Source organism: Phalacrocorax carbo, chromosome 28, assembly GCF_963921805.1.
Source record: "Phalacrocorax carbo chromosome 28, bPhaCar2.1, whole genome shotgun sequence".
In the NCBI taxonomy this organism is placed as follows: Eukaryota; Metazoa; Chordata; class Aves; order Suliformes; family Phalacrocoracidae; genus Phalacrocorax; species Phalacrocorax carbo.
Genome location: NC_087540.1, coordinates 3,389,720 through 3,922,050, shown reverse-complemented (window position 1 = coordinate 3,922,050; position 532,331 = coordinate 3,389,720). Strand labels below are relative to the sequence as shown.

General features: G+C 61.2%; 51 protein-coding genes across 112 annotated transcripts in view; 28 read left to right on the top strand and 23 right to left on the bottom strand.

Annotated features, from left to right (window-relative positions):
* The window catches only part of LOC135318250 (uncharacterized), an 18,996-nt gene extending 14,361 nt beyond the window's left edge, over positions 1-4,635 (bottom strand). For 10 of the 20 annotated variants that reach the window (XM_064475409.1, XM_064475412.1, XM_064475415.1 and 7 more), the window contains exon 1: positions 1-4,629. This exon is cut by the window's left edge and continues 3,605 nt beyond it. The gene's annotated coding sequence lies outside the window, so the exon portion shown is untranslated. The other 10 variants (XM_064475411.1, XM_064475408.1, XM_064475414.1 and 7 more) reach the window with 5 other exon arrangements.
* Positions 4,636-88,135: 83,500 nt separating this feature from the next.
* LOC104042915 (cell adhesion molecule 3) lies at positions 88,136-121,994 on the top strand. Of its 6 annotated transcripts, none has more exons than XM_064474817.1 (11): positions 88,146-88,440; positions 102,976-103,116; positions 103,345-103,497; positions 103,715-103,852; positions 104,091-104,261; positions 104,831-104,921; positions 105,286-105,455; positions 107,435-107,557; positions 108,673-108,798; positions 109,317-109,375; positions 109,894-110,008. In XM_064474817.1, the coding sequence occupies exons 1-11, from the start codon at positions 88,371-88,373 to the stop codon at positions 109,903-109,905; spliced, it is 1,254 nt and encodes a 417-aa protein (XP_064330887.1). In that variant the 5' UTR covers positions 88,146-88,370; the 3' UTR covers positions 109,906-110,008. The 6 variants fall into 6 exon arrangements, with proteins under 6 accessions (XP_064330891.1, XP_064330887.1, XP_064330885.1 ...); XM_064474815.1 differs by having other exon boundaries at positions 88,147-88,440; positions 109,317-109,382; positions 109,894-114,307; XM_064474816.1 differs by lacking the exon at positions 109,317-109,375 and having other exon boundaries at positions 88,157-88,440; positions 109,894-114,307.
* ACKR1 (atypical chemokine receptor 1 (Duffy blood group)) lies at positions 116,790-119,219 on the top strand. Its single transcript, XM_064474822.1, has 2 exons — positions 116,790-117,371; positions 117,820-119,219. The coding sequence occupies exons 1-2, from the start codon at positions 117,351-117,353 to the stop codon at positions 118,747-118,749; spliced, it is 951 nt and encodes a 316-aa protein (XP_064330892.1). The 5' UTR covers positions 116,790-117,350; the 3' UTR covers positions 118,750-119,219.
* Positions 121,995-122,014: 20 nt separating the features above from the next.
* LOC104045202 (serum amyloid P-component-like) lies at positions 122,015-123,188 on the top strand. Its single transcript, XM_009505145.2, has 2 exons — positions 122,015-122,415; positions 123,020-123,188. Exons 1-2 carry the CDS (start codon positions 122,015-122,017, stop codon positions 123,171-123,173), a joined length of 555 nt encoding a protein of 184 aa, XP_009503440.2. The 3' UTR covers positions 123,174-123,188.
* A 6,012-nt stretch (positions 123,189-129,200) lies between these two features.
* DUSP23 (dual specificity phosphatase 23) lies at positions 129,201-130,877 on the top strand. Of its 2 annotated transcripts, none has more exons than XM_064474960.1 (4): positions 129,201-129,372; positions 129,816-130,154; positions 130,366-130,547; positions 130,717-130,877. In XM_064474960.1, exons 2-4 carry the CDS (start codon positions 129,885-129,887, stop codon positions 130,742-130,744), a joined length of 480 nt encoding a protein of 159 aa, XP_064331030.1. In that variant the 5' UTR covers positions 129,201-129,372; positions 129,816-129,884; the 3' UTR covers positions 130,745-130,877. The 2 variants fall into 2 exon arrangements, with proteins under 2 accessions (XP_064331030.1, XP_064331029.1); XM_064474959.1 differs by having other exon boundaries at positions 129,202-129,372; positions 129,882-130,154.
* A 2,120-nt stretch (positions 130,878-132,997) lies between these two features.
* On the top strand, positions 132,998-145,360 carry IGSF9 (immunoglobulin superfamily member 9). 2 transcript variants are annotated; one of them, XM_064474826.1, is made up of 20 exons: positions 132,998-133,328; positions 133,598-133,789; positions 137,915-138,067; positions 138,205-138,356; positions 138,573-138,690; positions 138,876-139,017; positions 139,216-139,361; positions 139,556-139,698; positions 139,775-139,915; positions 140,077-140,193; positions 140,560-140,710; positions 140,849-140,972; positions 141,052-141,227; positions 141,338-141,588; positions 141,788-141,872; positions 142,292-142,462; positions 142,688-142,733; positions 143,090-144,466; positions 144,774-144,919; positions 145,100-145,360. In XM_064474826.1, exons 1-20 carry the CDS (start codon positions 133,271-133,273, stop codon positions 145,291-145,293), a joined length of 4,083 nt encoding a protein of 1,360 aa, XP_064330896.1. In that variant the 5' UTR covers positions 132,998-133,270; the 3' UTR covers positions 145,294-145,360. The 2 variants fall into 2 exon arrangements, with proteins under 2 accessions (XP_064330896.1, XP_064330895.1); XM_064474825.1 differs by having other exon boundaries at positions 133,595-133,789.
* A 2,584-nt stretch (positions 145,361-147,944) lies between these two features.
* On the top strand, positions 147,945-151,620 carry TAGLN2 (transgelin 2). 2 transcript variants are annotated; one of them, XM_064474856.1, is made up of 5 exons: positions 147,945-148,102; positions 150,427-150,623; positions 150,700-150,874; positions 150,946-151,048; positions 151,130-151,620. In XM_064474856.1, the coding sequence occupies exons 2-5, from the start codon at positions 150,444-150,446 to the stop codon at positions 151,269-151,271; spliced, it is 600 nt and encodes a 199-aa protein (XP_064330926.1). In that variant the 5' UTR covers positions 147,945-148,102; positions 150,427-150,443; the 3' UTR covers positions 151,272-151,620. The 2 variants fall into 2 exon arrangements, with proteins under 2 accessions (XP_064330926.1, XP_064330927.1); XM_064474857.1 differs by lacking the exon at positions 147,945-148,102 and adding an exon at positions 148,337-148,473.
* A 97-nt stretch (positions 151,621-151,717) lies between these two features.
* Positions 151,718-161,196, top strand: CFAP45 (cilia and flagella associated protein 45). Of its 2 annotated transcripts, XM_064474854.1 has the most exons (12): positions 151,719-152,063; positions 152,175-152,267; positions 155,350-155,486; positions 157,523-157,664; positions 158,293-158,463; positions 158,722-158,900; positions 159,149-159,278; positions 159,579-159,725; positions 159,807-159,920; positions 160,196-160,389; positions 160,616-160,840; positions 161,043-161,196. In XM_064474854.1, the coding sequence occupies exons 1-12, from the start codon at positions 152,061-152,063 to the stop codon at positions 161,143-161,145; spliced, it is 1,638 nt and encodes a 545-aa protein (XP_064330924.1). In that variant the 5' UTR covers positions 151,719-152,060; the 3' UTR covers positions 161,146-161,196. The 2 variants fall into 2 exon arrangements, with proteins under 2 accessions (XP_064330923.1, XP_064330924.1); XM_064474853.1 differs by having other exon boundaries at positions 151,718-152,267.
* A 3,026-nt stretch (positions 161,197-164,222) lies between these two features.
* VSIG8 (V-set and immunoglobulin domain containing 8) lies at positions 164,223-168,349 on the top strand. Its single transcript, XM_064474728.1, has 7 exons — positions 164,223-164,271; positions 164,670-164,875; positions 165,312-165,513; positions 165,608-165,772; positions 166,078-166,200; positions 166,344-166,479; positions 166,991-168,349. The coding sequence occupies exons 1-7, from the start codon at positions 164,223-164,225 to the stop codon at positions 167,160-167,162; spliced, it is 1,053 nt and encodes a 350-aa protein (XP_064330798.1). The 3' UTR covers positions 167,163-168,349.
* Positions 168,350-168,768: 419 nt separating this feature from the next.
* On the top strand, positions 168,769-172,453 carry CFAP126 (cilia and flagella associated protein 126). The gene is made up of 5 exons (XM_064475338.1): positions 168,769-168,830; positions 169,101-169,163; positions 169,762-169,842; positions 169,966-170,142; positions 170,867-172,453. The coding sequence occupies exons 1-5, from the start codon at positions 168,804-168,806 to the stop codon at positions 171,413-171,415; spliced, it is 897 nt and encodes a 298-aa protein (XP_064331408.1). The 5' UTR covers positions 168,769-168,803; the 3' UTR covers positions 171,416-172,453.
* Positions 172,454-172,998: 545 nt separating this feature from the next.
* Positions 172,999-183,928, bottom strand: SDHC (succinate dehydrogenase complex subunit C). Of its 3 annotated transcripts, XM_064475342.1 has the most exons (7): positions 183,849-183,928; positions 179,877-179,933; positions 178,949-179,050; positions 178,094-178,155; positions 175,954-176,117; positions 173,871-173,977; positions 172,999-173,459 (listed from the first exon to the last, which is right to left on the bottom strand). In XM_064475342.1, the coding sequence occupies exons 1-6, from the start codon at positions 183,866-183,868 to the stop codon at positions 173,873-173,875; spliced, it is 510 nt and encodes a 169-aa protein (XP_064331412.1). In that variant the 5' UTR covers positions 183,869-183,928; the 3' UTR covers positions 172,999-173,459; positions 173,871-173,872. The 3 variants fall into 3 exon arrangements, with proteins under 3 accessions (XP_064331412.1, XP_064331411.1, XP_064331413.1); XM_064475341.1 differs by having other exon boundaries at positions 172,999-173,977; XM_064475343.1 differs by lacking the exon at positions 183,849-183,928 and adding an exon at positions 182,214-182,372 and having other exon boundaries at positions 172,999-173,977.
* A 419-nt stretch (positions 183,929-184,347) lies between these two features.
* MPZ (myelin protein zero) lies at positions 184,348-187,757 on the top strand. 2 transcript variants are annotated; one of them, XM_064475339.1, is made up of 6 exons: positions 184,348-184,505; positions 185,737-185,903; positions 185,997-186,210; positions 186,297-186,432; positions 186,547-186,607; positions 186,757-187,757. In XM_064475339.1, the coding sequence occupies exons 1-6, from the start codon at positions 184,427-184,429 to the stop codon at positions 186,859-186,861; spliced, it is 762 nt and encodes a 253-aa protein (XP_064331409.1). In that variant the 5' UTR covers positions 184,348-184,426; the 3' UTR covers positions 186,862-187,757. The 2 variants fall into 2 exon arrangements, with proteins under 2 accessions (XP_064331409.1, XP_064331410.1); XM_064475340.1 differs by lacking the exon at positions 184,348-184,505 and adding an exon at positions 184,760-185,172.
* Positions 187,758-189,312: 1,555 nt separating this feature from the next.
* Positions 189,313-190,598, bottom strand: PCP4L1 (Purkinje cell protein 4 like 1). The gene is made up of 2 exons (XM_064474727.1): positions 190,385-190,598; positions 189,313-190,013 (listed from the first exon to the last, which is right to left on the bottom strand). The coding sequence occupies exons 1-2, from the start codon at positions 190,596-190,598 to the stop codon at positions 189,871-189,873; spliced, it is 357 nt and encodes a 118-aa protein (XP_064330797.1). The 3' UTR covers positions 189,313-189,870.
* A 653-nt stretch (positions 190,599-191,251) lies between these two features.
* NR1I3 (nuclear receptor subfamily 1 group I member 3) lies at positions 191,252-194,134 on the top strand. 3 transcript variants are annotated; one of them, XM_064475056.1, is made up of 9 exons: positions 191,252-191,358; positions 191,674-191,890; positions 192,175-192,305; positions 192,747-192,919; positions 193,000-193,208; positions 193,286-193,431; positions 193,519-193,635; positions 193,710-193,815; positions 193,906-194,134. In XM_064475056.1, the coding sequence occupies exons 2-9, from the start codon at positions 191,712-191,714 to the stop codon at positions 194,033-194,035; spliced, it is 1,191 nt and encodes a 396-aa protein (XP_064331126.1). In that variant the 5' UTR covers positions 191,252-191,358; positions 191,674-191,711; the 3' UTR covers positions 194,036-194,134. The 3 variants fall into 3 exon arrangements, with proteins under 3 accessions (XP_064331126.1, XP_064331125.1, XP_064331124.1); XM_064475055.1 differs by having other exon boundaries at positions 191,252-191,444; positions 191,710-191,890; XM_064475054.1 differs by having other exon boundaries at positions 191,252-191,444.
* TOMM40L (translocase of outer mitochondrial membrane 40 like) lies at positions 194,097-196,635 on the bottom strand. 2 transcript variants are annotated; one of them, XM_064475057.1, is made up of 9 exons: positions 196,288-196,632; positions 196,002-196,069; positions 195,809-195,901; positions 195,530-195,631; positions 195,311-195,416; positions 195,116-195,238; positions 194,918-194,994; positions 194,739-194,841; positions 194,097-194,662 (listed from the first exon to the last, which is right to left on the bottom strand). In XM_064475057.1, exons 1-9 carry the CDS (start codon positions 196,526-196,528, stop codon positions 194,523-194,525), a joined length of 1,053 nt encoding a protein of 350 aa, XP_064331127.1. In that variant the 5' UTR covers positions 196,529-196,632; the 3' UTR covers positions 194,097-194,522. The 2 variants fall into 2 exon arrangements, with proteins under 2 accessions (XP_064331127.1, XP_064331128.1); XM_064475058.1 differs by lacking the exon at positions 195,116-195,238 and having other exon boundaries at positions 196,288-196,635.
* Positions 196,636-197,827: 1,192 nt separating this feature from the next.
* Positions 197,828-198,760, top strand: APOA2 (apolipoprotein A2). The gene is made up of 3 exons (XM_064475060.1): positions 197,828-197,936; positions 198,296-198,507; positions 198,588-198,760. The coding sequence occupies exons 2-3, from the start codon at positions 198,314-198,316 to the stop codon at positions 198,703-198,705; spliced, it is 312 nt and encodes a 103-aa protein (XP_064331130.1). The 5' UTR covers positions 197,828-197,936; positions 198,296-198,313; the 3' UTR covers positions 198,706-198,760.
* Positions 198,761-199,007: 247 nt separating this feature from the next.
* Positions 199,008-200,112, top strand: UFC1 (ubiquitin-fold modifier conjugating enzyme 1). The gene is made up of 6 exons (XM_064475059.1): positions 199,008-199,166; positions 199,259-199,326; positions 199,434-199,497; positions 199,587-199,663; positions 199,755-199,845; positions 199,939-200,112. Exons 1-6 carry the CDS (start codon positions 199,044-199,046, stop codon positions 200,008-200,010), a joined length of 495 nt encoding a protein of 164 aa, XP_064331129.1. The 5' UTR covers positions 199,008-199,043; the 3' UTR covers positions 200,011-200,112.
* Positions 200,113-200,416: 304 nt separating this feature from the next.
* USP21 (ubiquitin specific peptidase 21) lies at positions 200,417-205,601 on the top strand. The gene is made up of 14 exons (XM_064475048.1): positions 200,417-200,462; positions 201,285-201,369; positions 201,443-202,241; positions 203,196-203,255; positions 203,539-203,662; positions 203,752-203,863; positions 203,971-204,108; positions 204,183-204,247; positions 204,345-204,448; positions 204,533-204,619; positions 204,700-204,778; positions 204,925-205,032; positions 205,127-205,241; positions 205,339-205,601. Exons 3-14 carry the CDS (start codon positions 201,468-201,470, stop codon positions 205,427-205,429), a joined length of 1,857 nt encoding a protein of 618 aa, XP_064331118.1. The 5' UTR covers positions 200,417-200,462; positions 201,285-201,369; positions 201,443-201,467; the 3' UTR covers positions 205,430-205,601.
* A 380-nt stretch (positions 205,602-205,981) lies between these two features.
* PPOX (protoporphyrinogen oxidase) lies at positions 205,982-208,988 on the top strand. Of its 2 annotated transcripts, none has more exons than XM_064475050.1 (12): positions 205,982-206,190; positions 206,294-206,428; positions 206,918-207,033; positions 207,106-207,238; positions 207,331-207,475; positions 207,564-207,754; positions 207,804-207,894; positions 207,980-208,098; positions 208,174-208,287; positions 208,365-208,514; positions 208,597-208,639; positions 208,713-208,988. In XM_064475050.1, the coding sequence occupies exons 1-12, from the start codon at positions 206,104-206,106 to the stop codon at positions 208,847-208,849; spliced, it is 1,461 nt and encodes a 486-aa protein (XP_064331120.1). In that variant the 5' UTR covers positions 205,982-206,103; the 3' UTR covers positions 208,850-208,988. The 2 variants fall into 2 exon arrangements, with proteins under 2 accessions (XP_064331120.1, XP_064331119.1); XM_064475049.1 differs by having other exon boundaries at positions 206,005-206,190; positions 207,834-207,894.
* B4GALT3 (beta-1,4-galactosyltransferase 3) lies at positions 208,902-211,603 on the bottom strand. Of its 2 annotated transcripts, XM_064475051.1 has the most exons (7): positions 211,563-211,603; positions 211,131-211,478; positions 210,656-210,891; positions 210,371-210,561; positions 210,168-210,290; positions 209,861-209,965; positions 208,902-209,782 (listed from the first exon to the last, which is right to left on the bottom strand). In XM_064475051.1, exons 2-7 carry the CDS (start codon positions 211,384-211,386, stop codon positions 209,287-209,289), a joined length of 1,407 nt encoding a protein of 468 aa, XP_064331121.1. In that variant the 5' UTR covers positions 211,387-211,478; positions 211,563-211,603; the 3' UTR covers positions 208,902-209,286. The 2 variants fall into 2 exon arrangements, with proteins under 2 accessions (XP_064331121.1, XP_064331122.1); XM_064475052.1 differs by lacking the exon at positions 210,168-210,290.
* Positions 211,604-215,645: 4,042 nt separating this feature from the next.
* Positions 215,646-219,758, bottom strand: ADAMTS4 (ADAM metallopeptidase with thrombospondin type 1 motif 4). The gene is made up of 9 exons (XM_064475047.1): positions 219,318-219,758; positions 218,322-218,645; positions 217,946-218,078; positions 217,686-217,856; positions 217,310-217,596; positions 217,031-217,217; positions 216,742-216,917; positions 216,495-216,670; positions 215,646-216,408 (listed from the first exon to the last, which is right to left on the bottom strand). Exons 1-9 carry the CDS (start codon positions 219,453-219,455, stop codon positions 216,000-216,002), a joined length of 2,001 nt encoding a protein of 666 aa, XP_064331117.1. The 5' UTR covers positions 219,456-219,758; the 3' UTR covers positions 215,646-215,999.
* A 2,708-nt stretch (positions 219,759-222,466) lies between these two features.
* On the top strand, positions 222,467-228,628 carry NDUFS2 (NADH:ubiquinone oxidoreductase core subunit S2). The gene is made up of 14 exons (XM_064475073.1): positions 222,467-222,636; positions 222,756-222,862; positions 224,021-224,211; positions 224,921-225,041; positions 225,217-225,329; positions 225,440-225,514; positions 225,687-225,764; positions 225,988-226,073; positions 226,451-226,570; positions 226,713-226,842; positions 227,416-227,511; positions 227,756-227,839; positions 228,348-228,405; positions 228,488-228,628. Exons 1-14 carry the CDS (start codon positions 222,482-222,484, stop codon positions 228,523-228,525), a joined length of 1,452 nt encoding a protein of 483 aa, XP_064331143.1. The 5' UTR covers positions 222,467-222,481; the 3' UTR covers positions 228,526-228,628.
* Positions 228,629-228,898: 270 nt separating this feature from the next.
* FCER1G (Fc epsilon receptor Ig) lies at positions 228,899-231,015 on the top strand. 2 transcript variants are annotated; one of them, XM_064475075.1, is made up of 5 exons: positions 228,899-229,289; positions 229,667-229,758; positions 229,948-229,989; positions 230,294-230,317; positions 230,650-231,015. In XM_064475075.1, exons 1-5 carry the CDS (start codon positions 228,995-228,997, stop codon positions 230,704-230,706), a joined length of 510 nt encoding a protein of 169 aa, XP_064331145.1. In that variant the 5' UTR covers positions 228,899-228,994; the 3' UTR covers positions 230,707-231,015. The 2 variants fall into 2 exon arrangements, with proteins under 2 accessions (XP_064331145.1, XP_064331146.1); XM_064475076.1 differs by having other exon boundaries at positions 228,926-229,289; positions 230,297-230,317; positions 230,650-231,014.
* Positions 231,016-232,249: 1,234 nt separating this feature from the next.
* Positions 232,250-236,266, bottom strand: LOC135317985 (Fc receptor-like protein 5). The gene is made up of 9 exons (XM_064474726.1): positions 236,236-236,266; positions 235,447-235,467; positions 235,112-235,360; positions 234,597-234,860; positions 234,031-234,507; positions 233,487-233,756; positions 233,064-233,372; positions 232,647-232,964; positions 232,250-232,275 (listed from the first exon to the last, which is right to left on the bottom strand). Exons 1-9 carry the CDS (start codon positions 236,264-236,266, stop codon positions 232,250-232,252), a joined length of 1,965 nt encoding a protein of 654 aa, XP_064330796.1.
* A 1,239-nt stretch (positions 236,267-237,505) lies between these two features.
* Positions 237,506-240,863, top strand: PEX19 (peroxisomal biogenesis factor 19). The gene is made up of 8 exons (XM_064475074.1): positions 237,506-237,634; positions 238,728-238,819; positions 238,925-239,090; positions 239,681-239,766; positions 239,848-240,009; positions 240,086-240,262; positions 240,337-240,381; positions 240,480-240,863. Exons 1-8 carry the CDS (start codon positions 237,580-237,582, stop codon positions 240,540-240,542), a joined length of 846 nt encoding a protein of 281 aa, XP_064331144.1. The 5' UTR covers positions 237,506-237,579; the 3' UTR covers positions 240,543-240,863.
* A 386-nt stretch (positions 240,864-241,249) lies between these two features.
* Positions 241,250-258,084, top strand: DCAF8 (DDB1 and CUL4 associated factor 8). 2 transcript variants are annotated; one of them, XM_064475071.1, is made up of 14 exons: positions 241,250-241,374; positions 242,938-242,996; positions 248,246-248,316; positions 248,399-249,072; positions 249,778-249,918; positions 250,252-250,346; positions 252,035-252,145; positions 253,616-253,688; positions 254,457-254,514; positions 254,702-254,809; positions 255,270-255,400; positions 256,808-256,927; positions 257,041-257,157; positions 257,253-258,084. In XM_064475071.1, the coding sequence occupies exons 3-14, from the start codon at positions 248,268-248,270 to the stop codon at positions 257,364-257,366; spliced, it is 1,791 nt and encodes a 596-aa protein (XP_064331141.1). In that variant the 5' UTR covers positions 241,250-241,374; positions 242,938-242,996; positions 248,246-248,267; the 3' UTR covers positions 257,367-258,084. The 2 variants fall into 2 exon arrangements, with proteins under 2 accessions (XP_064331141.1, XP_064331142.1); XM_064475072.1 differs by lacking the exon at positions 242,938-242,996.
* Positions 258,085-259,475: 1,391 nt separating this feature from the next.
* PEA15 (proliferation and apoptosis adaptor protein 15) lies at positions 259,476-264,022 on the bottom strand. The gene is made up of 4 exons (XM_064475078.1): positions 263,937-264,022; positions 260,710-260,883; positions 259,822-259,977; positions 259,476-259,672 (listed from the first exon to the last, which is right to left on the bottom strand). The coding sequence occupies exons 2-4, from the start codon at positions 260,879-260,881 to the stop codon at positions 259,608-259,610; spliced, it is 393 nt and encodes a 130-aa protein (XP_064331148.1). The 5' UTR covers positions 260,882-260,883; positions 263,937-264,022; the 3' UTR covers positions 259,476-259,607.
* Positions 264,023-264,623: 601 nt separating this feature from the next.
* CASQ1 (calsequestrin 1) lies at positions 264,624-270,571 on the bottom strand. The gene is made up of 11 exons (XM_064474747.1): positions 269,682-270,571; positions 269,159-269,243; positions 268,712-268,812; positions 268,380-268,491; positions 267,933-268,006; positions 267,722-267,852; positions 265,820-265,865; positions 265,643-265,697; positions 265,450-265,550; positions 265,278-265,352; positions 264,624-265,005 (listed from the first exon to the last, which is right to left on the bottom strand). Exons 1-11 carry the CDS (start codon positions 269,919-269,921, stop codon positions 264,838-264,840), a joined length of 1,188 nt encoding a protein of 395 aa, XP_064330817.1. The 5' UTR covers positions 269,922-270,571; the 3' UTR covers positions 264,624-264,837.
* A 1,402-nt stretch (positions 270,572-271,973) lies between these two features.
* On the bottom strand, positions 271,974-282,539 carry LOC135318115 (sodium/potassium-transporting ATPase subunit alpha-2). 2 transcript variants are annotated; one of them, XM_064474963.1, is made up of 24 exons: positions 282,444-282,492; positions 280,278-280,366; positions 280,082-280,186; positions 279,939-279,998; positions 279,205-279,408; positions 278,689-278,802; positions 278,465-278,599; positions 278,217-278,334; positions 277,868-278,136; positions 277,453-277,651; positions 277,112-277,221; positions 276,862-276,996; positions 276,588-276,777; positions 275,900-276,075; positions 275,669-275,805; positions 275,441-275,591; positions 275,114-275,282; positions 274,873-275,027; positions 274,660-274,783; positions 273,931-274,076; positions 273,124-273,254; positions 272,936-273,037; positions 272,762-272,853; positions 271,974-272,218 (listed from the first exon to the last, which is right to left on the bottom strand). In XM_064474963.1, the coding sequence occupies exons 2-24, from the start codon at positions 280,329-280,331 to the stop codon at positions 272,190-272,192; spliced, it is 3,105 nt and encodes a 1,034-aa protein (XP_064331033.1). In that variant the 5' UTR covers positions 280,332-280,366; positions 282,444-282,492; the 3' UTR covers positions 271,974-272,189. The 2 variants fall into 2 exon arrangements, with proteins under 2 accessions (XP_064331033.1, XP_064331034.1); XM_064474964.1 differs by lacking the exon at positions 280,278-280,366 and having other exon boundaries at positions 282,444-282,539.
* Positions 282,540-285,906: 3,367 nt separating this feature from the next.
* KCNJ9 (potassium inwardly rectifying channel subfamily J member 9) lies at positions 285,907-288,958 on the bottom strand. The gene is made up of 2 exons (XM_064475029.1): positions 287,183-288,958; positions 285,907-286,297 (listed from the first exon to the last, which is right to left on the bottom strand). Exons 1-2 carry the CDS (start codon positions 288,075-288,077, stop codon positions 285,978-285,980), a joined length of 1,215 nt encoding a protein of 404 aa, XP_064331099.1. The 5' UTR covers positions 288,078-288,958; the 3' UTR covers positions 285,907-285,977.
* A 1,495-nt stretch (positions 288,959-290,453) lies between these two features.
* On the top strand, positions 290,454-298,060 carry KCNJ10 (potassium inwardly rectifying channel subfamily J member 10). Its single transcript, XM_064474870.1, has 2 exons — positions 290,454-290,633; positions 295,755-298,060. The coding sequence occupies exon 2, from the start codon at positions 295,755-295,757 to the stop codon at positions 296,895-296,897; it is 1,143 nt and encodes a 380-aa protein (XP_064330940.1). The 5' UTR covers positions 290,454-290,633; the 3' UTR covers positions 296,898-298,060.
* Positions 298,061-298,210: 150 nt separating this feature from the next.
* F11R (F11 receptor) lies at positions 298,211-303,348 on the bottom strand. Its single transcript, XM_064474869.1, has 9 exons — positions 303,211-303,348; positions 300,985-301,041; positions 300,566-300,679; positions 300,331-300,474; positions 299,943-300,145; positions 299,763-299,865; positions 299,269-299,380; positions 298,929-298,977; positions 298,211-298,672 (listed from the first exon to the last, which is right to left on the bottom strand). Exons 1-9 carry the CDS (start codon positions 303,284-303,286, stop codon positions 298,637-298,639), a joined length of 894 nt encoding a protein of 297 aa, XP_064330939.1. The 5' UTR covers positions 303,287-303,348; the 3' UTR covers positions 298,211-298,636.
* Positions 303,349-304,254: 906 nt separating this feature from the next.
* Positions 304,255-309,249, bottom strand: USF1 (upstream transcription factor 1). 3 transcript variants are annotated; one of them, XM_064474865.1, is made up of 11 exons: positions 309,109-309,249; positions 307,960-308,028; positions 307,677-307,726; positions 307,290-307,408; positions 306,936-307,037; positions 306,653-306,839; positions 306,438-306,525; positions 306,119-306,177; positions 305,230-305,324; positions 305,001-305,129; positions 304,255-304,905 (listed from the first exon to the last, which is right to left on the bottom strand). In XM_064474865.1, the coding sequence occupies exons 2-11, from the start codon at positions 307,965-307,967 to the stop codon at positions 304,816-304,818; spliced, it is 927 nt and encodes a 308-aa protein (XP_064330935.1). In that variant the 5' UTR covers positions 307,968-308,028; positions 309,109-309,249; the 3' UTR covers positions 304,255-304,815. The 3 variants fall into 3 exon arrangements, with proteins under 3 accessions (XP_064330935.1, XP_064330936.1, XP_064330937.1); XM_064474866.1 differs by having other exon boundaries at positions 307,290-307,402; XM_064474867.1 differs by having other exon boundaries at positions 307,290-307,393.
* A 393-nt stretch (positions 309,250-309,642) lies between these two features.
* On the bottom strand, positions 309,643-316,609 carry ARHGAP30 (Rho GTPase activating protein 30). Of its 2 annotated transcripts, XM_064474946.1 has the most exons (12): positions 316,263-316,609; positions 315,645-315,747; positions 313,908-314,052; positions 313,741-313,823; positions 313,553-313,660; positions 313,316-313,443; positions 313,074-313,227; positions 312,698-312,798; positions 312,489-312,566; positions 311,760-312,227; positions 311,467-311,669; positions 309,643-311,230 (listed from the first exon to the last, which is right to left on the bottom strand). In XM_064474946.1, the coding sequence occupies exons 1-12, from the start codon at positions 316,369-316,371 to the stop codon at positions 309,731-309,733; spliced, it is 3,180 nt and encodes a 1,059-aa protein (XP_064331016.1). In that variant the 5' UTR covers positions 316,372-316,609; the 3' UTR covers positions 309,643-309,730. The 2 variants fall into 2 exon arrangements, with proteins under 2 accessions (XP_064331016.1, XP_064331015.1); XM_064474945.1 differs by having other exon boundaries at positions 311,467-312,227.
* A 401-nt stretch (positions 316,610-317,010) lies between these two features.
* On the bottom strand, positions 317,011-327,825 carry NECTIN4 (nectin cell adhesion molecule 4). Its single transcript, XM_064475044.1, has 9 exons — positions 327,282-327,825; positions 323,587-323,940; positions 322,556-322,846; positions 321,070-321,184; positions 320,143-320,306; positions 319,168-319,312; positions 319,009-319,087; positions 318,386-318,490; positions 317,011-317,961 (listed from the first exon to the last, which is right to left on the bottom strand). The coding sequence occupies exons 1-9, from the start codon at positions 327,355-327,357 to the stop codon at positions 317,695-317,697; spliced, it is 1,596 nt and encodes a 531-aa protein (XP_064331114.1). The 5' UTR covers positions 327,358-327,825; the 3' UTR covers positions 317,011-317,694.
* Positions 327,826-328,040: 215 nt separating this feature from the next.
* On the bottom strand, positions 328,041-332,523 carry LOC135318029 (lens fiber membrane intrinsic protein-like). The gene is made up of 5 exons (XM_064474843.1): positions 332,469-332,523; positions 331,542-331,714; positions 328,808-328,948; positions 328,520-328,654; positions 328,041-328,343 (listed from the first exon to the last, which is right to left on the bottom strand). The coding sequence occupies exons 2-5, from the start codon at positions 331,708-331,710 to the stop codon at positions 328,276-328,278; spliced, it is 513 nt and encodes a 170-aa protein (XP_064330913.1). The 5' UTR covers positions 331,711-331,714; positions 332,469-332,523; the 3' UTR covers positions 328,041-328,275.
* A 781-nt stretch (positions 332,524-333,304) lies between these two features.
* On the bottom strand, positions 333,305-345,981 carry LOC135317997 (V-type proton ATPase catalytic subunit A-like). 2 transcript variants are annotated; one of them, XR_010376517.1, is made up of 16 exons: positions 345,900-345,981; positions 345,573-345,701; positions 344,355-344,569; positions 344,078-344,215; positions 343,828-343,979; positions 343,151-343,313; positions 342,963-343,071; positions 342,612-342,734; positions 342,378-342,492; positions 342,223-342,286; positions 341,942-342,145; positions 341,113-341,207; positions 340,866-341,037; positions 340,616-340,790; positions 336,859-337,284; positions 333,305-333,774 (listed from the first exon to the last, which is right to left on the bottom strand). XR_010376517.1 is itself a non-coding variant. In XM_064474750.1 (14 exons), exons 1-14 carry the CDS (start codon positions 345,979-345,981, stop codon positions 340,698-340,700), a joined length of 1,854 nt encoding a protein of 617 aa, XP_064330820.1. In that variant the 3' UTR covers positions 340,605-340,697. The 2 variants fall into 2 exon arrangements, 1 of the variants encoding a protein (XP_064330820.1); XM_064474750.1 differs by lacking the exons at positions 333,305-333,774; positions 336,859-337,284 and having other exon boundaries at positions 340,605-340,790.
* An 841-nt stretch (positions 345,982-346,822) lies between these two features.
* Positions 346,823-347,927, bottom strand: PFDN2 (prefoldin subunit 2). Its single transcript, XM_064475066.1, has 4 exons — positions 347,809-347,927; positions 347,561-347,649; positions 347,335-347,458; positions 346,823-347,081 (listed from the first exon to the last, which is right to left on the bottom strand). Exons 1-4 carry the CDS (start codon positions 347,872-347,874, stop codon positions 346,902-346,904), a joined length of 459 nt encoding a protein of 152 aa, XP_064331136.1. The 5' UTR covers positions 347,875-347,927; the 3' UTR covers positions 346,823-346,901.
* A 39-nt stretch (positions 347,928-347,966) lies between these two features.
* On the top strand, positions 347,967-350,774 carry NIT1 (nitrilase 1). 2 transcript variants are annotated; one of them, XM_064475062.1, is made up of 7 exons: positions 347,967-348,069; positions 348,513-348,605; positions 348,734-348,994; positions 349,122-349,225; positions 349,303-349,436; positions 349,588-349,713; positions 350,015-350,774. In XM_064475062.1, coding segments are annotated over exons 1-7 (984 nt in total). In that variant the 5' UTR covers positions 347,967-348,067; the 3' UTR covers positions 350,279-350,774. The 2 variants fall into 2 exon arrangements, with proteins under 2 accessions (XP_064331132.1, XP_064331133.1); XM_064475063.1 differs by lacking the exon at positions 348,513-348,605 and having other exon boundaries at positions 347,999-348,069.
* Positions 350,495-363,773, bottom strand: DEDD (death effector domain containing). Its single transcript, XM_064475064.1, has 5 exons — positions 362,303-363,773; positions 356,220-356,597; positions 352,842-352,949; positions 352,178-352,324; positions 350,495-352,089 (listed from the first exon to the last, which is right to left on the bottom strand). The coding sequence occupies exons 2-5, from the start codon at positions 356,542-356,544 to the stop codon at positions 351,713-351,715; spliced, it is 957 nt and encodes a 318-aa protein (XP_064331134.1). The 5' UTR covers positions 356,545-356,597; positions 362,303-363,773; the 3' UTR covers positions 350,495-351,712.
* Positions 363,774-364,008: 235 nt separating this feature from the next.
* On the top strand, positions 364,009-367,532 carry S100A10 (S100 calcium binding protein A10). 2 transcript variants are annotated; one of them, XM_064475068.1, is made up of 3 exons: positions 364,009-364,124; positions 366,287-366,420; positions 367,003-367,532. In XM_064475068.1, exons 2-3 carry the CDS (start codon positions 366,289-366,291, stop codon positions 367,162-367,164), a joined length of 294 nt encoding a protein of 97 aa, XP_064331138.1. In that variant the 5' UTR covers positions 364,009-364,124; positions 366,287-366,288; the 3' UTR covers positions 367,165-367,532. The 2 variants fall into 2 exon arrangements, with proteins under 2 accessions (XP_064331138.1, XP_064331137.1); XM_064475067.1 differs by lacking the exon at positions 364,009-364,124 and adding an exon at positions 365,129-365,244 and having other exon boundaries at positions 366,275-366,420.
* Positions 367,533-379,353: 11,821 nt separating this feature from the next.
* LOC135318249 (acyl-coenzyme A thioesterase THEM4-like) lies at positions 379,354-381,114 on the top strand. 2 transcript variants are annotated; one of them, XM_064475399.1, is made up of 5 exons: positions 379,354-379,372; positions 379,791-380,491; positions 380,568-380,678; positions 380,799-380,923; positions 381,021-381,114. In XM_064475399.1, exons 2-5 carry the CDS (start codon positions 380,016-380,018, stop codon positions 381,080-381,082), a joined length of 774 nt encoding a protein of 257 aa, XP_064331469.1. In that variant the 5' UTR covers positions 379,354-379,372; positions 379,791-380,015; the 3' UTR covers positions 381,083-381,114. The 2 variants fall into 2 exon arrangements, with proteins under 2 accessions (XP_064331469.1, XP_064331468.1); XM_064475398.1 differs by lacking the exon at positions 379,354-379,372 and having other exon boundaries at positions 379,745-380,491.
* A 3,228-nt stretch (positions 381,115-384,342) lies between these two features.
* Positions 384,343-391,804, top strand: RORC (RAR related orphan receptor C). Its single transcript, XM_064474725.1, has 10 exons — positions 384,343-384,370; positions 387,425-387,510; positions 387,588-387,729; positions 388,139-388,495; positions 389,009-389,130; positions 389,289-389,421; positions 390,285-390,392; positions 390,464-390,574; positions 391,450-391,559; positions 391,646-391,804. Exons 1-10 carry the CDS (start codon positions 384,343-384,345, stop codon positions 391,802-391,804), a joined length of 1,356 nt encoding a protein of 451 aa, XP_064330795.1.
* A 1,743-nt stretch (positions 391,805-393,547) lies between these two features.
* On the top strand, positions 393,548-397,411 carry TDRKH (tudor and KH domain containing). Its single transcript, XM_064474990.1, has 12 exons — positions 393,548-393,785; positions 394,061-394,167; positions 394,289-394,478; positions 394,709-394,848; positions 394,931-395,216; positions 395,585-395,751; positions 395,835-396,007; positions 396,262-396,326; positions 396,458-396,609; positions 396,697-396,822; positions 396,954-397,011; positions 397,229-397,411. The coding sequence occupies exons 1-12, from the start codon at positions 393,662-393,664 to the stop codon at positions 397,282-397,284; spliced, it is 1,644 nt and encodes a 547-aa protein (XP_064331060.1). The 5' UTR covers positions 393,548-393,661; the 3' UTR covers positions 397,285-397,411.
* A 664-nt stretch (positions 397,412-398,075) lies between these two features.
* Positions 398,076-401,709, top strand: MRPL9 (mitochondrial ribosomal protein L9). Its single transcript, XM_064474914.1, has 7 exons — positions 398,076-398,214; positions 398,658-398,817; positions 399,160-399,284; positions 399,651-399,701; positions 399,968-400,069; positions 400,526-400,609; positions 401,318-401,709. Exons 1-7 carry the CDS (start codon positions 398,134-398,136, stop codon positions 401,447-401,449), a joined length of 735 nt encoding a protein of 244 aa, XP_064330984.1. The 5' UTR covers positions 398,076-398,133; the 3' UTR covers positions 401,450-401,709.
* A 1,628-nt stretch (positions 401,710-403,337) lies between these two features.
* Positions 403,338-412,898, top strand: CELF3 (CUGBP Elav-like family member 3). The gene is given in 15 exon segments (XM_064474976.1): positions 403,338-403,669; positions 405,270-405,352; positions 406,970-407,018; positions 407,442-407,570; positions 408,006-408,085; positions 408,590-408,733; positions 409,291-409,410; positions 409,412-409,430; positions 409,902-410,051; positions 410,121-410,186; positions 410,667-410,745; positions 410,747-410,766; positions 411,160-411,303; positions 412,280-412,412; positions 412,525-412,898. Coding segments are annotated over 14 exon segments (1,356 nt in total). The 5' UTR covers positions 403,338-403,524; the 3' UTR covers positions 412,408-412,412; positions 412,525-412,898.
* A 2,114-nt stretch (positions 412,899-415,012) lies between these two features.
* On the bottom strand, positions 415,013-448,393 carry SNX27 (sorting nexin 27). Of its 2 annotated transcripts, XM_064475336.1 has the most exons (13): positions 448,079-448,393; positions 435,337-435,568; positions 432,161-432,353; positions 430,797-430,861; positions 429,869-429,973; positions 428,694-428,772; positions 426,514-426,677; positions 425,197-425,286; positions 422,771-422,920; positions 422,310-422,438; positions 421,994-422,053; positions 420,066-420,128; positions 415,013-415,631 (listed from the first exon to the last, which is right to left on the bottom strand). In XM_064475336.1, exons 1-13 carry the CDS (start codon positions 448,360-448,362, stop codon positions 415,584-415,586), a joined length of 1,662 nt encoding a protein of 553 aa, XP_064331406.1. In that variant the 5' UTR covers positions 448,363-448,393; the 3' UTR covers positions 415,013-415,583. The 2 variants fall into 2 exon arrangements, with proteins under 2 accessions (XP_064331406.1, XP_064331407.1); XM_064475337.1 differs by lacking the exon at positions 420,066-420,128 and having other exon boundaries at positions 448,079-448,392.
* A 1,416-nt stretch (positions 448,394-449,809) lies between these two features.
* On the bottom strand, positions 449,810-464,382 carry TUFT1 (tuftelin 1). 2 transcript variants are annotated; one of them, XM_064474916.1, is made up of 13 exons: positions 464,283-464,382; positions 459,901-459,975; positions 459,516-459,620; positions 459,002-459,088; positions 457,048-457,128; positions 456,624-456,695; positions 455,900-456,013; positions 454,282-454,410; positions 453,410-453,504; positions 452,674-452,779; positions 452,097-452,180; positions 451,196-451,296; positions 449,810-450,836 (listed from the first exon to the last, which is right to left on the bottom strand). In XM_064474916.1, exons 1-13 carry the CDS (start codon positions 464,340-464,342, stop codon positions 450,782-450,784), a joined length of 1,164 nt encoding a protein of 387 aa, XP_064330986.1. In that variant the 5' UTR covers positions 464,343-464,382; the 3' UTR covers positions 449,810-450,781. The 2 variants fall into 2 exon arrangements, with proteins under 2 accessions (XP_064330986.1, XP_064330987.1); XM_064474917.1 differs by lacking the exon at positions 457,048-457,128.
* Positions 464,383-466,614: 2,232 nt separating this feature from the next.
* On the bottom strand, positions 466,615-482,861 carry CGN (cingulin). Of its 4 annotated transcripts, none has more exons than XM_064474777.1 (21): positions 482,843-482,861; positions 475,829-476,880; positions 475,560-475,663; positions 475,244-475,313; positions 474,934-475,029; positions 474,484-474,635; positions 474,010-474,151; positions 473,715-473,927; positions 473,225-473,373; positions 472,810-472,951; positions 472,524-472,724; positions 472,098-472,304; positions 471,757-472,014; positions 471,082-471,252; positions 470,810-470,971; positions 470,221-470,310; positions 468,845-468,928; positions 467,819-467,937; positions 467,603-467,711; positions 467,316-467,479; positions 466,615-467,240 (listed from the first exon to the last, which is right to left on the bottom strand). In XM_064474777.1, the coding sequence occupies exons 2-21, from the start codon at positions 476,855-476,857 to the stop codon at positions 467,099-467,101; spliced, it is 3,804 nt and encodes a 1,267-aa protein (XP_064330847.1). In that variant the 5' UTR covers positions 476,858-476,880; positions 482,843-482,861; the 3' UTR covers positions 466,615-467,098. The 4 variants fall into 4 exon arrangements, with proteins under 4 accessions (XP_064330847.1, XP_064330845.1, XP_064330848.1 ...); XM_064474775.1 differs by having other exon boundaries at positions 482,795-482,849; XM_064474778.1 differs by having other exon boundaries at positions 475,560-475,660; positions 482,795-482,849.
* Positions 482,862-483,343: 482 nt separating this feature from the next.
* PSMB4 (proteasome 20S subunit beta 4) lies at positions 483,344-485,914 on the top strand. Its single transcript, XM_064474780.1, has 7 exons — positions 483,344-483,503; positions 483,805-484,011; positions 484,433-484,579; positions 484,760-484,841; positions 484,930-485,046; positions 485,203-485,291; positions 485,775-485,914. The coding sequence occupies exons 1-7, from the start codon at positions 483,382-483,384 to the stop codon at positions 485,785-485,787; spliced, it is 777 nt and encodes a 258-aa protein (XP_064330850.1). The 5' UTR covers positions 483,344-483,381; the 3' UTR covers positions 485,788-485,914.
* A 1,721-nt stretch (positions 485,915-487,635) lies between these two features.
* POGZ (pogo transposable element derived with ZNF domain) lies at positions 487,636-525,821 on the bottom strand. 11 transcript variants are annotated; one of them, XM_064474767.1, is made up of 21 exons: positions 525,470-525,821; positions 524,386-524,478; positions 523,318-523,578; positions 514,497-514,621; positions 512,499-512,660; positions 502,738-502,913; positions 501,879-501,987; positions 500,213-500,392; positions 499,092-499,295; positions 498,207-498,316; positions 497,451-497,785; positions 496,634-496,788; positions 496,026-496,126; positions 495,039-495,185; positions 493,928-494,059; positions 493,234-493,406; positions 492,555-492,695; positions 491,854-491,913; positions 491,418-491,530; positions 490,633-490,657; positions 487,636-490,494 (listed from the first exon to the last, which is right to left on the bottom strand). In XM_064474767.1, the coding sequence occupies exons 3-21, from the start codon at positions 523,539-523,541 to the stop codon at positions 488,919-488,921; spliced, it is 4,248 nt and encodes a 1,415-aa protein (XP_064330837.1). In that variant the 5' UTR covers positions 523,542-523,578; positions 524,386-524,478; positions 525,470-525,821; the 3' UTR covers positions 487,636-488,918. The 11 variants fall into 11 exon arrangements, with proteins under 11 accessions (XP_064330837.1, XP_064330836.1, XP_064330834.1 ...); XM_064474766.1 differs by having other exon boundaries at positions 493,928-494,062; positions 512,499-512,657; XM_064474764.1 differs by having other exon boundaries at positions 493,928-494,062; positions 524,386-524,485; positions 525,470-525,820.
* Between the last annotated feature and the right edge of the window lie 6,510 nt (positions 525,822-532,331).

The window sequence follows — 532,331 nt, the reverse complement described above, 5'->3', positions numbered from 1 at the left end:
ACCAGACAATTTTATTTTCCTCTTACTGATGCTCCAGGGCTTTGGAAAGGTTTACGCTTGTCTTGACAAGTAAAATTCAGTGAGAAGTGGTGGGAAAGAAGGCAGGGGTTTAACTTCTATCAGACAAAACGCTTCCCGCTGCAAGAGATACCCGATAAATTGATAAGCCTTGAAATAAATTACTCTGTGAACCAACTGTAGAGCCAGTGTAGCGCTGTAATCCCACCAGTACCTTGAGGAAACTCAAAATGTAGAAAACACCTACCTACAGCATGAACAAAGGCTGCGCTTAAAAGATGTCATATAATAAATCTTAGATGAAGCTATAAAGCACCAATATAGAAGAGAAAGGAAGAAAAAAAAAAATCTCACACAGCTCGTGGCTGCACTATGTGTGTTCCTCACGGGAGAAGACAACACCAACTCTTTCAATATGATTTTGGGAGGCTGCATCTCAAAAGCAGTGCCTATTTTGAAGTCATGAACAGTTCTGTCAGCAAGGAGAAAAACTGGAGATGAAATACGGAAGTGCACAAACCTCAGAAGAATGACCGTGGCTTTATGGGCAGCTATATCCCGGGTGTCAGAAGGCAGGTGGGTTTTGAAAGAACACCCATTCCTCCTGACTGAGCTGGACCAGGGCTTGTTGCAGCTCTGCAACCTGCCTTTCCCTTCTGACTGCCTGTGCTCTCGTATGCCTTTGGGTGACATATAGCCCAGCAGCACGCATGCCCGATTTTTACCAACCAACTAGGATTCGGCATCCGAAGGAAAGCTGGCTCCAATCAGGCCTAACCATACCAGAAACAGGAAACGTCCAGGAGTTTGAGAGGTCCAGGTAAAAATTACACATTTCTGACAGAGAAAGTACAGGGAGAACCACCCACTGCAGGGAAATGGATGTGCCACAGGCTGCTCCCCCTCAGGAGCACCCCCAGTCCCTGCTAGGAGTGCCAACAGGGCCCTCTCACCTTCTCCCTGTCCTCGTCCCAGCATACGCCCGTCCTGGCACAAGGACAGGGCTACGGGCCATACGGTACCAAATGCTCCCTGCTGAATGCTAGAAAGCAACATTGCCAGGCGTCTTTGTACCTTCAGTAGTTTGGCCAGTCTTCCCCAAGGTACTGACTGTCCCTCTGTTATCTCCGTAGGTGACATCCTTGGAAAGCAGAGGCCGGAGTGAGCAGCATAGATGCAGGTAGGTTATTTTTGGTGCTGGGGGATGCCAATACTCCCATTTATGTGAGAAGAGACGACAATTAAATTCAGTAAGCTGGGCAGCATGTTTTGAGACACAAGCAATATCCCTCTTTAGAGACAGAGAGGGAGGTGTTTACAACGTGAGGGTTCCCAGCACACAGAAGTGTGATGGGAGTGAAAAAGCTGCACAGGGTCCAAGCAAGGTGCAAACTCCACCATCCCCAGTTGCTTTCCAGCATCAAATCATTTGCTGCAGACTGGAAGAACGTGAGCCATGAGCAAGGATGCAGTGGACCGGGGTGAACCAAGATAATTTACTACCTTATAAACAGCTGGAAAAGGCCTTTTGCAAGACAAAGACTTAAGGAGTAAGTTGGCTGCTGAAGCATGTCTTACTTGAGCAGTGAGATACCACCTCATGTCAAGTTGCTCTAGGGCAGCATTGTCAGTGCTGAGAGATTCAAAAATCTCTTTGCACACCTAAATAAACAGTACTAGAAAATCCCGATCAGAGCTGGGGCTGTTCTGTGGTATCCGTGGCTAAAGGTTTTATAGTATACACAACTACCCTGTTACCTAATAAAACCTTCTCCAAGAGTCACCAAAGAGCCAGTCCCATCAAGCCCTAAGGATAATGCTTTAGAAGGTAATCGCTTGCAAGCCACAAAGCCCGTTAACTCACGTATCCACAACAGGGAAGGGTTTCCCCCAAATCCTTACAAGTTGCAAGGTATATTCTCGTCTTTTTCCTAAACTTGTAATCCCTTCTTTATTAGTTTTTTCCTTTGTTTGCCAACCACGTCAGAAACACCCAAAATGCAATCACATACCTTACACTTGATTTGACCACCACAACACATGCACCTTCAAACCCTCCAGTGCCCTTCTGAGCCTCGCTTTGCCCATGGGATCAGGCTCATCTAAAAGATGTTCATCAGCAACTCCTGCATTTTGCTCTCCCTGATAATTAACATGTCACCATGAGACACAGAGTCAGTTTCGGAAGCTTTTGCCTTCAGTGCATGGGCTGGCATTGGTGGCTGTACTGAGGCTTGCTGGGCAAGGGCACAACTCAGCAAGTGGCTGATTTATCTACAAGCTTACAGTTAAGTTACAGCACATGCTCAGCTGTCATCTTAGTATCTAAGACAAATACAAGTGTTTGATTTGCATTTTGCTGGCGTGAATCCCCACAGGAGTTATTTTTGCGTCCCAGATAAGATAGATGAAGCAAGAGGGCATGACGCTCCTGTCGGGAGGCTGAAGCACTAACCACCAGGATAAAGAGAGAGAGGAGCTGACCTTTCAGGGGAGCAGGTTGGATCCCACCCACAAAGTGGAAAATTAAAGCAGACACTGGCCCATATGAGGGCCCAAGCAAAGACACCTATGGCCCATACTTGTAACTGCTGTTGTGAAAATCACTGCAGGGCTGAGAGACAGATGCCACACAGAGAAAGCAGAGCGTAAACACAGACTAGAAGATGCCAAGGCAGTGGCAGAAAAGGAAGATCCTGGTAGAGACCCCAGATGCAACACCCTTTGCCTACAGAGCACTGACTGAAAAGCCGTGGACCGGGGCATCCCCCTTTACCCTGTTTTTTTGGATGGAGCAGAGTGAGTTGGCCGAGACCAGACACTGTAAATTAGGAGCATGACCTGGGTCTCCCTTGTCATGTCACCACCCACAGCAGCAGCGTATGGTGGTGTTGGACCTTGGAGATCCCCCGATGTGGATCTCAAGGGAAGATTCAGCAGCAAGCAGCCAGGGGATGCTTGGAACAACGGGGGTGTCCAGCATGGGTGGATTTACCCAAGAGGTTGAGAATGTGTCCTCAGCTGGGATCCTCAAAATGGCTGCAGGAAGGAGGGATGCCCCAGGTCCGTTTTCCCAGGCAGACCATGTTTCCAACTGTCCTCTATCTGGCACACCTGGAAGAGCTGAGCTCCAGCCTGGCAGCACCAGCTTTGCTGCCATCTTAGCAGGGGCTGGAGACCATACATAAGCCCCCTTGGTCATCCACACCATCAGCTCTTCAGGGACAACCAACGACAATGAGATCCGGCTGGCACCCCATCCCTACTGGCTTGACATAACTGTGGAACACCTAATTTTGGTTCTCGCTTGGGCACTGCAAATGAAGCAAACACTGTACCCAGAAATGAAGTCACCTGCAAAGCAGCAAACTGCCTGCATGGAGCTCAACAGCCCTTGGAAACGCTACCCCGCATCAACAGGTGGAGATCAAGTCAGGAACTGGGCGGGGTGGGGAAGATTTCTGGTCCCACAGCCCTACGAACAGAGGAGATGGAACCTTCCAGACCCCAGGCCTGGAAACCTCTAGCACAAAAAAAAATATATCCTCCCCTTCACTATCTTACAAGGACTTGCCAAAACTTAGTATTATGCTATTAGTGGCAATATCAACAACATACTGCTCGGGCACGTGCTTAAGCAGGGAAGATGCTGTGACCCTGGTGTTCCTCAGCCTGCAAAACAGGTGCATCACGGGGGATTCAAACTAGCAGAGGCCAGGCTGCGACATCGTGCCTTTGGAAACACTCAGAGTCTGCCAAAGAGCAGGTTAGGTGTACGCCCACCGTTACACATCAAGAAATGCCACCTTCCATTCACACACGTACGATTATAGACACGTAACTAAATTTCATATGCAAATTTCATCAAGATAGTGTTTCTAAGAAATCTCTGCCCAAGAGTTTATAGCAACAATACTTTGAAGCATCCGGAAGCCAAAACAAGTCCCTCTTTCTTTACTCTTCACAGAAAACTAGTATTAGGAATCTGTGCATGCTGCTAGCATGGTGAGACCCAAAAAGATTTTAGATGTGATGGAGTTTGATGTCTCCAGCAGGACAGAGCCATTTGTGATGAATATTTTCAGGGCAAATTTTGGGCCAAGGGACTGGAATGTCCCCTTTCTTCCAAGGAATGCCGATCCACCTAATTCTAACAAAGCATCATGTCATTTTCATTAAAAAAAAAAAATAATAGTATTTTCCCCCTAAAATTACTTACTTAGCTCTACACTGCCATCCTCCCCTTCCCGCGCGGCAGGGACGGCACCGCGCCGCGGTTACCGCGGGTGCCTGCCCGGGCCAGGGTAGGCCGGGCCCGGGTAGGCCGGGCCCAACCTGCGCGGCTCCTCCACGTGCCGCCGGTCGCCCCCGGCCCCGCCCAGAGCGCGGCGCCAGCGCGCCTCCCGCCCCGCACCCGCCGGCCGCAGCGCGGGCTCTGCCGGGCCCGCTGCTCGCCCAGGCTCCGCCGAGGCCCTTCCACTCCCAGGCTGCTTCTAATCTCGATGTTTCTGGTTTTGCCTCTTTTCTTTACCAGAAGAAAAAAAAATTAAAAAAAAAAAAAAAAGAACCCGAAACCAAAGTGCTCGCAGGCTTTGTCTGGTAACCCAGACCCTGCCTATCACTTACACTCGCCACTCAGCCTGACGGCGTCACCTCTGGGCCACCTCTGCTGCTCCCAGGTCCTGCTTTCGGCTCTTTCCCTTGCAGCGGCTCGGCACTGCTTGCTGCCCGCCTGCCCTCCGCACCCGCCCGGGGCACCGCTTTGCCGTCCCCCGGAGCAGCGCCCCCCGCCGCGGCCCCGCCAGCGCCCGCAGGCCGCAGGGCCGGGCTCCCGGCCGGGCTCCCCGCCGCAGGGCAGCCCCCGGCCTGCCGGGGGGTCTCGCCGGGCGCTGCTCCTGCGCCCCAGGGCTCGCACGAAGGCTCCCGTCGCGCACCTCCGGCCCCATCCTCTCGGCCCCCGCTCCGAGCCCCCCCCCCAGCTCCCCCTCCCCGGCTGGGCTCGCCTCTGCCTCCCCTCCTCGGATGCCTCCCTCTTTTCCGGCGCGTTTCCCCCCCCCTTCCCGCCGCTCCCTTTGTCCCCTCTCGGCCTGCCCTTTCCGCCCGGGGCGGCCGGAGTTTCCATAGGGATGGGGGCGGCGGCGGGAGAGGGAGAGGGGGAGGAGGAGGAGGAGGAGGAGGAGGAGAAGGCCTGGGGGCGCGGGGTTGCGCTCCCGCAGGCCCGGGTGCGGGGCTGCCCCTTCCCGCGGCGGCCGGCAGGGCTCTCGGCGCCCAGGCAGCCCCGCGAAGGCCATTTACTCGCTGGGACCTGTTTGATGGGGTTTGGGACTTTTTTTGTTTTTATTTTGCTCCAGTGGAAGGGGAAAATAACAAAGACAAAACAAGCAAAATGCAACGTGGAAAGGCCTCGTCCCCAGAGGCCCGGAGGAGGGGAGCCCTGCGCTGCCGCGGTGGCAGCAGCAGAGCTGTTCTACAGCTTTCAGTAAAACCAGGCTGCCTGGTGTGGTTTGCCATGCCGATGCTCGACAGACAGGTGGAATAAATGCTGGCACGTAACAAGAAGCCAAATGCATAAGCGACACCCTGTCTCATGGCCACGCGCTGGGGTTTTGCTTTAATTTATGGTTCTTGCATTATTCTCCTTTTTTTTTTTTTCCCTTGAGGAATAAAACAATAAAAATTAAGAGGTATCTAACACAAAGGGAAAGTAAAAAGGGGTGGTGGGTGTCTCCTTAGGTTTAGCCAGGCAGCAGGACCAAACTGCCTCTGCACATCCAATTGACCTGGCCTTGCTGAGCTCTACCTAAGAAGAAAGGACGGAGTGGCCATGGTCTTATCACAGCCCTTATCCCTCTTAGCGTTACAACTCTCTCATATCTGTCTGCAAACAGTTCCTCTGCCTCTACAGCTGGGACTCTGGGAGTCCTGCCCTCCCTCCTCTTCCTCCTCCTCCTCCCAGAAAAGTTCCTTCAGAGCCCTGCATGGAAATGAAATGTATGTACACATCTCTGCAGGTTGAGCAAGACAGTTACCAAAAAGGCTTCTATTTCTAATAGAAATGAGAAAGAAAAATTTTAAATTAACCAGAAAGGTGTAGCTATTTCTGCTCTGCATGATGTACTTATGCCAGAGGATGGTGAAGATGAAGAAATGTATTTTTTTGCCACCCAGCACAAGCAAAGAGGGTGTCAAAGATGCTCCTAAGTCCAAACAGCTTTTTGTAAGCACACCCAGATCAATCACATCCGAGCGATAATAAATAACTGGCCAACAGACTGTCAAGAGGATTCAAGTTTCACTAATTCCTGGGACACAGAAAAGCAAAAAGGAAAGCTTATATGAAGCCAATATTTCCAGAGAATAAATAGGATTCTCAGTCACAAGCCTGTCCATATCACACCTCTCACATGCAAATTAACTCTATTATCTCTAACTAACTGAGGATAATTTTTATCAGGTTGTATGTTTGTTTATAAAGATGGCTAACTCCAGATCCCCCCCCAGCCTGCTCATGTCAGCCGCATTTCACCCTTGCCTGTAACAGACTTGTTCTCTGCTTCATTCCTTTAGCTCTGCTTGTATGCATGTGCTCCTCACAGGGAGGCACTCATATGGCAGGGGAATCTGAATTACACCGTGCAAGGCTGCAGGTCTGTAACAAGTAAGGCTTTTAACCTGGAAATGCACAACATTTATATTAAGACACTAGAATGCATCAAAATTGGGTAAAAATGAAGCAGAGAGTAATTACAAATAGAAGATTGCTGATTTAACACTTAATTCTGTCAACACTTCACAGTGGTTGACTTTAATCATTTAAAATTTAGCTTTTATATCAGTTATTTACATGTAAAACCTGACTAACCACTTATAAGGCTTGCAGAGGGCATATAGGCTGCAGGGTGGGGGTAGTGGAGGGGATGGACCGCTGGGTGGGCCACTCTATGTACAGGCAGACGCAAAACAGTTTGTTTCAATATGGACAAGCCTGATGGCTCACTTTGAGGGTGGCTCTTGCAATAACAGGGACAGCATGACAAATTCCTCCGCCCTCCACATGAACTGAATGCATCTGTTAAGTCCCCAATTGCACCGTGGCCAGGTCCCAGGAGACCAACCTACCCATTTCCAATTGTTGGGGAGCAACATGGACACAAGTATCACAGCTGCCTTGAGTCATCCCCCTGCCAAAAAGGACTCGGGGGGCGGCCAGCACATTTCTGAGGATGGAAAAAGCAACAGGGAGAGACATCGTTAGTAGTGGCAACACACTGCAAACTCTTCACATGCGTTTCACCTGTGGAACTCATTGCTGCAGGGCAGCAGCAGGACCAGAGGTCTTCAGGAGGTTGAAACAAGCCCTGGGCATTTATCTGGCTAGCAGCAACAGGCACAACCCTGCTGATCCTGAAGAGGAACATAGAGGAGACAGACCCCTCTTTGGAAACTGGGATCCCAGAACTAGCAAATGAAATTCCTCTGGAAGACACCAACTTCAGGAGAAAGGTGATGCATTTAAATACTCAGGTTAAGGAGACTGGAAAGGGGGTCTCTTTAGGTCTCAAAGGTCACCAAAACCTTTGGTTGGTGACCTTTGCTCACAGGTCTCCAAATGCTCTTGTGGCTAGTTTGCAGAACCAGAGGGTGCTACCCACGGATGCCCTGCCAGGACACATGGGTAGACAAGAGCCCACAAGAGTCTGTAAGGGTGTTGGGTGACCCCTCTGCCAGGTCCCCATTTTACTGGGGCTCTGTCCTTCCTGCTCCTGGTGGGAAGCATCTCTGTAGATGATGCTGTATCAGAAGAGGTTGAACTGCTCTTTTACATTCCCTTTAGCTTTGCTAGTACACCCGAGCCATGCTGGAAGAAGAGTCTTTGGAGGTCCACTACCCAACCTCGTGTTCAGGGCTGGACTTCCATCAGTACTATATCATATTGTGGGATACCCTGACCATAAAGAGCTTTATGGTGAGTCTTAGACACATTTAATCCCTCTCTACCATCCCCTTATGCCGTGCTTTAGTTGTTCTGTTCCCTTACATATCCACTTGGTGCCACTGTTACTCCATGTTTCCCCTCGGTAGCAAAGCAGCAGGTGTGAGAGCCTGTAGTAGAGAAGGAAAAAAAAAATGTCCAGGGCAAGCCAAACACAAGGAGGTTTGGGAAAATAAAATAGGGTTGTCACAATGCCCATGGAGACAGTTACGGCAAAGTTTTCCTACAACAAGACTTCTTTGTGCAATGGAGAGGTAGAGGGGTGCTGGTCCTCCAGCTAACCTGCCTGGCCGTGGGAGCTCAAGCACTATGCTAACATCAGATCTGACTACTCCATCAGCGGTGTGGACACCCTGGGGACAGGGAGCTGGGGGGTTGAGCAAGAGACCAGCACTCTCTGAGATAACTCAGGTAGGGACTCAGTGCCCCTGGCCGAGCTGAAATGGGACTCCTGGGCCCATGGGCAGATGGTGTGGGGTGAGGCTGGTCAGGGTCATTAAGGCCCATTAATGCCTTCAAGGCCACTGCCATTGTGGTGGGATAAAAAGCAAGCTCAACTGGCACCTCCTGGCCCTTTTAATCTAAGCTAAGCGCGATGTGAGTACCCACTAAGCAGTGTGCTACCAACTTCTGCCTACACATCTGCAGACCAAGGACCTCACTGGGCCATTCCTTCAATCAAAACAAAGGGATTGTCCCCAAATCTTGTTGGAGAGGTCCCCTCTGATCTGTTCAAAATGGTGTGTGTTAAAGAAAGACTGAGCAAGGCTTTGGGTTCAGGAGCTGGTACTGTTGAGGGGTTGTCCTGGTAGATTCCAGACCAAAGGGATGAGGCTTCCCTCCTTACCCAGGGGCAAGCTGGATCACACAGCTGAAGGAGACCAGAAATGGCTTAGCATAGGTAAAGGTGCTTCATAGAATGATTAAGGTTGGAAAAGACCTCTAGGATCATCAAGTCCAACTGCCAACCCAGCACCCCCAGGCCTCCTAAACCACGTCCTGAAGTGCCACGTCTATTTGTTTTTTGAACACCCCCAGGGATGGTGATGCCACCACCTCTCTGGGCAGCCTGTGCCAGTGCCTGACCACTCTTGCAGTAAATAAATTGTTCCTAATATCCAACCTAAACCATCCCTGACACAGTCTGAGGCCGTTTCCTCTCACCCTATTGCTTGTTAATTGGGAGAAGAGACCAACGCCCACCTCGCTACAACCCCCTTTCAGGTAGTTGTGGAGAGCGAGAAGGGCTCCCCTCAGCCTCTTCTTCTCCAGGCTAAACCCCCCAGCTCCCTCAGCTGCTCCCCAGCACACTTGTGCTCCAGACCCTGCCCCAGCTTCATTGCCTGCCTCCGGACACGCTCCAGCTTCCTGCCTGCATAGTCCCACACTGCAGTAAGGTAGGGGTTTTACAGACAGTATCTCTGAAATCCTTTATGGGGCAGTTAACGGAGGGTCGTCAGGTGCACAGGGAGTAGGTGTGAACTGGCCCAGAGACATTCCTGCAGTGGCAAGCAAAGTTTATCCACAAGAAACATTCATTTCCCAAGGCCTTGGAGGACACGCACCTATCTGATCCTTTGCTCTTCACTGTCCCCAAGTTCAGCATGAGCATCCAAGGAGAACATGAGCATGAGTTAGGCTTTGCTGTAGCCTGATAGAGGTGAGGCTCCATGTCCCAGCTGCGCCAGGGGTGAGACTGAGCATGTATTGCCAACAGCCTCATACACACGCAAGCAAACAGCCAGCCACAGTAACCAACACAGGCAGAAACCACCGTACTCCACAAACACAAACAGTGCCAATGGCCTCACACTGTTCCTCCCTCCAGCTGATCGGGATGAAAGCCCATTAGTGGAAAATATGTATACATATAAACATGTAGATCCCTTCGGTAACTTACAGCGTAAATAAGGCCTGAAATAAGCTTGCACATATAGTATGTCAACATAGTTCCCATTATCAGACAAACTAAAACCATCTCCTAACAGCAAGTGAGGCTGAACTTGCAATCATATCTTTGTTATAATTATGTGCTTAGTATTAGCAGACACTTTTGGGCATCTTGCCTAGTTAACGGTATAACTGAACAAATAGAAACACCATTTTGGGATGAACAAACATAAGCCATGTCTGCAGGTGCATGAAGTAACAGGGATGAAGCAGTTCATCTCTCTGTTGATAAGGCCTCAGCAGCAATCCCAGGTCCAGGCTTGACCCCACAGCTGGAACTGGCATAGGCCAGTGCGATCAGGCACCTACACGCAGAGCTGGGAAGAAGTCCGAGCTGTCACAGGGCTTTGTCCTGATCAGCAGCTTCTAACAAGCTGGAGCATTACTTGCCAGCTCCGGTTCTGTGGAAAGGGGAATGATCTCCCCATAGCCCTCCAAAACTGCAGCCTAGGGTTCACATTATTCCTATTTTGCTGTGAATACAAGATTACATTATCCTGCTTCTTCCTAAATACATTGCTTCAACCTGTCTAAGATTTTCTACATCTTTACCAAACATTTTAGCATCTGCAAACAGTGAGATATGCAATGCCACTGCAAGGATTCTTTTTCTTTTTGAGAGATATATATATGCGTGTGTGTATGTATAAAATCATTTGCCCTGCTAGCTCTGCTTGGCTGTGTAGCTTTTCACTGATACTTGATCTTTCTAAAGAGCAAGCCATATCTCATAGCTTATTAATAAGCTAAATAACTTAATTCATAAACTGCTGCTAAATTCTCCTTCTCTCATTTTGAAGAATATATTCATTTTCCTTCACTTGCAAGCCTATTGTATGGTTTGTGACTGCAGTTCTCCTGGACCACACTCATAAAATGTTGTGACAATTTGCATCATCTCTGCACAGCTTATAAATTTGTTTTTAATTGTTATGAGCTGTCTCTATCTCTGTGAGTTATAGAGATCGCGAAAGATCAGGACAAGCAAGGCATTGACCGCTCAGCAAGGAGTTAGCCACACATGCTGAGCATGCAGGACCGCCAACCCAACTAAGGCTGCACCAATAAAAGACCTACAAGCTGGGTTAGGACAAAGCTAATGCATTCATTAACGGTGATTTCTAAGGGCACTGCAAGCAATTGCACCTGCTGACCTCGAAGGTCTGTGCCAACCCAATACATGCTTCTTGTCTGCAACCTCAAGGAGTTTGGGGAAAGACTGGGGGAAGGCATGCTCTGGATGTGATAATCAAGCCCCAGTGACAGCTCAATTTATCACCGGGCAAGTTTCAGCATTTTGACTCAGGAGAACATTCCCCCTTGTCATTGCTTGCTTTTTACTCCCAATGAAAAATCTCCGATGAGATTCCCAGTGACGGCCCTCTTTGCATTCCTGGCGCACACGCAGCTAGCCAAGCAAGCCTGTAAATAATTGAGCACCCGTCATTCCCTTTGCAGTCCCCACCAGCAGCAGCTTAGTTTGCTCCCAACAGCAAATATTTTGTGAGGTAATCAAGCCAAAAACTCTTATTTTGGCTAAGAAAATGAAAGGCTTTTCCCAGATCTTGTACCTGATTATCTCTGGCAGCCATTCTGCCTTTTCTAGACAGACTTCCTCAGGATAGGTGCTGTACCAGGAGATAATTATGGAGGATCGTAGAAGCAGTTCAATTAGCTGCAGCTAATGCTTCTTGTTAGCATTTTGCTGGAGCCTGTGGAGTTTTTCAGCTGAAACAGATAAACAAGCTCAAATATTCACATATGAAAGCTCAGACAAAAACAGAAACAAAGGAACAGGGAGAATGTCAAAAAAAACCACAGAAGAGCACATAAGCAGCAGGGGCTGGCTACAGACACGGGCAGTATTATTCTCCAGGTCTCAGGGCATGGATGCAATGCCCGGACTTTGGGACCGTCAGCATCTGGACAGGAGTACATTTGGGTCATGGAGCACAGCCGGAGCCTGCTGTCACGAGGGAGTGAGTCCTAACACCGGATCAGATGTCCAACAGGGCATAAGCCGTACTCAGAGGACACAGGGGAAACCTAGTGCCTGCCGTGGTGCATCTACGTTCAGGCACCCAAACCGATCCCTTGCTGCTCCGTACGAGGTTAGCACCTCTTTTGGAAACATGAGCTTAGGTGAAGATGCTCCACCTTGGATAGCAATCTCCCACCCACTGGGCTGAGTCCTTGGCGATCACAGACTCCACATCAAATAATTAATTTCATGAACTTGTCAGCATTTGCCTTCACATCAACCACATCTCCTATGTCCACTCTGCCCACCAGGACCTGCTTCACAGAATCCTACTTCTGATCCTAGAAAAGTTACTTCAATTTTCAGTGCAAATGAACCCTAACTGCTCTGTCATACGCCCACATTCGGGAGTGCAGACCTCCGGCTTCAGCACTTTCTTCTGGTGTTTTCCACCCCAACTTCTTTTTAGGAAGCCACCAGACACTGTTCGAGCCTGCAGTTTGTGAGGTCAAACACGCCAAATACTTCTCTTGGGTTTTTTTGCCCTATGACCAGCTGTCACTACCTATGCATTAGGCCCTGCAGCTCCCCCTTGTCTGTGCTAATTGCTGTGGTCACTTTATACTTAGACTCTGGTGGAGCACATACTCAGCTCCCTTCCTTTCTTCTTCTTTTTCCTCAAATAAATTCTCTTCCAGTCAGTTCCTCCTCCCCTTTCTTTCCTTATTAAAGGGCCTTTCCTTACTCCCTTCAAGAAAGAGTGTTTAAATGACCTTATGAAATAAACCACCTGTTTTGTGACTTTGAAAGTGGAAAGTCAACAGTTATTAACCACCTACAAACATCTGAGAATAAATCATGTACTGCAGGGGAGCAGTGTTCTCATACAAGCATATTGGACCATCTGTTCCCCTCAGAAGGGAGTCTCCTATGAAAATAACTCTTTTCTTTTTTTTTCTTAGTGGAAGTAGTCTTCACACAGGGCATAGGCTGACTTGACCGTGGGGACACCTCCAGCTCCAGTGGACCATCATCCTTATCATTGTTTTGTCCCACTAGCAGCGCCTCATATGTATCGTACAAGGGCACCTGGGGAGGTGGGGCAGCCGCAGAGGAGACGTGCCTGCTGCGCCAGGCAGGAACTTGCTGCCATTCCCGCCCCCGTCTCTTAAGTCACCACATTCTGCTGGGTGGAGAGAGGGAATCCTCTGTGTCGTGTGTCCTGCCTGCCCAACAGGCCTGTCCCAGGGAAGGTAGGTGCGATTCCAGGAGCTCTGCCTGCAAGGCTGCATCAGTCACGGACACAGCCTTCCACTGGGTAGAGGCCATTGCTCCCTCCCTGATCCAGCACTCAGAGTTGCAGCAGACCCCCCGGTACCCGGTGCCGGAGTGCTGCACTGTGGGTTACACCGGCACCGAGCTGCTCACCTCAGCCGCTGAGCAGGCACCTGAAACCGCTAATGCGGCAGCAGGAGGGGAGAACATCCCTCAGAGAGAGATGCAGGCTGTCACAGCGGTGCAGATCCCTCAGAGCAGGATCATGGGTGAACTCTGCCTGAGAGACGTGGCATTTAATAGCAAAGAGGCGAATGTCCCGTGTATGGGGAGACCTGCATTTAGACATGCCCATTTGCAAGCAGAGCCCCAGCCCACAGGACAGACCTATGGGTTCTCCCCACCATCAGGACAGTGCATCACAGAAATGGATGAGTCTGAAAGCTGTTCCCCAGCAAGGCTGTAGCACGCTCAGCAGCTGCATTCACAACCCTGACTGCGGGCATCAGCCCGTTGCGAAGGTACAGCGCTCTGCCAGCATCCAGGTCCTTCAGCCTGCCTGCGCTCAGCCTCCGCACTCACCTTCGGGGCTGCCTTGGCTACCCTCCTTTCTGTGGAGCGACGCACTGCTCGCCACATTTCTAACAGCCTGGGGACAGCATGCAGCAAGGCTCTTCCAAGTGCATTGCTATAGTCTTCTACAGCTTTGCCTTTCCAGCAATGGCATTTCAAGGCTGATACTCTTCAACACTGACAGCAGAGAGGAGGAGAGGCAGCCCTAGCAAGCCCATGGCCACTATTGATGAGGGGAGCATGGGATTGCAAGTGAGATATTTGTTGTTAAATAGCAGTGCCCTGACTTCTGAGGGTGGATTTATTCTGCAAACCAAAGCTTTCCAGCCTTACCTGTCCCCAGCCTTTCTGTCTCCAAGCTTCAATGAATTATCCAGTCTTTGAAATGAGGCAACTTCATAGCTTTTTACTTCAAATTGCTCTCCAAGTATTTTTTTTTCCCTCCTATTTATCATTAGCAGAAAGACCTGAGAGAGTATTGTACCGGAAATTGTAAACTTTTGAAAGTTTTAAAATTCACTGGAGATCGACAGTCTGTTCACAGGGAGCAGCAGCACTCTTTGGGCTAGCCTTGACCAAGCTCCAGAGTAAAACAGTGACTCTGCACTGCAGCAGGAAAGCAACCTCTGGGTTGAGACTGCAGCATTACTATCAACATCTGCTATTGGTAGCTGATCACAAGGGCACCACTGTTTTGCTCTCCTCGGTCACACTATTTTCAGTGCTGATTAGAAGAACCAGGTGTTTTTTGTGGCATCTTGAGGCCAGGTATCAAAGTGCAAAAAGAGGAGCCTGCCGCCCAGTGGGGTGGGGTGCCTACAGCTCACCCAGTAGCTGTCGTTCCCTTTGGCACATTCTGGTTTTATTGACCCGATTCTCTCTCTCTGAGCCACATTTGTCATAATTTCTGGTGCATGCGGAGCTGAGCTGAGGTTTGCAGCAGGGCTTGGCCATTTCAGAGAGGAGGCAGCGTTCCACCTTTGTGGTGTGAGTAGAGATCTCACAAGCTTTGCAGTCAGCTCAGAGTCCTCTTCAGTAGAAATAGCAGGGCATCTCCTAGGAAGCAGGTTCCCAGTCTCTTTATACGATGAGCGTGATGTCATATGGTATGGAATATCATCACTTGAGTCAGTTGGGGTCAGCTGTCCTGGCTGCGTTCCCTCCTGGCTTCTTGCGCATCCCCAGCCTACTCACTGGTGGGGTGGGGTGAGAGGCAGAAGAGGCCTTGATTCTGTGTAAGCCCTGCTCAGCAATAATGAAAACACCCTGGTGTTATCAACACTGTTTCCAGCACAAATCAAGCCATAGCCCCGTACCAGCGACTATGAAGAAAATCAACTCTACCCCAGCCAAAACCAGCACAGGGACTGACACGATTCAAGGGTGAGCAGTAGATGAGGAAGGGAGATGGATGCCTGCATCTATAGCTAGCAGCAGCCAACGCTGAAGTGGGTTCACACCAGGCTGTGCCTTGCGGTGTACAATCCTTGCCCAGAGTGCATGCATACAACACAAGTTTCTGCCTTATTAAAAATAACCCACATCAATTAACTCTTCTAGTGCCTGTTCCCCCTACACCCACAATCGTCACCTAAGACAACATAGAACAGCTTGATATTAGGCTCTCTGAGCTAATCGCTGAGCTAGGTCAAGACAGAAGTAGCCTTTTCCGCTACATCCCTTTGACTCTAATCCCTGTGCACTTAAGCTACATTGGTGCCATGGAAGGTCTGCGTGAGGCACGAACAGTACTGGAGGGACCAATGGGAGCTGGGGGTCTGTGAGGTATTATAAATCAGTGCAGAATCAGTGAACTCCTACAAAAACCAGCAAGAGGAGCCAGCCAGTTAAACCTGACCCACACGCCAGAGACTCAAGTCTTGAGATGGTTGATTACTGCTCTATCTCCTAGGGAATAAATCTCTTACAAGGCAAAGGGCTGGCTGTCACTGGATGATGCAGAACCATGCTGCCTGGCAGGGAACTGCAGAGCTTTATTATAAATGATGGGCTTGGGTTTTTCTGATGGGAATTTGCTCTTAAAAGCATGAACAACAACAAAAAAAAAATCCAAACAAACCCACTGCTGTGCACATCGCTCCAGAGAGGACCAGGAACATATTTAAAGAAGGAATTTTGCAGTCATGAAGAGCCAGGGATGGCATCAGCCAGGTGGAAAACATACCAAGGGATATCTCAGGCAAAGGCCAGCTGAAAATCCTTGTTGTGCCTTGCACAGATTCCATCAGCTCTGGCAAACTGCCAGAGAGCAGAGAGTGAGAACAGCCAGAGCTGAGCACAGCATGTCAAATCGGCAGCGACAGGGGAATTGATAAACCCCATAATAATGGGCAAATTATCCAGTACTTTGAACAATTACGATATAACAGGGAAGAACCCAGTGGCTTCAGAGGACAACGTCATAACTCACAGTTATAACAACATTATCAGGAATAGGGTTATTATGGGCAGAAAGGGTTGATTGGGCTAGAGAGTTTATGTCCTGGGGTGACGTGGAGGCTAGACACACATTCAGCTGTGCACGGTAGATCGAGAAGGATCTTTTACCATTTTCCTAGAAGCAATGGAGGTGTTTCTGACAGAGATGAAACCTGAAGGATCCAAAAGCTATAATGGCAATGCCCAATTACTCCCTTAACTCATGGCAAGGTCCCTGTGGCTGCTCCGCTACTCAGGCCTCATGAGTTCATCCTTGACCTTGCTGAGTCGCACGCCCTTATCTCAGACCAATCTGTAGCACGAGCAGCTCTAGGTCCGCCAACTGCTCTGGGATCCTGAAAGCTTGCAAGCAGTTCCTGCCTGCTTTGTCCTCCAGGAATGTGAAGGTGCTCTGAACACACTTATCACTTCCAAGGCATTAACCATTTCTTGAAGACAGATATTTTTGGTCTGAATGGATTAAAAGGATAAAGTCTGACAGTAACATGGGCTGCAGCACCTCCTTCAGAGACTCTTACACCATACTCAGTCATCAAAAATTAAATCAGAGCACTTCTCAAAAGACAGCAAACGCTTCTCTCCAGTTGATGGAGAACTCACTCAATCCATAAGGTAATTTTTCAAGTAATTCATTAGCTTCTCTGGTAAAGCCATGCACCTTTTTGTTGATCCTGCTTCAGCTTCCAGCTGTTAAAGTGGGATGGTGTCTCCATTGCCGCTAGCAATTCTGGCCAGAGTCTGATTCTGGCTTCACTGAGAATATGAGATAGCAGCTTTTTGCACGTGTGATTGGTACCTGCAACAGAGCTCTCCTCAGGGTTTGCCAGAAAAAAAATTGTTGCATAGAGGCTGGAGTTTCTCAAATGAGTGTATTAGGATATGGGATCTTACTTGCCCATCTTTATCACTGTCACAGGGAAACCAGAAATTAGTGCAACTTCACCAAAAGTTTCTTCCTAACAGGCTGTGTAACCCCGATTATGTCTGTACAAGGCACCAGTCTGAAAGGGATGGAGCACAAGGAAAGCTTCACAGCAGCAGGAGGCACAGCCATCTCCAACATCCCTCCTCTCTTGGTATAAAAATGCCTCTAATCCAGAGAACAGAAAGGGAAGGGAACTTACCTCTCTCAGCCAATTCAGTGCCCAGGATCAGAGGGGCTCCCCAAGGACCCGAAGAGTAGCTGGTGCTCAATTTAGAAACACCTGGAGGGACAAGACTCGTTTATCCTGGTCAGCGCATGAACTTTAACTGCTAAAAGCTAATAGACATAAGAACAGATTTTGAAGTGTCAAAGAAAAGATACCTTATCAGTGAGCATTCACAAATACAGTCATTTTTCAGAGCTCTGATATAAAACAGGAAAACAAAGGTTATTTCTAGGCAAAAGGATCTCTTCTCTCTCCACCATCTCTCTCAGAAAAGACTCAAGGGTGGAGTTCAAAGAATTTCTTGTGTAGGGAAAAGATGTTTCTGGCCTAAACTGCTGCCAGTATTACAAAGCAATGAAATGACAGTAACTTACAGATACGTACTAAGAAGTTCGATCTTGTTCCTTCAAGCTTTTTCCAGTGCACTGGTTTTGGCTGGGATGGAGTTAATTTTCTTCACAGTGTCTGGTATGGTGCTAAATTTTGCATTTGTGACCAGTGCTGACAACAGGGATGTTTTAGTTACTGCCAAATAGTCTATTTCTGTTTGGAGTTGGAATGAAAGGTAATGTTTTCCTGATAGCAGATACCAACAAGCTACATCCCAGCCCATGAGCAATGTGATGGAGTTTCCTGGCAACTTGACATATGAAAAGTCATCTTTTCTGGCATCTTTGAGAGGTATCAGAATTCTAATGTCTGAACAAGCCTGCACCATCAGTGCATCCCTTCCCCCCAGGCTCAACTTCACTCCCAACTTCCCTACCTCCTCCCCACAAGCAGCGCACCGGGGCAGGGAATGGCAGGGTCCATAACGCATTGTCTCTGCCACTCCTCCCTCCTCGTGCCCTTCCGCTGCGCCAGTGTGGGAGCCCACCTACAGGAGACAGTCCTTCACAAACTTCTCCAACATGAGCCCTCTCCATGAGGTGCAGTCCTTCAGGAATGGACTGCTCCAGCACAGGTCCCCTGTAGGGCCACACATCCTGCCACAAACACCTGCTCCATGGGGCTGCAGGCCCTGCCAGGAGCCCGCTCCAGCTCACAGCCTGCTTTGGGCACATCCAGCTGCTCTGGCGTGGGGTCCTCCGTGGGCCGCAGGTGGATCTCTGCTCCAATGCTAACCTCTGCGGGCTGCAGGGGCACAGCCTGCTTCCCCATGGCCTCCCTCATGGGCTGCAGGGGAATCTCTGCCCTGGGACCTGGGGCACCTCCTCCCCCTCTGCCTTCACCGACCTTGGGCTCTGCAGGGCTGTTTCACATATTCTCACTCCTCTCTCCGGCTGCTGTTCTGCAGCAGGGTTTTTTCCCCTCCCTTCTTAAATACGTTATCATAGAGGCACTACCAGTATCACTGACGGGCTCAGTTTTAGCCAGTGGTGGGTCCATCTTGGAGCTGGCTAGAACTGACTCCGTCCAACATGGGGGCAGCTTCTGGCATGTTCTCACAGAAGCCACCCCTGCAGCTCACCCACCACCAAAACCTTGCCACACAAAACCAATACATGGGCTTATTAATAACTCCGGAAAATTCTATGGCTTGTTTTATACTTGTGGCCAGGCATGATCTTTTGTTTAACACCTGATGTGTCTGCAGGCACCCAGCTCATGTCCAGTGCTGGAGGGCAGTAATTTGGCTCTTACAACAGGATCTTTTTCCAGCCTTTGTCCACCTTTCCCTGGAGTCTCTCATTCTGCTGCCAGCATCCAGATGTCACAGGTGCAACAGTGTCTGTCAGTGCCTAGAAAAATCCTGTTTTTCCTAAAGACCTTCTGGAGAGCATCAGTCTCCCGGCCATTCACCACCTAGCATTTAATACAAGCTGAATATCCTCAGGATACGTCATGGCAATATCCCTTACTACTGGAATTGCCAAGGCAATGGAAAGTCCCTTGAGCAGAGGCATGATGTGACAGGTTTGAACTGATAAGCAGTTGCTTTCTTCTTCTCCTGCGGTTGGAGATTTTCACCCAAGGGACATGATAGCAAGGCAGGGCTGGTAACAGTGCAAGCTGGTTGAGGATCCAGGCAGGCAGCCCCTGAAGACCAGGGTGGGATGTCCAGACAGAAGCATGCTTCAATTTCTCTTCTCAGACCGAGACATCCCAGATAAACCCCTTATCTTGCCATTTCTCAAATCAATATGACGCTTCAGTCTCATTCTCAGAGCACAGTAGGGTCAGGCATCTAGGGAACAGCTTTATCACATCATTTGCCACAGCCAGAGGAAGCTGGATTTTTCCACCCAAAGGTGAGGTGGGTAGGCGCAGCTGTGTCCCTGCTGCACGTTGCCACCGCTGCAGGTGGGCTGAGGATGTCAGCCCGGCCGGCCAGCCTGGGGGTGCCTGCAAGGGGAGTGCATCGAGGCAAAGGTAAAAACGGCCGGGGCGCGCTCCTGGCTGCTGTGAGGGCCGGTGCAGCCCTCGGCCATCACCCTGCGCCTCCTCCCCCTCCACCCAGAGACCCGAACGCGCAGTTACAAACGGTCCGGCGCCTTTTCTGCCTGCCTTCGGCCAGGAGAGGGCAGCAAACCGCTCCTTTTGACGGGAGCGAAAGCAGGTAGGAAGCGCGTGGGGTCTCCATTTGGGGCTGTTTTGCTGTTTGCTGTGAAAAATATAAGCCAGAATCAATTTCTATTGCTCTTACAAGAAGGAGCATGTTTGGAGCACGGCCCCAACCCGTGAACCCGCTCCCACCAGATAGTCCCAAAAGTTGGGCCTTTTAAAAGATGTGATGCAGATGATGCTCGTGTTTCGGGTACCAGAGGGGGTCCACAGCTCCCAGTCTGGCAAAAAGCGGTCCCCTACTTGAAGTGCAGCCTTGCGCTTCCCTCTGCACTAGTAAATTAAGGAGTGTCAGATGTTTCTTGGCACAGGGACTCTGTCATCCTCAGTGCTACATCATTTGAATGATTTCCAGCATATTTTTGGCCATGCCGTGCCATGCAAGCCAGCTCTCCCAAATAATTTCCAGGCACAGGGTAGGGACTGTTCCCAAGAGGCTCTGGTTGGGGACATCTACTCTGAAGAGAGTTTAATGGCATTGATACAAACTGCACGATTACAGTTTAGCCTCCATACTTGAGAGTGGTCCCAGGCATGTTTAATTTTCTAATACAGAGGTGCTAATCCCACTGCATCCCAGCACCCACCCTCAGGAGCACTGCGCTTCCCAGTCTGTGTACAGCCAGTTTCAGAGCCTCAATGCCTCTTGCCACCCCTCCTGTAGGGACGCAGGAGCTCTGCTGAGCCCTCATCACTAGGGCTGTCAAGCCCACTGGTGAGAGTCATCTATCCAAATTTAGACAACTGCAAAGAGCGATCTACAATGAGCTCATCGGTTTTTGGTCCCTTTATAGCCAGTGGCAAGAAGCAGGAATGACTCACAGCAGTAGACACCTGTCCCAGCACGAGCTGCCTCACCTTCAGGAGGTGCCCCTTGCTCTCCACTGCCCTGCACTGCTCGCTGATCTCCAAGGTTTGCATTCTGAAATTCAAGCAGATGTATCCCATTCCCTGGAGCAACATGCCCCAGGGTTACTCACTGCTCGCATCCTTTCTGTGGAGTCTCCAGAATAATCCTACAGACATCCCATTGACCCCATAGCCAGCGCTTAATTTAACCTCCATGACCCGCTCAGATGAGCTTCCCCAATCACACACCCCATATTAGTGCATAAACCTCATTTTCTCAAGACAGGCTAAAAACTAAAGAGAAAATATAACAACCAGAAAGTTCAGCTAAAACTACTACAAAACCTTTCTTAGTTAGTGCAGCTGAAAATAGAGTTGCTTGCACACAAAGGCTGCTTGTGCTTCAAAAAAAAAAAATCATAACTGCCTTGAATGTATTTGTATTTATAGCTGAGAAAACACTGCTTCCCTTACTGAAAGCCGGTGTAAATGCAACCGTTTGCTCAGTACATGCGGTGGAGAAGCAAGAACCCACCAGGTGGCTGCAGCGTTGCCAGCGTGTAGAGTTCACTCAACCATCCGCATTCCTCCTGGGATTTCTGCAAGCGTGCAAGATGCAGAGCTAAGCAGCAGAAAAGGCAGGCAGGTTGTACCCAACCCTACAGGGGACAGCGTTCGGGACAGAGGAGAGCCCAGACGTGGACTTTCAAATCAAGGGAAAGCCAACCTGAGGCACAGATGTGGTTGGAAGCTCATTCATGAGGCCCGATCTCCTCTGACTTTAGGCTGAAGTCAAACTGATGGCTGCAGCTGATCTCTGGTAGAGATCCATATCAACCTGCCAGCACAAAGAGGCCAGATTTTCAGATCTGCAGATGAAAATTATGATTAGGGCTGAGACCATGCTCATCCGAGTGTTCTGGTGTTTGTAGGTAAGTGCTAGCTCTTTCAGTGTTATTGCTGTTGTCATTTCATCAGCTTGCTGCAATCTGCCTTTTTTTTTTTCTTCTATATTTCACTGTTTATAATTAGCCTGCTGGGTTTGCTATTCTCTCAATTTCTTTATCTGCTTCCTGACAGTTTTGGAGATAGCTCCATTTTAAATATATACTGTGCTTTAAGAAAAGAAACTCTTCTGCAGCTCTCTTTGAAGCTCAGCACTCTGGGGAGAGTGCCAGTAGACAGGCTTTCGGCTCAAAGAATATGTGTAATAAGGGACAATTAGGTGGCAGCAAACATTTAATTATCAAATGTATTGGTGCTTCTTACACTGCCTGAAGTTAAGCAGGTGCCTTATACACAGGATCCTTCAAATATCAAATGTGAAAAGTGTTTCAGAGCAAACCCAAATGAGCTGATGAATACATTTAGGCTATAAATTAGGCAGAGGTTTTTAGCAAAAGCCTGGAACAGGCTTCACATTGCATTAGCATCTGCAGGGGCACAGCTTCATAGGTTAACACAGGAGACTGCATACCCTGTCCTGTGGTAGAGAGGACCAGCTCCTGCCTGTACCCATTCTGGGAAGTGCCCCAGTCAGATGCCACTGACCTCAAGACACCAGGGTCCTGCTTGTACCAGTGGCGTTGCCCAAACCCACTTCAATCCAATGGAGTAGAGGCTGAGGTCGAAGCCACCAGAGGTGTATTACCTTGCCCTGGTCATCGGTGCCGCTCGCTGTCTCTTACTGGGCAGTGGAAAACACACCAATTTCTGAGACCCCTAAACCCGTCTCAGCTGTAAAGAGCCACAGGCTCTACTGATGAAGGCTCCCTTTGGCTTGATGCGTAGGGTGGGATCAAACCTGGTAGAGAAGCTCTAAGCAAATCCCCTACAAATCCTTTCAAAGCCAGTGGGAAAACAGGCTTGCTTCGGCACTGTTCATCTGTCGGACATTCCCCTGAACAGTCTGACCCTCTCCGCTGATGGGAGACATCTCAGCACCTGGATGGAGAAGCAAGCCTATGCCATTATGTGCCACAGATCCACCCAGTGTTTTTCAGAGACAAGGCTGACATTGCTCCTAGGGACAAGCCAAGACAAAAACTAATGTATTCAAGGGAAACAAAGACATGTTCCTGGATACAAAGCAGTAAACAGACTTACAAAACTCCTTGCAGCTCCATTACATGCCAAGCCTTGTACATCTCACCACCAGAAACAGGGGTCGGGTGGACCCCTTGCAGAGGGGCCACAGCACCACCTTGTCCTTGTCCCTTACCGGCCTGCTCACAGAGCAGCTTCTGAGCCTGCAGTACTGCAGGCAAGCAGGATTCTTCCTGAAAGCTTTACCAAGTGCTAGGTAGGAATCCTCTGCCAAAAAAAGGGCCTTCTCCTGTTCTCCATCCTCTGTTCTCCCACTCAGCTCTGTTAGTCCAGACTCTACCAGAAACAGCCGTCTGCACTTGGGCCAGACCAGCTTTGTGAAACGTTTGAAAGAAAAATAAAAAGGGGTTGATTTAAACAGTCTGAGAGCTGTTAAGGTTGCTTCTTCAAGCAATTTCCCATATATTTTTTGTAGTTCACCCGGGAACTTCTGTTCTTACATCTTGCAAGGAACAGCACATCCCATGGGCAGAGGGACAGCCACTACACTTGCACACCCAGCCTCGTAAATCTACAGTGTCTCCCAGGGGTCCATACTTTAGGCGCTCTGTGTCCCTTTCTGCACTTTCTTTTTCCAGTCTCAGGACGGAGATGTATTTCTTGTGGTCCAGCTCAATGCCAATGGCCTCCTCACTCCTTGCAAAACAGTCCCCATGCCTGGGAAGCCCAGCTGTCTTGACCTGTCCCCCCTCTCTGCGTCTGCCTCCATCATTTCATGCACCCAGCCTGGCCTGTGTGCCCCAACACGGTGGCGTGTGACAGGAGGGAGGGTGTCAGGGACCACCTGGTGTGCGCTGCCTCCCCGGAGCTCTCCTGCTGCTCTGTTTCATAGGTGTCAAAGTGGGAGGCCTCTTTCCAACATCAGGTCTCCTGTGCGTTGCAAGCCAGCAAACTGAATCACGTCCAGATCTCGTGTCATTTGGAGACAGAGCAGGGCAGGGTGTTCGTTAAGTGGCAACTTGGGCTTTAAAAATCCCACTGTGGTAGGGAATAGTCACTCACCTCTCTTCTGACAGAGCACGGCTGCTGCTTCCAGCACCTGATCCCTCCCTCCAACTTCCCGAACCTCCTTCCCAGGCAGCTTCTCTTCACCCACCTCCTAGAAAAAAAAACAAACACAAGACACTGCCCCACAGGTGGTTTCAAACCTTGCTTTTTAGACCCAGTTCCAATCTGGCTGAGGCACTAAGGACAAAACGGGCTCCTGTGCCCATGGTGCTCCCCTTGGCGCTGCGTGTGCAGCAAGGTCTCTGCCCGCTTTCTGCTCGTTCAGACACATATGGTTCCCAGAGAGTAAAATCCCTTGGAGATGGTGCACAAGGGATACTTGCTCATGGTCGGAGAGTGCAGCTAAAGCAAGTGTTAATTCCACTTACAGGATGAAATTGGCAGGAGAGCGACTGAATTTTTCCGTCCAGCTCTAAAGTGCTCTCAAAGCGATCTAATTTATCACTGCGGCAGCAGCAGCAGCCATTCAAATGCTCTCTCAGCTCTCTGGCTTTGCGATCAGGTGATAAGATGACTTCATGTTAGCAGATGGGTCCAAGTTCTTTGTCTGTCCTCAGTTCTTGGGCCCTCACCAGATCTTGCAGTTGCGGTTGGCCCTTTCAGCCCTCTGCTGTGCTGCTGCACCCTGGGCAGCTCTGGCAGGCAGAGACCCTGGGCTTCATGGCTCAAACCACCACACCTGTTTAGAGGAGACTTCTGTCCGCCCAGGGCGTGTGGCTATGGGCTTGGTCTTTAAGGAGCAAACAGCACTGGTAGCTTGTGCTGGGCTGTGCTGCGTCTCCTGTGCCTTGGTGAGAGAGGAGCAGAGGCAAGCGAGGGATCTGCCTCTTTCCTTGAAACAATAAAGATTCATATGTAAAGTTCCTGTCTCAGCCCCTGAGAGCAGACAAACCTCATACTAGGAGAGATGGGTCTGTCCAGGATGTGCCGTAGGCTACACTGCCTACGGGAGAGCAGAGACTTCAGGGCACCTGTGGGTACAACCAGCCAAAGAGGGGCACGTGAGGCTGGAAGAGGAGATGTAGAAGTGTAGGACAAGGAGGGTGGGGGGGACAAGGGCTGGGTGAGGAAGAGGGAGAAGGATTTGGACACGGAAAGTTGGGCTTTTTTGTGACTAGTGCATGGGCGAAACATCTCAGTCTTTGCCCCTGGGGATCTGCTGACATTGCTCACACACCCTTTAGTGGGAGAAACTGTTCACTAAGTCTAGCTTGGAGTGGGATTTAGCTTGTACATTAGGTGCGGTTCCGCTGATCAGATGGATGTGCCTGACTACAGAGCGAGATGGCTTAGCAGGTCCCACTGACACCCAGCACCCTTGGATACACCTTCACTTGGACATGCAGAGCTGGAGTCAGTTGCTGGAACATCAGCAGCTAACCTCACCCCAAACGCTTAAGAGTACCTGAGACATCCCCACCACAACAGCAGATGGAGGTCCGAGCTGCACCGTTCTCTCTGCTCCTACCAGACTCCTGCTATCCAGTTTACACTGAGCTCAGAAGGCGCATGCAGCCAGCAGACGGAACAGGATAGTCCCTCCCACACTCACAGGCAACACCAGCAAAAATCTATCCACCATGTCCATGTAACCTCAGGGCTCTCCGAGCTATGGAGTGAGGATGTGCTAGAAGTCCAGTGTGTAATTTCCAGCTTTCATCTTGAGTTTGCTCATTTTTACCCATATTTCTGCTTACATCATTTGTGAAGGCAAATAAATGCTAAAAAGAAAAAGGAAAGATGGATGAGCGTTTGGGAGCAGAAACTACCAGTGCCTCAATGTCTGTCTTAGGAAAAGGGCGACTGGAAGAGATACAGAGTGATGATGAGATGCGTGCAGACCAAGGGACACGAGGTTCTGACTGGAGTCACTGGGGTCCAGGTTACCTCATCAACCCTCCCCATCCTCTGAACAGCTTCCAGCATATGCCACTTTTGTACCCTGAGTGTGATTGAAATAACAGCATCCCTGCAGCCCAGGTGGCAACTGGCTTTTCCTGAGCACTGAGCTCAGAAAAAGGATGAGACGCCGAGACTACAGCCTGCTGAAGAAGTCTTGAGAAGACCCAATCAGTGCTTCTGCCAGAAGTTACAGCCGAGATGAAGCTCCAGCACAGCCGTGCCCCTCACACACGGACCATTGAAAACCAGCTTAAGTTTTAATGGTTGAATCATACCCTCTGTGCAGAGCCCAAGACCAAATGTTGTAAGCCATCACTATCTTCTTAACTAGCAGGTAGGGCATGCGGTTACCAGCATGGGTATCCTCCTCACGTGGGCAGGAGCTCGCACAACGTAACATCAGCCATCAGCAGAACAGACGCGCGCATCTAGTGCCCGTGCTGGCGTCCCTGCATTGTACTGCACTTCACCTTGGGACGGCAGGGCTCAACGCTCCCGCCATCTCTCTGATGACTGTCACAGATGTGCAGGGCACAGATGGGGATGCCTCTTCAGTGGACAACAGCGAGTGGAGACACAAACCCACTCTTTCTGCATGCTCCATCACCTTGAGCTGTGCACACAACACCTGCATGTCATCCATGCAAAGATAAGCCTAACTTGATCATCGGCCAGAGCTTCAGCATAATTAGGAGCTGTTTAAGCCTCAGGTTCAGCCTGCAGTAACGGCTTTTGGGGGAACTAACAGTCTATAACAACATGACTAATGATGCACCATACTTAGCATATGCAAAGGACCTCATTTTGGGTAGCAACCTACAGCACCTTTTGACAATGAGAACCTGTGCGACTGGGTGTCTTTCACTAAGAGGAGAGTGTGTCTCTTATTTGTGTACCAAAAGTTTTAATTTAGCCTACCTCAGAAGAAACCCAGAACAACAACACTTTGCTGCCATCAGGAAAGCAAGTACCACCCTTTCACACTGGTATGAGACATAGGCTTGGTGTGTGGGCAGCTCTGCATTTACCAAAGGCCAGGCATGCTGATAAAACACCTGAGAACAGGCCCCATGCTTAGAGAGAAATGTCTTTTAGAGCAGTTTCTGACACACGTGTAACTCCTTCAAACAGCACCTTGTGCCCTCTGGACACATGGGCCAAAAATCCCAGTCTAATTTCTCCTCTGACAAGAAATAGATGGAGAGGGAGACACTGCTGTGATAAATCACCGCTTCGGTGAGGGCTCTGTCACTGCCACACATGATGTCCTCATAAGCCAACTAAAGAAACAAGATCCAGCCAAAGGCAACACCATTTTACGACGGCTTCTGGATGCTTATAACAAGGTTAAGCTGTCAGGCCGAGTTCAGTGGCATCGGCTCTGCTCTTCTGTTAAGATCCGTGACACAAACTGCAGCTGCTCCACAAAGATTAACAGAAATACAAGAAATATGGCATCTCCCTCAGGAATGCAAGAAATCTCTGCTGCAAGACACCAGCAAAAAATCCAGAGACAATGACCAGAGGCTCCTAATTATCCTAGTCTATAATAATTAATTGAAATGAGGAAGTACATGTGCAGTAAGAAAACAAAGGGAAGTATTGAGGGGATTTACCAGGGAATCTTCCCCAGTTATGGACAGCGACAACAGGGGAAAGTGTTCTCCCAGCTGAACCATGCCTGGGAAAAGAGCAGGGAAGGAGTCCAGCCTCTAAGCGGAAGAGGGACACAGGTAGACCAAGCGGGTGTAACACACTCATGACTCAGCCACACTGACAATACATTAAAAAAAAACAACCCACCACCAAACTAAAAAAATCACTACATGGCAAAAGCTGTGAGTCAAAGAAAAAGGGGGAGTTATGGGGGTTCTGTTTGAAGAACCAAGGAGATGGTCTTCAGGGGATCAAAACCCACCATGAAGAAGATGAAAAGCCTGGATTTGTTTAGATGCCAGCCCCAGACCAGGGCTGGAGAAATAGCCATAGAGCTTTATTTCTATGACATGAGCTAATTAAAAGCTAACACGGAAGTGCAAGTGCTAAGGTGGTTTCCCATTTCAGAGCCCCACAGCAGGGACTGCCCAGACGCCTTCTGAAGGCCACGAGCGCCATATTGACACTGCACAGCTGTGGCGTGGGGTGCTTCTGCCTAACACAAGGAACCTGGAGGAACACACATATAGCAATGATAAAAGGAACAGGCTGCCATCAGCAGTGCCCCCATGTGAGGCCAGCTCAAAGTTACAGAGCACGATTCAAATACGTAACTGTGACGCCACAGGAGAATGCTAGAAGGTGGAGGAGACCGCCAGGCAGGACCACTTTCTGTGTATCCCGGAGGAGAGAAAGATGAAAGCTTTATTCAATGCATCTTGAAAGTCTGCACAAAGGGAATCCTGCATTTGAACAGCTGTGGTCAAACAGAAGTGTGGGCTGGGCTCAGAAGTAACACATGGAAACACAAAACTGAGAAATGCTGACCTGTGCTGGATCCAGCCCTCCTCCATCTCCTGCTTCCTCAAGCTGTTTTCTGTATTGCAGTACCTGGGTAAGAGCTCTATGGGCAGTATCTTCTCTCCACGGGCAGTGTCCAAATCTCTATTTCCTGCTAAATTGCATCATCAGTGCTTTCTTCACCTTGCATTTCTTCAATTTTTTCCCTCTCATTTTTGCCTCTTGTCATACCCAGTGTTGCTTTTGCCCATCCCCTTCAAATACCCATCCAGAATATGAGCGAAGGCAGAGATTTCCTGCTCAGCAGCAGGAGGTGGGAAGACCATTCCAAGGACTAAGGGCTGGCCCTGGGTAGCAGGGAGAGGATGGCAATTACTGTGCTCTTAAGAAAGAAGGTGGGCCAGGCCAGGATGGCACCAGATGGCTGGGGCATATTTTAGCAGTGATGCATTCCCCGTTCTCATCCATGCATAATTCACAGCAGGAGCAGGGCATAATGAAACCCCACATGAAAGACCATAAGGGCAGCTACGCTGGTGCAGAGGAAGACATCTCCCACTAGGGTTTCTGCACCTCTCACAGGGAAGAGGAGTAAGCCATCCCCACACTACCGTCCCAAGACCTACAACAACTCATCTCCTGCATGGTGGGTGCAGCTGCTGGGCCCCCCCCCGTCCCCCATATAGGGGTGACTCTGCCCTTGCACACCTGGACAGGGCTTTGGAAGGGGCTGGGGGAGTCCAGCCTCCACCACTTACTGCTGCTTCGCTACCCACCAGCCCACCTCTTCCCTTTCTGCCTCTGTGCTCATTTTACTGGGCACTTCCCCAAGTTTCTCACCTCCCCTTGTCCCCGCTGCTTTGCCAGGTTCACCCTGTTTCCACCGTCCTCTTCTGCAGTCTTCCTGCTCCTCCAACGCTTTAATGTTCACTTCTTCCTCTCTCCTATTGCAGTCTCTCCTCAGACCCCACGTCTGTCCAGTCCTCATCTACAGACAGGGAGCTGCCACCCCACATCCCTCCTGAGCTCTCCCCCCACATGGCCACCCCACAGGGCATATACCAGCCTTCCTCTGTGCAGAAGTAGGGGAAAGCTGAGGAAAGGGAGTCCTTTACCCTCTCACTAGCATCTCCCTCCACCGACCACTCCTCCTTCAGCTTTGTGGCCACGGTGGGCGCTGCCAGAGACCCCTGACAATCAGAAGACACGAGCATTGGAGCAGAAGCCAAGCTGTGCCTTTCCTCAGGCACAAAGGTGGGACATGGAGATGAGGCACAAGGCTTTTTTTTCAGCAACAATGCATGGGAGAGATGTGGTGAGAGTGGGGCTGGAGCCCGAGACCTCGGAACTGGAGATTTCACTGAGGTCCTCTACTAGAAATATATTTGTCTCATGGTGATGCCTCATTTATAGTTACACTGAGACCTAGCAGTTCCCTGGGCTTACGGCAGTATTGCTGGTGCTCCAGTTGCTCAGTCATGTGATGCCCAGGCAAGTACCTTACAGAAACTCATCACATCACACGAAAGCTTTTATCATTCAAGACTGCAATTTCAACAAGCAAAGAGAATACATGGCGGATGTCGAAGGACAACTACGCTATCATCAGAGGTGAGCCATGGAGCGTACAGCCTTTGTGAAGTTTTCCCACGTGGTGCAGATGAGACTGGATTTATTGTGGACCTTTTCTGCCCTAAACCTTGTACAACAGCTTCATCCATCCAGACAAAATAAAGCAGATGCAGCCCGCCCTGGCTTTGCTGGGGAAAGAGAGAGGTCTCCCTCTTTATTCTGGAAAAATAATGACATAAGACTGCCAAGGTCCTGGAACAGAGACACCATGCCACAACTCACACACCAAATATGATATGAGCTAACGTAGAGACTGCCTTCCTGACCTCACTGACCACACAATGACGACCTCAAACGTCCTCGCCTGTGTAAGAGAACGCAATCACGCTTTTATATACACCACCACACACCATTTTTCAGCAACACCCCAACATACGCACCCATTTTGTCCCTTTACCAACTTGCAATATTGAGGTGACATAGGCCCCTGAGCCCAGGTGCAGGGTTTGGGGCACCCCCAGGTGATGCTTGTCAGGGCCATTAAAGCACGTTGGTGCCCTCGGGCCCTGGCACAGACACACACTTTTCAAAAAGGAGGGTCACCCAGAAAGGCTCCTCAGAGGAGCACAATGGCCGATATGCGTGTCCCTTCTACGTGCGGCTGACGCTTTTCTGCATCGCTCTATCTTTTTTTTTGCAATGTACTGTGAAAGCATCGCTCAGACACTCTGCATGTAGACAATTTTTGAAAGCCCTGTCTGGCATCCACTGTAATGAAAGGCAGGATGTATCTGCTTAAACCTATTGAAACATTTAATCACAGATTGGCTTGTCTGAGAAGCAGTATGCAAACTGGAGGGAACGTCCCTGTCTCTATGCCTGTGTGTCCAACAGGACTGAAACGGAGGCTGGGCACGCACGCTTCATTCTGCCCCTAAGTCTGTAATTTTAAACCCAGACAATTTTCATCCCTGTTCTGGGGCTGGCTATGTAACCCAGACCTAGAGAAGCTTCCCAAGTCACTCTTAAATCGAGCATTTATCATGGTTCATCTGAAGCAGTTGTTTTAGAGAGACACCCCAGAGAAGGATTCAACTTAATGCTTAAAATACAGCCACCTGCATTTCATACAGGCACCCAAAGGTCCCTTTACTGTCGGTGGAGGTAATGGGTGCAGGTCATGTCTTCCTAAAGTAGGCAGCTAAGATAGCTTAAATGAATCTTAAATTAACTCCATTCCCAAATGTAATTTAAAGATGCAAAAAGATAGCAAATGTATTGCTTCCTTTAGGATACGTTCTCCTGATGGATCCCCCTCCTTGTTAAATGTCTGAATCATCTTTTGAGCTTGAAATTGCTTAAAATCTTTCATCCCTGAGTCTTAGTACACCTCTGCCTGTTATATTAAATATTCCTCCACTCACATTCTTTGCTAAGTACATAAATAGTGCATGCAGTCAAGCAACTTCCAACCTTTCCCTTGCATTGCCTCCTTTCCTCTTCACGCTAAATCCTGCAGAGTCAACAGTGTCTGGAAGCTGTTCTTCTAATACAACATTTCTTAGCTTTTGTTTGTCTATTTGTTTTCTTTGGAAAAAGCCAACATTGGACATGTAAAAGAAGGAATTCTCGTCTCCACTACTTGGAAATTTTGCTAGCTACTTGGCTGGCCACAAAGAGAAGAAACCTGTCCCAAACCTTACAGCACAGAGAACGTACTTCTTTGTGCAAGAAAAGGATTTGATGGTAGGTATGAAGCCAGGGAGGCATAAGGGAGCTCTTGCACGAGCACAGGTCTGCGCTCTAAGCAAGTGTAAAGTCTTCTGTCCTGTCTCACCTCAGCATCTCCAGGCACTCTCTATGCCCATCAGCCTGGTGACACTTTCAGATTTTATGGTCTCTGCCCTTGGCTTGGTCTGGGTCAGCACTTCAAATTTCAACCCCAAGGCATGTGCTTTCAGAGACAGATCATGCTGTTTATTTATGACACCTGGAATCAGCCAGACTGTTCCTGTTCAAAGTTCTAAATGGCTTTTATTTTTGTTGCTTCCCCCCTGCTCCCCTTCCAGGAGCAACACTTTCTGGAAGTTTTGATCCACACCAAAATATCATCTGAATGGAAACCATTGTACAGCTTTGGAGGATGCAGACCCTGAGGTCACTGCAAGATTAGCAATCTCAAGTCATCCCACCAGCCTGAGAAAAGCTGCCTCCCTCCAAAGTGTGGTGCAGCTCCTACAGCATTAGGAAATAGCACTGAAATAGCAGCCCAGCCCAGATGCAAACCTAACTTTGTGCCTTTAAAAAGCATGTGCAAAGATGGATCAGACATGAGGAATGTGGAAGGCTTTGGAGGAGAGACAGCAAGATGTCAGACCTTCTAAGAAGCCGGTTGCCATGGAGACTGGCTTGTTTAACCCAATAAGGGTCAGGCAACCCTTCATGTTCAAGCTAATTTAATTAAAGAGGTGGGAAGGATGAGCAAAATAAATTGGCACAGACTTCACTTTGTGATGCTGTTCCTCAGGCTGGGGCAGGATTCACGATGCCAGACTTTGGTTGGGCACCTCAAGCATCACAGGGCCATCTGTAACCAAAGCCAGCCCCTGGAAAGGAACGAATCACAGAGGGAAGACCAGATGCAGAGGACGCCCCGGGGGGGGCAGGGGGAGATGGCATTTGCAGGGCCTCTCAACCCTCCCACCCAGCTGCCACAGGCACCTCTCTCCTAGGGTGAGGGAGCTTCCAGCTGCACTAGATGCTCTTCTTGACAGGCTCCTTGCCCAAGCCATTGGTAATGTGGCTTTATCTCCCTTCTGAATTTGAAATGTGGATAAAGCAAAGCTGGCAAGGTAATTATTCCTCACTGTCAAACATTGCTCTGGGTTTGCTGTCTGCAGACAGCTGGAGAGTGATGAATCCCTTTGTGTTTACAGCAGCCTTGGATTTGCTCCAGGAAAAGGTGCAAACAGGCAGGGAAGTTCTGCATTAACATGCCCCATCGGCATAGATTTCACTGTTACTGCATCTAAGGCAGAGAAGGGGGCTTGTGTGAAGCGAGAGGGCAGCTAGAGCCCGAGCGTGGAAAGAGCTTGGTGCTGAAAATGCAAGTCTTCAGCACAGAGAGCTGATGTCAGACTCTCAGACGACATCACCTGGCACCCAAAAATTACTGTGCCCTATTGAAAGCCTGGTCCTTAATGACATGACTTGGACGGCTTTCTCTGGTATAGCCAGGTCACTGGGAGCTTCCACATTGCCGCTGACCCCCTCCTTCCTGGCACACTACCTGCAGCTCTTCACCTTCCACCTGAAAGTGTGGTCCCCATAAAAGGGTTAGGGCTGCCATCTGCTCCCTCCCTCCCCTCCTCTCTTCGTATCTCTGAACCCCGATAACTGTTTCTGCTTAGTCCCTCCAGGAACGCAGACCCAGAAAGGCTGAGGCTGGCAGGGCACTTCTGGAAATCACCTAGTCCAACCCCCCTGCTCCAAGCACAGTCAGCTGGAGCAGCTGGAGTTGTTCTTGCTCCCAGCATGTCACCAGTGCAGCCGCAGGGCGTAGCCACCCGTGGGAGAAGGTGCTGTGCCACAGGCTCAGGCATGGTTGAGCTGTTCCCAGTGCCAGAGTGGGAGAATCACCAGAGCATCTCACTACTGCTTATGGTCTCCATCCCTCTGTTGATAGCCATATGGCACAAGGGGATACTGTGCTCTTGGATGAGCACACACACACACACCCCCGCCAAATCAGCTGAGCTCTCAGTCCTTTAAACCACCACTGACTGGAAAGAGCTCCCTGAGCTGGTGGCTGAAGCCGCTGTGAGGCAGTCCTCCCCCCTGCCCAATATAGATGCCAGTTTCAGGCAGAAATAAACCTGCACCCACAACTCCAAAAGCAGCCCTGGGCCACCCACACAGATAGAGACACATTTTTAGGCAGAAAAATCCCATCTAGTACATACCTCTTCCCATTCATCAACCACAGGATCTGGTTTATTGCTTAGTCCAGTCCTTTGGCAGCTCAGGACCTGTTTCTGTGGCAGGAAAGGCTCTTTCTTGGTTTTTTCTGTTAAAAAAAAAAATAATCTTTCCCTTTTCTGAATCTTGTCCAAATTCATTCACTGGCCCTCTGCCTCTCTTCTGAATGACTCCATGGGAGTCCTTGAGTCTCAGCATTATTATATTTTATTTATACAGCACAATAAACGTACATGGCACTTTTCAACATACATCAAACAGCAAGGTCCATTTTCTGATGAGTGTACAATTTGATTTAGAAAAACACTATATAAAATGCAACAGTCTCTTGGCCTGGATAAGCTGCACTGTACTGGTGAGGAAAGTGAAGGCTCTTTGCTGTATTTCCTCAACCCCTGAAATTGAAAGAAACAGAAGAAATCCCTGTCTATAGACAGGCATTTTATTTTGAATGGCCCCTGGTGACAGCATCCCCTGAAGCTGCTCAGATTTACACTGATGTATCTCTCTGCTGCTTGCACCAGGCACATCTTTCAAGTCCTGATGGGTACGTTGGCCCTAACAAGCAGAAGCAGCAATTCAGGAGCCCTGCTCCAAAGGTTTTCACCAGCCAGACCATGCCAGGTACCCAGACAGTAGCCACCGCCAAAAGAAAGCAGAAGAGCACAGGCAGGGGAAAAAAAATGCAACCAGGAGACAGAAGAGCCGTTTTTCTCAGTGGAAACTGTTAAAAACCACCTTGGAAGGGCCAAGCACTCTGGGACAACTTCAACAAAACACGAAGCACCAAGCTGGGGAGTCCCTGGAGAGGGAAATGGTGACAGAGAGGCCACAAGCAGTTCTCCAAGCACAAAAGCGCTCTCTTCTGTACACCCAGCAAAGCACAACACGTTACTTAGTGAATTGGATAATTTTGGAATCAGTCAAATAATATCTATTGATGAAGGACAAATAATTAGTTGTCAGCATCTCTCAAGTTTTCCAAAGGCTGCTTCCTTTGGGCACAGCTACATTTATCTAAACAAATAACAGTGAGTAAATGCAAGGCTCAGATAAGCAAACAAACACAGCACCTAGAGGCATTTGTGCTTCCCCACAGATGCACTAGATGAGCTTAATCCAAAGCCCTTTCCTCCCTCAAGCTGGTAAAAACCTCTCCCAAGGTTTCAGAAAGCTTTAACGCTAACCTGACCTCAGCACTGCTCGGAAAGCACAAGGTGCGAGGGGTCAACTGGTGAGTTCCCTGGGGCTTGTTTCCCCTCGGCTGTAACAAAAGCTGCAGCATCAGTACGGTTTGCACCGTGGGTAAGATGTTAATGCCAGGCAGCATCAGAGAGGTGACGACGTTACAGCAGCCCGGGGATTGCCTTGCAAGGAATCAGGACAATTGCTCATTTCTGTGCTGTACTGAATATATTCTCAGAGGTTGAAATTATAAGCGTCAATCCATTTAAGTTTTCTAAAACACTTTTGGGCTGGGGAATTCCATACGTTTCAAATCACAGTGTTCAAGTGATCTCAAATAGCTAGGAAGATTGGGGGGGGGGGGGGGGGGTTCTTTGTTTGTTATTAAGTGACCCAGTGTAGAAAGTGCAAAGATACCCCCCACGGTACAGAAGATTCCCACTGTTTAGGGAAACAGGCGATTGCCCCAGGGCAGCCAAACCACAGGGGCTTGTAAGGTTTCTAAAAGAATGCATCATTGACTGGTGACCGAGTGCTGCCTACAGAGGCGCAAGCCTCAGAGGCCGTCACGCACAGACAAGCTGCTGTAAGGCTGTTGGCACAAACCACATGACACACTGCAGCGACCTGCCAGAGCAAGGGGCTCCAAGCACAAGTATTCCTTCAACACAGCTCAGCCCCGTGACGACCCTGCACGCTTTAGGGCCTCCGGCGCCCTGGGCTGGGTTCAGTCCCGCACACCTCACCCACGTGCACCCGGGCGTTGCACGGAGCTTCTCATGGGGGCTAGCTGCCCCTCTCCCAGAGGCACATCATGGAGACCTGGCCCCACTACACACCTCTCCAGCTGGGACACAAGAGCCCAGCTCAGTCTCACCCAGAAATAGACCTCTCCTGGAAGGTTGTAGTGAAGGAAATTGGAATATAAGCACACTTAGGAACCGATTTGGTTGCTAAGGGCCATTCATGCAAAGCTCAACTAGGAAGGCCTAACGCAGGAGCAAACCCCACAGCCTCCATTCCCCCACCCCCTCCCACGCAGGCAGAGCTCCTGCAGGCTCGCAGGTCAGCCCCCTGCGCGCCCGCCCATGTGCGAAGACCTACGCGACCATCTGCCCGCAGGGGCTGCCCCCACAGGCGGCGGGGGCCACCAGGACAGCGTCCTCATGGACAGGGGGCACAATTCCAAACAAACAGGTCAGAGCAGACCTGGAGCAGGTTTCCAGGGTCAGCTGCAGCCCAGGGATCATGAGTCCAGCTCAGTCCAAGAAGTCAGAGAAGGAAGATCAGCAAGGCGCGTGGCCAGACACAGGTATACCTGCAGCAGAGCACAGGCATGGACCAACGACAAGCATCTGAATCTCTCTGCAGCTCCTCAGCAGAAGGCAGGAGCTCTTTCTCACAGCTTATCTATTTTCCCAGCAAGCTGACCCAAGGTTACACAGCTGTGTCGTATCAGAGCTCGCCTTGGACCCAGGCAGCCAAGGCCCTGGGGTGGGGCTGAGGGTGTTGCAGAGGCTTTGGTGCAATCAGACCTGCAGCTAGGTCTGCATGTGAAAATAAAATCAGTGCATCACTGCCACATGCAATTTCAAACCTGCTCTGCAAAGCAGCAGCCCCAGCCTGACACCACACTCCTGCGTTGCCCTGCCACCCTCAGATCGCAGCCAGGCGGGCTCCTTCTGGCTTTTTTCTAATTAAAAATGCTTCACACCTGCTGGACTGTACAGCATATCAGCGCTGCAGTGCCCCTACCTACAAGATGTCTCGCATTCTGGAGACCAACAAGAAACTTGGGTATTGATCCCTCAGGTCTGAAACAGTGACTCCAAAGAGGGCTGCGGGGCTGCTCTGCCAGCTCACCCCGAGCAGCAGGACGGCTGCTGCCCGCACCAAACGGCTCCACGGGCACCCATGGGCGCCCAGCGTTTCCGGGAGGACCCAGTTCTATCATATTATTTGGACAGTGCTGTGCTGGGCAGAGGCCACTGAGGAACGAGCCAGTGAAAAGAGCCCAGATGGAGTCACAGGGATCCCTCCTCAGCCTTCATAAGGCTCACGGGGGCTTCCCAATGAATGCATTTCCTTGCCACATCCACAGACAGGAATTAGCGTCTCTCCCTGGTAGTGGTGTGAAATGGGGTGAGAGCCAATGGCAGCAAGTATCTGAACCTTAAACCCTCTGTTCATCTGGATACCTGGACCTATGCCACCATCCAGAAGGAAAACTGCTTGGACTGCTTGGGGCTGAGAGCAGAGTGGAGGTCCCTGTGTCACCACGGTGGCCGTGAATCGGTGCCATCTGCCGCTACGCGACCGTGGGACCGTGGTGCTCCCAGCACTCCAGCAGACTGAGAGGTTGAACACACACTGCCAAATTAGTTACAGAAATGTAATCACATCTATCCACCAGAGGGACTGCTAACGGCTGACGCGCACGAGGAAGGCGAGGACTGGAGGTGTGCAGGAGCGCAGATGGACCGGGACAGATCTTTAAAGCAGTTCAGCGTTAATTCTTGGGAGAACTCCCCAGCTGATCCTTTCACTAGTGCTGGAGGGGGGGGCAGCTAGAGACGTTCATCTTCACAATTACCACTTCATATCCTACCTCACATCCTTGCTTGAGGAGGAGAAAGTATTTCATTATCTCTGTTATCAAGAAACATCTTCCTGCTGCTTTTAAAATGCAGAACAGGAATACCTATCGCAACGCCTGGCTTTCCTCCGCGGAGACTGCCACGTTAACTGCTTCCATGTGGGAGTGAGTATGTGCCAGTGCTCATATTCCCTTTATTCCTGGTATAAATAAATAAATAAATAATCTCTCTTAATTCCTCCAGACAGGCGACTGCTTCACAGAACTGTCAGGCCGTCACTCTCAGCAGAGGCTTCCAAAAGGGACGAGGTCAAGCGGCTACACGCAGCCCCTGATATATTTTTGAGGCCAAACAGCGCTGTTCAGCCAGCCAGTCTGGGCTCCCCAGGCCAGAGACAGGGATGCTTCCCATGGAAATCCTTTGTCCTTTCTACAGCCCTGGGCTTAAAATATAGTAGTGGCATGTCGTGCTAGAAAGAAGTTTGTGCAGGAAGAAGGTTCACAGTGAGAACTGGAGCCTACATGGACCATGCATTGACCTCTTTCCCATGCAACCATCGCATGTATCTCCACCACCGTGCTGCCAGTGCACCGTGACGGTATGAGCTTGTAGAGGAATATCGGGGTGTGTGTCGGTGCACTACACAACATCCATCCAAGAAGGACATGACCTCAGCAAAAGAAAGAGTCACAGTCAAACTATGCGTCTCCGTTCTCCTCGCGTGATCCTCTGTTAATAGACTTTGCACCTCGGCATCTGTTTGCAATGCTCCCAGGGAACCTGATGAGAAGCAGGGAGGGGAGCAGATGAGTAGCGTCTGTTGACCTGAGGCTCCAGGCTATTGGGACAGTGTTTATCACTTTGGAGAAAAATGGGGGGACATGCTCTGTGCAGCACGATCACTCCCAGGTGCACGCGTGCACGAACACACATACTTGGATGCTTTATAGGGCAGAGGAATCAGCACTCACTTTACAGCTGACCTGCATTGCTCATGCAACGAAGCCAAGGCCCCGGGCACTGCTCAGAGGGCAGGGTAGCCAGCATGCTCTCGGGCGATGCACGCTCACGTCCGGCCCGTGTCCGCTCCACTGTGCGACCTGAATGGGGTCAGACATCAGGTTTGGTGGATTTTCCACAGTTGGCCAAGTCCTTTAGAAAGCAGCTTCAGAAAGGAGAAAGGAAACAGGATCCAAAAAGTGACTCATGAGGAGGAATTAGTAACTCATTAGCTCTGGGGTTTAAGGGGAGAGTTTACTGTTCCTGGGCAACATGCAGCTCATATTAATCCAGGCTCTTTCAAGGCACAAGGGAAACCACCAAAAAAGAGAGAAACAACGCTTTCTGGATGGACTGACTCCCACCCAAGGGTAGAAGCCGCACTGCCAAGGGAGCAGGAGATGGTGTGTCCCTCTTCACAGGTTTGGTGGCAGTTGTGACTGACCAAGACACTCTGAGAGGAGGAATCAGCCCTTCTCCTTTGCAGTATCTCAAGCTCAGGTGTACCACGGCAGAGCATGCTCCACCACCTTGGAGCACGGGTTTTGAAATAAACCCCTTTTTGGCTCCAGTTTGTTGCAGGTGCTGTTGCAGTACATGCAGTACTTGCTGTTGCAAGTCCATGTTCTCCAGAATTTCTGATGGCCTCTCTGAAGCATGAGATTCCAGTCAATGAGGCAGGTTGTTGTGGTTATTGCTCTGCTACCAGGCTTTGGGCAGAACGCCCTGTGTTTGGGGCCAGGCATTAATGTCACCTGAGGCCAGCGTAGTAACGGCCCAGCTGGGCTTTTGTTAGAAGTGCTGGGGCCCTGCAGGAGACGCGCCCGACACCTGAGATCGCCGCAGGCCAGACAGGGTCCTCCAGAGCCTCTCTGCACCGCAAGCTTTAGTGTGAACAGCTGAGCCCCAGACACCAACATTGCTACGAACAAGGTCTGTTCATGATACTGACAAGGGCCGGGCATCAGCTGCAGGCGCCAGAGCCTCTCTCTTGGCGGACTGCGCAACTGAGTCAAGGCGCGAGACAGTGCAAAAGAGGGAGCATCGCCTTTAACACAGGTGCAAAAGAAGACACATCTGTCTAGTGTCTGACACTGCGAGCAGTGCTACCTCCTTCCAGCAGCTTGCCCGGGTCCCCACAAAGTCCTGTCCATACTGACCCTGGGGAGGTCTTAGACACCCTAGGTTATTTCAAATGGCTCTAAATGCCCTACCTAAGGAAACTCAGTCAGGCTGTGAATCCTCAACCCCCCCCACCAATGGACAAGAATCAGGTCGGGCCAACCCAGACGTTGCATTTATTGGGCTGGATCACGCTCCAGACTCTAGCAGCTGCATCAACTACACCTCCACTGACTGCAGAAGGGTGCTCAGACTCCCAACACACATAGAGGCAACCTCAGCTGGGTGAGTGATTACAGGTTTCCTCATCCGCAAACTGAACGTCTCTGCAGAGCTCCCCCTTCTGAAGAAAATTTAAGGCATCTACATTTACATTGTCTACTCTTAGCAAGATGAATCCTTCCTCCAATGCAAAATGCAAGAGCCTTCACCTCTCTGCACGTCTCTGCCGTGTTTTTCACAAGCAGTCAGAGGAATAAAACGGGAATCAGTCATGAAGAAACTTCTTCCTGTAACAGGAACACGGGAGTGGGGAGACGCCTGCTATTCAGCTTTGTTACTGCATGGCAATGGCAAAAAAAAAAAAGCAGCCAACCTCACAAGCCGGTGTCAAAGGTATTTATAAGCTTCACCCAGCAAAGGTTCACGGACGTACCTCTGCAGCATCCTCTGCTGGCTCAGCAGTAGGACGCTCCATGCCATGAAGGTTGAAGGTCTCTTGACTCCACGCTTCTGCCCCAAAGCTGGTAATTATGTCTTTCCGCAGAGATATCCTCCATGGCTGCTGGAAACAGCTCTCTGCTATTCGGGGTTTGCTTCCTGATCTCTTTATCAGGCTGTCGATACATTCGGCCATCCCGAGGCTTGTGTCTCACCTGCATTCCCGCTCCTCCGTTACATCCATGCTGAAATTGCGTGCATTGTTTGAGATGATCCAACTAATAGCTGCCTGTAGGTATTCGCCTTTTGCTAAACGAACGTCCAGACTTGAAATTGCACCGGATTACATAAAACAGTAAAACCATATAGAAAGACCATAAGAAAGCTACATCTTCACGTTAAATCCAGCCTAATTCTGTATTTGGTGATCTGCTTGGGTTTTGCAAGTTGCGGTGAGTCAGTGTCCGCTAGCCAGACCTAGGCAGCTATCTGAGACAGCTCTGTGTCGTGGCACTGCGGAACTGCCTTTCCTAGTGCCCCGTTTTATCTGCGTTTTAGTATATCAAAGATTTTTCATCCTTTTATACAGAGCTGTTTGCTTCGCCAGCTGAATTCAACAGGAGGAGGAATGGAGGAATTCGAACTACTGAGCTTTTACTCGACCCCAGTGCCTCTGAGCCCAGAGAGGGACTTCTCAGAGGCTGGTATAGGCAATGTTTCGCTCGGGTTTCAGTTCACTCAGTCTGGCTGCTGCTAAAGTTGGACATCAGCCTGTAGTCCCAAATAGGAGAAGGAGTAGAGTTCTAATGCTGAGTAGTTTTAGCAACAGTTTTACTGGAGTTTTTTACTTATCTGGTGGTTTCTTCACTGCATACAAACTGGCATAGCTTTCCCTTGTAATGGTTTTATAGCCAGCCCAAAGCTCCCTGATGTGTTTGTAATGAGCCCCACGTATGTATAATTTAGGATATGTTTAATCTCTCTGCCTCTGTAATAAAAAATTTACTGGTTTGGTTGGTTTGGGGCTTTTTCTAAAATATCATCGTTTCTGTTTTTTCCAGGCTGACCCAAGAATTCCATGTGGTTGAGTCAGACTGCTCCAGGAGGGATAAGGAGTAATTGATGTACCAGAGATGATGACCTTTGCTGGGCTGAGACTGCATCTCTCTGTTATTCCTCTTTTTTTTTTTTCTTTTTCTTGAAGTCCTATATGCATGTGGTTTGTTTGCATCCAGCCCGAGATGGATGGTGCACGGATTTAATGAGGTCGTGTTTTCCCACCAGTTCCATTTGTAGTCATTTAATGTTCAGCTCTGAGTAGTAGATTGAGTTAAAGGCTACTTAAAAGTCTATGATGCAGACAAGCATTCTGCCCAATTTTTATTCTTTTACATATTTGTTAATAAGCATCTCCAGGGTAAGGGTGAAGCTCATGGTTCACTTCTTGAAGAAGCCGCCAATTTGGTACTCCTGGATTATGCTGTCACTGCTGAGATACTCCAAGATCCTGCTCCTGATGTGCAGAGCAAGTGCATATCCTGCACAAGGGTAGAAACACCATCACAGCAGAGTCAATGCCCTGAAAATTCAGGCAAACCTGCTGTTCTGCTGAAGCAGAAACACTTTATGGAGACTTTGAGGAGGGGGCGAGCAACAGTGAAGAAGGGTGATTCTTCCCTACCCTGGTCATTGTGCACAGGGAAAGCCTGGGCTCAGGCTCCATCTTGCTAGACCCAAGCTGAAAACTTCTGCTTGGTCTCTTGCGCAGGATGCAATTCCCCGACTAAATGGAGATGTCAGGAGCTATTATGTACCTGTCCTGGTAACTGCACAAAGAGAAACCTTCTACCCAGGAAGCAGCTCCATCTGGATGAGTTTGGAGATGTCTGCACCTCCGGCATGTCCACCTGCATCAGCTCTTTTGTGACCTTAAGGACTTTCTGTGGCTACCCTGGAAAGCACCTAGGAAAATTAATTCCACATAGGCCTGGGGCCATAGGCTATATGTGTGCTGTGTTGCTCCCCCAAGCACTGGCAGCGGTGGGCAACACGCTCCTGACAATCTGCAAGCTTCCCCAGGAGGTTAGCACCTTTTCTGTTGAAACCATGGCCGTGGCAGCCACCGCCAATGCTCTGACATTTGCACCGTGGGCCCTACTCTCTCTGTTACTCACGTACGCTGGCACAGTCCAGCCTCACCTACGGTTTCACTATGGCAAGCGCATACCTGACGTCAGCAACTCCCAATCCATGCACAGCTCTTCCCCTCAAGCTTAGGCCTGCAGGCGATGCACCCAGCCCCACACCACAATGCCCAGTGATCCAATACCTGAGCCACACACACTCTTCATCTTCCACGCGGCTCATGAAAAACTGCGCCTACAAATACTCCATGCACACCCAAAGTACACCGCGCATGTGGCGAGTCAAAGGCGGCAGCAAGCGGTACAGTGACGTGCTCGGAAAATCCTGACACCCGCAGCGCAGAGGCTGAAGAAAAGCACCCAGCAAAACACCATCGCACCCACGCTACGGGACAGAGGCGCTCCGCATGCCCGGAACACCGCACATACGCACAGTTGGCATGTGCACCCTTCCTACGGGGCGTCAGGACTGTGAAACCAGCTACTGCTATTCCCGGGAGTCTTTCGTTTAAAGGCACTGTAAAGGAAGAGTGCTCTGCCGCATCTCTTTGGACTAACTGCCTTTGAAGCAATTTTACCCTAGGTTCCCTTTCGGCTACTGTCAGGCTATTCATTTTCTCTGTCAAAACCTTTTTATTCACTGGGAATCTCAGCACGGTTCTTCACTTGTTAATATTGCCGATTAAATTTCATAGTCTCTAATGTAAATATTCAAAAATCCTTTCCCTCTTCCCTCCATTAAATAGCACAGACCATGCATTTACACACACCTTGTACAGGAATGAATGGGACAGGACCGAATCAGAGCTGCTCGCACAGGGCACGCAGAGCTGAGGACTGATGTGGTATCTGACATACGTTCCCAAACATGCTGGCAAGACTCCCAGCCAGCCCTGCCCAGCAGGCACCGATGACCTGCCTGCTTAGCTGCCCCTCCTGCCCCCTGTGACTGCTCCTGTCAGAAAGGATGCAGGAAGCCTTGCGTCTGTCTCCAGGATGTCCTGGCTGAAGTCCAATCCTCATAAACCTGTGCAGGGAGGAAGCAAAGAAGGAAGAAGGTGAGAAAAACTCTCCTATACATGTTTCATTTCGTTACAAATCGCAAACCTCTGTACTTCAAATGGTGGCTGCAGGGCAGGCAAGAGCACCGTGAATCAGGGCTTGGCACTTCTCCAGCTGTTAGCATCTATTTCCTTTGCTGGCTCCAGACTCAATCTCAGTAGGGACGACCTGGGAAAGGATTGCACCCTCTTGCCCAATATGCCATTCTATGGCTGAGCTGGTGATTTCAGGCTGGGGGCTCCTCCTGACCATCACCATCTGCTTATCTTTCTCCATTTACTATTTCATTCCTCTCCCTCCTGTAGTGCAAGGCTGTAGTGTGTCTCCCCCGCCCTGAAGACCCCATGCCAGTGGTGGGAGAAGCCAGAGCTCCCTCAAACAGGAGCTGGACTGCAAGGGAGGGAGCCCTGTCCCAGCACTCATATTGCGGGATTCATTTCTTTGCAGGCTACAGCAATAATTCCTCTCCTGTTTCTAGGAGAACGCTCACACTCCTTGAAGGGCTTTCCCTCTTGTGTTAATAGGAATTGCTTAAGGAGACCACTTCTGAAGAGGAGCATAAATCTTTGATGAGGATCCATGAACACACCGAGCAACGCCCAGCCAGCTGGGAGTTAACAGGCAGCGAGGCTGTGGGAAGATTATTTCCTCAGCCCCATCCTTCTTCGTTGTTCAAAGTGCTGGGACAGCAGAGCCCAGAAAGCAAGAAGGGTACTGAAGTAAGCCAGAGCCTGCGCCTCCTCTTGTTCCCTTAGAGCACCTCACAATTATCATTAGTTCATCATCACCTGATCCAGTACTATATATTCTCTCCTCTCCTTCACCATCAAGTCTTTCTGTCTGTTTCCGGACAGAAGGAATGTCATTCTTCTCCCTGGCATATGAAAGACTATAAAACCTGGTAAGTATTGATCTCGGCTTCAACATCATCAGCCCAATACTGACATTGCTTAAACAAAGGGGAGCGCAGGCACATTGTGTCACTCCTGCTGCTGAGGACAGCCACAGGGAGGTATGGCAAGATGGAGAAAAGCTGTTATTGACTCAGCTCCAGGTTGCAGAGCCCTACCCTTTCCTTCATTAAGGGCTAATTTTAGGCTGGGATGATTTAATAACGTGGTAATGTTCATCATGCAAACCCATCTCCTTTCCCATCCAAGGTGGACAGACATGGGGAGCGAGGGTCCAGCGGAGCAGAGCAGCACCAGGCGTTGGGCAGCAGCAGGGTGAGCACACCTGGATGCCATCGCAGCTCCAGCTTGTGCGCTGCTGCTTCCCCACTGGCGTCCCTCCCTCTCCCACCCTGTTCCCAAATGCTCTGCCTTCCCTCCCGCCACAAGCAGGAGGTCTGGACGTCGGTGATGACGCGTCCAGAAGCACCAGCACCTCTCCGCAGCATTGCCTGTTGCAGGTGAAGCGCAAGGGGCCGTGCCTAGGGCAGAGGTTGCCCGGACCACGTGGTGAGCTGAAGTGCACGAGGGTGCTCCGCGGGTTTGCGGGCTTCAGTTTTCTTTGCACAGCAGCTAGGGCACAAGGTCGGTTACGAACCCAAGACTTGTCCTGAACTCGAATGCAGAGCAAATTCTGTCACCACAGAGCTGATTCCACTGAATCTGTGTCCAACTAGAACAGCACGTGCTGGAGCCTGGCACCAAGACAAGACTCTGTCCTGAGCTGTTCCCTGGGTGGCTGTGGAAAAGCAGAGCAGTACCTGAGACATTGGTCAATGAGAGTATAGAGCAGCAGAGCAAGCTCATCCCAGGGAGCATGCCCTTCCTTACCCCAAAAGAGATTTTAGCATTAAGAAACACCGCTTAGAGCTGTGCTGAAAGTCCATGGTGTGGGTGGCACAGACCAGGCTAGCCACGATGCCCCAGCCCACAGTAGGAGCCTTGGATATCTGTTCATTTATATCCGATGCAGAGGTAACATTTGGTCCCTCCTTCCTACTGCCACACCGCAAGTGCTGCAGAACTAATGGCTGCGAGAGATGTTGGGCCAAGAGGAGCTGCACAGAGCAGGAGATTGTCCTCGGCCTTTCCCTAGACACGCAGAAAAGATGTGATGCTTTATCACTGCAGGACAAATGGCACTCCTTTCCACAGGCTCCTGGGAACAGCAGGGGAGGGCAGTGCTCCCATCCCACTCCAGCATCGCATCATGGAGCCAGTGGAGCTGCCGTCACCCTCATCTGTATGGCTTCGCCTGACGCTGCGGCTCTGATGCCAACCGAGGCACATTCTCATCAGACCCTGACTTTAAATAATGGTGCAGAGCCTTGATGCTGTCTGGTCTGAGCAGGGCGAGGCTGCTGGCACAAGCCCAGCCACCGCCCCTGCACACATCCCGCAGAAATACTGCAGATTGCCTGCAGCCAGGCAGGGGAATTAGAGATGATGGAGGAGCAGGGACTGGGCAGGAGCCAGGGGGAAGCGATGCGGCGAGCTCACAGCTACCTGGCGCAGCATCCCTCCTCTTGAAAAGAAGCATGGAGAAGGTGTGTCCCTCTCTCATCCTGCCATGCTCACCTCAGCCCTGCTTCCCTCCCCACCACTGTCCCGGTCACTTCCAGCCCACCACCACTCAAGGGGTGCTCCATAAGCCCATGCTTCTCCTTGCCCCATAGCACATGCCACGGTAGGGCTGCGGGAACGACTCATGGAATAGACAATTCTCTCAGAAGTCTGTGTGGGCTCACCTGATGCTTTGCACACCCAGAGGTCCAGAGCAGAGCTGTACAGCCATCTCCCGGGCCGGGCTGTGGCTGTGGAGCCTGCCTGGCATGGTTTGCAGGCAGGGAGCGGAGTAGTACAGCTCCGCAACGGAAGGAGAGCCAGGAGCCAAGGGTGGGGACAACGCACGTGAGGGCAGAAGACACACTAGCAAGGGGCATGCTCCCATAACAGCCCAAGCGAGAAGGGCAAACCAAGCAGGTTAGGGTCAGGGCTGGCTGGGTGTAGGGCTAGACACAGGCCAACCTGCCATGTAGCTCCATCAAGGACCAGGGGCAAAGGCTTGAGCTTAAACGTAGGTCCAACAAGTGCACAGGGGAAAGCTACCTACCAAAAGCTTCTTGCAGCTCTTTCTCACAGATGAGCTGTTTTTCCTGCAGTCAGACCCAGCACAGTACGGGTGGCCCAACCGCAAGGCGGGGTAGAAGAGGTTGCCCAGTTCGATGCCATCCAGACCCCGACCATGCAGAATGCCCAGGGTCTGGAGGTAAAAGTGGAACGGGGCAGGAGTGGCAAACTGGGGATCCACTGCTGTGCATGCAACAGATGCCTAGCTCCAGGGCTGGTCTCGGGGCTGTGGCAGCCCCTGCCCAAGCAGTTCAGTCACTTGGACTGCTGTCCAGTCCAACGAGCCTGCACAGTCCCTGCACCACCACGTTTCTCTCTGGCAGCTCTTACAGCTTGCGTCTGCTCATTTACTCCAGTGCTTATGATAATGGCCTTCCAAGCATCACCCCGCATTTGCAGAGCTTTTAGAAACTTGGCATGGGAATATGAAGCAAGGAAGAAACATGCAGGGCAACTGGGGAGAGGCAGGTTATACCAGCAGAGCTCCTCATGATCTGGCTGCTATCTGGTCGGCACTGGATTGGTGCAGAGCCTGTCTTCAGAAACCAGAGCAGTGTGAAAAGCAGCACTTTCCCCCCCAGGGCTCTGTCCAGCCCAATCTTCAGCAACCAGCGACCTGAGCATCAAGCCCAGAGTCAAGTTTCAAAAGGTCTGCCATTTTGGGGTGAAGGGAGGTTTGTTTTCATGATTGTTTGGACAGCCTTAGTCTCAACATTGGCTGTCCCAAGACCAACAGCATTTACCTCTCGGCAGTAATCTTGACTCATGGTATATGGAGGCATCATTCCCAGCCAGGGGAAGGTAGAGAGGCAAAAAGTCTCTGTGCACTCGGAGCAAGCTCAGAAACCACGATCTGAGCAAACCTGGTTAACCTGCAGCTACTGCAGGCAGCAGCGAGCTGTTTCTGTGAGGAAGATTTCCAGGACTCTTCCTCCCATTGCCTTCGGTGCACAGACCCCTGCTCAGGGACACCACCCTGCTCTGCTCTCCCATTCCGGAGGTGCAATGAGCTTTGTCCCCACACGGTTCCCACACAGCTCCAGCTCGTTGCACATGGGTTTGCAGCCCGCAGCCAGACCTCAGCCAGGCCGGGCGTTATTTTCAAGCTGAACCAGATTACACTAATGTTTTGTCTTTCAGGAAACAGGACCAAATGCTTCAAGTACATTCACTATCTAATCTTCTGTCACTAATGAGCCAGAGCCACTAACTTTTACTGTGCTCTGTAATTCCTTCTCCTACAGGTAGTTCCATGGAACAGCCAAGTTTGCAATTCAATATGAGAACACTTAATTATCATTACTGATAGAGCATTATATGCTCCTAATTTGTGGAAATAACTTCAGAAACAAGCATCTTCTTCAGGGCTGAAACAAATCTGCTATTCCAGCTCTTTAAACATGGTAAAGAGGAACATCCTAGACTATTTTAAAGTACATTGTTGGAGTCACATGTCCTTCAATACCTTTCCCATTTTCAAATAGAGTCAATCATTTTGGTTGCCCACATCCAGTGAAGTGGGGTATAAGTTTGCAACTGTTGTGCACAAGGGATCGACGTGCAGCAGGCAGGGGGAACAAAGACAAACTCTCCGGAATCCCATAACAGTTTGTTGAAATTTGTGCCCCTTGTCAGAGGCCATTTGGAAATGCAGATCTGTGTGCCCAAACAAGGTTGGATAACACGCTCTCTTCTCTCAAACACTCAGGCTCATTCCTGTTTTTCATCTGATAGGGGAGAAGGGTGCTCACTGCAGCAGTAGAAGAAGCAGGCTGGAAGTGAACTGAGCACAACAGGGGCTCCTGCAGAGACAAAACCGTGGTTTTGAAGCAGCAGTGGCTCATACAGATTAGTAATGGACTTGAAGAATTTAAAAACAGCCATACCTGGTCTGCCTATCACCCTTCCCAACAGCAGACAGCAAGGGAGGGCTGTAAGAACAGGGTAAGCATCCCTGGCGTACTTGCTTATCCCCCAGTGACCTGTGGCTCAGGGATTTCCCAAGCCTGAGATGGTGTCTTCAGGTTTAATGGCCCTTGATGCATTTTTCATCCATTAATTTGTCCAGCTGCTTTTTTAATCCACACAGACTGGTAGCATCCAGTGTCCTCACCTAACCCCCATGCTAAGTCAAGTAGTTCCTCCTGGTTCTTTATAAAACCAGGAAAACTTTGCTCCCATCTCTCCTTAGACACCCTGGAGCACAGCCACAGTGCAGCCCTGGACTCCAGTTTGATAGCAAAAGGGAGGCACAAGCAATGGGAGCCAGCCCCTGGCTAAGCAGAGGCAATGCAAGGAAATGCTGCTGCTTTTAACAGCCAGAGAAATGCAAAGTGATTGCAGAAATAGCAACCCTTGCCCCTATCCTCAGCTTTGGTCCCCTGCTGCTACAGAGCTCCCTCAGAGGCGAGACTGCCTGTGTCTCCAGCAATGCCGCTCACGCTGTCATGAGTGTGCCACCCTCTCGCACAGCTCATCCACTCATCTCCCTTCTCCGACCCACACAGACCTCCCTATATCCCACTCGGATCTTGTTACTACAGACTCACAAGCATCCCTGGAGCTCTTCGTTTCGCTGCTGGCAATGGTCCAGACTCCTCTTCTGGCCGCCCTAGGGCCCCATGCTTACCATCTCCCCAGTGATTTCATCCCATAGCAAGGCACGGTCAGGTCTGGAATGGCTCCACGAATCACTCCTCCTCCCATAGGGGTCTTGGCTGAGTCTGCAAGAGAGGGTGTAACATAGCAGAGGACATCAGGACCCTGGGGCAAGAAGGATTCATCCCCTTCCCCGGTGTTTCCTGTTGCAAACTGTTATCTCCCACCTTTACAGCCTCCCTGGCTCTCTATTTATATCAAAGGCGCATGCAGGCAGGGAGCAGCAAACAGACCTATTAGGGAGAACTAGGCTGCTATAAATACTCTCAGCAGTAATTAGCTGCGGAACTATTTGTTAAGTAGGAAAGCATGTAAACAAAAACTGGAAACACTAGGGCTGAGGTACCCAAGCCATAGTCCATGACCCACAACACTATGGGCTCTGAGCAGTTGCAGAGTATTGCCAGGGAGCAAGAACAAGCCCTGTGTCCCCGATGGATCCCAAAGGGAGCACACAGCAAAAGCCAAGCAAGGAGGAACACAGTGCACGGAGCTTGCATGCATGTCTCTGGCTACATGTCAGATTAGGTCCAATTTCACCACCACCTCCTTCCATTTCCATGGGCTGGAGAGCCATATTGCTTGTCAGTTTTTGACCCAATGCATCATTTCCAGCTGAAAACCCAGCTGCCCTGCTGTGACCTAAGAGCCTCTGACTCTGGGCCCACACCTACGGCAGGCTGGCGGTTATAATTTGTGCCTGCAGAGGACAAAAGTCCTCCCCTGACTGATGATCGGCAGGCAGTGTTCCCTACAAGATGCTGTGCTGTCCCGAGCAAGGAGGGATATCTGAGCGTGGTGTATCCCATGCCCAGCATTGCCAGGACATGTCCCATGCCCTGCAGCATAGCTGTCAGGATGGGATATGCGGGAAGTACCAGCTAGGACCAACAGTTCGCTCCTTGCCAGGGGCTCCCACCCCAACCTTGTTCCTACAGTCACTCTGCTCTCGCACCTTGCTAGGTTGCCAAAAAAACATGCCTGCTCCCAGCCACAGAGTGTGGGACTGTCCGCATCTCCACCTGCTCGGCCCCAGGTTGCGAACATCTCCTTAAAAGGAGGTATCTAACAAGAAGGTGCCTACAGCTGAGCAGGTGTCTCCAGAGAGAGCAGTACAGACCCCGAGGAGTGATTTGCTCTCCAGCCCCAGTGAGCCCTAGGGGAGGTCGGGTCTCATGCAGACACATTTGCTGTACACGCTTAGGCATTGTCATCCACACGCACGGGCTGAATCCATCCTGCAGGTTTCACAATAGCTGGGGAAGAGCAGGCTCCCCTTGTGCCTTCATCTCATCCTGAGGTGGTGCCTGAAAGAGAGGGAAATGTCACACCTTAGCACAGCGTGGGGAGGCAGGAGCAACTGAAATAATTGTAAGATCGCTCTGAAGCTCAGAATACCTGCCCAGGAGCAGCCCCATAAGCAGCCATCCACCCCGTAGCCTGCGTGTGCCAGCCCTAGCCAGGCAGCACAGGAAAGCCTGACTGTGCCCAGGGCGCTGCGCTCACTCTCCTGGGCTGCGGTAGCTGTGCAGGTTTGCTTACCAGGCTGGCAGCAGAACTGGGTTCCTGCGTGATTCGGACTCCTCTCTGGAAGGGACGTGGCCCCAGTCCCACGTGGGCCATATGGCCCCAGCCCAAAGACCTCCTGGTGCCATGAGCAACGTCCCTTTTGTGCTCCCCAGCCAGCTCAGCTGCACAGCCCTCCCACTTGTCCTTCCAACACAGGCAGCAGCTCTGAGGCCATAAGGGCATAAATGACAGGGGAGAGACACATTTGCGTCTTGCTCTTTACAGCCATTTCATAAGTGCAATTACGGTCCTCAAGAAAACCCAGGATGCTCAGGGCAGCAGGCATTATTTGCTCCCTGGAGATGCACCAGGCAGGTGTGAAGCCCCAGCATGGAGGCTCCCCGAGCCCTGGGTCTCTGCCAGCCCACCCACCACCCGGTGCTGTGCTCCAGTTTCTGTCCGCCTGTTCTAGCCACCCCCTGCCCGTGTGCTCCCGGTTCTGGCCCCTGTACTTGCGCTGAACAGCAGATCGCTCTGCCCCCTTCCCTGCTGTTCCCCGGCTGCTGCTCCCCGGCAGCGCTGCGAGCGTCGCCCTGGCCTGGCAGGGCCAGCTGAGGGATGCACACTGGTGGGCTTGGGGGTCTGCAAAGGGGGGCTCTGCAGAGGCTCCCAGCAGTCCCACAGGCCTCCGTGAGAACCAGGCGGACACCATTCCTACCACCCTGCAACATGACTTGAGTCAAGAATCGTCGACGGAGGACGAAAACGCATGTGCTCAGGCAGGACCTGCCACCACAGCCTCTGTTAAGGCTTTAATTTCCCAGAGCCACTCTAGACACCACTCAGCAGAGCGAGCAAGGGAACATCAGCCCAGGTAAGCAGTTTGTGTGCCAGCCGGCTGAGCCCAGGGAGAGGTAACCCCGGCCAAAGGTGCAGGAGAGCATGCCAGGCTGCTCCCCGCCCTGCGGGGACCACTGCAGGAGAAGAGAGAGCTGGCAGCTGCAGCTGGGGGAGAGGAGGCCCCTCACTGGCACTGCCTGACAGCACAGAGGCGTTGCTGGAGGAGGTCCTCACAGGGGCGTGCAACCAGATGTAGGCTCATTGCCTGGCGGTGTAAAGTGGCAGCACAGTTAAGGACACCGAGGGAAAGCCATGCTGCACTGCTCCCCCAGTAAACCCTCAGCAAACTTGTGTAGAGACTAAGAAAATACCCCCTGCTAAGTAGCCTGACCCGACTACAGCCTGTGGGCCACATCATTGGCTACGGCAAAGGGCTCTGCCCTAGCATCTGACTAAAAAGCCAAAAATATCCCACATGTGATACCCAGTCTTTCAAAAATGGCAGATGCCTCCTTTGTCTGCAGGAGTCCACAGCCCAGAAGGCTCGGAAGAGCCCCTGTGCCTTGCACCGGAGCCCTTGACATGCCTCCTAATGGCTTGCACAGCTTGTGCTCCCATTCCTGGATGGATATCACTCGGTTCAGCGGTGCTGGACGGTGACACTTCCCTGCACGTGGGATAACTGACAGCCCGCACGTGGGATAACACACCAGTTCATCAGCCTGATTGAGAGACCAACAGGTCACCATGAGCTGCTTGCTTTGCTGCTGGCTGGAGATGGTCAGGAAACCTTTCCAAGGACCACGAGAGACCCACATGTGAGCACTATGAGGCAGAGATTGACTTGCCTGCATTTGGTAACCTTGGCCAGCAGCCTCTGCAATCTGATTTTGCCATTTGTTTCCTGCTCTCCTGTTGCTCTCTCTATAAGCATGATATCCAAGAGAAGCCAATCCACATAGGCCCTGAGGTCATTTGGCTTCCCTTTAAGGTCTCTTTCAACTGAGAAGGGTTTGCTGGAAGTACCAACCCACAAACAGCGCCAGAGAAGACGATGTTTAACTCCCAAGTCACTTAGTTTAATGGCACACTCTGGCCAGGAGTTCCTCAGATCTCCAGCTGAGACAGGAATCATTTAATTCTCTTCATTCCGAATTTGCTTGTTTTAATGCCTGTTCTTAAGGCACATTGTTTCCCCATCATGTCAGGAGCTCACATCCTTTCTCCTTTCATATTGTCCCTGTCTCAGGCCAGTAATTCCAGTTTCCTGGACTCTCTTCCCAGCACAGCTTTGAGGACTCCCATGCACATGAAGAGGCATTTTTGCCAACACCCTTTACAGTGCTCCCATTTTCAATTCTTCCCCCTCACTCTGAATTATCCCCACATGCAGCTCCCTCAAGAGCTCCACTCTGTTTGTCTGAAAGGTTTTCAGGCTCTGAGAGGGGCTCATCCATCAGCCAGAGATTTGGCAGCTTTCCTGGGACTGTCAGTTCCCAAGAACAAACAGCTGCAAAGACACCATCCTCTTCCCGGAATTGGGGAGGAGCACACATGGCTTCAGCCCATTACAGGGAAAGAGCCAAGCACCAGAACTGCTGCCCTCGAGCCAGCAAAGCCGAGCTCACAGGCCGGCTCTGGACTGAACTGGTACCCTGCTCATCTCTGCTCAGCTTGGAGGCAGCGGCGCTCTCCAGGCAGCGTCTCCATGGCGTGTTCAAACCCAGAGACGAGAGAAGCATGAGATTATGTGCTCCCAACAGGCACAGCCAAGGACACTGGACTTGTGTCCTATGGGACTCAAATGCTTGCAGCCACATATGTGACAAGAGCCCACGTCTTTGGGCATCCCTGTGCACAAACCATCTCTGAATCTGTCAGCTGCTCGCCTCCATATGGAGAAGCCTGTGTCTAAGGAGCCTTTGCTGTCCCCACACTCCTCCCGTGGGTCCCCCAGCTGTGGTCATACCTTGCTCCGTACAGCAGGCACCATTCCCACACGTGGCACCAAGCCCTTCACGAGCCCAGCTCTGCAGCTTGTCCAGCCAGGATGTCTCTTTGCACTAGTAAATTAAATGCGTGCAGGACTGTTCTCCAGCACAAACGTCAGCTGGCATCACCCAGCCCATATCCAGGCAGCAACCCCTCTTCAACATCCACAAGGGAGCCACAAATTGCTCCTGAGCAAACCCACCGCCCAGCAACCCCCCTGCCCAGCAACCCCCCTGCCCAGCAAACGTCACCCTGCCCAGCAAACCCCCCGCCCAGCAAACCCCCCCGCCCAGCAAACCCCCCGCCCAGCAAACCCCCCCGCCCAGCAACCCCCTGCCCAGCAAACGTCACCCTGCCCAGCAAACCCCCCGCCCAGCAAACCCCCCCGCCCAGCAAATCCCCTGCCCAGCAAACCCCCCGCCCAGCAAACCCTCCCCGCCCAGCAAACCCCCCGCCCAGCAACCCCCCTGCCCAGCAACCCCCCTGCCCAGCAAACGCCACCCTGCCCAGCAAACCCCCCTGCCCAGCAACCCCCTGCCCAGCAAACATCACCCTGCCCAGCAAACCCCCCGCCCAGCAAACCCCCCCGCCCAGCAAACTCCCCGCCCAGCAAACCCCCCTGCCCAGCAAACCCCCTGCCCAGCAAACCCCCCTGCCCAGCAAATCCCCTGCCCAGCAAACCCCCCGCCCAGCAAACCCTCCCCGCCCAGCAAACCCCCCGCCCAGCAACCCCCCTGCCCAGCAACCCCCCTGCCCAGCAAACGCCACCCTGCCCAGCAACCCCCCCCGCCCAGCAAACCCCCCCACCCAGCAAACCCCCCCGCCCAGCAAACCCCCTGCCCAGCAAACCCCCCCGCCCAGCAACCCCCTGCCCAGCAAACCCCCCCGCCCAGCAAACCCCCCGCCCAGCAAACCCCCCGCCCAGCAACCCCCCCACCCAGCAAACCCCCCCACCCAGCAACCCCCTGCCCAGCAAACCCCCCGCCCAGCAAACCCCCCCGCCCAGCAACCCCCTGCCCAGCAAACCCCCCGCCCAGCAAACCCCCCCGCCCAGCAACCCCCCCACCCAGCAAACCCCCCACCCAGCAAACGCCACCCCGCGCTCATCCAGAAACAGTTTGGGAGAGCATGATTTGGCCTGAACCAAAACCGAGTAGAGGTGATAGCCATGCAGTGACAATCCCTTCACACTGTTTAACTCACTAGAGCAGGCGTTTGGTCTCCACGTCTGCAGGGAGAGAGAAGAGCTTCCCCCGGGGGGCGAAGGGTCGTGCTAAGCTGTGTGTCCCGGTGAGCCCCAGCACTGCCTCCGGCAGCACAGCCCGGCAGGGCAGGCAGACCGTGTACGTACCTCCAGGGGCAGGGGATGCACCCAGGGCGTCGGGGACCAGTGGCTCAGCGGGTTGGAAGCAGGAAGGTTGTGTTTACTGCCTCGCCGGGCAAGAGCTGCACACCCACAGGGGTCTTTAGCAGGGTCTGCTCGGGGAGGAGTCGTGCTTTTATACGTTACGTGTTTGAGGAAAACCGCTCACCGTGTCCTAGAGGAGTACACCACAAGGAGCACCAGTCGCCTTGGCCTGCCTCTTTTCCATCCTCACAACGGCCCTGGTGCCCTGCAGACCCTCAGCTGCCTCCTGCCCCACTGCGCACAGGAGAGGGCCGCTGCTGAGCCCCCCTTTCCAGCAGCGCTTTGGTGGTAACAGTTTGCAAGTCCCCAGAGCACAGCAGAGTGGAGACAGCCCCGGGGCCTGACGTGAGCCTGGCCGCTGGGGGAGGTTGCAGCTCCCAGATTCTGAACCCAGCTTTGCCTCCGACCACTGGTGGGGAAGACAAGAGATCAAGTCACCAAGAAGATCCTTCCTTCACGGCACTTTGGTTCCTTCCAGCTCCTGTTGTGCCTGCCAGGACGATTGCTTTGGTTTGGAATTTTTTTTTTTTTTTTTGTTCAACCCTGAGAATTCATATTTAACAGCTCTGTTATTATTCAGAGCTTACATAACTCTTCACACAGCAGAAGACCGTGCAGCCTCTTCACTGCTGGCTCACCATCCACCAAACACCACAGGGCTCCTCCCTCACAACACAAGAGGCCCTTATTTGCACAGACAGCTTGGCACAGTGCAAATGCATTCACAGCAACACCTTGGTCACCTTGTGTTACCGCAGCCCTGGGTCTTCTGCACGCTCCTCTTCCTCTAGGTCTTCCCTGCTTCCAGGCATCCTCCTTCCATAATCTGGCAGAGGCATCAAGGAGAAGCCAGGCTGTGGCGCTGAGAAGACAGCCAAGGGTGCTCCTGGTCTCTCCAGGCAGCAGGACCAGACCTCAGGTACACCGCAGGCTCTTCTGCCATGGGTTTCCGGGGAGCTGCACCCATGGGTGAGTCAGTCTGGATACCCTTGACAGAAACAACACAGACGCTGGGGAGATGCACCACTGTCCAGGGGCAGAGGGGAAAGCCTGCAGAGGAAATAAAGGGCTAGAGCTCACTACCTGGAGGAGCTGGGCATGGCCTGGAGGTGGGATGTCCAAGTGTCCTTAGCAAAGAGCCACCATCAGCTCTGAGAACAGCCCATGGAAGAGGTACCTGAGGCAGGGCTGGGCCTCCTAAAGGGGCTCCCAGCAGACTGGCACGGATGCTGGCGAGTCAGAGCTGTTTGGCAAAGGCATCCCTCCATGAAGGGCATAAGTCCTTTCTTGGAAAGAGGGAATGCCAGCATCAGCAGGCAGCTTACAGGCACCCGCGCTGGGACTGACAGAAGCAGCAATGTTGACTAGTATTCCTTAAAAACAACAGCTAGACAAATTTCCACCCATCTTACCGTACATTCAGCCTGGCTATACCTACCTGGTATGGCTATAAGGATGCTTCATGATGTCAGAAGCCTTGCTAAAAATCAATATAAACAATACCCATGGTTCCCTCTTTTTCCATACAGCCAGACATCACATCACAGGAGGTAACTCTTGGTTGGTTAAACCCTACTGGTTGTTCCCAGACTTTTCTTGTCCTTTACATGCCTGAAAACACCCTCCAGGAGGTGAAGCTGACCAGCCTGCAGCTCCCCAGATCCTCCCTGCCCTTCTTGAACGACGGATCCAGGAAAGCCGTGCCTGGCTGGGTCACTTGGGGAAAGCAGACACGCTGCATGCACACTGAAGGCCTGTGAAAGCCCCTTCCCGTCCATGCACAGGCACCTCAAAGAAGTCTAGACCTTTTTTCCTAGATCCTCTCTGGCCTCTCCCTTTGAGAACCAGAAACATTTTGCAGCAGACCGCGTGCTGCCGATTGCGAGCATGCTGCAGGGATGAAGCATCTTTCCCCACCATCCTCACAGACAAATCTTCATTGCGGTTCAAACTCAGGGAACTCAGAGCTGGCTAGGCTCAGCAGATGTGGCAGAAGGGGCTGGGACATCTGTACCACAAGAGCATGCAGGGAGCAGACACTATTGGAAGATGGAGAAAATGTCCCCGGGCTCAAAGGAGACCGTGCGGAGTTTTCTGCACCTCAGAAGGTCAGATGGCTGAAGACAAGCCTGGAGGCAATACTCTTTTCTGCAAGGGGGCAGGGGAGAGTTAAATAAACCCCCTTTTTAGCCCTCTTCGATCTGATCTGTCTCTCTGAGATACCTCTGTTAAGTATTTCAGCTCATATTACAATAAAACCTGGCTTGTTTTAGTTTAAAAGCCTCTTGGTTCCTTTAGAAAGCCGGCTGCAAGAGCAGATCAAGACAGATCACCGCAAAGCTCTGGCCAGCTCTGTCTTCACATTTATTTGAACCACAGCAATTCACCTGTCAAATAAGAGGTGCCCTGAGCAAGCTGAAACGCTTCTCAGTCTCCGGCAACTGTAAAAGTAGTCAAGACATCACATTCAGCACCTCTGGAGAGGCTTACGCCTGCACACCCACACACAGGCAGCTTAACCCAGAGATGACCAGTCAGGGGTCAGATCTTCTGGGTGGCTGCCGTGCCCAAACACTGGCACCCAGGGCCACTCGAGATCCCCCAGGGCACTCAAGACCCACCGCTGGGGGACGGGACCCAAGACCACATGTTCCGCACCCCAGGCACAGCCCACCACGGTGGGCACAGCATGTGGGGCCAGCCCCAGCGGAGAGGCTGGAGGGGGAAGGACAGAGAGTGATGCTGCAGCGTGTCCCAGGCCTGGCACGTCCCTCGCACCATCAGGACCGGTCTGCGCCAACAGCGGTGCGCTCCACCGGGGCAGGGGGGTCAGCCTAGCTGCTCACGGCTGCACTGATCTGCTGTGCCTACTTTCTGACACAGTTTCAGCCTCTTAATTTCTAACGCTCCTCCTGGTTGTTAGAGCAGCCCTGGGATGACAGCAGTAAACACTTGTGTTTGGACAAGCCAGACTGTTTGTCTTCAGCATCTGCCGCGTTTTACAGTTTAAGCAAAAACTCCCTTATTTAAAAGGATCTTTTTCTGGAACTACCGCTTGGTTTCTGCCACCTCAAGCCTCTGCCTTGGGAACAGACTAAGCCCAGCTGAGCTCCTGCTCCAGGAGCTGCAAGTGAGCACGCTACCCACACCCCAGCCCCAGCCCAGTGCAGTGTCCAGCAGCACCTCTTCTCACAGCGAACAGAGCACACTGGGTACGAGCCTGTCCCGCGGAGCCCGTGCTCACCTGCTGATGGCAAGCCAAGGACCCCCTGCCTCACAGTTCCCAGACCCTGATACTAATTTCTACCGGTAGGCAATGGATCGGCTAACAAACAGCCACCTAGGAGTTAATATTTCATTGAGCAATTCCAGCAGGAATTATCATGAAATTTGTAGCTGGCCTAAAGCTGAAGCATCATCAATATAAAGGGGAGTAAGGTTATTGCACAAGAAGGGCTGCCCGGCCCTGAGGTCTGGAGTAGCACCACTCCAATGCAGTTTAGCAGAGGGAAGGAGCGGCACATGCCGAGGCGCTGATCCTAAGGATTGCGGCTCAGAAAATGGGAGTCCATCAGAATGACAGAACTCAGTTTGCTCAATGCCACAAAGCAAAGGCTAAGGAGAGGCAGAAACGCTTGCTATAAATACGACAGGCAAGTAAATACCATGGAGGGAGAAGACCTATTTAATCCAAAGCACAGATTGGCACAAGAATAAATAAATATAAATTTGCCATGAACATAGGCTGAAAATTAATAGGATTCTAACCACCAGAGAAGTAATGTTCTGAAACAACCTTTTGACGAGCAAGAAACCACACCGATTTCAGGATGGCTTTTGAACCATTTATAGTTCATAAGAGGACAAGGACAAGAGTGGACAACCCATTTAATGTCTTAGAAATCTGTGTATACAAACATTAGAACAAACAGGAGGAGCTCAAATTCTTCATACAAAGCAAAATTCTGATTTAATTGGCATAACAGGCTTGTTGGGATAACTTATGTCTGGAATATTAATATCCAACTGTACAGCTTGTTCACGAAGGGCAAACAAGGAGAAAAAGGAGGATCTCAAGAGCATAGGTACACTCACCGAGTATCAGACGGCGGGAGGAAATAGCCTCTGAATAAAAATTAAAGAAGGAAAAATGGGTGCTACTAGAGCAGAGGCATACAGCAATTCAGCCAGGAATAGAAAACAGACCAGCCATTTTAACGAGTGGTTCACAATATCATCCAAAGTAAAACAGTATTTGGTAGTAGCAAGGGATTTTTAACTACTCAGAATTGCTTGACAGGGATCCTGTAAATCACTGATTGCTTGGCAAGTTTTATGACTGCATTGGCAGAACAGCTCTCATCCAAAAGGTAAACCACACAAACCAAAACCCTAAAGCTAGAGTTTTTCTCGATTTTGTTCTGGCCGAAAGGGAAGAAAAACAACAATAACAAAAAAAAAAACCAGCTGCTTCATAAACTGGTGAGGAAAAACCCAAGGAAGGGAAAATCTATGCAGATGCTGAAGAGAATTCACGGTTACTTCGAGAAACAACAGCAACAACCGAAAACTATTCTGATGAGGAAGCGGCAGGAGGAATTCAAAGACCAACTTTTCAAAACTAGAAACATTGTACTGACATCAAGCATAGGGCAGAAAGGAAAAGAAAGGAAAAACACTTCAGGTTACTGGGGATGGTCAGTTAAGAACAGCACAGGGGATTAAGCACAAAGTCAGAGGGTCCGGGCACCGAACAAGACACCACCTCAGAGGAGCTGAGAGGCACCGATGCCCACCCCATAAAGCGCTGGCGGTACAGAGGGCAAACCGCAACAGGTGTTCCAGCCCCTCACCCCAGAGATGCTGTCGAGAGGTGAAGTCACAAGCACAAGGCTCTTTTTGCTACAGCATTTACTCAAAAGGGAGCTACTGCAGTGGCAGAAGTGGGATATCTTCAGTGGTACAAGGGAAGAAGATAGGAGATCAAGGGCAGCGGGGCTGGGGCAGGGTCTGGAGCACAAGTGTGCTGGGGGGCGGCTGAGGGGCCTGGGGGGGTTTAGCCTGGAGAAGGGGGGGCTGAGGGGAGCCCTTCTCGCTCTCTGCAGCTGCCTGAGAGGGGCTGGAGTGAGGGGGGGGTCGGTCTCTGCTCCCAAGTCACCAGGGACAGGACGAGAGGGAACGGCCTCAAGCTGCGTCAGGGGAGGTTTAGGTTGGAGATGAGGGAAAATGCCTTCCCTGCCAGAGGGGTCAGGCCCTGGCACAGGCTGCCCAGGGAGGTGGGGGAGTCACCAGCCCTGGGGGTGCTCAAAAAACATGTAGCCGTGGCATTTCAGGACGTAGTTTAGGAGGCCTGGGGGTGCTGGGTTGGCAGGTGGGCTTGCTGATCCTAGAGGTTTTTTCCAACCCTAGTAATTCTATGATCATGAGATTAGGAAGTTAATTTTTATATTAGCTGGGCTTGGTGACTTTCATCACGGAGGGCTTCTAGACTTGCAGGTCCAGAGCGGTCAGCAGTTTTCTCCAAGAATCTTTCCAAAATCCCAGAGAAGGTACCATGTACAGGGATTTCCATACAGCTTTTGACACCATCTTGTATGACATTCCTATAGATGAGGTAGAGAAAGTCATCTAAATTAAGCTTCTCTAAAACAAGTGCTAAATCATCTACTACTAAAAAAAAATCTACTTGGGAGATGATTTTAGGTCAAAATGGGAAAATATATCAAGAAGAAACCTGGCCAAGGCCTAGCATTATTCAGTGTTTCATACCTGACTTTCATGATGGGATAAAGACTTTTCTTATGAAATCTGCAGGTGATTCAACTTAGAAGCCAGGATTAGAATTCAAAATAACCTTGACAAATTGGGAGAAACAGTCTGCAAAAAATAGGCTGCAATTTAGAGAGGACACGTGCCCAGAGCCTACGTAAGAACAGCCCATTTCAGAAACACAGATTAGGGAAGAAATAGCTTGGTAACAGCTCTAAAACAACACGGACAAAGGTAGATACTATACCGATACAACCATGCCATACTGGAGCGTATAAACTTGCTTCTAAGATGGGGTTGAACAAATATCTGGGAGGAATGATCTCCAGGGCCCCTGACCGCTACACTACACAGGAATATTTTTTTCTTATTTCTAGTCAAACCTTCCATTAATGCAGCTTGTGCCCATCACCTCTCGCCTCCTCCATTTTTCCTGGGTATCTTTTTTCAGGGCTTCTTTTTATCCACTACTAGTAATTTTCCTTTGAACGATCCTTTGAATGCATTTACTTATTTTTAATGGCATTATGATGGTGCGAACAAAGATGTGTTGCATTAACATGTAAATATCCAGCGTATTAATCTCAGCAACAAGGTGGATGCTAGGCATTTCATAAGGATGCTTTCTCCCACAGGGATGACAAAGTGTGTTTGTTTCTCTATAATTACAAGCGGGAGTACACCTCCACACTTCACACTTCAGCTCTGCCTGTCTATTTATTGCAGTTTTGGCAAATTCGTATGTGTCACTGAACGGGACCCTCTTGTTTGGTTTCTTGATTATTTTTTTCCCCTCAAATTTCTATATTTTGCTGTTTTGAGGATTTCTTTTTTTTTTTTTTTTTAAGCTTTCTCAAACTTTTGGTCAAGCATTTGTGTCCCTTCTTGCTGTAACCCTTCATCATGTATCTGATGAAGGCTATCTTAGGGCGTCAAAATTAAGCATTCCTCCTAAGCATTAAACCTGCAACCCATTTCAAAGACTTTCTTATGCATCTTGCAATATCACAAAGAAGAGGAATCCTTCATCTTTCAGATCCTGGGAGCAAATTCCCTAAAACACAGAGGGAAAAGGTGCAGGATGGGGGGACTGCGATGCAGTCCAAGGATCATTCATGGTATCCATGCATCACATTTGGTCCTAGAGTACATTGCAGCATTAAGGTGCTGACATACTTGCTAGCCTTTCGGGTGTATGAAATATGAAATGCAATAGAAAACAAGTGACTCTCAGAGAGAGAACTGTAAGCATTTATGGTGATGGTGGCAGTGCAGGAGGCCTGTCCAAGACTACAGAGCTGCCCTGGCTGCAGGGCCAGCTCTGGGTCTGTTCACAGACCAGTGGTCCCAGGTGCTGAATCTTATCCTCAGCACAAATGTAAATAGCCTTAAAGATTTTGTTTGTTTTTTAAATTGAGGCACCCCAAGCCAATTCTGCAGCTATTGCTGAATATTGGCCCTGGCAAATTTTCTCCGGAGCAAACATTAAGAGCCCTGGCGGATCCCGATACACGTGGTGAGGACTCCGCTTCCTACAGGTCCTTGTCTCCTTACAGATCTCCTCACAGTGACTTTTTGTCCTGTGATGCTAAATTTGAGGCGCTGGATGCCAGGGCATTGAGTGAGGCCAAGAACAACAAACAGCCGTAAGACCTGCAGGATCTCTTTTAGAGCTTAGGATGCAGCCCAAGGACACTGGAGCTGGTGCAGGGCTGTACAGACAGCTTTAGATTTGACTATCCTAAACAATCCTGCACCAATGAAAAACACTGCCACTCACAATTATATCATTTTCCTGTGAATATGTTGAGCACTACCAGCTCCAGCACAGATCTTCACATCACTCGACACTTAATTCCCCTTCCCCATGAAAACCAAATACTCATTCTAGTCTTTGGTCCCTATTCTTTAACGTGCTACTAGTCCCTGCAAGTACTGTGCCCTTAACCTGCGACGACTGAATTTTCTTCAGAGCTGTCATAAAAGGGCTTTTCCCACACTTCTTGTGTGGGAAAATACCCAAATATCCACTATCACCCACAGCCCATTAGACAAATAGCTGCTAATACTTTCCAGGACACTGCAGAAGCACATCGGGTAAAATCCTTGCCAACACCACAACTGCCCATTTCTTAAGGCTGGTGACGTTTTTTGACCACCTTTTCCTTTTTGCCTTATATATGAGTTCAGGCAGTCAGAACTGCTCTGATGAGTCTTTCTGCAAGCTTTCAAATCCATCTGTTCCCAATACTCCGCACTTCCCTTCATATCAGAGCCTCCAGAGTTGGTATTTAACACTCGTTAGCTTTTCCCGATTCCATTTTTATGTAAATACTCATTTATCCTGTTTGCCCAAGGAGAAAGCATTTGTGGTTTCCAGTTCCCCAGCGGTGCCTAATGCTTGTGCGCCCAGCACTTAAACGCTTAGACCCTTCTGTCAGGAAGACAGCAGAGGTTTTGAGGGGAGTCTAAAGCCAATTATTTTATTTACTGTATACTGAAGGGTTAAAGTTGCTGTTTGTGCTGCTCTAATTCCTTGGTCGCATGTCCAGCAGTGGCAGGCATGGAGAGGGTCTCCATTCAGCAGCAGATCTCTTTGCCTCTTGGGAAAGAGGCAGGTGAGAGGATCGCTCACACAATAAATGCGGTAGGAAGAGTCAGCAGCCAGACGCACAGGTGGATCGGGACTTGGGCGCAAACCTGGGTTTTGTTTATTAATCCTAGCAAAGGGTTTACTAAGTTTGCAGGGAATAAAATTTGATCCAAAAGAGCCTGAGGCTTTCAGCTGAATTCCCAAGCTTCTGACTCCAGGCTTCTTGCTTCCCAAGAAGATTATAACTCAGAAAACAGCCAAGGAGCTGAGCAGACCAAAACATGAGGAGTGGCCATGCACAATGCTCGCGGGAACCTGACGTAGGCTTGCCAGGAGGACTGATGTGTGAGCACCAGCCAGGGAGCGTCACATCATCAGCATGGATGGACACCATGTTCTGCCTGTGTGGAGGGCTGGAAAACTTCTCAGCCTTTACAAGATCTTTGTAACACCAATGACCTGTTTTCTCCTCCACAAAAGATGGCACAGAACTATTGTAAGCTCCATTTAGGCTGGTCTAGTGACCCAGATTTCCTTGCAAATATTGCTCTCACTAAGGAGGTCACACCTTGCTTCCCAGAAAAGGAAGAACAACCCCAGGGGTGGCTTCCCATCTTTCAGGATGGGCAGAAAAGGGGCTCCCTTACAGGAAGAAATCTTGGAGATAACTGAGTTCCTGTCCTGACCGAAGGCAAAAACCTGTGTGGACTGCCTGGGGCTGCTAGTATGAGAGTCAGCCAAGGCAGATCTATGGGTGGAAGTGAGGAAGTGAGAAGGGAGCTGGAAGGTCCAGCAGATGGGAAAAAAAAGGTAGTTCTGTGCCAATATTTAGAAAGGTAAATTAGAAGACTTGGGTAATTACAGGCCTGTCAGTTGGACAGGGAATAGCTGGCTGTTCTACAGAAGTTCACAGAAAATAGACTTTATCAGCATAACCTGTTATCTTGATGGAATGATAAATCTGGGTGATAAAGGTAAATTAATAATTTAATGATAATTAAATGTGAAGAGCATTTCATTTGGTCCCATACGACATGACTGTGAAACTTAAATGGTAAAATCAACATCACCCCTATAAAATGGACTGAAAGCATCACAACCCGCAGGTCTCAATCTGAGCTGAAAACGTGTCACCACAAGGTCTCAAAAGCACCCTGCAAAGCACAGCTCTCAGGTGGATATGGACAAGCAGAACATACACAATCCTAAATCCCATCTGCAAGATTCATCTCACCTAATCACGGATATACCCGGTGCCAGCACCCCCATCGCAGATGCCACCTCAGACTCCATTTAGAAACAGATATCACATTCAGCCAGGAAGAGCCAATTGAGGGGTTCAGCTCAAATCTGGACACCTACAAGGGAGCAGGATGTACAGCCTCCTACCATGGTCAGCGAAACTGGGATTCAGCTGTATACATGTTGACTCATAGTGCTGCTTTGGATGCCTTGGGGTATCCCAGACATCCACCCAGTGCTGAGAGACCAAACACCACCTATGGGAGATTCCCGCCCAAGTGGGGCACCCTGGGGAATCTAAGATAGTACTTAGAGATTGGTATGAAGGTAACCAAACCAAGGCCTGGAGCTCTAGTTGGCAAGGTCTGCAGAGAGATTCAGGTGAAGCCAGTGTCTGCTCTGCAACCAGAATATGGATTCGGCTGCCCACACAGACATCTGGTGCCATCTGAGATACCCTAGAGACCCAGCTTTGTCTCAGCTGTCATTCCGAAAGGGCATAGGACTCCAGTAGGTCCTGTGTCACAACTTCCATCCCTGGTGTGACTTCTTATGTATGCCAGGAGCTCTCACATCCCTGGACATCTCTGTCTGGGCAAACAAACTCCACCTCACCCCTTACAGACATCCCACACCAGGTTACTGGAACCTGCACCAAGGTAGCTTTGAAGTGTCTTCTTGCATCAGCTTCACAAGTAACGACTTGCAGGGGCCTGTGAGGACGTTACATATCTGCTGCTTCCAGCAGTGCAACCAGGTACCTATTGTCATGCAGGCTTCGAGTTTTACAGGAAAAAACACAGCTGCTAACATTCCTGCAGTGTCGCCCAGCAGAGCCAGCCACGGGCTGCTCCAGCTGTCCACATCAGCACGCAGGGCTGGGCTTGACGCTGCAGGATTCAGCACAGCACGTTGCCTGTCAGCACAGTGACATCCTTGTCCGGGCCAGGCACATTTTGAGCAGGGACTACGCAAGCGGCACATTTACCCGCCGGTATGTTCACATGGCGCGATGCAGTGCCAGATAGATGTTCCTATCTCCTGTAGGCAGAAAGGCCTGCAGGTACCCCATTTCCTGGGCAGCTGTTCAAAGCTCCGGGACATCGCACACATTTATCTCGGTCTCCTGTTGCTGTGATTAGGCATGGTCCATAGGGAATCCAGCTTTTCAGGGCACAGGGACTCCAGGCAGCCTTTTTTCTGGTTGCCAGAGGGCCTCAGGGAAGAAGAGGTCAGCTCACACGAGCCCCTCCAGGCATGCTCAGTAATTAATGCAGTTACAGGCACCAGTGGAAATTTATTCTCCTGAAAGTCAAGGTCCCAGGGAATACAGCCAGATGAAATTCCAGGATCTTGCAACTGCAGGCAGGACCTGGGTAAATCACATGGAGACATCAGTGAAGGGACTATCGCTTAGCCAGATGAGACCCTGTCCTGGCTTCTCAGCAAGCCCGGGCACAGCAGAGAAAACACAAGGGCATCGGTGCTAGCAAGGGCAGGTGCTAGATTACCACACCATCCCCTGCCCAAGCTCCTGCTATAGTCTTCAAAAGCTGCTGGTTGATGGCAGATGAATGACAAATCCAAAGGCTGCCAGCCAAGCCCCCCCTCCCCAGAGTCTACCCCAAGACCTGCACCCAGCACTCACCAGCCAACCCTCCTGTGGGACATGCCTCATTTCTGTCATAACTCCTCCATGACCATGCAATAAGACATTCAACAAGGAAGGTGATGGCACCAGGAACAGGGGTAAATACCTGCCCTCTAGCGTGGCTGCTAGCTCAGACCTCAGGTTAAAAGGATGGTTGTAACTGCAAACAATTTCAGAGAATAAGCAATGAAACTGTTATCCTTTTTAATTTTACCACTGACACGTTTTCTAACATGGAGCTCTTTCCCAATGCAAAGGCCAGAGAGAGCAGTAGGTGTAGCAAGAATAAAATGGACTTGAAAGGTATTCATCGGTGCTGGTTTCTCAGGTCAGCCTAAGTGTCTGTGCTTGAGAATTAATTTGTAAATAGGAGGGTTATAAATCAGAAGTTCATCATCAGCACACATGCACTTCAGGAACTCACCAAGGGTTATACAGGTACAATCTGGATCCCTAATAAGCTTTGGGCATGGAATCTATTACCTGTTACTGGAGGAAGGGGAGGAATAAAACCTCAATTTCTAGTTAGTCACAGAGATTTGATCAACACATTTGTGTTAATGATCTGTATAGTGAAAATTGCATTAAATCCGAAGAGATGCAGAGAAGACGATGTTACAGACCACGGGTGCCCAGAGCCCCAGTCTCACACTTGGCCTCCAAGCTGCTTTTGGGAAAAGGAGCATTTTTGCTTCTTTGTGCAGCACCTGATGTAATAAAGTCCCGGCATAATAGAAACAGGGTTCACCGGTGCTGGTTCCATGCAGATATTAAACAGTCATATGCAAGTGTGAGGGAACTGTAGCATATCCTTACCTGGCAGGGTCAGAATTTGCACACCATGCTTGCAAGTATGCATACTGCATGCTGCGACTGGTGTAGTTTCAGCACGGTAATTTTTCACATGTCTGCAACAGAACAACAGCACAGTTAATACACAGAGTCCTGTGCAAGTGCCAGCATCAGCGGTATAACTGCAGTGCCTTGGCTCCCTCATCACAGGGCAAGGAAGACCCGCTGACCAAGTGCCTCCCCTGAGGCAGGTCCTACTGCCTTCCCCAACCTGACCCTCAGTTATCAAATTTTCATGTTTTTCTCCGCTACCATGTGGCAGCTCTTGCCTGGATGTGTCCCTGGCTACTCCGCTCATCTGCTCTAACGCAGCAGAACAACCTCCCTCGTGGGCCTTGAGTACCTGGGAGTGGGTAAGAGTTAAAATCCTGTTTTTAACATGCACTAGGATATGTGCAGAGAAAGCCGTGCCCTGTCCCCTGGAGCTACGGCTCAAATATCAGCAGATGAAGGCATCAGCCCTGTTATACACCTCTGCTCTAAAAAGATCTGCCATCTCTGTGCTCCTCAGCAGCACTCAGGGCACAGCGGGTTTGGTATGCCGGTCCCTCTTCACATTCCCAAATCCCAGGTAAATCCAGCTTCAGCCAAATCACTGTCCACCAAAAGTTCTTTTACGAAGACAGGAACTGGGGAGAGGGTGACCAGGGTCACCCTGACCTCTGCTGGCGCAGGCTGAAGCAGTGCTGCTGTGAATAAAGCTGGACACGTTACCTGCTCACATGCAGCCTTGGTTGTTCCGCAGCTGCTCCCCTCCTGCCTCAGCCCCCGCCACAGGCAGTCTTATGTGCAAAATGAAGCCCCATCCTCCCACGTTTGAACAGAAGAAGAACACATCCACCTGTGAAGGCATCACATTTGCAACAAGTTAGACCTTCACTTTGCCACAAATTGGGCAAATCCCCCATTTTGCCACCACACCTGCTTTGAGGATTTGTTTCTCAGTCTGGGAATTAAACGTAGTGGAGGATTTTTTTTAAAAAAGTTGTCTTCACTCCATCAGAAATGCCACTTACACCATGTTCCCAAGGAGGAACCGACAATCTCTTGTCGGGAGAGTAAACCTGAGTATAATCTGTCCTTGCGCATGACAGAGCCACCAGCCCTTCTCCTCGACCACCCGCTTGCAGACCAGAGGCACCAGACCCCACTTGCCCCCTACTGCTTGTCTTGCTGCTGCTAAACCTTACAGCACCCAGCCCCCTCCCCGCGGGGACCTGCGAGTCCCGATCCACAGCACCTGATCGCTGTCAGTGCCCCAGACGCTCACTAACTAGGGCAGTCTATTCATGCCTTTCTCCCAAGTGCTCTCACAGCTCCAGGCTCCTCTGTTAACTGCATTTTTTGCATCGACAACAGCTATACCTGTCCTCTGTATGTCCAGACCAAGCACACATCTTACCCACCCCTTCCCCTGCACGTTCAGAAGGGAGAAGCTATTCTCTGGAAGCACAAATTGGTGGTATAAGCTGCTGTTAGCTGAGCCCACTGAGCTCCCCTACTTATTCCAAGTGAACTGCTCACTTTGAAGGGATAAACAGTCTGATTAAACTCACAGCTCTTCCTTCCTCACAGTGATTCTCTTTGAAGGATACAGGCAAAGCCAGAGCAAGCGCAATCTCTAGCAGCAAATCCGCTGCTGACTCCTCCTGGGAGAGAGCCCTCTGTGCAGGGCGGGCGGAGGAGAGCCCGAGTGGGAAAGCTGGTTGAACTTAGCTTTATATCAAGTAATCTCGTTATTGCAATTTCAGAGCTAAATGGTAAATAGGCAAGACTGCTGGGCAGTGCAGCAGGAAGCAGGCCTGGGTCACTGGGTAATTTAGCTGATACAAACAATAAGCTGCGCCTGGACCGTAAGCGTCTGCTGCTAGTACAAATCTTCAGCATCACTCAGAGTATCGGTGGAGCTGTGCCGCGCAGGCAGTCCTGTCGTCAGGCCATATCCAGAGGTCCTGGGGGAGCTGATACAGGAGAACTAGGAAAGATTAACAGCTAGTTAATGTCAAACAGTACAGGTGTACTAACAGGCCTTATCAAATGAATAAGGAAACTCAGCGGGTCTGTTCTTGGCTTAATGGTCTCAGTGTTCATCCCTGATGCAGAAAGGACACATTGGTGGGGAGGACAGAGCAGATAGAGACAGCATCTCACACAGTGGCCTGGCATAAACTTGAAGCATCTTTATACAACCTGACAAGATGTAGAAACAACAAGGGCGATTTGCATTTTCCAAGGAGAGTCAGTGCTCTCCAGTCAGCTCCAGGGCACAGCATTGTCTCACGTGGTCTGCTGGAGAAGGAAGAGTCCCAGATGGGTATAACCTCCGTCACAGCAGCCAGACTGGGCCCATATGTTGCTATTAGTGTTTGTTCCCGTGTTTTCCTAGGTTTGAATACAGCACATAAGGGATGACCACCCATCCCAGACTGCTTTCAAGGTGGGATCACACCCAAAACCCCACTGCTGCATTCCCAGGCACAACAGACTCCTTTGACAACACGTCAAAATTCCTTGATGCTTGCAGCTCAGGCTGGAGGAACCCCTAGTGCCCGGTCCCTCAATCTGCAGCATTTCTGAGTACTCTCCTGCCAACGAAGTGCTTAGCAGCTGCGGTGTCCTGGGTGGGTCCACCTCCCTGGCCCCTCTCCTTCCCAGGGTCCGAGCCTGCCTCCTGGGTCGGGACTTTGCAGCTAGTTTGCTCTGAGCAGTCTCTGCCCGTTCTGCTCTGCACACCTCCCATCCAGCTGCACTGGCTCCCTCGTGGAGCTCAGCACCTGCAGCGCTCGCCAATTTCACGCTGACATGGTGCACTCTCTGTGCTCCACACCTGTATTTCCAGACAGATTAACCAGTCTTTTCTGGACAGCCGCACGTTACATTGTTTTGTGCTATGTTCCTGCACTGTTCAGTGCAGTTTGTATCTTCATCATTCCGCGTACAGCCTCAGGGCTTGTTTACTACACATCAAACCCTGCTCTGAATAGGGAATCTTTTGCTTCCTCTTGCATTTATCTGTTGCACTCATCACCCGGAGAAGTCAGTCTCAGAAACGTCAGGGAGGTTATAAATTCTCGCAGTGCCCTGTGACATGAGGAAATACATCCTCCCCCTTCAACCCGGCTCCCAGACGTGCCCCTCGCAAAGGCAGTCGTCGGACCCCCAGCAGCACCGAACTTTGCTCGGCACTCGCGCTGCTAATGTAGCTGGGGTCCTGCCCAGCTAGGCCCCCTTCCCTCGCTGCGTGCTGCTCTGAGTGCAGCACGTGTTTCCAGGGGAAAACCAAGTTGTCCAGGGAATTAGAGGATGGATAGCACAGTTTGTTTGTCACGGGCAGAGACAAAGTTATCTTTTTTCTGGTACTTCCTAAGATCTCCCTCTAGAAAGATGTCTCTCTCCCGCTCTGCCCCGCGCTGGGCGGCCTCACCCCGAGTGCTGTGGGCAGGGTTGGGCGCCGCAGGACATTGAGGGTATAAAGGTACTGGAGAGTGTCCCGAGGGGGGTCATGGGGTTGGTGAAGGGTTTAGAGGGGAAACGGTACGAGGAGCGGCTGGAGTCCCTGGGTTTGTTCAGCTGGAGCAGAGGGGGCCGAGGGCAGCCTCATGGCGCTCTGCAGCCCCCTCCCGAGGGCAGGAGGAGGGGCAGGGCTGGTCTCTGCTCTCTGGTGCCCAACGCCAGGCCCCGAGGGAACGGCAGGGAGATGTGCCAGGGGAGGGTTAGGCTGGGCATTAGGGGAAGGTCCTTCCCCCAGAGGGTGGTGGGGCCCTGGAACAGGCTCCCCAGGGAGGCATCACGGCACCAGCCTGGCGATGTTCCAGAAGCCCTTGGCCAAGGCCCTTAGAGACACGGTGTGAATTTGGGGTGTCCTGGGCAGGCACAGGAGCTGGACTCGATGGTCCTTGAAGGTCCCTTCCAACTCATCACAATCTATGATTCTATGATCTCAGTTCTTGTCTTACCCCTCTCAGGGTGCTTATAACAGCGTAAGGTTCTTATCAGATAGCTTTCAAAAGCAAGAGGGATGTGTGTCATGTCCTGCTATACTCTCTGCTGAAGTGTGCCAATACAATAATCACAAAAAGATTTTGGTCGATGTGGACCCTGGAGGTCTCTCATCCAACCACCGATGAGAGCAGAGCTGACCTCCTAGCTGAATTACATCACCCTAGGCCTTGTGCAGTCAAGTCTGGAATACCTCCTAAGATGGAGATCCCACCGCCTCTTTGGCTCCTGCCCCACTGTTTCGCCACCCTAATGGGGAAGACTGTTCCCTTATGACCAACCAGAAGTTCTGCTGTTCCAGATTGTGACCATTATCCGTTGTATATCAAGAGCCTGGCTTCCTCTCTATGACTATCCATTAGGCAGCAGAAGACAACAATCAGAAGCCCCTTCACCTTTTCATAGCCTCTCCTCATCTGCTGTATGCTTAAACCCTTGACCATCTTTGTTGCCCTCCTCTGGACTTGCTCCAGTATGTTGATCTATCTCTTGAACTGGGGAGCCCAAAATGGGACACTAGATACGGCCTCACCAGTACTGCAGAAGAGGAAGGCACTAGTAGCTGGCCACGCGTCGGACTTTGTACTGCTGACGGCAGCTCTGTGAGTTGGCAGTCCAGCCGGTTTCCCACTGGAGTCATCTGTATCTTGTGAATTGAGACACCACGTTAAACACCTTGCTAAAGCCAAGGTATGCAATATCCATTGCTCTCGCCTGCTGCCTCCTCACACAAAGCAAATTGGTCAGGCACAATTTGCCGCTGGTAACTCCACACTAGAGAAAGGTCACGCCTTCCTCAAGCAGAGCAGGGTTCCAAGAAGTCATTAGCACCCTGAAGCCTTTGCCAAGAAGAGTCTGCCATTCACGGGAGTGATTTCTTCCTTCTCAGTCTTGCGCACACAGGGGTTTGTTTTCACGTGTTTTGCTAACACTGCCTTCTTGCGGGTTCCGAGCTGCAGTTTGGGAGCTGCCCAGTAGCCTCCTCCAGCTTCATTTAACATAAAGGGCTGCTGTTTGCTACACAGCAATGCCTGGTTTCACCAGCCCTTTAGCACACGTTCACAGAGCTCCAGCTGCAAGTCAGACAACAGTTACTGACCAAGGGGCAACAGTTAGCAGCTAAAACCAGCTGAAGCCCAAACAAGACCTGAGGCTCCATGCTGTCTGGTCAATGCAAACCCCCTGGCCTTCTGCAATAAAGACAACAGGAGTATTATTGGGAAACTAATAAACCCCAATGCTCCCAATTTGGTCCCCAGTAATGGAAGTGCTGTAGCTGCTTACCAACACTGAAAGCCCTGCCCACCCACAAGGGCAAATGACATATATGCTTTGCAGTCTCACAGTTGCTTTCCAGTGCTCCCTGTGACAGCTGAGATGTCCCTAGGTATGCACCACGCTCCATCATCACTCATTCGCCCACGGGGTCAAGCAGGTCAGCAGGGTCCATTCAGTGTGGACGCCTTATTGCAAGTTTTCCTAGCCTGAAACTGAGGAAAAAACAGTTCTACAACTAATAATAGAAGCTGTGAAGAGTTAAAATGTCCCTGGAGTAGAAGAGGCTTTGATTCATTTCTCCACATAAAAAGTTTCTAATTATACTGAGTCTTATCTCTGTGCTAGAGCGGGTCCGTAACTCTGCCTTCGTCCTTGATGTGCTCAGCAGCAATGGCTAGATTTCGGACAGTGCAGGGGTGACAGTTTAGGAAAGAACAGCAGTTACCGGACATCCTTCAGGGAGGACTGGCGCTCATACCAAGCCTCAGGAGCTCCAGAGATGGGAATTAAGTAAAAGCACAATCTTTGATGAACCTACCCCGACACGCATAGCTATAGCCATGGACGCGATCAGCTCCCGAGGTCCCTGCCCACCTGAATTACCCCAGGAATGTCTAATCTCAGAGCAGAAGAGTCGACCCCCAGGAGCTCCAGGTGCTAGGCCAGCACGCTTGTGCAGCAAGGATTAATGTGCAAATGGGAATCCTGTCTTTTCACCGCCACCAGAGTCAATAGCAGGCCTATGCAGTCCAGCCCAGCACTGCATCCCAAACTCCCAGGCATCTCCTGAGAGCTTGCTCAACAGGAGGATGCGCAGGCACTTCTGTTAGGACAAACCAGTCAGCCGAGCACTTAGGCAGCACTCAAAACCTCCTTACATAACTTCCGAAACAAAGGCTGCCACGCAGCCTTTCTACTTAGCCGATCCAACACGCTCCCTCTTGCTCCCTCCCACACAGAGGACATGTGTTCCTGACGGGTTTCTGCATCGCGTTTCCACCTCGGGTTTCTCTAGAGAGCACAGGCACACACGTGCACACGCACACACACTCTCTCCCTTGTTTTTAAACAATACCTGATTTGCTGTTTAACGCAGAACGTAGCAGGTATGAGATATGATTTAAAATACAAGTTATACATAGCTCAAGTAGTAACAATAGCGACATTAACGATGACCAAGCCTGGTGCCATAGGCCACGTAAGCTGAAGGGACCACAGTACAGAATAAAAACTCTTGCATCCAGCAGTGTCAGAGAATGAGCCAACAGAGCCCAGTCCTCTCCACGGACCCTGCACCCTCCACAGTCTGCCAGGTGGCAGCAAGCTGTAAAGGTTGATTTGTGCCGTGTGCTTTAGAGAGCATCTCCCCAGGGAGAACGCAGTGAGCAAGGGTATTATGGAAAAAGATGGCGAGCAAATGCTGTAGGCATTGGTGCTGAAGCTGGGCAAATATCTGAGGCCAGAAAAGCCAGTGCTGTGAATGAAAGAGTTGGCCCTGCACTGCCCTCTGAACAGTGGTAGACAGGCCACAAAGACATTCCCCTGTGGGGAACTGGCGCAGATGAAAAATAAGTGGCAACAAAATCGTGATTTTGCAGTAGGAGTAATTTCACCTTACGACCACAAACCCACCTGCACCAGCTTCTGAGGACATCAGGTCTGCAGGGTAGGAAGGAAGGGCAGGGAGGGGCAGAGACTCCTGCTTGCAGGAACACGTCAAAAAGCAGTAAAATCTACAAAGTAAATGCCGTTTGTGACATATTTCCCTCCTCTCTGTGCCCTCTCTCTTCACTTGCAGTCCCTCTCCGTAGCAATGCCCGCTGAGGAGTGACGGGCTATTCCGGCAAAATCCCAGACAAGGCTGTCGCGCGAGCACTGGAGGGCTGCTGCTCGCACAGCAAAGGAGCCATCTCCAGCGCCGTGAGCCGTGGTGAAAAGGCTTTTCTCGCTGGCTGCTGCTGAACACACAGGATAAGGCTGCAGGTAGTGGTCTACCATCTGGGGATGTGCTTGGCAAACCTATTCAGGCAAAATTTTGCAGCATGAATTTATCCAAAGAGAGAAGCCAAACGTGGGAGTCGGAGAACATCCCACTCAAATGCACACGCACGCACACTTGCTGCCTACGTGGCTGATTTCAGCTCTGGATAAGGGCCAAATCCCCATCAGTGCTGTGAGGTCCCAGAAGACTGGAGCAAGGATGCTGCTCAGGGCTGAATGGGTAAGGCTTTCCCTCCAGCACAGGGCAGCTCATACTGAAACGCAGTACCGAACACTGCTGTAGCTCTCCCAGGTGATCTTATTTTCCCACAGAAGTTTAACATCTAAAAAGGTCGTTTTAAAATCAACTTTCAAAAAGCAAAAATCCAGTTTTAGTCACTGATAAATATTTTGGTTCTAGCTTTCCAACTGTGTCTGCTCCTATGAGAAAACAATGTTTGTCCTCACCTTAGGGTCAGGGTATTCTGTTTAAAGCAGAGTATTTTAAACAAATCTTGCTTTTCCTCTGAGAGTGTGGCTGAGCAAGAAAAATCTGCGAGTTCTGTGGTACGAAAAGAGAAGTGGCTTTCCAGGGCAGTGCAACAGCAGTGCAGAGATCCCCTTTCCCAGGCTACAGCTGCGATGCTGCTCGCAACACCCTCCAAGAAGCATTTGTTCCGCCTGACCCTCCGGCTGAGGTGGGCACAAACCTGAAAGCAAACCAAGCCAAGGGGCTGTGCCAGCCCTTGTGGCTCTCACAGCTCCACCCCGGGAGCTCCCCGGCGTGCATCGGAAGTGTCCGCCTAGTCTAGGGCTCTTTCTCTGGCAGAAGCAAAAGGAGCTGCTCTTTAGGATGCTCGCAGGCCTGGTGACTCTGCGGGCATCCTCCTTGCTCTTCCCCAGCACCCACAGCTGTTGTACCAGGGATGTTAAAGGACACGTCCCTGCCTGCTGCCTTCAGTCTCTGCTGATAGATCCATTGCCTCTGAAGTTTTCTGATCCTTTTTTGACCCTGCTGTTACTGTCTTTCCTCTGCCTCCTCCAGCAGCAAGTTCCTCACTTTTACTTCTTGCTGTGTAAAGATGAACTTTCTTTTATCTGCTTTAAAATGCTCTCCGAGATTCATCAAGTGCACATAGTTCTAGTACTGTGGGATTTGGTGAATGACAGCTCTGCCTCCACCTTTACTCACCACCTCCATGATGTTATAAACTTCAGCCACATTCCCCCTCTTACCACCGTCTCCTCTGCAAACTGGAGTCTGGGTCTTTTAGGTCTCATAAGGCAGCTATTTCATCCCCTTGACCATTTTAGCTGCTTCTCTGCACCTCTCTCTAACTTGAGAAGCAGAGACCGGAGCTACACAAGGTGCAAGAGAGCTGCAAAATGATGCCTGGTGTCTCCGTGGGGATGCCCAACACGCTGTTGGCTTTTTGGCTGCTGCGGCTGCGCACAGAGCCGATGATTTCAGAGACCCACCGATGGCTCCAAGCTGCACATGCCAGTTGCAAATTCAGCACCAGGCAGCCGAGTTTGGAGGGGGTTAAGCAGAGGCACGGTTCGTGCGACCTGCTGTGGCCGCCTCCTGGAACACAGACCTCACAAAGGAGCTGTGCGCTGGAGTGAAGAAGAGTGAAACCACTTGAAAACAGAGCATGTTCCTAACGCAGCCCCCTGCCCTGCAGGTCTCCAGCTTCCTGAGCTAAGGGTCTAGCAAGCACAGCAGGTAAGAGAAAAGCACCTTGCTGCCCAGGCTAAAGCCTAGCACCCTGGACCAATGTCTGGTTCCAGGTGAGCCCAGATGTTTCCAGAAAGACTGGGGGCGGTCAAGGACAAACGGGACTTCTCATATGAAGGAGCAGATAAGTCATGTTGGGTAAACATAAGAGTAATTAATTACAGAAGAAGCAAATTATTGCAGTGCTGCCGCACATGGAAGCACAAAACCCAGCTGTGACGGGAACAGTCCAAGCTCCTCAGGCCATTTACCTCTATGGCAGATGGGGATTAGCAGCCTTCTAAGCCAGGCTAAGGACTCCACAGTTAAGGGTGTAGTTTGTGCTCATTTATAAGCCTGATTTCACAGCCTATATTTCTCAAAAAAGTTCTTTGCGTTTGAATTTCACACACGTTATCTGTGGCCAGAGCAGAATTTTGGCAAAATGTGAGCTGAAAGGAGGGGAGAGGAGGGATGAGAGAGAATAGAGAAGAGAGGGGAGAGAGGGTTTCTGTTCCAAGAAATGTCTTGTCTGCAAACAGCTTGGCATTTATCACTCCTGGAGAGCAATTCCTGATGGCCAAGAATGAGATCAACCCAAGGCGAAGAGAGAGAGGCATCCTAATCCCACCAATTTCAGGACAGCTGGGTATCTGCTAAGTAAAGCCTGCACTCATGATAGGACAGGAAAATTGGGACCACCAGCAAGAGTTACTGATGTGTTCCTAGAGATCCAAAGGACCACGCTCACCATTTAGCCCCAAGTCCAGGCCTGCATGGCCTTCAGCCAGGGACTCCCCAAGCACAGCCCACCCCTCCCAGCTGGAAGGCCACACATATTTAAGGAACGAAGACCCTAAACGGCAGAGAAGCCTTCACAGCATCCCAATGGTTAAATCTCTGCACAGCTGATATTTTGAACCCTCTTTCTTATTTGAATCTGCGCCTCACTTCAGCCACTTGACCTCACTCAATCTTTAGCTGGGAGTATTCGGTCTTCCACGATGAGAAATCTTCCGCCCTTGCAGTGAGCTGCAGATGAAAATCAGATCATTTTTTGGTCTTTTTTGTAAAGCGCTTCAAGCTCTTGGAACTTTCTCTCACAAGCAGACTTTCTAGCCTCTGGATTTTACTTGTGGCTGTTTTCTCTGCCGTTTCCAAACAGATTTTTTAAATGTGGCACTACTGGAGCTGGACGCAGCGTGCATATGATAGGGATGAACAAAAAGACAGTTCCTCTTTCTGCTCTTATTCAGGGTTTTCTTGCACAAAAACCCTTCTGTCCTCAGCCACGAGCTCACATCTCAAGCTCATACTTGTCATTTATACTTCAGGACCCTTAGCCTTCTTCTGTGTCGTCTTCTTGCAAACAATAGTCCCCACCACGTAAATGTGAGCGCCACTTTTCTGTATGTCAGTTTGCAATTACCCATACTAAAATGAACACATCGTGCTCAGCAAGTCCAACTCACCAAGCAGCCTAACGACTCCACACAACTGAGTAGTTGCTGCGCTTTTCTTTTTTACTGATCCTCTGTTTTTTCTCTATATGATACATAAGAAGACAGTCCTGCAGCAATCACCCCCCAAACCGACACTTGTGGCCATTTATAATACGGGCATCAAAACGAGGCGGGAGTAGCTGCACCGCATCAGACCAGATGTCTCTCGGACTTACCAGCCTCCTTCCAGCTACGGTCACAGGCAAACGCACCGGAACGGTGAGAATGAGGCCGGCGTGTGTGACACCTTTGCGACACCTCCCCAGCACCTCGAGCCCGATGCATTTTCTACGTACTTGCAACCCCCAGCTCACCTCTCCTGCATTAACTTGTCCAGTCTCTCCTTGAACCCACGATCTCTGCAGGTCTCCAGCACTCAGAAGGACTAACTATTTATTCCTACCTTATTTCTAACCTTTCAACCAATTATTTATACTTTCCAGCACTTTTCTTCCTAGCCTATGGCTGCTTATTTTCCTTATAGCCTTTGGTGAAGGACACTGTCAAAAGCATTCTGGGAATCCCAAGACAGTCTATTAAATAAATTGCTCTTGTCTGCCACATCAGAGAACTCTGCTGCCTCTTTGCCCATGAATCATGTACATCCATTTGCCTACAAATACGATTCTGTGGTATTATGGGGTAAATGAAAATCAATCAGACCTTTTCTGGAGCTCCTTTTCAAATTTTCCATACTTAGCTTTTAGATGCAAAGAGGGTTTGAGAAAGCACTTGCATGCCACCATCTCTGATTCAGCAGTCTCATTCTTGGCTTCCTTAGGAAGATTGAAGCAAGACAACAAGCCCGGATGGTTTTTCACTGTCCATTTCATCAATTGGGTCCATAATCTCTGCACCAGGCTTTTCAGTTTTGAACATCTCCTCTGACGATTCCCCAGGAAGGTTAATTACAGCATGGGAATCTCCATGTTTTCTTGTACAATCAACAATAATGCAAATAATTGCTTCGGCTTCTCTGCAACGGGCTTGTCTTTTTTAATTGCTCCTTTTATACTCTGATCATGTGCTGGCCCTGTCAACTCCTTGGCACACTTCTTGTTTCTGATATATTTGAGGAAAATCTACTCTTCTTTAGCTGTTTCTCAAATTCTTTCAGCATGGCACCTGGGCCAGGAGCTCAGTGATGCACGCCTGATACGGGGACACAGCACTACCACCATCCTATCTAGCTCTGGCCTTTCTTTCCACAAGGTTTCTCTAGTTTTTACTGGGATGGTTAGCCTGCCCACTTCCTTCAGCTTACACCCTCTGTCAAACAACATCACCTGCCTTATTGTGCCCCAGGGATTGTCTGCCTTCCCCAGGTTTCCAATACTCCTGCTGTGTTCATGTCTTCTTTTAGGACCTGCCGATCATTCCCACATTTCCAAAGGCTCTTGGAGATCTAGAACATACCTGAATTTTAATCCAATGAAGAACTTTCTCCTAGGCTGTGCAGCTCAGGCTAAATCTGTAATCAGACTGTGCAGCAAAGGAACCCAAACGCCCTACAGAATCTTTAACACAGAGCATTAATACATTTATAGATTTTCAACAGCCAACTTTGTAATCTGGCCAAGAGATACCATTCAGGTTTGCAGGGCAGTATTTATTTTCTACAGAGCAGAACTGGCAGGCATTAATCATGCTAGCAGTCTGTAATCTGCTGCAATCTACTGTTTCCAGAACTCCAGCATATGACTTGGGCAGGAGGCAACCTTGGGTCAACAGCTCAGATACCGGGCTGAGCTGCGCGCCCAGCACTACAGCATGCCTCGGCACACACGCCGTTTCTCTGCAATGCAGCCGAGCCAGTACCGTCCTCTGGCAAGACAGCACCCTGGCCACCAGCATCACCAGGACAGGGGCATTTGGTCATTTAGACCCATAAAAGTGGAGAAGTCTGAGAACATTTGTCCCGAGAGCTCTCTGTTGTCTTATTTTCTGGCAAGTTTGCTGAGGACCCTGTGTAATCACGCTGCTGGAGACGTAGACGCTTTAACCACGCAGAAGATGTTACAACAAGTAGAGCTGGCGTGTAAAAAAAAACCCACCTCATTTCACAGGAAAGCAAAACCAAGATACAGATTTGCCTGTTCAGTGGCTTAACGTTTGTTGTGTGTCACAGACTCAGTCATTCAGGAAAAAACATGTCACATTCCTGTTACCTGCCCCTTTGTCACTAGCCTACAGGTATGAGCCCAGGCACTGCAGAGAGGGTTCCTGCCCCCACGCTCAAGGAGTGATTTCCTACTCGGGTAGGAAATGCCGCCATCCCCACTGGGGGCCAGAGCCCAGAGAAGCTGTGAAACACAGACAACCAAGCAGTGCAACCAGCATTAGCACCAGTCCCAGCGAGATACAGCTTCAGGGACTGCCTGTCTTGGCAGCAGCGAGCGGAGCCACCTTCCACACAAACATACTAAGCAACCTTTCTATGTCCCCTGCAGTGCCATGAGCTGCTACGCCGCATCTGTGCCTGAATTCACATCAATGGTTTCCCATAACCGAATTCATGCCGGTCCTTCACCCACGGACAGGAGATGCCAGGCTGTTCTCACTCACTCATCACTGGAAATGTAGATGTCTCCATCCTGGACTGAACTTTCTGGACCATGATTTTTGCCGTGAACTTGTCTAATCCCATTTTGAACACGCTCTGGTTTCAACCCTCAGCATCACGTGAAGGTGGATTCATAGAGAGATGCAACTGGATCACATCCATCCACGCACCCATTTCTCACGCAGTGGGAAATGGCAGAACATTTCCCCCCTCTCTCGCTACCACAGATGGCCGCCACACTCCCGTCAATTCAGCCCACCCCAAGCTGGGCGCTACCCCGTACGCTGTCCTTGACAGGGAAGCCAGCTCTAGCCTCCTTGCCTGAGCTTCTGTGCCTTCTCCAGTCAGCCGTACTGCCACTCCAACAGATACTGTCAGCACCATGTACAGACACCCTCTTCTGAATTCAGCTTTGCATGTATCCGAATTGAATATAATCTGCCATTTTATGCATGAGCATCATGGGACCCTCTTCAGCTTCTTGCTTTCAGCCCTAGATTTGGCTCTCCTGAATAATTTTTTTCCCTGTGAATTTGCCAGCTCACTCTTCCCAGTCTTCTCTGCATCCTCTATGAATGCACTGAACAGCATGAACACCAGCACGGGCCTCTGTGTGCTGCCACTGGCACCCACCATCACTGTGAAAATGGGCTCCGTGCTCCTGTAAACAGATGTTAATCCACGGGCCTGCCTCTTCACCCCGTGAAAAGTTAGTTTTCTTGAAGGTCACTAATGCAGGAATTGGCTCAAATCATGCGAAACCCCACGTACAAGTGTACTAAGCGTGCATCGCCCCGGCCTGCCAGCTCGCTAACACCTCCGGAGAGCTTGGACACACTTCTGAGCTTTGACTTCCTTCTTTAAGAGCCAAACAAAACTCTTCCCCAATATACTGTATTCACTCAAGCATCTAATAAAATTATTCTACGTTGTTGTTCCTAACAATTTGAGGCTGTTCGAACACTAACTCTGGCTCCTAAATCAGTCCAGGACTCCTTTTACTTCAGGACAGAGCTGCCTGGATGTCCTCCTGAAAATTGGCCTCACAAAAGGACTTTTAACCTCTAAACGTGCATAGCGTCGGGATACAAACGAGAACAAAATTTCTCTTGAAATGGTAAAATCAGACTGGTGTCCCTGCAGAGTGAGTTTGTCCTTCAACCTCAGTTCAGCAACTTTGGGTGGTTTCCTGGCTCCTGTGACACTTGAGTCCCTGCTGCAGCTCTGCAAAGGCTCGCTCTTTGCTGTTGACCCGTGGCTGCGTGGTGGGTCCCCGGCCCCCTCAGTACCTCCGGGTCCCTCACCACGGAGCACACTCTGCCCACGCCGGTTGTCCCTTCGCTCCCCCAGCCCCACCAGCTGCTCCAGATGTCCCCGCAACCTGCCACTCACCCCCCGAGCCCACGCAGTACGTCTGGGGCAGCCGAGAGCCGAGACTTTTGGCTCAAGACCTTCACAGGGCAGCTCTAAATATTCTCCATGGCAGAGCCAAGGATTTTACTCATTTAGCTGTTCCCTTTAATTGCCTTTTAACTTGCTTCCTCTTTTTATGTCATTTAAAGATATTTTCATATTCCTGCTGCCACAGTCAACTTTTTTGGCTCTTGCCCCTCACAAGGATGTTGAATTTGAGTACATTACAGTCAGTATAAAAAAAAAAGCCTATCTTCTATAGCGATATATTGATCCAGGTTCTGTGTATTACTCTGGAATAAATCAGAAGTTACTTCTCCCCTTGTGAGGTCTTTCACCGGTTGCTTCGTGGATTGTCATTTATGGTGTCTAAAACTCATTTTCTCCCCCAAACAGAAGCAGCTTCTCCAGCCTCAGGTTTTTGCCCAGCTGTTCAAGGCATTTCCCCATAATAACGAAAATCTCATTTTCAGTAGCTGAGGATTGCAAAGCTGGATCTATAAAATGTCAGTGTTTCATGGATTAAACCATTTTAACCAACAATTTATTTCACTTATTACATGCTCATGTGACTAACTAGTTCCCAGTAACAGAGGAGTTTCTGGAGCTGGTGTTACCTTTCTATAACCGAGTTTTTTAATTCTGCTCTGCATTTTGAGAGTTACCAAGGAGAAATTTCTGTTGCATTTGTCTTTTTCTATTAATTTTTATGCCAGCTTTTCAAAGAACATTTTCTTTTTGACTGGCACTTTGCATTGTTTTGTTTGCAGCTATTTAAATGCATTGTTTTGACATCATGTGCATTTATACTCAATACACCATTAATTGGGGCAAATTTCATTCCTTTGCAAAAACAAAATCACCCAGAATAAATTCCTACACTATTTGCAACATTTTCTACACCAAAGCTACACAAACCCACCGTTCAAACCATAGCGGGATCTCAGAGAGGACTCAAAGCTCTGCTGTAGCTGTCCTACCACTGCTCGGAAAAGCAGCCTGCACAGCACACGAAGAGCAAATCGCCAGCCAGGAGCTGGAGTCGGCTCAGAGCTGCGCTGCCAGCCAGGAGCCAATAAATGTCACCGAGCCCGCACAGAGTAGATTAGAAACGGCCATTTGGATTTTGGCCATCAGCCTGTGCAGTGCAGCCACACCACCTCTCTAAATTCCTGTTGAACGTGAATGGACTGTGGGAAAAGTTCATTTGTAGTTTTAAAATCACCTGAGTGGGTTAATCTGCCTCGGGAAGTCACTCCAATGGCCAGGACCTTATTCCAAACCCCAGCTGTTCCTCTTCCAGCCACTGGATCCTGCTCCAGTTACTGCTGTCCTCCAGACTGGAAGACCTGTTAACAGAGCAGGATTTTTCACTGAGACACTTAGGAACCATGGCTAAGTAAGGCCTTAGTGCTCTTAGGGATTCAATGGTTAAAGTAGATAAAGGTTATCTGATACTCCAGTGACCTCCAAGTCCTCTCTGGTCACTGCATTTCAGAACAGCACTATCCATCATTCGTTCTTCAACAGCTAATGCTACATTCAGCCTTATTAAGGCACCTATTTAGTTCCAGCTTAGCAAATCACCATCCCTACCCTCCGACCGTTTTGTCAGCTGCACGGCGCATCGGAGACATTTCTGCTTCTTTCTGTTTGGCTTTTTGTAGAACTGTTGAATGTAGCCCGACCACAATACAGGTCATTCCAAGACTTTGCACTTTGAATAAAGTGTGAGGTCTAGAAGTTACAGAAACAAAGGACAGTGCTGGAAAATCTGAGAATTAGTTGAATAAAGGAGGTGTTGAGGGCTTGCTGAAGCACAACAGACCGTGCAGCTCACGGAGGTCAGGCTGAACCCACCGAACAACCCTGCCACATCTGGGGTTTTGTATTCGCTCCCCACTCCTGTCTCCTCCGCTGCTCCAGGCTCGCTGCAGTCAGCCATTAATAAATCCTGCCTTGATGAAAATTGGTTCAAATGAGATAGCCCCTAAATGTACAAAACCCAAGCTCTGCGAGGAATCCCCAAGCACAACCATTGGGTCCTGGTTCCTGACACACAGCAGAGTTGTGATCTGACTCACAGCAACGTGACTCAGGAGTAACTAGCAAAGCCTTAACAGAAGCAAATCAAGGACAAGATATTTCTGTACAGAATGCTTCTGTAAAGTCAGCTTGGTTGCAGGTTAACGAGTCCAATGAAACCCTGCTCTGGCCTGGAACAAGCATTACAAATCTCTGGGCAGCATGCAAATGTAGGTGGATTGTCTGGACCTTGATCTTGATATAAAAGCAGTCACAGAAGTCAGAGAAATAGCAAAACATCTGGCCGCAAGCTCTGCTGGACAGCTCGAGCAAGCTGCTAAGTAAAGCAGTCGAATGCCCAGATGCAATCACATCCCCGCAAGACTATCTCCCCACCCAGACAGCTGCAGAGAAGTGGCAGGCTCACTTCTTTGATGAGAGAGATCAAAATGGCATGAGACTCCAGCAAAGGTGTGATAACAGCGGATGATAGCGAGGGACTCAAACCACCCACGTACAAGCACGCAGCACAGTGGGACACAGTTCAGAGGCAGAGCATCTCCACGTTCGACACACTGCTCTGTGCAATCGCTCACTCGGAGCAAGGAGAGGAGCAGGAGGAAGTAGGGAGGCCACCCTTGACTTAGTTTTAAGTGGCACACAGGAGGGAATTCATAAAGCAATAGCAGCTGAGATAGTGCACAATAGCAGCCCCAGTGCTGTTCAATTCAGCATTGCACAGGGGAGCCAGGACCAAACAGCAGTGAGTGACACTAAACAGGAGCAAATGCTAAAAATCAGGTGAGGCTAATTAAGCAAAGCCTGAAGGGGTTTTGAAAAGCAAATCGGTAAAGGTGTAAAAACCAACAACAGGGCTGAGCATGTCAAAAAGCCATCAGGAAAACACGGGGCTGTTAGACTGCCAGAGGTTAAAGGAAGCAATTATGGTAGATGGGGACATCGCAGAGATGCTAAACGACCCTTCTTCTTCCATCTTCCATGCCTTCCCTGGAGATTTCTATGCCTTTGCAGAGCCTCCAGGGAGATACTATCCATGGCTGGGGCAACGGCAAACACAGGCTAGGAAGCATGATTATTTAAAGGGAAATACGTTACCCAGCCTGTTTGATTATTTAGAAGACTTCATTCTCACTCCACCCTCCAACCCCACGTCCAGAGAGTACCCATTGGAGGGACTACAAAGGAAAGGCAGGAGCTTCTGGTCTGATCCTAAAAGTCAGGAGACAGGCGACAAAACACCAGAAAAGGGCAAATTCAGGTAATGGGAGAGGAAACTCTTCTCCAGAGCTGTGATAAGAGAGTGGTCAAACAGGCTGGGATTTTTAGATTGGGGGGGCGGGGGGTGGGGGGGGCGCAGAATTATAACTGGCTTTGCTAAGGTATTTTGGAAAGTGGTTTAGCTCTACATTCCAGCTGGTCCCAGGTGGAAAGTTAACACTGGGGTGGTTTATTCTTCCTCTGTAGCATTAATATTAGCTGCGGACAGGACATGGGGCTGGAAGGTTTTCACAGATGATCAGGGCTGGCAGCTCTTAAAATGATGTCAGTGGGAGGTGAATGAGATCAGGTTGCTTCTGCCCAAGGGTGCTATACCTAAGTGGCGCAGCTGAAAAAAATGGCCCTGCTCCCGCAGCCTGTACGCCTGTACCTTGCACAGTCCTTTACACTCGGCTGAAGGATGCTGCCAGACCACTGCTGCCACATGTGGGAGGCTCTGGAGGACTCCAATGGCCCAGTTCAGGAGAGGCACATGCTCCCAGAGAGCAAGGAGACCGAGAGGCCAACACTGCTTTGAATGTAACACCCACCTTCGCAGCCCTGCGTTGTCATCAGCAACAGGGAACCAGAAGGTTTTCGGCTGGCAGGGACTTCTGGGGGTCTCTCAGGCAAAGCAGAGCTGAGGAGCACCATGCTTCCCAGGCATGGCAGAGTGAATCTGTGCAGGGGAGCTCCAGTTCCTGGGGGTTCTGGGATGCCTTGACAGAGGCAGCTGCATGGCATCAGCCCTCTTGGCCGTTCGTTGCCATTTGTTAACGTTCGGTCCCCGGCAGCGGCAGATGCTCTGGGGCTGAATCACAGGGATTTGCCATGGCGAGCGTTGCCTCGGCACCTGCTGCATACGGAATACCTCCTCTTCCTCTGCCTCCAGCTGCCCTGCCGTTCACTGGCCATTACCCCTCAGAAGCTGCCCGCGTGACGGAGAATGTGGGTGCTGCACCCACAGAGGCAGGGGACAGACGTCTGCTGGCAGCCAGGCTCTCTGCAATGCACCTGCCTTGCAGGAGACAGAGAAAGGGTTAAAAGCACCGCCTGGAGCTATGAAGTCTCCAGGCTTTGACAGGGAGAGGAGACAGGCTGGGGGGAGCAGGCTGGGGAGGCTGGGGGCTCAGGGAGGGGATGAAGGACTGCTGTCTCCTGGGACAAAGCCCTGGCACACTGTAGCCAGTGCTGCAACAGGCAGGCAGTGTGCCCTCCCAGCCTCCCTCCTCTGTTGAGGGAACTGTGGCACAGCCCCGAGGGACACGACACTCCCGCACGTCCTCCTCCAGCAAAGGCATCTGAGGAGAGGCTGGGTGATCAAGAAAGGCCCTAAGAGACCTAGTGTCACCCGAGACCCTCCTCTCCAGAGGAAACTGCCCACCCCAACTGCCACGTGCAGTGCCAGGAGACACCCACACCCTCCCAGGGCCCGACCCAGCACGGTCCCCTTCCATGAGCCATCCCACGAGACCCTCTCCAGCTTCCCTGCCCCCCCCATCTCACCCTCCCACCGGAGCCTCCCTCACACATGAGGCCACGCTCACGCCTCGGAGAGGAGCCGTGCTTGTATTCAGTCTGCTCCTAGGGGAAGACCTCATGCAAGCTGCTCTCGCATCCCCCGGCTTGCCAGAGCCATTTCCAAAGGCAGTCCCTTCTCAGCTAACGACCTGGGGAGAGCCTCCCGTGGCCTCGCTTGGTCCACACTGTCCCCAGATCTGCCCCACTGGCTGTGGCTCCGCACCCTGACCACTGATGTCATGGCTGGGGCCAGCTGCAGCTTCTCTAAGGTCGGCTAGCTGAGGCCAGTAACACAAGCATCGCCACCTTTAGGGCCACGTCCAAACACAGGATGAAAATAGGCAGAGCAGCGATCTGATCTGACCACCAGAAAGCTGTTCCTCCCACAGCCCCTTCCCACAGAAATTATGACTAACGGAGACATCCCTCTTGCACAGCATTTGTGCAGGAGAGCATCAGGGTGTGGAGAAGCTCAGCATAAAAGCACTCGACGAGGAGTTTACACCAATGTGTGAAATGAATGTACACGTCTGTTTCAGACCTACTAAAGCAAAAGGGGCTCATTTCTCCTCCTCGGGCTGCAAGAGGGAGTCCGAGCTAGAAATGTTTGGGCTGGCATGAGCGAGCAGTCAGATGTTATAATCTAATGGATGATAACATGGATGGATAACAGTGGATAAAGGAGTTGCCTGGGAGATGCCATAGGACTAGCAGTCAAGGACTGGAACAAATGCAGATTTCACCCCAAATGTGATTCACCTGCAAGTCTGAGCGAGGACCGGTTGTGAGACCGGGCGTTAAGCAGGCTGCCACACAGAGAGAAGTCTTCAATTCTGAGGACCACAGACAGGCTGAGCCACCCTGATGAGCATGGGTCACACACTGGCATTTGAGCTGTAGCCCTTCTGACCCCACGAAACACTGAGCAGACCGGCCCGCATCGGTCAAGCTGCACGCTGTCGCCTCGTCCCTGCTCAACAGGCCGGCCGCCGGGGTGAGAGGAAAGCCAAAGCCAGGCCTTCGGACGCAAGAGCCACAGGCCAAGCACGTGGCGGCCCACGCCGGCCGCCCACCGCAGACCCCAGGGCTCTGCTGCGCGCTTCCCAGGGCACACATCCCGGACCCACCCAGAGAGGTGAGGGTCCCGGCCTGGCAGGTGCCCTGCGGACACGGCAGCCCCGGGGGCACCCCCGGGGGGGGCTGTGCTCCCCGCGGGTGGGGCAGAGCCACGGCGACACAGCAGCTGCCCGCGGCCTGCCCCGGGCCGCCCCGCTGGGGGCAGGCGGGACGCGGTGGGCTCCCACGGGGACCGGGCCGGGCCCTTGTCCCCAGCCCCGCGGCCGAGGCTCCGGGAGGAGCCCTCTCGAGACCGGGCAAGGCTCCGAGGCGCTCCGCGGCGGGGCCGGGAGCGGGATCTCCCCCAGACCGAGAGCCGCTCAGGGCGGGACCCCCCTCCGCCCAGGATCGGAACCGGGGACGGCACCGTGACAAATCGCGACTGCGCTCGGACCGTGCCCGCTCGGCGCCGGGGGCGGGACGTGGGCAGCCGGGACCCGGGACCCTCGCCCCGCCGCCGCCGCCGCCCCGCGCCCACCTGCCTCCCGCGGGGAGCCGCGCATGTGGAGCGCACCACCGCGTCTCGGGGTGCAGGGGGGGCCGGCGGCCGGAGCGGGCATGTTTACACGGGGGCCGAGGGGGGCGGCATCGGCTCGGCCCCCCCGTCACCCCCCCACCGCCGCGTCACGAATGGTCTCTTCCTCGCGCTCTATTTAATCCCCGCCGCTGCCGCACCGCCGGCTCCAGACCGGAGAGCAGCGCCGCGCCCGGTGCCGCTGCCTCCGCGCTGCGGCTCGGCTCGCCCCGGCCCCGGCCCCGCGGGCATCCGCCGCCACCATGCTGGCCCCCGCCCTCCTGCTGCTCCTCGCCTGCTTCGGCGCCGCACGGGGAAACCTCTCCCGCGACGGTGAGTGGCAGGACCGGGATAGCTCCCCCCACCCCCCTGGCCATCGCTCAGCCCCCCGCGTCGGGGCGCGACCTTCCCTCCTCCGGCCGGGGGGCGGGCGGCGGCGCGCGCGGCCGGCCCGCGCCGTTATGTGGGTCAGGCGCGGCGGGGCCCGACAGGTGCCGCCCGCCCCCGCCCCGGCCCCGCCCCGCCCCGGCCCTGCCCGCGGGGTCCGCCCGCCGCTGGCCCCGGGCGGCTGCGGCTGCTGCGGCCCCGGGCGGCCGGCGGGGCTCAAGGTCACGGCGGCGCCGGTGCTGCCCGCCGTGTGTGTGTCCCATTCCCCCCCCTCCCCGTCGCCGCGTACCGCCCGGGGCGGGGCCGGGGCGGCGGAAGGTTCCAGACAGGCCCCGGCGGGCGGCGGCGGCGGCGGCGGAGCCCGGCCCCTCCCGGCGCTGCCCGGGGCGGGGGGGGGAGGCGGAGGGGTGGTGGATGGAGACTCCCCGGTGGGGTAGCGCCCCCCGCCCACCCCCCCGGGGTCGGTGGTGCCTCCCGGGGGGAAGGCAGACACCCCCGTTCACGGGGGATGGAGCCCCCCAGGGGGATGGCGGTGACCTCCCAGAGTGGGGAGACCCTTCCCAGGGATGGGCTGGGTCCGCGGTTCCCGCCCCGGCAGAATGGGAGCCCTCGGTGGGAGCTGCCTGGTGTGATCCCCCCTCCCTGGGGCGGTGGTCTTGGGGAAGGGGAGCTGCTGCCCAACCTGCCGGGGTCCTGCCGGTGCCTGGATGTCCGGTGCCTTCCTAGTGCCTGCCTGGACCTCGGTGGCCGCGTGTGGGAAGCGCCGGGCTCGGCTGGAGCATCAGCCGTGGAGACAAAGGGTGTTTACCCGCTACACGCCAGCCACAGCGGCGGGCAGCGCGTTGCGGGGCGAGGCAGCCGGTGAGGAAGTGCCACCAAGCAAATGTCATTTTGGTACGGGCTTAGCAATAGCGGTGCCTTGTTTTCCGTAACCATTCAACTGCAGAGTCCTCACTGGATTGCCAGCACTTGTCACTTAGGGCCTGTGATTTCTGTCGGGCTGCTGGCAGCTGTCTTTGCGGTGTTGGGAGTCACTGGTTGTGATAAAATTGCTGCTCTGTGTGTTTGGATGGGGAGCGGGTCATGGGGAGATGCAGCAGCCGTCTGGGGCCCGGCCTCTCCCCTCGGGTCTGCACGTTGCATTTTGGGGGTGTTGCAGAGGCTGGCAGCAGGAGATGATCCAGTCGCCACCCAAGTCCCTGCCCATGGCTCATCGGAAGCTGGGAGGTAGTTCTGGCATGAGTATGTGGCTCTGGGATCAAGGGTCCCACGGGCTGTTGTGATGGAGGGAATGTGGTACAGAGGGTAACAGGTCTGAACCCAGCAGCCCGCTGCCTGTGGCCTGGGCTGCCCGCGCTGCAGAGAAGAGCAAGTCTCCCACCCGTCTTCCCCCGCAGGTGCCTCCCTGTGGCCTGTCCCTTTGCTGAAGGAGGACGCTGACATGGGCAGAGCTGCTCTGGGGGCTGGTGTGGGTTGGTGGCTGCATTCCCATCCATGAATCCTGGGGTTTATTCTGGTTATGGCTACAGCCCTCCCACAGGAGCCTGAAAGAGTCACTTGGGTGTGGGTGATGCTCAGTCCCACGGCACGGGGATGTCCTGGCTCAGCGTGTGGGTTGGAACCGGGTGGGGGGGGAGCTGAGCAGCCTGGTGAGTGCTCACATGAGGAGGGGTGACCGTAACCTGAAGTTGTGTGTAGTCCTAAGGCAGGACGCAGCCTGGATGATGACACTGCAAGATTTCTTCCAGGGTTGGCCTGCTGCTGTGGCCAAGCCCTGGCCGTGAGCTGCCAGGCTCTCAGTTGTCCAATGCAGCAAGACAAATGGACCTCCAAAAAGCCTTTGAGAGCAGAGGAGAGGGATGGCTGGAAGATGCTTGAAAAGAAGCTGCTGGCATGTCTTCGCAGTCAGTGCCTTACCCTTGTGCCCCTCAACCGTCAGCCCCCAGCATGGCTCTCTGGCTAGGAAAGCCCCTCCACAGCACCCTTCCCAGGGCAGGGATGGAGCAGCTGTCTCCTCTCCTTGAAGAAACACTCCTCCGGTGCTCTGGATTTCACAGCTACAACCATAGTGGGGCCCAGCAGAGCCCCCTGAAGCCACCTGTGCGCTGGAAGCACTGGTGCTTCACACTAGGGCTGTGTTTGTGCACTTGGCTGGTGTTGTGCTGCTGTCGGCAGATTTCTGAGTGTTTGGGCTGGATGCGTGGTTGTCCTTGCTGCGAGGATTATTCCCCCTGTGGAGTTATTCCACTCTAGAGTTGTGTAACCCTTTTGTTTGAACAGTGCTCTACTGTTGTCCCATGGGAAGCCACAGCATGCCAGAAACAGACCTCTTGGGGCTGTTTTTCACTGTGCTCGGTAGCAACCTCAACCTGCTGTGGCACCAGCATTGTGGGCTCTGAGCAACCCTTGATGGGCAGCACAAGGAGCACCACCATCCTGTGGCAGTGAGAAGGGAGGCTGGGCAGCTTCAGTGGCCCAGCAGGGAGCTGAGCTCAGGTCTTGTATCCAGTTACCTTTCACTGTACTGGAGCTGCTCCGCTCATTGTGTGTTTTTCTTGCTGGGAGAAGCCTCAACGTTGAGGGTCTTAGAGCTGGCCCTGCTTGACCAGATATAGATGCCACAGCAGGGGAGCCGGGGCTGCTCTGTCTCCTCCTGTAGATGCTGAGGCTGGTTAGGTGGCCTGTGCCCACACCTCCCTGTCGGCCCTTAGGCACTCCTCAGCCATCTCGAGATGTCTGAAGCCAGGTGAGATGAGCTCGCTGCCTGGTGTTTGCGGAGAGGCAGGTTCAGGAGACCATCCCCTTCCTGGAGGGTGGCTTCATCTTTCTGAAGCAGGTGGAGGTGTCTGCTTGGCCAGACCCTACAGGAGGAGCTTTCTCCATCTTGGAAGTGCCCTGTAGTTCCAGCTAGTGTTCTTTCTGTAAGAAGCCATCTACCTTTCCCTGCCCGTGTGGGAGTGGTGTATAGTGGTAACTGATTAGCGCTGAGAGAGAAGTGTGGACTCCCACAGGGCTCTTACCAACTCTGGCCCTGGAGCAGATGATGGCTGCGGGTCCTGTAGTCCTGCTCCCTCAGGAGAAGCTCTGGGGAGACGTCAGCACTGGTCCCGAGCCAGACTGCAGGAGGCTTGTGCGACTTCCAGCCTGTAGCATCGGCCTCGGCCCGCAGCAGGGAGGCCCTGGGGAGAGAGCCCTGGTGTGCAGAAGTGGGATGGCGGAAGCCCAGTAGTTCTTTGAAGCTAATGTAATCCGATGCTGCTTGCGGCAGGGCTTTTACCCAACTAACGTGTGCAAATGCCCTGTTCTTACATGTCATTAGGGTTCGCCATATGCTACAAGTCTCTTTCTCTGCCAGCGCAAGCCCTTGACATTAGAGTGGAGGAAGCGGTGACATCCCTGATGAGGCAGTGGCGTGCAGGAATGAGAAGAGGAAGTGTGACCTATCTGCATCGCTTGATACCTGGATGGCCTGATTTTGGATGACTCTGATCAGCTGCCTGGGGGAAGTGAGCTGTTTTTGCAGCGGCGATGCAGCTGGGATCAGCATGTCAGCCGGAGGAGCATCCCCCTGCAAGCAGCTGGGTGGAGGGAGCTGGATGGGGAGCACAAAAGCCACTGCTCAGCTGTCTGGCACAATGTGTTAGGCTCAACAGGCAATGCTGGATTTAAGACAATACATGGGATCAAGTGCTGCAGAGCTGCCCTGCCGCATACCCAGACAGTGAGGGGATCTGCTGGCACTGCTGCTGTGGGACAGGAATTTTGCCGCTGTCCCAATAATGCCTCAGGTTTTGGCATGGCCTGCGATGCTGAGGCCAGGGTGTTTGCTGTGAGCGTGGCAGCTTGATCTACTAGCCAGAGGAGAAACCCCCAACAGACTGGGGTGTTGCTGCTGAAGGATGAGTTGAGCACCTCCCAGGCTGTGGGTACCTTTCCTTCTCTGGAAGGAAATGGAGGGAAGCACCCTACTTGCCCAGGATTCCCTGCTTGTGAGGTCTCCTGCACGATAGACGCTGCCTCTTCTCCCTCTGCCTGACGTTCTCACCTCACCAGGGTTGTTGGAATTGCTGGAGTAAAAACTGGAGGCGTCTACATCTGGGTAGTCACCCTGGTGCTGGCACAGCCAGGCACTTAGCCAGATGGAGGAATCTGCATTAAAGCTAACATTCTTGTTTGGTTTTCACTAGGTTGGTTTTAACCTAGTTTTACCCCAACCTAGGGTGTCGTGTGACCATTCAGGTCCTTGCAGGAGAGGAGCAGTGTGAGGGAGGAGGTGGTGCTGGGTGTGAACGCGTGTCCGAAGTGACTTTGCTGGTGGCTGTGCCAGTGTGGTCATCTTGGAGCTTGGACTCTGCATGCTGCTGGGCTTATTCTCCTGGGCCCCACATGTTTGCTGCTGCATTAGAGCCGCATTAGAGCCGCTGCAGAGTATGGTCTCCTTGTGCAGATACCTTCTGGGAAGTGCTCTACTCCCTGTGCTCACATTTGATGTGGTACCCTCAGTGCCCAGCCTTGTCTTCATCTGAACTGCTCTCCAGGCTCCTTTTACAGCCCAGGCAATGGCTTAACCATGCAGGTCATCTGATGCCGTGTCTGCACAGATTGAATTGCTTCCTCATTGCTTGGCTTTTCAGTGACTCCATGGGACCTTGAAGGTAATGCCAGTGCTGTAACACCCACGTAGTCAGATGTACCTGATCCTCGGCTCAGCTTGAACCATCTGGTCCAGTTCTCTCCCCTCTGCTCTTGGCCAGGCACCTGCAGCCATGAAGCAACGCAGCAGCAGAGCCTTCATCATGCAGTGATGGTGAGGTTGTAAGCAATCTCCCTGGCGCCCCGGCTCCTCAGTTCGCCTGCAAGGGCAGGTGTGGGACGAGGCTCTCCATCCTGCTCTGAAAGAGCTCCTGCTTTCACCCAGGGCTGTCTCAGTCCCTCTGCGGCTGTCGCAGCCAGCTCTGGGCTGGGCTGTGTGGTCGCTGTGGCAGCAGGAGGGCTGTGCTGGCTGCGGGGTGAAGGAGAAAAGCCAGGCAGGAGTCGGACGCAGTAATGCCATGTTGTGTTTGGGCAGCCCTGATGCCAGAAGCACTAACCCAGATGAGGCTACCTAAAACGAGCAGTCAATAACAGCACAGGGAGGCGGAGAAGCAGAGATGCGCGATGAGGGCTGGGCAGGAATGTGCTTAACCATTCCAGTCACCTGCCTGGCATCGTGCTCTGCCTTCCCTGTAGTGCCGGCTGAGGGCACGGGGACCGGTGTGCACACAGGCAGGCGCTGGACGCTGCAGCTCCCACCACTTAGAGATTGTGGAGGCTCCCTGGTGTCACAGGGACATGCTGGAGGGCAGTGATGCTTGCCATGGAGCCAGACAGCAGCATCTTTCCAGGTGACCCTGGAGTTTGACTGTGGCTGTGGAGCAGCAGAGCTGCAAGCTTCCCCTTGTTGCTGCAGGGCCCAGCTTAAGGGGACCCACCCTTCCTCAGGTGATGCTCCGGGCAGCGCTCCATCTACAGATGTTCTTCCTCACCCTACTATGCTTCAGACAGCATATTTACTGGCAAACCCAATGTGGAGCATTAGCTTTTCCAGACCCCTGATTTTGCTGCTGCTTTCAGTCTATCATTTCTAAGGAAAGTGAGTTCTGACGCTTCTGATCCGAGCGGCCAGCGGCACCGAGCGGCCAGCGGCACCGAGCGGCAGGCTTCCTGGGCCACCCACCACACAGACACCGCAAAGGCGCGGGCTTCGCTTTCTCAGCCTGGAGACGTGCGCAGGGCTGACTGTGCCAGCAGACGGGGCTTGCACCCTGGGGACCTGCGTTCCAGAGGTGGGGTGTGTTCGGGGGTGTCTGCGCTGGTGCTGTGCCTAGGGCAGCGACTTCTTGTGCTCCTTTCTGCTGCTGTCAGGCTTGTACTCTGCTCTCCTCCCGGTCTGACGTGCGGTGGAAGCTGTGGGGACACGGGCCCCATGGCTCAGCGTGCTGCTGACGGCACTCCGGCCTCGGCTGCGTGCTGCAGTGCTCTACTCTTCGCTTGTCCTTAAACACCTTCCCCCCGAGCAGACGAACGCAGTAACAGGTCAGCGTTGTGGCGTTTCCCTGGGGGCTCTGTTTTGCCTCTCCACAACTCACCAGCTTTGGTTTCTGGCTGTGTTTTGGTCTCCCTGTGATGCTGCAGACTTCATCTCCAAAAGGGGCAGACTGTGCTACAACAGAGATGACCTTGGTGGGCCACAGCCAAAGCTGAGAGCGCTCTGTTCTCCCTGGGCATCCAGTGGGATATGGGGACTCCATGCTACAGCTGGATGCAACAGAGCATCCAATGTAGTCACCTGAAAGACCAGCAGGATTGAACCTCTATTTTAATCTTTCGAAATTACTCTTCCCTCCTGTCTCTCCGGGAAGTCAGGAGGAGGTGTTAGTGTGTGGTGCTCATCGGCCGGCATGCTGGACCCTACGAGGGTAGCAGAGCTGCCAGAGTTTCCCCATTTCTTATTTCTATTATAAAAAAACCTTGTGTGTTTAATCCTTGGACAGTTGGGAGTGACAATTTCTTACGCCAGCTTAGGCAGAGCTGTGCTGCAAGTGTTTAAATGCCCACAAAGCAACAGCAATGTACGAGGGCATCTGAAGCAACCATTTCTGAGACACCTCGCTGGGCAGGCAAGAGATCCTTAAAACAGAACTGTCAAAGCAAAGAGCTCGTTCCCTTGGCAACAGTCATGTTGGAGATTGGCCTTAGGGTAGGAGCTAAAAAACATGCTCAAAAAAGTAGTTATCAGCTGTTTGCTGTCAAACTGGAGGAGGGCCCTGGGAGGGGCGGGGGTGACCCTGCCCAGCTCTGCTCGCTGCTGCCCTGGGCTGGAGGGAGGCCTGAGATGGGAGGGTCCCGGTGAGCTTGCTGCGTGTTCGCAAGGGAATTCGTCCCCTTTTGAAGGGTCCCAGGAGAGCGCTGACACTGGGGATGGCTGTCATGGTCCTTGAATGATTTGTGGTGGCCTAGGATGAGGCTTTTTTCCCCCCCCTCCTCTCTCTCCTGCCTCCTCCAAGGACGTGCCTGTACTCGGCAGGCTCGTGTGCGGTGTGTGCCTGAGCTGGGGTCTCTGCTCTCCCCGGGCAGGCTGCAGCTTCGGGCTTTGGCTGGTGACTTGTGGGTCAGGGCGGTAACGGATCCTCTCGGCATGGGATTGCCGGTGGCCTTGGAAGGAGGCAATTGCTGTGCCTGGCGCCAGGATTCCCTGACGATACCGCTGCCTTTTGCTGAGCTAATTGGCCACCAGACTGGTGTGAATGTGCAAACATGACGGAGGAGAGCCGCCAGCGGCGGCCTGCGTTTGTGCAGCTGCCAAAGCTGCAGGCAGGAGCTGCTGCTGCCATCGGAGGGGTTCCCCCGCTCCCTTGTCCCCTGACCAGCCTGCTCCTATCCCAGCTCTCTGCAGGGGCTCCTCTGGCCCTGGGGCAACTGCAAGAGCAGCCGATGTCTGGGGGGAGACTGGGCTGTGTGCATCGATAGGGCAGAGAGTCCTGCTGGTCCTGGAGGAGAGGCTGCTTCCCAGCTCCGTTCTGATGCGTGGCGGCAGAGGAAGGTGTGCGGTGAGGCTGTACCCAAAGGCACGCAGGAGGGGCCCTGTCAGCTTGCTCTAAAAGCAGCCAGCCAGGCCTGGAGGAGGTGGGCATCCTGCAATCTGAGAGCTGCAGCGGCGCTTGCAACCAGCCTCTCCCTTCAGCTTCTTGGCTGATGTCGGCTGCTGCTTGATGTCTAATTGCTGGCCATGTTTCAGTTGCTTAACCCTGGTCTGGTGTCGCAGGCAGCTGTCGGCTTTCACCGTACCTCTGGGCAGGGCTGTCGGGGAGGTGACTGCGTCCCCCTGCCCTGGGAGAAGGATGCAGCTCTGCAATTTGCCAGCAGTGCTCGGGCCGAGTGTCAGTGCCCCTTGGAGCAGGACCCTGCTGTTCTTGCCTGCAGAGGTCTCAGGGCTGCTGGAAAGCATCGATGCGGTCTTGGAGGCTGTGACCAAAGTCTCTGGCATGATCTTGGGAGAACCTCAGCAAAGGCCCAGGGTTCAGAGCAGGCTGTGATGAGCAGCTGGGTCCTCTTGCTTTGCCCCTTCCCAGAGAACACTCATGTACATGTCTGCTTTTAGAGAAATAATACAGAACTTGGTATTTAGGGTGGGGAGTTGGGGTTTTTCATGTGGACCTCACTGGAAGGCATGAAGCCCCTGTGCTCAGCTGACTGTTTCACTGGCAAGGAGCGAGCTCCTGTCACGTTGGGAGCTTGGACAGTAGGTCATCTTGTCACTCTCCCCGTTAACCTCTGGATCTCACACCCCACATCACAAGCCCCTGAAGCAGAGGGCTTGACTGTTAAAGAGTGGCATGTCACAGCATCCCTGTCTATAAGAGATCTGGAGTTTGGAGCAGACTCTTAGGGGTTGTGTGTTTTCTACGTCTAGTGAGCATTTGTGTTAATGTGACCGTCGTTTGTCACCCTGAGATCAAATCCCTTGCTTTGTGGGAAGGATGGGTGAGACAGGCTGGCTGTTGTGGGCTGGAGGTACAAGGGTGAGAGCTGGCAGAGGGGTCAGAGGGAGGTTTTGGCACCAGAGAGTGCAAATAGGGACAAATCCATCCAGGACCCCCATGAGGGTGAGGAGAACCTGGGAACCTTCCTGAAGCACCTGGATACCACAGCCCCTGTAGCCTTGCTGTGCCAGGGAGAATTGCCTGCCCAGCCTGAGCGTGGGATACTCCTGCTCAGCCGGAGAGCAGCTGGGTGATGGCACACAGGGATGTCCCCGCCTCTAGTCCTAGCCTAGATCAGCCTGGCTTCTTGCATCCCTCCCACCATCACCTTTTGATCGGAGATTGCTTCAGCCTGCAGCCTGGCCCTCCATCTGCTGCCTTCACCTCCTGTTGCCTGTATCCTCCTCTGCCTTGCTCTTGCTGGTCTGGCACGGAGCCATCCCATCTTGCTAGCAGTCCCTTCGTGACAGCACTTGGTAAAGCCTTGCAGCCATGAGAGATGTCTAAATGCCATGAGACTGGAAAAGGAGCTGGCCCTGGAGGTGTTGCAGGAGGATCCCTTGCCCTGTGGCCCTGGGAGGGATGCATCCTCTGTCTGAGGGCTGGAGCATTCTGGCAAGGCTGGCTTCTGCAAGCAGGCATACAGGGAAAAGGAGTACAGGGTGGCATTGAGCAGATGCACCAAAATGAGAGCAGGTTTCCCCCTCTTAAAAAAATCTGGAGCAAGTCAGCTGCTGGTGAGAGGAGCCTGGAAGTTGGGCTCCAAGTATCCCAGACTGTGGATTCACACACTGCTCAGATCAGCTTGCAAGCAAGCTTGCAGGGCAGATGTCTGAGCCCACTTGGCCAGGTTCGCAATCCACCAAGCTCAAAACTGCCGCCTTGGCCTGGCTGTTCCGGTGTCACCACACAGGAAGGGTGCTTGATGCCTGCAGCTGGAAGTGGAGTTTTGCAGTTCATGCTGCTGAGTGAATTATTAACGTCACAGTCCTCAGAGAGAGGATAGCTTGCCGTAGAAAACGTCTGCGTCTACAGAGATAAATTGGATCTTTATGATGACAAAACTAGACTAAATAGAAAAGAGTGAGGAAGGTGACAAGTGCTGGGTTTTGGGCCATGGCTGTGGACTGGAGGCATTTGAGGGATTTGAGCAGTGAGTGTTTTCCCCTGGGGCTGCTTCTGCCCCAGCAGAAATGCTTTTGCAGCCTGGAGGCAGCTGACAGGTGTGGGGCCAGTGTGCCAGGGAGAAGAGGGTTCTGGCAGCTTTGGCTCCTGCCTGCCTCGACCACGGTTGCCGCTGGAAGTGCCTCCAGCTTTTGGCAGGCCTTGGCGAATGCCCTGCCCTGCCGAGGTTGGTGTGGGCAGCAGGGCATCCTCCAGGTGCCCTGTGAAGGCTGCTGGGCTGCAGTGCTCTTCCCAGGCATTGCTCCCTGCTTCCCTGAGGGTGCTGCAGGTGAAACAGCTCCTGGAAGGGGGAAGGCACACCACGGCCTTTTTTTGCAAAAGCCCCCGGAGATGTGGTGCTGCAGAGGATTCGTATCTCTGTGCACAGGAGTGTCCTGGGGACCTTTGAGAAGGGTCTGTGCTGGAAGGGTACCTGTGTGCCAGCAGGTCCTGCTGCTGGGCTCAGGGAGCTGGGAGAGATGTGTACATGGTTTTTCCTCTCATAAATATGAATGCAGCCTCCCCCCCACCCTGCAAAAGTACACAGGCTTAATTAATGAAATATTGATTTTTCTAGAGTGTGGTGCTTCTCTAATTTCACTGCACTGACTGGGATCTGAAACAAACACGGGCAGCAGCTCTTGGCCAAAAACAGGGGGCCTGGTGAAGCCTTTGCTGTGGTGTTTCGTTGAGTGCCTGAGGTTGCTCTGCCTGTCCTTGGGTCTGAGGCAGTAACGGAGCCTTCAGTGTCCCTGCCTGCGGCGGGGCTGGCCTCCTCCAGGAGGGACCTGTGGAGGGAGAGCTTCGTCCTCTGCCTGCCAGGAGACCTTGCTGCTGGATTGCTGCCTGCAAAATAACTTTTCCCACTATTGCAGGATGATGGCGGAGGCTTGGGTGGCCCCTGGGAGGTGAAGATCTCAGAGACCTGCTTTCCCCCTCCTGGAGAGGCACGAGCACGGGAGGGCTGTTGGCCATGCAGCAGTGGGGTTCTGGGCTGGCTGCACCTGCCAGAGCCCAGCTCGGTGTGGGGAAGGCTGGATTCAAACACCGCATGCTTCTGCCTCGCCTCATCCTTGCAGAGTGACCGTGGCGTCCCTGGGGCCGTGCGCTCACCTCCTTTGCCCCAGCGTGAGAACAGCGGCTGTCCCCCCGCACAGCCTGGTGCCGAGCCCTGCCAGCGCGCTGCAGCTCGGGCTGTGCAGCCCTCGCGCCGGGGCAGCAGGGCGGCCCCAGGGGCTGCTTTGGCCATGGTGCGATGTTGCAGAGGGAGGGCGAGGGGACTGTGCCAGCCTAGGCTGGCAGGTGGCAGTGGCTCTGTGCTGGCAGCAGTTGCTGGCACGAATTGAGGGCGGATGCTTCCCTGAGTGTCCGGCACCTGTCCCTGGGCTCGTGGGGGCTGTTGTAACCAGCCTGCCAGGAAGACCTGATAGCTTTTGCTGCAGCCATCTCTCCAGAGCACCCTCGCTCTGCTCCCCTTCATGCCTCCAAGCCCCTGGGATGCTGCCCGGGGCTCCCTGGGGGGCTGCGACCCCTGTGTGACAGGTGCCTGCTTTCTCATAGGAGAGCCCCTCGTGATGCTGCTGACGGCTTGTTGCAGTGTGAGCAGGGTGGCCTCAGCCGCCCCTCATCTTCCTTGGGAACCCCCAGGATCTGACCAGGAGGATGCACTGGGCCCTGCCAGGGCTGGAGCTGCTGGATTTGGGAGCCGTCACAGTGTGTGAGGCATCTTCCTTCTCAGTGTGCTGCTGTCCCCAGCTGTGGGATGGCAGCTTTGCCCCTTGTGCCCCCCTGCCAGAGGGGCTCTTGCCTGCGAGGGCGGTGGTGAGGCTGTGGAGGGATGGGGACCCCACGGGCTGTGCCCTGTTCCTCGCTGGCTGTGACGGGGTGACGCTCCCCATGGTGGGACGTGTTGCTTCTGGGGTCCTGCTGCCCCTTCCTCTCCTGGCCCCACAGCAGCTCCCACAGTGGCTCTACCCTGCTCTGTCAAGGGCCAGCAGGTTACAGCCATGGCAGTTTTTAATTAAATCAAGCCGCCCTGGCCCAGTGGCCCAGCCGTGCCCATCTGTTCCTCCAAGCTGTCGGGCACACGGCGCGGAGGCGAGCCGCGTATCTAGGTCGTGCCGGAGGGCGCAGTGTGGCGGCCGGAGAGGCTCTGCCGCAGGGGCCGGCGTGGGGCTGCATCCCCCGTCCTGCGCGAGCAGGATGCGGCTCTGCAGCTCCTGCAGAAGCGTGGTCCCTAGGGGGCTGCACACCCATCCTGGTAGTCACGGCTGTACAGCTGTGAGCCAGGGAGGGAGAGGGGAGGCTGTCAGCAAGGCTAAGCCAGAGCTTCGATGGCTCTCTGCAGTGCCCTGTGTGTCACCCAGCATGGGGCTGTAGGCGGCATCTCCTGGCCCCTGCCTGGGGAGGAGGGGAAAACACACCTTGTTCTGTTTAATGTCTCCCCATACTAATACCTTAATGAGGCCGTGTTGTGGCAGGTGATGGTGATTGTGTTGTTTAAGAGATTGGGTCTGTTCTGTGTGGGTTTTAGACCCTGTCCTCAATTACATCTGAGTTGGAGTGTTTTGAGTTTGGACAACAGTGGCTTGCAACAGCCTCATCCCTGATTGTGGCAGTAGCAGCACGAAGGCATTGTTAACCAAATTAAAACAAGCTGACAGATCTTCCCAGCTGGGAGGAGTGGACAGAGAGCTGGGGCCGTAACCCTTGGGCTGAGCTGCAGTCCCCAGCATGGGACACGGTAGAGACGTGCCCCCCCGTGGTGGGGGGAGGTCCCACTTGCCTGGTGCTGTCCCCAGCACTGGGGGTCCCAGTGGTCCTCACCGGAGCTCCCACTGTGCCCAGGCCTTGAGTGAGCTGGAGATGCATAGGGGGATGAGCTGGGGTTGTGCTCAACAGCTGGGAACAGGCTGTGGTGTGAGGCTTGGGCACTCCAGCCAGCTGGTTGTGGGGAAGGCTTGATTACTACCTGTAAATGTCTGCAGGGAAAGAGATGAGAACCAGGGGCTTTTCAGCTGACCTGGCGGGAGTGTAGCGATGGCCGAGGGCTGACTATCAAACCCAGGCAGGTGGAGAGGAGCAAAGCTTCAATAGCAGTCTCGTCCTCCTGCCCTCCTCCAAAACCTCTTCAGTTCTTCCTACTCCCTGTGATAACTTTGGGGAATTTGCAATGGGAGCAAAAGAAAACGTTTTCCTTCACTGTTCTGAGTAGAAAATAGGCAAATTCAGCCAAAGCTGCTGCCACCCTCTCCTTCCAATAACTGTGCTTCTCCCAGACAGCGACTATCACACAGGAAAACAAGACTGAAATCAGGACTGCACTGCAGGCTGCGTAGGCACGCAGGCAGGATCACCCAAGGCTCAGAGGTCCTGAGGCCAAGTCCCTGCCTAAACATGAGTAACTTGGACTGAGACAGAGGATGACACTTTGTAAAGCCCCGTGTCCAGCACAAGTGAAGTGCAAATAGCAGCAGCATCCATGTTCCTCCCTCTTGTCCATGTGGCTGCCTTGGACCCACTTGGGTGAGGAGGGTGTGCAGCCCCCAGGCCAGGAGAGCCAGCATCCCCCTTTTCCCTGTGCAGCTCAGCTCACTGGCACATCAGCTTTCCTAAAATAGCTGTCCTTCGGGCAGGTGGGGCGGTGTCTGATCCTGTTGCTGCTCTTCTCTGCCCTTGGGCTGCTTGGCAGCACGGAGCCCTCTGAAGAGCGTGAAGGAAGATGTCTTAGCTGAGGAAGTGCAGTCTGGGAAGGGGCACGCACAGCGCAGGAGCAGCGTGAGCAAGATACAATCCCCTTAAGGAATGAGGTGGAGAGCAGGCCAGTGACTGTACCCCGCAGGCTGTGCTCGGTGGACCACGGGTGCTTTTGCTGGAGGCAGGGGTGGAGATGGCCCTCTGAGAATCCCATTGCACGGGGTGCTTGGCACAGAGGCACCATTGACATGAGACCCAGCTTACTGGCTCCCCAGGTGCCTTCAGCCTGTGCCAGGCTCTCCTGCCGCCTCCTGGCATACCCCTGCTTCTACCTGGGTCTGCACACGCCTGGTGGGCACCAGCTGCCTGTTTCTTCCAGCAGCCCCAGGGGCCGTGCTCGGAGCCAGGCCCAACCTGATGCCCCTGTACAGGTTGGCATGGAGCTACTCCCTAGGGACAGCAGCATCCCTAGAGCTGCCACCCCAGTGGGTGCTGCCAGACCCTGCCTGCTGGTCCTCGCTTCTGCAGCTGTAGTGAGGCTGTTCCCTGCTAGGGAATGGATCACAGTGGGAGACTTGGGCTGACATGTGCCTGTGAGCAGGTTCCTCTTGTCCCCAGGGTGTGCAGGGTGGCTCTGCTCCAAGCATGCTGCCTGTGTGGTAGAAACCCCTTGTCCCTGGAGAGGGACGTGCGCCTACAAGCACCTGTGTGTGCACACATGTCTGTGCTCAAGGGGCTGTACAGATACACACACCAGCATGCACTCACACGGAGTGTCTCCCTGCATCCAGCCAGACCTCTGGCAACACCTGTTCTTCTTCCCCATGCCCCTTCACGCTGCCACCCAGAGCAGCTGAGCCAGTGTCACCCACCCCTGTTACCCCAGCCTGTGTAGCCCAGCCATCCAGGGCCTGCGGTCAGCTAGAAAAAGTGTCCCAAGCAAGCAGTATTCAACCCAGCACCGGAGCCCTACTTGTTCCAGGGGTTTTGGGGGCATTGCTGAGTTCCTCCCTCCCTTCCCTTGGTTGCTCAGTGATGCTTGTGCACACCCAGGGAGAGGCGATGTTTAGGGCCCCCGCTAACCTCTGTCTGTGTCCAGAGAGCCAGCCCACGACGTCAGACGAGACTGTGGTGGCCGGTGGTACAGTGGTGCTCAAGTGCCAGGTGGAGGATCCTGATGACTCCTCGCTGCAGTGGTCCAACCCTGCCCAGCAGACTCTCTACTTTGGGGAGAAACGAGGTACATGCGCAGGAGCTGGGGATGGGAGAGGGCTGCCTTGGGGAGAGGAGCTAGCTCCAAGACCAGAGTGATGGTGGGGCAGAGGGAAAGGGGACCAGGGCCAGCGGTGCCCCAGAGGGTGATGTCCCCTCCTGCTCCCTACCTACAGTGATGCCACCGGGCAAAATATGAGTTAGTGAAGGAGTGGTACTGAGCCTGTCACTCACCCTGTCATCCCTTTTCCCCCAGCCCTGCGAGATAACAGGATCCAGCTAGAGAGGTCCACACCCAACGAGCTGACCATCAGCATCAGTGATGTGGTGCTGTCAGACGAGGGGGAATACACCTGCTCCATCTTCACCATGCCCGTGCGGACTGCGAAGGCCCTGGTCACTGTGCTGGGTAAGCTACCAGTGGCAGGCCCCCCACCTGCTCCCAGTCTGCTGCCTGCAAGATGCCGTCCTTACAGCCCTTCATCTCTGCTACTCCCATATCTGTACCCATTAACTCGTCCTTGCTGTATTTATTGACGTGCCTCTGCGTGCACATCCGTCTCTGGGTGGCAGCACACACACAGCTAATAGGCCGTTGTATTTCTTGTCTCCTCCTGCTCTACCAGGGATCCCCCAGAAACCCCAAATCTTTGGCCACGAGCAGCCCATTGATGAGGAGAAGATAGCCCGGCTGACCTGCCGGTCCTCTGGCAGCAAGCCCGCAGCCCAGCTCCGGTGGAAGAAGGGCAACAAGGAGCTGAAGGGTGGGTGCCCAAGCAGTGGGGCTCTGCCTCGAGGGAGTGAGGTGGCTGGGGAACACCATGGAGGCGGGTGGGGCACCAGGGGTGGCAGATGTGCCCGGTGCTGGACCACACCAGTCCAGCACCCTATGCTGCTGCCAGCAAAGGGATGGGGTCAGGGTCCCCTGCTCAACATGCATGTCAGCCTCATGCCTCTGCTGGGGTACTGTCCCTCGGCTCCAATGGTCCTCTGTCCCCACAGATGAGGGTACCGAGGTGGCAGAGGACCCCAACGGGAAGACCTTCACTGTGAGCAGTCGGGTGGAGTTCCGCGTTACCAAGGAGGACAATGAAGCTGAGGTGACCTGCACCGTGGACCATGAGTCCCTGCAGAACTCCGAGAGGTCGACCACGCAGAAGCTGCAGGTCCACTGTACGTGGCGTGTGGTGTGACAGGACCAGATGGGGAGGGGGACAGGGTTGTGGAGGGGTGGGAAAAATGGAGAGGCCTCAGCATCACCACAGTTCAGCAGAGATCACACACATGGCCCTACATTTACATGAGTGTATAGCCATCAGGCATACGTGCATACACAGCAGCCCCGTCACACGTAGGGGCACTGCACAGTGACACTTACCCTGCACATGCAGGCCCTTGGTTTCCCCTGCTTGTCCCGGTCCCCATCTCCCTGAGATTTCTCTGCCAAACCCTGCTACCTGCCTGCACTCCCGTGTCCTGCCTGTCCCTGTTCCCCTAGTCTTGCGTCTCCCCTGTGATGACAGGGGGAGGGATGTGGGAGCTGCACAGTGCACCCCTCAGAGTGCTGACCCCCACCCCAGTGCACCCAACCACCCACAGGTGCACTCATGTTGCACCTCTGCACGTACAGCACTGGAGTCGAGGCAGGGTGCAGGTGCAAGGTTTTGGGGTGCTGGCAGGCCCCTGCACAGTATGGGGCAGGGACAGGTGGTCACTCAGCTGTGCCTCTCCTCCTTTTTCAGACAAGCCGACAGCGAAGATCGAGCCGCATCCCCAGTACCCACGGGAAGGCGAGAAGCTCCAGCTGCAGTGTGATGGGCAGGGCAACCCCATGTAAGGGCCCCCCCCACCTTCTTCCTGCTCAGCCCTGCCAGGCCCTGGCCAACTTGTCCCCCCACTGCCAGGCTCCCAAGGGCTCCCACCACTTAGCTCTCCCCAGAGCTCAGGCAGGGCGTCGCAGGTAGCGCTGGGTGGGCTCAGGGCCGGGCACCCCGCAGAGAACAGGCAAAGTCCCTGTCCTCTCCCTGGAGCAGCAGATCCATCCCGGCTCATCTCTAAATGGGGTATTTCCCTCCTGCTTAAATACTCCCACACCTTTGTTGCCCCCTCCACTGCCCGGCCAGGGACTCTGCCCTGCCCCAGTCCACTCAGGGTGCTGGGGAGGGTGGCGGTGCCTCACCAACATCCTGTTCCTCAGCCCCCAGGAGTTCTTGTGGGAGAAGGAGGGCAGTGACACACCCCTGCAGCTGAGCTCCGACAGTGTCCTTATCTTCCCCTTCCTCAACAAGAGTGACAGCGGTACTTACGTCTGCACAGCCACCAGCTCCATGGGCAGTGTTGTGGCCAAGTACAACCTCGATGTCAGCGGTAAGTGGAGCCACAGGGCACCCAGCATCACCCGGCCTCTTCTGGCAGCTGCTGGTTGGCACAGCCACCTCCATCCCAGCTACGTCACCCCATGAAGGGGCACAAGGGTCCAGGGAGGGCTGTGGTGGGAGGGGGCCTTTGGCAGGGAGGGGGACAGCTGGGTCCTGGTGCAATCGCTGGCAGAGCACTGCATCCCTGGCTCCTCTGGCTACATCCAGCCCCATCCTGTCTGTCCTTGTGCTGTGCAGGGCTGCTGCCTGAGGCTGAGAAGGGCAGAGAGCAGTTTGGGGGGGTCAGGGCAGGGACGTGACATGGCCCAGGCTGAGCTCAGTCCCTGTTGCCTCCGATGGGGAGTAGGAGAGGGTGCAATGGGGGAACTGCAGGGGCTGCAGGCAGGACTCTGCCAGAGCCTCTGGGACAGGAGGAAAGGCCGGTGCTCCTGAGCCTGTTGCAGGCAGGAAGCCTCTGTGTGTTGCCACCATGAGCCAAAGAGGATTTCCAGATGGCACCAACCCCACCAAAACCCCAAGGTGCCCTAGCAGCCCAGTCCCAATGTTCTGGAGATGGGCTCCGTGGCTTGCCCTGAGCTGCTGGAGCCACAGGCTTGCATTGCATCCCATGTCCCCAGAGTGTATCACCACTCAACAGCCATCCTCATGTGGGAAGGGGCAGCACCCGCTGCCTCCCTGCATGGTGCTCCAGCTGTGTTCTGCTGCCGTGTTCGCTGTCGTTGTGCCCTGCTACATCCGAGTGCCGTGTGTCATGTGGAGCAGAGCTGTGTGCTGCATGGGGCTGCCAGTGCTTCTCCAGCCCGTCCCTGGCTCCTGTGCTCAGTACCCGCCCCTTGCCCAGCAGCATTCCTGTGTTGGTAGCAGCCTGTTTCCCTGCAGTTTTGTGTAGTTTTGGCCTTGGATTTGGGGTTATCCTCTTCTGCCGAATGTCTTGCCATTTCTCTCCTCTACCAGCCTTGGACTTTCCATCTTCTAGCACTCCTACATGCTCCACCTCTTTCCTTTCCCACCCCCTTTCCCTCTCCTCCTGTTTTAGGCACTCGCGGCATCCTTCCCCTCCAACGTGGCTGTGGGTAGAGGGAGCGCATGGCAGCAATGGCACCTCGGGCACCCTGTCCCCGAGTCCCTCTGCCTGCCCAGGATTAGCTCATAAATGCTCAACCCTGTGCAGTCATTCCTTCGTCACCCCTTGTGTCCGTCCCCCCCATCCCTCTGGGTGTGGGGTGTGCACAGGGAGCTGGTTCCTGAGCCCAGCTGTGAGCACACAGCAGCACCCAGAGCCCTCTGCACCCATCAGGAGCACAGCAGCCACCAGGGTGCTCAGCACCCATCCATGGGCTCACAGCAGCATCCAGGGCACTTGACACCATCCACAAGCACACAGCACCCAGAGCACCAGTGTCTCTCACCCGCTTGGTGTCACAGCCCCCAGCAGAGGAGCACCACATCTAGGCTTGGTTCCCCTTGTCAAGCGCCCCCTCTTTTTCCCCAGAGCCACTCGGGTCTCGGGCACCATCACTGGAGGAGCCGCCGAGCCCTCGAGCCTGCCTGCTGCAGCGGCTGCCTCGCTTGGCAGTGGGGGAGAGCAGGGACGGCGCGCTCCCTGAGGGCGTGCGTAGGAAGCTGTAGGTGGCACCTCATGGTGGGTGACACTCTCCAGCCACTGCAGTCCCAGGGCTCCCAGGTAGGAGGGTCCTAGTGGGGTCCCTCACAGAGGAAGGGGTGACTGGGGATGCTGGCAGGGTAGGAGATGGGGGAAGATGTTCACGGCAGTGTGTCCCAGAGGATGGTGGCAGGAGAAGAGGAGCAGGACCCATGGCCAAGAAAGGGGTTGTGGAAAGAGCTGCTGAGAAGAACAGGTCCCATCAGGCTGGGGGGTGCCAGGGTCCCCTCCAGTGGGCTCTGTCATGCCTCACTGGCACCTCCTGGGGTTGATTTGTGTCCCTGTGTTTTTGTTGTCCTCCCTAGATCTTTCCCAGCTCCCCACCCCACACGTTCACTCCACTCCAGCCCCTCCGCCAGGCCCTTCCCAGCCCATCTCTCATGCTTCCATGGCCACCGCTTCATCCTTCACTCCAGCTCCCATCCAAGGTACCGTAAGCTCCTTTTCTCTCTCTTTACGGACCCACTGCTCCCTAGCCCAGTGGGAGAAGCTTCACAGGAGGATGGTGGCCCAGCCCTGGGCCAGGGACACCCTTGCCACATCCCAGGTGCCCAGCCAGGCTCCAGTCCCTGTGCAGCCGCTTCTTGGTGCGTGTGAACTCTGCAGCCACTAACTCAGCACTTCAGGGTAGTGGTATGCAACAGAAAGAGCCGAGGACCCAGAGCCTGGGCTGCGTAATGGTCCTTCCAGCTCTTCCTGGCAGGCTGTGGCAGCAGCTACCTGTGAACTGCCACCTGTGCCTTGTGTCTATGTGAGATGCAGTCCCTCTGCCCTGTTGCCTCCCCTGTTGTCTTCCCCACCGTGTCCTATCCGAACGCCGCCTCTGAACGTTTCTGTTGCCGTCCCGCATAAGCTGATGGGGCATGATGAGAGTGGAGTGGAAGGAGGAATTGTCCTGCGTACCACAGCTAGCACAGGATCCCAGAGGAGGCTGCGCTACAGGATGCGGCTGACTTAAGACTGGCCTTTAGGTCCCACCTGCCTTGGGGTGCTGCCTCCTTCTGGGGTGCAATGTGTGGCTGTGCCGGTCTGCACATCACCCGCCTGCTGGCACGGCGCAGGGGAAGGGTGAGCCTAGCCTGGCTTCAGTCTGTGCCCAGCCTCCCCTTCTGGGGCAGTGGGACTGTGGCTGTACCTGAAGGTAGGTACCATAGGCTGTGCAAAGCATGTTACCAGTGCTGCTCGCTGGGACACGTCGCAGGTAGCTGGGCACAGGGATGGGTTTGCCCATCACAGCTCTTCTTGGCTGCCTTCTTGCCCCAGCAGGGCTCCTCTCATCTCACCCCCTGCAGGAGCTGGCACCGGTGGCCAATGCTTCCCACTCCTTGCTTCCCCTGCTGCCTTCCCTTTTCTTGCTCCCACCTCGACAGCTCTCGTCTGCAGCAGGATTGAGCTGATGGCATCGAGCCAAGCAGGATTGGGCCCTCCGAGGTGCCCGTCTGCAGCTCTGAGTGGTCCATGGGATGAGCAGCAGCCTCTGCCATGCAGCAGGGCCTACAGCAGCTCCTTCTCTCTGTTTTCTCTCCCTCTGCTGTCCGGGCAGATGCCAGTCCAGTGCCCTCGACCTCCAGCACGTACCATGCAGTGATCGGCGGGGTGGTTGCTGTCATTGTCTTCCTCCTGCTCAGTCTTCTCATCGTGTTGGGACACTACCTGATCAGACACAAAGGTACGGGGTGGGGGAGCTGTACAGAGCAGGCACGGGGCCGAGATCCCTGTGCTGCGTCGGAGCAGGCAGCGCCGGGTGTGCTCCCACCTCGGCGGGTCTCTGGGAGCAGGGCTGCATCCCCAAAGCAAGTGGGCAGTGTGGGGCAGGGGTGAAGGGAGGCAGCTCCCCATCCTGCAGGCCTGCCCCGTGTCTGGAGAAACCCCGCGCAGCCAGCGGAGCCCTCCTGGGTTTGGGGGCTGCTGTGCCCAAACTGGCACCAACCCAGCGTGGAGATGTCCCAGTGAGTCCTTGAAGCTGGGCAGCACCAGGTGGGGGCAGCTCCTACCCTAGTTCTTGATCTCTCCTTCGTGGCTTGGTACCCACCGCCCCAGGACTGCCTGTGTCGCTGTCCCCGTCTGTGCCTGACCCCACCTTCTCCCTTTCCCTGCCCGCCTTGCCATCCCTCAAGCCCTCCGCCTTCCTCTTTCCCCTCCACCATTTCTACCTCCCCATCCCTGGACTTTTCATCCGCCCGGCAGGTACATGCATAAGGCACGGGGAGACGGTCCCATCCAGACATCGGCAAAACCCAGCAGAGGTGATGTGTGAGTAAGAGCCCCCCATCCCTGCCCTCTGAGCCCAGCAGAGCTGCCATCTCTGCCCCATGCTGTGCTGGCTCCAGGGGCAGCCAGGAGCTGGAGCCTCCTTGCAGATGGCAGTTTTGCAGAGAAACCCTTCAGTTTCCTGAGGAGGAACAGGAACAGGGATGCAGGGAGGAGCAGGCAGTGGGGAGGGCAGGAGATGTGCCTGGGGACGCGGGCAAGGGCTGCTGCCTGTGAAGGGGGAGGCAGTTTCATGTTCTGGCTAGAGACGACCGTGAAAGCCCGGAGCAGCCCGTGTGAGGCTCGGTCCCCAGGCAGGGTTTGTCCCAGGGAAACCGGTGACTTTTCCATTTCAGGCCAAACACAAAGGACTTTCCTCTCACCTCCGCTTTCCAGCCAGCTCTCAGGCTGTGCCACCGGGGTCCCTCCAGGCAGCCCAGCCTCCCCCTGCTTGCGTGGGAGCAGGGTGCCAGCAGGGCTCCCCTGTGACACTGACCCCCCTCTCCCCACCCAGGTACCTACCTGACCCATGAAGCCAAGGGGTCGGACGATGCCCCAGACGCCGACACGGCCATCATCAATGCAGAGGGCGGCCAAGCCGGTGGAGATGACAAGAAGGAGTATTTCATCTAGGGGCATCAGAGAGAGTGAGAAATGGAGCTAACAGACCCCGATGGAAATGGAAACCAGACCACAAACCCCACTCAACCCAACAGATTTTCTCTCACGCCTGGCACGGGCAGACAGACGGACAGAGGGATGGCGGGGCAGAGAGCAGAGAGCGACCGGCCTGAGACATGATGCTTCTTCTTGAACTTGTACAAAAAGTTATTACTATGAACAGCGAAAGCCCCGGCCCCGTTTGCTTGCTTGCACCTCCATCCCTGCGACCGGCGCTCGCGCAAAACACAGACCAACCAGTGAGTGAGCGACTTTCCTTCTTCCTTTGGACCTTTGCTTTGGTTTCGTGGCTGCTCTTTGCTTTGGGCCCTTGGTTGGGGTGTTGGGCTGGGGTCGATGTAGCTCTTTCCTTTGTTTCTCTTCATTTTGGTTTCTTTGACATCCAAGGATAAAATCAGGTCCAGGCTCTGGTGCAAGCTCGGGGCAGCTGGGCAGCCCCTCTGTCACAAACACTCGCCCTGTGCCTCCCACTGAGAGCCGGGACCCATATTCCCATTGCTCCCCGCAGCCTCGGCTGCTGCGTGATGGCCCCGGCCCCAGCTGGGACAGGGAGCACGGCTGGTGGGACAAGAGCGGGATGCTGACAGGCAGCGTCTCTGCCTCCGAGGTCTCGGCCCGTGGCTGGGGTCAAACGGGGAGGGACCCTAGGCCCCCGCCCTGATTTTATCCTTGGTGGTTCTTGTTGAACAGTGTCCATTCGGGAGGATAGCTGTCCTCGTGCGGTAGGTGTGTGAAGGGGGGTGAGCTTCCAGGGTGGGAACTGCTGAGCCCCCCAGACAGACTGGGAACTGCCAGACACTGCAGCTCCCCAGTCCCACCCCAGCGGGAGGGGGGAGGGCAGAGGTTTGGGGGTGAATCCAGAGAAAAAGCCCCAATTTTACAAATTCGTAGATTGGAAGTGTCAATTTAAACCATCTATTGAGATGTTCAGTGCAGGAGACCACCTGCGCTGGGAGCACTGGGCAGAGCCAGGAGAGCCGGTGGGCCTGCAGCCATCGCCACTTTCCTCTTTGCTGGGCCCCTCTGGGGTCCCCAGAGCCTCTGCAAAAGTAGTTTAGACCCTGAGGGTAGCTTTAACCAGAGCTGGCACCAGGGGAGCTGAGCTGAGCTGGAGACGACCTGCTCCCCAGCACAAGCAGTGCAGAGCAGCGTGAGGCCTGAGCTGCTTCTGACCGAGGAGATGTGCAGAGAGGGGCACCACCAGGGTCTGCTTCTTGCAGCTTGGAGCTGTCTGTCCCCTTTCCCTCCCCAGCCCCTTCCCAGGGCAGGTGTGAGCTTGGAAAAGGCTGTTGCCCTCTCAGCTCCAAGGGCTGCAGCCAACAGCGGCTGAAATGCCCAGGTTTAGTGTCTTGGAAGTTCAGGGGTCTCCAAGGAGGTTTGAGGGGGCTTGCCTTACCTCCTGCCCGTTTCACTGTCTCTTCCAAGACAAAACCAAGAAGCTCTCCCAGCCTCTCCAGCACGTCCCCAGGGTCCGCTTGGCCCACCCCAACCACACAGCCACAGGATAGGGCTGCAGGGGACTATGCACTCCAGCAACTGCAGGACACCCCACACCCCCTGGGAGCCAGGCCCAATCCCTCACTCTCAGGATGAGATTTTCCAGCTTCCCAGCATTTCTTGGTCTGGACACAAGGGGTTTGTAGGAGCTGCCCTTTGGCTGGGCACTCCTTCGATTTCAGGTTGTCTGGAGGAGGAGAGCCCTTCAGGAAGGAGGAAAAGGCCGTGATGGTGTGGGTAACCTCACCTTGGAGGTAGAGGAAGAGCTTGTCCTCCACTGTGGGGTACCAGGTGCCCATGGAGCAGGTAATATCACTCCCATCCAGACCCTGCAAGCGTGTGGCACAAGGAGGATGCCCACAGGGAAGCCATCGCAGAACAAGTGGGCTGGAAGGGGGCTGGGACCAAGCAGACAAGGAAGAAGAGGTATGGCTTGGTGGCAGGCACAAGGTGTGAGCGAGCGATGCATTTGTGGCTATGCACAGGTGTGACTAGGTTCACCGTGGCCAGGAGCACGCGGGCAGCAGGGTGTTAGCACCTTGAGAGAGAAGTGCGTGAAGCCTTCGTGGTACGTGGCGAAGAAAACCTGGGGTTTTCTCGATGTTATTCCTCCCTTCCCATCTCTTTGGAGGAGGACGTTGGCCTGGAGTCCCAATGGTAGCTCCGAGCTCATTTCGAGGGATGCAGCAGTTGCTGCCGGAGATAACACTGCAGATGTCGATGCTGTTAACTACTCCACTGCACACTGAGCATGTATGAATGTGCGACCTGATGCTTTGCTGAAGATCCACTATCAAATAGACATAATTCCTTCAAATAAAAATGCAAGGACGTGTTTTCAAGTACAGTTTAATCTCAGTGTAAGTCTACATGCTGTAGATGGTCACAAAGAGAGCCCCAGCCTGGGTGTCTAGGAGGGAGGGGGGTTAACTGGTCTCTAGGGAAAGGGAGGTGGGAGCTGAGGTTGGACAGGGACATTTGTGCCCCTTTGAGGCAGCATGGGAATGGCCGCGGCTGGTGTCTCCCCAGTGCCGCTGCTCCAGAGCTGCTTCAAGGGCTAGTGCCAGTGGTCGCCACATTGCCCTGGTGAGAGAAGTCAGGATTTCGCCTTTTTGAGGTGCCACGTGGCATGGGATGTGGCAGGATGCAGTGGTGGGGGGACTGGGCAGGGCGTTGGGGCGGGACCTGCTGCCTGTGGCAGATGTCAACAAGGGGTGGGCTGCGTCTCACCCTGGGTGGGCCTGTTGTGCTGCTACACCCACGTGAGAGGCTGAGCTACGGCCCTAGACACCGCAGGTCCTGGGAGCGGTGGGAGCAGGAACGTAAGGCTGCGTCCGCAAGCAAGAGCCAAAGGGCTTTGGTAGTCGCAAGGGAGCAGCAGACCCACGGCCCAGTGGGCACCAGGGCAAGGGAGAGCCTGTGTCGTCTGTGAGGGGTGACATGTACAACAGGTCACACGTGTGAAGAGGGAGGCGCTCTGGGATGAGCACGCGGGTTGATGGGGACAGTCTCATGAGGCTGCAATGGGGCATGTCACAGTGCAGGAGTGTGTAGTGATGGGGGACCTGCCGTGCTGCCAGCGGAAGGCGTGATGGGACACATCGTGTCGTGGGCATGATGGAGAAAGCATGTTGTGAGTTTGAGGCCCTGATGAATAGATCGTGTCATGGGTGTCATGTGTGGTGGGAAACACTGTTTTGGGAGCCCAGGGGTATGGTGGGGTACTCAGTGTGTTGAGTCTTTTGTGGTGATGAATACACGGTGTCACAGGTGTGCAGAGGGACAGGTACACAGCTACGAGTGGGGGCACGATGGGTGTCAGCTATGAGCTGCACCACACCATGAGCGTGTTAAGGTGATGGGGGGGTGATGGGGTACACCCTCTGTTGCATCTGGGGCACGGCCTGTTGTACGTGTGCATGGCGCTGTGGTACATCGGGTCAGGGCTGTTAGGGAGGGTTGGGGACACCGTGTCATAAGTACAAGAGGTGATGTGGGTTGTGTGAAGGGGTGAGAATCTTGATGCTAGCGTGGGGGTGACGCCACACACCATCAGCATCACGAGGAGGCAGTGGGTACATGGTGTCACTGATGTGGCTGATGGTGGATGTGCCACACTGCGGAGGGAAGAAGCGACTGGGCAGGTGGTGCTGCTGGGGCGGTGACACTCTGTGCCGGGAGAGGGGACACCGGGCTCCTGTCCCTCCCTGCCATCACCCAGCAAAGCTGGGCAGTGTCACCACATGGCTGAGAGAACCCAGGGCACCGGCCTCCTCCCTGGGCCTCGGTGGCCCCTTCAGGAGTGGGGGGTCCTTGTTGGCCATGTAGGCAGGGGACCTCCAGCCCCATGTCCACCCTGTGCCACCACAGTCACCCATGCTGGACCCAGGGCATCCGAACTGGGACGCAGCCAGGGCCCGCACCAGGGGATTGAGGAGGATTCAGGACCCCGTGGCCCTCGTTTGCAGCCAGGCCTGTTCACTCCCACTCACCAGCCCCGGCAAGGCTCTGGCTGCTTCCCAGCTGGCACTGAACTCTCAATAGACACGAAAGCCATATTTGTAGGGAGCTCTGGAGACGCCATGGGGCAGCAGCGGGGCAGGGCAGAGGACGGTCTGTGTTGTTGTGCTGTGTTCTTGTATGTACATAAAAGGGAGACAACGAACGTCAATGTGACTTTATAACCTTTCTAATATCCTGTGGTAATCTCGGAAAATAATCCTATAAATATATCTGGATTACACACGTTACCTGTGTGTGCGTCTCTACTTCTGCCTGCACACACCGGCTGCTGCTGTGGCCTGGGAGGTGTGGTGGCCGTGACCCCCTCAGGGGAGGGGGCAGAGCTCAGCCTCATGGGGGGACACGGCTCACCCCGGTGCACAGCATGGGAGGGGCACAGCCCAGGGAGACATACCTCAGCCCCCCTCAAGCTCTTGACCCTTGCCCCCCACAGCCCACCAAACCACAGTCTCCCATCAGCTGCCTGTCCCCAGACCCCCTGTGCAGACCCCCAGCCCTTTCACCCCCAAATCCCCCCACCTTAGTCCACCAGACCCCCACCACAGACACCCAGGCCCTCACCCTCAGCTTTTCCCAAATTACTAGCCCCCCCCCACCCCCCAGTAACGCTCAGTCCCAACCCCCTGAGCCCACACCCCCAGCCCTCCTGGATCTTCCCACCAGGCATGAGGGTCACGAAGGACCACCAAGTGCCACCAGCCCCTGCTGGCCACCCGCCAAGCTGGGCTTGCCGCCTGCTGCAGCCCAGGGAGCCTGTGACGCAGCCCCGGTGCCACAGGATGACCCTGCAAGGTCCGGCCTCCCGGTGGGGCATGCCAAGGAAGATTTCCTGCACGTTTCCTCGCTGTGTGGGAGCGGGAAAGCACCGCATGCCTGGGCTGCCCTGCCACGGGGTCCCCATCCTGCACCCACAACACCCACAGAATCACAGGGGTTGGCAGGGACCTCTGGAGCTCACCCCGTCCCACCCCTGCTGGAGCAGGCACCCCCAGAGCAGGGGCACAGGGCCGCGTCCAGGCGGGGGGTGAATGTCTCCAGGGAAGGGACCCCACAGCCTCTCTGGGCAGCCTGTGCCCCTGCTCTGGCACCCGCACAGGGAAGGGGTTTGTCCTCATGTTCAGGGGGAGCTTCCCGTGTTCCAGCTTGTGCCCGTGGCCCCTTGGCCTGGCGTTGGGCACCGCTGGAAAGAGCCCGGCCCCATCCCCCTGACACCCACCCTTCAGATATTTATAGGTATCGATAAAATCCCCCACAGTCTTCTCCAGGCTAAACAATCCCAGGTCTCTCAGCCTTTTCTCATATGGGAGATGCTGCAGTCCCCTGATCATCTTCGTAGCTCTCCGCTGGACTTGCTCAAGGAGTTTCACATCCTTCTTAAACTTGGGGGCCCAAAACTGGATGCAGCCCCCCGGATGTGGTCTCACCAGGGCAGAGCTGGGGGGAGGAGAACCTCTCTCGATCTGCTGGCCACGCTTCTTTTAATGCATCCCAGGACACCGCTGGCCCCCTTGGCCCCAGGGGCCCGGTGCTGGCTCAGGGTCACCTCGCTGCCCCCCAGCACCCCCAGGGCCTCTCAGCAGAGCCGCTCCCCAGCAGGTCCCCCCCAGCCTGTGCTGGTGCGGGGGGTTGTTCCTCCCCAGGGGCAGGACCTGGCACTGGCTCCTGTTGAATTCCCTGAGGCTCCCCCGGGCCCAGCTCTCCAGCCTGGCCAGCCCTCGCTGGGTGCCAGCACAGCCCTCCAGTGTATCAGCCGCTCCTCCCAGCTCGGGATCATCAGGGAACTTGCTGAGGTTACACTCGATCCCATCATCCAGGTCACTGATGGATATGTTGGCCAGGACTGGGCCCAGCACAGACCCCTGGGGAACACCACTAGTGACAGGCCTCCAGCCAGGCTCTGCTCCACTGATCACGACCCTCTGAGCTCTGTTGTTGAGCCAGGGCTCTGGCCACCTCACAGTCCCCTCCTCCAACCCCCACTGCCTTAGCTTGCCTGTGAGGATGCTGTGGGAGACAGTGTCGAATGCCTTACTGAAGTCAAGACAGACAACACCCACTGCTCGCCCTTCATCGACGCAGCCAGTCACGCCACCATAGAAGGCTGTCGGGTTGGTCAAGCATGATCTTCCCTTGGTGAATCCATGTTGACTGCTTCTGATAACCTTCTTGTCCTTGACATGCCTGGAGATCACCTCCAGGATGAGCTGCCTCATCACCTTTCTGGGGACAGAGGTGAGGCTGACTGGCCTGTAGTTCCCCAGGTCCTCCTTCTTGCCCTTTTTGAAGATGGGAGTGACATTTGCTGTCCTCCAGTCCTCGGGCACCTCTCCTGTCCTCCGTGACTTTTCAGAGATGATGGAGAGTGGCTCAGCAAGAACATCTGCCACCTCCCTTGGCACTTGCGGGTGCATCCCATCGGGGCCCATGGGTTTGCGAAGATCCAGTTTCCATAGGTGATCTCTGACCCAGTCTTTCTCAACCGATGGTAAGTCTTCCTTTGTCCCAATTTGTGCTCTCTTCTCCGGGAGCTGGGATGCCTGAGGGCAGCCTTAGCAGTAAAGACCAAGGCAAAGAAGGCATTCGGTAACTCTGCCTTCTCTGCACCCTGCGTCGCCAGGGCCCCTTCCTTGCTCAGCAGGGGGCCCACTGTATCCCCAGTCTTCTTTGTACTGCTGATGTATTTAAAGAAGCCCTTCTTGTTATCTTTGACATGCCTTGCCACCCTCTACCCCAGATCTGGGCTTGCACACAGCTGGCATCCCTGAGATAAAATGGCACACAGCTGAGTCCGGGCCAGCAACAGAAGCATCCTCACAGCCAGGATGCCTGTAAATACAATTGCTAATTAATGTAAGTTGTTCTGCGAAGAAGTGATTGTTTCCTGCCTGAGAAATTACAGGCTTGTGCTGGCAGCTCGCTGACTTTACCGGCAGCAGTGGCCCGCCTGTTTCCTTCAGGCCTTGACAAAAGGGATTGCCAGGCTGGGAGGGCTGCTATTACCGAGGCAGCTCTTATCTCGTTACCGCAGTCCTTCACCTCCCTTTCCAGTGGGAGGAGCGGAGCCCGAGGGAGAGTGAGTGCAGCAGGCACCACTGTGCAACACCGCTCTTGGAGAGCGTGCCCCGCTGTACGTGGTGCCCACTGGGGACCGTGCCCCGCTGGGCTCAGCGCCCTGCAGCGAGCACACGCAGCTGACCGTTAGCGGCCACGCACAGCACCCACTGGAGATCCTGAACAGAGAGGAGCAGGTGCCGTCCTGGGACACACATCATGGGCAACTGCATCCCAGTGGTGAGTGCCTCTCCCCTCCCCTGCCGCTTTTCCCCGGCAATTTCCCATCCTGGACGCAAGGGCTGGGGCCACATGGGTACACGGGGGTGAGCAGGGCCACAGCTTGCAGTGAGTACTGCCTGCAAACACTCGCTTGCACCCATGCGCTGGGGTCTGCAACCCTCCTTTGAGGCTGTAAGAAAATTTGTGCTTTCATGCACAGCAGGGCCAGCCCGGGACAGTCCCACACCCCAGAGGTATCAGCTGCAGGCAGCCTCCCCCCTTCCCATGGCGTGTCCCTCCCTCATAAATCGCCCTGCTCAACCTGCACCGGGGCTGTATGTGGATCCCCCGGCAGCAGTGGGACAGCAGCCCATCAGAGGGGATGTCTCAAGCAATGCCGTGGCATGTAGGCACCTGCAGTTGGCCAGGTACGTCCCTGCCTGACACCCACTGCTCTCATTCACAGAGCCCCAGCGTCCTGGAGAGCAAAAACTCCCTGGACCTGCTGGACATCATGGGCAACTTCTCCTACAATGACAACAATACAATCTTCCTGGACTACGATGCTGCACCCTGCCACAACCAGTACTGTCCCCTCTTCCAGCGCGTGGCCCCCACCTTCCTGGCTGTCACCTGTGCCATAGCCACCCTGGGCACTGGGGCACTGCTGGTGGCACTGGTCAAGCGGCCCCACGCCTGGGGCTGGCCCCAGAGCCGAGTGCTTGTGGCCCAGTTGGCAGTGGCCATGGGTCTCTTCGCCACCCTGCTGCTGCCAGTGGCGGTGGGCATCAGCCAGGGCTGGTGGCTGGGCACAGGGCTGTGCAGGCTCACCCACCTGCTGTGGCACTGCAGCCTCTTTGCACAGGGGCTACTGGTGGGCAGCAGCTCCTGCAGCACCGCCTGGTGCCGCTGGGACCCCCGGAGCTGGCGACTGGCTGTAGCTGTGTGGACTGGGGCACTGCTGCTGGCAATACCAGCAGCTCTCACCAGCGGCACAGTGGCGGCCCCAGAGACAACCTGCATCCGCCGGAGCGTGGACGTCCTCTCCCCAGTGTACCTGCTGCACCTCGCCCTCTGCCTTTGCTTCTTCCTGCTGCTGCCAGCAGGGCTGCTGGTGGCCATGCTGGCCATGCCACGGCTGAGGGCGGGCTGGAAGCCAGGCATCGGCGTGAGCTGGCTCTTCTTTGGGGTCTGGGTGCCTTACGGCGTGGCACTGGCTGTGGATTTCCTCCTGCAAGCTCAGCTGCTGCAGCTCACCTGTGCCACCTTTGAGAACTTTGACTATGTGCTGGGGCTGAGCGAGGGGCTGGGAGCGCTGCACTGCTGCCTGGGGCCCACAGCACTGCTCGCCACCCAGCTCTGCCGGCACGGGCAGGCACCAGTGAGTGGCAGCTAGTGAGCTCCTGACGCTGGGGCCGAGGTCCTCACACTAGCCCCTGGCCCCCCCGCTCCCAGCACCATCCCCTCTCCCCACCAGCCCAGCAGCTTCTGCCCACCAGGACCCAGGGGAGGGCAGCATGGGCCCATTATGTGCCAGGCGTGGTGCCTCTACTCCCTCCATCTCTTCCTTGGGGTCTCAGCCCCACTGTTTGGGGCCAGACATGCCGATTTGCTCAATGGAGATAGCCCTGGAGCCCCTCAAGCATCTCCCCAAGCCCCCAGGGGGGGTGTCAGCCCCAGGCTCCTGCACCCCCATGGGGACCCCTGAGGCTCAGCCCTAGCCCTCCCAGCTCCACGGGGAGATTTCAGCAGGCAGAAAGGGCAGCAGTGATGTGAAGTAACGGGATTTTCCACTCCCTCCTGGCGAGCTGAGCTAAGCGTCATGTCCAAGACCAGCCAGTGGGAATTATACACAATATATATGTCTGTCAGAGCTGCCCATTAATGGCAGGGACTGGGAGGCGCAGGGGGGCCTGGGGATGACATCCACCGCCTCCAGACAGTTTCCTGTGGGCCGAGGGGTGGGAAGCAGGAGGCGTGTGCTCCTTGTGCCTCCAAATTAGCAGGAAAAGTTCATAATGAATCTCTGCGGTCTATCAGTGGGAAGTGGGATGATTTAGATCCAGCACTGGAGACATCTGAGCCATGGTCCATGAGGGACGGCCACGTGCGCTCACAAGGCACATGGGATGCAAAATGGGTGTGGACGGAGAGCTGGAGGGGGAACAATGGAGGGGTGCGAGCCTGCGGCTGGGACCTGCCCCCCCACAGGATCCAGGGCCTGGCACAGTGGTACACAAGGAGCTGCCCTGGCTGAGTAAAGCCAGGTAAATTTACCCTGGTAAATTGAGGGACTGACTTGGTAAGGAACAAGCCCACATCCTCCCCAAAAAGGGGGGGGCCATCCATAGCCGAGAGCATCCTGCTGTTGCCCTGCCAACCGACCCCTCCAGCGTACCCATGCAACAGCCCTATATTCCCATCCTGGACCCCCTGCCCAGCAGCCAGCCCAGCACCGTCATTACGGAGCCCAGAGCAGCTGAAATGCCCCCCTTCCCAACCAGGCTGCACCCAGGCAGGGGGCACAGCATGTGAGCCAGCCCCGTCTGCTCGCAGGATGCATGGATGCCCTCAGAGGGTGCCCAGACCACAGACACCCTCGGAGGACACGGGACCTTTGGCCGCTCACCTTTGCTGCAGTTTCTTCTGCCACCTGGTGCCCACGGCTCCAGCTCTAGGCTCTGTCCCTTTGGCCAGGCTGGAACTAGCAGAGCCCAGGGACGTGCCTCAGAGGTGCAGATCGGGCCGAGGGGGCCAGGGGCAGCTTCCCTAATGCCTCTCGGATGAACTGGGATCAAACTGGGTTGCTCCCACAGAGGGTTTGCCCGGGGTTGGAGGGTGAGACAAGAGGACCGGAGGTGAAGCCACACAGCCGGGGTGCCCCCACCACCCGGGTGAGCACGCGCCTGGGGCAGAGCTCCAAGGGGAGCCCCACGCAGGCGGGTGACCAAGGGTCTTGTGGCACGGCCGCATGACAGCATGAAATTGCTCCTCCCGGGCGTGCCGGGCTGCTAGGGATAGGATTGGGGGGCACAGCTCCCCTCCCACCCTCCAGCCCATAAACCCGGTGGGCGGCAGCCCTGCGCTGAGGTGGCTCCTCTCGCAGCACCAGCCGCAGTGCCCAGAACCATGGGCCAGCTGCAGCTCTGGCTCGCCGCCCTGGCTGGGCTCTCAGGGATCATGGCCCAGGAAGGTAGGGGCAATGCTGGGGGACGGGAGCTGGCACGGGGTGGGACAGGTCCAGGGGGGGATGTGGCAGCAGTTCTCAGAACCCTCTGCTTCATGCCAGAACCGAGGCAGCAGGGCAGAAAGATGCTGGAGCAAGGCTGGGGTCAGCAGAGGGGACATCAGGGACCTGGAGTCACCTGGGGGGGACAGAGGAAGGCTCAGAGGCAGTCAGAGGGTGCTGCAGGACAACCCAACCTCCCGCCACATCCCCTCTCTCATCTCCCAGACCTGTACCGAAAGGTGTTCATCTTCCGGAAGGACCCCAGTGATGCCTATGTGGTGCTGAGGGCCAAGCTCGAGCAGCCACTGCAGAACTTCACCGTCTGCCTGCGGTCCTACACCGACCTGACCCGGCCCCACAGCCTCTTCTCCTATGCCACCAAGGCACAGGACAATGAGATCCTCCTCTTCAAGCCCAAGTCCAGCGAGTACCGGTTCTATGTGGGGGGCAAGTTTGTCACCTTCCGCATCCCCGAGGGCCACAGGGACTGGGAGCACGTCTGTGCTAGCTGGGAGTCCGCCACTGGCATTGCCGAGTTTTGGTTCAACGGGAAGCCCTGGCCCCGCAAGGGGCTGCAGAGGGGCTACACAGTGGGGGCGGAGGCGGCCATCCTGCTGGGGCAGGAGCAGGACGCCTTCGGGGGCGGCTTCGACGTCTACAACTCCTTCTCAGGCGAGCTGGCCGACATCTACCTATGGGACGCGGGGCTGTCCCCGGACAAGATGCGCGCTGCCTACCAGTCCCTGCGCCTGCCACCTGCCATCCTGGCCTGGAAGAGCCTGAGCTACGAGGTGAAAGGTGATGTGGTGGTAAAACCCCGGCTCCGGGAGGCACTGGGGCCATGAGACCCGCCTGGGGCCAGGGCTGGGGCAGCCTCAGCCCCCCCATCCCCCTCCCTGTCCCCATCACCCGGTCGCCTCTACAACCTGCCAAGAAGGAGGTACCTTCTGCATGCCCCAGCCAGGGAGCTCCTGTCAGGATGGGGTTCAGACAGAACCGGGCAGGGCTGGGGTCACCACTCAGCCTGGCAGGGTCCCCCAAGCACCAGCACCCACCTCCAACCTGTCACCAATGCCTGGGGCACCCTTTCTGTTCCCCACACCCCCCACAGCTGCCCCACAGCCAGCTCCCACATGGGCAGGACGCAGATCCACTGGCTCCAGTGCTGCCCAACCACACACGAAACAGCAGAAGTGATTAAGGACGAGCAGGCAGGGGCCCAGCACAAGCCCTCAGGGACATGGGACCCATCCCTGACGCCTGTCCCCACGCACACTCGCTGGGTCTGCAGGCAAACTGGCCCCAGGTCCCTCACAAGACTGCCAAACAGCCCTGTGGGTCACTGTCTCCAGGCACTTGGGGATGAAGTTCACGGGCAAACATCACCATTGCTCACTCTGGCACAAACACTGAGCAGCCCCAGATCCGCAGCATGGTGGCTTTGCAGCTCGCCCTCACCATGGAGGTGCCAGCGGCCGGGCTCGGCAGTGCCATGGGGCAGGTGTGGCTCTGCCTCCTCTCCCTCCTCACCGACCTGACCTGGCCCCACAGCCTCTTCTCTTACACCCCCAAGGTGCAGGACAATGAGACCCTCCTCTTCAAGCCCAAGCCGGGCAAGTTCATCACCTTCCGCATGCACCAGAGCATCGCGGTGAGAGATCACATCTGTGCCAGCTGGGAGTCCACCACCAGCATCATCTGCTTTTGGTTCAACGGGAAGCCCTGGCCCCGCAAGGGGCTGCAGAGGGGCTACACAGTGGGGGCGGAGGCGACCATCCTGCTGGGGCGGGAGCAGGAGGCCTTTGGGGGCAGCTGTGACACCCGGCAGTCCTTTGTGGGGTGTCCTGGTTTTGGCTGCCACAGAATTCATTTCCTTCGTAGCAGCTAGCACAGGGCTGTGTTTTGGGTTTGTGCTGACAACAGTGTTGATAATGCAGAGATGTTTTAGCTGTTGCTAAGTACTGCTTACACTAGTCAAGGACTTTTCCAGCTCCCCATGCTGTGTCGGGGGCACAAGAAGCTGGGAGGGGACACAGCCGGGACAGTGACCCCAACTGACCCCAGGGATGTCCCACACCACACAGCGTCGTGCTCAGTGTATAAAGCTGGGGAAAGGAGGAAGGGGGAGGGGGACGTTCAGAGTGATGGTGTTTGTCTTCCCAAGTCACCATTACGCGTGATGGAGCCCTGCTGTCCTGGGGATGGCTGAGCACCTGCCTGCCTGTGGGAAGGAGTCAATGAATTCCTTGTTTTGCTTTGCTTGCTTGTGCGGCTTTTGCTTTACCTATTAAACAGTCTTTATCTCAACCCATGAGCTTCCTCACTTTTCCTCTTCTCATTCTCTCCCCATTCTCTCCCCCATCCCACTGGGGGGGGTGGGGGGGGTGTGACTGAGTGGCTGTACGGGGCTTCGTTGCTGGCTGGGGTTAAACCATGGCACGGGGGAAATCTCATCCTTGTACATGTGGGACACAGGGATCTCCACCTCGGGGGTGAGGGCAGCCCCACAAAACAGCCCCACCAAAGACCCCATCTTTGGCTGGAGAAACTTCCCCTACAAGATCATGGGTGAGGGGTACCTGAAGCCCTGATGCCTGGTGTACAGCGCAGGGCTGGTACACTCCTGTGTTCTCACTTGGGGTGGCTGGCAAGCGCTGGGCAAGCCATAATTGCCATGGGGGCTGTGTCTCCCCCATTTTCCCTGCTGCGTAATCCCCCCCAACGCCACTTGGCCTCACATAAATGAAGAAGTGGGTTTGAAAAGCAGCAATGGTCTTTGCGGGTCGAACTGAAGCCCACCAAAACGCAGCGTGGCGCAGGTAATTAATTCAGGCTCAGAAAAATTGTTAGGGCGAGGCTCAGCAGGAGAGGAGGGGGGACAAGCCAGGGGAAGGGGCTGCCGCCAGCCCAGGGGCCCTGCTCCCATCCCGGGGACACCGGGGCCAGTGACAAATACGGGGACAGAGAGAGGGCACTCCCTTGCCCGGCACTGGGCAGCCGCCAGCCCCCAGCCGCAGAGCAGAGCCGGAGCCGGGCGGGTGCAGACCCGTGTCCCGGTTCCCCCGGGGGTGCAGTCCCGGTTCCCCCTGGGGGTGCAGTCCCGGGCCCCAGGGGGTGCAGTCCCGGCTCCCCCGGGGGGTGTAGTCCCGGTTCCCCCGGAGACGCAGTCCTGGTTCCCCCCGGGGGTGCAGTCCGGGCCCCAGGTGTTCAGTTCCGGTTCCCTTGGGGGGTGCAGTCCTGGTTCCCTTGTGGGGTGCAGCCCTGGTTCCCCCGGGGGGTGCAGTCCGGGCCCCGGAGGTGCAGTCCCGGTTCCCCCGGGGGGTGCAGTCCCGGTTCCCCCAGGAGGTGCAGTCCCGGCTCCCCCGGGGGGTGCAGTCCCGGAGCCCCCAGGGGGTGCAGTCCCGGTTCCCCCGGGGGGTGCAGTCCCGGAGCCCCCAGGGGGTGCAGTCCCGGTTCCCCCGGGGGGTGCTGTCCCGGTTCCCCCGGGGATGCAGTCCCGGCTCCCCGGGGGGGGTGCAGTCCCGGAGACCCCAGGGGGTGCAGTCCCGGTTCCCCCGGGGGGTGCAGTCCCGGGTCCCAGGGGGTGCAGTCCCTGTTCCCCCGGGGGGTGCAGTCCCGGTTCCCTCGGGGGTTGCAGCCCCGGTTCCCCCGGGGGGTGCAGCCCCGGTTCCCTTGGGGGGTGCAGTCCCGGTTCCCTTGGGGGGTGCAGTCCCGGCTCCCCCGGGGGGTGCAGTCCCGGTTCCCTTGGGGGGTGCAGCCCTGGTTCCCCCGGGGGGTGCAGTCCCGGGCCCCAGGGGGTGCAATCCCGGCTCGCCCGGGGGGTACAGTCCCGGAGACCCCAGGGGGTGCAGTCCCGGTTCCCCCGGGGGGTGCAGCCCCGGGTCCCAAGGGGTGCAGTCCCTGTTCCCCCGGGGGGTGCAGTCCCGGTTCCCTTGGGGGGTGCAGCCCCGGTTCCTCCGGGAGGTGCAGTCCCGGAGCCCCCGGGGGGTGCAGTCCCGGTTCCCTTGGGGGGTGCAGCCCTGGTTCCCCCGGGGGGTGCAGTCCCGGTTCCCCCGGGGGGTGCAGTCCCGGAGCCCCCGGGGGGTGCAGTCCCGGAGCCCCCGGGGGGGTGCAGTCCCCGTTCCCCCGGTGGGTGCAGTTCCGGAGCCCCCAGGGAGTGCAGTCCCGGCTCCCCCGGGGGGTGCAGTCCCGGCTTCCCCGGGGGGTGCAGTCCCGGCTCCCCCGGGGGGTGCAGTCCCGGAGCCCCCAGGGGCTGCAGTCCCGGGCCCCGGGGATGCAGTTCCGGAGCCCCCAGGGGCTGCAGTCCCGGCTCCCCCGGGGGGTGCAGTCCCGGAGCCCCCAGGGGGTGCAGTCCCGGCTCCCCCGGGGGGTGCAGTCCCGGCTCCCCCGGGGGGTGCAGTCCCGGGCCCCGGGGATGCAGTCCCGGAGCCCCCAGGGGGTGCAGTCCCGGCTCCCCCGGGGGGTGCAGTCCCGGTTCCCTTGGGGGGTGCAGTCCCGGGCCCCGGGGATGCAGTCCCGGCTCCCCCGGGGGGTGCAGTCCCGGCTCCCCCGGGGGGTGCAGTTCCGGAGCCCCCAGGGGGTGCAGTCCCGGCTCCCCCGGGGGGTGTAGTCCCGGTTCCCCCGGGGGGTGTAGTCCCGGTTCCCCCGGGGGGTGCAGTCCCGGTTCCCCCGGGGGGTGCAGTCCCGGAGCCCCCAGGGGCTGCAGTCCCGGGCCCCGGGGATGCAGTTCCGGAGCCCCCAGGGGGTGCAGTCCCGGCTCCCCCGGGGGGTGCAGTCCCGGGCCCCGGGGATGCAGTCCGGCTCCCCCGGGGGGTGCAGTCCCGGAGCCCCCAGGGGGTGCAGTCCCGGCTCCCCCGGGGGGTGCAGTCCCGGCTCCCCCGGGGGGTGCAGTCCCGGGCCCCGGGGATGCAGTTCCGGAGCCCCCGGGGGGTGCAGTCCCGGGCCCCGGGGATGCAGTCCCGGAGCCCCCGGGGGGTGCAGTCCCGGCTCCCCCGGGGGGTGCAGTCCCGGTTCCCCCGGGGGGTGCAGTCCCGGCTCCCCCGGGGGGTGCTGTCCCGGCTCTCCCGGGGGGTGCAGTCCCGGCTCCCCCGGGGGGTGCAGTCCCGGAGCCCCCAGGGGCTGCAGTCCCGGGCCCCGGGGATGCAGTTCCGGAGCCCCCAGGGGGTGCAGTCCCGGCTCCCCCGGGGGGTGCAGTCCCGGGCCCCGGGGATGCAGTCCGGCTCCCCCGGGGGGTGCAGTCCCGGAGCCCCCAGGGGGTGCAGTCCCGGCTCCCCCGGGGGGTGCAGTCCCGGCTCCCCCGGGGGGTGCAGTCCCGGGCCCCGGGGATGCAGTTCCGGAGCCCCCGGGGGGTGCAGTCCCGGGCCCCGGGGATGCAGTCCCGGAGCCCCCGGGGGGTGCAGTCCCGGAGCCCCCGGGGGGTGCAGTCCCGGTTCCCCCGGGGGGTGCAGTCCCGGCTCCCCCGGGGGGTGCTGTCCCGGCTCTCCCGGGGGGTGCAGTCCCGGCTCCCCCGGGGGGTGCAGTCCCGGAGCCCCCAGGGGCTGCAGTCCCGGAGCCCCCAGGGGGTGCAGTCCCGGTTCCCTCGGGGGTTGCAGCCCCGGTTCCCTTGGGGGGTGCAGTCCCGGTTCCCTTGGGGGGTGCAGCCCCGGTTCCTCCGGGAGGTGCAGTCCCGGAGCCCCCGGGGGGTGCAGTCCCGGTTCCCTTGGGGGGTGCAGCCCTGGTTCCCCCGGGGGGTGCAGTCCCGGTTCCCCCGGGGGGTGCAGTCCCGGTTCCCTTGGGGGGTGCAGCCCTGGTTCCCCCGGGGGGTGCAGTCCCGGTTCCCCCGGGGGGTGCAGTCCCGGAGCCCCCGGGGGGTGCAGTCCCCGTTCCCCCGGTGGGTGCAGTTCCGGAGCCCCCAGGGGGTGCAGTCCCGGCTCCCCCGGGGGGTGCAGTCCCGGCTCCCCCGGTGGGTGCAGTCCCGGAGCCCCCGGGGGGGTGCAGTCCCGGCTCCCCCGGGGGGTGCAGTCCCGGTTCCCCCGGGGGGTGCAGTCCCGGAGCCCCCGGGGGGTGCAGTCCCGGAGCCCCCGGGGGGGTGCAGTCCCGGAGCCCCCGGTGGGTGCAGTCCCGGAGCCCCCAGGGGATGCAGTCCCGGCTCCCCCGGTGGGTGCAGTCCCGGTTCCTCCGGGAGGTGCAGTCCCGGGTCCCCCGGGGGGTGCAGTCCCGGAGCCCCCAGGGGCTGCAGTCCCGGGCCCCGGGGATGCAGTTCCGGAGCCCCCAGGGGGTGCAGTCCCGGCTCCCCCGGGGGGTGCAGTCCCGGAGCCCCCGGGGGGGTGCAGTCCCGGCTCCCCCGGGGGGTGCAGTCCCGGCTCCCCCAGGGGGTGCAGTCCCGGGCCCGGGGATGCAGTCCCGGCTCCCCCGGTGGGTGCAGTCCCGGTTCCCCCAGGGGGTGCAGTCCCGGTTCCCCCTGGGGGTGCAGTCCCGGCTCCCCCGGGGGGTGCAGTCCCGGTTCCCTTGGGGGGTGCAGCCCCGGTTCCTCCGGGAGGTGCAGTCCCGGAGCCCCCGGGGGGTGCAGTCCCGGCTCCCCCAGGGGCTGCAGTCCCGGAGCCCCCAGGGGCTGCAGTCCCGGGCCCCGGGGATGCAGTTCCGGAGCCCCCAGGGGGTGCAGTCCCGGCTCCCCCGGGGGGTGCAGTCCCGGCTCCCCCGGGGGGGGTGCAGTCCCGGAGCCCCCAGGGGGTGCAGTCCCGGCTCCCCCGGGGGGTGCAGTCCCGGGCCCCGGGGATGCAGTCCCGGCTCCCCCGGGGGGTGCAGTCCCGGAGCCCCCAGGGGGTGCAGTCCCGGCTCTCCCGGGGGGTGCAGTCCCGGCTCCCCCGGGGGGTGCAGTCCCGGAGCCCCCAGGGGCTGCAGTCCCGGAGCCCCCAGGGGGTGCAGTCCCGGCTCCCCCGGGGGGTGCTGTCCCGGCTCCCCCGGGGGGTGCAGTCCCGGCTCCCCCGGGGGGTGCTGTCCCGGCTCTCCCGGGGGGTGCAGTCCCGGCTCCCCCGGGGGGTGCTGTCCCGGCTCTCCCGGGGGGTGCAGTCCCGGCTCCCCCGGGGGGTGCAGTCCCGGACCCCCCAGGGGGTGCAGTCCCGGAGCCCCCAGGGGGTGCAGTCCCGGCTCCCCCGGGAGGTGCAGTCCCGGCTCCCCCGGGGGGTGCAGTCCCGGCTCCCCCGGGGGGTGCAGTCCCGGCTCCCCCGGGGGGTGCAGTCCCGGGCCCCAGGGGGTGCAGTCCCGGCTCCCCCGGGGGGTGCAGTCCCGGCTCCCCCGGGGGATGCAGTTCCGGAGCCCCCGGGGGGTGCAGTCCCGGCTCCCCCGGGGGGTGCTGTCCCGGCTCTCCCGGGGGGTGCAGTCCCGGAGCCCCCGGTGGGTGCAGTCCCGGGCCCCAGGGGGTGCAGTCCCGGTTCCCCCGGTGGGTGCAGTCCCGGCTCCCCCGGGGGGTGCAGTCCCGGCTCCCCCGGGGATGCAGTCCCGGCTCCCCCGGGGGGTGCAGTCCCGGCTCCCCCGGGGGGTGCTGTCCCGGCTCTCCCGGGGGGTGCAGTCCCGGCTCCCCCGGGGGGTGCTGTCCCGGCTCTCCCGGGGGGTGCAGTCCCGGCTCCCCCGGGGGGTGCAGTCCCGGACCCCCCAGGGGGTGCAGTCCCGGAGCCCCCAGGGGGTGCAGTCCCGGCTCCCCCGGGAGGTGCAGTCCCGGCTCCCCCGGGGGGTGCAGTCCCGGCTCCCCCGGGGGGTGCAGTCCCGGAGCCCCCAGGGGCTGCAGTCCCGGAGCCCCCAGGGGGTGCAGTCCCGGCTCCCCCGGGAGGTGCAGTCCCGGCTCCCCCGGGGGGTGCAGTCCCGGCTCCCCCGGGAGGTGCAGTCCCGGCTCCCCCGGGGGGTGCAGTCCCGGCTCCCCCGGGGGGTGCAGTCCCGGCTCCCCCGGGGGGTGCAGTCCCGGAGCCCCCAGGGGGTGCAGTCCCGGCTCCCCCGGGGGGTGCAGTCCCGGAGCCCCCAGGGGCTGCAGTCCCGGCTCCCCCAGGGGGTGCAGTCCCGGCTCCCCCGGGGGGTGCAGTCCCGGAGCCCCCAGGGGCTGCAGTCCCGGCTCCCCCAGGGGGTGCAGTCCCGGCTCCCCCGGGAGGTGCAGTCCCGGCTCCCCCGGGGGGTGCAGTCCCGGCTCCCCCGGGGGGTGCAGTCCCGGAGCCCCCAGGGGGTGCAGTCCCGGCTCCCCCGGGGGGTGCAGTCCCGGAGCCCCCAGGGGCTGCAGTCCCGGCTCCCCCAGGGGGTGCAGTCCCGGCTCCCCCAGGGGGTGCAGTCCCGGCTCCCCCAGGGGGTGCAGTCCCGGCTCTCCCGGGGGGTGCAGTCCCGGCTCCCCCAGGGGGTGCAGTCCCGGCTCTCCCGGGGGGTGCAGTCCCGGCTCTCCCGGGGGGTGCAGTCCCGGCTCCCCCAGGGGGTGCAGTCCCGGCTCTCCCAGGGGGTGCAGTCCCGGCTCCCCCGGGGGGTGCAGTCCCGGCTCCCCCGGGGGATGCAGTCCCGGCTCCCCCGGGGGGTGCAGTCCCGGAGCCCCCAGGGGCTGCAGTCCCGGGCCCCGGGGATGCAGTTCCGGAGCCCCCAGGGGGTGCAGTCCCGGCTCCCCCAGGGGGTGCAGTCCCGGCTCCCCCGGGGGGTGCAGTCCCGGCTCTCCCGGGGGCGCAGCCCCGTGTTCCGGCGGCCGGCGCGTCCCCGCCGCTGACGGACGCTCCTTCCCAGCCCGCGCCGCCGCTCTCTGCAGCCTCTCCCCGGGCCACGCTCCGGCGCCGCCGCCCGCCCTCCCCGGTAAGGCGGGTCGGGAGGGGCCTGGGCCCGCTGCGGCGGCCTGCGGGGATCGGCCGGGCCGGGGCCGAGCGCGGGGCCGGGGCCGGGCCCTCCGGCCTACGGGCGGCTCCGGCCGGTGCGGGGCTGCCGGGGGTGACGGGCCTGGTCTGGAGGACGGGCCTGGTCGGGGGGACGGGCCCGGGGATCTCGGGAACGGGCTGCCGGGGAGGGGGGAGGGGGGCCTCTCCTGGGGGTCCTGGGGCCTGGCCGCGTCCTCCGCTGGGGTGGTCCTGGGGGCCCGGTCAGGGAGTTCCGGGGCGGGGGGGGGGGGCTGAACTGGGGGTGCCAAGGGCCTGGCCCGGGGTTCCTGGGGGTGTCTGCTCGTGGTCTCCTGTGGGGGGCTGAAGTGTGGGTGGGGTCCCAGGGGTGCTGGCAGCAGCCTGCCAGGGGTCTGTCCCGGCCAGGGTCCCCAGAGCAGCCGTCTCCAGGGAACACGGGGCAGCACAGGCCCACGGTGCTGGTCCCTGCAGGCGATGGGGGCATCGGAGCCCCCCAACTTCTCGTGGGTGGTGGAGGGGCAGCTGGCGGGCCTGGCCATGCCACGGGAGCCGGGGCACTACCGGTTCCTGCTGCGCCAGGGCGTGCGGCACCTGGTGTCGCTGTCAGAGCGGGCGCCCCCGCACCACGGCTGCTGCCCCGCGGTCCAGCTCCACCGGCTTCGTGTGCCCGACTTCAGCCCCCCGACACCCGAGCAGATCCAGAGCTTCCTGCAGCTGGTGGAGGAGGCCAATGCCCGCAGGGAGGTATGGCGGGGCGCACATCGCACTGGGGAGGCAGCACAGAGGGGGGCGACACTGCAGGGGGGTGACACCCAGGGAGAGGTTACACTGAGGGGACAACACCAAGGGTAGCAACACCAAGGGGTGATGCTGGTGAGCACGGGGGGAGGCCACAGCAGGGACACCCGCATCCCTCCGTGCCCGTGCCAGCTGCCGGTGTGCTGCTGCTGGCCAGGCTGTGGCGGTGCACTGCCTGCTGGGACACGGCCGGACGGGCACCATGCTGGCCTGCTACCTGGCGAAGGCGCAGAAGATGAGTGGCGGCGATGCCATCCGGGAGGTCCGGCGGCTGCGGCCTGGCTCCATCGAGACGCGGGAGCAGGAGCAAGCCGTGATTCAGTTCTGCCAGCGCATTTGGTAGGTGCAGCCCCACAGCAGGGAGTCCTGTCTCTATGTCACTCCCCCCCCCGGAGGGGCTCCCCATGCCACACCGGGGCCACAGCCGGTGGTGTGCCGGCTGCAGCGAGCAGTAGGGGAGCTGCAGGTCCCAAAGCCCAGCTCACCCGTGGGATCTGCCGCACCACAGCGCTGGGGAGGACAGTGAGGAGGCGTGAGCGTGACCATCTCCCCAGGGCAGCGTGTGCCGGACAGGTTCAATGGAGACGGTCACTCCAAAAAGGAGGAGGGCCTTTCCCAGCCCCAAGGTGCTGCCATCTGTCCTTTTCTGCATTAAAGGACTCTCCTGTGGCTTCTCTCCAGGGCTGTGTGTGGGGAACTGGTGGGCAGCACACATGCTCACAGCTCTGCTGGGCTCCCTGCCATCCCACTGTGCCACCCGGCTTGGTCAGCAGCCACACCCCGGGGTGCAGGGGGTCCTGGCTCTCGAGTCTCTGCCTGGCCTCGGCCCTTGGGGAGCGCAAGTGGCTCTGCTTCAGGCACTGGCAGGCAGGCCGTGGAGCTGGTTGCCCGCCAAAGCGGTGATGCCACGTGAAAGGTGGCAGCCACGTCAGCACATGGGGGCTGGCCCGGGACGTTGATGCTTAAAGTGAAGCTTAGATGGAATTTAGGCATCTCTGTCCAAAAGTCCAATCCTGAAAATCTCTTCTCAGCTGCTCCTAACCTTGGTGGCATTTAAATCCTAAGTGCAAGAAGCATCACCGTCCCTGTTCCCGGGTGTGTGGCACATGCCTGGGAGTGCCTGGTGCTCACTGGGCATGAGCGCTGTGTCCGTGCCCTGGGTTGGCAGAGCCATTGGCTCTGCCAGGCAGCTCCGTGGCCCTCAAACCTTGCTCCAACACCCCAAAATGTTGTCATCTTCTCTCAGGAACGAAGCACCAGAATGGTGGCACCAGGCGCCACTGACAAATGGCTGTACCCTGCTCACAGCCATGGCTGGGGGCAACTGACTGTCTTGGGGCAGCTGTAGTACCCAGCTGTACCCTGGTCCTGGACCCGTCTCCTCCTGCAGGGTTTGGGATGGGACCAGTGCGGGACAGCAGGAGGAGGGGACTGCAAGGGGGTCTTCACTGCAGGGTGTGGGGCACTCCAAATATCAGGGGGTAGAAAGCAGCCCCCAGCTCTGCCCAGCGCCCCATGGCCCTTCCCCAGTGGGGATTCAGGAAGCACCCATGTCCCATGAGCAATGCCGTGGCTCTGGTGGGCTGTGACACCACACCAGGATGTGGGGCCCTCCAGGGGTGCTTGGCTCTGCCTCCACCCCTTGCCTGGGGCACAAGTGGCTGGGGGGGCCCCAGCCCTGCACTGGGGACAGGGATGGGGGGGTTGGAGATGATGAGGATGGGCACAACAGGGATGGGGCAGCGCCGTCCAGCTGCAGCACCTAAGCCTGCAGGAGCCGCAGGACTCACATGGGCCCATGAGATGCAGAAAAGCAGCTTAACCACAGAATTATTTGCTTTAACTCCTCTTACTTTAGCTCTGTCCTTAATAGTCCCCCAGGCTCAGGGGGCCGGGCCGGGCCGGGCCAGGCTGGGCCAACGGGGGGGACCACAGACCCCCCTGCCCCAGGGAAGGGGGGGCCAGGACGGTCAGGTCTGCCCCAGCATCACCGAGCCACTGCTCAGCGCTGCTCCCACGAGTTGGCGGTGCCACAGAGCAGGGCCCAGCACAACACATGTAGTTCAGCATCGCCATGCTCAGCCCTTGATGCTGGGCTCCATCATGGTGACTGGACGCGGGAGGTGTCCCCTCCCTGGTCAGCCCCTGTCCCAGGATACCTTCTGGAGCCCCCAGCCTGGTGGGCAGTCCAGCTCTGGCTCAGCCTGGCGGGATGGGGACGCTACACTGGTGGCCACTGCCATGCCAGGGCTGCATTTAGGATGGGATTAGGGGTGATGGCTGGGGTGGGGAAGGGCAGGTGAGGAGCCCTGGCATGACCTTGGCACGGCATGGCGTGGCTTGGCATGGAATGATACGGTGCGATATGGCAGGGCAGGGCTTGGCATGGCTCGGCACAGCTCGCAGAGCAGGGCTCAGCCTGCAGTAGCCCCGGGTGGCTGCCGTGCGTTGCCGATGCTCCCGGCCAGGCAGCATGCAGGCACACCTGGTCACACATACCCTGTCCCGCACACGTCCCGTGCCCGTGTCCCGGGGGGTGGGGGGTTGGGGGGGGGCTATGGCACACCCCCGCACCTCGCAGCGCTGTGCCCCCGCCCGCGGCTCCCTCGCCTCCAGCCGGAACTACAACTCCCAGCAGCCCTCGCGGCTCCCTCTGCCCCGCTCTGCCATTGGTCGCCTCGGGGGCGCCCGGCGTTGGGCTCGCGATTGGCTGTTCCCTTGGCAACGGGCGGGGCGGGGCTTCGGGGGCGGGGCCCGGGGTGTGGCCTGGGGTGTGGCCTGGGGGTGGGGACTGTGGCGGCCCCTCCCGGCGCCGCGGGTTTGTTTGCGGCCGGCCGGCGCCGGGGGCCGGACCGAACCTCCGTGGGGCGGGTATGAGGAGCGGCGGGACGTGGAGCCGCCAGCGCCCGCCGCCCGGGGCCGGTGCGCCGTGGGCAGCCCGGTGGAGCCCGGCAGTCCGCGGGCCCTGAGGCGACGGCTCCCGGTGACCAACTGCTGGCTCCCGGCGACCCGCCGCCGCTCGGTCCCGTCCCGCCGGGGCCGCCTGAGGGGGTGCCTGGGCTATGCGGTGGTGGCTGCGCGCCGCCGTCCTCAGCCTGCTCGCCGGCGCTGGCGCTGAGGGTAAGGGTCCACCGTCCCAGCCGGGGCGGCGGGGGAGCCCGGGGCACGGGCGGGAGCGGCCGGTGCTGCCGGCGGGGCCGGTCGGGCCGGTGCCGGGTCCCCGGAAGGCGGGTGGCGGCGGGGACAGTGCACGTGGTGCCGCTCCCGCCGCTGTGGGGCCAGTGCCGCCGGTTGGGAAGGGGGTCCGCGGCTAGGGGAGGCGAGGAGCCGGGTGCCGTCCTGCCCGGTGCCGCCGGCGGGCCTCAGCTCTCCTGCCTTGGTCCCAGCAGGCAGCGGCCAGAGCGAGTCCCGAGCCGTGGTGGGGCGAGTCGGGGAGAGCACGGTGCTGGGCTGCGACCTCCTGGACACCCACGACGCCCGTCCCCCTCTCTACGTGATCGAGTGGGTCCGCTTTGGCTTTGTCCTCCCCATCTTCATCAAGTTCGGGCTCTACTCGCCACGGGTGGACCCAGAGTACATCGGTAAGTCCCACAGCGGTGGGTGGCTTTGGGGTCCTGGGAGGCCCTCCTGGCCCCAGCCCCTGGGCTGGGACTGGCCCAGGGCAGCACGTGAGGCTGGCCAGGCTGGTTCGGTGTCCTGCGTCCCAGCTCTCCTTGGCTGGGCCCCAGCCGAGGGCTGCTGCTGTCAGACTGCATTAATCATGCTCCCGGGGTGGTGGGTGAAGCGCAGGGCTCTCCCTCTGCCCGGGTGGCAGAAGGGGATGTTGTGGGACTGGGGGAGGGCCCTGTGGCAGGGCAGAGCCCCCTCATTGTGCAGCAGCTCCAGGGATGTCTGGAGTAGCAGGCAGAAGGGATGTGGACCCCCAGCTTGCAGGGGAGACGCAGTCCCCTGGCCCAACTCAGCAGCGGGCAGGATCCCCACCAGGACAGAGGGTGGGAGAAGCTCCCCAGGTGGGAGGCTCCACGCCAGCCTTTGCTCCCATCACCATAGCCTCTGGCTGTTGGGACCTCCCCCAGCACTACCCAGTTGGGAATGGGGACAGCTGAGTGCCCACCTGCCTGTGCCCAGGCTGCAGCACGGTGGTAATGCCCGCCGCGCTGCCCTGGCTCTCCCGTCCTGCCTGCCGTGCCAGGCTGGGGCTGGTGACACCAGGATGCCCCATGCCAGAGGCCACAGGCGCCCAGGCACTGCCATGCTGACACCTCGGCCTGTGCAGGTTGCTTGAAGGTTGAGGCTGGGGAGGGGATTTTGGCAAAGCCAGTAATTGCTGGTGCTGGGTTGGCTGGGATTTGGAGCAAAGCTGCACTGGGGAAGGGCTGTGGCGTGGGAGAGGGATATTCTTGTCTCTACGGGATATTTAAAGAGAAGTGGTGCCAGACCTTGAGGGATCCCTGTGAGAGGATCCATGCAAGCATGGAGGTGAAGACAACGGAGTGTCCCTCAAGGATGGGGATGGCTGGGGAGCGGGGGAAGGCCTGGCAGCTGGCCGGTGTTTTGGGCTGAGCCCAGCCCGACAGCCTGTGGCAGCAACACACCAAAATCTTCCCACGGGACAGGATGGGGAGAGCTGGAGCGCCAGATTGTGCCTAGGTCAGGAGCCTTCCCCTGCTGCAAAACCAGCCCTTGCCTAAAAAAAAATGCATGGCAGGCTGAGGTTTGAGCCAACCCCTCTCCTGCCTGGCCCCAGGCAGAGCAATGCTGCTGCTTCTCAGGCTGTGCCGAATGCCGATTTTGGGGCACACCCAGGCCTCTCCCCGCTGCCAGCCTGTGTGCAGGAACGCCTTTGCTCCACAGCCAGCCCCGAGCTGGCTCAGTGGGACCTACGGTGACAACAAACCCTCTGGCGATGACAAGGCACCTGCTTTTGCAGGAGGCCCGGGCTGGGCTCCTGTTACCTAAGCCCAGCATCGCAGGCCCCTCTGATGCAGGAGCTCGGGTTACCCAGCAAGGGCCTGGCAGCATCCTGCCTGCTCCTGCCTGCGCTGCCCTCAGCCCTCCCCTTTGTCCCTGCTGCCAGCGAAGTCCTGGGGGGCTGTGGGAGCAGGGTGGGCTGCTCCCGGATCAGTGCTGGAGGGGATGTGCTGGGGGAAGGGGTCTGGTGGCAGTAATGAGGGCAAGGTGGGTGGGCAGGGGGGCTGGTGGCTGTCACCATGGCAGCAGGGCGGCTTGTTTTCAATCCTCTGGGGAGCTGGGAAGGGATGGGGGGAAGGGCAGGGGCTGCGGGTGCAAAATAAGGGCGAGGGCAGCCCCTGCTTCTGGCCATTCCCAGGCAGAGCAGATGAGGTGTCACCCAGAGAGGCTGGGGAGCCCCTGCTGCTGTCACCCACATCCCTCCTTGGACAATTTGGGGCACCCTGGGGATGGGGTGGGCTGCAGCTACCTCTGTGAGAGCCCTTGGGTTGCTGGGGTAAATGGGGTCAGCTCTCCCCCAGGTGCCACTGTTCCCCACAGTGTCATAGGCCACTGTCCCCTGCCATCAGCTGGCCTAGAGCAGGGCCGGTGGTCCTTGGCCTGGCTGCCTGCTCAGCTACCCCATCCACGACAGCAAGCACAGGCGGCTGGGGCTGCAGCCCCCTTTGTGTCCCTCTGAATGGTGGTTGCCAGGCACTGGGGGATGCTGGTCTGGAGGGCAGCGGAGGTTTTGTTATCGGCTGGGTGGTGGAAGAGGAGGAGGGGGCTGGGGCCAGCACGGGGGATTAGGGGGAGGCTGGGGGGTGTCCCCAGGGCCCTCTGATTCCTTCCAAAGGGACCTTTGTTCAGGAGCCTGCTGCTCCCACCCGGCTCTGGGGGCTGTGAGCTGGCAGCTGCAGGCAGGGATAGGGTTACCTGCAGCTTCCCTGCTCCCTGGGGCTCTGTGAGGGACCCGGCTCTGGGGCGAGGGGGGGCGGGCCCCTTGTCCCACGGGTGTTTTGCTCACGGGACGCTCCCATCCCTCTCACTGTTCCAGCCACCCACCTTGTCTTCAAGGTTTGCTTGGGGAGTTGCTTTGTGCTCCGAGTGAGGGTTGCTGCCAGAGGCACCCAGATACGTCCGTCTGTCCCCAGCATCTGCTGCTGCAGGAGACACCACGGGTCTGTGCTGGAGCTGGCTATGGGGGGCGGCAGGAGGGGTGGGAGCTGTGGTGGGTGGCTGCAGTAGCCGGAAGGAGCTCTGGGCACTGTTGGGAAGCGTTTGCACGTGTTTGTGTGCTGGGCTCGCACAGCGCTGCGTGGCCCCAGCACTCGGTGTGTGATCCTGTCCCTCAACCACCTGGACTTTGCGCTCAAACCAGCCTGCTCAGGTCCCACCGCTGTGGCTCCTACTCCTCCTCCTTGACAGGCTTGTCTGGTGGGTGCAGCCTCCTGCTGCCAGTAGCACCCAGATGGTGCTGGGACCGGGCTCCGGTGGCACCCGTGACACTGAGCTCCGGTACAGAGCTGACTGGGGGGTGGGGACGGTTCTGCCAAACTCGCTTTGTTGGAAACTCTTCAGGAAGATGTTGCTCCTGGGGAGCGCTGAGATGTTGACAGGAGCATCATGGGCCACTCCAGTGCCAAGAGCTGCATGCAGTGCTGCCACTGCTGCGTCTGTGGCCCTGCCACAGCGTGCTGGGAGCAAGACCACCCCAGGCAATGGCACGCCTGGGGCTAAATCCTCATCCCTAGCCTGGAGCAGCTCTCCAGGCCATGGATGCCTGCAAGCGGGGTCAGGGGCACATAGCCCCAGGGTGCTGGGGCAGTGGGTGCTGCTGGCTGCGCACCCCAGCTGCGGCTGAGCCAATTGCCTGCTGCACGCCTGAGCCGATTATGGCTCTGATAATAGCCCCGGGGATTAAAAGGCTGTGCTCGCTGTTGCTTTGTGCCCTTATCCTCCTTCTCATCAAAGAGGGCGTGGGGCCACTGCCTGCTTGGGGTGGGGGCCCAGGAGAGCCCCCTGCTGCCATGCCCCTCAAGGGGGCTGCAGCGCTTGTCCCTGCGAGCTGGGCGAGGGGTTTGCCCTGACACGCACATACCCACCCCCAGTGCAGTGGGGAGGGGGCATGGTGCAGGTTTGCCTGGGGCTTAGCAGGACTCCTAAGGGTGAGACGGCGGGGGGGCTCCCCAGGGAAAGGGCATCTGAGGCTGCAGGGGAGCAGTCCCGGAAAGGCAAGGGGGAAGGGTGTGGGGAAGGATTTTGCAAGCAGGCTGGCAGCTGAGGAGGGTACAGTGGGATCAGCGCTCTTGCCCAGCTGCTGGGAGCAATGCTCAGGGCACAGGGACCCACCTTGCTAGGGGCTGGAGCTTCCCTGATGAGGTCCCACTGCGCGGGGTTGGGTGGCAGAGCCCACCATCACGGCCTCCCCTGTTTCTCTGACAGTAGCAGGAGGTGCAGTGCTAAATGTCGGTGTGACCAACCTCCGCTGCAGCACGGCCGCCTGGCTTTTGTCCTGTGGCGGTTCCCAGCCCCCCGGGCGCCAGCTGAGGCAGGAGGCTGAGCTGGCTTGGCCGTGTGGGCAGACCCTGCTGCTGCCAAGTGGGCCAGTCGGCCCCGTTCCCCAGGGAGGCTGATGAGCCTGCTGCGGGGGCGAGTACTTCGTGGGCGGGCGCCCCGGGGAGGTGGGTGGCCTGGGGACACGGCTGCCCCTGAGCCGGCAGCGCTGGCCGCGACGGCCGCTTCTGGGTGTGCAGGTCGCGTGCGGATTGAGGAGGGCGCCTCATTGCGCATCGACCTCCTGCGTGCCGAGGACCAAGGCTGGTACGAGTGCCGTGTGCTCTTCCTCGACCGGCACAGCACCGACGCCGACTTCCAGAACGGCACCTGGATCCACCTCACCGTCAATGGTACTGGTTGATCCTACCCTCAGTCACTGCTCTGCCCAGCACCAGCCAAGATCTCTGAGGACTGGGACTGGATCCACTGGTCTTCCAAGACCAGCTGAGCTGCATCTCGGGGTGAGGGTCTGGACTTGTCTTTACAGCACCTCCCACCTTCCTGGAGACCCCCCCTGCCTTTGTGGAGGTGCGGGACCGGGATACGCTGAGCCTTACCTGCACGGCTGTTGGCAACCCCCAGCCCGTTGTCATCTGGAAGAGGAGTGACCTGGCTGTCCAGAGCGGGAACACGGTGCAGGTGAGGACAGCAAACCACTGGTTACCCCCCAACTTGGTCAGGGTCTCGTGTGGCAGCGAGGTGTGCAGAGCAATGCGACTCTGCTTGGCTGCAGAGCGAGTGCCTGTCCCCACTGTGGTGGCACCCATCTCCTGCCACCGGCCCTGCCCACGGTGCCATGTTCCTGAGGGTGTTCTGTCCCTTGGTGGCCGTGCCATGCGCCTGGTGCTGTTGCAGGTGAGGAACGGGACGCTGAGCATCGCTGTCGTGGAGCGCGCCAGCGCAGGCACCTATACCTGCCATGCTTCCAGCAAGGAGGGCGTCATCACCCACACCACCCGCGTGCTTGTGCAGGGTAAGGGTGGGTGCTGTCCTGGCCCTGGCCACATGGGCCAGCCCACGGGGTGCTGCTGCAGGGCATGGAGGGAGCCTTGACGTGGGTGTTGGTTTTGGGGCAGGCACAGGTATGACAGGCTTTGGGAGCAGCTGGGGCCGTCCCCTGACCTCAGCCCTCACCATTCCCTCTGCTCCCCACTGCAGGGCCACCCGTCATCGTGGTGCCACCCCAGAATGTCACCGTTAACGTCTCCCAAGATGCCTTTCTGGTGTGCCAGGCAGAGGCATACCCAGGAAACCTCACCTACACCTGGTTCCAGGGCAGCAGCAACGTCTTCCACCTCAGGTACAGCAGGGATGGGGATGGCACTGAGGCAGCGGGGGGTTCCTGCCAGTGCTGCTGGGGCCAGCAGGCTGCTGTAGCCCTGCAGAGCCTGGATCTGAGCACAATGGGGTGGCTGGGTGCATGGCGGCGGGGTTCACTCATCCTGGGACACTGGGGACAGTCCCAGCCGTGCCACTCACCACTGCCCTCCGCTTGCAGCCGCCTCCAGGCTCGGGTCCGTGTCCTCGTGGATGGGAGTCTATTGCTCCAGCGAACAACCCCCGACGATGCTGGCAAATACACTTGCACCCCCAGCAACGGGCTGTGGAAGCCGCCTTCTGCCTCAGCCTTCATCACAGTGCTGTGTAGGAGCCCTGCAGCCCCTTGCAGTCCTCGGCCATGCTGTCACCAGCTTTGCTTGCGAAAAGGCCCTGCTGAGCCATCCACTGAGGGGGTCTCCGCAGGCCGTGGTGGGAAGGGGGTGCCCCTTCAGTTGCCACAGGGACCCCAGCCCCCTGCCACCCTCACGCAGGCCTCAGCACCCTGTTTGTCCTTGCAGATCCAGCACAGGTGACCACCATGCTCCCAGAAACCCACCTGCCCAAGGGGATGCAGGGTGTGATCCACTGCCCCACCAGGGCCAATCCCCCTCTGCTCTCCGTCCGCTGGACAAGGGATGGGCGGCCACTGGAGCTGGACAAGGTACCATCACTTGTGCCTTCCCTTGACTTCTCACCCTCCCGAGCCCCTCGTCCTGACCCCGAGCCTCCTCTCCCAGCTCCCCGGCTGGTCCATGAGACCAAACGGCTCCATCGTTATTGCGACGGGGAACGACGATGCACTGGGAGTGTACACATGCACCCCGTACAACAGCTATGGCACCGCTGGCAAGTCCCGGCCCACGCGTGTGCTGCTGAAGGTGAGACGGGGCAGGTGGGCACGCTGCCCGAGCCAAGCTGCTCCCACCCCGCTCTGCCGAGAAGCCTGGGTATGCTGCGTGCCCGTCGGCCTGCCCTGCGGTGGGTCTGCACCCCATCCCACCTGCCGCCGAGCCCCACTCTATGCTTACCTGTCTTCCAGGACCCCCCTGCCTTCACAGTGCGCCCCAAGGAAGAATACTTCCAGGAGGTGGGCCGGGAGCTGGTGGTCCCCTGTGAGGCCCATGGGGATCCCCCCCCAACTGTCACCTGGCTGAAGGTAGGAGCTGCTGCTCTGGGGAACCAGCTGAGCCCTCCTGGGAGGCGGACACTGTTTTTGGCCTCTGGGCCATGCCTTTACGGCACTCCCTGTGTCCATGTCCCCGCAGATGCTGCAAGATCCCATCTCTCCTGTTTCCTGTGGGAGAAGGGGCTCAGGGCACTTCATTTTTGTTGCCCTGTAAGAAACCAGGGCAAAATCCTGCCCCTCAGTTCCTCAGCCAGCCCCAGGGTGGTGGACCACATCACGTCCCGTTTTCCCCAAGGGGCTGTGTTGCAGGGTTGCTGCAGAGCAGCCGTCCGAGCCCTGCAGTGGGGTGGGCTGGGTGGCTGCCCACCATCAGCATGTCCGTGCCTCGCCGTGCAGGTAGGCAGCACAGGGAATAGCGGCGCCCAGGTGGATGCGAATGGCAGCCTCATCTTCCACCCACTCGTCAAGGAGCAGCATGGGGTCTGGGAGTGCACGGCCACCAACCAGGTGGCCAGTGTCAGCACCTCCACCTCTGTCCACGTGCTGGGTGAGTCACTGGTCCCTAGAGGCATCACCCATGGGTGCTTGGCTGCTCTGGGGTGGACAATACCGGGTGGAAAGGCCCTGCAGGGCTGTTGTTGGAGCTGCCCAGTCTGATAGGTCTTCTCTCTGCTTCCCCTGCCAGGTACCAGTCCTCACGCTGTCACCAATGTCTCTGTGCTCCCGCTCCTGCTGGCAGCCAACGTCTCCTGGGAGCCAGGGTTTGATGGAGGTTATTTCCAGAGGTTCAGCGTCTGGTACACACCACTGTGAGTCCCTGCTGTGGGCAGGGTCTGGTGCCCCACCTGGGGCCTCAGCTCTGTACTCACGAGTCCCACATCTCCTCAGGGTGAAGCATCCACCCCGGGCCCATCGGGACTGGGTGTCGCTCTCGGTGCCGGTGGGGTCTCAGCACCTCTTGGTGGAGAATCTGCAGCCAGACGTGAGCTACCAGTTCAGCGTCCTGGCCCAGAACAAGCTGGGCAGTGGACCCTTCAGCCAGATCGTCACCTCCGTGCCCAGGGGTAAGAGGGGGCCTGTGTGCTCCCCAAAACAGCCGCCGCCCCCCCAGAGCCCTCATGCACCTGCTGCCCCCCTGCATCAGCTCCAACACCAGCATCCCCTTTCTCCTCAGGCTTCCCAGTGACCACAGTGCCTCCAGACCTGCCGGCCATGACCATGCGCGTCTTCCTGTCCCCACCACAGGCTCTGACCGCCAACGAGACTGTGCGTGGGGTCCTGCTGCAGTGGGAGCCCCCAGCTCAGTTCTCGGTGGCGCTGAGCGGCTACGCGCTGGAGCTGCGGCAGGACAAGGGCGGCTGGGAGGTGCTGGACCGCTCCATCCCCAGCACGAAGACCCAGGTCCTCGTGCCAGGGCTTATCAAGGTGGGAATTTCGCTGGGTGCTCCCTGGCTGTGGGGCAGCTCTGGGGGTAGGCAGCAAGGAAGGGCATCAGATGTCCTGTGTTGCTGCTACCTGGAGCTGGGGCATCTGGTGATGCCATAAAGCCACTCAGCTCTACAGCCGTGTGGGCTGAGGCTTGGCTGGACATCATGCCAACGCTAATGGCCCTCTGTTCCCCCAGGACGCCTTCTATGAGTTCCGACTGGTGGCCTTTGCTGGCAGCTACATCAGCGACCCCAGCAATACGGTGAATGTCTCCACAGCAGGTAAGACTTGGCCTGCCACCCACTTGCTCTTCTTGCCCTGGGGACGGAAGCCAGAGGTGTAAAGTGCCCAGCATGGTCTAGGATCTTCCCAAACAGCCACCCCTTCATGCTGCTCCTACCTCCAAGTGTCCCTACTGCTAGACCAGGCGATGAAGTGCCCAGAGCAAGGCTCCCTGCAGATCCAGTGTGACTTCAGTCTCACGGGCTAAGTAGCAGGAGAGCTCTGCACAGAGCATCCCAGCTCATGGCATGGCAGAGGGAACAGGTCTGCCTGCAGGCAGGCCAGTCCCGAGGGGCAAGAGAAACGAGGCTTTACTGCTTATCCGTGTGGTGCTGGTGACGTGAGGGAGGCTGTGCCCGCTCTGCTGGCATGCTCCATGGATAACCGAGCCTCTGACAGCGTCTCCTGTTTGGCCTAGGCATGGAGGTATATCCATCTCGCACCCAGCTGCCGGAGCTCCTTCCACAGCCAGTGCTGGCCGGGGTCATCGGGGGGATCTGCTTCCTCAGCTTGGCTGTCATCTTCAGCACCATGGCCGCCTGCATTATGAACCGCCGGCGTGCTGCCCGTATCCAGAAGCGAAGGCAAGGTAGGAGGCGGCTGGCTGGGTGCAGGTGCCTGGATCCCAGGGCTCCTGGAGAGCTCAGAGCACCTTGTGCAGGGCGGTAGGACCTGGTGTCCAGGGAGGGGACAGGCCAGCCCAGGGCTGGGGGCTCACCAGGGGTGGTAGCAGAGCTGTGTGGTGCCACTGTCTCCTCATCATCACTTTGAGTTGCTTGCCGTGTGATCCCCTTGTATTCTCATGACCTTCCAGATCCACCACTCGTCTTCTCCCCCAGCAAGAAGCTTCCACCTCCACAGTAAGTCATGCTTTGCCATGCTCCCCATCATGCTCCCTCCCTGTCTCATTGTGCTCCACATGTTCACTCACTGAACAGGGACAGGGTGGGTGACAGCCCCCCCCCCCCGCCGCCACTGGCTGAGGGCAGGCCACAGAAGGGGTGTTAGGAGTGGGGTAGGGTTCCCCCAGGGTGCTCCCTCTGGGGAGCTGTAGCTGAAGAAAGGATCAGAAAGCACAGGAGCAGGTCTGTTGAACCTGCAGAGTCATGGTAGCTGCTGCCAGATGCCCGGCAAGAGCTCACCGCCAGCACAGGCGCAGCTGGACAAGCCTAGGGCTGGGATAGGGGTGCTGCAGTGCCTTGCTTCTTCCTTACAGCAATTCTCGTGGCTCTGGTAGCCCAGACAGCACTGTGAAGCTGAAGCTACAGCCGTCTCCCTACCGGAGCCTGCGCCGGACACTGCTGTGGGGTGAGAAGGCTGGCACCAGCCTGGGTCTCAGCATCGCCGGGGCCAGCTCCCGGTATGCCGTGTACGAGAGCCACGTTGGGGAGCATGTACCCCTGGAGCGGATCTGCCGTGGCCCTGACGGGCGCTTCGTGGTGGAGACTGACACACGGTTGCAGGAGAGTGATTTTGGGGCACTGCCCTATGCTGAGCCGGAGCCGTACCCCCAGCGGGACCCCCCAGGGCCACAGCCTGAGCCCTACCTCCAGCTGCCTGCAGAGGAGGAGGAGGAGCCCATCTGGCGCAAGGGGGTCTTGCTGCGCCCCCGGCCCACAGGGCGGGCCCACCAGGGAGCCCAGGCTGCCAGCTACCGCCAGGGCCGCTACTTTGGCTACGGCAGCAGTAGCCCCGTGGATGAGGCCGCGGCTTTGTGCATCATCAACCTCAGCCCTGTGACCTCCACCGCAACTCTGCCTTACAGCACCGTGGAGGAACTGCGGAACAGCCCCGGCAGCGCCGGGCCCTGCCAGAGCACTGCCAGCACCCTGTGGGACTCGCTGACCCTCGAGGGCTCCCCCCAGCCACCCCTCGGCCCCCCAGCATCCCCCAGTCCCAGCCGGCAGCTGGCTGGACCCCCGGCCCAGAGCGGGATCCTCCAGTACCTGAGCCTGCCCTTCTTCAAGGAGATGTGCGTCGATGGTGACTGGCCACCCCTGGAGGAGCCGCCTGAGCCCAGCCATGCCACTGGCCAGCCAGAGCCCACCGACAGCCCCCCGCCTGTCCAGCCAGGGGCTGGGGGCTCCCTGCAGCACACAGGGCGGACACTCTGCCCGGACTGCATTGACACACGTGCCAACATCACCTCCCCTCCAGTCACCACTTTCCTCAAGCCCCCCAGGCTGCCGGTGGGTCCTGCCAAGGCCTCGCTGCCTGGTAGCGCTGCCTGGCCCGGCTCCCCCAGCCCTAGGGCTGGCCCACGGCCCCCCACCCAGCCAGCTCACCGCCTCCCCACCAGCAGTGGCAGGACTGAAGCTGTGCCCTCAGCTGGCACCACAGAGCCCGGCTGGGCACCGGGCAGGCCTCCAGATCCTGCCCCCCTGGAGAAGCTGCCGCGGGGCAGTTTGACCAGCCAGAGCAGTGGCCGGGGCAGCGCCTCCTTCCTGCGGCCCCCCTCGCTGGCACCATCCCTGGGGGGCAACTGCCTGGGCACCCCCCTTGGGGATGGGGGCAGTTGGCACAGCGGAGGCTCAGCGGCAGCGGAGGAAGGCAGGGTGAGGACAGATCCAGCCCTCGGCGGTGCTGGTAAGAGGTAAGCTGCAGGCAGGGTGCCAGGGATGAGCCAGCTCATGCCAAGGCAGCTCTTAGCTTGTCCCATGGGGCTTGGCTGGGATGTTGTGGCGTGGAGCCGTCTCACTGCCTCCCAGCCCCTGTGGCATACCGGCCACTGCTCCCTGGGGACACCCCCATGGCCTCCCCACCATCCCTGCCCTTGTGGACAACCCCGGCTCTCCCCACAGCATCCCTGCCAATCCTTTTGCCTGCTGCCTGCTTCCCCCTGCATCCCCACATCCCTTGGGGTGGCTGTGTGGGGACTGTCCTGATGCTTGTCCCCACAGGAGGAACACCTCGGTGGATGAGAACTATGAGTGGGACGCGGAGTTTGCCCTGGAGTCAGACCTCCTCGAGGCGCTGCAGCTCTACCGCAGCGGGGACCTTCCCCGGCCCATCTCCACCATCGCCCTGCATGACCTGGAGCGGCAAAGTGAGTACAGCACCCCCAGACCCCCCCACCGTCACGGCCCCCTGAGCCTGTCCCCAGTCCTTCCCAGGGCGAGGCAATTGGTAAAAAGGGGGTGGCAGGGCTCTTTGGCGCCCACAGCCCTGGGGGTGGCCATAGGGGCGGGTGATGCAGCTGGGCTGGATGCTGCCTGTCTCCCCGCAGAGCCCGGCGACGCCTCCTCCCCGGTGAGCTCGGTGTCGGCGGAGGCGTTGGCGGCGGCGGGCAGCCCGCCGGAACGCAGCACGGCCCTGCGCCAGGAGCTGGCAACGTCCCGACGCCACAGGGAGGTGGCTCGGCAGCAGCTGGGCCCCCGCGGGTGCTGCGCTGAGCCCTTCGAGCTGGCCACGCTGCTCTAGGGACCCCCCGGACCCCCTGGGCCGGGGGGAGAAGGATGGTGGGGTGGAATAAAAAGGCGTGAGAGCAGCCCTGGGTCCTGTGTGATGGGGACGGGTGCCCACCACCGCCCCCAGCCCCGGGACACCCATTGCCCAGGGGTACCCACCGCCCCTTGCCCCGGAGCACCGAGGCTCCAGGGTCTTGGGGCTCCCTGCACCCCTGGGGGGCCCACCATCGCCCCCACCCTCCCCCCCCCCGGTGCTCCCGGCGTGCCCCCCTGTGTCCCATCTCCTCCTCCCACAGCAGCTCCCCCTCCCTCCCTGCTGCCGGTGCCCCACCACTTTCCCCCTCCCTACGCTTCGCATGGGCTCCCCTTCTCCTGCCCTGCCCCCCCCACAAGTGTTCCCCCCCCGCCCCGTTCCGGTCCCGGTGCCCCCCCGCCGCCCCCCTCCGCGCCGGGCTGGGGGCGGGGCGGGACCTGGCGGCGGCTCTGCTGGGGCGGGGCTTAGCGCGCCTCGTTCCCTTATATGGCCATGCCGCGGCAGCGCGTCATGGGGCGGGGCCCGGAGCGCGCTACGTCACCCCCGCCGTGGTCCGGGGGTCGCTCGTGGGGGTCACGTCGGGTCGCTCCAGGCTGTCCCCACGGCCACCTCCGAGCTGTGGCCAGGTCTCCCTGTCCCGTCCGTCCCCCCCGGGCTCTGACTGCGTGTTACCCCACCCCCCCCCCCCCCCGTCCACTCGTGTCACCCTGAAGGTGTCCCGAGTCACGCTGCCTGTCCCCCGTTGTCCCTCCGTTCGTCCTCCAGGGTCACGCCCAGCTCCCTCCCCCTGGACCTCACACCATACCCCCTGTTCCTGCCCCGTGTCCCCGGGGTGTCCCATCCCCCCCCAACCCCTGCCTCAGCCCCACCCCTGTCCTCCACGTTCCCCCCCATGTCCCCTATGGGTCTTGCCTTTGTCACTCCCGCAGCATCCACGGCTGCATCCCCCAAGCATCCTGCCTTGTGTCCTGTCTTGTCCCCGTGCCCTTCACCTGGGTCCTGCCCTGTGCCCTGAGCTACTGCCGCCAGGGGTCCTGTCCCCATGTCACCCCTCCCTCCCCTGGCCAGTCCTTCCAAGATCCTGCCTCTGTGTCACTGTTTTCCTAATGTCTGTGTCACCCCCATGGGACCTGTCCCCCTGTATCATCTCCCTCCTGCTCTCTGTCAGCCTGAGCCCCCCCAATGGCTCCTGCTCCCCTGTGTCACCCTTAAAGCTGTTCCCCTGGGTCCTGTCACTGTGCCACCCTTGTCCTGTCACCCCTAACCCTGCCCCTATCCCTGCACCACCATGCCACCCACTGACCTTGTCCCCCCATGTCACCCCTGTCCATGGGTCACCCTGGTACCCTTGGTCATGTGCTGTCCCCTGCCCTGGTCCCCTCAGCTGCGTGTCCCCCAGCCATGCACCCCTGTCACCAAAGCCACAGGAAACCCCACTGGAAATCCCCGGGGGACACCCACAACCCGGGGGGTTGGGGGATGACAGGGACGCTGCACAACCTGCCATGTGTCACCCATGGGTGCAGGAAGGGTACTGGCCACCGGGGGGAGGGGGGAGGGACTCCAATGCTTGTCCCCACCACACCAGTCTCCTCACAACCAGCCTCCCAAGGACGGGAGCACCTCAAGCTGGCTCGAGAGGGTGGATGCTGAGTCTGGCCCCGATTTTGGGTGCTGAGGCGTGGGTGGGGTCACAGGGACGCTGTGGTGGTGGCCCTGCCACCCATTCCGGAGGCAGCCAGAAGCTTCAGGCTGAGGTTTTGTTTGTTGTTTTGGTTGCGCTTCCCATGGAAACGGGACTTGTGCAAGCACCATCGTCCCTCCCTGCGCCGCCTGGGACGCCATGGGTGCTGGGGACACCATGTCCCTGCGGTGCCTGCAGCCCTCCAAGCTGTACCGCTGCCACCATGGCCAGGCCCTGGTGGTCCCCACCACCATGTCCCCTGCCACCATGGTGACTCTGACCGCTGCTACCACAGCTGGACCCTGTCACCATCACAGCCTTCTCCTCCACTGCCACCATACCAGGCTCTGTCTCCACCACGGTCAGGGCAGCCCCCATATCCCCCTGCCACTACAGCCCCCCTTGTCCCCACCAAAACCATGATGTCCCTTGAATGCTGTGGCCAGCCTGTGCCTACCCCAGCCACTTTGTCTGCACCCCAGCCCCTGTGCCACCCTACCATCACAGCTGCCTTGTCCCCACCAAAACCCCTCTGTCCCCCTGCCACCCTGTACCCCACTGCCACCATGGCTGCCTTGTCCCCAACACAGCCCCTCCATCCCCTTGCCACCCTATTCCCCACTGTCACCGCAACCCCCTCTGTCCCCCTACCACCATCCCCCACTGTCACCACGACCCCCTCTGTACCCCTGCCACGACCCCCACCCTGTCCTCACCACGACCCCTGTGTCCCCCTGCCACCACGGCTGCTTTGTGCCTACCAAAGCCCCTCTGTCCCCGGGCCACTATGGCTGCCTTGTCCCCAGCACAGCCCCTCTGTCCCCTTCCCACCACGCCATCCTGTCCCCCACCGCCACCACGACCCCCTGTGCCCCCCGCCCCCCCACCCCCACCCCGGCCGGAGCCTCCTCCCCGCGGGGCCGCCGGGCGGGGCGGGGCTGCCCGGGGCGCGGTGGCGGCGCGGCCCCGGCCCTGGCCCGGCGGACCCGCCCCGGGAGCGGGCGGTACCGGGCCGCCCCCGGCCGCGCTGACATCAGCCGTGAAAAGGGCGCGGGCGGCGGCATCCGCCACTGCCGCACCGGGACCGCGGGATCGGCGCCGCAGGTAGGGCGGGGCGCGGGCAGCGGGCAGCAGGTGGGGACGGGGACCCGGGATCCGGGTGGGGACAGGGATGGAGATGGGAACCGCGGTGGGACCGGCCACTCTGCCCTAAAATGGCCGGGGCCACGCTGCCCTGGGGGCCCGGAGCGGGGCCGGTCCCCTGGGCTGCCTCCGCCGCCCTGCCCCGCCCCGCCGGGTTAACGGCTCCGGGAAGGGCCGGGCTCTGCGCTCACGGAGCCGCCGGGACACGCGGCCGCGCCCGGGAAGCGGGACCCGGGTGGGGCTTCCGGCCCCGCCACCCTGGGGTGCGTCCGTCCCGGGGCTGCGGTACCTCGGAGCCGAGACCCGGTCCCCTCCTCCCTGGCCCCGGGGTGGTAAGTGTCCCGGCCGGGCTTCGTCCGGTCCCCTCCCTGGTGCCGCCCCACCCCGGTGCCTGCGGGGTCCCCGGGGTGGCCCTCTTCTCTGTATGGCCACCTCCGCGTCGAGCCTGGGCTGGCTGGGGTGTCCAGTGTGGCTGTCTCCCGACCAGGGGTCCCCTCCCCACTGGTCCTGGGGGCCATGGGGACCCTAGTATGGCCATGCCCTGGGTACAGTCCCCTCCCTGCTGCTCCCGAGGCGTCTTAAGGGGTGTCCAGAGTGACCCTGTGCTGACTGGGGTTCCCCCTCTGCTGGCACTGGGTGTATCTATGGGGTCCCTAAGCTCTCTTTGGGAACACCCATCTGGCTGCATCCCTGCTGGGATCCCCTCCCCACTGCCCCGGGATGCCTGGAGGGTCCCCAGGTTGGGCGTGCCCCAGCTGGCCTGGGCACGGTCCCCTCCCTGCTGTCCGCGGGGCTGCTACGGGCTCCCCGCGGGGGGGGGTACCCCGGCCGGGCTGGGTGCAGCCCCTTCCTGTGGCGTCCGGGGGGGTCCCCAGCACGGCAGTGGCGCAGCTGGGCTGGGTCCGGCCCTCCCCTCCCGTCTGGGCAAGCCCCAGCTGTGTCGGGAAATCAGCCCTGTCTGCACCAATTTCAGCTCCTCTTTGTTTCCCAACGCCTTGGCCCCCAGCCGGGCGCTCCCCGCGCTCTGGGGAAGCCGGCTCACTCCCTGCGGGGGCTGCCTGCAGCCCAGCCCTCGCCCCGGGGAGCCCCACGGCGGCTGATGGCTTTTGGGGGACGGCCGGCTGGCCTAGGGTGGCCGCAGCACTGAGGCTTCATACGGCTGCCCCGCTGCTGCCACTGGCTTCCTCGGGGGCTTGGGGTTGATTTGCCTCCTGTCCTGATGAGCAGGGGTGGCTCATCCCCTGGCTGCTCCTGGTGACAAGAGCCCCAGGCTTGAAGCCAGGCGTGTGATGGGCTCGAGCTCTGTCCCAGGCTAAGCCTGGTCTCCCCAGGCATGGGCTGGGCTCCCCAGGCTGGCAGCTGCCACACGTCCCCAGCTGGGGCTCAGGCACTGGGGCTGACAGGGGCACCTGCATCCCTCAGGAGGGAGCAGCACGTGGTCCTGCTTCTGTGTGCCAGGGTGCCCCCAGAATGCCAGGGGTGCAGGACTGGATGCAGGAGGCAGTGCACAGCCCAGGCAGCCCCATGTGCCCACTGTGTTGCTGGTGGGCAGAGGGGTCCAGACCAGCCCAGGGCTTGGAGCCCCCCCAGCTGCATGGGCAGGGCAGCCCTGGTCCACTTGCGTCCCCCCATGGGCACTGCACAGCCTCCATCCTTCCCAGCGTGGGTGGTACCGGCTCTGTGGTGCACTGGTAAGAGCCGTGCCCGGCCATGGGACCTGCCAGGTCTGGCTCCTCTGCTGGGGTGGGGGCACCGCTGCCAGCAGCCCCGGGCCCTGTGCTCCTGAGCCAGTCCCGGATCTGGCACCTGGCCTGAGCAAACGGGTGAGCTTCGCAAACAAGCTTCGACCGGCAGTGGGTGCCTGCCAAGTCCGCGCGTGCTTGGTGGGGCCGAGCCACAGGGACAGGGATGCTCAGGGCGGCGGGGTCCAGCCCCAGTGCTGAGGGGCTATGGTGCTGCCCACCCTGCCCAGGGCCAAAAAGCCCTGTCACCCTTGGGTGGGCACGGACCCAGCGCCCACTCCTGGCCAGCTGGGCAGGAAGAAGGCAGGGCAGGGCAGAGCCTGGGCAGCGCCTGGCACGGGTGATAAGGCGCTGTGCCGGACGTCCAGGCAGCCTGTCTGGGCAGGATGGGGCTCTGCCGCGCTGCTGGGGAGCAGCTACCGTGCCTGCTGTCACCTGCTGTCCCCAAGGGGCTCCACCACGCTGTGGACACTGGGCCATGTCCGTCCCATCCCGGATGTCCCTGTGTGATCAGAGCCACTGATGGGAGTCTGATCTCTGCAGACCCTCCCGCCGTCAGGATGGCAAACCGGGGACCGTCATATGGCCTGAGCCGGGAGGTGCAGCAGAAGATCGACCGGCAGTACGACCCTGAGCTGGAGCAGGTCCTGGTGCGGTGGATCCTGGCGCAGTGCGGTGGGGATGTCGCGCAGCCGGCGCCTGGCAGGGATGGCTTCCAGCAGTGGCTGAAGGATGGCACCGTGAGTACCCCCAGAGCCAGCTGGGGCAGGGGGCCACCACACCATGCCGCCTGACCCCTGGGTCCCTCCTGGCCAGGTCCTGTGCCGGCTCATCAACAGCCTGCACCCGCGGGGCCAGGGACCAGTGGCCAAGATCCAGGCATCCGCCATGGCCTTCAAGCAGATGGAGCAGATCTCGCAGTTCCTGCAGGCGGCCGAGCGCTACGGCATCGCCGCCACCGACATCTTCCAGACTGTCGACCTCTGGGAAGGTGAGCAGCTGGGTGGGCATGCGGGACGGGGACGGATGGGGACAGGGCTGAGCCTGCCTGCGGTCTTGCAGGGAAGAACATGGCGTGCGTGCAGAGGACCCTGATGAACCTGGGCAGCCTGGCCGTGGCCAAGGGCGATGGGCTCTTCGTGGGAGACCCCAACTGGTTCCCCAAGTAGGTGGTGGGTGCTGGGGACAGGGTGGCATGCCAAGCCATGGGGTCCCACAGGGACACTGACAACAGCCATGCCTGCAGGAAGTCACAGGAGAACCGGCGCGTCTTCTCCGAAGACAAGCTGAAGGAGGGCCAGAACGTCATCGGGCTGCAGATGGGCACCAACCGGGGCGCCTCGCAGGCTGGCATGACAGGCTACGGCATGCCCCGCCAGATCCTCTGAGCGCCCACGCTGCCCCCTGGCCGCCCCCCGCATGGCCCCCCATGGGCCCTGCCTGTGAGGGGCCCCCTGGGGCTGCCCTCCAAACTGCCTTAACCCCACACACACCCACGGACCAGCTGCGTGCCCCCCAGCCGGGGCACCTGCCCCACCCGCCAGTATTTCCAGGACCAAAGTCTTTTTTTATTATTATTATTTGGCTGGGCACAGATGGGGGGGCTGCCACACTGCCCCCCCCCCCGCTGTGCCCACAACCTCTCAGTGCCTTGGGGGCCACAATGCCCCCCCAGCCCTGCTGCTGTGCTGGGGGGGGGCCCCCCTGTGCCCCAATAAATGGCTCCTCTTCTTTCCAGGCCTGGGCAGTTGTGGTGGGGGGACCTGGGCTGGAGTGGGAGGCACTGGGGGAGGAGAGAGCCCGGGGTGGGGGGAGCTGGGCCCGGGAGTGGTTGGGGGGCCCTGGCCTGGGTACGCGAGGACCCCACTGCCTCGCACCATGGCATGGAGGCTGCCAGGCCACGTGGAGGGGCGGGGCCCGTGTGGAGGGGCGGTGCAAGGGCTGGAGGGGCGGGACTGGGAGGAGCAGGGCAGGGGCTGGTGGGCGGGGCAAAGGCCAAAGAGGCGGGGCTGGTGGAGGCAGGCAATGGCTGGCGGGCGGGGCTAGCTGGGCGGGGCTAGCACCACAGGCCCCGCCCCGCCCCATAGAGCGCCCTCCCACCGCCCAGCGCGGCCGTTGCCAGGGGAGCGGGGTGGGCGTTGCCATAGCGACGGGCGGCGGCCGCCGAGCGGAGCGGGATGGTGAGCACGGCCTGTCGCGGCGCACCGGGCCCGGGACCCCGCTGTACCCCGCGCCCCCGCCCCCCGGCCCCCGCCGCCGCAGCCCCACCATCGCCGCTCTCCCCCCCACAGCCCGCCGGCCGTGCCCCCAGCCGGCCCCGCGGCCGATGCGGGAGGAGGGCCCGGAGCCCCACGGCAGATGAGACGCTGTTCGGGGAGAGCCGGGTAAGGGGACCGGGATACCGGGAGGGCACCACCGGCTGCCCGACCCCCTGCACTGGGCAGGGCCGCGGCGGGAGCTCGGGGTGGCTGGGAGCTCCCCGGGCCGGAGCCAGCCCCATCCCGCCCGGGGCACCGCGGTGCCGGGGGTCTTGCCCGGTGCTCCTCGGCTCCGGCACCCTCCGGGCAGGGAGGTCCCGCTGCCTCGGCCCCTCGCACCTCTGCTGCCGGGCCTCATCCCGCCCTGCCTGCACTAGCTCTCTTACAGGAGGCTTTTCACTATATTGCCTCCATGGGCACCATTCTCCAAATCTCCCGGGCGTGGGATGCTGTCACACTCCTCGCCATCCCTCCCCGAGCCCAGCCACCTCCGCCCCCTGAATTCCTTCAGAAGACTGGGGGACAGAGGACTCCCGCTGCAGGACCCCAGCATTCAATTCCTTCTGGGAGGGCGCCAAATCCACCCCGCCTCCTGGGAGCATGCCAAGGCCCACCAGAGCAGGGGCTGCGTGTGCCTCTGTCCTCCTTGGTGCACCCACACACCCCCCTGCAAGCTTCCACTTTTCACAGAGTAATTAGTTAATTCGTGAGGCAAGGGAGGCTCAGGAGGTGGGACACCCCGGTGAAGGAGAGGAGCTGTGTTAGGAGGTCTGTACATGAGACAGCAGTTATTTCATGTGGGATAGAGAGAAAGTCCTTGGAGCAAAGGCTGGAAGCTTCCAGAGCAGCTTGTTGCCAACATATTTAGACTTTCATTAGGGAGCTACGAAATCAGTCCCCTTGGAGACGAGGCAGAATTGCAGCAGGTCTCTGACCTCCTGGCTGGATGCCCTGGCCATTGAGAGGGGAGATAAACAGAGAGCAACAGCCCTTTCCTCTCTGGTCTTGTAAGGAAAAGGCTTGCTTCCTCCACGCTTGTCCCTCAGCTGTCCTCAACTCCCACCGGAGATCCAAGGGGAGAGCTGCAGCCACTATCACTGAGGTGGACGATGGCATTTTCCAGACAAGGGTGTTGTTTTGGATGTCCTTCCCTCACTGCTGCTTCCCCCACCTTTACTGACTCTCCTAAGTGCTTGCCCCATGGCAGGTTGGGTTTATGGCTGCATCCTTTTGCTCTCCCCACAGTTTGTGTCATCTCTGACACAGATCGAGGCATGAGGGCCAGGCTGGACACTGCTGGAGTTTGGTCCGGCTCACACTCGCCATCTCTTTGGCTAACAAAATGTTGGGGGTGTCTCCGCCGGGGCCATGGCGGGCGGGCGGCTGCCACAAGGGGACTGCACAGTGTTCGAGGCATTTGTCCCTCTGCGGGGGTGTGTGTTTGTGGCTGTAATTTCCTCTCCTGGGTCTTATCTCTTGAAACAAATCTGTCTGAAGGGACTTGCCAAAACCCTTTGGCTTTTCAGAGGAGAGGAAGGAAGCGTGTAATGAAGATTAACTATGCTCCCAACTGGAGGCTGCGTGGACAGTTTGCCTCATGGGGCAGGAGGTTGAGAGCGCTCCCAGCAACCGACCTGCTCCAGGGCTGCCAGGTGCATGTGCCTTGGAATCCCTGCGAGCCAAGGAGCCCCAGGCAGGTTTATGATCTGTTATCTCAGTGGCCTTCGAGGCAGTTAGATAAAAGTGTCGTAACACTCATATGGGTGTCAGTAGAGTTCCCTGAGACTAATTCAGGTCTAGTCCAAGGAGTTCTCCTGGCTTTCGGGGACAACATGTGAGCTGGCTGCAGGGAATAACACTATTATCTTTGTTTGCATGGGTGTTTCAGCACCAAACCCTTTAATTCAACAACTCGCGCTTGGGGCCCGTGGTGGCTGGGAAGCTGCTCCAGTATCTGCCATGCTGGGCTGTGGGAGACCTCGTGGTTTGGGGTCATCAGGCCTGTAGAATGGAAATATTGCTGGCAGCAAGTTCCCAGGGACCAGCTCAGTGCCTTGCTGGCTGTAGGGTTTGTTCCAGCAGTCGCTTAGGATTTTAAAGCTGAACGAGTAAATAGAACTACAAGGGTATCCACACATCTGTGTGTGCCTTCGCTTAGCTCTTGCGGTTCCCTGACCTGGGTGAGGATTTTGCTTGGACACCTATGCTGTGGTTGGGATCGGGGAAGAGACCTGGGCTTGGGAAGCTGAACCTGCCCTGCAGCTCAGGTCTCCTGGCCTGGGACCGTCCCACTCAGCTGCAGGAGGTTTGCTCTGCAGACCAGGGCCTGTGCCGAAATGCTGCCTCCCGTGGGATTGTCATTAGCCCTGGCAGAGCTTCACCCCGAAGGGAATGGATGCCTGTGTATCGCAGGCCACGTGGCCTGATCAGATGTTCCCATGGGGTGTCCCCACACATGTTCAGGACATCCCTCTGCTGCTCCCACCCCTCCAGAGGCACCCAGCGCCCATCCTGCCCTGGGGTGCAGAGCGGGGTCCCTGGGTCACCCCGCAGCCGGGGGATGCTTCACTAGGTGGCAGTCTCGGCTCAAGCAAAGGGACCGGCACCAGTCGAGGCCACACTGGGAGGACTGGTTTCTGCCCGGTGCCATCTGCCAGTTGATTGCCCTGCAACGCCAGACCTCGAGCTGTCCCTGCTTTCCCCTCCCCAGAACCCCACCGACAGCCCCCAGTGAGTTTGGGTCAGTCTGGATTGGTCTTTCCTGAGTCTGTGGGGCTCAGCAGGACAGAGGTGCTGGTGGCCACCGGTGAGCTGCCCATCCACTCAAGGTAGCTGAGATGATGCTTGAGCATTTGTGAGGTCTTGTCCTGAGCAAGCAGCTATCAGCCCATCATTTACTTCAGGGCAGAGTGAGAGACTGATGCCAAGATTTTTATAGTAAAACCAGTGCTATAGGGGTATTTTTGGTTCCCCCCGTGTCCTCATCAGGCCTTCAGTGCTGGGGCTGCTGAGGCCAACAACCCCTTCCCATGCCCAGCTTTCACTGGTCGTGCTGGTGTGAGCGGGTGTTTGTCAGAAAGTGTCCTGAGCTCACGGGTACCTGGGGCCTCTTGTGCACAGAGCACCCCTGTGCCCAGGAGCCAGAGGCAGAGAGCTGAGCACAGGACGGTAGCGGGAAAGCTGTAGGAAACGCCATCCTTTCTTGCAGAGCCCGCAGCAGTCATGCCCCGGCAGCCCCATCGTGATCCTTCGGGATGTGCAGACTGCCGCAAAAGCGTCGCCCGCTGGTGGGCACAAGCCCACAACCATTCGTCTCATCACCAAGGACTTGATCCGTGACCTCGTGTAAGTCTGTGCCCAAGTGGCAGCTCCGCGGAGCTTTCGGGGACCTGCGTGTCTGTCACAGCACCATGTTTCAGAGTTTTCCCGCTGTTTGCCAGGACATCTCAGAGGAGGAGGGATGGGCAGCAGCGCTCCAATGCACCTGGCTTGGGTGGCAATGGAGCTGGCAAGCGCTGAGTACTGGGCGTTTTACAGAGGCACTGAATCATCATAAGAACCAGTAAAAAGCAACATAAAACCTTCTCAGCAGCCAGAAAAGCTCCTTCTGGGCTGAACAGCCCCCCCCAGGGTGGCAGTGCCCCCCCCGCATATCAAACACTGCCTCCCATGCCCTGATACTGAAAAGCCCCATGTGAGAAAGGCAGCGGAGCATCGCCTGCAGCCCCTGCGCACCAGGAGCTGTGCGTTTCTCTACAGGGATGTTTTATAAGCAAGGCTGGACTGTGAGAACCCTGGCCCTAATTACTACACCTCGTTAAAAGCCTGCGGCACATAGACGAGAATAGGGCCATTATCCTGGCCAGCTCCAATTTACCCTCATTTTGACCTCCCTAAATTTTCCTTGTAGTTGTCGCTCAGTGCGAAGTTCATCTTCGCTTCCTGTTTTGAACCTCCGTGTAATGCTCTTACAGGCCATAAAACGTGACGCCTGCCCCACAGATGGTTTGGGTTTGGGGTTTGTGGAGAGAGTGCGCAGAGGCATTGGTTCAGGCTTTCAAGGCTGGTACTTGGTTTTATACGTCCATGTTCTTACTGAGCCCTGCTGACGAAGCTGAGGGCCAATTTCCAGATGTGTCGTGCGGCCGCAGCTCCAGCTGAAGCTAATGGAAACTGTGTGTGCTGGTTTAATTCCTGAAAATCAGGCCCTAGACGTCCCAGGCTGGTCACCCAAACAGTGAGACAACTAAAGCAGTGGCCACTGTATCATTACATTTATTAGTGCCGTTGTGACCATTAGCCAGTTTTTAAAGCGTCCTGGAATCCGATGCTGTGATGCAGCTCTCGAACGATCATTATGCAGGTATCTGTTCATATTCACAAGGGTGGATGAAAGGTGACACACAATAATAATGAGTAAATTCTTAGTCCTTAACATCTTCAAAGTGCTCGCTGCCTTTGGTTAATATACGCTCCGACACCACACGCGTCACCATGGTATCTGAGTAATACAAAGGGTAATTAACTCCTTACAACTCCCCTGGAAAACAGCCCCGTATTATTATCCACATTTTTACAAGTGGGGAAATGGGGGCACCAAGAGCTTCAGTGATTTCCTCTAAACCACAGCATGAGTCACGGGCAGAGTTTGTGGCTCTGCAGTGTCCTGCAGAGCCAGGGCGACGGCTGGAGGGACACCTGCCAGCGCTGGGAGGGGAGAGGGTGCTCTGTGTTGGGGCAGCGCAGCGTTTCCTCGTCTTGCGCTGGGTGGTTTCCCAAGGCCGTGGAGCCGAAGCCGAACCGTGCTGCGCAGATCTGGAACTGGAGCAGGCTGAGTGTCCTCGTGTAAAGGCAGCGTCTGCTCCCCAAACTCTGTCTGCACTGAACAGGATTCAATCCAGCACGCGGGAGCAGTGACAGTCGGGCTAGGGGCAGGGATGAGCAGTGTGTCCCACTGGAAAAGGGGTCAGGGCAGCGATCAGAAATTTCCCAAATGAGGGCTGGGAAGGTCAAGTTGGACTGAAATACTTTCAGTGCTTTTTTTATTGGGGCTGACTAGGCCCATGCTGAATGTTTTGGGGTTTTCCTGGGAGGCCCCTGGCCACCCTGCTGAGCATCCTGTCCCCTGTGCATCACGGCTTGGTGCTGCTTTCACTGCACTTTCTGTTTCTTCCTGCCCCCCGTCTGGGAGAGTCGGGTCTCCACAGCTCAGGCGCTTCCTGCATTGCTCTCCGGTGACTCCTGGTCACAGAGCTGCTCCTGCCCCTGGTGCGGGCAGCCCAGTCCAGTCCCATGGCCAGGCAGGGAGGTCAGTGGGGCAGGGAACAGAGGGAGCTGTCAGAGATGCCGTGCCACTGACTGCTCCCTCTCTCTGGGCCCAGCGTCCCTGCGGAGAACCCAGCAGCATCCCTCATCATTGGTTGGGAGGATTTCCAGCGCATTAAAGAAGCAGCTCAAGTCCTGACCAAGGAAGAACGTGAGGCCAAGCTGGCAGCCCTCAAAGCAGAGAAGGAAGCTGTTCTTGTAGGCATTTTCCCTCCTGCCTCTTCTTTCCCTGCTTGCTGACAGGTCTCGGGCTGTGGGCGGAGGTGGATGTGCCCAGGTAGAGCCAACCTTGTGGGCCAGACACACGCCAGCTGGAGCTGTCCCCAGAGCTCTGCTCAGGGGCCACCACCTTCATCCCTCTTGCAGCCATGTTTTGGTGTGCCCTTCGCTGCCAAGGCAGCGTACAGGGAAGGCAGCGCGGCCGAGTGCCTCGGGTCTCCTCTGATCCCCAGCCCAGGATGGGCTGTGCAGGATCCCTGCGGTGGGGAAGGAATCCCACTCTGGCTGCATCCAGCAATCCCACACTGTTTGCTCCCCCAGGCTGTGGTGACTCCAGAGGCTGTGATGAAGTCTCTGTGGTACATTTCTGCCACCCTGATGCAAAAGGAGTGGGGTGTCTTAATAGGGGTGTGGGAAGGGGTTACCCAGCCCCTGTGTCACAGCTGGAGGAGCCTGCCGTGGCCCTCGGCTCTGTGCCAGGGACGTGGTGCGCTGGAGCGTGCCCCTCATGAGCCAGGCTGCCCCGCAGCACCCTTGGGCAGGCTCAGCCTCATGGGTCTGCCCCAGGAGGGTGTCCGGCCTTCGGCAGTCCTGCCTGTTCCCCCAGGAGGCAGTGAGTGAGCGCAAGAGCGTGGCGAAGCAAAGGGCTGTCCTGCAGCAGCAGACGGGGAAGCTGAGCGAGCTGGAGGAGGAGGCGCGGGAGCGGGCCCAGTACCTGCTGCAGCGAGCAAGCAGGATGCGGATGGAGCAGGAAGACGAGATCAAGGAGTTCAGTGAGGTAGAACCGGGGGCTCCCTCGTGTCAGCCGCACTGCAGGACCTTCTGCAGATGTTAAGACCTCTCTGAGCTTCCTGCTCGGGCAGGCTGCTGACAGCCCCTGTGAGCTCCATCTAGCCACTCTACCTAAACCCTGCTCTACTTGTTGCTACCCAGGGTCTTCCTCGCCTTCCCTTTTCATCCTCATCATCTGTCTGTCTGTCCCTGCTGCTGTTGCCAAGTCTGGTTTGGAGACCAGGGAGACCTTTTGTCCCCACAGCTGATCCTCGGTGCCAAGTGCCACATGATCCGTGACACGCAGATCCTCGAGAAGCAGCTCATCGCGAAAGAGCTGGAGGAAGAAGAGAAGCGCCTGGCCAAGATGATGGAGGTGGAGAGGAAAAAGGCTGATGAGATGCAGGAGGAACTGGAACGCAGGAGGAAGGAGGAGCTGATCAGGTTTGCCGAAGGGTCCCTCTTCCCCGCAGCAGCATCCATCTATTCCCAGGATAGCTCCAGCAAGCTCCAGCAAGCGCAGGAGCTGGGGTAACCTACAGCTGCCAGCTTAACACCTCAGCACACCTCCCAGTCACAGCGGCTGGACCAGGCAGCACGAGGCAGCAGACGCACCACCCCATGTCTGTGCTGGCATTTCTGCTTCTGGGAGTGGGATGGAGCCGGAGGGAAACCTGCTTTCTTCTTTCCAGAGGGAGGCAGGAGCTTGTGAAGCAGATGGAGCAGAACGCAGAGGAGCAGGCTATGAGAGCCGAGCAACGGGACCAGGAGGCACAGGAGCTGCTGGAGTACTTGGAGCAGCTGAAGATGGAGGACCTGAAGGTGCGACCAGTGACCCGCCAGGGAGCAGGGAGGGCTGGAGTTAGCTTTTCACCTTGCTGGAAGGGTGACCCAGTGCTGCGTAAGTCAGACTTGGTGTGTGAAGACAACAGCCAGCAGAAATAAAGCTCTGGTCTGCTGGAGAAATTGAGGCATCCTCAGAAAGTGACCCGAGCTGCTGAGCCCTCCCTTGCCCCAAGTGTGTTGGTGGGCCCTCAGGAAGGCACACGGGGCGGAGCGGAGGGAGCAGTCTGTGCTGTGGCGCTTTTCCCGTCACCCTCGGACCCTCTGCACCATTTTCAGGACTTGGAGCGGAGACAGGAGCAACAGAAGAAAATCCAGGCTGAGATTAAGCGCATCAATGATGAGAACCAGCGGCGCAAGGAGGAGCAGCGGGAGCAGGAGAGGATGGCAGACGAACGGGTGCTTGAGTACCAGAGGCAGAAGATGGTAATAGGACTGACCGTGTGCGGCGCTGGCATAGGGTCAGCGGGCAGCAGAGGTGCTGCCACGAGGCTCTGTCCCATGCAGGAGCGTGAAGCCAAACTTGAAGCTGAGCAGGAGAGAATCCGTCGTGAGAAGGAGAAAGAGACGGCACGACTGAGGGCCATGCAAGAGAGGGCCCAGGACCACCAGGCAGAGCAGGTGAGCAGCTTGCTGACACACAATGTGCTCCCATGCTGGCTGACTCGCCACCTTCCTTGTCACCACCCCAGCGAGGTGGAAGCTCTCCTGGATGTGGTGGGTCTACTGGGGCTTCGCAGGTCTGGGACTGGCACCTGGAGCCAAGTGATGTCCTGGAGCAGTGCTAGCCATGGCGCTGGCAGAGAGCCAAAACCATGGTCAAGTGTTTCCATACCCCACCCCCGAGGGAAGCCCTCCACAACCCCCGCAGCATCACCACTGTCCCCCTTTGGCAGGACGCACTGAGGGCCAAGCGCAGCCAAGAGGCTGCCGAGCGAGAGTGGCGGCGCAAGGAGAAGGAGGCGGCACAGAGGAAGGTCGAGGTGGAGCAGATGCTGAAGCGGAGCCGCCTGGAGCAGATTGCCCAGCGAAATCACAGCATGGCCGTGCAGGTGCAGCAGGACCGCCACGAGTTCGAGAGGGTCCTCAGGTGAGAGGGACAGTGCTAGGAGCTCACTGGCAAGATAGTTGGGCCCTACCCTGTGAAATGGGGCCGAGGGATGGGTGACACTGTGGCAGGGGGGATGCCGTGGGGGCTCCCAGCAGCAAGTCACCCCAGTCAGTGGCTCTGGTGCTGACTGAGGCCCCACGGGCAGATTGTCGGCACGTACGGGGCCTGGAGTGGGGCCTTTTAACTGCCTCGAGCAATCCCGCAGGGCCCAGCAGGAGCAGATGGAGAAGGAGAAGGAGGAGGAAGCGCGGAGGGCAGGTCTGCAGCTCGCCCATGCTAACGATGTCCGGCGCCAGATGCGGGAGCGTCAGCAGCAGCTGGCGCAGGAACGGGTGGCTGCTTTCGAGGAGTGCCAGCGGCTGGAGGAGGAGGCCCGCCAGCGCAGCCAGCGCATTGCCCAGCTCAAGCAGCTGAAGATGCAGGAGCTCAGGTGCTGTACTGCCAGCGGCTGCTTACTCCTCTGGTTCCCTGCATGTCCCTAAGTCCTTCCTGGCTTCCCACCATCTCCTGACCCCTGGGCTACCTCACAGGTTCCTTTGCATCCTCATCAAATGGGATCCACTGTGGGGACATGGTCCTAAAGCTCAGGTCTGCTGTAGCACAGGGTGCCTGATGATTTCTTTCCTCTGCAGAGCCTCCGGCATCCCTGAGAAGTACTGCGCCCAGGTGGAGCGGAGGGCCCGGAGCCAGGCTCAGCCCCATGAGAAGTGGAGGTCCAGTTCCCCAGCAACTTAGGGGTTTCCATTTTCTTAGGCTGAGGTTTCTATGAACAAAGATGTTTATGGAGCAGTGTCTTTCATCCTTCTCTGGCTTCAGGTTTGCAGCCCAGGAGCTGCCCTTGGAGCTGGAGTAGCCCTGAGGCTCCTTGTCCGACCTGTCCCCCTCCCAGGGCAGAGACGACCCCTTGCCCATCTCCCCACATTTCCTGGGAGGGGCCTCAGAGGGTCCAGGAGTGTCTCCAGGCCCTTGGTACAGCTCAGTGTCACCACCGAAGCAGCTCGGAGCAGGGTGGATGTTCCCAGCCCACGTGGGGTGGCTCAGGTAGAGTCCCCATGAGCTAGGCAGGCTCTTCTCCACGCACACAGCCCTGGCCCTGGCTGCCCACCTCTGAATCAGCCCTAGCAGTGCCACCGTCTCACCAAGGTGTCACCTCCAGACCCTTCTTCAGAGGCAAAATAGAGACTGGAGCATGATGCAAACATTTAAAATCCATTTGGATAGGGACCGGCAGCTTCAGAGGGCTGGGATCCCGTGGGAGTGGCTCTGATTAATTGTCAGAGCAGCTGAAAAATAAGGAGAGTTGGCAAAGGCGAGACTGCCCAGGGCAGGGGGACGGCTGGGAGGACTCTGCTGTGAGCACTGAGCTTCCTCCAGGCTCGGTAAATAGGGAGGACGGAATGTTGTAGCCTCTTGTTATCTCTACCCTGTCTCTTCTCCAGCTGCTCTGTGTCCCCATGCCGTGACGGAGCGAGGCACAGCAGGGATGCCCTGTCCGTTTTGGGGCAGGGGCTGAAAGGCATTGCTAGTGCTGCACTCATCTGCCACCCAACCTTAAGCAAGCCCCTCATGACCACCGAGCTCTCCGCATCCTGGGGCCTTGGCACCCACAGCCAGCCCAGAAAGCTGGTGCTCTGCACCAGGCTCGGCTGCCCACACCTCCATCCCTGGTTCCCAGTGGCCACATGCTGGCCATGTCACTCTCGGTCGCTGCCCAAGCCAGGGAGTCACAGCCTTGTTCTAGGCCAGGCTCAGCCTGGAGGGTTTCAAAGCCACCGTGCCGGCCACGCAGAAGGGGCTGTGACCGCTGGCGGGTGGCTGGGGTGGGGTGGGGTGGCTTCCCCACCCTTCCTGCATGAGCAGGGCTCCCTGTGCCGAGGAATGCAGGAGTCACCAGCTGGGGAGCCAGCGCTGTGCAGGCAAGGAGCTCGGAGCCATGGTGAGACACGGCCCCGTCACGGTGGGAACAGCCGCTGTCACGGCAGGAACGGCCCCCGCTACCCAGGAACTGCCCTGGCAGGCAGCACCCCCCGCCAGCCGGTGCTGCCCTGGGGCCGGGCTGCGCACAGGGGCCCCAAAATCACAGACGCCACGAAGCACGTGCTGGGCTCGGCCCCAGTTCCCAGCATGGGGCCGGTAAGGGTTAACTGGCAGCGGTGAGCTCAGCTTGGGGCCAGTAAATGGAGCAGCTCTTGGCCCCGGGGAGTGTTTGGGACCGGCTGGGTGGTGCTGCCGAGCTGGCTGGGGCAGTCCTGGTCTGGAAAGCACCAGCATGGCCGAGCTGTGCCGCGGGGCATGGCACGGGTGAGCCAGACGTGGGGCCTGACCCTGGCCCACAGCACCAGAGCAGCCCAGTGTGGGGGCTCAGCCAGCTCAGCCCCGCCAAGGGACACGGGCACGGAGAGTGCCCATGGCTGGAGCTTCCCATGGGGCTGAGCATCCCCAGCAAGGCTCCCAACACCCACTGCCCAAGCGTCCCTGTCCCAACCCCTCCACCCGCTGCCGAGCGTCCCTGTCCCAACCCCTCCACCCGCTGCTGAGCATCCCTGTCCCAACCCCTCCACCCGCTGCTGAGCATCCCTGTCCCGAACCCTCGACCCGCTGCCCGAGCATCCCTGTCCCAACCCCTCCACCCGCTGCCAAGCATCCCTGTCCCGAACCCTCGACCCGCTGCTGAGCATCCCTGTCCCAACCCCTCCACCTGCTGCTGAGCGTCCCTGTCCCAAACCCTCGACCCGCTGCCAAGCGTCCCTGTCCCAACCCCTCGACCTGCTGCCGAGCATCCCTGTCCCAACCCCTCGACTCGCTGCTGAGCATCCCTGTCCCAACCCCTCGACCCGCTGCAAAGTATCCTTGTCCCCACACCTTCCATCTGCTGCAGAGTATCTCTGTCCCCAACTCCTCCACCCACTGCTGAGCATCCCTATCCCCAGCTCCTGCCCTCAGATCCCTGAAGGTTTTGGCCCCTCACCTCCTCCCCTCCGACTGTCCCAGCCTCCTCCAACCAAACTCTAGGTCACGTCTGCTGTGCTGAGCGTGGCCCAGGGTGTGCTGCCTCTACTGCTGCCATGCCACCATGTCCGTATGCAATTAGGCACGGCCTGGAGCACCAGCCAGGCCTCTGCACTGTATTTCAGCAGTGCCACCAGCACCAGCATGGGCTCGGTGGGTGCCACGGTCCCCACATGGCCATGGCATCCCTGTGCCCACTTGCTGAGGGGGCAGGACCAGAGGACGGATCCACAGGTGCTTAAGCCCATGGTCAAACCACACCTTTAAGCTCTTCCAATTGCCCTGAATCCTGACCCAAGAATAAAATGCTCTGGGGACTTGCATGGGGCCAAGATGGCACTTTCATGCAGCTGTGGTTCTCAGCCACACTTCGGCTGCTCCCTCAGGGTCCCAGGCAGCCTTTTCCAGCCAGCACACTCATCCTGACAGTGCCCACACCAGGGTACCAACCACCAGGCACCATGGGGTCCACAGCCCCCCTCCCAGGCCCTGCTCCGCTGCTTTGGGTGCCCCAGGGCATGATGCTGCCCCCTGCCCGTGCTGCTTGCAGTGGCCCCTGGCCTGGGTCTGGCTGGATGGGAGCCCATAACATGGTGATGCTTAATTGCCAGGTAGGGAGTGGAGCAGGGCGGCATCGCTCACGCACAGCTTGGAGCCACTCAGTCATCCCAAAGGCATCCGCCCCACAGGGAGGAGCGCCCCGGCCCAGCATGTAAAAGCAGCCCCGCACGGCCGGCTGCCTTGTCGCCTCGGAGCCTCCTCTGCTCCCACTCCTCCTCACCGCCCGGCACGGCTGCAGCGTCATGGCAGGGCACGGCGCCAGCCTGCTCCTGCTCCTGGGTCTCATGCCAGGTAGGCGCTGATGGCTCCCTGCACTTGGACCTGCTCCTGCAACAATGCCACCGAGGATGGAGGGGTCCCTGCCCGGCCACAGGGCACCCCAGGGTGCTGGATGCACCCCATGGTTACCAGAGCGCCTGCAGCTGGGGCTGGTCCTGCCCCGACACCCACCTGTGTTGGCCAGAGCTGGGCAGGTGGCATTGAGCCTGCCGTGTCCCTTTGTCTCTGATGCATCTTCATGGGACCCAGTGGGTACCAGCCCTGATGGGTGCTCAATCCCACCAAGACACCCAGCCCTGTGGATGCCTGATCCTGGCAGCCGGGTCCCTGCTCCCCACAGGCTGGGAGCCATGGGGTGTGGGGTCAGGCTGCATTGGTGCGCAGGTTTGGGGTGCCCTGTGCTTCCCCAGCCAGCGTGACAGGTGCCGTTCTCTCCCCAGCTCTCCTCCTGGCCGTCAGGATCAACGGCAAGGGCCGGGAGGTGCTGTACCTGGCCAAGGGTGACTCGGTGAAACTGGGCTGCCCCTACGTCCTTGAACCCGAAGACAACGGTCCCCAGGGTGTGGGCATCGAGTGGATCCAGATCACACCCGAGCGGACCGGCCCCGAGAATGTGGTGAGTGTCACTTCTCCCGGCAGCTGCCATCCCACCATACAGGCAGGGCCAGGAAGGACAGGCAGGGCTGGGATGACCAGATGGAGCCCAGCCAGGCAGGCAGGGCTAGGCAGGACAGGCAAGGTCTGGCAGGGCAGGGAAGGAGCAGGTGGAGCAGGCAGGGCTTGGAAAGACCAGACAAAGCCCAGCAGAGCAGGCAGGACAGGCAAGGTCTGGCAGGGGAAGGTCCAGGCAGGGCAGGCAGAGCCAGGCAGCGTCTGGGAGTGCTGGGCTGGGAAGGACCAGGGAGGGTCTGGCAGGGCAGGGAAAGACCAGGCAGGGTAAGGAAGGACCAGGCAGGGCAGGCAGGGGCAAGCAGAGCCAGGCAGGCATTGGGCAGTGCATTTTCCACCTCAGTCGGACCAGCCCTGCCCAGACTCCCCGCTTGTTTCCCCAGTTCCTGTCCTACCACGACCACCACGTCAACTACGGCAGCGGCTCGGGGCTGCAGGACCGGGTGACCTTCGTGCAGAGTGACCCCAGCCAGTACGATGCCTCCATCCGCCTGGCCGACCTGCAGGTTTCCGACACTGGCACCTACCAGTGCCGGGTAAAGAAAAACACCGTGGCCGTGCATGAAGTCATTGTCACTGTGCAAGGTGAGCACCCGCCCCCCCACCCCCATGGCCCCTCCCCAGGCACTCCAGGTGGCCCTCGGTGGCCCCGGCAGTGACCGTGTCCCTGTTGCCACAGAGAAGCCGGCCACCCCGCAGTGCTGGACCGAGGGGGAGCTGATAGAGGGGAGCAGCATCCTGCTGCGGTGCTACAGCCGGGGGGGCACCTCTCCGCTTGCCTACCAGTGGGCCAAGTTGGCTGACGGCTACGGCGGGGGACGCCTGCCCCACGGCAGCATCCAAGGTGGGTGCTGGTGGGGCTGTGCCCACCCGGGGGAGGAGGGGAAACCCGGGGGTGGTGGGGGGTGTTTGTGAGTGGAGTGTCCCTGTCTGTGGGTGCACTTGTTGGTGGGTGCACACAGCCGTGGGCACCCAGGTACGTGGGTGTCCGTGTACACCTGTGTTCTCGGGTGTCCATCTCTGTATGTACGCTTGTCTGTGCGCCTGCATGACCCGGTGCACCCGTGTCCCTCTGCACCCATGTCTGAGGGTGCGGGTGCAGCAGAGCTGCACCAGCAGGGCTGACAGGGCTGCCTCTCCCCACTGCAGGACGAGCTCCTGGCGACCTGATAATCCGTAGCCTGTCGGAGGTGCACGCTGGCATCTACCAGTGCCGCGTCACCAACCGCGTGGGCTACTCTGTGTGCCAGATCAACCTCAGCCTTGCGCCAAGTAAGTGCCACCGCGGAGGGGAGACAGTGCAGGCAGGGTGCTGCTGGGGCTCGGCTCTGTGTGCCAGGGTGCCGCCAGGGGCATGGTGACCAGTGGGCAGCCGGTGGGGAGGCCGGCGGTGACAGGCTGTGCTCCCGTGGCAGGAGGAAGGCAAGCGGGCATCATCGTGGGCTCCATCCTGGGCTCCCTCCTGCTCCTCAGTCTGCTCGGGCTCCTCATCTGGGCACTGATCTGCCGCTACCGTCGGAAGGAGTGCCAGCGCGCCTGCAGCGACTGCAGGTGAGGGGCACAGGATGGGCACAGGGCCAGCGGGCACCAGCGGGCTCTGACGGGCGTCACTGGGCACTGATGGGCATCACTGGGCACTCCTGGGGACTGATGGGCACCCACAGGCACTGCTGGGTACCAATGGGCACCCACGGGTGCTGCTGGGTGCCACCGGGCACTGAAGGCCACCACGGGTCACCTGTGGCTACTACCAGACAATGATGGGCACCGATGGGTGCTGATAGGCACCACTGGGAACTGTGATGTACCAGTGACCCTGATGAGCACTGGTGGGTGCCACCAGGTACTGATGGGTGCCAGAGGGCACCAACAGCTGCTGCTGAGTGCCACCAGCCACTGCCTGGCAGTGATTGAAACCAGGGGGTGCCACTGGGCACTGCCAGGCACTGCTGAGCTTTGGTGGGCACCGATCGGTGCCACTAGGCAACGGTGGGTGCTGATGGGTGCCACCAGGCACTGCCGAGCACTGACAGGTGCCGCTGGGGCTCCCCTCTGCCCGCAGGAGCAGCACAGGCGGCACCATGACCCGCACCTGCAACGTCTGCGCCCACCACAGCTACTCACCCCACGGCATCAGCTACATGCAGTGCCAGCATGGCGATGGCGATGAGCGGGCAGCTGCCCTCATGTGCAACGAGGGCATCCGGCACCAGGTCGCCTGTCCAGCGCTGTAACCTCCCCCACCCGCCCCCCATTCGGCTCCACTGGGGGGGGAGCGACCACGAGCCCAGAGCCGGTGGCACCACCGGGATCCGGTGCCAAACGGCGCAGGGCTGCGCTGCCGGGGCTTGCTGTGCAAATTGAAGTCAGGAATCCAGCTCCCTCCTCCCTCCCGAAACGGCCCCGGCTTCCAGCAAACTTCGTTTGGGTTCATCAGTTCGTTTTCTTGGGTTTGGTTTTTTGTTTTGGCCCCTTTTTTGTATGTCCCCCCCCAAGGCACAGCCTGGCTCTCGGGGCAGCCCCCAGCCCCGCTCCCGGAGGCATCCCTTGCTAGTGCAGTAATATTTATTTCTCTCTGGCCCGTCCCCTCGGCAGCGAGCAGGGACGCGGCAGCCCCGAATCGCCCAAACCGGCTGCCCGGCAGCCTTCTGCCTCCGGCCCGGCGCCCCGGCGCCCCCGCATTGGCTTTAGCAATTGGGTGTTATTCGAGATGAGATGCCATTGGCACCAGGATTTGCAGTTTGGAACAAGAAACAAAAAAAAAAAAAAAAGAAAAAAGAAAAGAAATAAACTAAAGTGAATTCAGCGCTGTCCTGTCATCTCGCCTCGCCCCAGCTGGGCAGCCCCGGCACCGTGCTCAGGAAGGTCCCGGGGAGTCAGCGGCACCAGTTCACCGGAGTGGCGGAGGAAAGCGCATCCTGGGATGGGTCACTAATGCCACGGCAGCGGCAGGGCACCCAGCACCCATCCTGGCATCCTCATGCAGACGCTGCTGACACAACCCCGCAGCACCCATGGGTGCTTTCTGGGGCTGCTGCCAAGGCACGCTGCCACGCAGCCGCGGGTGCCCCACGCCGGCTGGGACGCCGGGCGAGCTGGGATGCGCCGGGGAGCCGTCGCCTGGGGACTGCGGTCAGGTCTGGTGGAGACAGTGGAGCAGCCACCGCAGCCCCCAAGCCCCCTGCAGCGGCGGGGGGTCCTCCAAGAGGGAGTGCAGGGGGACGCAAAGGTGTCTAGACCCAGGATGTCCTAACCCCAGCCTTAATCCTAACCCTAATGCGATGATGCCCATAATCCTAAACTTAACCCCAGCCTGACTCTTGCCCTAAACCTGACCCTGACAATAACCCACACCTTAACCTTCACCCTGACCCCAGCTCGGACCCTAGCACTAACATTACACCTCACATCAGTCCTAACCCGCATGTTAACCCTAACCCAGGTGCTAACCCCGATGCTAACGCTAAACCAAGCCCTTATGCTGAGCCTAACGCTACCCCTACACCAACCCCAGGGCTGCGAGTGAGCGGGGGACGGGAACCTGGGTGGGGGGTGGGGCTGCCCCCGGCAAACCCGCCCTGCAGATGCCCCTCGTCCCGGCCTCACCTCCTGACCCTAAGCCCGACCTCAGTCCGAGCTCAGCCGGAGCCTGAACGCTAATCCTGACCCCAGCCTTGACCCGCCCTTGGACCCACCATCACACACACACCCCCCCGCCCCCCCGCCCCCCCGCCCCCGCCGGCGCGGAACCGCTGGCGCTGACGTCACGGGCCCCGCCCCGCCCCGCCCGCCGGCTGCGCCCGTCGCGGCCGCCAGGGGGTGCGCGCGGCGCGCGGTCACGCGGGGCCGTTGCCGGGAGACGGCGCGCGCGGCGCATGGCGGCCCGCTACGGCGCGGGGCAGGTGGGGCCGGGGCCGGGGGGGCCGGGGGGGCAGGTGGGGCCGGGGGGGCCGGGGCCGGGGGGGCCGGTGGGGCCGGGGCCGGGGGGGCCGGGGGGGCAGGTGGGGCCGGGGCCGGGGCCGGGGGGGCCGGGGCCGGGGCCGGGGGGGCCGGGGCCGGGGCAGGTGGGGCCGGGGGGGCCGGTGGGGCCGGGGCCGGGGGGGCCGGGGGGGCCGGGGCAGGTGGGGGCCGGGCTCGGGCTCAGGCTCTCCCCGGCCCCGCTCTCCCCGCAGTACGAGGACGCCTTCAGCCCCCACCGCCTGCAGAACTGGAGCGTGCCCCGGCCCGGCCGGCAGGTACCCCAGGCCCGCAACTCCCCGGGACACCTCCCCAGCCCCGGCCCGGACCCCTGGGACGCCCCTTGGCCCCCCCAGCCCCGGCCCAGACCATCACAGGACCCTTAGGGCCCTTCCAGCCCCAGTCTGGACCCCCGGGAACCCTCCAGCCCCGTTTTGGTCCCCCAGCCCTCATCCGGACGCCCCAGGACCCACCCAGCCCCATCCGGGACCCCTGGGACCCCATATGGCCCCCCCACCCCAGGCTCGGACCCTCCTGGATACCCCCAGCCCTGGCCCAAGACCCCCAGGCTAGACCCCGGGGACACCCCAGGACCCCTCTAGCCCCAGCCCAGACCCCCCCCTGGGACCCTTCAGGACCCCCTAGCCCCAGCCCGGACCTCCCCAGACCACCCTGGTCCCCGGGAACCCCCCCAGCCCCAGCCCAGACCATCACAAGACCCCTAGGACCTCTCCAGCCCTGTCCTGGACCCCCCCGGCCTAGCCTGGATGCCTTGGGACCCCCCTCAGCCCTGGTCCAGACCCCCAGGGTCCCCCTCAGCCTCAGCCCAGACTCCCCTGGGATCCCTGGCCACACACCCACCCCCTGCTCCCCCAGCGCCCCTCGCTGCGGGAGGGCTCCACGCTTATCGTCGCCAATGACCGGGGGCACCTGCTCCCCACCGTGCCCCGCTCCCAGGTGAGCCGCGTCCATGGGCACCCGTTGGGGGGACAGAGGCGGCTGCTCCTGCCCCGCAGTGGGCACGGGGGCTCCCTGGGGCTGCAAGACCCTTGCCAGGCCCTGCTCCCCTCTTCCTCCCAGGCGTCCCCATGGGGCAGGTTTGTGGGGACCTGGGAGATGCCGCCCAGGATTCCCCCGGCCAGGCTGGACCTGACCTCCCGCTCGGCCACCGCTGCCGCACGGCTCATTGACTGGATCCACCAACCCACCGCCCTGAGCTGCGCCTGCAATGGTCTCCAGACGGAGATCACCGGGAAGGTAGGTGTCCCTCTCTGGGGGTCCAGGGACGGTACCCAGGCCCACAAGCAGATTTCAGGGGCCTTTGGTGCCACCCCGGGCCTGTGCCAGGATGGAGAAGGGCAGGAGAGGAGGGAAGGCAGCGAAGAGGGAGCCACACAGGGAGAGTTGCTACTCCCTGTTCCACCTCCCTCTCTCCCACGGGATGCTTCAGACTCATTCCTCCCATGTCCCCAGTTTGCACCCGCTGGTAGATCCGACCGGGTGCACTCGGCCCGGCAGCACCCAGTGCTTGGGCCACCATCTGCCCCTGCTCTCCGTAAGGGGCTCCCTTGGCTTTGCCCCAAATCCAGGCTCGTCTCCCCGCTGCTGGCCGGGTGCCCGGGCTGCGGCAGCCGCTGCTGTGCCGGCAGGAGGAGCTCGCAACCTGCCGCGCTCCTCCTGGAGAAAAGCATCCGAGGACGGGGTCTGCCCTCATGCAGAATGGTTCCCAGAGCCCCCAGCACCCCTCTTCCAGTCCCTGCTTCTCTCTGGGGATTGCTCCAACAGTGCCTCGTCCCCGGGCAGAGCAGCCCCTGCCCCAAGTGCTGCACCAAGCCCAGCCCTGCAGTGAGACCCTCCACAGCAGCAGCTGACCCAGATTCGCCTGCTGCAGTTTGTCTGGCCCATTCACCCCCCACTTCTCCCGCTGCCCCCCGGTCCCCATCTTTGCACCACGAGCATAGCACACATTTCCCTCATGCAGCCCCAAGAGCCTCGGTCGGATGCGCAAATGGCCGAGGAGCCTTCCCGACGGAGCAGTCGGGCATCCGTCAAGCGCAGCCAGCACAGCAGGACCTCTCCCGGGACACCGCCGGAGAAGCCGTCTGGCCCCAGAGCAGGATCCGCGGCCACAGCACCACTCTCCCAGGAGCCCAGCTGCACGGAGCTCCAGCTGAAGGCAGACACTTCCCTGCAGCCTCTGGCCACGCACCAGCCTTGCTCCCAGCAGGCCAAGCACGGGGGGCAAACCCCGTGCCCCCACCAGCCTGCTGTGACAGACCTCCAATGCGGAGACTCTGGCTTGCCCAAAATCCCAGCCCTGATCCACCCCGCTCCAAGGGGGGCTAGGCCTCAGCAAACCACCCCCCTACAGGGGTCTGCTTCCCTCCAGGGGGGCTTTGTGGCAGCTGAGCACCGGGGAGACAAATCCCCCGGACTGAGGGCATCACCTTGTGCGGGATGGGGGGAGGCCAGTCCCCAAGGAACAACCGCAGGCGTGAGAGCTGGGTGGCCACCTCGCACAGGGCTGTGAGCTGGCTTTGCTCTCCCCCCTTCCCCTCCCCAGCTGCTCCTCGCCCTCTTGCAAACCATCCGCCCCTTGGGACATGCAAACAGAAACCACCTTCCTAACCCCAAGGGTGAAGAAGGAGAATGTATCAAAGAAGCCTGAGTGAGGCCAACACCAAGACAGCACCCCACAGCCCACAGTTCTGTTTTCATGGAAATTGAAAAATTACAAGTTTAAAAATAAATCCCCATGTTTGGTTCCAGTAGCTCGGGACACAGCCCCAGGCAGGTCCGGGCTGCATGAGTCTGCGCGGTGCTTCACTGTCAGACACGGTGCCCTCACAAGGTTGTATCTTGGCTCATCCCATTTAACAGTGGGACCGGCTGCAAGCCTGGAGCTGCTCACAGCTCGCCTGGCCTCTCCCCATGCTGAACAGCAGAAACCCCGCTGCTGCTGCCTGCTTTCATTCATTCCTTGACTAGTGTCTTGTGGAGGGGAAGGGGGGCAGGTCTGGCCTCGTTTCCCATCACTGGGAAGATGCAGCAGCCGTGGGCCTGCGCTGCCAGCCCCCTGCCACTGCTCGCCAAAGGGGAATAAAGTCTGTGAAGCACAGCTGAGAGACGCAGTGAAGTCTAACGTCATTAGCAGCTGGCACACAGCACAGAATAGCTCATTAGTGAGCAGAAGTGGGTCCCAAATAAAAGCTATTTCAGCAACTGCAGGAAGTAATTGGTTTAAAGCTAAAATACATTTGTTTTTCACTCAGGAGAAGCTCCCTCCTGCTGGGGCAGGCAGCTACACTGAACAGGATTCAGCATTAAGGCTTCTGCCTCTGCCATGCTGACAGCAGACAGGTGGTTTTTGTTTTTTCTTTCTCCTTTGTGATTTCTCACCTCTGAGGCTCCACATCCCCTCAGGGCTGCGATGCCTTCTGCTAATTAAAGGAGTGGCAGATTTGTTAGGTCCAGCAGGCAGGCAGAGTTGCTGAGTGAGCAGGAGGGATGGGGCTCGCATTGGTGGCAGAGGTAAAAGCAATCGCATGGAAACAAGCCCGGCCAGCATGAGGGATCTTGGGGAGTTATTGGACTGGCTCCCCTCCTGCCACTTCAGGTCTCCATCAAAAGCCCGATGAGGAGAGCAGATGTGCCCCATAAAGCCGACGTTTTGCCAGCTGATGATGTGAACAGGAAGGAGGATCCTTCCTGAAACAGAGCTGAGACCCTCGCTGGGACAGGAAAGTGGGACAGAGCTCCTGGCAGGGAGCATCCTCTGGAAAGCTTTGCTCCCAGGGGCAAACATTAAAAATTGGCCAATTTGAGCAAAAAGGCTCCTGGGCCTCACGCAGGTATTTGTACCAGCACAAACAACCGCAGTCCAAGTAGGAAATTCCTTTCTGCCAGGCTGGCATTTCACAGACAAGTCAACTCCGCACCCGACAGCTCCAAAGGTCAGGCACTACACCTGCCTCTAAACACTGCAAAGTTTGTTTTTCCCTTACCTGGCTCCTCTGGGAAGTGGTGACTCCCTGGATCTCAGAGCAACACACCCCTTCCTGGCTGATTTTGCCTCAGTGAACAGCGTCGAGCACAGACGACAAACCCAGCAGCTCAGTGTGAAGGATCAAGGCTGCTTTATTGCAAAGGTGGGCGAGTGACAAGTGCTGAAATGAGAGCTGGTGGCCACACACGACTGGAAAACCACTTCCCTCCCACTGTGCCAGAGACAGAGTAACCTCCTAACAGGGGAAAATTGGATGTTTTCACTGGCAGGGGCTCAAGGGCCCCAAAGCTGCCTGAATCATGACGTTCCAAGGACACAGGGTGGGCACTGAACCTCTGCAGATCTGAGCACCCCATCCCAGCCAGCTCACACTGCCAGGCTCAGAAAGCACAGGGTCCCACAGCCAGCGCAGCACCTGGATGGCACCAATCATCCATTCCCCTCACGGGTGCTGGCGTCGGCAGCTCCGCCTGCTCTCCCTGCCCTGGCATGGGCTGCCTCAATGGAGATGCTTGTCCTGCTCCGGGCCTACACATGCACTAGCAGCCATCCCCAAGCCCACTCGGACCTGTGGGGACACAGATTCAGCATTGTCTCAAGCTTGGGGACAGAGCAGAGAAAAGAAATGTCCTGGCGTTTGCCTGGAAGAAGCTAGGCAGCGTTCTGTGAGCAACTGAATGTGCCAGGATCAGCTGTTAATTTGCGCCTGGCTTTCTGTGGCTGCTTGGGTGTGTGGCATGGCAGGAGACAGCCCGGCCTGTCCCCCACCACTAAGAGGGGATTAGCACATCACCCGGGCTAAGGAAAAGCAACTCTGATCATCCACAAGATTTGCAAGGAGGGGAAGCTCCATCTTCCCCAAAGATCTGTAGTTACTCAAGAGCCTGTCCTCCCACCTCCCTCTCCACGCACATCTTGCGTTGGGACAGGACGGAGCAAATCTTCCAAAAAAAAAGGGAGGCCGTCAACTGGGAGGTACCTTCACATCGCTGCGAGGCCCGCAGAGGAGAGCAGGGTCAAGATCAGGACCAGCACCCCAGACTGGTTGACCTGGGGAATCTTGAACCCCTTCCCCATGTCCCATGCCTGCAGGAGAGAAGAGACACAGCAGGGTTAATTCAACAGGGCTGGGATGGTCCCTGATGGGGGATGTGCTGGACACAGGCAGAAAGGCACCATCTTTCTGACAAAAGCTAGCAAGACCACCCCAAAAAACAGCCTTTGGACCACTGCGTACAGACTGGAGGGAGGGCTACAAATGTCCATCGCTGCAGGGCAACGGGCAAGGGTCTCCCTGGATGCAGACACACATGCGCCGTGCCAGAGGAAGCTTATCCCCCACCAAGACCCTGCATCTATCGGCAAAGCCGCCCCTGAGCTCTCCCTAATCCCCAACAGCCGCAGCGCGCCAGGTTCACTTCAAAAGCGGCAGCTGCTCTCCGCTTGTTTCTCTCCTGCTGACAGAAATAGGTTATAAATCATGGCAAAGCTGCAGATATGAGGCAGCGCCAACATCCCCATGGGCAGAGCCGAGCGGGTGGGGATGAGCCTCAGCCCCCAGAACCTGTGCACACCCCTGGGTACGGCGCGAGCCGTGGAGGCCAGGCTGAGCCCGGATGGCAGGGAGGGATGCTGGAACAGCAGCCCAGAGCTGGGTGTCCTTGGTTCCCACGTCTCACAGGTAGGCTTGCACCTCTCACCTTTTTGACCAAGCAAAAGCAGGGTGGCTGAGGGCAGCCTGGGGAGCACAGGCCTCCTCCCAGCAAGCCCCCAGGGCTCAAAGCAGAGAAGCACCTGGGGCAGAGGCACTAAACTGAACCTGCTCCCTGTTGAGTCCCCTTCTGTCAACGATGGGCTACACTGCCGAGCACAGCCGGGGGCCAACACTGCTGGTTTCCTTGTCGGACAATTTAATTGGCATCCTAATATATACGTGCAGTCAGACTTCAGCACGCATTCAACTCACAACGCTCTGAACAAGCAGCCCGTTATGACTGCTCCATTTGCCCGACAGTGTATCCACAAGCGAGCAGGGCTCAGCCAGCTGCAGGCCCCGTGGTCCGAGGCCTCCTCCAATGCCAAGTGCTTGAAAAGCAGATAATGAGCACTCACAGCACTGCCGGCTCGCCATTGTCCACCCCGAGGACCCACAAAGCAGGCCGCACCCGCAGCACACTGCTGTTGTTCACCCCAACAGCTCTGACAGGCGCCTCCCAGCACTCTGACATGAGCACCTTGTAACGGCTGCTCTTGGGTACAGGATGCAACATCCGACAGTGCTGAAGTCCCGTGTTTCCACGCTGGAAACACTGGGAGCCATCAGCGCCCACAGCGTGAGCCCACGCCTGCACCGCAGCTCCACACGTGATGCTCCCCCTGCCCAGAACAGAAGGATCGTGTCACACTCCAGGCCAGCTGCCTTTGCAATTTGCTCCCGTAAAACCTATCTGGAGCTACAAAAAACCAAAATCAACTACAAAAAGCAGCACATCTTGTACTGTTCCCAGCAAGAAACCCTCAGCTCTCCAGCTCCCCTTCCTTCATCAAACACAGGAAGCTCGGCTGAACAGAGCTGCTTATTCCTCACTTCAGCCCAGGGCAAACATCACAGGTTACTTTCTGCGCAGGCAGCGCCATCTCCAATCCTCTGCCGCACGTCTTCTGGGCTCATTAAATACTACAAAGCACTTGGAAGATCACAGCGCAACGGCTGCATGACGAGGGTGAGATAACGAGCAACGGGTGGCACTTCTGCAGGGCTCGAGCCTGCGGCTCTGCAGACACATCCCCCAGCTTAACACTGCTCCCGCCACCCCTCGTCCCTCCCCGCTGGGGAACGCTTCAGCCAGCTGTGCCACCCAGTGAAGTACTAGCATAGCGATGCTTTTTGCAGCTTAAATGTACCCAAAAATAGCACCAAGGTTCTGAAGCACTTGAGGTGACTAATTCCCATTTCCAAGGGCACCTTCCCAGATGCTGCACCTGGCGCTCCCACAACCAGCAGACACCTCCCTTCCCTCACACCCCCAAGCATGCAGTGGCCCCTCACAAGGGCTACTCACAAGGTGTCGGATTCCATTCCAGGTGTGGTAGGAGAGGGGGAAAGCAAGAGCGAACTTAGCAGAGTAGATGAGAGCAGGCCCCAGGCTGAGTGACTTCACCACGGCCAAATAGTGGGGAAACTGTTCTGGGAGCAGCAGGGCAGCCAGACCAAAGAAGGAGACTCCTGAGAAAGACAAACCCCACAGGTTAAGCCAGCAGAAGCGTTACAAACGCCTCACTGCCCTCAAAGAGCCCCAGGCCACCTCTGCTTCTCTGTTTTGGCGACACAGGCTCTGCCCATCTGGTGGCAGTGCCAGCTGCATTGTGACAGTGTACGCTGGGTCCTGAGGATCAAACTGGGGCAGCAACGACCCATCTGGGTCCTGCACCAGGGGCTGCATTACTCATACAACACCCAGACACCAAACTGGCGTGAGATCATGCAATTGCAGCCAATCCAGTCCAAATTCAAGGTTAAAGGGACAAAGTACAGAAACATTAAGGCGGCAGCTCTACAACAAAGTCCCCAGATCCACACCTCGGGACAGAAACCGCTCTACCGCCAGCCACCGACACAGGCAGCTATGAAGCAAGGCCGCTTTGGCGGGGATCAGCAGAGGAACTGGCTGACAAAGAGACAGCCTGACACGCGTGGCCATGCTAGCTGCAGGAACCGCGGCAGCTTCTCCTCCTCATTTCTAGGCCAAGAGGGTTTCTCCAGATGGTGCTGCCGAAAGAATGGGAACGATCGCAGCCAGCAGTCAGCCGATTCGCGATGCACCCTCTGCTCAATAGCGCCTGATTACACTGCAGCACGCTAGCTCGAGCGCCTCGGCTGAGGCCGGCGCTGGCAGTGCGAGTCAACCAGCTGCTTCCTTGCTCAGCCACTTGTCTCCTCAATGGCCTTTGTGTTCGCCCTGCAAGAAGCGCAGGAAGTCAGAGGCTCCTATAATTACAGGTCTTGATGGAGAGGAGTTGAACACTTCCCCCTCCTTCTCTGGGCTGCTGAGCTGTGGTCAGCAGAAGCGACGTTCTTTAGTGCTCTCCTGCAGTGGATGCATGCTGCTCTTCACGAGGCAGAGCTGGGCACAAGCCGGCTGGCCGGGGAGAGGCAGAGCCTGGGGCCGGAGCTGAGCCCTCACCAGGGTTCTGCCATGCAGATATGGGAGCAGGAGAGCACATGGGTGCCATCTTCTAGGATGCCAACTCCGGGGCCCTCTAGGGCCAGGCTAGGAAGGGCAGGCTGCAGCCCTGGCCACTCCCTCTCACTCCTCCAGGTCACAAACACAAGTCCTCAGTCCAGCACATCTTTTCTGAGTCCCTTCACTCTCCGCCCTTCTGCAAACACCAACCCAGCTTCCCCTCCTCAACAGGGAGCCACCAGAGAAGCACTCTCCTGCTGCCATGAGAGGGCATTAATGGAAATGAAACAGCCTTTCACAGTTAGATGCACTATCACTTTTTCAAACCATGCAAGTCAAACTGCTGGAGGAATTTTATCGGGTTTGATGCTGGCACCACCTTCTCCCCCACCAGGATCTCTGGGAAAGCAGCAGACACTCTCAGGAAGCTGATAAACTCCACCTGTGCTAAAGGAAAGCCTCTGAGCTCTGCCTGCCTGTCAGTCTTCCCCTTACACAGGGTCTCCTGTAAGGGTAAACCAGTAGAAAACAGCCCCAGAAGAGAAGGGCTGATAACTGGAGCAGCAGATCAGCCTCTTCCAGGCTGGGGAAGGGCCCAAAGAAAGCAGCCAGGCCAGGCCAGGCCACAGTGCTACAAAGGCTTCAAAGGCTTTTACATACAGGGGAGCATCACTGCCTTTGCAGGACTGGAGCCATTTGCAGCACAAGAGGACCCGGGAAGAGAGAAATGGGGATGGGGAGATATTCAGGGGATGGGGAGATATTCAGGGGATGGGGAGATATTCAGGGGATGGGGAGATATTCAGGGGATGGGGAGATATTCAGGGGATGGGGAGATATTCAGGGGATGGGGAAATGGAGAGGACAAAGCACAGGTTTCCCAGGAGAAAACCCATTGCTGAAGCTGGTGACAGAGGAGAGAAACCATCCACCTGGAGCCACGTCTCCAAATCAGAAGGGTCTTCCCTCCCACAGCCCCCACCCTCTGTCGCCACAAGCAGGTGGGAGATGCACGCACCTAAGCTCAGCGCAATGCCGGTGCCCCGGTGCGTGATGGACATCGCCATGGGTAGGGACCACCTGCAAAACAACCAACCTCGTCAGCAAAAAGGGGCACAACAGCAGCGAGGCCTCCGAGGCCACGGGACAAAGCACAGCCCATCTATTCCTAGACAGCTCTGTGCTGCTGGGCGGGTATTTCTGCACTCAGAGTTATTCAAGGAATCCAGCCAGAGCAAAAGGGGAGAGACAGGGGAATTTGCAGAGGCAGCTTGGGAATGGCAAATGCCACTGGCATGGCTTGGGGAAGGGGAAGGGCTTCTGCTGAGAAAGCTTAAAGGGAGATGAAACAGGAGAAAACTGTAATCCTCCTGCAGTTGAGGAACAAAGGGGCAGGGTTGGGGCATCCAGGCTCACAGATAAACCAGATAACCTGGAAAAGTGACAGAGGCAGCCCCAAAAAAGCCATCACCTTTCTGATGAGGGAACCCAAGAGCCCCAAGTTGGCCTCCTGCCTCCACCCCCAAGGACTGCCACATCCACAGTGGGACACGCCGTTCTGTGCAACCACTCTCCACGAAGACAGCTGCCTCTCAACGGCACGTCTGGAAATGCTGCCCTGCCTGAGCACCCTGCAGTGCAGCTCTGGGAGTACTGTACCCCTCTGCAACACCCTATATGAAACCAGTGAGTGTCATCAGCTCCCTGGAGAGGCTGTGATTCCCACACACAGCTCAGACTGTTCACAGCGCAATGTAGAGGGTCCCCCTGTGCACAGCCCTCCCACTCAAGGGTGCTTCTGGGGACAGAGCTGCCATGTGCCAGAGCCCAGAGGTGCCCCAGTGCGAGGCTGAGGAGATCAAGAGGCTCTTACTTGTAAATGGTGACGTGAGGGGACAAGGGACGATTGGACTTGGTGTTCTTCTCCCAGAAGCGGGACATCTCCTCCTTAGCCGTCGTTCCCATTGGGACAATGCTGCAAAAGAAGAGCAGACGGGAGGTGTGGAAAGACGGGCAGCATTTTACTCCTGCCCACTCCACCTGGCTTTGCTGCAGCAGCTTTCCATCTCGCAGGATGTGAGCTCCCAGCTGACCCTGACTACAGCAGCACAAAGAACAGCTCCAGCTGTGCATGGACACAGGCAAGGAGAGGATAGCTGCCAGCTCTCCTGAGTGAATAATAATAATATGCAGGATGGGAAGCTGCTGCACTGGAATCCACTCAGCCAGTGGAGCTGAGCCACCCCCTCCAGCGCCACCCAAATCAGGGTATAGGATATCAGACAACACATTATGTAATACTGATAACATGCAACCTGCTCTTTACTGCCACGGTTAATTGCACACTGTACCAAATAAAGAGCTTGTAATTTAATGTTCTCGAGATTATACAGCAATTACACTTACAGCCCAATTTAGCAGAAAATAACTATTTCTCCCTAAGCCCAGCAGCACAAAGCACAGGAACAAGAGGGATTCTGTAGCTCCCAGCCCTTCTCAGGTGCAGAGCTGTCACCAGAGCAGCACAGAGGGATGACAGTGGTACCACTGCCCCCACACGAGACCCAGACCCACCCCAACAGCCAGCCAGGCTCTCCCTTCATCCCCATCCACAAGCACCAGGCCCTCTGTAAACAGGCTGTGCCCTCATGGTAGCACGAGATGGTCAGTGCCCAGCTAACACATGGGCTGATTGACCAGAATTACTAAGCAGATGGAGAGTATGCAAGCCCCGAAGCCTCAGATGGGATTCCTTGGGGAAGAACTTAATCCCGTTACTCTCAGTAAAACCTCAGACTCACTGTCGCACAGAAAGGCCAGGGCCAAGCCGAGCTAGCAGGCATCGCCGACCGACACATCTGCAAGACAGAAGATAGAAAAGCTTTGTGAGTGCAAATAAACACCTGACAATGCCAGCAAGATGGGGCCGGAAGGGAATTCACCACTTCGGTGGTTCGTACCTTAAAATCAATCTTAACACAAGAGGATCTGGGCTGTTCCCCCACAAATCTCTCTCTCACACTGAGCTCTTAACTAGAGTCTCTAGACTCTGCCTGGGGCTTCACTCTTTACAACACCCTGTAATTAGTCTGCTCAGCTGTAATACCTTGTTTGTAAGACAGACATAAACAGCACTCTAAGCTCACAGCTACACCGAGGCAGTCCATTTTTCATTCTCACTACAGCAATTATTGGGGCGGGCGGCACACTTCCCCAGAAAGGCACATCTGCCAAGCTCCGCAGAGAGGGCTGGTTCAGGCCACTGCTCTCCACGCATCCAAGATGAAGACATCAACCCCCTTCCTCCAAGCACTTGTTTTCACTATAGCATTTCACCACCACCATTCACTGAGCTCCGAGCACTGGCGAGATGGGAGGTCACTGTCACAGCCCAGCACATGCAGAGTTTCAGCCGTGCTGAGGCTCAGGACAGGAGTAAAAAGGGATTTTGTGGTGCCCGAAGGAGTGGGTGCCGCTCTCTGCGGAGTGATTGTAGTAACTGCGACTCTGACATTCAAGGGCATCTCTCCAGGAACGGGGAGGAACAGGCCCCCAGCCCAGCACAGCTTGAGCATTTGCACATGTGGGCTGGAATCTGCGGCGCCCGCTCCTCTCCAGGACAAAGCATAACAGGCAGCACTGCCTTTCCTGACAACGCGGCGAGAACGAGGTGTGTAACATCGCTTGGCGTGCTCGTCGGCAGCACAGCGACAAACACCAATTAATCTTCTCAGGTGCACGAGCATCTGTACCAGCATCTCCCGCTGTTTCATTAACAGCAGTAGATAAATGAAGCTCTGCTGCTCTTCAGTTGTCTTATAACTGGTCTTGAGGACGTGGTAGAAGAAACATCTGGAGGTCAGCTCTCCACCAGGTGTAAATCCAAAACAAAAGTCATTATTGTTAACCACTCCGAGTTCCTGTGTAAATGATCGTTAGGATGTTTCCTTTCAAAATCCTCCCTCGCGTTCAAATGCTGGACTTGAAACACAGCAGGTTTTTAGGAAGGCACCCCGGCTGGATGCATGAGTTTTCAGCAATACAGAATCCACGCCATGCTGCAGTGCAACATTTCCAGTTGAAAACTCTTTTTTGCACCGTCTCTAGTTTATCAACGCCATCCCTGAAGCACGGCCTGACAGCAAGACTGAGAGCTTCAGGGGGACACAGCAATGGCTGAGCCCAGCCAAACCTCCACCAAGCCCACCATCGTGTTCGGAAGCAGCTGACAACAGATCCCCAGGGAAAAGTATCAGGAGACACACAGGAGCACCCACTACCATGTGCAGCTCATGCCCTTCCCGCACCAGAAGGTTTCAGTCCAGAATAAATGGCTTTTTCGCAATGAAACTGCATTGCCACCTCACGACCCCCCCCAGCTTCCAGCACAAATTCTCATGGCTTAACCAGACGAAGAGAACCAGCTCTGTGCTTGTCCCAAGCCCCCACAGACCAGCACCAGCCGCTGCCTCATGGTTCTTGGGCAGGGGAGAGCAGGTGAACGATAAATCTCTACCCGCAGATCATCAGTGATTTATACACCTCACTCATGCCTTCCTCAGTCCGCTTTTCCAGATTAAAAGGCCAAACCAACTTCATCCCTCCTTCTATGGCAGCAGCTCAACACCTCTCCTGGGGGCCAGGGCATTAGAAGAGGGAGGGCTGGCTCCAACTCACACTGATATATTCAAAACAAGAATAAAATCCACAACACGTTTGCATTTTTTTCAAAGCTAAACTCACCAGCAAGAGCTCCCCAACCTCTTGGCTCAATTTTCATATTTTTTTTAGATGCAAAGCATTACATCTTGCTTCAGTGCAATGACTACTGCTTGCAAAACACAGCCCTCCAGCTAAGCTATCAAGGTCACTCTGTACCAAGGCCCTGTCCTCTTCATTATTTATCATTCTCTAAGTTGTTGCATCTTCTGCAGCTCTTCCTCTATTAACTTGCATTTTCTTCCACATCACCAATAAACATTTTTTTTAAAAAAGAATTAGCCCTAAAAGACAACCCTTCAGACCCTCGCTGAGAGCTTCCCGCGGCACCCCAGCCGACTCCAGCAGAGTGCCCCGTGCCCGAGGAGGGTGCGTAGACTCAGGGGACCCCAAGATGCTCTTAATTATTGGACAGTTACACAGCACAGATGCTCATGCAGGGCTGGAGAAGGACAAGCAGCAGCTCAGATGAGATGTCTATAAACACCCAGCAGTGGAACAGCACTGGCTGCACACACCCCACAGCGCAGCTCCATTAGCTTGGGAGGAGAATTTCGGGAGTCGCAGGGGACAGCTCTACAGCAGCATCAGCTCAGTGTCACGTCAATAGACGTCGTTAACATTTATCCTGCAAGACAGGTCTATAAAAATCACTCGGATTTTACCATGGAGGAGGCAAATGAGAAGTGATTATATATGCTTTTTCATCTGACAAGCAGAAGCAGACATGAGATGAAGTTACCAAGCGCAGGCTTCAAACCAGAGCGACTTCTCTCTTGTTTTTCAAGCAGCAGCAGCGGAGCACCCGCCCAAGCAGGTACTGCAGCCCCCGCTCCCTCTCCCGCTGCCAGCAGATCCTGCCTTTAAACAAACCCGCACACACAACAAAGAGCTTTCCACAAAAGCATGACGGCTCCAACCGCCGCTAGAAAGAGAATAAATTAAGACAATGAAATCCCAAACACTGTCTCCAGACTGATATCAAAGAGAATGCTGGAAACAGGGGCTGGGAGGGGGACAGTCAGAGCCTCTAGGAGACAAAAAACTTTCCAGTGGGGGTGGTAGATGGGAAGAGGCACCTTCGGGCCAAGTAAACACAATGCCCTTCCGCACTGCTCCTCAGCGCCATGGGCGCGGCAGGACGTGCTCCTGCACAGGACCACTGAGCTCCTACGAAGCCACCAGCACCCCATCAGGTGGCCCTGCAAGGTGGGGGACACCCCCAGCGCCGGCTAGGTGGTAATGCGAACGTTTGTCCACGCAGCCAAAGCCACCAAGCGCCACGGGAGAGGGACAGGGAGAGGCTGCCCGCAGGGAGCAGGGCTGCCCTTCTCGGCTGTAACAGAGCACAGCCGGGAGGACCCCGGCCCCACAGAGCGTCCCACTCTCGGATTCCCCTTTCCAGCCCAAGGGGCTCCCGGCTCCTGCTCCGCCCCGGCTCCGCACTTCACCACGGGCACCCCGAGGGCCGCCCCCGGGGCTCACTGCGGCGGAGAGGCAGCGCGGCTCAGCCGCCCGAGGGGGCGATGCCTCACCGGTGCCCGGCAGCCGCTGGACCGGGAAAGGGGGAGCGCAGGAATATGGGCCCCGTCCCCCGCCTTAAACACACCAAGCGACAAGCCACAACGCGCTTCCAGAGCCCCAGGGAGACGAAGGCGCCGGGACCGATTAGGACCGGGACTGGCCCAGGGGCTGTCGCAGGCGGGGCGGCGCGGCCGTCACCCACCGCCGGGCTGGGGACGGGAACCCGTCACGGGACGAGGCAACCCGCGCCGCGGCCCGCCCGGGGCTCCGTGCGCGGCTCCTGGGCGCCCCCGACACCGCGACGCCCCTCCCCGCGCTGGGCCGTCCCCACCCGGCGGCACACAGGGCCCGGCCGAGCGGCGGAGCCGAAGCCGGCCCCGGCCCCGGCCCCGGCCCCACCGGGACGGGAGACGGGACGGGACGGGACGGGACGGGACGGGACGCCAGCCCGTCCGCCCGCGGCGCCGCGCAGCCGCTCCCGGGGCTACAAGTCCCGTCACGGCGCCCGGCCCAGCCCCCCCGGGAGTCACCTCAACGACAGCGCCGCCATCTTGGAGCGCCGCGCACGCCGGAAGCGGCCGTGACGCACTTCCGCCCCCCCGCCCGTTACCCCGCGGGGCCTCCCGGTACCCCCGTTAACCCCAGGGCTGCCCGTTAACCCCCTCCCCCCGAGGCTACCCGTTACTTTCTCGTTAACCCCCCCCCCCGCCGTTACTCCCAGGACTGCCCAGTACCCTCCTTACCGGGGCTGCCCGTTACCCCCGGGGCTGCCCGTTCACCCCAGAGCTGCCGAGGGTCAGGACGGGCCCCCCAGCCCACCAGAACCCTCTTGCCTGCAGCTGCAGCCGATGGAGGACGTTAAAGCAGGAAAATTTGGCAGCTCCCAGGCGAGTCCTGACCCCAGTGGCCAACTCTGGGTCAAAAACCTTCTGAGGAAAACCCCACTTTGGAGCTTTTCAGCCCAAAATACCACTTTCCTCAGCTGGCAGCAAAGCAGTGGTGGTGTGGCGGGCGGGTGCAGGGGGGGCGGTTGTTGTGCAAATTCTTGCCCTGGGTTTTGCACAGGACGGTAGCGCTTTGGTGGCTCCTCACTTTGCACCCCCTGGGGATGGATGTGCTCCTCGTCCCGCAGCTGGAGCCAGCTGGCTCTGCGCCCCGCGGGAATGTCCAGCATCACCCTCTCAAAGGTGTGTTTTCACCCCAGAAGGGAGCCAGAGCAGAGGCTGCTGGGAGCTTGGCTGGAGCTGGCAGCGCCAGCTGGGGACCCGCATGCTGTGGGGCCAGAGTGGGGAGAGCACCAGAGGGTGCTGGCAGCTGGCCCTTGGCCACAGGACAGGAGGGGACACACCGGTGGCCCGTGGCGCAGTCAGTGCAAGACCCCAAGCCCTGCCAGGCAGGTCTGTCTCTGGGACCAACCAGGGACTGTGGCCGTGTGCCGGTGCTCTCCGGCTCCAGCCGCATTCCTGCCCAGCCGCCTCCACCGCAGGCGGGAATGCGGCTGGACAAAGGGCACTGTGTGCCCAGCCCCCCTGCTGCGTGCTTCCCCCTCCTCGCCCATCGCCAAACTAAATGCCCCCTTTCAGTCCGGGGCACCCAGCACCCCCTGGCCCCCACCGCCCCAGCTGCCCGGCGCCCATTGGCCCAAGGGTGGGGCGCCGCTGCCATCATTCGGCGCTGCTTGCTCTTAAACCTCGGCCCCCGTCCCGCCAGCACCCTTCGGAACGCTGCCGGGCCCCGCGCACCACCAGCCCTCCATGTGGCACAGAGCCGGCCGGTGACAGGCAGCCACCATGTCGCAGGGTGCCAGGGGCAGTGGCAGCCTCCTCTTCCTCGCCGGACTCCTCTCGGTGCTGGGTAAGCTGGGACAGGGATGGGGGACTAGGGCTGCTGGTGCTGAAATCCTCATGCTGGATGCTGGGGGATAGCAGGGGGCTCCAGACCCCTGGGAGGTGGTTGTGGGGCTGGCAGCCGCCCACACGTCTGCTTTCGGGACTGTCACTGGTGGTGGCAATGCTCCGGAGTTGTATCTGTGACCATGCCCTTGTCCCCATCACCAGGCTGCAAGGAGAATCACAGCACCAGCCACCTCCTGGGAATGGGAGAGGGGCGCTGGTTGCCGGACCCAGCCCTCCCAGCGTCCCTGGGCATCAGCTGGTGCCAGGACACGGTCCCCTTTGAGCCAGCCATGGGGACGCCAGGGTGGAGGCTCCCTGCAAAGGCAGCCGCCGTGGCACAAAGAGCCGCTGTCCCCCGCCAGTCCTTGTGCTTTCTCCAGGGCCAACAAAAGCCCTTTGGTGGCAGCGCGGGGCCGGGCATGGGGCCAGCGTGGGGGCACAGGCTGGCCGGCAGCCTCAGCGATGCATACCATCGCTGTTCCGGGGTCCCCCGCCGGGCTGATGGGTTTGTGCCCCCTGGCAGGGCCGCGCCCGACGTCTTCCATCCACGTGTACACGCAGCGGAAGGTGTATGGCACCGTTGGCTCCCACGTCACCCTCTCCTGCAGCTTCTGGTCCAGTGAGTGGATCTCCGAGGACATCTCCATCACGTGGCACTTCCAAGCTGAGGGATCCCGTGACAGCACCTCCGTAAGCACCCACTCCAGTTCAGGGCACAGGGTGGCCCTGCCATGCCTGGAGGCACCGTGACCCTAATGTCCGTGTGTCTGTCCCCATCGCTAGATATTCCACTATGCTAAGGGCCAGCCCTACATCGATGACGTGGGCAGCTTCAAGGAACGGATGGAGTGGGTGGGCAACCCCCACCGCAAGGATGGCTCCATCATCATCCACAACCTGGACTACACCGACAATGGCACCTTCACCTGTGACGTCAAGAACCCCCCTGACATTGTGGGCAAGCCCTCCCAGGTCACGCTCTATGTCTTCGAGAAAGGTACAGCGCCGGCTGTTGGTCCCCTCCCTGCCTCAGTTTCCCCGCTCCAGCCAGGGGTGGCTGACAGGATGCTGGTGTCCCCGCAGTGCCCACCCGCTATGGCGTCGTACTGGGCTCCATCATCGGCGGGGCTCTGCTGCTGGTGGCTGTGGTGGTGGCCCTCATCTATCTCATCCGCTACTGCTGGCTGCGGCGGCAGGCAGCCCTGCAGCGACGGCTGAGGTGAGCCCTGCTGCCCGAGCGGGGAAAAACCACCCCAAAATAGAGCTGCCAGGCAGGACCGGGCGGGATTTGGCCTTTCTGAGACACCTTTTTGCCTTTCCACCCCAATTTTAGTGCCATGGAGAAGGGGAAGCTGCAGCGATCGGCCAAGGACGTGTCCAAGCGCAGCCGACAGGTGAGCACCGAGTGGTCGGAGGGGGCAAAATGGACTGGGCAGGGGCAGAGTGAACCCCCCTCCTACCTTTTGGGGTGGGAGGAGAGCCTGCAGGGTGAAGCCCCGGGGCTGGGGTGTACCACAGCATTGAAGCTGCCCCATCCCCACAGGCGCCTGTGCTCTATGCCATGCTGGACCACAGCCGTGGCACCAAGGTGGCAAGTGAGAAGAAAGCCAAGGGAGCCCCGGGAGACTCCCGCAAGGATAAGAAATAGCGGTTAGCGGGCAGGGAAGGTACCGCGGGGGCGGACGCCGGGGCCGCCCGGCCCCCCAAAGTCGTCATGACCATCGAGATGGAGCTGCGGGGGGAGGCCGCCGAGGCCACCCGCCCCCCGCCTGCCGTCCGCTCCCCCAGCAAGGGCAGCCTCAAGAGCGCCCTGATGAACATCATCAAGCCGAACTCGGGGATCTGATGCCTGGCCACCGGCAAGGGGGAGTGGGCCAGGACACGCCGCCCCCCCCAGCTCCGGGAAGCAGGTGCCCTCGGGCATGGGACCTGGCGAGGAGCAGGGTGTGGTCCTCGCCCCAGGTCCCCCAGCCTCGGGGACACCCCGGCTCCCCCCATGCCAAAGCCCCTCGGTCAGTACCTTCCTCTGCGCAACCGCTGCCCTGCCCAGCCCTGGGCACTGATGTAATTTTTCTATTTGAAGATGCAACCACTGAATTTTGAGTCTGTACTCCCCACTGGGGCTGCCTCGGTCCCCCCCCTCCCCAGGGACCTGTGGGGTCCCCGTGGGACCGTGCCATCCTCACCCCTCCTTGTGTTCTCCCCAAAACCAGTCTCTGGGAGGGTTTATCTGCCCCCATCATTGCCCCTTTTCTGGCCGTTTTCTCGTCTCTCCCCGCGACTGAGACCAAATGACGTTGCAGGTGCCTCCGCCCCGCCCCCTCCATCCCACTCCCGTCCCCCATTAATCCTCCTGCCCCATAACCCCTGGCCCCCCTGTGCCGGCTGGAGCCTCGTGGAGGAGGGAGAGACTGTGGCCGGGCTGGAGGAGCTGCCGGTGCCCATCACCCCAGAGCCAGGCGCCACTCCTTGACCTGTTTTTCTACACCCTGTCCATGTCCCCCCATCCTCATGGCGCCATTAATAAAACTCACATCTCCAGGAGCCCAGTGTCCACCCCGGCTCATCACTGTTCCCTGCTTGAGGTGGGGGGCTCAGGTGTAGGAGGGTGGGCAAAGGGTTGCTGAGCACTTGTTAACTCATTGCATGGAGGCCTCCCAGCTCCCACAGAGAATGGGGCGTCACTGCCACCGTGCCTCAGTTTCCCCAGGGGTGAGGTGATGTCTCGAGGACATCCTTGTGGCAACCCAGGGACCCCCCTCAGCTGGTGGGGCTGTCCCCAAGGCCACCTATGATGGCTGTGCCCCAGCCTAGGGCCACCTTCCCCCTTGTCCCCATCAAGCTGTTGCATTTGCATTAATTAAAGCTCACCCCAATTAAGGCAGAGGCCAAGTCTCAGGTCCCACCCTGGGTGTGCAGCCCCAAGCATGGCCGTGTGGTGGGTAGGGGTCCCCCTGGGACAGGCAGGGGTCTCCCTCCATGGCCATTGCTCACCCCACAGTGACTGTCACTGTCCTCGCCGTGGAGCTCAGGGAGGGACCGTGGCACCAGTGTGGCGAGGAGCAGTTTTGGGGACGGGCTGACTCTGCGCTGGAAGGGAGCAGGAGCGCTCCCGCCCCAGGCCTCAGTGCCAGCCCCATCCCGCAGCTGCGCCATCCAACTCCGCACAGGAGCAAACTGGGAGCGCTCGCTCCCACTCCGACAAAGCCAAGGCTGCGAGGAGGGGCCCCCACGCTGCCCCCCCACCCGCAGCACTGCAGGGGCTATATTTGGCTTTCCCTAATAAGTCTACTGAGCAAGCAGGGGCCAAGCCCACCCCCAGGGCGTCCCCTGGGCCCTGCTTTTCCCTTGGCCACCGACATTATTTTTCTTTCCAGGGAGCTATTTCTGCTAACGTGCTGTGGCTCCATGCCGGGTCCCAGCGTCCCTGGTCACCCCATGGCATCGGGCACTGCAGGGACTGGCCCTGCAGCCACCTCACATCTGAGCACCAAGAAACCCTGGTGCAAATCCCCCAAAATGCTTTGTTTTAACCACCCCAAAGCACTTTTTTATTTTTAAACTCATCACTAGCAGCAACCCAGGTACCTCTGTACCTCCTGCGGCTGCCCTTGATGGTGCTGCAGCAGGAACCAGGGCTGGGAACCACCGCCAAAGCCAGCCCTGAGCAAAACTTTGATTCCTGGAAGGATGCAACACCGCAAGACCTTTGTCCCCCAAGGAAGAGGAGCAAGTGGTGACATCTTTCACTGCCACTGCAAAGAGTGGTGTGATGGGAAACGAGGCCATGGCTCTGGGGGCTGAGATCCAGCAGCTGATAAATTAAGCAGAATTTTGTGGGGAAACACCCAAATCCAGGGTGATGGGAGATCCCAGGGTGGGAGGGAGCCATTCCCAAGGGGGGGAACCCTCCACCCACATCCTGGGGACACCCCTGCCTGTGTCCCCCCCCCCCGGCAGGGACAGCCTGGTCCCAGGGACCTGTGACCTCCTTTTAACGGGGCTCGACTCCACTCCCCCAGAGAACGGGGACCTGGGGGTCCCAAAGGGTTGGGGATCCTCCCCACACCCCCTCCCACAGACCACACACCAGCCAGGCTCCTCTTCCCGATGGTTTAATCTTTACACATGCTAAAAGACTCCCCAGGGGAGGGGAGGGTGACAATGACAGGAAGGTGGGGAGGGGGCAGTGCAAGGATGAAGAGCATCCCAGTGCTGGGGGAGCCCCGGTTTCCCTGCAGTGGGCTGCAGCAAGACCTGTGCCCCCAGCACTGTCCCACCCCCTGGGACAGGACAGGGACTTCCTTTGCTCAGGGGACACTGGTGTCCCCCTACCCCAGATGTCCCCAGCAGCCAGCATTGCCAGGGATGGGGAAATGGGGGCTGCCTTGAGGAGAATGGCATTTCCCTCACACAAGGGCCACCTGCACGCCGGGGGACGCAGGACTTAGCCACATCCCCCCCACATCGACCCTCCAGCTTCACCCGGGGTCCTGGCTCAGGGGTGGGCGAGGGGTAGGGAAGGGCTGAGCCCCCTCCAGCCCCGCTCACAGAGGGCAGGGCAGACCCGGCATGGCAGAGGTCAGGATGGGGCCATGCCCACGTGCAAGAGCGGGGCGCCCACCGTGGGCAGGGGGTTGCAGGTCCCTGCAGCCGCTCAGGGCCCCGACTCCTTCTTCCGCTTCTGGAAGCGGCGGAATTTGCCCTGGATGGCGAGCGCGGCTTTCTCTGTCTCAGGTGCGCTCAGGTCGATGTCGATCTCCTCCTCCTCCTCCACCTTCTTGGGGCTGACAGCTTTGGCTGTGGGGTGGGGGGTGACAGGACAGGGGCTGCTCTGGCTACATCCTGGCACCCCCAGATTCACCCCAGCACCCCCCCAACAGGGGACAGGCAGGGGACATCCCATCACCCCCAACCTCGGGTGAGGGACACCCAGGGGGCACCCCATCACCCCCTCAAGGGCCAGAGGAAGGACAGAGCAGGTCCCCAAACCCAGCCAGGTACCACCCCACCCCCCCGCCATGGATCCTGGAGGCTCCGGGGTTGGGAGCAGCCAGTGAGGTCTCAGACACTGGGGCAGAGCAGGGGGCCCCGGGAGGGCTCAGGACAGCGGTGACACTGGTGACAGGGTACCCTGCAGGGTGCACCCCGCCAGTGCCAGGGGTCCTCACCTTCCTCCTGCCCGCTGGGGGCTTCTGCCGCAGAGGGGGACTCATGGGGGCTGCGCTGCAGAGAGAAAGGGGTGCTCGGGGGTGACACGGGGCCCCCGGCAGCAAACCCGCAGCAGGGTGCGGGACGGCCACGGGCTCCGCTTTGCCGGGACCCCCCCCCGCCTCCAGCCCCACCCCGCCCCCCCGGGCAGCAGCATCTCCCCCACCCCGCCATTCCCAGAGCAGCTCCTCTCCCAGCCCGTTGCTAAAACTAGAGGAAAAAGGGAAAACCCCTTGTTCTGCCGGGCGCCGAGCCCTCACCTCGCTCATAACGGGTCCCGCCACCGCCGCTCCCGGTGTGCGGCGCCCCGCGCTCCGCCGCCACCTTTATCGGGGCGCGGCTGAGTGACGGCCTCAGGCAGCCAATGGGACGCGGGGGCGGGGCCTGGGGGGGACCCGCCCCCCCGCGTGTCTCACCCCACGCCCTGAGCCTCGACACCCCGCGGAGCCGGACCCGGGGGCACCCGGGGGGACCGTGTCCGTCATCACCCCCCCGAGGTGCCACCATCCCGGGGCACCCCAAAGGGGACAGGCCCTGCCCAGGCACCCTGGGGTGGGGACACTGCTGGCAACTCCCCACGGCAGCTGGTGGCAGGGTCCTTCCTCTGGGGTCACCGGTGGCAGAACGGCCACCGCAGTTCCTGTCCCCTCGGGGCTCTGGCACCCCAAACGCCTCCCCCAGCGCCCACGTGTGTCCTCCCGCCCGCCTGTCCCCGCGTCTGCCATGCACGTCCCCCGCACCTGCCATGCCTGTCCCCGCCTGTTACCCCCGCCCACGTGCTGCGTGTCCCCGCCTGCCGCAGCCTCACTCAAGTTCAAGGTTCAAACTCCACAGGCTCCAGCTGGGAGGCAGCGGGGACGGGCGGCTGCGTGGCCCCTCACTGTGCGGCAGCGAGCACCGGGCACCGGCCACACTGCTGGGCACCGGGTCCCAGGTACCAGCACCAACCGGCACCGGCCACCTTCGGGGGCATCATGCAGGCAGTTCAGTGGCGGCTGGGGCAGGAGGTCGTGGCGGCGGGTGGGTGCATGAGGGCAGTGCACCGCAGGGTGGGGGGGACGGGGTGGCTCTGAGGGTAGGCACAGGGGACAGGGCGCGGAAGCCGGTGTCAGGGCAGTGGCTGCGGGACAGGCAGAGCTGCCTGCAGGGCACGGTGCGGGGTGTTGCTCAAGCGGGAGCTGCAGTGTGTGTACAGCCACACGCACCCATGTGCACCCGCCCGGCCCTGCAGCCTCTATCCTCCCTGCAGTCCCCCCAGTCCAGGCACCATCATCTGCATCCCCAGCCATGTCCATGTCGAGCCCCTCGGATGCAGAGATTAGCTCCTGCCTACTGCCAGGCACCCAGGTGCCCAGAGGGGAGGACGAAGAGCCCAGGGAGAAAAAGGTCTGCGCCGTGTGTGGGGACAGCGCCACTGGGTACCACTTCCACGTCATGACCTGCGAGGGCTGCAAGGGCTTCTTCAGGTGGGGGCTGCCACTGCAGGGGGACTGGGACTGCTCTGTGGCACCGGGCAAGAGCCAGGGGATGGGGTGGGATGGGACAGAGCGGGGGACAAGGTGGGATAGATGCTGCCACTGAGTGCTCAGGCCACTCAGCTTCTCCAGGGCACAGTGGTGACAGGGTCCTGGGGGCCAGAGGTGGCCCCTGCCCCGCGACATCCTGTCCCCAGCCCCTATGGCCCCTCTGTCCCCCCCAGGGACACACCAGGGACCCCCCACAGGGACTCACAGCTCCTGTGTACCCCCAGGCGCTCCATCAACAAGGGCGTCCGCTTCACCTGCCCCTTCGCCCGGAGCTGCCCCATCACCAAGGCCAAGCGGCGGCAGTGCCAGGCCTGCCGCCTCCAGAAGTGCCTTGACATGGGCATGCGGAAGGACAGTGAGTGCTTTGGCACAGGGACAGTGGGGGAGACATGGGGGGAGAGGGGATGGGGTCACACAGAGGGGATATGGGGAGGATGAGGGTGACACAGAGCAGAGGGGAGAGGGAGGACCTGGGTGGGAGAACATGGGGGAAAAGGGGATGAGGGGACGTGGGTGAGGGACAAGGGACAGAGAGGACCAGCCTGGGTGGGATGGCAGAGAAGGACACAGGGGCAGAAGGGACAGGGCAGCCCAGGGGCAAGGGGACAGCAAGAGACAGGGGCACAGAGGTGACAGCAGGGGGGGTGCAGGAGAGAGAGGACAATGGGGACGCCGCTGGGGAGAGGGGACCATGGGGCAGTGGCATCTTCAAGCACCTGGGAGAACATGATGGGGGGCTGTGCCACCGGTGACCCCGCTCCCCAGTCTGGGGGTGACGGTGGCGGTGGGGCGGCAGTGATCATGTCGGAGGAGGCGCTGCGGCGGCGGCGGGCACTGCGGGGGCAGCGGCGGCTGGCGCAGGAGCAGCCGGAGGGGCTGACGGCGGAGCAGCAGGAGCTCATCGACATCCTTATTGTGGCCCACCAGCGCACCTTTGACTCCAGCTTCTCCCAGTTCACACACTACTGGGTGAGTAGGGACCCCCGGGACCTGGACGTCCCCACAGGCGCCCTGGCACGGCACTGATACCTCGGCTGCTGCCGCCACAGCCCGCTGTGCGTCTCTACGTCCCCAGCCCGCAGCCACAGAGCCCGCTGGAACCAGGCACCCCTGCCGCGTGGCCACCATCTCCGCAGCCAGACTGCCTGGACGAGGACGTGCTGCCCGACGTCTTCTCCATGCTGCCTCACATTGCTGACCTCGGCACCTTCATGATCCAGCAGATCATCAACTTCGCCAAGGAGATCCCAGCTTTCAGGTCTGTGGGGAGGGGGCCGGGCAGGAGACCCCTGCCACCACCCCAGCCATGACACCTCCCCTCAACCCCCCAAGCAGGAGCTTGCCCATCGACGACCAGATCTCGCTGCTGAAAGGGGCTGCCATGGAGATCTGCCAGATCCAGTTCAACACCGTCTTCAATGTGGAGACCAATGCCTGGGAGTGCGGGCAGCACTGCTACACCATCAAGGACGGAGCCCTGGGTGAGGGGGGGGCGACGGCGCCACCGGGGAGCCGGGGACAGCCACGTCCCTGTCCCAGCTCACCTGTCACCGCCATGCTCCCCTCAGCTGGCTTTCAGCAGATCTACCTGGAGCCGCTGCTCAAGTTCCACATCAGCCTGAAGAAGCTACAGCTGCACGAGGCCGAGTACGTCCTGCTCCAGGCCATGCAGCTCTTCTCACCAGGTACGGACTATGGTGGCCGCGGCGGGGCATCCCCTGGGCCCCGCTGATGGCTGCCTGCCCATCCTACCCTCCAGACCATGCCAGCATCGCCCAGCGGGACTTTGTCGACCAGTTCCAGGAGAAGGTGGCCCTGACGCTCAAGAGCTACATTGACCACCGGCACCCCATGCCCGAGGGCAGGTACATGCCAGGGCGGTTGGCAGAGCCACAGTCCCCTCTGCCGTGGGGACAGCCACCAGGTCCGAGCCAGGCACTTCCCCTCCGCCCCAGGTTTCTCTACGCAAAGTTGCTGCTGCTGCTGACAGAGCTGCAGACGCTGAAGATGGAGAACACACGACAGATCCTCCACATCCAGGACCTGTCCTCCATGACACCGCTGCTCTCCGAAATCATCAGCTAGAGCCTGCGCCAAGCCCCGGCCCCCGGCTGCGAGCACCAGGGCTCACCAGCTACCAGTGCACTTTGCAGGGCAGAGTAAAGCTCCTTTATTTTTCCAGGCTCCGTGGGTGCACACACGGGCACTGCCGGCACCCCCAGCCCCCGCCGTGGCCCAGAGCCACCCCCTGCACCGCCGGAGGGAAACCGAGGCAGAGGAGTGGTGGGAGCAGAGGGAAGCACGGTGCTGGGGCGAGGACGGTGGCGTGGGTGAGCGCCAGGGGGGTGGAGACCCCCAGCGGCAGCCTCTCCTCAGCCCAAAGGCGCTAACAGCCACCACGCACTGTTACAGTGTCCCCCGGGCCTCAAGAGACCAGGTTCCCCCTCCGTGGGCTCCCCCAGTACTGCGGCGTGAGAGCGGGGCCTGGCTGGCACCCCTGCGGCACGGCACGGCACGGCGCGGCGGCTCCCTGAGCAGGACGGTGGCACATGCCAGCCGCCCCCGCGGCCCCTCAGCCCACGATGACGCTGAAGCCGCAGTGGAAACGGTTCTTCCAGTGGTTGAGGAAGGCGCCCAGAGCCAGGGTGACAGGCAGGGGGGGCAGCTTCTTCTCCAGCACCCCCCCAACACTCCAGTTACTGTCCAGGAGCCCTGCGGGGGGCAGGGGGCAGGGTGAGCGCCCAGCCAGCGCTGGGGGTGCCAAGTGCCGGCGCGGCTCCTTGCTCACCTCTGAAGACCATGTTGGCCTGCGGCAGGTTGAGCTGGTAGCCAAAGGCGAAGGTGGTGTCCTGCAGCCGTGTGTTGGCCTCCAGCTCCACCCCGACCTGCACCTGGGGGGCAGAAAACATGAGGGCCCGGGGCAGGACAGGGTCACACAGGGGATGGGGACACATAGGGGCCACTCACCTGCTCATTGGCTCGGTGGTAGTAGCTGGCGTGGGCGCCGCCATACCCCACGTTCAGCGTCGCCACCCACTTCAGAGCTGGAAGAGAGAAGCAAATCGGAGGGCAAGGGGAGCCAGGGTGTCCTCCCAGGGCCAGCATGGCGGGCAGGACCCCCGGGGCTGCACCAAAGGCCCCCTCAAGCGCAGGGTGCCTGCATACCCGTGTATTTGCCCGCCAGCGTGAGAATGGCTCCCTCCTCCCCTGGCCGCCGGTGATAAACCATCTCCCCACCCAGGACCAGGCGGGAGGTGACGCTCTGGAGGAAATGGGCCACCAGGATCACTGTGGGGACAGCACAGCCCTCAGCGCTCGGCCCCCCTGGGCCCGGCAGCTGGGGGGGGACACCCCGCTCACCAGACTCTCCAAGGAGGTCAGGGTTGCCCAGCGTGAGGGTGGCAGTGCAGTCGTCCCCCCGGTACTCGCCGTCGAACTGCCACGTCACGAACTTGGCCTGGTGTGTCTGCAAGGGGATGGGCACCACGGCGGGTCCTGCCACCGTCCCTGCCACCGCCTGGGGGTGATGGAGATGCCCCAGCACCCCCCGCCCCAGGGTTCTCTCCCACCCGGCCCCACCTGGAAGACGGCTTTGGTGCGGATGCGCTCAGCGACGAGGTGCAGCACTTGGGCGTTGAGGCTGCCGCTGTTGTCCATGTCCCCAACCAATGTGGGGAAGACCTGGAGACAGGGGGTGGTCAGCTGCGGGGCCAGGGACGTCCCACCCCCGTTTGAGCCACAGGCTGGGACTCCCTTACCCCTGGCTAACCCCTACCCATCCTGGTGCCATTCCAGAACCTTGTGGCCACCCCAGGGCCACCCACTGTCCCAGGGCCACCCCAGGGCACGGGGTCTCACCTCAGTGGGGCTGAGCTGCCGGTCCCCCACGTAGGTGGCGTTGAAGTGGTAGCTGGAGGGGCCGAGAGTGCTCATGTGAACCGTGTGTGTCACCTGCGGGGACTGCACGTCAGCGGGGGACAGGGGGGCAGCCCGGGGGCGGCAGCGGACGCCCCCCAGCACGGCCCCACGGGTCCCTGAATGTCCCCCTGACCTGGAAGTGGCTGCTCAGCGTCTTGGTGACGATCAGCTTCACCCCCTCCATCTGCTGCGGGAAAATCTCTGGGGAGAGCAGGGGGCTGAGGGGGGCCACCCCTGCCGCCCCCCGCCCCCGCCCCGGGCCAGCCCCCCGGTGACACCCCACCCCTCCCAGGGCCACCCACAGCCCGTCCTCCAGTGCCACCGGGACCCTCCACTGCCCCGGGCCAGCCGGGGGCCCGGCCCCAGTGTCCCCTCGGCCGCGGTGTCCCCCCCGGCCGCGGTGTCCCCCCCGGCCCCACCTTTGCACTGCCGGTGCAGCTCATCGAAGCTGCCGGGGCTGCCGAGCGGCTCCCCCCGGCGCGGGGCCCGGGGCGCGGCGGGGCCCAGCACGTTGCCCATGGCCCGGCCCGGCCCTACGGCCGCCCGCCCCCCCCTTCCCCGCCGGGCGCAGCCATCGCGGCCACGGGCACCGGCGCCACCGGAAACGCCTTCGCGAAGCCGCCGCCGCCATCTCGGGTGAGGGCAGCGCTTGCCGCCCATTGGCTGAGCCGGCGGAGGCGGGGCCGGTCAGGATCGTGCTCCTCGGACCCCCGGCGCCGCGCGGCGCCGTTCCGGGCCTGCCGCGTTCCGCCCCCGCCGCGCTCAGCCGGGCCCGCCCCGCACCCGCCCACCCCCCACCCCACCCCCGTGCCCCGTGTATCCCCCATCTCCTCCCTGTTCCCGCCCTCCGCATCCCGTTTCCTCCCTCGTGTCCCATTCCCCCCGCGTCCCCTCTGTCCCCCTCCCTGCATCCCTAGACACGGCTGGCTGTGTCCCAATTCCCCCCCCCCCCCGTGCCCCCTGCCCTGTCCCCTCCCTGTCTGCAAGGGGCTGGTCTCATCCCCATGTCCCCTGCCCCACATCCCCTCCTCGTCCCGCGTCCCCAGTCCCATGTGCCGGTCCTTGCCCCCTGCCCCTGGGCCTTCCCCATGCTCGCCCCCAACCATCCCCTGCCCCTGCTGCCGTTGCCAGCAGCTTTCCTGGAAAGGGCTCGGAGGGGAATGTGCCCGGTGGCCCCACTGGTGACCCAGGGGACAGAGTTTTTGTCCCCAGTGCCGCCCAGGTGCCCTTTGGCCGTGTCCCCAGACAATGCTGGAGTTGGCCCCTGCCCCGCCCCGTGGTGGGGCGTCCCCAGTGTCCGCCCCCGCCATGGGAGCCCCATCTGGGACCCCATGGGGATGGCCCCTGCCTGCCCAGCGCTGAGTCACGCCGTCACGTTGGCGGCCGAGGGTCAGCGATAAGGCGGGTGACGACCTTCGCCCCGCGGGTGCCGGTGGCAGCCGGGGTGGGCCAGGGTGTGCAGCCCCCAGGGTCCCCCTACCGAGCCAGGAACGTGGGGTGGGGTGGCCACTGGCACCTGCAGGGCTAGGGCAGAGGGGCTGGTGGGTGCTGGAGTGGGGGTACGGGGGTACCCTGGGGTATAGGCAGGCCCTGGGACTGCTCTGGGGGTCCTGCTGTGTGCTGGGGCTGCAACACAACATGGGGCCACACTTGCCACAGGGCCACGACGTGCCACGGAGCCACCACTTGCCACAGGGCTCCAACATGCCACAGGGCAACTGCATGTATCCTGGGGTACCAACATGCTAAGGGTCACCGCATGCCGCAGGGCCACCAGCCAAGCCCCTCACAGCCCCAGTCCCTGGCCTATTGTCACCCACCACCCATGTCCTGCCCAGGGCCACGGGGTGCTGGGGACACAGGGACAGGACCCCGGGGTGTGGGGCCACCCCTGGTAAGGACGAGGAGGGGCCGGTCCTCTGCAACGACCCTTACCCCGGCTGTGTTTACCCAAGCTGTGGCAGGGGCCGGCACGGCCCCCCTGGCCCAGGGGCGGGAGCTGGCCTGGGGGATATAAGCAGCCCCTAAGGGGGCACCCCTAGTCCCGCACCCCCAGAGTCCTACCCAGGTGAGCAGCAGCTGGCACCCAGCGCCCAGGCAGGATGGGGCTGTGGGGCAGGGATGGGGCAGGGTGGGCATGGAGGTGCCATGGGGTGGGATGGGACAGGAGTGGGGCAGGATGGCGCCAGTGGAGCCATGGGGCTGGGATAGGGTGGGAGGGCGCTGTGTGGTTGGGATGGGGTGGGAGCGGGATGGCAGGGCTGCGGGGCAGGGATGGGACTGAGGTTCCATGGGGTGGGACAAGGCACAATGGGGATACTGGAGCAGCGACGGGGCAGGGATGGGAAGGTGCCATGGGGCAGGAGGGGGCAGGAAGGGATAGCAGAGCCATGGGGCTGGCCAGCCACCACTGACCCGGCCACATAGACCCCCAGCCCCACCAAGATGAAGGTGCTGGTGGCCGCCCTGCTGCTGCTGCTCTGCGTCTGCAGCCTCCAGGCCGCCCTGGTGAGGCGTGAGGCTCCGGAGGAGGACGCTGCCCCTCCAGCCACCGAGAACTTCTTCACCCGCCAATTCCAGACCTTCTCCGACTTCATGAGTGAGAAGCTGCAGGTGGAGGAGCTGCGCAGCCAGGCTGAGTACGGAGGGGGACAGGGGGCAAGGGGGGCTCCCCTCGGCTGCCCTTTGGCCCCCCCCTCACTGGTCGACTCTCCCCCAGGTCCTACCTGGACCGGGCCAACAAGCAACTGGAGCCACTGGCCCAGGAGCTGCGGGGCAACATCCTCAAGCTCTTCTCCTCCCTGCTGGACCTGGGCAAGGGTGAGGGGCAGCCCTGAGCCCTGCTCTAGCAGCCCCACCACCCCACCTGTGACAATAAAGCCCTGGAGCCGCTGCCGTGTCTTTGGTGCTGTGGGGTCGGGGTCGGGGAGCCCCCGGGGAGGGGTGAGCGCAGCTGAGACCCGACAAACTCAGCGCCGCCAGCACTAAAAATGGAGGCGTCGGAGCGGCGTCGCGCCCTGCCCATGCCCCTAGTAAAGATGGCGGCACCGGCCCGCTACACTCCACCCCCGCCGTCGCGTCACGCCCCTAAGCAAGATGGTGTCGCGGGAAGCAGAGCCTCTGCGAGCGTCACTTCCGCCCCGAGCCAAGATGGGCGGCTTCCGGCGGCGGGGAGATGGCGGAGGAGGCGGCGCGGCGGGCGGTGGCGGAGCTGCCACTGCTGCGGGCGGCGGCGGGGCCGCGGGACCGGGAGGGCTGGGCGGCGCGGCTGAAGGAGGAGTACCGCGCCCTCATCCAGGTGCGCCGGGACCGCACACCCGCCGGTTCCCCGCCGGTTCCCCGGGCTCGGGGCGGCCCCGCTCACCCCCACTCCCCCCCTCCCTTCCCCAGTACGTGGAGAACAACAAACGCGCCGATAACGACTGGTTCCGCCTGGAGTCCAACGCCGAGGGCACCCGGTGGGTGAGCGGGGCCGGGGCTCCCCCCGCCCCAGGGCCGCTCCGGTGTCCGGGTGGGGCTCGGGATTGAGGGGGGCGGGGGCCGGGCCCCCCACGGTGTGTTACAGGTGGTTCGGGAAGTGCTGGTATGTCCACGAGCTGCTCAAGTACGAATTCGCCATCGAGTTTGATGTGAGTGTTGGGGGGGGGTCGGGGAGGCTGGGGGTGCCCGCGGGACCGCTGACCCCACCACGTGTCGTGTGTGTCCCCCACCCCCCAAGATCCCGGTGACCTACCCCTCCACCGCCCCCGAGATCGCCATCCCTGAGCTGGACGGGAAGACGGCCAAGATGTACAGGTGGGGGAGGGGGTCTCAGGGCTGGGGGTGCCCCACACCTGGGGGGGTTCTGGAGGATGTGGGGCAGCTGATAGCTCCCTCCTCCCCGCAGGGGGGGCAAGATCTGCCTCAGCGACCACTTCAAGCCTCTCTGGGCCAGGAACGTCCCCAAATTCGGCTTGGCCCATCTGATGGCACTGGGGGTGAGTCAGGGGGTGTCACCTGTGGGGGGGAGGGGGGTGTCACCCACAGGGAGGGGTGTCACACAGGGGGCCGCTCACCCTCTGTTACTACAGCTGGGCCCCTGGCTGGCCGTGGAGATCCCCGACCTCGTCACCAAAGGCATCATCCAGCACAAGGAGAAGTGAGCGGTGGGGGTGGGGAGGGGTGTGCAGCCCCCCCCCCCCCCCCACTGTCCCCCCACCACCCCCTGCCGCTGCTGCTGCTCCCCAATAAACTCTTCAGCCCCAGCATTGCCCCTTCCTGCTGCTCTGGGGCGTCCCGGTGGGGGGCTGGGGACGGTCGCGGCCCTCGGGGTCCGGCCGCCCTGCACGAACCTACAGTAACACTTTATTGAGGGACTCTGTCATTTTAAGAAAACAGGGGGTGGTGGCCCCTTTAAGAGGGGAATGGTTGGGGGGAGAGAGACGCCGCTTGGTCTCCATAGCGACGCGGAACTGTCGGGAAGGGAGGGGGCGTCGCGCCCAGCCGGCGCAGGCGCAGTGCGGCGCGCGAAGCCGCCGGGGGCGGAGCGGCGGTCGGGAGGAACAAAGATGGCGGCGGGTGGTGCGGGAGTTGTTGCCATGGCGGCCCGCGGGAGGTGCGGCGGGGAGGGGGGAGCGGCCCGGCGGGGGCGGGGGGCACCGGGAGGCGCGGGAGGGGGCGGCAGGAGAGAGAGAGGAGGGCAGGCACCCTCACCCCCCTCCCCAGGGTGTCCCCCGGTACCGGGATGGGGTATGGGTGGGGTGCAGGGCCCCATGGGGGGGGGGGGTGACCAGGGCAGGGGACAGCGGCGGGTGGTCTGCGGGGCAGGGGGCAGGACGGGGGTTCCCCGGCGTACAGGGTGGGCAGGGCGGGGGGCTGGAAGCCTTTGCCATCGCCACGGGCAGGCCCGTGGGGCCCTTCGCCCCGACCTTGGGGGGGTCTCGCCGTGCTGCGGCTGCACCGGCAGCAGGACCACCGGCCATCCCTCCCTCCACCCCTCCCGGCCGGCCGGAGCTGAGCTGGCGAGCGCCCAGCAGCATCCAGCTCCTGCAGAGCCGCTCTCCGGGCACAGCCAGCAGCCATCGCCCTCCCCGGGGTGTGCTGAACGCCAACAGCCTCCCCGCGGGGCCTGCACCTCGCCAGCACCAGGTGTCCCCACGGAGCAGGTGCCGGGAGATGGCTGCATCGCCGCCCGGCCGCACCGAGAGGTGTTTCGGCAGAGCCCAGCTGCTCCAAGCAGTGTTTTGGCAGAGCCTGGAGTGGGCAGGTGGGAGGAACCCGCTGCCGGCGGTGCCGAGCACCTCTGTGACTCACCTGCTGGCTCAGGAAGCACGGCACAGTACTCGCCTCCCATCGGTGCCACGGCAGACGGGTGAGGGGGGCCGTGGGGTCCCCTGGTCCCGTCGGGTGATCCAGAGCATCTCTCCTTGTGCCGCAGGGCCCCTGCCGACGGGACTCTCCGGCCAGCCGCTCACCACTGGGGGCTGTGAGCAGTGCTGGCGCGAGGAGGCACGGCGAGAGAGGTGGGTGCGTGCCCCAGTGTCCCCGTGCGCCAGCCTGGTGTCGCCGGCATCAGCCTGGTCCCTCTCCCCGCAGGGCTCCTCTCTTGTCTGTCCCCACGATGCCCCAAGCCTCGGAGCACCGCGTCGGCCGGGCCAGGGACCACACTGTCGTCACCTCCCAGCCCAAGGCTGCCACCAAGTTGCCCAGCGGGCACCGGGCCCTGAGCCAGGAGCGTCATGCTGCCGCCTTGGCCTCCGCCGCTGCTGCCAACGGGCTCTCCCCGGCCCCCAAGCTTCGCCTCCTGCCGCCCCGGCCCGGCCCGCTGGACGACCGCAGCAAGAAGCTGGAGCTGGACCGGGGTCGAGCCTCGAAACGTGGGGAAGCTCTCCGCGCTTCAGCGTGCCGGCGGGGGCCCGTGAAGGCAGACCACGCGGTGCGGGTGCCCGGCTCTCCACAGGCGGGCGCCGTGCCGGGCAGCGCCTCCTTTTCCCTGCCCACCGGGGCCTCGCTGGTGGGGCGTGAAGCAGAGCGCCGGCGGAGCAACCTGGCCCGCTCCAAATCCATCAGCATCGGGGACCTGAGCCAGGGCGGCAGCCGTGCCGAGGACGTGGCAGCGGTGCTGAGCCGGCTGGTGCTGAGGGACTGTGGCCACCAGCTGAGCGCCGGCTCGCTGGTGCTCAGGAGGAGCTCCTCTCTCCGGAGGGTCAATGTCTCTCCGGGGCTGGATGGGAAGCCTACTGCCCCGCTGCTCTCCGTCCGGCCTGAGGGCTGCCCGAGGACTCGTACTGCCCCCGACCCCCCGTACGCCCACAGCCCCAGCGTTCCGGCACCCGGCAGCCCCGCCCTGGGCAGAGCCCCAGCACCCGGCAGGACTGAGGAGAAGGCGGCAGCTGTAAGACCCTCAGGATTTGTTCTGCCAGCGGGGCGTGCCCTGGCCCTCCCATTGCCCCTGGCTGCAGGGCGGCAGCTTCGCTCCTGGGGGTCGGTGACACCACTGGGGTGGGACAGCGGTGCCGGTCTCACCTCTCCCTGCACCGTTCTTCCTGGGGGGTCCCCGCTGCGAAAGGGTTGAGTCCCCTCAGCTCCAGGGCTGCTGGGGGCTGCTTGGTACCGTGCCTGTTTCTGCATCAGCCTTCTTCCCATGGAACAGACAGGTCCTGTCCTCCACTCACCGTGGGCCACATGGGGGGATTAGGTGCACCGAAATCCCAGGGCCGGGCCTGTGCTGGCAGGGGACAGGGATGCAGCTCAGCCCCCACAGCGTATCCCTCGCTGGCGGCACAGGGGGCCGCCCCCATCGCGCCAAGCCACCCTGCTCCCCATGATGCTCTCCTGCGCCTCACCAGTGTGGTGTGGGGCAGGCAGGTGTGTTTGCCTCCGCTCGCCGTCCTCCGGGCGCTCGCTGTCCCCAAGGTGGCTCTCCTGCTAATTAATCCCCCCGAGATGAGCCTCCAGCAAGGCCCAGAATAGCCAGGGGAAATCGGATCAGCTAATGAGCTGTGGCTTAGACAGGCAGAGGGGCCCGGCGACGCTGGTGCCGCAGTCCCGTCCCAGCGCCCGGGCGGTGCCGGAGCCATGCCGGGGCTGCAGGGAGCCACGCTGGTGGAGCTGCCACGCAAGCTGCACCGCACTTTGCTCACCAAGCGGGATCTGCAGGGCCGCGGCGCCGACATCTCTGAGTCGGTGGTACACACGGCTGTCATGGGGCTGCTGCTCGTCAGCGGCGAGGTGAAGCCTCTGACGCTTGAGGGTCGGCCGTCTGTCTGTCCGTAGGAAGCCAAGGGGTGGCCAGAGGGGTTTGCTGCATAGGAATGGGTCTCACTCATGTCCTTTTGTGTCCCTGCAGACCCATCACACCCTGCTGCTGGGCTCAGGCCATGTCGGTCTCAGGAACCTGGGCAACACGGTAAGCACCTGCGTCCCCGTGTCCCCATGTCCCTCGAACCCACCCGTCCCTCTGTCCTGGGGTGTGCAAGGGACCCGGGGTTCCCCTGGGCTCGCAGTGGCCGTAACCAAGTGGTTCCCACCTGCTGGGGCCGGCACATCCCCAGGGATCCCCCTACCCCTCAGGGGTCCCCATGGCACAGCAGGGTATGGTCAGGGGCACAAGGGGATTGTGGGGGACATGCCCATGCGAGGCCCAGCGGCCCTGCCACAGGGTGTCATCGCATCCCCACCGCTCTCCGCAGTGCTTCATGAACGCCGTGCTGCAGTGCCTGAGCAGCACCAAGCCGCTGCGGGACTACTGCCTGCGCCGGGACTTCCAGCAGGAGCAGCCCCCCGGCCCCCGCGCCCCCCAGGAGCTCACCGAAGGTGGGACAGGAGCCCCCTGCAGCTAATCCCCCCTGGTCTTATGTAAACCCCGCTGGTGCTGACACCCAGCGCGTCCCGCGTCCCCACAGCCTTTGCCGATGTCATCGCTGCCCTCTGGCACCCTGACTCCTCCGAGGCTGTCAACCCCGGGCGCTTCAAGGCCGTCTTTCAGAAATATGTTCCCTCCTTCACTGGATACAGGTGAGGCTTTGCGCCCCCCCCCCCCAGCCCCGGGGGACCCCCTGGCAGCTCCCCTGCCTCCTGGGGAGCTGGGCAGCAGTGGGTGCAATGGGTCCGTCCTGCCGCAGCCAGCAGGATGCACAGGAGTTCCTGAAGTTCTTCATGGACCGGCTGCACGTGGAGATCAACCGCAAGGGCCGCAGGACTCCCAGCATCCTCTCAGACGCTCGGCGGACCCCCGCGCTGGAGGACCCCGAGACGTTGAGGTGAGGGGGAGAGGGGTCGCAGGGGGGAGCCCTGGCCATGGGGACCGACCCTGACCCGCTGCCTTTCCCTGCAGCGATGACGAACGCGCCAACCAGATGTGGAAGCGATACCTGGAGAGGGAGGACAGCAAGATTGTGGGTGAGTGCTGATGGGCAGGGGTGACCCCTCCTGGTACTCCCAAAACCCCTCAGGGTGCCCCTCTCCACCCAGCCTCATGCCCCCCCCTTGCCCCCAGACCTCTTTGTGGGGCAGCTGAAGAGTTGCCTGAAGTGCCAGGCATGCGGCTACCGCTCCACCACCTTTGAGGTCTTCTGCGATCTCTCCCTGCCCATCCCAAAGGTAGGGATGGGGCAGAGCCCCCCGGCCAACCCTTGTCCCCCCCAGCCACCCCCCAGCCCCCTGCCTGACCCTCTCCCTCTGCAGAAGAGCTTTGCCAGTGGGAAGGTCTCACTCCACGACTGCTTCAGCCTCTTCACCAAGGAGGAGGAGTTGGATTCGGAGAACGCCCCGGTAAGAGGCTGGGGCGGGTGGCTCAGCACCCTGGGTTCGGCACCCCCGGCCCCCTCTCACTGGCACCGTGTCGCCAGCAGGTCTGTGACAAGTGCCGGCAGCGGACAAGGAGCACGAAGAAGCTGACCATCCAGCGCTTCCCCCGCATCCTGGTGCTCCGTATCCTTTGGGGACTGGAGGGTGGGGGGCCAGGGGAGAGGCCTGGGACCCTCGGAGCTGCCGGTGCTCGCATGAGGGGTGTGGGGGTGTCCCGGGGTGCCACCCCTTCAGCTGCTCGGGGCCGCGTTTCCCTTGATGCTGCCCAGACCTGAACCGATTCTCCACCACCCGCTACTCCATCAAGAAATGCTCCGTCTTTGTGGACTTCCCCCTGCAGCAGCTCAACCTGCGGGAGTTCGCCAGCGAGAAGGCGGGTGAGACGGGGCGGGGCGGGCCGGGCCAGGGGGGACGCAGTGGGGGGCAGCGCCAGCCCCTCACAGCAGCACTGAGCCCAGCCTCCCACCACAGGCAGCCCCGTCTACAGCCTCTATGCCCTCTGCAACCACTCGGGCAGCGTTCACTACGGCCACTACACCGCCTTCTGCCGGGACCCAGCCGGCTGGCGCGTCTACAACGACTCCCGGTAGGTGCCCCCCACCCCCTGATGCCCCCCGCCTCGCCCGGGCCCTGCACCCGCCCTGCCTGGCCAGGGTGGGCGTGGGCTGAGGGTGCTGCCGCAGCGTCTCGCCTATCAGCGAGAACCAGGTACCGTCCAGCGAGGGCTACGTCCTCTTCTACGAGCTGGAGGAGCCCCCCGGCAGGAGGCCCTGAGCCGCCCCAGCCCCCCCAGCCCCTCGTGGCGGGGGGCTGCCCCCTCCCCAGGCCCCGGTCCCCCAGCCCCACGTGTCGGGGTGTGGACAGAGGGCAGGTGGCTGCAGCCCCCACTGCCCAGGTGGCACTTTTGTGAATAAATTTACTAAAAAAAAAAAAATAAGCCAAAGTTTGGAGGTGTGAAGGGTTGGCCCTGGCTGGGGGTGGTGTGTGAGGGGCGGGGCCATGGGAGGGGGCGGAGCTTGTTTGGGTGTGAATCGGGGTGCTGTTCAGCTTGGGGGCGGGGATAATCGCAGAGGGGAGGGTCTTGCCGTGGTGTCCGGAGTGGCTTTGCCTGAAGGGGGCGGGTCTTAGATGGGCGGGACTAGAGCTGATTGGGCGGGTGAGCTGCGGGGGCGGGGCAGCGAGTGCACGGGCGAGGCGAGACTGAGGGGCGGGGCGTAGGTCACCTGTGGCGGCCGTTCCGCGCTGCTTCCTGGCCCTACCCGGCCGCCGTAGCGTGTCGGCGGGTGGTCCCCGCGCTTGTCCATCAGGCAACAGCGTCGTGGCATTGGCGCGGCGCGCCTTTAGCCCCGCCCAGGGGCGGGCACGGAGCCCTGCGGGGACCGTGGTGCCGGTGCCCCGGCGCTCGGCGCGGCCCCGCTCCCTGCCCGCCCGCCCGGCCCGGCTCCCTCATGCCGCCCACCGTGGCCGTCGTGGGGGGCGGCATCAGCGGCCTGGCCGCCTGCTACCACCTGGCCCGCGCCCCCCGCCCGCCCAAGGTGAGCGCGGCCCGGGTGGCTTCGTCCCCTCCCCGCGGCGGGGGAGCCCGGGTGCCCGCCGGTGCCCCCCCCGGTTCCCCCGGTGTGACCGCGGTGTCCCCAGGTGCTGCTGCTGGAGGCCAGCGCCCGGCTGGGGGGGTGGCTGCAGAGCACCCGCACGGCCGAGGGGGCCGTGTTCGAGCACGGGCCCAGGGGCATCCGCCCCGGCGGGGCCGTGGGCACCGACACCCTCCACATGGTAGGGGGGGTTGGGGCGGGATCGGGGGTCCCCGGGGCTTGGATCAGGGAGACAGAGGGGTCCCGGGGTGCTGGGGTCTGGAGGGTTCCTGGGCTGGTCCGGGCTGCTGGAGTTTGGGGTGGGATCCCTGGGGGGTCCTTGGGCCGGGGGGTGTCCCTGGATGGATATCAGGGTCCTGGGGGTCCCTGGGGATGCACAGGGGTCCCACGGTGCAGTGGTCGGGGGGGGGGGAACCTGGGGCTGGCTGCAGGGTGCCAGAAGGTCTCTGGGAGCAGGGTGCTGGGGGAGAGGGGTCCCTGGGTGGTTGCCGGGGTCTTGGGAGGGGTCCCTCGGTGGATGCCTGGGTACGGGGCGGGGGGGGTGTCCCTGTGTGGGTGCAGGGCCCGCTGGCTCCCTGTGTGGTGCCGGGATCTGGCCGAGGCTGCCCCAGGGCAGGTCCTGTGTCCTCTGCCGTGCCCGTCCCGCCCCGTCCTGCCCGTGTCCCCGCAGGTCACCGAGCTCGGCCTGGAGAGTGATGTCCTGCCCGTCCCCGGGGACCACCCGGCCTCCAGGAACCGCTTCCTCTACACCGGTGGGGCCCTGCACAAGCTGCCCTCGGGCCTGGGGTAGGTGCCCGCCCCGCTGCCAGCCCGGTGCCACCCGTGGGCCGCCCTGCCCTGAGCCCTCTGTGTCCTCAGGGGCCTGCTGCGGCCGGTACCCCCCTTCTCTCGCGCGCTGCTCTGGAGCGGGGTGCAGGACCTGCTGGCGCCGGCTGGGATGGAGCCCGACGAGAGCGTGCACGCCTTCGTTCGTCGCCGCTTTGGCCAGGAGGTGGGCGCCTGCGCCAGGCGATAGCGCCGAGGGCTTATCAGGGCCCACAGGAGCCGGGCGGGGACCGGCCTCACCCCACCATGTCCCTGCAGGTGGCCGACATCGCCGTGGACAGCCTGTGCCGGGGGGTGTTTGCCGGAGACTGCCGGGCGCTGAGTGTCCGCTCCTGCTTCCCCGCGCTCTTCGAGGCCGAGCGGCGCCGGCGATCCGTTCTGCTGGGGCTGGCGCTGGGCTCCAGTGAGCGCCAGGCTGGGGGGAATGGGTGGGGGGGACGCCCCAGTGGTGCCACTATGGCATGTGGGGACACTGGCGTTGTCACTCGCAGGGAAGGAGCGCGGGGCCGAGTCAGGGCTGAGCTGGCGGGCGCGGGCCGAGCGCTGGAGCCAGTGGTCATTGCGGGGCGGGATGGAGAGCCTGGCTGAGGCGCTGGCCGCCTTCCTGCGCCCGCGCGGCATCGAGCTGCACTGCCACGCACGCCTACGCCGCCTGCGCCGCCGCCCCGATGGCTGCTGGCAGGTAGGGCCTTGGGGTGGGGGGTGCCAGGACACCTGGGTCCCCTTCCCAGTGCCCCCCACACTGCTCTCCTTCCCCACAGCTCACTCTGGCAGATGGCACTGTGACGGCCGACCATGTGGTCAGCGCCCTCCCAGCTGCAGGTAAGGGTGGGGGTGCACGGACACCTGGGTCCCACAGGACAAGGAGGAGGGGGAACCCACCCTGATCTCCCATCTCTCCTCCCAGCCCTGGCTGAGGTCCTGCCAGCCGAGGCCGAGCCGCTGGCACAGGAGCTGCGGCACATCCCGGCTGTATCAGTGGCCGTGGTGAACCTGCAGTATGAGGGCGTCACATTGCCTGTCACGGTAAGAGCAGCACCCACAGGTGATGCCAGCACCCATGGGTGACCCCATCCTGCTCATGCTGCTGCTCTTGCCCAGGGTTTTGGGCACTTGGTGCCCTCCTCTGAGGATGCCTCCCTCCTGGGCATCGTCTACGACTCAGTGGCCTTCCCCCAGCACGATGGCATGGGGACTGCCTCAGTGCGGCTAACGGTGAGCCACCAGGGATGGGGCGGGGGGGATGACAAGGCTGATCTGGGGGGCCTCATGGTGCCCCCGGTGCCATATAGGTGATGCTGGGAGGTGCCTGGTTTGGGCAGAGCTTCGGGGACCCAGCGGCAGCGGCGCCAGCACTGCTGCTACAGCGGGCACAGGCAGCTGTGCGGGAGCAGCTGGGCCTAGAGGTGGCCCCGACCCACTCCATCATCAAGGTGCACCAGGTGGGTGATGGCACTGCAGGGTGGGGGGCTCAGCAGCATCCCAGTGTGTCCCCTAGGGCTCACTGGCTCTCCCTGCCCGCAGGCCTGCATCCCCCAGTACACGCTGGGCCACTGGCAGCGAACAGGTAAGGCAGGGACAGGGCATGGGGGTCCCCTGACCCCCATGGAGGTGCCCACCACCCTTCCCCATCCCCACAGAGCGCATCAGCCGCTTCCTGGCAGAGCAGCAGCTGCCCCTCAGCCTCATCGGAGCCTCCTACACCGGCGTCTCTGTCAACGACTGCATCGCCAGTGCCAAAGCAGCCGTCGGGCAGCTGCTGGGGCAGCTGCACTGAGCCCTGGCATCCCCGTGTCCCCTCCTGGCACCAGGCAGCCGCCCCGCAGCAGTAGGACAAAGTGTTTTTTTAATTGAAAAAACCCTTATAAAGGTCCAGGGAGCAGCTCATAAATAGAATAAATAACCATGCGCTGGCAGCGCAGCCTGCAACCACCTTCAGGCACCCGCAGCCCTTGGGGAGATGGTGTCGGGCAAGTCCCCAGCTCTCCCTGCACCCTGTCCCGGAGGGTGCCCCCCAGTATCAGGCACCGGCCCCATGGCCAGCAGCACCCCAGGCAGTTGGCCCCAGGGCTCGCTGCTTTCCCTAGTCTCTCCAGTGAGGCCTCAGTGCAACCATCCCAGCCACAGCTCCCTGACCCCACGCACAATGGGCGGCCCCTTTCCGGCACCAGGCTGTGGCAGGCAGAGTCCGTGTGGGGCTGCAGCGGCCAGCGGCTAGCGGGCGCCCTGCGGCAAGCTCTGGTTGTTCCCACGGGTGGGCAGGGTCCCTTCCTCCTGTGCCACAGCTGCCCCAGCACTGTTCTCCGGGTGGGCATCACCCTCCCCAGCAGCCTCGGGGCTGCGCTGGGTGATCCCTGGTGCCAGCAGGGAGCCGGCGCCACCCTGGGTGCTGTTACCCACCAGCAGCTGCTGTGTGGTGGCTGTGGGCATCCGTTGGGACAGGGACAGCCCCTGGTCCCCCCACCCCGCGGCGTCCCGGGGCAGCTTGCGCAGCATCTCCTCCCGGAAGAGGCTGGTGCTGCTGCGGTACCTCTGGCCCTCGTGGCCTGGCACCAGCCCCCTGCGGCCCCGGCCGGCGCGGGGGTCCGTCCCGATGTCCACCGTGAGGTTGGTGTAGAGCGGGTGAAGGTGCTTGGCCAGCAGTGTGTAGGTGAGGGAGTTCATCCCGTCCTGTGTCCACATCCGCTGCGTGCGGATCAGCAGATCGAACCTGGAAGGGGCAAGGGAGGGGAAGCATTACTGCCAAGACCCCCACCGGCCCCCCCAAGTCCCCTGCCAGCCCCCCAACCTGTGAGGGTTCTCCTCATTGCCTTTGTCACTCTTGTGCTTCACCATCTTGTAGTGACCGATGGAGATGGGTGGGCGGGAGATCTTCATGCCGGCCAGGCGCACCCTGCAGACAAGCCCCGCCATCACCCAAGGGTGCCAGGCCGTGGGGACGCCATCTGCATCCCCCCCCGGTGCAGCAGCAACAGCCCCCATGCTCTTGTCCTGCATGGTGATGCCATCCCAGGGCCCCGGGAAGCAGCCGGTGCCTCCCAGCAGGACATGATCACAGGCGACAGCGAGACCAGCAGGTCCCTGCAGTGTCCTACCTGGTGGCAATGTCGTCATCCTCGCCGCCCCAGCCCCAGTACTCATTGGGGAAACCGTTGATCTTCATGTACTGGTCGGGGGTGAGAGCCGAGACCCCCCCGAAGTACTGGGGGTATGGCAGGCTGTGGGGGGGGACAAATGCTGAGCCCGGGCCTGGGACAGTCCCTTCGCTCCCGGCTCACTCCCAGCTGCCATCACTCACCTGTAGCCAAATTTATTCATGGCAATGGAGACGTGTTTGGGGTTCCAGGGGTCGCAGGTGTAGAGGTTGTGATCGTTCTCGGGGATGAGGTCGACGTCGTGGAGAAAGAGGCAGTCCCACTCCTCGTCCTTCAGCGCCTCCTTCACCCCCACGTTCAGCAGCTTGGCACGGTTGAAGGTGGAGTTACCTGCCTGCGGAGAAAGGCAGTTGGCAGCGGCGGCCCCCGGTGCGAGCCTGGCCGCTGACAAAGCTCCTGGCAAAGCCCCTGGCGCCCGCCGGGCTCACCTGGTGCACGACGTAGATGCCGTACTGGAGCTGCTGGCGCTGCAGGAAGGGGTGCAGGTAGTAGAGGAGGTGGCCCAGGTGGGTCTCGCGATTGCGGTGGGGAATGATGATGGCGGTGCGGGACCGGGGCTCACAGGTGGAGGGTTGGTACCGGCCGCCCTCCTGCACCACTGGGTTCTTTGCCTGGATCTGCTCCAGCGTGGGCACCCGGCTGAAGCTCACCGTGAGCGGGCCGACTGCACGGAGGGGAGGCAGGGGGCTGGCGCGGGGCGGCAGGGACGGCACCCACGGCAGGGCACGGATCCCCGGGGAGCCTCCCCGGACCGGCCCTGCCTGCTCATCCGGTCAGTCCGGGCTGGCAGCTGCGGAGCCGGTTCTCCGGTCCCCGCCCCGCCACCACCCCGCCGCGGCCGGGCCAGGGCCCCCCGCCCGGGATTTCCAACCCCACCCCCGGGGCGACGGCCCCACAACTCACCGAGGAAGGGCGAGCGCTCGGGGCAGAAGGGCAGGGGCTGCGCGGGGTCGGGGCGGGCGGGCCGGCGGGGCAGCAGCCGGCTCAGGTTGGCGTAGACGTCGTGGGTGCGGGAGTAGTCGAAGACGGGCCCGGCGGCGCGGCCGAAGAGGGAGGTGAGGTTGCGGAACCCCCCCAGGGAGAAGTAGGCGACGAAGGCGAACTGGCAGCCGATGAGCAGGGCCAGCGTGCAGGGCCGCTCCAGCAGCCGCCGCAGCATGGCGGGGGGACCCGGCCCGGGGCACCGGCGGGGGGGGCGGGTCACCGGGGGCGGCTGGAGGCGTCGAGCGGGCCGGGCCGCATCGCGGGGCGCTGCGGGGAAGGGGGAGGGTGAGGCCGGCGGCGGGAGGCTCCGGCTGCGGCTCCGCTCCCCCCTCCCGGACCCGTTCCCGGTACCTGCGGGCGACGGGAACACCTCAGCCCCGCCCGGCCGCCGCCATCTTGGAACGGAGAGGGGGGAGAGCGCGAGCGCGGGGTGGGGCGTGGTGACGTAAGGGGGCGGAGCCTCGCGGGCGCCGCAGGTGTTAAAGGGGCCGGTCCCGGCCGGGGCGTGGCGGGGAGTGGGTTCTGATCGGCGCTACCCGGGCCCTGGGGTCACAGAACGAGTCATTAGGGTTGGAAAAGACCTCTAGGATCACCAAGTCCATCCCCGCAACCCAGCACCCCCAGGCCTCCTAAGCCATGCCCTGAAGTGCCATGGCTACATGGTTTTTGAACACCCCAAGGGATGGTGGCTCCACTGCCTCTGGGCAGCCTGTGCCAGGGCCTGACCGCTCTTGCAGTAAAGAAATTGTTCCTCATATCCAATCTAAACCTCCTCTGACACAGTTTGAGGTCTTTTCCTCGTGTTCTGTCACTCATTACTTGGGAGAAGAGACCAAGCCCTCCCCCCCTTTCAGCCTCCTTTCAGGCAGTTGCAGAGAGCGAGAAGGGCTCCCCTCAGCCTCCTCTTCTCCAGGCTAAACCCCCCCAGCTCCCCCAGCCTCCTCCCAGCACACTTGTGCTCCAGACCCTGCCCCAGCCCCGCTGCCCTTCTCTGGACACGCTCCAGCCCCTCCAGGCCCTTCTTGTCCCGAGGGGCCCAAACCTGAGCCCAGCACTCGAGGTGGGGCCTCCCCAGGGCCGAGCACAGGGGCCCCATCCCTGCCCGGCCCCTGCTGGCCACCCCAGTGCTGACACAAGCCCGGGGGCTGGTGGCCTCCTTGGCCACCCGGGCACTGCTGGCTCATGCCCAGCCGGCTGTCAGCCAGCACCCCCAGGGCCTTCTCCGCCGGGTACTTTCCTGCCCCTCTGCCCCAGGCCTGGGGCGCTGCCTGGGGTTGGTGTGACCCAAGGGCAGGACCCGGCACTGGGCCTTGTTAAACCTCACACAGCTGGCCTCGGCCCATCGAGCTAGACTGCCTCGGGAGGGCCGCGGCGGGCGGCAGGACCCGGGGGAGCCCGAGCCAGCGGGGCGGGGGCGGAGCTCCGCGGGGACCGCCCATGGAGGGCGAGCCTAACACAAACCCCGCCTTCCCGTCGCCACGGCAACGGAGCACGCTAACACACCCCCACCTTCGTGCGTTGGTCCCGCCCCTCCTCCTACTGTCCCGGCGGGAGCGCGCTCCGATTGGGCGCGGCGCGCGGAGCCGGAAGCGGGGCGGGGCGGAGCGAGCGGGGCGGGGCGGGGCGGAGCGAGCGGGGCGGGGCGGGGCGGGGCGGAGCCGGAAGCGGAGCGGGGCGGGGCGGGGCGGGGCGGGCGGGTGTGGCTGCGGCTCCTGCCCTCTGCCCGCTGCTCGCCTGCCTCGGCGGGGCCCGCGCCGGCCCACGCCCTGCCGCAGCCCGCCCTGCGCGTCCGGTGCCACCGGCCCCCCGGGGGGGGGGCGGCTGTGTCCGTCCCCGCCACGCGGGTCCTCTCCACGGGTGTCCTCTCCGCGCGTCTCCGCTTTGTCTCGCCGCTCTCCTCCGCCCCCGGCGTCCCCCCGTGGTAGCGCGGGGTCCCCCGGGGCTGCTGGGGTGGTGGGACCCCCCCTCCGCCGCGGCGTACCGTGTCCCTGTGGGGGTCCCCGCGGGGCTGCCCTGACCCCGCGCCCCCCCTCCTCCCCGCAGCCCCTGGTGTCCCTCCCGCGCTGCCACCTTTAAAGTCACTGTGTTGCTGCTGGCTTGCCACCCGCGCGCTGCCCTTGCCAACTCCCGCCCACGGGGCACCCCTAAATCCCCGCCGAGCCCCAGCACCTCGCCCGGGGCTGGGCTGTCCCCCGTGGCGCCGTCTGGGTGCTACGGGGGGAGCGGGGTGCTCAGGCCCCCCCGCCCGGGAGAGGGGGGTGGCCGCCCCGTTGTGCCCCGGTGAGGTGGGTGCTCACATCTCCCCGTGCCCCGTCCCCAGCTGTGGTTCCCCTCCCCAACACCGCCATCGACTTCTCCGACCTGCGCAGCGGGGCCCTGCAGAAGCCCGCGTGGATGAGGCTGGGGGGCTGAGAGGGTGGCCGGGTCGGGTTTGGGTGGGAGAGACCGGGGTGAGGGGCTGTGCTGTGGCCCAGCTCCACCGGGAGGGATGCCGATGGCCGGCCCCCGGTGAGCACCGTCCCAGCAGAGCCAGGAGGACTGGACAGCGTGCGAGTGCTGCGAGGCATACCATCTGCCCGCGCCCACCGCTGCTGCAGCTGCCACCACTGTGTGCGCCGTGTGGACCACCACTGCTCCTGGTAGACACCTCTGGCACGGCCCCTCGCCGGGACACAAGGGGCTCCACCGCAGCTCGTTCCTGCCCCCGGGCACTAGAGAGAGCTCTGAGAGGGGACTGAGGCTGGTGAGATCCCCTGTCACTCATCCATCTGTCCTTCTGTAGGATCAACAACTGCATCAGGGAGTTAAACCAGAAATACTTCACCCAGCTCCTCTTCTACACTGGTGAGTGGTCACATGGGGGTCCCTGTTCCCCATGGGGCAGCCCCACTCCTGGTTCCCCTGGCTGGGCTCTGTGGGCAGCAGCTGGGAAATGGGGTGAGCACAGGGCTGGGGGGTCACGGGGGGGTGTCAGGGTGCCCAGTCCCACAGCAGTGGGCAGGTCTGGGGGGCACAGTGTGGGTGAGGGGGGTGCTCACTTGCTTGCAGGCTCGCTGCCTGCACGCTCACTGCTCGCTTTGTGCCAGGGCTGGCCAGTCGCTATGCCGTGGGGCTGGTGCTGGCCGCCTGGCTGGGACCAGAGGGCAGGACCCGAGCAGGGATGGCAGCAGGAGGAGATGTCACCAACGACCGCATCCAGATGTGAGAGGTCCCATCTCCCTCCTCTGTGGGGGAGCTCATGTCGGGAGGCAGCGCTGTGGTGGGACCCTGGGCCTGCCCGGGGTGCAGTGGGGACAGGCTCTGGGCTGCCCCACGTTGGCTCCAGCCCCTGGCACCACTCTGACCCATGGCTGCCTTCCCAGGGCTCACTGCACTGTCCTGCTGCTGCAGTCCCTTCTCTTCGGGGCCTCTGTCACCATCGTGTTTTATGGCCAGGGCAGTGGTGCAGAGGTAGAGGCGGGGGGCACTGGGGCAAGTGGGGGTGGCTGCGCGCTGGCAGTGGCAGCCCCGTCATCCCCAGGTCGCGTCGATCATGATGGATGAGACACCCCTGGAGCAGCTCCACAATCGGGGGCTGAAGGAGACAGACGGTGAGGGGCTGCACCCCCTGAAACCCAAACTGGTGTTGCTGCAGGAGGTGTTCGGGTGAGGTACGTGGGGCTGGGGAGGGCTGTGGGGCCGGAGCCACCAGTGCAGCTCACGCCTCTCCCCTTCCCTCTGGCCAGGCTTTGTGCTCTACTGGCTCTTCCCCTGGAGCTGCAGCCCCTCCCCAGGGCCGGCGTACAGCCCCCTGCCCAGCCTCTACCTCTGAGCTCCCTGCACCCGGCATGAGGGAGGATGCTGGAAACATGCCGACGGCAGCTTCGTGCCAGGTTGTAGAGCCACAAGGGAGCTTCACCACCTCCGTGCCTGGCAGTGTGAGCCCTCTGCCCCACCCAGGGGTGAATCTGTCACCCCCAAAGCCTGGGCGCCCACCCCGCAGCACCGAGCCAGTACAGCAGTGAGGTCCTGGGGCTCCCCGGCACAGCACCCCACTGTCCCTGGGGTGCATCGCTCCGTGGCAAGGTCGGGAGTAGGGATTTTCCACCCTGGGAAGTCTTTGGGGCGGGCTGGCAGCGTGGCTGGGTCCTGTGTACCCACGGCTCCGGCTGCGACCTCGAGGGACAGGTACAGACCGGTAGCCTCCCCGAGGGGCTGCACACGGCCGAGAGGAAGCACCCAATAAAGTCCTGTTCTGGGCAAGGCTGGTGGTGGTGCCCTGTTCTTGGGGTGCAGGGGGGTGCTGGTGGCACCCTGGAGGGGAAAGGCGCCAGCGAAAGATGCTGGGGCCGTGCCGGGAGCAGTTGGGAGGGTTAACGCAGCCACAGCTGCGCCTGCGGGACGTTGCCGTGCCTGGCACCGCTGCGCTGATCACCACACACCAAGCCAGGCAGCTCGATAAATAGCTTTAAATACTGGCGCTGCAATAAATTACAGCTGGGTGGCTATGCCCGGGCGGGGCCACAGCCAGGGTAGGGGGCAGTTGTGAGAAGGGGGGGCCCTGGGGCCTGCCCAGGGGCGTCACCCCCTTCTGCCCGCAGAGGGGCTGAGGTAGATGCGGTTACCTGCACCGGGGCTGGTTCCCGTGTGCGGTACGGGCCCGCCGGGGCTCTGCTGAGGGGCTGCCTGATGCTGTCCTGTGGGCGGTGTCCCTGCTCCCAGCAGGCAATAAATAACCAAATAAATAGGCACTGCAGTGCTGCCAGGGTTGCTCCCCAGCAGAGCCATGTCCCTGCCAGGCTTGTGCTGCTACTTGCCACGCCGGCGGCTCCTGAGAATCTCCAGGATCTCGGCTTTCTGCTTCTCCCAGGCTGCTGATGGGCGTCTCTGCACCCGGGGCACGAAGAAGCTGTATTTCAAGCGTGGTGGGCGCTGCTCGTCCACCACCAGCGCCTGCAGCACCAGGGGCTCACGCAGCGGCCCCCGGCCCACCAGTGTCTCGGTGGCCGCCGTGGCCCCGCTGTAGCGTAGGGTCGCGCCACCCGCCAGTGCCACGTCGGTCGGGGAGGGCACCAGGACGTAGCCACCGTTGAGCAGGGAGCCACCGCTCGGCCGTCGCAGGGCCAGGAAGACATCCTCGCCGCCTGCTGCCGAGATCTGCCGGACCAGGAGGTGCGTGGCGCCCGCCGGGATGGTCACCACGTCGTTGTAGCCGTAGCTGTGGGGCACAGCAGGGTTGGAGGGGGGCAATGGCAGCCTGCAGGTGGCATCCCCCCACCCCACCGCTGCCGTTGGGGTGCTTACCGGGATTTGGTGAAGGAGCCGTAGACCTTGGTGCAGCCAGAGCCGTCGCCGCCGCACGTCATGCATTTGTCAAACTTCTTCTTGGAGCCAATGATGCGGTCGCAGCCGGCAGGGATGCAGCGGCCCTGCACACACACCCCTGTGCTCTCGGGGGAGCAGGGCGTCCCGTCGGCCACCTGCGGCACAGCACTGCCTCAGCGCCCGCCGGCGGCACCCCAGGGTGCATGGCGGGCGGAGGGACACTCACCCTCGGCTGCAACACATGGTAGTAGCCCAGAGTTTGGGACTGGCAGGTCAGCTTGCACTGGTCCCGCTCGGGGACGCCGCTGTAGCGTGGCACCCAGTCTGCGGGGGACGGCAGCCCCTTGACGAGGTCAGAGCGATGGTTGTAGGCGGCGCATTGCTCCTCCCGGAAGGTCAGGGCTGCCGGGGGTGGTGAGGCACAGTCAGCACCGGCAGCAGCCCCTGGCCGCCTCACAGCCTGCATTGGGGAGTGGTGCCATCCCCGCTCCCCAGCCCCAACCGGCTCCACTCACGGGTGCTGCCAGGACACTCCTCCACGTTGCAGGACTGGAAGCGGGTGCGCTTGCCTGCACAGTACCGGCCGCCGTGGCGAGGTGCGGGTGCAGTGCAGTTGCGGTGGGAGAGCTGGATGCCGCCACCGCAGGTCCGCGAGCATCCGCCCCATGGGCCCCACGGCCCCCAGCTGCCGTCCACGGGTGTCTGCAGCCAGAAAACGCAATGCAGGGGTGAAACCAATGCTGGCAGGTGAGTGCCCACCCGGCTGCCCCCCACGCTGCCCCACCAGGACTCACGGTGAGCTCCTGCATGCGGCCAACACTGACGCACAGCCCGTCCATGCAGGCTTTGCCCGGTGCGCACGGCGTGCCGTCAGCCCAGGGGAAGTGCTTGGTCTGGCAGACGGGGCGGCCGCCGGCGTGGCCGGTGCACCACAGTGAGGCGCAGGGCGGCTGCAGGTCGCCACAGTGCCGTGAGTCGGGTCCGAAGGCGAGCTGGCATTGCTGCAGCACTGGGTAGATGCTGCCTGGCAGCGCCGAGGGAAACTGCAGCCACTCCAGAGGCTTGTCCAGGAGGCAGTGACCTGCGGGGAGGTGACACTGCTGCACTGGGGGCTGTTCCTCAAGAGCACTGGAGCCCCCCTGCGCCGGGACCTCCCATGCCGGGTCATACCGTGGCCGTTGTCCAAGAAGTCGGTGATGAAGCGGGCACTGCATGGGGACCACATCTCCCCAGGCTCCAGTGAGGAGAGGACGGGAGCCATCACATGGCGGGCAGCTCCGGAGTGGCTGTTCAGCTCCCGGCACGGCTGGGAGGTGTCATGCAGCATGTTGAAGACATGGCCTGCGCCAGGGGAAAGCAGCGTCAGCCCTGACAGGGCTCCCGGGCAGCAGCAGGTCACCCCCTCCTCCCCGCCAGCCCCCGCCGCTCACCTAGCTCGTGGGCAGCCGTGAATGCCGACTGCAGCCCATCATCCTCCACGATGGCACAGCTCCGCTCAGGGTCGCAGGCAGTGCCCACGTCGGCCATGCCCAGTGTGTCACAGGTGGCTGCTCCACAGAGGTCCTGGGGGCAGGCAGGGCGTGGGAGGGGCCCGGGGCACCCCAAGCCCAGACAGCACCCAAACTCCCTGGGACGGGCCCTGGGGACCCCACCAATCCCCAAAACCCACAGATGCCGCAGGGGCTTGCCAGCACCCAAGCACCTTGGGGGTCACCGAGCAACCCTGCCAGCCCCCAATCACCCTGCAGGGACCCCAAAGAGCCCTGCAGCTCCCCCCAGACCCTCCCAGCCATCCCACACACACACCTGTCGAGTGAAGAAGATGGCGGTGTCGAAGTGGAGAGGACTGTCCTCATCCGGGACGTTGAGCCCCTTCTGCCACTGGCAGAAGTTGCGGAGCATCTGAGCAGCGTTGGAGGTGGTGGGGGGGCCGGGGGTGTCCTGGCCCAGCACCACCAGCCGTGTCACCCGCAGCTCCACCAGGTTGCCCAGGCTGCCATGCCGGAAGGACCGGGCAGCCGCTGCCAGTACCGTCAGCAGGTACCGCCGGAGCCCCGCGCCGTGAAACTGGGCCATCGACTCATCTGCCACCACCAGCATCTCCACGTACCGTGGCACCGAGGTGAAGCGCTGCCGGGAAGCAGGGCACTGGAGCAGGGGACTGGCACCAGCCAGTGTCCCCCAGCACCCCCACCCCATGCGGGTGTCCCCCAGCACCGTGCCAGGCTGTGCCCCGTCCCGTCCCCGTGCCAGCCCAGTGCACCTCATCTCCTCTGGGCCCCGCACCAGCCCACATCAGTCTCCCCGCAGGGTCCCAGCTGCCCGCAGCCCCGGTCCCCCCTCCGGATGGGTCCCGGCCCTGCCCCGGGAGGCGGGGGGCAAGCCCGGGCCGCCCCTGGCCCTGAGCCCCGCCCCATCCTGGTCCATCCCAGTCCATCCCGCCCCATCCCGACCCGCTGAGTCCCAGCCCATCCCGGTCCGTCCCAGCCCATCCCGGTCTATCCCAGTCCGTCCCGATCCGCTGAGTCCCAGCCCATCCCGGTCTATCCCAGTCCATCCCGGTCCGCTTAGTCCCAGCCCATCCCGGTCTATCCCAGTCCATCCCGGTCCGCTGAGTCCCAGCCCATCCCGGTCTATCCCAGTCCATCCCGGTCCGCTTAGTCCCAGCCCATCCCGGTCTATCCCAGGCCATCCCGGTCCGCTTAGTCCCAGCCCATCCCGGTCTATCCCAGGCCATCCCGGTCCGCTGAGTCCCAGCCCATCCAGCCCATCCCGGTCCGCCGTTCCCCGGCCCGGCTGTACCTTGGCTCTCCTCGGGGCCGGCCCCACGCGGGACCGTGTCCCGGCTCCCTCCGGTGCCGTTACGGGACACGAGGGGCCGGGGGCGGCCCCGGCAGCGGCGACAGCAGCGACCAGGAGCGCCAGGAGCGCGCGGCGCATGGCCCGGGCACGGCGACAGCGGGTCCCCGCCGGCTCTGCCGCCGCCGCCGCCTTTTAACGGGCGGGAGAGGCGGCCCCGGGCGGGGGGGCGGAGCGGGGCAGCCCCGGCGGGGGGACGGCCCCGGCCCCTCGGGTCGTTCCGGGAAGGCAGAGCCGGGACCCCTGGGAGCGGGGCCGGGCCTGGGAATCCCCCTCGCTGGGACCCCCCCGCACCAGGATCCCCTCACCGGGTTCCCCTCCCTGGGATCCCCCTCACTGGGATCCTCCTTACCAGGACCACCTTACTGGGATCCCCTCACTGGGACTCCACCCCACCAGGATCCCCCTTGCCATGACCCCCCTCACTGGGACACACACCCCCCCCGGATCCCCCTCACCAGGACCCCCTCGCTAGAACCCACCTCACTGGGACCACCTTGCTGGGGACCCCCTCACTGGGATCCCCCTCTCCAGGACACCCTGACCAGGACCACCTTGCTGGGATCCCCTCACTGGGACCCCGCCTCACCGGGACCCCCCTTGCCAGGTATCCCCCACCAGGACCCCCCTCACTGGGACTGTCTTGCTGCGATCCCCCTTCACCAGGACTTCTTCATTGGAACCCCCCTCACTGGGACCCCCCTCTCCAGGATGCCTTCACCAGGGCCACTGCGGGACACCACTGGCGTGGCAGGGGTTGGGGTCACAGTGGGTGATTGCCAGGGGCAGCCTTGGGGTGTCTGGCATGGGCACAGGGCTGGGGGCAACCTGGGGGAGCAACCGGGGGGGGACTCCCCCACCCTGCAGCCCCTGCTGCCCCCTAACTCCCCGCTGCTCTATTCCCATCTCCTCCATCCCTTCTCATCTTCATCCACCCATCTCTTCCATCCCTCCCCATCCCTGCCTGTCCCCTCCAACCCTCCTCATCCTCTTTATCCCTGCCCATACACTCCATTCCTACCCATACACTCCATCCCCTCCATCCCAGCTTGGGGGGTGTCAGCCCCTCCATCCCCTCCCCACGTCCGTACTTCCCAGCAGGACCACACGCTGTGTCACACCGCGAGTCACCTCCTGGCCCCCAGCCCGGCTGGGCAGGACATGGGCTGCATCCTGCTTCCTCCCTTCTCGGAAAGTGGGAGCCAAGCCCGGCCGCCCTTCCTGCCCTGGCACCCCCAGCACCCCCCATCTGGGGGTGCCCTGTGCGGCCCCGGGTGCTGCCCGGTGGGTGCCGGTGCCAGTGCCATCCCCGCTGTCCCCAGGAGAACAACAGGGTGACGCGGCCCTGCACAAAGGGAGCCGGCGGCACCCGGCGCTGCCGTACAAAGGGCCTCTGTGCCGGTGCCGTAGTGGTGCTCGGCTGCACCCGTGGGACCCTGCCGGCACCGCAGATGGGCCCGGCTGGGGAAGCACCTGCCCGGCACCCACCCGCGCCAAGAAGCAGCGGTGCTGGTGGGGCGTGGAGCCCACTGGGAGCCCCACCACTGCCCTGGCACCTGCCGCAGGCAGCACATGCAGCATCCGTCTGCCATGGTCAGCATCCACCAGAGCCAGCATCCCATGGGCTGTGGCATCCACCGGCTCCGGCATCCGGCACAGCCGTGTCCCTGGGATCCAACATCTGCTCTGGCCAACATCCGCCACCTCCGGCATTCACCACGTGCAACATCCGCCACCTCCGGCATCCACCAAGTGTAGCATCCGCCACCTCCGGCATCCACCTGCTCCAGCATCCCCTCAACTCCGGTATCCCCAGCTCCAGTATCTGCCAGTGTCGGCATCCCCAGCTCCAGCGTCCCCCAGCACCAGCATTCCCAGCTCTGGCATCTCTCACGGATCTGTGGTCTGGGCCATGGGGCACCCTTAGGTGATGGTAGGGTCTCGGTGCTGAGGATCGGGCCCTACAGGGTGGCGCTGTGCCAAGGGGGGTGGGGCTGGTGGCCAGTGGCCAACATCTGGACAGCATCACCGTGACTCATGTCGGGGTCGGGAACAGCTGTGACGTGGGGTTGAGCGGCAGCTGGCGTCACTGGGCGGTGACGCAGGGCAAGGCCACGGGAGCCGGAGTGACCCTGTGGCTGTGGGAACATGGTGAGGGGGAACAGGGGACACGGAGGGTCCTGGCGCGGCTGGATATTCCCGTGTCCCCTCAGAAGGGGGGGGCAAATCTGGATGCTGGAGCCAGGGAATCTCCAAGTGGGGGGGGCTGGGGGTGCAGCATGGGCAAGGGGGGACACAGGACAATTTGGTCACACCTCCCTGGCCCAGCACCCTCATGGAGACACTGCAGGTGTCAGGGGAGGGGACAGGCCACCTCCATCCACGGCAGTCCCCAAGTAGGGAGGCCTGGGGACACATGTCCCCTCACCATCATGCTGGGAGACCCCACTCCTTTTTCACCCAGCGCACCCACTCGCCCTGTCCCCTCCGTCCCCGTCACTGTCCCCTTTGTCCCCTCTGTCCCTTTCTCCTCCATCCCCACCTTGTCCCCTCTGTCCCCATCCCTGCCCCCTCCATCCCACCCCTGTCCCACCCCTGTCCCCATCCCTGCCTCCTCTGTCCCCACCTTGCTTCCTCCATCCCATCCCTGTCCCCTCTGTCCCCATCCCTGTCCCCTCCGTCCCATCCCTGTCCCCTCCGTCCCATCCCTGTCCCCTCCGTCCCCATCCCTGACCCCTCCGTCCCATCCCTGACCCCTCCGTCCCATCCCTGACCCCTCCGTCCCATCCCTGTCCCCTCTGTCCCCATCCCTGCCTCCTCCATCCCCATCCCTGACCCCTCTGTCCCACCCCTGGCCCCTCCGCTCCATCCCTGTCCCGTCTGTCCCCATCCCTGTTCCTTCTGTCCCATCCCTGTCCCCTCCGCCACATCCCTGTCCCCCCCCGTCCCCATGTCCGCCCCACGGGACAGCCCCGTCCAGCAGCCACTCTCTGCCAGGCACGGCGATAGCGGCGACTTCAGCGGCCGTTTCCCTTAGTAAAGATGGCGGCAGAGCGGCCTACGGTCAATATGACGGCGCGGCGGAGCTTCGCCTGCCCTCCCCCAACATGGCGCCCGGCCCCGCCCCCGCAGCGGCGGTGAGGGCGGGGTGGCGCATGCGCAGTGCCAAGGGCAAGATGGCGGCGCTGCGGGCGCTGGGGAGGCTGCGGGCACCTTCGGGGCTGCGGGCGGCGGCGGCGCGGCTGGGGCCGGCCCCGGTCCGGTGAGAGCGGTGGGGAGCCGGGACCGGGGGAGGCGGCGGGAGGCTGGGGCCGGGGGTGGCGGGGCCTGGGCCTGGGCCCCCCCTCACGGCCCGGCCCTGGCCCCGGTCCCGGCCCGCAGGTCGGTGCGGCAGTGGCAGCCCGATGTGGAGTGGGCCCAGCAGTTCGCCGGCGCCGTCATGTACCCAAGCAAAGAGACGGAGAAGTGGGTGCCGCCTCCCTGGAACGGTGAGGGGCGGTGGAGGGCGTCACCGGCCGAGGGGGGGACCCCGAGGCCCCGGGGGAGGCCGGGGTGGGGCCGTGGCGAGGCCCTGGGAGAGCGTCGGGCGCCCTGGGGGGGTCCTGGAGAGCCCCTGAGGCCCTGGGAAGGCCCCTCGGAGGGGAGGCCGAGCCTCTGGGGGGTGTCAGGTGCTCTGGGTGGGAGTCAAGGCCTTGGGGGTCTCTGGAAGGATGTCAGGTGCTCTGGGTTGGCCGTGGAGGGACCCTGAGGCCTGGAGGGAGTGTTGGGGCCCTTGGGAGGGTCCTGGAAGGGTTTTAAGTGCCTTGGAGGGGCTCCGGGGAGGGCGGCAAGGTCCTGAGGGGTGTTGGTGGCCCTTGGGGGTGCTCAGTGGGCTCTAGAGCCAGATTGGAGCTTGCTGGAGTCCCTGCTGTGCTCAGAGCTGTCTGGGAGGCACTCAGGGCCCCATGGGTGCTCGTTGGGGGTCACATGGGGCCGGGGGATTCCCCTGGGTCTGTCTGGGGCTCATTGGAATGCTGCTGGGGCCCTGGGTACCCAGGGGTGCTGCTTGGATGTTTGGGGCCAGACTGGGGCTCACTGGGTGCCTGGTGGGTCCTCTGAGACTGGTGAGTGCCCAGTGAGGACTCAGCAGGTACTTGGGGGGGATGTCTTGTTCTCCTGAGTGCCCCATGGGTCTCAGGGGGTGTGGGTGTACAGGGCAAGTCCCCTGGGAGCATTAGCCCCGTCCGTATCCCCTGAGATGCTGCAAGATGCTCTTGCTTCAAGCCCCAGTCAGGCTTTGAGCTTCTCATCCCTCGCTTCTCTTTGCTGGCTGTGCAAATCTTCCTGTGCCTGGTCTCTGCTGTGGCCCTGGCCCTTCCACCGCAGCACTCCGGGAAGAGCGGCCAGCTCGGGCCAAGCCTTCCGGAAAGCAGTGGGACACCTTTGGACGTGTCCCAGGGGTCTTGCGTTGGGCCGAGATGGGAGCTGGCGGTCAGGACGCTGCGTTCCTGATGTCTGGCCAAGCTCTGAGCTCAGCCTGGATGTCTGTCCAGTGTCCGCTCTGTGTGTCTGAGCTGCTGGGGAGAGGCTGAGGGCGCTCGGGGGCAGCAGCGCTGCTGGGGGTGGATGTTTCTCCCTGCCCAACTCCTCTTTCCTCCCCTGAGCAGACAAGGACCCTCTGGCTCACAAGAAGGTCTCAAGTTTGACTATAAACTTTGGGCCCCAGCACCCGGCTGCCCATGGGGTCCTGCGGCTGGTCATGGAGCTGAGCGGGGAGACGGTGAAGAAATGCGACCCCCACATTGGCCTCCTGCACCGAGGCACCGAGAAGCTAATCGAGTATAAGACATACCTCCAGGTAAGGCACAGCAGGCTCCCAACACTTCCCCATCCCAGGGGCCGGTGTCTGTCCACAGGGGGAGAGAGGGGTGTCTTTTTGGGATGAGGAAACTAGGAGGTGAAGGGCTGCTGGTGTCTGACTGTCTGCAGCTGTCTGCTTGGGTACGTCAGCAGCCTCCTTGGTGCTCTGGGAGGGGATTCATTTGCCTGTCGGGTTTTGCAGCAGTGTTTGTAAACAGACCCTGCTGATTGATTGTTCTGATCAGGTTTAACCTTTCTGCCAGTGGGAGAAAGAGAGCTTGACATAAATAGCCCAGGGGAGGGGTGTAGCACTGCCTTGGCTGGCCGCTGAGGCTCAGGGCAGAGCCTTGACAGCCATGCTCAGCTGCTCAGCGGAGACAGTTCTCAGCTGGCTTGTGCCAAGGGTGCAAGATTAGGGCTCTTGCAGTGTCTGTGAGCTGGAAAACTCTTGCAGAGGAACGTTGTCTGCCTTCCATTCACACCTTATCCCAAGGCAGGGCTGTCCGCTCCAGCCGGAGATTTTGGGCTGCCTTCCAGACTGCTGCCATGCTCAGAGTGCCCTGAGCTGGGAAGATGCTGTGCCTGTGGACTGCGTCCTGGCATTCCCCGGTGGGGACGAAGCCTCTCAGCACTCCTGGCAGTCCTGGGCCCTCACTGCCCGGCTGCAGGTGCCGGCAGCTGCCGCTCAGGGATGTTTCTTTTGGCAGGCACTGCCCTATTTTGACCGTCTGGACTACGTCTCCATGATGTGCAACGAGCAGGCCTATTCCCTGGCTGTGGAGAAGCTGCTCAACATCCGCCCGCCCCTGAGGGCTCAGTGGATCCGAGGTGAGGGTGGCCCCATAACGTTTCTGCAGGGGCTCCAGCTCCCACCCCAGAGGCAGGTGCTTCTGCCTGCCCTCCTGAGGGCTCATAGCTCTCAGCTTTCCAGAGGCACAGACCCCGTTTCCCCTCCCCAGGGGGGCTGGAAGTGCTCACCCCGCTGTGCCCCCTCTGCCCCCAGTCCTCTTCGCAGAGATAACCCGGCTGCTCAACCACATCATGGCCGTGACCACGCACGCACTGGACATCGGGGCCATGACCCCCTTTTTCTGGATGTTTGAGGAGAGGGAGAAGGTAAACGGCAGTGCGGCCGTAGCAGGGCATCGGCAGCAGGACCGATCTGGGGCTCGGTGCTGGCCGCAGAGCCGTGCCGGGATGCAGTGGGATCTCCTCTGTCCCCGCAGATGTTCGAGTTCTACGAGCGGGTCTCGGGGGCGCGGATGCACGCCGCCTACATCCGCCCTGGCGGGGTGCACCAGGTGAGGGCGGCTGTGCTGTGTCCCGGCTCCCTGCAGAGCCCCTCTGGTCTGGCGGGGATGTGCGGGGTGTCCCCATGTCCCCGCGTGGGTGATGTCGCCTCCGGTGCCTCCCTGCCCACGTCCCCGGTGCCACCAGCCGTGCATGGGCTGACTGCCCTCTCCTCCCGTGCAGGACCTGCCCCTGGGGCTGATGGACGACATCTATGAGTTCGTGAAGAATTTCTCCATGCGGGTAGACGAGGTGGAGGAGGTGAGGCAGGATGACAGCTGGGGTTCTGCCCAAAACCCAGGAGAGAGGGGCAGTTCCCATTTCCCATCACCCTGAGGGCTGGGGCCTTGCGTTGCCTGTCCCCTGGGCACAGCCAACCGGGGTTGTTCCTCCTGTGGTCGCAGTGACAAGCTGACGTGGGTCAGGAGAGGGGTTGCGCAGTCAGGGAGAGGCACCCAGGTGACTAATGTCCCGCTGCCTGCAGATGCTCACCAACAACCGCATCTGGAAGAACCGCACGGTTGACATCGGGGTGATAACAGCGGAGGAGGCTCTCAACTACGGGTTCAGGTGGGTCGGTCCAGTGGCTCGTAGGGAGGCTTGGTGGGGGGCCTCAGACCTCCTGCCACTGCCCAGCTGTGTCGTTCCCCCCAGGAGGGATCGGGGTTATATCCAAAGAGCACAGGGCTGATCGGAGCCACCTTGGGGAACAATGTCGGGACAGTGCTACCTGGTGGCAGGAACTGAGACTCCGTTGCCTGCCTGATGTCCCCATGCCTTGCTCCCATGGCTGCTGTTAGGGCTGTGGGGTGCGTGCAGGCGGGGGACGCGTGGCCACTTTCCCCTGTCTCGGGGTCTGCTTTGGGGTGCGGGGAGGGCCCGGGGCTGGTGTGGGACTGGGGCTCCCCTTAGGTGGGCTGCTCACCCGCCTCCCTCCCTCCACCCAGCGGGGTGATGCTCCGGGGCTCAGGGATCCAGTGGGATCTGCGCAAGACCCAGCCCTACGACGTCTACAGTGAGGTGGAGTTTGACGTCCCCATCGGCTCCCGGGGCGACTGCTATGACAGGTATGTCGCACCCCGGCTCTGCCACGTGTGGGGGGCTGTGGGGAGGCCTCGGCAGGGTCACACCTCCTCTATGGGCCTGCAGTGAGGCCGTGGCTTCCCCATGGGGCGCCCTCAGGTCCTGAGCGGCGTGGGGATCCCACAGGTACTTGTGCCGCGTGGAAGAGATGCGACAGTCCCTCCGTATCATCCTCCAGTGCCTCAACAAGATGCCTGAGGGGGAGATCAAAGTAGACGATGCCAAAATCTCCCCTCCAAAGCGGGCAGAGATGAAGGTAAAAGCGCTTCCTTCACCCACTGGGCCTCGCTGCCGCTGGTGCGTCAGTGCCGGCAAGCAGGAAACGTGGTTTCACAAGTCAGATGCTTGCGGTTGCCGGTGTTACCTGCCGCTGTGTCTGTCCCCAGCTTGGCTGAGAACCGCCTGGCTTCCTGTGTGCTGCCCTGCCAGGCCCAACAGCGCGTGGGCAGGGAGGATGGCTTTGTGCCGAGGGGAGGTTCACTGCCTCCTAAAGCTGCCCCTGAGCCCTGTGGCTGTCTGGTCCCACGCTGTGGGAGGGGATCTCCCTCCCCCGGCTCTGCCAGGCCTGGCCCAGCTTGGCCAAAAAGCCACCTTGGTGAAGGCAGGGGCTGACGGAGCAGAGACCGGCCCGGAGGAGACCTGGCAGCGGCCCTGCCGCGTCATCCCACGTGCTCGTTCTGGCCAGTGGCTGCGTGAATGCGGCCACCACCCTGGCTCCCATGCTTTGCTCCTTGTCACCAGCTGCCGCGGCGCAGGCAGGAGGCAGGCGGTGTTTTCTGCCCGCACCCAGCCGTGCGCCCCCAGTGAGGGTGCCTTCCTCTCTCTGCAGACCTCCATGGAGTCCCTGATCCATCACTTCAAGCTCTACACGGAGGGCTACCAGGTCCCCCCTGGAGCCACCTACACAGCCATTGAGGCCCCCAAGGTGCCACTTCTCGGGGTGTTATGGGGACAGTGGGTTTGGCATGGTGAAGGGTGTCCTGGCTCGCTGTGCCACTCTTGGGGACATCGTGGTGCTCGTGTCCCCGGCTGGGTGGGCTCTCCTGTCCCCAGGACTCTGCTCTTACACCACATTGGTGTTGCAGGGCTGGACACCATGTCTGGGAGACAGAGCCTGAGCCCCCTAACAGTGTCACCATGTCACCAGCCCTGTCCCCGTGTCCTTGCAGGGTGAATTCGGCGTCTACCTTGTCTCTGATGGCAGCAGCCGCCCCTACCGCTGCAAGATCAAGGCACCTGGATTCGCTCACCTGGTAGGAGAGGCTGGGGCCCGTAGTGAGAGTGGGGTTTGGGCTGGAGGGGACAAGTGCAGCCCAGGACGAGCTTTCTTCCCTCTCTCCTTGCTGGGCTCACTCCAACGTGGCCCCGTCACGGTGGGCTGGAGCAGGGGTCTGTAGGCCACCGCCTGCCTGTCCCCTGGGCTCCTTCTGGGACACAAACTTGCCTCTCGTGCCTCTGCTGCTAGAGCTGGTTTCCTTTCTCAGCTGATAACTGACCACTTCCCCTCCCTCCTCCCTGCCGGGTGCACTGTCAGGGACAGCACCCCTTCCCCTGCCGGCCCCCCCAGCCGCGGCGGGGAGCAGGCCCCGCTGCCGGTGCGGCACCCACTCTGGAAGGGGTGGGCCGGGCCCTGCTCGGCCATTCCACCCTTGTGCAAACCCGGGAGCGGAGCCGTCCCCTCTGACCTCAGCGGGCCTGGGGCGGGTCACGGGTGCTTGGGGGAGGATGTGGACTGATGGGGATCTCTGTGCTCTGCTTCAGGCCGGTCTGGATCGGATGTCACAGGGCCACATGCTGGCGGACGTTGTGGCCATCATTGGTACGTTCCCGCCTTGGGCGGGGGGGCTCCTTCCCCGTTCTGGGGGGCTGATTGTGCTCTGACCCCTCTCTTCCTCTCCCAGGCACGCAGGACATCGTCTTTGGGGAAGTGGATCGATGAGGCGGTGGCCCCGGCCGCCCCTCTCCTGCTGTGTGCGCTGCTCTGGGCAGGGAGACCCCCTGCGCCCCCTTCCTCACCTGAGTCTAATAAAGACTAAGCCAGGTCCTGCCTGTCCAGCGCCTCTGTCCCTGCCTCAGCCCTTCTCCTCCAGCTGAAACCCGGTGAAACCCCGCTCTTCCTCCCTTTCCCACGTGAGGCTCGTGGTCGAGAGCTTCCCCTTCCCCTAGTTGCAGCCCTCGCTGGGTAGAGGATCCTCCCCAGCTGGAGGGAGCTTGGTGGCACCCCTGCGGTTTCGCTTCCACCCCCCCCGGGTTTGGGCGGTGCTGTGCCCATAAGCTGTGGGCCTTCCCAAACAACCTTCATCCGCCCAGAGGGGCTGGTGGGTGCTGCTGCAGCCCCCACGGGTGACCGCAGCCGTGCTGGGGAGCTGCGGTACCACAAGGGCTGCGGTGGGTGGGGCGCGGGGAGGATGGGTGATGCTCAGGGACAGCTCGCCTGGCCCTTGAGCAACAGCCCCACCGCCCTTTGTGGGAAGAGGGGGCAGCTGCGTCGGCCAGTTCCTCAGCGTGGCTGGGGCCATAGGAGCGGGGGAAGCGAAGGAGGGGCGGCGCGAGCCGGCAGGGAGGAAGGCGCTGGGTCTGCGGTCAGCAACTCCGACGCAGTAGCCCCAACACGCTGGACCCCGCTCGGGGCGGCGCGGAGGATGACTGCTCGGCTGCTGCTCACCACCGCCCTGCTGCTGCTGCTGCAGACCCCGGCGGCAGGTGGGGACGGGGATGGGGGCCTGTGGGGATGGGGAGCAGCTAGGCAGGCACGTGGCTGTTGGGCTGGCTCCTTTGACAGCATCTTCGTGCCTTTGGGACAAGCTGGGACCTATCAAAGCCTTCCCTGGGGTTCTCCTGGCATGGAGGGGCACCCCAGGGTGAGTCCTGGTGGGCTCTTGGGCTCTCCAACACTGTCTATGGGGATGTTGGCGCCGCCTGTGACCCCCCGGGACCTTCTGCTGTTATCAGCATGTGGAAAGGGGTGATGCCTGGAGGTGGCGGAGCCAAGCTCTCAGCAGCCAGGAGGGGTGCAGGATCCGTCCCAGGGTCATGCTGATCTGGGGACACCCTCCTACCCCTTCCCCCATCCTCCCCAGAAGCCCTGATGGAGCCGGAGCTCTGCTACATCCTGGATGCCATCCTCTTCCTCTATGGCATCGTCCTCACCGTCCTCTATTGCCGCCTCAAGGTGAGCCCCAGGATCCAGCCTGTGGGCACCTGTCCCTGGTTTGGGGACCCTGGCGGGCCTTGGTTTTTTGGGGTACCCCTGGGGAGGCTACAGCAGGTGCCCCAGGGCTTCCCCACCTGCGGTGGGGCTTTTTCCTCTTCTTACTTCTTCTTTCTTTGCCTTTTGGGTGACCCCCTCACCACCCTGCAGTTCACGGTTCACCGAGAGTCACAGCAGGGACCTGGCAAAGAGGTAACGGCGCTGCCAAAAAAAGGGCAGCTGGGACTGGGGGCAGTTTGGGGCTGCGGTACCCCGGGAGGGATGGACAACCCCCCCCAGCCAGCGCCCGTCCCCCGTGGTGCTGCAGCCACGGAAGGGGAAAGCGAAGGGGAGTTGGGGGGGCTCTGGTGGTCCCACACTGGGGGGAAGAATTCCAGGAAATCTCATGGCTTCCCCAGGGAGCGAGGGGAGGGGTGCAGGGGGCCTGGGGGTGTGAGGGCAGCCCTGCCTGTCCTCCCCGCTCTGCCCCAGCTCTTTCTCTTTCTCTTTCCTGGAGCAGAAGGAAGAAGCCATCTACACAGTAAGTCAGCCTGGGTGATGCATCCCAGGGGGGACCCTGTCCTGGGGGGAATGTCCTGGGGGGGGGGCCTACCCATGGCTGCTGTCCCTGGCAGGTTTACCACGTCCCCTGGGGTGCCTGTGTCCCACTGGGTGCCCCACCCCGCAGGTGCTGTAACTTGGGGGGTGTCCTGTCCCCCCTGCCCTGCGCCCACCCTAAGTGCAGTCCCCCACAGCAGCCCACAGCCCCCCATGGCACATGTTGGGTGGGAAGCTGCCACGGTGGGGTGACAGCCTGGAGGGAGGGTGGCAGCTGGCGGGGACAGGCACCTTGTAACCCCCTCTCCCACGCAGGGGCTCACCGGTGAAGGCCAGGAGATGTACGAAACCCTGCAGGTCAAACACTCCTGACCCCATCCTGCGACCGCCCCGCAGCCGCCCCTCGTCCCCCTGTCCATCCCCAGCAGCTGGGGCTCTACCCCCAGCACCCCCTTCCTGGGACTGTGATGGAGAACTGGAGCCTTTTTCCCTGGAAATGGCTGGTTTTGCCCCCAAACTGCCTCCAGCTGGGCACAGGCGCAGCCTGGGGTACCGCTCTGGGGCTGAGACGCCCTGAGCCTGGCAGGGGCTGAAGCTGCCGGGGTTGTGTGGTGCTGACCCCCCCCGCCCCCCCTTCCCCAAGTAAAGCAGCACCATACGCAAACCTGGCAGGAGGGTTTCAGTAACAGCGAGGACAGAGCTGGCCCTGGTGACAAGGGCACCGGCCACGGGTGGGGCTGGACACGATGGCACCGGCTGCCAAGAGGGACGGGCACCCAGCAGGGACGGGGACAGTGGCACCATCTCCTGCTGGGGATACGGACCCCCTGGGGACGGTGGTGCCATCTGATGGGGGCGAAGCCCATGGGGACACGGACGATGTGGAGCTGGGGACAGTGGCACCGGCTCCTGGTGGCAGCTGCCACGTGTTTCTGGGTGGAGGAGACGCTGCCGGGAGAGAAAAACACCATTTCCCTCTGTTTAACCAAGGCCCCGCAGAGCCTGGGGCGGGGGGGCCCCAGCACCCTCGGGGGTCTTGGCACTTTTCTTGAGACACAGCCAGAACCCAGTACCCACAGCCTGGGGGGGGCCCCGCTGGGCCAGGATGGGGAGAGCCCTGGCGGGGGAGAGGAAGAGGGGGTAGGGGGGAACTCTGTGGAGTCCTGGCAGGACTGGGAAGCACTGGGAAGGGGAAGGGGGAGTACTGGGACCACTGGGAATGCTGGGTGTGGGAATGGAGACCTCTTGGGGCCACTGGGTGGGGGAAGGGGGAGCCCTGCAGGGGGGAATGGTGGATAGTGGGTGCCCTGGGTCTCCCCCACTTGGGACCCGGGCTGGGCTGGTCTGGTCTGGATCGGGCCCCAGGCAGAGTGGGCACCCTGGGGGGGGCCGTGGGTTGTGAGTGGGGGGGTTTGCCCAGGGGGACGATGGGGACACGGGACACCAGCGTGCACCAGTGGCACCCCCAGTGCCCGTCCCCCCCTCCCAGCGCCCCGCGGGTGTCACGGGACGTTCTCGTAGGTGTCGCTCGGGAGCCGCAGCCGCGCGTGGGGACCCGGCAGCACCGCGTACGTGACAGACGGTTCCCGTGGGGGCCCGGGTCGGGCCCGGGTCGGGGAGGTGCCTGGAAGACAAGCCGGTTCGGGGATCCGGGTTGGGGGTGGTGGCACGTGCGGGCAGCGTGCCCCCCTCCCCGTACTCACCCCAGCCCCGCTCGGTGACCACGACATGGCTGTACAGCACCTCCCCGTCCCCCGGCGCCCCGGGCAGGGCTGTGGGCTCTGGCTGGTGACCCTCGTGCTCTGGGGGGGTCGTAAAGTCCCTGTGGGACAAGGGAGTACCTGGGGTAGGGGAGGGTGGGGGGTTGCGTGTCCAGCCCCTGGGAAAGGGGCTTTGTGGTTGGACACCCCCACACTCACCTGCCCTGGCTCTTCCCAGTGGCTGCAAGACAAGGGGGAGCGTGAGCAGCCTTGGGGTCTCCGGGGTGACAGTGGTGAGGGACCCCCAGCACCCCTGAGACTCCATGAGACCCTCCCAAAACCCTGAGCAAAGGATGCTGGGGCCCAGGAGGGAGGGGGGACCCCTGGGACCCCCAGGCCCCCAAGCTGGCAGTACCTGGGACTCAGATGAGACAGGGGGGTGCGGGCTGCAAGCAGGGATGCCCCACAAGGCACCCCAGGACCCCCCAGACCCCAACTCAAAGACTCCAGTGCTCAGCCCCGTGTGCCCAGGAAGGAGGGGACGCCCCCAAGACCACCCAGGCCTCCCAGCCCAGACTCCCAGGACCCCAACATGGCAGTACTGGGACTCACCCCTGCACACCCAGATGAGATGGGGGGACGTGGGCTTCAAGCAGGGAGGGCCCCCAGGACCCCCAAAACCCCCCAGGACCCTGAGCCAAGGGCACTGGGGGCTCAGCCCCAGCCAAGAAGGGGGATGTGGGGTACAGCCCCATTGATCCCCTCCCAGCTGGTGTGGGGGGCTTTCACCCCACTTGGGACCACCAACCCGGCCCCCAGTGCCCGGTGTGGGCCACCTACCCCTGTGGCGCCGGCGCCGGAGGTGCCAGGCCATGGCAGCACCGAGCAGGAGTAGGAGCAGCAGGGACATGCTGAGCCCCACGGCCATGGCTGGGAACAGAGTGGGGACAAGCCTAGGTTGGCGCTGGCCCCAGGGGGCCAGACCCATGCAGGGACCACGGGGAGGGGGCAGATGAGCGCAGCCCCCACCTGTGCCCTGCTGCCGCCACCCCCACTGTGGCTGCGTCACAGAGAGGACCAGCGCCGGGCTGTACACCCGGAAGATGCGGCGGGTGCTGAGGCGGTTGGTGGCCAGGCACTGGTAGGTCCCGGCGTGCGCCTGCTCCACGGTCCCCAAGGTGAGGACAGGCCCCGAGCCCAGCTCCTGCCCATCTCGCAGCCAGGTGAAGGTCACCGGCATGGTGCCCGCCTGCACCGAGCAGCTCAGGTTGAGGCTCTCGCCTGCCGGCACCGACGGCTCTGTCCTCGTCATCGCAATGGTGGCATTGGCCACCGGCACTGCCACGCAGAGACACGGTGCCGGGGGTCAAACGGTGGCCGTGGCCGTCCCTCAGCATGGGATGAGGCGATGCTGGGAGGGGGGGGCACCCGAAGCTGGAGGGTCCCACTCACCCAGGACGGTGACCCACAGCGGCGGGCTGTCGGCCGTGGTGCCGCCGTTGGTGGCTGTGCAGTGGTAGCGGCCACCGTCCTGCTGCTGCACGGCACGGAGCTTGTAGCGGGGGCCCGTGGCCAGCGGCGCGGCCAAGCCCTGCCGGTGCCAGGAGAAGGAGAGGGGTCCTGTCCCCGCGGCCACCGAGCAGGCCAGCTCCAGGTGGTCACCCTCTGCCACCAGCCCCCCGGGGGGCTGCACTGCCAGGGACACCCCCGAGACCGGGACCCCTGCGGGGAGGAGACAGGCAGGGACAGGGAAGCTGGGGAGGGACAAGGGGACCTGGGGGGGGGATGGAGGGGACCCCAAGGAGAGATGAGGGGACCCAGGCAGGGATGGAGGGGCCTCAGGGAGGGATGTGGGGAACTGGGGAGGGACAAGGGGACCTGGGGGGGTCGGAAGGAGCTGGAGAGGTATGTGGGGACCCAGACAGGGGTGGCAGGACCTGGGGAGGAATGGGGGGCCCTGGGAGGAACGCAGGGAGCTGGGGAGGGATGGAGGCACCCCAGGGAGGGACAGAAGGAGCTGGGAGGGACGTGGGCCACAGCGAGGGTTGGAGGGAGCTGGGGAGGGATGCAGCAACCCAGGCAGGGATGGAGGGATCCCAGGGAAGGATGGAGAGCCCGGGGGAGGGAACTGGGGACCCGGGGAGGGCTGCAGCACCCCGGTACATCCCCATCCCTCCCACACACTCACTGTACACCACGACAGCGACCAGGGCACTGTATTTCCGCACACTGGATGTCTCTGTCCGCACCTCGCAGGAGTAGTTCCCCGAGTGGAGCAGCCCCACGGCTGGCAGCCGGAGCTGGGAGGAGCCCTGGGGTCCCCCGACCACCACCTTGTTCCGGTAGAAGAGGTGCTGGAGGCGGGCGAGGGGCCGCAGGGGGCTGTGGTGGCTGAGGCAGTGCAGGGCCAGGGGGGCTCCCTCGGGGAGCTTGGCCAGGCCCTCCAGGCGCAGCACCGGCACCGAGAAGAGCTCTGGGAAGAAGCCAGGGGAACAGTGACACCGAGCCGCTGGGGAGGGGGGCTGCACCCCTCCGGGTGAGTGCTGGGGAGCCGGTGCTCACCTTGCACGTTCACTGTCACCAGCGCCGACTCCTTTGTCTCCTGGAAAATGGTGCGCATGGTGGCCTGGCAGCGGTAGCGCCCGCTGTGGTGCAGCTGCAGGGAGGGCAGGAGCAGCTCGGGCGCCGGGGAGGGCCCCCCCAGCACCTCCCACTCACGGAAGAACTGCACTTGGGTGATCGGCTTGCCCTTCCAGCCCCGGCAGCGCAGCGGCAGCATGTCCCCCTCCAGCAGTGACCCCACCGGCACCTGCAGCACCAGCCAGTCTGCAAGAGAGGGCCGGGGTGGCCGGTGCGTGGGAACGCAGCCAGTGGGCTCCCGTCGCACGGGGACACGCCAGTGTGCACAGGGGTGCACCCACGTGCACGGGGATGCACTGGTGTGCACGGGGATGCGCCCGTGTGCACGGGGACAGGCTCCCGTCGCACGAGGGGCAAGAGGCTTTGAAACAGAGCCCACGCAGAGCCCTCGGGGCACCCGCGGGTGCCAGGGCAGGGTCACCTATCCCGCCCCTCACCATTTGAGAAACTCAGGGTGACAGGGCTGCTGAGCTCAGTGCCAGGGCTGCGGCACTGGTAGCTGCTGCTCCCAGAGGAGCTTTCGGAGACGTGGATGTGGCTGGATGCTGTCTGTTCCCAGAACTGTGTGTTGCGGTACCAGGAGGTAGGGCCAGGCGTGCCAGAGCCCCGGCAGGTCAGCGTCACCTTCTCCCATAGGAACACAGGCATCCAGGGGGGGTCCAGCGTGAGCTGGCTGGGCCTGGCACCTGCGGGGTGACAGGGGACACCAGCCTGCCAGGGCCACCGGGGGTGTCTGGACACAGTGGGCTGGGGACCCGCAGCAAGGACTCACCAGTGAAGCCGAGGGCTTGGGCTGGAAGGGAGAAGGGGAGAGGGGCTGGGTGGGGGCTGCTGCCACGGGGACACCCAGGGGATGGGGTGCAGGAGCTGTCCCCAAGCTGCCCCCACGGGGACGCCGGCACCCGTGCGAAAGAGCATGGGGACTGTCCCCAGGGCAGCTGGGACAGCCCAGGAGACATGGCTGTGTCAGAGCTGCCCACGCACACCACATCTGCGGGGCACGGCCCCAGGCCGGGGCAGAGCATGGGAACACCACTGCCAGCCCCACGGCACCCGTCCGCACGGTCCCATTCCCATGGTACCTGTCCCCATGGCCCCATCCCCACATCCCCATCCCCACAGCCCTGTTCCCACGGCCCCATCCTCACATCCCCATGCCCACAGCCTCATTGTTGCCATGTCCCCAACCCCACAGCCCTGTACCCATGATCCAAAGCCCACAGCCCTGCCAGCCACATGATGCTAGTCCCCACAACCCCATCCCTGCGACGCCGGTCCCTGCATCCCTGTCCCCTCATTGCCATCCCCACAGCCCCGACCCCGTGGCCACGCCAGCCCATGGCCCCAGGCGTGCCAGGGATACAACCCCATGGGCTGGCTCTGCTGGCATCTGGGACCTGGGAGGATCCCACAGACACGCTGCATTCCCTCCCCATGAGCCGGCTGGTGCCACTGGGCTCTGTCTCAGCCCACCGCTCCCCAAAGCGGGGAGGGCTCCAGAGGCCCATCCCCATGGCATCAGGACCCCTGCCAGCCCCATGGCCTGTGCCTGGGCACTCACCCCAGAGGAGAAGCACCACACTCCTGGCCATCCCCGCAAGCTGCTGCACACTGGTGGGGCCACCTGTCCTTTGCATAGCAGCTATTTGGGTAAACGGGAAGGAAGTGACTTCCGCGTCCCCAGGGCCTTGCCCCAGCCCCGGGGGACATCTGCCTACTGGCACGTGGCGGGGACGTGGTGGGCACCAGTGAGGGACGGGCTTGGGTCTGGAGGAGCCATTGGCCCCTTTGCCCAGGGCTGGTCCCTCCGTGCGCCAGAACCCTCCAAATACGGGGCACAAGCAGCCCCAATGGTTGTTCCGCACTCGTGAGGGGATGAGGAGCTGAAGGCTGGGACCCCAAGCGCTGGGACCCCGAGGGCTGGGACCCCGAGGGCCGGGACCCCGAGGGCTGGGACCCCGAGAGGCCGAGACCCCATGGACTGGGACCCTGAAGGGATGGGACACGGAGAGCAGGGACCCTGAAGGACTGAGACCCCGGGGACTGGGACCCCAAGAGGATGAGACCCCGTGGGCTGGGGCCCTGAGGGGATGGTGCCCCAAGAGCTGGGATCCCCAAGGGCTGGGACCCCGAGAGGCTGAGACCCCATGGACTGGGACCCTGAAGGGGTGGGACACAGAGAGCAGGGACCCTGAAGGACTGAGACCCTGGGGACTGGGACCCCAAGAGGATGAGACCCCGTGGGCTGGGGCCCTGAGGGGATGGTGCCCCAAGAGCTGGGATCCCCAAGGGCTGGGACCCCGAGAGGCCGAGACCCCATGGACTGGGACCCTGAAGGGATGGGACACGGAGAGCAGGGACCCTGAAGGACTGAGACCCCGGGGACTGGGACCCCAAGAGGATGAGACCCCGTGGGCTGGGGCCCTGAGGGGATGGTGCCCCAAGAGCTGGGATCCCCAAGGGCTGGGAACCCGAGAGGCTGAGGCCCCAGGGAGTGAGACCCCCAAGGGGCTGGGACCCCGAGGGCCGGGACCCCGAGGGCCGGGACCCCGAGAGGCTGAGGCCCCAGGGAGTGAGACCCCCAAGAGGCTGGGGCCCCGAGAGCTGGGACCCTGAGAGCCAGGACCCCAAGGGTATGAGACAGCAGGGACCGGAACGCCGCGCGGGTGAGACCCCGGGGCCGGGACCCCGCGGCCGCCCGGCCCGCGGCGGGGATGCCCCGCCCCGCCCCGCCCCGCCCCGCCCCGCCCCGCCCCGTGCACTGCCCCGCCCCGTGCACCGCGGCGCCGCCTGGCGGGCGCACGGCGGAACCGCGGCGCCAGGGGCGGGGCTCCCGGCAGGGCGTGGCCCCGGTGGGGCGCGGCCGCCAAGCCACGCCCCCCCGCGGAGGCGGAGCGGCGCGAAGATGGCGGCGGAGCCGGGCCCGGGCGCCGACCCGGAGCTGGAGGAGCTGCTTGATAGTGAGCGGGGCCGGCGGTTATTGGGGTGCGGGGGGCTGGGGGTCACTGGGGTGCGGGGGGGTCGGGGATCATTGGAGTGCAGGGGGCTGGGGGGCATTGGGGTGCGGGGGGGTCGGGGGGATCATTGGAGTGCAGGGGGGCTGGGGGTCATTGGGGTGCGGGGGGTCGGGGGATCACTGGGGTGCGGGGGGTCGGGGATCAATGGAGTGCAGGGGTGCTGGGGGTCATTGGGATGCGGGGGGTCGGGGGGTCACTGGGGTGCGGGGGTGCTGGGGGTCTTTGGGGTGCGGGGGGGTCGGGGGATCATTGGAGTGCAGGGGTGCTGGGGGTCACTGGGGTGCGGGGTGCTGGGGGTCTTTGGGGTGCGGGAGGGTCGGGGGGTCACTGGGGTGCAATGGGGTCAGGGGGGTGTTGGGGCGCGGTGTGGCTGGGGGTTATTGGGGTGGGGTAGGATCACTGGGGGTGCAGTGGGGTTGCGGGTTATTGGGGTGCAGTGGGGTTGGGGGATTATTGGAGTGCAGTGGGGCTGGTGGTTATTGGGGTGCAGATATTGGGGATGAAGTGGGGCTGGGGGGTCATGGGGGTGCAACGGGGTCAGGGTGTGACTGGGGTGCAGTGGGGCTGGGGGTTATTGGGGTGCAGATATTGGGGATGAAGTGGGGCTGGGGGGTCACGGGGGTGCAACGGGGTCAGGGTGTGACTGGGGTGCAGTGGGGCTGGTGGTTATTGGGGTGCAGATATTGGGGATGAAGTGGGGCTGGGGGGTCATGGGGGTGCAACGGGGTCAGGGTGTGACTGGGGTGCAGTGGGGCTGGGGGTTATTGGGGTGAAGTGGGGTTGTTGAGTTTTGGTGCGCAATAGTGCTGGGGGTTTCCTGGGGTGCAGTTATCGGGGCACGGCGGGGTGGGGGGTGTTGGGGCACGGCCCCTGGTGCTGGGCAGGCATTGGGGTCCATGGGGTGCAGCACAGTGGGGGAGGTGGGGTATGCCACGGGACAGGGGCCATTATGGGGTGCAGGGAGCTACTTGAGGGATGGTGGGGGGCCTCGCCCAGGGGTGCCCTGGGGTCCCCCTCAGCCCAGCACCTTCCCCAGGTGCCCTGGATGACTTCGAGAAGGCCAGGCCTGCTGCCCCCCCGCCGCCGCCCCCCGCCGGGGCCCAGCCCTCGCCCAGCGCCGCCGCCAAGGTGCGACGCTGCCAGGACGCAGCCGCCGCCGCCGCCCCAGCCCTTGGGGTGGGGAGACACCGTCGCCACGGCGCGGGGGGGGCCTGACCGTGCCCCTCTCCCCAGGCCTCCCTCTTCGCCTCGCAGGAGAGGTTCTTCCAGGAGCTATTTGAGGGAGAGCTGGCCTCGCAGGCGGCGGCTGAGTTCGAGCAGGCCATGCAGGAGCTGGCCCGGGAGGAGCCGCACTTGGTGGAGCAGTTCCAGAAGTTGTCGGAGGCGGCGGGCAGAGTGGGTGAGTGGGGCTGGCACGTGGGCGTCCCCGCCGGCCACAGCCCCTCGGCACCGCTGCCGGTGGGATTAAAGGATACGGCAGAGGTGTACGCCGAGAGGCAGCCATGCCCCCTGGCCGCCGGATCGGTTGCACCAGAGATGGTGTGTTGCAGCCTGGTGAACCCTTGCCGTGCTGGGAGCGTGCTGGCAACCGATCGGCCCTGGCAACTTCAGGTCTTGCCGACAGCTGGGGGTCCGAGGTCGCAGAGTGAGCGGCATGGGCTGGCCTGGGCTGGGCTGGGCTTTGGGGCCGCCGGCGCCGGGTGGTTCCCCACCACGCCGGGTGGTGTCAGTTTGACTCGGGGCCAGTTGGCGCCTCTCCGGTGTTGCGGTGCTGGGCACCTTCCCGCACGGCAGGAGCTCCCCCAGCCTTCCTGCCACCGGTGGAGCTGGGGCAGGGGAAGGTCTGGCAGCAATCCCAGTTCTGCAGGACCCTGGGGCCCCCATTTAGGAGCGGGGTCCCCAAAAAAAGACCCTGACCCTTGCCGAGAGGGATGCCCCGGTCTGCCCGGAGTCTCCCTCTCCCCGACCAACATCTCCCGGTCCCCACAGGCAGCGACACAGCGTCGCAGCAGGAGTTCACCTCTTGCCTGAAGGAGACACTGAGTGGCCTGGCCAGGAATGCCACCGACCTGCAGGTACGGCCGCACCCCCGCCAGCCAAGCGGCGTCCCCCCAGGGGTGCCCCCCATCCCGGGGGGTCTGACGGTGTCCTTGCAGGGCTCCTCAGCCTCGGAGGAGGAGCTGGCGAAGGCGCTGGAGGGGCTGGGGCTGGAGGAGAGTGATGGTGAGGGCAGTGTCCTGCCCGTCATGCGGAGCATCATGCAGAGCCTGCTCTCCAAGGACGTGCTCTACCCCTCGCTCAAGGAGATCACCGAGAAGGTCGGGGTTTGCCGGGACCGGGACAGGGCGGGAAGGCACGGCGGTCCCAGCCTGACCCCCCACCATCCCCCCGCAGTACCCCGAGTGGCTGCAGCGGCACGGCGAGGCGCTGCCGGCTGAGCAGTACGAGCGGTACCGGGCGCAGCACGGCGTGATGGGCCGCATCTGCCAGCAGCTGGAGCGCGAGCGGCCGGGCGAGGGCGAGGAGGAGCGGCGGGCGCGCTTCGAGACCCTCCTCGACCTCATGCAGCAGGTGAGCGGTGGGAGGACGGACGGACCCCCCCAGGTCCCCAGTGCCAGCCTGACCCCTTGTGTCTCCCCCCACAGCTGCAGGACCTGGGGCACCCACCCAAGGAGCTGGCTGGGGAGTCGGTGAGTGTCCCCAGGGACCCCCTGGCAGGGTAGGGGCCCTGCCCTGACTCCCCCGAGACCCCTGGGTCCCCCAGCTCACCCTTCCTCCCTCCCTGCAGCCCCCTGGCCTCAACTTGGACCTGCCAGGGGCGGCGGGTGGCGAGCAGTGCCGCCTCATGTAGCGCCGGCGGTGGAATGGGGGCACCCACGGACCCCCGGTGCTGCATTGCCAAGGATGGCCCCCGCCTCGTTACTGACTAATTAAGACCCCGATGAGGATGAAGACGAGGATGAGGAGGCTCCGAACAGAAGTGGAGTCGTGGCCGCTGAGGAGCAGGGCTGGACATGGCATCCCTGGCTCTGCCGTCCCATGCCGTGGGGGTGCTGGGGATGGTGGTGGGAGTCGGGGAGGGGCCCGGTGTGGGGTGGGGGCACGGGGACCCCGGCCCTGGGGACATGTGCGTGTCACCCCCCGATGTCCCCAATAAATGTGTTGGCAACTACACTGGCTCCCGCCTGGGGCAACTGAGGCAGGGGTGGCCGGCAGCAGCCTGCCGAAGTGCGGCGGGCACGGGTGCAGTGACGGGGGGACCCCGAGCGGCACGGCAGGGGAGGGGGCGTGTGAGACCCTGCGGTAACATGGGCGGGGCTTGGGGCGACCCTACAATATGGGAGGGGGCAAGGTGACCCTGCAGTCGCATAGAGGGTGGGTGGCCCTACGGTGACAGTGGGGGGAGACAAGGTGACCCCACAGTAACACGAGGAAGGGGGCACGGGGGGACACTACAATAACGCGGGGCGCGGGGTCGCCGCTGCCATGGCGACGGCGGGGCCGGGGCGGTGCTGTCGCGCGCTGTCGCGCTACTGGCCGTTGCCGTAAAGCGGCGCCGTAAAGCGTCCGGCGGAGGCGGTGCACTAAGATGGCGGCGGCTGGGCCCGGAGCCGGTGGCGGAGAAGCAGCCGGCGGCCGCGGGGCCTGCGCCTGAGCGACGGCCGGGAGCTGCCGGGAGTCGGGTCGGTGCGGGGCCTCCCCTCCCTTCCCCCTCCCGGCCCTCACCGGCGGTTCTAGCCCCGGCTCCTGCGGCCTTCCCCTCCCCCACCCGCCGGGCGGCGGGTCCGGGGCCAGGGCTGGGGGCGGGGCCGGGCGGACTCCTCCGGGGGGGGCCCAGCTGGGGGGGAACCCGCCGCCACCGCGTTGTACCAGGGCTTTCGGGGCGGCTGGGGGGGCCCTTGAGACCCCAGTGGGGTCATTGGGCACTGGGGGGTTCCCTGCTGCCCCCAGAGTTTCGCTGAGCCTTTTCGGGGGGTTCCCTGCTGCCCCCAGGGTGTCCGCTGAGCCTTTTGGGGGGTTCCCTGCTGCCCCCAGGGGGTCGTTGAGCCTTTGTGGAGGATCCCAGCTGCCCCCATGGTGTCGCTGATTCTTTGGGGGCAGGGGAATTCCCTGCTGCCCCCAGGGTGTCAGTTGTCTGTTTGGGGGGACAGGGTCCCTGCTGCCCCCAGGGTGTTGTTGTGCCTTTGTGGGGGGTCCCTGCTGCCCCCAGGGGGTCGTTGAGCCTTTTCGGGGGGGATCCCTGCTGCCCCCACGGTGTTGCTGAGCCTTTTGGGGGGTTCTTTGCTGCCCCCAGGGTGTCGTTGATCCTTTTCGGGGGGTTCCCTGCTGCCCCCAGGTTGTCTTTGTGCCTTTGGGGGGGTGGGGTCCCTGCTGCCCCCAGGGTGTCGCTGAGCCTTTTTGGTGGGTTCCCTGCTGAGCCTTTTGGGATGGTCCCTGCTGCCCCCAGAGGGGTACCTGAACCTTTTGGGGGATTCCCTGCTGCCCCCAGGGGGTCGTTGAGCCTTTTCGGGGGGGTCCCTGCTGCCCCCAGGGTGTTGTTGTGCCTTTGTGAGGGGTCCCTGCTGCCCCAAGGGTGTCACTGAGCCTTTTGGGGGGTTCTTTGCTGCCCCCAGGGTGTCGCTGAGCCTTTTTGGTGGGTTCCCTGCTGCCCCCAGGGGATTGCTGAGCCTTTGGGGGGGGTCCCTGGACCTTCAGGGGGTTGCTGTGCTTTTCAGGGCTCCCTGCTGCTCCTGTGGGGATGTTGAGCCTTTGAGGAGGGTGCTGGGGTGGTCTCTCTTGCCCCCGGGGTGTTGTCATCCCTTGCAGGGACTACTGGGGGTCCCTTCTGCCCCCAGGGCTGGTCTCTGTCGCCTCCATGGTGTCGTTGTCTCTTTGGGGGGATGCTGCGGAGATCCCTGCTGTACCCAGTGTGTTGCCATGCCTCGGGGGGGTGCTAAGTGTCCCCTTCCACCCACAGGGACTCTTCTGTGTTTTCCCCTTGGTGACACAGTGCCTTGGGGGGGGGGGCACTGGGGGTCCTTCCCAGCCCTAGTGATGGTCCCACTGCCTCGGTCAAGAGAGGGAGCTCGGCTGAGGGTCCCTCCTGCCCCCCAGGTCCAAACCTCCTTGTCCTTGGGCATTCCTTGTCCTCTCCCTTGTAGGACAGTCCCAGTTGTCCCCGGGGGGGGTCCCTCGGGGGCAGGGGTCCCCGGGGCAGGCACAGCCAGACCCCGCGATGCCGGGCTTTAACCTGTCGTTTCTGTCAGCTGCCAGCGAACCTCCAGCCCCAGCGCTCGCTGCCTGCGGCACTGCCACCGCCGCGCAGGTGAGTGGGCCACCCCGCGTCCGGCAGCGCTTGCCTCGTGTCCGTCTGTCCTGCATGCAGCAGAGGTGGACGTTTGGGCTGCAGCTGCCTCAGTCTCCTTCACAATGCCGAATTGTGTTGGTGGTGCGGCCCTGGGCTCCTCTGGCTGCCCACCCCTTTGCTCCTGTGGGATGTCTCCTGCTGGCTGGGCTCTCCTCGGCCTCAGGACGACCACTTCCCCCTGGGAGCCAGGAGCCTCCCTCCTCCAGGGTGCTGGATGGGGAGGGGGCGACACCACATGCTGAGGAGCCGGTTCTGATTAGCCGCGGTTAATTAGGCCCTGCCCGCACTGGGAGCGGGTTCATGCTGTCCCATGAGGTGTTGTGGGAGCCAGGGCTGTGCCATGGGATGGCTGGGAAAAGCGGTGGGGAGGTGGGTGCTGTGTCGCCCAAGGAGAAGCTGCTGTGCCCAGGATGCTCCAAGGTGGGGATTCTGGACCTCCGTGTTATTGCAGACAGGAAGACGCTTAATTAGCGTCGTCACTAGGACCTGCCGGGATCCCGAGTAGGTTTGTAATTAACCAAAGCTCTCCCAAGTACGGCCCACTGGCAGGTTTCTGCCCCCGTCTCGGCAAACCAGAGGCACCCGGCCAGCCTCTCCCCTGCGAGGGGCATTCGCAGTGGAAACCTGCTCATCGTGGGAGGTTTAATTGGGGGTTTAAACCCCCCAACACCATCTCGGGGGGGAGGAAGGCTCCTGCAGCGAACAAATAAGGTTGCCTCCATCCAGGTCCGATGAGAAAACTTTCCTTAAATAGAAGAGGCTCAGCCGAGCCCAGTGCCACACATACGCGGGAGGGACCCGGTGTAAACACAGGCACGAGGGCACACCATGGTGTCCTGTGGGCGTCTTGGCATGCTGGGGCATTGGAAACCGAGGTGAGGGGCTCTTGGTGGGTTGAAAATGCCCTGTGCTCGCTTCTGGCCCCGTTGCTCCTCTGCTTTACGTAGCCGGAACACAGCCTGGGTGCCGAGCGCCCACTGAGGCTGGCTATTTGGGTGTTTATATAGCTATGTAAATATTTTAATGACGGATCGTTCAGGGACGAAGCGGCTGTGAGTGCTGGGTTTCCAGCTGTAAAGCGGCTGGGTTGGCAACGCTGCGGTGCGTGGCCGAGTCCTGCGGGTGCCGCGGAGGGGCACCGAGTGCCGGCGTGGACGGATGGCGGATCTCGGGCGGCAGCGACGGGCTGGAGCTGGCTGTTGCACGGAGCATGGCCAGTGTCCCGCTGCCTCATGGCATTACAGGTTGGAGTAGCAGCTCGGGATGGAAAGGACCATCTCCTGGGCGTGACTGTTGGAGTTGCTGACCAGTACCGTTCTGGTTTGGGGGCTGTGAGCCCCGGCGCACTGTGTCAGCAGCATGCTGAGGCCCAGGCGCTCGTTTGCTGGGTTGGGGCCGTTCCTGCCGCAGGGGGAGGAGGCAGCAGCGCTGTGGCAGCACCCACGGGTAGATCCTGGTGGCCGTGCAGGCAGCCATGAGGCTGTGGCATGTGGAGGGATATTTTTAGGGCCCTCACAAGGGTGCCGGAGAGTCAGACTTCGAGCATGTGAAGCTGGGAGCAGGGATCCTGTCCAGATGTTGACTCCAGGGAACTGCAAGACCCATGTGTTGGCTCTCAGGGTTGCTTGGCACAGTGCCCTAGGGCCGGGCTGGGTTCACCAGCTCCAGCGGCGTGCCCTGAGGCATTGCCGCCTTGGCAGGAGGCCCGGTCTGGTGCTGGCAGCTTGGTGAGGGGCTCAAATCCCTCTGTGAGGGCTCGGGGGTCTCTGCAGGGCTGGCTGTGTCCCAGCTCCCTCCGGTCAGCACCGAGCAGCGTCTCATTGCTTCCCTCGACCAGTGCTCCTCAATTTGGAGAGGTGGAAGCGATACCTCTGGCGCTGTCTGCGTTTCCAGTGCCAGTAACTCAAGTGCAGGGTTCCCCCGTGTCCGCCTGCTGCCGGTTTGTCCCTGCCTGAGCCCTCGATTGCCGACGGCGCGCTGTGCTGTGCCGAACCATGCCGCGGGGCTGCCGGTTGACGCGCGCTTTAATCTCCCTGCCACGTGAACGGCTTCAAGCGCCTGCGAGTGGAGCTGGTGGGTGGCTGGGAGGCTGACAGAGTTGTCGTAGCTGAGTACCCAGCCCGGCTATCCATCGGTGCTGGGCAGCCAGCGCGGGCTGGCGTCGTGCTCCCGGGTGTAGAAGATGGCTGGGGAGCCCGGTGTCCCCCACGATGTCCCTGGTGCTGGCAGAGGCCACGTCTGTCCCTGCTGTCTGCTCCACTGAGGAGCTGAGGATGGTTTTTTTTCTCAATTCTCTTAATTTCCTAGTGAGGTTACGGTCCTCTGGTGTGGGTGGATGAGATGTGAAGTCAGGCTAATTATTTGGTAATGGATTCCTCTCCTCTGAAAGCGTGTTTCTTGTTCCTCACCTTCATGAAAAGGCTGCCGTGAAACAGTGTTAATGACAGATCTGAATAGGTAATTTGGCAGAGGAAAATAACTGCTGAGGAGCAAAGTCCAAACCTGGTTCCTTTTCTATGTGCAATGACTCTTCCAGCCCCTTGGATTAATAATGCTGCCGAAGGCAAAATAATCGGTGGAGGGAAAGCCGACCTGTTGATGGACTTTCTGAGCTCCTAACGACTCAGGCGGTGGGGAGTTAAGCCGTAGCTGAGCACTGCAGTGTTTTGAGCCTGTTTCTTAGTCATCAGCGTGACAGGCACCATACGAGGGATGGCGTCGCCTCACCGCGAAGAGCAGTAAATTAAAACCAGTCCTGCCCCAGCTCCTGCATGGTCCTGCCCGCAGCCCCTGGGGACAGACCTGGCCGGGCACGGGGCACCATCTGCAGCACCACGAACTTGCTGGCTGAGCGAGCACGAGTCGCCCCCGCTGCGGTGGTGAGTAATCCCCTCCTAGGGCTGAGCCTTGGCGCTTTGCGGGAGGTGAGCACCCGCTCTCCTCCCCGCTGCGCCGCCGGCACGAAGCCTTCACGTGCCGAGAGCTGTCGGCGCTGGAGGGACGGGCTCGGCACCACGTCTGGCCGCTCGTGCAGAGTGGAGATCCGGTGGGCTTAGGGGCGGGAGAGGAGGCTGAAGCTCTGTGGCAGTTCTTGTCCCCAGCACTGCTTTTCAGCCCTTTCCTCCCCCTCTGCACAGTACTGGTGGTTTTAAAGTGTGTTTACACAGGCTGGCAGTGCCAGTTGCGGAAGAGTTAAAACTGAAGCTGCAGAAAACTCTTTTTTTCTTCTGCACTACTACTCTTATTACTGAGCGGGCAACTGCAGTTGGCTGAAGCTCGCTGGTGTTTTCAGATGCATAAACTTCGTTTCCTTATAAACGTTCCTACACTGGAAGAGCTTTTATCACAGCCAGCCCGGCTGCCCAAGCCTTGCCCAAGCACCCCGGTGCTCCATCGCCCTGCAGCTGTACCTGTGGGTTGGCAGCTTCAGCAAGCCCTGCTTGCCTCCTAAATCACCCGTTTTTTAGAGAGGAGCCATGCTCAGGCTTGGACTGGCAGTGACAGACCCAGCCTGGGCAGAGCCTTTTGCCTTCTTTGGCTCTTTGGGGTTCTGCTGGTGCTAATTCCCAGTCTAACGAGGATTAGTCTCTCGAGTGTTTGCTGTAATTGGAGTTAATGATGTTCTGGCTTTGGCTTTTCCCTGCGTGTAAATGGGGAACTTTTAGCAGACCCCCTGACACTAGTTAAGAACAAGCAGCTAAACCAAGTATGAAAAAGTCTGACTAAAAATAGAAGGAAAGTAAAGAACGAGCAAAGCATAAATAAAACGTGGTGGGTTTTTTTTTTTTTTCCCTCCACCTTGGCAAAACCTCTGCTGCTCGTGACTCTGACATGTTTTCCTCCTGTGTCTCGGCATAGCCCGGCGAGGCGGCTCTGCTGGCAGGTGCTCTCGCCAAAAGCCACCTGTGACCTCCAGCAAGCGATGGGCACTGTGATCTTGGGCAGGGGGGTCTGCAGTCCCCAGGCATGGAGGCAGCTCCACCTCGCAGCCAGAGCCCCGCAAGAGCTGCCCTGCAGCACTGGGGAGCTGGGGCCGCTTTGGACCCCATCCTCGGATGCAGCGGGACTGTCACCACTCCTGCAGCTCTTGCCTCCCCTCCCTGTGGCACCCAGCTCTCCAAAGGAAGGGCTGGGAAATGCCCAGGAGCCAAAAACGCGCTTGCCTTTGGTTTTCCATGCACTTGTGAGGAATTGGCCCACCTCTCCTGGAGCAACTGGAAGTGCTGGGGAGCTGCTGGCCTCGTCGCCTGGCTCTGCTCTTGCCCGCTCCCCGGAAGGAGTAGGGTTGTTGGGGGAGCCAAAGGACAAAGCTTGCTCTTGGCGGCGACTAGTTGGGCTGGCCAGGTGTCTGGGGCTGCTGTCCTGGCTGTGGTGTGGAGGAAAACAGCCCCTCGGCGAGACTGGGAGGATTATGTGTGGGAAGGTGTTTAAAAATCTGTTGTTGGGGTTAAAAAAACCTCTTGAGCAGCTTTTAGCTGGCTGCCTACATTCTGCAGGTGCCAAGAAGTTTCTCGATACCGTGACTCGCTGCCTTCCCAGCCACCTTGCCTCATCTGCCTGCGATCCGAGCCCTGCTCCTGCCTCCCTGCCCGCCCCAAGCCAGGGATGTGTGTTGGGCAGCTGCCTTGCTGTAGCCGTTGCTGCCAAGCTGGAGCCAACACCTCCTCCTTCCCCTGAGCGTGGCTGGGGGTCGCCAGTCGGGAAGCGCCTGTCTTACTGCGGGAGGCGAAGGGGGGGTCCGGGCACAGGCAGTGGAAGCCGGGAGCCGTCCCGCAGGCAGGAGGAGAGGCAGCGTGGCGGGTCACGGATCTGCTTCCCTGCTGAGTTGATGGTGTCTGAGCAAATTAGAAACTGGAGAGGAGTTTAGGGGATGGTGGCGAGCGGCCCTGTTGCCCAGCTGCGGGTGCCTCGGTGGAGGCCGAGAGGCGTTGCCGTTCGCTCTGCCCTCAGCGATGGCTGATGAGCTTTTGTTGTCATGCATACTTGTGTGCATCGAGCATGGCCACCGAGCCTGTAGCCACGTCCGCGCTGCTTCCTCCGCTGATTGCGTTTTCCCTCAGAAAGCCCTGCTCTCCAGATCAGCCCACGATGCCGTGGCTATGCGTGCGGCTCCACCGACACAGGGACAGGGCAGCATGTCTCCGTCTTGGCAGACTGGCCGTGGCAGGGATGCTCCAGCTTCTGCTCTCTCCCTCTCTCGCACACAGGGTGAGCACTCTGGAAAACGCGATGTCGGATAAAGGGAGCAGCATGGAGGGGAAGACGGACATAGTGAATGGTAAGGGTGCTGGCGGGGACTGGTCTCCCCATGGCTGGGGTCTCCTGCTGGGGAGGCTCATGGCCTTGTCTGCACCACGCAGGCAGCTTGTCCAGCAGCCCGGAGGAGATGTCAGCTGAGGAGGGCCGAGAAACCTCCTCCGGCATCGAGGTGGAGGCCTCCGACCTCAGCCTGAGCCTCACGGGAGACGATGTGGGGCCCAACCGCACCAGCACAGAGAGCCGGGACACGGACACAGAGAGCTCGGGGGAAGAGAAGGACTCTGATAGCATGGATGACACGGGCCACTACTCCATAAACGAGGAAAACCGTGCCCTTGACCGGTCGCACTCGGAGGAGGAAGAGGAGGAGGACGAAGAGGAGGAGCAGCGGTCCCACCGCCGTGCCCAGCGCAAGCGTGCCAACCACGACCAAGACTCCTCCGATGATGAGCAGGCCCTGGAGGACTGGGTGTCCTCGGAGACCACGGCGCTGCCCCAGCCCCGCTGGCAGGCGGTCCATGCCCTCCGGGAAAGGGAGCTGGGCTCCAGTGCCCGCTTCGTCTACGAGGCCTGCGGGGCCAGGGTCTTTGTGCAACGCTTCCGTCTCCAGCACGGCCTGGAGGGCCACACGGGCTGCGTCAACACCCTGCACTTTAACCAGCGTGGCACGTGGCTGGCCAGTGGCAGCGACGACCTCAAAGTGGTGGTGTGGGACTGGGTCAGGAGGCAGCCGGTGCTGGAGTTCGAGAGCGGCCACAAGAGCAACGTCTTCCAGGTGAGGAGTGTGTGGGGAGGGTCCTTGGAGGGCCAGGGATGGTAGAAGATCCCCCATGCTGGGCAGGTGCTGGCTCCAGAAGCACAAAATTTCATCTGAATGATGCTCTGTGGGGCGAAAGAAATGTGTGGTTAAAGCTAAGGGCTGCGAGAGGAGTCCAGCGCTGTGCGGTGGTAACTAACCATCAAAACCCACCGGTGTGCCCGAAAATCCACCGTCTCTCGGAGCCCTGGCTGGGGACGGTGGGGTGAGATGGCCCCGCTCCCTGCAGAGCGTCCCCCTGCTGCTCCTCTGGCCCTGGTGAGCAGCAGGTTCGGGAGCGGCCGTGGGCAGGAGCCGTGCTCGGAGGGGGCGGCTGTGCCGTGGCGGGCAGTGCGGCGGCTCTGCCACCGCCAGAGGGGCCTGGAGGGCCGGGCTCTGCTGCCACCACGGCACAGCCCGCGCCTGGAGGGACACAGCAGCGTCTCCGCCAGGCTCTCGGCTCCCCGCGCTTGCCAGAAGGGGCCAGGGCGATTGCTCGGAGAGCTCGGCCCATCGAGTCGAGGCTTTGCAGTCGCTGCCTGCAGATCTGAGCATCCAGGGCTCGTTGGGGTCAGGCAGGGATGCTGCCCTCGATTCCTCTCCTGTTTCACCCCATTTCCGTTGCTGTGTACACAAGGCCCTGCCCTGGTGTTGAAAGCTGCCCCTCCGCTTGCTCTTTTCCAGGCCAAGTTCCTCCCCAACAGTGGCGACTCCACTCTGGCGATGTGTGCTCGGGACGGCCAGGTCCGGGTGGCCGAGCTCTCCGCCACCCAGTGCTGCAGAAACACCAAACGCGTGGCACAGCACAAAGGAGCCTCGCACAAGGTGAGCCCAGACCAGCCTGCGGAGGGGGCGGGCTGCAGCTGGGGACCCCCGAAACACCTGGGGACTGTCCTGGCTCACCAGCTGCCAGAAATAGCGAAGGCAGAGCCACTGCTACGGAGGGACCAAGTCTTAAATACTTCCTTATAATTGCTGTCGTCTCTGAGGGTGACGAGGGTCTCTGTGCCCTGCAAAGCAGTGACGTGAGCACTTGACCACGGTGTAGAGGGCTTGGTGCTGTATCAGCTCCTGTTAATAGCCGATGGTTTACTGGGAGAAAGGGATCTTGCCACTTTGGGTAACAAGGGAACCAATGCCCAAGTATTTATCTTCCAGCTGGCCCTAGAACCGGATTCTCCATGCACTTTCCTATCAGCAGGTGAAGATGCTGTAGTCTTCACCATTGATCTGAGACAAGACCGGCCTGCCTCGTGAGTATTTCTCTACCCGTTCCCACTGCCAGGACCGGGGAAGCTCCAGAGGGAGATCTGGGGTCCCAGGGGGCTTCCCTGCGAGCGGGTGGTGCTTGCCTGCGTAGGGCTGAGGGCCCCGCTTGTGCTGCTGCGTTTTCACGGCAGCACGCGCCTGTTCGATGGGCGTAAAGTGGGAAAAGGGATATTTTCTGGCTTTCAAGCAGTGCTGTCTTTCCTGAGGTGCAGGGTCAGACGGGGGAGCTTTTTGGTGGCTGGTCTGGGGCTGGCCATCTCGTGTGAGGATACGGATATGAACCTTGCTAATTAGTCAGGTGTGTTTGAACCCTTGTCCTCCCCAGGATGGGGCCTGGTTCAGATAGGACACAGAAATAATACCGGTGCGGCAGGTCCCTGCGCAGGCGTTCCTGCCACGGCGGCTGCCAAAGGCTGCCCATCCGGCACCCGTTCGCCCATCCCGGGGGCAGCGCTGAGGGTCCCGCGCCCCTCCTGCGCAGTGAAGTGGCTGATTAATCACAGCACTGAAATCTCTCCACGCTGGCAGCAGCTCAGAGCTCGCGGTTCGCCTGACGCGCTCGTCGCATGAGCGCTATTGCAGTTAATTGAAAAACAATAATTAGCAAGCAGCCGGGTGTTGCATGCTGGATCTTAACCCGTATCGCCGAGAGATCTGTCGTTTCTGACAAGCTTCCAAAATAAATCCGCGGCGGGTGTTCAAACAGATGCCTGGTTTTGGTATCGTGGTACTTTTCCAATATAGCGGTGTATTATTCTGAAGATGATCCTGCTTAAAACTGGGGGCTTCGGCGCTCGTCTCCTGGTGGTTTGGTTTTATTTGTATGTGCGAGTGCTTTTGGCTACAGCCTTAAACCCGTCTGTTTCATAACCAGGACAAAAACTGCTGGGGCGTTTCAAAACAGCCGCATTTAATCCTCATCCCTGCTCCCCCCGCATTTGCCGGGTCTGTTTCGAGCGGAGTCTGTTGGTCAGTAAGCTGGCGTGGCTCTGTCCCTCCTCCTCCTTTGTGGGGATCCTCGCTGCTGTTTGGGTTTGATGCTCGCAGGGAATTGTCACCCTGTGAGCGTGAAACCGCTCTGGAGGCAGGGTTCGCAGGCAGACTGTAGGCAGCTCCCATTTTTCATTAAGCCGAACGGTATAATTAGAAGAAAGACAAGCTTCTGAGCTGGCTGTTCCTTCTTGAGGATGCTGCCTCAGTTTGTGTTCGTGTCTGCAAAGCCGAAATATTGAGCTCCTGGGGGAGGGGGGATGGTGTGTGTGTCAGATTTCGTTAAATCTGGGCCTTATTATGGAGAGACGGGTGGAGAAAATAACAGCAGAGCATTTCTGCTCTGGAGTTAATCCGATTCTGCCCTTGCCGCTGCCTGTCCGGCTCTGTCAGGCTCAAGTTCAGGCCCTGAAACCCTTCAGACGTTTGGGAGGAAAACGCCAGGGAATGATTTCACTCTGCGCCGCTTGAGTCGCAGACAGAGCATGTGCTCGCTTCAGCTGGGAGGCTGGAATGGTTGGGGGGTGGTTTTTTTTTGTTGGTGGTGTGTTGGTTTTTTTTTTTTTTCCTGGGAGTGAGTAAGAGACTCGCGCAGCTCCTGCTTTTCCCATCTGGACCCTGTTTTGAATTCGAGGTGGATTTTTTTTTTTTTGTTATTATTATTTTTGCTCATCTCTTAAAGGAAACTGGTTGTGACAAAGGAAAAGGAGAAGAAAGTGGGTCTGTACACCATCTACGTGAACCCAGCCAACACATACCAGTTTGCTGTGGGAGGCAGGGATCAGTTTGTCAGGTGAGTCTGTGCTGGGGACCCAGACTGAGTCTCCAAAGTGGACTTGAACATCCCATGGGAGCTCAGCGATCACCCCCACAAACTCTGAAAACTCTGATGCCCCCCCAGAAACACTCGTGGCTGCGGTCATTAATGCCTCCACAGCCTGTTCTCCCTTAAGCAGTGGGATCACAAGGGGGATTAATAGCGAAGGATTTGGATCCTTTGAGGTTTAGCCCTGGGATCCACTGTCCATCTGGGGGATCCTTCCCTCCGCAATGGGAACTAGCAATGCTCTTAACGAGCTTCTGATAAACCGCCTCTCAGTCCCCTACCCGTGGATGGTGCCTGGCGGGCATCGGAGATGAGATTAAGGCCTGAGAAAGGTCTTGGTTTCAGGGAGACCAAGCTCCTTAAGTGATAAATGCAAGCCCCCGGCCTTTGAAACCCTTGGGGCAGCCCCCTGTGTGGGACCGGGCTGTGCCCGTGTGTCTGGCCCCTCAGCTCCCTGCGTCAGTGCAGAGCTCCCCTGGAGCCGGGGGATTTTAAGGTGCATCTCGAGTGGTGTCTGTTCGGGGCAGAGGTGAATCGCGCATGCACCAAGCCCGCCTGCGTCCCAGCTCCCCGAGAGCGAGCAGAGCCACGGCATCGCTTGGCTCCGCAAGGATGCGTAGGGGCCACTCCACGGGGAGCCGGGAGACGCCACAGCCCTGCTGCTGGGATCGTTCGCGCGGCGTCAGCTCCCCGGAGCGCCAGCCACGCGGGTGTCTGGCGTGCAAGCAGCGGCTCCTGGGGCGCTGGGCACGGAAACACTGAACACATGGGCTCGCAGACTGCTCAGACAGCAGCGCCAGTGCCTCGCTAGCTCGGTAGCTTTTGGAAGAGCCCAGGATCGTTGCTCGAAACACAGCCTCCCCTCCTTCCCGCTCTCTGCTGCTCTCTCTGTCCTCTGCCCCTATCTGAGTCCCTCCTCTCCCTGTGGCATCTGTGGCACTGGGCAGCTCCTGGTGGGCTCCCGCATCAGGGAGGCTCGGGGAGGCTGGGGACCTGAAGGAGCCAAGCCAGCCAAGGGACAAGCATGGTGGCGGTCACGTCCCCCTGGCAGAACAGCCCCCGGGCTGGCAGAGCCCCGAACGCAGGTTGCAGCCTGTGCGCGCGCAGGCTTTGATGTTGTCACGCACCACCAAGCGATGCCTCCAACATAACAAGAGGTGACATTAAGCTGCTTTGGCCAAGGCTTCTGCCACTCCAGGCCGTTTGCAGCTCCACAGATCCCTTGGTGAGGGCCGGAGCCTCCGGCCAGCATCGGGGCAGGTCGTGGTTTCAGAGCTGGCTCAGAGGTGGCATCTGCGTGGTCGTGGAGAGCTGCTGCTCTGCCGCTCTCCTCCTGCCCCAGCCCGCGGGGGCGTGCGGCACCGGCCCTCTGTGCCCGTCAGCGCAGCATCCCTCGTGTCTCAAGCGAGTGCCAAATGCCTGCCATCCTTCCCCCAGGATTTATGACCAGCGGAAAATAGATGAGAATGAGAACAACGGTGTACTAAAGAAGTTCTGCCCTCACCACTTGGTAAGCGGCTCAATTTCATGGCGTACCGGCGTGTTGCGCGGCACTGGAGGTCCCTCCGCGGCGAGGGCGCGGTGTGGGGGAGCTCACGGGCGGGTTGGCTGGCGGACGACATCCCGCAGCGGCCACCAGCTCTTGGCCGCCGGCGTGGGTGGGCGGCAGCCCTGCCGCAGCGCCACGGCTCGTGTGTCCGTCTCCGGCGCGCTGGCACCGAGCAACGCCGAGCCTGGCATGGGGTGGGCAAAGCTGGGCGGGGGGGGAATGCGTCCGCTGCAGGCTGAGTGAGAGGCAGCCTGGTCTCCTGCCAGCAGCGGGGCTGCCTGTGCCAGCCTCGCCAGCAGGACCAGCCTTCGCCCAGCTCCCGTAGCCGGGCTGGCGTCGGCGGCGCTCGCCGTGGAGCAAGAACGTGGGATGGGGCCTGGGCAGACCTTGCCGCTCGGATCTGCGGAGCGCTCCCTCGGGAGCCTCGCGCAGGAGCGGCCGAGAAGCGCTCGCTGGCCAAGTCTCTCGCAGGCTTCCTGCCTGGAAAATGGCCCAAGAGGACGAACAAACTGCCTGGGCTTTGTTTTTTCCCTTGACCCAAATCTTCCACTGTCCGTAAAGTCCTGTCTTGGTGTAGGAAGAGGCATCGATTTTACGCTCTGACTTTAAAGCTCTTGCAGAGCAGTCGCTCGCACGCTGAGCGCTCTGAGCGGGCACGTGGCCAGCACAGGTGTGCTGGCACGCTGCGGGAGGAGGAGATGGGAGCAGAGCTGTCTGTGCTTTCCCTAGGTGAACAGCGAGTCCAAAGCCAACATCACCTGTCTTGTCTACAGCCACGACGGCTCAGGTGAGTGACGGACCCGCAGTGGGGCTGACGGACGAGTCGCGGGCGGCCCAGGCTGCGGCATTGCGGGACGGAGCCGGCCCGGCCCGGGGAGGCACTGCTGGGCCCCCGGGGGGCTTGCAGCACTCCCACCCCTGGCAGGGAGACCACCTGCTCCCTGCTAATGCCCATCTCTTCCATCCTACACCAGAGCTGTTGGCGAGCTACAATGATGAAGACATTTATCTCTTCAACTCCTCTCACAGCGACGGAGCGGAGTACATCAAGAGATACAAGGGACATCGCAATAATGCCACTGGTACGGACCGGCTGGGGCGGGTGTTGGGGCAGACCAGCCCCCGGCAGGCTGCGTTCCCTGCTACGGGGGGCTCAGGGGCTCGCCCCAGGTCAATGTCAAGCTCCCACCACCACCGTGTCCCATTCCCTGGGACCAAGCTTGTTCCAGCTTCCCCCTCCTCGCGCCTGCAGCCAGGCTTTGGGGCAGTGTGGAGGTGGGGGGCCGTCCCCAGAGCAACCCGGAAGAATAATTGCCTGCTTTTAGCTTATTTCTGCAGCTCCCTGTGTTTCGTCTTCCTCTCAAAGACCCTTAACACAAACTCTTGGGCTTGCAAAGAATGAGCTATTATGTGTCTGGGGACGGAAGAGATCCACGCCGGTAACCCTGGAAACTCGCTGGCTGCCAGGCAGGAAGCAAATTCATGGCAGGGAGCGCTGCCCGGCTCCTGATGGCCGCGGGCTGCTTGTTTCTCTCCTTTCAGTGAAAGGCGTCAATTTTTATGGCCCGAAAAGTGAGTTTGTGGTGAGCGGCAGCGACTGCGGCCACATCTTCCTGTGGGAGAAATCGTCCTGCCAGATCGTGCAGTTCATGGAGGGTGACAACGGAGGAGTGGTGAGTCCCCGCCGCGGTGCTGCCCTGCTCCTCTGCCACCTGCGAGCTGGGCTCGATGTCCACATCCAGCACAAACCGCTTCCACGTGCCTGCATGAATTTGCTGCCGCTTTCTGTACTTTTTCTACTGAAGGGCAAGCAGGGGCCCTGTGGGCTCCTGGTGTCCCACGTGTGGGGTGCTCGGCACGGCTGCTGCCCGGGGAGTGGCAGCGGGGAGAGCTGAGGCTGGCTGGTGAGGGCCACGGCACCTCAGAGGTCTTCTGGTGTACGAAATCCCACAGGGATTTCACCCAGATGCCCACGGGGTGCTTGTCAGCGAAGGAGGGGTGGGGTTGTCAGAGCTGGTGCTGCCCAGGATGGGGCAGCCCCCTACCCTTCCCCCTGGAATGCATGGGGTCTGCAGGGAGAGCTGCGTGCTCCCAGGCCGGGAGCTGCTTCCCTGCTGGGTGTGCAGCTGCGTCCTCACCCAGTCACATCCAGGAAAGGGACGCAGCTGCACCGGGGCCGGCTCTGCGCCGAATTTCCCAGGCTCCGGCTGACGGCGGTCGTGTCCCGAGCGGCCGCTGCCTGCGCTGGCAGTGGGATCCGCGCCCAGTTCCGGCTCGGAACCGGCAGGCGCTCGGTTTCACGCGCCACCCGGGCAGTCGGTGCCTGTCCCCCACAGCAGCAGGGCTGGCGGGGGACGGGATGCACTGGTGGCACCCCTGGGTCGGGGCAGGCAGGGCGGGAACAGGTTTTGGGTCGGTGTCGAGGGGACAGCAGGTTCCTCACTGGCGTGGGGATGGGGACGGGTGGCAGAGCCCTGCCTGCCGCTCCCTCCCGCTCCCGGCCGCGCCGGTCCCCACTCTGCCGCTCCTCCGCTGGCCCCACAGTCGCCTTTTGTCTGGGTGGCCGCGGCCCTGTGCCAGCTCCTGGCGGCTGCTGGCACCGCCACCCCCAGCTGGCAGAGCCGGAGCGGGGACGGATCCGGCCCAAGGACCGCCCGGACAGCCGGAGCTGGGCGTCGGCGCACCGGGATGGATGCGGCCCCTTTCCTGCTGGGTTTGCTGCCGGGGTTGGGGATCCCCGCTTTTGTTGCACCCGTTGCCTCTCAGGGTGCACTGGGCTCGGTGCCCTGGGAATTACTTGAGGGCACCCTGAATTTTGGGGTTTGCTTGTAGGGCGTGGCAGGTTCCCCCACTCTTCCCAGAGCCAGAGGACACCGGGGGTGGCAGCCCCTCCCCCTGCTGGGGGGTCCCATGGGAAGCCCGCCTCACCTCGCCCTACAAGGGCTCCCCATCTCCCTCACGCCACTGTGAGACCCTGGGCCACGGTGATGGGCTAGAGGGCCACCAGAGAGCTTGTGGGTGCCAGGGTCGGTCCTGGTGCCCCGTTTAGGGTGACCGCCCCCCACCTCTCTTGCCCGCAGGTGAACTGCCTGGAGCCCCATCCCCACCTCCCTGTCCTGGCCACCAGCGGCCTCGACCACGATGTCAAGATTTGGGCACCCACGGCGGAGAATCCCACTGAGCTGGCCGGCCTCAAGGAGGTGAGACCCAGAGAGCGAGGTGGGGGGGGTCAAGGCGGCTGCAGGGCCGGGGTGGGGGTTCCCCCCAGCCCTGCAGCCCCCTGACTCCCCCCCGCCACCTCGCCTGGCCCCAGGTGATCAAGAAGAACAAGCTGGAGCGGGACGAGGACAGCCTCCACCACACCGACATGTTCGACAGCCACATGCTCTGGTTCCTCATGCACCACCTGCGACAGAGACGCCATCACCGGGTAGGTGCTGGGGTCCCCTTCGTGTCCCCCCCGGCCTTTGCCTGCTGCTCCCCCAGCCCCTTCACCCCCTCTCTCTGCGCCCCCCCCCCCGGCAGCGCCGAAGAGAGCCAGGAGCGCCAGACGGCGACTCGGATGAGTCTCCCAGCTCCTCCGACACTTCGGACGACGAGGAAGAGGGGCCGGACCGGGTGCAGTGCATGCCGTCGTGAGCCCCCCGCGGCCAGGGCAGGGGGGCTCTGGGCACGCATCATCCCTACTAACACTTTGAGCTTTGTATTGACTTGTTAAGGACCCCCCCCACTCCCTGTCCCCTCCCTCCTCATCCTCGCAGCCCCCCCCCCCCCCCCCCCCCCCCCGACCACCAGAGGCAGCATGGCCTCGGCTGGGGGGTTCCTTCCCTCCCCAGGACCCACGCAGAGATGCGGAGGCCGGGGGATTTTTGTACTAACGTGGCCCCCTGGTTCCCTCTCCTGCTGTTCTTGGGAGGGACCTGGCCCCCTCCCTGGCACTGGCCCTCACGCTGTTCAGGGCTCCCCCTTCCCCGGGGGCTCCGGCCCCCCCCCACCCGGGGGGGCTGCATCCCCACCTCCCTCCCTCTCCCCCCGCCCAGGGGTGTTTGCAGAGAGATGCTTGTCTAGTTTGTACATATCAGTGATTTGCACTTGGTTTGGCCCTTCTCCACCCCCCCCTCCGGCCCCGCCGGGGCAGTGGCCGGGGCCCCCAGGAGCCGGGAAGGTCCTTTAATTTTCTGTTACTTTTAAGGAGATCACTTTTGGGGGGAGTGGCGGTGAGGGCTCCCCATCACTGTTAGAGGCCTAATTTTATATGTATTAAAACCAAATCGAACTTGGATGTTATCAAGTTAAAATTATTGTAAAAGTTTGAATATATATTATATATAAATGCAATAAAAACCAACGGAGAGAGGTGGAGGGCTGTGTGTCCCCTTCCCCGGGCTCCCTGTCTCCCCAAACTGGCCAGCATGTCCCCAGGCGGCCCCCCCGCCCCCTCCCAGAGGGATGTATTTTGCCCCTTTTTGCCGTGTTTTCACCCAAATGCCCCCCTCACAGAGCCACGCAACCCTCCAGAGCAGCTTTCATCTCCATCTGTTTATGAGAGATCTGTACACAGTCAGCACGGTCAGGGGGATGGGGATTGGGGGGATAGAGGGAGCAGGGAGGGTCCCCCCAGGGGCTGGGGCACATCAGTGTGTCCCCTGCCCCTCCTCCCCCCCCCCAGGATCTCACTGGGGGGGAGGGGGGGTCCTGAACAGTCATTTTGCAACAAAAGACACAGTTTTTTTGGGGTAAATGAAGGTGGTCCCTGTTCTGGAGACAATAAATAGGGGAGGGAACACACATGGGGGACACAAGAGCCGGCGGCCGCGCACAGGCGCTCTGCGGGTTTTAGCTTTTATTAAATAAAATATATTAACATATACTCTCTCCAGCGCCCACCCCTTGCTAGCCCCCCCGGTTAGTAGCTAGAGCTGAACCCCAACGACACCCCCCCCCCCCCCCCAACACACGCACACACTAATGGGGGTTGTGCCAGTTTTCCCAGTCTGGTGTTCCCTCCCTCCCAGTATGGCACTGGGGGAGGCTGGAAGGACACCCTTCCCCCACTGCCCAAAATCAGCCTCACTGGTTTGGGGGCGCCGCCAGTTCTGCCCCTGCCCCAGACAAAGTGGGGGTCTGGGGGGGGGTCCTTCCAACTGACATTTCTGCAATGCCCTGGGGGGTCTGGGGTCCGCCCCCCACCTCCCTTGAACATCACCACCCTGCACAGGGGCTCCCACTGCCTCCCCTCCCCACCATGTCACCTCCTCATCCCCCCACGCACCGCAGCCCCCGGGGGGGACACACTGCAGATGTGCCCCCACCCTCCCCGCGGGGCTGAGGCCTGACAAAGTCATGCCATCCTCCAGCCTGCCTGGGGGGGTCAGCAAAGACACCCCCCCCAGCTCAGCCCTGCTGCTCGCCTCCCTCCCAACCTGCCCTGTCCTTCGTCCCTGCGCCTCCCCGCGACGCTCACTTGGGTCCCTGGCCCCAGCACTGTGTCCCCCCCCCAGCACTGGGGTGGGGGGTGGTCCCGGTGCCTGTCACCCCCCCCAGCCACAACTTGGACTGGGGAGGGGGGGTCCCTGTTCCTCTTGTCCCCCTGCTCCAGTGAGGGCTTGGGGGGGGTCCCTGGGAATAGCAAAGCGCCCCCCCCAGCCACACGCACACCCACACGTGCACACCCACGCACACGCACACGCAGAGCCGCCCAGCCCCCGGCCCCGGCGTGGGGGGGAGCGTTAAGACTTTGTTAGTGACCGTGCTGGCCCCCCCTCCCCGCCTTCCCGCGCCCCGGGGCCGGAGAGGTGGCAGGGGGACACGGGGTGGGGGAGCCACAGCCTTCCTCCTCCTCCTCCTCCTCCTCCTCCTCCTCCTCCTCCTCGCCTCCCCTCAGGCTTTCTTGGGCGGGGGGGCCAGTTTGATGATCTCCTCTTCCGAGGGCTGCCGGATGATGTCTGCCGAGACATGGGGAGGGGGGGTCAGCGGGGGCCTCTCCCTCTGTGTGTCCCCCTCATCCAAGCAATCCTGCCCCTGCCCTGGGGGTCCCTGTCCCTGCCCTGGGGCCGGGGGGGGTCCCTGTCCCGGCGCGGGGGCGGGGGCTCACCCTTGTACTTCTTGGCGCTGGGGATGCGGGTGAGCTTGGTGTCCACCTCGTCCTCCTCGGAGATCTTGAGGACCTGGGTGCGGTACTGCACCACCATGGTCAGCAGGTCGGGGCGGCGCGAGATCTCGAAGATGTGCTCGATGTACGACAGGTTGTCTGCGGGGACGGGGACGGGGACGGGGACGGGGACGCGTGCTGGGCCTCCGCGCTGCAGTGCGAGGGGTGCCCAGGGCCGGGGGTGGGGACGGGTACCTCAGCAGGGGACGGGGGACGAGGAGCAGGCAGGGATGGGGACCAGGGCAGGGGACAATGTGACCTCTGGGGACGGGGACTGGGCTGGGGACTGGAAGAGGGGACAAAGGGCAGCAACAAGGGCTGGGATGGGGACCGGAGCACATGGCGGGGTCCAGGTGGGCAGCGAGGCAGGGGACAGGGACCGGGAGCGGGGCTGGCCGGAGGTGACAGAGACGAGGAGCAGGGACAGAGACTGGAACTGGGCAAGGGGACAGGGTCAGGGATGGGGGAAGGGGCCAGGGTGGGGACCACAGGGGACAGGGACAGTCAGAGGGATGGGCACCAGGACAGGGCTGAGGGGAGGGGCAGGGCCAGGGCTGGGGGTCACGAACTGGAATGGGGACCAGGAGAGGGGACAGGGACTGGGGACAGGGATGGGACGAGGGGAGAGCTGATGGTGACAGGTATCAGGAGAGGCAGCAGGGATGGAGACCAGGACAGAGACCGGGGACCACGAATGGAGACAGGGGACGGGGCTGGGGACCAGACTGGGGATAGACTGGGAGCAGGACAGCGGCCAGGGCTGGGGCCAAGGGGAGGGACAGGGCTGGGGACAGTGGAGGGGAACCAGGGCCACCCCCGGCGGGGTCTCACCTCTGTCCAGCTTGCTGTGCTTCTCCAGGAAGGCGAACCAGTGGTGGCTGGTGGCAATGGCCTCGCTCTCCTCGCTGGGGATGTCCTCCTTGCAGGCCGACTTCAGCTGCTCCAGGTCCTCGGCCGTGATGTTCTGGGCCAGCTCCTCCAGCAGGCTGCGGTACTCGGCCATGGCTGCCACCACCAGCGTCATGAGCTGCCCAGCCTCAGCCGCTGCCCCCACCCCGGCCCCGGCACCCCCCCACGCCGCGGCGCCAGCCGGGCTCCGCTGGCCCATGACTCATGTGATGCTCACGGGATGTGACAGGGACGGGGGGGACGGCGGGACCCGCTGGGCGCTGGCGGCGGCTGCTCTGCTGCGTGTGCCCACACCCCCCCAACACCCCCCAGCATGGGGGGGAGCCTCGCACACACACCCTGGCCTTGCACAGCCCCCCCCCCCAGTTGCATGGTGCTGCTTGCACACACAGCCTGGCTTTGCAGTGACACACACACACCCCCCCACACCCCCACCTTGCACCCATGCCCTGGCTCTGCAGTGACACCCCCCACCCTTTGCACGCGCACCCTGCTCATGCACAGACACACCCCCATCACCATGGTCTCACAGCCCCCCCAGCACACCACAGCCCCCCGCCCCGACACAGCCCCCCCGCTTGCACACTCTCACCCCTCCCCGCCCCCCACATCCCCCCTGCAGTGTCTCTGGGCACCCGGGGATGGGGGACACTGGGTGGGGGGAGCCGAGGTACCCCCAATGCCAGGCCCAGGTGTGGAGGGGGGCGGGACTGGGGGGGGTCACACCCTGTCCCCCATCTCCTGTTGCGACTCGGTCGCCATGGCAACTGCTGCCCCCCCCCGGGATGTGGTTGCCATGGCGATCGCCAGCACCCCGGCCGCCCTTTGGGGTTTCTCCTGTGTCCCTCCCCCGTGGCGGCCCCCGTGGGTGCTGGGGGCGGGGCGGGAACGGGACCCGGACACCCCACGCGGGCAACACAGACACGGGAGGTGGGACATGGAGACGTGGGGGGGGGCACACAGGACACAGACACCGAGCCGCCGCTACCCACCGCGCTGCTCACCCCCGGCACGTGCACGCATGCGCGCCCCCCCCCCCCGCACCCACCCACACCCCCCCCGCACACGCGTGCCCACACCCGTAAACACCCCCCCCACGCAGCCACCTGCACCAGACACCCACCCACACCCGCACGCACACGTGCGCACCCACAGCCACCCTCGCACGTCCACACGCACACACACACACACACGCACACGCTCCCGCGTGGTGCCCCCCCCGTGCGCACACGCGTGTCCCAGCCGTGTCCGGCCCCTTTAAGGCAGCCGATGACTCAGCCCTTGGCCCGGACGCCTGGGTCCTTCCGGGCGGGGGGGGTTGGGGGATGGGGGCGGGGACCCCCCCCACTCCCCGGGGCCGCCAGCCCGTTCCCAGGCCCGGCGGGTCCGGCCCGGACGCCGGGGTCCCCCCGCGCCCCCCGCCGTGGCCCCGTGGGGGGGGAGAGAGGGGGGACGATGCCCAGGACCCCTCCCCACGGCGGGACGCCCCCATTCACCGTCCCAATGCAAAGCAGTTAATGAATATGCATGAGGGGCGTGGTCCCACGGGGACCCATTCACAAGGGCGGGCGGGGGGCTGCGGGGGGGCACGTAATCCCGCCGCGGGGGGGGGCGGATGGACACGGGGGGGAGCAGGACACGGGGGGGCCCGGTTCCTTCCCGCCTTTGTCTCCCCCGCTCCGGCTGGGGGGAGGAGGGCTGCTCCAAACACTGACACCCCCCGCCCCCCCGCGTGATTTTGGGGTGGTTAGCGATAGTGGGACGGGGAGGATGGGCCCCCCCCGGCCCCCCCCCCCCCCGCGGCCCGTGGGACAAGGGGCCTTTGTGCCGCAGGGAGCAGCGGCTGGGGCCGCTCCCACCCCACGCCCCCACGGACACGGCCCTGGCCCCACGGACACAGCGCGGCCCCATAGACACCACCCTGAGGGCATCCTCTGCTGCGTGGGCAGCACCGGGCCCCACGGGCATCGTCCTGCCCCACGGGCACCGCCCCGAGTCACGGGCATCGTGCGTCGGCACCGTTACCGGCCTGCCCCGGGGGGTCCCACCCGTGTCCCGGGGGTCCCGCCCTGCCCACGGCCCGAGCAGCATCCCCCGGGCCGCACATTTCACATCTGGGGCACATTTGGGTCCGCCCCATGCCGTGCCTCAGTTTCCCCACTTGTGGCCTCGCGGAAGCTCCGTGGGCCGGAGCACGGCGGGGGCGATGACTCGTGCCCCCCCCCCCCCCCCAGCCCGGGGCCTCGGGGCGGAAGAGGTGGCTCCGCCGCCGCCACGGCCCAGTTTGGCCCCAGTTGGGCCCAGACGGGCCCAGCCCGGCCCAGGGGCACGTGACCTCCTCACGCGCCCCTTTCCACTCGTGTTCCTCAGGAGTCCGGCCACGCGCACCAACACACCCCCCCCTCCCCGCCCGGCACCCACCCGCGGGGGGGTACGCCCTGCCCGGGGTAATGGGTGGCATCGCGGTGCTCCGCTGGTACGGGGCGGCACTGGGAGGACTGGGTGGCACCGTGGGGACGGACGCGGGTGGGGGGGGCCCCCGTGCCCCACGGGGACCGGGGGGCGTCCACGGAGGACGGTGAACACGCCGGGTCTCGGGTGGGGATGAGGGACCCGGCAGCACGGTGGGGAGCGGGTGAGGACGGGTACCGGGACCGGGTGGCGATGAGGGACCCCGTGTCCTGCGTGGGCCGGGTGGGGACCGGCACCGGGTGGCACCGCCTGGACCGACGGGCCCGGTCCCCCCCCCTCCCCGCCGCCGGCGGGTCACAGGTTCGGGCCCCCCACGGGAGGGAAAGGGGAAGTGAAAGGGGCGGGCGGGACCCGCGAGGGGGGGGGGACCGGCGGGAGGAGGGGTCCTGGCACCGCCGGTAACACCGGGGCCGTTAACCCCTTCCTGGCCACGGCCGGGGCGGGGCATCACGGGTGGGGGCATTGCCGTTTGCCGCGGGAGGGGGTGCCTAGTAGCGGGTGTTTACTACCGCGGCTCCCTGCCCGGCTGAGGGGACCGGGATCGGGACCGGGATCGGGACCGGGGCCGGATGGAGGCGGCCGCCTCCATCCGGCCCCGGTCCCGATCCCGGTCCCGATCCCGGTCCTGGTCCCGGTGGTCGGCCGGAGCCTCCGGTCCCGCGCAGCCCCGCACTTACCGGCCGGCTGGGGCGGTGCCGGTGGCGGTGGCGGTGCCGGTGCGGCCGCTCGGTGTCTCGGTGCTGCCGCTCTGAGCAGCGGGGCGGGGCGGGGCGGGGGGCGGGGCTTAACGGGGCGGGGTGGGCGGGGCTTAACGGGGCGGGGCGGGAGGCCGGAGGACCCGCCCCGTCCCGGGGGGACCGTGGGGCGGGTGGGGGTTGGCTTGAACACCCGTGGGGGGCACCCACGCACCACCCCGTGGGGCGGGGCCCCTGGGGTCTCCCCTGTCCTTTAGGGGTCACCCCAGTCCCAGTCCCTCCCAGGGGCGCCTGGCTGTCACCCAAGGAAAGGGTCACAGCGGGGGACACCCACAAGTGTCTAAGTCCCCCATGGGTGTCACTGTCCCCCCCTCGGAAGCCCCAAGGAAAGTCCCCCTGGGGTGGGGTTGCACAGGGGATCTCACTGGGGGATCTCATACGGGGGGGATCTCCCTTGGGGATCCAGCACGGGGGATCTCCCCAGGGCAGCGTGCACAGGGATCTCACAGCAGGGGTCTGGGTCCCGGGGGATCTCCCGGGGGGGCTTGCACAGGGACGGGGATCGCATGGGGATGGGTCTCGAGCAGGGGGGATCTTGCACGTGGATTTCCGGGGGTGGATTTGCACCAGGAGATCCCCTGGGAGCTGCCGCCAGGATCTCACGTTTGGGGGTGGTTCCAGAGGGGGCTTTTAGGGGCTGCTTTCAGGGGGTGCTGCACAGGATCCTGCACGGGGGGGGGGTGATAAGGCGGGGGGGGCTCGCACGGGGATCCTGCACGTGCTTGGGCACCGCCACCCCCCGGCCACCCCTGGTGACACAGCCTTGTTCTTTGGGGACTTTAATGTCTCGCGCAGGGCTGGGAGCGGAGGCCCAGCACAAGGCCTAGTCGTCATCGTCGTCGTCGTCGTCGTCGTCGTCATCGTCGTCGTCGTCGTCATCGTCGTCCTCGGTGTTGATCTCTCCCTCCAGCACGTCCTCGATCCACTCCTCCAGCTCCGCTGGGCCGGGCAGGTCGTCCTCATCCGCCATCTCCAGCCACACGCTGTCGGCCTGGGGACGCCGGCAGGGGCACGTGGGGAGCACAGGGGATGGGGCAGGGGGCACCCGCCGCGGGGTGGGGGGGCAGAGGACACCCGGAGGGGGGCGTGGGACCCCCAGGGGGACTGGGCAGGCTGGGACCCTGGTTCCCAGGGGCTGCCTTTGAGGCCCACCAGTGTGATGAGCCTGTCAGGACTCAGCCCCTGGGGCTGGCTGATGGGGAGGGGGTGTCCATGTGAGGGGTCCCGGTGGGGGGGGGTCCCGGGGAGGGGACACACACTCACGTCAGTGACGTTGACCACCCCTATCTGGGGCCGGGACAAGTCAATGTTGAAGGTTTTCTCCCAGTAGGGGATGAGCTGGGGGGGCACACACCTGTCAGCACCCCCCAGCTCACCCCACGGTGCTGGGGGGGTTCGTGACAGGGTGTTCCCTGCCCCCGGGGGGGTCCAGTACCAGTGGGAAATCCTCGGGGTCAATCCAGAGGATGCTGAGGTCGGGGTTGTCCGTGTTGTCCCGGGCCACGTCCTTCAGGATCTCCAGGAACTCGAACCCATCTTGGGGGGGTGTGGATGCGGGTGAGGGGCGCGGGGACCCCATCCCCAGACCCCCTGCCACCCACTCCAGCTCCCCTGGCCCCTTCCCTCACCCGGATCATCCTCCTCTGCGAAGGCTACGATGTGGATCCCGTCCATGTCATCCTCCTTGGGGGGGGCACGGGCCGGTGAGACGAGCGGGGGGAGCACCCCGGGGGGAGGGGGCTCCCGGGGGGCGGGGTCAAGGCGATGGGGGCAGGACCCCTCCTCTCCGACCGCGCCCCACTCACCCAGGTCTCATACATGCTCTCAGGTTTGAGTTTCCTCAGAGTAGCTCTGTAAGGTGGGGGGGGTGTGAGGGGCACCCCCAAACCCGCCCCCCCCCAGAAGCCGCTGTCCCCCCACCCGGGACCGTGCTGTGTAGCTGGTGGGGGGGTGCAGCGGCTGGGGTGGGGGCAGGGCGCCCGGGCTGGCTCTGGGTGGGTGGGGGATCACAGGGCCGGGGTTGAGCCCCCCCCCTCCCCGGCACCACTGGCACCTCCGGGGGGCCTTGGGGGGCGTCTCTCCATCTCCCGCGGGATTGAGGCCGCGGCGGGGGGGCGGGTTGATCCGGGGGGGGGGGGGGGCGGATTAAAGCTGCGGGAACATCCCGGCAGCACCCAGGCCTTAACCCTGCCCTGGCCACCCCGGTGGGAACCCTGGCCCCGGCCCCGGGTGGGGCTCGGCTGCCACGGCCCACCCCCGCACCCCCCCACCCCGGGAGGCAGGCTTAGCGCCCCCCCGGCCCCGCCTGCTGAGGCGTCGCAAACTCGTGTCACCCCAGGGGCCGCCGAGGGCAAAGCCGTGTTGGGAGGGGTCGGGGGGGGCTGCCAGGGCGGGGGTCGGGGGTCGGGTCTCCCTGCGCACGGGGGGACCCCCTCATCCCCGCCCCCCCACCCCCCCGGCCGGGGGAATCCCCCGGCCCCGAGGCTGTGGCTGCCCTGGCAGTCACCTCCCCGTGGCAACCTGTCCCCATGGCAACGGTCTCCCGTGGCAACCACGTCCCATGGCAACCACCTCCCCATAGCAACCACCTCCCCATGGCAACTACCTCCCCATGGCAACCACCTCCCCATGGCAACCACCTCCCCATGGCAACCACCTCCCCATAGCAACCACCTCCCATGGCAACCACCTCCCATAGCAACCACCTTCCCATAGCAACCACCTCCCCATGGCAACTACCTCCCCATGGCAACCACCTCCCCATAGCAACCACCTCCCCATGGCAACTACCTCCCCATGGCAACCACCTCCCCATAGCAACCACCTCCCCATAGCAACCACCTCCCCATGGCAACCACCTCCCCATGGCAACCACCTCCCCATAGCAACCACCTCCCATGGCAACCACCTTCCCATGGCAACCACCTCCCATGGCAACCACCTTCCCATGGCAACCACCTTCCCATGGCAACCACCTTCCCATAGCAACCACCTCCCCATGGCAACCACCTCCCATGGCAACCACCTCCCATGGCAACCACCTCCCATGGCAACCACCTCCCCATAGCAACCACCTCCCCATAGTAACCACCTCCCCATAGCAACCACCTCCCCATGGCAACCACCTTCCCATAGTAACCACCTCCCCATAGCAACCACCTTCCCATGTCAACCACCTCCCCATAGCAACCACCTCCCCATAGCAACCACCTCCCCATAACAACCACCTCCCCATAGCAACCACCTCCCCATAGCAACCACCTTCCCATGGCAACCACCTCCCCATAGCAACCACCTTCCCATGGCAACCACCTCCCCATAGCAACCACCTCCCCATAGCAACCACCTTCCCATGGCAACCACCTTCCCATAGCAACCACCTCCCCATAGCAACCACCTCCCCATAGCAACCACCTTCCCATGGCAACCACCTCCCCATGGCAACCACCTTCCCATAGCAACCACCTTCCCATGGCAACCACCTTCCCATGGCAACCACCTTCCCATAGCAACCACCTTCCCATGGCAACCACCTCCCATAGCAACCACCTTCCCATGGCAACCACCTTCCCATGGCAACCACCTTCCCATAGCAACCACCTCCCCATAGCAACCACCTCCCTCGGCAGGCAGTGCCCTGTGGCACCCGGGTCCCCCAGCAGCCCACTGGGGGAAACGGAGGCAGGGCTGGGGTCAGCCGGACCCACCGCTTGTGCTCCTCCACGAAGGCCACAATCTCCTCCTTGCTGTTGGGCCGGTCGGGGATGGTCACTGGCTCCTCCATGAAGGGCTCATAGAAGTCAATCTCGTTCAGCTTTAGGGTGAGCTTCTTGGCTGCCTGGGGTAGGGTTGGGGTCCCTGAGCCACCCATGGGTGCTGGCAGGGGGTGATTCTGCCCTGCCAGGACCCTCGCCCTACCTTGCTGTCAAAGGTGGCAAAGAAGGGGATGTAGGGGTGAAACTCCTCCGCTGCCTCCTCAAAGGCCTTGAAGTCTGGGGGAGCAGGGATGGGTCCTGGTGCTGGCACAGGGTACGACACCGGCTACCAGCCCCGCGGCCCCGCATCGGCACTGGGTGCCAGCACTGGCTTTCGGCAGTGGCACCCCCAACCCTGGCGGCTCTGGCTCCCAAAGGCCTCTCCCAGCCCCACGGTCCCAAACATGCGCAGGGATGGCCGGGTGATTCCCTGGTGCCTTTGTGGACGGGTGGATGGAGGAACAGACGGAGGAAGGATGGAGGGTTGGAGGGAGGATGGATAAGCAAGTGGAAGGGTGGCAGGATGGATTGAGGGCTGTGGCTGGGGTGCTGGGGGGAGACGGGGGGGGACACATGAGGGACACAGGGGGACTGCCCCAGCCCCACATACGCTCTGAATCCTCGTTCTTGAAGTAACCGATGAGTTTGGGATCATCCTCGATGTTCTCAAAGGCCTGGAGCTCGTGGTCGCCCTCAATAAACTCCACTGGGTCCTCCAGCACCTGCGGGGGTATGGGGGCAGCACCGGGGCCCACAGGGCCCCCCCCAGGTCAGGGAGAGCTCAGGTGGGGGGATCAGGATGCCTGGGTCCTCCCCACCCACGCAAAGAGAGGGTTGGGGGCCTTGATTTCTGGGTTCCCTCCTGAGATACTGTGGGGGGGACAGTGGTTGTGGGGAGTCCCAGATGCCTAGGTCCCCCGGAGGAGGGGGAGGGGTTCTCACATCCAGCAGGAATTCCACCAGCGTGTCTGCCGCCAGCTCCCCATCATACTCGATCACCTCGTCCTCCTTGAACACGTAGATGCTGCCCTCCTCTGTCAGGCCTGGGGGGGCAGGGGGACTCAGTGGGGGACCTGGCAGGTCCCTGTGCCAGGTTTGGGGGTCCTGGGGGGTGTGTGTGCCCCTGTGCCTGGCTGGGAGGGGCTGAGGTGTTCTGTGCCTAGTTTTTGGGTCTGGGGGGGGTGTCCTTGTGCCTGTCTGGGGACCCAGGGGAGTCCCTGTGCCGGGGTGGGGGGACCCATGGGGATCCCTGCCTTAGGCTGAGGGATACAGAAGTCCCTGGGCCGGACTGGGGGGATGCGGGGGGGGGTCGCCGTGCCAGGTAGGGTGATCTAGGGGGTTCGCTGTGCCTGAGGGGTCCCAGCAGGGGAGGGGGCTATGGAGGCTTACCCAGCTTTTTGGCAACCGCCGCGTCCTTCCCGGAGTCGACGAGGCCGAAGCCCACTCCCTTGTCCTCCAGCACCTGGGCTGCCAGCTGGGGGGACACCGCGCTGGGGGTACCTGCCACCAGCCCTGTCCCCCCCACCCCAGCCAAGGGTCCCCAGGGTCTCCAGCCCAGCTGCGCCCACCTCCCCCCCATTCCTCCATCCATCCATCCATGCATCCATGCCTCTCCACCCGTGCCGGGGGGGTCCCAGCAGGTGCTGGCTCACGGGGACAGGCCCCCGCCGGCTCCCGGTGTCCCCACGGCTGGTTATGCTGGCAGCATACCTGGTCGCCACCAGCGTCCCCAGTGCCATGTGGGTGCTGGTGCCTGTCCCACCAGGGTCCCCAGTCCCCACTAGTGTCCCCAGTGCCCCACAGGTGCTGGTGCCCCAGTGCTGCTGCCTGTCCTACCATCCTCCCCCAGTCCGTGTGTTGTCCCCAGTGCCATGCGGGGTCCCCCTGGGGTATGTGGCCCCCCCGTGCCCACCTCCAGGACCAGCTCCTCCATCTCGCGGTGCCGCTGGGCCGCCCGGTCGCCCTGCCCGGGGCGGTGGTGGAGCAGGGCCAGCACCGGGAACCGCTTCAGCATCGTCTTGTAGTTCTTCAGGGTGACGGGCAGCACCCGGTCCAGCCCGTCGTAGGTGGGGAAGTCCAGGCCCCCCCCGGCCCCCGCTGGGCCCCCAGCCCCCAGCACCAGCAGGGCCAGCAGCCACCCCCAGACCCCCATCGCCTGCGGGCAGACCCACAGACAGGGACAGACACACGGATGGGGATGGACGGACAAGTGGATGGAACTCACAGACAGACAGGCAGATATGGACCTGCAGAGGACAGACGGGGATGGGACTCACAGATGAGCAGGGATGGACAAACAGCCAGGGAACGGACAGACAGCCCTGGGGACAGGCAGGCAGCCCCTGGGCTGGACAACAGCTGGATGGGGACGGACAGACACAGCCTCGGGAACAGACAGACAATGCCTTCGTGTCCAGGGACAGACAGACACAGCCCAGCTGGCACCAGCACAGGGGATGGACACGCAGCCCCTGCCTGGCCCCCGTGGGGGGTGACAGACAGATGCGGCCCCCGGGGGGGGGGACACGACACATGGACAGACACGGCCCCTTCCGGTCCTGCCAGGAGGGGACAGACGGACACAGCCTGGGGGACACACACAGAGACACGCGGGCTTTTCCCAGCCCCAAAGTGGCCAAAGGCACAAAGGGGGGGACAGTGGCACCCTGACCCCCCTGCAGCCTGTCCCCCCCACGCACACAGGGTGCCGGGGTGCAGGATCCCGCCGGGGGGGCTCAGCCCCGTCCCGTCCCGCCTCACCGGCCCCGCTCCAGCTCCATATTAAGCAAGGAAAGAGGAGCCAGCAGGAGGGAGCCGGGGGGGCCGGAGGGGCTAAAAATAAGGAGCTGAGCATGGGGTCACCAGCGCTGGGCCCAGGGACACCGCGGGGACAGGGGGCCCCAGGTGGCTGATCCCCACCCCAGCCGTGGGACCCCCCCCAGAGCCCCTAGCTGGGGGCTGGGACGTGCCAGAGCTGGCCCTGAGGGCACCACGACAGGGGCCTGGGTACCCCCATCCCACCCCCACCAGTGCTGGGACCCCCACGGCAGGAGCGAGGGGACCCAGCCCTGCCTGGGGCCGGTGGGGACCCCCAAGCCCTGCGGCCACCAGCTGCCGGGCTCCGTCAGGGAGGGGGACGCGGTATTTTGTCACCTCCATCCCCCTCGGATCGGGTGACCACCCACTCTGCTGACCACTGAGAAGTGGATCCCCCCGGGTGCGGGGGGGGGGGGGGGGCCTGACCCCCCATGGCCACCCCCAGGGATGGGGGGGTGGGGCTTCTCCCCCCCAAGCCGAGAAGCAATGGGGGCCAGGCACCCCGTGCTGGGGGAGGTAGGTGCCCAGGACCCCCACCAATGGGTTGGAGGTCTCCAGGGCACCCATACTAAGGGAGGTGGGGTGCCCGGGACCCCAGCCCGAGTGCTGTGGGTGCCCAGAACCCTCACACACGGGTGTTAGTGGGCGCAGGGTGTCCCCGAGCCCACCCCCACCCCACTCCGCGCCCCTTCCCCTAGCTCTGTTTTTGGGTGACCCTGACTCGGAGCCTCCTTATTTGTAACCCCGGGTGACACCGAAACCCGGAGGCGAAACCCGAGTGGGGCCGGACCCTGCCCGCCCCTCCTCCGCTGCTGACTCAGCAGGGCCAGGGCACCCCACCCCCCACCCCCCCGCGGGACGGGGACCCAGGTGTCCGAGTGGGGAGGGGGGAACGTGCTGGGGCCTTGCACCGCATGGGGGGCACGGAGGGGGCTGGGGGGGGGGGGAAGTGCACCCCTCCAGCCCCCCATGCTTGTGCACAAATGCCCTCACATGTGTTGCACACGCGTTGCACACTAACACGTGTGCCCTGAGAGGCCCCGGCAGGCCACCCTGTGCTGGGGGTCGGGTGTCCCCAGGGGGCGGGGGCGGGGGGGGGGGGGGCAGTGCGTTATTGGACCCCCTTGTGGTGAGGGGGTGAGAAATGACGGAGGAGGGGCACGGAGGGGGGAGCTGACCCCCGGGGCTTGGTTCTGTGGGGGCAACCACCAGGGGGAGAGGTGGGGGGGACATGGGCGGGGGGGAGTTGAGCTAACAAGGGAGGGTGATGGGGACACGGAGGGACGCTCCATCCTGGCCCCTGAGCACCCCCCCACCTCCTTGGTCCCTCTGAACCCCCAGTGCCCCCCGTGTGTGTGTGTGTGTGTCCCCCACAGACGAGGGCACAAAAGCGTTAAACTGTTTTATTGCTCTGAAGGTGTGTGAGGGGGGGTCTGGGCGCCCCATGGGGGGGAGCAAAGGCTGCCCCTCCCTGCCGCTGTCCTGCGTCCCCCCACGCCGGGGGGTCCCGACCCCCCCCCGGCCGTGCCCGGCAGCGCCAGCCCCCGGGGTTAGTACGGGGGTGCAGGGAGGGGGGGGCGGGGGGGGGGGTCCGCACAGGCACCTAGTAGTAGGTCTCCTTCTCCACCCAGCCTGCAAGGGGGCAGGTGTCGGTGAGGCGGGGGGCGAGCTGGGGGTGACCCCCACGCCCTGGGTCTGCCCCAGCCCCCCCCGTGTGTCCCCCCACCCCTTGGGTGCCCACAACCCCTCCTGGGTATCCCCTTCTTCCATGGGGGGGTCCCCACTTCCCTGGGTCCCCCCAACTCCCGTGGGTGCCCCCACCCACCTGGGTATCCCCTAACACCCCACTCCAGTGCCCCCCACTCCTTTTAATGCAGGTGCCAGTGCTGAGGGTGGTTTTGGGGGGCAGCCCCTGCTTGGGGGAGGCGGGGGGGGGCAGGGGACCAAGATGGGGGTCTCAAGGGTCTCTGCCAGTCGGGGGGGCGGCAGTGCCTACTTTGGGCAGGGCAGTGGTAACTCTGGGGTGTTCAGAAAGTGGGGATTCAGGGGGCAGAGCCTATCACGGAGGGTTTGTGGGGGCTGTGCCCCAAATGGGGGGAGATCAATGCCCACCCTGGCGGGGACAATACCCATTGGGGGGGGGGGGGGGCGCGTGGCAGGGGGGTCCTCACTCACCGCCTGGGTAGCGGCGCAGGATGAGCTTGCGCACCTCGTCGTAGGCGAAGATGAGGAGGCTGTAGGGGAAGGCGCAGAACCACCAGGTGACCCTGGAGGGGGGCAGCGTTAGTGGGGGGGGCGCCCATGGGGGGGGGAGGCAAGGCCAGGGTGCGCCCCCCCCCCCCAACTCACTTGAGGGGGTACATGCGCAAGGCCACCCCCATGCCGGGGCAGTAGGAGAGGAACGCCGCCAGCGCCGTCTCCTCCAGCAGCCCGAAGATCAGGATCTTGTTCCTGGGGGAAAGCGGCGTGGGTGGGAGGCACGGGGTGGGGGGGGAGCACCCATGGGTGCTGGGGGGGGTTGGGGAGGGGGCACCCACTTCATGCCCTGCTGGAAGACGGAGTTACGGCGGGTCTTGCAGATGATGAGGTCGGCCCACTGCACCACCACGATGCTGGCGAAGAAGGCCGTGTGGCAGGTGAACTCCACCACCTTCCGCTGCTCGTAGGTCTGGGGGGGCACGGCCTCAGCGCACGCCCGCGTGCCCCCCTTTGCACGCTCACGTGTGTCCCCCCCCCCACGGAAGGGCACGCACGGGCACCGCCGTGCAGGGGCAGGTGCATAAGTGTGCAAGGGGATGTGCAGCAGGACAAGCGTGGGACGGCGCGTGCAAGTGCACCCACGTGTCAGCGTGCGCGTGCAAGGGCTTTGCACAAGTGCAGACGTGCACATGAGCACCACCATGCAGGAGCACGAGCAAGGGCGCAAGGGCATGTGCAGAAGGGTGAGTCTGGGATGGTGCGTGCAAACACACTCACGTGTGTGCGTGCGTACAAGGGCTTTGCACAAGTGCACGTGTGCGAGGGCACACGTGCCTAAGCATGTCTGAGCACACGGACATCAGCACAGCCGTGCATGGCAGGTGTGTAAATGGGTGTGTGCGGGGACGCACAGGAAGACAGGTCTGCAAGGGCACAGGCAAACACACGGGTGTGTGCACGCAAACACCCTGCACATGCACACTCGTGCAAGGCCTTTGCACAAGCCCAGGAGCGTGTTTGCCCATGCACAGCCACGGGCAGGCAAGGGCACACGTGTGTAAGCACACACGGAGCAGAGCCGTGCCAAGGCGGGCGTGCGAGGGGCGTGCGAGGGGCGTGCGAGGGGCGTGCGAGGGGCCACTCACCCACTCCTGGCCGTAGGAGTCCTCCAGGTCGTTGGTGGAGCGGTCGTCCCAGGCCAGGCGGATGCCCACCAGCGTGCCGGGCAGGAAGCCGTTCTCCGCCAGGATCACGAAGTAGGTGAAGAAACCGCCCAGTGCCTGGATCATCCCTGCGGGAGCGACACCCCCAGATCGGCACCCCCCGATCAGGGATCGGCACCCCAGGATCAGCTCCTTGGGATCAGGGATCGGCACCCCCGGGAGCAGGGATGGGCACCCCTGGATCAGGGATCGGCACCCCCAGCATCAGCACCCACCCCGGAGCAGAGATGGGCACCCCTGGGATCAGCACCCTGGGGACCACCGGGGTATGGGCACAGCCTGGCACAGCCGGGTGCCACTCGCTCTCCTGGGGTCACAGGTGGGTGCTCCACTATCACCAGTGGGTGCCCCAGGGCCACACGGGGCTCTGGGTGCCAGCTGGGGAGATGCCACTTGGTATCACCAGTGGGTCCTGGGGTGCCCTCGATATCTCAGGTGGGCGCTCTGGGGTCCCTAGTGGGTGCCCAGGGGTCACACGGTGCCTGACGCCAGCTGCAGGGGACAGCAGTGGCCATGGTGGCAGCTGGGGGCATGTCCCCTGGTATTGCTGGTGGGTGCCTGGTGTCACCGGTGGGTCCTGGGGTGCCACTGGTACTGATGGCACCCATTGCCCCCGTCACCACCCGGGGGTCCCGCGCCCCAGCCCCTCACCGATCTGCCCGTAGGCCATGCTGATGAGCCGCTCGTTCACCAGCTTGTCAGTCCGGGGGTTCCGCGGCTGCCGCTTCATGATGTCGCTCTCGGCCGCCTCGTAGGCCAGTGAGATGGCGGGGACCTGCGTGGTGGTGGGGGTCCATCACCCCCCGTCACCTCCCGTCCTCCTCCATCGCTCCCCGCCCCCCCCTCGGCCAGCCCCGGCCTCACCATGTCGGTGCCCAGGTCGATGCAGAGGATGGTGACGGTGCCCAGGGGCAGGGGGATGTTGGCGATGATGAAGAGGAGGAAAGGGGTGATCTCGGGGATGTTGCTGGTCAGGGTGTAGGCGATGGACTTCTTCAGGTTGTCGAAGATCAGGCGCCCTGTGCAGGATTGCGGGGCAGCGGGTGACGGGGGATGGCGGGCACCCATCCTGGGGGAGGAGGGTGATGGAGGGGCCAGCACCAACCTTCCTCCACGCCGGTGACGATGGAGGCGAAGTTGTCGTCGAGGAGGATCATGTCGGCCGCCTGCTTGGAGACGTCGGAGCCCGCGATGCCCATGGCGATGCCGATGTCGGCCTTCTTCAGCGCGGGGGAGTCGTTCACCCCGTCCCCCGTCACTGCCACGATGGCGCCCTGGGGACGTGGGGGTCAGGCAGCGTGGGGCACAGGAACGGGGCAGCGTGGGGCACAGAGATGGAGGTGCTGTGGGGCACGGGCATGGGGACGCCACGGGGCACAGGGACGGGGACGAGGTGGGCACGGGGACAGGGCCGTAGGGGACACAGGGGCACCTGCCGCTGGCAGCCCTCCACGATGATGAGCTTCTGCTGGGGGGACGTGCGGGCGAAGACGATCTCGGTGTGGTTCTTGAGGATCTCGTCCAGCTGCTCCGAGGTCATGTCCTTCAGGTCGGAGCCGTGCACCACGCAGGCCTTCGCCTCCCTGACACACCGCAGCCTGAGCCGGGGCCGCTGGACACCCCAGAGACCCCCCGGAGCCCCCCCAGCACTGACACCTACCGGGGGTTGACCTGGCTGACGGGGATGTTGAGGCGGGCGGCGATGTCCTCCACCGTCTCGTTGCCCTCCGAGATGATGCCGACCCCCTTGGCGATGGCCTTGGCCGTGATGGGGTGGTCCCCGGTCACCATGATCACCTTGGGGGACACGGACACACACACAGAGGGGTGACCCCTGCTCAGGGGAGAGCCTGGGGGGCAACGGGGGGTACGCAGCAGGGGGGGGTCTCACCTTGATGCCGGCGCTGCGGCACTTGCCGACAGCATCGGGGACGGCGGCGCGGGGGGGGTCGATCATGGACATCAGCCCCACAAAGCAGAGGTCGCTGGTGGGGAAGTTGACCTCGTCGGCGTCAAACCTGAACCCGCGGGGGAACTTGTCCGGGGGCAGGTAGAGGTGGCAGAAACCTGGCGGGCGCCGGCAGGTGACGGGGTGCGGGCACCCACGGGCACCCCATTCTCTTGCCCAGTTCTCCTCATCCTCACCACAACCCCCCGCTGCCACCTTTGCCCTCACATCCCTTGTGCCCCCCATCCCCTTCGCCAGTGCCCCCCGTGGCCCTACACACACCATGTTCCCATGGCCCACGTGCCCTGTCCCACCACGTCCCCTGTGTCCCTAAGCCTGATCCCCCCCCACTGTGTCCCCATGTCCCTCTGTCCATGCCCCTGCCACGTCCCTACATCCCTGCGTCCTTCACATCCCGCCATCCCCTTGTCCCTTTGCCCCCACATCCTTCGTATCCCCCTGCCACCACGCTCCCCACATCCCCCACGCCCCCACACCCCATCACCTCACCCCGTGCCCCCACATCCTTACACCCCACACCCACCACGTGCTCGTACCCCCACGCTCCCATCCCTGCCCCATCCCCTGTGCCGCTGCACCCCCTGCGCCCCCCCGTGCCCCCCGTCCTCACCCAGGACGCGCTCCCCCAGCCCCCCCAGCTCCAGGTAGGCGTTCTGGAAGGCCTCCCGCATCTCCTGGTCCAGCGGCACCTCCTGGCCCTGCAGCAGGATGCGGGAGCAGCGGTCCAGGATGCGCTCGGGGGCCCCCTTCATCACCAGCAGGTACCCCTGGGGGTCCTCCTCCCGCTCGTGGATGGAGAGCTGCGGGCACAGGGGGCACGCTGGCACCGGGCGGCACCGACCACCCGCCCTGGGGTCAGCGCCGCCACCGCCGGCCCGGCAGACCTGGTACTTGTTGGTGGAGTTGAAGGGGATCTCGGTGACTTTGGGATTCTTGTCCCGCATCTTCTTGACGGAGCCGCAGGAGAGCTGGATGCATTTCAGCAGCGCCGACTCCGAGGCGTCACCCGCCGTGTCCCGCTGGCACGCAGAAGGGTGCCGAGGCTGATGCCGGTGGCACGGGGGGCACTGGGGCCAGCACCGCCCCAGCTCTCAGCAGGGTTTGGGGGGTTCTGGGCGATCAGCATCCGCCTACCTTGGAAATGGAGATGTTTTCCTGGCCCGGCTTGAAGACGGCGCGGTTGCAGAGCCCAGCGATACGTGCCAGTGCTGCCCAGGTGGGCGAGCGCTTGTCGAAGGTGGCACCTGGGGGACCCCCGACCCCATCAGCCATGCTGGGGCTCCCCCATCTTCTCTGGGGACCCCCTCATGCTCCCTGAGGTGCCCCGAGGATCCAGGGAAGGAGGTGCCCAGGGAAGCGAGTGCTGAAGGCAAGGGGGTGCCAGGGGAAGGGGTGCCAGGGCAGTGACATCTGGGTGCAGGGGTGAGAAAGGGGGTGCTCCTGGGGTTGAGGGGGTCAGGGTGCCAATCACCCACCCGACTGGTCCTCGGTGGTGTCGGCCTCGTGGATCTGGTTGTCGAACCACATGTGGGCGACGGTCATGCGGTTCTGGGTGAGGGTCCCCGTCTTGTCGGAGCAGATGGTGGAGGTGGAGCCCAGCGTCTCCACGGCCTCCAGGTTCTTCACCAGGCAGTTCTTGCGCGCCATCCGCTTGGCCGTCAGCGTCAGGCACACCTGGGGGGCACCCTGGGGCTCAGCGGGCACCCACGGGGCTCAGGGGGCACCCACGGGTGTTGGCAAGCACCAGGCACCGGGCATTGCTGGGTGTACCAAGGCCAGCCCAGCAGAACCAGTGCCCAACAACCCTCTCAGCAGAACCAGTGCCCACCACCTCCCTCCCAGTGATAGCAGGACACCATCCCACCCCTCTGCTCCCCCGGTGGCCCTTACGGTGACAGTGGCCAGCAGCCCCTCGGGGACATTGGCCACGATGATGCCGATGAGGAAGATGACGGCCTCCAGCCAGGTGTAACCCAGGATGAGGGAGAGGATGAAGAAGGAGAGGCCGAGGAAGACGGCGACGCCGGTGATGAGGCGGATGAAGTGCTCGATCTCCATGGCGATGGGCGTGCGCCCCACCTCCAGCCCCGAGGCCAGCGAGGCGATGCGCCCCATCACTGTCCGGTCCCCCGTGGAGATGACGATGCCACGGGCAGTGCCTGGCGGGATGGGGAGGGGTGACGCGGCCCCGGGGGGCACCGGGGACACCCCCCATGCCCCTGCATGGGTAGGGACCCACCTTCCACGCAGTTGGTGGAGAAGAAGCAGATGTTGCGGGTCTCCAGTGGGTTCTCGTGGGTGAACTCGGGTGAGCGGGTCTGGGGCTCCGACTCCCCCGTCAGTGACGAGTTGTCCACCTGCCGCCGCGGACACGGGTGGGTGCCGGTGGGCACCGGGCACCGCCGGGCTCAGGCCAGCCCCGCTGTCCCCACGTCACCCATGGTGCCCACCCCATGCCAGCCCCAGTGCCCACCGGTGCCCACTCACCTTGCAGCCATGGGAGGAGATGATGCGCATGTCGGCGGGCACCCGGTCCCCCCCTTTCACCTCCACCAGGTCGCCCACCACCACGTTCTCCGCGTTGATCTGGATCTTCTCACCCTCGCGAATGACCAGCGCTTGCTGCCGGGGTGCAGGGGACCCTAAGGGATGCTCGGGCACCCCCATCCCACCCAGGACCCCCGTGCTGGGTGCCCACTGGGGGGTCCTACCTGGGGCACCATGTTCTTGAAGGAGTCCATGATCTTGGAGCTTTTGGCCTCTTGGTAGTAGGAGAAGCAGCCAGTGACGATGACGACGGCGGCCAGCACCACCCCCAGGTACAGCTGGGACCCAGGTGGCACCTCAGCACCCAGCGCTCTGGGGTGCAGGGTGGGACCCCCTGGGTGCCCCCCAGCACAGGGTGTTGGGGAGGCGACCCCATTGCCAGCCTGGCCCATTTGTCCCCACCTCCAGACCCCCCCCAAGAGCTGGCACGTGGTGGCGGGGGACACATGCCCATGCCCCCTGCAATGCCCGTGCCCCCTCCAAAGCTCATGCACCCCAGGGTGCCCCCACGATGCCCATGCCCCGTGATGCTTGTGCCCTCCCAAGGGTGCCCGTGCCCCTGCAGTGCTCGCGCCCCCCATGATGCCTGTGTCCCCTGCAGCACTTGTGCACCCCACAGCGCCCATGTACCCCTGATGCCCGTGTCCCCCCCCAGTGCCTGTGCCCCCGGGTGTCCTCACGTTGTCGTTGGAGGGCTCATCCTCCATGGCAGCCTGGATGCCATAGGCCAGGAAGCAGAGGATGGCCCCGATCCAGAGGAGGATGGAGAAGCCCCCGAAGAGCTGCCGGCAGAACTTGACCCACTCGGGGGTGGTGGGGGGCGGCGTCAGGGCGTTGGGGCCATCCTGCACCAGGATCTCGGCCGCCCGCGCGTTGGTCAGGCCCTGCAGGGTGGGCACACGCTGCCACCTGGGGCCGGCGGGGTCTGGGGGGGCGGGCAGGGATGGGGGTCCCAGCCAGGGGATACCCTGTGGGTCTGGGAGGGCAGGGTGCCATGGCCAGGGCACCCTGGGGACATGTGGGGTACAGGGGGCACTGCCAGGGGCACCCATGGGGACAGGAGGGCCCCAGGATGCTGGGAGGGGACGGGGGCACAGCTGGGTGTCACCCATGGGGACAGGAGGGTCCCAGGATGCTGGGAGGGGACGGGGGCACAGCTGGGTGTCACCCATGGGGACAGGAGGGCCCCGGGATGCTGGGAGGGGACGGGGGCACAGCTGGGTGTCACCCATGGGGACAGGAGGGTCCCAGGATGCTGGGAGGGGACGGGGGCACAGCTGGGTGTCACCCATGGGGACAGGAGGGCCCCGGGATGCTGGGAGGGGACGGGGGCACAGCTGGGTGTCACCCATGGGGACAGGAGGGCCCCGGGATGCTGGGAGGGCCTCGAGGGTGGGACGTGGGGACATCTCACCCGAGACAGGTCCACCTGGTACTTCCTGCCCAGCTCATCCAGGGACAGCTTGTGGTCGTCCTGCCGGGCACACGTCACCCGCGTCACCCCAGGCAGGGTGGCACAGTCAGCCGTCCCTGGTGTCCCCCCAGCCCCCTCCTCACCAAGTTGACCTCCTTCTTCAGCTCATCCAGCTCCTTCTCCTTCTGCTTCCTCTTGCCGCCCCCGTTCTCGGAGGTGGTGGCAGCGGGCGAGTACTCCCGGCCGGCCTGTGGGCGCGGGACCCCGTGGGCACACTGGCACCGCCGGCGCAGCTGGCACCGCCGGCGGCACGGCCCTCGCCGTGGGCACGGGCATTACCATGGGCATGGATGTCACCGCCAGCATGGGGGTCACCGTGGCCACAGGCATCATCGAGGGTACGGGGCGTCACCATGGGCACGGGGGGACTGCAGGCACCGGTGGCAGCGTGGGCATGGGGGGCACCCCAGGCGGCGGGGGGGGGGGGCGTCCCAAGTTGGGGGGTCCCCGTGGGTTGCGTGGCAGCAAGGGTGGGGGTGGCATTGCGGCCATGGGGGTGGCACTGTGGTCATGGGGGTGGCACTGTGGCCGTGCGGGGTCCCCAGGGCCATGGAGGGGGTCACTGTGGCCGAGTGAGGGGGTCCCTGGGTCCATGGGGAGGGTCACTGTGGCCATGGGGGAGTCCCCAGGGACATAGGGGTGTCACTTTGGGAGTGGGCGTGTCCCTGGGGCCATATGGAGGGTTACTGTGGCTTTGGGGGGGGTCACCAGGGCCATGGGGGGGTGTCACAGTGGCTGTGGGAGGTCCCCAGGACCATGAGGGGGGTCATGGGGTAGCACTCTGGCCATGGGGGTGTCACTGTCCCTGGGGCCATAGTGGTGTCACTCTGGTCATGGGGGTATCTCCAGGGCCATGGGGGGTGTCACTGTGGGTGAGGGGGGGGGTCCCCACAAGCGGGGAGAGGAACACGCCACCAACACCAAGGGTGTCACGGAGAGGCGGGGGTGCCGCTGCAGGCAGGGGACAGGCAGCCCTGCCTGCTTGCCTTGTAGGGGGGTGACACGGCCCCCCCAGGCCCCCCCGCTCCGGCGGCAGGGGGTCCCCAGGGCTGGCAGGGCCCAGTGGCACGTCCGCGGCGGCTGAGCCGGAGGTTGGCAGGAGCCGGCAGGGGCCGGGGGGGCGGCGGGTGCCCCAGCGTGGGGCCGGGGGGGGGCCAGGGGGGCTGATGTGGTCATGGAAAACGGCCCCGGTGCCAAGAACAACGGCCCGGAGCAGAGAGGTCGTGTTACCGCGGGGACGGGGACACGGGGGACACCCACACCCACCCCCCACGGGGCACCCCCACGCGTGGGGGGGGCTCTGCTGCCTGCCCCACCCTCCCCGGACACTGGGGACCCCAGCACCCCACGCGGGGACACTTCGGCTTTGCAAGGGTGTGGGGAGGTCCCACTTGCTGAGGGCACCCCGGGATTTTGGGGGGGTGGCACTGGGTGGGGTGGTGGGTGCCATATATGTGTGTGTCCCCCCACCGGCATATCCCTGGGGGCAGCCTGCCAGGAAGTGACAGGGGGGGACACCCGTGGGGGAGCACCCCCGTCCCACATCCTCAGGGGTCCCCCCACCTTTGGGTGGGTGCCCAGGGGCCAGGGGGTTCCCGGCGTGGGGGGGCCCCGGCGTGGGGAGGGTCCCGGCAGTGCCAGGCGGGACGGGGGGGGCCCGGTGCGACAGGGGCTACCGGGCGAGGCGCCAGCCCCGGCTCAGGGCCCCCCCGCGGCCGTTGCCACGGCATCGGGGGACCCTGGCGCTGAGCAACCGGGGCCACGGGCACGGGGCCACGGGCACGGGTGGGGGACGGGCACGGGCGGGGAGGGGACCCCCGCGGGGGCACCCCGGGTCCGTGCCTCAGTTTCCCCACCATGGCGGACCCTTCCCCATCCCCGCATTCCTTCCCCGAAGCAGGGGGGACCCAGGCGCCCGGGCAGCTGCCCACGCGTGTCGGGCGTCACTCGGGACCGGGGAGGGGCGGCAGTGGGACTCCGGGGTGGGGGTGGGGGGCCTGTGGCATCGAACCGGGGGCAGGGCTGGCAGTGGGACCCTGGGGGGGGCGTGGGGGCCGCGGGCTGCAGGACGCCCGTGGGTGGGTGCTGGGAGCAGGGCCCCGAGGGGAGCGCGCCCACGGGTGGCAGCGGGTGGGTGATGTGGGTGCCCCGAGTGGGTGTGTGCCGCCTGGCAGCGGGCCGGGTGCCCGCACGGGTGGGTACCCCGGGGTACCCCGGGGATAGGTGTCCCGCCTGGGTGGGTGCCGGCTGGCAGCGAGTGGATGATGTGGGTGCCCCGCGTGGGTGGGTGCCTGCACGGGTGGGTGCCAGGGTCGGGTGCCGGGTGGCAGCAGCGGGGTACCCGCACGGCTGGGCGCTCGGGGGGGGGGGGGGGGGAGAGGTGGGTGCCCCGCGTGGGTGGGTGCCCCGCGTGGGCAGCGGGCGCCCCGGGCCGCCCCTACTCACCCCTCTGCCCATGGCGCTGCCGTCGCTGCTCTCGGCCCGGGGCACTCGGGGGCGGCGGCGGCGGCGGCCGAGAAAAACCCTCCCGGGCCCCGCCCGGCCCGGCCCCCCCCGCCCCCCGCCCGGCCCGGCCCCCCCAGCCCCCCCTCCATCCCCCCCGGCCCGTCCTGGCCGGCCCCGGCCCCCGCCTCTGGTCCCCCCCATTACGGGGTTGGGTCCTCCCGCCCCCGTCCCAGGGCTGGGGGTCTCCGGGGCCCTCCTGGTCCCAGCCCCCCCCACACCCCACCCCCGGACCGTGGGACCCAGGCGTTCGGGACCGTGGGAGGTCTCGGCCGAGCGCTGGGAAAGCAGGTGTCCAGGCCGGGGGGGGCGCCCCCTCCTGACCCCCCCCGCTGACCCCAAGGTAGGGAGTGGCGGGCGGGGGCAGGAGCTGCCCGGACGCCTCGGTCCCTCCCTGCAGCCCCCTCCCCAAAGTAGGGGTTGACCCCAGGGGGGGCAGCTGGGGGGGGAGGTGCTAGTCCCCACTCCAGTGTCTCCCCAGTTCTCCCAGTACGGCCCGGCCGCGGCTGGGGACGGTGGTGCCACCGGGCGGGAACGCGGGAGCGCTAAAATTAGCCGGGGAAAGGCCAGGGCCTGGGGGGGGGGTGGGGGTGGGGGGGGCTGAGCCGGGGGTTGGGCTGTGCCCAAAGACCGGCTGTGCCCAGGGGTGATTGTGCCTTAGGCCAACTGTGCCCAGGGACACGCTGTGCCCACAGTGGCTGTGCCTGGGGACACGGTTGTGCCCGGGGACCGACTGTGCCTCCAGCTGGCTGTGCCCGGGGGTGTGGCTGTGCCTGGGGACCGACTGTGCCCGGGGACCGACTGTGCCCACAGTGGCTGTGCCCGGGGACCGACTGTGCCTGGGGACCGACTGTGCCCACAGTGGCTGTGCCTGGGGACCGACTGTGCCCGGGGACCGACTGTGCCCACAGTGGCTGTGCCTGGGGACCGACTGTGCCTGGGGACCGACTGTGCCCACAGTGGCTGTGCCCGGGGACCGACTGTGCCTGGGGACCGACTGTGCCTACGGCCGGCGGTGCCTGGCTGTGCACGGGGATGCTGCTGTGCTGGGGCAGTGCCCGGTGTCCTGACACCCCCCCCCCAGTGTCCCCCTCACCCCTCCTGCCCCCCCAGCCCTGCCCCGCAGCCCCGGTGCCCCCAGTCCTGCTCCAAAGTCCCCTCCCAGTACGCCTCACTCCCCCCCGGCCCCCCGGGTCCAGCTTAGTCGCCATGGCAACTGTCAAGGGCAGCTCAAGGGCACGCGGGGGACCACGGTCGTGGGGCACGCAGCCCCCTGCACCAGTGCCACCAGTCTGCACCAGTGTTTCCAGCATCCTCATATCCCAGTCTGCTGCACCAGTTCCCCTAATCCAGCCTCATGCTCCCAGTGTAGTCCAGGATCCCCAATCTGCCCCAGTCCCACCAGTTCCGCCCTACACTCCTAGTTAGCCCAGTATCGCTAGCATGGACCAGTCCCCCCCAGTCTGTCCCAGTACTGCCTAGTCTGTCCACCTTCCCCAGCATCTCCCTGTCCATCCCTGTATGCCCAGTCTCTCCCAGTATGCCCAGTCTCTCCCAGTCCCCCCTTATGTCCCAGCACCTCCATTCTGCCCAATACCCCAGGCCATCCCAGTGTCCCCAGTCCATCCCAGTGTCCCCAGTCCATCCCAATCCCCTCAGTGGATCCCAGTGTCCCCAGTCCATCCCAGTGCCCCCAGTCTGTCCCCATCCATCCCAGTCCCCCCAGCCCATCCCAGTCGGGGCTGGGCATGCCGAGGCCGGTTGGGGGTGGGGGTGTGTTTACCGAGGCTGTGCCCCCCACTGTCCCCCCCCCGCTGTCCCCCAAGCTGAGCAAACAGATGACGCGGGTGCCACGTGCTGTGCCCCCGCCCCCAGCCCCACGGGGGACCCAGGAGTCCGGCCCCACGGGGGACCAAGGCGTCCGGCCCCCGCCTCCCCCCCCGCTGCCCTGGGCCGCCCAGTCCTCCCAGTTGCCCCAGTTCCTGCCGGAGGTGGCGGGGGGGGGGGGGGGGGGGCGCGTGCTGGCGCCATGCACACGCGTGTGACCCTGCCCGTGCGAGGATCGTGCCCCGCCGCCTCCCCCTGCTCTGCACAGCTGCTGCTCGTGGGCGGGAGGAATGTGGCAGCCGGGGGGGACACAGGGACACGGGGGGGGGGGGGGCCATGTCACACCGCCCCCCCCGCATCTCACGCCAACACGCGTGTGCGCACACACCGCCCCCACCCCCACCCCCCCCGGCCAACACGCGTGGGCGCACCCGGGGGGACCCGGGAGACTTGGGAGGGGGGCCCGGCTGCGCCCCGCTGTGGGACTGGGGGGGGGGGGGGGGGTGGGGGGGGTGGCGGGGTGGACACCCACGCGTCGTGGCAGCTCCTGCCGCCCCCCCGGCCCGCTCCACCCGAGACGTGGGAGCGCGTCGGCCCCGGGCGGGGGCGGGCGGGGGGCGGGCGGGGGGCGGGGCGCCCACATCGCCCAGCCCCGGCTCGGCTCCCTTCGGCTCCGCTCGGCTCCGCTCGGCTCCTCCCGCTTCCCCGAGCGCCGCCCCGCCGTTGCTGCGGGGGTCCTTGGGGACGGGGTCGGGCGGGGGGGGCTCGGTGCCCCCGCCCACCTTAGTGTCCCCACGCCTTGGTGTCCCGGGAGTCTTGGTGTCCCCTGCCCACCCTGGGGTCCCCATGTCCTTGGAGACCCCCACTGCCTACCCTGGGGTCCTCACGCCCACAGTGCTATGGGGCTTGCAGCGCACTGGGGGGGCGGCACAGGGTGCGCAGTGCCACCCCTCACTGTCCCCCCTGCAGGTCCCTGCGCCCACCCGTGCCCACTCCCAGGACACCCAGAACACATCGTGAACAGCCATGGGGTGGTAGAGATGCTGGAGTCGGACAGTGCCCACCTGCTTTACCCTCCAAACCTGCTGGGGGGCACCCATGGGTGCTCAGGGAGCTGCAGTCTCGGTTTCCCCCTTTCATTAAAACACACTCATTTGGAGCTTGAGAGTCTTGTTAACGAAGCTGTGTGATGCCCCCCGTGTAGGCATCACCCCCCACTTGGCCCTAGGTTGTACCCCTCACCCTGGGATTACTGTAGGCCCTACAATAATAACCTGGGAGGGGGTGGAAGGTCAGGGCTAAGCCACCACCCCCATGGGGACAAAAATACCATGGGGGAGGGGGTAATGTGCCATAGTCTGGAGCCCACCCCCTTAATCCTTAAGGCAGGGGGCACCAATCCCTGCCTGGCATCACCTGTGGCAATAGGAGGGGGGGGCTCTGCCTGCCCCTGTTTCACCCCAAATTCCCCAGTGGGGGTACTGGATTGGCACCCCCTCAGTCCAGGCGCACCCCCCAAATTCAGGACCCCGCACCCCAAGACCACCACTGTCAGAAGGGGGCGGGGGGGGGGTTTAAGGGGGTTTATTAAAAGAAAGCACGGCGGGGAGCGGCGGGGCGCCCAGCACCCCCGCGCCCGCCCACGGCCCATTACCGCGCCTCGGGGCTGGCCAGGGTGCCGTTGCTCTCCCGGGGGGTGTCGGGGTCCCCCCCTCCGGCCGCCATTGCCGCCTCCTCCAGCGGCTGGTCCAGGCGGCTGGGGATGGACCAGTAGAGGTGGGCATCGCGGCGGGCGGCCGCCGCCGCCAGCTGCCGGGCGCTGCAGGCCGGGGTGGGCACTGGCACGGTCTGGTGGAAGCCCCCGTAGTCCACCTCGTAGAAGCCTTCCTCCAGGCTCAGCAGCGGGGTGAAGCGGTGGCCCCACAGCACCTCGTCCGCCAGGTACGAGCTCCGAGCCTGGCACGTCATCCCTGCGCCGGGCAGCCGGTGGGCAGCCGGTGGGCACCCGTCCCCAGCCCGGGGCCGGGGGGGTGGGCTGGCAGGGTGCCTCCCGGCGATGGGGAGGCACGAGGGGGACCTTGACCCCGGCTGGGGGGGGGCTGTGCTGCACCCACGGTGTGGGGTACCCTGATATCTGCAGCACCCAGTGCATGGAGGACCCCAGTTGTGTAGCACCCAGTGTATGGGGCACCCTGGTCCCGGCTGGGGGGGTCTGTGCCACACCCAGTGAACGAGGCACCCCAATACATGCTGCACCGACAGCAGGGAGCTCCCCAATACGTGAAGCATGCAGTGCATGGAGGACCCCAGCCTGTGCTGCAGCCAGTGCATGGAGCACCCCAATATCTGCAGCACCCTGTGCATGGGGTCTCCTGGTCCTGGCTGAGGGAGGGGGTGCGTCTGTGTTGCACCCAGCACGAGGGGCACCCCGATATGTGCAGCAGCCGGGTGCATCCCAATCCTGGCTGAGGTGTCTGTGCTGCACCCAGTGCGTGGGACCCCAGTGAATGGGGGGGGCTGTCACTGTCACTGGGGTCCCTTCCCCAAGCTTCTCATGGGGGTGGGCAGGCAAAGGCTTCCTGTGGAGGGGAAGGGGGGCAGGGAAAGGCTGACACCCCCACCCCCCCCAGTCCTGCAATGGGGTTGTCCTTGGTGGGGGGACCCACATCCAGGCTGAGCTTGGGGGTGAGGGTGGTTTTGGGTCACCTCCTAGCCAGGACCAGGCAGGAACAGCGTGTGGGCCACAGCGGGGAGGTGTCCCCATGGAGGTGAGATGTCCCCGGGAGGTGTCCCCATGGAGATGAGGCGTCCCCAAGCGCATCCCACCCCCCAGCCACCGCCGGCGTCCCCGTTACCTGTGGCCTCCACCATCCCCTCAAGGATGACAACGATCTCGAAATCGTCCTTCTCCAGCTGGTGCCGCGAGACGTCCCAGAAGGGGCTGCGCTCATCGATCTCGTGGCTGATGATGAGGGGCGAGACGAGGAAGAGGCGGTCGTCACCCGTCTCGAAGCCCACGCTCAGGTCGGTCTGGTCCAGGGGGATGAACTCGCCCTCCTGGGTCTGCTTGGACTTGATGAGCTTGGCGCGGATGGAGGCCTCCACAATGTGCGAGTCCCGCAGGTCGCCCACGCGAAACATCAGGCAGAGGCGGTCGTCCCGCAGGGACACCACGGCGTGGGAGGAGAAGACCAAGGTCTCGGCTCTTTTGTTGGGCTGGGAGATCTTCACGAACATGCAGCCCACCATGAAGGCGTTGACCATGGAGCCCAGGATGGCCTGGAGCAGCAGCAGCACGATGCCCTCGGGACACTTGTCGGTGATGACGCGGTGGCCGTAGCCGATGGTGGTCTCTGTCTCAATGGAGAAGAGGAAGGCGGAGACGAAGCCATTGAGGTTGTTGACGCAGGGCGTCCAGGCATGGTCCTCTAGGTGGTCCAGGTCCCCCCGGCAGTAGGCGATGAACCACCAGATGAGGCCGAAAAAGAGCCAGGTGACGGCGTAGGCGAGGATGAAGACGAGGAGGCTGAAGCGCCACTTGAGGTCCACCAGGGTGGTGAAGATGTCGGTGAGGTAGCGGTAGGTCTCCCGCACGTTCCCGTGCTGCACGTTGCACTTGCCGTCCTTCTCCACGTAACGCTGGCGCTTGCGGGAGCCGGCCCCCCGCCGCCGGGGGGGGACCGGGGGGGGCTTCACCTCCCCAGCGACCCCCTCGGGGACCCCGCAGAAGGCGGCGTTGTCCTGCGCCATCACCTCTCAGAGGCTGCAGGGGGCGAAGGGGTTAATGGCGCCGCTCACCCCCCCCCAAACTGGGGGGACTGGGAGGGGATAGTGGCACCAGCTGGTGCGTGGGTGGGGGCTGCAGGGGTGCCTGGATGCCCCTGGGTCCCAAGAGGGGGTAAACTGAGGCATGGGAACACCCATGGGTGCTGAGCCCACGCGTGTGCGCTCATCCATGCACACGCATGTGTACATGCATGCACATGCCTGCACACAGGTGCTTGCAGATGGACACACGTGCACACACATGTCCATTCACACGCAGCACCAGAGCACGCACACCTTGCACGCACATGAGCAGGCATGCACACGCGCGCACAAGCCACACGTGTGCACACGCGTTTGCCCTGGGCAGCTGCAGGCCCACGCGTGCTCCTTGCATGCTCACGTGCCCCGAGGTGGGGTGTGCAACATGCGGACCGAGGGCGGCACACGCGTGCACACGGAGCTGGGCCGCGTGCACACGCGTGCACACATGGGTGTGCGCACGCATGCACACACCCCACTGGGCCTTGCACACGCAGCTCCACGGGCACACACACGCCTGCACACGCATACCCTCCACCCGTGCCCCCTTCCCCCCCCCGCAGCCTGGGGGGGGCCTGCAGCACCCAGCCGTGCCCCCCACAGCATGGGGCACCCACCACCCACCGGCGTTCGTGGGGACGGACCCCCCCCACCCTGGGGGTCCAACGGAGGCGGGGGGGGCGCATCCCCCGCGGTCTGTGCTGGGGGGGGTCCCCTCTGCGCAGGCTGTGCCCCCCGTGCGCCCCCAGCACCCCACAACCGCGGAAGGTGTTGGGGGGGGTGTGCCCGGTGCCACCCCCGTGTACTGCGGCGGGGGGTGTGCAGGGGGCGATGGGGGGGGTGCGTGCATCACCCCCCCGCCCCCCCGGGCTGTGTGTGTGTCGTCCCCCCCCCCGGCCCCGCACTCACCGCTCGCCCCGCGGCCGCCGCTCCCGCCGGGCCGCGCAGCCCCGGTGCGCTGCGCGCATGGCGCAGGGGGAGCGCACCGGCCGGTCGTACCGGATCGCTCCCGCCCGGTCCCGGCTCGGTCCCGGCTCGGTTCCGATCCCGAAGCACCCCCCCCTTCCCCCCCCCCGCGCCGTTCCCTTGGCCGCGCTCCCGCCGTTGCCCGGCAACGGCTGCGCCCCGGGAGCGCGCACGGCTAAAAATACCGACCAGCGCCCGCCCCCGCCGGCCGCGCCCGCCCCCACGGACCCCCCACGCGTGACCCCCCACCCTGCTCCGGGCGGGCGGGGTCGGCGGGAGGGTCCGGAAGGCTCGGTGCGGTGCACACGCGTGGAAAAGCACGCGGGGGGCGGGGGGTGCACAAGCGCGGGCGGGGACACCGGGCCGGGGGGGGGCAGGTGCGCACACCCGGGCCACGGGCACTGCGGGGTGGGTACGTGGGACAGTACGGGGGGACACGCGCGTGACGTGGGGCACAGTGGGCGTAGGGGGGTTTCTGCACACGCTTGTGACAGTGAGCACGGCGGGGAGGGGGGGTGCACACGAGGTCACGCCCTCCCCGCTGGCCCAGAGCACCCCCTCACTAGCCCAGGGTTCCCCATCACTAGCCCAGGGTCCCACTTAGTAGCCCAGCCCGCCCCCATCACTAGCCCAGGACCCCCCAGCCCTGTGCAGGACCCCCATCACTAGCCAGAGCTCTGTGGTCACTGGCCACCCCCCGTCGGTGGCCAGGCCCTCCCCCGGGGCCCGAGGCCGCCCCCGGGAGCCCCCGCGCAGCCCCGGCCCCCCCCGGCCCCCCCCCCGAGCGGACAAAGGCGCTTTGTGCCGCGGCCCCGGGGAACCGGCCCCGGCCCGGGAACAGCGGGGCCTTGTGTGGGGCGGCCGCGGCGCCGCGCCCCACGCTCCCACGGCCCCACGGCCCCGCACCCCACACCCTCCCCCCCCGCCCCGCTGCTCCCCCTAAGTGGCAGCATCGGGGCTGGCGTCGCCCCCACGGGGGGCGCTGGGGGTGTCACTCTGTGCGTGCCCGCGCACACGGGTGACACCAGCCCCCGCCCGCCCCATGCGGGTCCCCTTGTCACCCCACGCTCCCACGCAGAAGGATGCTTCGGAGGCGGCGGGGCGGAGGGGGGGGCCCTGGGAACCACCCGGGTGGGTGCTGCTGTGGCCGGGGCGGACTCCGCTCGGTGCCGGTACCGGAGCCCGGGGGACCCGCCCGGTGCCGGTGCCTGGGGCGGGGTCCCCTCGCCCCCCCCCCCCCGCCATGCCCGGTAACGTGACCCGGTGCGGACCGGCTCGTTTTCCACCCCATTAACCCCCGTCCCGCCCCCGGCGGCTCCTCCCAGCCCCGGGCCCCCTCCCCGGCCCCGCCAATCGGTGCCAGCCGGGCCCGGCGAGGCGGCCCGGGCCGGGGAGGGGGGGGGGCAGGCGGGGGGGGCCCGTCCCGTCCCGCCGCCGCCGGCCCCGCCGAGCCATAAAGCCCATGGGGAGCCGGCGGCGGCCGGGCTGAGCGAGGCCGGGACCCCGGGCACCCTGGGGCCCTCCCCGAGCAAGGTAAGGGTGGCCGGGGGGGGACACCGGGGGGCCCCCGTCCCCTTCGGGGCACCCCGAGGGCTGCGGGCACCTGCCAGCACTGCTGGACTGGGGCTGGTCCCCGTGTCGCCGGTACCCCGTAACCCCACGTCCCCGGAGCCCTGCGTCCCTGTGTCCCTATAGAACTACGTCGCTGTGTCCCCCATAGCCCCACGTCCCTGTGTCCCCTATAGCGCTGCATCCCTGTGTCCCCATCTCCCCACATCCCTGTGTCCGATGACCCCATAACCCCATGTCCCTGTGGCCCACGTCCCCATAGCCCCACATTCCCGTGTCCCCATGTCCCCATACCTCGCGTCCCTGCATCCTCATGTCCCTGTGTCCCCACCTCCCCCTCTCCTCTGCACCCCATGTCCCCTGTCACTGTACCCCCATATCCCCATTCTGCGCACCCCCAAGTCCCCGAATCCCCCTGCACCCTGAGTCCCCATGTCCCCATACCCCCAGTCCCTGTGTCCCCGCTTCCTGTGGGTGTCCCCCTTCTTTCCCCAGTGCAGGGGGACCTGGAGGGACAGAGGGTGGAGGGGCACAGCAGCCCCCAGCAGAGCCCACCCCGCTCCCCCCCGGGCATCTCCAGGGCCACCCATCCCCGAGCTCTGCGATGTCCCCACAGCCCCCGGGGTATGAGGCCTGGGGCCCCGGTGATGGCCCCTTCCCCACCCCAGGAGGTGACCCCCAAATAGGGACACCGCCCCCCCCCCCCCCGAGCACTCCCCTCTTCCTGGGTGCCCCCACTGGTGTAACAATAGTGGGTGGTCTCAGCCCGGCACTGGGGGACATTAATCCCCCCGCAGCCCCCATGGGCTCGGGTTCCCGGGGATGGGTCGTTTCAAGGGCATTGGGGTGGAGGGGGCTGGAGCGTCCCTGTCCCCCCCCAGGTCCCCACGATGGGCAAGTGTGGACCTGCTGGGCTCTGGGCTAGTGACCCAGCTTGGCTGCGGGTGAACCTGGCTGTGGGTTGGTCACACTGGATTAGCCAGGCTGCGGATTAGCAGGGCCACAGATTAGCTATGCTGGATTAGCTGGGCTGTAGGTTAGCCACGGTGGATTAGCTGGGATGTGGATTAATGGGGCCACAGATTAGCTATGCTGGATTAGCTGGGCTGTAGGTTAGCCATGGTGGATTAGCTGGGATGTTGATTAATGGGGCCACAGATTAGCTATGCTGGATTAGCTGGGCTCTAGGTTAGCCAGGCTGGACTAGCCACACTGGTGTGGCTGGGCTGTGGGTTATCCCGGCTGTGGGTTACCCAGGGTGCTGGTTATCCCAGCTGCAGGGTAATCTCCTGCAGATTAACCCCGCTGTGGGTTGACTGGGCTGCAGGATAACCAGGCTGCGGGTTACCCCTGGTGTGTGTTAACTGGGCTGCAGGTTAGCCGGGCTGTGAACTACCCGGGCTGCAGGTTACTGGGGCTGGGGGTTAACGAGGCTCTGGGTTAGCCAGGCTGGAGTTTAACCAGGCTGGGGGTTAATGGGGTTAATGGGGCTGGCTGGAGGGGGCTGCGGTTACCGGTTACTGGTGCTGGTGCCGTGGATGGCTTCTCCGATGGCTACGGAGCGCTGAGCCGCGCCGGCGCCGGCCGTCCCCGGGGAGCGGGATGGCTTTGGGGACGCCCCGCTGCCAGCCCCCCGCCACCCTTATCCGCCCCATCGGCAACACTGGCTCCGCGGGGGTCCCGTGGGAGCCCCACGCCTGTGGACCCGCTGGATGCACTGCGGGGGCGGCTCGAAAAAGGGCCAAAACAGGCTTTTTTTGCCCCAGTCTGCAGCCTCCATTGATGGCTGATGAGGGATGGGTAGCACTGGTGGGAAAAAATCCAAAAATCATCGTCTTGGGGTTCCCCCAGTGCTGCTGGGGAGGATGGGGGGTCTCCATTGCCCCATGGCCAGGGCGGGGGCCGCAGCTCCTGCCCCCCCCAGCGGTACCCGGGTGTGGGTGGCAGCATGAAGGGCGCGGGGACGTTCCTCCCCCGGGGGCCCCGCCACCAGCCCCAAATTTGGGCTCAAACTGGTCCAACTTCAATAGGGGGGTGCAGGAGAGGATGGAGCGGGGTCCGCAGGACGAGGAGGAGGTGGGGATCCAGGCATCCGGGGCTCAGTGGCTGCCGGCGCAGCGGGGTGGGTGGCGGGGGGCCATGGGGCCCCCTGGGACCCCCGCTGGGGGCCGTGCTGGCGGCGGGGCGCGCGGGGCCCTGCATGCTAACGAAGGGCTTCGTCAAAGCGCCTTTGTGCCCCGCCAGCTCCATTGAGGCCTCTCCTCCGGGGCGCACAATGGCCCCACTGTCCCCGTCCCCGTCCCCCCCCCCCGCCCCCCCCGCCAGCCCCGCGCGGCCGCCCCACACCCCCAGCTCCACGGGACCTGCCCCCCCACCGCAGCCCCCCACCACCCCAACCTGCCCGTGGGGTTGGGGTGCCATGTGCCCCAGTCCCAGTTGCCACCAGTACCGTGGAGGCCAGTGCCCCATTTTCGGGGGGGGGAGTGGATGCTGCTGGCGGGGAGCCTGGCCACGGCTGGCACTGCGCGGGCATGGGAACGGTGCCCGGGCTGGTGGTGCCAGTGGGACGCGGCGAGGGGGGAAGTGTCCCCATGTCCCCCCCCCATCCCACACTGGACCCCCCAGGTGGGGCTGGGCCCCTGCATTCACCCCCAGCGTTGAGTGTCCCCGGGGGGAAACCGAGGCACGGGGGCGAGGGGGGTTAATGGGTAACCGGCCCAGCCGTGGCGGCAGCAGCTCTGCCCGCGGGCACCGTCCCCGTGCCGGGAACAAGCTCTGGCTTGTCACAACCCGTGTCCGAGCGCGGGAGCCCGGCCGGGGGGCATGGGGGCACGCGGCCCCTGACGAGGGCTTTATGGGATGCAGTGACCCCAAAAACCGGGGGGGGGAGACCCCAAGGAGGGGTGTGGGGACCCCCCCCAGAAGGGGTGCAGGGGACACTGGGGTGTGGAGAGATCCCCAAAGAGGGTTGCAGGGACCCTGCAGGGGTGGAAAACCCCCCAAACAGGGTGCTTAGACCCCAAAGAGGAGGACAAAGGGACCCCAGAGGAGCAGAAGGTCTTTGGGGGGGTGCAGGGACCCCGAGGGGCTGCAGGGACCTCTGCATCCCAGTGGGACCTGGCTGGGGATGTGCTGGTGCCTGTCACTGCCCCGCATGGGCAGAGCTCGGGACGTGGTGGCTTTGGGGTCATGGTGGCTCCAGGGATGCGTGGTGCCTCTGGGGACACGTGGTGGCTCTGGGGACCCCCAGCAGCTCCTGGACACACGGTGACTCTGGGGATGTGGTGGCTCCAGGGATGCGTGGTGCCTCTGGGGACACGTGGTGGCTCTGGGGACCCCCAGCAGCTCCAGGACACACGGTGACTCTGGGGATGTGGTGGCTCCAGGGATGTGTGGTGCCTCTGGGGACACGTGGTGGCTCCGGGGACCCCCAGCAGCTCAGCTGGGACGGGGCAGGTCCGTGTCCCCAGCATCACCAGTGTCACTGTCCCCTCTGCAGGGCCTTTCACCGGGAGGGGACGTAGTGCAGCTGGGATGGTGGCAGTGCCACCCATGTCCCCCGGCTTTGGCGAGCGCGGGGACACCGGGCTCCAAGGAGGCCCCCCATGGTGCCACCGCGTCCCCGGTGTCCCCGGCACGCTGCCCTGCCGCATCCGTGGCGGAAACCGTGGCGGGGCCAAACGCTGGCGTGGGCTGAAAGGCCCTTTCTGTGCCGGCGGCGGCGGCCGGGGCTGGCAGGGGACGGGGACAGGGACGGAAATGTGCCTGGCGCTGCCACCAGCCATTTGTCCCTGTCACCTCCCATTCATCCCCCTTCCTCTTCCTCCTGCCCAGCCAGGACGCCTGGGTCCTCCTCCATGGGACAAGGTGGGGCTGGGGGGGCTGCCAGGGGACCGAGGGGACCGGGGTGAGTTCATAGAGGGATGGACACGCAGACATACAGGTGGGTGTGGGAGTACGTACATGGATGGACGGACAGACAAGTGTGTGGATGCACCTGTACAGGGTGGACGGACAGACAGACAGAGCTTATGTGTCAGGATGGACAGAGGGATGGCTGGACAGATGCGTACAGGGATGGACAGATGGGTGGATGGATGGATGGATAAAGGGGTTGATGGATGGACAGACAGATGGCTGGCTGGGGAGGAGTGATGGACGGACAGGTGGATTGAGTCTGGAGGGACAGACGGACAGTCGGTGGATGAGCAGTGGAATGGAGAGATGATGGCTGCATGGTGAGACAGGAGGACAGACAGACAGGAGGGTGGGTGGATTGATTGACAGGGAGAGGGACAGACAGCTGGATGGCTGGTTGAAGGCTGGACAGACAGATGGACAAAGGCTACCAGAGGGGTGGGGGGGACAGCAGCCCCCGTCACTGAGGTGCCACGAGTCCGTCAGGTCTCCACGGCCAGGCCAGGGTCCCCTCCGTATCCCGTGTCTCCTCCCGGTGCCTGGGGACCGTGTGGGGGGCTCTGCGTGAGCCCCCACTGTGCCCCTCTGACGTGAGACGGATCCTGCCGGCCTCAGCTCCTGCCTCCTGCCTGCCACCATGGTGGGAGGGAGCACTGAGGAGGGGTGGAAGGGGGCTGCGCCCCCCATAGCTCCCACCCGTCCCTCCTCCTCCCACCCACGCCCCAGTGCACCCCCACATCCCTCCTCTCCATCTACCGCCCACTCAGCTCCATCCCAGCTGCTCAACGAACACCGACCGTCATCCTCAACCCCAGCCCATCCTCTCTGTCCCTCCACCCATCCCTCAGGCCCAGCCATTCCTTTGCTCATCCATCCATCCATCCATCCATCCATCCATCCATCCATCCTCTTACCACACCACATCCATCCATCCATCCATCCATCTTCTCTCTCCTCTCCATCCATCGTCCCTCTTCTCTATCCATCCTCTTCATCTTCTCCATCTGTCAATCTTCTTCATCCCTCCATCTTCCCACCTATCCCTCCTCTACATCCCTCCATCCTCTCCCTCTTCTCCATCCCTCCATCTTCCCCACCCACCACCTCAACACCCCCCTCCCAGGTGGTACCTCCTCACCCCCCTTTCCCCATCTCCCCCTCTTCCAGATGACGTCGGCCACCAAGGTGTACTACAGCCAGACGACGCAGACCGACAGCCGCCCGCTCATCGGCTCGGGGCTGCGCCGGCGCCGGGTGATGACCAAGGACGGCCGCAGCAACGTGCGGATGGAGCACATCGCCGACAAGCGCTTCCTGTACCTCAAGGACCTGTGGACCACCTTCATCGACATGCAATGGCGGTACAAGCTGGTCCTTTTCTCCGCCACCTTCGCCGGCACCTGGTTCGCCTTTGGCGTCATCTGGTACCTGGTGGCCGTGGTCCACGGGGACCTGCTGGAGTTCGACCCGCCGGCCAACCACACGCCGTGCGTCATGCAGGTGCACACCCTCACCGGCGCCTTCCTCTTCTCCCTGGAGTCCCAGACCACCATCGGCTACGGCTTCCGCTACATCAGCGAGGAGTGTCCCCTCGCCATCGTCCTGCTCATCACCCAGCTGGTCCTCACCACCATCATGGAGATCTTCATCACCGGCACCTTCTTGGCCAAGATCGCCCGGCCCAAGAAACGCGCCGAGACCATCAAGTTCAGCCAAAACGCGGTGGTGGCCCAACACAACGGCAAGACCTGCCTGATGATCCGTGTGGCCAACATGCGCAAGAGCCTCCTCATCGGCTGCCAGGTGACGGGCAAGCTCCTCCAGACCCACCTCACCAAGGAGGGCGAGAGCGTCCGCCTCAACCAGGTCAACGTGGACTTCCAGGTGGACACCTCCTCCGACAGCCCCTTCCTCATCCTGCCCCTCACCTTCTACCATGTGGTGGACGACGCCAGCCCCTTCCGGGACGCGGCCCTACGGATGGGCGAAGGCGACTTCGAGCTGGTGGTCATCCTCAGCGGCACCGTGGAGTCCACCAGCGCCACGTGCCAGGTGCGCACCTCCTACCTGCCCGAGGAGATCCTCTGGGGCTACGAGTTCACCCCGGCCATCTCCCTCTCGGCCAGCGGCAAGTACGTGGCCGACTTCAGCCTCTTCGACCAGGTGGTGAAGGTGACGGCGCCCTGTTGCCTCCACGAGACCGTCCGGTTCGGGGACCCCGAGAAGGTGAAGCTGGAGGAGTCCCTGCGGGAGGCGGCAGAGCGGGAGCGGGAGGGAGCACCCCTGAGCGTCCGCATCAGCAACGTCTGAGCGCCCACCGGGACGCCGACGACGCCGCCCCCGGAGGTGCCACCAGCGCCCGGAGGTGCCACCAGCGCCCGGAGGTGCCACCAGCTCTTCCCCCCGTCCCGTCCTGGGCCGTTTTCCTTGCGGCAGGGGGCAGCTCCATCAGGGACCCCTGTGGGTGCTCGCCCACCCGCCGGCGGGGCTGTCCCCCCACCCCGCCGTCCCAGCCCACCTGGGGACAGGGCTGTCCTTGTCCCCCCTCACCTCTCTGCTAACACCAGCCAGAGACCCCCCGGCCCTGCCGCAGGACACAATCCTGTGGGAGATGGTGGCCTGGGTGGGGGGCACGGCCACCTCCAGCCCCCGGGGATGGACACAGCCACCTCCAGCCCCTGGGGACAGCCGGGGACATCACTTCTTGCCAGCTGGGAGCCGTCTTGCTGTCTGATCCCGCCCCAGTGAGCTGGGGCTGAGACCCGAGCCACTCGCTGCACACGTGGGCTGGGGAGCGGGAGGCTCCGACCTTGTGGGACCTCTCCCCTTGCTCATGGGAACCCCCCCATGCCTGGGAAGGTTCAGGCCAGGGGGCACAGGCCCCCTCCCCAGCCCATCACCCCCCCGCACCCCCTTCGCCCTCCCCATGGCCCACAGCCCCCAACCCTTCAGGGGCCACGGGGGCACCCCCAAGTCTGGGGTCACCGCACACTCACCAGGGGAAACTGAGGCAGGAGAAGCCCTCGAGCCCCCCCGTCCTCCACCACCCTCCCCCCCGAGCCAGGCCCTCCTCCCTGCGCTGACCCCCCCACACACACACTCCGGGCTGTGGGGGGGACACACACACACCCCCCGCGGCATCACCGATAATCGGACACGGCCGCGGCGCCGCGTCCCCCCGGGCCGGGCACCCCCCCGGCCCCGCTCGAGCCCGTCGCTGCTGCTAACGTAGAGCTCTGCTATTAACGCACGGCCCCGGCTGCCCCCCTCGCTGCGCTGAGGCCAGGTGATACGTATATATACATATATATATATATATATAGTGCGACTAATCTATCTATATATAATGGGGAAGGAAGGTTCGCCCCCGGAAAGACCGGCTCGCGGGAGCCCCGCTGCCGCTGGGGCACCCCGGGGGTCTCCTCCTTGATTTGGGGGAAGAAAGTTACTAAATAAAGGTTATGTTGATGGTGGGGAAGGGCTCTGCCGCCTGCGCCGGAGCGGGGGGGCCCTGCCTGTCCCCTGTGGGTCCCCATGGGCCCCCCTCAGCCCCCAAAAGCAGGTGGGGGGGGTGGCGGAGCCACCCGCGACCCCCCGCCCGGGAAAGGGCAGCAGGCGCTCAGTACACGGACACAGATTTCTTTATTTCCAGCAGCGGCCACCTGCAGCCGTCACACACGGGCTCAGTCCAGCCCTTCCCCGAGTACGGGGGGCAACTGGGACCAGTGGGGGGCTCAGATTGGCACTGGGGGAGACGCACTCCCACCCCCCAAAAAACTGCTGGGGGGGGGAATGTGGGGTTACACCAGCCCCCACTGCAGACCCGTCCCCTCCGAGGACGCGGTGACGTCCCCAAAGGGCAGCACGGCCAGGCCCCAGGTCCCGCTGGGGAGGGGACAAGGCGGGGACAGGAGTCCCACCCCGCAGGAAACATCTGACGTGACCGCAAAGGCAGCGGGTGATACTTAAAAAAAAATAATAGTTAAAAATCACGGCGTAGCTACAGTAATTCAGAAACATTTACAAGAGCTGGCGGCGCGGGAGGAGCTTCACACCAGGAAGGAGGACGTCTGCTTGAACTCTCCCTGCGGGGACAAAGGGACGTTAATGGCAGCAGGTGACGGGGAAAAGGCTGTGGGTGGGGAGCACCTGGCCGGCTTTGCCGCTGTCCCCAGGGAGGGCGGCTCACGGTCCCCGACGAGCCCGGCAGGGACAACCGATGGCACCTGCAAGCCCAGGGGGGCACCGGGGTCCCCGCTCACCCCCGGGGAAGGTGCCCGGCTTCGCGCACCCCGCCGGAGGGGACGCCGTCGCCACCCGCCCGTCCCAGCCCGTACTCACGTCGCTGCGGTGCGAGGGCTGGCTGTAAATCACCTTCTTGCTGGCGGCGCTGCAGAAAGCAAGGGCGTTAGGAGACGTCACGCTGCCCGGGGTCCCCCGTGCCCCCACCCTGAGCACCCAGTGACACCCGAGGCACCCTCCCAGCCCACGGGCAGGGCTGGGGGAGGAAGAGACCGCCTGTCCCCGCTGGCGGAGGAAGAGGAGGCAGCCGGGAGGGAGGCAGGAGCGTTACGGCTTCACTTACTCTTTTTTCTCTGAAATAAAAGAAACAGAACAGGGGTTTTAGGGGGGCGGCGGGGGGCACCGGGGCGAGCGGGTCCCAGGGCAGCCGGTGCAGTACTCACTGCTGAAGAAGCCCCGGCTGTAGGCAAACCAGATGCCGAAGGCCACGAGCGCCAGCACCATCAGCAGCACCACGACCGCAGCCACGATGCCGCCCACGTTGACTTCACCTGGAAAGCGAGGGACCAGGACGTCAGAGCGTGGCTGGACCCCGCAGTGGAAACCCTCAGCTCAGCACCCACAGGATCCTGCAGAGAGGCCGGGGAGGGGGGCCCCGGGTCCAAACCCAGCTGCGGCATCGAAGCTGGATCCAGTTCAGAGGTGGATCGGGCTGCCCAGTCGGGTTTTACGCGTCCCCAAGGGCAGCCTTCCCCCGTCCCCCTCCACGGCCTCGCGCCAAGGGCTGGTGTCAGCCTGGCCTGTTGGAGACCATCAGCAGGGGCGTTAACACCACCGCGAATTAACGTCTTTGAACCTGGAAGGGTGAAGGGGTGAGGGCACCCCCCAAAACATGACCGTGCCGGCCGTGGCTGGGGCAGAGCCGCTCCTTACTGGCTTCCATGCGCATAACGTCCGATTTCTGGGGGGGGCCCACGTTGTTCGTCGCCTCGCAGTAGTAGTCGCCGGTGTCGAAGCCGGTCAGGGGCTCAAAGATCTAGATGGGAGTGGAGAGATGAGAGCAGGGCAAGGGAAGGCTGGGGGGTCCCCAAGTTCGGAGCACCCCGGGCTCACCAGCTCCCCCGTGGTGGGGTTCAGGGTGTAGGAGGAGTTTCTGAAGGTCAGGCTGGTTTTGGGGTCGGCGGGCATCAGCATGCTGTCCTTGTACCAGTGGAAGGTGGGGGGCGGCGAGCCGTCCGTCTCGGTGCATCGCAGCACGGCCCTGCTGCCGATGGTGGCCGAGGTGGGGACGTGGGCCACCGGCTTGGAGGGGGGCACTGCGGGGGAGCGCGGCGTCGGGGCTGGCTCGGCGCGGCGCGGCTCACGCCGGGGAGGGACGGGGCGCTCCAAGGGCACGGGGCGGTGGCGCCAGCGTCCTGCCCCCGCGCCACGGCGGGGACGAGGATGAGCTCAGCCAGGGGGACGCGCGGGGGCGGGGGGGGGGGCTCGGGGGCAGCCGCACCTTGGACGATGAGGGTCACCTCCGACTTTGCGATCTGGCTGCTGTCCCCCACCACCTCGCAGATGTACTTCCCCGTGTCCTGCCGCGTCACCGTGCTGAAGTGGATGGTGGTGGGCGAGAACTGGACCCGGTCCTTGTACGGCTCTGCCAAGAGAGGGGACGGGGCTGGGAACGAGCTCGGACAGACGGACAGACCGGTGGGGCGCCCCGAGCCGGGGGGTCCCCGGAGACGTACCTGTCAGCTGTCCCCCATAGTAGAAGAGGACCAGCGAGGAGCCCTTCTGGAACTTCCACTCGATGCGGGGGTTGTTCCAGTTGGACCGATACGCCAAGCAGGGGATGTCGGCGGCTGCCGGGGGAGCGCGATGCTGTGGACACGTGCCACCACACCGGAGCGGCACCGCGCCCGCGTCCCACGGCGGGCGGCGATCCAAACCAGGAACCCCCAGACCCTCCCCGGTCCAGTCCCATGGGGAAAATCCACCCTTGGCCTCAGGCGCTGCCTCCTCTGGGGGTCCAGAGACCTCGGGGCGAGCCCCGTTTGCAGCGCTGGAGGTGCCAGGGGATGTGGCTTGGCTGTGCCCCGCCAGGATAACAGGGTGGGGGGACCCGGCGGTGAGCGGGGGGGTGCTGGGGCCGGAGCCAGGCACTCACGCTTGTTTTCAGGCACTTCTTTGGTCTCGGAGGTGACCTGGGCTCCCACCAGGGATGCTGTGGGGGTAAAAGGACACAACTGTAGAATCCGAGGACCCAAACGATGGGATACAGGGAGCAGGGAAGGCCGCAACTGGGTCAGGGAGGTCACCGGGAGCCCCGAGGCAGCGGTGACGGTCCCTAGGGCAGGAGTGACAGCATGTTGTGCTGCGCTGCCCGGCGTGTCGCCGCAGCCCTGGGAGCTGGAAAATCCCGTCCTGCCTGCTCTGGGTGCTGCCCGCGCTGTCACGTCACCTCCCGCCCTGCCTGGTTTCTGCTTGGTTTCGCAGGAAACCGGCTGAGGCGTTTCGCAACTCCCTGCCCTCTGTGCACACACAGACACACACGCAGACACCCCTGCGTCCCCACGCACGTGCGCACACGCCTCGTCACACCCTGCACACGCACGTCTCCTGCCCTTCCCGGCGGCCATCGGGCTCTGGGCGGCCGCGGGCTGGTGCCATCGGTTTGGAGCGCTGGTCCCGGCTGCCGGCCGTGTCCCCGGTCCTCGAGGCCGGCGTCTCCCAGCACAGCCGCTCCGGCGCCCGGGTTTGGGCCTGGGGAAGGCAGCGACGCCGGCCGGCGAGTCGCGCCACGGGGGAAGGCGACCAGGATCTGGGACAGCCTCGTCGCCAACTCACCTGCCCCTCTGCACCCCGAACTGTCGCCAAGTGAATCCCAGGCGGCCGGCAGCAGAAATTGCTGATTTGGGGGTGAAACAGGGGAAATGGGGCATCTGGTGTCCCCGAGCACGGAGTGCTTCCCAACACGGGCCCTGGCACCGCTCCCGAGAGCTGGCGTGGCGCTGGCCTGGATCGCCACGGGACCCCATGGTGGCCGTGTCTCAAATGACACCATGGCTCAGGGAGGAGGGGAGAAGGATTTGGGGGTTGCTTGGGTGGATTTAGGACAGAAACAGCAGAAAGGTAACACCCCACAGGCGCCATGGAGTCATCGCGGGGGTGCTCGGGGGCAGCTGGGGCAGGACGGGTCCCCGGGGTGGGTGTCCCGGCCAGGACACAGGTGCTGCCGACTCCGGGTCCAAATCAGCCGGGATCTGGTTAATCCCAGCTGGCTCCAGGATTGTTCCAGCACAATGGAGGGGCGGGAGCAGGAAGGCCACCGACGGCCCAGCCTGCTCGACGGTGACAAACCCTGTAACTTTGGCCTTTGGGAGCGCCGGTGGCACAGCACCGGCTACTCATTAACCTGGGGTGGGGGTCACGCCTCGACATCTGCCACAGGGGGAGCGGGTCGGGGGACACCCGCCACCGCCGGCGACTCTGCCAGAGCCCGCGGCACGAGCACAGCGGCCACCGGGATGTTTTGCCATGGTGGGTTTCCGGCCCCAGGAAGTTCAGCCGGATACACAGCCCCCATCGCCGGCCCCGCCGAGCCCCCCCAGCACCCTGAGCGCCCCCCAAGTTACCAGTTGTCAGCGAGAAGGGGACACCGGGCTCGGCGGGACGGGGTCAGCGGCACCGGCGCAGCCCTTGGCCCAGTGTCCGGCCAAAGGCAGGGGCCCGTTCCTGCCCTCCCGGGAGCGGGGCTCGGCCGGGCATCGTGGGGACTTTCAGGGGGTCCCGGGGCTGGTGCCCCCGCCCCGGCGGGGTCACCCTGGTGGCAAAGATCTTGTGCACCCACAGAACCAACCATAAACCGTAAATAACGGTGCAATGGCGGCTCCGGGACCGGGGCGTTCCCGGGGTTTCGGGCACTAACGGGGCTCCCGCGGGGCGGGAGGCGGCCGCCGGGTTGTTAATAGCCCGTTATGGCCGTATATGGCGGCACCGGGGATCCCCCCCACCCGGTACAAACCGGGCTCCCCTGAGGGGGTACGGCGGATAGCGCACGGCCCGAGCACCGGGGGACCCGCCGACCTGTGGCGGGCCCCCTCCCGTCCCCAGGCACCGGCCCCGCCCCAGGCGGCCACACCGCGACCCCCACCCCCCGGTACCGGCACCGCCCGGGTCACCGACCACTACCGGCACCACCCCGGGGGACCCCCCCGCCACCTCTCCGGTACCGCTCCGGCGCCCCCGAGCGACCCGCTGCCCCCGGTACCGGCCCCCGCCCCGGTGACCCACCGCCCTCCCCGGTACAGGCGGCGTCGCGGGCACCGGCGGCCCATTGTTCGGGCGCCTCGTGGCCGCCCACTTGCCCACCCCCCCCACTCCGGGCACTCACCGGCCGCCGCACCGAGGAGCAGCAGCAGGAGCCGGGGCCAGGTCCCGGGACCGCCCCGCCGCGCCGCTCCCGCCATGGCCGCCGCCGCACTGCGCGCGCCCTCCCGCACCAGGTGCGGCCCCGCCCCGCCCCGCCCAGGCGGGTCCCGCCCCGCCCAGGTGGGTCCCGCCCTCCGGGGCCGGGCCAAGGCGGCTACGCCCCTCCACCAGGTGATTGGGAGCCCCGCCCCTTCCCCGGCTCCATTGGACGCACCGCCTGTCTCCTCAAGGAGGGGACGCGCCCCGCCCCGGTGACTGGCTAACTCGACCCGGCAGCTCCGTCTTGATTGGCCATGGGGAAGGGGCGGTGCGCGCGACAGGTGTGGAGAGGGCGAGGCATACCGGCCAATCAGAAAGAGCGCTTTAACTTCTGACCAATGGGCGCGCTTTGCGCCCCTCGTGGCGGCCCTCAGGCGGGGACCCGGGCGTTGCCATGGCGACGGGGCCTGCGGCCTCCTCGGGCCCCAGAGTGCGCCCAGTACCTTCCAGAGCCCTCCCGGTACCCCCCAGCGCACACCCCCCGCTCCCCCCAGCACTCCCAGTGCCGCCATCACGGCACAGCCATGTCACACCCCGACATCAGGGCACGGGTGCCATCGCAGGGTCCCTGGGGTGGGAGGGGCGCAGGAGGACACAGGGGCACTGGGAGCCCCCACGCCAGTGGCGCGGGTCCCCAGGGTGCTGCAAGGTGGGGGGACAGGAGGGACCGAGGGGTGCTAGTGGGTGCTGCAAGGCATGGGGCAGGGCCCCAGGGCCTTGGGGGTCGCTGGGGTACTACAAAATGGGAGGGGGCAAGAAGAGATGGGGGAGGGGGTGGTCCCTGGGTGCCCCCCCCGCCCAACGCCTCAGGGTCCTATGGATACTGCAAAGGGTGGGGTGGGGGGGATCAGGGCAGATTTGGGGTCCCTGGGAGCCCCCTCGCACATGCCTGGGGGTCCCTGGGATGCTAGAGGGTGCTGCAGTGTTGCAGGGGTAGAAGAGGGGAATAAACTGTAGGACCTGGAAAAACAAATCACTATTTTTATTTATTTTCGCTTTTTAAATTCAGAGTTTTAAAAAAAAGTCTGGCCACACGGGGCCGGGCCAGCCGCAGCGGGCAGGGAACGGGGGCCGCGGCACCCCGGGACCCCCGCATCCCCAGCGGCTGCCCAGGGCCGGCAGGGAGGGGCGAGAGGTGCCACAGCCCCCCGGGGAGGGGACGGTCCCCCGGGGAGGGGGTGCCCCGTGGGGGAGGGGGGGCGTCGCGGGCACAGGTGGGGGGCCAAGAGACCGAGGCAGTGCTGGGGGGGCAGCGGGGCTGGCGCCCGCCTGGCCGAGAGCGTGTGCACGAAGCGCGGAGGGGGGGTGCGGTGACACGGGGCACCCTGGGGACACGGGGCACCCCGGGGACATGGGGCGGGGGGGGAGGGGGGAGAGGGCGGAGAAAGGATTGGGATGGGAGGGGGACACAAACCAAACGGGAGGGTCCTCATGTCACGCCGGGGAGGTGCTCGCTGCCGGGGTGGGGGGTTAGGCGCAGGGGGGGCGACCCCCGGCCCCCCGCCAGTCCCCGACCCCGCCGTCCCCGTCAGTGGCTGTCGTTCTTGATGACGATCTCCACGCCGTGCTGGCGGAGCTGCGCCCGCAGGATCAGGTTCTTGTTCTTCAGATCCTCCACCTGGCACGAGTTCAGGGGGGGACACGCACACGGGGTGAGGGCGAGCACGGAGCCCCCCGCCCCGCGCCCCAGAGGGACCCCCCCGGCCGCCTCACCTGCTGCCGCAAGACCTCGTTGTCCATCTGGAGCTGATCGAGGCCCTGCAGCTCCTCGGAGAGACGGTGGTTGCTCTGCCGCAGCTCCTGGATGTAGTCACAGGCTTTGGAGAGGATCCCACCTTTGCTCTGGGTGAAGGGACAGGGCGTGAGTGGCGGGCACCAGCCCCCCACCAAGCCTCCCCCTCACCCCGCAGCCCTCCGGGGCGATGCCCGGGGGGGTCCCTACCTGCCCCGATTTGGTGTTCTCCATGGAGCAGTCGGGGATGATCTTGGAGAGCTGTACGATCCAGTTGTTGATCTTGTCCCTGCGCCGGCGCTCCACTGCGAGTGGGGGGGGAAAGGCAGGGGGCATCAACACCAGTCCGAGACCCCCAGTGGGCACCGAGGCTCGCGCCAGGTCCCTGGACCCCGTGCGCAACCCTCGGGCGGGGTGTCCCCCCCAACCGGCACACTCCTGGCTGGGGTTGGGGGTCACTAACCCTAACTGCGCTGAGCCCGGCACCCCTGGGAAGGGGGCCAGGAGCCCCGCTCCCCCCACCCCGGCCACCCAGAGCCCCTTGGGCAGCCAGGAGAGCCGAGGTGAAACACCCAAACAGCCCAAGCTCTGCCCACGCCAGACCCAGGCCCCTCAGCGTGCGGGCAGGGGGCAAGGATGGGAGAGTCGATTTTTGGGTCAAAGCAGCCCAACGCCCCGGTTTCGGCCTTTTTGAGAAGTTGTTTTTGAAGCCAAAGGGAGGAGGATCCTGGCTGGTGCTTCCACCCGGCCGGGCTGTGCCGTGCCAGGCACTCGCCCCCGCCGCCATCTCCTCCTTGCTGGGGGCCGGGCAGAGCTGGGGGCTGCCTGGGTGCCTTACCTGGGCGTGCTCGGGCTTCCCAAGGTTTGAGCTTAATCCTCCGAGCTCTGGCTTCCCCTGCTGCTGCTAATTACAGCTCTCCCAAAAGAGGTTTTACCCTTAACTGACAAGAGCTTTGTGATATGTCCTTAGAGCTTTTCCATCTAGGAGGTGGGAACAGACAGCGTTAACCCAGGAATGGCTCCGCTCCCTCCGCTGCACGCCACGGTCCCCACCGCCCCTCGCCAAGAGGGGGACGACCCCGCACCCTGCTGCCGGTACCTTCGTTGTGCTGCGCCCGGCGCTTCTCGTCCCGGGTGGCCCGCGGCGCCTCCGACTTCCTGGGGGGGAAGAGCGGCGGCGTTAGTCCCGGTGATGCTGGCGGGGGTCCGGCTGCGTCCCAGCCTCCCCACGCCGGCACGGGGGATGTCTCGCTCCGGCTCACGGCACGGATGGGAGAGGCCCAGCCCGCTCCCAAAAGCGCCAGACCACCGGAGCATCCCCCCTGCTTTGCCTTGTGCGGGTCTCTGCGCCTGCACAGCTGAGGGCAGCCACTAAACCCCCGTGGCCAGGGGGAGCTGGGGAGGGGTCCGGTACTCACGGGGAGTAGGGGTGGGCGCGGGGGGTGATGGACCTCTGCGCTCCGCCCTGCAGCACCTCCTGGGGTGACATCATCACAAAGAACTGCCCTGAATGGCCCAAAATGAGAAAGGGGATCAGGCAGGGAGCACCCCAGAACACCCCACAGAGGGGAACACGACCGCCCGGGGGGTCTTGAGGGACAGGGGCACAACACCTGCCCTGCAACGGCCGTACCCGTGGGGGTGGGCTGCCCCAGGAGGGCCTCTGAGTTCTGCGTGGTGACGACGGCGGTGGCCATAGTCCCCGCGGAGGTGCTGGTGTCGGCCACGGCCGTGGTGGGGAAGTAGGTGTAGTGAGTCTCGGTGGCCGTGGCCTCCGTCTCCACCGCATCCTCGCTGGTGAAGGCGCCCTGGATGACGGCCTGGAGGGCAGGGACGACAGCAGGTGCCATGGTGGGACGGGGAGCCAAGGTCAGCCCCGCTCCCACACGGCACCGGCAGCCAGCTCCGGCACCCACCTGTGTCATGGACTGGGCAGCGGGGTAGCCACTGATGGCGCTGGTGCCCTCTGTCTGTCCATCCAGCTGTCCGTCGGCCACTTGGATCACCCTGTACATCACCTGCCGAGAGAGCTGCAGCTGCAGGGACGGGCAGCGAGGCGGCGGCACAGCCCACCCGCAGCGGCACAGCCCACCCGCAGCCAACCCCGACATCCAGATCTGGCCAGCACAGGATCGGGCCACGGTGCTCCCCTCCAGCCACGGCTGAGCCGGCGGGGTGCTCTGGAAGGGCCGAACCCCACTCCGACCCCAAAACCCTCCCAGTCCCTCGGTGCCCTGCCCAGAGGGGACCCAGCTGGAGGGTCTACATACCTGTGTCCCGCCGTTCTCTGTGCGAAAGACATACTTGATGTTGGGGTCAGGGAAGGTGGCCGCGGACTGGATGCTGGCAATGGCGACGCTGGTGGGATCCTCACCTGTGGCCACTGCAGCTTAAAGCAAGAAGGGGGGGGGGGGGAGCCCCTGACAGGGAAGGGGCTGGGGCTCCATGCCACACAAGGGAGCTCAGAGTTGTCCCCTCTCTCCCAAGGGCAAGGACGGGGTCTGGCGTTAGCCTGGCACATGCCTCCACCCACACGGTGCCTGATGTTGGGACTAAACTGGGCATGGCTGGGACTTGGAGCTTCCTCATGCCGCCCCCAGGGCAGCCTGAGTCCTGAGACCCCGCCCCACCCCCACTGCACTGGGGTCCCCGCTCACCTTCCTGGATTTGCACTGTTCCCTCTTCCGTCTCAGCTGCTTTCTGCTGCCTGCAAGGGCGAGGGGGGGGGTGGGTGAGGCACAGGAGGGGATGGGGATGCCCACCATACCAGAGCCGGGACCACACGGACGTCACCCCGTCCCCAAAGAGCCCCAGCCCGACGTCGGCCTCGTCACTAGCCCCCATTACCTGCAGAAACCCCCTATGCCAGCGAGGGCCTCGGAGCAGCTGGCGCAGCCACCGTCCCCCCACCCGGCGGCGGCGGCGGGTCCCGGCACTCACCCCTTCATCGCTCCGCTCCGTCAGGCATCAGCGGGGCAGTCGCAGATGAGCCTCCCGGCCTTCACAGACCTGCAGGGAGCAGAGGCGGCGGCTCAGCGACGGGCCCCAGCCTTCCTCCTCCTCCTCCTCCTCCTCCTCCTCCCCGGGACCTGCCGCTCTGCGCCGGAGCGGGACCGACGCCAGCCCCGGGAGGGGCATCTCCCCGGCGGCGGCAGGTCCCCGCTGTCGCCAGCGCCCGGGGCCAGTGGCAGGGCCCCAGGATGGGGGCGAAGCCAACGTGGAGACAACAAAGCCGGGTCCCGGCTGCACCGGGGCGAGCCGGCCCCGCACCGGCCACCGCGGCCAGGCACCGGCCGGGGCCTCGGGAGCCGTTTTCGGGCATCCCCCGTTTCACTTTCGCATCCGGGGTGACACGGCTGTCCCCAAAGCCACCGGTTCCCCCGTGCTTCGGTGCGGTGGGTGATGGTTTGGGGTCCGGCTTTTGCCAGAGACCCCCGGTGACCCCGGGGCGGCCATGCCGCCCCCATCGCGGTGACCCCGCTCCCCCCGTTCCTTTGTCACATGGGTCAGGGAGCTGAGGGGGGACACCCCGGGGGGGGGGGGGGGGGGCACCGACACCGGGCCCTGCTCGGCGGCCCCCGGCCCCCACCGCCACAAAACCGGCCGCCCCCGAGGGGGATTAACCCCGTGTTACCCCCGCCGCCCGACACGACGCCGGGTCCCCCACTCGAGCGGGTCCAGCCCCCCGGGTCTCGGTCCCCCCGCGACGGGCGGAGAAATGGAGGTGTTGGGTTGGGGGCGGGGGACGCAGCAGGGGGACCCCCGTGAGGGGGTGACAGGGCTGGGGGGCGAGGGCAGAGGGGGTGACACGCCGCGGGGGCCCGACCGCAGCCCGCAGGAAGGTGACAGGCCCGAGGGGCGCCGCGCCCCGGGGGAGGGCGGCGGATCCCGGGGGCCGGGGAAGGGGAGGGCGGGCCCGCAGCCCGCCGGGGGCAGCGGCGGATAGGCCCGGGGGCCGCGGTCGGGCCCGCACGCACCGGCGGCCGCGGCCGGGCCCGACCCCGCCGCCCGCCGCCCAGGGAAGGCGGGGGCGGCCCCGCCTCGCCCCCCGGCCCCGGCCCGGTGCCCCCCGCCCGCCCCCGCCGTTACCTCGCCGCGCCGGGCCGCCCTGCGCGCGCTCGGCCCCTTGTCTCGCCATGGAGCCCCGCACATGCGCACAGCGCCGCCGCGCCGCCATGACGGGTCCGGGCGGAAGCGACCTCCGCATCCGCCCCCCCCTCCCCGCCGCCATCTTGGGCAGGGGCGCCGCGTAGCGCAGCGCGCCGCCGCCGCCGCCATCTTGACGCCGGGCACGGCCTCTCCCGCCCCTCCCCGCCGGCGCCATCTCAGTGCGTGCCGGCCGCAGCGGGCGCCATCTTAGACGGCGAAGCGCGGTGCTTCCGCCCGGCGCCATCTTGGGTGAGGGCGGCGCCATCTTGGAGGCGGGCATCACCCCCCTCACCTCTCACCCCACTCGTGAAAACCGTCCCGGTCCACCGGTGCCGTCGCCGCAGGGTGAGGGACCCCCCGCCCTGCTCTTCTCCCCGGCCCGGATCGCGATGCTGCGCGGGGACCCCCCCGTCCCTCCAGTGCCCCGAGGCTGCCCTGGGCGCCGCCATGTTGCATCGACGGAGGCCACAGCGGTACACAAAGCCCAGGGCCTTTATTGACGCCAGCGTCTCCCACGCAGGAGCACGAATGTCCTCCAGCCCCGGCCGCGCGTCCCCGGAGCTCAGCGCTCGCCCGCCGCCCCCTCGGTGCCCACCGGCCGCCGCGGCAGGGGCAACGCCGCCTCCTCGGCCTGTGCTGCCGGCCGGGTCAGGCTCAGCCGGCTCCTCCCCGGCGCCTCGCCCTCGGGGGCCGCCGCGCAGCTGAGGGGCCGCAGCAGCCGCGGCCTCAGGGGCGCCTTCTGGAAGGGCAGGGCTTTGGGGGCGGCGGGCGCCAGCTCCCCTCCGCCGTACGTCTGGATCCTCCTCATCGGCACCTGGCTCGGCTGCTGCTCGGCGGCCATGGCCACCGCCGCGTCGAAGGAGATGCTGCCGCCCTCCCGCCAGCCCGCTCGCCTCGTCCCCGCCGCCGCCCCGCCGCCCCCGGATTGCAGGGGAGGCCCCTCCGGCGCCGAGGGGCTGGGGAGGTGCCAGGGCGGCGCCGTGGCGGCGGCGGCGTCCCCCTCCGTGGCCGGGGACGCGGCCTCGGCCGGGGGCATCCAGGGCTGCAGGGCTGGGGGGATTTTGGCGAACTGGGGTTTGGGGGGCACGACGGGGACCGAGCGGGCCTGCTGCACCCTGACGGTGCGGGCGGCCAGGCGCACCGGGGCGCTGCCATCGCGGCGCAGCACGGCCACGGGCTCGGAGCGCCCCGCTTCCCCAGGGGTCTCGGCCTGGCTCGGCTCCGGCACCTCGGCGGGTGTGCTGCGCAGCTCCGGCGCCGAGGCGGAGAGCGAGGGAGATCCGGGGCTGCCGCCACGGGTGGCACCGGTTCCCTCCGCGCTGGCCGCAGGGGGTATGACCGGCTCAGGGACCACCTCAGGGTCCGCCTCGGGGACTGAGGGCTCCGCTGGCTCCCAGGGGGCCTCCTCCGGTGGGGCGACTGGAGGGGACCCCAGTGAAGGCTGGGGTTCACCCTCGCCAGGCTCCTCCGGGGTGGGGGCACCGGAGCCAGCTCCATCTTTGACTTCCTCATCCGATGCACTGGGGTCGAGAACCGGCCCTGCTTCCCTGGGGCCCCCAGCTCCTCCTCCCTCGTCCCCCAGGCCGGCTTCCGTGCTGGAGTCAGTTCTGCCGGGGCTGGAGCTGCCGTCCACAGCCCCTTCCCCTCCACCCCCCTCCCCTGGGGTCTGGCGGGTGCCTGGTGGCCCTGGCTCTGCCGGCACCCCACTGGGGTCCCCCGGGTGCTCCCCCTCACCCGGCACATCCTCCTCCGTGGGGCACGGCTCTGCTGGCCCCAGCGCTGGAGACGTGTCCTGCGGCACGGCGGTGCCGTTGGTGCCGGGTTGGGCCGGTGCTGGGGTTCCTGGGGCCGGACCCTCACCCAGCGGCTGGTTGAGGGGCTCCAGCGATGCCGCCAGCAGGCTGAGGTCGTCGTGGGCACTGAGGAACATGTCGTCGGAGTCGGTGTCCCCGGCACGGTCCTCGGCGTCGGAGCCGCTGGGGGCCATGTAGAACATCTCCTCGTCCATGCACTCCTCGATGGAGAGGTAGCTGGCGGGCTGCTCCGCGGGGGGCTCCCCTAGCTGGGTGCGGGGATGGGCAGGAGGGTGAGGGCCACGCCGGAGACCCCCAGCCCCACCCGGCATGGAGCGCTCCGTGGCCCCGAGGCCCGGCACCGGGGCTGGAGGGGTCGATCCCACCCTGTGTCCTCCACCCCCATCCTCGTCCCCTCTGTCCCCGTCCCCTCCATCCCCCCTTCTGCCGGCCTCCAGCCCTGCCAGCCCGCACCCAAGGCACGGGGATGGCGATGTCAGCTTACGTTCATGAACACGCTCTCCATCCCCTCCTCTATGGCCGGGAACCCCTCGCCGTCGCCAGGGCCGGTGTCCGGCAGCAGGGACCGCGCCACCGGCTCCCCGTCCCCGCTGCCCTCCAGCCACGTCTCCTGGCTGTCCAGGAAGGCGAAGGAGTCCCGCAGCTCCAGGGAGAGCCGGGTCTCCTCCGCGTCCGCCTTCCCCTCCCCTGCGGAGGGAGGTGGGGGGGATTGAGCCTGGTGTCCCCCCGAGCACCCCGGGGGTCCCACGCCGGCCGGTCCCGGCGGCAGCCTCTCACCGGTGCGGTGCTCGGGCACCTCGGGGTCCGCGGCGGAGCGGCGGGCGGGCGGCGGGGGGCTGGCGGGCGGCTCTCTGCCCGCAGCCGCCTGGGCCAGCGCCGGGCATGGCAGCCCCCGCGTCAGGCGGGAGAGGTTGGAGGTGATGTGGAAGGGGACGGTGACGGAGAAGGGGCCGGAGATGTGGACCCCCGCGCACTTCTCGGCACGGCTGCGGGCGGCCTTGGGCGAGCGGCCGGGGGCCACCAGCGAGGCCCGGCCGGCTTTGGGGGTGGTGGGCTCCGACTTGGTGGTGTTTTCACCCTCCGACTCGGGGCCCCACAGCTCCTCCTTCCCCTTCAGCTTCTCCTCCAGGCTCTCATCCAGCTCAGGGCAGCTCTCTGGTGCCGGCAGCGAGGGGCAGGCGTCGAAGCTCTCCCGGTGCTGCGGCGGCTGCTTCACGGCCCGTTTCTTGTTCAGCTGAGGGTCGTCTGCGCCCGCCGGGGAGAGGGCAGAGTCAGGGCCCGCAGGTGGCCCCTGTCCCCGGACCTCCCCGCACCCGGGGACCGAGTCGGGCGGCACCACGGGGGCTGCCGGCCTGGATGACCGAGGTGACGCCCAGCAGCTTGTCCATCCCCACCCTGCCCTCTCCATCCTCGTCCCTGTCCCCTCCGTCCCTGTCCGTGTCCCGATGATCCCACCTCGGGGACGGGGACGGTTCCCACGGGAGTGGCACGGTGCATCCCTCTTACCGTCGCTGGCAAAGGGGACGGAGCTGAGCGAGTCCATGCTCTTGGCTGGCCGCAAGCTTATTTTACCGCACTTGTCATCTGAGAGGGGAAGGAGAAGGAGAATGGGGGCGTGCGGGGCAGCAGCGGGGCTGGGTTTGGGGCCACATCGCCCCCCCGAGCGACGGGGTCCCTCCCCCTGGACCCCAGCGCGGGGGACTGGGGCTCCCCACCTTTCTCCTCTGACTTCACCAGCTTGCGCTTGGCCTCGTGGCTGGAGCGGCCCAGGTTGAAGATCGACCTCCACTTCTTGGCCTTGAGGGAGCCCTTCCTCCTGCGGGACCCCGGGCGTCAGGGGCGGCCGGCACGCCTGGGCACGCCTGGGCACGCTTGCGTGTGTGCACAAGCACACGTGGTGCCTTTGGACACGTGCAAGAGCTCGTGCACGCCCGCAAGCACACGCGGAGGAGAGCAGGTGCCCACGCTTGTGCACGTAAGAATGCGTGTGCATGGCACGACGTGTGCACGGCACGCGCGCTCACGGTGCTGCCCAGGCTGGGGGTCCCCGGGGGGTCCCAGGGGAGGGGAGGGGGTGGCGGCAGGTCCTACCTGTGGTCGCTGAGCTCGATGATGGTGTGGTAGGGCCGGATTGGGGGGGGCCCATCGCCCTGGCTGAGCGCGGCCGGCACGTGGTAGACCGGGGGCTGCCCGTCCCCTGTCCCCCCCCCACCCAGCAGCAGGGACCGCCGGGGGTACTCGCCACCTGCGGGCCACCGAGACGGGACGTCAGGGTCCTGCCGGGGACCCCCTCACCCTCTGTGTCCCCCGCCCCTTTCCCTGGCTGGATGTACCATGGAGAGGAGCGTCCCCGAAGAGCTGCTCGACGTGGGTGAGGATGAACTCCACCACGATGGACTGGACGCGCACCTCCATGAACGCCGCCGTGCCGTTGAACCCCGTCGCCTCGATGTCCTTCGACCTGCCAGGGGGATGTCGGGGGGCGGGGGGGGGGGGCGGCTTTTAGGCTCCCCCGGGGCAGGGGTCTGCTTCCCACCCCGCACCCCCTCGCCCCCATCCCCGGCGCTCACCGCAGCAGGTTGGGCGCCCAGACGATGGCCAGGTTCCTGGCGTGCATGTTGGTCTGGCTGCTGTAGGACGCCATGTGCAGGAGGTGCCTCATCAGGAACTCCAGGGTCCTGCGGGTGCCGGGACGCGTTAGGGACAGCAACACCCACGGGGGACACTGGGCTCGGGGTGCCCCCCGTGTAGCCCCTACCTATAGTGGGGCACCGGCAGCTCCTTCAGCACCTCCTTGATCTTCACCAGACGAGCCTCTTCCATCTGGATGGCCACCGCATCCTGCCGGGGGACAGGGATGGGGGTGACAAGTGCCACCTCCCGGGGTTGGGGACAAGCGGCGGCGCCGGCGGGGGGGACACTCACGGCAAATTTGTCATAGAGCTGGTACGTGAGGAGGGGGTTGGGGAGCTCGCGGAAATACGCCTTGCAGAGGGAGCTGACACAGTGGATGTCCTGCAGGTAGACGTCCTTCTGCAGGTCGGGGCAGCGGTCGCTGTCGAACTCCTGCCTGCGAGCGAGGTGGCTGGCTCGGCGGCGGGGACGGCGACAGGGGTGGGGGCGGCGCCGTCCCCCTCCTCAGCCCCACTTGGCTACCGTGCCGCGGAGGGGTTTTGCTGGGGCGGGTTGGGATGTGTCCCCGTGCTCGTGGAGGTGGGGAGGGTGTTTGGGCTGGTCCCTGCCAGCGAGGCTCGGGGATGCGCAAGGACCATCGCGGTCCCCGGGGTCTGGATGCAGCCCCCACGGGCTGGAAATGGGGTGGGATCATCAGCCAGGTGCTTCTGCTGCACGGCCAGGATGGGGGGATGGGGGGGATGGGGATGATGGGGGGGATGGGAGGAGATGGCGGGGATGGGGGATGGTGGGGGACAGGAGGATGGGAGGGGATGGTGGGGGACGGGGGGATGGGAGGGGATGGTGGGGACGGGGGGATGGGAGAGGATGGCGGGGGATGGGGGGGATGGGAGGGGAGGGGATGGCGGGGGATGGGGGGATGGGAGGGGATGGCAGGGACGGAGAGGATGGGGGGATGGCAGGGACAGGGGGCTGGGAGGGGGCGGAGGAATGGCGGGAAGGGGGGAATGGTATGGACGGGAGGATGCTGGGGACATGGGGGTGGTGGGCACGGGGGGATGCTGGGGATGCCGCGGGTGCCAGTGATACAGGGACATGGAGGATGTGGGAACACAGGGAATATGGGGGAATGGGATACTGGGGATGCTGGTGATGTTGAGGAACGCTGGGGATATGGGGGTGCTGGGGACATCACAGACACAGGGGACGCTGGCAACGGTGGGGTTCTTGGAGACACAGGAAAAGGATAGGAAAGAAACAGTCAAGGAAAGAACCAAAAGAGCAAAAGTGTGAAAAAACCAACCAAATATGGAAAGAATGAAAGAGAAAAAGAAAGAAAAAAATTAAAAAGAGGGTAAATGGAAGAAAAAAAAGGAAGAAAATGCACAAGTGAAAGAATGGCTGAAGCAGCGACGAGGAGGACAGAGCCAAGAGCTGCAGGAGGGCAGGACAGGGAAGGAAGGGGCCACGGGGTGTGTGAGGGGGCGGCGGGGCCGGATCCGGCCAGCTCAGCACCAGAGTCGGCTCCCGCACTGGCTGCGTCCGTCCCCCTCCCGTCCCCATCCCCATCCCATCCCAGTCTCCCTCCTGTGCAGTCCCAGCCCTGCCTGTGTCCCACCTCCGTCCCATCTGGTCTCATGCCCAGCCCATCCCTGTCTCCATCCGATCTGGTCCTGCCTCATCCTATCTCCGTTTCTATCCTCACTGGTCCCATCCTTCCCTGTCTCCACCCCGCCTGCTCCCATCTCCGTCCCAGCCCCACCCTCCACCTGTCTCCCTCCTGTTTTCCTCCCATTTGATCCCATCTGGTCTCCAGCTCCATCCCAGCTCCCGCTGCCCCCGATCTCCATCCCACCTGCTCCTGTCTCCATCTCCATCATCTCCATCCCATCTGTTCCCACCTCCATCCCTTCTCCATCGCCTCCATCTCCATCCCGTCTCCATCCCAGCTGCTCCATCCCCATCCTGTCTCCATCCCAGCTGCTCCATCCCCACCCCGTCTCCGTCCCTCCGCCCGGCCCCGCTCACCGCAGCCGCTGGATGTTGGAGGAGACGCCCGAGAGGCGGTAGATGCCGTCCACCACCCCGTGCTGCTCCACAAACTCGGTGCAGCTCCTCAGCACCTGGGGCACTGCGGGACGGGCGCCCCGGATCCGCCATCACCCACCTCCCCCGGCCCCAGACCTGCTCCCTGCCAAGAGCCGGGGTGACGGGGGGGACCGGGGCCACCCACCCACCCTGGGCAGGCAGCAACGGTGTCCCCGTGGGGCAGCTGGTCCCTGCACTGGCCACGTCCTGGGGACACCGGACCCACGGCAGACTGGAGCCACCGAGTCCCCAGGGATGGAGCCACCCATCCCCGTCCCCTCGGGGTCACAGTGGGGCACCAAGATTGGAGCTGCGGTGAGGCGCCGGGACCCCCCACCCCCCCCCAAATCTCAGAGGGCCCTTGCTGGGAGGCACCCCGGCTGCGACACTTGCTCAACCACCGGTGATGCAACCGCATGGCGTGAGTCACCCCCCGTCCCCTCCCCACGGCGCCCTCCCGGCTTCCGGCATCCGCAGGGCGACCCCCACGGGGGGCTCGGTGGGAGCCCGTGGGTGGGGGACGGGGGGCGGTGGCGGCGCTCACCGGTGGGCGCTTACCGTCCTGCCCCGACTGCTGGAGATGCTCCAGGAGGTCGCAGCCGAAAACCCGCTCCTTGCCGCCGCCCTTGCGCCTCGCCTTCTGCCGGGCCTTCAGCGCCAGCGACATGGAGGCGGCGCGGACCCCCCCGGCGGCGGGGTCAGATCCTGCCCATGGCCCGAGCGGGGCGCGGGCGCCCCAGAGCCCCGGTGCGGCGGCGGCCGGGGAGGCGGGCGGCGGGCGGAAGCGGCCCCCGGGGAGGAAGTGTGGCGGCCCCGGGGTCCTGACGCAGCCTCGAGGGCTCGGGGCGCCCCGCTGGCGGCGGCAGGAAGGCGGCGGCCGCCTTCGAGGCCGCTTCCTGCTCCTCGGTGCGTCGAAACCGCAGGGCAGGGCGCGGACGGCACGCTTGCGCACGCTCGTGCACGCTCGGGCGCGCTCGCACGAGCTCGGGCACGCCCGTGCGAGCTTGCGTGGGGTCGCGCGCGCTTCGGCACGCTCCCGCGTGCTCCCACGTGCGCGCGCGCAGCTCACCTGCCCGCCCAGCGGCACGCCGGTGCGTGGCCGGAGCACGCCGGCGTGGCCATCCTCGCACACGCGTGAGCGGGCAGCGTCCCCGCCGCGTGTCCCCCCCCCCCGCTGAGACCAGACGCACTCAACACAGGGACCCGGGGTCCCGCGCGGGGGTTTATTTACAAGCGCGGCTGGGCAGCAGCAGGGGGGGGCCCCCGTCCTATACAGGTATGTACACGCGGGGCGCGCTGGCCCCGGGGACCCCCGCCACCAGCCCCGCGCCCGGGGGGGGCCCGGCCCCGGGGGGGTCCCCTTGGCAGCTTAGTGGGGGGATGACAGGGGGGGTTGGGGGTTTTGGAGGGGCCGTAGGGGGGTGGGGTGGGGAAAGGGGACACAAGCGTCCCAAGTGCCACCGGCAAACCGCATCCCGAGCGGGGACAGCCGCGTGTCCCCAGCACCGCGCGGGAAGGAGCTGACCCAGAGTCCGAAGGGATACTGGGGAGGGGAGAAAGAGAGGGGGGTGGCGCGATCCCCGCCGGGGGCTCCTGCCCCTGTCCTGTCCTTGGGGTGTCCTCACGTCGTAGGTGTCCCCACACCCGTGGGTGCCCGGTGGCTCCAGCGCCCGTGGGTCCTGGATGCTGCTGTCACCTCCTCTCCGGCCGGCCACCGGTGACCGTCCCCCCCTCGTGCCAGCAGCAGGGCGACAGCCGGGGAGCGGAGCCCGTCCTGGGGCGCGCGCGCGTCCCCAGCCCCACGCGAGCAGCGAGGTGACGCCTGGGGCCCGGAGCCCCGTCCTGGGGCACGGTGCGCGTCCCTGGCCCCGTGCCAGCAGCAGGGCGATGCTTGGGGGCTGGAGCCAGCCCGGTGGGTGGGCAGAGCCCGGGGGAGCCGCAGGGGGGGGACAGGGGTCCCTCGGGCGCCCCCCCCCCGGCCCCACGCGGCTCACACCAGGTGTCCGCGGCCGTTGATGTAGATACCGTTGGTGGTGGGCTTGGCCTGCAGCATCCCGTTCTCCTGCACGAAGTGGGTCATGGCCTGCTTGATGGGGTCATCCCCCCTGCCGCCGCCGCCGCCGCCATCCTCCTCCTCCTCCTTCGGGTCCTTCCCCACCGGGGTGGGCAGCAGCGGCGCTGCCGGCACCTCCGTCTGCGTCTCGATCTCCCGCACCGTCGAGAGCGTCGAGTAGCTGCGACCTTCGGGCTCTTCGCTCTGCGGGGATGAGGGACGGGTGGGGGTCACCGCTGATGAACGAACGCCCCCGGGGACCCCCCCATGGGACTGGGGTGCTGCCGTGGGGCACGGCCAGGGACATGGGTACGAGGAGGTGCCCGAGGGCTCCGTGCATGGGCGTGCTACGGTGCGTGCAGGTGGGAGGATTTGCACACCCAGAAGGGGGGGTTGCACACACTGGGGGGGGGGGGGGGGGGGTGTTGCACGTGTGCAAGCAGGCGTTGCACACACAGAAGGGGTTTGAAGACCCCCGAGAGGAGAATGCACCCATGAAAGGGGGTTGCGCCCATGGAAGGACGCGCTCTGACAGCCGCAGACCCAGGCTGGGTGCAGGTGTGGGGCTGAGCTGGGCCCCCTGCCCCACTGTGCCCCTCCGCGCCCCCCACCCTGCCACGGCTCTCACCATGGCGGAGCAGATGCTGGTGCCGCGCAGGCTGTCCCCACGCAGGCTGTCCCCCCGCAGGCTGCCCTGCCGGCTCTCCGTGCGCAGCTGCAGCGTCTCCTCCAGCTGAAGCGGCCCCGTGAGACCCCGCACCCCACGGCCCAGCCCCTGGGCACCCCACAGCCCGGCCATCACCCTGCGCATCCCCCCACCCTCTGCTCTCCAGGGCCTGGCTCCCCCTGGGCACCCCACTGCCCAGCCCCGTGGGCACCCTGCTCCCCGGTCCCCCTTCAACACTCCCATACTCACACCCACGTACCTCGATACCCATCACCCTGGGCACCCCAACATCCATGTCCCCAGACACCCCAAAAACCACCACCCAGGGTACCCCAAGACCCACCTCCTTGGTACCCCACCACCCATCACCCCACGCACCCCAAAACCCATCATCCAGGCACCCCAACACTCATCACCCAGGGCACCCCAAGACCTACTGTCTTGGACAGCCCAACACCCATCACCTGAGTACCCCAAGGCCTATTTCCTTGGGCAGCCCACCAGCCATCGCCCAGGCGCCCCAACACCCGCCACCTCGAGTACCCCAAGACCCACCACGACCCAGGCCCCCCACGGCCCCCCACCTGGGTGCGTGTGTCGGTGCTGTGGCTGGAGTGCAGGCGGCGGATGGAGTTCTCCCGGGTGAGCGTCAGCTCCTCCTCGCTGGCAACATGGGGGGGCGTGCTCAGCACGGGCCCCCCACCGCCCCCACCGCCCCCCACGCCCCTCCCCCCGTCTCTTACTACTTCTCGGAGATGCGCTTGGTCTTGCGCTTGTGGTAGAGGGTCATGACAACCACGACGACGACGAGGACGCAGAGCAGGACGGCGGCGATGACGCCCACCACCACCACCGAGGCCGAGACCAGGTCTACCTTGCGCACCTCGTCTGCGGGGACAGCCGGGGGGTGGGTGGGCGCGGTGAGGGGGGCCGAGGAGATCGGGGGGGGGAGAGATGGGCGGATGGAGGGACCGACAGACGAGTACGTCCATGGGCAGACGGATGGAGGAGTCCATGGATGGACAAGCAGGTGGATGGACGGGTCCGTGGACGGACGGGTCGTTAGATGAACGATGGGCGGACAGAGAGAGGAGGCAGGGGGGTGGATGAAGGAAGGATGGATGGACAGACGGATGAGTAGACAGATGAATAGGCGGACGGATGGATGAACAGACGGGTGAGCGGGCGGATGTGCGGGTGAGTGACAGATGAGTAGGCGGGTGGGTGGGTGAAGGGACGGGCGAGCGGATGGATGGGCACACGGATGGACAGAGCGAGAAGTGGAAGGGGGACAGGTGGACGGACAGATGGACAAACGGGTGGATGGATGGGTAGAGTGAAGTGGTGGGGTGGACGGATGGGCAGACAAATGGAAGGACAGACAAGATGACAGATAGAACGATGGATGGATGGGCAGACAGATGGACAAGAGGCTGAAGGGAGAAAAAGGAGCATCTGGGGAAGGACAGGTGAATGGACGGATGTAGGATGGGTCTGGGGGGGATGACACACAGACGGACGGACAGGTGGACGGACAGGTGCCTGGGAAGGGATGGGTGGGTGGCAGGAAGGACAGCCAGACAGAGAAGAGCCTGGCGAGGGACACAGAGACGGGCACAAGCGGCGTGAACAGCGCAGCATCCCCCAGCCAGGCTCCCACCGACCCCCTGGGACCCCCACCCGCCAGAGCACCCTCAGGGGGTGCCCCGGGCCCCCACCTGCCGCCCTGCTCTTGATGCTGACGTTGGCCCGCGCCTCCTTGGCGGCCACGCGGTTGGAGACGCGGCAGACGTAGTCCCCGGCATCGGCGGCGGCGAGGGGCCGCTGGAAGACGAGGGTGTCCCCCTTCACCCGCACGCCGGCGGGCAGCGGGGCGTTCAGCCTGCGGCGCGGCGGCACCGTCAGCCCTCGGCGTGCCCGGGCGGGCGCGGGCGGGCGGCGGCGGCGCCGCCATCAAAGCCGGGGCTGCCGGTTCCCACGGCTGACGCCCTGCCCTGGCCCCGGCAGGGCCTGCCCGGGCACGGCACCACCTGCCGCGCTCGCCGCCGCCGCGGCCCTCGGCGCGGGCACGCCTGGGCAGGGACACGGCGGGGACGGGCACGGGTGGGGACGCGGCGGGGCGGGGGCGGCAGGGACACTGGCGCAGGGGCACGGTGTGGGTGGGGGGACGCGGCAGGGACACGGGTGGGGGGGACAGGGCAGGGACATGGATGGGGTCACGCGGCAGGGACAGTGTCACAGGGGACACTGCAGGGTCACTGGCACAGGCAGGGGACGTGGCATGGGTGGGGGGACATGGCAGGGACACCAGCACAGGAGGGGGTATGGGGGGGACACACACGACACGGAAGGGTCACCAGCATAGGTGGGGACATGGCATGGGTGGGGGACATGGGCATGGGCAGGGGGGACACAGCAGGGGACGTGGCAGGGACACGGGCACACGGGTGGGAGGGGGGAGATGGCACGGGGTGGGGGGATGGCAGGGACACGGGCAGGGGACGCAGGAGGGACATGAGCGTGCTCTGGACACCTGGCAGGGACACAGACGTGCACAGGGGACACAAGGGGACGCGGGGACGTGGCAGGGCCACCAACACACACGGGGGGGCAGGGGGACAGCAGGGCAGGGTCAGTGTCCTCACCGTGTCCAGTTGTAGGTGGGGGGTGGGTTGCCATCCCCCAGGCAGGTCAGCGTGGCCCCCTCCATGCCCTCCTGCCACTCCTCCGTGTGCCCCAGCACCGAGGCGTCCGACAGGTCTGGGGACAAGGGGACAGTGAGGGGACAAGCAAGGGCGGTCCACGTGTCCCCATGCTCCTGCTGCACCCCCCATGTCCCCCGTGTGTCCCCTGTGCCTTTCAACTCCCCCACGTCCCCTCCATTCCCAAGGCCCGTCCTCTACGTCCCCAAAGTCACCCGTGCCAACGTCCCCCAGTGCCCTCCACATCCCCCATGTCCCCCTGCCACCTGTGTCCCCACATGTGCCAGTCCCCGTGTCCTTCATGTCCCCAACACGCTCCACCTCCCCGATGCCCCCCATGACCCCAACATACTGCATGTCCCTTCTTGATGCTCCCATGCCCCCCACATCCCTCAGTGCCCCCCATGTCCCCCATGACCCCAACATGCTGCATGTCCCTCGATGCCCCCATGCACCCCACGCCCCTCAATGCCCCCCCATGTCCCCAACATACTGCATGTCCCTTGATGCTCCCATGCCCCCCACGTCCCTCAGTGCCCCCCACGTCCCTCAGTGCCCCCCATGTCCCCAACATACTGCATGTCCCTTGATGCTCCCATGCCCCCCACGTCCCTCAGTGCCCCCCATGACCCCAACATGCTGCATGTCCCTTGATGCTCCCATGCCCCCCACATCCCTCAATGCCCCCCATGACCCCAACGTGCTGCATGTCCCTTGATGCTCCCATGCCCCCCACGTCCCTCAGTGCCCCCCATGACCCCAACATGCTGCATGTCCCTCGATGCTCCCATGCCCCCCACATCCCTCAGTGCCCCCCATGTCCCCCATGACCCCAACATGCTGCATGTCCCTCGATGCCCCCATGCACCCCACGCCCCTCAATGCCCCCCCATGTCCCCAACATACTGCATGTCCCTCGATGCTCCCATGCCCCCCACATCCCTCAGTGCCCCCCATGACCCCAACATGCTGCATGTCCCTTGATGCTCCCATGCCCCCCACATCCCTCAGTGCCCCCCATGACCCCAACATGCTGCATGTCCCTCGATGCTCCCATGCCCCCCACATCCCTCAATGCCCCCCATGACCCCAACATGCTGCATGTCCCTCGATGCTCCCATGCCCCCCACATCCCTCAGTGCCCCCCATGACCCCAACATGCTGCATGTCCCTTGATGCTCCCATGCCCCCCACATCCCTCAATGCCCCCCATGACCCCAACATGCTGCATGTCCCTTGATGCTCCCATGCCCCCCACATCCCTCAGTGCCCCCCATGACCCCAACATGCTGCATGTCCCTTGATGCTCCCATGCCCCCCACATCCCTCAATGCCCCCCATGACCCCAACGTGCTGCATGTCCCTTGATGCTCCCATGCCCCCCACACCCCTCAGTGCCCCCCACATCCCCCACGCCCCGGTGCCGCACAGGCAACGCTGAGGAGGTGGGTGATCCTCTTCTCGTGGCGCAGGCCGGGGTGGGCCACCACGCAGGTCAGGCTCTTGCCGTTCATGCTGCGCCCGGGCACGAGGAAGAACTCGCTGGTGACGGAGGCGGAGCGGGCGTGCACCGAGCGGTGCGTGGTGTTGGTGCCCCGCACCTCCGTCTCCCAGTGCACCGAGGGCACGGGGCTGCCCTCCGCCGTGCACGAGGCCGCCAGCGTCCGGCCCTGCCCCTCCTCCAGCGGCAGCCCCGGGTTCAGGATGGGCAGCGGCGGCACTGTGGGTGGCACCGGCATCAGACCCGCACCGGCTCCCGCGGGCGCTGCCGGGCTCCGCCGCACCGGTGACCCCACACCCAGCCCTGTGCCCAGCGTGACTTACTGGGTGCCCAGTACCAGTTACCCGGTGCCCAGTGCCCCCTGCCCTTCACACGTACCCCACTGCCCCACAGCCATCGCCCTGTGCCCGCCACCCCATGCCCACCACCGCTTGCCCGCTGCTCTGTGCCCACCACCCACCACCCCATGCCCACCACCGCTTGCCCGCTGCTCTGTGCCCACCACCCACCACCCCATGCCCACCACCGCTTGCCCGCTGCTCTGTGCCCACCACCCACCACCCCATGCCCACCACCGCTTGCCCGCTGCTCTGTGCCCACCACCCACCACCCCATGCCCACCACCGCTTGCCTGCTGCTCTGTGCCCACCACCCACCACCCCATGCCCACCACCGCTTGCCCGCTGCTCTGTGCCCACCACCCACCACCCTATGCCCACCACTGCTTGCCCACTGATCTGTGCCCACCACCGCTTGCCTGCTGCCCTGTGCCCACTGCCCATTACCCATCAAGCCGTCCCCACTGCCCCATGCCCACCACCCATCACCCCATGCCCACTGCCCCATCCTCATCACCCACCACTCCATTCCCATCATCCCGTGCACACCACCCCACGCCCATCACCCTGTGCCCACCGCCCCATCGCCCCGTGCCCACCGCCCCGCCCCGGGGCACTCACCCAGCACCTTGAGGGTGAGGCGCCCCTCGAAGTTGCCCAGGGGGAAGGTGATGAGGTGACACTCGTAGTCGCCCTCGTCCCCCTGCACCGCGTTCTTCAGGACGATGGCGCCGTCCTCCAGCGCCCCGCTCGCCCGCCACAGCACCCGCCCGACGTAGGGCTCCTGCACGTGCTCCCCGTGCTGCTGGTTGAGCACGGCCACCTCGGCGCTGCGCCCGGCCGGGCCCCGCTTCAGCCACGTCACCTGCACCACCTGCTCCTGCTCCTGCGCCCGGTACCGGCACGGCAGCACCACGTCCTGGCCCAGCACCGCCGTCACGCTGCGCTCCACCTCCACCACCCCGGAGCGGGCGCCTGTGGGCACCCAGGCTGGCACCGGCGCGCTCGCTGGGCGCACGCGGTCCGTGCGGCCACGCGTCTGCTTGCACACGCGCGTGCTGCCGCTCGCACGCAGGAACACCTGGGCACGCTTGCACACGTCCATGCGCGCTTGGGTACGCTCACGCACACGCGAGCACGCTTGCACACACTCAGGCACGCTTGCGCTCGCACCTGCGTGCTTCGGTGCGTCTCGTATACGTGCCGGCACGCTTGGGGATGCTTGCGTGCGCTCGGGCACGCTTGTTACGCTTGTGCTCGCACACTGCCATGCGGTTCTCCAGGCGCGCTCACGTACACTTGGATGCATTTGGGCACGCTCGCACACGGTCGTGCATGCTTGGGTGTACTTACATACGTGCAGGCACGCTTGTGCACGCTCCAGCACACTTGTGTACTCACATACACGCGGGCACACCTGGGCAACGGTGTGCTTGCACACGCTCCTACCTACTCGTGCTTACAAACGCTCACGCGTCCTTGGGCGCGCCCACAATCGCTTGGGTGCATTTGCGCGCACTCGTGCGCGCTTGTGCAAGCTCAGGCATGGTTGGACACGCTCGTGCATCCTCCGGTGCACTCGCACACACTCAGGCACACTTGGGCACAGCTGCACACTCAGGAAAGCCTGAACGCACCTGTATGCGCTCAGGTGCACTTGCGCACACTCATACAGGCTTAGGCACACTTAACACGCTTGCGTGGGCTTGGACATGCTCACGGCTGCGCTCTCGTGCTTGTGCACACCTTGGTGCACTCACACCAAGCACTTGGGCACGCTTGCGCTTGCTCACGAGCACTCAGGCAAGCTCACGCGTGCTTGGATGTGCTCACCCGTGTGCACACACGCTTCAGCACGTTTGTGCGTGCTCGGGCACACTTGGACGTGCTCGTGTTTGCGTACACTCAGGCGCGCTCACGTCCTCATGTGTGTTTAGGCGCGCTTGCACGTACACGGGCACGCTCACGCGCACTTGGGCACACGCCAGCGCGCTCAAGCATGCTCGTGCATGCTTACGCACGCTTGTACATAACACGTGCATGCTTGGACGCGCTCACACGCACTCATACGTGCTTGGAGGTGCTTGTACACGCTTGGGTGTGCTCACACATGCTCGTCATGCCTCTGCACGCTTGCACACGCTCACGTGCGTTTGGGCACCCTCGCGCCGGCACGGCCGCGCTCACGCGCGCTTGGGCACCCGGCACAGCCGCAGGCGCGCGTCCCCCCGCGCTCACGCTCGCTCCCGGCCCCCCGACAGCCGCACACGCGTGTGCGAGGCCGGCGGGGGTCGGGGCGGGGCGCGAGGCCCGCCCAGCCGCTCGGCGACGCCGGGGGAAGCGGCCGGGCCGGCACGGCCAGCCCAACCGGCCCGCGCGGATGCCGGGCTCTGCCGCGGCTTGCGGAGGGCTCCCGGCCCCGCCGGCCCCCGGGGCCTCCCCGCCGACCCCCCGCCGCCCGCCGGGCCCGGCCTAATTACCCCCCGATTAGTCGCCGGATTAATTAAATAATTGCGGCGCTGCCCGGGCCGTGAGTCACGGCCGCGCTGCCCCCACGGCCTCGGCCCTGCCTCGGTTTCCCCTCGCGCAGCGACGGGGTCCCCGTGGGGTGGGGGGGTGGGGGGTCCCGGCGGGGCCGGGGTGCCGATGCCGGGGGGGGGGGGGGGTGCCGGGGTGCCGTCGGGCGGCCCCCGCCGCGGGGCGTCCCCACCCAGCGGGGCCGAGCGCGTGGGAACGGAGCCGGGAACCGGCTCAACCGGATCCCACGGGCCCCCCCCCCCCCCCACGCCCCGGCCAGGCTCGTGCCCGCGGGATGCGGGACCGGGGCGCGGGGGTCCCGGGGGGCGCACACGCGTGTGCGCGCACGGCCTCCCCTTCACACCGACGCGTGTGCACGGGCCGGGGGCCCCCCTTGGCGTGTGCGCAGGGGGCGTGTGCTGACACACACGTGTGAGCTCGTGCCCCGTGGGGGGGAGACGTGCGTGTGCGCAGCCCCCTCAGCCACACGTCCGCGTGCGCAGCCCTGACGGACGCGAACACAGATCCCTCACAAAGTGCCCACACGCGTGTGCGATCGCGCACGCGTGCTCACCCCATGCACACCACACACACGCTTGCACACGCGTGTGCACGCACGCATAACCCCCGCCCGTGGGCGGTGCGGCAGCGCCCATCCGAGCCGGGGGGGCTGCAGGCCTGGCGCCCGGTGACGGGCTCGGTGCGGCTCCGTGCCTCCGGCTGGTGGGGGGCCACAGCCAGGCCACCCCCCACGCGCAGTACGAAGCCCCCGACACCCCCCCCCCCCGGGCTGTGAGTCACGGTGGGGTCAGCACCCCCTGGGGTGACGTCACCTCCATGGCACCCAGCCCGTTCCCACGGGTCCTGTGCCAGTGGGGAAACTGAGGCACGGCGGGGAGGAGGGCACTGAACAGCCCCCCCGCCCCCGCTCTGCAGCACCCTTGGGTGCAGCAGCCACCGTGGCACAGCTCGGGGCAGGGGTGCCCCCCCCCCAAGCGTGGGGGAGACAATGGGGAGGGGGCGGGGATCCCCCGGGCAGCCCCGTGTCCTCCCCCCCCCCCGACCGGGTGTCCCCCGAGGGGCGCGCCCTGTTCCCACGGTGTGTGTCCCCCCGCGTCCCCAGGAGGGGTCCGCCCCCCCCCGCGCTGGGGGTGGGGGGGATGCAGACAGGCGGACGCGCGGGTGCGCGCACACGGACACGCTCCCGGGGTGCGCGCACACGCGCGTGCGGCGCCCGCGGCGCGACCCCCCGGGACGGCGCGACCCTGCCCGCCGGGGCCCACAGCCACGCACACGCAGACACACGGACACGCACACGGACACGCGGACACACGGCCACAGGTGCGCGGAGCCACAGGTGCACAAGCGAGCGCACACACATACACGGGCGTGCACACACACACACACGGCCTACAGCGCACACACGCGTGTGCGCCCCGCTCCCCGCGGCCCTCCCCGACGCCCGACCCCGGGACTCGGTCCCTCCCGGTGCTCCCGGCGCCCCCTGCCCGGTCCCGCAGCCCCCGGGAGCCGCTGTCCCCGCCCCCGGTTTCCCACCCCGGGGGAAGTCGGAGCCGCTGCCCCCCGGTCCCGGTTCCCCCCGCACCCCCCGCCCCGAGGGAACAGGTGCCTCCGCCCTGGTCCCCACCCCCGGTCCCGCGTCCCAGCCCGGGGCAGCCGGTGCCGCCGGTCCCGGTTCCCAGCCCGTCGAGGTCCCGTCGGGGTCCCGTCGGGGTCCCGCTCCCACCCCGTGTCCCAGCCCTCCTCCCCGCGCCCCCCCGGTGCCCGTCGTGTCTTACCGGTGGCGGCGAGGAGGAGAAGGAGGAGGAGGAGGAAGAGGGAGCGCGTCCCGGGCCGCATCCCGCGGGGGGCCATGCGGACACCTGCGGGCTCACGGCGCTGCTCGGCCCCCGGCCAGCACCATCCGTGCCGAACCGGGCTGCACCGGGCCGAACCGAACGGAACCGGGCCGAGCCTTGCCGGGCCGCTCCCGGCCGTACCGGGCCGAACCGGGCGGCTCCGGGCCGAGCGCGGCGGAGGGGCCGGTGCTGCTCCGCTCCGAGCTGGGACGGGACGGGGGGGGGGGGCTGGGCCGCCGCCGGGCGGGGCGGCGGGGGCGGGGCCTCAGAGGGTGGGGTCGGCAGGGCGGGGCCGGGCGGGGCGGACAGGTCTGGCGGGTCGGGGCAGGGGCGGGGCCGAGGGCGCGGCCTTAAAGGGGCGATAGTCACGGACGGGCGCGGTGGGACCTACCGGGCGCTCCCTCCCCGCCTCCAAACCGCCCCCCCCCCCCCGGGATAACCCCGGTGACCACCCCATAACCCCCGTGCCCTTCCCTTGGCCCCCAGGGACACTCCCGTCCCCCTCCCAGTTTCCCCCCCTCAAACCCTCCCATGCTCCCCCCCGGGGAGAGACCCCCCCCCAAACCACCCCTATTTCCGCCCAAACCCCGGGGCAGAGGAAGGGGGAGGGCTGTGGGCTGGCCCCACCCCCAAAATTTGTGGTCCCCAAATCCCATCAGACACCACAGTGCGGCCCGCAAGGGGTGGGGGGGGGGGGCACATGGCAGTTTATTGGCACAGCAGGAGTCGAGGGGGCGGAAGGGAGGGGGCAAAACGGGTAGGGGTGAGGGGGTGGGAGAACAGGGGGAGCTCAGGCCTGCAGAGTCCTGGCACAACTCAGCACAGCAGTGACCGGACACAACTCAGCACAGCAGTGACCTGCACTGCAGGGTGCCCCCACCCTAATCCTGTGGGGAGGAGGGTGAGGGTGGGAGTGGGGACCCCCCGAGGCCCCTCAGGCACCCGCCACTTCAGAGTTCTCCGGAGATGGGTCCTTGGCAGCAGCACAGAGGTGGAATAGTCCTGGGAGGGAGAAAGGAGGCCGTGGGGTGCGGGGTGGCTTGTTGCGGGCATAGGGGGCCCTCACAGCCGCCCCCCCACCCAAGGGTGCCCTTGGCATGTGGCCGGGCCCAGCTCAGCCCTGCAGAGACCGGGCACAGCTCAGCGCAGCAGTGACCAGGCCCTGCGGGCGCCGCTACCTGCCGAGCCGGTGAGGATGACGGCGACCCACCCCAGGATGTAGGACCAGGAGAAGCGCCAGGCAGCGCGGGCCGGCCCCAGGAGGCTCAGCGTGCCGACCGTGTACACCACCAGCCCCAGCAGCGCCAGCATTGCTGCGGGCAGAGGGGACGGGTCAGCGGCACGGGCTGGCCCAGCCTGCAAGAAACCAGCTGGGCAGGCAGAGACCGGGAACAGCTCAGCGCAGCAGTGACTACCGTGGTGACGGTCCCAAGGCCCGTGTGCCCCCGCCCGCCCCCTCCACGTACCAGCCAGGAGCAGGGTGACACCGGCCACACGGGCACGCGCCCGCCGGGCAGCGCTGGCCGCCACGGAGAGCCCCAGGGCGAGGCCGGTGGCGGCGGTGAGCACCGAGAGCAGCATCAGCACCCGCGTGGCTTCCCATAAGGCTGGCAGGGAGAAGGCAAGTGTTGGGGACACCGGGGGACCTGGGACCCCCGGCAGGTGCATGCCCAGGACAGTGCCCATGCACCCTGCCCGCAGAGACCAGACACAGCTCAGCGCAGCAGTGCCCCCCATCCCCACCCCACAGACACCAGACACAGCTCAGCGCAGCAGTGACCCCTATCCCTGCCCCAGAGACCAGACACAGCTCAGCGCAGCAGTGCCCCCCGTCCCCCCCGCAGAGACCAGACACAGCTCAGCGCAGCAGTCCCCCCATCCCCCCCGCAGAGACCAGACACAGCTCAGCGCAGCAGTGCCCCCCATCCCCCCCCGCAGAGACCAGACACAGCTCAGCGCAGCAGTGCCCCCCATCCCCCCCGCAGAGACCAGACACAGCTCAGCGCAGCAGTGACCCCTATCCCTGCCCCAGAGACCAGACACAGCTCAGCGCAGCAGTGCCCCCCGTCCCCCCCGCAGAGACCAGACACAGCTCAGCGCAGCAGTGCCCCCCATCCCCCCCGCAGAGACCAGACACAGCTCAGCGCAGCAGTGCCCCATCCCCCCGCAGAGACCAGACACAGCTCAGCGCAGCAGTGCCCCCCACCCCCCCGCAGAGACCAGACACAGCTCAGCACAGCAGTGCCCCCCATCCCCCCCGCAGAGACCAGACACAGCTCAGCGCAGCAGTGCCCCCCACCCCCCCCGCAGAGACCAGACACAGCTCAGCGCAGCAGTGCCCCCCACCCCCCCCGCAGAGACCAGACACAGCTCAGCGCAGCAGTGCCCCATCCCCCCGCAGAGACCAGACACAGCTCAGCGCAGCAGTGCCCCCCATCCCCCCCCGCAGAGACCAGACACAGCTCAGCGCAGCAGTGCCCCCATCCCCCCCCGCAGAGACCAGACACAGCTCAGCGCAGCAGTGCCCCCATCCCCCCGCAGAGACCAGACACAGCTCAGCGCAGCAGTGCCCCCATCCCCCCCCGCAGAGACCAGACACAGCTCAGCGCAGCAGTGCCCCATCCCCCCCCGCAGAGACCAGACACAGCTCAGCGCAGCAGTGCCCCCCATCCCCCCCCGCAGAGACCAGACACAGCTCAGCGCAGCAGTGCCCCCCATCCCCCCCCGCAGAGACCAGACACAGCTCAGCGCAGCAGTGCCCCCCATCCCCCCCGCAGAGACCAGACACAGCTCAGCGCAGCAGTGCCCCCCATCCCCCCGCAGAGACCAGACACAGCTCAGCGCAGCAGTGCCCCCCATCCCCCCGCAGAGACCAGACACAGCTCAGCGCAGCAGTGCCCCCCATCCCCCCGCAGAGACCAGACACAGCTCAGCGCAGCAGTGCCCCACCCCCCCCCCGCAGAGACCAGACACAGCTCAGCGCAGCAGTGCCCCATCCCCCCGCAGAGACCAGACACAGCTCAGCGCAGCAGTGCCCCCCATTCCCCCCCGCAGAGACCAGACACAGCTCAGCGCAGCAGTGCCCCATCCCCCCCGCAGAGACCAGACACAGCTCAGCGCAGCAGTGCCCCCCATTCCCCCGCAGAGACCAGACACAGCTCAGCGCAGCAGTGCCCCATCCCCCCCGCAGAGACCAGACACAGCTCAGCGCAGCAGTGCCCCATTCCCCCGCAGAGACCAGACACAGCTCAGCGCAGCAGTGCCCCCCATCCCCCCCGCAGAGACCAGACACAGCTCAGCGCAGCAGTGCCCCATCCCCCCCGCAGAGACCAGACACAGCTCAGCGCAGCAGTGCCCCCCATTCCCCCGCAGAGACCAGACACAGCTCAGCGCAGCAGTGCCCCCCATCCCCCCCCGCAGAGACCAGACACAGCTCAGCGCAGCAGTGCCCCCCATCCCCCCCCGCAGAGACCAGACACAGCTCAGCGCAGCAGTGCCCCCCATTCCCCCGCAGAGACCAGACACAGCTCAGCGCAGCAGTGCCCCCCATCCCCCCCCGCAGAGACCAGACACAGCTCAGCGCAGCAGTGCCCCCCATTCCCCCGCAGAGACCAGACACAGCTCAGCGCAGCAGTGCCCCATCCCCCCCGCAGAGACCAGACACAGCTCAGCGCAGCAGTGCCCCATTCCCCCGCAGAGACCAGACACAGCTCAGCGCAGCAGTGCCCCCCATCCCCCCCGCAGAGACCAGACACAGCTCAGCGCAGCAGTGCCCCATCCCCCCCGCAGAGACCAGACACAGCTCAGCGCAGCAGTGCCCCCCATTCCCCCGCAGAGACCAGACACAGCTCAGCGCAGCAGTGCCCCCCATCCCCCCCCGCAGAGACCAGACACAGCTCAGCGCAGCAGTGCCCCCCATCCCCCCCCGCAGAGACCAGACACAGCTCAGCGCAGCAGTGCCCCCCATTCCCCCGCAGAGACCAGACACAGCTCAGCGCAGCAGTGCCCCCCATCCCCCCCCGCAGAGACCAGACACAGCTCAGCACAGCAGTGCCCCCATTCCCCCCCGCAGAGACCAGACACAGCTCAGCGCAGCAGTGCCCCCCATCCCCCCCCGCAGAGACCAGACACAGCTCAGCGCAGCAGTGCCCCCCATCCCCCCCGCAGAGACCAGACACAGCTCAGCGCAGTGGTGCCTACCCGGGGTGCTGGGGTGGGGGCGGCAGAGCCCCCCGAGGCAGGAGCGCCACAGCCCGAGGCTGGCGGTGCCGCCAGGTGCCCGGCGCTGCAGCCAGCCGTGGGTGGCGGTGGCGGCCAGGAGCAGGCCCAGGCCAGTGGCCCCGCAGAGCAGCCCCCCACCCGCCGGCATCCCCCTGTGCCGGGGAGGGGCTGTGGGGGCTGCTGCCACATCCCCGGGGGGGGACCCAGGGGTGACAGCACCAGGGGACATGGGGGGTACCCAGGGGTGGCATCTCTAGGGGAGGTGGGGGGTGCCCGGGGGTGGCATCTCCAGGGGACACAGGGGGTACCTGGGTGTGGCATCTCCAGGGGAGGTGGGGGACAAGCATGGGGACATCTCCAGGGGTAGGGGGGACCCAGGGGTGGCATCTCTAGGGGAGGTGGGGGGTGCCTGGGGGTGGCATCTCCAGGGGACACAGGGGGTACCTGGGTGTGGCATCTCCAGGGGAGGTGGGGGACAAGCATGGGGACATCTCCAGGGGTAGGGGGGACCCGGGGGTGGCATCTCCAAGGGCTGGTGTGTACCGGGGGGGGGAGGGCATTGGCCGGGGACTCTGGGGACAACCATGGGGACAGCTATGGGAGTAGGGGGGCACTTGGGGGTGGCATTGTCAGGGGACACCCATGGGGACATGGTGGGGGCTGCCAGTGGAACCCAGGGTGGCATCTCAAGGACATGGGGGTACCAGGGGGGTGGCACCTCTGGGGACACTGCGGGTACTCAGGGTGGCATCTCAGAAGGCTCTGGAGTAATGGGGGGTGGCACCTCGGGGGACGCCAGGGGCATCTCCAGGGGACAACGGGGGACCCAGGGGTGGCACCTGTGGGAGGTGGGGGGGACACACTGGGGACAGACACCCCCCCAGGCACCCACCCCCAGCCACTCACCCGCCTTCAGCACGCGCCAGCCGGGTACCCCATGGCCGCTGTCCTGCTGTCCCTCTGTCCCTCTGTCCCTCTGGGACAGGGACAGGGCGCCGGGGGTCAAGGCCGCGGGCGCACGTGGTGCTGCCATTGTTGGGGACACAAAGCGGGGAAGGCTCTGGGTGCTGCCACCAGCCCCGTGCTGACACGGCAAGAGCTCGTCCCCGCTGGCGTCACCCCGGGGTGACAGTGTGGGGGGCAGGGGACCCCGCCACGTCCCACCCGGGGGACAGCGGTGCCGTCGCCACGGCAGGATCAGTCCCAGGCAGGGCTGGGGACCCTGCGGCCCCCAGGCTGGGGACAGGACATGGGGGATACTGGGGGACACTGGAGACATGGGGACACGAGGGACAGAGGGAACACGGGGGACACTGGGGACGGGGGGGGCATGGAGGACACTGGGGGACAGAGGGGGCACGGGGACACTGGGAACACCAGGGACAGCGGCGATGGTGATACGGGGACACGGGGGATGGGGGGGATTGGGACACAGGGGACACTGGTGGTGTGAGTCCCGGGGGGTGGGAGCCCCCCAGGGCAGGGGTCAGGCCCCATGGGTGGCCCAGGAGGCGCCAGCCAGGGCTGTCCCCGGTGCCACCGTTGGGGTGTCACACGCGTGGGGGTGTCACACGCGTGGGGGTGTCACACGCGTGGGGGTGTCAGCACACGCGTTGGGGGTGTCAGCACACGCGTTGGGGGTGTCAGCACACGCGTGGGGGAGTGACAGCACACGCGTGGGGGGGTGACAGCACACGCGTGGGGGGGTGACAGCACACGTGCTGCACACGCGTGGGGGGGTGACAGCACACGTGCTGCACACACAGGCTTGTACCCATCCACGTGCACCCACCCGGAGCACACGCGCCCCCACGCGTGAGCCCCCATGCGTGTCCCCCGCATGCCCAACCCATGTGCACGCGCTGACATACGCCCACACCGCCCCCCGCCCCCCTGCACACGTGTGCGCACACACGCACTCACACACGCACGTCTGCGGGCGCACGCTCACGCACACACGTGTATGCACAGACACATGTGTACACGCACACACATACAAACACACACATGTACAATGCCCTCAGGTGCACACGCACAGACACACGTACACACACACGTACAGACACACACGTACACGCACACGTGCACGGGCACACGCGCTCCCCGGGTCACAGGCCGCGGGCCGCCAGCAGCAGCCGCAGGAGGAGGAGGAGGCCAAGGCCGAAGCCGCCGCCGGGGGGGGCCGCCGAGCAGAGAGGGCTGCAGGGGGCACCTGGGGGGGACACAGGGGGAATCACCTCAGGGGCTGCCCGCGGCCGACAGCCCTGACGCCAGGGTGAGGGGCTCCCACCGCCCCAATAGCACCCACAGCCCCGATGCCAGGGTGAGGGGCTCCCACCGCCCACTGCCCCCACAGCACCCGCAGCCCCGATGCCAGGGTGAGGGGCTCCCACCACCCACTGCCCCCACAGCACCCGCAGTCCCGATGCCAGGGTGAGGGGCTCCCACCGCCCACTGCCCCCACAGCACCCGCAGCCCTGACGCCAGGGTGAGGGGCTCCCACCACCCCAAGAGCACCCGCAGCCACAATGCCAGGGTGAGGGGCTCCCACCACCCACTGCCCCCACAGCACCCGCAGCCCCGATGCCAGGGTGAGGGGCTCCCACCGCCCACTGCCCCCACAGCACCCACAGCCACAACGCCAGGGTGAGGGGCTCCCACCGCCCACTGCCCCCACAGCACCCGCAGCCCCGATGCCAGGGTGAGGGGCTCCCACCGCCCACTGCCCCCACAGCACCCGCAGCCCCGATGCCAGGGTGAGGGGCTCCCACCGCCCACTGCCCCCACAGCACCCGCAGCCACGACGCCAGGGTGAGGGGCTCCCACCACCCCAATAGCCCCCACAGCCCCGATGCCAGGGTGAGGGGCTCCCACCACCCACTGCCCCCACAGCACCCGCAGCCCCGATGCCAGGGTGAGGGGCTCCCACCGCCCACTGCCCCCACAGCACCCGCAGCCATGACGCCAGGGTGAGGGGCTCCCACCGCCCACTGCCCCCACAGCACCCGCAGCCCCGATGCCAGGGTGAGGGGGTTCCACCGCCCACTGCCCCCACAGCACCCGCAGCCCCGATGCCAGGGTGAGGGGCTCCCACCACCCCAATAGCACCCGCAGCCACAATGCCAGGGTGAGGGGCTCCCACCACCCACTGCCCCCACAGCACCCGCAGCCCCGATGCCAGGGTGAGGAGCTCCCACCGCCCACTGCCCCCACAGCACCCACAGCCACAACGCCAGGGTGAGGGGCTCCCACCACCCACTGCCCCCACAGCACCCGCAGCCCCGATGCCAGGGTGAGGGGCTCCCACCGCCCACTGCCCCCACAGCACCCGCAGCCCCGATGCCAGGGTGAGGGGCTCCCACCGCCCACTGCCCCCACAGCACCCACAGCCATGACGCCAGGGTGAGGGGCACCCACCACCCACTGCCCCCACAGCACCCGCAGTCCCGATGCCAGGGTGAGGGGCTCCCACCGCCCACTGCCCCCACAGCACCCGCAGCCACGACGCCAGGGTGAGGGGCTCCCACCACCCCAATAGCACCCGCAGCCACAATGCCAGGGTGAGGGGCTCCCACCACCCACTGCCCCCACAGCACCCGCAGCCCCGATGCCAGGGTGAGGGGCTCCCACCACCCACTGCCCCCACAGCACCCGCAGCCACGACGCCAGGGTGAGGGGCTCCCACCACCCCAAGAGCACCCGCAGCCACAATGCCAGGGTGAGGGGCTCCCACCACCCACTGCCCCCACAGCACCCACAGCCCCAGTGCCAGGGTGAGGGGCTCCCACCACCCCAATAGCACCCGCAGCCCCGATGCCAGGGTGAGGGGCTCCCACCGCCCACTGCCCCCACAGCACCCGCAGCCCCAGTGCCAGGGTGAGTGTCTCCCACCGCCCACTGCCCCCACAGCACCCGCAGCCCCGATGCCAGGGTGAGGGGCTCCCACCGCCCACTGCCCCCACAGCACCCACAGCCATGATGCCAGGGTGAGGGGCACCCACCACCCACTGCGCCCACAGCACCCGCAGCCATGACGCCAGGGTGAGGGGCTCCCACCGCCCACTGCCCCCACAGCACCCGCAGCCCCGATGCCAGGGTGAGGGGGTTCCACCGCCCACTGCCCCCACAGCACCCGCAGCCCCGATGCCAGGGTGAGGGGCTCCCACCACCCCAATAGCACCCGCAGCCACAATGCCAGGGTGAGGGGCTCCCACCACCCACTGCCCCCACAGCACCCGCAGCCCCGATGCCAGGGTGAGGAGCTCCCACCGCCCACTGCCCCCACAGCACCCACAGCCACAACGCCAGGGTGAGGGGCTCCCACCACCCACTGCCCCCACAGCACCCGCAGTCCCGATGCCAGGGTGAGGGGCTCCCACCGCCCACTGCCCCCACAGCACCCGCAGCCCCGATGCCAGGGTGAGGGGCTCCCACCGCCCACTGCCCCCACAGCACCCACAGCCATGACGCCAGGGTGAGGGGCACCCACCACCCACTGCCCCCACAGCACCCGCAGTCCCGATGCCAGGGTGAGGGGCTCCCACCGCCCACTGCCCCCACAGCACCCGCAGCCACGACGCCAGGGTGAGGGGCTCCCACCACCCCAATAGCACCCGCAGCCACAATGCCAGGGTGAGGGGCTCCCACCACCCACTGCCCCCACAGCACCCGCAGCCCCGATGCCAGGGTGAGGGGCTCCCACCACCCACTGCCCCCACAGCACCCGCAGCCACGACGCCAGGGTGAGGGGCTCCCACCACCCCAAGAGCACCCGCAGCCACAATGCCAGGGTGAGGGGCTCCCACCACCCACTGCCCCCACAGCACCCACAGCCCCAGTGCCAGGGTGAGGGGCTCCCACCACCCCAATAGCACCCGCAGCCCCGATGCCAGGGTGAGGGGCTCCCACCGCCCACTGCCCCCACAGCACCCGCAGCCCCAGTGCCAGGGTGAGTGTCTCCCACCGCCCACTGCCCCCACAGCACCCGCAGCCCCGATGCCAGGGTGAGGGGCTCCCACCGCCCACTGCCCCCACAGCACCCGCAGCCACAATGCCAGGGTGAGGGGCTCCCACCGCCCACTGCCCCCACAGCACCCGCAGCCCCAGTGCCAGGGTGAGGGGCTCCCACCACCCACTGCCCCCACAGCACCCGCAGCCCCAGTGCCAGGGTGAGTGTCTCCCACCGCCCACTGCCCCCACAGCGCCCGCAGCCCCGATGCCAGGGTGAGGGGCTCCCACCACCCCAATAGCACCCACAGCCCCAGTGCCAGGGTGAGGGGCTCCCGCCACCGCTCACCGCCGCCGAGGAGCAGCGTCACCTCCCCGCAGGCGCAGTCATCCTCGCCCAGCAGCAGGCATGTGTAGGTGCCGGCGTCCTCGTCCCGCAGGTGCCGCAGGCCCAGCACCCCCGGGGTGCCGTTGCGTGCCGGCAGCGTGGCGCGGCCGTCGTAGGGTGGGCCACAGTGGGTCTGCCCGCGGCTCTGTCTGCAGACGGCGGCACCGGTACCCACGGGGCTGCCCCAGAAGTGCCAGTAAACGCCCAGCAGCTGGCCCAGGGGGGCACCTGCCACGGGGCACCTCAGGGTGATGCTGGCACCCAGCGTGCCGTTGGCCTGCGCCTGGCCCCGGTGGGGGCTGTGGCACAGCCGGCAGCCCTCCGAAGGGTCGTCATGGCCCACGGCCCGCTTGCCTGGGCCGTGGGAGGGGGCCAGCGCCGGGGGGCCTGGGGACAACGGGGACTGTCACCGGCACTGGCACCCACTCGGTGTGAGCACCCACCGCTGCGGGACCCCCGGCACCGGCACCCTCCCGCGGCCACGGGGGACACCGCTGCGGGACCCCCGGCACCGGCACCCTCCCGCGGCCACGGGGGACACCGCTGCGGGACCCCCGGCACCGGCACCCTCCCGCGGCCACGGGGGACACCGCTGCGGGACCCCCGGCACCGGCACCCTCCCGCGGCCACGGGGGACACCGCTGCGGGACCCCCGGCACCGGCACCCTCCCGCGGCCACGGGGGACACGGCTGCGGGACCCCCGGCACCGGCACCCTCCCGCGGCCACGGGGGACACCGCTGCGGGACCCCCGGCACCGGCACCCTCCCGCGGCCACGGGGGACACCGCTGCGGGACCCCCGGCACCGGCACCCTCCCGCGGCCACGGGGGACACCGCTGCGGGACCCCCGGCACCGGCACCCTCCCGCGGCCACGGGGGACACCGCTGCGGGACCCCCGGCACCGGCACCCTCCCGCGGCGTGGCCATGGCAGGGACTCACCACTGAGGGACACTCGGGGACCGTCACCGGGACACGGGGTAGGGACAGGGGCGTGGGAGGGGACAGCGAGAGGACGGGACATCTCCCCCAGCCCAGCCCCGCCCCGCTGACTCCCGCAGCCCCCCGGGGCCCCTCTGTGCTCCCGGTGTCCCGGGCACCCGCACCGCACCCGCACCGCCCCCGCACGCCGCAGCCGCCTAGAACCCCCTGCACCAAACAGCACCCCGAGAGTCCCCCGGCACCCTCTGTACACCCCGGACCCCCCCAGAGTCCCCAGCACCCCCGGCACCCTCAGCACCCCTTTCACTGCCTGCACCCGCTGTCCGCCAGAGTCCCCCGGACCCCCTGCACCCCTCCGCACCCCCCAGAGCCCCTCGGACCCCCTGCACACTCCTGCAGCCTTCTGCACCCCCAGCACCCTCTGCATCCCCCCAGAGTCCCCCGGACCCTCAGCACCCTCTGCATTCCCCGCAGCGCGCAGCCCCCAAGGGTCTCCAGGAACCCTTGCACCCCCCGCATCCCCTAGAGTGCCCCGGACCCCCTGTCTTCCCAGCACCCCCAGCGTCCCCCCGACCCCCTGCACCCCCAGTACACTCTGCATCCCCTGCCTCCCTGCACCCTGCAGCCCAGAGTCCCCCAGACCCCCAGCACCCCCTGCACCCCCCCAGCACCCCCGGTACCCTCGGCACCCCTCTGCACCCCCTGCACTGCCCACACCCCACAGATCGCCAGAGTTCTCCGGACCCCCTGTCTCCTCCTGCACCCCCAGCACCCTCAGCACCCCCAGCGTCCCCCCGACCTCCTGCACTCCCTGCACCCTGCAGCCCGCCAGAGTTCCCCCTGCACCCCCAGCACCCCCCAGCACCCTCGGCACCGCCCACACCCCACAGCCCGCCAGAGTTCTCCGGACCCCTGTCTCCTCCTGCACCCCCAGCACACTCTGCACCCCCTGCACCCTGCAGCCCCCCGAGTCCCCCAGACCCCCAGCACCCCCTGCACCCCCCCAGCACCCCCAGTACCCTCGGCACCCCTCTGCACCCCCTGCACTGCCCACACCCCACAGATCGCCAGAGTTCTCCGGACCCCCTGTCTCCTCCTGCACCCCCAGCACACTCTGCACCCCCTGCACCCTGCAGCCCCCCAGAGTCCCCCAGACCCGCAGAGTCCCCCAGCACCCCCGTACCCTTGGCACCCCCGGCACCCCCTGCACTGCCCACACCCCACAGCCCGCCAGAGTTCTCCGGACCCCCTGTCTCCTCCTGCACCCCCTGCACCCCCAGCGTCCCCCCGACCTCCTGCACTCCCTGCACCCTGCAGCCCCCCAGAGTCCCCCAGACCCCCAGCACCCCTCTGCACCCCCGGCACTGCCCACACCCCACAGATCGCCAGAGTTCTCCGGACCCCCTGTCTCCTCCTGCATCCACAGCACCCTGCAGCCTCTCAGAGTCCCCCAGACCCCCAGCACCCCCTGCACCCCCCCAGCACCCCCTGCACCCTCGGCACCCCTCTGCACCCCCTGCACTGCCCACACCCCACAGCCTGCCAGAGCTCTCCGGACCCCCTGTCTCCTCCTGCACTCCCAGCACCCTGCAGCCTCTCAGACCCCCAGCACTCCCAGCACCCTCAGCGTCCCCCGGACCCCCAGCACCCCCGCCCCCCCAAGCGGGACCCACCGGGGGGCAGCAGGGCCGAGCCCAGTCCCAGGGGCAGTAGCAGGACCCACATCTCCGGGCGGTGGCTCCGGCGGGGCGGGACGGGGCGGGGGACGGGGCGGGCGGGGGCGGCACCGAGGGCGGGGGGGGACACACCACGACACAAGGACCCCACCAAGGGCGGGACGTCTCCCGGGGACGTCCCCCGACCCCCACGCCGGAGTCCGGCGTGGGGGTCGGGGGACGTCCCCGGGGAGACCCCACCAGCCACGGGGGGAGCAAATAGGGGGACCCCCCCGCCGAGGGCCGGATCCAGCCAGGCTGCGGGCAGCTCCTTCCCGGTGTCCGCCTTGGTGGCCCCCAAATACACCGGCACCACCCGGCTGTGTCCCTGTCCCCCCCCCCCTCGAGTCCTGGTGTTGTCACCTCCCTTGTCCTGGCAGCTCTGACACGGGGGGGTTCATTATCGCCCCTGTGACCCAGACAAGGGGTCACTGTCACCCCTGTGTCCCACTGCCACCCACTCTGCTGGAGGCTGCTCGGGGATGGCTCGGGGTCACTGTCACCCCAATGTCCCACCCAGGGCATCACCGTCACGCCCATGTCCCATCCACAGTATCACCATCACCCCCCTGTCCCACTGCTGTCCCCACCATAGGAGGATGCTTGGGGATGGTCCAGTGGGTCACTGTCACCCCTGTGTCCCATGCAGGGGGTCACTGTCACCCCTGTGTCCCCGTCACCCCCATGTCCCACCCAGGGTATCACTGTCACCCGTGTCCCACCGCTGCCCCACCGCAAGCAGCTCATCCCTGACACCCCCCCGGGGTCCCACATATGTGCACTGAATCCACTGGGGCTCAGTGCAGAGAAAGGGGGCGTCTCGCCAGGGGTCGGCTGAACCCCAAAACCACCATGTCAACCCCCCCAAATCCTCCCAGGCCCCTAAGGCACTGCCCTGCCAACCCCCCGCCGCATTCCTCCCCCCTTCTTCCCTGGTTGGAGCCGGAAAAGGACCCCCCCTGGGCCGGTCCCTGGTGAGGGTCCAGTGCCAGCATCCTTGTGGGGGGAACCGGACGCTCCCACCCGCTGCGGGGAAACCACGCCTGGAGGTCAGTCATCACCTTGGGCCCTTTATTGGGCGGGGCGGGGGGCAGCACCAGGGGGACCTCCCATTCCGTACCCCCCCCTTTTCCTGCCCCCCCCTCAGTCCTCCAGGTTGCGGAAAGCTGCCTGCATCTCCTCGTTGAGCTGGGCAAAGGCTGCCATGATGTTGGCTTCGCCGTCCTTCACCGGGTCCTGGGGAGACGTGGGACATGGTGGCATCACCCCCCCACAACCCCCAAATGGGGGTCACAGCCCCCTGACACCCACCTTGAACTTCATGGCGCTCAGCTTGTAGAGGATGTCCCCCAGGCTCTCGCGGATGGTGGCCCAGGTGACGCGGCGCTCGCCCGGTGCGGTGGCCTCCACGGCGTGCCGCGCCAGGTCATAGAACGTGACCATGTTGTGGAGCATCCCCACCGTCTTGTAGAAGGGGCAGAACCTGGGGGGGGGGGGGCAGTGGGGTCAGGGCGGGGGGCTGGGGGGCTGGGCGGGGCACGGGGGGCCGCAGCAGTACCTGTCGTAGGAGGAGTAGCCGTTCTGCTGGAGAAAGTCATCCTTGAGGAGCTTCGCCACCTCCAGTGTCACCTTGTCAGCCTCGGCGAGGGATGCCTGGGGGGGGATGGCTCTGGGGTCCCTGTCCCCTGTTGCCACCTCCATCTCATCCCATAGCCTATGTCCCCATCCCATCGTGTCCCTATCCCCATCCAGTCCATCCCCAAACCTACCCCAGTTCCATCCCATATTCCCCATGCCCTATCCTATATCCCCCATCCTATACCCCATATTCCCCATCCCGTCCCCATCCCCTATCATCCATCCCACACCCCATATCCCCCCTCCCACACCCCATATCCCCCATCCCCATCCCCTACCCTCCATCCCCCATCCCACACCCCAAATCCCCATCCCCATCCCGTGCCCTCCATCCCCCATCCCACACCCCAAATCCCCATCCCCATCCCCTGCCCTCCATCCCCCATCCCACACCCCAAATCCCCATCCCCATCCCCTGCCCTCCATCCCCCATCCCACACCCCAAATCCCCATCCCCTGTCCCCCATCCCCCATCCCACACCCCAAATCCCCCATCCCCTGACCCACACCCCATATCCCCATCCCCATCCCGTGCCCTCCATCCCCCATCCCACACCCCAAATCCCCCATCCCCATCCCGTGCCCTCCATCCCCCATCCCACACCCCAAATCCCCATCCCCATCCCCTGCCCTCCATCCCCCATCCCACACCCCAAATCCCCATCCCCATCCCCTGTCCCCCATCCCCTATCATCCATCCCACACCCCAAAACCCCCCTCCCACACCCCATATCCCCATCCCATCCCACCTTCCCGACCAGCTGCACGATCTCGGCCAGCTCCTCCTCCTCCTGCAGGATCTCCCTGGCCCGGCTGCGCAGGGCAGGGAACTCGGGGTGCAGCCCCTCGTAGTGGGGCTCCAGCGCCCGCAGGTACCTGCTGTAGCTGATCAGCCAGTTGACTGAGGGGAAGTGCTTGCGCTGCGCCAGCTTCTTGTCCAGCCCCCAAAAAACCTGGGGGGATTCAAAGAGGGGGGATTGGGGGGGGGGGGCCATGCTGGGACGGGGGGTCCCCTGTGCGCCCCGCTCACCTGCACAATGCCCAGCGTGGCTGAGGTGACGGGATCTGAGAAGTCCCCTCCCGGTGGGGACACGCTGTGGGGGACATCAGGCGGGGCGCTCGGCGGGGTGGCCAGGGTGGGGGTCCCCCACGCTGCCCCCCTTTTCCGTAGCCCCCCGTACTCACGCGCCGACGATGCTGACGCTGCCCTCGCGGGCAGGGGACCCCAGGCAGCGTGCTCGCCCCGCGCGCTCGTAGAAGGAGGCCAGGCGGGCGCCCAGGTACGCCGGGTAGCCGCTGTCTGCGGGGAGCGCGGTGTCGCCGGGGCTGCCAGAGCCCCTCACCACGGCCTCAGGGCTGGTGGAGGGGCAAGGGGTTCCTTTACCCGCCCCCCGCCGCATCCCCGGGACCAGGACTCACCCGCCGGCATCTCAGCCAAACGCCCCGAGATCTCTCGCAGCGCCTCGGCCCAGCGGGACGTGGAGTCGGCCATCATGCTGACGTGGTGGCCCATGTCGCGGAAGTACTCGGAGAGCGTGATGCCTGCGCCGGCGGCACGCGGCTCGCACGCTCGGCGCACGCCCCTCGCACCCTCAGCGCGCCCCTCCCGCGCTCAGTGCGTGCCCTGGTGAGCCCACAGCCGCCCCTCTGTGCACCCACCCACCCACCCGGCTGGGCGCACCAGCGGCCTCGCCGTCTGTGTGCGCACACATGCACGCTCACACGTGCCCGTGCACGCTCACATGTGCCATGCAGCAGCCCTCGACCCACCGGTGTAGATGGAGGCTTCGCGGGCAGCCACCGGCATGTTGGAGGTGTTGGCCACCAGTGTCGTGCGTTTCATGATGGTCTCCGTCCTCCCGTCAACCTCCATGGTGAGCTGGGGATGGCGTCACCATCACTGCCCGGCCACCGGCCCCGCGGCACCTGGCTGGCTGTCGCCCCCCACGCGTCCCCACCTCGGGGAAGTCCCGCAGGACCTCGGACATCTCGTTGCCCCGCTCGCCACAGCCCACGTAGACGATGATGTCGCTGTTGGAATACTTGGACAGGGACTGGGAGATGACGGTTTTGCCGCAGCCAAAGGCGCCTGGGATGGCCGTGGTGCCACCCTGCACACACCTGGGGTCGGGGACATGTGGAGACGGCGGAGGGCGGTGGCTGCAGTCCCCCCACGCCGCCCCGCTACGTGCCTGTGGAGGCTGGGGAAACCCCTGTCCCCATCCCTGTTCCTCCTGGGGGTTGTGTGGAGTGAGCGTGACCTCCCCAGGGACACCCACCAGCTCCTCCCCATCCCCTTTTCCCCCAGCAGGACCATCCCCACCCTTGTTCCCGTGCCCCTGTCGCCCACCCCGTCCCCATCTCCCAGCCTGGTCCCCCACCCCTGTCCCTATCTTGCACCCCTGTCTCCCACCCCTGTCCCCCACCCCTGTCCCCATCTCCTGCCCCTGTCCCCATCCTCCGCCCCTGTCCCCCACCCTGATCCCCATCTCCCGCCCCGGTCCCCCACCCCTGTCCCCATCTTGCACCCCTGTCTCCTGACCCTGTCCCCCACCCCGATCCCCATCTCCCGCCCTGGTCCCCCACCCCGGTCCCCCGCCCCGGCCCCCACCCCCCGCCCCGGCCCCGGCCCTACGGGAAGAGGGCGTCCAGCACCCGCTGGCCCGTCAGCAGCGGGTGATTCGCCGGCAGCTTCTCGGCCACGGGCCGGGTCTGCCTCACCGGCCACACCTGCAGCATGGTCAGCTTCTCCGCGCTGCCCTGGAAGTCCAGCTCCAGCACCACGTCCTGCGGGGACGGGAGGGGCGGGCAGCGCGGCGGGGACAGGGGACCCCGACACCTGTCACCCCACCGCCCGCCACCCCACGCCCCCCCCCTCCCCTTACCGAGACGCTGTAGTGCCCGGGGGGCGCGATGTAGGTGACGGTGCCCCGGCTGCGGGGGGGCACCATGATCTTGTGTTGGATGAGCGAGTTCTCCGTCACCGTCCCGTAGATGTCACCGCCGGTGACGTGGCTCCCAACCTGGCACGGGGTGGCCGTGAGGATGCAGGACCCCGAGGGGGACGGGCTGCGTCCCCTCCAGGGGTGCTGCGAGAAGGAGCGTCCCCAGGAGGCACATGGGGACACGCGTGTCCCCGCTGGGGGTGGGGGTCCCGCTCACCCGGACGTCCCTGGTGGGGGCGAAGTCCCAGGTGAGGTGCCGCGGCAGCGCGGGGACGTTGGTGCCCCGCGGGATGTAGATGCTGCGGGTGAGCTGGGCGATGTCCCGCAGCGGGCGCTGGATCCCATCGAAGATGGAGCCCAGGATGCCGGGCCCCAGCTCCACCGAGAGCGGCTTCCCCGTGCGCAGCACCGGGTCCCCCACCCGCACCCCCGCTGCCCCCGCGCTCAGGAAAGGCCACCGATGAGATGGGGACGGGACAGGAGCAGAGGGGCAGGGAAGGATGGGGGGACAGGGAGGGGACAGAGGAACTGGGGGGGACGGGGAAGGATGGGGGACAGCGAGGGGACAGAGGAGCTGGGGGGGACGGGGAAGGATGGGGGACAGGGAGGGGACAGAGGAGCTGGGGGGGACGGGGAAGGATGGGGGACAGCGAGGGGACAGAGGAGCTGGGGGGGACGGGGAAGGATGGGGGACAGCGAGGGGACAGAGGAGCTGGGGGGGACGGGGAAGGATGGGGGACAGGGAGGGGACAGAGGAGCTGGGGGGGACGGGGAAGGATGGGGGACAGGGAGGGGACAGAGGAGCTGGGGGGACGGGGAAGGATGGGGGACAGGGAGGGGACAGAGGAGCTGGGGGGACGGGGAAGGATGGGGGACAGGGAGGGGACAGAGGAGCTGGGGGGGACGGGGAAGGATGGGGGACAGGGAGGGGACAGAGGAGCTGGGGGGGACGGGGAAGGATGGGGGACAGGGAGGGGACAGAGGAGCTGGGGGGGACGGGGAAGGATGGGGGACAGGGAGGGGACAGAGGAGCTGGGGGGGACGGGGAAGGATGGGGGACAGAGAGGGGACAGAGAAGCTGGGGGGACAGGGAAGGGTGAGGGGACAGGAGAGAGGGACAGGGGCTGGGGAGGCTGGGGCAGAAAGGGGGCTACAGAGAGGGGACAAGGGAAAGAGGACAGGAGGGGACAGGACAGGACAAGGCAGCACAGGGGGACCAGAGGGGCGGGAGGGGAGGACAGGGGCAGAGAGGGAGGGGGACAGGGGAGGAAGAGAAGGGCAGGATGGGGAGATGGGGGAGCGGGAGGATGGAGGGACAGAGAAGGACAGGAGGGACAGGATGGGGGGAACAAGACAGGACAGGGGGGACGATGGGGACAGAGAAGGGCAGGGGCTGCGGGGAGGGTCGTGAGGACAGGCAGTGCCAGCAGGATACAGGTCTCCTCGTAGACCTGGAGAGTGGCCATGTCCCCCTCCAGCCGGATGATCTCGCCCACCAGCTCCGCGTGCCCCACACGCACCAGCTCGTACATGGCTGCCCCCGCCATGCGGGTGGCCGTCACCACTGCGGGGACACGCCACCGTCACCCCAACCCGGCCCCAGCCACGGTCCGCCCAGCAGCTCCTGTGTCCCCAACCCCAACCTCCCGAAACCCCAACCCTGTCCCTTCCCCACCACCCGGAGCTCCCCTGTCCCCCCAGACCCCATTTTGGGACCAAAATGCCACTGGGGTCCCCGTCTCCATGTCCCCGCTGGCGGTACCGGGCCCCGAGACGCCGTGGACGGAGCCCAGCAGACTCTCCCGCTCGGCCTCCGCCAGCCGCAGTGCCCCAGCCCCCTCCATGGTGTTCCCCGCTGCCCCCAGCGTCCCCAGTTATATAGGGCTGGTGGCCGCAGGGAACCGGCCGGGCCCGGTGGCGGGTGACGCCGCAGGCGGGGGCTGTGTACAGTCAACACAGGCCGCGGCCCCTGCTGCCCCCCCCCGCTGCCGCACCCGGGGGTGCCACACGCCAGCACGTACCGACCACTGCCTCGCTCGGGGGGATGGCGACACCCTCCCTCCCCAGTGCCACCACCGGGACCCCGTCCCCTCCTGGGTGCGTGTCCCAGGGTGCCTGCCTCCCCCCGTCCCCTGCCCCTGCCTTTCGGGGTGCACACACACATCCACAGCCCCCAGCACCACACACGTGTGCGTGCACACCCCCACCATGGCACCCACCCCCCCGATTTTGGGGTGTCCCCCCCGCAGTGCTTTAAGCCCTGCGTGAGGCCAGGGCAGCAGCTCCAGTGCTGGCTGTGACCCCATGGCTGCCGGGGGGGGGGGCCGGGGCTGTCCCCCCACCCCAGCCGGGCTGGCAGCCGCCGTCCCACGCTGCCGCCCAGGAATGCGGCCGCCACGGGGAAGCGTTCAGCGGCCAGAACAAGAAAACAGCGGCCAAGGCCGGCCTGGAGCCACCCCCCGCCTCCCCCCCCGCCCCCCGCAACGTCCCTGAAGTACCACCTCGCCCCAGACAGGGAGGACAGTGGCGCTGGGTGACCCTCCGGTGAGCCCAGCTGGGGGTCTGGCCCTGTTCTGGCCACCCCCGGGTCGGTGCCCCCCCTTTCTTGCCCCCTCCCCTCCGCCCCGCAGCCTGGGAAGCAGCAGCCACCCTCAGCGCCCACGCTTGGCCCCTGACCAAAGGGGGAAAAAAAAAAAAAGACATTTATTTAACAAAAACACGACACGAACAACACTAAATAACAGGGGGCGGGGGCACGGGGGAGCTAGGAGACCAGGACGCCAGCTGAGCCGCCCTTGGCCCCAGCCCCCTCGGCCCCCTCCTTGGGGGGCTGCTTGGGGTCGTCCTCCCCCACCAGGCGAATGTTGTGCTTCTCCCGAAACTCGTTCAGCTCCCGGCCCTTCGCCTGCAGCTGCTGGTTCAGCGTCTCGATGATTTTGCTGATCTGGGAAAAGGTGGGGAGGGAGAGAGAAGAGATGAGGGTCAGGGGGATGCGGCTGGGAGAGGGGCTGGGTCCTGCGGGTGCTCTGGCAGTCCCTGGGGGGGCTCCAGGGGTCGCCGGGGGGGGGAGATCCGGGGGTCTCGACGGAGGATCTGGGGGTCCCGGGGGCATGGTGGATCCGGGAGGGTGACTGTGGGTCCTGGGGGAGATCCGGGGGTCTCAGCGGGGCTCCGGGGGGTCCCACGCCGCCCCTCACCTGCTCCTTGTTGTTCTCCAGGGCCGGCAGCACCTCCTTGACGGTGCGCTCCACCAAGATGCCGCCCACCATGCGGTAACACTTCCGCGTGGGGTCCACCTCCCGCAGCGTCTCGATGACCAGGCTGGGAGGAAGAGGAGGGTGAGGCGGCGAAGGCCCCGCGGCCCAGACCCGCCCCCCCCCCCCCCCCCCCCCCCCCCCCCCCCCCCCCCCCCCAAAATCCCACCTGTGCTCGTTCAGCTCCAGCTCCAGCTCGGCCGCCTTCGAGGCCAGGCCCCGCTGCTCCTGCCGCAGGCGGTTGAAGCGGGCCACGACCTGCGGGGACACGGACGGGGACGGGGCTGGGACCCCCGCGGAGCCCGCCCCGGGCCCCCCCGCCTCTGCGCCAGGGGCCCGCCCAGGGATCCCCCCCCAGCTCGGCGCCGGGGGCCTGCCCGGGGCCGGGCCCCCCCCCCGCGGCTCCCCAGCCCGGACCTGCTCCGCCGTCAGCGCCTTCCCGCCCGGTGCCGCCGCCGGCCGCCCCTTCGCGCTGTCCGCCATCTTCCCCCCAACCCGCGCCGCGGGCCACGCCCCTTCCGCCGCCGACCGGAAACGGGGCGGGGCCCGACCGGACGCCATCTTAGAAGAGGGCAGCAGCGCTGCCCGGTGAGGCGGTGCTGGCGCCATCTTTGCTGCGGGCGGGGCCGAGGCGGGGGGGACTTTGGTCGCGTCCCCTCGGTGCCGCCGGCGGGGCATGTACGGGTCTGGGGGGCCCGGGGGGCGCAGGAGGGCATTGGGTGCTGCGGGGGAAAGGGGGATTTGGCGCAAATTGGGCGATTGGGGGGGGCTGATGAGGCCTAGGGGCATGTGGGGGGCTGAGCTGGGGGAAACTGGGGGTGCTGGGGTGGTTTGGGGTCAGTTTAGGGGGTGCTGGGGCAGCTTGTGTCTGACCCGAGGCACTTTCGGGGGGTGCTGGTGGCGGTTTTGGGGTGCTGGGTCAGTCAGGGCCTGAGCCAGGCGCCGCAGGTGGGCTGGGGGCAGCAGGAGGGCGCTGGCTGGTGGCAGCCACCCCCAGGCCCGTGCGTGGGGCCGGTGCCGTCCCCTCGGCCGTGGGTCCCCTGGGGCCGAGTCCCCCTGGCACAGGGACCAGGCAGCAGCTGTGACACCCCACCCCCACCCCGGGGACCCCCCTGCCCTAGGCTGAGAGCGGTGCCCTGGACCCCGCTGCGCTGCCTGCTCCCGGCCCCGCGCTGCACCCCGCGACGCCTGCACGGCTCCGATACCCCGGGCAGGTACCCTGGGCGTGCGGAGACTGGCCCGCGGTGGCCGCAGGGGGGTGACCCGTGGTGGCCCTGTGGGCAGCCGTGGTCCCCGTGGGGCTGCCGGCGTCCCCGGGGCCGACGTTCGTGCTGTGCCACAGCTCCCCGCGCCCGCCCCGCGCCATGGCGGGTCCCCCGGGGCTGAAGCCGCTGGTGGCCGTGGGCCAGGTCACCTCCACGCCTGACAAGGAGCTGAACTTCGCCGCCTGCGCCGGGCTGGTGCGGGAGGCGGCTCATCGCGGCGCCTGCCTCGTCTTCCTCCCCGAGGGCTTCGACTACATCGGCTCCGACACGGCGCAGACCCTCAGCCTGGCCGAGGGACTGGATGGGGACCTCATGGGACGCTACGCCGAGCTGGCCAGGTACCGACGGGGGGACCCCCGTGCTCGTCCCACAGACTACTGGGGTGGCGGCGATGCAGCCGCAGGTGCTGGCTGCAGGATCCCTGTCCCCAGCGGAGCCGCGGTGACCCCCGGTCCCTCTCCCCAGGGACTGTGGCGTGTGGCTGTCCCTTGGTGGCTTCCATGAGCGTGGCCAGGACTGGCCGACCACGCAGCGCATCTACAACTGCCACGCGCTGCTGGACCCCGCAGGTGAGAGCCCCCGGCCCTGCTGACCGGGCGTCCCCAGCCCCCGCAGGTGCCCCCCCTTTGCACTCTCTTGTCCCCAGGTCGCCTCGTGGCCGCCTACAGAAAGACCCACCTGTGCGACGTGGAGCTGGAGGGACGCGTCACCATGAAGGAGAGCAGCTTCACCAACCCCGGTGCCGAGATCGTGGCCCCGGTCAGCACGCCGGCGGGGAAGGTATGGGGCGACGGGTGCCTCTGGGGACCCTCGGGGGTCCCTGCAGGCGAGGGTCTCCCCTGGCTTGAGTGCTGCATCCCCTCGCCTCCGCCCAGAGCCCCCCGGGGCCAGGCGCCGTGCCCTCGCTGACATCCCCTCCTCATCCTCACAGCTCGGCCTCGCCATCTGCTACGACCTGCGTTTCCCCGAGATCTCGCTGGCGCTGCGGCGCGCCGGCGCCGAGATCCTCACCTACCCCTCGGCCTTCACCGTCCCCACGGGCTCGGCGCACTGGGAGGTGAGCTCAGCCCCGGCACCTCCAGCCTCTCCCGCCACCCCGAGCCCCCACCCAGGCGGCTCCGCTCGTCCCTTGTCCCCTGTGGGGCTGGGGACGCCCTGGGGGCTGTCAGCTGGGGCTGAGCCCTCACCCCAATCATCTGCAGCAGCAAGCAAGCAGGGAGGGCAATCCTGCAGCTGAGGGGGGCAAATTTAAGATAAAAAGCCTCTCTTTTGGGTATTGAAGGGGCAGCCGGGCCGCAGCGCCCCCACCCAAAGCCCGCTCCCTGCCCCACGTCCCGGCAGTGCCGCGTTCCCCCCAGGTGCTGCTGCGGGCCCGGGCCATCGAGAGCCAGTGCTACGTGGTGGCGGCCGCCCAGACCGGCAAGAACCACGAGCGCCGGACGTCCTACGGCCACGCGCTGGTGGTGGACCCCTGGGGCGCCGTGGTGGCCCAGTGCCGCGAGGGGCCCGGGCTCTGCTACGCCGAGATCGACCTCGACTACCTGCACCGCATCCGCCAGGAGATCCCGGTGCACGGCCACCGCCGGACCGACCTCTACGGCCGCGTGGGGCTGGCGCCGTGAGCCCCGCCCTCCTACGGCCAAATCCAGAGCAGGGCCACATCCACTCGGTTTCAGACCGTTTCTCCCCAAAATGCGGCAGCAAGCTGCGCTCAGGGCTCCCCGTGCCACAGCCAGGAGGGTGTCATGTCTCCCCCTCTCTTTTTTGGTGTCCCCCACACTGCTTGGGGGGTCTGGGGTCCCCTGGCGCAGGCAAGGGCGGAAGGAAGGAGCCAGGCGCTGCAGTAGATGTTTATTTCAAGAAACCCAAAAGCTACAGAGGGAATATGACCGTCATATTGAAATTTAAAAAATACAGAAGTCACAGAAATTACACCAAGTTGTGCCAGAATTGTCCGTAAGCGGGGGACGGGGCTGCGTGCCCCGGGGGGGCCACAAGCACCACGAGTCCCGGGGGGCTGCCCCCACCCTGGAGGGGGTGCGCACCCACCGGCGGCCGAGCAGAGACGGTGAGAAAACACCACAAAACCAGGATGGAAGTTGGGGGGGTGGGGGTGGGGCAGGGGGGAAAACCAAAACATCCCCTCTGAGGAGCCACAGGCAGCAGCTGGGGGGGGGGGGAGGGGAACAGCCATTCTGGGGGCTCTCCCGGGCCGGGGCGCCTGGGCTGGGCGGCCAAGGACCGCACGCTGCCGGCCGCCCTCCAAGCCGTCCCGTGCAGGCAGAGGCTCGGCTGCCTGCTGCCAGCAACAGGCAGATCACACCGCCCAGCCCGCCCCTTGCCCCAGTTTGCCCCAGTTGCCAGCTGGAGAGGGGAGGGCAGAGGCAGAAGGGACAGGCAGAAGATTTCGGGGCATCCCTCGGCACTGGTCCTCCCCCCCGGCCCCCGCAGGGGAGGGGGACACGAAGGCACATGGTCCAGGGGACGCCGTGGGGACACAGCCCAGCAAGGGGACGGTTTTACTCCTGAGAAACCCACTGAGGCAATGGGGGGGGGGGGGGGGGGGTGTTCTTTGAGGGAGAATCAGGGGTGACGCTGCCCACGGGGCATCCCCCAGCACGCAGAGGCCCCAGGGACAGCGACACAAGGGTGGGAGGGGGACAACGCCACCCCCAAACCCGGCGCAGGCACCACTGGGCCGAGCCCACCCCCGTACAAACCTCCGCCGAGCCCCCCAGCTCACCCAGCCCCATCACGGACGTGCCCCAGGCAGGATTTTTGCCTTGTTTTTGTTGTTGTTTTTAATGAATACAAAATAAAAGAGAAAGGAAAAAGCGAGAGAGGAGGTGACAGGACAGGAAAGGGGTGAGGAAACACGTACGTCTCCAGTGCTCCCCGCGGCTCCAAACCCAGAGTTGCACAGTCCGGGCGGGGGTTTCGATCATCTTTTCCTTTTCTTTTTTTTTTTAAAAAAAAAACCAAAACAAAACAAAAAACACAAACAGAAAAATAAAGAGAAGGAAAAAGCTTGGATCCCACCGAGCAGCCGCCGGGCGTCAGGGAGCCGTCTGCAGCATCAAGTTCCTCAGGAGTTTCTGGCGCCCGACCTCGTAATCCTCCTCATCCACATTGACCAGCAGTTTGATGGCTTCGTGGCCCACGGCTTGTTTGAGCGAGTCCGTGATGAAGACGCCCTTGAGGGCTTCCAGCAAAGAGCCGTTGATGTAATCGCGCCAGAACGCGTCGAGGTAGGTGAGCTCTGAGAATTTTATGTCACAGATGATGGAGCCCAGGTCCCGGGACTTCAGGATGGTGTTGGCCTGGTTGAAGCGTTCGAACTGACGCTCCAAGGGGTCCTGCTTGTTGGAGAAGACGTTGCCCTGAAGCGCCGTCTCGTGCTGGCAGTACTCGGCTCGGACTCGCAGGCGGATGTCTGTGCGAAGCGGGGAGGGTGGTGAGCGCTCCGGCGTGGGGCCAGGAACCCCCAACCCCCCTCCCAGACCCTCCCCAGAGGCTCTTACCACAGGTCTGCTTCTCCTTAGGGTCCGGCGTCGCCGACTTCCTCCTCTTGCGCTGGCTGCTGAGGAGGGTCCTGCCGCGGCCGGGCCTCTTGGTACAGATCTGGGGTCCCGCGGAGGAGCAGCAGACCACGGGGTGGTGGGGAGGCACTGCGCAGGGAGAGGACAGGGGACGCTGAGTCCCCCGGCTCTCTGACTGGGGACACCGCAGCGGAGCCTCTGGGCCCTGCCGAAGCCCTCGGGGCCGCTCGCCCTCGCTGGTTACACTCCAAATCTGCCTTTGAGCACTTCTGCTCCACCCCCGACACCGAGCTCCAGCCCTCCCCTCCCTTCCACGCCGCTGTCACCTCCCAGCTGTGCCCCCTGTCCCGGGGCGCTGGTCCCACGGGGCGCCTGGCAGCCCCAGGAGCCGGCACAGGCCCTGAGAGGGGAACCCCAAGTTACACCCCGAAAGTGAGCAGCCTCCCCGCAGCACCACGGCTCAGGAAAGGGACGCCAAACCCTGCGCTCGATCGTCCCCCGAACTGTGGGGATTGTGGCAGCAGGGTCAGACGTCGCTTCAGCGGTGACGGAGCCGTCACCGCCCGCAGAGGCGAGTCCCCGCGCTCCCAGCGGGACAGTCCCGATGAATCCCCCCAGACCGAACCCCGAGTGGGCCTGCACCCACCTGATTTATGGGGGTGGCCGAGCCCATGCTCTGCCTCGCTGTGAGCCCGGGGCGTCACATAGCGGATGGACGTCTCCTCCAGGTACTTGTCCACCAGGTCCGGACACACTGCAAGAGAGAGGGGACACGGGTCCCTTCAGGGGGGAAGGGGGGACCGGGGGTCCCCTCGGGGGGAGGCCAGGGCAGGCCTCTCCTGACGTGGTGGGTGCCAACCCATGCGTAGGCTGCTCTGCATCCCCCGAGTGGCCATTTCTCCAGCCAGCCCTCTCGGAAAATCTCGGTCTGGGAGCCAAGCCCTCCCACCCGAGGCGCAGGAAAGGCCGTTTCCATTTGTTACCATAGATACTCCCCACACCCGGAGCGGGACACGCACAGTCCCCCGGGGAGAAACTCTGCCAAGGCGGGAAGCGCCTCCAGCACGTTCCCGCACCGCGGCGGACGCCCTGCCGGCACGGTACCGGGCCGTACGTACCTGGCGATTGCTCGGACCAGCCCCAGAGTCATCCCCTGCTCCCTACACGAGCTCCCACGGCTCGTGTCAGTCTGAGCAAAGGCCTGGGGGAGCAGCCACCGCTCCTCCTCCTCCGCCGCAGCCCCGGCAGAGCGGAGCCGGGGGGGATGGTGGCACCTCCAGGCCCCTGGGACGGACCCAGCTGCTTCAAACACTTTAGGATAAACTGGCGAAACGTTAAGCCTATGTTATTTACCCAGCTTTAGCAGATCAAACTTTTAAAGTAAGACCCTGGCAGGACACAGGGTTTTGAGGAGAGTCAAGCTGCTGAGCAGAAGCAGCTGGTATGCAAAGATTATGGGGTGAAACGAGTTCTTTTTGAGGGCCGGGACACTTTCTGCAGGTTGTTTTTGTCCTGTTCGGTGAGCTCAGAGCACTGCCCGTCCCCGGGCAGGGCCCCTCCCATCCCGCCGGACCGAAGCTGGCCAAGGCTGCGGGTCTCCCTGGCTCCTTCCACCACTCTCCACCTTCACCCAGCTGGCCCCAGCTGCGCTGAGCCAATTGGGGATGGGGTTTTCCTACTTTTCAGAGCCATGAATACTAATGAGGCAGAAGGAGACAAGACCTCCTGGCTGCTTCGAGGTCTGGAAGGACACGGGAACCAGCAACAAGCGTCAGCTCGTTGAGTCCGGAGCAGACTTCCTTTAACCAACCAATCCCTCCTCTTTAAATGCAAAGCGCTGCGCATTATAAACCACATCTAAGGTGCCTTTCTTAATAAAGCTTTCTGAAATGCTATTTTTGCGCATTTAATTAAACCGTTTCCACCCAAGTGCGGCTGGAGACATCGCAAGAACGAGATCTCACGGGTACGGAGCATCGGTCCTCGCACGACAGCGGCGTACGGAGATGTGAACGCCGACCTCCGGCCACGCTTCAACATCAGTCCATCCGTCTCACCCTGAAACCACCAAAGCCTGACTCTGGGACGGCCCGCCTGGCGTCAGCCGAGGGAGATACAGCAGCCAAATGCCCCTTGAGTTGGGATTTTTGCACCCAACGAGCAAAAAGCCGCTCAACAGACACAAAAATAATGCTCCAGCACGCCCAAACCCTACACAAACCGGTGGGGACAGAGCCACGGATCCATCCATGCGCCCCGTGGAATCGGCATCACCACCAACCTCCCCGAATCCAAGCACCGCACAGCTGGGCTGTGTAACGCACCCGCCCGCCGCCGCTTTCCCTTTTCCTCTAGTTTTTGTTGGCTCGGTGCAGAGGAAGAGCGCCGGAAGATTACACCGGCACCAGTAAACAGCCTCCCATCGCCTGCTTGTGTGGAGCCGCGGTGCCGGCTGCCCTGCAAGGGGCTGAGCTGGCAGCGGCACCGCGGGAGCAAGCTGGGGTCCGCCCCGGCACAGCCGCGTCCGCGACGGGCACGCAGGGCAGAGGGCACGCTCCCGGCTCCCAGAAACGGCTGGATAAGAGGAAAATCCTCGTGGCGTCCGGACTGAGCCCGCACAGGCAGGGTTGCAGGTGCAGGCAGGGCTGCCCTGTGCTCGGGCTCCATCCCACGAGGCCCATCAGGGCTGGAAGTTTCCGGCGTTTCAGAGCGGCACAAGGCAGCACGCCCGGCCCGACGCTGGTTAAGAAGCGACTGAGCAAAAAAAAAATAAAAAAGCCCTGTTAATTTTCAAGCCGCACGATGCCGTTTCCTCCCGACAGGGTAGGGCTGCAGGCAGCACGGGACCACGCTCCCGGCCACAGCCCCAGGCTCAAAGGGTTTGCTCACACCAGCACTGCTGTCCCTCCTCTCACCCCCTCCCAAAAAATGGGGAGCTTTTAATGCCTGCCTCTACTTGCGAGCAGAAACCGGGGAGACTCAGCAGCCTGGAACTGCCAAGAAAGCAAAATTATCCTAATTTAAAGCAAAGATGCAAATTTCAGAGGTTGAATCCTGCTGGAGCGGCTGCCTTATGCATCCCCTGCAACAAGTGCGCTCTCCTTCGTGACTCCTCTGATTCTGGTTAATTTGGGTGAGGCTCTTTGAACTGTAAATTGAGGTTTTTAGTAAAAAAAAAAAAAAGGCGCGGGGCTGAGCTGGTGGAGGGCAAGGGGTCAGCTCAGCCTGGCAGCTCCATGAAGTGACTGAAAACCCACCAAATTACCCAGATCCGAAGGGCTGGGTCACTGCCAGGGTTTCCAAGCCAGAAGCAAGCAAGGGGAAAAGGGGTGACCGAACGAGGAGGGTTTGGGGCACCCCACTGGAAAATGGGTGGAAAAAACCAAATACCTGAATTTGGACGTGGGTTCCTCACTCCGGCCTCTCTGCGTACTGCACACTGCGGGACCGACAGCACCAGCTCGGGAGGACATCGGTCGCCTTCCCAAACTTGCCTCGGCCCCGAGAGGACGAGCGGGTTTCCCCCAAAGCCAACGGCACGTTGAGCACAGCAGCCACGAGCTTCCCCAACCCTCCCGGCTCCTTCTCGCTCCCCGGCACGGCCCTGGGGCTGCCCACAGCACCTCACCCCAGGCGGGACTTCGGGCCAGAAGGAGCGTTTCCCTAAAAACTAGAGACAAGCAGTGGGAGCTGGGAGAGCTGGGAGTCGGAGGCACGGAGCTGGGAGAGCTGGGAGCGGGAATCCCAGCTCCCTGCTGCTAAAGGAGACCTCGGTGCTTGCCAGAAACGAAACAAGGCTTTAACCCCGCAAAACTGTGTGTGGGCGCTTGCTAAAACCCTATAAAACACTCCTTTGCCTTCTCTGCCTGCATTTCCCTGCTGCCCCGGCAGCCGTTTGTCCTTCCAAGCCCTGGGTTCCTTTAACCACCGTGCCTCCAGGGCGTCAGCGGCGAAGCAGGAGACGGCTGAATAACGAAGCAAGCTTCGTTAGGGAGCGGGCCAGGCCGCCAGCGGCGTCACTTACCGGCCCGTCGCCTCTTGAGGGTGACGTACGGCAGCAGGTCGTGGCGAGTGATGATCCGCAGCAACTGCAGCACCTGTCGGAAGTTGGTCTCGTCGCAGCGGCCCTGCCGCTCCAGCGCCAGCAAGAAGTCCCGGCCGCTGCGTATCATTCCCCTCTCGTAATCGTCAATCACGTCCACGAAGAGGAAGGAGAGCACCCGCACGTCCCGGTGGGTCAGGTGGGTGCCCACGATGTCGAACATGCGGTGCAAGCTGTAGAGCCCGTGCTCCCGGTCGCCCTGTTCCTCCGGCCAGGCTTGCGCTCGGCTCCGTTTGAAGGCGGCCATCTCGCGCTGCTGCCGGCACGCACCGAGCTGGGGGCTGCTTTAGCACTGCAATCCTACAAGACAAAGGGGGCCAACAGGCTTTAATCAATACTTGATTGGAAACCCCACTCTGCACCCCTCCAGCACATCTCCACGCTCGGCAGCGACTCACCCGCTCCTCTGCTGGAGCGTCTGACACCAGAAATCGAGGGCCGGGTACCAGACCAACGGCACCGGGCTCTGCCGGCACCGACAGGCCTCTGCCACGTTACCTTATGAACCCAAACACGGTCTGGCAGAAGCACCCACAAGCCACGGCACCCAGTGGCAGGGCTCCAGACCACAACCCAGGCGAGGGCTGATGTCCTCTACCCCAGCAAAACGAATCCCTACATCCCCCGGCAAAGCCGAGCGGGCGGCTCGGCAGCCCCAGCTAAACCCGCCGCCGCCGCACCAGCGGGCACTAACCGCACGGAGCCATTCGGCACAGCCACCGGTATTGTGCCGAAACATCAAGGGAAAGGCAAATCAGCCGCCCGGCAGGCCCCGACCTGTTCGGCTTCAAAGCCAGAGGAGAGCGAGCCTCGTCAGACTGGCTTCGGGGGCCGACTCGGGGCTCACCCTCCTCGTCTCAGCAGGTTTCTCGCCTGCTTACGGCCCCCCCCCCGGGGAAGTTCCTCATCGCTCTGCTGTCACCCGGCTCTTTCAGCGGCACCGACAGCTTAGTTTCTTCACAGAGAGCCGCAGGGAGTCACGCACCCCGCTGAAACAAGGAGGGGCCCGCAGGAATGGTGGCCCTTGCCTGGCCTCCTTTGGGAATCGAGTGCTGTCACAGCCACGTGGGCGACACTCGGGTGTCCCACGCCGGGGGACGGCACCGTGCCACTGCACGAGTCACCTGCGAGACACGCTGGGAACTGGTGACGAGCCCTTCGGCAACGCCAGTCGCTCGGGGCACTCGGCACAGCACGGTTTGCTGGGTGCAGGCTGGGGCACCCCCAGAGCTGCCTGGAGGGGGCTGCGGACCCCCAAAGCGCATTTAAGCGCCGGCAGCTGGGTCTCAGGCTCAGGACGGGCGGCAGCACCGGTGGCAAAAGGGGCACACCCTCGGTGTGCCGGCAAGCGTGCCACACAGGGGAGTCACGCCGTTGTTGTATCACAGATATAAACTAACGAGGGCCGTCGTTTTAGGGTAACTGGGTCAGGAGCCGTCCTCCATCGCGGGACGCCAGAGCAGAAGCCACACAAAGGCCGAGAGCGCAGCCTCATACCACCCCTGTGGTTTTCCTGAGAGGGTCCAGCCCCAAAGTCGTGGGTCTCTGCTCCGTGTGGGCCCGGGCCACGGCTCCCTCTCCCCTCCGAGAGCTCACCCAAGCCCAGCCGGCGCCGCCGCCGAGCGGCTTCGCTTGGTTACAGTTCCCAAAACAGTGAGGTGGCGGCGGCGTAAACACGGGACACCGGCAGGAATCTCCCGTCTATTCCCGGCACAGCCCGTGACTCACGCTCTGGCCCCAGGCAAGCAGAGGAGCGGGGAGTCCTCGACAAGGCCCGTCTCCACTCCGGCGGCCACCCATCTAACACCAGCGGGGTTTTAAATTCCTATTGTAAAATGCAAATAACTTAAATTAAAAACGTGTTGAGTGACTGCTGCTCTGGAATCAGTCTGGCACAGCTCTGACTACTCCAGCTGGGGAGGAGATGGCACTGCATACCGTATAGGTTCCCCCCAAGTAGAAAGGTCATTAAATACAGCTTCTAGCAAAGATATTTCTTGGTACAAACAGCCCGCAGCCATCTCCATGCAGGAGAAAGGGGAGAAAAATCAGAATAATGCACCCCAGTTCCTCTCCAGCAGCTCCTCCTGTCCCGGGGACTGAGCCACATCAGCTCCATGGAGAAGTCAGAGCGCTGGGCTGCAGCCCGGCACATCCCAGGAGGGGGAATGCATTTCTCTGGTCTTGTAAACCCTGTGAAAGCCAAGTTTTAGAGAGGCCTTTACCAGGAGCTGCAGCTGCGTCGTCGCAGAATATTGACAGGCAGCACACGGTAACTGTGAGAACACAGACTAGAAGTCTAAAAAACAAAATTTAACGCAAACAACCCTTAGTCTTGACAGTCGCTGTCACGAGTGGATAAAACACCAAGAGCCACCAAAGAGTTTGCCGAAAGCCACGTCTCCAGCTGACGGTGAAGTGCCCAGGGCTCCCCGGCTGCATCCAGACCGGTTTTGGTGCTGTGGCACCGCTGTCTGCCGGTAAATGAACCCCCGCGCCGCTCGTTGGACAGCCCGGTGGCTCAGCTCGCACCCACAGCTCTCCTTCCGCTCCCACCCCGGCGCCCGGTTTGTAGGTGTTGCACGCACGCTCTGGTCGGGGCTTTGCAGCGGGAGCTATAAATATTCTGCACAAACACAGAAGAAACAAGCACGGGAGGTGCAGGGCAAGGTCTCCGCTTTCTTCCCAGTGCCCTGTAAGCAGCGCCGAGATAAAAAACTGCACATAAAGCCACACTCCCACTTATCAGCTAATTGCCTGGATATTTACACCACAACATCTCCCAGGGCAGCCCCAGAAACCAGACCTCTGTCCCCAAAGCAGTGCCCGTTCCACACGCCCCACACCACAAAACTGGGAGGAACCACCCAAACCCGGGCCACGAGCGCCAGCAGCTGCTCTCTGGAACCCTCTTTTTATAGCATTTCATCTAAAATGGCTCACTTTTCTGCAGTCAGGTTTGCCAGGCACTGAATTGCATAAACCCAAGGCAGAAATTAGGCAGACGCTATCTTTTGATTACTGAGTACCAACCACCCTGGAATTACATTGCATTTTTCTTCCAGGGAGGCAAAAAAAAAAAAAAAAAAAGGGCAATTTGACATTGAGCTGCTTGAACACAACAAGAGATTCATCAGAAAGAAATCTGGGGGGGAGGGATGGGGGGGGGACGGGACAGGGAGGGGGGAAGTACTGAGTCCCGGGGGGCAGTTCCTTATAGCTGCACCACCCAAAACCACAAAAAGCTGTTAAATTTATTTTCAACCAGGGGATTCCAGCAGCCGCTAGTTGGAAGAGATCCCCATTTCCCCTCGCCTTTGGCTCTCCTCCCGTCCCAAACCCACAGGATCGGAAGGCTGGCGTGCTTTGCTGCGCACATACATTTTAAAAATCGCCAAAATCCTTTTATTTTCCTCAAGGAATGGCCCCATTGTGAGCACATGGAGCAGGAACGATCTCCCAGCTGAAGACGGGAGCTGCCTGTGCCCCGGCTAGCCGATCGTGCCGTGGCTCTCCCGTACCAGGGCAGAAACGACGAGACCCCTGCCCACCCTCGGCACAAACGAGCAGCACATCACACCCGCTCAGGAGGGGACTTTCCTCAGGACACCTTCCGCAGTGCTCCAGGACCAGTAAAATAATTGAAGGCGAACAGGAAAAACAAGCTTTTGGTGCCTGCAAAGCTCCACAGTTAATCAGTCCGAGCCTTACTCAAACATCTGACTTAATCCACGCGGATGCTGGGGATTTTTGACACTGAAGTTCAGGTAACCATCACAAAAACCCACCTCCTGACAGCACGTTCCTGCCCGGACGGGCACGGAAGTCACAAATACTAACTTCAAGTTGAAATTTGGCTTTGAGGTGAATTTTCCAGAGCAGCCCGATGCCAGCCTCCTCCCTCTGGCGCGCTGCAAAAAGATGCGAGGGAGACACCTAGTCGCATTTCGCTGCAGACCAGACCCGATCCTGCTCGACTTGGCGAGGACCGGCCGCGGCAGAGCCGGATGAACGGCACCGCGGAGCCTCGGCAGCCGCGCGAAGCCCGAGGCAGAGCCAGAACCCAAACACCGACTTTCCCAATGCACTCCATTACCAAAGAGAAGGAAACGCAAACAGAAACAAACAGCCAAACGCTTTGGTTTTGCCGCCCCAGCAGCACTTAACCAGGAGGTTTCCTCCTCTCCCCTTCGGACGCCTTCAGCTTGAAACTGCCTTTGCAAAAGGCAATTAGTCTGGAGTCGTTCCGGCCGCCCGGCTCACCCCAGCTCTGCTCCCGACAGCTCCTGCGGTCGCCGTCACGCCAAACACGCGTTTCTTCCCCTCTCCTCTTCGGGAGGGAGCTCGGCCGCCCCGCGGCTCACCGCACGCTCACGGCAAGCAGAGGGCATGGATCCCATCCATCGGGACAGCCATCCCAACCTCAAACCTCCGCCTGCAGCTCTCCCAGGAGCCTGGGGCTGCGCCGGGTGCGCCACGAGCCCGGGAGCCGCTCGCCAAGGCCGCTCGGCTGCTGCTTGTTTGTGGGACCGAGCACCCGGCCGCACGGTCGGCAAGTCTTCCCGATTCCCGGGCCGGCAGAGGGATGGGACGCTGCCCGCGGTGACCGTGGCGCGGCCGCTCCGACACCCGTCCCAGCACACTCGTCGTCCCAAGGCATCACACCCGCGGGACAGGTAACCTCAGCTGACAAACTCGCTACAGGACAAGAGGGATTAATGACAAGAGTGGGGATATAAACGGTTCCTGCTGTGCAGAGGGTGAAGCAATCAAAGGGACCTGAGAAGAAATAAGATTAATCCATAATTATCCCCTTTGCAGGGGCTGGGGTTTTGGGGTTTTTTTGACCTTCCCTCTATAGCACTTTGTATGTGGGTCAGCGGGTCTGAGCCAGCACGGTAACACCCATAGGGCGGGAAAAAACACCCCTAAACCCACCAGTAATTACAGGAAACCCACTGGCCCCAGCCCAGCAAAACACACTTGATTTCACCGGGAGAAGAGGAGCGTGCGCGGCCATCCCTGGACACGCCACGGCAGGGAAGGCCGGGGGAGGAGGAAGCGTTCAGCCACGCTGCGTCACCGGGCAAAGTATTCGTAACCCCACGGGAACGAGCCAGACCCAAACACAGTCGTGCTAGCAGTGGTTTCAGGGTAGGATTGGGGGGGGTTTTGGGTGCAGGGTTTAGTTGGGGGAAAGGGGATTTTTATTTTTAAGTGCAGAAAGTGCTTTTCACTTCCATTCATCACCCTGTCTAATTCCCACCACCTCAATTAACCCCCCAGTCTAATTTCTGCCACCGAGAGGCAACCGTGGCCTTGATGTACACACCACTAATGGCCACCCCTGGCAAAGGGACCCCCAGGAACACCCCGCTCCAGTTACTACTGGGGTGCCGAGAAGGAGCACCACCACCAGCAGCCAGGAACGGCACCCGAGCCGCCGCACGCCGACAGGGAGAAGAGGAATACCCTAAATAAAATCCCAAAGCTTGGAAACTCGCAGCAGCGCCGAGGCCGCTCTCCCCGAGCCTCCTCTACGCCGGCGCGTAACCGCATGCGACGCTCGAGCCATGGAAACGGGAGCGCGGGTAGGGGCCGCGCCACGCCGCCGACGTCAGCCGGGCCACGCCGCCGGGTCCCCTCCAGAGCCCTGGATCACACCCAGCGGCTTGTCAGGGAGGCACTGGCGCAGCCGGCTTTACCAATCTCACCCTTTCCATCAGCAAAAAGACACCTGATCAGGATTCACCTGCAGCCGAGCCTCCCGAACTCTGCCGAGCCAGGACAATTAGGCCAACCGCAGGGTTATTAACACAGGCAGGCGCCCATCGGGCCGGAGATATAAATCTCGGCAAGGCCAGGCTCCAAGCACGGAGGAGGAGCCTCTCCCTATCCATCCCGACAGCGCAAGGCCCAGGCGACTGGCTCCTTACGGGAGAGGAGGGATGGGCGAATCGTTAGTACATGAGGGAGGATAAAAAAATACATATAGCAACACCCACCTTAGCGAGGAGCTCTTCTGGTCCTGCTTATATCCACGATTCGAGCAGCGGCCACACAAGTGTTTTAAGAAGTCTTCTATCCCCTTTTCTCCTTGACTTTTAAAACAAGCCTCCCAACAAAACCACGGAAGCTCCTACAGAGAGTTTCACGTATGGCTCTTGTAGCAGGGAAGCCAAACTTCCAGAGTCGGGTATCGGCGGTCAGTGTTAAAGCTGGTCGACTTGCCAGGAGCAACCCAAATTTCCCCAAAAAAACCTTCTTTTTTTCCCCCCTCTACTTAATAATTTATTGACATGGGAGGAGGAAAAGGAAACTCCGGAACTCACCCTGTGCTCTCTAGGCCATTTCTTTTTTTAAAGACACTATTCCTGAAGAACTAACTCCCCTGTTCCCTTCTTACCAGCAGGGCTGAACGCCGCCCGCACAAACCTAGGCGATGGGCAGGGTGCTCGGAACACCTTAAACCTCAACTCGCTTTCTTAGTATAGCGACTCCTCCAGAAACTGGATCGGGTTAAGTGATAAACCTTAACAAAAAAGCCAAGAGAAGGTCATCTGAACTGGGTTATTCTTTTAAAATTCAGCCCATACCTTCTCCTTCCTCTTTCCTCACAATTAGAGTACTCGTCTTCTCCCTGCCAGCTCCCTGGGACTAGCTTACCCCCCAGGAAAGAGCCTGCTTGGAAAGCCAGGCCCACCACCGGGGCGCTCGGCTGCTCTGTCCCAGCCTCTACGGCCGCGCTGCCCTACACTTGTCTTAAATAGTGAAAAAAAGAAGGAAAAAAAACCCCACAAAAATCCCTCTAGTCTCCCAGAAGCTTAACGCTCCCAAAACGCAACGCTAAATCCCCAAAGCGGGGTTATCTGCAGCGGCCCAGGCTTCGCCGCCGCTCGCCCCGAGGCCCCGCTCGGTTCTGCCCTCCCCGTCACCGGGGCATGCCGCCGCGGCGGGGGCTCACCCGCCTCTGCAAAGCCTCTCGGTGGGAAGGCCGCCCGCGGAGAGCCCCGGGAAGGGCAGGGCGCGGGGGGCGGCGAGGGACCGCCGGCCCGAGGCGGGGGCTCCGCAGACTGCCCGGGGGAACGGCTCGGCCCCGCGGCCACGGCGCTGCGGCCGCCCCTAGGCCCCCATCCCCGGGCGCCCGAGGCCTCTCCTGCGCTGCCCCTGCCCGGTACCGGGCCGCGCCAAGGCGGGGCGGGAGGCTGCTGGGCCCGGGAAGGGCCCGTCCCTCACCCGCAGGGACCGCCGAGGCCTCCCTTAGGCCTCCCCCGCCATGCCCGCCGGCTCGGCCGCCGCTCGGCTGCGCGGGCCCCGCTGGCGCCGCGGGGCTGCCTGGGCTGAGGGTGCCGCGGCCTCCCTCCCTCCGGGCCGGCCTCCCTCAGGGCCGCCCCAGCCTCGGCGCCGCCATGTTGGCTCGCTCCGCTCCGCTCCCCGCTCGCAGGCGGCCGGCGCGACGCAACATCCGGGAACGCCGCCCCGCCCACATCCGGGCCACGCTCACCTCTCCGCCTTCACTCCCCATTGGGAAGGCCGGGGAGCGCGGCGCCCTCTTTAATAAGGGCAGGAGGGCGGGCACATCCGGGTCACCCGCCGCCGGCTTCGGCGCCCTCCGGGAGCGTTGGCGGGCGGCCGCCATGTTGGGAGAGGGCAAGGTGGCAAGGCCGCCACGCCCTTAGGGCACGTGGGGGCGCGGCCGCCATCTTGGGAGAGGGCAGGCGGGGTCGGCAGGGCGCGGCTTCAAGCCTATTGGGGGCACGAGGGGGAGCCGCCATCTTGACTGAGGGCAGAGAGACAAGAAGTGGGGGCGCCGGCGTTGTGGGGCGGGTGTGTGTGTGTCTCTTGGGTTGGGGGGGGTCGCTTGGGGTGTTCCCGGGGACTGAGGAGGGTCCTTGAGGCGGGGGTGGGGGGGTGGTGCCCCGGGGATTAGGGGGGCTGTGAGGAAGGGGAGGCCCTTGGGGTGGGGTTGGCTGCGGGGGTGCCCTGGGGACAAGGGGGGACTAAAGGGCGTGGACAAAGGGGGGTCCCCAACCGGGAAGAGGCCCCTCGGGGCCGGGCTCGCCCTTCTCCCCGTCTCCGGCAGATGGTGCCAGGCGGGCAGGGCCGGCACCCACGCGTGGGGGTGCACCCACGGGGCTCATCCCGGCTCTGCCCCCCTCCCGCCTCTGCACCTTTTTGGGGAGGGGGGCTGGGGGGGGGTCACACACACACACGGGGGACCCCCACCCACCCGGGACGCGGATCCCGCGGAGGAGACGGGTGCCGGCGGCGCCCTGGGGCGCTGCGGGGGCGGCGCGCGGCCGGGCGCCCTGCCACGCGCGGAGGGTGCTGCCCCGCGGGGTCCCACGCCTCGGCGCCCAATTAGTCGTAATTAGGCGGCACGCGCCGGGGTGGCGCCCCCGCGGGGAGGGGGGTGACGGAGGGACCCCTCGGGGGAGGGGGGGCAGTGTCCGGAGGGGGGGGGGGGGGGCGGAGAGAGGGGTGAGGGGGTCTGGGGGCAGAATGGGGGGTGCAGGGGGGCAGCATGGGGGGTCCGAGGTTGCAGCCCGGAGGGGTCCCGGGGGTGCGGGGGGTGTCCGGGGGACAGCCCGTGGGTGTCCCGGGGGGGCAGAGGGGCGGGGGTGTCCCGGGAGTGTCCCGGCGGGACGGAGGGGCGGGGATGTTCGGGCGGGGCCCGGGGGGGCAGAGAGGCCGGGGGGCAGGAGGGGCAGCCCGGGGGGGGACCCCGGGAGTGGGATCCCGGGGGTGCAGCCGGGGGAGGGGCGGGGGGCGGCCGGGGGGGGGCAGCGGGCGGCCGGCAGGGCGTGAGGCGGAGCGTGGCCGGGCGGGGAGCGGGTGAGTCACCGGCTCCCCCCCCCCGGCGCCCCCCCGGCCCGCCCCCGCCGTGCCTATCCCGGGCGGCGCCGCGCCCCGCCACTGCCCGCTCCGCGCCGCGCCGCGCCACACCGTGAGTATCGGACGGGGGGCCGCCCCCCCCGCCGTTGGGGGGTCCTCGGGTGGGGGCTCCAACCCCGCACCCCGCGCTCCGGGGGAGGCCCGACCCTGGACCCCTCATTTAGCGGGGGGACCCCCAGGCAGGCCCCCCACGGGTGGGGAGCCCCATACTGCTAGAGGGGGACCCCATCCTGCCCTCCCACCCCCCCCGGAGGGTTCCACGGGCATTGCCCCCCATCCCTTAAAGGAGGACCCAACCTCACACCCCGCTTTGGAGGGGGACCCCGAAAATGGGCACGTGGGGCACATCCCCCACCAGGAGAAGCCCCCGCAACTGCGGGGGAGCCCCATCCTGCCGGGGGGGGGCAGGGCTGGCTGGGGGGTGTCCCGGCGCTGTGCGGGAGGGCCCGGCCCTGGCTCCCCCCGGGGTCCCCCCCAAGTGTTCGGAGGCGAAGCCGCGGGCCGGGCTGGTTCCTCTTTCGGTGCGGGCGCCCGCGCTGGGGGGTGGCTTCGTGTCCCCAACCCTGTCCCCAACCCTCCGGCAGCCCCGGGGGGGAACATCGGGGTGCGGGGGGGGGGTCCTGGCATGGGCGGGGGGGGAGCGGCCGTGCCATGGGGCAGGCGTGTCCCCACACTGCCATCACCCCCACATCTCTGCCAGGCCCAGGTATCCCTTCCTAAAATGATGGGGAGGGGGGAATCACCCCTTGGGGGGGGGCTGCTGTGGGGCTGCCCCCCCCGTGACCCCTCTGACACGGGGAAACTGAGGCAGGGCACGCCCCGCCCAGGGAGGGGACCAGGGGCTTTGCGCAACGCCCCCCCTGACTCACTGGGGTTCCCCAGGGTGCCCCGTAGCGGGTGGGGGGGGGACACAGGACACACCCGCAGGACGTGTGTCCCCCCCCAGCCCCACCCTGCGGCTGCAGCCCAGAGCTGAGTCATTCCCAGCGGCTGGAAAACCGCTCACAGGCGTGATGAGTGGCACCAGCCTCAGCCCGGGGGGGCTCGGGGGCCACGGCTGAGCTGTCCCCCCCCCCCCGCAGCCCCCGGCCCAGCCATGCCATCCCAGATGGAGCACGCCATGGAGACCCTCATGTTCACCTTCCACAAGTACGCGGGGGACAAGAACCACCTCGGCAAGGAGGACCTGCGGGTGCTCATGGAGAAGGAGTTCCCCGGCTTCCTGGAGGTGGGGGACAGGATCGGGCACTGGGGGGGGCGGCAGACCCCATAGCCCCCCTGGGGATCAGCCCCCATAGCCCTCCAGGATCAGCCCCCCAGGATCAGCCCCTATAGCTCCCCCTTGACCACACCCCATAGCCCCCTGGGATCAGCTGGCAGGATCAGCCCCCATAGGCCCCCTGGGATCAGCCCCCCAGGATCGGCCCCCATAGACCCCCTAGGATCAGCCCCCCAGGATCAGACCCCATAGCCCCCCTGGGATCAGCCCCCCAGGATCAGACCCCATAGCCTCCCTGGGATCAGCCCCCCAGGATCAGACCTCATAGCCCCCCTGGGATCAGCCCCTGGGATCAGCCCCATAGCCCCCCTGGGATCAGCCCCCTGGGATCGCCCCCCCCGGGATCAGCCCCCATAGACCCCCTGGGATTGCCCCCCCAGGATCAGCCCCCGGTAGACCCCCGGGATCAGCCCCTACAGCACTCTGCCAGGCCGAGACCCCCCGAGGGCGTGGGGAGGCCGGCAGCCGGGCGGGCACAGCCCCGATGCCGGGGTGGGGGGCCCTGACGCCGCCGCTGCCCCCCCCCCCCAGAACCAGCGGGACCCCATGGCCCTGGACAAGATCATGAAGGACCTGGACCAGTGCCGGGACGGCAAGGTGGGCTTCCAGGGCTTCTTCTCCCTGGTGGCCGGGCTCACCATCGCCTGCAACGACTACTTCGTGCTGCACATGAAGCAGAAGGGCAGGAAGTGAGAGCGGCACCCATGGGTGCTGCCCCCGACCCCCACCTGTGGGTGCTGCCCACCCAGCCTGGGGTCCTGCCCTGACACCCCCGGGTGCTGCCCCCCCACCCATGGGTGCTGCTCCCCTTCAACCCGTGGGAGCTGACCCCCCCCCCCAGCCTGGGGTGCTGCCCCACCACCCATGGGTGCTGCCCCGCTGCTGCCCACTGCCCCCCCACCCCAATAAAGGTGTTTTGTACTACGCTGGAGCTGCCTCATCTCTTGGGGTCCCTGTCCGCCCCACCCGTGGGTGCTACCCCCCCAGCCTGGGGTGCTGCCCCAACACCCCTGGGTGCTGCACACCCACCCCCCACCCCAATAAAGGTGTTTTGTACTACACTGGAGCTGTGTCATCTGTTGGGGTCCCCACCACCCCCACTCTGGGGTGCCCCTGCCCCCCCAGCCCCATCCATTGGGTGCCCCCAGCCGCGGGGGGTGGAGCACAGCCCCCCCCCAACCTGCTGGTGAGTGAGGGGGGGTCCCCCGACAAGGGGTGGGGGGGTGCAGGGCCGTTTGGGGCCCTATAGGGCCATCGAAGGGCTGGGGGGTGCGCAGAGGGCTGATGGGGGCCATATAGGGAGTGCAGAGGGCTTCTATAGGGGCTGCATAGGGGGTCTGCAGCAGCCACAGAGGGCTGAATGGGGTCATATGGGAATCTAAAGGGGCCGTATGGGGGTCCACAGGGGCTGCACGGGGCTGTGTAGGGGGTCTGCAGCAGCCACAGAGGGCTGTATGGGAATCTAATGGGGCCATATGGGGGTCTACAGGGGCCATGCAGGGGTGTGCATTGGCATATAGGTGACCCGTACACGCTGTGGAGGTTTGTACGGGGCTGCACAGGCATCTACAGGGGCCATATAGGGCGGTTTGGGGCTGTATACGGCCTGCAGAGGGCTGTATAGGCACGTCTCTCTCTGTAAGGCCTGTGCAGGGCTCTATAGGTATGCATAAGGTGGCCGTAGTTGCCCCAGAGCTGCATAGGGCTGTATACACGCTGTATAGGGGTCCAGAGGTGCTGTACGGGGGTGTACAGGAGCTGTATGGGGCTGTATCGAGGTGCATGGGTATCAGGAGAGGCTGTATCGGGCTGTATGGGTCGGTATAGGAGTCTATAGGGGTGTATGGGGTTCTGTAGGGGCTGCATAGGGCTGTATGGGGTGTATAGGGGCTGTATGGAGCGGTGTAGGGGTCTGTAGGGGCAGTATAGGGATCTGTAGGGGCTGTATGGGTCAGTATAGGGGTCTGAAGGGGTCTATAGGGGTCTGGAGGGGCTGTATGGGTCTGTAGGGGTCTGTAGGGGCGGTATAGGGGTCTGTAGGGGCTGTGTGGGGCAGTATATGGGTCTATAGGGGTCTAGGGGTGGTGTAGGGGCAGTATAGGAGGATGTAGGGATCTATGGGGGCTGTATGGGTCAGTATAGGGCTCTGTAGGGGTGCTATAGGCATCTATAGGGGGCTGTATGGGTCGGTATAGGGGCCTGTAGGGGGGGTATGGGTCAGTATAGGGGTCTATAGGGGCGGTATAGGGGCCTGTAGGGGCTGTATGGGTCGGTATAGGGGCCTGTAGGGGCTGTATGGGTCGGTATAGGGGTCTGTAGGGGCCTGTGGGGGTGGTATAGGGGCCTGTAGGGGCTGTATGGGTCGGTATAGGGGTCTGTAGGGGCGGTATAGGGGCCTGTAGGGGCGGTATGGGTCGGTATAGGGGTCTGTAGGGGCGATATGGGTCGGTATAGGGGCCTGTAGGGGCTGTATGGGTCGGTATAGGGGTCTGTAGGGGCAGTATAGGGGCCTGTAGGGGCTGTATGGGTTGGTATAGGGGTCTGTAGGGGCGGTATAGGGGCCTGTAGGGGCGGTATGGGTCGGTATAGGGGCCTGTAGGGGCGATATGGGTCGGTATAGGGGTCTGTAGGGGCGGTATGGGTCGGTATAGGGGCCTGTAGGGGCTGTATGGGTCGGTATAGGGGTCTGTAGGGGCGGTATAGGGGTCTGTAGGGGCAGTATAGGGGCCTGTAGGGGCGGTATGGGTTGGTATAGGGGTCTGCAGGGGCGTTATGGGTCGGTATAGGGTCGGTATAGGGGCGGTATGGGTCGGTATAGGGGTCTGTAGGGGCGGTATGGGTCGGTGTAGGGGTCTGTAGGGGCGGTATAGGGGCCTGTAGGGGCGGTGTGGGTCGGTATAGGGGTCTGTAGGGGGGGTATGGGTCGGTATAGGGGCCTGTAGGGGCGGTATAGGGGTCTGTAGGGGCGGTATAGGGGTCTGTATGGGTCGGTATAGGGGTCTGTAGGGGCGGTATGGGTCGGTATAGGGGTCTGCAGGGGCGTTATGGGTCGGTATAGGGTCAGTATAGGGGCGGTATGGGTCGGTATAGGGGTCTGTAGGGGCGGTATAGGTCGGTATAGGGGTCTGTAGGGGCGGTATAGGGGCCTGTAGGGGCGGTGTGGGTCGGTATAGGGGTCTGTAGGGGCGGTATAGGGGTCTGTAGGGGCGGTATAGGGGCCTGTAGGGGCGGTATAGGGGTCTGTAGGGGCGGTATGGGTCGGTATAGGGGTCTGTAGGGGCGGTATAGGTCGCTATAGGTGTCATAAATTGAGACCGCAATGGATCAGAATCCAATTAGAATTTTATTAATTATAGCAAGTAGAATATGAGCAAATACAGCGCTGGACGGCAGGGGAGTCTGCGCTCCGCCAACTGCCGTATTGAGTAGTTCGAACAGTCTCTTTTTATACATTTTTTTTCTTCCATGTTCAAAGGAATAGTGGGAGGTATTCTTCTCATGCTTCAGTTTCTTATCTCTGTCTTCGCAAGCTTCAGTTCCTTATCTCTGTTCGTTAGTCTGGACATCTGGTGGTTTGGGAGGTATTCTTTGCATGACCCCTACCTTGACCTCAACCTAAGTCTTAATAAGCAGTACCTTAATTTATAGTTTCTCACAATCTCAACATAAGTCTTAGTAAGCAGTATCCTAATTTATAGTTTCTCACAATCTCGACATAAGTCTTAGTAAGCAGTATCCTAATTTATAGTTTCTTACAATCTCGGCATAAGTCTTAATAAACAATATCCTAATTTATAGTTTCTCACAATCTCGACATAAGTCTTAGTAAGCAGTATCCTAATTTATAGTTTCTTACAATCTCGGCATAAGTCTTAATAAACAATACTCTAGTTTATGGTTTCTCACAATCCCCCCTTTTTCTTTTTATCCTATTATTGTTTATTAGATACTACTTTCATTTTCGACACTGCAGGCAAATCTTCTTCCACAATCCCAACATTTATCATAACACTCACAAGGTAATATCTCACAATTACAATCATAGTTCTTATGTGGCATAACGCATTCACAACAATCGTCATCTTCATTAATAGATACACTCTTATATTTTGCCTCAGACTTCGTAGTCAAAATAAGCAATTTAGCTGTGTCGAATCGTTCTTTAATAAAATGTAAAATACAGCGTAATATGCAAGGTCCAAATATAAGTCCTAAAATCAATATAATAAGTGGTCCTGCTAAAGCAGACAACAAAGTGGTTAGCCAAGGTGAAGCATTAAACCAGTTTTCATACCATGACTTGCTTGCTTCACGATCTTTTTTACGTTGATTTAACCTTTTCCGGAGTTCAGACATGGTGTCTTGGACTACTCCCGTATGGTCAGCAAAAAAACAACATTCTTCATTGAGAGCTACGCATAACCCTCCTTCTTTTAAGAACAATAGGTCTAATCCTCTCCTATTTTGCAGTACCACTTCTGATAAAGATTTTACTGAAGTGGCTAAACTTTGAATAGATTGCTCTATTTTTATTAAATCCTCATCTACAGCCACCTGCAAACTTTGTAATTCCTGACCTTTCACCAGGGAGGCTATGCCTGTACCTGCTCCAACTCCACCCGCTATCAGCAGTGTAGCTAGGGTTATCGCCGTAATTGGCTCTCGTTTTTGTCTATTCAGGTTTCCTTCAAAGTGGCGTAGCACCTCCTCAGAGGTGTGATAGATTAGACGAGGAACAATAATCACCTGTATGCAAAACTGAGATTCATTAAACACGTTTAAGGATAGGCAAGGCGTTATTCCGATGTCTGAACAAACCCATTTAGCTCCTGGTGTCGGGATAGCCCATTTGTCTTTTTTATCTTTGTGTTTCTTTATATTGGTGTTAGTGACTGTTCGGCTGCACAAAGGCTGATACTTTTTGGGCACTGTGCCTATACATCTTCCCTGACCTGTTACTAATTGAATAGTAATTCCTTGCGTATGATTCCTCTGGTCATCCCAGGGACATTCTTGTGGGTTTGAACCATTAGACCATTGAATCATACCTGGTTTTCCAACTGCCTCTAAATATGGTGGTCTAATATTATAACATAACCAGCATTCTTCAGTTAAATTTGGTTTACTTTCATTAAGGGCATGATAAGAGGCTTGCATTAGATCCCATAAGGGGTTCTTGGATTCTGACGACTCTAAATCTCTGGATAAAGAGAATTTAGTCACAGCGTTATTAGTTGTTTTCAAAGGAGAGCCTGCGGAAGGGATTCTGACAATTACGGGGGCCATCCTTTCTTCAGAGGAAGTGGGCGGATTCAGGACCAAATTTGGTCCTATTGGCAAAAGATCGTGGGGCATCGGTTCCTTCTTAATTTGAAAAATTCCCCCTCTATCTGCACCTTGTTCGTAATATCTAATTCCCCAAAATTTTCCTTCAAGCCAAAAGTCCTGACTAGGATCTTTTATGGTTATATCGATGCCCATACAATTATAAGTTTTCGGATTCGAATTCCACTTTAATGTTGTTGTTTTACAATTAAGCGGTGACTTTGTTATTTCTAAATTTTGGTCCCCGGATGCAGACCAATCAGAGGCCCATGTGACGCATCCCCAGTATGGACAAAAAAAATGGCCTGGAGAATTACAGTATAATTTGCCAGGGTTCAATGCTGGGCATATATAAACTGCTTTACCTGGACCTGCTGGGCCTTGGTCAATAATCAGGTCTTCTATGCTCACTTTAAAACTAATTGTTTTCTCATCTGTTTGTGCTTGGATTGGCTTATTCGGATATTGTATGCTTGTTATTATCCAGTTTATGGGTTCATGAGGGTTTCTTTTTCCATTTGCTTGGGCTATTATCAATAATAAAACTAACGGTATACCAGGAAAAAGGGTATCTGTCAATTTTGCTAACTTAGGTATCCTTTTACCAGTCTTGGGGAAGTTCGACCATAGCTGCTTTCGCGTCCCATTGTTCTGGTTCTTTTCTCCACAGTTTGTTTCTCCTCTGCCTCGCCCGTCGACTCGGTTGCTTCGAGCCACGGGGTGTACCATCTTCTCGGCAGCAAGGGAAATCTTCAGGAGAACAGCTGTTTCGGGTTTTCTGCCTGTTTATATAGGCTTCCCACTTTGCAGCTTTGACTAATGGGACAAAGCAAGACACAGTTAGTCCTTCCCTTCTGCACTTTGTAGCCAAAATTTCAACTACAAAGGGGACTGGTTCGTTGGAATGGTAACAATAATATTGAGGGTTTATTCTTTTTGGCAAAAATTTCCCACCATTCATGGGATCCTCGAATAATTTCTTGTTCTGACTCTAATTGTTTTTAATTTCCACTCAGTGAGAGTTCTTTGGATTTTCCAACACTGTGTGCAAACTCTTATCGGAGGGTATCCATATTCACAGTGTGTCCACCATTTATCCTGGCATACCTTACACTTGCAACAAGCAAATGGATAACAATTGCAGTTCAAATTATTGCATCTGATTCGTATATCTAGAGTGCTTAATAGCTTTTCCTCTATATTCAATATTGTGTTACTGCATAAGTTTAGCAATTTCCTTCAACACACTTCGTACGCTTCAAAATATAATAGATAAAAAGAGAGATAATTATAGCAAATATAAACAGCAATATACACTTTATACTAAAAGGTAATGCGGCAAAATAATCAACTAAAGTTTCTATCATTACATTATCTTCTCAGAGTTATTTTGGTGTCACCTGGAGTACTGATTACTTTCCAGTGAGGTCTCGTCACTGGGCCTTTAATGCGACTGGCATGAGTCCATCCACGCTCAGCAGTCCGGACAGCTGTTTCTGTTGTAAGCAAAACAAGATAAGGTCCCTCCCAATTGGGTTTTAGGGTTTCTTCTTTCCACGTTTTAACCAATATCCAGTCCCCAGGTTTAAAATTGTGAATTTTTAAGTCCAACGGGGGTCGTTGCACAATCAGTCCATGTTCCCAAAGCTTGTTACGATGTTCTGCTAATTGTGAAATATATTTATTAATCACATGATCTCGAATTAAAACATTTGTTTGTGGACTTTCGATTCTATAGGGCATTCCATACACCAGTTCAAACGCTGATATTCTTACATCTGCTCGGGGCCTGGTTCTGAGAATTAATAGTGCCATGGGTAGGCACTTAACCCATGATAATTTGGTTTCTATCATTAATTTAGTCAAAATAGTTTTGATTTCTCCATTCATCCTTTCAACTTTTCCCGAGCTTTGTGGATGCCATGGTGTATGGTATTCCCACTTAATACCCAAACTTCCTGTTAGATCTCTAACAATTTTTGACACAAAGTGTGTTCCTCTGTCCGAGTCGATTACATCAGGTACCCCATATCGAGGTATAATATGTTCAAGTAATACCTTAGTAACTTGGTTAGCAGTTGCCTTAGAGGTAGGAAAAGCCTCAACATAATGTGTTAAATGATCCACCATTACTAATAAATATTTGTAACGCCCTACCCTGGGCAGTTCAGTAAAATCCACTTGTATGTGTGAGAAAGGTCTATATGCTGGGGAACGTCCTCCAAGAGGTTTTTGTCTCATGTTGTTTCGATTAACTTTTTGACAGGTCTCGCAGGCTGCTGTGACTGCCTTTGCTATGTTATATACGCTTATACAGGCAAACTGTTGATTGAAATGATCAACTAACGCCTGGGTTCCCCAGTGTGTTTTACTGTGTATTTTTGAAAATATTTCGAGTGCTATGCCTTTCGGCAAGACTTCTCTCCCATCCGGCAATATGTATTTACTATCTTGTTCCTTAGCTCCCATTTGTTTTAGTTTTTCCTTTTCTGCAGGCTCAAAACTCAAATTTTTACTAACAGGCACTTGTTGCATCGTCAAAATCGTACTATAATTGCCTGCTACTCGTTTTGCTTCTGTATCGGCTGCATTATTTCCCCTAACTTGATAACTCGTACCTCGCTGGTGTCCCTTTATATGTACGACTGCTATTTTATTTGGCATTTTCAATGCCCCCAGAACTCGCCGAATTAATTCTGGGTGTATCAGTTCTTTTCCCTGTGAGTTAACAAATCCTCTTTCCTCCCATATTTTCCCAAAGGTATGTACTACTCCGAACGCATAGCGTGAGTCTGTATATATAGTTCCATCCTTTCCTTTCAGTGACACTAAGGCTTTCCACAATGCGTACAGCTCACAGGCTTGAGCCGACCAGCTGGCACTCAGGGGGCCCGATTCTATTGTCTTAAATTCTCCTTTCTCCAACTTAACGATGGCATACCCTGACAATCGTTTACCTTCCACTATTCGAGATGACCCATCTATAAAAAATATTTCTCCATGTTGTAATTCCTCTTCTTCTAGATCTGGTCGAATTCGTGTTTGTTGTTCAATCGTTTGGAGACAATCGTGTATTAACTCAGTACTTTCCCCTGGGTATAGAAATTCTGCAGGGTTAACCGCTCCGACAGTCCTTAGGGACAGTTTTGGAGATTCTATAAGTATTCCCTCATACTTTAGTAGTCGGCTATCTGTAAGCCATTTTTCTGCTTTTTGTTGAAGTACCCCCCTTATGTTATGAGGCGCATATAGGACAACTTCTCCATTGAAGGTAATACGATTCGTTTCTTCAAGTAATAAGGCAGCAGCAACAATGATTTGTAAACAACTTGGCCAACCCCTGCTTACAGGATCTAACAGCTTTGATAAGTATGCCACCGGTTTCTTTTGTCCAGCCCATTCCTGAGTTAATACTCCGAATGCTGTTCCTTCATGTATGTTAACGAATAAATGGAATGGCCGCTTTAGATCTGGGAGGCTTAAAACCGGTGCTTGACTTAACTCCCTTTTAAGGCTGGCAAACTGCTCCTGATCCTGAGGGGTCCACTTGGGTATTTTATCTTTAGACAGTTGTTCATATAAAATTTTAACTTTAAAGCTGTAATTCTCTATCCACTGCCTACAATACCCAAATAGCCCTAATGCTTGCCGAATTTGCCTTTTAGTGACAGGCATAGGTAATTCTAAAATTCCCTTAATGCGCTCTGGATCCAATATCTTTTTGCCGTTAAACAAATAATGCCCCAAATATTTCACTTTTTCTTCCACAAATTGTAACTTTTCTTGTGATACTCGTAGTCCCTGTTGTGCAAGAAAGTTTAGGAGTTGAATGCTTTCTTTTCTTACATCTTCCTTATTATTCCCTGCTATGAGCAGATCATCTACATACTGTAACAGCACATTTCCCGTTTGTACCCGGTATTCTTTTAAGAGCTCTTCCAGGGCCTGTCCAAACAGATTAGGGGACTCAGTGAACCCTTGGGGGAGCACCGTCCATCTCAATTGCTGTCTACGGCCTGTCTCTATGTCTTCCCATTCAAAGGCAAAATAATCACGGCATTCTTCTGCCAGTGGACAGGCCCAAAAGGCATCCTTTAAATCAATCACACTATACCAGGAGTTATGGGGTCCTAGCTTGCTTAGCAGTGTGTATGGATTTGCTACTACAGGGAACCGGGTGATAGTTCTTTTGTTTATTTCCCTTAAATCATGCACAAGCCGATATTTCCCATTTGGCTTTTTCACAGGCAAAATGGGAGTGTTAAAGGGTGACATACAAGGCTCTAAGATTCCTTGTGCTAACAATCGATCAATTTCTGGCTTTAATCCTCTCCATCCTTCTAGGGATATGGGATATTGCCTTACCCTCACAGGTATGTGGGGTTCGGAAATTTGAATTTTAATCGGTGGGATTTTTAGTTTACTTATTGTGTCCGGAGAGTACCAGACATCGGGGTTAATTTGTTTTTGATCATCCACGGTCAAAGGATAAGCAGACACCATTAGCTCTTGATTTTTTACTTTAATTTCTAATTGCAATTCAACAATTAAATCTCGTCCTAGCAGATTAAATTCTGCTTCAGGGACGAGCAAGAGTTCACCCATTCCAAATTTATTTTCAGTTTCGAATACTACATTTTTGATTTTGCTTACTTTAAAGGGTTCTCCTTTTGCCCCAATTACTTGTACTTTTTCAGGGGAAACTTTACATCCCTCAGGTATTTGCCTAATAGTCGATTTCTCAGCTCCAGTGTCTACTAAAAAGGTGAACTCTTGTTTATGGGGACCTATTTTTAATTTTATCAAGGGCTCATGATGACTCCGGTCCCCTAAGATATAGAGCCCCTGACTTTCCTATTCCGTTTTCAATATTTCCTCATCCCTGATCCTTTCTCTGCAATTCTTCTTTATATGTCCCTTCTTTCCACAGTAAAAACAACATCTCTGTTCCTTCTTTACTACTACATTCCCTTGTTTCGCTCCAGCAGATCTGTGTTTACCAGCCCGCCCTTTGCGATCCTCTCTGACTGCTGCTACCATCATTTTTACTTGTCGCTTGCTGCTCTCTTCTTCCCGCCTTACGTAGACTTTCTGAGCTTCTCTCAATAATTCATCCAACCCTCTATTCTGCCAGTCTTCTAACTTTTCAATCTTCTTTCTGATATCTTCCCATGATTTTGCCACAAACTGAGTTTTGAGGAGCGCTTGCCCTAAAGGGTCGTCTGGATTTACCCCAGAGTACAGCTGAAGGGCTTTCCTCAGTCGTTCCAGCCACTCAGTAGGGCTCTCATTTTTCTTTTGCATTTCATTAAATGCTTTATTAATATTCTGGCCACGGGGTACTGCTTCTCTAATCCCTTGAATTACTATAGTTCTCAGGTCCTGCATATGGGTTCTATGCACCGGATCCTGATTATCCCAATTAGGTTTTTGGAGTGGCCATTTAATATCTGCTGGAGGTCCCTGGGCATGCTGAGCATCCCACAGTCTCATTCCTGCTCGTCTGATCATATCTCTTTCCTCGGTAGTAAATAATTGACCAAGGATAGATTGCATCTCATCCCAAGTATAAAGGTTTGGTCCCAAAAATTGATCTAATCTTTCTGCCACTCCGAGTGGGTCCTCAATTAGGGTTCCCATCTCGGTTCTTTTAAAATCTCGTAGGTCAGCCGAGCTTAGGGGTACAGAAATATATCCAATCACAGGTTGGGGTCCCCCCATGGGTATTTCCCTTAGAGGATACATCTGAGCTGCCCCTTTTTGACTCCTAGTCATGCGTCTAGGAGGAGGGGAAGACCCTTGTTCTGATTCTGGGGGGGGGGTGGATGCTCTGGGGACCTCTGGAGGGGCTGTGGGAGCAGGAGGAGGAATGTAAGGAGGGGGGGTTAGAAGGGTTTCATCTAACTCTTCCTTCTTTTTCTCTTGTTTAGTTTTCACTTCATTCAGTGGATAAAGTCTAGCTCCCGGTCTTTCTAGCCACATTTTTGCATACTGACTCTCTTCCGGGTTAAGGGGTTTTTTATTATTAACCCAGAGGTTTAATTGTTGTCTGACCCAGTCTTTTTCTGACCCATAGACTGGCCAAAAGACATCTTTAGAAATCTTCTTCCCTCCCCATATCCTAGTACAATATTCTATCATTTTTTGTTTATCTCTCCCTAGGGTTCCAGGGAAATATCTCCAATTGTCTAGGATATATGCCAGAGGGGTATTCTTAGGTACAGTGGGTACCCTTCCCATGGGAGTCGAAGGCTTGCTGCCCTTCGCCCCCATCTTCTGGAATATCCACAAGCATACACTCACTCGCTCCCCTTGTTCCTGGCCCAGTCCCTCGCGGGAGATGGGAAACGCAGTACTTAAGGGTCCACACTCGCTTGGTTCAATATAGCGAACCTCTCACTTGTTATATTCCAGGAAACCCAATCCCGCCCGAACGGTAAACCTGCGACCAAATTCGCAATATACTTACGCACCCTGCGTCTTCGTCCGGACTCCTGTGCACAGAATTTTTATGGGATTTTACCGGTTTCCCCTTTGCTCATCATTCTAGAATTTAGGTTCGTCGGTAAGGTTGAGGTAAGCTGTCGGTCGCGGGGCCGCGGATTGCCGCGGGGCGCCTCCCCGGAGGACAGAAGCTCACCGTTCCTTATCCGAGTCACGGCACCAAGATTGTCATAAATTGAGACCGCAATGGATCAGAATCCAATTAGAATTTTATTAATTATAGCAAGTAGAATATGAGCAAATACAGCGCTGGACGGCAGGGGAGTCTGCGCTCCGCCAACTGCCGTATTGAGTAGTTCGAACAGTCTCTTTTTATACATTTTTTTTCTTCCATGTTCAAAGGAATAGTGGGAGGTATTCTTCTCATGCTTCAGTTTCTTATCTCTGTCTTCGCAAGCTTCAGTTCCTTATCTCTGTTCGTTAGTCTGGACATCTGGTGGTTTGGGAGGTATTCTTTGCATGACCCCTACCTTGACCTCAACCTAAGTCTTAATAAGCAGTACCTTAATTTATAGTTTCTCACAATCTCAACATAAGTCTTAGTAAGCAGTATCCTAATTTATAGTTTCTCACAATCTCGACATAAGTCTTAGTAAGCAGTATCCTAATTTATAGTTTCTTACAATCTCGGCATAAGTCTTAATAAACAATATCCTAATTTATAGTTTCTCACAATCTCGACATAAGTCTTAGTAAGCAGTATCCTAATTTATAGTTTCTTACAATCTCGGCATAAGTCTTAATAAACAATACTCTAGTTTATGGTTTCTCACAATAGGGGTCTGTAGGGGCGGTATAGGGGCCTGTAGGGGCGGTATAGGTCGCTATAGGGGTCTGTAGGGGCGGTATAGGGGCCTGTAGGGGCGGTATAGGGGTCTGTATGGGTCGGTATAGGGGCCTGTAGGGGCCGCAGGGGGTCGCGCGGGGCAGGACCGGGCTGTACCGGGGCGCTCCGGGGCAGGGCGGGGCTCCTACGGAAGCCGAGGAGGCCCCGCCCCGCCGGTGACGCAGATGGGCGTGGCCGGCCCCAACGGCTCTGCGGGGTTCGCGCGCGGCGCGGCGGGAGCGGCGGGTGCGCGCGGGCGCGGGGGTCACGGGGTCGGGGGTCGGGGGTCACGGGGTCGGGGGGCGGTGGGTGGCAGGGGCCGGGCAGCCGGGACTGGGACCGGTCTGACCTTTGACCTGGCTGTCCTTGACGCCACGGGGGGGGGTGGGGCACCGGGAGTGATGCCACAGCTCCTGCCCGGGAGCGACGTCACTGCTGGGAGTGACGTCACTGCCGGCTTCCGGCGTGGCAGCACCGGGTCTCCCTGACAGGGCGTGACATCACCACCGGGGCCAGTGACAGCGTGTGACATCACCGCCCTGCAGCGGACCAGGCGTGACATCACCAGTGACCTCAGTGGCTGGGTATGACACCATCATCAGTGACCCCACCGACCGGGCGTGACATTGGTGGTGACCTCACTGGCTGGGCATGACCTCACCAGGGACCCCACCGACCGGGCGTGACATCACTGGTGACCTCACTGGCTGGGCGTGACCTCACCAGGGACCCCACCGACCGGGCGTGACATCACCGGTGACCTCACTGGCTGGGCGTGACCTCACCAGGGACCCCACCAACCGGGCGTGACATCACCGGTGACCCCAGCGGCCGGGCGTGACCTCACCGGTGACCTCACCGTCCGGGCGTGACGTCGCAGCCCGCAGCCATGTGGCGCGGCGGCGGGGGGCCGGCGTGGCGGGCGCTGGCTGCCAGCGTGTGGCCCCGCGCCCCCGCCCGCCGCCGGCCGCGCCCCCCCGCCCGCGCGCCCCCCGCCGCGGGGCCGGAGCCCCCCCGGGACTACGCGGTGCCCAACGGGGGCTGGAGCAGCGCCATGCGGCACCACTACGGCCGCCTCCTCGGCATGGCCGCCGGCGGCGCCTGGGCGCGCCTGCCCTCCTACCGCAGCGCCCGCCACCACCTCCCGGGCGGGGGCTCTCGGGGCGACGGGGGCGTTGGGGCGGGGGGGTCGGTGCCGCAGCCCCCCCCCGACCCCGCAGGGGCGCCGCCGGGGGACACGCGGCTCTTCCTCCGCGCCATCGAGGGCGACGGCTGCGGCTTCGAGTACGCCATGTTCTTCAACGCCGCCGAGCGCCGCCTGCTCTGCCTCGTCCAGCCCGGGCCCTACCTGGAGGGACACCCCGGGTGAGTGTCCCCGTCCTCCCCGCCGCGCCCCCCGCCGCGTCCCGGCCCCGCGCTCACCGTGTGTCCCCGCGCCCAGCCTGACCCACGGCGGTGCCATCGCCGCCATCGTCGACAGCGCGCTGGGGACCTGCGCCGTGGCCGTGGCCGGCAAGGTGATGACGGCCAACCTCAGCATCGACTACGTGGCGTGAGTGTCCCCGCGGCGGGACGGGGGGTGGGGGGGGGTGTCCCCGCGGCGGGACGGGGCGTCCCCGGGGACGGCGGCGGCGGCGGGGGGGGGGTCTGAGCGCCGTGACCCCCCGCGCAGCCCCGTCCCGCTGGGCGCCGTCGTGCTGCTGGACGGACGCGCCGAGCGGCTCGAGGGACGCAAGGTTTTCCTCTCCTGCGACATCCGGAGCGCCGGCGGGGACACGCTGCACGCACGGGCCACCGGTGGGTGAGGGGGGGGGCGCACACGCGTGGGGACCCCCCCCGCGGGTGGGGGGGCGCGGGGGGACCCCATCCAGCCCGTTCCCCCTCTCTCCTCCAGGGCTCTTCATCCGCCCGGACCCCACCAAGCACCAGCCGCAGGAGGAGGGCAGCGGCCCGTAGCCATCTGCGTGTTCCCCATGACCCCCGTGTCCTCCCCATGTCCCCCCGTGTCCCCCCGTGGACTCCCTGTGTCACCCCATGTCCCCCCGTGTCCCCCCGTGGACTCCCTGTGTCACCCCATGTCCCCCCGTGTCCCCCCATCACCCGAGGTGGGGTGGGGGGCCCCACGAGATCAGAGCCGCCGCAGATCACCCCTCGTGTCCCTGGTGTTATTTGTGGGGTTCAGCTGCGCCCCGGGTGGGACGCCACGGCCAGGAGGGGTCCCCCGCGGGGGAGGGCAGGGACTCCTTAGGGACCCCCCCCAGCCACGCCCCACAACCCCACCTCGGCGTCCCCCCGCCACGCTGCTGACGGGGGGGGGCACACACCCCCACACACACACCCCGCGTGGGGTCGGCGTGACACGGGGGGGGCTCGGCCCCGGGACCCCCGGCGAGGGGAGGGCGGGGCCAGGCGCGGCGCGGCGGGCGGGGCCTGGCCGTGTGGGCGGGGCCGCGGCAGCAGGCGGAGGCTTTGGGGCGTTGTGGGCGGGGTCACTGGAGGTGGGCGGGGCCGCCGGGGGTGTGGGCGGGGCCGGGCGCCCCCCAGGGGTCAGCGCTGAGCTCGGCTGGACGCCGGGGGCGCGGGCGGCGGGAGCGGCACCCGCCGGACACACGGACACGGGCACGGGGCAGGGCCGGGGGGACCCCCGGGGGCCCGGGTGGCGCTCGCCGAAGCTGGGGCCTCAGTTTCCCCCCATGGGCACCTGGGGGCGCAGGGGTCCCGCGGGTGCACCCCAAAGCCGAGCATACAGGGGAGCTGTGGGGTCCCCCGTCTGCACCCCAAAGCTGGGGACAACGGGATTTTGGGGGTCCCATTATTGCACCCCAAAGCCGGGCACACCGGGGAGCTGTGGGGTCCCACGGCTGCACCCCAAAGCTGGGGACACCAGGGATTTTTGGGGTCCCATCATTGCACCCCAAAGCCAGGCACACCAGGGAGCTGTGGGGTCCCACGGCTGCACCCCAAAGCTGGGCACACCTGGGAACTGTGGGGTCCCGTCATTGCACCCCAAAGCCAGGCACACCGGGGAGCTGTGGGGTCCCACCATTGCACCCCAAAGCCAGGGACACCGGGGATTTTTGGGGTCCCGTCATTGCACCCCAAAGCCGGGCACACTGGGGAGCTGTGGGGTCCCATCATTGCACCCCAAAGCCGGGCACACCGGCGAGCTGTGGGGTCCCCCGTCTGCACCCCAAAGCCGGGGACACCGGGGAGCTGTGGGGTCCCACGGGTGCACCCCAAAGCCGGGCACAATGGGAGCTGTGGGGTCTTGTGAGTGCACCCCAAAGCCGGGGACGCTGGGGTGCTGTGGGGCCCCTGGCTGCACCCGAAAACCAGGCACACTAAAGTGATGTGGGGTGCCATGGTTGCACCCCAAAGCTGGGCACGTCGGGGTGCTTTGAGGTCCCCTGGCTGCACCCCAAGGCCGGGCATGTCGGGGTGCCCTGGAGTCCCACCCCTGCGCCCCAGGGCCAGCTACCTCAGGGTGTGGTGGGGTCCCTTTGCTGCACCCCAAAGCTGAGCACATGGGGGTGCCGTGGGGTCCCGTGGGGCCTGGGGGTGCGGAGCCACCCCGGGGGTTTCGGGGCCGTAGGGAGGGTGCCCGCCCAGCCGCCTGGGTCCCCGCTTCGCTTGGCCTGGGGTCAGCGGGGTCACGGGGGGCGGGGGGCGCCCCCGGCAGCCGGGCTCCCCGCGCCGCCCCTCCGTGCCTCAGTTTCCCCCCCAGCCGCGCCGTGGAAAGTCGGAAATTTCCAGTGCGTGGGGCCGGGGGGGCAGGATGCCGGGGGGGGGGGGCAGGATGCCGGGGGGGCCCCCGGCGCCCTTATAACGCTCGGCCGCGCCGCCCGCGCCACCGCCGCCGCCATGCGAGGTAGGGCCTGGTGCGGGGGGCTGCGGGCGGGGGGCACGCGCGGGCGCGGGCGGGTGGGGGCGTGTGTGCGAGGCTGGGGGAGCCGGGCGGGGTGCGCGTGGCAGGGGCTGGGAGGGGGCCTGCGTGTGTGCCAGGGGGGCAGCGCGCGCGTGTGCCCGGGCACGCCTGTGGGCACGCGTGTGGGAGCGTGTAAGCGTGCGGGAGTGTGTGAGATCGGGCGTGCACGCACGGAGGAGCGTGGGAGCGGGCGGGCGTGTGCGTGCAAGTGGGAGCATGCTGGGGTGTGCACGCGTGTGTGCAAGGGCGTGGGAGCATGCAGGGGTGTGCACGCGTGTGTGCAGGCGTGTGGGAGTGCGTGGGAGCAGGCGTGCAAGTGGGATCGGGCAGGAGCGCGTGTGCAAGGGCGTGGGGGCACACGGGGATCTGTGTGCGTGTGCAAGCAAGGGGGAGCGTGCATGGGAGTGTGCAAGGGTGTGGGAGCGCACGGGTGTGCGTGTGTGCGCGCACACGAGTGGGCATGGCTGCCTGCTTGTGCAAGCGGGTGGGAACCTGTTGGACTGTGCGTGTGCAAGAGTGTGTGAGCGTGTGAGCGTGTGGGAGGGCAGGGTGCGGGCAGGCGTGTGCACAACCATACCCGTGCACACCTGTGGGAGCACCCATGTGTGTGCAGGCACGCGTGTGAGCGTGCACATGAGCGTGTCCACATGTGTGCGTGTGTGAGAGCACCAGGAGCTGCCGGGGCACAGGGGCTGCGTGTGTCAGCGTGTGTCAGCGTGTTGCAGCATCACACAGGTTGTACAGCTCACACAGGCGTGTTGGCACATGTTACAGCATGACCATGCGTGTTGTGGCATGTGCAGGCGTGTTTGGGGGCATGTGCACAATGAGGGTTGTGTAACTGCATCTGCACACACTACGGGGTCTGTGCACGCGTGTTACGGCATGTTGCTACATGCGCACACGTGTTACAGCGTGTTGCTGTGTGTGCACATGTGTTACGGTGTGTAGCTGCATATACACACATGTTAAGGCACGTTTACCCATGTCGCAGGGCAGTACAGCGTGTGCGGGTGTTGCACACGGCTCTGGGTGTCCGTGCACGGAGAGTGACATGCACGCACGTTGTGGGGCATGCGTGCGTGTCGTGGGGCGTGCATGCGTGTCACGGGGCGTGCATACATGTTATCGCATGTTGCTGCATGTCCTGGTGGTGCCGGGGCTCTGGGCAGCCCTGTTTCCCCCCCCACACCCGCAGCTGTGGCTGCGAGCGCCCAAGGCCGGGAGCGCGGGTGCCCCCCAGCACCCATGGGTGCCCCCGCGCACCTGTGGGTCGGGCGCTCGCCCTTAGATGTGGTGGGGGCTGGCAGCTGCGCGGGGCCGGCGCAGGTGACACCGACGGGGACACGGACGGGGACACGCAGGTGGCCCCGCTCCCGCGCCGCCCCCGCCCGCAGCCCCCCTGCTTTGGCACTGGGGAAGCTGAGGCAGGGGCGCCGGCACCCCTGGGTGCTGGGGCCGGGGTCCCCAGGGGTCCCCTCTTTCCCTTCCGTGTCATGGCGTGTTGGCCTGTGCCGTGACGTGTCTGCCCGTGTCATGGCGTGTTTTGCTGTGACACTGTGCCGGGGGGGGTCAGGAGCACCGGGTTGTCCCCCCACCCTGGGGACGGTGGGTGCTGATGGGTGCATCAGGTCCCCGTGGGTCTGGGGGTGCTAAGGGTGCTGGTGGGTGTCCCCGGGGCTGGTGGGTGCTGGCGGCTGCCTGCAGAGCTGGCGGGTGCCCGTGGGTGCCTGTGGGGCTGTGGGTGCCTGTGGGTGCCCGTGGGGCTGGTGGGGCCAGTGGGTCCCTGTGGGGCTGACGGGTGCCGGTGGGGCTGGTGGGTACCGGTGGGTGCTGGTGGGGCTGGTGGGTGCCAGCAGGTCCCCATGGGGCTGATAGGAACTGGTGGGTGCTGGTGATGGTGATGGCAGGTACCACTGGGTGCTGATGGGGCTGGTGGGTGCTGGCGGGGCCGACGGGTACTGGTGGGTGCTGGTGGATGCTGGTGGGTGCCGGTGGCGGTGACGGCTGCTGGTGGGTGCCCCTGGGGCTGGTGGGGCGGATGGGTGCTGCTGGAGATGCTGGGTACCGGCGGGTGCCCGTGGGGCTGCTGGGTGCTGGCGGGGCCGGCGGGTGCCGTCGGGTGCCTGTGGGGCTGACGGGTACCGGTGGGCGCTGGTGGGTGCCGGCGGGGACGGCGGGTGCCCGTGGTGGTGGTGGCGGCGGGCACCCGGAGGAACCGGTGCCCACAGGTGCGGGTGGGTGCCGTGGGGGCGGCGGGGAGGCGTGGGGCTGGGCGAGACCTCGTCGACCTCTCGCCGCCGGTTCCCGGCAGGAGCAGCACCCGAAAGCGGCGCTTCCTGGCAGCCGCCGGCGCCGGCACCGTTGACTAATGCGGGTGCCGGGGTGCGGGGCTGAGTCAAAGCGCCGAATTCCCAGGGCCCCTCCGGGTCGGTGCCGCCGTGGGGGTCCCCGGTGCCCGGCCGCCGGCGCCGGATGCGAGGGCGGCCGCCGGGCCCCAAAACTGGGGCAGGTGGAAAAAGCCGACGAAGCGGATTCGGCCCCGGGAGGAAGAGGTGCGGGCGTGTGCACGCGTGAAGGAGCGGCTGCGTGCGTGCAAAGCGTGCGGGAGCGTGCGGGAGCGTGCGGAGGGTCGGCGGGCACGTCGCAGCCTCTGCAAGCATCCCCGAGCGTGCGAGAGCGCCTGTGAGCACGCACTGGCGTGTGCAAGCACACGTGAGCGTCCACAAGCGTGTGTGAACGTGTGCAAGCGTGCAAGAATGAGTGCAAGCGTGGACAAGCGTGCAGCAGCCTGAAGGAGCGTGCACGAGCGTTCACAGCTTTGCACAACCTTTTGCAAACGTGCACGAGGCGAGTGTGCCCAAGCGTGTGCGCGTGACTGAGGGCGTGTGCGTGAGCCCACGCGTGCCTGAGTGTGCATCAGCCCCCCAAAATCCCCGTGCACAAGCGTGCCCGTACATGCACGCGAGGCTGTGTGAGCACGTCGGAGGGGGCTCAGGCACGTCTCAGTGTGCACAAGCGTGTGCAGGGTTGCACGGGTGTGCGTGGACGTGCACAGGCCTGGGCAGGGCAGGGGGTGACAAGCTGGTGGCAGCCGGGGGACAAGAGCCATTGGGGCAGGAGGGGTCTCCTGGGGGCTCTGGGGCATCTCCGGGGTTGGGGTCCCCCCCAGCTGCAGCATCCCCACCCCAGTGTCCCCCAGCTCCGGCGTCCCCCCAGCTCTGGCACGTTTGCTCTGGTGTCCCCCTGCTCCCGTGGCCCCCCACCTCCAGTGTCCCCTGGCTCTGGTGTCCCCTCAAGCTCAGCCGTTCCCCGGCTCTGGTGTCCCCCCAGTTCCCCATCCCCGGTGACCCCAGCCCCGGTGACCCCATCTCCAGTGACCCCAGCCCCAGCATCCTTGTCCCCAGTGACCCCAGCCCCGGTGTCCCCGTGCCCGGTGTCCCCCACCCCATGGCTCTGGTGCCCCCCATCCCCATGACCGCGCCCCATGGCCCCCTGCCCAGCGGTGCCACGCCGGGGCCGTGCCGGGGCCGTGCCGGGGCCGTGCCGGTGCCACGCCAGGGCCGTGCCGGGGCGGCGGGCGCCTTCCTGCGAGGTGGGGCCGCGTCCCAGTTGTGGCTTCGCCGGCGCTCGCTGCCGCTGCGGTTTCAGCAGCCCCCGGCGTCCGGCAGGGCCCACCCTGCGCCGGGGCCGCGGGGGGACGCCCAGGGGGCACCCACGGGGTCCTGGGTGGAACCAGAGCACGTGGGGGACCTCGGAGCCTGTGGGGTGCCTTAGGAACCCATAGGTGCTACGGGAGCCCGTAGGGACCACGCGAGCTCATGGGGGGCACGTGAGCCCACGAGTGACTTCTGGGTCCGTAGGGGACACCGATGCCCGTAGGGGACGTGAGCCCACGGAGTCCCGGTGAGAACGTGGGTGGCAGACGCGGTCCCAGAGAGGACACGCGGTCCCACAGGGAGCTCAGGAGCCCACGGGGTGACACGGGAACTGAGCGGGGACATGGGAGCCCATGGGGTGACATGGGAGCCCATGAGGGACGTGAGCCTACAGGGGACACGTGAGCCCGTGCGGTGGCACGTGAGCCTGTGAGGGACACGTGCGGCCATGGGGGACACATGTCCCATAGGTGCCACGGGAGCCCATGGGGGCCACGGGAGCCCATGGGGGACATCTGGTCCCATAGGTGCCACGGGAGCCCATGGGTGCCACGCAGCCCACCGGGGACATGCGAGCCCAGGGCACGCGTGCAAGGACACAGGTGGCACACGCGGTCCCACGGGTGCCATGTGAGCCCAGAGGGGCTGTGGGCTCCCCGTGCGCCCCGCGGGACCCCTCGGGGCGGGTGCCCACGCCGTCCCTCCTGCCCGCAGCCCACATCGAGGTCATCCCCTGCAAGATCTGCGGGGACAAATCCTCGGGGATCCACTACGGCGTCATCACCTGCGAGGGCTGCAAGGTGGGCCGGTGCCGGGGGTGCCGGGGGGTGCCGGGACGGCGCCGGGGGCGCCAGCACGGCGGTGACCCCCAGCGCAGGGCTTTTTCCGGCGCAGCCAGCAGAGCAGCCTGAGCTACGCCTGCAGCCGCCAGCAGAACTGCCCCATCGACCGGGCCAGCCGCAACCGCTGCCAGCACTGCCGCCTGCAGAAGTGCCTGCGCCTCGGCATGTCCCGCGACGGTGGGTGCCCACCCCGGGCCGCGGGTGCAGCCCCCTCCCCACCGCTGGGTGCACCCCCACGGCTGGGTGCCTCCCCGACGCCACGCCGGGGGTGCATCCCCCACCCCAGAACTGGGTGCATCACCCGGCCGCGGCCCCGTTCCCACCGGCTGCGGCCCCCGGGGCTGCGGCTGCCCGGGGACCACGGGGCGCCCTGGGGAGCTGCGGCATCCCCGGGAGGAAGCGGAGGGGCCATGGGTGCGCTCGGAGGAAGCGGGGCGGTGGAGGCCACCGTGGCACACGCGTGGGGCCGGAAAGCCCCAGTGCCACGGCTATGTAGGTCGCGGGGAGCCGGGCCGGCGCGCGCACACGCGTGCAGACACGCGTGTGGCGTGCGTGTCCCCAGCGCCGCCACCGCCTCTCCCCGCAGCCGTCAAGTTCGGCCGCATGTCCAAGAAGCAGCGGGACCGGCTGCACGCCGAGGTGCAGCAGCAGCTGGAGCAGCGGCAGCGGGAGCGGGCGGCCGAGGGGGCACCCACCATCCCCCTGGGGCTGACGGGGTGCCGGGGCCACCCGCTGGCCCCCAGTGGCACCCTGGGGTGCCCTGGCACCCACCACGGCGGGACGGAGGGCAGGGCTGGTCCCACGGCTGAGGTGGAGCCTGGGCGGCTGGAGGGGACCAAGCGGGACCCAGATGGGGACGGGGACAGGGATGGCCCCAACTTCTACCCCCACCCCGATGTCGGAGGCCTCCTGGAGTCACCCACATCCTCTGTCATGGAGATCGGTGAGTTGCTGGGTGCCGCATGCCCGTCAGGGCTGGGTCTGTCACCCATGGGTGCTCAGAGGTGGTGGGAGCTGGGTCTGCCATCCATGGGTGCTCCATGGTGGTGGGAGTTGGGTCTGCCACCCATGGGTGCTCCATGGTGGTGGGAGTTGGGTCTGCCACCCATGGGTGCTCCATGGTGGTGGGAGTTGGGTCTGCCATCCATGGGTGCTCAGTGGTGGTGGTAGCTGGGTGCATCACCCATGGGTGCTCCATGGTGGTGGGAGTTGGGTGCATCACCCATGGGTGCTCAGAGGTGGTGGGAGCTGGGTCTGCCATCCATGGGTGCTCCATGGTGGTGGGAGTTGGGTCTGCCACCCATGGGTGCTCCATGGTGGTGGGAGTTGGGTCTGCCATCCATGGGTGCTCAGTGGTGGTGGTAGCTGGGTGCATCACCCATGGGTGCTCCATGGTGGTGGGACCTTGCCCACTGGGGACATGGGTGCCCGCCCCCATCCCCCTGTCCCCCTGCAGAGCACCTCACCCAGAACGTCCTCAAGTCGTACCGGGAGACCTGTCAGCTCCGCGCCGAGGACCTGCAGCTCCGGCGCTGGGACACCTTCTCCCGTGAGGAGGTCTGCGCCTACCAGAAGAAGGTGAGGCCACCGGCGTGGGGACACGGGGGTCCCCAGCGCACCCAGAGGGTGCCGAGGGCCGGGTGCCCGGGGCTCCGGCGCGGTGCAGAGCGACGGGGACGCTCTTGGGGGCTTTGGGGGGGTGGGGTTTGGGGTGGGGGTGACGGCCGGTCCCGCAGTCGATGGAGGAGATGTGGCAGCGCTGCGCCGGGCGCATCACCGAGGCCATCCAGTACGTGGTGGAGTTCGCCAAGCGCCTGTGTGGCTTCATGGACCTCTGCCAGAACGACCAGATCGTCCTCCTCAAAGCAGGTATGGGGCCACCGCGTCCCCTGTCCCCAGCCCCGGGGCCACCCTGTCCCCCTGTCCCCGGCCCCACAGTCCCTGCTGCCCCTGTGTCCCCAGCCCTGGCGTCCCATGGGTCTCACCAGGGAGGTGACAGTCCCGTGGGTCCCACCGGGGAGGTGTCAGTCCCCAGGGGCCACCCTGAGCCCACTGGAGAGGTGACAGTCCCGTGGGTCTCACCAGGGAGGTGACAGTCCCGTGGGTCCCTCCGGGGAGGTGACAGTCCCCAAGGGCCACCTGGAGCCCACCAGGGAGGTGACAGTCCCATGGGTCCCACCAGGGAGGTGTCAGTCCCCAGGGGCCACCCTGAGCCCACTGGAGAGGTGACAGTCCCGTGGGTCTCACCAGGGAGGTGACAGTCCCGTGGGTCCCTCCGGGGAGGTGTCAGTCCCCAAGGGCCACCTGGAGCCCACCGGGGAGGTGACAGTCCCGTGGGTCCCACCGGGGAGGTGTCAGTCCCCAAGGGCCACCCTGAGCCCACCGCGGAGGTGACAGTCCCGTGGGTCCCACTGGGGAGGTGTCAGTCCGCAAGGGCCACCCTGAGCCCACCGGGGAGGTGTCAGTCCCCAAGGGCCACCTGGAGCCCACCGGGGAGGTGACAGTCCCGTGGGTCCCACCAGGGAGGTGTCAGTCCCCAAGGGCCACCCTGAGCCCACCGGGGAGGTGTCAGTCCCCAAGGGCCACCCTGAGCCCACCGCGGAGGTGACAGTCCTGTGGGTCCCTCCGGGGAGGTGACAGCCCCGCGGGCTGGTGCCATGGGGGCACCGACCCAACCAACAGCCCTGTGTCCCCGGTGCCACCGTCCCCGTCCCGCTGCCGGGCGGTGGCAGGCGCCATGGAGGTGGTGCTGGTGCGCATGTGCCGAGCCTTCAACTCCGACAACCGGACCGTCTTCTTCGAGGGCAAGTACGCCGGCGCCGAGCTCTTCCGATCCCTGGGTAGGGCTGGGGACACGCGGGGGGGACACAGGGGGACACGTGGGGACAGGCGGTGACGAGGGTCCCCCCAGGCTGCCACGAGCTCATCGCCTCCATCTTCGACTTCGCCCAGAGCCTCTGTGCTCTGCACTTCTCGGAGAGCGAGGTGGCCCTCTTCAGCGCCCTCGTCCTCATCAACGCCAGTGAGGGACCCCCCCCGTCCCCCCCCGTGTCCCCTCCCCATGTCCCCGCCCCATGTCTCAGTTTCCCTCCCCAGCCCTGTGAGAACCCAGACAAGGGTTTGCCCAAAACCCCGTGGTTTTGTCCTAAAGCAGGTGCTGGGGTTGGGTGTCCTGAGCTGGCCCCTGCTGTCCCCCACCCTGTCCCTGTGGTGTCCCCACCCTGTCCCTACCCTCCTGTGGTCCCCGGCCTGTCCCCATCCTCATCCCACCCTGCCACGGTCCCATCTCTCCCCCTCACCACCCCTGTCCTTGTCCCCATCCTTGTCCATTCCCACCCCATCCCCATCCGCACCCCATCCCATCTCTGTCCCCAACCTGTCCCATCCCCACCCCATCCCTGTCCCACCCCTGTCCCCAACCTGTCCCTGTGCCAATCCCATCCCAGTCCCTGTGCCCATCCTGTCCCCATCTTAATCCCATCCCTGACCCCAGCTTGTCCCCATCCCCATCTTGTCCCTGTCCCAACCCTGTCCCCATCCTTGTCCATCCCATCCCATCCCTGTCCCTGTGCCCATCCTGTCCCCATCCTCATCACATCCCTGTCCCCATCCCGCCCCCATCCCACCCCCGTCCCCACACCACCCCCGTGTCCCCCGTACCCATCCCCATCCCCACCCCTGTCCCCATCCCCGTCGCTGTCCCCATCGCCACCCCGGCGCCACCACCGTGTCCCCCATCCCATCCCCGTCGCTGTCCCCATCGCCACCCCGGCGCCACCACCGTGTCCCCCATCCCATCCCCGTCGCTGTCCCCATCGCCACCCCGGCGCCACCACCGTGTCCCCCATCCCATCCCCGTCGCCGCCCCCGCGCCACCGCCGTGTCCCCTGTCCCCAGACCGGCCGTGGCTGCAGGAGCAGGCGAAGGTGGCACGGCTGCAGGGACACCTGGAAGTCGCCTTCCGCCTCCTGCTGCGCCGGACCCACCGCGAGGGGCTCCTGGCCAGGGTGCGGGTGCGGGGGGCCGGGGGGCTGCCGTGGGCAGGGGTCACCCGCGGCGTGCCAGGCGTGTGACGGGCCGTGTCCCCGCGCAGCTGCCGCCGCAGGGGCGCCTGCGGGCGCTGTGCTCGCAGCACGTGGAGCAGCTCCAGGCCTTCCGCCGCCTGCACCCCGGGGTGCTGCACGCCGCCTTCCCCCCGCTCTACCGAGAGCTCTTCGCTTCCGAGGCCGAGACCCCCGGCAGCGCCCGCTGAGCCCCCCGGCGGGCCCGGGCGCCGGGGTCCTCGCCCTGCCCTCCCCCTGCCCCTGCCCGCCCGTGGCTGGGGCGGTGGGGAGCGCTGGCACCCGTGGGTGCTCCCACGGCCGGGGGCGCCTGCGCCTGGTGGGACTCCAGCACCCAGAGGGGCTTCGTCACCCGCGGAGGGTGCAACAACACCCGGAGGGGCTTCGTCACCCAGAGGGACTTCAGCACCCAGCAGTGCTCCATCACCTGGTGATGCTCCATCACCCACAGAGGTTCCATCACCTGGTGACACTCTGTCACCTGGTAGGGTTTTGTCACCCCTCAATGCTCTGTCACCCAGTGATGGTCTGTCACCCAGCGGGGCTCTGTCACCCATGGAGGATCCATCACCTGGTGACTCTGTCACCTGGCGGGGTTTTGTCACCCAGGGATGCTCCATCACCCGCTGTCATCTGGTGGGGCTCTGTCGCCTGGTGATGCCCCATCACTGGGTGATGCCCTGTCACCCATCAGGGTTTTGTCACCCAGTGATGCTCTGTCACCCAGCAATGCTCTGTCACCTGGCAGGGCTTTGTCACCCGGTGATGCTCCATCGCCCTGAGGAGCTTCATCACCTGGTGACGCTCCGTCACACAGCGGTGGTCTGTCACCCGGCAGGGCTCTGTCACCCACGGAGGATCCATCACCTGGTGATGCCCGGTCACCCATCAGGGTTTCGTCACCTGGTGACACTCTGTCACCTGGCAGGGCTTTGTCACCCAGCGATGCTCCGTCACCCATGGGCCTCCATCACCCACGGAGGATCCGTCACCCAGCAGGGCTCCATCGCATGGTGATGCTCCATCACCCAGTGATGTCCCGTCACCCGGGGGTGCCCCTGCCCCGCAGAGCAGTTCGGGGTCCCACCCAGGACAGGCCCACGCACCCCCGGGCTCTCCCACGGCCACCGGCTCCCTCATGGGCAAACACACGGTGGGGCCCCCCACACCCCACGCGCGGCGAGGCGGGGTGATGGGGGGTGAGCGCTGGGGGGGCCGCGGCTGTACCGAGGTGGAATAAAGGCATTTTGGGGAAAGGATCGTCCGTGGGCTCCGTCACGGGGGGAACGGCGGGGCGGGGAGACCCCACGGCCACCCCACGCGGGGCATTATGGGGGGGGCGGTGCCCCTCGCCCGTCACTCACCGCTCAGGGCGGGACCGAGCCCGCTCTGCTGCTCGCTGACTGGCTCCAGCCGGCGACTGCGCGGCGCGGATTGGCCGCTTTATTCCCAGGCCGGTGCTGCGCCCGGCCCCTTCGCCCCTCTCCTCCCTCCCGCTCCTATGGGAGGCCGCCCGGGGATTGGCCACCCGCCCCCTTGGCGGTGATTGGTGGGGAGGGCAGGAGCGGTGCTATGATTGGAGCGTGGCGGGAGGGGGCGGGGGCGGTGGCTGCTGGGCGCGTGGGGCGGCGGCGGCGGCTCGAGGGGCGAGGCCGGGCCCGGGGTCTCGGTGGGAGCCGCTACCGGTACCGCGGGCCGCGCCGCCGGCTCCCCGGGCGGCTTCGGGCCTCCCCGGGCGGCGGCGGGAGCGCAGGGGTCGGCGCCTACCCGCTGCGGCGGCTCCGGTCCCGGGGCGCCGGGAGCCGCGGCCTGTTCCGGTGGGACCGGGGGGAGCCGAGGCGGGCTCAGGCCGAAGCGCCCGCTCCGCCGGCGGCCGAGCCTTCCGCAGCGTGTGTGTGTGTGTGTGCGGTCGGGCGGGGGGGGAGCCGAGCGGCGGCGGCGGCGGGTCGTACCTGGGCGCGGGCGGGGTCGGCCGGGACCCCCCGACCCGCTCCGGGGCCGGGGAGGGGGTCCCGGTAGAACGTCTCCTCCCTCAGGCCGCGGGGGACATGGCGGCGGAGCGGGGTTCCTGGAGCAGCCTGACGGCGCTGCAGAAGGCCGCCGTGGTCCTGGGGATCCCGGCCGGCACCGCCGTCCTCTACATCCTGTACCGCAGGTACCGGGAGAGCCGAGGTGGGTGTCGCGGCCCCCCCGCGCCGGTCCCGCCTCTCCCACGCACGGGCTTGAGCGTTCCGCGGCCTCCCCCGCAGCCCGACCTCCCCTCGCCGTCCCCGGGCGTGCAGAGGTGGGCCCCCTCCCTGGGGCCGGCGCGGCCGCTGCGGCGGCTGTGCCCGCTTCGAGATCCCTCGTGGTGTTTATCACCCCCCCGCCGAGGGTTTTCCGCCCCCGCGGGTGGGTGGCCGTGGCTGCGGGGACCCGCTGCCGTCACGCCGCCGCTCTGCCCTCAGAGGAGCGGCCGACCTTCGTGGGAGATGAGGAGCTCGAAATTGAGATGCGAGTCCCGCGGGCGGCCGTGAAATCCATCATCGGCCGGAGAGGAGCCACCATCAAAAGGGTGAGCGATGCCGGAGGCTCGCGGGGGTGACGGGAAAGGCGTCGTTCCTGCAGGACGATTACTGGGAGCCCCAGTAAAGGGCAGCGGGGGGCTGGTCCCTGCCCTGACCCTGTGCCTGCAGCTCAGCCAAGAGACGGGGGCTCACATCGACGTGGAGAGAGAGGACGAGGGCGAGGAGGCGGCGCTGCTGATCTCCGGCTCCCCCAGCCAGGTGTGCCGGGCGAAAGCTGCCATCCACCAGATCGTGACGGAGAGCACCCCGGTGTCGGAGCAGCTCTGCGTGCCCCAGAGAGCCGTCGGCAGGATTATTGGTACCTCTGCTCCCCCTTCCCGGGGCCCTCCCACACCCTGGGGAGGCGGGGGGCTGCAGGAGGTGTCACAAATCTATCCGCTCGGTGTTTGGTGGCACAGCTGCTGTCAAAAACTCCAACAGCGTGTGTCAGGACAGGAGAGCTGCTCCGGTTCCCTGCGGGATGGAGGCTGGCTACTGCTCTGAGCCCGTTCTGCCTCGGTTTCCCAGGGCTTTTCCTGTCTCCCACAGGCCGGGGCGGCGAGACGGTGCGGGGCATCTGCCGCAGCTCGGGGGCCAAAGTGCTCTGTGAGCGCGAGGCCGACACCGGCCTGACCCCGGTCAAGGTCATCCAGCTCTCGGGGACGCGGAAGGAGGTAGCAGCTGCCAAGGTGAGTGGGAGGCAGCAGGGCTGGGGGACGGCCCAGCCCCCAAGCCCAGCCCTCGCCTTTTTTATTCTTTTTTCCCCTCAAGAAACTCATCATGGAGAAGCTGATGGAAGACGACGCCTTCCGGAAGGAGCTGGCGCAGTCGACCGCGATGCGGGGCCAGCGCAAGCAGCCCCTGGGCAGCCGGCGGGAGCCGGAGACGCTCCCCAATGGGGCGCTGGAGCACAGGGAAGAGGACGGGGGCTCGTCCTGGGGGGAAGGCTCGCTCCTGGGCCACGCTGCCTTTGAGGAGTTGGAGGAGCTAGAGGATGAGAGCGAGGAGCTGGAGGAGCCGGCGGCGGGGCCTGACGCAGCAGTGCCGAAATTTGAGGGTAAGAGAAGCGTTTGTGCTGTCTCCAGGACGCAATGGGAATAGTGATGAGGGGAACACATTTGCTCAGGTTCCTCAGGGACCTGCAGAGTGTTGGGAGCCATTTTAACGGTGCCAGGTCATCCCGGCTTGCCTGTGGCATCATCCCCTCAGCTCACTGCCGCCGTCCTGCTCCGGGTGGTGATGTGGCCGGGCAGGACGGCTCAGCCGCCTCCTGGGCTCTTGCTGGAGTCGTTTGTCCCACAGATGGTCTGAGATACATCTCTGCGAGGGGGATCTGTGGGTTGGCTTCTCTCCATCCCTGTGGATGGGGATCCCCTCGGCTGCCCCGTCCGGCTCTCACCGGGGCTCTCCGTGCCTCTCCTGCAGTTCCCAGCCCCGATTTCAGCTTCCATGCTGACGAGCACCTGGAAGTTTATGTCTCAGCGGCGGAAAACCCCAGTCACTTCTGGATCCAGATCATCGGCCACCGCAGCCTGCAGCTGGACAAGCTGACCAGCGAGATGCGGCAGTACTACCAGAGCAGCGGCCGCGCGGTGAGACCCCGCGGGGCGCCAGCCTCGCGCCCCCCAGCTCCCCTCGCCCGTCCCGGGGACGTCACCTGCGCTGTGTCCCCCAGGCAGAGCTCTCGGCCGTCCAAGCAGGGGACATCGTGGCCGCTCCCTACATGGATGGCAGCGACTGGTACCGAGCCCGCGTCCTGGGCACGCTGGAGAACGGCAACTTTGACCTTTACTATGTGGATTTTGGGGACAACGGGGAGGCCCCCCGTGAGGCGCTGCGAGGCCTGCGGTGAGACAGGGTGTCTGCTGGGGGAGAGCTGGCAGGGGGATGATGGGAGCTGTGGTTCAGTATCCCTGGGGGGAGCTTGTAGCATGGCTGGTGGACTGAGCTGAGGTTGTTCGGTGTTTTGGGAAGCGGTCGTGGCATGACAAGCTGCTGAAATCCCCGGGGAGCTGGGGTTGTGGCCAAGGCGGGCTGTCCTACGCTGGGAGATCCGGCATCTCCAGAAGCGTGGCCTCACTGTGGCTTTCTCTCTCTGCCAGGAGTGACTTCCTGAGCCTGCCCTTCCAGGCCATCGAGTGCAGCCTGGCTGGGATCATGCCCGCTGGTGAGTGGGGAAGGACTCCAGGGGGATGGCAGGGGCCCGTATACAGCCGTGCCCCTTCCCCGCTGCCAACACTTGGCATCACCCACTTCCAAATGGGGTGAGCGGAGCCCAGTTTGGATCCTCTCCCCCAGGAGATGCATGGCAAGAGGCAGCTCTGGACGAGTTTGACCGACTCACCCACTGTGCCATGTGGAAACCTCTGGTGGCAAAAATTTCCAGTTACACCCAGTCCGGGCTCTGCGCCCGGCCGAGGGTCAGGCTCTACGACGTCCAGCATGGCCAGGTGAGAGCCCTGCTGCTCAGCCGGCCAGGCCCTGGCCCCCTTCCTCCTTGCCCTTCCTCCCCTGCACCCCATCTCCTTTCCACGCAGAACCTGGATGTCGGAGCAGAGCTGGTGCGGCTGGGATACGCCATCCCCTGTCCCCAGGAGGAAGAGGAGGGGGCAGTGGGGGACAGCCCCCTGCAGAGGGTGAGGGAGGCCACAGTAGAGACACTGGTGAGCAGAGCTGGGATCGGAGAGGGCGGTTTGTTCTCCCGCCCGGTGTCCCTGGAGGGAGCCAGCCCCTGATCCTGGGGGATGTTTCCATCCATCCCTGGGGCTGGCTAACCCAGCTCTTCCTGGCCCAGGAGAATGTCACCTCTGCCTCCAGTCAGAGCCTGTTCTCAGAGCTCCGGCAAAGCCCCGGTGAGCTGCCCCTGCCCTGTATCAGCCTGCCAGGTGCACCTGGGCACCTGCCCCCCATGCCGGAGGAGATGCTGGCTGGGATTGGGCCTCGTCCTGCTAGGAGTGCCAGACGTGGGCTCCCTGGGGTCTGGCGGGACTGTGTTCCCTCCGCCGGCTCCCTTGGAGCTCTGGGCGGACCCAGCCTCGGCGCTCCCCTCTGACCCCTTGCTCTGTGCAGATGCTGCCTCAGGCCCCGGCAAGGGCCTCGTCCCGACGGTGGGGAGCTCCCGATGATGCCGGCGGTGTTGGCCAGCGTGACCCGCCCTCCGCAGCCTCCCTGGGACGGCAGAGCGGGGCAGTGTGGGGCTCTGCTCCTGCCTGTGCCAAGGACAGCCAGTTCCTCCCCACGGATCCAGCGCTGCTTCCCGGCCCCCTTGGCCTCTAACATGGTTCCTCCTGGCACTTTCTGTCTCAGTTGTCTCCTTGCCCCGTCCTTCCCCACGGTGGGGCTGCTTCCCGGGCCCCTCCCGTTACCGGTCGCGTGTTGTCCTGCCCCGGGCGCACCCCGTCCCGGTGGCCGGGTCCCCGCACCCCCTGGGCTGTTCTCGCCCCGGTTTGACAGCGACAAGGAAGAGCTGCTGGAGCCTGGTACCTGGGACCAGCCGGGGGTCCCCCATCCCTGCCCGGGGCCCTGCTCTCCCGGGGCGAGATCGCCGCCTTCCTGGCAGCCGGGGGGCTCCCGCGTCCCGAGGGGGGTTCCCAGCTCTGGGGAGGGGCGGCTGGTGGGTGCCGGTCAGTGAACTGGGACCAGTCAGGGCCGCACTGGGGTTGGGGGGCCCTCGTTTAGGGGAAAAGCGGGAGCCCGGGGTGGGGTCTGGGGTACCGGGGAAGGGCAGGGAGTCGGGCGGCACTGGTGTCTAACTGGGAGCGGCGGGTCCGTGGCCACCGGCGACCGGCCCCCGTGGGACAATATTGCACATGCGCGCTGCGGGCAGGCCTGGCATGGAGCGATCCTGCGCATGCGCGTTGCAGGTGGGCCTGGCACGGGGATCCTTAAGCGCATGCGCATCGCGGGCACACGGGGGGGATCCTGCGCATGCGCACCGCTGGCAGCCCCGGCGGGGTCCTCTGACGGGGGCGGCCATGTTGGGCCGGGGGGCGGCGGGGGGCTGTGGCCTCCTGGTGCGGGCGGCGAGCCGGGCCCTGAGCCTCAGCCACAGCCGGGTGAGGGCCGGGGAGGCGGCAACGGGTGTCTTGGGGGCTGCCGGGAGCTCGCTGGGTCCCTGGGTGCTCGGCGGGGGGTCGGGTCCGGGGGTGTCCGTGAGGGGAGATGGGGGGCTGGGGAGCGCGGAGGGGGCGGGGTAGTGGGCAGGGGGTTTGCATTGGGGCGCTGGGAGCATCTAGGGGGCCGTGGGGGGAACAGAGTATATGGTGTAGCAAGCGTTTAATAAAGTACTGGGGGGGCTGAGGGGGGATGTTGTGGGGTGCCTGAGGGGGCAGCCACCTTGTCCCAGTGGGAGAGGTGGCTCTTGCATCACCTGGGGACAGCTGCGGTGACCGTGGCCTCTGCAGGGGGTGTGGGGGGTGTTTTCCTCTCGCCGCGGGACGGAGTAACCGGGAAGCCCCCGGTTACTGGCCTCTGGGCTCACCCCTCTCTCCTGGGACAGGGGACGGTGGTGGTGGAGCGATGGTGGCAGGTCCCGCTCAGCAAAGAGGGGAAGCAGCCCCGCCTGCACCCCCGGAGGCACCGTGTCTACAGGCTGCTGGAGGACACCAAGCACCTGCCCAAGGGGGATCTGGAGCTGATCCTCACCCAGTCGGTGGAGGGTACGTCCCTTTGCACAGGCGTCTGCCTGCCTGCAGCAGGGCTGAATTCGGTTTCTGCCCCGTTTTGCCCTCGCCTGCGTAGGGGAGAGGCAGGATCCTCCCCAGTTAGTTCCTGTTTCCAATTATCTAGTGGCAGCAGGGATTCATCCCTCAGGCTGCGGGATGATTTAGGGTTGCAGAGCCCTGAAAGCAACAATTCTATGGCATTTTTAAAGTGGGTAGTTAAAACTTGGGTCTTTCAGTTTTTAAACCCCTGTCAGATGGAACCTCAGAGCTGCTGTGGGGCTGGCACCTCACCAGCACACGCCTCGCTAACGTCTCCTCTCGCCCCTCTCCTCGCAGATTTGGGGAGCCGGGGAGATGTGGTCAGAGTGAAGAAAAGCGTGGGTCGTAACAAGCTCCTGCCCCAGGGGCTGGCTGTCTACGCGTCGCCGGAGAACAAAAAGATGTTTGAGGAGGAGAAGAAGGTGAGTCGGCACGAAGGGGATTCTCCAAGCCCAGCCAGGGCATTTTTGGCCTGTCTGCGCTTTGAAATCAGGAGGTCTTGAAGAAGGAGCAGAGATTTTGGTTTAAAAGGGTCGGTTGGTCTTTGGGGTCATTCCTGTCTCCCTCCACCCACGTGTCTGCGGTTTTGTGGGGTGAGATCACCAAAATACGGTCGCAAGATGAGCCCCGCTTGGTAATAAATCCCTTTGCAGGGCGCCAAAGGGTGCGCAGTGACAGGAGAGCCCTCCAGGCCTCTGCCTTCCCCCGGCAGCGTGCAGGCAGGCTGCCCGGCACGTGGCGTTGCCGAGCCTGCCTTTCATTTATTCCCCTCGATCTTTTCCTTGCAGCTGCGCCAAGAGGGGAAGCTGGAGGCGCTCCAAACCCAGAGCGGGGAGAAGGTGAGCAGAGGGGCACCGGCGGCTCTAAAAGCGCAAAGCCTTGGCCGGGTGCCGGGGACCCTCCCTCCGGCTGCGCCTGGACCCAGGCAGCTGCCTACACCTGTGTGCTTGCCAGTGCCGGGCTGGGGGCCGGGGCAGCCCTGTACCCCAGCACCCCCTGCTCGCTTGCCCAAGCCCCTCGGGACCTCACCGACTTCCCACCCGGAGCGTCAGGAGCGCGGCGTTCTCCCCTCCGCTCCCCGACACCTTCCTCCCCACCTTTCCAGACCATCAGGTTCCTCAAGAGCTGCCGCCTCGAGGTGGGCATGAAAAACAACGTCAAGTGGGAGCTGAACAACGAAATCGTCGCTCGCCACTTCCTCAAGAACGTGAGTGGTTCTCGCCAGCGTTGCCTGGCGTCGGCTCCGCGCCGGGTGGGAGCTCTTTGCCAGCGCCGGGAGCTCCCGTGTGCGCACGGGGCCGCAGGAGTCGGTCGTGGGGGCCCAAATCCCGGGTGGGGGGATGTCACCAAAGGGGTTTAGGTCAGGTTTCAGGAGCCAGCGGCGTGTCCGCGGCTGGTTCAGGGCTCAGCCGAGGCGCGTGCCGAGAGCAGCTCAGCCGAGAGTTTAAGGCCTTAAAGGGATTAAGAAAGGAAGATGATAAACGGGGAGGTGAGGCCACCTTCCCTCCTGCGGCGCGGCAGGAGCCGGGGAGCCCCCGCGGGCGCCGCGGCAGCTCTGCCCTCGCCATGCTGGCGGTCCGTAAGGGCTGGGGAGCCGGGGGGGCTCGCCGGGGGCTGCCCCCGCTCCCCCGCCTTCACTCCCGGCCCTCCTTTTGTTCCTCAGCTGCGGGTTTTCGTGCCCCCCCACGCGCTGAAGCTGCCGGAGGAGCCCATCACCAGGTGGGGCGAGTACTGGTGCGACGTGACGGTGAGCGAGCGGCCCTTCCATGTCCCACCCCCTCCCCTGCGAGCGTGGCCCCCCCCCCCAGCGCCTCGGGTCCCCTTCTGCACCCCTCCAGCCGGCACCACCCCTCCCCACCTCCCGCGGGGGTCCGACACCAGCGGCCTCGCCCCTGTGCCCGCACCAGCCACAGCCGGAGCCCTGGTGCGGGTGCGAGGAGCGGAAACACTTTATTTTAAAAAAAAAAAACAAACAAAAAACACCAAAAAAACCACACAGCAAAAAACCCCCCATCGCTGCGACCTAGATAGACGGGAGCGTCTCCTCGCCCGCCGCCATTCATCTTTTGTCCTTCCCGGCCCCTCCGGGGAGCGGGGCCGGCTCCGAAACCGCCTCCCGCAGCTCCGAATCCGTGTCATCCCCGCCGGGCTCCTCGGCAGAGGCTCCTGCTCGGTTCCGCGGGGCTGCGCTCCCGCAGCGAGCGGGGAAGGGAAGGGGCCAGGGCACCCCGCTCCCCTCCCGCTCCCCTCCCGCCTTCCCCTGCTCCTCCCCGAGCCTGGATCCCACCGGGATTTGGGGACGGAGCCTCCGTGGGTGCAGGGTGGGGGGAAGAGAAGGGAGAGCAGCCGCCAGCCGAAGCGCAGCAGCGCTCCCCCCTCCCCAGGGGGCGTGGGGTGACGCAGAGGGGGACATGGGGGGTTCGCTGGCCGTGACCGCCCCCCTCCCCTGCCGCAGGTGAACGGGCTGGAGACCGTCCGGGTGCCCATGGACGTGGTGAAGTTCCTGCGGCCCAAGACCAAGCGCTACAAGCACTGGCTGGCCCAGCAGCAGGCCCAGCTGGCGGCGCAGAGGGAAGCGCTTCTCTGAGCCTGGGGGGGCCCCGCCAGCCCCCCCAAACCCCCGACACCACCCCCGGGACCCCTGACTTTCCCCCCAGGGTGCCCACCCTCCCCCATAGACTCCTGATGCCCCCCCCGGGACCCCCAGCCTCCCTCTAGGGTCTTGGTGTGTCCCCAGTGCAGGTTTGGCACTGGGGGAATGGGGGGGGGGGTCGTCACTGGAATGGATTTGGGGGGGTTCCTGCATCCCACCCCCCCTCCCTGCCAGCAAATAAAGGGCTTGGGGCAGGTGGGTGTCCTCTCCTGGGGAGGTGGGACAGTGGAGGGAGGGGGGGTTCCAGCTCCCCCAACCCTCCCCTGGCACAGACTCCTGCCCCCCCGGGCCTGTTATTGGGGTGAGACCCCCCCCGTGCCCCCCCTCAGGGCGCCGCTCCCGGCTTCCCCAGCTCCTCCTGGATGCGGCCCGGCAGCTCCGGCTGGGTGAAGTACCCTGGGGGGGCAGAGGGGTGAGCGGGCGGCTGGGACCCCCCTGGGCCCCCACCGGGGCCGAGGGGCCCCCCCGGGTCCCCCCACTCACCTGCGGCGAACTCTAGGACGTCAGCCGGGCGCTGGAGCAGCAGCTCCCTGGAAGGGGGGTGGAGGGGTTGGGGTCGCAGGGTTTTGAGGGGAAAGGGGCCATTTTCGTGTGGTTTCCCACGGTGGAAAATGGGTATTTTTTTTTTTTACACTAATTAAGGTGTTTTTGTGGAATTTTTCAGGGCGGGGCGGGGGGAGGTGTCCCACCTGAGGAAGCCCCGCAGCAGCAGCCGGGTCTCGGGGTGCTCCCGCAGGTACCTCTCGCTGCTCAGGCGGAGCGTGGGCTGGGGGGGGCGACACTGTCACCAGTGGGTTACCCCACGGCAGGCCCCACCCTGTGCCCCCCCCCCCCAATACCTGAGCGCTGTGGGGTGTCGCCCGGAGCCGCCCCCCCACGGAGGGGGTCACCACGCCCACACACGCACACCCCGCGTACCCCCGTGGGTGCGTGTACCGCTGCCCCCCCCCACCCCACGGACCCCGCGGTACCGGGTGGGGACGCGGCGGCGGTTGCGGCGACGCCATTTTGGCTGTGGCCGGAGCGGCCCGTCGCCATGACAACGGCGTGGGGGGGGGCGGGCGTGTGTGCGGTGGGGGGTGACACGGGGGGGGGGGGTCCCTGGTGCGCACCGTGTCCGTGGGCGCGCGTCCGTGGGGCCGTGCCCGCCCCGGCGCCTGCAGCTCAGCACCGAGGACAGCGGCGTGGGGGTGGGGCGGGGGAGCGGCAGACGGACACGGGGACACGCGGGGACGGACACACGGACTCCCCCCTGCGCCGCGTGCCCGCACGGACACGCGTGCGCGCACAACCCGCCCGCCCGCACACGCGTGAGCGCTGCCCGCTGCACACGCACACGGACGCGGTCCCCCGCGGCCACCGGAGCCCGGAGCCCGGAGCCGCGCTGACATCAGCGCCGGGCGGGGCGGGGCGGGGCGGCACCGGCCGGGGAAGAAAAGCGGCTCAACGGGATCGGGACCGCCCGGATACCGGTACCGGTGCCGGTGCCGGGGGCGCAGCGGGGCTCCGCCGCCACCGGGGCTCTCGGGGTGCGCGGCCGGTGCGGCCGCCATGGGCCGGGCCGGGCGCTGAGCCCTCCCCCCTCCCGGTACCGGGAGCGCCCCCCCCCCCCCCCCCCTCCACATCCCCCGGTGGGCACCGGGGCGGCCATCGGGCGGTACCGGGCGCTGCCGGCAGCCGCCGCGGTTCGGGGTCCGCCGCCCGGGAGGCCCCGTCGGGAGCGCGGCGGGCCCTACCGGGAGCGCCGGGAGCGCCGCCCCCCGGGCTGAGCTGCCCCCGCCCCGCCGCGCCCCGTCCCCGGAGCCGAGCCGAGCCCCGGGGCCGCCTCGTCCTTTGTGTGCGCCGCGGCCGGGCCGGCACCGGGCACCGGGCACCGGGCACCGGGCACCGGGCACCGGCGGCCGAGCCCCGGGCGGCGGCAGAGGCACCGAGCGAGCGCGGCGGCGATACCGGGAGCCGCGGCGAGCAGCGGGAGCGGCCCCGGGGCCCGGCCCCCCCCCGGCGGCCCCATGAAGGAGCCCGACGCCATCAAACTCTTCGTGGGGCAGATCCCGCGGCACCTGGAGGAGAAGGACCTCAAACCCATCTTCGAGCAGTTCGGCAAGATCTACGAGCTCACCGTCATCAAGGACAAGTACACCGGCATGCACAAAGGTAGGGCCGCCGCCACCGGCACCGCCACCGGCGCCGCCACCGGCCCCGGCCCCGGCCCCGGCCCCGGCCCCGGCGGGCGGGAGCGGGGCACAGCCGCGGGCCCCGGGATCGGCCCCTGCCCCCGGGAGCAGCTCCCTGAACGGCCCCCGCTACCGGGAGCGGCCCCGTGAACAGCCTCCGGTACCGGGAACAGCTCCCGGAACGGCCCCTGCTACCGGGAGCGGCCCCATGAACAGCCTCCGGTACCGGGAACGGCCCCACGAACAGCCCCTGGTACCGGGAACGGCCCCACAAACAGCCCCCGGTACCGGTGACCAGGAACAGCCCCGAGCAGCAGGAACAGCCCCATGCACAGCCCCCGGCACCGGGCACAGCCCCACGGACAGCCGGAGGCCCTGAGCACCAACCCAGCTCACCCTACAGCCGCAGGCCGCGGGTACAGCCCCATGTACAGCCGCAGGCCGCGAGTACAGCCCCATGTACAGCCCTCGACACCCCAGCCCAGCCCTGGGTGCTGGCTTAGTCCCAGCCACCGGCTACAGCCCGTGTCGGGTGTTGGGGTGTGGGGTGTACCAGGGTGGCGGTTGTGCAGCCGTGCGTGTCGGGGCTGTTGTGCCAGTGGCGGCTGTGTGGGTGTTGGGTGTGGGGTGTCATGTCAGGGTGTTGGGTGGGTGGGGGTGTTGTGTCCGGGTGTTGTGTGGGTGTTTGCACAGGTGACGCCCGACTGTGCGGGTGTGGGGGGGGTGGCCGTGAGCGGCTGTGCCAGCACAGGGTGTTGTGTGGGTGGGTGTTTGCAGTGCTGGGTGACGGGTGTGGGCTGTGGCTGTGATGGCTGTGGGGGGAGATGGGGTGCCGGGGGCGGGGGGGCGGTTGTGTGTGTGTGTGGTGGTTGTGCGTGGGGTGTGATGGCTGGGGGGTGTGTGCGATGGCTGGGGGTGCACGGTGGTTGTGCGTGGGGTGTGATGGCTGAGGGTGTGTGGTGGTTGTGTGCGGGGTACCACGGCCGTGGGGTGTGCGGCAGCGACAGGGCTGTGCTACCCACGGCGGGGGCTGTCCGAGGCAGGGACCCCCCCCAACGCCTGACCCCCTCCCCTGGCAGCAGGGTGGGGGCTGGAGCCCCCCGGCACCGACTGTGCCCCAGGACAGGCCGAGGCAGGTGCAGGCCCGAGGCCGGGGTGATGGGCACCCAACAAACAGCGGCACCGGGGGGGTTTCGGGGCCGCTGCCCCAGGGTGCCGGGCACCCCCCGGGCTGGAGTGGGACACAGGGTGCTCCCTTCCCCTCCCCCCCACCGTGCTGAGGCTGCCCCACACTGGGGGGGGCTGGGGACCCGTCCCTTTCCCCTGCCTGAGGGTCCTCAGGGGTGGCACCGCCCCAAAATGGGGGACTGGGTGCTATAGGGAGGCTGTGGGGGGGGCGGGAGGCTGGGTGTTATAGGGGGTTTGGGTGCTATGGCGGGGCTGGGTGCTGGGGGGGACACATGGGGGCTGGGTGCTATAGGGGGGCTGGGTGCCACAGGGGCTCTGGGTGCTCTGCGGGGCTCTGGGTGTGGGACCCCCGCACCCCCCCCCAGCGCCCCCAACCCCTCTCGCCCCCCCAGGATGCGCCTTCCTGACCTACTGCGCCCGCGAGTCGGCCCTGAAGGCGCAGAGCGCCCTGCACGAGCAGAAAACCCTCCCGGGGGTGAGTGGGGGCGCGGGGACCCCCCCCCCACCCTGACACCCACCCCCCCCGCCAGGGCCCCGGCAGCCGCGACCTTTGGGTGGGGGAGGTGAGGGGGGGAGACACGACACACCCCACCAACATCTGCCGGGGGGGCGGGTGGGCGCTAACGAAGGCCGGCGCTAACGAAGCGTTGCCAGGCGAGCGGCGGGCACCGGGCAGCTGAGCTAACAAAGCCGGGGGGGGGCGGGGGGGAGCCCAGGCGTCCGGGTGCCCCCCGCCCCCCATTGCAGCTGGGGTGGCGGGGGGAGGGGGGGGGGTCCCAGCACCCAGGTCCCACCCCTCCATCGTGGTTGCTGGGGGACACGGGTGGCCGAGGCCTCGTGGGGATGGTTTGGGGGTGGGGTCCGGGGGGGTGGGGGCAATTTGGGGGTCCCCGGGGGTGGGGGTGGGGGTCGGTGCCCCCCCCCCCACGGCCGGGCTGCGCGTGTCCCGCTGGCCCCGGGGGAGATTTGGCTTCGCCGGGATAATCCGGGGATTTGGGGGCCGTAAATCCCGGGGGGGGATTTGGCGGGGGGGTCGGGGGGGGGGGATTAGGGGCGGCACCGCCCCGACAGCTGCCCCGCCGCCCCGGGTGGGGGACAGGGGCAGGACCCCCCCCCGGCCCCGCCCCCCCCCAGGCCTCGGGATGGGGGGACGATGCTGGGGGGGGGTCCCGGGGCAATGTGGGGTGTTGGGGGCCCGGTGCCCCCCCGGCCGGGGCTGATCCCGGCCCCGCGGGGGATTAGGGGGGATTAGTGCCCCCCGGGGGGGGCATTTCCAGCACCATCTGGGGCAAGGGGGGTTGGGGCCACCTTCGCTTTCGGCGGGGGAAAGGGGCCGCCTGGGGTCACCTGGGGCTGAAACCAACCCCCGCCCCCCCCCCCTCCCCGCAGCCCCCCGGTGTGGGGAACGGCGACACCCCCACCCCCCCCCCACCCCCCACCTCGCATCCCCCCCCTCGGCACGGCCCCATCCCGGGTTGGGGGGCGGCTTCACGGCAGGCCTGGGGGTCTCCCCCTTCCCCGGCCCCCCCCAAATCTCCATCCCCCCCCTCTCCCCCCCCCATCCCCGTCATTGTTTATAGCGAGCGCTGATGATGTCAGCGGCGTTGCCGGGCAACGGGGATGGGTAAATTGGGGATGAGTAGGCGGTTGCCATGGAGCATATTCTGCCGTTGCCATGGTTACCGGGCATCTGCGCCCTCCCCCCTCCCGGTCTCGGGGGGTTACGGGGCTGGGGGGGGGGGGGGGGGGGGGGCGTGGGCTCATACCCCCAATTAACGGGGGGTGGGTGCTCATCAGCGCATCTTTGGGGCACTTCGGGCCCCCCCATGGTGGTGGCCGCGGCACCCGTTGCCGGGTAACGGGATGCAGGGCTGGGGTTGCCATGGCGACGGGAGCATCTTTGGGGTGCTGAGGGGTGCTGGGTGTGTGTGGGGGTGGATCCGTGCACCTACGGCGTGTGGGGGTGCCCGGCCGGACGCCTGGGTCCCCGTGGGGGGGGAGGAGGGGAGGTGCCGGACGCCTGGGTCCCTCGGGGGAGGGGGTGTGTGTGTGGGGGGGCTGTGTCCCCATCCCCCCCCTTCCGTCCCCCCAGATGAACCGGCCCATCCAGGTGAAGCCGGCGGACAGTGAGAGCCGAGGAGGTACCAGCACCCCAAAACCCTGCATCCCCCCCATCCCCCATGGCCCCGTCCCCAACCCCTGTGTCCCCAAACCACCCCCGAGACCCCAGGGCCACCCCCATCCCCAGGACGGGAGTCACCTGGGTGGGGTGTCACCACCCCATCCCCATCCCAAGGTCTGTCCCCAGGGCGGGGTGTTCCCCACCCCTGTCCCCCCACCATGTCCCCATTCCCCCGCCAGCTCGGTGGGGTGTCCCCATTCCCAGGGGTCCCAGCCCATCTGTGTCCCCATATCCCTGTCCCTGGGTCCCAGCCCATCACGGTGTCCCCGGGGGTGTGTGTGTGTGTGTGTCCCGTTCCCGGGGAGGGGGTGTGTTGCCCCATCCCTGTGTGTGTGTGTGGGTCCCCACGCCGGTGTCCCCGTGCTGCCCCCCGTCCCCGCAGAGGACCGCAAGCTCTTCGTGGGGATGCTGAGCAAGCAGCAGGCGGACGAGGACGTGCGCAAGATGTTCGAGCCCTTCGGCACCATCGACGAGTGCACGGTGCTGCGCGGGCCCGACGGCACCAGCAAAGGTGGGGGGGCTTGTGTGGGGGGACCCCAGGGCTGGGGGGGCCTCGGGGTCCCTGAGGGCTCCATTAGGTGGGGAGGAGGGGAACCGTGGGGCAGGGATGTGAACTGGGGGCACTGGACAGGGATGGGACTAACAGGGTCTGTGGAGGAGGGGCTGGAGAGGGGTCAAGGGGGGTGGCCCATGGGGTGGGTGGTGTGATGGGGGGGTGTCCACAGGGTGAGGAGGGGGCTCAGGTCACCTCACACGATGACACTTGTCCCCATCCCCAGGCACCCTACTCAGGGGCCCTGGGTGCCATGGTGAGGGAGCGGGCTGGGGGGAGGGGGTGCCCTGGTCCCCCATGGCAGGGAGGAGTGCCCCTGGAGGGGGGGGGGTGCCCCTGGGGGGAGGTGGGTGCCCCCCCGTCCCTGTGCCGGCGCTGACCTGCTGTCCCCAGGCTGCGCCTTCGTCAAGTTCCAGAGCCACGCGGAGGCCCAGGCCGCCATCGCCGCCCTCCACGGGAGCCGCACCCTGCCGGTGAGACGGGCATGGCCATCGTCCCCATCACCCCACCATCATCATCCTCGCCACTGTCCCCATCATCATCCCCACCGTCGTCCCCGTTCCCATCAACATCGTCCCGCCACCAGCCCCAGTACCTCCCCACCGTCATCATCCCTAGCATCATCTCCACCACCATCATCCCTGTCACCACCCTCACCATCATCCCGCCATCATCGCTGTCATCAGCCCCACCACCATCCTCACCACCGTCTCCACCATCATCTCCATCATTGCTCCATCCCCACCACCATCCCCATTATCAGCCCCCATCATCCCTGTCACCATCCCCACCATCATCATCCCCATCATCTCCCTCATCCCCATCACCAGCCTCGCCATCATCCCCACCACCGTCCACACCATCATCCCTTTCTTCATCATCTCCTTCTTCATCACCCCACCACCACCTCCGCCACCATCCCCACCCTGCAGCACCCTGGGGTCCCACCCGCGGGGTGACGCCGCGTCCCCTCGCAGGGCGCCTCCTCCAGCCTCGTGGTGAAGTTTGCGGACACGGAGAAGGAGCGGGGCCTGCGGCGGATGCAGCAGGTCGCCAGCCAGCTGGGCATGTTCAGCCCCATCGCCCTCCAGTTCGGGGCCTACAGCGCCTACACGCAGGCGGTAGGGTGGGCGCGGGGGGGCCGAGGGGGTGGTCGTGGGGTGACAGGGGTCTGGTGAGGGACAGTGGGAGATGACGGACCCCCTTCGCTGTGGATGGGGTGGTGGATCCCGTTGATTGTGGATGGGGGCGATGGGTGTTGGGGTGATGGGTGATGGCCACTGGAAGATGATGGACCCTGTGGTCCAGAATGGGGACCCTGGGGTGACAGCGGGAGGGTGAGCGACCCCATCGTCCAGGATGGGGGCATGGGGTGATGGGCAGGGGGAGCTGACGGACCCCGTGGCCCAGGATAGGGGCGGTGGGCGACGGCTGTCGGGGTGATGAGTGTGGGGAGCTGGTGGGGCTCCTTGCTCCCGGATGGGGTGACGAGTATGGGGGTGACAGCCCCGGGGAGATGACGGATCTCCACCGCCCAGGATGGTGGCGTTGGGGTGCCGGGCAATGGGGCGGCAGCCGTGGGGCCGTGAGGGTCCCCCTCGGCGGGGTGGGGGTCACTGCTCCGGGGGGTGCCTGGTGGCCCGTGGCCGGTGCCCGGTGCCAGGCGCTGTCCCCGCAGCTGATGCAGCAGCAGGCGGCCCTGGTGGCCGCCCACTCGGCCTACCTCAGCCCCATGGCCACCATGGCCGTCCAGATGCAGCACATGGGCACAGTCAACCCCAACGGGCTCATCGCCACCCCCCCTGCCCCCCTCCTCAGGTAGGTGACCCCTGGCATGGGGCGGGGGACGGGGACGCTGCAGGGGGCACCCGGGGATGGAGGACACCAGCGATGGGGACATGGGATACGGGGTCACCTGGGAATGGGGGACATCGGGGGTGCCAAGAGAGGGGGGACACGGCGGGGTGGCACTGGGAGATGGGGCACCTGAGGGTGGGGACATGACAGTGGCACTGGGGATGGCGACATCTGGCTGGGGGCAACGGGAACAGAGGGGCAGCAAGGGGAGATGGGGGGACACGGGGCAGGGACACGGGGACACAGGGGGGGCAGAGGGAGATGGGGGCACCAGGGATGGGGGTACCCGGGGAGGGGACAGGGACAGGGGAGGGTGGCACTGCGGGCTGGAGGTGGCTGGATTAGGGACCCTAAGGACGGGGACTCGGAGGGGTGGGGGGCACAGGAGGGCGAGGCGGTGCCCCCGCGGGGGTGACGCGTGTGTCCCCGCAGGAACCAGCACGCCACCGGCCATGGCCGCCACGCCGGTGCCCGCCATCGCCGCCCCGCTGAGCGTCAACGGCTACAGCCCGGTGCCGGCGCAGCCCGCGGGACCCCCCGCCCCCGAGGCCGTCTACGCCGGCGGGGTCCCCCCATTCCCAGGTGCCCGCCGCCCACCCCCCCGCACCCCTGCCGCCCCCCGCCCCCCCTAACGGCCCCCTCTGCCCCCAGCCCAGAGCCCCGCCGCCCCCGGGGACCCCCTGCAGCAAGCCTACGCCGGCATGCAGCACTACACAGGTCTGGCCCTGGGGAACTGGGGGCGCCGGGGGGCACTGGGGGGCATTGCTTGGTACCGGGGGGGCATTGAATGGCACTGGTGGGTACTGGGATGATACTGGGGGCACCTGGGAGGCACTGGAGGGGGGCACTGGGGGCATCTGGGAGGGACGGGGGAGCACTGGAGGGGCATTCATTAGTACTGGGGGGGCACTGGGATAACAGTGGGGGACCATTGCATGGCATTGAGGGACACCTGGGGCTCAGGGGAAGGCTGGGGTGGGTACTGGGGGGCACTGGGGGGACACTGCATGGATTTGGGGAGCACCATGAACTGTTGGGAGGGCACTGGGGGCCATCTGAAGATACTGGGGGGGGCGTTGCATGGCTTTGGGGGGCACTGGGAAGGGCCAGGCCGAGGGCTGCTGGGGGATTGGGGTGGGGTGCGTGGGTGCCTGTCCCCCTCCCCAGGGCTGGGCTGACCCCGTCTCGCCCCCACAGCCGCCTACCCGGCAGCCTACGGGCTGGTGAGCCCGGCCTTCGCCCCCCCGGGGCCCCTGCTCGCCCCCCCGCCCCCCCCCCCAGCAGCAGCAACGTGAAGGTGAGCACATCCTGGGGACCCCCCCCCCCCCCTCCCCTGGGACCTCCCCCACCAAAAAGAGACCCTCTCTAGGGTGCTGGGCTTGGGGTGCCCCATGCTGTGGGGGGCAAGATGCCCCAGGGCATCGGCGGGGGGGGGGTGGAGGTGTCCCATCGGGGTTCTTGGGGTGTTCCCCCCAGTGGGGTTTGGGGGTGCCCGACGTGGGGGGGGAGTGTGGGTGTCTGGGGGTGCCCATGGGGCTGTGGGTGCAGGGTGCCCATGGAGGGGGTCAGGGTCCCCGTGGGTGCATGGGGCCAGGTTTTGGGGTGCCACGGCCGCATGGGGCTGGGTTTGGGGCGGGGGGAACGCGGGGCTGGTGCCCCCGTGCCCGCTGTGACGCCGCTCCCTCCGCAGGCCCCGAGGGCTGTAACATCTTCATCTACCACCTGCCCCAGGAGTTCGCCGACACCGAGATCCTGCAGATGTTCCTGCCCTTCGGCAACGTCATCTCCGCCAAGGTGTTCGTGGACCGCGCCACCAACCAGAGCAAGTGCTTCGGTAGGGCCGCCGCTGCCGGGGACGGGGACCCCACGGCTGGGGCACGGGGACGCCGTGGAAGGGCATGGGGACGCCCCTTGACACCATGGTCAAGGCATGGGGACACCAAAGCTGGGGATACCATGGCCAGGGCACGGGGACACCTTGACGGGGGCCACCACAGCCAGGGTCACCATGGCCAGGGCATGGGGACGTTGTGGAAGGGCATGGGGATGTTGTGGAAGGGCATGGGGACACCTTGACCAGGGCCACCACAGCCAGGGCCACCATGGCCAGGGCATGGGGACGTTGTGGAAGGGCATGGGGACACCCCCTTGACACCATGGTCAAGGCACGGGGACACCAAAGCTGGGGATACCATGGCCAGGGCACGGGGACACCTTGACGGGGGCCACCACAGCCAGGGTCACCATGGCCAGGGCATGGGGACGTTGTGGAAGGGCATGGGGACGTTGTGGAAGGGCATGGGGACACCCCCTTGACACCATGGTCAAGGCACGGGGACACCAAAGCTGGGGATACCACGGCCAGGGCTTGGGGATATCATGGCTGTGGCATGGGGACACCTTGACTAGGGCCACCACAGCCAGGGCCACCATGGCCAGGGCACGGGGACACCTTGACGGGGGCCACCACGGCCAGGGCATGGGGACACCATGGCCAGGGCATGGGGACGTTGTGGAAGGGCATGGGGACGCCCCTTGACACCATGGTCAAGGCACGGGGACACCAAAGCTGGGGATACCATGGCCAGGGCTTGGGGACATCATGGCTGTGGCATGGGGACACCTTGACTAGGGCCACCACAGCCAGGGCCACCATGGCCAGGGCATGGGGACACCACACCAGGTGCCGCGGGGACAGCGCGCCCCGTGGCAGAGCCCCCCGGGGCGGAGGGGCAGAGGCAGGGGCGGGCTGTGGCTACCCCCGTCCCCACCGTCGCCGATGTCCCCGATGTCCCCCGCCGTCCCCGCAGGCTTCGTGAGCTTTGACAACCCGGCCAGCGCCCAGGCGGCCATCCAGGCCATGAACGGCTTCCAGATCGGGATGAAGCGCCTCAAGGTGCAGCTCAAGAGGCCCAAAGATGCCAACCGGCCGTACTGAGCCTGGTGAGCCCCCCGGGACCCCCCCAGACCCCACCTTGGCTGGCAGCCCCTGCTGCCCCCCCCCCCCCCCCCCCAGCTCTGCTTAACACCCTCCCCATCTCTCCCCCCCACCCAGGTCTGGAGGCTCTGGAGCAGCACCCTTGGGTGCCCCCCTATTGCAGAGCAGCTCCCCCCCTCCCCAGCGGTGCCCGCAGGGGGCTCGGTCCTGCTGGGGGGGGGACACAGACCCCCACATGCTCAGGAAGGATGGACACCCCCCCCCCTCCAGGACCGATCTGGACCCCCTCGTCCATCCCAGTCCAGGCAGGGCTGGGTGGGCCCTGGGTGCCAGCACCCCCCAGCATCCGGGTCCAATCTGCCCTGGGGGGGGGGCAGCCACCCCCTCCCCCCAAGACCCCCTGCTCCCCGCAGGGCCCTGCCCCCCCACGGGGGGACCCTGCTTGGAGCTTTTTTCTCACCAAACAGGACCAAAACCAGCTCCAAGCTGGGGGGGGGTGGGGGGGGGGGGTGGGGGGGGGTGTCCCCGCCAAGGAGGGGGGACACACACACCCGCGGTTGGGGGTACCGGCCCCAGCACCGCCACCCCTCCCAGCTCCCCTGGGTGGCCGTGCCAGAGCGCAGCGGGACCCCCTCCCCGACACACACTGCCACCCCGCTTCGCCCCCCCAGCCCCCACCCCAAACCTGCCTCAGTTTCCCCCCCCACCCCCCACCCCCCCACCCCCCCCCGCCCACGGGCACCAGGCGGCCGGAGGCGGTCACGGACACGCGGGGCCGCCGCGACCCGCAGCAGCCGACGCGGGGACGCGCCCCCGGCAGCCGGACGGACGCGGGGACGCTCCGGGCGGACACGACGCCTCCGGCTCTGCCTGGACCCACAGCGGCCAAAACCGGGGTGCGCCGGGCACCCACCAGCCAAAAGGGTGCCGTGCCCGGCCCCCGCCAGCCCCGCCGCCGCCCCCCCCCCCGGCATCCCCCAGCCCCACGTTTACACCCGCCGCTCCCCGCTGTAAATAAGGTGGTTGGGGGGGCGCGGGGGGCCGGGTCTCTCTCTCTTTCCCCCCCTTTTGGGGGGTTTGGTACCTGCTGAGTTGATTTAGGGGGTGGGACGGGGTGGGGGGCGCGGGGCCGTTAGCGCGGGGGGGGACGCAGACCCCTGGGAGTTGACGTCTGCGGTTGAGACGCCGCCGCTTAACTTATTTGCTATTTATTGCGGTTACTTTGGATAATTTAATTTTTTTCTCTTGGATTTTTTTTTTTCCTCTTTTTTTTTTCTTCTGTCTAAATAAAATAAGTTAAAAAAAAAAAAGAAGCTTAAAAGAGCCTGTAAAGCATTTCCCCTCCCCCAGGGGTACCGGGGGCAGGAGGGGGGGGGCAGGATCAGCCCCAGCGCCTGCAGGGAAAGAGCACGGCCACAGTTCCCAGTAGTTTCATCAATAAATCAATTTATTTAAAAGAATATGTTACAATTAATTACACTAAGTGACTTTACCAAACAACCGGCATGGTTAGAGACCGAGGAATGAAACACCGGGCGCAGCTGGGGGAGGGAGGGGGGGCTTTTTTTTTTCCTTTTTCTTCTTTTTTGCAGGGTTTTTTTTTTTCTTTTTGCCATTTTTCTTCACATTTCTGACTCACAAATAAAAAATACAAGCTACTGCAGTGAAAAGACCATTAGAGTTCTCTCAAATAAATTAAAGATGTGGATGGCAGCGGAGTCAGGGCTGGGGGGGGGACATTTCACCGGCTCCAACTCGAGCAGGGTCACGGGCAGGATTATTGCTGAGACCTGCCCCTTTCGTGCCACCGATGAGCGCCGGCGGGGGGGTCCCCGCACCCCTCCCAACCCCCCCCGGGGGCTCCTGAGGACAAGGGTCCCGGTCACGGCGGCCCAAGGCCCCCCCCGGGGACCCGCCGAGCCCCCTCCGCCGGCTGCATCCCGGCCTCACAGACCCGTCCGAGCCCCGTGGCTTCTCCCGAGCTCTCCCAGCCCGGCGAGGGGCGGCCAAACCCCCTCCCAAAAGGCGGGCAGGTGGGATCTCGGCCTGCGCACGGCCTCTCCCGCTTGGCATCGCCCCCCACCCCGCAGCCCGGGGGGCCGCAAGCCGTGCCCAGGCGCCCGCCCGAGCTCCGCATCGCCGTTTCGCTCCTCGCGGGGGGGAAGCAGCAGGACCAGCGCCTCCCAAATATCGCCAACCTCACCCCAAACCCAAGGCTACCTGGGGGAGCGACGCAGAAGCCAGCCCCGAACCAGCTCAAAAGCGGGGAAAGCAGCTTTTCCACCTTATTTCTCCCGCTGGGCACCGCTCGGCCCCCCGAGCCGCTCGCCGGGCCGCTCCCGGCAGCGCTCTCCCGCCTCCTCCGGAGAGGCCGGGGGTCGCGGAGCAGCGCCCGGCTCCGCCGGCCCGCGGGGGCGGCCGCCCTGCCTCGGGGTGCCGGAGCCCGGGCCCCCCGGGATGCCGCCCCGGCGCCGGGCTCCCCCCGCGGCCGCGCAGTCCGTGCGACCGTACCCAGAACCGAAACGCAGGAGAGAAAAAGAAAGTCAGGAGCTTGTAAACGTGTGGAGGTCCTTGTGCCAGGAGAGGTATTTCCCTGTAACGTTCCTTCTTCTGTCTTTTTTTTTTGTCTTTTTTTTTTTTTTTTGGTTTTCTCTAAAGTTAGTTTTTAAAAAAACACGATGGGTTGGGAGGAGAGATGCGTGTAAAAACGCAAGCTTAAAAAAGGTACTGCCACCGCTATGAAATTTTAAAAGAAATATATATATGTATATACGTGCACAGTATCTGTATATATATATCTTTTTTAGGGGCAGTTGGTTGGGTTTGGTTGTTTGTTTTTTTTTTTTTACATACATACATACATATGTCTGAACAGTGCAAATGGATGACGTTTCTAGTTCCAGTTGTAAAAAATAAGAGCACAGTCCGTCTTCTGGAACAGGACCCGAGCGGAGGGAAGAGCCAGAACACCCGCGGGGGGTTCCGCTGCCATCCGACACTGTTTCCCCCTCTTTTCTCGGCCGAGCCTGCCATTTACCCTAGTTGCTTAATTCCATAAACATGAAGTTCACAAATGGTATTATTATTAATAATATTTAGTTTAAGGGCTTTAATACAATAACAGAATTTTAAGTGTTAATTGGGGGAGGGGGATTACATTCTTCCGTGACAAGGGGCTAAGTGGCCGCGTCCCTCTGCTGTGACCTGACCATCTGAAAGATATTCTGAAAGAGAGAGAAAAAGGACATTAAAAGCGCGACGTCACTCGGGAAGAGCTGGGCTCGACCCTCCTGCCAAGCTGCGCCGCAGCCCCGTGAGCGACCCGGGGGGCTCTGCCCGTCCCCAGCCCAAGCACGAGGGACCGGGGACGGCCGGGACCGCTCCTGCTCCCGGCAGGGACGCCGCACGGAGCGGCTCCCCCGAGCCCCTCTGCGCCCCCGACCCCACCGTAACGACGCGGGGCTGCGCCCGAGCCGGCTCGGGGAGGTGGCAGGGCAAGGAGCCAGCTCCCGCGGGACGGGGCTTGCGGCCAAACCACATACGGGACCTCCAAGATTCTCCCCGAGGCGGTGCTCCAGGAGCAAGGAGCCCTCCCAGCGCCGACGCACGTCGTTCCCGACTCCGGTCCCCAGCGCTCGCCCCGGGCTCCAACCCCGCGCTGCCGCGTCCCGGCTCGCCGACGAGGGGGGCGGCAGCAGGGCGAGGGTCTCTCGGCCCGCGCCAGGGGCTCCCGCAGAGGCGATGCCGGCGCTCGACCCGGCGGCGAGAGCCGGGGAAAGCCAGGACTTACAGGAGCGGACGGGATTTAGCACCCGTTCCTAGACGGGGATGTGGGCAGCGGGTTTTGGGGAGGTCAAGGCGAGCTGGGACGACTTTGCTGCCCTCCTTCCCTGGCCTGGCTGCGATCCCAGGTGGGAGAAGATCCCAGAAAGTGAGGGATGGTCCTGCCGCATCCCGCCTACGTGCTCCCACATCCTCGGTGCAGGACCCCATCTCCACCGCTGGCTTTGGGGCTGCTGAAATACCCCCTGCCCAGGCAGAACTCCCCACCGTCAGCCCTGCTTCCATCCTCCTGCAGGGTTTCACTGGTGTTACCCTTGGGTATTTCAGCACCGAGCAGCCCCACGAGGATTGAACCAGGCTGCTTTGCCCACCTCTGCATCCCACCGGCGTGCGGACGCCCTCCCGGCTGCCTCCTCCAGCCTCCCAGCGCCACCTTCACCCAGCCAGGACTGGAGAGATCCCAGCAGATGCTGGGATGCTGCTGGGAGGCACTGGGCACGGGGATGCCCGTGGCGTTGAGGGGGAGTCCCCTGAGCGGGGGGTAGCTCAGGGGTAAGGCTGAGCCGAGGGTTCAGGCGCCCCAGGGAGCTCCGGAAAGCCGCGGCGCTTGCTGGCAGCCCTCGATCCAGCCGGTCCCCGCTACTCGCCGGCACTAATGAATCCTCCCCGCGCGCGCGGGGCCGCGACAGCCAGATGAGAAGGCAAATAACGCCCCACAGCAAAGTGGCTCAGCCCGACGGCTGAAGCTCGAGCAGGAGATTAAAGGAGGGCAGGAAGGAGGCCAGGAGCCGCCCTGGGAATGGCACGGATCCCCCCCAGGAAGCCCCGCTCTCTCCCGGCTCCACAAGCATCCCTCCCTCTAGAAAAGGGCCAGAGGCTGTGAGTAACCCAAATTACGCTTAGCAAGACTTACGCTTGCAAGAGCTAACCCACGCTGAGCAGCAGCTCAGCTGCCGCAAAAGCAGGACGGAGCTCTTTCCTCGTGTCCCCCGGCTCGGTCTCGGGGGTCACCGGTGAGCGCCCTCCGCCCCGTTGCACCGTCTGCCTCCCACGACTTCACCTACAAGGTACGAGCCGACGTCCCCAAACGGAGCTTGTCACCTGCAGCCAGCCAGCCTCATCCTCCAGGCGCCGCGCACGCCTCAGCCTCCTGGGAAGGGAGATGCCACCGCGTCCCCTCAGTGCCCGGCGCGAGCAGGGGGGACCACGAGGGTCCCACAAGGAGCGGGGCTTTCATGTCTCGGTGAGGCGGCAGCTCGGCTAAGCCTCAAACCTGCTCTTCCTGAGCGCACCCAGCGTTATCAGCCAGCATCTGCGGTTTGGGAGGCAAGTCAGCAGTTTACAGAGCACTAAATATATCTGTAAAGCATCTGCCAAATTCCATCAATCTTTTACGCTGGGAAGAGAAAATTACCAAGTGACTGGTCAGAAGTAATCTGGATCCAGAAACAACTCTCCCTCCCTAACGCTGGTGATGGAACAGGCAGCACTGGGGGGGGGGGGGGGGGGCACTGTGCCCCAAAGGGCGTTTCTGGGGTGGTGGGAGCTGCAGCGGTGATTCACAGAGCACACCGCAGGGGAGACACCACCCAGGAGCTGCAGCCGAGGGCTTCTCCCGTTATACCAAGTGAAATGACGTGGACGTGTATAAATTGAAAGGGAGAAAAACCTATTTCCCTGGCAGGGAAGTAACGGGATGTTTAGTACTGGGGAACAACCGATTTAAGAGGGAAGAAGCAGCGATTCCCCTGGTTTCCCTTTCCCGATCCATTACCGCGGCCCCAGGAAGAGACGTCACGGGCTGCGGGGAAGAGGCGATGCTCAGCAAGCGCTGCGAGCCGCTCCGCGACAGGCCCTCGAGCAGCGGCCCCGGCAGGAAGCAGAACCGAGCCCAGCGCAACCCGCAGCCGGCTCCTGCGCGAGCCGGGCTGGCACACGAGCTGCGGCCGCTCGGCTCCCACTGCTCCCCGTGGCTCGACCGGTGCCGGGGCTGCAGCGAGGCGCGGGGCCTGGCGAGGGGAGACGTGGCGGCAGGGGCTGCTCCTTTGCAGCTTTTGCTGCGTTCAAAGGCTGCGGCGCGAAGCCCGGAGCCTGGCTCCCAGCTCGCTCCTTGGCACGGCTGTGCCCATCGCAACAAACCCTCCCGGGGGGGGTCTGCTGCCCTCGCCGCCGCCGGCGCCTCCCTGGAGGGAAACCGGTTCACTTGCTGCTGGGGATAAGCAAGGGACAAGCTTTAAGCAGTCCCTGGGGGGCCGCAGCTCTGGGCACAGCTCTCCCGCTGCCCCCCAGCTCCCGCCCGCTGCCGAACGAGGCCGTTTCGATTCCAGAGCCGGACAACCGTCAGCCCCTCTCGGGGGCTCGCCCTGCGCGATGAGAAGGGGAGCAGAGCCCTCGCACGGCTAAGGCGAGCCGCGGCTGTTTCTGCAGAGCAGCACGAGCGGATCCCTCCCGGTGTCTCCAGGCTTTGTAGAGAAGACATCAAACACCCGCTTTTAAGCGTGAAGGGGCAATACAGGAACACACGCATGACTATGCACACAAAGCCATTGCCTGTTCTCCCTCAAACACGCCCCGCGCAGCACACCCTCGGTGTTTTGGGACTAGAGGGTTTACCCCAGCACAATCGCGGGGAGCGTTATCGCGTAGGATCTGTTTGGCAGAGGAAGTATTACACAGGGCGGGAGGCTCCCACACCCCCGCGTTTCACGGCTCTTTCCTGAACGGGTGACACATCCCACACCGTCTACTACAGCTTTCAGTTCAGTCAGACAGGGGCTCTTGCCCTCTTTGATGTCCAACGCTTTCTAGCCAACACAACACAACTCCTACCCGAGAGAAGCACCTACCAGTACCGCTGGGGTTAACAACTTTCAGCCTCACTACACACAACTGTGCTCGCGCTCTTACAAGTTAAATAACCTGCAGCTATTTCCGATGCCCGAGCAAAGAAGTAGAATTTGAAGTGGGAGTACGGCAAAGCGCCGGGTCCGCGGCGGCGGCACGGCACGGCTGCATCCCCGCGGAGGACGCGACGAGCCTCCGGCTTGCAGAGGGGCACCGGCAGAGGCTGCGGCTCCCGGCACACGCCACCGCGCCAGGGCGTTGCAGCGTTACGCGACTCTCCGCAAGCCTTGTCCGTACCTACGCTACGGCAAAGGTGCTGGGAGAGAAGCCCGAAGGGGATGTCCTAGAGACAGGCAGGCAACACTCAAGGATGCTTCCTGGTACATCCTGGAGCAATTAAAGGGTTTAGCTTTAAATCCTGTGAAAACGGCCGGGCAGAGAGCAGCAGGAGGAGAGAGGCGCATTTAGAAGGTGCTACAACGCAAGCGTTTCTGCCCCCTGCTATTAAAGCAGCGCCGCAAACAGCATTTGTCAATCCCTAAAGGTCTTTGCTCCGTCACTGCAGAACAACAAAAGAGAAGAACCACACGGCACTAGCCTGCGGCACGCAGGATCCAGTCTTTGGTCCTTTTAAAAGAAGCGCAGAGCCAAAGCGTTTGTCCCCTTTACAACTGCGCCCTTGCCCTCTCCTGCGGGGAGGCGAAGGGAGCCGCGGCTCGATCTCAGCCATCGGCCGCAGCGTCACGTTCCGGGTCATCCAAAGATTGGCAGAGTCCAGATGGGCAAGTCGGAACCACGTGTTTCTACCGTCAGGAAAGAGGCCTGTAAGCGCAAAGCCATCTCTATGCCGTGAAAAGCAGCAGTAGGGTATTTAACTTTGCGGGTTCCCTCCAAGGAGAAGCCACTACGAAAGGACACTGTCCTACGCTAACAGGACCTGGAGCGGAGAAGCAGGAGAGACACTACATCCGCAGCAGAGCAGCCAGACTGGCTCACAGAGCACAGATGCTGTTTGTTTTCAGCCCAATTACCTTGCTGCACATATTGTCTTTACTGCAGTTCTTGTTATCCTTGTCTGTTGCTTCCTCCTCCACCTTTACAAGGGAAAAAAATAAATAAAAAAAAGGTATAAATAAAAAAGCAGAGCCTGGGGGGGTGGGAGGAGACTGAACAGCTGGTGTTGGAGCGGCTGGGAGAGCACCGGGACAGGATCCAGGGTGCTCCACGGAGGTCGGACACGCGGAGCTACGGAGGAGCTGGGATTTGGAGAATAAGCCAGGCAACCTCGGGCAGCTTCTAATTAACGGAGCAAGATGAGAGCCACAAAGATTTGTTCTTATGAGGGACAGAGGCGTCACCTCCAGCCGGGACGCAAACCCCAGGGCCAAGCTCCCGGCTCTGCACATGGTGCACGGGGAGCGCTGGGGGCTTTATGAAGCCGAAGTGCATAACCACACGCTCTCGAGCCTCGCCGCCTCCCTCCTACGAGGCTCAGGGCCGGGACAAAGCGGGTCCGGGCTCCGGGGGGGGGTCCTGACCGCTGCCTCTGCAACCATCCACTGCACAGAAGGGCTGATGCGGGACTCTGCAGACTCTGGAGCACAGCCCCATACCAGGAGTTCTCCTTGCCCCTGCCTGCCTGCAGGTCTCTGGTCACTCGTGGGAGGCTCAGCTTCCACCCCTCAAGCTAAGGCAAGCCAAGACTCCCGTTTTCCTACTTCCTGGAAAACTCTTCCAGGTTTACACTCCTCCATCCCGCTGTTACATCCTCCAGCGGGCACGGCTGCCACGGTCCAGACCCTGCGCGCTCTGCGTTTCCAGCACGCCTCCCACACCCAGCACACCGCCAACCCTGGATCCCAGCCACGCCGAGGATGAGCACCAACACCCCTGCCGCGGGACGACGCCCGGCGGGCAGGAAACTTCCAGGTAAGGCAAGAGGGAGGCGTCATTCCCATCTAGGAGCAAGCAGCTGCAGGGCAGGTTTTCTTGGATCACCATTTCAGACTTGCCACATTTAAGCCTTGTTTTAGGTACCCAAATCCATCACCTGGCAGAAACAAGCCGCCAGGGGAAACTGGAGGGCTGATGCCAACAGCACTGATTAGATCTAGGGCAACAAGAGAGGATCCGGCCTCCAACAGTTGCTTATCTCTGACCCTGCAAGGGCGAGCAACATTTCTGGGACAGCAGAGACACGGGATGATGATTCAGTAGCCGCACACAGGGCGAACACAGGCCAGAGCACCCCGGGGCCGGCCGAGCAAGCTGACTGCTTTTCTAGCTGCTCTCTGCCTCCTCCCCGCAAGCGAAGCTGATGGGAGCAGTCCCTGGCGAACGACAGACGTGGGGCAACCCCAAGGAGGAGCAGCAGATGGATGCAAGGTGATAAGACGTCTCCCTCAGGTGGGAGGAGAGGACAGGGGAAGCGCAGCAGCGGGGGTGAAGGCAGGGCTGGCTCACATGCAGCTCCCCACCCGGGGCTCAGAGCCAGCTCTAAGCGCACCTTCGACGGGGAAGGCTGAGCAGGCACCTCAGGCTAGGGTTCAGGAAAAAAAAATCCCAAAACTTCTCAGCAGCTTTTTGCCAGAGGCTCTCAGAACCCTTTCTGAATAATTCAGCAACCTGCGTAATCTCTCCGGAGGACGGACGTTTTGCCGTCTGCATTCGACAGCAGCCACCGGGGAGCGACCGGCCGCAGCCGCGCAGCCCGAGAACTGGTTATCCTGGTCAGTCACGCCTGCGCGAGGCTTTCCCAGCACCGGGAGCTCCTTGCTCCAGCTGCAGCATGAAACACCCTCCACCTACAGAGCCCAGGCCTTTGAACACCAGCCGGTCTGTCCCCGCGCTCCCTGGGGACCCGGTATCGCTCCCCTACTCCCCCGAGCGAGCTGCTGTCGAGCGCCAGGCAGAAAGGTTTGCCACTAAAAGCCGTTTCCCTGCGGTTACGGGTTCTTACCTCCTTCCTCCACTTGAGCTCGCAGAAAACCCGTTCGAAGCACTCGTGCATGTAGTTGAACTGCAAAGAGAAAGCAGGGACCCCTCAGAGCAGCAAGCAGACCCCACCAGCCGCCCCGGCTGCCGCCCGGAGGGAGCCTGGCACTGGTTGCCTGCTCGGAGCTCCCCGGGCTGCGGGCTCCTCCTGGTGGCCACCGGCCTCTGCGTCTCCTCCCACCCCAAAAGCTGAAGCACAGGGCGCTCCTCCAGCTTCTAGAGGAAAAATCAAGCAGGCTCTGGGCTTTCCCTTGGCAAACTGCGAAGAAGGGGGTACTTACATAGGGGGTGAAGATTTTAACCCATCGGGGTTTCTTCTCTCCTCGTGCGTATTCAAAACAAAATGCCATTCCCTCTTCGTCCGTGTCCCACCGCTGCATTTCGTCCCATTCGAATGCTATTACCTGGTTCTGAAGGAAGACGAAACCCAGGTGAGGCCGGAGCCCAGCAGACTGCGAGGAAGGGGAGGTTTAAGGCAGATCAGGTGGCGAAAGCGAAGCCACGCAAAGGCGGAACGAGGATGCCTGGGGCAGCCTTGCTGCAGACAGGGATGAGCCGAGGAAGCAGCAGTGGAGGCACACAGTAACACCCACAGAGCAGCCGGATTAACCCCTGTGCTCTCAGCCACCGCCAAAATCCCTTCGGAGGCCTCTCAGCAGCAGTCCTGAGCCCCAGAGCTTCGGGGTCACGGTGCTGGCGTGAAGCGAGGTGAGCCGGGACCCCAGGGCAGGCCCCCCCTTACCTCCAGCTGGCCCTCCTCTGTGCAGGCGTGGAGTTTAAAGTGCTTAATGCTGATGGCTGTGATCACATGTCCCTTCCGCCGGGAGTCACAGGAGCAATGGGGGAAGATGATCTCGTTGTAACCCTCGCACGTCCGTAACATGTTTAAATACTGCGGAGAGAAAGCCGCAGGCGTTAGCTTGCTCGGACGAAGGGCAGGGGACCCCTGCGTCCCTCCTGCTGCTCACATCGCCTCCACCTCTTGCACACCCTAGTGCTAATCGCCCCCTTGGAAATCCCTGGCTTTGCCCCAGCCCAGGGAGGCTGCGTCCCCTCCAAAGGGAACCAGAAACCCACAGGCAGCAGGGCTGCGCTAGGGGAAGGAAGGAGACCCCCTCCAGCTGCTCAACTCCCCTCCCCAGAATGTGGATCCATCCAGGTACAGATGTGCACCGAGCTCCTCGTGGCCTCCAACACCAAAAGCCCTTTCCAGGAGCGCTGGTGCAGCCGGAGTCACCGGTCGTGCTCCCCCGGGAAGGGTACGGATCCGAGCTAACACCTACCGCGGCCCCGGGACCGAAAGCCCCGCTCTCGCTAGAGCCGTGCTGATTGCCGTCCCCCTGCCCGTTACAGGCTGAAGGGGAGATCAGAAAGAGAGGCTGCCAGGCAGATGCGGGTTCTGGGTTTCTCAGAGTCCTTTAATGCCAATGCTACAACTCACCAGAGGGTCCACAGAGGTATTTTGGCTACTTGCTTCTTTCTGGGCATAGCTCAGGCAAAGCAGCTCTGCGAGGAGGGCGGAGAAGCGCTGGGAGCTCAGAGCCACAGCTCGGGACGTGCTGGTGCACAGGGCTGGTGCTCCAGAGCCCGGCAGCCTCTCGTTGCACGCGGAAGGTTTATGCAGGGCAGAACTACAAAGTCTGAAGTGACTTTTTAACCAAGGAACAAGCCGCATCCAGAGCGGAGGAGGGGGCCAAATTCTCAAGCATCGTGCTCAGGACCCTTGACTTCACAGGCTCTTTGGGACACAGACCTTGTCTTCTTGACCTCCCGCTAGACCAGGGCCCTACTGCATCTGGTGCACAGCTCTGTGTGTGTGTATATATATATGTGCTGGGATATCCCCTTTCCAAAGATTCAGATCGTTCTTTGGGCATTAGAAAGCCAGCAAGACGCGAAGAAACAAATGAGCCATAAGACAACCCGCAGGAGGAAGCATCTATTTACTGATCCTTATCATTAGTTAATAATTAACCTTCTCGGCTTAGCATTTCAGGTGACCCTTCTGGGGTCCACCCCAAGGTAGTCACCCAGCAGAGAGCTCCGAAACCACCGCAGTCGAACGGGCCTGAGGAGAGGCCCGACCAAGACCAGCCAAGCTGGAGAAGGGGATCCCAAGGCCATTGCTCTTCAAGAGCAGCCAAGCTGGCCACGAGAACGCAGACGGGGTGCAGCGAGTCAGGGAAAGGGCAGCCTCCCTTCATTTGGTACCAGCAGCCCCGAGCAACCCAGGAAGTGATTTACAAGTCAGATTCTTCTGCTGTTTGATCTTCGAGCCAAGCTTGTGCCTGGCAGGTGAGCTCAGGGCACTCCCTTCACCCCCCCACGTCCAAGCCAGGCAGGCTCATCGAGTCGTACCAAGCCCCCAAGCGTTTGGCTGGGCAAAGTGCTAAGAGGCAGAAAATCCCTGACCAGACAGCGAGCTCTGACAAAGGATTTACAATCCGGGAAGACTTCTGCCGGACAAAAAAAGAAGAAACTAGGGCACAGAGAGGGCAGCAACTCGTGTTATGAGCGGGCCAGGACCCACCCCTCCCTTGGCTAGCCCAGCACCGCCATCTCAGTGGCGGTCTGAGGCATAGAGAGACCTTTGCCTCTCGATTACTAGGAAGAAACAGCCGTCCCTGAAGGGCTGCAGGTGAAGGATTGCTACACCACACATTAAGCACCTCACCTTTCAGCACTGGCAATAACCCATAAGGTTTTATCGCTGCCTTGTTTGGAGCCAAGTCAATGACTGATCTTGCCAAGGACAAGCCGCCGTTCAAACAGGCCAGGCACGAGGGGGGGTTTTGGTTCGTGCAGTGGCCGACCCTTGGGCAGGGCCCAGCCCTGCGCCTGGCATTCCTGCGTGCCTGCACGCCCTGCCAACCCCTCCCGGGCTAAGCCCACACCCCCACAGCTCTCCATGGTTACTGCTTTCCAAGAAAGAAGTGTTTTTCAAGGCTGTTGGAAGGGGTGTCTGAAGATCATCTAGTCCAACCCCGCTGCCGCGGGCAGGGACTTCTTTCGCTAGATCAGGTTGCTCAAAGTCCCGTCCCACCCAACCTTGAGCACTTCCAGGGATGGGGCATCCACAGCTGCTCTGGGCACCCTGCTCCAGTGTCTCCTTTCCAGGCGCAGCATTGCAAACAGGAAGGAAAGCAGAGGACAGGTAGGAAAACTCACCATGACCATCTTTCTCTGCTCACACAGCTTCTGTAACTGGTAGGACTTCTCCTCTGCTTTGATGTAGCCTTTCTTGACGTCATCAACGGCCTGAACAGAATAAGGGAAAGGAAACCCAGGAGGTCAGACTAGAGGATCTCTTCGCTGAGTCACAGTGCTTTGCCCTCCCTGGCTGGCCCCGAGGCTGCTTTGAACAGCCACCCAAATCCACAGCCCCAGAAGGTGACCAGTGCACCCAGAGCGGCAGAGGGATGCCCAGGCTCAGAGGGTGGTTCTTTGCCCTCACCGACTCCTGCCACGAGCCTCTGACTGCCCTGGGGAACGTGCTGATGCCTAGGCGTCTAGGAGGACTTTGGAAGTACGTCCTCTGGCAAAAGGGGATGGATCTGGAAATGCTGGTACCTGGTACCCTGCTTTTGCCTTCAGCCACAGGCAAAGCCAAGCTGGTACAACCCTTCCACTCCAGACAGCCGCCTCCAGCAGAGCAGTGCTGGCTTTTACCCCGTGCCGCTGGAGTGTCGGCACGAAGCCGTATTTTTCCTTCAGGACTGCGCAGGGACACAGCCCCTTCCTCTTGCTCCTCAGCTGCGCACTCCAGCAAGGACTCCTGCCCCTGTCACAAAGCGCTTGTAAAACCGCCAGCCAGTAAAGAGCCAGTCTAGGAGATCAAAGAATTTGACAACTACTATTTTTATTTCAATTTGTACCAGAGGCTGGTACAGGCCCAGTTCAGGGAGTTCTGGGACAGCATTTTTGGTGGTGGAGACAGAGGATTCATCTTCCTGAACTTTGCAGTGAACTGCCTCTGAGCTGGTCATCCTAGAGTGGCTTTATACAGGCCACGGGAGAACTTGGCTCTTCTCAGACTCATTTCACCCCAGAGAATCTGCATAAAGCGAAGTCACAGGCAGAAACACCCCCTTTCCTTTGGGTGAACAGGGAGGAGTCTGTTCCCCAGCTGGTGACAGGCATCTTCACTGACAGCACACGGAATTGTGGAAAACACATCTGACCCACGGAGTCAGGACCCTCCCAGGACCGTTTTAGCTCGCTCTGGGAAGGCGACTTCCCCGCAGTGAGAGCAGCAGAAGTCCTGCCTCCCCGTCTGACTGCAACTTGGCCACAGGTTCACCACAGCACTGCCAATTCACCCAACCACAGGCTTCTACTCCTGAAGTTACCCAAGCGGGACTGGCCCTCAGTTTCACACTCTGTTGCAACTATGCCAAAGGACAGTGGTGTCTGCAGCAGCTCTGGGAGCCGGGCGCCTGTGGTGCCTTACCTCCAGTAAAAAAACTACAGCTCTGGGGCACCTACCTGATGGAAGAAGTAGGTGACTGCCAGGTCGTTGTCATTGAGAAGAACCTCCTCCTCTGTAGTGAAAAGCCATTTTCGGATGGTCAGGCACGTTCCCGGCACCGCCGAGGTGTAGTTCTGCACGTAGAGTTTGTGGGGGAATTCATTGGGCGCCAGTTTGCGCACTGGAAAAAGCACAAGATGTCGAGGTAAGCGCACGGCCCCACACGGCATCAGCGGCATCATCTGTGACCGCAGCCTGGCTGCTGTGCAAACCAACATCGGCGATGCCCTTCAGCTGAGCCAGCCGGGATCGGGACCCCAGCTCTGCTCCAAGGCCCTGTCTCCTCCTCCTGACCAAATCCAGCTCTTTTCAATACCTGCTTCCGTAGCGTCGGACCACGCTGGTCCTCCAGTGCGCAGGCAGTAACTGGCGTGAGGCCGAACCCCCCTCGGCCGTCGGAGAGCTCAGCGCGGCTCTCGGGCATCAGCACAACGGCCTGACTTCAGCCCCTGCTGCGCAAGGGAGGTCCACCCTGCCCGAGCCTTAGGATCACAGCGCCCCAGACCTATACACTGTCCCCACAGCGTGGGGGGACTGGAGAGGTCCCCCCCTGTCCTGCAAGGCTGCCACCAGAGCCCAGACAAGACCTGCTGCATCGCTCAGGCAAGCTGGAGCAGCTGGGCCACCAGCCAGCCCCTGGCGAGACGCTTACTCTGTTCCAACCTGCTTTACCCAGCTGCGATGGGCAAAAACGGCGAGTGCCAGCACGTCTCCTTCATCAGGTCACTGTCATACGGCCACTGTCTTACTGCAGATGGAGCTTAGGGTTCCCAGAGAAATGACATGGAGGGTATCCAGACAGGAAAAAAGGTGGATGTTCACAGCGAGTGCCCAGAAAGCACAAGCCATAAAGGTTAACTGGAGTTTTTTTACTCTCCCGCCCGGTTTGAGGAGTGCGGCACTCACAGGAATGAGGAATTAATAGCTCCGGTTAGAGTCTGGCACTGTAAAAGCTTCCCGCACGAGGCCGTGCCAGCGTCCCATCTCCCAAGAGCAGGCGCGCCCGCTCGAGGCTCCCCGCACAGCCCTGCCTCGGCAACCTCGCAGCACCCCGTGACCCGCAGAAAGGGCCACAAACCCGGGCGCAGGGGCAGGTCCGTGACGCCAAGTTTTACAGGAGACCGGTGGTCTTCGCTGCCCCAGAGGCAGCATCTGAACACAGACCTCGCCTGTTCCATGAGATGAGTCATTTTAGAAGGGCTTTAAGTAGCTAAAAATCGCCCTGGCCGTTCAGCCAGAATCTTGTGAGCACGAGGAACAGCCCTAGAAATCTCTTCCTGCAAGGCTCAGTTTTGCTGTAACAAGAGGATGAGTTTGAGGCACATAGAGACGGCAATCCAGAAATGACGTACCCAGCTGGGAACGAGAAATACACTTGGCTTAAAACCCAGCAGAGGGTAAAAATAAAACACAAACCAACCACTACACCCATTTTGTGGTGTGACCACGACATTTTGGCCTCTCTACAGCTTCAGCGAGCCCAACGTGAAGCTGGGCAAAAATCAGAGGCTGCTGCAGCCAGGGATCTGAACGGCAGCCAGGAGACCCCAGCATGCGCTAAGCTGCAAGGATGGCAATTACTTAAGTGCTAAAACGATTGCCCAGAATCCCACAGTCAAGCCTCAAATACCATCAGATTTAACCACGGAAGGAGAGATGAGAAGCTACAATGCAGCCTGCAGCACATCCCCTCCAGGACCTGGCCATCGACCCCCACCTACGTGCGTACAGACCGAGTGTGCCCTCGATCCACTGCCCTCCCCAGCAAGGGAAAAGGAAAAAAATCCGCCCAAGCCACTGCTGGTGCCCCCCTCTGCAGAGACGGCTGCGTCGCAGGGACGCTGCCCACTTTTCCTAAGCTAAGCTTTGAACTAAAGTAAAATGCATCTCTCGGTTTAACAAAAAGCTCGTCTCCTTGAACTGCTTAGGAAAGGGAAAGTCAAGCGGCAGCAAAAAAGCCATCAAACTTTGAGGGCTCCTCATTATCAGAGCCTGCTGTGCCTGCCCGATACCTCCCGGGGGCTCCTGATTTTGCGAGTAGAGATAAGACCTAAATGAGCGTGCCACCAGGCTCTGTCAGCACTGCAGAGCTTTCTCCTCCGCTGCTCGTCAGCGCCGAGGGGATTAAAAGACTTACCGAAGGAGTGATTGATCACTTCAAACAAGGCGAAGTAGTTTGCGGTAATACTGTCCATTCCGACTTTCGCAGCCACAGCCTAAAGAGCAACCAAACGGGAAATCGGGGTGAGCAAGACAGGAGCCAGCAGCTGCCCGTCCCCTTCCGGGGCAAGGCTGGCTTCATACGCGTTATCCCCAAGGAGTGCCCAGCCTGAGCTGTTAGTCACCGCGAAAAACCCGAGTTTTACTCTTCCAGTAAAACCAGACGTTTTTCTTCAGCAAAGGCTTAGGCTCTCCTGCTTTCACCTTCCTGTAAACTGCGCCACGTTTTAACCGCTACCACGGCGGACGATTAGGCCATCTTTTCTGCTGATGCCCCCAGCTTCGGTTCCTAATAGGAGGAGCATGCACACCTCCCCTAGGAGGTTCCTCCAGCAGCGCTTCAGGCCTGCGCGCTAGTACCACAGCCGAAGCTCGCAGACCTCGGCGGAGGCGACGTGGAGCTCAACAGGCTGCGTCCCGAACGCACGGACGGCCTGCGAATCCCACCTGCAGGACCCTGCCGGGCTGATCCGGAGCTCCCGAGAGCCCGCTACTTTTGCAACCCTCTGGGCTCCCTCGCTTAGTGCAACATTTTCAGTTCCCCTTTCAAGGGTCTCCCCCGCATCATCTCGCTCCCCCTAATCCACCGACAGCTTCCACTTTTCCTCCAGCAGTGCTGAGGTCAGCTGTCCTTAGTTTTTCACCTAAAGCCCGGGGCCTCCAGCCACTCGCAAACCCGCAGTCTGGCCAGAGGATTCCCCCACGGGTCACTGCCCTTCACGTTCAACTTGCTGTTGAGGCTCGCGCGCCGGCTGCGGCCAGCTCTCGGATCCAACGCCTCCACCGCAGCCGCCGCGAGCCGTAACACACAATCTGCCTAGTGCTCAGAGCCGTCCGCCGGCTTTCAGGTATTCTCAGTGAAAATTAATTCGGCGATGGCTCTGTCCTCACAGCCAAGCCTGCCAGGCAAAACGCCGCTTCAGCACGGTGTAAGGTCAGAGGTCCCTAGCGGCCCTGTCCTCTCTGCTGCAGCAAAGCAGCGACGCTGATGCCCACCCGCGCTCAAGAGGAGCAAGTGGGCACCCGTGGGGTCTTGGTTAACGTCCGAATCGTGTTAATCGTCCAGCTGAGGCGAAAAAAGTAGCAGCTTACCTGGTACACCTGGTCTGTAGTGCTGTTCTTTTTGACTCTGACTGTCACCGTTGTTATATCTGGTAGTGCTACCCGGAGCTCCACATCTGAGACGCCGTTGTAATTCTGAAGGAGGGAGGAAGAGAAGACAGAAATCAGCATCACACAAACTGCGCCCCGAGCTCTACTGATTATTTATTGCCTCGTGCTGGCTAATTAAATAGTTACTTCTAACAGCCAGCTGCTCTGCAAGCTTCAAGAATCCCATCCCAGTTTGCACCAGAAAAATTCTGAAAGAAGGAAGATGCGCGCTCTGCTCCGAGACAGGAAGCTGAGCAAACCCTTCAGACCACAACGGGGTAGGATTTTCCATTCATGGGTTTGCCAGCGAAGAGCGAGAGAAAGCTCTGGGACACGGCGACTTCAGGGACTATTGAACAGCTGGAACAAGAGCAGCAGTTGAAGGGCAAAGAGCAACTCACTGCTGCTGCCCGCAACTCGAGCCTCGGGAGGCACAGGTCAGGCAGCACTGTGCAGTGCCTGCTGCCTTTGCGGCCAAAGGCTGCCGAATACGGACAGCTCACCTAGGCGAAGCTACCTGGGCTGCCAGCAGCACAGAAACCAGCAGCAATGGCAGCAAACGTGGCTTTTTTGCTGGGACTCCCCTTGCCAGAGAGCCAGGGTACGCAGCGAGGCCTCGCGGCTGGTTCTGCTCTGTGCGCACCCCCGAGAGCAGCAGCGAAGCTGCGCTGCTGCTACGGAGAAAAGGTTTCCTATGTGCAACGACAGCAAACCGCAGCCTTGACTTTTTGCCATGGTCTTCTCTTCAACCAGCTGAGGCTTTGGCAGGGAACAGCTTTGCTCTCTGATCCAGTTTTACCAAGCATTTACGGCCTCTGTAACAAGGAAGGTCACGGCAGAGCTTCAGCGCCGTCGCCTACGTGCCCACCTCGTCCGACTCCGACAGGAACTCCTGCATGATGTCGCTCTCCCCAATGACACGTATCGAACACACTGCAGGACAGAGAGCGCGGGTTAGCGGGGTGCCCGGGGAGAGGGGGAGCCCTTCCCTCCTGGGACTGGCCCAAAAGTGACATGGAAACAACGGCTGTCTGTTCTGTGGGTGGCGTGAGACAAGGGTGGGATCTCCAGCCTGGAAAAACCTTCTCAAAGCAAGTGCTTTCCAGGCTGTATCAGGTGTCCTGGCACAAAGACTGATCCAGCCTGAACCCCTTACAATAGCAGGCGACAAGAGCTGTTGAGTAATTCACTGAGATATTCCCCACGGGTGAAATCCAGGCCCCAGGCACAAGGCAACAGGAGGTTTAGACTATACTTAAAAGCTGGCAAGAATTTCACAAATAGTACTTTTGCCTCTAAGAAAACCAAGTTATTCCAGCGGGACTGAAACTATTTGGGAATTTAGGCCAAGTTCAGCAAATAATTTGGACCCGAACTGTATCGTGTTGCCTCTAAGATGCAACCAGCCCGCCCCTTGCTCCAGCCAGCTGGTAACCGAGGGTGAAGATGGATGAGCTGGGCAAGGCAGGGCTGAGATATCCATGGGGTGGGGAAAACCCAACCCACATTCATCTTATGGGAAGAAGGGGCTTCACTCGCAGGTGCTGGGTAAGAGAAGAGGCTGTTAACTCACACAAATTAACTGAGCTGCCTACAGGCAACTAAGAAAATAACACAGCATCACAGGAACAAGGGGTCATTGCCCCCCAGATCCCATCTACAACCTTGTCACTGCAAAATGTGGGGTCAGGTCTTTTGGCCAGGCACTCCGATACAGAGACAAGGGCTTGCAGCCACTTTCCCATCAGCTGAACTCAACCTAAAGGAAAGTCCTGCTGCAGGCATTACAATTCTGATTAAAAAGGACCAAAGCCTTCAGCCACAAGCAAGCTCTGACTGATCTGAGCTCCCCTGATGACAATGGCCTCGAACACAACTTACTCCCCGCTCCAAAGCTTCCCTCCTCTTCCTCATCTCCAAGACTACTCGTGAGCAACATGACACTATAAATAAAAGCTCGTTACGTGTTAAAAAACTAACTGTAATTTTGTTGTTGGAAGTGCGCTGCAAGCTGGTAACACACACATCATTAAGCCGTGGCACGTCTGAGCTCCCTCTCGCCAGTTCAGCCATAAAACCAATCCAGCTACAAACGACCTTCTTTCCCCCATCGGTAAACAAATACCCGTGAAGTTCTGGGCCACCCGTGGAAGGATGTACCCTGCGGAATTGTTTCCCCACTGGCGAGGAAGGCAGCGAAGGGCTGCCTGGGCTCTCCTCCCAGCTCAGTACCTTTCTCCAGGTACTCCTCCAGCCCTCGCCGCCGGGCGTCCAGCTGCTGCTCCGACAAAGAGAACGGCCACTTCCCCGGGAGACGCGGAAAAGTGAAGTTGGCAAATTCCCGTTTCAGGTTCTGGTGCAGGATGGCAAACTCCCGGTACCGCTTCGAGCAGAGCTGGCGGCCCGCCATGTAAACGTTGTAGACCTGCAGGGAGAAGAGACGAGACTCACTGGGGTGAGAAATGTTTTCCAAATCCAAACTGGCACAGCTCAGCCTTGCCGGACCCACAGGTAGTGCAAGGCTAAATTAGGAGGGTTTGAGCTAGAATGAAAAACTGGTATGAATAGTGAAATATGCCACTGCCGATCCCTGGAGCTGGGCAGCGTCCCAACTACTACCTCTACCCGGCAAGAGCAGGATCAGCGCGAGTTCAAGGTGCCTTTCTGAGAGGAGAAGAAACCCACCCAAACCCCTCCCGAAAGGCCCCGGGGCCTGAGGCAGCCGCCACGGCGCTCCCCTGGATCATCCGCTGCACAAGGAGAGTCCCTGAGGCGCACCAAGCCACCACCAGGCAGACGCCACAGCGATACCGTGCTGACTGCATCAGTTGTTTCCAGCAACGAGAGCCTCACCGCCTTCCAGATGCGCTCGAAGGTACCGCAGAACTTCCAGTGTGCTGCAGGATTGAGCCTCACGTTGCAGCCAAAGCCCCAGAGCTTTGGATTCAGCGGCTTGGCTACTTTCCCCGAGACACAGAGAGGTCCCAAACCGAGCAGGAGGCTTGGTTTGTGTCTGGACACAGCCCCTGGCAGCAGTCAGGCACCAACCATGGGGCAGATCCCAGGGGAGAAGCAGCATTATGTATCTTTTAGGAGCACCCCACACTAACTGCTTTCTTCGCTACACATGCAGCCTTCCAGTTTCATCCTGGACACTGTTAAGGAAGTGGGACGCTGGTGCCAAAGAGGGGAAACCCAGAGCAGAGTTACTGTCGCAGGACGTTTCTCAGCACTGCGATGCTCTTCAGGGAATTCCCTTCCTGTTCATTAACCAGCCGCCTCCATTTTTAAAGCCAATCTGCTCAGTCTCGCAGGCAAGTTAAACAAGCTCTTATCTCGGCATTGCTAATACGCCCTCAGCGATAAGGAGGTCCCAAACAGCAGCGTTACCTTAATTAGCTTCACACGAGGAAAAGGATGCAGCGGGTTCACGCGTTTTCATGTTGCACAAGGGAAGTGTTTGCAACCACCACCTTTCCTCTTGAGGACAGGAGCATGGCCCTCCACCGTCCTCCCAAAGCCAAAGGGCTGGCAGAGCACAGAGGGGGAGCCCAGCAAGAGGCACGTGCCGAAGATGCACCGTGGGCAGCTTCAGCAGCGTTCAGCAGACTCAAAACCCCAACCTGCTCCCGAGGTGAGGGCTCGGAGCGGTCCCAGCTCGCTCCCCCTCCGCGTCTGCCCTCCAGATACCTGCCCGGCAGCCTTCACAAGGGGAAACCGCTCCAAAAAGCCACAGCTTTTTCCTTAAAAAGAAGCATGCGTTCAACCTCCCACGGTGATGCTGGAAGGAAGGTGCCAGGATGGGGTTACACCAGAGCAGCAGCAGCTATTGTCAGTCCAGTGAAGGGGCTCCCTTTGACGCCCCTGCACTGCACTTCTTTAAAAACCTCGGGTTTCTAGGACCCTTCTCCTGCCCCGTATGGCACACCTGATCCGACAGCACCTCGCCAGGGTGTGGGGACAGCGGGGCGCTCCCCGTGAGGCTGCAGATCCACAAGGACCCCATCTGTCCCCTTCAGAGACGCGCGTGCCAGGGTGACACGCTGAAGCGACACGCTTTGCACAGGAGCCCGACTCCCCTGGCGAGCCGAGCGCTGCTGAACCCTCTCCACCCTTCCTCTCTCACACGCACGCTGTTTCTGCAATCCTGACGCTGGCTTGTGTCTTCCTTGGGAAAACACCTCCATCCTCAGCTGGGAGAGGAAAAAGCGACGAGCCGGTTTGTCATCTGCCTCCCAGCACCGCACACCGCAAGGCAGCCGTGTCCCGAGGGCGACTGCTCCAGCCAAACCTCCCTCCCAGCCTGGGAGGGTGAAGGCAGCCAGCGTACGGCACAAACCTTCCAGCCACGAGTCAAGGCAGCCACACTCGCCGTCTCATCCCAAGTCCCTGCACCTCACCGCCTGCCCCCAGCGATGGCCGCGCAGTTCCCTGGCTCTGGAGAAACGACGACAGCGCACAGAGGAGAAGAAAAACGTGGCCTGCACATGGGTAGGACTGTGCTCCTAACAATAAGCAGCTATTTGCAGGGGGAAGAATATCGCCCTTGTGGCAGGCTTCTGTCTCCACCAGTCGCAGACTGCGACTCAGCAGCGGCCAGCCGCGAGACGCAGCGGGCTGGAGGACGGGGTGAGTGGGACAGCTTGCAAGCCGAGCGTCTGGGACCACCACACGGCCAGGTAAGGAAGCAGAAGAGCTGCGCGAGGCCAGGCCGACTGAGGAGGTTAAAGGCACCCCAAACGTTGCACGAAGAAACAGTTCTGCAGGCGAGCGCCTTTGACCCGTTTTGGGTCCTTCTCCAAACGCTGCCTTACCAGCCACAGCCAGCATCAGCCTCGGAGGACGCACCCGCGTCAGGTACTTCGACGACAGATCACATTACCTAGGAAAATGACCGCCAGCCTCCCCAAAAATGCAACAGAAGAGGCAGGGAACCCAAAGGAAAAATACTTTTCACAGCTATTTCCCCCAACATTCCCTAAAGGGAAAAGAAATTCTGTCATTGGGAAGCTATGCTTCAGGACATCTGCTCCCTTTGCTTTTACATCTGTCGCAGATGTCCTTAACGCTTGGTGTAAAACAGTAGATATAAATATGAAAGCTTATACGAACAAAATAATAACTTCCTACTTAATCTTCACAAGAGATCAAGCTATTCCGGCTACATTAATAAAAAAGCTTCCCAGCACACAGGGAAGCTGCAAAAGAATAACCAAGCACTGCAAGAGGGAAGACGGGCAAGCCTAAATAAGGCAGTGTCAAAACCAGTCGATAATAAATTAAGGTGCCTCCATCCTGAAGACAAACAGCGAGCGTTGCCACCAATCGTCACGAACAGCAAGGAGCACGCCAGCTCGGCGGGCGGACGCGTCCTATCTCCAGAAAACACCTTCCAAGCTGATACTAACCACAAACTTCTCGCCGTTTTGCTCCACGTGCTTGTACGTGGGGATGGAGATGGGCACAGCTTGTTTTTCTGTGTAGTCGTAGAACGACTGCCCCAAAGAGTCATCGCTCGGATCGAGATTATCTGCCTCGTGGGGAGGCACGGACAGCACCGTCAGGATTAGCTCCTTCTCTCCTGCGCGAATCAGGTCCACCACTTGCTTGTGAGTCGCTCCTTCGACATTCACCCCATTCCTGCGAAAGAGAAAGCAGAAAAGCCGTGAGCAAGGCGGAGGTGCCTGCTGAGCCTCCGAAGCACGCCAGGGCCGGCCCAGAGCCCCGTCACTATCTGCTTCCCCTGAAAACCCCTCCAGACTCAACTGCTCTGGCTGCTCCACCTTCACCCTGGTCTAAACTTCACCCATCTCTCCTATTGATGGTCCCTCGTGTTATTAGTTACCGAGTTGTTTAATGACTTCACACCCAACTGAAACTTCTTCAAGGCTCATGGACCTCCTCGAACGTTTAAAACAAGTTCTGCGGTTTTTGCCATTTCTCAGCGGTACGACATGGCACGTTCGACCTGGAAAGCCAGCCTTTTCCCGTCAGCTAAAGGCAAATGCAAGGAGACCGCAGAACTGGGGAAGAAAACACCGAACGCCTAACACGTACTGCTCTGCTAGGGCAAAGCCCACCTCCTGATCCTCTACAGCTCCAAAACCTGAGCTTCCCTAAACCTGAGCTGAAGCTTCCAGGCAAAGAAGAACGAGAAAGCAGGCAGCAAGACTCAGAGGTACGTCATTTCAGAAGCCAGTGCTCCCGTCCAAGACACCGCACCCACGAGCACACCTGCTTCGGTGCAACACAAAGGAGATGACGATGGCTTTGGTTACTTCTAGGCAAACTGCTCTGCCTTGCCCCACACAGCCCGGGAACACTGCTACGGTGAGTATCGTGTTTCTGCTTCCTAAATGGCTCCAACCGGATCACAAGAGCTCCTCACAATTACACCACAAGCCCTCTAGGAGCCCCCCGAAAGCTCTGAAGACCCAAGACATACCCAAGCCACCTCTAAAGCATTCCTGACACTCCTGCTCTCCCGGCGAGCTCAGTGAACCATCGCTTGGGTCTTGCTTTGCCTGGAAGGTACGGACCGTACCTTGGCCAGCCTGGAAGGATGCTAGACCTATGACTTGATTTCAAAGCAAAGAGAGCTGTTAGGTTCTCTTCCAAATCTGGAAAAGGATAAGCCTGTTGTTCCTCCTAACAAGAGCTAAATTTAGTAGCGAGCCTCCATAAACTTGCTGTCATCACAAGCGTCTCTGTGAAGAGTTTGGTATCCGAAACATTCCCTGTGTAAACAAGAAGAGGCAGAGCTTCACCCACGGCACCCCTGCACTCAGCCTGGCCGCGAGCCCGCGGAGCACCGCGGACGACAGGTCCCTTTCACCTCTGCTTCCCGAGCAGCCGTCTGGGACGAGCCTGGAACAAACCAGCCAAGGAGATTCCCAACCGTGCCACAGCCCAGTTTGCCTTTGCTCGCGCCTAGGGATTTCTCCAGCAGAAAACCCGGCGCCACCGTCACTCCGCGCTGCTGGCTACGGCCTTTACCTGACGCTTCAGGGGAGTGCAAGAGGAAAGCAGCCTGCACTTCCCCAGCCACGAATCCTGACCGCGCAGGGAGAGAAAGGGCTCTCAAATACTCCCTCCGGCAATCAGCTGCTCCTCCCAGAACCTGGGAACAGACTGTCATCATCTCACTGCCGAAGATGTAGTGCCGGTCACAGAACCATCCCGGCTTGCCTTAAATCAAGTGTAGGATTTAGCCTTCAATCCCCAGCTCTCAAATGGAAGAGAACAGCTCTTACCACTTCACATCGATCATTTTTTATCAGACTTTTACTCAGAAGAATTGCCCTAGAAAGATCTGATCTCAACTTACAAATCTGAGTGAGAGCCTCCAGGCTCCAAACCAAGTTTTAAAAAGCCCCAAGCGGAGCCTGTGAGCCAGAGGCAGCGCTCGCACTGCGCCAGGAGCTGGACGAGAAAGCTTCCCCCGCTCGGGTGCCGCCTGCAGTTATCGGCCCCCTTAGAGCTCCCATATTGTTCCAGGGAAGGGACAGCGGCACAACCCTCGGACACAGCCCCTGGGCTCCGTGGGGTAAGAGCGCTCGAGGAGCCGGACACAGCTCTTACAGCAACGAGGCCGTTAAGTTCAGGGAGAGGGAAAATCCCCTCCTCACCGGCCAGCTTTTCCACAGGGCAGGAGCGTGGCCTCTAAAGCAGCCACTTCGGTCGCAGGGAGCAGCCCTCGTTACCAAGTCGAGCTATTAGACACCAACACCATCACATTAAAGAGACATTCGCTTTGCACCTGACCCTGCTCGCTTATCCCAGGTCACCTCCACTCGCCTAGAATTAAACCCCCTCCGCAACGTCCTACAGCGCCGCTGCCCAAGTACGATTTTTGGTGGATGGGATGAAAGGCCAGAGACTCGTCGTGCGGAGGCTGCCGTTCGCCCACACCAGGAGGGCTGGCCGGCCGTAATGGCTCTCCTCCACACCTCCCAGTCCTGCCCTGAAGAGAAAAGGATGAAGGGTGGGCGAGTTCTGTCACTGTCCCAAGCTCGACCACGAGCCCATCTCCAGCCAGCGATAGGCAGAGCCCCTCCAGCCAGCAGCAGGGGCTTTGGGATGACCCAGGCTGCAGGACTTGCTGCTTAGCCACAAAAGTCAAGGCTGCTTTTCAGTTACTCAGCCCCAGCTAGGCTGGGACTAGGTCCTCAGCTCAACTTCCCATCAGCAAAGACCTCAGGCACTGTGCTTTCCCTTCTGCCAGCAGACAGAGCACAAACACACTGCCGGCCGCCTCCTCTTCCTCTCCCACACCCTTCTCAGCCCCTGGTGACTTCTGCTGCCACCCGTTTTCCCCCCCAGCCAACACCAAACCCTGGGAGGGGTGAGGACAGGACCTGGGACTCCAGACAATGAGACTGCAATGCATCATTTCATTCACAAAAACGCGATAACACCCACTGCCGGCTCTCCATCGCTCCCAGCAGGCCTCTTCCTAAGATCAGACGCGGCTTTACCAGCGGCCCTGCTCGCCCCTGTGCTGTGCCAGGCGGTGGGAAGGAGCCGTCGGTACCGCAGGCACGCGGGGCCGGAGGACTCGCACCTTTGCAATAAAGTCACCATAGCAACTCAGGCTGGAATCATCATCGACGAACCGACGAGGAAAGGGAACAGTAATTGATACGACCCAGGCAAACCAGGAGCAGCGGGCGAGGCGAGAGGAGCACAGCTGAGCGACGCGCTGCTTGGGTGGCCACGGACCCGCGGGGTCCGAGAGCTGAACGCGTTTTCCCAAGACACCGGGACACTCAGGTACTTTGTTCCTCAAGCTTCTGCCTCCATTTGGAGGCGGAAAAAAGACCCAGGCATTACCTTTGCCCTTCCAGGGGATGCGCACAGTCCCAGAGAGGGCTGCTGAGCCGACCGCAGGGCCGGGTCCCTCCAGGCCTTACAGAAAGCACGTCCAGATACAAGAGTGGCGGATGACGACCAGATCCCACGAATCCTTCCCTCCACAAAGGACGTACCGCAGACGGCACGAGGCTCTCTTCTGCAAGGGATGGGAAATAGAAGAGAACTCTGCTCGTGGCGGAGCAAAGCGCCGCGGGTGGAGGCCACGGCCAGGCACACGCAACCCCCGGCCAGGCCTGCCAGAGTTCAGCAGCACTCAAAGAGCAACTTCCTCCGACAAATCACTTCTCTCAGCTGCCCACCACCAAACGTGGATGCGGTTACACCAGGAGCACGGCGTTCTGTCACCTCCCGCTGCAGGATGGTGGGCAGGTCTCCCTCCCTCAGTGCCCGGCTTCCCCTTCGCCTCGCCGGGGACGCGAGCTGCCTCGCAGGAAGGCTACGGCAGGAAAAGCCCTGAAGTCGGTGGGCAGAAGCGATGCTGGGGCTGTTCAGCACGCTGTTGGATGGGGCAACGCGGAGCCTTGGCACGCTGTCCCTCTGGCAGGGGCATCCCCACCTAAACAGGGCTGCAACGGGGCTCCCAAGCGTGCTCGCGCTCCCCCAGGGCGCTGGGAAGAAGCGGTTCTCCTGGTGCTGGTTAAGGTCGGTCTAGCTCAATACTCACCATGACTAAGGGCCCACGTTGGCTGAGCTGAAGACAACGTAACCCCAAAGCACTCATTACCACGTTTCTGTCGTCAATCGTCTCCCCGCAGCAAAGGGAACGCACGCCCGTGCCGCAGCGCACGGTCCAGCACGCCGGCAAAGACGCCTGCCGAGACAGGCCTGGGCTGAGGCTCCGGACTGTGACCCGAGGCAGCGGCACGCTTTGCCGCCCGCTGACACCACCGCGAGGGCAGAAACCCTGGCACGTGTGGGGCCGGATCAGGCGCGCCAGCCTCGGCACTCGCCCGTCGGGGCTTGCCTGGTGCCACGGGGGAAGCCAAGCTCCAGGAATTACGGCAGGTTATGCTTAACGAAAGATCTTCAGCCTGTGGTTCGTCAAGATCCCGCTGCAAAAAATACATGCTGGGGGGCAGAGCAGACCGGTGTTTGTTCACCATAATGAACTGAAAAGCTTCTTTGAGACTGAGTTTCCAAAGCACTGGGCCAAAGATGGTGAGCAGCAGCTGCGGGCTGGCACGGTCCCCTGGCTGGAAGGAGGACGAGCTGCTGAAGCACCCCACTCGCTGCCCCAAACCTGCTCGCTCTGCCAGCACGGCGCAGACAACGCCCCACTCACCAGCCACGTTTGAACCCAGAGACACCTATCGGCAAGTGTTCTTGGCAAGAACGGGAACAGCCGGCAAACACCGGGAGACCCTGAGGACGAAGCATGCGTTTGACACAGCAAAATTCCCCATCGTGCCAACGCTAACGAGCAAGATCCCCGAGACACAGAGAAGAACATTTCACTTCTCCCATTTGTTCACCAAATGACTCATTTTCCGCAAAGACTTCTTAAAATTTCCCAACTGTCTGTCTGTCAAGAGATGACAAGGAAATTTTACCACAAGAAAGTCTGCAATAAGCTTCCTGGAGATTAAGACCACGGCCTGCGTTTGTGCTTTGTTCAGGAAAAGTACTGACCAAGCCGACAAACCATCCAAAAAGAAACACCCCAGGAACTGCTCAAGCCATCTTTAGGGCTTTGTTTTTTAGCAGATAAGCACCTTCAGCCATCCCATGCCATCACAGGGCCACCACAGCAAAGCACAAGTCAGAGCCCAGCTCTGCAGCCAAGGCAAGACCAGCAAAACCCGTGTAAAACGAGCAGAGCTGCACCCGCCTGGCATCGCACCCCTCTCCCAGCCCGGCGCGACACAACCAGGCTGGCGAGAGCCTGGCCGCGTAGATGAGGCCTCAGGAGTGAGACCGGCAGCGGCAGCCAGTCGCACCACAACTTCACGCGTCACCTGCCTCGTAACGGGGACGGTCTGCCAAGTCCCCATCGCCCCCAGCCGGCGCTTTGCATCTTCCAGCTCCTGACGCTTGGCTCAAAACACATCTGGCTCCAGCCCTGTCCAGGGCTGTATGTCAAGCCCGTAAAATTCAAAAGGTAACCCAAGAAGCTCCCTGTGCCCCTGCTTCTCCTGTAACACACCGGTTCTCACCGATATTCAGCTGTGGGAGAGATTAAAATCGCGGTGCTGAGACAACAGCAGCGGTGACAGATTACCCTGCTCTGAGAAGGGCTGATGAAGGAAGAAGAGTGCTGAAGATGAGATCCAGCGACAAGGGCAGTCACCGCAGGGATCAGCGGCCTCCTTGGGAGGGGTTCTGGAAATAAAGATGAACAGCTAATGAGCTTACTGGACACAGCGGCGCGGGACAGCTTCTCCAGGCTTGCCATAGCAGCTGTGGAAACAGGCGCTTCATCGTCTTCATCCCTGTCCCTTCCTGAATCCAGCTAAAGCCAAACACAAACAGCTCCAGACGACGCCACCGACAACGCTTCAAGGGGCGCGTTTGCAAAGCGCTGCGACGCTGCCGGCTCCCCTCACCGCTCCTCGGAGAGCCCCGTATTCGCCGGACCGATCCGCAGCAGCTTCAGCACACCCAGCTCCTTGCAGCTTCTCCCAGAGGAGCGTTAAGTTTCTCAGCTGCACGATACACCCGAGACCATTCAAGCTAAACGGTTTCCCCGACAGGCAGCGCTTTTCCCTGGCTCCAGCGCCGAACCGCTCAGTCCCCAAAGCCAGACGGCCGTCAGCACAAGCCTTCCTCAAACGGAACCACGCCAGGGCTGTTCAGCTGAGGCTGAAGCAGTATTTCCCCATGTCTAATCACCCAAAAGAAGGGATGCCAGCCTTCGGCTTTTACAGCTAAGCAATCCAGACCCTGTCCAATATTATTCCAAACAGATTAAAAAAAAAAACAACCCCAGGAAGACACTAACAAGTGCAATTCCAGTGACCTTTCCTATTTCTCTGATGTGGGAGAGACCAGAAGAAGGTTGGGCTATTTACCATTTTCACAGAAGCCTCTTACAACGTTTTAAGGAAGTTTTAACGTCCCTGTGCATATTTACACGCATCGCTCTGGCAAAGCGCCATTCAGCCGCTCCAATCGCGAGAGCAAGGATTCCCTGCAAATTAACACTTCTGAAACTCCCTGAAAGAAGACAAAGAATGTTCACATTTCAGAAGGTTAAAAGCGAAGTATTACTGAAAAGCAAAGAAGTACTGAGCTTTCAGTCTTGCTGAAAAAGGAACACCACTTTGGACACTTCAGAAACCAAATCTGTATCAATTCTGCCCTGGAAACTCAGGAGCAGTTAACTGCAATCAGCTTCTACAGCAGCAATAGGAGACAGGATCTCGGTCAAGGCTTCTTTGGGTCTTCCTTCCCTGAACCATCAGCAAAACCACCCTGAGACAACCAGGGCTGCTAAACCACAAGCCCTGGTGCTAGGACAGAGCTGGACTTTTAAGCGTAACCTTTCTGACCAACATCAAAGCAATGATTTTTATCTGTTCCTTTTGTAGACCCAGAACCTCCCCCGGCTCAGTTCAAGCTACCGACGACCAAGCTCAAGCCTGTGACAGCGGCTTTGGTTTCCCACCGCGCTCTTTCGCAGAGCTCCGAGCAACATCAATGAGCCCCCCAGGGAGCTGCAGACTACACGCTGAAAACCACTGTCATGAGACGCTCCCCCAGAGACGTCAGTGGAGAGCCCGGCAGGCTCCAGCTCTTCCAAACAGCATCCCAGTCCAACAGCAGCCTGGAGTACGGCTGTTCACGAGGCCTCTCAATGACGCTTCAGCCTGCAGCTTGCATTCTGCAAGCACAGGTTTGAATCCCAGCGAAAGGAAACTCTCCCCCGCCTTATATTTCGTCCGTTGCTGCTTCCTCGGTGCTCAGACTGGTGAGCGAGGAAGGGAAGGGATGGGTACAAAAAATGCCACCGCAAGGCGCCGGGCACCAACGTCCAGCCTGTTCCCAGCAGCTCATCCCTATCAGGAGTGGAAGCAGCTGCTTCCACGGAGCCGACGGGGACTCACCCATTCGCTTCGTTATCCTGAGCCGCACAAAGCGGGAGCAGAGAGCGCAGGCGGCAGAGACGCGTTTAAACTTCTCCAGGTTCATCACCGTGCCCATTCCTAGGCACATATAGAGTTCCGTTTAAATATACCGCAGAAGTGTTAAACCAGGGTAGATAAAAAGGCTCTTGCCTTTATCTAATTGTACACTTAATGGAAAACCCAGCACACGAGGGTTCTTCATTTACCCACCGCTGTTATCTCTCAAGAAAGAAAAGATACATTTGCAGTTCTTCACTCGAACAGCCAACGCCAGCCTTATTGAGCACACCGAGCACGGGCTGAAGGCGCAATCAGGAGACCTGAATTATTCCCAGTTCTAATCTACAGCCTTAGCCGGGCGGATCCACCCCTGCGCTTCAGCAGCCCTTGTGGAGAGATGCTGACCCATGGTAAAACGCCCCGAAAATACGTGCAGGAAAGCGAGGGACACAGCCTGGAAAGGCTGGGGTGAATTCAGGAGCGCTACCGGGAAGACTGTGTGTTTAAGAGGTGGGGGGAGGAAAGACATCTATCAGCTGGTGATCAGAGCAGTTTTAGGCTCGCCAGGCTGCACGCCAAACTCAACATGTTTCCCGAGTTCCTACTGCCGCGACCGCAGCAGAACCACCACCCACCTCTGAAGCAGCGAGGGGGCTGTGCATCCCCGCACATCTTCCACCTTCCCACCATCCAGGCGCGCAAGATAGAGCTTCCAACGCCGACCCAATCCACTTCCTAAACTGTCTGAGGGCAAGGAAAGAGACACCCTTGAAGACTTTGGGCCAAGGCAAAACCTGCTGACCGCTTGGGAAGGGGGTTTTCTGGCAAGGCGCCCCTCGTGTGAGCAGCAAAATGCTGCGCATAAGCAGGGCATGCAGCTGCTGCCTCCTTTTTACAGACCGTTCCGGACTTTTCCAAAGCAGAACGAGCTTTATCTGTCCCAAGTCGACGCACAAAATCAAGACTTTAGACCAAGAGGAGACAACGAGTTTAATCTCCGGAGGGGAATGCCTCTTACCCCGCACAGCAGGCCCAAGTCACTCCCCAGGGGAGGGTTGGGAAGAAGCTGTCTCCAGTGGGGGTTATTCCATCAAGACCCGTATCGAGGGATACGACACCTTCCCTCAAAGCAGCCGGTGCTGTGACCGTTTCAGATGCTTTTCGGATGCAGGAATGAGGGACAGAGACCACTTCTCCGGTCTGGCGGGGTACGGTATCCCCCTACCCTTGCAATCGCACCTAGATCGGAGCAGGTTTCCACCACACACAGTTCAATAATACTGCGAACAAATCCCTTCTTTATCTGTTTGATTATTTTTGAGCGAGCTTCCCTGCAAACAGACCAAACGCTAGTGAGATTTTCTTCTCTGTCAAGATTAGTTATGATTGTCATTCAGGGTGATAATCAAGAACTAAATTAGCTTTCATTGTCTGTCTCCAATGCCCTCAACACCCACAAGCGCACAACCAGCTAAGAAGATTAGAGAGCACGCCATAGCTATGTTGCAAAACCAGCCTTCGAAACAAGAGGTCTGAGCCAGGTGCTAGATACGGGAGCGTGAGGCAGTGAAGGATGGCAAGGAAGGACTTTGTAGCGGGCACAGGACTCTAAACCCTTCGGACAACACCCGAGACATCCTTTGCCTTTGGAGGAGGACTGGGAAGCAGGTCGCACTCCACCTCGCAGAGGAAAACCACACTCCTGTCGCTGTGGCCGGAGCCCTCAGCCGCGCAGGGGCGGGAGGTCTCCGGGTCTTCCAGCACCGTGCACGTCCAGAGCAGGCTGGGGAAGGGACGTGGGGCGACAGACCCCACAGATGAGTTACCACGTGCTCAACACCCTGTTACTCTGCAGCAACCGCCACAGTAATTCCATCAAGGCCACGCCATGGAAGAATCTTGTCTTTCAGGCTCTTGCTCCAAACCAAAACCTCTCTCCCAGGCCGGTTTGCCCAGCGTTGCAGGAGGGGGAAACAAAGCCCCGCTCGGAAGTAAACAGCCTGTTCATAAAACACCTAACCTGCACGTGCTTTCGGCACTCAGACGTGGCACGAGATCCGTAAAGACGCCGAGGAGCCGGCGATCCCGACCGACGCGCCAGGCCCTTACCCCGCCCCGGTGACCGCCGCACCCGCCGCGGGTCCCGCGGGCAGACGAACCGGGCACCGGCATCGCTGCGCCGGCGGCGGATGGGCCCCCGTGCCTCCCGGGGAACCCCACCCCCACCATTGTGTGGAGGGTGCTGCTGTGGAAAGGAAGGGAAATCAGAGCTATTTTTGGAGTCTTGTTTTATTGTTTTCTACTCCAACTTACAACCGTGCTAAGATTTACTTGCAGGAGTCGGATTTTAATAGACCCAGGGAGAATTAGCGTCCTCTTGGCAGAGCGTGCAAAGACACGGGGTCTTCACACCGCCAAAACACGGCTGGTACCGTGCGATATTTTTGGGGCTGATTTATGCAGCCAGGTTAACAAAAGCAATGGACAATACTGGAAAAGGGCGAGAGCCAACCTGGCAGTGCTGCAAGAAGATACATGGGCAAATTAAAAGCAGCTTCTCCCGGGAGATGAGAAATGGCAGATAAAGCAAGTGGAAATCCCCCATCCTCCCAGCCGCAGTTGCTCCCTGCCCCACGGAGGGGAAAGCCAGCGGTCCAGCGCGCCTCGGGCAAACGCCCCTCGTGCCCCGCTCATTAACCATCGTTATCAGCAGGTCTTAATTCTTCCAAGCACCGCTGTGCGGTTTGGCGACAGACTAAAGGTCGGCTCCTCATCTCGCGCCGGACGAGATGCCGGGGACCAAACCCCGATTCCAGCGCCAGCCTCAAAACCCACCTCTGGTTTCAAACATGGCATTTTAAGTGTTTCCCCACAGCGGGCACAAGGGAGAGTTTCTGCTTGTCACCTTGCAACGCATACAAAATATTTCCCCTTGGTCAATAAATGCTGTTCTCTCAAGTAGATCCTCCAGGTGCAGAATTCACCCCCCGAACCGTCCTTCCGCACGGAAAAACCAAAGCATAAAGTATTTGGGTCACACGGGAGAGAGCTAAATCCCAACAGCGAGCTTTCTGCAGGGCACGGCCAGCTCTCTAGCCACGGGCTAGTCAGAACAGCTCTTCGCTGCTGGGCCCAAACACATGCTGTTGTCCTTCACACACTGCAGCCTGCAAAGACTGGCAGCAAAGCATTCCTGCTGCTATGAAATCCCTGTAATTAATAAGTAATTGAACTTAACCAACTCAGCATGAAGTACAAATACGTAAGGATCAGGAGGTACCGCGCAGCTCAGCACGGGCAGAACCAACCCCGAGAACCACAAGACGAAGGGGAACGCGTTAAGGAAAATACACCTCGGCAGGCTGAGGCTACAGAAAGCCCTCAAAGAGGTTTAGCTGATAGCAGTCCACAAACATGGGCTCAAAGTTTAAGGGTTTTTTTTGGGGGAGGGGGGGGAAGATCACTTTCAACACAGCTGAAGCATTCCCATGGAAAGATGTTTTCAGGCTCACATTACAATTCCTGCTGTCAAGAAACAGCTACCGCACAGCCCTGGACAACCCGAGGTCCCAGGGACCAAGAGGAAGAAAAACCAAGCAGCCAGTCCCATCCCTGAGCGTGCATTTCCATCTCTGCTGCCTTCTGCAAAGCCACACGGCTGGGGCAGGGGGGAAGGCAGGCCACCAGCTCCAGAGGGCACCCCGTCTCGTCCCAAAGCGGGGTTTTTGGTCCCCCTCCTCGCCCAGCCATTCCTGCGGCGGCAATCCTGCCATGCCAGATCTCCTCCCTGCGCAAGCATCCCCCTGCCCCCCCCCAGGAGGGTCTCCACGTTGAAGACCAAGGGTCCCGCTCACCGGAGGAGTGTCTGCACCCTCACACGCCTCGTCCCAGCCCACGCCGGCTCTCCGCGAAGGCGCCCGTGAGCTCACCCAGCCCAGTACCAGCTTCTGCCAGCCACGGGCCCTTCCCCCTGCTCTCCCCTCCGCACTTTCTCAGGGTGAGCTCCCCCTTCCTTCCTTTCGCATCTCCTAACCTACTTCCCCTCCTTACCAGCGATCCCTCCCGGGAACAGCTCTTCTCCAGGAGCTCAGCAAATTCCCCACCACAGCCACCCCCTTCCACCAGCCCCTTCCCAGCCGGGGTCCCTGCGGGGAGGCAGATCCGTGGACGTGGCTCCTACAGCTCTCTGCTGCCTGCGAGCCCTTCCTGCTCTGCGATCCAAGGGATGCCCCCAGAAACAAAGGTGGGGACAGAATCTCCCCAGGAATGAGCTGGTGAAGGGGACCCCACGTTCACCCTCCAAGGGAGGGGCTCCCGCCCCCAGAGGGGCTCTTTCCTAAGGCTGCAACGCTCAATCCCTCCGCACACCCCACAAAGAAAGGGATCCCCTAAAGAACACCCTAAAAAACGAGTGCCTCGCCTTCAAGGAGATGGAGGCTGTGTCCCTCCACCCCCAAAGGGGTCCCCCAAATCCTTCGGGGAGGAAGATGCTGGCCCACAACTCCCTGTTAAAACAGGTACCCTAAAACCCTCAAGGAGAAGATGAAGCCTGTCTACACCCCTCTCTGTATAAAGGGGTCCCCAGGGATGCGAGGCTGGCCCAGCCCCCCCATAAGGGGTCCCCAAGACCCCCAGTGAGGCAAGGCCAGACCCCCTAAGGGGTCCCAGGGAGAGGAACCTGGCCCAGCCCCCCCCAGTAAGAGCTCCCCAAAGTCCCCAGGGAGAGAAGACCAGACCAGACCCCCTCATCAGGGGCCCCCAAAGCATTTGGGCAGACAAACACAGCTCCTCATAGGAACATCCCCCAGGGCACCCCCCCGTAGGGGTCCCCCCCAAAACCCCTGGTGACAGGAGAACAAACCAGCCCCCCAAGCCTCCAGTGAGGTCCAGCCACGCCCCCCAACCCCCCACATCCCCAGTGAGAGGGAGCTGCCTCGCCCCCCATTACAACCTCCCAAAAGACCCCCTCCAAGCCCCAGCCATGCTCAGCCCCCTCCGGGCTCCCCCAAGAGCCTCAGCATCCCCCCAGGACGCCCCACTCCCTCAGGCAGGCTCAGCCCGCTCAGTACACCCCCAAAGAGCCTCAGCCCCCTCAGGACTCCCCCAAATCCCCCCCCCTCAAGACGAAGCCCCCCCGAGGCTCGGCCCTCCCGCAGCGGAGGGGGCGGCGGCGCGGCGGCGGGGCGGGGGCGGCGGCCCCCCCCGTACTCACACCTCCAGGATGCGGTCCCCCTTGCGCACCCCGGCGCGGTCGGCCGCCCCGCCGCCCAGCACGGCGCTGACATGCTGCAGCGGGGCGTAGAGCTCGCCGTTGATGCTCCGTAGCTGGCCGCCCTCGCTCACTTGACCGCGTACGTTGAAGCCGTAACCGGACTCCGACTTGACGATGCGGACGACGCGGGGGCCGCCCGGCCCCGCCGGGGCCCCCTCGCCGCCGCCGTTCCGCTGCGGAGCCGCCGCCGAGCGCGGCAGCCCTTCGCCCTCCTCGTCCGCCATCTTGGCGAGCAGCGCCCGGGCCGGCTCGTCACGCGACCGCCGCCACGCCGGCCACCGTAAGGCACCGCCCGCCGCCACGCCTTTCCCCCCGGGGGACGACGGGAAATGTAGTTCCCGCCCCACCCATCCCCCCGCGCCCGCGGAGGGCGCTGGGAAATGTAGTCCGGCGCGGCGGGAGCGAGGCCTTCTGGGAGTTGTAGTGCCGCTCCTCCGCCGTCGCCATGGCAACGGGATGGGGAGCGTGCCGTGACGTCACCGCTGTGACGTCATAAGGCGTGACGGTGGCGGAGAGGCCTCACCACGGGGTGGGGGGGTGGGGGGGCCGCAGGGCAGGGCAGGGGAGGGGACACCCCCGTCCCCGAGGAGATGCACCCCCAGCGGGCCCCGCGGCGCCTTCCCTCACCGCCCGGGGCCCGGCCGCCACGCAGGCGGGGGCACGGGCTGCTGCGCGGAGCGGGAGGGCCCGGGAGGCACCGAAACGTGCTGCCGCGCCTCCAGAGACGGGCAGCGGGGCTGGGGCAGGGTCTGGAGCACAAGTGTGCTGGGGGGCGGCTGAGGGGGCTGGGGGGGTTTAGCCTGGAGAAGGGGGGGCTGAGGGGAGCCCTTCTCGCTCTCTGCAGCTGCCTGAGAGGGGCTGGAGTGAGGGGGGGGTCGGTCTCTGCTCCCAGGTCACCAGGGACAGGACGAGAGGGAACGGCCTCAGGCTGCGTCAGGGGAGGTTTAGGTTGGGTGTGAGGGAAATGCCTTCCCTGCCAGAGCGGTCAGGCCCTGGCACAGGCTGCCCCGAGAGGTGGGGGGGGTCACCGTCCCTGGGGGGGTTCAAACACCATGTAGCCATGGCACTTCAGGGCATGGTTTAGGAGACAGGGGGGCATTGGGGTAGCAGGTGGACCTGATGATCTCAGGTCTTTTCCAACCGTAATGATTCTACGAAATACCACAGGGTCCGGCCCCGAGACAGCCCAGAGCCCAGCTCGCACCTCATGACGGCAGGGGCTGCTCCAAGGCTGCTCTCTGAAGCCCTCAGAGATGCGCTATGGGGTCAGCAGAAGCGGAGGAGCTCTGGTTCAGCATTGGGATGATGCTGAACCACATCTCACCCCGAGCCTGTCCACCTTCCCCCCAGGTGCTGGGGCCAGGCTGCCTGGAAGGGGCAGCCAGAGGGGATGGTTAATTCCAACCCAGAAGCAGCCAGCTGAGCCCACGGTGCTCACGCCTGCAGGAGTCAGGGCTGACAGCGCTGGACACAGCACTGGCTGGCTCCCGAGCAGCGCAGGAAGGGGAGCAGGATGCCTGACAGGGTTTGACGCATCAGCAAGAAAAAAATAAATAAAGAAAACGTGCACACAGCGACCTCGAGATGCAGGGAGCCCAGCCCGAAACACCAAATCCACACCCCGTCCCAGTACATTTCCACTGTTTGCATCTATTCAATCAACTACAGGCAGAGGGATTAAGGCACATGTATTTCTGTGTTAACACGGTCAGTACAAACGCCAACACCTTTCCTCTAGAGGTACCCAAGCTCCTTCCCTGAGCACGGGCGCGCACAAGACAGGCAGCAACCGGCAAGCCCCGAGGAAGCTGGCTGGTATTTTCCAGTTCAGGCACGGGACAGGCAGTCCTCAACTGTGCTCCCGTAGAGGTGGACAGCAGCAATCATGCCTGTCACCGCACCATTGGAAGACACCAATAATTTATTGAAATAAATACAGGTAACAAACCAAACAGCCTCTGGGTTCAAACACTACACGTACGTCAGGTACAATTTCTCTACGCTCTTGGGAAAAGCATGGTGATACACTGAGTTTTGGCCACGTGAGCCTTTGCCAAGTCCGGAGCAGCCTGATATGTGCTGGAGATCGGAGGTGGAGGCTCCCAACTTGTCACGCATTGGGCTTCGTTGTAGGAAGGAGTCCGGTTTCAGGAGGATTTCTTTTTTTTTTTCTTCCTTTTTATTTTTTTTAAACCAAAAAAGGTTAAACCCCAAGTCCACGTTGGCAAGCTGCAAGCTGAAGGGGAGGCTCTGTTTGGACAAGGCCCTTCAGAAGCAAAGGCTGCTCTCGCAGAGCAACCCCGGCAAACCCAGGACTGACCAGGGAAAGCGAGCCTGGCTCTCCAGCCAGAGACCCACCGCGTCCACGCCGGGGCCAGCTGGTCCAGCCTCCAAACTGGCATCCGTGTGACCCTGGGACCCCGCGGGGACAGCAATGTGGACGCTTCGCAAACCTCCTTCCTTCCTTCCTCTGCCAGGACCGCCCCGGCTACGTCTGTCCTCGGCTGCCACAGTTCTCCAGGGCACAGCCCTCCGCCGACAGCTCCGGGGAGACTCCGGGAGCACAGAGGATGGCAGTCAAGCAGGGAAATCCAGTGAACGATAACAAGGGGAGAGTCTTCAGCTCGGACCGGCCCTCGAAACTCATGTTTCCACTACTCGAATGAGAGGCAGCGGCTTGGGGCCCGTCGGCCTTTTGCTGCAGGAGAGAAAGGATTTGTTCAGACAGATGAACTGGATGGGGTTTGAGGGGAAAACCTGTGGGGGAGGCCCTGCCCCAGCCCTGGTCGCTGATGGCTCCCCCAAAAAACCGCCCACAGGAGGGACCTCTGCTCCCCCATAGTCCCCTGAAGGAGAGATGCAGGAACAGAGGACCTCTCTGCCAACAGAAAAAAAATAAAATACAGTGCTCTTCCAGAAGAGCATCCCCGAGTCCAGCCTCATGTCCCAGGCTGCAGCTCCTCCTGGCCCAGATGTGACGTGGACCTGCAGACGAAGGCGCTGAGCAGCCAGGCAGGGTTACCCCCCATCGCTGGAGGGCGGGTGCTCCCCGCATACCTGCTCACGTACTCCGACTTCGAGCGCACTCTGGAGCTGTGGCCGCCCCGGCTGACCTGCTTCTCGATCAAGTGCTCTATGCGGTCGTGCATCTCCAGGTTCTGCAAGAGACAGAGCCCCAGTTAGCGATGGGCGGCTGGGGACAGGCAGGCTGCGGGCACATGGGTCGCTCCAGTGTAATCTCTTGCGGTGGGGCAGCTTTTTCTCGAGGGAAATGAGACCCAGCCCTACGTCGGGACGGCCCGCCAGAGGAAAGACGGGATGGTTTGTAAGACCTGCCGAACACCTGACACGGAAACCCAACAGCACACAGCCTCTCTCGCTGGCTGTTTTCCACCTGGGTTCATGGCAGGCTGTGTTCACACACACCGTCCCCACGCAGAAATTAGCAAAATTAGTCACCGAGGAGGGAAGAAAACACTGGAAGTGCCAAGGCAGGCTCAGTTTTTATCCAAAAAAGGAGAGAGGTTTGACACTTGTTACAATCCTAGAGGCTGGAATGCCATTTTAATTTCTGACACGCAGGCGCTCAGCTGCAGCTTTGTAAGCAAGAAGGGTTTTGCTGCCAGAGAAATGTGCTTGATGAGATTATTTTGGACTCTGCTTGAGTTCGCAGCTGCTCCAGCGATGCTGGCTGCATTGGGAACCGTCGCACCAGCTCAGAGAACCAGCACGGCCCTCGGGGCTGCGGAGGGCACATTTTCCTACACGAAGCAGGTGTCGGTGCCAGGGAAGGGCTTTGCTGCCGGCCGCTCTGCCCAGAGCAAAGCTCATCGCCGCGAGGGAACCCAGCCACGACCCGCAGGCGTGCAAAGCCGGTCACGCCGGGAGGTTGTGACAGGAGCGTGTGAGCTCGGAGCAGACACGCTGCCCCCCCCCAAACGGCCCTGCTGAGACGCACCTCAGCCTCCAAGTAAGCGACTCTCTCCTTGAGCTCCTGGATCATGGCATCTTTGGCCTGAATCACCGTTTTGGAGTTCTGGAGCTGTAAGAGAAAAGTTCACAGCGGCTGAAAATCCCTCTCGTGTATGGCTGGGCTGGAGAAACGTCTAGGAAGGAGGGCAGCTCGGCCAGCCGCCCTTCCGCCTGTTGACACACACAGCATTAACTCCAAGCTCTGCATAAAAACCAATCACAAAAAAAAGCCTCAAATTAAGTATGAGAATTAAGCCCCGGGTGCAGGAGCCTCCGCTCATGCAGTTTCTGATTTAACTCTTTCGGCAGGCCCAGCTGGGCGCGCAGCACCCCTCTTACGCTGTCACCCCGGGGTCAGTCCCCGCTGCAGGACAGGGCTCTGGGCTGCCTCTGACCTTGCGTCCCTTCGGTTCGCAAAGGGACTCAGCCCCACAAGCCAGCAATTCTTTGCTTCCAAGCTGCTTAAGAGATCTTTTTTCCCTCCTTTCTCTTTTCCTAAGTCCCCGCTGAGCCCGCCCAGGTCTCCCCGATCCGTCCTCCCACCCCAGCCCTGCTCCTCTCACCTGCTCGATCATCTGGCGGACTTTGCGTTGCTGGCTTTTCAGCATGTCGTCCAGATGGTGTATCTTCTCCCGCAGCATGGCCACCTCCTTCTCCAGCTGGGCTGACCTGGGAAAAGGAGAGGGTGAGAGTCCAGGAGCCATCGCATGGCCTTCCAGGAAGGGAGCACCCACCCGGCTGTGCCCGGAGCACCTTTATCAGCCAGGTCTCCTCTACAGCCACACAGGTCTTGAAATATTTTGACTAGACGAGGTAAGGAGAGGCAGAGACAAAACCTATTCAGGCAGGAGCCACAAAGAGTAGGAACCACAGACTGCGGGGACACAGGAACATCAGGAAGAGTGAGGCCACAAACAAGGCCTTCCAGAAACAAGCCATTGCCAATTAGCCCCTGGAGCACCAGGATCCCGGCTGGGTGGAACGAATCCAACATTATGGGGAGAATCGGGTGCTCCGGAGGCTCCCAGAGCAGGGCAGGACCTGCCCCACGCTCGCAGCCCGCAGCGGGGCCGCTAGAGGTCTCTGGGCAGCCCAGCTCCGGATCTCTCGGAGCAGGGCAAAACTGCAGGAGGTATTTGGAGATTAGTCAGCTCCTGGGAGTAGGGTGCTGTTTTGCAAGCCAGAGAGCAAGCACGCCCTTCGCAGGAATGTGCAGTCATGCCCCAGCGAGCTGACACCCCGACCCAGCGGCGTGGGCTTGCTCTGGAGTTGGCAGCCGAGCCGGAGGCCAAGCCTCACCGGTCTTGTTCGGCGAGCTTGTCACCTTCCACGCTTCTCAGCCTCGCCAGCTCTGCTTCGCCTTCTTTCATCTTCAGCAGCAAACTCCTGTGCTCCTGCGGCAGAGCGAGAGGCCGAGTTACGCGCACGGAAACAAGTCGCAACAGATGCTGCTTGGCCTCCGCTGCACAGCAGCAAACTACAAACACCCGGGGAGCCGGGCAGGCTCAGCGCAGCCTCCCCGCTCAGTCTGCGGGTTGTCTTCACGAGCATTAAATTTACATGTGAGAGACAGACAGACAAGAGCAGCCGCAGAGATGACCGACAGACGACGTCCCACTCCTTTACCCCTAGGTTACAGGCAAGGCACCAACCCATCTCCTTCCCTGCTCTCGGGCCAGGGAAGGCAGTCCCAGATCACCTCACGCTCACGCTGCACTGTTAGATTTATGACTTTAATGTTACTACGAGCCGACCACAGCTGGAAAAAGAAAAAAACCAAGGCTGGAGGTTGTGTTAATGCCCCCATGAGAAGAACCAGGTGGCTGTCTAGACTGCACTCGTTTCCAGGATATCTGGAAGAGTTTGCACAGACCAACCAGATCTTCTAGACCTGAGAAATGCAAGTCTAAATCAGCAGCAGTTGATTTTCAGCCGTTCCCAGCAGCTGGCTCTGCCCGATGCTTCTGGGTTAAAGCTGGTTGGGAAGTCAAACCCCCTCCCCCATACGGTGGGTACCCTGCAGCCGGTCCGAGACCCGCTGCGGGGGTCTGCGCTGAGCACTGCCAAACTCATCACCACCAGGCTTTCCCACTCCCCCGCCGCAGCAGAGCGGGACCAGGCAGCTCCGCTAATCCCATCAGCTAATCCCACCACGGCTTCGGGGCCGGTACCTTCTCCATCCCTGCCAGGAGTCTCTGCAGCTCATCCACCTGCACCTCCTTCTCCAGCACGCTCTCCTCCGCTCTCCGCAGGGCAGAGCTCGTCTGCTCCGCTTCCTCCTGGTACTGCGAGATCGTCCTCTGCAAACAAGAACAGAGACGCCTTTACCCCCGACCCTCGCTCCCGGATACACGAGCCGCCGGAGCCCCTTCTCCCGAGCAACGTTTTGGAGCCGCACCGGTGCTCGAAGCCTTGGCAGGCAGATCTTGCTGAAGGCAGCCGGGTGTCTCAGCAAACAACCCGACATGCTTCAGAGAGAAGAGGTTCTTCAGAAAGCTCCCCGGCTTCAAAGCACTTCAAAGGAGCGAGCGCTTAAATGCTGTAGCAATAAAAGGCTCCTCAAACGCAAGAGACATACTCGTTCTCAGCCACACGCGCTCCGGGGCTGTTTGCAGGCTCCTCTCGGGCCCCCTGTCCAAGGAACCGACCTCAGCAGCCAGCCCCACGCCTGTATCAACGGCTCGGGAGCCGCGAGGGGACAAGGGCGTCCCCGTGGGTCCCCAGACAGCTGGAGAGCAGGCTTAGACAACGAGCCACATCGAGAACATCTGGACGCTGCCAAAACACCCATCCCTGCCGTCCCCGGGGATCTCCGTCCGGGCTCACAGCCCGCAGTCGGCACCACGGCTGACCAAAGACCCCAAAATGCCACCAAACCGCACGACTTCCTACACGCAAAGACAGAGGTCCTCGGGGCACGCGCCGCTGCCGCGAGCAGACGGACATCCCCATGCCCGAGGAAGCGGTCACCGCTTAAACGTGCTTCCCCTGCGGACGCTGTCACCCGTCCGGCTGCGGGGACCCCCCCGGGGTTCCCAGGACCAGTTTGGTCTGCGGGACAGGATGCGAGCCGGGACGTCACCGCTGCCACCAGCGCTCAGAGCTGCGGGGTGACGCGGTCAGGCCCAGCCCACCCGGGACACCAGCAGTCACCAGGCAACACACCGAAGGGGGCCACTGATCACCGGAGCTGACGATGGGAGGAAAGCGAATGCAGCAGCTTCGTCAGCGCCACTCGGCAGCCCCCAAGACCCGTGCGATGGGTCGGGGTGCCTCCTGCTCAGCAAACAGCCCCCCAGGTGGGGAGGCCGAGCTCCAAGAGAGGCCACAACAGCCGCAGCAGCCCAGCACCGCGGCTGGGAACCGCAGACCCTGCCTCCGCTCGACCTGTGGGACACCCCGAGGGTCCCCGCTCCCCACAAAACACCCTCTCACGCACCGAAGCCTGGCTACGGTCGGGAAGGCTCGGCAGAGTTTGGGGGGACCGCCTTCCAACCTGGCTGCCCCTTTTATGTGACTTTTAACTGGGAAAGCATTTATGTCTTCAGACGCGCCCGGGCAGCCAGGGAGGCAGTTTGCTGGGGTTTGGCCGGGTCTGGACTCCCCGGTGTATTTTCACAGCGTGCACCGAGCCTGCTGCTCTGCAAGGAGAAGCCAGACACCTCCGGCAGCCCAAACTCACGAGCCCGTGCAGCTCCTCAGAGGAGAGGACTTCCAAAAAGAAAAAAAAAAACCCAAAATAAAACAAAAATCACACTTTCCCAGCAGAGAAGTGCGCAGCGTAGTCACCTCAAAGGCTTTCTTTTCCAACTGATGGCGCTTTTCAGCCTCCTGCAGCTTCGTGAACAGCCTCTTTGCCGTCTGTCGGATCTTCTCCACGTCTTCACCTGAGCAGTCGTCCTCCTGCGGAGACGGCAACGGGAGGGGATGAGCAGTCGGGACTTATCAAAGGAGCCCTCCGCCCCAATGTGGGCAGCGCTGCTGGTGACAAAGCCCGGTAACATCACTTCTCAGCTTGAAAAAAGCTCCTGCCCTCACCTCCCACACTTGAGCAACAGCTTCCAGCCCTCAAGATAACGCCACAGTACCCTTTGGTTGCCTTCCAAGCCCTGTTTGCAGGATGCCATCCCGATCCGCGCTTGGGCAACCTGAAACCCCGCAGCGTGAACCAGGTCTGCAGCAACCCAGCCCGAAACCCCGGCCCAGAGCACCTGCCCCAGCCAGGGGAAAGACAAAGAGCTGGAGAAATATTTACCAGCTTAAGGTTCCTGTTCTCCCTTCTGCTAAAAAACCCTGGTGTGCAGAGGTTTAAAAACCCATTATGCGCATTTTTATTGCTCTAATAGCGCTGTGCTCTGTTTCTGATCTGACCCTGGTAAAAAGACTGGAGTTTGCTGCAGGAGCGCCTGATCGTGTGCTGAACAGCTTCGAAGTTACCTGCTGGGAGGAAGGTATCAAACTAAACCCGATATTTCTTCCCACAGCGCTGAAATCCCCCTCTTCGGCTCCGTACCTGGTCCTCCCAGGAATCGGCACGCAGCCTCTCGGCATCCAGCCAGCTCCCGTTCTGGTTTTCCAGCACGACCTGCGTAAGCAAAGGACAGACGGACAGGGAGGTAAGGCCGGCCGGCGCAGCCGCGAGCGCGCGGTCGCGTGCAGACAGCTAGCTCTGGGGCACCGCAGCACCTCGAGACCCGGGGGCTTTTCTGCAAACGAACATGCAGCAGTGCGTTTGGCCAGCCAACGCGTTCCGCTTACTGACTCCTCGTTACGTGCTTGTGTGGGTTTCGAAATTTGCCTGTACACGGTGCCAACGTGGCTTTCGCTCGCCACAAGCGCCTCGACCTTTAAGGCCCCTTCTATCATTTTCCGGACCCGAAGATGACATCTTTTTAATAAGTCAATGTCATTTAACGCCCGAGAAATGCTCCCGTTACCTGTGCATGCTGTTTATCTCCTTGTCTGTTCTCAAGTTTACTACTTAAGTCTTCCCGCAGCTTCTTCAAAGAACTTCTAGCCTGGCAAAGGCAAGTCAATTTAGCTTGATCTGCATGGACAGTGTCACTCAGCCTAACAGAAATCACACGAAGGCGCGGCGGCTGCTGCGACGCCCTGTGCCGATATGCAATTGATGGCTTCTCTGCCAGCCTGACCCTCTGGTTTTACTACAGCCCTGCCTGCAAGCAGCACCGTCTCCGGCAGATACGATCCTCGCGAGGCAGCTGTCCCACGTGATCATGGGAAGAAAAAAACACATTTAAAAAAGCAGCAATCTGAAGACGCTTCTGATTTTTCACGCATTAGTCGTCAACTTCACCCTTGAAGGGCTGAGAAGACCCTTGCTGTTCCCCGGCTCCCTCTCTGCCACGCTGCAGGACGCCGACAAGTACAGTCTTGACTTGCAGCTACTCGAATTAGTCAGAGCAAGTGAGCCAGAGGAATGATTTACAGGCTTTTACAGCAAACGCTGCCCAAATGCTTTTCAAAGAAAAGCTTTCTCAAAGCATTAACAGCGTGGCTTCATCCCTACCCCTTGTTTTTAGATGCCCGAGGCGCTGGGGCGAAGCAGCTTGCTGGAGAGCGAGCAGCGGCAGGACAAGGGACAAGCGAGGGCACGATGTGCGGCTCTCGGGTCAGCAGTCGAGCCCTTAACCCGGGGACAGCGATCCCTGACTTTGATCCAGCCGGGTCAAGACACCCCCAGGGTTTTTACACCACGACCCAGCGCAGGGCACTTCCCTTGGATGCGGACAGACCGGTACCACCACCGTCACTTACTGGTTTAGCTTATTCCCTGGTTTTCACATGCAGGATTAAGTCGTACTGCACAGTTATGCTGCTTCAGCTATTCTGACAGGGCTACGTTCAGCCTTCGCGGCCAGACAAGGTCTAAGTCCCGCTCAACTATTGCTAAGAGGCCCTTTTAAAACCTCACTCCTGTTTCCACCCGAGCTGTGGGGAGCTACGGGAAAGCTCAGATCAGAAGAGCTGAAGTCGAAGCCCCAGGACTGGGAAGGATCACGCACAAAATCTGCGGCATCCAGGTGGCTGCGAGATAGGGCCTGGGTGAGCAACGCCCCCGGCGCGCTGCAGCCCTGGGCGGGCGGGGGCCGGGCAGGTCTGCGTTGCAGGCAGGACGCAGCGGGAACAGGCTGTTTTCTTTCGGGGGGAAAAACATGCGTTTTGGCAGAGGAGTCAGAAGGATGACGTAAGGCAGCCACCCTACCAGATCTGCCCCTCGCTGCTCCCTGGGGCCAGCACCCAGCACAGAAACTCCCCCATGAGAGCGAGCCCAGATTTAATCTTTTTTTTTCCCCTTTTTCTCTTTTTTTTTTGTTTTGTTTTAGGCCAAGCTGCCCAGACCAGAACATGCACGCAACCGCCTCCGTGCCTTGCAACCAGCACTCCAGAAATAACATCCCCACACGGAGCAGAGGAAAGGGTTAACCTTCCGAGAGCCTCATCAACCAGTTTACTTTGGGAGATGAGACATACCAAAGAAACTGCCTTTTAACAAGAGGCTCCGGTTGTGCCGCACCCAGGCATGCAGGGGACAGCCTTGGGGGAAAGTCATCACGCAATTCTCTTCAAATTCAGTCCATATAGCAGAGCAATTAGTCAGGCTGAATTAATTTATGGCGCTTGATTAGGCTGCTGCCCTGTACGGGCAAGTCAACCAACTGCGGAGTTCAGCTCCGCTGCCAGTTTGCCGGAGCGGCTGGGGCTCAGCCGGGGCTCAAGCGCCGCAGCCGGGGCGGGCATCGCCGCCCGCTCGCGTGGAACCCCGCGGGACGCGCCGGGGGAAGCAGAGCGCCCCGGACCCTCGCCGCAAGCCCCCGCGGGTGCAGGCAGCGGCGCGCAAGCCAGAGCCCCCCCGCAGTCATTAACTACCTCTTGAATGTAACGAACTTCACTTTTCAGCTGGTTGACGTGCTCCTCGTGGTTCATGCCGCCCTCGGACCGTGCCTTGAGATAAACCTGCCCAGGAGAGACGGGGGCAGCCGGTCAGAGCCTCCCGACGCCCACCAGCCCGGTAATGCCAGCCGCCAGCCCACCTCCGCCGGGATGGGGACACCGGATCTCGCTGCTTCCCGAGACACGCTGTCCGCAGGTTTCCCCTTTGTGGTTAACCTTCCCTGGCATTTTCTGAAGCTGCTCCTCCTCCTGCGTGACCCCTGCCCCGCAGCCCCACCGCGGCAGCCCCAGGTTCGCGCTGCATCCCCCCAGCGCCAGGGAAGCCCACCGAGCTGGTGCTGCCAGCGCTGCACCAAGCCTCCCGCCCGCCCGATCAGCAGCTACACCGTGGAGATTTTCGCTGGTGTAGCTTTAGACAAAACCTTTTTTTCCAGCCCCAATTATTAAACAAGATCGCTTTGCAACAAAGCCGGGGAGGCAGGGCCTGTACCTTGATGATCTCCTCATCGCCATCGTTGGATTTGATGCATTCGGAGGCCAGGGAGTGACCGTTGCTGGATCTGTTGGCCACCATGGCAAAGGCTTTTCCCACCGGCTGCAAGAGACAGAGGCAGCAGGGCTTTCAGAGAGGCGAGACTGGCTGGAACGGTTCGCCCGGCTCCAGTCAAATGAGCATCATGCACTTTCGCAGGCGAACGCGGTGCTAAGCACGGCCTCGGGAACCGGCACCGAAACGTTTAACAGACCAGAGGCGAGTTTTCCACTTCACGAAGCATAAAGCGACTGATCCTCCACCCAGCGCCCGTTCCCCCCTCCCTAAGTTAACTCACAGACCTGTATTTTCAACACCAAACCAAGCCACGGGGGAGACCTACCTTCTGCTTCGCCTGCTCGCGCCTGTCGCCCGGGAGGTCATTCGGCAGCGTCAGCCGCAGCACCTTCACGCTCTCCTGAAACGAGAGGCGGGTTTTAGTTTTATAACTCCCTCAAAGTCTTTTTACGTCCAGCTCCGGTACGAGCTGAGATCCGGGCCAGCATCCCTGACAGGCTGCCTTCCCCCTCGGTTTGAGCTGCAGCCTGCGAAGTAACGCTGGGATTAAAATGAGTAATAGCGAGCACACGACAACTACATTTATCAAACCCATCAGGGCTTGGAGGATCTGTGGCCCAGCCAAGGCTGAGGTAATGCAGATGGGCCGGAGAAGCGATTGCCAGGCTCGTTTTCACGCATGCCCTCCTCTGCCAGGAGTCATGGCCCTCATCAGCTACAGCGGGGCTGACACACGGCGTTCGGTAGCAGCCCCAGAGCAGGGTGAAAGCAGCCGTTCCCAGCTCACGTGCCGGGACCTTGCCAGATTCACCCTTCTCTCTGCCCTACCGCGATGGCTGCGCGCCCCCACGGCTCTGCCCGTCCTCTGCCGGCACAGCCCCGGCCGAGCAGAGCCCATTTCGGCAGCAAAGCACCCCTGGCTCACGGCCATGAGCATCCACGGAGGCTCCAGCCTGGACCCTGTTTGCCTTCACCGCTTAACTCCTCGCCCAAAGCCTTCCCACCAGTGCCACCCACCGAAAAGGCACTTCAGCCACATCCAGCACCGTGTGAAGCTCAGCAAGCTTTTGAGGAGACACCCCGGCTGTATAAAGAGCCCTAAAGCAGCGCAGGGACACCCGAAACGCTCCATGGGGCTGCCCACTCTCCGTCCACAGCTCGACACCGCCACCGCGCACCCACGGCACAGCACGACCCCCTTGTCCCAGACACACCTCACCGGCACCCAGGCGGCCGTCGCTCATGGTCCTTATTAAAGCGACCCCGAAGGCGGGAGCTGCTCAGCGTGCGACGGCCACGGCAGCACCGCGGGGCTGGGGCAGGTGCCCGCGCAGCGCCGGGCGCCCGCCCCTCGCCACACCTCGGCCACGTCAGCCTCCTGCTCTCCAAAAACAACGTCAAGGTATTTCTGCCTGCCCGTTTCCAAGCGCTCTCCTCGCCATCCAAGTCTCGACAAGCCATCTGTTTGTTTCCAAAATATTTTGTGTACGCTCCTCGCACAAACTCCGGCTCCCTGGGAAACGAGGAGCCCTCCCACGGATCTGAAACATGGGGCCAGACCCCTTCGCTCCCCCGTTAAAACAGTTACCCAAGAGAAACTTCACTTGGGCTCTGCTAGCACTCAGCAGCACCGATCGTCTAACCAGATACTCGTCTGCCGCTGTCACTCCAGGGAATGTTTTCCTCAGCAAGGCCCAAGAAGTTGGAAACTTTGGTCAGGAAAACAAAAGAGCAGCGGGACGCGGCACGCTCCGTGGTTTTGGGAAGGTGCAGGAAGCACTCAGGGCTTTACAACAGGGGAAAACAGCTCACGGCAGCGCCTGCACGCGAAGCGTTGCCCATCATCTTCGCGCTGCCTAAAGCAAACAGGATGCGGGGAAAGGCCCGGGTAAGAGCACGGAGCGGCCGGCGACGGCGGGGCAGCAGCCTCGGCACGGCGCGAGCCCGGCAGAGCCGCCGGCAGCACGTCAGTCCCTTCACGCCCCCTTCCTCGCAGCTTTGTTTACAAGCGTCAGGATCTCGCGTTCGCCATCCCCGTCCCGTCAAGCCCGCGCGAGGGTGGGACGCTGCCAAGGAAATCGCTCACCTGGGGAGAATTCGCTGCGATAAGAAACAAGCACTGGCCCATTTCCATCCCCGCAGCCAAAACTACCCAGAGCTGGCACGCGGGCGATTTCCGTCCCAGCAGACCCCAGAAAACCCTGCTCCTGGATAAACCCGCCATCGAGCTGATGCAAACCGACTGCGGCAGGAAGCAAAGAGCAGCCGGTGCCTTCCCAACCTGCACCGGCGCTACCAAACCTCGGGTCAAACAACCAGGAAACGACCCATGCAAATGCCGGCGGGGGAAGGCTCCGCCGTCTCCATCCTCCTTCACGCCGGGAAGCCTGGAGGAGGCAGAGGGATGGCGAGACACAAGACGGATGTTTGAGCGAGGCGCTCTGGACCACCGGGGGAGAAAACCAGCTTTGTCGGCGCAGCAAACGCTTCTAAGGAGGCCGAGGCAGGTGCAGGAGGCGGAAGGCGCAGCCGGGTTAAAGCAAACCCCTCCCTGCCCAGCTTGTTTGTCTGCAGCAGCCTCGGCCGCGGTGAGCTGCGCCTGGCCGGGGCCGGGCGGGCGGAGGAGAGGAGGCGCTGAGCTGGGCCCTTGTCTCATGCGCCACCGGCACGGCAGTCCCCGGCGATGCTCCCCCATGGCTATTTTTGGGCTTTCCTCTTACCGTCCCGTAGCCAAAGCTTCATCGGCTCCTTGCCGGTGCCAGGGCAACTTCCAGGAGAAGGAGCTCCTCCAACATAAAGCTGGAGCAACCCCGAGGGGTGCCGCAGCCAGCACACGGCAAGCTGCCCCTCCAAGGTGCCGAATTCAGCTGGGGCAGGAGGGACAGAGCCACAGGGACTCCCCTACCCCCTCCTTTACCTCCTGGCTGGCATTAAACATGCTCTGCCTCCTGTTTACAGCCCCGAAGCGGAGGGGGCAGCATGTTTTGGGCCCCTTCTGTTACGTTCTGAGGAAGGCAGGAGGGTTTTGCAATTTGGCCAGTGCTGGGAAGACAATGGAGTGCATCGCACTCGCCTCCTGCTTGGAAAAAACCCACCTCGTACAGAAGATGCTTCCTGAACTCCCCAATTGTGCACCCCAAGGGTTATCCCAGCCCGGCACCACGGGTTTACAGCTTTTACTACCAGCCTCGGGAACCACGATGGGGTGAGCTTGGCCAGGTTGGGGTCGCGGCTGCAGCGAAGCACCGGTGGTTGGAAGCTGTTCGGCAGGACCCTTCGAGGGGGTGTTCCCAAAAATCCTGGTGACCCTTTGGGTCCAACCGCCCAGCAAGAGCCAGCTCCCCTGGAAATGAGGCCGAGCAGTGCCGGCTGGGACGACCAGGGCCGGGCTTTCAGGGACGCCAAAGCCCATTTTAAACCTTTTGGTCTGTTTTTCATCATCCAGCCCAAAAAACCCCGCTTGGAAAAAGCTTGGCTGGAGGGAGAGGCACCGACTCCGCTCCCGGGGAAGAAGGAGCCACGCAAATTCCAACCACATCCCGGGCGGAGGAGAGGCGGCACCGTCCGAGGACCCACAGCCAGCAATCCCGACGCCGGCGTTTTGCAACCACGGGGAAGGCGCTCCATCCGTCCGTCTGTCCCGACTGTTAAATAAGAACAGGCCTGACCTGACCCGGAGGGTATCGCCAAGGATCAGCAGCAAACAGCTCCGGTGTTTGGAGATCGCCGGCATTACAGAGGCGCTTATCACCGTAATAACCCATTAGCTAAACGAGCCCAACTCTGCAATCGCTCCTTATAAGGCCCGGAAAGCTGCGGGGAATTAGGACTCTCCTGAGGAGACTCAGAGCTGAGTCACCCGGCAGGGCTTGGGCCGGCACGGGGGAAGGCGGCCGAGCACCGGCCTGGTTCTTCTGCCGCCGCCGCCTTCGGGGGGTCCCTGTGCTTGCCAAAACCCCAGCAAAAAAGCCGCATCGCCGAGCACTGCCGCCAGCTTCACCCCCTTCGTGGGGAAATCAGGGCGCCGCGCCGGCGCAGGGCCGGCTTTGGGGTGCTGCCAGCCCCACCCAGGGCCCGTCCTCGCGGCGGTGGCCCGGCTGCTGACGGCGACGGGCAAAACCCAACGATAAGGAAGGGGGAAACGCGAGGCTCTGCTCTAACCAAGGGAGGCAAGCGCCAAAACAGACTCGCTGCCGGCCGCTTCCACCACCGCGGCCCCCAGGAGCCACTCGAGGGGTGTGATAACCCCAAAAATCACATTATTCGGGCCAGTCTGATGACCGCACGGGGCCGTGTGCTGGCGAGGATTCCCAGCAGGACCCATAAGTGTGATGGGGGCCAGCGGGACCCCAGCGCCGACACTGGCGCATCCCTTGCTGGGGTCCGCCGTCTTCACCCGCCCCGGCAGGGTTCATCTGAGTCCCCACGGACCGTCCCAGCAACAGTCCCGGGGCCGGGACCTGGGGACCCCCGAGCCCGGGAAGGGCCGCAGGGCGCCCGCAGACCCCCGAACCTTCCCACGGCTGCCGGGGGGCCCGAGCGCAGCGGGACGGGCTGGGAGGGCGATCCCGAGCGGCGGGTGGGCGCAGCCCCGCTCCACCCACGGCACGGCGCGTCCCGAGGGGACCCCCCCACCCCGCCCACCGGGGCACCCGCCGCCCCCAAACACCGGGAGGAGGGGGGGGAGGGCCGGGGGCGGCGGCTCACCGGGCTCTCGCCGTGGGGCCGCACGTCCAGCACCGCGCACCAGCCCTTCAGCCCGTTCATGGCCCCGCCGCGACTGCCCGGCGCCGCCGCCGCCGCCGCTTCTATACGGCCACGCCCCGGCGGCCACGCCCCGACACGCCCACCCCGCGGCCACGCCCCGCACCGCACCCGTCTCCGCTTCAACCACGCCCCCCCGTTTTGGCCACGCCCACGGGCCCTTGGCGCGCCGCGCGGTGCCGGGGCCGTGCCAGAGCCGTGCCAAGCCCCACCCGAGCCTCGCCAAACCACGCCAGGGCCCGCCCAGCAGCGCCCAGCGGCGGGATGCCACAGCCGTGCCCACCCGCGCCCACCCGCGCCGCGCTGTCCCAACCCGCGCCCACCCGCGCCGCGCTGTCCCAACCCGCGCCCACCCGCGCCGCGCTGTCCCAACCCGCGCCGAGCCGTGCCCACCCGTGACACGGTGTCCCAACCTGTGCCCACCCACGCCGCAGTGTCCCAACCCACGCCGAGCCGTGCCCACCCGTGACACGGTGTCCCAACCTGTGCCCACCCACGCCGCAGTGTCCCAACCCACGCCGAGCCGTGCCCACCCATGACACGGTGTCCCAACCCGCACTGAGCTGTGCCCACCCGTGACACGGTGTCCCAACCTGTGCCCACCCACGCCGCGGTGTCCCAACCCGCGCCGAGCCGTGCCCACCCGCGCCGCGCTGTCCCAACCCGCGCCCACCCACGCCGCGGTGTCCCAACCTGCGCCCACCCGCGCCGTGCTGTCCCAACCCGCGCCGAGCCGTGCCCACCCGTGACACGGTGTCCCAACCCGCACTGAGCTGTGCCCACCCGTGACACGGTGTCCCAACCTGTGCCCACCCACGCCGCGGTGTCCCAACCCGCGCCGAGCCGTGCCCACCCGTGACACGGTGTCCCAACCCGCGCCGAGCCGTGCCCACCCGTGACACGGTGTCCCAACCCGCGCCAAGCTGTGCCCACCCGCGCTGCGCTGTCCCAACCCGTGCCCACCCGCACCGCGGTGTCCCAACCTGCACTGAGCCGTGCCCACCTACGCCCATCCGTGACACAGTGTCCCAACCTGTGCCCACCCACGCCGCGCTGTCCCAACCCGCGCCGAGCCGTGCCCACCCGCGCCGCGCTGTCCCAACCTGCGCCCACCCGCGCCGTGCTGTCCCAACCCGCGCCGAGCCGTGCCCACCCGTGACACGGTGTCCCAACCCGCGCCGAGCCGTGCCCACCCGCGCCAGGGCTGGTCCCAACCCACGCCTGGGGGGATGTTTGGCCCCCTGGTGCCGGCCCAGCCTGGCGGGAGGTCCTGGGGGTGCCGCTGCCCATGGCCGCGGGGTCACCGGCACCGCAGCGAGGCCAAGCCCGGTGGGTGCCGCCCGGTGGGTGCCGGGGGACCGGGGCGCCGCCAGGGTGGGCGCCGGGCGCCAATTGCCCCGTAGCAGCGCGATGAGCTGGGCCGGCCCCGGGCCCCACAGCGGCCCCGGCCCCGCAGCCGCGACACGCTCCCGCCCCGTGCGGTCACCGGGGCCGAGCCGGGGACACCCCGTGCCGGTCTGCGGCAAGCGGGGCTTTCTCCGGGCTGGAGATCGCCGCTCCCTCGGGGCTGGCTGCCGGCGGCGAAGCCGGGGACCGGCAAACCGGGGTCACGCTCGGCTGTGGGAGCCGGTGCCCCTCCCCCCCCGGCCCCCCACCAACCGCTGCGGTGCCCACGGGGGAAACCGAGGCAGAGGGTGGGGACGGTGGTTAACCTCGGCTCCAACATGCGTGTCCGGGAGGAGCTGAGGGCAGAACCGGTTGTGCCGGCCCAGTTGTGCCGCAGCAGGGACGCGGTGGGTGCGGGGCCGGGGGCTGGGCACGCCGAGCCTGGCACAGCCCTGGGCGGTGGCGACGCGGCGCAGGGCCGGTGCTGACCGGCGAGGGGACAGGGGTGTCCCCGCTGTCGTCACCGCGTCCAGCCCTGCTCGCTCCATCCCGGTTAAACGTCACCGGGGCGCGGGAGGGGAAACTGAGGCAGCGGGGCCGGGGCTGGCACCGTCCCAGCGCCGCGCTGGTGCGGGGATGGAGCCAGCTCGGCCCCGCTCGAGGCCATGGAGGGGAGCTGCCGTAACCACCTGCCAATCAACCCAACGGCGCTAATTAGCAGTTGGCAAGACTCCCGTCCTCGTTAATTAGCGATAACGAGGATTTATCTCTAGGCCAGATCCAGCAGAGCGGGGAAGGAGCTGCGTTCCCTGAGCCGGGCAGGAGCCTGGTGCCACGCAGCCCGACGTGCCGGGGCCTGTACCAGCCCTCCAGCGACGAGCTGCAGGCGTTAAGATCCTTGATTTTATTTAAAATAGCACTTGAAGAGGGAAAAGGGCAGCGGGGGGGGGGACACCGAGGGTGGTTGTATATAAAAATAAACCAGGGCGGCCGGAGCCGCGGGTGCCCCCAGCCCCTCCGGCCCCACACTCCAGCTGCCCCCAGGGGAACTGGATCCCTCAGGGCCGAGTCTTGGACCCCAGGGCCCCGGTGTCCTGGCGGGACCTGCTCACCAAGGGGGACAGCGGCCGCGGTGAGCGGCTCCCCCCGGCAAAAAGCCACAGTGCAAACGCACCCTGAGACCCGTATGAAGACAAAGAGGCGAGCCAGCGTCCGGGGGGCGTTTCCTGTCCCACCGCAGTTTCAAGCAGCACCTTCCTTCATGTCAGTGGTAGTAGAAGAGTTTTCGCATCGAGCAGCTGCACCCGCGGCCAGTCCCTCGCCCGGCTCCCGGGACGCGACTCCGCGGCGGGATGGAGGCGCTGGGGCGGCCGTCAGCAGGAGCTGGTCTGGAGGTTGGCCTCGTTGAGCAGCGAGGCGATGGAGGAGGGCCCATAGGCGCTGTCAAACTCCTCGTCCGAGCTGAGCTGGTCGTCTTGCAGGGAGGAATTGGCAGCCGAGCGGGCAGCTTTGCGCCTGGGGGTGGAGGAGAGGGGTCAGCCCTCGCCCGGGGACGGGGCTGGGACCCGCCTCCAGCCCGGCACGACCTACCAAGCCTCTTTCTCCAGGGCCTTGATGCGGTTCTGCAGCTGCTCGTTGATCTCGTGCTGCTCCTCCAGCTCCCGCTGCGCCTTCTTGCGGGCACCCTCCAGCCGCTCGATCTCCTCCTCTGCCTCGTCCACTTGACGCTTCAGGGCCTTCACCCGCAGACTCAGCTGTGGGGAGACACAGCCGTTCCCATGGGATGAGGAGGGCCGGTGCGGGGCAAGCACCCATGGGTGCCTTCCGTGGGTCCCAAAGCCACTAGGCCTCTCTGAAGGTTCCCGTCCGCCACCCACCTGGTCCTTCTGGTCGCTGACGTGCTGCCGCTCGTCATCGATCTGGATGGTCAGCTCCTTCACCTTCCTCTCTAGCTTGCGGTTGGAGGACAGCAGGATGCTCTTCTCCCTACGGCAAAGCAACGGGTCGTGGGCAAGAAGCCGGGCTGGCACCCGGCGAGGGCGAAGGCACCCCCCGAGGCGGGGTGGGGGGGCGGGGGGCTGCGTGGCCGGTACCTCTCCTCCGCCTGCAGCTTGTCCTGCAGCTCCTCCACCCGCGCCTCCAGCTGCGAGACGTTGGTGCTGGGTTTCTGCAGCCCCTCCGAGCTGGCCAGGCGGCTCTTCAGCTCCTTGTTCTACAGGGAGGGAAAAAAAACCCCAAAGCTGTCCCCGTCACTCGCTGCAGGGCTCCCAGCCCAGTGGGAAAGGCTCAGAGCCTCACTTATGTAAATCCTGACGGTGAGTCAGGGCCCAAAACCCTTTCCCAAGGAGGGGACGTATCCCGGTGGGTTATATAACGGCAGTTAGCCACGTTGGCACCAGGCGGGGCACGAGGCGAGACCGGAGGGGACAGCGATGTACAGCGCGCACGAACCCCCGCCAGCTCCGTGATGCTCGTCCCCCCTCAGCTCCCCAATCTCTGCTCTTAAACAATCCTCAGTGGCCAGAAAAAAAAAAAAAAAAGATCCCCCAAAGCACCACAAAACCCAGCTCCTCTCCCCATTCCCGCACAGCGGCATCGCCCCAGCCTCGTCAACCGGGCTGCGGTAACGACGGCGGCCGCTGCCGGGCCCCGCGGCGTCAGCAGCAGGAGCCCCGTGTTTTTCTTGGCAGCGGCAGTTCCGCACCTGGAACAAGAACAGCTCGGGGAGCTTAGTTCCCATCGATCCGTCTCGTTAAGAGCCAGCTCGGCGTTAGGTAATGAAGCGTTCGGGGTGCAAGCCCGGGCAGGCTGGTGGGGAGCCGCGAGGAAAGGGGGGGGATCCCACGGGAGTGTCACCCGCGGAGATGGCAGACAGCTCCACGGATGCTCCGGCCAGGGACGGGACATGGAGAGGCCGGGCCGTACCGAGGGCAGGGAGGAGGAGGGGGAACAGCAGGAAAAGCTCCTTGGGGACACGGTCCCTCTCCCAGGGATGCTCCAGAAAGGAGTGGGGCCGCACAGAGACCCTGCCCGCACCCCTCACGGGACAAGGGTCCAGCTGCCCTCCGGCTGTCCCCGGGCTGTGGGCTGGATCCGGCGCCTCCGCGGCTCAGCCTTACCTGCCTCTCCAGCGAGACCTTGTCACACTCCAGGTCCTGCCGGCTGGAGCGCTCCTGCAGCAGCTCTGCCCGCAGCTGGTCGATCTGGGGGACGAGGACATGGCACGGGTCGGTCTTGCTGCGCCCTTCACCGCCGCGTTTGCTCGGTGAGAGACCGGGGCCGCCGCAATTCCCTCCCATGACACCGGTGCCGCAGAGCACGGGTGGATTCGGTGCACCCAAAAGCCTCTCCGTGGCCGTGCCTCGGCACACAGCCGGTATCGGGGACACCAAAAACCCCCGATGAGAGGATTTTGGTTCCTTCCTAAATTAGTTACCGCTGTTCTGGCGAGCGGCCCAGAGGTGAGGGCTGCAATTCCACTTGGAGGGCTTAAACTGGTTGGACTGGGATTTGGGGACACGGCTGCGCTCCCAGCTCTGCCCGGCACCGCGGGGCACGGCGGCGCAGCCGTGCCGGTGTTTTCCCGAAAGCGGGTTTGTGCGGGATATCACCGGGGGCAGGGACGGGTTTGATCCGCCGATGGAGCAAAACCAGAACCTCCCCAGGGGCCTCTTTCAGGTTGACCAAGGCAGAATATGCACCTTTCTGCATTATTTCAAAGCAAAGGAAATCGGTGTTTATAATAAAAAAATTGATTGAACTTTCTTCAAGCAGCCCCAAAAGCCGGTAGGGCCACTTCCGAGCCGAACCCAGCTGCGGTTTCATGCACATCCCTGCTCTGCAGCTCCTGTCCTTCAGACACTACCAGGATTCACGGGAAAAGTCTCCCCTGGGATGCGCCCATTTCCCAGAGGGGAAAACCACACATTTTACCAGCTCGCCGTAGCCTGAGGGGTGAGATCCCCTTTCCAAGCCCCAGGCTGGATCCCAGTGGGGCAGGAGGGAGACGGGCTACGAGCAGAGGAGCTGCCGATCCCAACAAAACCCAGTGCCGACGGATGCCGGGAGGCTCCGCAGGCTGCTCCCGCCCGCTCGCAGAGCTCAAACACCGGCTCCGGCTTTGAAGGTAATAAGCAGGTGGGTTAAGAGGGAGGGGAGAGCCCGGAGACCGGTGTAATTTATGCCCCAACTTCCTGCACAAACACAAACCTCACCCTGTAATTTCAGGGGATTTCTTTCTTTTTTTTTTTTTTTTGCGCCAAGCTCATATAATTTCCGTTCGTGCCCAAACCAGCTTTTCAGACACCGTCATCTCAATTGTATTTAGAGTGAGGGAGGGCTCCGAGCTGCTCACTAATGACTCGTTAATGGGGTTTTAACTCCGGTGACCAGTTGTACCCGAGGACCCGAGTTATCCAGCGCTGTTTTGCCGGGGCGGGGGCGGGGGGCTCTGCCACGGCACCAGCCGGGTGCGGGGCGGCACCGCCTGCCCTACCTGGTCTCTGCTCCGGTTGACCCTCTCCATCAGCAGCTCCACTGTGCTCCTCTCCTCCTCCAGCTCCACCTCCAGGCGCTTGGACTTTTCCTGCAAGGCGACAGGACCAGCAGGGTCAGCAGGGGCCTTGGGGTCCCCGCGGGCCGGGGCCGGGCGCCAGGAGCGGCTCAGGCCAGCTGGGGCCAGCGCGCTGGGACGCCGGAGGAAGGGGGTTTGCTCCAACGCTTCCAGCCCAGCAAAACCCAACTGGCCCGGGGAGCTCTGACGCATCCCGGGAGGCAGGAGAAGGGAGATGCTCGGATGTGAGCAATGGCGGGTTGATGCTGTGCAGACCCCCGCACACCCACCGCCCCATCGGGGAAGAATAATGCACAGAGCAACAGCCCACGGCAAGCCGAGCCGCAACAAAGCCGGCTGCACTGGCAATTAAAAAATATTAATATTAGCAGTAGCACACCCCCCGCAGCGCTGCCAGGCTGCGTAACGCCTCGGCCGGAGGATGGCTGGGCGAGCTCTGCCCCTTGCTGTTAGCACACAGCACTGCAGGGACGGGGCGAGCGGTTTCGGGGCGCCGCGCAGCGCTCCCCACCTCCAGCGCCTTGGCGTGCCGCGAGCGGTCGTCCTGGGAGCGATTCTTGGTCTCCACCTCCTGCTCGAGGTTGTGCAGGCGCTGGAGCAGCACCTCCTTATCCAGCAGCACGCTCTCCCGCTCCGCCTGGCTGTCCTGCAGCGCTTGCTTCAGCCGGGCGACCTGCAGCACCGAGGGAAGAGGCGTCCCCACGTGAGATGTGCCCCCAGGCTCCCCACGGAGGGACAGAGAGGACGGCGTGGGGACCCACGATGCGCCAGCCCTCGTCGTACCTCGTCCTGCAGCTGCCCCATGCTGAACTGCATCTTTTCCACCTCGGCGCCCCGATCCTTGGCTTGTTTTTGGGAGTCCGTGATCTCCTTCCGCGACTTCTCCTTGAACTCCTCCAGCTGCGACTTCAGCGCGGCCAGCGACTTGTGCGACTCCTCCGTCATCTGCTCCAGCTGCGGCACAGCGGGGACAGCTCAGGAGCTGGGGACCGGCCTACGCCCCTGTCCTGAGCTGATGGGACCCGAGGTGGGGGAAGATACCCATGGGCATGGGCTGGGGGGGAGATTTCTGCCCCGCGGGCTCAGAAGCATCACAGCGAGGGGTGCGAGCCCTGCCAGAGCAGCCTGGATGACCCCAGACTCCGAGCAGGCACCGGCCTCTTGCAGGAGCTGTTTGGGGAAAGGCAGGGGACAATGTGGCCCTGGGACAGCAGGGGATGCTGATCTCTGGGGACAGCGTGGTTTTATGGAGTCTCCCAGGACGTCAGGGAAGGATCGGTCCCAACTGGCTCCACAGGGGAACTGGATCTGTGCCCGAAGTCCCGGATCCCTCCCCTAACCCAGCGATGGGAGATCTCCATCCCGTGGCACAGAGACCGTGTGTCACAGCACACGATGCCCCATGGGACGGGGGTTCTGTGGGTGCAAGCGGCCCCGGAGGCACCCGGGCACCCCAACCTCTTTGTTCAGCTTCTCCATGGCGCGATCGAGCAAGCGCTTCTGCTCCTCCAGCTCGCTCTTGGCGCGCTTGAGCTGCTCCTTCTGCCGCTGCTCGTCCTGGTAGGACACGTTCAGCTCCTGGTGCTCCTGCGTCAGCCGGGCCAGGCTCCGCTGCGCCTCCTCCAGGCGGGTCTCCAGCGACCGCCTGGCCATCAGCAGCTCCTGCTCCCGCTCTGTGGCTTCGCCCAGCGACTCCTCCAGCCGCCTGCGCTCCGCCTGCAAGGAGGGAGCTCTTCAAACTCCTTCCCATGGCAGGGGAACAGCTCAGGGCAGCTCAGGAACGGCCGCAGCTCCCATACCTCCAGTTTGGTGACCTTCTCCTTGAGCCGTGCCTGGGAGCCCTCCCAGTTCTCACCCAAGCGCTCGTACTCCTTCAGCTGCGTCTCCATCCCAAGGACCTTCCTCCTCAGGTCGTCGTTCTGCTCCTGTAGCTCCTGCAGGCTGGACTCCACCATCTTCCTCGCCTGCTCCGACGCCTCCCGCGCGCTCTCCAGGGATGCTTTTACCTGAAACACAGCCACAGCGCGGGCTGGACCCAGGGCCGGCCACTGAGCCGGGGGGTTTTGGTGGGCAACTGGGACTTGCATCCACTGGGAGGAGCCCATGGCGGGTGGATCTGGGGCTGCAAAATCTGGGGCTCGCGGGAAGGTCCGACGGTGGCCCAGAGCAGGGATCGCTCCTCAGCTCGTGGCTGGCTGGGAGCAAGCCCTTTCTCCAGTGATCACCTTGGTGGCCTCATCCCGCTCCTCCTGGAGCTGCTGCAGGTCCCTGCGGTACCGCTCCAGCTCCCCGTCGCGGCTGGACGCCTCCTCCCGCATGGTGCCCTTCAGCGCCGCCAGCTCCCGCTCCCGCTGCCGCAGCAGCTCCTCCCGGCTCTGCTTCTCCGCCGCCAGCTCCCGCTGCGCCTCCCGCGCCTGTCGCAGCTCCTGGGGCAGAGGGGGCGGCGGTCGGGGACCCTTGGTGCTGGATGCGGTCCCCGGCGCTGCGCGCGCCTCCTCCCTTGTCACCCACCTTCCTGAGAGCCTCCAGCTCGCCGGGGTCCAGCGCGCTGCTCCGTGCCTGGTCCGCCTCCTCCCGGGCGGCTGCGAAGCGCTCCCGCAGCTCCCGCAGCTCCTCCTCAAATTCCTCCCGCTCCAGCTTCACCTGCAGCAGCCTGGAGAGGGGCAGGATGAGGCCACCCAAACCCGTCCCTGCGTCCCCACGTCCCACACCCATTCCCCGGTCCCAGCGTGCCCAAAGAGCAGCACCCAGCTCAGCCATCACCTTCCTCCCTGTGTGACCAGGGGAGGAGGAGGAGAACCAGCCCCATCCCAGCTCCCGACCCATTTTAACTGGGTTTGGAGTAAAGACGCTGGATGGTCACGAGCGGCTGGAGCTCCCCAAAAGCTGCTCGCGCCTCCGGCTCAGCCGCAGCCCCGGCACTTACTCCTGCTTGGTGTTGCGGAGCTCGTCCTTGTTCTTCTGGAACATGTCCCGCCAGTGCCCGGTCTCCTCCGTGCTCTCTTCCAGCTCCCGCTGCAGGTTCCTCACCACGGCATTGATCTTCTGCTTCTCCGACTCCAGGTTGGCCTGATCCTGGATCGAAGCATCGAGCATCCTCACGGGATGCTCCAACGACGCTGAGGTCCTGCCCCGGTTAATGCTGCCCAAACCGCCCCATAGACCCCAATGCAGGGGTCCGGGAAGCCCCCACACCTCCACAGACCGGCTCCGCTCATCCCTCAGCATCTCTGCCCTGGGGCGGCGAGTGCTGGGGCAGACGGATGCTCCAAGGGGGCATTTGGGGCAGGATAAACCCCATTTCCAGCACAGGACCATTTAAAGGAGGAATTCAAGGACACCAACTCCAAGCAAAGACCCTCCCCAGCCACCGCCAGCAAGACCCAGTCCCTCCCCAGCAGCCCTCAGGGCCGGACCTGCGAGATGTCCTCCATGCTGCGCCGCAGCTGGTCCATGTCGCTCTGGAACTGCTGCCGGACGCGGTCGAGCTCCTTGTCGTGGCTGGCCACCTCCTCCTTGAGGGCTCCCTTCAGCGCCGTCAGCTCCCGCTCCCGCAGCCGCAGCTGCTCCTCCTGCCGCTGTTTGGAGCTCAGGGCCTCCTCCAGCTCCTCCCTGGTCTCCAGCAGCTCCTGGGCGAAGGGGACAGCCGGGCTCGGTGGCAGCGAAGAGGCACGGGGGGACGCTCACACCCCGGCGCCACCGGCACCGTACCTTGTACAGGGCTTCACTGTCCGGGGACGCGCCGGAGCCCTTGCGCAGGCGGTCGAGCTCTCGGTGCATCGCCAGCAGCTGCTCCTCGCAGTCGCCCAGCCGGGTCTCCGCCTGCTCCTTGGCTGTTTTCACCTCGCCCAGCCTGGAGGGCAGCGCGGGGCCCTTCACAGCCTGGCAGGGACCTGCTCGCCCTCGAGACCTTGGCCACATCTGCACCCCGAAGGGCCGGGCCTGCAGCACCCCCCCCCGTGAGCATCTACACCGCTGGGCGGCTCGTCCCGGCGCAGCAAAGGGGACAGGGACAGCAGGGGCGACAGCCGCCCACCCCGCGCTCCCCCAGCCCCCTTTGCATCTCCAGGCTCCCCCGCCACCCTCCCACTGCCCTCCATCAGCATCCCCACGACGGGGACAGACAAACGCCCCCAGCCCTGGCGTGCTGGCAGCGCGGCCGCAGCCCCCGCGGGCAGCTCTTACTCTTGCAAACTTCTCTGCAGCTCCTGGGTTTTCTTCTCCAGGGCCCCCTGCAGACGCTGGCTCTCCCCTTCGGCCTCCCGCAGCTGGGCTTCCAGGGCCCGAGTGGAGCCGCTCCTCCCCGGCTCCCTGGTCGCCTCCAGCTTCTGGCGGAGCTGCAGGAGAGGGGACACCGGTTACGTCCCCTCCTGGGGGCTGCAGCAATACTCCCTGTCCCCCTCCCCAGCATCCCCCCCGGCTTCAGCAGGGACGGGAAGGCTGTCTGCACCCCCAGCACCCCTGAGACCCCCCAGCAGCGTGTAAAACAGCCCACGAGAAAATTTGATCTCGTCTGGGCACCCAAGCCCAAGTGAAGGGGGCTCAGAGCAGGGACCCATTGCACTTCCCCCCACCAGGGATATCTCAACTGTGTCCCCACGCCCCCAGACTCCCTAACCTTCTGCCTGGCTTCACCTTGGTCTCCTCGTCGAGCTTCTCCTGCAGCTCCTCCACCTTCCTGGCCAGCTCTCTGTGCTGGGGCTGGGAACACGGTGCGTCCTTGGCAGGTGCCTGGAGAGACCCCCGCGGGCTCACTCGGTAGGTTCGGGGCACCACAACCCCCCCGGGGCCACAGCTCGGTCCCCAGCTACCGCCTGTCTGCCAGGGTCCCGTCCCCAGCATGCCAGGACACGGTGCTGGGAAGGCAGGAGCCCCCAGGGGGTCGCCCGTTGGGGACGGGTCTCTGTTCCAAGCAGGGAGCAGCGCTGGGACGGCCCCGACTCACCGCCAGCTCCTGCATCTTCTCAAGCAGCCGCGCAGTTTTCCTCTTCAGGGAGATTTCGCTCTCGCTGCTCCTGAAGGTGTCAGAGCAGGGGGAAGCGTTTGGGGACGGGGGAACAGAGAGGGGGGACGGCCGAGCCCGGAATGCGGGAACACCCTCACCACTTTGCCACTCGCTCCCCCAGAATCCTGAGCACCAGCTGGCCACAGGGGCACCTCTGCTCCCAAACCGCCCCGCACCATCCCAGGTGCAGCCACTGGCGCTTCGGGAAAGGGGCAGGGAGCGATGGGGTTACTCAAGGGGGCTTTGTGGGGCTCACCCCTCCTTCAGGATGCTGTAGATGAGCTCCTTGGGGTGCTCGCTGCTGCCAGGCTGAGCGACCTCCCGCTGGTCCCGCAGCAGGTCCGGGGTGGATTTGAGCTGCTGCGAGGGATGAGAAAGCTCAGCTCTGGCAAGGACGTGAGTCCCCCCACCGCCCCCCAGGTCCTGCCGCTCCGGAGGACGCCGGTGCTCGCCTTGGTGCCGGTGCCCCCTCGGTTAAGGGGATTGTGACCCTTGTGATCCCGGCAAGATCCGGCCCCCCGGTACCTGCAGCTCTGCCCGGGCTTTGCTCTGCAGCCGCTCAGCCGCGGGCTCCTCCACGCCCCGGATTGCCCGCTGGCTCCTCGTCCCCCCGTCCTGCATCCCTCCGGCTCTGCTCGGGCGGCTCAGGCCGCCGGTGGGCACCGAGGGCTGGGGGCGAACACCGCCGGCCGGGCGCTGGGCACCGCTCAGCTCCCCGGCATCCGGCACGTCGCGCTGGGAGACGCGGCTGTCCAGGCTCTGCGAGCGTTTCTTCTCCTGCGAAGGGATCCGGCCCCTCCTGGCTGCCCGGCCTCGCTGCTGCACCTTCCCGTCGAATTTGCTGATGAGGGAATCCACCGAGGAGAGGGGTTTGGTGTCCACGTCGCTGCCGCCGCCGCCATCCACCGCGGCCTCCGTGTCCGAGCAGGGGTCCTTGCCCGCGGCCCTCGAGCCGGTGGCTTTGCTCCGCTCCGGTGCAATATTCAACATGCTGCTGCTTTTGCTGCCGGCCAGAGCCCGGTGCTGCCGGCTGCCGCTGCCCCGGGGAGCGCTGGCGGCAAAGGGCTCATCCACGGCGGCACCGAGCAGATCCCCGTGGGACTGCGTCCTCCGCAGCTCCTCCCCGAGCGGCCGCTGGCCCGGCGGAGGTTTGGGCTCATGCCGGGAGGTCGCCGAGGGGCCGCTCGGCTCCTCGTCCGAGGTGCTGTAGGATGAGCCGTACCGAGGCTGCCGCCCGGCGTAAGGGTTTTCCGGCAGCTCTGAGTCGGAGCTGACGGAGCCGGAGGGCTGGGGGCCGGCGGGGGGGTTCGGGTAGGAGCCCTCGCTCTTGATCTGCACCCCGAAGGAGTCGCTGCCCTTCTCGCCGCTGTTGAGGACGACGAAGGGCTGCCCGGCGATGCCCTGCACCCGCACTGCCACGCCGTAGGAGCCGGGCTTGCCCCGCGCCTTGGGGGGTCTCCGGGGCTCCTGCAGGTCGTTGATGAAGCGGATCTGGACGCCGTAGTCCACGGGGTTCTGCTTCTCCGCCATCGCTGTGCTCGCTGGCCACTCCATCCCCAGGGCTCAGCACTGCGGTCCTGGGAGGGGGGAGAAGGGGGGCAGAGTCATCCTCAGCCCAGAGACGGCGCTCGGCGAGGGCCCGGCAGCACCCTCCTGCGAGGACGGGTGCCAGAGGACACCCGGTGCCAGCGCTGCAGCGTCCCCAGGACAGGACGGGGACGCGGCTTGCTGTGCCGGCACCGGCATCGCCCGGCTGCTCCCGGCGGGATGCTGGCGAGGGCAGGGAGAGCAGAACCCCCCCACCCCCTGCGCGGCATCGGCGGCCGGACCCTCACCACGTCTCCTGCCGCTCGCCCTTGGCAGCGGGACCCCGGGGATGCGGAGAGGAGGCAGAGATCTCGGCTGGGCTCCGCAGCCGGGCTCCGCTCCCGCTGCCTCCCAGATGCCTGCGGAGCGCCGCAGCCTCGCTGCAGCCGGAGCTCCAGCATCCCCCAGCATCCCCCCCAGCGCCCGCCGCCCCTGCGGCCGGGGCAGCCACCCGGGTCCCATGGGGAGGGGACAGATATGAGCAGTGACATATTGGGAACAGCGTGATGTAACCCTCCCCCTTGGTCCCGGCGGCATCCAGGGCGATGCTGGCCGGCGGGAGACCGGCAGGAGCAGAGGACACGGTGGGGGGCTGAGCTCCCCAATAGACACTTTGGGGGGGTTTAAGTGATGGAAAAGCCCCACATCAGCCCCTGAGCCCCGCAGCATCGTGTTTTCACCCACCCAGAGCACCGGGAGCAGCAGGAGCTCCTTCCTCTGCTGTAAATAAACTGGATGCTGGGAGCGACGTGAGCTGCCAAGTGCTCAGCTTGCACCCCCATCCCCGGGAGGGTGTCCCATGGGAACCCCAGGATGCAAGGGGACCCCGATCCAGGCAGGGGGATGCTTGAACGCATCCTCTGTGTGGAGGAAACCAAAAAAGCCAACCCAAAACCCCACGCTTTCAGCTCAGGTCTGGACATCGCCCCCAAAGCTGCCCCAGCCCGGGGCGGGGGGCAGGCAGGGGTGGAGCACGGATGCAGACGGAGCAGCGGATACCCAGCACAGCTGGGGTCTCCCACATCCTCCTGCGAGCCCCGAGCCCGCATCTCCTCCTGTGCCCAGCGCGGGGGAGAAGCTGGAGCCCGAGCCCCACTGCCGTGGGACCCAGCTTTCTGCAGAGACAGCCCGGAGCAGCAGCGGGGGCCGGAGGCAGCAGCGGGGCCCGCGCAGACCCCGCCGGGCAGTGCCAGGAAGGACGAGCCGTTTGCTACCCCTGGCCCTGCCAGCTCCCCACCGCCGCCGTCTGCTCCCGTCCCCCGGCCAAACTCGGCAGGGGCGGCTCCTGCGGCTCCTCCGTTTTGCTGGAGTCACAACGAGCCCTTCTGGCCTCCTGCCCCCCCCCGACCCAGCAGCGAGGGCAGCAACCAGGAGCTGCGCGCAGCGGCGGGCAAGGAACCGGCTGTTTGTTTGGCAGGCGAAGCAGCCCAGGAGCTGGCACAGGGGATGGGGGAAGAGCCCCACCTCATGAGCTTGTTATCCCTGCACAGCGTACAGCTAACGAGATCAGCAACAGACACCAGCCTCTATAAATACACCCTGAGCCCAGCGCTGGCAGCGAGAGCCCCTGAAGCAAATCCCATCAGTCCTGTCCCTCCGGGCGCTGCAGGATCCCCTCCAAGCCGGAGGGACGGGGGGTCTGGGAGGAACAGGACGGCCACCGACCAGCAGCCACAAACCAAGGAGAGGGAACCAGCTTCGGCAGCAAAATCCAGTTTTCCACAGCTGCCAGTGTCCAAAGTGCAGGCAGTGACGAGGCACAGCCCGGTCGGGGAGAGGGTTCAGCCCTGACTGCTATCGGGGTGGGAACCACGAGTCCTGGGCACAGCACCCACCTTGGGAAGACCTTTGGATGGGTGGCAAGAGGCAGTGTGGCATCACGGCATCCTCCCGTGGCATTGCCAGCGGGGCAGGAGCTCGCCAAGCAAAGCACCGGCTGTGCCGGCATCACTGCCACCGGCAAAGGACGCAGCTCTGCCCCGCCGCCCGCCCCCGCCCTGGCACAAGCGGGAACCAGGTGGTGGATAACCGCGGGGCTCGGATGCGGTTGGGGATGTCGCTGGGCTCAAACCCAGCTGGCGCAGGGCCGGACCGGGGAGAGGAGGGAGCATTGGCTCGAGATGCGCAGCTTTGCTCCTGGCTTTGGGGGGCTCCGGTGCCATGAGTCGGGCATTCGGGAGGCTGGGAGGAAGCAGGTGAGCCAGGCCCGACCAGTAACCTCCCAGGAATGCCTCCCTCCTCCTGGAAGGGCTCCAGCTCGCAGATAAAGGGCTGGAGCCGGATTGCATTCCTGTGTGGGAGAACAACACCCAGCCCCGGGCTGGAAACACAGCCCCGGGAGAGGATTTCACTGGAAACCACAGGGAAGGAGCCTGAAAGCAGGAGGGATGGAGAATCAGGGCTAAAAATAGGCTGGTTCTTGTCCCCAGGGTGTGTGTCATACTCCAACACACCTTAACCCTGCCCTGGGTCGGGCTGGCAGCGACAGCGGCACCGAGCAGTGGGGGTCCCGCGCCCGGCCAAGGCGAGAGCGGGGCTGGCGGGGGCGGGCAGGCAGTGAACCGGCAGGAGAGGTCTCTTGCCAGTGGTCACGCACCTCTGGCATCACGCCGCCGGCCGGCAGCGCCGGGGATGGCGGGCGGCCAGCTCCGCTCGCCCGGATCGGCGGCACAATAAGCCCTTTGTGCCGACGATGTTAACCCAGAAAGTTGTTTTGCAATTTGCAGGCGGTGCTGGAAAAGGCTCCTACGCTGAGCGGGGCCCTGCGCCGCCGCGGCTCCCCCCGGCTCCCCGCTCCCTTCCAGCATCAAAAACACCCAGGTGGGAAAGGCGATGGCTGCCAGGTCGGGCTGATCCTCCCCCATCGAGGTCAGCCGGGTAACTCGGCCGCAGGCAGCCACACGCCAGCACACCGGCGAGGAGCCGGCACCGTTTGCGGTGAAGCCGGAGCCCATCTCCGAACCAGCTTGGTCCGACCGGAGCAGGTCGGGTCGTGCGGCTGCTGCACCCCCCCGAGCACGGCGAGCAAAAGCTGTTGGATTACCCCAAAGCACTAGTGTCCAGACCGACATCACGGGGAAGGGGCTAGCAGAGACGCACAAACCCGGCGTTTCTCCCCCACCACCTGATTTTTGGCTCCCGGCACGGTTTAGGCTATTTCCACGGAGGGTTTCCCCAAAGCTTTGCTCACCTGCAAGGCTGCTTGCTCAACCGTGTTTGTACACAGCCCTGGTTTTGCTCGGGGCCAAAGTCCGGGCCTGATTTCAGGTGCAGGCAGCACACGCTGTGCCTGCGCCCTGACCGACACCGGCAGGGACCGGCTATTCCGGCTCTCCCGCAAACTCCGGAGCCTGAAACCTTGATAAATCCTCAGCCAAGCACATGAACCGTGCGCTGACGGCCGGGTCGGAGGAACCCGAAACCAGGGCACCTGCGGCTGCGTCACGCAACAGGGACGGGCTTGTCATGACGCTGGCCGGCATCCTGCGGGGGCTGGAGGGGGGCTGTCCGTGGGGGATGAGGGTCACCCGCAGGCGACGTCCCCTGGGGCTCCCACCAGAGCTGATAAGAACCGAATTCCTTCGAATGCCAACTCAGCCGCGGGCAGAGCCCTCAGGTTAATCATCAACCCAGATACTGGAAAATCCCGTTCCCTGACTCTTCCAGGGCCCTGTTTCAGAAACCGAAAGCCCCGTCCCCTCCTGCGGGACTCCGCGCCCCACGGCCGTAGGGCCAGACCCATAACTGAACCGCGCTCTCCGTCGTCACGCCGAGGGCGGTGCTCCACCGCAGTGCCCTGAGACCACCGGCACGGCACAAACCACACCGTAAGGTGTTTACCACGGCACCGATCGGTTTATTGGTTTCCAAGCAAGCTGTGCCTTTCAAACCAGAATTATTTTGATCCACACGCTCACAGGGATAAATATTTCCTGGGGGACACTGGTGGGGAGTGAGGAAGAGCCCAAGGGCATAAAGTGGATCCGCACAAGCCAAGAGGTCTCTGGGGGGTTTGGATGCCCTGATTTCACCTCAAACCAGGGGCCCCCGACCCCCCCCATCGCTGCGATCCCCAGGGCAGGTTGGGCAGCGCGGACACGAGCCCTGGCGTGCAAACACACGGCCATCACACTGAGCCCCCGGGTGCGGCACTGCCTCCGTCCCCGGGGCAGCGGCTCCCACCCCCAAACCAGACGATGCCGAGGGGAGACGCTGCGGGTAGCGCAGCCGTGACGCAGCGGAAAAGGGGCGCCGGTGGCAAACGAGGGGCTCCGGCGGCAAATGGCAACTTATCTAGGGGGATGGAGATGGAAACCCAGCCCAACTACAAACCAGCTCGACTGGTCGGGGTGGCGGGAGAGCAAAGCCAGCCCGCAGCGAGCCGCAAACACCCTCCCAAACAAAAGCTTGCACCAGCGGCAGAGGATGGGGACGGGTTAGCGAGACCCGCACATCGGGGGCCTCGCGACGCAGAGAGGTCTCGAGGCAGCGAATAAGTCAGGTGGCAGCAGGGATGACACCCAAGCCCTAGATTTTTCTTTCTTATTTAAAAAGGCTGCTAAAAATACCACCCCGGGCGGCCGGCGAAGTAGGGCGGCTCCGCACGATAACGCGTCCGGCGGCTCCGAGGGGCCCCGCAGCGCTTCCGCTCCCCCCCGAAACATCCCGCGAGCCCGGCAGGTCCCAAAGGCTCCTCCCGGCTCCGGGACGTAACCGGAGCTCACGGCTCCGGGGGTGGACGATCCCAATACTAATGAGGAGTGGCAACGGCTGCTGCTGCCCCTATAGAGGGCCCTATGGTGGGATGCTCTAGGGACCCCTCCTCAAAGGGCAAGAGCACCTGCAGGTACAACTTCCATAGGGAAATGCAGATCCCTTATGGAATAAGGGGGCAAGTAAATACGGCAAGTTCCCGTAGGGGCTATAGGGGACAGCAGACCCCTGATGGAGGGGAGCCGAGCAGTAGAACAGGGACAACGCAGGTCCCTCACCTGGGAGCCCTATAGGATCTTCTATAGGGCAGGTCACACCCTGGGGAGAAGAACCCCTGTGGGGACTGCTGTAGGGTAGAGCAGATGCCAAGGACAAGGGTCCCTATAGGATCTTCTATAGGGCAAGATTCACCCCATAAAGGAAAGCCCCTACAGGCCCAGCCTCCATAGGTTCCACAATAGGGCAGGGCATGCCCCAGGAAGGACAGCCCCTATGGCCCCAGCTCCTATAGGCTCTGCCATAGGGCTGGGCACACTCCAGAAAGGACGCCTACAGACCCAACCCCTATAGCCTTTGCCACGGGGCAGGGCACAGCCCAGGAAGGACACCACCTACAGACCCATCCCCTATAGACTGCCATAGGGCGGGACCCCCTCCCGGGACAGCAGCCCCTATAGACCCTGCGGCCCCTATAAGCGCTGCCGTAGGGCGGGACCCCTCCCGGGACAGCTGCCCCTATGGCCCCTATAGGCGCTGCCGTAGGGCGGGACCCCTCCCGGGGCAGCGGCCCCTGCGGCCCCTATAGGCGCTGCCGTAGGGCGGGACCCCTCCCGGGGCAGCGGCCCCTGCGGCCCCTATAGGCGCTGCCGTAGGGCGGGACCCCTCCCGGGGCAGCGGCCCCTGCGGCCCCTATAGGCGCTGCCGTAGGGCGGGACCCCTCCCGGGGCAGCGGCCCCTGCGGCCCCTATAGGCGCTGCCGTAGGGCGGGACCCCTCCCGGGGCAGCGGCCCCTGCGGCCCCTATAGGCGCTGCCGTAGGGCGGGACCCCTCCCGGGGCAGCGGCCCCTGCGGCCCCTATAGGCGCTGCCGTAGGGCGGGACCCCTCCCGGGGCAGCGGCCCCTGCGGCCCCTATAGGCGCTGCCGTAGGGCGGGACCCCTCCCGGGGCAGCGGCCCCTATAGCCCCGCTCACCGCCCGCCGCCGGCTCCGCTCCCGCCGCTGCCCACCGCAACCTGTTACCTTCGCCCAGGCCCCGCCCCGGGGCCGCCCATTGGACCGCGCCGCTCCCGACCCCGCCCCGGGGCGGGACACAGACCTCGTTTTACCACGCCTATAAACACACCCCTCGCTAACGGTCCGCCCCGGGAGGGCGGTCACGTGAAGCAGGCGGTGCCGTCAGCAGAGCGCCGCCATCTTGAGGAGGAAATGGCGGCGGTGGTGGCGGAGCTGAACTTCCTGACCCACTTCGCCCGTCCCTGCCTGCCCCCCAGGCACGGCGAGACGCCCTTCCGTCCTCCCTGAGGGGCCTCTGAGGCTCTAGGTCCTTCAGGGACAGCGGAGGGACTCCCAGGCCTGCAGCGGGGCGCAGGATCGAGGCCCCTGGCTCCGAGAGGGTGGGTCGTGGCCCACACAGGAGAGTTCCGCCACGCAGAAGATGGCGCCTGGCTGTCTTTGGCCACACCCAATGAGGCACCGCGCCGCCTCGCCTCGATCTACGGCGGCCGGGAGGGGCCGCGCTTCCTTCGCGCCTGCGCAGAGCGGGCCGCACCGTGACTAAGATGGAGGTCGGGGGAGCGCGGGCGCCGCCGCCGTTCTGGGCCGGGGGCCCGGCCCCGGGCCAGACGTACGTTCTCGGTGGGCCCAGCCCCACCGTCGGCACCCTGCCCTTGACCCGGACGCTGTGAGTGCTGGAGGGGATGGAGGGGCTGAGGGGGGTCTGTGGAGCGGGGAGGGAGCAGAGAGGCTGGGGATGCAGGGGAGGGGTCCTGGGGGCTGGGATGGGAGGACTGGGAAAGATGGGGAGCGGGGAGGAGCTGGGCTGGGGGAGCAGAGAGGGGCTGGGTGTGGGAGGCGGGGCTGAGGGAGCTGAGAGAGGGCTGGGATGGAAGAAATGGGGCTGGGGGTGTTTGAGGACTGCGGACCTGGGCGGGGAGTCCGGGGCCTCGCTGGTGCTGGGGCAGCGCTGACGTTTGGGTCTTCAGGACCCCGATGGTGACGGGCACCTCGGTGCTGGGAGCGAAGTTCGACGGTGGGGTGATCATCGCTGCGGACATGATGGGCTCCTACGGCTCCCTCGCCCGCTTCCGCGGCATCTCCAGGCTCCTGAAGGTGAACGACACAACCATGCTGGGGGCGTCCGGCGACTACGCCGACTTCCAGTACCTCAAGCAGATCATCGACCAGATGGTGTAAGTTCTCCCATCCCCGACTGCCTCATCTGCGTCCCTGCGGCTCTGGCTTGGGCGGCGCACGCCCTGACCGTGCCGTGCTGCTCTGTCTTCCCTGGTCCTCAAAGGACTGAAATGTAATTAAATGCATTCACTGAGCAGGGTCAAAGCTGAGCTGAAATCCCCCTTGTCCTTTACCAGTCCCTTTGGTACAAGCATCTTTTCCAGATTCTCCACTGAGCACTGTGGGGAAAGGGTTTCAGTTATTCTTTTTGGTCTTTGGCTGATTCACCTCTTGTAAGGTCTTGTTTCAAAACAGCCCACGGGGAGTTTGCAGGAGGGTTCTCTGTCCTGCTGGTGGTACAGCTGGAGGTGGGCTGCTGCTCTCTTACTGGGTGGTTTCCAGCTCTTCTTAGTTGGGTGAAATTTCTACCTAAATTAGAATCGACGAGGAGCTGTTGGGAGATGGTCACAGTTACAGCCCAAAAGCCATCCATTCCTGGCTGACAAGAGTCATGTACAACCGGAGGTCCAAGATAAATCCGCTCTGGAACACTGTTGTCATCGGGGGCTACTACAATGGCGAGGGGTGAGTGAGGATGAGCGATGCGGAGCGTGTGACAGTTACTGCGTGTCCCTCCGTGGGGCTGCTTCACATGGCGTGGGATGCAGAGAGGTCTCTGGCTGGGCGTAGCTGCTCAAAAGCCGAGTCCCTCCCCGCCACAGCCCTGCCTGCGCAGCCGCCGTGCTCACAGATCTGCCCCTTCAGCTTCCTAGGTTACGTGGACATGCTCGGCGTGGCCTACGAAGCCCCTACGCTTGCTACGGGTTACGGAGCGTACCTAGCTCAGGTAGAGAACGCTCTTGCTCAGCTGCTGAAGCGACCCCAGCGCTGGGTGACTGAGCTGCCGAGCTATTGGATTTTTTTTTTTCCCCCAGCCGTTGATGAGGGAAGCCTTGGAGAAGAAACCCAGCCTGACGAAGGAGGAGGCCCGTGACTTGATTGAGCGTTGCATGAAAATCTTGTATTACAGAGATGCTCGATCATTCAACAGGGTGAGTGCCCAGCTTTGGCGTGCCTTGACCGGAGAGCTGCTGCGCACCTCCGGCTGATCCTCCAGGCTTCGCACCAGGCCGTCTTCTGTCTCTGATCTTAGATCCAGGTTTGGAAGTCAGGCCTCGTTGAGAACTGTCAGTGTTTTCTCTCCCCAGTATGAGGTAGCTATTGCGACGGAGAAGGGCGTGGAGGTGGAAGGACCCCTGACCCTGGAAGCCAACTGGGAAATAGCACACCTCATCAGGTAAAGCTCATGGATTACATGCACTTTGAGCTCTTAGTCTGTGAGTCGGCAGTCTGGCAAAGCCCAAAGGCACGAAATGAAGTGCTTAATAAAGGCTGGGGGACGTTGCAGGATGCCATCCCGCCACACGCTTCTGTAGGAGTCTCCTTGATCCCCTGCTGCATCCAAATCCTTGAATTTGGGGGAGTGTGGCCAGCAGGAGGAAGCACCGGCTCCCCGCGCCCCAGGAGGCAGCTCTGGGCTCGCCTCTCTGCGTGGCTGCTCTCTCCTTCGCGGCTGAGGCCTGAGGGCGTTAGCGCAAGTCCCTTCAGGAGCGGGAAGGCTTTGTGTTGATGGGCGTCTGCTTTGCTGCCTTTGTGCTTCCTCGGAACAGATGTCGCTGGCAGGCAGCGCCCGATAAAAGCCAGAACGGTGGTTCGGTTAGTGCGGTGACCGCGTGCGGGTTGTGTGGTGCCCTGACCTTATCCCAATATCTTCTTGCAGTGGCTTTGAGTGATCCCCGAAGAGCTGCTGCAGGCTGCTGTGCCCACGTTATCACCCCCTGTAGGTGCTGTACATCCGTTTCCCCTTTTGAAGCTCTGACCTGACTTTTTATGGAAACTAAATAAACCTGTTACACCAAGGCTGTGTGTGTGTGGTGGGGCTGGGATTGAGTTTGCGGGGTGCTGCAGACCGAGGAAGCCTCCTGGTTTCAAGCGGTGAAGGTTATCAACGGCCACGAGTCCTTCTGCTGCGGGAGGGCGGCAAAAATATCTGCTTTTGTTGTTTGTGTGACTGGGGCAGGCGCTGTGCCCCACTGAGCACGTAACACACCGTCCTCCTCCCGCGTCTGGCTCCCAGCCCTTTATCGGCTGGGGACCGAGCGGGCGCGAATGACGCGGGTCGAGGCTCTCGGCCGGGGGCGACCGTGACGGCGCCCGCTTTCTCCATTTCAGCGAAGGGTTCGGAGCCGCAGGTTTGCGTTGCTGCGTAGGACGACTCCAGAGCAGAGCTGGAGCCTTCAGCTGCGGGACCCCGGCTTAGCGCTGGCCTCGTTTTGCTAAATCTTAAGTTAAATACGCAAGTCACTCTGAGACTTGCCCTAATGAAAGAAACACCTACTGACCGGTGACGTCTGTAACGGAGCCGACTAATCCCGGGGGGTTTCAGCATGTACCGCGTTCCTCCCACAAGCAGTTGCAATCCAGGCCGCCACGAGCTCTGATCAGGAGAGGTAAGAAGCCTCAGCCAGCCCCGAAGAGCCACCTGCGGACAGAAGGAAAACACGTCTTCAAGAAGTTTTCTGTTTAAAAAGAATAGCGAATAGCCCACGGCTTAACGCAAACATCGGACGGCTCCCGCTGCTTTGGCCGAGCGCGCGATGCGACTCGGGCGTCGGGAACGCCGCGGCGCTTCCCTGGACAGACAGACGGCCGGGCCAGCACGGACGCGGGGCCGCAGCCCGCAGAGCACAGCTCCGCCGGGCAGCGCCGCGGGCTGGACGAGGAGGCGACACCGGGAGGGTAAGGCTGCGTTTCCAGAGCGGGGTTTCAGCCTGATCCAGCCGCTGCGCACCGGGTCCTTCCAGCAAGGTACCCTCGCACACACCTTGGTCGTCCCGCGGCTCTCGGCAGCCAGCAACGCTCCAGCTGAAGGCACTGAGGGGAAAAACAGAAGGGGGTTGATTTCAGTTCCTTTAGTTTTCCCTAATCACCAAGGTTAGAAGGACCAAGCCCTCCCTACTCAAATTCCTGTTGCTCTGCATGCTGAGGGCAGCTACCCCGGGATCAAGGGCTCCAGAAAGCCCCGGCGAGGGCCCTGCGAGCGGGGAGACGCCGCGGCCCGGCGGGCTGCAGGAGGGGGGCAGCCAAGCGGCACAACGCGCCCTCCGCCCAGGGCTGAAGCGGGTGCTCCTTAGCCTTGCAGGAAGTACATACACAAGAGTGGTATTTACTACTACCCGAGATAAACAACAGTAAAAATATTTATTCAGGAGAGCATTTTATTAATGATTTTTCAGACTTTTCTTGTTTAAATAAAAGAATCTCACTGGGGAGTAGGTTGTTCCGCTGAAGCTACTGTGTCGTTCAAGGGCGGGGAGGGGGTGCAGAGGGTAAGTCGGACCACGCTCTGCCTCAAGCGTTAGTGACACGTAAAACACACTTAATGACTATCCCCCGGCTGGGTTTCTCCAGGAGGTGCTAAAGGACTCCGGGCACGGAGAGGGAGGCCAGGCTGCGGCCTGGGCACGGCGGCGGGCTCGCCTTCGCGCGCCGCGGAGGAGCGGCTGCCCCACTCTGCATTGAGCGTTACGGTTATCACGAGAGTTAAACAGTTCTTCAGAATAAAAACACATGTTTATAAATCCATTTCCCTGGTTTTATTAAATGTTCCACTTATGTACATTTTAAAGATGAACCATTTACAGGTCTGCACATGCTGCCTCCTGCTTTCCTTCGGTAATAGGGAAGGTTCACAAAACCTCTATGGAAACAGAAAGGTGCAGGTGCTTCTGAATTCTGTATGTCAAAATGCTTTCCGTTTAATACCATAATACATACAATTAAAAAACCCTCAAACATGCAAATTGTAGAAAAATTTAAGCTGGCAGTGAAAAATAAAAACAAACGTCTTCTTTTTGTGCACATCACAGTTTGTTTCATTAAATCAGATTTCTAATTCTAAGGAACGTAGTGTCTGATGCCACCGTTAAAGCAGGTTTATCAACTACTAGTAGTTAAAAGGTCAACATTTAATGGTCCGTACAGTCTTAACTCCCACCTACTGTACAGGAAGATCAAGACAGACTTGACTTTCCTCTTCCACCATGTACCCTCTGTCAGTAATTCTTTGGAGCAAGGTGGGTGCCGGGCGGTTTCCCAGGTGGAGGAGAGGAACCACCGCACCGGTCAGAGAGCCCGGGGGCAAGCGAGGGGTTCGGGTCAGCGCCGCCCCCGACTCCCTGACTGCGGAGCTCAGTTCAACCCCAGTTCAAAGTGTCGTGGCTCCCAAGAAGCGTTGCTGGCATTGAACAGGCAAAATGCTTTCGCTTGTGTTTTTACCCCGCGTCCAAATTCACAAGCAAAATAATTACTCTTCTGTAAAAAAAAAAAACAAAACAAACAACCCAAAAGAACAAAACAAAAAAACCAAACCCAAATCTTAATGGCCAATTATAGAAGGTTCACACGTTAAAGCAGTAACTCATATCTAAGTTTTCCACAGAAACCTAAATCTCTGGGTCAAGTGTTAAAAAAAAAATAATAAAAAAAAAAATCTGTTAAGACAACCAAAAAGATTTATATACTGGTTCATTAGCTACATATTTTTTTTCTTTCTTTAGAAATGGTCACATTGACAATGTATAATTCAAAACATTTCTGCACAATAAAAACAGAAAACTATGATACAGTGAGGTAAAGAAAACGCAAAAATATTCACCCACAATATATTTTCAGAAAATACCAACACAGTGATTTTTCTTTTAAAAAAGCACAAAACTTATAAATGAACAGCATAAATGGCTATTTATCTGAGTGATCGCCTACGAATTTCCTAAACCCACAAATCCACAGGGAAGTGTAATGGTCTCATCCAACATTTATTTTAAAAATAACCCTTTCCGGATCACGATTCGCAGATCAGTGCTCAGATTTCCATCAGATCCAAATCGGCGTCTTCAAAGCCGTAAAAGGATTCAGTCTCGCTCTCCCCTTCGAAGAGCTGATGGAGGATTTCTGGGTCTGCAGATTCCTCGGCCTGGGCCCGATCCTGGACCTCAGCCGCCGCCGCCGCCTCCTGCTGCTCATCGTTCAGCTTCAGCTGCTCCTCCAGCGAGGCGATCAGCTCCTCCTGCATGTCGGCGTTGCGCGTGGGCGAGTTGGCCGTGCCGTCCGGACCGGGCAGCACGCTGGCCACCAGGAAGGACTGCTGCACAAGTTCAGGAGAGTCACTAATGACCTCCAGGACCTCTGCCAGCCAGCACAAAACCAGCTGGAGAAGGATGTCCGAGTCGCACGTGGAGTCCGCCATTTCCTTGGCTTGCTCTTTCCACTTTTTATGCAAGAAATTTTTCACAGTCCTTTTTATACAAACATCTAGAGGCTGGATTTTGGAGCTGCAGCCCGCAGGGACAACAGCCGGCAGAGTGCTGGAGGCACTCAGCAAGGAAAGTACTTCTTCCGATAGGTGCGTTCGGTGACAATCCAGCACGAGCATGCCCTTGCTGTTCTGGCACTCCGTGTGCTTCTGCCACACTCTGGACGACCACAGCTCCATGACTTCGTCGTCGCTGTATCCGTTCTCCTTTGCTTCCAGTATGATAGACTCCGGCACATTGGCGGGCTGCTGTACGTGACCCCTGAAGAAGACCAGCGTCGGGAGAACGCTGCCGTCGGCGAGGATCGTGAGGACGACGTCGCACCAGGGCTCCCCGGTTCCCACCGTCTGCAAAGCGTTCTCCTTCCTGTCGTCGCTGCTCAGCACCTCCACATCGAGGAAGAGAGAGATTTCGTCGATGGCCGCGATCATGGAGAGCGGCAGGTCTTGAGTGTGGATTTGCCGCTGCACAAACTCGATGAAGGAACTGGCGTTGTCCTCTACGTCTTTGGGGAGGGGGTGAGCCACCGCCCTTCGAGTGTGCGTGCTGAGGTTGTGCCGTAGCATGAACCTCACCGCCCACTCGTAGGAGATCTTGAAGCCACCTTCGAGGGATCGGCCAATCTTGGTGGCTTTCTGGAAGAGCGTCTCCTCGTTCACAGGCAGCTGCTGCTCTCTCTGCGTGAGGACCCACTCCGCTAGCTTCTCTTCAGCCTCTAGGCTGAGGTACTTGCCCTCTGACAGGGATGCCAAGTTCTCTTCTTGGAAAGCTTGAAACCTTCGTAGCCAGCGCTTGATCCGCCTCTGAGGATTTCGGAAGTGCTCTGCAGCCTGCTCAGTGTTGCAGCACAAAGCAAACAGTACAACTCGCAGCTTTTTTACCGACAGCTGCTCCTTTTTGCTTGCAGGCTCGGGCTCCTTTGTTGGCTGCTCCTCGTCTTCAGCATCAATATTTAAGCACTCCTCTTCCTGGCAGGCCAGAGGTCTGTTGTAGGCTGCTGGCACCAGTTCAGGCTCCAGGTCATCTTTCGCAGGTAACATAGACTTTGTTTTCACAGTAGCAGCTTTACTTGGGGAATAGGTAGGGCATGTATTCTTCATGCTTTTGTCCTGGGGCTGAACGTGCCTTGAAGGGAGAGAACACAGGACCTTCTTAAAACCGACAAAATAAAGCTGTTGAGGGAAAACAAACAAGCGAAAAGACCAAAAACCAACCCCACAAACTGAAACAGATGAGGCAGATAAGAGTTTACAAACAGTTTACCTGGAATGTGATATCCAAGAAGGCCCTGGTAAGAAAAACAAAACAACAGAGATATTTGTAGCTTGGCAAGCAAACACTAAGTCACCTGAACAAACAAGTTCCCTCACAGAGAGGAGGATCAGTGTCACTCCGAAGCATCCCAACCCTCTGCAGGGACAGCTAATGCTCATCCACCCCTTCAAAGCCTAACCTCCCACACCCGAGCGCGGCCACGTCCAGACTGGTAAGAGAAGGCTGCTCATCAGCAACCCTTAGAGACAAAGGCCAAAACCCCCATGTCCGCTCGAAATAACAGAAGGAGCCTGGTTAGGGAAGCTCGGCTTCGGCCGGATCCCTGCAGGCACTGCCCCGAAGCTTTGCAAGTTGCGGTAATTCACAGCAAATGGCTGGAACGCCACTTTGGGGCTCTATTCAAATCCCAGCATCGGCAGCTGCTTAAGGCCTCCTGGTGTCATGGAGGTACAATGATGTCTCAGAGGAACAGAGGGACTCGCTGAAGCCCTCGGCATTGTCTCTCCCTGGGAAGATCTCATGAGAACCGCGTTACCAGTGGCACAGCTGAGCTCCGAGCCCCACTTGAAGCTTAACTCTCCCATCTCCATAACAATGAAGACTCATTCAGGCAGCTCCAGAAGGTCCCCAACGCGCATTTTGTTAGAACTCAGGACTCAGTAAGTGCTCAGCCAATACTAAAGAAAGATGTATTTGACCTGGAGTCTATGAACTGATGTATTATGTCCTGCGTTCGTTTTTTGCAACTTTTCCGATCCTTTTCAAATTCTTACCTCGGAAAATAATGTTACTAAACTCGTGTGATGGATTGAAGACCAGATGTTTGGCCATTGCATCACCCTCAGATGATACAAAGAGACAAGAGGAACAGAACAGCTTTACACCACTGGAAGGGAAAAATCGAAAAGGAGAGAAGCCAGCTTAGTGTCAGATACGGAAACACCTACATCCCCTCACCAACAATTAAAAAAACCCCCGTCGCCCTCCAGCGCGTGCAGGCAGCGTCCCCGCCCCGAAGCATGAACTCCCCCGGGGAGGCAAGGGCAGCCTCCACACGCTGCCCTTAATTCAACACATTCTCATGCGCGGCAAAAAAATAAACAGAGCTTCTTCAGAGGCAGATCATGAAAGAAAGGAACTGGAAGATCAGAAAGCGAATGCGCATTAGATTCCCAGGTGATTAAAATAAGGCAGTAAGTTTTCCATTACCAGGCAGTATAGTTTTTAAACAAAGCCAAGTACTTTGGACTCTTCCGAGGAACATGGTTGCTGTAAGACAAAAGAGTTTATCAAATGTCAGAATTATTCTGGGTATTTAGAGAGCTATAAAACCATGCAAAATACATCACAGAGACAGACCCAGTCCTGGGTTTAATAATATTTTGTCTGCCAGTCTTGCGTTCAGGGAAATGAAAACGCTGTGTATAAATAAAAAAGCCCTTCCAATAACATTTTAAAATGCCCAGATTTTGGAGTAACTGTTCTGCCATCCTGTTCTGCGGCTCACCCGTGGTCCCGTAACGCACCACAGGCTTGCAGAAGCACGGAATAATTTGGTTTTTAAAGTTTTTTAGTATTTTTGTAATTATTAAATCTGAGAATTTTGCAAGAAACCCTAGAAGCACTGAAAAATGTCAGTTCTCTGCAGCAGCCTGCAGCGCACACGTCATTAGCTGCAACACCGACAGCTGGGAATGAATCTCGGCTCTTGTGCTCAGTTTCCTCCTCTCGTTTGCAAGCCACCACCCAAGCCTGCGCCGACAGGGAATACAGCCTGGTTCTTACAAGCCGCTGCAGCGAGCCGGAGCTTCCCGACAGCCCTTTCTTACAGCGCAGACAGACCGACAGAGAGGCGCTCCCGCAGCCGAGGCAGGAGGAATCTCTCCCGCAGCGTTCAGAGTCACACGTACTTGATCATGTGGTTGGCGTAAGCTCTGGAGCAGCAAGTGCTGTAGCGACACAGCGAACAGTGCACGTAGGTGGGAAAGTGGTTTGGGAAGTCGGGGATTTCGAAGCTGCACTCCAGACAAGTCTGCCGCCCCAGCACGCTCCTGAAGAGAAGAGGGACATTTTCATCAGTGCCCGAACAGGCGTCTTTGGAGTTCTAACAATCACCAGGACAGAGAAGAATTAATTACATGTAAACTTTTACGAGTCTGTGAACTAGTCTCATCGGGCACCCTAGCTTCCTAGGGCGCCTCGGGCCGAACCTTTCCCACTTGCTGCAGTCAGTACACAATTTGAGAGTGGATAATACATTAAAAAAGAAAGTAAAAAAAGGAACTTGAAGACAAGGCAGCAGGACACAGGATGGGCAGAAAGCCCTCATGCTGATGAAGCTCCGTTGTTTCTCTCAAAGCGCCTAGCTAATTCTGTATTTCGCAGTTTCACCTTAAGGGCTTTCAATGACATGACTTAGTCCTAGTTTTGTGGAAGCCGGATCCTCCTGCCATAAAGTTTCCTTGGCAACTGGTAAGACAGAGCTGCCCAGTGCCAAGGATCATACTACCCATCACCAAGGATTAAAGAGCTAACTCTGTTTCCTTTAAAAATCTTGTTTTAATCTAAAATTTAGCAAAACGTTCTGACATTTTTTTGACCGCTCTCTTCTGGACGTTCCTCTGGACAGGCGGGTACAGGAAGATGGGCTGGGGATCGGTAGAAGATGACAGCGGAGTGGTTTCCTGTCCAGTGCCCTGCGGCATGTCATTTGAAGATATTGGCACTGTCCGTGGCTGTCCTCTAGACGCCCTGATTGTAACCTGCAGAAAACAGAGACACCCACACCTCCTAAAACACAAGGGCAGAAGCGATCTATCCAAATTCAGACTCCCGTCTGGAGCAGTCTTTCAGGCTCTCAGCAGGGAGGAGAGAGGTGCTCCCAGGACACGAGTCGCCCCACCCAGGGCAGCAGCAGCCTGGACCGGGACACACGACGTGAGCCCTAGAAGCGCCTGTTTGTCCCTAATGACTACGTGGGCACCCGGACAGCTAGTTCAGGCACCTTCGCTTGTAGATACCTTAGTCAGGAGAGCTTAACCTCTGGCATTCACCTCCCCTCTCTCTCACTTACTGTTTCTATGAAGTGTCTGATTAGCTAAAGACCCCCCACAAGACAGAGCAGCTTTTCAGAAAGTGCTTCTCTGTCCCAGTGACTGTGGTTCAAGTGACGCAGGCGAAGCAAACATCAGTTTTGCAGCACTTAATACACACCAATACAGACGCTACGGGTGTTTTCTGAGGAAAGAGAGGACAGAGGCCTGCTGTAACTTGGGTTTCTTACCTTGGTTCCAGGTTTCAATCCTTCTAATTGTTTGGGCTTTCGGAAAGTTTTGTGGTGCTGCAGCTTGTGTTCAATTTTATCCTTGGCAAATAGGAACTGGAGTCTACACTTGTTGCAGTGATAAACACTCTTCTTCTAAAGCAAATGCAAATGAAATATATTTCATTTTGGAGACACCAAAGTCACGACACAGCAGGGGTTTTCGTTTAAAAAAAGAAAAAGCAGAAGAGAAAAAACCTAAAAACCCAACAAACCAACCAAAATAAACCCCATTTTCCCTCTCTGAAAGCAAAGGCAGCCCCATTTTTCTTTAGCACCTGAACATCCTCCCTGCCAAGCCCCATATCTTGGGTGGTTTGGGTTTAAATTTTTTTGCCTTTTTTTTTTTTTTTTTAAAAATTGAAATCATCAGGCTCTGCAGAGACACCAGACCTGGAAGTGCCACGGAACAACTCTTACCCAGCTCGTTTGAGCCAAAGCAAGGCACGCCAGCAGAGCGGCAACACTCCTTCAAAAGTTGCCTTGCCTCTGCCTCTTACGGAGCCAGCGAAGGGCTTCAGGGGCAAATCACCCCAGGCACTCGGTAAGAGCGCTACCTTTCTATATTCTGAGAGCACGCTTCAGCTACGCCCACGTAAAATATGTTGTCAGTACAGCCGCTGTGTATGGAAACAGACCACTGAGCTACAAGAACTACATTCATCTGTGTGCATGTATGTTATTTACTTATTTATTACCTGGAGATAAAAAAAAAGTCAAACCCCAAACGAACACAGAGCCCACTGTTGGTTAACCATCGCGTGCAGCAAACACAGCCCAGCAAAACATGCTTTTTGTCTGCTAAGCAACGACAATCTGCGCCACTCCCAAAGGAGCAATGCCTCTTCTCTTCCGCACGACCCCTATGAAAGGTCTGGGATGACAGCATGCAAATTGCATTTGTTATGGCGTGAACACAGCAACTCCTGAAACCCCTTTTTCAACCAAGTTTTCTTTCCTTCTGATTTTATTCCAAGCAAATGCTCAGCTAGTCACATGCTGACTATCCACTGAACCTCTGTGGAGAGGGAGCCACCTCGAACGAGAGGAGACGGCAGCCCGGACACAGTACCTGATGCCTCATGAAGTGCTGTTGGAAAGCATTGCCATTCTTGAAGACTTTGAGACAGTAAGGACAGAGCAGGTGCCGCGTGTCTTCGTGGATCATTCGGAAATGGCTGTCCACTTCAGAATAGAGCGATGAGCGATACTGGCAGACCTAGGAACGGATGGGAACAGTTAGCCGTGAAATAACATAGGAATCTCTCTCATCCGCCACGGCAACATGGAGATCTTAACACCAATGCCCAGATCCCCAAAGGTACTTCTCAGTGGAGTTTAGGAACCAGGTCCTAAAGAACCTGCTCGCTTATTCCAGCCGTAAGATACTAAATCAAGCAGAGTATATTCACAGCAGTTTGGAGAAACAGATTTGAATTACTTGTATAAAAAGAAAGTAGTGACAATTCAAGCTTCAGATCCAAGAAAAAGAGACAGTCAAGGCAAAGCAGTTGGAATACATTAAAAAGCAGTTTCTTCAGGGTCTATGTAAAATGCAGAATTTGGAACATAATCTGTTTTAACATAACACATTTTAGAAGGTTCTTCTCTGTTTTTTCTTTTTGGAGGGACAGTGTTAGGACCTCTGGGTGGAGATGACACGTTCAGAATCGATGCAAGCACAAATCTCATGACAACAGAGTGTCAAGAAAAGGTATCACACAAGCAACATAATCTCATCTGCTCCAGAATGACACTTCTCTTTGTGGCACAGCCGTTTGCCTGCAGGCCCTGGGAGGAAAAAAAAATTAGGCTCTGAATGCCACCGGGGCCAAACAAACGTCTAATCAAGCTGGTCCAGCTTCAGAGCACTGGGAAGCGGTGGTGAACTGCCCTAGCAGCCGTTGGACTTCTGAATCCACACCTGGAAGAAAACCGCAGTGGGCTCCACGGCCTGGGTCTGTTTTGGACCCCTACGAGCCACACACTTTGCTGGGAAGCGCCAGATTTATTCTCTAGGATGCGTTTACGAGTCCAGCCCCTAAACCACTTTCAGTACCTGACAAACATAGGGCATCTCCCCAGGCTTGTGAGTGTCCTTCATGTGCTGTAGGAACATTGGCTCACTCTCAAATGCCCACTCGCAAATCTTGCACTTTGCTGCAAAAGAAAGGAAAAGCAGGTAACAGCTGGGGGGACAAAAAAGCCCTGTTAAAACGTACCAAAAAGAAGTTTGTAACGGGTAGTGCGGCAACTTAAAGTGAAAGGAAACCAACGAACCAAACTCCCCCAAAACTAGCTCTCAACGCTCTGAATTGGGTAGACAACAAAATATATTCTGAGAGGTTTAAAAGGCAGCAAAAATTCTCTTAAGCAAAATGGTGGGTACCACAAGTACGAAGGTGTCCTAACAAGGCAACCGCAAGTGATTTTAAAGCAGATGTCAGCCTACCGGTAAAAATCAAATCCCACCATGACTTTATTCTTGATCTTCAGAACACTCCTGACGGTTAAGTTTGCAGAAATGTAATTTAGGTGGATCTTTCTGCTGGCCAGGGCACCAAGGGGCAAGGCAGAACAGACCCTCCTTTCTCAACAGATTTGCCGTTAATACAAGACACAAACCCTCTTACACCTAAACAAACGACAACAGCAAAATCCACTTACTTGTTGACTCGTAGGGACTGTGGACATTCTCTAAGTGACACTGTAGCTGAAACGGAGTGGAGAACTGCCGGTAACAATGCTGGCAGATGGTGTGGACATCTACCTCTCCGTTCTGCTGGTCCAGTTCAACGTGGTGCTTCATGTGATTCATAAACCTTACGGAGGTGAAGAGAAAGTGTGTGAACAGAAATCCAAACATTTCGCACACGTAACCCTGGAAGCATTACGAATGCTACACCAGAAGGGTGCTTTTTCAACAGCATCAAGATGTTTCCTTCTTGCTCTTCCCACCAAAAGCAGGCAAAATCTCCTATCCAGCAGCCTCCTGCTCCCCTAAGCCCAGGGGAAGCGAGAGAACAGGTTTTGCCATACAGAGGCTGGACTATTTGCTTTTGAGCCCTTCTGACCCCAGCCAGACAAAACACCTCCACTTATCACAGTAGAACAATGTGGTGGCTGGCTCAGACAAATACACTACTTCATACAAATATTTTCTCCCTCTGTTGAAAAAATATTGAAATAAAGATGAGAAGAGCAGTTCTTCAAGAACTATTTCCTATTATCTGGTAAGACTGGTGATGAGCAAATGAGACTTCTCTACTGAAGAATATAAAGGCAGTTATTCTAACTGTTGCCTGGACTGAACTGTGTGGCGCGGGCAAACCTCTCCCGTCCGCGCTTCAGTTCTGGTCTTAAGCTACAACACGGGAAAGCCGTTGGGCCTGAGAGGCTGATGCTTGCGACTCACTCCCCCTCCGCAGATCGGAGGTGTTCAGAACGCTCTAGACTGTTTCGTGGCACATCGCATTCGTCTTACCTGATGTTGTTCTTTAGCCTCTTGGTGCAGTGCGGACACCTGAAGGAAGCTGGAACCTTGGGGAAGTTCAGTAGCTGGCTCACTTTGCCACCATCTCTGCCATAGTAGAAATCATCTACCAACATAATGAGCTTACTTTGGGATGAGTCAACTACGTTTTCACTTGGCTCTGGAGCTTTAGCAGGCGGGGACAGGGCAGGGATAGGGGTAGAAGAGGGTGGCGAAGCAACAGCTGTAGTTTTTTCTGGAGATGGAGGCTTTGCAGATTGAATATTTGGTTCAGATTCTAGAGATTTTCTTTTCTTGAGGAATTCAACCATTTCAGGGCAGCAGTACTGAAAGAAAAGAAAAAAAAAAACCAAAAAAGCACACATTAAACTGTCTCTAGGAAAAACTGTACATTCTATTAAACAAAGACTAACCTATACCCAGATGACAGAGGAACTCTAGGAAACTCCTGAGGAAAGAGTAACGCAGAGTCAATATCTGATTCTCTGTTTTATCGTTTACTGATAGGTAAGATTAGAAAATAAACGCATCCCCTGGCACCAACAGGACATAAAACTGAGGTCCGGCCTACTTCCAGTGAGGGATGCTGTGAAGGGTCTTCCAAAGGCCTCTCCTTTGCCTCTCACTTTTTTCTAGTCGTGTTCTTCCTTGCACAGAAGCCCCTGGTCTAGGGAGAAGCACTACTCTCTGCACTCCGCAGTCACGAGCGATTATCCATTAACTGCTCGTCTTACAATGGTTACTTACACACATATGTCCTCTTAAAGCTTCAGTAACTCGAAACTGAGCATCGCACCTCGGGCAGACCTTCCTGCCACCATCTTGCAAATCAAATGTGGGAATAGGAGATGAACTGACTGTAACAGGAAAAACACAAAACAAAACAAGAAAAATAGAATCTTTACACTTCATCGTAAATCTAGGCAATCTCTCTGGCATACTGAAACACCTTAGTTTCAAGAGCTGTACTTTTAAGTACAACTAGACTGGAAGAGGCATGAGAAAGGCAAAAGTACACAAACTTCTGACAATCTGTATGAGAAAACATGCCCCCCTGTAGAATAAGCATAGGAATGTCTCCAAGTTAGACTTCATAAATAAAAAAAGAAAAAAGGAAAAAATATCAGCTCAACTCATCTCCCCTTTTTCTTTAATCATTTGCTCGGTTTCTTTAATCATTTGTTTGATTGGTTTTCCATCAGGCCAACCTCATCTTCACCTTCAGCTGCAGTAAGAACGTCGGAATACAGACGACACGAAGCGTACCTCAAATCCACGTCTGGACTCCCAAACACCTTAGGAAGGTGCTTTTTTGGAAAAACAGAAGCAAAGATTTTACCCTTTTGCCTCCTAGTGTAGAGTATTTCAGGTGTGCGCATTCTCAAGATGGCAGCATGCACACCAGTAATTTTGAATGCAAAATAATGTATGCAAGCAAATATCCACAAACAAAACATAATTACTGGATAAAAGTGTACAGAGAAAGATGAAGAAATTGATAGCAAAGCTTTTCAAGTGTTTACCCCTGTTATGAAGTCTCAGTAGTTACCGGGTAGCATTTTTTTTACTCCAGAAAATAAACTGAATTCTCAGCAGAATCAGCCATGTTAAGACAACTGCTACAGACCACACCTTTTAACGACGACGACGACGACGACTCTGAAACACTCGATCTCTGGGAACCATGCACAGGGCTGCTGTTGGAGACCACCAGCGGGCCAGGGCTCTGCCCTAACGAAGGAATGGTGTTCAGGGTGTTCACGAGCTTAGCAACCTCGTTGCTGTTCTCACCAGCCACTCCAGGCCTCTTCACAGTCACAAAGCTTGCGATGCTCACTGCCAAGGGAACGGATAATGCGAGAGCACTAAGAAGGAATCAGTAAGACCTGATCCACTGTGCGAATCCCACCCCCATCTAGTATGCCTTGTCTCTCACTCTTCTACCTTGGGTCTTCACCAAAGACGACTGAGCCATCAAATATCCTGTCCAGTACTGCTAGGGCTGGCAAGACCGGGAAAGTGAATTTCCCTGACCTTCCAGGTCACGCTCCAAGACACGAGCCAAGTCCCGCGATGAACTAAACAGGATACTGATGGCCACAAGAATTATTTGTATTTCTTTTCTAAATGCAGCTGTATATGATTATGGCCACTTAAAGCTAAAAATAACCTGACTACTTGCTGCGTGAAGGAGGATTTTTTTCCTTTTTAAATTGTTTGTCACTATTCTTGAGCAATCATTTCACTGATGAATCCAGCCGACATTCGGGGGCGGGGAGGGGGGGCGCAACATGGTTAGTTTCTGCTTGTGTTCATCATCTACTTCACCTTCCAAAAAATACAAGTGATTAACAAATAGTATTTTTCACTTTTGGGGACTCCTCGTTGATGGTCTCAGAATACTCTATAAAACAAGCTTTAACTAGTCCTCCAACCAAACTGGGCATGATGGCACGATTATCCTCATTTTCCAGGTTGGTAACAGAGCTGAAGCGTGAGTCAGTGACAGAGGCAAAAATAGAACCCTGGAGTTCTGACTCAACTTCTGTCTTTTAGCTGCTACGCCGTATGTTTGAAGATCAAATTATAGACAGCGTTAATACACTCGAGTCCCCTCGCTTTTCCATGGCAAGTCTTACCTAATTTGGGGTTAGTAGCTTGACTGGACTGCCCTGGCTGCTGCACAGTTAACTGTCCAAGTGTTGTTGGCTGCGTTGCAGTAGGAGTTGTGGAGGTGCTGGGAGTGGACTTACTTTGCTGTTGTGCCTGGGACTGTGGTACAGTGCTCCTGATGGTAAGCGTGGCCGGAATGACCGTAGTGAAAGTGTTGGTGGTGGGTCGCACCGGCATGGTTGTACCTGGTCTCACCTGGGCCATTTGAGAGAACACCTGAGGAACTCCAACTGTTGGTTTAACAAACTGGGTACCTGGGGCTTCAAAAACAAACGAACAAACAAGGTAGATCAAGTCATCGAACCCCATTCCTTGCACAGCGGTAACTGAGTGCAACCTGTTTTCCAGCACTGCTGAGCTCCCAAAACTCCCAGCAATTTCAGGGGAAGTTTTAAGAGCCCAGCACCTTACTTTCACTTCCCAAGCAGACTAAAACTCAACATGGGTGCAGACAGAGCGAAGATTGTATTTACAACTTTTTTTAGGTGAAATTTTCCAAACGGCTCAAGTACCTTACGAGCATAAATCCTGCTGACTCTCATGGGGCTCACAGTCCTAGTCACCAGGCCCAACAGAAGCTCATGGAAGGCCTCTTACAGCAGGACGAGGGTGATCCTACAGTTGCAAATTACTTTGCAATACGAGGCTTTGGAGATTGGTTCTGGGGAGAGCAAAAGGTGACTCATCACTAGCACGGTTGCTTTGTTACAAGGCAGCTGTCCAGTGACACACGAGTTTAGTCTTTCTGATGGTGCACGACAGGATCCGGTAGCAGAAATTAGTGTTAGAAAAGCCACCCTCAGGTGAGGCTTGGTTTGCTGGCAGTTTCCCAGCACTAGCATGGCACAGGGAGATTTTGAAAGGAAGGAAGAGGGGTGGTCATGGGCTGGGACTTTGGAATTAAGTTAACTGAGGAAGCTTTTTGAGGAGGCTAGGTTATATGGAGCTCTGAGAGGCAGGCATTCCTTCTAGCTGGAAGTCCCTTACTCTGCGAAGTGGCTTGTTACTGCAATCAAAGGGCCTACTCTCTGCTGCAAAACAGCTAGGGAGCTGCAGCCACAAATACAGACAAACCTCTCCTGCTACAGAACTGAACCCCCCTGCTTTAGAGCTACTGGTTATGCAGGTGTGTCCCGGCTTTCTGCCTGGTAGCTGATGTAGTTTTGCACTTAGGAGGAGAACAACACTGCTAGCACACTGATGTTTCAGTTGCTGCTGAACAGTACTTACACAGAGGCAAGGCCCTTCCAGCTTCCCGCAGTGCCCCACCGCGAGGGGCTGGGGGTGTACGAGGAGCCGGGAGGGGACGCGGCCGTGACAGCTGCCCCCGACCGCCCCAAGGCGTGCCCCACACCCCATGGCATCACGCTGAACAAAAAACGGGGGAGTCGGCTGCGGGGGCGCGGCCGCCGCTCCGGAGCTGGCTGGGCATCGGTCAGCGGGTGGCGAGCGACCGCATTGCGCGCGCTTGTTTTGTTACGTTCTTTTACCATTGTTATTATTTTCCCTTCTTTTCTGTCCTATTAAGTTGTCTTTTCCTCAACCCACGAGCTTTACCTTTTTTCCCAATTCTCTCCCCCATCCTGCTGTGGGGGAGCGAGCGAACGGCTGTGTGGTGTTTAGCTGCCTGCCGGGTTAAACCATAACAAGGTGAAACGCACATTTTAAATGCAGATTTTTTTTTTTTTAACCCCTGGTACTCTAAAAAGGAACACAACAGTGGCTCTGGCTCGTTTCAGTCCTTACCTGGGACGAGGGTGATGGGTCTAACTGTTTGACCTTGCTGTACATTCAGAACGATTCCAACCTGGTTCATTGTGTTTTGTACAGGCCGCACATTCCTCACGGGAAATCCCTGCAGTCAAACAGTACCATTAATGTACTAAGCATATCTGAACTACTTTCAATATGGGCTTTCTACCCTAAAAATCAAATAAACAAACAAAAAACCCCACCCCACTGTACTATCATCTATAGATTCATTGAACCAGGAGGCCATGCTATTCTCAGCCAGCACCTTACCCAAGAGCAGGGCCACCCTCCTTATCCCCTACAACATTCCGATATACAGCCTCCACTCTCAATCTCTCCTTCCCTAAGCACCTACAGAAATCTTCTCCCAGGTCTTAGCAAATACTCAAAGAAGCCAGTGGACATTTGAAAAATTTACCTGCACATTTCCCAGGAAAATAAAACAAAGTAGTTGAATACTCAGCAAGGTCAAATGCACGCAGAGCCGACAGACCCACCCGCAGCAGGGGACGGCCCTACTGGTAAGGCTGCAAGTGAGAGCCGGCGTGAAGCCCCCCCAGGCCTGCGCTGGCTCCACAGGACCTGCTGAGGTGTGGAACGCGGCCAATTTTCTCAAGTGAGATTCAACTGCAAAATTGCTAGGAGCACAAGCTATTTCCAAACAAAGCTACTTCTAAATCTACATGAATTAAACCCCCCAAACCTGACAGATGTCAGCTCAAGTGTAACATCCACTAACGCGCACAAGAAAACCTGGAACAGGCATCCAATTATTCCTTAACGGAGAAGAGTCTCCCATGGATGAGTGCACCAGATCATCTGCCTCAGCCGCCCTGGCTGGAAGGGCGCTCACCTGGGTTGTTATGAAGATGGGCTGGCTGGTCACCGGAGAGTTTGTGACGTGATTGGCGTTCTGCATGATCTGTACAGGTCGTAATACTGGCTGAGTTACCATCGTGCCCAGACCCGCGGTCGGGTTCTGGGTAAGGATTAGCGGCTGTCCACTTTGCTGAACAAGAGGATTGCCAGCTAGAAGAAAGACAGAAACACAGCAAAAGTCACGTTTGTCAGGTAAAGAGCCTGCTGCTTCTCACACACACTCAGTTGGCAATTTTCAATTCAGCTGGAATTTCAAATTCACTTCTGAATTTGAATGAGGTTTCCAGATCATGCTTTAAAAGTAAACTTGTGACACTGTCTGACTCTTCTATATATTGTTTTAATATTCATATTTAGACTAGGATTTTCCAAGCTGCCTAGGAACTAGGTGTTCAAATCCTTTAGCCTTGAGCAACCTCAGAGACTGATTATTCTGGCTCCTACATGCCCTTTGAACACAGCCACAGCAGCTAAAGAAAATATTTTTTCTAGTCTCATTAACTAGTAAGTAAAAATTCACTTGCTGGCAGATACTGGGAAAAGGTATGCTGAACCACTACAAGCCCGGCACAGGATGTGCACCAGAGGCAGGGCTACACTGGAAGTTTCTGAACAGCATCGACCCTCACAGGCCGTCGGGGACACTGGAGTCTGCTGGGGGCTTCAATTAACCAGGACCAGGAGGTCACAAGAATTCTGAAGTAATCTAAAGTTATCTTCAGTATCCTTGGATAGAAAAGAGGACTACAGGACTGAACCTTCATGAAGCGGCAGACAAACTTCAACTTTAATGAAAGGAGGAAAAAGAAGAGACTGGAAACATCCAGACCACACTGAATCATAGAATCATAGAATTGTTAAGTTTGGAAAAGACCCTTAAGACCATCGAGTCCAACCGCTAACCTATCACTGCCAAGTCCACCACTAAACCATAGCCTCAAGCACCACGAAGCGATGATGTGCACACAGTCTGTGCCGTAAGAATACCTTGCAATGGTTCAAAGTGCTTATTCTCTTGATTCAAGAGTGAAACATCCTGCTTGAGAAAAAGCTATGGTGGGGAAGCCACTAAACTCACCATCCTTAATGTCACACCATACATGAAATATCTCACACAAGCTCTTTGGTATGAGAGTATGTTCATATAATTAAACAACCAGGTTACTGCAGCTGAGCAGGACACACATGTCAGCTGAGACCCACTGTCTGTGCACGTGCTCCCAGCCAGCTTCACCTGGAAGTGAAACCGCTCAGCTTAAAACACCTTCACCGTGTTTTATACTAATGGATTTTACTTCGGATTTGCTTGTGTGAAAATAACTTGCACTTTACACTAAGCAGCAGTAACTTGATTCCTTGCAATTGTGCCGAGGTACCTGTCAGGGAGCTCTAACACCCACCATCACACCCAGAGGGGTTTCCCTGATGGATTTTCACTGTACAGGTCTACTACGGACTTGCTGCTTATAGATACAGCCGCTGAACTCCACCATGAGCTTCTGTCCTCAAATGCACACCATCTTGTGAAGTGTTGGCTGCTAACATCCCATGACCGCTGCCAGAGTTACCTAATGCCTTCCATTACCTGCAGATGAAAAAGGTATCCTACTTCTTTGGGAACCGCTAACCGTGTGGATCAAGGTTTCTGCGATAGAGGTCTGCCTCGGTGATCTTTTTTCTTGGTGGTAGGCTGCAACAAGTAGAATTGTTCAGTCATTAAAGAAAAAGCAAACCTTGCTTCTTCTGGTGCCTTTTTCTCTTGTAGCATTTTCCTCTGCCCAGTTGCCCAAGGGCCATCCATGATATCCGACTATCCCCAGGAAAATCCACAGGGGTACGTAGCATGAATCCGCTTCTGGTCACCTCAGCTTCCACCAGCCCAGCAGACGCTTCCTAGCAGTTGGCTGTGTCCTTCAGTCAAGGTCCCATTTGTCCCATGTGCCCTCTCAGTTCCACCAGCTCTTACTTGCCAACCAGAGCAGACTTGCAGTATTTGCACAGAATGGAGAAATTCAAACCCAGGAATATTGCCCAATTGCTTCTGGCAACATGGGGCCAATGTCGCACCAAAACAAGGAGCAGGAGAGTCTCCCATCTACTGCCAATATTTGCTGGCACCTGAGAGATGAGGAAGGAACTAAAAGGAAGAGAAGAAAGGATGAGGGAGGAGGCTGCAAAGAAAACACGCTAACGGAAGATGGGATGAAATGGTCTACAGCCACCAAGGTGCTGGCTCAGAGAACACCGAAGAAGCCTTTGCTACCAACAAACACTACCGATGCTCAGCAGAAAGCCTGTGACATCCTCCCCCTTCAGCAGCCAGTCGCCTGGAGGATGGACACAGTTCTCTGCTCCCACACACCGTGTTAGCTCAAGCCTGTGCTAAGAAGTAACCCAAAAGGTCAGCTACTGTAGTTTTCATACACCTTCTGACAACACCAGCTTTAACTCGTGGCCAGCCATTGTCTTCTCCACAGAAACCCGCCTCGCTTTGCCCACGGTGTGGAGGGTGCTCAGGGGACAAGTCAAAGCTACGCAGGAAACGAGGCGACGCCTGCACACGCCCGACCTCTGCACTGTAAGTGATGGAAATACGACGGGTGCAAGGGGTCATCGCAGAGGGCTGTTTTGGTACCTAAGGCCGTTGACCATCATCTGGAGAAAAACCCCACATCTTATCCCATTAAGCAGTTCAGCAAAAAATTTACTTTTTACTCTGGTGATCACTACATCTTCATCTCCCAAATGCCTATGGCAGGTGACATGCAGCCAGGTCTAAAGACAGCAAGGAGCTTACAACAGCAAGTGATCTGCACATATGAAACATGTTACCTTTCCTAAGTATCACGGGGGAGAGGAAAAACATTAAAAAAAAAAATTATCAGGCCAGAAATATTTGAAACTCAGCTCCAGAAAACAAGCAGGATGGGCTTCAATTCCCTCCTCCTCTAGACCGTTGTTGCTCACAGAGTTTAGCTCATCCACGCATCTCTGTTCAGGCACGACTCGATCCCACTTACTACAATCCAGGCCTTGGGAAGCCCTTTGTCCTCAGTCGGCAGAGTGAGGCGCGACTCAGGAAGCCCCACAGGAACCTTCCCACCGTAGATTTGCAGCACAATATGACACGGGACTGACAGAGCATCCAGGTTGCTTCAGGGCTACAGAATGGCCCAACGCAGCTGAAACTGCTGATGACAGAGGAAAGGGTTGCTGTACCCGAACAGCAAATGTTTCCTTTGTAACTGTGTAAATCCAGGAAAAGACCTGCCGCGTGCCAAAATGTTCTGACCCACAGCCAAAACAGCTTCTTTTAATGGAAGATGCTTTACACTGACAGTCTGGATGCTGCCTGGCTGGCAATCCTCAGGGTATACGATCCAAATGTTTTCATGAAGATTGCACTAGGCAGAAACAGTGGGGTAATGGAAGACTACACCAGAAGGTTCAGATCCAAGCCACACAACTGCCTGGCCCACACTGCATCTTGCCTCACTTCCAGAGCATGGGGGGGGGGGAAAAAGCCCCAAAAGCCAAGAAAAACCCACATCAATCAGCAAACATAACCTCAAGCCGAGGCAGAGGATGGAGATGCAGAGCTGTCACAAAGGCTAGCAGCCTATCTCTGACCATTTTCTTCTCTAGGATCAAAACCAACGAGCACGAACCTGTTACTATCTGTACTCTGTGCATGCTGCCTCCAGTCCAAAATGAAAAAGAGGACATGCTTCTAGCCTTTGCTGTTTTACAAAGCAAGATCTCTGAAGAGGCACAGGAAAAGATGGAAGGAGTGAATAAAAACTAGACAGACTGGATTCAGAGAGGCAACTCCTTCACAATACTCCTGAAAATACAGCTATTACCAGAAAGAAGAGACAGAGCAGTTGAAGGGGGGGGGGGTGGGGGTGGTGGTGGAAGAGAAGAATCTTTGGATAGCTCTACCAGGTTCTGAACATTTACACCCCGCCTAGTATCTGATGAAGGCCCAAACCCAGCGCGTCAGCAGATCATTTTCTCCTCCTCAGCATCTCGAGGATCTCACTTGGCTGACAAGGAGCACAGTCATCCCCAAATCTTTCACGGAGTGGAGACCTTGCCAAATGCTGAAAGTCTGCGACCACAAGCGAGAGGTCTTACATCGCCACTGCAGCTTCCAAGAGAAACCCTGAAGCTACGATGACCTCGTGGTTAGTACAGAGGCCGCTGTGCAACCTCAAGCGGAGCGTGACAGTCAGGTTTCCAACTCCTTCTGGCTCCCCTTTGGAGTTTACAAATAATCTAGAAAGACTTGTATTAGTTTAACAAACAGAAGATGACTTCGGGTTTAAGTCCATTTTAAAGCAGAGACCAGCTGACAAAGATCTTCTGGCCAAATCAGTCCAATGATTTTGACCCTCTTCTCTCAGCGTGGACTTGGCAGGTCCCTGCCACATTGCTCTCTCCTGAAATCACGCTATCATTACCAGACAAAACAATAGCAGAATCATTTATAAATATCTCATTCCTTACCAGAAACTGCAGGTTCTTTTCAGTGTGGTCAGGACAGACACGGTTGCACGCCCCTTTCTTCCCCCCCCCCAGGCTTTGGTACTTTTGTAAGTGAGAACGACAAGCCTTCTGCAATAGTGCGTCCAAAAGCGTGCCGTACTTCCTAGATCGATTCCAAGAAGGTTTGTAAGGCTTCCACAGGTCCTGAAGCACCTTACACTCACTGGCCAAGACAGATGTGCATAGATTCACTACTTCATCTAGGGACAACGATGAGACCATGGCAGAAATCAGCTGCTGGGAAAGAACGAGTTGCGCTCTTCTCTCTTCTCCTCCTGCCTCTTAAGCGTATGGTTTTCCAAGTAGCTCGCTGGAAAGGGCTTAACTGGCTCCTTGGAGGAGGATTTAGAGCTAAATGCCAGTTGATGAAGCAAGCCTCCTGAACAGCCCGTTTAGTCCAGTGATCCTTGCAAATCCTACGCCTCCTCTGGTACTTTTTGACCTCCTCCTTGGCTTCCAGTTTGCTCCCAGGAAGGCAGAATGTAGACATGTGGAAGAGGAGTTTCTTTATCCTCCCTGTCAACTAAGCACAGCAGAGGTGCTCTCCTCTACAGAAGCCACTCTTGTCGGACGTGCCCTGAGTGTTCACAGGAGAGGCTGGATGGACAAAGCCTCTTTAATCTGATACTCCAGAAGCCCCCTACAGAGATCTGCACCTCAACAGCATGACCTTCCTCGAGAACACCACTATGCTGAGCGGGAAACCAAAGGTACCTCAAAGGTAAAGCACACCATGCCACTGCTAGCGAGGCCGTCAGTGCCAAGGCTGCTACCACGGACACCATCCACATCAAAGTCAGTGACAAATGGTCAGGACTGGTGTCAGCAAGTCATGATTTAGAAGTTACCACACACAGAGGCTTTGAATTCACTTGGGCATCAGTAAAGGCCCTCTCAGGTTTATGAAGGGTAGACTAATAAGCCTGGGATGACTCAATTCCTTGATGACTTTGCTCTCCGATGAACGGCCCTCAGTGGCCAGCACCAGCAGATGACGGGCAAAAAGGAGCAACACAAGGACGCAGTGGTAAGGCTTTATTGGCGGGTGATTTGGCCATCAAGTGAGTCAGCTCACCAGGGTGCTCCCTGAGAAGTAAGGGATTACTGGGGCCTGGGGACAGACACTTGTAGGTAGCTGAGGAGCCTCCCGTCGTTCTTAGGAAAACCAACTTCAGGTGGCTCCTGTGCTCTCTGAATCCATTTCCAGAAAGCGTGGCAGGTCAAGCGCCGCTCCAAGACACATCCTTCAAGGCACAGGAAGCACAGGGAGGAAAGCTAAGAGAAGCTTCTGCCGTAACACCACTCCCTGGAGGACCAGCTAGCTGAGCTTGATGTAAACAAACACATAATTCTTGTCAACAAGTGTAAGAGAGAAAGATTATACCAAAAGTTACATAAGGTTTAGGGGAGAGAGGGGTCACAGGGCAGTGTACAGAGCAAGCGTGCGCTGCAAGCACCCTGTCACACTGCTGCAGGCACTGATTTAAACTAGACTAAGATTTCTCACTTCCCACCCTAACCTGACTTAACCATATACTGTTACACGTTCACTGCATATTAAATGTAAGTGCAGTATTTTCTTCTGTAGTTTCTATAGTTTCAGGACAAAAAGGACTTTGCGATTCTTGTGGTGAAAATAATTACAGGAACGTTAAGTTATATTTTTATCTGACGGTGGAATTATTAAAAAGGACTCAAGCTGTCAGGCTGGTGTGCCGCATGGCACCCGTCTCATGTCCTTGTCAACAACAGCAGTGCTTTTTGGATACGAGGCCCCCCTGGAAATGGACAGTCATATACACTATACCAGCTAGCTACGCAGCACGTGTCAGATAAGGAAGAACTGGTTTGAGGGGGATACAGGTACAGCAATCGAAGAGAATTAAGGGAAGAAAAAATTAGGCCAAGCGTCACTTCAAATATATTTAGCTTTCAGTAATTTTTCCTTTTATGTCCCAGTAATTTGAGGCATTTTAAGACTAATCTGCAGGGAAAAATCTGGATCCAGCAGAAAGATGGAAAAAGATAAGCTAAAAGATATTTCCATCTTCAGTTTGGAAATCCTCTCTCGATTTCTGGACACGGGGTCATTTCTATCCAGTCCAGAGCGCACTTCTGCTCTGTTCATTCCAAGGAGAACTCGGGGTTCGTGTACACTGACGCTAAGATGTACAAATCCACTTCACAAGAAATTCAAGCACGTTTGTTAACGTATGATCTTGGAAGTTAGATATCACCAATATGGATGCTGTTATTTAAGAAAAGGATAAATTTCAGGTCTCCAGGCTTGCTCGTAAGTGAATTACATCCTAGAGGGGATAAAAAAAAACCAAGACAAAAATCCAACAAAACCTTACACTGGGAGAATGGATAGATTTAACGGGTCTTTTTCAGCCCTAGCTTGTAAGTCTTTTTAATTAATGTAAAACAAAATGCAAGACGACAGCCATGAGCATAAAAAACAGATTGCTGAAAGCTGGGATGACTCCAGACATGGCTCATTTCGTGAGCGTTCCACATAGTCACAACTTAAAACTGGGATGTGACCCTCAGTTACTGGGCCAGCAGAGACTGCAGGGACTGAAGAGGTGACAGATGTCCCTGTGGCACTTTGCCACTCAAAATCCTCACTGGCGTCAAGCCAAAAAGGATTCCCCTGCAAGTCAAAGTCATGTCACACGAGCCAGTAGCGACTCGACAAATACAATACTCCGAGAGAAAACGCCATGCCGTAGGCTGAAGAATGCTGTTGGTACTGGTCCTGATGGTAACGGGCCAAGCTACCCTCTGCTGCATCAACCCCATCAAGGGGATTTACTCCACCAAAAAACCTAAAGTGCTCCAGAGATACGCAAACCCAGGCACGTTTCTGTATTTTTTCACCTAACAGCGTCCATCCCAACGCATTTATAAGTCTACCACGCAGTGGAGGACAAAGGCCATGCGATGGTGACCAGGAACACGCAGCACTACCAACAGCACGTTCCTCATGCCCGTAGGGAATTTATTTCCATGCCAGCTGATCACAGAAACACAACTCTAACCCACACCCCATCAAGCTTCCCCAGAAGCACACAGCCCTAACTGTGACGTTGAATACTTTGATGTTGAACGCTTTGTTTTGACAATGCTAACAGAGGTGACCACGCTGCCAAGTCATAAATCCTGCCTATTTGGAAAGTAACCACGTCTTGTGGCTGTTAAGATTGTTTCCCTCCCTTCTCTCTTCCAAAGCAGACCAACGCACACCTCTGAGATTTTCAGATTTTTTTCAGCAGTCTAAGACCAGTTCTCTGACTAAACATTACTTAAGAAGTCCTACAAACCCTGCTCAGCATGCAGACTTGCACTGCGGGGCAGGAGGAGACCCCAACATGCAATTCCGCAGCAGAGGGCACATCCAACACGCTTCCTGCAGCGGTAGGAGATGCCAAGGGCACACCTGGCAGGGCGATTCCCGCATGAGCGGGCAGCCCAGCAAACCGCACTCACCGCTCGAGTCACTTCCACTGCAGTAACTTATGACTAGATGACATCCTACAAGAGATCCACAAAAGAAAATGGACTATGGGAAGTGATAGATGGAGCCACAGCAAGAAACATCCCTACCCGAGTTCAGTTTTTAATGCATGGAGTAAAACCTGAAGGTGTTGGTTCCCCAGTAGCTACCGCTAGTTCTGTTTGCAAACCAGAATAAAAGAACAAGCCTATAAAAGACGACAACCACAGGTAGCTATGCCCGTGACTTCACTCCTCGAGTACAGAGAGAGCAACTAATGTCTAGAAACATAATACCGACTTTTCAGGGAAAGCTTTCTCCGAAGCCTGCAAGGAACTGAGCCATTAGGAAGCAGTCCTGCGTACCTCTGAACTGTACCACACGTACTCAGAAGTATCTCTAGGAAGCCTACGGCGGCAGGAGGCAGCAGGCCTCCTAAACCTCTAACGCCCTTGCAGCCCAGAGAGGATGCTGGGCACAGTCCGACCAGGCAAGAAGGGACCAAGAAAGGACAACAAAACCATCACGACTCGTTTTCTTTCAGCCTTCCTCACCACATCTCCTAGTCAGGTGATGGAGCTCTGGGTTAGTTTCCAGAGCTTACTGGGACCCTTATTTTTGGGACAAACAGACAAACAAATAAAAGCAACAAAGAAGAAAGTTTCTCAGACTGTTTGTTGTGATTCTGCACAATCCTCTCAAATCTGAGGTGTGGCAAAGGCCTATCCAAATCAGACTCCTGTATAAATCCCACTGGCTTTATGGGATCTGGGAATCATTTGGATATCAGATTCTATGGGGGCATATCTGAACTTGTCAGAAGAATATATAAATATTTAACTGAGAATTATACTGCTGTCAACAGGTTTTTTTTTTTCCAATAGCCACACTTTCTTTTTTTACCATTAATCTAATTATAGCACACTGATATCACAATCCTTTATTAATTTCTTGTAATTGATTTAGAACATCTGTCTCAACTTAGTTTTATTGGTAAAGCTATGAAATAGTCATCACAACTGTACTATATAGTGATACCTAATATATTTGGAGTTCAAGATACTTTTAAGACATTCCTAAAGAAATCTGTTTCAAATAATGTATAGAATCTTCCTCATTACTTGTGTGTCCGATAAATTATTTTTTAAAAAAAAGATGCAGCAACTTCTAGGTGAGTTTGACAAACACATTTTTACAGCTCCTTGATCCCAAAGAATCCTAAACCCGCTTTATATTTCAGTATATTGAGTTACGCAGAGAGATTGCTTACGCTGTCTCTGAAATGAAGCACAACCACCCTTTAATAGCAAAAACCCCCAGAATTATTCATCTTGGAATTCAGCCGACACACCAGTTTAACACATCTACTCTTGCAAAACACATCATGCTCAGGGTGACCCTGAGCAGTCAGGGCCTTCATTGCCTATCTTACCTGAGGGCAATACTACCAACGGTGATTTCCACTAACGTGTGAGGACACTGGATTCACTCTTGAGTCGAAGAAAAAGCAGCTGCTACTCCCTATAGTCCCTGCAAGTTTTAGCACAACTCCCGTCCAAATTCCGCCCCGACACCGCCCTGTCCAGCCTGTGAAGCCTCACGTGCTCACAGCGCGTGACAGCGAGCAAGCCTCGCGTTTCCCCTCTGCACCCCAAACCATTCTAAACCCTGAAGGCGTTTCTGCTTACCATTGTTGCTCACAAATACTGTCACTAGCGTCTTCTTGGCACTGTCACTATTCTGAGCCCCTCTGCTACTGACTGACGTGGCTGCAGAGAGATTAGCACCTACGGGTGCACAGGCAACAGCTGGCAGAGGGGCAGAAACAGGCTGCAGACTCACTGAAACTGCTAGAAAGGAATGGCATAATTGTATTTAGAAAAAACATAGAAAGCACAGTTTGTTCGTAGAGACACCACCTAGCACACCGCTTGGCTGTACTGCCATGCTACCACACCACGTACAATTTTCAGCTACGTACAATAGTCCACACTCGCTCCCAGCTTCTTCAGTTCTGTATTTTCTATCAAATGCAGAAGCAAGAGAAATTCAACTTACTCAAGACCACTCTTAGTCTTGCGTCCGTTCCAGCCCATCTACGACTGAATTGCTTTGCCCTTCCAAACACCCTCCTGCCCTGACATCGCTAAATACTATTCAGAGTACGCTCCTTCTAAACGTTCCCTGGGAGGAAGGCCAGAGGAAGCAGGTGACAGCAGTCAGCAGTAGATGCAGCCCCTTCCCCAAGCAGAGACAGCCTCATCCTGCTCCCCTCCCGTTACCAACGGGCCTTCCAGAGCCCCGAGCGCTGGGTACCTCTGCGAACACCCTGTCCGTAGCCATGTGTTGTGCGGGACAGCCACTGCCAAGCAGTTCGCAGCACTGGCTACGAAGAATGCTCCCGCAAGCACCAGGATCAGAGTTTAGGATCGCAGCACTCAAGCGTGAGCCGTTGAGTCGCCACTATTAGTTATCCCTGGCCTACAACAAGACCCATCTCTCTTCCAGATATTAAGCTGATGCTTTGCTTGATCTTGACCAATAAAGAGGTGATTGAAATGGCTGAACAAAAGCCTAACTCATTAAACACGCCGGTCTACTTCACCCACACACATAACTGGGGCGTGAATTCTTTTTTCTACACTCAAGTGTGTGGCAAGAATCAAAGGGACAGTGAATACAGGTTTTTCTTATTACAGTCATGTTTCATTTACTCCCAAACTGTGAAATGCTCATCATCAAGGTTTAATCTGTAAGAGACCTGTATATGCACAATGGTCCAACTCACTGTGTCGGTACCAACAGGAATCAACAATCGGAAAGTACCATCCTTGTACCTTTACTTAGGTAGGGGTCCGTTACAAACGGAATGATTACATAGCATTGAGAAACTCAAAAGGCTCCCCTCTGGCAGTTACTGCTTTTTCTGAGTACAAATTTCTCATTATTTGAGACAACCAGTGAATGACAACATACTCTCACCTGCACACTAAATGCAAACTCTCAAAGTTATGCATCTTTCATTCGCAGAAAACAGGAAAAAAAAAACCTAACCCAAACCAGAACAAACCCCCCTGATTATATTAAATCATGGGCTAAATAAGTAATAATAAACTAGTTTTAATCTCACTAGCTTGACTACTTAAGTCACAGGAAATACAATTCACCAATCCAATACCTGCGCTCCTCACTCATTTCAGAACTGCTACAAGGATCAAAAGCTACCCACTATTGAATGCTGATACGTACTAAAGCACTTTGTAGAGAAAAAGCACCCTCTTCTAGGTAAATCTTCAATTCTCTACTTCTAAGAAACTACTCCTTTGGCTGGAGAACACGAATCACTTAGCCAAAGTTCCCGTCTCGTTTTTTTTAAACAGGCCAACCTTTCCAACACCTGCAGAAGTCTTACTTCTCTTGCATAGAGGGGAAAAAAAAGCTGTTTCCTGCCTCCTAAACTACTCATTCACGGGATACCCGGCCTCGTCCAGCACCACCGTCGTGTCGGCTCTACCCAGCACTCAAAAGCTCTGTTCACAAATAGAGAAATTGAAATTGGTTACATGACTCATTAACAGGTTTTTAGCTATCAAATAAGACTGGATAGGATGTAACCAGTCACTGCCATTTCCCTTTAGTTTTAACACCAATAACAGTAATAATTATAGACTAAAATAGTTAATTACCCGTAGCAGTTTTATCAACTGAATTATAATCCTCCACAACAGAATCTTCAATCACATCACTGATTTTCTGCCATGGTTCCAGCTCCTCCTCCTCACATTCCATAAAAAGGTCCGTGTCCGCCATCCTACAAAGGGAAAAGAAGAAAAACCTTTATTGGAAAACTCTGTTGTAAGGCAGCAAAAGTCTCATTATAAGAAAAATTCTAATGCCAGAAATACAATGTTTTTATTTCCTAGTATTCCGAAGGAAAAAAAAAAAATGGATCCACTTCCTACTTCAATAGGCTCTGTTTCCTTTTCAGATAAATCTGTGAAGCTGGTGCTGAAACCCCTTGGTTTTGACTTAAAATTGCAGTGGTTTAGCCTCCCCTGCATAAAGAAAGCCAACCTAACAGCTCTGAAAGCAGAAGTCACTGCCCCAAAACCCCAGTATCTTTAAATAAATTAATAACTGTGACTGAAAGAAGGAAGAATCATATTTTTTGTTCTGTTTGTGGTTTGAACATTCTAGGATTACTGCCAACACACATGACAGAGATTGAATATCCAAGCTTAAATGAATAAAAAAATGCATGCACAAATGTGCAAACAGTCCTCGGCTAACCTCAGCCAACCCCTCCAACCAAACCCGCGTGTACCCAAACCCCGGCGCACTCCCCCAGCTCCGGCTCCTCGCCTTCCTCGTAGCAGGGGATGTGACAGACAATCATGAACTAGTTCAAAGGAAAAAAAAAGTAAAGGGATCTTCTGCAATTAGATCCATAGTTATTGTCTTTCAACTCAAGCGAATGTTCTCTTGATCTACGGAGTAAAGTACCCAATTTACCTTTTCCGCACTACTCGTTACTGAGTATAACCATTACCACAGTTTTTTACAGAAAAGACACAACAGACAATTCCGGCCTGTTTCATCTCGTTCCTGCCGCCAGTCTCTAAAACTTCTACTTCGGCTACGTCTTTGGGAGACAGGCAAGCAGGAACGAAGGCACTCACGTAAGCAGGGTGCGCACCACTGCCGACACGGCGACTGCAGAACACTGTAATTCGCAGGGTTACTTTTTGCTCCACTACGTACAGATCTGCCCGCTTTGTTCACTTTCCCGAGTGCCGCTGCCCACAGAACACAAGTTTTTATGGATCTGCCTGCAGTGAAAGTCAGGTATTTTCTCCTGGGACTGCATCTAATCTAGACCTCAATGATGTATAAATCTGTATGTGTTTAAAGTCAGGTTCAATTAAACATTCAGACCATCAAGCCAGAATTAAACCCAAGGTGATTCACAATTATCAGGAGCCTCAAGTGTCCTACAGGAGATCTCGTCTCAGGAGGTGGCAGAGTTGCCACCAAAGGTCTCCAAAAAGCTGATTTTCACCACTATTACTGAGATCTAATCAACAGACTCACATCTCCAGTCCCACATTGACAGCTTACAAGCCGTTACGCCAAGGTGCTGAAAGGAGCTTTCTCCCAGACCTGGTTTTGCATTGTTTCAGGATCTGGCTGTTCCTAAACTATACTTACAAACAATGCTTATGCAAAATTTTAATTCTCCTTAATAATACATTTAGGAGTCTTTAACCAGTTTTGACTAATCCTAGAAGCTCAATTGTATTTTTAAGGGAAATAAGGATTATTATAGGAAATAAGACAGCACAAAAACTGGATTTCCTAATTTCCCACCTGAGTTAGAGTAAAACCGAATCGATTCTTTCCCTCTGCTGACACCCACCAGAAAGGCTGGCGAGCAGAACAAGTGGCAGTTCTGTACTGTAACTGAATGGGAATCAAAATGTCTAGGAGGGGTTTTGCTGCTTCTTGATTACATTTTGGTGGCAAAAGAGACCGTTGTGATTACGTTTCGTCATCTCTACTACCATTTGACAGCCATAAAAATCTGATGAGAAATGTTCTGAGGCAAACCGACCAAAATAAACAGCTTATAATAGGGGACAAGCAAGATAATAATCCAACTCATGTGCAGACAGTCTGGGTTTTAATAGGCACAGAACACAGTGATGACCAGAAGGCTTAAACACAGAGTAACATTTATTAGCTCACTGTTGAAAAACTAGAAGAGACGCAGGTTTAAAATGTAAGCTGGATTAAGTAACCACAGAGCAATTAAATTATAAGTCTTATATCATTAAGCTATGTCTACCCTTCTTATCCTAACACAGCCATAATTCTGGCCAAAGAAACGCTCAATCTGCTATAAACTTTGGTTTGTAAATCAGCTCAAAGCTAGGACTCACAGGAGCGGCTGCTACGGCTGCGGGTGCAGCCATGTCATGCAAATGCAGCCTTTAATTTTTGTGTTGTGCCACACTAGCTGTAAAATGCAAAAGCGTGATCATCAGGAATTTCCTGCTGTTCAACATGAAGCCAATACAAAATTTCAACAAATGCTGATCTGAAGTAATCGTCTTAACCAGGTAAGTCTCAAAAAAGAGTCCTAAAAGCTCATTACTGTTTGCCAAATTCAAATTGCCAGCACCTTTTTGAAGCAACAGATAGCAGTGGTTTCCCCTAGATACAGCCAGCCTCTCAGACCCTCATTTTTCTGTGTTGTATTTGTCTAAATAGGGTCCGCAGAGCTCATACCGCGATGCTGTAGTCGCATGGTGGTGTTTTACTCAGAAGTACTTGGTTTTATGCTTGGTTGTACTAATATATGTAATTCTCACTTCCCAATTATGCTTTTGAAGCACAGTAATATTCATTTTAAGAGTAACATGAAGAATGATATTCAAAGGAAACCCGTCGCACCACTCATGTTCGGTAGCTGATCTTCTCAGGCTCCCCACTTCCGTCACACTCATACCGGTAAGAGTAAAAGTCATTCATCTTACCCTGTGTACAACTCTGAACAGCTCGTCCTGCCATCGTGCCCGCGAGGATGCGAAGCGGCAGCACTTTTAACTAAGCTGGTTTATGCCTATTCACCCAGACTGCCAACTTGAAGTTCTTCTTTAACACGGCCATCCCCACGCCTCAGAATTTTGAGTATTTATAGCACAGAATCTTAAATAATACAGTAAATGAAAACATTTCTGTATAATTTCACTTCTGATCTCTATGAAATTGGATTTGCCCTTCCTTGACGAAGGCCTTTAAAAGACAGAGAGCCCCCAAGGTCCAACCTGACTCACAAATAACTCACTCTTTTAGTCTACCTCTTTTAGTCTCTTAAGGGGCCTGGGGGGACTTAAATAGACTGCTCAAATTGGGGATGTTCATGGGCTCATTCAGCTATCAGGAGAAGCTCTCGGTATTGTGATTTCAGAAGGGAAGCTTGAAGAATCCTGTTTCTCTGAACACAGAACAAGAGGTAATTTCTCACTGCTTCAATTCCTTTCTCAGTCAACTTTTAGCCTAAAAAGTACACTTTCAGGAACTTTAAGTGACCTTGCCTCTTCCAGCTGTCCCAAGCGCACGGCTCTGGTATTCTGCCCAGAGATGCAAGCACATCTCCACAGCTGTTTTCTCCTCGCTCTTATCGCACCTTCCCAGCATGCGTGTGGAGTTGAGTAACAGCCCAGGCTCGCCAAGTCGGCCAGCGGATCCACTAGCAAGTTATCAGCAAGCAAAGGGAGACTTAATGATTCCTCATGAAAAATGAGCCAGGCTGTGCTTTGCATGCTGTAACGCTGCCTGGAGCACAACACAGGGAGACTTAGATCAACTAGAGAGTCCAGGAGAGAGCTAGAAAATGTGGTCTCCAAGAAAAGATGGAAAACCTGGAGCTGATCCATCTGCAGAGGAGATTCCTGAAGCACAATAATCTTCAGGTATGGAAAAGTCTTTTGCAAAGTGGAAGGAGGCGGTCTGTTCTCCACATCTGCGATGGAAACGAGAAACGAAGGGCTCAAATTGAAAACAGAAGATTCAAACTCAGACACCAAAAAACCTTCTAGGAACACTGCAACAGGCCGCCCAAGGAGCTCGTGAAACACCCAGTTCTGGATGCCCCGGAACAGACAGATCATGAGAGGAGGCCTATGTATGCTATAAGGGAGGCAAGGTGGACTAAATGCCTTGTCGGGGTCGTTTGAGGCTCCATTTTTCTGCAGTACTGTGTCATCCATGAGGTAAACATGTATTACCGGCCACTTCTGCACTGCTACAAAACTGCAAGTGCGCCTTAGCTGTTGACAGTGAGGCCTTTGCTACAGGCAGCAACCGAATATTCCTTTAAGGGTTAACTCTTCATCTTGCTGAATACACAGAACAGATATAGCACATAAACCAGATTACCACAACTTAACGCATCCAAATTCCTGCTTATAAATCTTATATAAAGCAGTAGTTGTTCAAATGTGTCCATTAAACTTTTCACAGAAACATATGCCTAAAACTAGTCTTAGCAAAATGTCTTGTAATCAATGAGAAAAAATAGCCAACCGATTAAAAAAAAAATTGAGTGTCTCACTTGTCAAATAAAATTACATTAGTATATTTAAAAAAAGAAATAGAAGTGTACTGTAATAATCCTAATACACAATTAACCAAGTGTATTACATTAAGCATGAAAAAGCTCACATTCTCCACAGCACCCATTACCTGCACGCTTCAAAGACATTACTCGCGTCTTCATTTACATAAAGCCTGCCGCGTGTAGAAAATTTTATTAACCTTATCTGAAAGGTGGGAAGCAGAGTTCAGTGAAATCAAGCGACTTGCCAAAGCTTCTACTAGCAGCAAGTGGCTTAGTCAGAAATCAAACTCAAGGCACCCAGCCCTTGTTCTCATCATTGAACAAACTCAAACTTCCTCAGTTCTGCCAAAAAAAAAAAAAAAAAAAAAAGACAAAAAAGACAACAAAAAAAATTTCAGAATGACAAACGGCAAGAAAATAAGATTCCAAGAAATGAAGCTCTGAAGTACAGGTTTACGCTAGAGATCTGCTTAGCAGGGGAAAGCAAGAATCAAAGAGCCTTAAATATTATTTTCTGTGCCTGTTAACAAACTTTTTTATAATTACAAGATCTTGGTAAGACCAAGGAAAACCTCACACGGGAGATGCACTAAGATCTCGAATGGATAGCCACTACAGCGGATCAATAACTACATATTTATGATTTTCAATATTCATCCTTCGCAGAAACATCTAGAAAAAAATCCTCTGTGAAGCTTCTAGGACAAAGCTCCTCTCCGTTGGCAAACCCGGTGACGCTCACAACAGTAACTGTTTGTCTGGAATCATATTACTCCATGCCAGGCAAGTAACAGTGCCTTAACGCTATAGTGATGGGCAGTCTATAAATAGGCAGGATAAATAACCTGCTCTATTAATTAAAGCGTGCCCATATGTCTGCCCAGGAAGGTTACAACTACGGAGGAAGTCTTTGAACACAGTGTAAAAAAGAGATATTATTCAACACCTCATAATTATTCAAAAGATGCAAAGACAAAATGCTAAAGAGACTGTAGGTACAAGCTTCTTTTGACACTAACTTACATTATGCGCATAGTATTTCATCTGTTCAAATCAACTGAACTAAGAAAATGTCTCCTCTCTTCTATAATGTAACAGCTTTGTTTTTCAAAGCTTTGATCTTGAATATTTTTGTATGTAAGAAGCCTTTGCTCAATAAAATGATTAATCCCAATGATAAATACTCTACATTTAGCTCTTCAGCACATAGTTGGCAGATGCTTGGTTGAAAAATATGGATGCCAAAAAAATTTACAGAAAAAAAAATTACAAGAGTGTTCTAGACACACTGCAAGAAATAAAGCCTTTCAGACTGGAAGGTATTTTCCCTCCCCTCTTGTTGGAAAACAGGATAAGACCTTCAGGGGAAGAGCCAATATATATATTAGCCTTACACAAACAACTGGCACGACTGCAAGACATAGACCTTTATTTTTTGTCAGCTGATGCAGTTCATACTCATTGTTGCCACGCAGGGGAAAAAAAAGCCAACAGCCCTCAAACTCTCGCATTAAAAGGCCGGCCACCCGATTAATTCTCTGATCAACGCGATCACCATTACCGGGGGAAATCCAACAATGAAGATTTTTTATCTGTATACAGCTAGACAGATTACCCTGTCATGAGGGAAGAAGAAAGCCTTTTCTCCTATGTCTCACTGCAAAAAGAATAAAATAAAAAAATTCTCCCTTGTAATTTCAACTGATATTTGGAATCCAAGATCCAATTGCATTTATTTATCAATGAACCACTTCCACAGAGTTAGAACGATATCAGATATAATGCCTACGGGCTGCCATTATTTTCTCAAGAGAAAAAGACTGAATGGGTAGAAAGGACAAAACATTGTCCTCTGGTTTAAAAGATCGCTGGCACTTGCAGGCTTCAAAACCAGCTCAACAAACAAACCAAACACTTTGCCCAGTTCCTCCACCTAAAGGAGGTGGCAAACAAAGGGCTCAGCTACCACAACGCGAGTTTTAACTCGGGAAACTCACTGACTTCAAGGCAAGTGGAGAGAATCGGGCCCCGAGTGTTTGCTATTATCTAAAGCACCTGTGGATAGCAGGTTTTACATGACAGCTGCAGAATAAGGCAGCTGTGTCTCATTGAAGTGATCTCTAAAAGATGTGTGGTTATATATTTACGTTTCATTCACAGCTTGATATTATTTGACACAAAGCAAACGAGTTATGACATACATATGCTGTCTATACACACACTTCTTTTTAAAAAGGACTTCAAATTAATGGCTCCTTCACAGTGTTCTTCAAAATTCACACGATGGAATGCGCTACCCTTGCTATATGAGCTTCACTTTCTAAGGCTTTTAATTAAAAAAAAAAAAAAGTATAACTAAATCAGTACTTGTCAGGGCACCGCTGGTGGCCCAATTTCTGCCTACTGGGTGAAATCATCTGCAACACAATCAGTCTTCGGGGCTTACTAGCAGGTCAGAAATAAATACGTACTCCCTGATCCAGGTGACTTGGTAACGCAAAAAGCTGAATTTTGTTTGAAGACGGAACAAAGAGGAGGGACAGAGACCATTACCCAGAATTTCACAACACGATGAGACGCGCAGTGGTACGAATGCAGCCACGTACTTTACCAACGGAAAACACAAGGAAGAATCCGTCAACCTCGCGCGGATCAAACGCGGGAACCTTTGGCAGAGCAGCGGCGGACCCAGGAACCTCCGCTCCTGCTCTCGCTCCCCGCACTGCCTTCTTCTGGACAGCAGAGAGCCCCAGGTGCAACCGCCTTTACGCTCTGGCCATCACAAAAAGGGTAGCAAATTAAGTAATTTTAAATAACTGCTATCCTAACCTCAGAAGGTATCACCAAGCCTTCACAAATCCTAATTTAAAGCTTTACTCATACGTTCAAAGGAGAATTCATGTGAATTCACGATGTAAAACACCAAGTGAATACACAGTGAAAACCAATCCATGCGTTAGCACATGGCATTAACATACTCGTATTTTTTTCCTTCTTTAAAGGAAAAAGTCCCAACTGACGCCAGTGGAGAACCCACGCTCACAGGCGACTGTTAGTGATGAAGGACTGACTGAGAGCTGAGGACAGTCTATGAACTTTAAGGATGGGCCTCACAGCTTCCAGAAGCCTGCGACTAACAAATTTCAGCACAAAGGTGACTTCCGCAAGTTCTCGCGCAGAGCTTCCCCGACTCCCCGCTGCTACACCTGGCAGCACAGCAGCTGGGGACAGAGCTGGCACAAAGAAGCCCCAGAACAAAGAGTAAGTCCCTGCACAGGGAACCTCTGCCACAGCTCCCAGGGAGAGGACGCAGCGGGCTGGCGATCAGGCCCACGGGGAAGGAGGAGGTACGCCAGGGCAAGCTCACCCTACCGACCCCAGTGACAGGAGGGAACGCGGCTCTCCCGCCCTGCGGCGGGGGGCAGGGGTAGGCTGTGCGCAAGCTACAGCCCAGGAGAGTACATTTGTAGCACCAAGCGTACAAGCTTCCTTCACCCTTCTTGCCAAAGGTTTGTCTGTTTTTATGCCACTCTAGATTAGTATGGTTACATCGCTAGCAGTACCCCGAGCCTTTCCCCCAAATATAGAGCACACTTCTCCCCTCCTGTCAGTCCAGAAAGAAGATCTGAACTACAAGACTGAGGGTCCGTCTGTAAAAGACCTACAAATAAGCTTGAGATGACTCAATGAATGCTTTAGGACAGAAGTTAACGCATAAATCGACTTCTCTTGTCCCAGTTGTCCTTCTGGATGGCCACTGCTTCCCTCTGTTGGGTCCTCCCTTGGCAAGCACGCAGCCTCAAGAGAATTGCTGTCTCGGTGCTTGTTTTCTCCCTTACTTCCAACAATGTGTACTTAGCAGCAAGGAATGTATTTTAACTTTTCAAGAACCTAGAAACCTGTCAAGGTTCTGTTAAATGCAAATGAATCCTACGATAAAGGTTTCTGCTGTCAAGACATGCTGCAATCCCTGCCCTGAGAAAAACATAACGCTCTTCAGTGGCTTTTAATGACTAACTGGCACAGCCTAAGACTGATATCATCTAAGCGATGAAAATCCATATTGGATGGCGCTTTCATTACTATTTACATGGCTATTCATCATGAGCAACACCTCGGAAAGAAGAGGGGAGGTGAAAGGCACTGCGCAAGTTGAATGCCAGAGTTCAAGAGTTACATCCTTCAGGCCAAGGTAAATTTACTTTCTGTTGACTGATGTGGTTGACTTGACTTTGCTGGGTACTGAAATAATTTCAAAAGGCATATTACGTTTCCTATGAATGCTATCATTTAAAGTCCTATGTTTTATTAAAGGCTTTGAAGTGTGCGATGCCTACTAATTAAAATGTATTATTACACACTCAATTATAACGATTGTTATCTACCTTGAAGCTTGAACTGCAGAGCGATGAAAACAAACCGCTTTCTGATTATTTGTCTCTATAGACCGGCTTAACACTTCTGGAGCGTTTTGCGGGCACGGGACTACCTTGAAGCTTCTAGAGTCCAAGAGCTTCTCTGGAGCTAATGTTTCTGCAACGGGCTCTTTCGTGAGGAGGCAGTACGGAGCGCTCCACTCGTGCCAGCATGGATGCAGGTCTACTTGCATGCGGACAGTTGGAGGTTCTCTGACAGTATCTAAGCAGCTGCGGGGATGGTGCACACAAACAGCGTAACCGTATACATCCACCAACACAAGACCAACTGTAAGTAATATTTGCGGAACCCCGCACCCAGACAGAGCTTAAAGCGGCAGCAGAGAGCGAGTCCTCTGGGCGGGCGGCCCTGTGGGACAGCCCTACGCAGGCTAATAGTTGTATGACTGAAGAGAAATGTGCAAGCAGTAAGCTTGGCTTCGCGCTGAAGGATATAAAAACTCACAACTCCAGCAACCTGAAGCTGTAAGGCAGTATACATGGACAACCAGAGTAGGGAAGATGCATAATTCGTGTACCCTTGCAAAGTTTTTCCTAAAAGAAGCAACAGACCCCACCCCCCCCCATCCTCTACCCCCACTTCTGATCAGTCGCTCCTGCCCCATTTGGTGTGTCTTGGTGACAGCTGCAACTGCTGCCGAGTTAATAAAAATAAAGCTGTGTGTGTTGTCATGTGCTGCATGTTTTCTGCAAGGGTGTTGGGCAGCAGGCTTCGTGCCTCTCCTTCATCTCCACACGTGCTTTATGTCGCATCCCGGCCAAGGGGAAGAAGCAGAGAGCGAGGATGCCCTAACGCGGCGGTCTGAGTACCCCAGGTACTAAGAGGAGCAGAAGAAGGGCCGGGCAAGTGTCTCGATTACACCAAACGTCTAATTTTTAGTATCTGTAGCCAGAAGAATCAGCCACGGGGCGTTCTGCGTGAGTGAGCCCAGTCCTTCTCCAGAAGAACCCGCTAAACCAAATTCCCGACCCAGCGATGGGGCGGGCGAGCAGGTATGTCAGGAGCACGCTGCTTACCGGGGAGGAAGCTCCGGCCAAGGGCAGCGAGCGATCCAAGACTCCTTGTTAGCGTAAGGGGACGGGGCAGGCGAGGGTGCATAAGGAGAGGCCCTGCAAGCTCAGGGAAGCAAATAAAAAGAACGTTTTCCCCACTACACCTACTCAGATGTGCTTGGGAAGAGCCCCCTCCACTGGGGCCGCGGGCAGGGAGCCCCGCGCCGAGGCGGTGGGAGCTCTCTTGTCACCAGAGGATGACACCGAAGGGAGAAGCGAGCGGCGGGGCTGGCAGACCCCACTGCCCGAGGAGAGGGGTGGGCTGGCAAGCCCTGCGGCGGCCATGGGGCGGGGGAACCGCTCCGCGAAGGGGGAGAGCGGGCAGGCCAAGGGGGGGCTCCCGCCTCCGAAGGGGTGGGCAGAGCCTCCCCCCACCGTTAACTTCCCCTAAAAAGGGACAGAAAGGACGTTTCTCCAGAGAAGCAAAGCAGAACCCACCCTCAGCGTATTGTGGCGGCTAAGAAAGAGAGAGAAAAATAATCCCCGTGCCCAACATGGCCGCCCACCCAGCACCAGCCATGGGAAAAGGAGGAGGGGGAGGCAGGACGGGGGGGACGCGGCCGCCCCCTCCCCGGAGGGGGATGGCGGCCCCGCGAGTGGCGGGGGGCGGCCCCGTGGTGGTGTTGGGGGGGGTGAGGGGTGCGGAGGGAGCCCCGCCGGTGCCGATTCACCGCCCGCCCCCCTCCCCCCCCCCGGCGGAGGGGGTGTGCGCGGATCCCTCCGCCTCCCCTCAGCGCCGGGCGGGCGGCGGGCAGCGGCGGGAGGGCGGCATTCCGCCGCCCAGCGGGAGCCGCCGCGCCGGCTCCTCCCCGTCCCCCGCCTCGGCAGCGCCGAGCCCTCCCTCCCTCCTCCCGCCGCCGCCGCCGCCGCTTTGTGTACGGCGCGCTCCGGCCTCGGCCGCCACCCCCCCCACACACACCCCCCCCTTCTCCCCCAGACCCGGGCGGTTCGAACCGGTTCCAACGGTCACCATCCACCGCCCGCACACGGCGCCCCCCCCCACACCCGCCTCCCGCCGCCGCCCCCCCGCATAACGGGCTCGCCTCACCTTCCTCACCGCCGCCGCGCTCTCCCGCCGCCGCCGCCGCTCGCTCTTAAAGGGCCCGTCGCTGGCGCCCCCCCCGCGCTCCGCCGCTCTCCGGGCGAGGCGACCGGCAGGGGAGGGCAGGTGGCATGGGCCCGCGGGAACCCCGGGCGGGATGCCGCGGAGGAGGAGGAGGAATTATCCCTGTTTCTGCGCTCCCTCCGTACGTTCTCGCGGGGGGCGGCTCCGTGCTTTGCGTGTGTCTCCCCCCCCGCACCCCCCCCCCCCCGCGTCAGAAGAGAGGGAGAAAAAAAAGAGCGCCCGGCGGGCTGATACACGCGCGAGGCGCCCGCAGGCACACATACACCACACACACACACACACATACACACACACACAAAAAGGGGACCTGGCCGGCGGAGGGATACGGTGACGTCATTTCCTTCTGAGCCGCGGGGCGGTGCGGGGATTGGCGCGCGGCGCGGTGACGTCACCGGGAGGCCGGCGCAGCCTCTACGCCGGGGCCTGACGAAGTTTGTCCGAAGCACAAACGATGCGGGGTGGGTTTGGCGACCACCCCCCCCCCATCCCCCCCCATCCCCCCCCCCCCCACCCCCCCTCAGCGGCGGCCGCCCGGGGGGCTCCGAGTCCGCGAGGGGAGGCTGCGGGGGAGGGGGCCTAGGCCGGGCCTCCCCAGGCCCCGCTCGAGGCCTAGCGCCGTCTCAAGGCCCCCCCGGCGCCTCGCCGCCATCTCCTGTGGTGGGCTGCGAAGGGGCGCCCGCCCCGGGGTCCCCCCCGGCGCCTCGCACCCGCCTCGGCGAGCGGCTGGGGGTGCTGAGAGGAGCCCGTCCCCACCGGGCGTCAGCGCGTGAGGCGGCGGGTGCCCTTCGCACGGGTGGTCTCCAGCCAAAGCCACGCACCTGCAGCATCTTGGGCCCACCGGGCACTGTGGGCTGGCCGTGTGGCGAGGATCCGGTGCTCCCATGGAGTCACAGACTGGTTTGGGTTGGAAGGGACCTTTGGAGGTCTCTAGTCCAACCCCCTGCAGTGAGCAGGGACATCCCCAACTTGATCAGGTTGCTCAGAGCCCCATCCAGCCACACCTTGGGTGTTTCCAGGGATGGGGCATCGACCACCTCTCAGGGCAACCTGGGCCAGGGTTTCACCACCCTCAGTGTAAAAAATTTCTTCCTTATATCCAGTCTAAATCTCGCCTCCTTTAGTTTCAAACCATCACCCCTTATCCTGTTATGACAGGCCTTGCTAAAGAGCTCACCCCCACCCTTCGTATAGTTCCTCTTCAAGCACTGAAAGGCCACAATAAGGTCTCCCCACAGCCTTCTCTTCCCCAGGCTGAACAACCCCAACTCTCCCAGCCTGCCTTCGTAGGAGAGGGGCTCCAGCCCTTGGAGCATCTCTGTGGTGGCCTCTGGACCCACTCCAACAGGTCCATGGCCTTTTCCCTTCTTCCATCTACAGGTGTCAGGTTAATGAGGTTTTCAATGCTGTAACTGCATCTTCACTTCTTCACCACAAGGTTATTTTCATGGCTAGTGGCGTTGTCAAGAGCCAAGCCTGCCACCTTGGCCTAGTAGCCTTTAGTTTTCTTGGGGAAGGCGGGGACAACTGCTGATGTTGTTGCGGGACTGAAACCCATCATCTGTAAAAAGCAACATGTTCAATAGCCAGTGCCTTTGCTGCGGTTCAGACCTATTTTTGGTGGCCGCATCTCCAAACAAGATGCATTTAGTGGTGGAAGAGACTTCCCTCCAAAAATTAGGAGGCCTTTTGGATTAAACTATTCCTTATCTCTACATTTTATGTCCTATCTGTGAGAATCATAATTACATCAGACGTTGGCGCAGGTTTCATCCCTCAGGGGCAGCTCCAAGGGGGAGGCTGAGGATTAAATTGCCATAAACTTCTCCCCAGCTGCTGCGGAGGTTTCCTGGCAGTCAGGACAGAGGCGGGCGGACAGACTGACGTCGGGAGCTGTCCACCTGGGTGCGAGGGCTTCGCTTAAGTGGATGCTTAAACCTATATCGAACTTTATGTATGTAAACGATCCAAATACAGTCAAAGCCACTGTATAAATGCTTAAAAAGTGGGCATTTGCTTAAGTACGTTTCTGGATCGGTGCCATCTAAGTTTCCTGTCACCTGTCAAGCCGGTGACTACGTTTCTCCCTAGCATAAATTTAGATGGTTTATATCTTTAATAATGAACTTCTTACTGTGATTATATCCTTAATAATGAACTTCTTATTGTGAATAATTTAGCAGTGATGGAACATACAGCTTTTAACTGCGTGGAGTGCAGACCGAATACTGAAGATAGTGTAGTTAAAAGGAGTAACGCGTGTTTTTTAATAATAGTTAACGTATTTAACCAAAATAGAGATTTTATAGCTCTGTTAACATGTATATCTTCAGCATAGTTTGAACGGTTATTTTATTTATTTATCTTGAAACACCCTTACAAATATGGGGGGTAGTGTGCTTCCCAGAGGGACCCCCTTGCTGTGATACCCCTGCGCTGCTAGAACGGGATTTATTATCCTGTGGTTCATTAAACAAGCACATTAATTTTCTTCTGATGGTCTTCGTGAGCTACCGGTCATTCTTCCTGGCTTACACAATGCACCAGGCTACTTCACCTCATGCTGCAGGGAAGTGTTTCCATTTAACTGTCTATCTGTCACCTATAAATCGTATCCATACGCGATACAAAGGGCCGTGTTCTCTTCTGTGGTTGTGCCACTGATAATAATAACAAACATCATTATCCCTAGTTCTGCATTTGTATTCCTGACTGCGCTTCGCAGCCTCTCCCTTAGATTAAGCATTATTTAATTATTTAATATAATAACAGCTATTTTCCCTTGCTTTAAAAAAAAAATATCTGGAAGCAGAAGCTATGAATAAAAAGTGCTTTTTCCTTAAATGAAGGGGAAAACAGCCAGCCGCACTGGCATTGCTAGCGATGGGAAAAATTAAGTTTGTAAATGGAATTCAGATGTCGATAGCAGCGAGGGTTTACCGACGAAGTTTTATATTACTGCCTGATGACAAATGATTTTGTTTACCCCTGAAAAAATAGCATCTGCTAATCCCAGATGCGATTTCTTCCTTCCTTATAAATGCAACATTTCTTACACCTAATGTAAAAAGCAAAGTGGAAAACAAAAAAGGAACCGTAAAAATTCACCAGGGTGGTTTTGTCTTTGTCCAGCGTGTGTTCTGCAGATACCAAATCCGAGTGAAAGTAATGACAGCGAGAATGCAGCTGTTTTAAATCACATCACCACTGGTGAGTTATTTTTCATTTTTGCCATGTCCAGCCGGAACAGAGGAAAGCCCTGAATTTGGGGAGCGCGGCAAAATGAGAAATTTTTGGTTGCTATTGCAAAGCCTAAGTTCACGAGGGTAGCAAGAGAGGAGTCTGCTGCTCTTGACCCAAAAAGAAAATTGCTATTGCTTTAGGAGTAAAGATAATTGTGAATTATGTATGTTTTAAAACACAGCACACAGGTGGACTTTTGTGTTTCATCTCGTAAATACCAACTGTTCGTGCATGCGGGGCAACCCAGGAGATCTGCTGAACTACGGGCGTTCACGCTGACGATCTGCGGCTGAAAGAAGCAGGAGGCTAACAGGTCTTGGAGCGGACAGAACGCAGATACCTGCGAAGGCATCGAAACGCTGCTTTCCTCAGGGCTCCGTCGCCCAAGAAAAACACGCCACGGTGGGATCAGCGCGCACGAAGCGTGGCAGTCAAGCAGGTCCTGCCGTGCTTCTCACCTGAATGAACCCTAAAACATTTTCCTAATCTAATGTAGGTTTTAGTAAAAAATTTGACGTAGGAAAACTCGGTTGATAAATTACGTGTTCCGAAGAGAGTGAGTTGGAATATTGGATTTTGCTTCCGCAGGTAGCCAGTGCTTTGGACACTCGCCATGTAATACTTTTTGCCTAAGATTGGAACCACCTGCAGCAAAAAGCGAAGAAGTTTCAACACGCGGGTCTCAAATAACTGAAAAATCCTTGGAAGGATGAACTTCAGCTCTGAAAGCAGGACGAGGTGTAGCAGCCTTTCTCCAGTTCTTAAGTATATTCAAAAAATAGCGTGGGGCTGGCCGGGAAAGCAAACAAAGGTTTTGAGGGAGCAGAAATTTCCACTAGAATACGTTGGAATGAAATAAGCTTTGAGAATGCCGCTAGCCGTTTGAAAACAAAAGTGTGTATGTAACTTCTGTGTGTTCCTGTGGCAGGTTGGCCGAGTCCAGTACGCAAGGCGGAGAGACGCTTACGCAGCAAGGCGTGCCGGCTGCCCGGAGTACCCAAGCTCGCTACAGGTAAGTGACCTTTTCCCTGCTTTTTTTTTCAGTTCCTTTATTATATTCATCTATCACTTTAAGTACAGGGTGTTTCCCTGTTTGCCTTTGATTACAGAGCTGTCTCTCCATTTCATTTACCCCACTGAATTAATGCTTCAGTTCAGGTTATATTGTTTGTGGTAGAGTTAACTGGCATTCTCTAGATCTGAAAGTTTAAAACATCCATGTGTTCTGTATTTTAACTGACATAGAAAGTTTTGAACTTCGCTTCTCAGTTTTTCAAACAGACCTTGAACTAAAAGTCTCTAGCTCTTACTAAAATGCTTTTCCTGGCCTCCTTCTGAAGCAGAAGTTAAATGCGTTGTTTTACCTCAAAATTCGGGATTTGGGGAATCCTCCATGAAATGTTTTTCCTTAATGCTTTGCACAAATAGGTCACTGCGATGCCCGAGGATGCTTATTAATTGGTTCCATGCTCAATTTAATTCTCAAATACGTTGTAACTCATTTACATTTACAAGGTGTAACAGACAGCACAAATTTTCATTAGTTCCTTCTCTCCAGAATTTCTCTGTGGTAACTGAACGTGTCGGAAATCTCCTCCCCTGCCCCTGCTGTTTCTGTGGATCGTGTAAGGACGGGAACGGGTGACCAGGAGTAACTTAAGTTGTTTTCAACCACACAGCTACCAAACGCGTCAGCCTCAGTCACCACTTGGGTCTTTGAGAAGATTGCTAAAAATCGTTAAAACCCCCGTACACGTCTATTTTTAGGGGAAAAATCTGCTGAGCCGTTTCAATATGTTGCAGAGATGTAAGGAGTGATGTTTGTTTGTTTGTTTGGTCACTGAGGAATCTTTTAAGTCTCTTTTCTTCCAGTTTTTTTTTTTCTTCTTTCGTTTTTTACTTAAATGAGCTATTACAAGATGAGGTCCTGGGGGACTTGATTAACTGTTGGACATACGCACTTGGAGTTACATTTCTAAAGACACTCCCTCTGAAAAGGAGCCGCCCGCTGAGCAAGGATATCCCTGGAGTTCATGGGGAGGTTTTGGACCTGCTTGGCCAAGAAAGTGTATCACAATCACAAGCTCTTCTTTGAATGCGTATTTGTGTAACGGGGGTAAATACCGAGGCAGGTCAAACCCAAACATTTCCTTTTGGAGGGCACCAAACGTTTGAGGGGGTGGTACTAAAGTGGGTTCTGGTGCAGCTCTTCAGCTAATACAGGTCTCTCCTTTATTCTTGAGAGCGCCGAATGAGCACCAAAGGTACAAATAAGGAGCGGGATTCCTTTCCTTAAAAAGCCGCTAAGACGTGGCAATGTTTTCCTAACAGCTAATAATAGTATTCCTGAAAGAATGACATTATTATCCGCAGAATATGAGCTAATTACTTAGGCAAATAACCTACCCCCGCAGAACAAACCTGCTCAAGGGAAGTCTTAATAAAAATAGAGTTAGAGGCCTCTAGTCTACAGGACTCTGGGATTTGGCCCAGGATCAAGATATTTCTCCGCAGGAAGCTGTTGTGGCTATAAAAATGTCTGTCTCTTTAATCGTTGGTTTTGTTTGTCTCGTCAAGTCCCAGCTGACATTTCCCTTTGCAGTTTCTCTAAACATCTGGTTGTTGTAATTTCATTATTATCAACCTTGAAGTAAAAGATGGGGCTCTCCAAGATTATGCAATTTCTTTAAACATTATGAAATTATTAAAAATTACAAAGGGATGGGATTTGGTACTTGCCTCAGCTTCAAGCCATGCGCTCTCCCTAAACACGAGCCTTAGCATCTTGCCTCTTAAAAGAAAAACTGTGATTCCTTCAGATAGCACGACTGCAGGATTTAACAGAAATCCCTATCGTAAGGTTTATGATAAAATTTGAAAGTTGCCAAAAGCATCGTTTATTATTTCCCGTGTAGACACGTAACTCTGGCTGCCAGCGGAGTTGCCGTGTGGATGTAGTGTTTTATCTAACAGTTAAAGAACGATCGTGTGGTTTGCAAGGACCGATGAAGTGCGAAGGCGGCCGTCAGCATCTGTGCTGCAGACGATCGCTTCGCCAGCTTGACATCGCTTAATGCAGCGAGACCTGCTTCTGTGCTGGTTTAAGACAAATCCAGGCTCGCGCGTTTCGGCCTGCCTCTGATTCGGGAGCAAGTATGCAGAGAGAGAAACTGAGAACGGAGTTCTGAAAACTTTGTTTAAAATGCAGTCGACGTTCCTAGCTTCCAGGCTAATTCTGGTAGTGGTGGTGGTATTTCAGGAAAAGAACCGCTGCACTTCCACATTTCTCCATCTTTTCGTAACCCCTTCCCTTTCATAGTCCCGTCATTCCTAACAACCGATGCTCCTACTTCGCTGCTGGTTGTAGGTTTAATGTGCCTCGTCTCTGTTTCACACGTGGTGCGGTACCGAAGTTACTGGTTAACACGGATCCATAGTGGCCTTCTACAGAGCTACAGGGGAAACATCCTTCTGATTTGCCAGGGGACAACCACATGGCTATTTTTTTGTTTTTTATAGTTTTGTAGGTATTTTTGCACCAAAC

Coding starts and splice junctions, on each gene's coding strand:
- LOC104042915 (XM_064474821.1), top strand. CDS start 88,371: ATGCTGGCCCCCGCCCTCCTGCTGCTCCTCGCCTGCTTCGGCGCCGCA. Junction 103,117..103,344: donor CTACTTTGGGGAGAAACGAG/GTACATGCGCAG, acceptor CTTTTCCCCCAG/CCCTGCGAGATAACAGGATC. Junction 105,456..120,807: donor GTACAACCTCGATGTCAGCG/GTAAGTGGAGCC, acceptor CTCATCTCCCAG/ACCTGTACCGAAAGGTGTTC.
- ACKR1 (XM_064474822.1), top strand. CDS start 117,351: ATGGGCAACTGCATCCCAGTG. Junction 117,372..117,819: donor TGGGCAACTGCATCCCAGTG/GTGAGTGCCTCT, acceptor TCTCATTCACAG/AGCCCCAGCGTCCTGGAGAG.
- LOC104045202 (XM_009505145.2), top strand. CDS start 122,015: ATGGTGGCTTTGCAGCTCGCCCTCACCATGGAGGTGCCAGCGGCCGGG. Junction 122,416..123,019: donor TGTGACACCCGGCAGTCCTT/TGTGGGGTGTCC, acceptor GTTAAACCATGG/CACGGGGGAAATCTCATCCT.
- DUSP23 (XM_064474960.1), top strand. CDS start 129,885: ATGGGGGCATCGGAGCCCCCCAACTTCTCGTGGGTGGTGGAGGGGCAG. Junction 130,155..130,365: donor AGGCCAATGCCCGCAGGGAG/GTATGGCGGGGC, acceptor GCTGCTGGCCAG/GCTGTGGCGGTGCACTGCCT. Junction 130,548..130,716: donor CAGTTCTGCCAGCGCATTTG/GTAGGTGCAGCC, acceptor GCCGCACCACAG/CGCTGGGGAGGACAGTGAGG.
- IGSF9 (XM_064474825.1), top strand. CDS start 133,271: ATGCGGTGGTGGCTGCGCGCCGCCGTCCTCAGCCTGCTCGCCGGCGCT. Junction 138,357..138,572: donor AGAGCGGGAACACGGTGCAG/GTGAGGACAGCA, acceptor GTGCTGTTGCAG/GTGAGGAACGGGACGCTGAG. Junction 138,691..138,875: donor CACCCGCGTGCTTGTGCAGG/GTAAGGGTGGGT, acceptor TCCCCACTGCAG/GGCCACCCGTCATCGTGGTG.
- TAGLN2 (XM_064474856.1), top strand. CDS start 150,444: ATGGCAAACCGGGGACCGTCATATGGCCTGAGCCGGGAGGTGCAGCAG. Junction 150,624..150,699: donor AGTGGCTGAAGGATGGCACC/GTGAGTACCCCC, acceptor CCTCCTGGCCAG/GTCCTGTGCCGGCTCATCAA. Junction 150,875..150,945: donor GACTGTCGACCTCTGGGAAG/GTGAGCAGCTGG, acceptor GCGGTCTTGCAG/GGAAGAACATGGCGTGCGTG.
- CFAP45 (XM_064474853.1), top strand. CDS start 152,061: ATGGTGAGCACGGCCTGTCGCGGCGCACCGGGCCCGGGACCCCGCTGT. Junction 159,279..159,578: donor TGAAGATGGAGGACCTGAAG/GTGCGACCAGTG, acceptor CACCATTTTCAG/GACTTGGAGCGGAGACAGGA. Junction 159,921..160,195: donor AGGACCACCAGGCAGAGCAG/GTGAGCAGCTTG, acceptor CCCCTTTGGCAG/GACGCACTGAGGGCCAAGCG.
- VSIG8 (XM_064474728.1), top strand. CDS start 164,223: ATGGCAGGGCACGGCGCCAGCCTGCTCCTGCTCCTGGGTCTCATGCCA. Junction 165,773..166,077: donor GCCCCACGGCAGCATCCAAG/GTGGGTGCTGGT, acceptor TCCCCACTGCAG/GACGAGCTCCTGGCGACCTG. Junction 166,201..166,343: donor CAACCTCAGCCTTGCGCCAA/GTAAGTGCCACC, acceptor CTCCCGTGGCAG/GAGGAAGGCAAGCGGGCATC.
- CFAP126 (XM_064475338.1), top strand. CDS start 168,804: ATGGCGGCCCGCTACGGCGCGGGGCAG. Junction 168,831..169,100: donor CCCGCTACGGCGCGGGGCAG/GTGGGGCCGGGG, acceptor CTCTCCCCGCAG/TACGAGGACGCCTTCAGCCC. Junction 170,143..170,866: donor AGACGGAGATCACCGGGAAG/GTAGGTGTCCCT, acceptor TCCCTCATGCAG/CCCCAAGAGCCTCGGTCGGA.
- SDHC (XM_064475341.1), bottom strand. CDS start 183,868: ATGGCGGCGCTGTCGTTGAG. Junction 179,051..179,876: donor CCTGGCCTTTCTGTGCGACA/GTGAGTCTGAGG, acceptor CTTCTTTTGCAG/CATTGTCCCAATGGGAACGA. Junction 178,156..178,948: donor CCTCACGTCACCATTTACAA/GTAAGAGCCTCT, acceptor GTTGTTTTGCAG/GTGGTCCCTACCCATGGCGA.
- MPZ (XM_064475339.1), top strand. CDS start 184,427: ATGGATGTGCTCCTCGTCCCGCAGCTGGAGCCAGCTGGCTCTGCGCCC. Junction 186,211..186,296: donor GCTCTATGTCTTCGAGAAAG/GTACAGCGCCGG, acceptor GTGTCCCCGCAG/TGCCCACCCGCTATGGCGTC. Junction 186,433..186,546: donor GCCCTGCAGCGACGGCTGAG/GTGAGCCCTGCT, acceptor CCCCAATTTTAG/TGCCATGGAGAAGGGGAAGC.
- PCP4L1 (XM_064474727.1), bottom strand. CDS start 190,598: ATGGCGGGGTGGGGGAGATGCTGCTGCCCGGGGGGGCGGGGTGGGGCT. Junction 190,014..190,384: donor CCCCAGCGGGCAGGAGGAAG/GTGAGGACCCCT, acceptor CCCACCCCACAG/CCAAAGCTGTCAGCCCCAAG.
- NR1I3 (XM_064475054.1), top strand. CDS start 191,399: ATGCAGGCAGTTCAGTGGCGGCTGGGGCAGGAGGTCGTGGCGGCGG. Junction 192,306..192,746: donor CATGGGCATGCGGAAGGACA/GTGAGTGCTTTG, acceptor GTGGGGCGGCAG/TGATCATGTCGGAGGAGGCG. Junction 193,432..193,518: donor CATCAAGGACGGAGCCCTGG/GTGAGGGGGGGG, acceptor TGCTCCCCTCAG/CTGGCTTTCAGCAGATCTAC.
- TOMM40L (XM_064475057.1), bottom strand. CDS start 196,528: ATGGGCGGCAAGCGCTGCCCTCACCCGAGATGGCGGCGGCGGCTTCGC. Junction 194,995..195,115: donor GCTGGCGGGCAAATACACGG/GTATGCAGGCAC, acceptor TCTCTCTTCCAG/CTCTGAAGTGGGTGGCGACG. Junction 194,842..194,917: donor ACCACCGAGCCAATGAGCAG/GTGAGTGGCCCC, acceptor TCTGCCCCCCAG/GTGCAGGTCGGGGTGGAGCT.
- APOA2 (XM_064475060.1), top strand. CDS start 198,314: ATGAAGGTGCTGGTGGCCGCCCTGCTGCTGCTGCTCTGCGTCTGCAGC. Junction 198,508..198,587: donor GAGCTGCGCAGCCAGGCTGA/GTACGGAGGGGG, acceptor ACTCTCCCCCAG/GTCCTACCTGGACCGGGCCA.
- UFC1 (XM_064475059.1), top strand. CDS start 199,044: ATGGCGGAGGAGGCGGCGCGGCGGGCGGTGGCGGAGCTGCCACTGCTG. Junction 199,498..199,586: donor AATTCGCCATCGAGTTTGAT/GTGAGTGTTGGG, acceptor CCACCCCCCAAG/ATCCCGGTGACCTACCCCTC. Junction 199,846..199,938: donor CCCATCTGATGGCACTGGGG/GTGAGTCAGGGG, acceptor CTGTTACTACAG/CTGGGCCCCTGGCTGGCCGT.
- USP21 (XM_064475048.1), top strand. CDS start 201,468: ATGCCCCAAGCCTCGGAGCACCGCGTCGGCCGGGCCAGGGACCACACT. Junction 203,864..203,970: donor CCCTCCTTCACTGGATACAG/GTGAGGCTTTGC, acceptor GTCCTGCCGCAG/CCAGCAGGATGCACAGGAGT. Junction 204,109..204,182: donor GAGGACCCCGAGACGTTGAG/GTGAGGGGGAGA, acceptor CTTTCCCTGCAG/CGATGACGAACGCGCCAACC.
- PPOX (XM_064475050.1), top strand. CDS start 206,104: ATGCCGCCCACCGTGGCCGTCGTGGGGGGCGGCATCAGCGGCCTGGCC. Junction 208,288..208,364: donor CTGCCTCAGTGCGGCTAACG/GTGAGCCACCAG, acceptor GGTGCCATATAG/GTGATGCTGGGAGGTGCCTG. Junction 208,640..208,712: donor GGGCCACTGGCAGCGAACAG/GTAAGGCAGGGA, acceptor CCATCCCCACAG/AGCGCATCAGCCGCTTCCTG.
- B4GALT3 (XM_064475051.1), bottom strand. CDS start 211,386: ATGCTGCGGCGGCTGCTGGAGCGGCCCTGCACGCTGGCCCTGCTCATC. Junction 210,562..210,655: donor GCATCTACGTCGTGCACCAG/GTGAGCCCGGCG, acceptor CTTTCTCCGCAG/GCAGGTAACTCCACCTTCAA. Junction 209,783..209,860: donor AATGAGGAGAACCCTCACAG/GTTGGGGGGCTG, acceptor TGCCCCTTCCAG/GTTCGATCTGCTGATCCGCA.
- ADAMTS4 (XM_064475047.1), bottom strand. CDS start 219,455: ATGCGCCGCGCGCTCCTGGCGCTCCTGGTCGCTGCTGTCGCCGCTGCC. Junction 217,857..217,945: donor CACGGCTGCCCACGAGCTAG/GTGAGCGGCGGG, acceptor CCCCTGGCGCAG/GCCATGTCTTCAACATGCTG. Junction 216,918..217,030: donor GGAGTGTCCTGGCAGCACCC/GTGAGTGGAGCC, acceptor CACCCCCGGCAG/CCCTGACCTTCCGGGAGGAG.
- NDUFS2 (XM_064475073.1), top strand. CDS start 222,482: ATGGCGCCCGGCCCCGCCCCCGCAGCGGCGGTGAGGGCGGGGTGGCGC. Junction 224,212..224,920: donor AGTATAAGACATACCTCCAG/GTAAGGCACAGC, acceptor TTCTTTTGGCAG/GCACTGCCCTATTTTGACCG. Junction 225,515..225,686: donor GCCCTGGCGGGGTGCACCAG/GTGAGGGCGGCT, acceptor CCTCCCGTGCAG/GACCTGCCCCTGGGGCTGAT.
- FCER1G (XM_064475075.1), top strand. CDS start 228,995: ATGGGTGATGCTCAGGGACAGCTCGCCTGGCCCTTGAGCAACAGCCCC. Junction 229,290..229,666: donor GCTGCAGACCCCGGCGGCAG/GTGGGGACGGGG, acceptor CATCCTCCCCAG/AAGCCCTGATGGAGCCGGAG. Junction 229,759..229,947: donor TCCTCTATTGCCGCCTCAAG/GTGAGCCCCAGG, acceptor ACCACCCTGCAG/TTCACGGTTCACCGAGAGTC.
- LOC135317985 (XM_064474726.1), bottom strand. CDS start 236,266: ATGGCCAGGAGTGTGGTGCTTCTCCTCTGGG. Junction 234,861..235,111: donor CACCCTGAGTTTCTCAAATG/GTGAGGGGCGGG, acceptor CCTCTCTTGCAG/ACTGGCTGGTGCTGCAGGTG. Junction 234,508..234,596: donor GGTGACAGTGAACGTGCAAG/GTGAGCACCGGC, acceptor GCTTCTTCCCAG/AGCTCTTCTCGGTGCCGGTG.
- PEX19 (XM_064475074.1), top strand. CDS start 237,580: ATGGCGGCGGAGCCGGGCCCGGGCGCCGACCCGGAGCTGGAGGAGCTG. Junction 239,091..239,680: donor GGAGGCGGCGGGCAGAGTGG/GTGAGTGGGGCT, acceptor CGGTCCCCACAG/GCAGCGACACAGCGTCGCAG. Junction 240,263..240,336: donor TCCTCGACCTCATGCAGCAG/GTGAGCGGTGGG, acceptor CTCCCCCCACAG/CTGCAGGACCTGGGGCACCC.
- DCAF8 (XM_064475072.1), top strand. CDS start 248,268: ATGTCGGATAAAGGGAGCAGCATGGAGGGGAAGACGGACATAGTGAAT. Junction 250,347..252,034: donor AGACAAGACCGGCCTGCCTC/GTGAGTATTTCT, acceptor CATCTCTTAAAG/GAAACTGGTTGTGACAAAGG. Junction 254,810..255,269: donor ACATCGCAATAATGCCACTG/GTACGGACCGGC, acceptor CTCTCCTTTCAG/TGAAAGGCGTCAATTTTTAT.
- PEA15 (XM_064475078.1), bottom strand. CDS start 260,881: ATGGCCGAGTACCGCAGCCTGCTGGAGGAGCTGGCCCAGAACATCACG. Junction 259,978..260,709: donor GCACAGCAAGCTGGACAGAG/GTGAGACCCCGC, acceptor CCGTCCCCGCAG/ACAACCTGTCGTACATCGAG. Junction 259,673..259,821: donor CAGCGCCAAGAAGTACAAGG/GTGAGCCCCCGC, acceptor ATGTCTCGGCAG/ACATCATCCGGCAGCCCTCG.
- CASQ1 (XM_064474747.1), bottom strand. CDS start 269,921: ATGGGGGTCTGGGGGTGGCTGCTGGCCCTGCTGGTGCTGGGGGCTGGG. Junction 269,244..269,681: donor TGGAGGAGCTGGTCCTGGAG/GTGGGCACGGGG, acceptor GTGTCCCCCCAG/CTGGCAGCCCAGGTGCTGGA. Junction 268,813..269,158: donor GGCGGTTGCCAAAAAGCTGG/GTAAGCCTCCAT, acceptor CTGCCCCCCCAG/GCCTGACAGAGGAGGGCAGC.
- LOC135318115 (XM_064474963.1), bottom strand. CDS start 280,331: ATGATGCCTGTGGCCACGGTGACCCCCATGCTGGCGGTGACATCCATG. Junction 275,028..275,113: donor CGTCACCGGCGTGGAGGAAG/GTTGGTGCTGGC, acceptor AATCCTGCACAG/GGCGCCTGATCTTCGACAAC. Junction 273,038..273,123: donor GTCTTCCAGCAGGGCATGAA/GTGGGTGCCCCC, acceptor GCTTTCCCCCAG/GAACAAGATCCTGATCTTCG.
- KCNJ9 (XM_064475029.1), bottom strand. CDS start 288,077: ATGGCGCAGGACAACGCCGCCTTCTGCGGGGTCCCCGAGGGGGTCGCT. Junction 286,298..287,182: donor GGGGATGGTGGAGGCCACAG/GTAACGGGGACG, acceptor TGCCCGGCGCAG/GGATGACGTGCCAGGCTCGG.
- KCNJ10 (XM_064474870.1), top strand. CDS start 295,755: ATGACGTCGGCCACCAAGGTGTACTACAGCCAGACGACGCAGACCGAC.
- F11R (XM_064474869.1), bottom strand. CDS start 303,286: ATGGCGGGAGCGGCGCGGCGGGGCGGTCCCGGGACCTGGCCCCGGCTC. Junction 300,475..300,565: donor CTATGGGGGACAGCTGACAG/GTACGTCTCCGG, acceptor CTCTCTTGGCAG/AGCCGTACAAGGACCGGGTC. Junction 300,146..300,330: donor GGTGACCCTCATCGTCCAAG/GTGCGGCTGCCC, acceptor GCTCCCCCGCAG/TGCCCCCCTCCAAGCCGGTG.
- USF1 (XM_064474865.1), bottom strand. Junction 307,409..307,676: donor AACAGTGCAAATCCAGGAAG/GTGAGCGGGGAC, acceptor TCTTGCTTTAAG/CTGCAGTGGCCACAGGTGAG. Junction 307,038..307,289: donor CAGAGAACGGCGGGACACAG/GTATGTAGACCC, acceptor CTCTCTCGGCAG/GTGATGTACAGGGTGATCCA.
- ARHGAP30 (XM_064474945.1), bottom strand. CDS start 316,371: ATGTCGCTGGCGCTGAAGGCCCGGCAGAAGGCGAGGCGCAAGGGCGGC. Junction 313,228..313,315: donor CGGGGACGCTCCTCTCCATG/GTACATCCAGCC, acceptor GGTGGCCCGCAG/GTGGCGAGTACCCCCGGCGG. Junction 312,228..312,488: donor CGTCCCCTTTGCCAGCGACG/GTAAGAGGGATG, acceptor CGGCGGGCGCAG/ACGACCCTCAGCTGAACAAG.
- NECTIN4 (XM_064475044.1), bottom strand. CDS start 327,357: ATGGCCCCCCGCGGGATGCGGCCCGGGACGCGCTCCCTCTTCCTCCTC. Junction 323,941..327,281: donor TCTCCTCCTCGCCGCCACCG/GTAAGACACGAC, acceptor GGGTGCCCACAG/GCGCCCGCTCCGGGGTGGTG. Junction 317,962..318,385: donor CCAGCATCTGCTCCGCCATG/GTGAGAGCCGTG, acceptor TCATCCCCGCAG/AGCGAAGAGCCCGAAGGTCG.
- LOC135318029 (XM_064474843.1), bottom strand. CDS start 331,710: ATGCCGGCGGGTGGGGGGCTGCTCTGCGGGGCCACTGGCCTGGGCCTG. Junction 328,949..331,541: donor CCCCCACCCCAGCACCCCGG/GTAGGCACCACT, acceptor TCTCCCTGCCAG/CCTTATGGGAAGCCACGCGG. Junction 328,344..328,519: donor CATCCTCACCGGCTCGGCAG/GTAGCGGCGCCC, acceptor TCTCCCTCCCAG/GACTATTCCACCTCTGTGCT.
- LOC135317997 (XM_064474750.1), bottom strand. CDS start 345,981: ATGGAGGGGGCTGGGGCACTGCGGCTGGCGGAGGCCGAGCGGGAGAGT. Junction 344,570..345,572: donor CCAGGTCTACGAGGAGACCT/GTATCCTGCTGG, acceptor GCGCGGGGGCAG/CGGGGGTGCGGGTGGGGGAC. Junction 343,072..343,150: donor TCCTGCGGGACTTCCCCGAG/GTGGGGACGCGT, acceptor CGCCATCCCCAG/CTCACCATGGAGGTTGACGG.
- PFDN2 (XM_064475066.1), bottom strand. CDS start 347,874: ATGGCGGACAGCGCGAAGGGGCGGCCGGCGGCGGCACCGGGCGGGAAG. Junction 347,650..347,808: donor AGGCGCTGACGGCGGAGCAG/GTCCGGGCTGGG, acceptor GTGTCCCCGCAG/GTCGTGGCCCGCTTCAACCG. Junction 347,459..347,560: donor CTGGAGCTGAACGAGCACAG/GTGGGATTTTGG, acceptor TCTTCCTCCCAG/CCTGGTCATCGAGACGCTGC.
- NIT1 (XM_064475062.1), top strand. Junction 348,606..348,733: donor GGCTCCGATACCCCGGGCAG/GTACCCTGGGCG, acceptor GCTGTGCCACAG/CTCCCCGCGCCCGCCCCGCG. Junction 349,714..350,014: donor CGGGCTCGGCGCACTGGGAG/GTGAGCTCAGCC, acceptor CGTTCCCCCCAG/GTGCTGCTGCGGGCCCGGGC.
- DEDD (XM_064475064.1), bottom strand. CDS start 356,544: ATGGCCGCCTTCAAACGGAGCCGAGCGCAAGCCTGGCCGGAGGAACAG. Junction 352,950..356,219: donor CCTCAAGAGGCGACGGGCCG/GTAAGTGACGCC, acceptor TCTCTCTTGCAG/TGTGTCCGGACCTGGTGGAC. Junction 352,325..352,841: donor CGGCCACCCCCATAAATCAG/GTGGGTGCAGGC, acceptor CTCCCTGCGCAG/TGCCTCCCCACCACCCCGTG.
- S100A10 (XM_064475068.1), top strand. CDS start 366,289: ATGCCATCCCAGATGGAGCACGCCATGGAGACCCTCATGTTCACCTTC. Junction 366,421..367,002: donor AGTTCCCCGGCTTCCTGGAG/GTGGGGGACAGG, acceptor CCCCCCCCCCAG/AACCAGCGGGACCCCATGGC.
- LOC135318249 (XM_064475399.1), top strand. CDS start 380,016: ATGTGGCGCGGCGGCGGGGGGCCGGCGTGGCGGGCGCTGGCTGCCAGC. Junction 380,492..380,567: donor TACCTGGAGGGACACCCCGG/GTGAGTGTCCCC, acceptor CCCCGCGCCCAG/CCTGACCCACGGCGGTGCCA. Junction 380,679..380,798: donor CTCAGCATCGACTACGTGGC/GTGAGTGTCCCC, acceptor CCCCCCGCGCAG/CCCCGTCCCGCTGGGCGCCG.
- RORC (XM_064474725.1), top strand. CDS start 384,343: ATGTGGTGGGGGCTGGCAGCTGCGCGGG. Junction 388,496..389,008: donor ATCCTCTGTCATGGAGATCG/GTGAGTTGCTGG, acceptor GTCCCCCTGCAG/AGCACCTCACCCAGAACGTC. Junction 391,560..391,645: donor GCGAGGGGCTCCTGGCCAGG/GTGCGGGTGCGG, acceptor GTCCCCGCGCAG/CTGCCGCCGCAGGGGCGCCT.
- TDRKH (XM_064474990.1), top strand. CDS start 393,662: ATGGCGGCGGAGCGGGGTTCCTGGAGCAGCCTGACGGCGCTGCAGAAG. Junction 395,752..395,834: donor ACCAGAGCAGCGGCCGCGCG/GTGAGACCCCGC, acceptor TGTGTCCCCCAG/GCAGAGCTCTCGGCCGTCCA. Junction 396,823..396,953: donor AGGCCACAGTAGAGACACTG/GTGAGCAGAGCT, acceptor TTCCTGGCCCAG/GAGAATGTCACCTCTGCCTC.
- MRPL9 (XM_064474914.1), top strand. CDS start 398,134: ATGTTGGGCCGGGGGGCGGCGGGGGGCTGTGGCCTCCTGGTGCGGGCG. Junction 399,285..399,650: donor TGTTTGAGGAGGAGAAGAAG/GTGAGTCGGCAC, acceptor TTTTCCTTGCAG/CTGCGCCAAGAGGGGAAGCT. Junction 400,070..400,525: donor CTCGCCACTTCCTCAAGAAC/GTGAGTGGTTCT, acceptor TTTGTTCCTCAG/CTGCGGGTTTTCGTGCCCCC.
- SNX27 (XM_064475336.1), bottom strand. CDS start 448,362: ATGGCGGACGAGGAGGGCGAAGGGCTGCCGCGCTCGGCGGCGGCTCCG. Junction 429,974..430,796: donor TCCTGTCGGAGTCGGACGAG/GTGGGCACGTAG, acceptor TCCCTCCTTCAG/AATTACAACGGCGTCTCAGA. Junction 415,632..420,065: donor AAGACAATATGTGCAGCAAG/GTAATTGGGCTG, acceptor TCTCTCTTTCAG/AATATCTTTCAGATGGTCAG.
- TUFT1 (XM_064474916.1), bottom strand. CDS start 464,342: ATGAACGGGCTGAAGGGCTGGTGCGCGGTGCTGGACGTGCGGCCCCAC. Junction 459,976..464,282: donor GGCCCCACGGCGAGAGCCCG/GTGAGCCGCCGC, acceptor CTCTCGTTTCAG/GAGAGCGTGAAGGTGCTGCG. Junction 454,411..455,899: donor TGGAAAAGAAAGCCTTTGAG/GTGACTACGCTG, acceptor TCTTGTTTGCAG/AGGACGATCTCGCAGTACCA.
- CGN (XM_064474777.1), bottom strand. CDS start 476,857: ATGGAGTGGCCAGCGAGCACAGCGATGGCGGAGAAGCAGAACCCCGTG. Junction 472,305..472,523: donor AGCGGGATGAGGCCACCAAG/GTGATCACTGGA, acceptor GCTGTGTTTCAG/GTAAAAGCATCCCTGGAGAG. Junction 467,241..467,315: donor GCCCTGGAGAAAGAGGCTTG/GTAGGTCGTGCC, acceptor CTCCACCCCCAG/GCGCAAAGCTGCCCGCTCGG.
- PSMB4 (XM_064474780.1), top strand. CDS start 483,382: ATGGAGGTCGGGGGAGCGCGGGCGCCGCCGCCGTTCTGGGCCGGGGGC. Junction 484,580..484,759: donor GGCTACTACAATGGCGAGGG/GTGAGTGAGGAT, acceptor CTGCCCCTTCAG/CTTCCTAGGTTACGTGGACA. Junction 485,047..485,202: donor ATGCTCGATCATTCAACAGG/GTGAGTGCCCAG, acceptor TTCTCTCCCCAG/TATGAGGTAGCTATTGCGAC.
- POGZ (XM_064474764.1), bottom strand. CDS start 523,541: ATGCAAGTAGACCTGCATCCATGCTGGCACGAGTGGAGCGCTCCGTAC. Junction 493,407..493,927: donor GATTGAAACCTGGAACCAAG/GTAAGAAACCCA, acceptor TGTTTTCTGCAG/GTTACAATCAGGGCGTCTAG. Junction 490,658..491,417: donor TAGTAACATTATTTTCCGAG/GTAAGAATTTGA, acceptor TTTTCTTACCAG/GGCCTTCTTGGATATCACAT.